This window comes from Acomys russatus, chromosome 25 (genome assembly GCF_903995435.1).
Source record: "Acomys russatus chromosome 25, mAcoRus1.1, whole genome shotgun sequence".
NCBI classification, from domain to species: Eukaryota; Metazoa; Chordata; class Mammalia; order Rodentia; family Muridae; genus Acomys; species Acomys russatus.
This window is the reverse complement of record NC_067161.1, coordinates 35,316,958-35,846,789: the sequence shown is the minus strand read 5'-3', so window position 1 is coordinate 35,846,789 and position 529,832 is coordinate 35,316,958. Positions and strand designations below refer to the sequence as shown.

The 529,832-nt window shown below is 41.6% G+C and overlaps 6 protein-coding genes, 1 long non-coding RNA gene, 2 other non-coding genes and 3 pseudogenes across 19 annotated transcripts; 6 read left to right on the top strand and 6 right to left on the bottom strand.

The window, feature by feature from the left end:
* Window positions 1-35,966: 35,966 nt before the first annotated feature.
* On the bottom strand, window positions 35,967-39,857 carry Hint1 (histidine triad nucleotide binding protein 1). Its single transcript, XM_051168178.1, has 3 exons — window positions 39,669-39,857; window positions 36,508-36,612; window positions 35,967-36,274 (listed from the first exon to the last, which is right to left on the bottom strand). Exons 1-3 carry the CDS (start codon window positions 39,777-39,779, stop codon window positions 36,110-36,112), a joined length of 381 nt encoding a protein of 126 aa, XP_051024135.1. The 5' UTR covers window positions 39,780-39,857; the 3' UTR covers window positions 35,967-36,109.
* Window positions 39,858-45,645: 5,788 nt separating this feature from the next.
* Lyrm7 (LYR motif containing 7) lies at window positions 45,646-63,851 on the top strand. Its single transcript, XM_051168189.1, has 5 exons — window positions 45,646-45,790; window positions 47,660-47,732; window positions 50,659-50,729; window positions 52,765-52,846; window positions 63,665-63,851. Exons 1-5 carry the CDS (start codon window positions 45,773-45,775, stop codon window positions 63,733-63,735), a joined length of 315 nt encoding a protein of 104 aa, XP_051024146.1. The 5' UTR covers window positions 45,646-45,772; the 3' UTR covers window positions 63,736-63,851.
* Window positions 63,852-123,259: 59,408 nt separating this feature from the next.
* LOC127208682 (uncharacterized) lies at window positions 123,260-174,888 on the top strand. The gene is made up of 3 exons (XR_007833108.1): window positions 123,260-123,423; window positions 157,950-158,097; window positions 174,783-174,888. It is a non-coding gene; the product is annotated as an uncharacterized LOC127208682 (long non-coding RNA).
* Window positions 170,486-171,488, bottom strand: LOC127208669 (glyceraldehyde-3-phosphate dehydrogenase-like; annotated as a pseudogene).
* A 71-nt stretch (window positions 174,889-174,959) lies between the features above and the next one.
* Cdc42se2 (CDC42 small effector 2) lies at window positions 174,960-195,513 on the top strand. The gene is made up of 4 exons (XM_051168181.1): window positions 174,960-175,049; window positions 191,490-191,591; window positions 195,028-195,143; window positions 195,405-195,513. The coding sequence occupies exons 1-3, from the start codon at window positions 174,996-174,998 to the stop codon at window positions 195,124-195,126; spliced, it is 255 nt and encodes an 84-aa protein (XP_051024138.1). The 5' UTR covers window positions 174,960-174,995; the 3' UTR covers window positions 195,127-195,143; window positions 195,405-195,513.
* A 14,509-nt stretch (window positions 195,514-210,022) lies between these two features.
* Window positions 210,023-389,781, bottom strand: Rapgef6 (Rap guanine nucleotide exchange factor 6). Of its 10 annotated transcripts, none has more exons than XM_051168154.1 (29): window positions 389,520-389,780; window positions 368,375-368,445; window positions 366,201-366,257; window positions 355,331-355,414; window positions 345,938-346,007; window positions 334,522-334,662; window positions 302,188-302,319; window positions 294,820-294,997; window positions 292,649-292,785; window positions 286,480-286,638; window positions 285,757-285,909; window positions 281,236-281,400; window positions 277,615-277,722; window positions 276,086-276,289; window positions 274,799-274,907; window positions 268,966-269,206; window positions 262,936-263,093; window positions 260,258-260,272; window positions 254,040-254,280; window positions 250,263-250,646; window positions 245,566-245,777; window positions 241,266-241,389; window positions 238,234-238,257; window positions 234,206-234,426; window positions 226,891-227,079; window positions 223,388-223,522; window positions 216,980-217,208; window positions 215,174-215,667; window positions 210,023-211,032 (listed from the first exon to the last, which is right to left on the bottom strand). In XM_051168154.1, the coding sequence occupies exons 1-29, from the start codon at window positions 389,586-389,588 to the stop codon at window positions 211,007-211,009; spliced, it is 4,530 nt and encodes a 1,509-aa protein (XP_051024111.1). In that variant the 5' UTR covers window positions 389,589-389,780; the 3' UTR covers window positions 210,023-211,006. The 10 variants fall into 10 exon arrangements, with proteins under 10 accessions (XP_051024111.1, XP_051024108.1, XP_051024107.1 ...); XM_051168151.1 differs by lacking the exon at window positions 238,234-238,257 and adding an exon at window positions 212,615-212,929; XM_051168150.1 differs by lacking the exon at window positions 260,258-260,272 and adding an exon at window positions 212,615-212,929.
* LOC127208586 (NAD-dependent protein deacylase sirtuin-6-like) lies at window positions 327,736-328,641 on the top strand (annotated as a pseudogene).
* On the top strand, window positions 330,755-331,514 carry LOC127208667 (40S ribosomal protein S6-like; annotated as a pseudogene).
* LOC127208918 (small nucleolar RNA SNORA62/SNORA6 family) lies at window positions 367,608-367,756 on the top strand. The gene has a single exon (XR_007833172.1). It is a non-coding gene; the product is annotated as a small nucleolar RNA SNORA62/SNORA6 family (small nucleolar RNA).
* Window positions 389,782-395,025: 5,244 nt separating the features above from the next.
* Window positions 395,026-466,996, bottom strand: Fnip1 (folliculin interacting protein 1). Of its 2 annotated transcripts, XM_051168143.1 has the most exons (18): window positions 466,811-466,996; window positions 437,980-438,106; window positions 433,604-433,738; window positions 429,031-429,131; window positions 428,219-428,293; window positions 426,393-426,484; window positions 421,788-421,871; window positions 420,279-420,350; window positions 417,879-418,014; window positions 415,508-415,709; window positions 412,219-412,304; window positions 411,352-411,498; window positions 410,203-410,372; window positions 407,417-408,833; window positions 406,393-406,561; window positions 403,147-403,344; window positions 400,035-400,150; window positions 395,026-397,713 (listed from the first exon to the last, which is right to left on the bottom strand). In XM_051168143.1, exons 1-18 carry the CDS (start codon window positions 466,900-466,902, stop codon window positions 397,635-397,637), a joined length of 3,498 nt encoding a protein of 1,165 aa, XP_051024100.1. In that variant the 5' UTR covers window positions 466,903-466,996; the 3' UTR covers window positions 395,026-397,634. The 2 variants fall into 2 exon arrangements, with proteins under 2 accessions (XP_051024100.1, XP_051024101.1); XM_051168144.1 differs by lacking the exon at window positions 421,788-421,871.
* An 11,735-nt stretch (window positions 466,997-478,731) lies between these two features.
* Meikin (meiotic kinetochore factor) lies at window positions 478,732-527,423 on the bottom strand. Its single transcript, XM_051168172.1, has 15 exons — window positions 527,318-527,423; window positions 527,132-527,225; window positions 526,208-526,292; window positions 524,076-524,136; window positions 520,529-520,660; window positions 516,988-517,107; window positions 515,704-515,743; window positions 512,660-512,724; window positions 509,961-509,966; window positions 509,254-509,324; window positions 501,154-501,309; window positions 496,180-496,260; window positions 494,190-494,306; window positions 486,753-486,873; window positions 478,732-478,763 (listed from the first exon to the last, which is right to left on the bottom strand). Exons 1-15 carry the CDS (start codon window positions 527,421-527,423, stop codon window positions 478,732-478,734), a joined length of 1,287 nt encoding a protein of 428 aa, XP_051024129.1.
* LOC127208863 (small nucleolar RNA SNORA17) lies at window positions 505,646-505,774 on the bottom strand. The gene has a single exon (XR_007833131.1). It is a non-coding gene; the product is annotated as a small nucleolar RNA SNORA17 (small nucleolar RNA).
* Window positions 527,424-529,832: the final 2,409 nt, after the last annotated feature.

Here is a 529,832-nt window from a genome sequence, read left to right as displayed (position 1 = left end):
CAGAGTGAGTTCCAGGACAGCCAGAGCTACATGATGAAACCCTGTCTCCAAAAAACAAAAACAAAACAAAGAAAGGAAGGAAGGAAGGAAGGAAGAAAGAAAGAAAGAAAGAAAGAAAGAAAGAAAGAAAGAAAAAGCAAACTGCTGCAGTCTATGCAGAGGAGGCATGAGTCCCAGGGACTCTGAAGTGGCTAAGGTCACTAAGGAGGCTGAGGTAGTGGATGGCAAGTTCAAGGCCAGTCTGAGTTGCAAGATCCAGTCAAGCTGCACCATACATAGCAAGACCCTGTTTCAAAAACAAAAGTTAACCACCCCCAAATAACCAACAGCATGAGCCCCTCCCATAAACCCAGCCAGGCAGAGAGATGAGCATGAAGGCTGGTGCCCAGGGGAGGAGGATCGCAAGTTCAAGGGCAGCCTGGGCAACTTAGTTTGTTGTTTTTATTTTTTATTTTATTTATTTATTTATTTTGGCTTTTCGAGACAGGGTTTCTCTGTTTAGCCTTGGCTGTCCTGGATTTGCTTTGTAGACCAGGCTGAGCCTCGAAATCACAGCAATCCACCTGCCTCTGCCTCCTGAGTGCTAGGATTAAAGGTATGTGCTGCCACCACCCGGCTGCAACTTACTTTTTAAAAAAATGGGGGGTGTAGCTCAGCTTCTAGAGTTCCTGCCTAGCACCTCAAAGTCCTGGGTCCCAGCCCCAGTACCACATAGCTGGCAGGAGGATTGTATGTTGACTTGAGAGCAGCCTGAGCCACGAAAGCCCCTGTCTGAAAAGGAGAAAGAGAAGGCATAGGTAGCTGGGTGAGATGTGGTGGTTCATGCCTGTGCACAGTGAGAGCTTGACATGTCATAGAGTGCGTGCTTTGGAACTGCCAAAGCCCTGGGTTTGAGCCTCAGTGAGAGAGAGAGAGAGAGAGAGACAGAGAGAGACAGACAGAGAGAGACAGACAGAGAGACAGAGACAGAGAGAGAGACAGAGAGACAGAGACAGAGACAGAGAGACAGAGAGAGAGAGAGAGAGAGAGAGAGAGAGAGAGAGAGAGAGAGAGACAGAGACAGAGAGACAGAGAGAGAGACAGAGACAGAGAGACAGAGAGAGAGAGAGAGAGAGAGACACCTTTGAGGCAGATCTGGCAGGCTTGTGCCTGAGAGATGTTTTTTTTTCCACCAGGTGCATCCATTTGCCCTCAGGTTAAAGTTCAAATTCTTTCAGTGACTCAGAACCTATCCACTTCATCTTCTGGCCTCTCTTCCAATTCTGCCTTCCTCAGCTGTACAGAAGCCTTTCTGTTCTGCTGAACTGCCTGCCTTCTCTTCAGTGGTACCCTCCACGCCACCACCCAGCCTACCTTCTTCAGCTAGTTTTCTTCTGCCAGTCCAGGACTCGGCTAATGACGTTTCTTGGTCACTACTCAGATCCACTGGGTTTGGTTTGTTGTTGGGTTTTTTTTGTTTTTGTTTTTGTTTTTGGTTTGTTTGTTTGATTGTTTTTGAGACTGGGTCTCACCATATATCCCTGGCTGAGCTGGAACTCACTCTGTAGACCAGGCTGGGATCCAACTCATAGAAGCTCCTGCTTCTGCCTCCAGAGTGCTGGGGCTAACATGTGGGCCACCACATCAGGGTCCTGGTTTTATTAGTTGCTAGAATATTCAACACTTTCTACCTCAACGCTATTATACTTTTTTTTTTTTTTTTTAAGCACAGGGAATGTAGATTTATTACAGAAACATTTAAAACAAAACAACAACAACAACAAAAAACTCCCAGGAGAGATTTTTTTTCTTTTATCTTTCTTTCTTTCTTCTGCCCCGGAGCCACCACCACCACCACCACAGGATTTCTCTGTGTAGCCTCGGCTGTCCTAGACTCACTTTGTAGACCACGCTGGCCTCGAACTCACAGAGATTCCCCTTCCTCTGCCTCCCCCAAGTGCTGGCCCACTGGGCCTAGCTTTTTTCTTTTTTCAAAATTGTTACATAGTTTTTTGGGGTTTGTTTGTTTGGGGTTTGTTGTTGTTGTTGTTTGGTTTTTGGTTTTTCAAGACAGAGTTTCTCTATGTAACAGAGCCCTGGCTGTCCTGGACTCTCTTTGTAGACCAGGCTGACCTCTGCCTCCCAAGTGCTGGGATGAAAGGCATGTGCCACCACTGCACACCTGTGGAGGTCGGAGGACAATTTGCAGGAGTTGCTCTCTCCTTACACCTTGAAGGTTTCAGGAATCAAACTCGGGTCTTCAGGCTTGCCTGCAAGTGCCTTTACTTGCTGAGCCATCTAGCCAGCTCCCAAAGATAATCAATTTGGGGTTTTGGTTTTATTATTATTATTGTTGTTGTTGTTGTTGTTGTTATTATTACTATTCCGAGACAGAGTTTCTCTGTGTAGCCTTGGCTGTCCTGGACTCACTTTGTAGACCAGGCTGGCCTCAAACTCTCAGAGATCCACCTGCCTCTGCCTCCTGAATGCTAGGATTAAAGGCGTGCGCCACCACGCCCTGCTGATAATCAATTTTGAACTCTTGATCCTTCTGCCTCCACTTTTCCAAGTACAGTAATTATAGATGTGTGTGCCCAGCTAGCATAATTCCTTTATATTTTGCTTGTTGCTTATTTATTTACAACTACCCATTCCATCATCATATCCTACTTATCTCGTGCACTGGATGATAAAATCTTTCGCAGCGGCTCAAATGAGCCTTGATACATATTAGCATGGTAAATATCCATCACAGAGTCTCAAATGAAGCACACTTTGGCATCCAGAGCAAGGAGAATGGCAGGCAGCTCTTGCTAACCATTTGAGCCCACAAGACTATTCTGATGCGTGAGGGCTGTTCTAGGGAAGCTTGTTCAGGAGAGATGATGTGCAGTGGGCTATGGGAAGAGGTAGTGGAAACAGACATCCTAGAGCGTTAGAGGAAGTAATAGGTTTTATTTCCTCTCTGAGGACATGATCTCTCTATCTCTTTCATCTTATCTCAGAGGGCAAAGCACCCAGCACCTCTTATCCTCTGCTTTAAAAAAAAAAAAAAAAAAAAAAATTAAGAGAACTGGAGAGATGGCTTAGTGGTTAAGAGCACTTGCTATTCTTCCAGGATTGGGGTTAATTCCCAGCACCCACACGGCAGCTCATTATTGCCTATAGCTCCAGTTCCAGGGGATCCAATGCCACCTTCTGGTTTCTGCAGGCACCAGTGGTGCACAGACATAGATTCGGCAAAACACCATAACATAAAATAAACACAGGAAACTAAAACAGAGCTTAAAATTTCTTCTTGGGAGGAGATTGTTGCAATCAGGTTGTAAAGTGAGTAAGTAAATACATTTAAATTTTTCTCAGGAGCTGGGCGTGGTGGTGCACACCTGTAATCCCAGCACTCTGGGAAGCAGAGGCAGACGGATCTCTGTGAATTTGAGGCCAGCCTGGTTTACAGTGTGAGTCCAGGACAGCCAGGGCTGTTACACAGAGAAACCCTGTCTCGAAAAGAAATAAATAAATTTTCTTCTTGCCAAGAATTGTGGTGCACACTTTTCTATCCCAGCACTGCAGAGGCAGCTGCAGGCAGATCTCTGAAGAGAGTCCGTGGCCACCGTAGTTTACACAGGAAGTTCCAGGATATCCAGAGCTACATAGAAAAACAAAACAACAGCAACATGTCATTACACTCCTCTCTTTTTTTCCTTTTACCACAGGGATCCATTCCCAGGGATGGAACCCATGGTGGTCAGTTTGGTGGCAAAGCCCCTTTATTTGCTGAGGCATCTTGCTGACCCTAGCTTTCTGTTTGGTTTGGTAAACAAGGAAGAGATGGTGGGACAAGAGAATTTTTAAGTGCTGATGCACGTGTCCTCAAGGAAGACGGAACATGAGTTAATGAACAAAAAGGGCTATAAAAGCCAGAACCCTGAAAGGCGCCCCATTGCTGAGTAAGCGCTTTGGCTTTAGAGGTCAGTCACAGGGTCAACCAGCCCAACCTAAGCACCCAGATAGGGGTGGCAGGAGGTCCCAGCCTCCACGGTAGCTCCGTACTGGGTCATCTACTTTGCAACCAAGAAGAGTTTGCGGAACTCAGATGGTGCCCTGGAGCTTCTGGGTTTTTAGACTAATTGGCAGGTGGAATCTCAGAGTCAGCTCACAGGCTGTCAATCAAGAGTTGAAGAAGGGACAGAGAGCAGCTCAGCAGTAAAGAGCGAGCACTGGTCTTGCAGAGGACTCATTTGGTTCCTAGCACCTATATTGAGCAGAGCAAAACCACCTGGAACTCCAGTTCCAGGAGATCTGAGTCTTCAGGCAGACACCTGCACAAGCATGTGCATACACAAAAATATATACGTATAACTAAAAACAATGTAAAGTGCTAGAGAGATGGCTCAGAGGTTAAGAGCACTGTCTACTCTTCCAGAGGTCCTGAGTTCAGTTCCCAGCAACCACATGGTGGCTCACAACCATCTAAAATGAGATCTGGTGCCCTCTTCTGGCCTACAGGTGTACACACAGACAGAGCACTCATATACAAATAAATAAATACATAAACACAATTTTAAAATGAGAAAGAGAGCTGGGCTTCGTGGCACACTCCTGCAATCCCAGTACTCAAGGAGGCAGAGGCAGATGGATCTCTGTGAGTTCGAGGCCAGCCTGGTCTACAAAGGGAGTACAAGACAGCCAGTGTGACACAGAAAAACCCTGTCTCAAAAAAACAAATAAGAGAGAGAAGCTGGAGCCTATTTCTGAACCATCACCTTCCATATCCCTGAGCCTCCCTTTTCTCATCTGTTGAGCTGGACATGATAATGTCTATTTAGAAGTGATGTTTAAAGTCAGGCAGTGATGGCGCACGCCTTTAATCCCAGCACTTAGGAGGCAAAGGCAGGCAGATTGCTGTGAGTTCGAGGCCAACCTGGTCTATAAAGTGAGTCCAGGACAGTCAAGGCTACACAGAAAGACCCTGTCTTGAAAAACCAAAAAAAAAAAAAAAAAAATGAAAAGAAAAAGAAGTAGAAGAAGTGGTGTCTAAGCTAGTAACCATAGCTGGTTGTGGTGGTGCATGCTTTTAATCCCAGCACTCAGGAGGGAGACATAGGTGGATCTCTGAGTTCGAGGCCAGCCTGGTTTACAGATGCTGACTTTGATTGATTAAATTTTTGTTGTAGCCCAGGCTGGCCTTGATCTTAAGTGCTCCAGCTTTTATTCCCCTAATACTGGCATCACCAAGCTTGGCTTCTGTGGTACTGGGAACAAAGCGTGGGACCTCGTGTATTCTAGACCAACACGCTACCAATCTGAGAACTTCATCCTCGGTCCCAACTTAGCTTTCTGACAAGGCCTTGGGACCTCATGAGAAAGGTTGTCATTGCCACTTCATAAATGACATGACTAGGCAGGGAGGTTGAGTAACTTCACAGTCATGCAGTTGGCAAAGAGGCAGAACCAGGCCTCTTTAGAGTCCTTGCCAATGACCTCTGGGCCTGTGCCACCCGACATGGTGGCTACTGGCCATATGGCCTTACTGGGTACCTTGGAATGTGCCCAGTCCAAATTGACCGATGCCAAGAATATGACGTGCACACTGGTTTTGAAGAGTTGCTCTAAAAAAAAAAAAAAAAAAGGCAAATGGCTGGTCACTGTAGCCCAGCAGTGGAGTGCTTACTTACTATGTATGAAGCCCTGGGTTCGATCCCCGGCATAGAAAAGCAAAACAAAGCACAAAAATGTTGAATATAAGCCAGGCATGATGGCTCATACCTGTAATCCCAGCTTTAGGGAGATGAAGGAGGGAAGTTGAGGAGTTCAGGGTCATCCTTGGCTGCATATCTGGTTTGAGGCCAACCTGGGTTACACACATCCCTGTCTCCCCCCCCCCTCCCCGCCAAGACAGGTTTTCTCTGTGTTAGCCTTGGCTGTCTTAGACTTGCTTGGTAGACCAGGCTGGCCTCAAATTCAGAGATCCACCTGCCTCTGAAATAGTGTTTTATTTTGGTAGGCTTTTGGTTTTTTGTTTTTCCGAGACAGGGTTTCTCTGTGTAACCCTGGCTATCCTGGAACTAGCTCTATAGACCAGGTTGGCCTCAAATGCAGAGATCCACCTGCCTCTGCCTCCCAAATGGAAATAATATTTTAATATGTCAAGTTAAAGGATAAGTATATGTTTAAAATTTTACCAAGCATGGAGACTAAGCACTTTTAATCCCAGCATTTTTGAGGGTAAGACAAGAACCTTTCTGGGCTATGAAATGAGACCCCCGTCTCAAAACAACAGCAGAAGGCTACAGAAGAGTTATCTAATCCCCTATAACTAGATTACAGTTATGTGCTGCCATGTCTCAGAAAGCCAGGGGGCTGTGATCTGTGCTAAAGAGACAATTCAGTGATTAAGAGCAATGTCTGCTCTTCCAAACAACCTGGGTTCAATTCCTCACACCCACATGGAGGCTCACAACTGTCTAGAACTCTAATACCAGGAGACCCAACACAGTCTTCTGATCTCCAATGCTACCAGGCACACATGTGGTGCACATAAATAAATACACTCAGTCACACACATAAAAAATAAACATTATGGGGCCTGGAGAGATGGCTCAGAGGTTAAAAGCACTGACCACTCTTCCAAAGGTCCCGAGTTCAATTCCCACAACCACATGGTGGCTCACAACCATCTATAATGAGATAGGGTGCCCTCTTCTGTCATGCAGGCAGAATACTGTATACATAATAAATAAATCTTTTAAAAAATAAACCTTATTTTAAATTTTAAAACAACAGGTCAGTGATAGGGCTCAGTGGCTAAAGGTGCTTGCTTCACAGCCTGGCAACAAGCCTAGTTTGATCCCAAGAACCCAAATACAGCCAGGCAATGATGGTGCATGTCTTTAATCCCAGCACTCAAGAGGCAGAGGCAGGTGGGTCTCTGTGGGTTCAAAGCCAGCCTGGTCTACAGATCGAGTTCCAGGACAGCCAGGGAACTCTGTCTTCAGAAACAAAACAGAAAGAAAGAAAGAAAGAAAGAAAGAAAGAAAGAAAGAAAGAAAGAAAGAGAAAGAAAGAGAGAAAGAAAGAAAGGAGAAAAGGATGGAGAGAAGAGACTTCGTACAGTTGTCCTCGCACCATATGGGTACCATGAAGCACTCGCCCACACCCACACTTCAAACACTAGGGCACGCATGCTTACACACACATACATACACCACATACATACACACTTCATTACACACACTCCATACATGCACACAAACATGCACATACACACATTATACACACAAAACACAGAAACAATAAATCTTAAACTTTTAAAAGTAAGTAAATAATTTAATTTCACCTGCCAGGAGTTTTATGTTCATCTCTATAAATCCCATTTATTCAAGTTGTTGAGGAAAAAGGATTACAAGTTTGTGGTTAACCTGGCCAACCCACCAAGCCACCATTATAATAATAACAATAAAAGCCCAACAAGGTGATGCACACCTGTAATTCCAGCACTCAGAGAGGCAGAGGCAGGTGGATCACTGTGAGTTCAAAGTCAGCCTGGTCTACAAAGTGAGTCCAGGACAGTCAAGGCTATACAGAGGAGTCCTGTCTTGAAAAAAAATTAATAATAATAACAACAACAATAAAAAAGGGCAGAGATATAACTCAGGGGTTAAATACTTGCCTTGTAAGCCCAAAGTCCTGAAAAGAAAATGACCTTAAAACAATAACAACAAGGCCGGGTGGTGGTGCACATGCCTTTAATCCCAGCACTTTGGAGGCAGAGGCAGGAGGATTCTATGTGAGTTTAAGGCCAGCCTGGTCTACAAAGTGAGTCCAGGACAGCCAAGGCTACACAGAGAAACCCTGTCTTGAAAAACCAAAAACAACAACAACAACAACAACAACAACAACAAAAAAACCCAACAGCTACTGCCCAGTGTAGTGGTGTGAATTGTAACCCCAGAGCTTGGAAGGCACAAACAGAGGGATTCCCATGAGTGTGAGACCAGCCAGGGTTACACAGCAAGTACCAACTACCCGGGGCTATATAGCAAGACCATGTTCCAGAAAGAAAAAGCTTCAGAGTGGCTCCTGCAGATTTTAAAACTGTGACTCATATTGGCCAGCATTGGTTTATTTACTCATAAAAGACTGACATGGAAGAAGTTCTGGGTGCCTCTGGGAAGACTAGCCTTACCGCCTGACAGAGGCCATGGCCATCTTGGTTCATTGATTTACTCCGAGGAGCCACAGAACCTAGCACATGACATGATTTGACCCATTGAAAAGTTGCAAAGTCAGCTAACAGAGAGGGTGCCTGGGGCAAGGTCCAGAGGAAGCCAGACGTAAGCCCTGAGAGTCCTCTTCGGGCTGAGTCACATGGGACCTGTTCAGCCCTCTATCAAGGAAGCGTGTATCGGCCATTCGAGCTGCTGTTTCTTGAGAATGCTCATTAGAGACTTGGCGCCTGCCGTACGTAGGTTTTTCTTAGGGGCTCATCAGGCAAGCATCCTCCCCCAAACACACATTTTACACTGTCAGATGCTCCACAGAAGCACAGTTGCTCGTGCAGCTGAGCCACCTTAATTCATTCCAAGGGTGAAGAATTCTCCAGAATAGAAGTTCCCAAAAGCCAAAGGGACAAGCAGGGCTGGTTGGTCTCAGTCCTGGTGTGTCAGCTCTTCCAGGTGCTGGCCCCGCAACTATGGGCTTTGTTGGGGTTTCTCTGAAACAGAGCTGCCTTAGACTCTGGAGGCTTCTACAACAACGCACCATGCATGAGCTAAGTGGCATGGAGTCAACAGAAGCCTAGGTGACAAAAGATGCAGTGTCTGAGAGGCCTGCTTTCTTAGGGGAGGCTGACTTCTCAGGGTAACCTCAGTGATGAGTGAAGCCGGTTTTATATGGGGGCCAATCCCCTCCATGGTGGCCCCACCCTCGGGAGTGAAGGATCTTCCCAAAGCCACACTGCCTCACTATTGTATGAAGGGCTAGGCTTTCTACAGACCATTGTAAGAGTTTGAGATGTCTCTCCCTCCCAAGCTCGTGTGGCTGGAAAGGGTTACAGAAGGGAGAGCAGCAGAGATAAGGCTCAGAAGGTAAAAGCGTATGTCTCAAAGCCTAACAGCGTTGAGTTCGGACCCTCAGAACCAACAGAAAAGTGGAAGGTGAGGACTGATTTCCAAAGTTGTCCCCTGACCTCCACACACATGCGGTGGCACACGTATACCCACACATACTCATCGTAAGCATGTAAGAAGGATAATTAAGTAAAAGAGACAAGGGAGGTGTCCCTCATGACTGTCTGGTCCAACCCTCCCATCTGGGTGATATTTTTCAGTGTCTCACTGAAAGTACAGTCATCTATGGGCTGTACCTCCAGGCTGGATATGGCTCCAAGCTTTCAGTCATAATGTCCCTTCCCTTCTGATTGTCTGTATCACCAGACCCCACCACTCTAGTAGCTACCCCTCCATCTTTTCCTGTATCTTTTCTAGGTTTGATCTCATTTCAATAACTGCCTTCACAAACGGCGAAGACCTCTAGGGCACCCGCCTACAAACACAGTGAGGCCAGAGGGAGAGCTACCCAGGGGGCTGAGCCACCTGCCTCTTCTCTTGTCTTTTCCTCCGCATGGCTGCTGCCAACAAATGGCCAAGTCAGGAGCCCCTCCCTTGTATTTCATCCTTTGCCCAGTGCAGACACTGGGTCTGGGCAAGACTACTTAGAAAAAGATCTGGTCACAGGGCATGGTGGCCCACGCCTTTAATCCCAGCACTCGGGAAGCAGGTGTAACTGTGAGTTCAAGGCCAGCCTGGTCTACAAAGCCAGCCTAGGACAGCCAAGGCTACACAAGAGAAACCCTGTTTTGAAAAACCAAAAATCAATAAACAAACAAACAAACAAAAGAAAACAGATGCGTGGTAGTGGTGGCGCACACCTTTGATCCCAGCAACACCCAGGAGGTAGAGGCAAACGGATTGGTGTGTTTGAGGCCAGCCTGGTCTACAGAGTTCCAGGACAGCCATGGCTATGTAAAGAAACCCTGTCTTGAAACAACAACAAAAAAGTTCTGGACAGATCCAGAACCTTCGCCTACCTCAGGGAGGTAGTAAATTAGTCAACTCTTACTAAGCCTTGGGTTCCCCTCTGCTTGAAACAAGAAAACTGGGCTCCTACACTGGCTCCTGGCAGTCGATCTAGGGGCATTCTGTCTCTTCTGAGCTAGCCCAAGTCCCGAGAGCAAATGGCTGATGCCCCACAGAAGCTGCCTCTGCCCAGTAGAGAGGGCATCAGAAGCTGAAGGACTATGGGTAAATCATGTTCTTTCTCTTCATTCTTCCTTTCTTCCTCCCCTCCCTTCCTTTGTGCCCCCTTCCTTCCTTCCTTCCTTCCTTCCTTCCTTCCTTTTTTAAGTCTTTTTTTAACCCAAATATGGATATTTCAAAAATATTTTAATTTTTAAAATTGTATTCATTCCTTCATTCACTCACTCATTGTGTGCCACAGTAACCTTGTGTGCAGGTCAGAGAACAGCTTACCGGAGCTGGTTCTCTCTCCTTCTACCATGTGGGTCCCAGGGAGTGAATTTAGCAGCAAGCCCCATTTACCTGATGAGCCATCTTACCCATCCAGCTATTTTGATTTTTTTTCTTTTTTGTTTTTTTGTTTGTTTTTTTGTTTTTTGTTTTTGTTGTTGTTTGTTTGTTTGTTTGTTTGTTGAGACAGGGTTTCTCTGTGTAGCCTTGGCTGTCCTGGACTAACTTTGTAGACCAGGCTGGCCTCGAACTCACCACCGTCACCTGCCTCTGCCTCCTGAGTGCTGGGATTAAAGGTGTGTGCCACCATTGTCCATCCTTTTTTTTTTTTTTTTTTTTTTTTTTTTTTTTGAGACAGGGTTTCTCTGTGTAGCCTTGGCTGTACTGGACTTGCTTTGTAGACCAGGCTGGCCTCAAACTCACAGAAATCTGTCTGTTTCTGCTCTCCTGAGGGTTGGGATTAAAGGCATGCACCATCATGTCTGGCTTGCTATTTTGAATTTATTTTTGTTTTTGTTTTTTTGAGACAGAGTTTCTCTGTGTAACCACTCTAACTATCCTGGAACTCGCTCTGTAGACCAGGCTGTCCTCAAACTCACAGAGATCCACCTGCCTCTGCCTTCCAAGTGCTGGGATTAAAGGCGTGTGCCACCCCCCAGCTCTCTGTCTTCAATTTTAAGTGAGGTAGAACAGCTTACTTCAAAGCCTACCTATCTTCCATAGAGGCTCACAACTGCCTTCAAGTCCAGCTCCAGGAGATCAGACGGCCTCTTCTGGCCTCCTTTGGCACCAGGCATATTCTGGTGTACAGACATACATGCAGGCAAAACATCTATATACATAAAAATAAAATAAATAAACCTTTAAATAAATAAATAAGGTGGAGAGACACTGAGGAAGATGCTAAAGTCAACCTCTGCCCCACCCACATGCAGACAAGTGCCTTCACACACATGTACACACACACATACACACATGCATGCTCCCCCCCCCCCCCAATACACATAGTGTACACAAAGCAACAATAGTTTTTCACAATCACAGTGATGGCCCAGTGGATCTTACTGCTCTTGCAGAGGTTCAGGGTTCAGCCCTCAGCACCCACATTAGGGGTTCACAACCATCTATAACCACCAGTTAGAGGCTCCGATGTCCTCCATCCTCTGCAGGTACGGGCACCTATGTGGTGCATATAAACTCAGGCAGGCACACAATATATATACACATGAATAAAAGAAAAAAAATTCTCAAGACAAAACAGCCACAACAGCAAACCAAAAACCAAAACCAGCACTCAGGAGGCAGAGGCAGGCAGATCACTGTGAGTTCGAGGCCAGCCTGGTCTACAAAAGCGAATCCAGGCCAGCCAAGGCTACACAGAGAGACCCTATCTCAAAAAACAAAAACCAAAAAACCCCAGGGGCTTCTGGAGCCAGGGCGTCTTCCCAGGGTTTCTTTTTCTCCACTCCTAGAGCTCCAAAGACAACAGGCTGGTGCGCAGGGGGGAAGCTGGAAGTGCATCAGTAGCCCCTGAGCCTGGCTGGCTTCATGGCTGTGCCATCCCCTGGGCTCTGGGGACGGATGTTCAGGCAGCTGCCTGCCCTGTTGCTGGGTTCTGCCTGATGTGGCCCTAGCACACAGTCTCACTGCTGGTGTTGGGTAAATACTCCTCTACCTTAGTTTGTTTATCTCTAGATGAGCTAATGATACTTTCCTTACACCTGGGACATTCCTGAGTTCTCACTGAGAGTCACCTTCAGTTCTTAACAGTAATGATTACGGTCTGGAGACTTGTGCCGGAGTCATCCGGTTTGATTCCCACCGTACCCATTTCAGATGTGGAAACTGAGGCATGGAGGCTTAAGTGAATGGCTTGATCTACACACTTGTCACCCTTTTGTTGTGACTTGGATGGACTACCCAAGCTCTTTCTGACTTATTTTCCAGCGTGTCCCCAGGTCAGCTCTGTGGGGCCACTCACTATTGCATTCCTGTTCCACATGATCAGTCTGAGGGTCTGAGACAGTGTGTCCAAGGTCACACAGCAAAGCTCAGTGATGAAGTTAGGTTTCCTGATGTCCCATCAGTAGCACCGCACGTGCAGCAAGCCATTACATGAGTCATAACTAGTAGAAGCAGGTGGGCAGGGCAGAGAAAGAAAGAAAATTAACCCTTTCTCCTCTGGTCCTTTTCTTCCTCGCTTCCTTGAAACAGGGTCTCAAGTTTCCCAATCGGAGTTGTCTATATGGGTAAGGATGGCCTTGAACATCCAATACTCCTCTGTTTACCTTCCGGTTGCTGGCATTATAGATGGGCATCACCATGCCTGGATGATGTGGTGCTGGGGAACTCAGGACTTCGTGCCTGCTGCGCAAGAACTCTACTAACTAAGCTATGTCACTAGCCCTCATAGTCTAGTAGGAAGATGCCTCATGCGTTCTTCATTCATTTTTGTGGTACTGGGGATTGTCAAAATCTCTGCGGTGCTAGGCGGGCACTCTACCGCTGCACTCCACCCTCAGCCCTACTCAAGCAGTCACTGTTTGAGGCAGTCCATTTCTCTTCCTCAGGCTTTTCTTGCTTTGGATCATGGTGTAGGAATAGGCAAGCGGGGCGTGGTGGCGCATGCCTTTAATCCCAAGCACTCGGGAGGCAGAAGCAGGCGGATCACTGTGAGTTCGAGGCCAGCCTGGTCTACAAAGTGAGTCCAGGATGGCCAAGGCTCTGTCTCTGAAAAACAAAAAAAAACACAAACAAACAAACAAAAAGGAATAGCATGGGCAAGGACTTGGCACATCTGGGTCCTTGATACAACCCACTCTTTTTTTTTCAAGGCAGAGTTTCTCTGTGTAGACCAGGCTGGTGATCCACCTAACTCTACCTCCCCCAGCTAACCTTGAAGGGCAAAGCTGGAGAGTCCCTGGAGCAGAGTCTCTGTCCTCCTTGATTGGCTTATTGTGCCCCACCCCCACCCCCCAGTAGCACATTTTTTCAAGCAGCCTCACGCCCTGTCTCAGGTTGAGTTCCCGTCCTAGAGCCGTACCTCTGGCCTTTGACCTTTCTCTGGCCCTGCTTCAGCAAGGCTCCTGGAGGAGATTGCTCACCACAGCCTCGCTCCAAAGCAAGAAGTACAGTCCTTGCGCTGACATCCCGTGCTTAAATGATGTGCACTTTCCCGACCAAACTCTCTTCTTCCTTCTTTTGAGTCAGGGTCTCACATAGCCCATGCTGCCTTGAACCCACTATCTAGACACAGATGAATGTGAACCCCCTGTTCTTCATGATCTGCACCCTCCCAAATTCTGGGGTTACAGGTCGTACCACCACGCACACAGATCAACCCGCTTTCAGAGCCCTGTGAAGTAGAGACTAAGGGAGGCTTGTTTTAAGGTTGTGGGAAGTGTGGCGGCTGGAGGCACAGTAAACTGGCCCCGTGTGCTAATGAGCCACTGAGCTACTGATGCAGATGACCTAGGCTGTGATGCTGTCCCTCCTGTCCCTCCAGACTCTGTCCTGTTCTCACGTATTTATTGGGCTGGGCACTCAGAATGTGGTAAACATAACAGCCCTCAATGAGACGAAGACTGTACTAAATAAATTCCATGATTTTTTTTTTCCCAGTATTGGAGACTGATCCTGGGGTCTCCCATGTGCTAGGGCAGGTGCTCTAATATGAGACACACCCACCACTGAGCTCCTCGAGAGCGTGCCTATAAGTGTGTGTGTGTGTGTTTGAGACTGGGTCTCACATAGCCTAGGCTAGCATCCAATTTACTATACAGCCAAGGATAACCTTAAGCTCTGATACTCCTGCCTACATTTCTCAAAAGCTGGGCTTTCAGGGGCATGGACTTGGCTCCCAGCCCTTTTTGATTTACTTGTTGTTTGTTTGTTTGTTTATTTGTTTAGGCAAGGTCTCGCTATGTAGCCCTGAATATCTTAGAGCTCACTATGTAGATCAGACTGGCCTTGAACTCACAGGGAATCTGCTTGCTTCTGCCTCTGCATCCTGAGTGCTGCTATTAAAGGCGCGTACCATCACAGCTGACTCCCAGGCCTTTTTAAAAACTATTTTGTGACAGGGTCTCATATTATCTAGCCCAGGCTTGATGTCAAACTGCTAACTCTCCTGCCTCAGATGCCCTGGTTCCAGGCATGCCCCAGTCTCATCCTGTGCTTGTAGTGTGCTTGCTTGCTTGCTAGCAATAGGATTTCATGCAATGCAGGCTGTGTAGTTGAAACTGGTCCTGGACTGTTTCGTTCTGCCTCCACTCACCCGGTCTTTGCCAGTCATGCTGTGTTAAAAAGATAAATTCATGTGGGGCATGATGGCACATACCTGTAATCCCTGCACTCTGGGAGGCAGAAGCAAGTAGATCTCTGTGAGTTCAAGGCCAGCCTGGTCTACAAAGTGAGTCCAAGACAGCCAAGGCTACACAGAGAAACCCTGTCTTAGGAAACCAGTATGTGGGGGCTGGAGAGATGGCTCAGAGGTTAAGATCACTGCCTGCTCTTCCAAAGGTCCTGAGTTCGATACCCAGCAATCACATGGTGGCTCACAACCATCTATGATGAGATCTGGTGCCCTCATGCAGAAATACATGCAGGCAAAACACTGTATACTTAATAAATAAATCTTTAAAAAAAAAGTGTGTGTGTGTGTGTGTGTGTGTGTGTGTGTGTAAATTCATACCAATCATACAATCATAAAGTTTGCTTATCCAGCTAGGCAGTGGTGGGTGGTGGTGCATGCCTTTAATCCCAGCACTTGGGAGGCAGAGTCTGCGAGTTCAAGGCCACACTGGTCTACAAAGCATGTCCAGGACAGCCAAGGCTACACAGAGAAACCCTGTCTCGAGAAAAAAAAAAAAATTTTTTTTTTTTTTGCTTATCCGATAGGAAAATTTTGTCGAAGGACAAAATCATAATGACTTAGTCTCATGATCTTAATTGGCTTTAGTTTTGACTCTAGAATCAGGCAACACTTCATTCCATGAAATAAAGTGTTCCAATGAGCTAAGCTTTTTATGAACAAGGAAAGGCTGAGAAAGCAGAAACAAAGGCCAAGGGGGGCTGGTGTTAAGACACTCTCCTTGTGAGGTGGAGCATGGACACCAGGCGGGTGAGCTGACTGGTTTGAGCTCTGTTTGTAAAGATTAGGCAAGAAACTTTATTATTGCAGAGACTGAAACTGGCCTCTTTGGGCAATTCTGACTTTTTTTTTTTTTTTTTTTTTTTTTAAGATAGGGTCTTTTTTGATAGCCCAGGCTGACCTGGACTCGGGAACTCCCTGCCTAGCCCCGGCCTTCTGTAAACCCCCAGCGACCTTCCTGCCACAGCTTCCCCGAGTGCCAGGATCTCAGGCATGAAGCACTCCACCTAGCTGTCTGTCTTCTGACTTGTTTGTATGTAATCATTTGAGACAGGGTCTCACTATGTGGCTCTGTAAAGAAAAAAAAAAATGTTGTTTTCTTTTTTTTTCATTTTTTGAAACAAGAGTTTCTCTGTGTATCCCTGGCTGTCCTGGAACTTTCTGTATCAACCAGGTTGGCCTAAAACTCACAGAGATCCACCTGCCTCTGTCTCCCAAGTGCTGCGATTAAAGGTACGCACTACCACCACCCAGCAAGAAATATTTGTTAAAATTTATTTTATGTGTAGGAGTGCTTTGCCTATGTTTATATGTCTGTGTACTGTGTGTGTGTGTGTGTGTGTGTGTGTGTGTGTGTGTGTGTGTGTGTCCATCCCCTGTGGAGGCCAGAAGAGGACATCAGATCCCATGGAACTGGAGTTACAGATGGTTGTAATCTGCCACCATGTGGTCTAGGAATTGAACCCAGGTCTTCTGCAAGAGCAGCTATGCAGGCTGGAGAGATGGCTCAGAGGTTAAGAGCACTGACTGCTCTTCCAAAGGTCCTGAGTTCAATTCCCAACAACCACAAGATGGTTCACAACCATCTATAATGAGATCTAGGGCCCTCTTCTGGCCTGCAGGTATATATGCAGGAAGAGCACTGTATACATAATAAATAAGTACATCTTTTAAAAAAAAAAAAAAGAGCAGCTGGTGCTCTTAACCTCCGAACCCTCTCTCCAGACCCTGTTTTCTGGTTTCTTGGAAGTTCTATTCTTTTCAGACAAGAACCTCATCTAAAACAATGGTAACCTTTTATTATTTTTGGTGCCTCCTTCTCTATAGCTCCCACCATCTTTCTATTTTTTCATGTTCCTCTATCCAAATCAAGACCCTTAGGCATGTATGGTGCACACACCTATAATCCCAGCACTATGGAGGCTGAGACTGAAAGATTACTGTAGGCTTGAGGCCAACCTAGGCTATGTACTAAGTTCCAGGATAACCCTTGGATCGGAACAAAAGAAACAAATCAAGGCCTGCCCACAGTCTGGGCAGGTCATCCCCGTGAGCCAACAGCTTCACTGCTGGATTTTGGCTCTCCTTGTCCTGCCTTCAGGAATAGTTGCTGCTTCTTGCCTAGACGCTGAGGGGCAAACGGCTCAGAGGCAGGCTCCCCAGAAAACAGACCTGCTTTCCCATAGGGTCCTGTCTCTCTCCTGGTGTCTTATGGGTGAGGGTTGGGAAGATGCCTGGGAATCCAGGCTGGCCTATTGCTGTTCCCTGCTCAGCCAGCTCCCTTATACAAATATAAGACAGATGCAGGACATGACATGCATGACTCAAGCCTCAAGGTGTGGCATGGGAACCTAGCCCTGGCTTCTGAGAATCACGGTTCTCCCGTCTAGTGGTTTCACCATGGGCAAAGCATCTTCCCTTGTCTGTAAAAAAGGTTTTATAGTGACTAAGATGGTACATGAGGACTGCCATGGTTTTGAATCTGGAATGTCACTTGTGATCTCAAGTTTTGAACACTTCCTTCCTAGCTAATGGTGCTATTTCAGGAGGTTCTGGAAGCTTTAGAAAGCAGAGTCTGGGGCTAGAGAGATGGCTGAGAGGTTAAAGGCACTGACTGCTCCTCCAGAGGTCCTGGGTTCAATTCCCAGCAACCACATGATGGCTCACAACCATCTATAATGTGATCTGGTGTCCTCTTCTGGCCTCTAGGTGTATGTGCAGCCAGAGCACTGTATACATAATAATAAATAAATCTTTAAAAAAAAGAAAGAAAGAGGAGTCTGGCCAGGCAGTGGTTGTGCATGCCTTTAATCCCAGCACTTGGGAGGCAGAGGCAGGCGAATCTCTGTGAGTTCAAGGCCAGCCTGGTCTACAAAGCGAGTCCAGGACAGCCAAGGCTACACAGAGAAACCCTGTCTCAAAAAAAAAAAAAGAAAACAAAGAAAAAAAAAAAAAAAAAAGAAAGAAGCAGAGTCTGTCTGAAAGAAGTAGATGACTGAGACGTGGCCCTGGAAGTATATCCTCCCTACCTGCTTCCTGGTCAGCCATAAAGTGAGCAGCTGTCCCCTGCAACACAGTCCCACCACCGTGATGCTCTGCCCAAGCGCATGAGACCATAGTGACTGTGGACTAGCCCTCTGAAACAGTGTGCTAAGACAATGCCTTCTTCCTGTGCTGTGGGGGTGGTTTGAAGGAAAATATGGCTCCCATAGGCCCATATATTTGAATGTTTGGTTCCCAGTTAGTAGACTGTTGGGAAGGATTAGGAGGGGTGGTCTTGTTGGAGGAGGTCTGTCACGGGGGGTGGGCTTTGAGGTTTTAAAAGCGTATGACAGGCTTTTAAAGCAGAAATAAAAGAGAAATTGAAGTGAGCCAATCTCTCTCCCTTCTCCTCTCCTCTCCTCTCCTCTCCTCTCCTCTCCTCTCCTCTCTTCCCTTCTCTTCTCTTCCCTCCCCCCTCCCCTCTCTCTCTCCCTCTCTGCACCATGCCTGCAGGCATGCTGCCATGCTTCCCACCATGGTAATGGACTCACTCTCTAAAACTGTAAGCAAGCCCCCAGTTAAATGCTTCCTTTCCTAAGAGTTGCCTTGGTCCAGGTGTGGTGGCACATGCCTTTAATCCTAGTACTGTGAAGGCAGAGGCAGGAGGATCTCTGTGTAGTTCAAGGCCAGCCTGGTCTACAAGTGAGTCTAGGACAGTCAGAGCTATACAGAGAAACCCTGTCTCAAAAAAAATTAAAAAAAAAAAAAAAGAGTTGCCTCTTCACAGCAATAGAACAGTGGCTAGGACAGCTGTTTATCATGTATTTTGTCTCAGTGCTGAGAACTGATATAAGGAAGGATTTGGCTCTGGACATAGGATAGAATCCCTCCTTATTACAGTTATGATTGGCCATGGAACTAAGGATGTAGCTCAGTTGGTGGGATGCTTGCACCACATGCACAAAGCCTGTGTTTAGTCCCTAGCAGGATATAAAGTTAGTATGGTGGCACATGCCTATTATTCTAGAAGAACAGTAAGATCAGAAGTTCAAGCTCAAGTTCATCTTCAGCTGCTAGCAAGTTGAAGATATTATCTTAAGCTACATAAGACCCTGTCTCTAAATAAATGCCAATGATGGTTTTTATGTAGACACGAAACAAAAAAGAGTAAGATAGAGTTTATTCTTGTGCCGATATGAACGGCTGTGGCTAGGATTCAAGTTGCTCTAAGTTCCATGTTCCTCCTTGGTAGTGGTTTCGTGACAGTTCATTAGTTACAGGACAAAGACTGTCAGAAGTCAAGACTTTGCTGAACACTCCAGAGACGCCTGGGAATCAAACCTTTGAAAAAGCAGCCAGTACTCTTAACCACTGAGCCATCTCTCCAGCCCGTTTTGGTCTGGTTTGGCTTTTTGGAGGGGGCGTTGTTTGTAGCCCCACCTGGCCTGGGGCTTACTATGTAGACCATACTAGTCTCAAGCTCACAGAGCTCTGCGGCTGACTTACAATTAAAGAAACAAAGGCAGCTGGGCATGGTGGCCCACACCTTTAATCCCAGCACTCAGAAGGCAGAAGCACGTGGATCTCTGTGAGTTCAAGGCTAGCCTGGTCTACAAAGCAAGTCCAAGACAGCCAGGGCTCTGGTATACAGAGAAACCCTGTCTCAAAAACCAAAAACAAACAAAAAAGGAAACAGAGGCCTAGAGGTTCTGTAAACCTGGTTGTTAAGCAATGGGGAAGGGATCTATTCTGGTTCGAGTTAACTGTCAAGTTGACACAGCCTGAGACAACTGACCTGAAAAGGGAATCTCAATTGAAGAATTTTGCAGATCAGATTGGCCAGTGACCACATCTGTGGGGGGTGGGGGTTATTTTAATCTAATTGATGCAAGAGAGCCCAGCCCACTGTAGGCAGCACCATCCCTAGGCAGGTGGGCCAGGGCTATATAAGAAAGCTAGTTAAGCCTGATGCTCAGATCGAACTATCAAGCAGCATTCCTCCTCGCTTGAGTTCCTGTCCTGGCTCTACTTAGTTTTGGACATATAAGCCAAACAAACCATTTCCTCCCTTAATTTGCTTTTGGTTAGAGTGTTTTGTTGTTGACGTGGAGTTTGAGACCACCTGGAAAAACTACCCAAATTCTATCAAAATTTTGTTTTGTTTTGTTCTGTTTTGTTTTGTCTTTCAAGACTGGGTTTCTCTGTGTAGCCTTGGTTGTCCTGGACTCACTTTGTAGACCAGGCTGGCCTTGAACTCACAGAGATCTGCCTGCCTCTGCCTCCCGAGTGCTGGGATTAAAACTGTGCGCCACCACACCTGGCCCAATGCCCTGCTTCTTTATCAAGTTTTAATTAGCCGAATTTATTTAAGCTGCAACTGACCACAACAGTCTCCTTGGTTGGATCTGAGACCGGCTGCAGCTTTTTAAAGGCAAAGGCCACAGTCTGTTTCTGTGTGTGCGCACTTCTGCAGGTGTGAGAGAATATCCCAGGTTGATTTCTGGTATTGTCTTAACAACCTCAGGTTGCTTACAGGGCTGGCCTCAGACCTCTGAGATGGAGTCCTCAGTTGCTACGTCATAGCAACCGATGAGAAAGTAGAACAGGGTCCCGTCTCAGGAAGCTGGCTCCACATCCAGTCCTTCTAGTCCACTTTCCCTACTTACTTCTAATCCAGAAAAATGGAGGGGGCTTGCCTGCCATTTATATGGTGCTCTCTGACCATCAAGGCAACAGAGTAAGAGCCAGATGTAAGACCAGAAGAAACCAAGAGGTAGGTGCTCTCCCATTCTATACCCTTTCTCCACTCCACCTGACCCTCCACATGATATGAGCAGTTTATCAAAAGCAGAGAGGCCTAGGGCATGGCCTTGTGAGAAAGTGGCCAGGCCAGCCTGACCCCACCGTGATCAGTTGTCTTGAGCTCAGAGCCTGACTCCTTGGTCCATCCCCCAAGGCAGCAAAGCACAATCAACTAACAAGGCCAGTAGTGGCCATGGGGACGGGGTTGGAGCAGGCAGGGAGAAAGGGAAAGGGTTTCTCTTTAGAGAGGTTAGGGTGAAGGATAATAGGAGAACCAAGAAAACTGAAGCTCAGAAAGATCAATCATCAGTCCGCTCCGCCCCGCCAAAGTCACCAGATGCAGATCCTAGAGAAGATGGGGTTGGGGTGGGGGCTGGGACAGGAGAGCAGAGAGCTAAAGGGGCTTTGGGGAGCATACATTCTGCCCACTCCCCCCCCCTTGCAGCCAGGCTCAGGGCTCCCCAGAAGGTTAGAGGCCCTCAAGAGGTATGCACTGGGAAAAGTATGGTTCTTGGTGCTCTGCCTCAGCAAGGGCCACGTGTTCAGAGTTGCTCCATCCTGGAGGCTCACTGGAGTGGGGAGGGTGTTTATGAAGAGCCTCACACTCCAGAAGCAGCATGACCTCCTGGCCTGCCCCTGCTGGTCCCTGCCCCGTGACTGCTCCTGGCTATAAACAGCTTGTTGATTAAACCGCAGGAAGTTGGCCCCTCTGCCACTTGAGCAATTTGAGAGAACAGGAGGTTGCCTGTAAAGACTCTTCCAAACTGGGGGGAGGGATGGCTGCTAGGAGCCCATGGTTCTCAAAGACCTGGGCTAAAGGGGCCTTAGGGAGCATGCATTCTGCCTGCTCCCTCTCTTGCAGCCAGGCTCAGGGCTTCCCAGAAGGGTAGAGGCCTTCAAGAGGCAGAGGTAACTGACCAGGTGAAGGTTATTTCCTTGACTTAACCTGTTATTTGGTCTAATAGTCCCATTATTAGAGCACTGTGGTAACATCTAGTGAGCTGATGGATTATAAAAGGCACTTGAGCTGGGCATGGTGGCCCACGCCTTTAATCCCAGCACTTGGGAGGCAGAGGCAGGCGAATCGCTGTGAGTTCGAGGCTAGCCTGGTCTACAAAGCGAGTCCAGGACAGCCAAGGCTACACAAAGAACCCCTGTCTTGAAAAACCAAAAAATAAAATTAAATAAATAAATAAATAAATAAAAGGCACTTGAAAGGAGACAGGGAAATAGCTATCTGTAAAATGTTTGCCTTGCAAGCTTGAAGGCCAGAGTTTGATACCCAGAACGCATGCTTTTTTGGTGGGATTTTTTTGTTTATTTTGTTTGCTTTGTTTTTAAGCTGGTGGAGAAGGTTGTCTTAAAGAGATATCTTAGCACTTGAGATGAGCTTAATGTTCTTGCATAGGACCCAGTACATACAGGGTAACTCAAACTGTCTCTAATTCCAGTTCCATGGGATCCAATGCCCTCTTCTGTATTTGGGAGCCACCATGCACTTCCATAGTGCGTGCACACAAAAGAGCGAAAACAAAATCTCTTAAAAGGTGGCTGTATGGCCCACATCTGCAACCCCAGCACTGGAGAAGCAGAAACAAGCAAGATCCATGGGGTTCGCTGGCCATCAGCCTAACTAACATGCATGGAGAGTTCGTTCACCAAGTGGCAGACCTTGCCTCAAAACAAGGCAGGGCTGGCCAGATGGCTCCGTAGGTAAAGGCTCTTGCTGCCCATCTGAGCATCTGAGTTTGATTCCCAACCCACATGGTGAAAGGAGAGAACTGACTCCTGGAAGTTGTCTTCTGACCTGGACACAAGTGTTGCGACACCACTATATAAATATATATATATATACATATACATATATATATATACCAAATATATAACTGTTTAAAAGAAACACAAAAGATAAATCATGCCTGAAGAATAGCACAGAGGGTGTGTTCTGACTTCCACACAACTGGATATAAATGTGTGAAATATGTGAGCACTCGTGCATACACAGAGCACTTGCTGAACACTTGTCCCTACACACCTGAGTCCTACCTGGTGCAGCCTATCTAACCCCCCAAATGCTCGTGGCTGGGGATGTGGCTCAGTTGGTAGAGTGCTTGGGTTTGATCCTCAGAACCTGATAAAAATGGATATGGCATACACCTGCACCTGAGAGAGAGATAGGAGGACTAAGAGTTCAAGGTTAAGCTGGCTGGCGCAGGCCTTTAATCCCTGCACTTGGAAAGCAGAGCCAGGCAGATCTCTGTGAGTTCCAGGCCAGCCTGGTCTACAGAGAAAGCTCCAAGATAGCCAGGGCTACACAGAGAAACCCTGTATTATAATAATAATAATAATAATAATAATAATAATAATAATAATAATAATAATAAACAACAATAATAGAGACTCTGAAGGCTGAGACAGGATAATAGTACATTCAAATATGGCTTGAGTTGCATAGTAAGACCCTGTTTCTATTTTTTAAGATAATTTTTAAAATGTATTTATTATTATTATTATTATTATGTATACAGTGTTCTGCCTGCATATACACCTGCAGGCCAGAAGAGGGAATCAGATTACACTACATATGATTGTGAGCCACCATGTGGTTGCTGGAAATTGAACTCAGGACCTTTGGAAGAGCAGGCAGTACTCTTAACCACTGAGCCATCTCTCCAGCCCAATAATTTTTTTTTTTCAAGACAGGGTTTAATAATTTATTTTTTATTGTATGTGCATTGATGTTTTTACCTGCATGTGTGTCTGTGTGAGAGTGTTGGATCCTGGAGCAACTGACAGTTGTGAGCTACCATATGGATGCTGGGAATTGAAGCCAGGTCTGAGCCATCTCTCCAGCCCTGTAAGACCCTGTTACAAAGAAGAAAACAAGAGGGGACCTGGGATAGGAATTGTTTTGAACAGGGATGAGTGGCAGCCAGATTCACTAGAGCTGGAATGGTGGAAGGGCGGGGGAGAGTAGGGAACCACAGAGGACTCTGTGGAGTGAGTTTCTGGGAAAGGGAGGGCATGTCCAAACACAAGAACTGGGTGGAAAAATCAGGATATTTACCACCGTGGAAAAGAACAGAATAAACAGCATCTCCAATTCCAGGGCAAGTGGTGAGATTTGACCTCCCAAGGGCATGGGTGTTTGGGCCATAATTGAAAAGTGCTGAAAGCCAGCCTCTCACAGGACCCATCCTGCTGGCCAGTGTCTCCGCAGAAGTGATGTGGTCCATCCCCCACCCACTTCCAGAAACATGCCTCTGGTCTCTTTCCTTCTATTAAACCTCATCTTTTTTTTAAATGACCTTTTGGGGCATGTGTGTGTGTGTGTGTGTGTGTGTGTGTGTGTGTGTGTGTGTGTGTACACGCATGCGCACATCTGTGTTGAGGTTCAAGTACCACTTGTGGAAGTCAATTTTTTTGTTTTGTTTTGTTTTTCGAGACAGGGTTTCTCTGTGTAGCTTTGACTGTCCTGGACTTGCTTTGTAGACCAGGCTGGCCTTGAACTCACTTGCCTCCCAAGTGCTGGGATTACAGGCATGCACCACCAAGCCCAGCTGGCTAGGATTATTTTAACAACTCCCTAACTAGCATCCTTGTTCCATTACACAATGCACCAAATTAATTAACCTTTTACAGCACCCATGATGCCATTTGCTTTGGTTGCAAATCAATTATGGCAGAAATACTCATTTGCCTGGCTCTTCCCATGCTGGGCTCAGCCTGTGCCACCAGACCTTGGTGTTCTTCAGATTTCTCTCCTGTCTAGTGGCATAGACTCCCTTACCACTCCTCAACACACCTTTATTTCCTGCTCCCCAGGCTTCCAACACACATCTTCTGTCTTACAAGTCTCTTCTTGCTGTGTCTGTCCACAGCCACAATTCTTTGTGTTCCTGGGAAACCCGTATTTACAGTGTGAGTTCTGGCCCATCTTACCCAGCATGTATAATGTCGGAGCCCAAGTGAGGTAGCACGCACCTGCCATCCCAGCACATGGAAAGCGGAGGCAGGAGGATGTGTAGTTCAGGGTCAGCCTTGGCTATATACTGAGTTTGAAGCCAGCCTGGGTTACACAAGATCCTTTCTCAAGGGGAAAAAATGGTTCTAGTGCTCTGCCACAATCACTTAGTCAGCCCCCTCCCTTTTTTGTTGTTGTTGTTGTTGTTTTCTAGACAAGGTTTCTCTGTGTAGCCTTGGCTGTCCTGGACTCGATTTATAGACCAGGCTGGCCTCGAAATCATAGCAATCTGCCTGCCTCTGCCTCCCCAAGTGCTGGAATTACAGGCTAGTGCCAACATGCTGGGTTCCCCCTCCCTTTTTTTGTCTCTTTTACCCTCTCCTCTTTCCCACCCTCCCTCTTTTTGTTCCTCCAGGCCTCATGCATGCTAGGCAAGCCCTTTATCACTCAATAATATCCTCATCATTTTTACCCTGGTCTTTGGCCCCAGCCTCCCCAGCAGCTGGGGTTATAGGCCTGGCAAAACAAAGTTTCTTTCTTCTAACGTTTTAATTTTTATTTATGCGTGTGTGCATGCGTGTGTCTGTGGGTACCTGCAGCCTGCAGGAGAGGGTGTGAATCCCTGGAACTGGGGTTATAGGAGGCCGCGAGTCGCTGGACATGGGTGCTGGGAATTGAACTCAGGACGTCTGGAAGAGCGGTAACCATTGGAACCCATCCCTCCCTAGCCTTGGTACAGTTCCTTACCATGCTGAGCACCGGCTTTTTTCCCTGTAAAACACAGTGCAACACTTCCAGGTCTATATGGGAGCTTTCCCGAGAGACACCAAGGAACCCAGCAGTGTCTCTCACCGCCCAGCACCCCTTAGCTCTTGTTATCTTTTCTCTCTGGTAAAAGGGAGCCCAGCATCACTATCAGAGTGAGTTGCCTGCCTTCTTGGGCCCTTCTGTTTATTCTGGTGTGTAACCACTCAACTCTTTGTAGATAAATCTGTCCTCCCACCTGATAACAACTGCTGAGGGACAGGAATCCTCTTAGTTGTTCTTGTGTGCCCCATAGTGTCCCTGGTACTGTGCCTAGAACTGAATTAAATGCCGGCAGGATGCTGTGAACTTGACCATTGAGGAGTCAGAAAACAGCATTACATCCTGCCCTGGAATCCACACAATTTCTCTGGCCACCTGTAGTTTTCTTATGCATATAAAAGAGATAATGGTAAATGTTTTGGTTTGGCTTGGTTTGGGTTTTGAGGCAGGGTTTCTCTGTGTAGCCTTGGCTGTCCTGGACACTAGAGAGGCAAAGGCAGAGGCAGTCAGATTGTTGTGAGTTTGAGGCCAGCCTGGTCTACAAAGGGAGTCCAGGACAGCCAAGGCTACATGGAGAAACCCTGTCTCGGGAAAAAAAAAAAAAGTCGTGCACCACTCTCTAGACTAAGCTGGCCTCCCAGAGATCTGCATTCCTCTGCCTCCCAAGTGCTGGGATGAAAAGGATACACCAATCACACTTTTGACAATGTTACTTTCAAGGCCCACCCTCAGGGTCAGCGTAAGCAGTGTACATGAATGGGCTGCCTTTAATTTTTAAAAATCTCAGCATGGTTGTTTGCTGCCCCCTTGTGGATCAAGTTCAAATCACTATGAAATCTGTGTGTGATGACCTAGCAATCATATACCTCAGCATTGAAAACAAACCAGGCCTCAAATGAGCACTTGGCCGAATAGGTCGTTTTGACCTTAGTGAAGTAGATGCCTACAGCAGAATGCCAAGAAGAAATCTACTTACAAATGACACTACATGTTTTTTAAGGATTTATTTATTCATTATTTACACAGTATTCTGCCCACATGTGTGCCAGCATGCCAGAAGAGGGCACCAGATCTCATTATAGATGGTTGTGAGCCACCACGTGGTTGCTGGCAATTGAACTTAGGACCTTTGGAAGAACAGACAGTGCTCTTAACCTCTGAGTCACCTCTTCAGCTCCAACACTACATTTTATAAAAGTTAACAGTTGGTGGACCAAATGTTGCCATTGATTCATGAAATTCCGTTGGTTTTCACTTTTTTCTTCTCTCTGGTTTCTTTTCTTTTTAAACATTTTTTGAGACCTGGTTTCTCTGTGTGTAGCCCTGGCTGTCCTGGATTTGTAGATCAGGCTGGCCTTGAACTCACAGAAATCCACCTGCCTCTGCTTCCCAATGTGCTGGGATTACAGGTGTGAACTACCATGCCCAGCCTCATCACACTTTTTAAGAGTTCACTTCCGAGGCTTCCTGTCTAGGCTTTTACTATCTAGGGTGGGGGTTGGGGGGGATGAGTGTAGGGGTTATCACAGAAGCCTTCCATGTCCCTCTCTGTCTCTCAACTGTGCATCTGCAGTCATCAATATCACACCAAAAGTAGCCTCCTTGCCCTTCGCAGTTGGCAGGAGCAAGGATCATGGGCCTCTATTCAGTTTCTGCTGTCAACACAGACCACAAACATGGCGTTCTGACACAGGAGGACCAGGGACCCTGACAAGGCCCTCGGAGGCAGCTCAGAGCACAAACATCAACATGGCTTGAGACTGCTGCACAGACCATGGACATCCACATGGCCTTTAGTGGTAACATGGGCTACAGAGATAACATAGACCCCAGCCACAGTAGGACCACAACCCAGATGTCACCATGGCCTCAGGTGGCAGCACAGGCCACTCACATCAATATGGCCCCCAGAGGTAACATGACCTACAGACATCAGTGTGGCTTCAGGCTGCAGCGCAGACTCCAGACATCCACATGGTCTTTGGTGGTAACATGGGCCACCGACATGAGCAGGGACCCCAGTGGGGTGAGGTCTGGGGGCTTCCACTGTGCCCCTGCCTGGCAGGACGGGCCTGTTTCTTATTGTTGTTTTCATTAAAAAAAAAAAAAAAAAAAAAAAAAGATTTATTAATTTATTATGTTCTACCTGCATGTGTACCTGCTTGCCAGAAGAGGGCAGCAGATCTCATTATAGATGGTTGTGAGCCACCATGTGGTTGCTGGAAGAGCAGCCAGTGCTCTTAACCTCTGAGCCATCTCTCCAGACCCTGTTGTTTTCATTTTTCAGAAAGGGTCATACCCTGGCTGACCTTGAACTTCCTATGTATCCCAAGCTGGTCTTAAAGTAGTAGCACTTCTGCCTTACTTTCTTTTATTCTTTCTTTCTGTTATTTTGATTTTCTCTCTGAGACAGGCTCTCAACAACTTGGTTGACCTGGAACTTCACTATCTTGGTGTATTAGACAGGGCTGTGTGTGTGTGTGTGTGTGTGTGTGTGTGTGTGTGTGTGTGTGTGTGTGTGTGTGTGTGTGTGTGTGTGTGTGTGTGTGTGTGTGTGTGTGTGTGTGTGTGTTTCATAAGAGTGCCTTACAGGCTATGGTCTAGCTAGTCCAACAATGGCTGTATAAGAATAGGTACAAGGAGCCGGGCGTGGTGGCGCACGCCTTTAATCCCAGCACTTGGGAGGCAGAGGCAGGAGGATCGCTGTGAGTTCGAGGCCAGCCTGGTCTACAAAGTGAGTCCAGGATGGCCAAGGCTACACAGAGAAACCCTGTCTCGAAAAACCAAAAAAAAAAAGAATAGGTACAAGGATCCAGTAGTTGCCAGGCATTGTGGCGCACGCCTTTAATCCCAGCACTCAGGAGGCAGAGGCAGGCAGATCACTGTGAGTTCGAGGCCAGCCTGGTCTACAAAGTGAGTCCAGGACAGCCAGGACTACACAGAGAAACCCTGTCTAGAAAACCAAAAACCAAAAGACCAAACAACAAAAGAATGAGTCTTCCCATTTGAAATGATTTAATTGCTAGGAAGTCCACAACGGGTTACCCAGCTGCTTGGGTTTAAGATAATCTAGATGTAGTCAAGTTGACAACCAAGAGTAGCCAACACAAGCTGTGACTTTGAATGTAAACTGTTTATTAGGTGGTATCATTGAACTGTTAATTTGCCTAGATAGAAAGCTGGGCTTGTGGGGGGGGGGAGATGGCTGAGAGGTTAAGAACACTGGCTGTTCTTCCAGAGGTCCTGAGTTCAATCCCCAGCAAGCACATGGTGGCTCATAACCATCTATAGTGAGATATGGTGCCCTCTTGTGGTGTGCAGGTGCATATGTGGGCAGAACACTATAAATAATAAATAATTATTTTAAAAGAAAGAAAGGAAGCTGTCTTGTGGGGGCATTGAGATGGCTTAGGGGGAAAAGGTGTTATCAACCAGGCATCTCTACTTCCTGTTTCAGGGACTCAGTGACAGCAGGATACGTCATCACTAGCTGCCAAAATGCAACATATTCCCACTGTTGTCAAGAGTCTCATATCCTCCCCTGTGCATGTGCTACATCCTCTTATAAAAGGCTAGTCCCAAGCGGTGCACGCCCTTTAATCCCAGCACTCGGGAGGCAGAGGCAGGCAGATCGCTGTGAGTTCGAGGCCAGCCTGGTCTACAATGTGAATCCAGGATGGCCAAGGCTACACAGAGAAACCCTGTCTCGGAAAAAAAAAAAAAAAAAAAGGCTAGTCCCTCCTCTCTTCACTCTTTCCCACCATCCTTTGTATAGCCCCGCCCCTCAATAACCCTCCCCCGTGTGAGATAGGTCCCATGATGTGACTTTGTTGCATCCCTTGGTTAGATCAGAACAAAAGGTACTTGCCACTAAGCCTGATTACCACAAGGTGGGGCTTGTGGAGCCTCCAGAGGAACTGGCCCGGAACTGCTGAGATGGAGGTATTCAAACCCCAGAAACCTCAAACTTGAGATTTAAAATCTCACCCTGAGAATGGAAGGTGTGGGACAAAACTCTCTCTTGTTTCTGTGCCTGCCTCGGGGGCACGTGACACAACCCTAGGTGGCTACAGGTGGTCAGTTACATGAGCTTGTCATCTGTTATCTTGCCCCATGTAACCAGAGCATCACCAGCATCCTAAGTCCCAGCCAATGAGACACGTTCATCCTCAAAACCCCTCCCACTGCCCAAGGTTTGTAAGTCCCTGTTTCACCTGAAATAAAGCAGCGAGCACCATCTGCTTCACTGAAGGACTTCGGAGACTGGCTTTGTATTATGAGCTGGGGAAAGAAGGGCCTCCTCCCTGAAGAATTCATCTTTGGAGCCTGGTGTGGCGGCGCACGCCTTTAATCCCAGCACTTGGGAGGCAGAGGCAGGTGGATCACTGTGAGTTCAAGGCCAGCCTGGTCTACAAAGTGAGTCCGGGACTGCCAAGGTGTTACACAGAGAAACCCTGTCTCAGGGGAGAGAGAGAGAGAGAGAGAGAGAGAGAGAGAGAGAGAGAGAGAGAGAGAGAGAGAGAGAGAGAGAGAGAGAGAGAGAGAGAGAGAATATTTATCCCTGGATCCCTGGACTTGACTGCCAGTCAGGCAGTCATGGTAGAACTGCTCTAGGCAGCCACAAGCTTCTGGGGTTCTTCAGGGAGTCAGTGGGGATCACTGCTGCTGTCTCTGCCCAGCTGCAGGAGCAAGCTGTCACTGTTCCCAAAGCAGCCCTTCCCTTCATTGGAACAAGCAGGACCATGTTGTCACCTGGCTCAGTTTCAGAGCCCTGAGCTCCCCCACTGCCACCTGTCCTGGCAGCTCAGCTAAAAGAGCAGTAACACTTAGTGCAGAGAAAATCTTTTCCAGTACCCCTGGCTGGACTGAAGATCTTGTGGCATGGGCCTTGTTCCATGCTCACTAGGGACACTGGGCTCCACCCTTTTCCACCCTTAGACCTTCTGGCAGAGAAGCGGGCATTTCTGGCCCAGCAGTGACCAGGCCTCCCAGGAGACTTGGAACCTGAGTTTTGTTCTCAGGACTCATTTGGTGGAAGGAAAGAATTGACCCCTGTAGAATGCATGACACAAGTATATGGACACATATATACATACAAAAAAAGTAATAAAATATCTTTTTGCTGGTTTTTTGTTTGTTTTTCTGAGACAGGGTCTCTCTGTGTTATCTTGGCTGTCCTGGACTCCCTTTGTAGACCAGGCTGGCCTCGAACTCGCAGTGATCTGCCTGCCTCTACCTCCTGAGTGCTGGGATTAAAAGCCTGTGCCACTGTGCCCAGACATAAAATATCTTTTAAGCACAGTGGAGGCGGTGCATCTTTATGAATAGCTTTATACTCTGGACACTTTGTGTAAATGCACGTTTATGTTTAAGGTAGTAGGATATAGGTTGTTACCTTTTATGACCTGCTTCCTCCATTTAGCACCCAAATGGCCTAGCAATCTTCTTGGGGTTTTGTTGTTGTTGTTGTTGTTTGTTTGTTTGTTTGTTTGTATTGGTTTTTCAAGACAGGGTTTCTCTTTGTAGCTTTGGCTGTCCTGGACTCCCTTTGTAGACCAGGCTAGCCTTGAACTCAAAGAGATCTACCTGCCTCTGCCTCTTGAGTGCTGGGATTAAAGGCGTGCGCCACCACCCCCAACAATAATGTTTTTATTGCTAACTAAAATGCTATGACTGGGGTACATTATGTTTTGTTTATTGATCACTTATAAGGCCTTGTGACATTGTGAGGGGCTAGAGAGATGGCTAAGTGGTTAGGAGCTACTGTGGGAGCTTTTGGGGATCTTGCTTGGGGTTTAATAATACATGTATGTGCTAGTCAGATTTGTGTCATGTGACAAATACTTGATACACCAAGCTAAAGGAAGAAAGACTGGTTTGCTTGCCTTTCTGGGCTTTGGTACAGGGTTGGCTAGGTCTACTACTTTGGGCTTAAGGTTCAGAGAATCAGGGCATCAGGAAAATGTGGCAGAGGACACCTAATGGCAGCCAGGAAGTGGAGACCAAGGAAAGCCCCCTCCCAGCCACACTTTCTCCACCTAGGCCTCCTGATTTTCAAAACTCCCCAGTGGTGGCATTATGGGTCAGAGCCATCGACATTCTGAAAGCCGACTCGCATGTCGCCAAGCCCTCAGCTCATGCGTCCATGAGGGAACCTACGGTTATTTAATCGGTTGTGTGAGCACTCTGTTTAACCTTCCTGGGGTTTGTGTTTTGAGACAAGGTCTTGCTGTGTCTAACTGGCCTGACCCCGACCCCCACCACTCACGTGTTATCCAGGCTGCCCTTCCTTGACAGTTCAGAGAGCCGTGCCTCTGTCCCCAACTGCTAGGATTACAGCCACCATAGCCAGCTTGTGTTTTAAGAACTGCTAAATACCGGGCGTGGTGGTGCACGCCTTTAATCCCAGCACTCAGGAGGCAGAGGCAGGCGGATCGCTGTGAGTTCGAGGCCAGCCTGGTCTACAAAGTGAGATCAGGATGGCCAAGGCTACACAGAGAAACCCTGTCTTGAAAAAAACAAACAAAACAAAACAAAAGAACTGCTAAACTATTTTACCAAGAAGCTGAGCCATTTCCAACCCCATCAACAGTTATGAGGGCTCTAATTTCTCTGCCAGCCAGTCAATACTCCCTTTTTTTCCCCTTCTGTGTAGCCTTGGTTGTCCTGGACTCACTTTGTAGACCAGGCTGGCCTTGAACTCACATCGATCCTTCTGCCTCTGCCTCCCGAGTGCTGGGACTAAAGGTGTCCAACACCACGCCTGGCTTATTTCTCTTAATTTTATACTTACAAATGGATGTGCTTATCTGTTGAGTCAGTTTGCCATATGGTCACTGTATGCCTAATCTTTTTTTTTTTTTTTTTTTTTTTTGTTTTTCGAGACAGGGTTTCTCTGTGTAGCCTTGGCCATCCTGGACTCCCTTTGTAGACCAGGCTGGCCTCGAACTCACAGTGATTCGCCTGCCTCTGCCTCCCGAGTGCTGGGACTAAAGGCGTGCGCCACCACGCCCGGCCTAATCTTATTGTTGATGCTTGGTTTTTTGTTTTGTTTTTGTTGTTGTTTTTTAATTTGTTACTCACTTTGTAAACCAGGTTGGTTTCGAACTCACAGATATCCACCTACCTCTGCCTCCCAAGTGCTGGGACTAAAGGCATGTGCCACCACTCCCAGCTGCTGATTGCTTTTTTGAGACACATAGGCCATGTACGTTCTATAATTTGTGATTTATTTGCTCTTAAATGAATCTACCGGTTTGAAACTTAACAGTTTTGTTTGCTGTCCCCTACCCCCAAACAGGGTTTCTCTGTGTAACAGCTTTGGCTGTCTTGAAACTCATTTTGTAGACCAGGCTGGGCTAGAAATCACATCAATCCTCCTGCCTCTCTGCCTCCTGAGTGCTGAGATTAAAGGGGTACCACTGTCACTGTCACCTGGCTTTGTAAACATTTTTAGAATTTTTGGGTTTTTTTTGTTTTGTTTTGTTTTGTTTTGTTTTTGGGTTTTTGTTTTTTAAATATATATGAGATTTTACCTGCATGTGGGTCTGTATACTGTGAGTGCTGGTACCATGGAATCTAGAAGAAGGCACCATGTGTTAGAAGTGGATTTAATGACAGTTATGAGCTGCCATGTGGATGCTAGGGGCTGAACATGGGTCCTCTGCAAGAGCAGCCAGTTCTCTTAACTGTTGAAAAGCCTCTCTAGACCATGTATTGTCTTTTTATTCTTTCCTCCTTCCCCTTCATCTTGGAGACAGCATCTCCATATGGCCTAGAATAGAACTTTTTTTTTTTTTTTTCCGAGACAGGGTTTTTTCTCTGTGTAGCCTTGGCTGCCTTGGACTTGGTTTGTAGACCAAGCTGGTCTCAAACTCACAGAGATCTGCCTACCTCTGCCTTTCAAGTGCTGGGATTAAAGGTGTGTGACACTGCGCCCAGTATGGCCTAGAACTCTTAATCCTTCTGCCTCAGCCTCCAAAGTGCTGAAAGTAGAGATGTGTGGGCATGAGATGCAGTAGCTGGCTGGGATCTCCTGATACACAATGGTGGATGGGGAGAAGGGAGAAATGCAAGACATGCCTGGAGGAAGCATCAGGTGCCAGCCGACTCCATCTACTGCATTTACAGAACAGCTGCAGTGCAGAAGTGAAATTCTGAGAATGGGTCTGTAGACAATCAGCCATCCCCTGGGGTGGGGAGATGCCTCAGCAGCTAAAGATGGCAGTGCTTATCAGTTTATCAGACAAGAGGGTTCCTGTGTATTCCTTGAACCCACATAAATGTCAGGGGTTGGAGGAAGCAGCTCCCACAAAAACAAATTCCTGACACGAACCTCAGATGTCCACATGCATGCATACACATGTGAACATACACATGCTTACCACAGACACAGGGAGAGGACTGTGTGTATATGTGTGTGTGTGTGGTATGTCTGTTTGTCTGTCTGTCTGTGTCCTTCCCTCCCTCCACACTCAGGAGGACCCAGCTCCAGCTGACAAGAGAGGTTCAGTAGGCTGGGAGGTGTGGTCTGTCAGCCAAATTCTCCAGCATAGTGCATGGTGATGCATCTAACCCCTGCTCTTAGGAAGTTGAGACAGAAGGATCAGTAGTTCAGGATCACCCTTAGCTACATAGCAAGTGTGTGCCCAGCCTGGGCTACATGAGACCCTGTCACAAAAAACCAATTTCAGCAATAATGAAAGCTGTGTATATAAGGGCATGTTTATAATCCCAACACTATGGAGTCAGAGGCAGGATCCTCAAGACTAGCCTGAGTTACATAGTGAGAAAACAATGTAAGGGGGCTGGAAAGATGGCTCAGTGGGTTAGAGCACTTGTTGTATGATCATGTTTTGTGTTTAAATCCCCAATACTCAAGTAGGACCTGGTGTGGCCTCTTGTGTTTGTAACTCCAGAGCTGAGAACGGCAGAGACAAGAGCCTCTTGGGGGCCTTGCTGACCTTAAGCCTAGCTCCAGGTTGAGAGAGGTCCTGTCTCAATAGGCAAAGAGTGATAGAGCAGGGTATCTGCTGCCTGCCTCTGGCCTCCATGTATGTACACACGTGCCTGCACCCCACCACACACACGCACATACACCACATGTGCACACACAACCTGAACAATAAAAAAGCAGTCAGGCCTGGCGTGGTGGTGTATGCCTTTAATACCGGCATTCAGGAGGCATTATCTGTGAATTTGAGGCCAGCCTGGTCTACACAGGGCAGCTTAGGGATACATAGTGAAGTGCTGTCTGAAAAAAATGAAAGAGCAGTCAGAAGGCTCCCAGTTTTTTTAATCTTGGAGTATCCTTCATATAAGCCTATAGTAATTGCATTTGGAAGCTGCATACCATGCCATTAATTGGCACATCAGTACACAAGGGAATTACTCCGTTTGCTACTTTTCACAGGCTCTTAATGTTCACTGATTCTCCTTGCCTTCATCCCAAACTCGTACAATTAGCCAGTCTCCACTCTTTACCAGTCCATCTGGCTTTTCAGTGAGGGTCAGAATAGGGTTCCATTAAGTTCTGTCACTTACCTTTGTGAAACAATGCTTAATGGTTGACCCACAGGTTAGTTCAGGGAATACGCAGGAATAAAGACAAGTTAATGCAGAAAAGCTGGCATCAAAGCAGAGCCAGGGAGCCAGTGTGTAGGACACTTCGCTGCTACTGGACACAGGAACCAGCCTGGACTGTTGTCTGTCCCTGGCAGTCAACACTGGATACAAGGCTTGGCAACACAGACATCATTGTGCCTGCCAACTTGAAGCTGCTGTCACGGACACCTGAATGAAGTGTCCACTGTCCTTGTTCCTGTGTCATTAGTTTCAGATTGAAAATCCCAGATAAGTGCATCTGATTGGCAGAGCCTAAGTCAAGGGCTTGCATCCCAGCTGAGCGGAGTAGCAACAATTCTCGTTGGTCTCTTTAGCTCAGCTTCTCTTGGGGTTTAGGAGTCTCTCAAACAGGAGGGGAGCTGAGAAGCTACAAGTGCCCCTCACATGCCGCTCTAGGCAGACGCCCCATTTGCAGCAGAATTGTTAGTTTCTTTCCTAAGCTGCATAAAATACTCTGCCAAGGACAAGTGATGGCTTAGTGGGAGAAAACACTTGCTACTCTTTTTTCGTTGTTGTTTTTGTTTTTCAAGACAGGGTTTCTCTGTGTAGCCTTGGCTGTCCTGGACTTGCTTTGTAGACCAGGCTGGCTTTGAACTCACAGAGAACCATCTGCTTCTGCCTCCAGAGTGCTGGGATTACAGGTGTAAGCCACCATGCCCAGCTTTTAAACTTTTCTAATTTATCAAAGACCAGTCACTACTCTAACCAGAGTGTTCAAATGCAGACCAGCCTGGACTGGACCTCCCAGAGATCCACCTGCCTCTGTCTCCTGAGTGCTGTGGGCCTATCTTAGCTTGCTGAGTCTGATCTGATCTCCAGCAACATGCATATGAGAGACCTCTACGATGACCTTACTCTCATCACTCCATTGCACACCATTTCGGAATAAAAACTCCACTCAGAGGCATGCAGCAATGTCTTTTATTAGGCACAGAATTTTAAATGTTCTCTTCGATTTCTCCATACACAGGCAAAACTAGGTGTGCCATTTAGCATACTGGAGCTTAGCAACTGATTTACTAGCTAAAGGGAAAATTATCCCTAACCTGCTTAACCAGGAGGCCAGCTCATCTGTCGACCCCCAAGAACATGAAGATGAACATGATAGACAGACTGGCCCCCGTCTGCACCTTCGTTCACCACCATCCGATAGCCCCGCTTCAGGCCCAGGTCTGCAGCACATTTCTTGCCAACAATCATTAAATGTCCTAGAAGCTGAGAAAGAAAAAACAGTTTCTTAAACATAGGAAATACACACTCTGGCCATTACTAACAAGCAGTCAAGATGAGCATGGTGGAGCCCGCCTTTAATGCCAGCACTTGGGAGGCAGAGGCAGGCCAGTCTCTGTTGAGTCCAGGCCAGCCAGGGTGACGTAGAGATCCTGTGTCAAAAACCCAAAGAGAATAACAACCATCAATGTAGTAAAATATGTTAGAAACCTACTTACACTTTCATCATCATCTTCGGCGACAGAAATCTGGGCTATAGGCTTCTTGGGTATCACCAGAAAGTGTGTTGGTGCTTGAGGGGAAATGTCATGAAAAGCAAGACACTAGGGGAAAAAACAGAAGCTTTAGTGTATCACCCGCTAGGCTAAAACATACTCGCTGACAAGTATTAAGCATTATCTGAATGGGAGGCACTGAACTAGATGCTAAGAAACCAGAATTGTACACAGTGCACATGGTATCATGATGCTATTCATATAACTTTATAGAGTCTTGGAGAAGATGGACTTTCTTTTTTCTTGAGACAGGGTTTCCCTGTGTAGCCTTGGCTGTCCTGGACTTGCTTTGTAGACCAGGCTAGCCTTCAACTCACAGCGATCCGCCTGCCTCTGCCTCTCAAGTGCTGGGATTAAAGGCGTGCGCCACCACGCCCGGCTAGAAGATGGACTTTCAACAGTGATGTAATTATTAACGGTCTGATATGTTATAAAAGGAAAGGGAGAGGTAAATGACTACCACAGAATAATATGATTTAGATTGACGTATCAAACACAACCATTTTGGGGCAGTGACACTGTATCTGCGACAATGTGTGTAGTTTCAATAAGAACTGATTGATTAAATAATCAGAATGAGCTAATGGCAAGGAAGGTATAATACATAAATACAGGTTTATTGGAAGCAGCATGGGGCTGAGAAAGGAGGGCAGGGAGGTGGAAATGGGCAAGGGCAAGGGGCAGGGCAAAAGGGGCAGTGAAACCAAAATGTCTGTCTATATAATAAGTCTCTGGGAGAGGGGCAGCCCCTCCCCTAGGTAGAGGGCAGGGCATGCCAGCCATGCTCTACAGCAGGACCTAATGCTCACAGGCTCATATATTTGAATGCTTAGTTTCGGAGACTTCTCTCTCTCCATGCTCCCATACATGATGATAATGGACTAAACCTCCGAGACTGTAAGCAAGCTCCCAATTAAATGTTATATTTTAGCCAGGTAGCGGTGTTAGTGGCTGCCGCCACTACAGCAGCACAGGCCTTTAATCCCAGCACTCGGGAAGCAGAGGCACAAAGATCGCTGTGAGTTTGAAACCAGCCTGGTCTACAAAAGTAGTTCCAGAACAGCCAGAGCTACACAGAGAAACCCTGTCTCAAAAAACAAAAACAAAGTTTCCAGACCCTCTTAACCCCAACTTTTCTCTGATTTGTTCGCCATACATTCCTCAACTAAAAGCTACAAATTTGTCCTTATTAATAATAATTTCTTTTCGACGCCCGGATTTAGCTCAGTGGTAGAGCGCTTGCCTAGCAAGTGCAAGGCCCTGGGTTTGGTCCTCAGCTCTGGGGAAAAAAAAAAACAAAAAAAAAAAAAAAAAAAAACCCAAAAACAAAAATTTCTTTTTTTGTGTATATGAGTTGTACACACAACTGTGCAGATGTGCAGCCTATGCATGCAACCCCATTGTATTGCTCTGCATCTTATTGCCTAGAGACAGGGTCTCTCACTGAACTTAGTGCTTTGGTAATGTTTTGACTAGGCTGGCTGACCAGCCTCTGCCTCCAAACTGCTAAGAGTCACAGGCACATGCAGCTATGCCCGGTTTTTTACATGAGTGCTGGGGATTTGAACTCAGATCCTTATGAGCACTCCTGGCCACTGAACCATCTCCTCAACCTCCATCTTTATAAGATCAGAAACAAACCTGCTTCCCTTCCCCCTCCAGAGCCCTTCCGGGCCAGAGTCCTGATTGCGCAACTTCCTGCTTTGTTGCTTTACTTTGCAGGTACTTGCTCTCTTCTAACAGAACCCAGCCACGCTTATTTGCCTAGGGAATAATTTTAATTGCTGTACTCCATAAAATGCTGTGTCACTTAGAATGCTTCAGCCAGTTATACTGAAGTTGAGTCATTATTTCAAAGACAATTTATTAAAACATCTGCAAACTACGGTTCTGGTTTTGTGTGTGTGTGTGTATGTGTAAGGTGGGGTCTCCATGTAGACCAGGTTGGGCAGAACTGATTCTCTTGCCTCCACTTCCTGCATGCAAGATCATGGGGTGGTTTTGTGTTTAAGGCCTTTTCTGTTCTGTTTTGCTTTGTTTTTGAGACAGGATTTTACTTTATAACACAGGCTGGCCTCTAACTACTGGGTCAGCCTTTTGGATGCTGGGATTACAGGACATGCTACAACTGCAAACTTCTTAAGTGAAAAGGGGCTTTTTCTAAGACAAAAGAACTTGCCCCACCTAATGACAAATACAGGCAATTTAAATAAAACCCACCTCAAGGAACCGAATTAAATTTGGGGTACTTCGTGTCTATGTTAACATTACCAGTAGCATTAATGCTTTCTCATATTTCATATTTCTCGAATTGAACAAACCTCGTACTAAACTTTCTAGTCAATAAGCCCAGCTCCCACACCCTGCTGTATGTGAGATCTAGGAAATAATTTACAAAATTGGTCTTCAGTGTGGACTGCGATTTCATCTATCACAGGAGAGGAAAAAAGACATGTTTTCCTGTTCAGCAGGCCTAGTGGGTCGTTGGCAAATCCCAGCATCTGGGAAGTGGAGACAGGAGGATCAAGGGTTCAAGTTCAGCCCCAGTTAGTTACTCAGCAAATTAGGGGTCAGCCTGGGGTATGTGAAGCCGGTATATGTGTGTGTGTGTAATATATATCTTTTACAACCTAGTTTTTTTTTTTTTAACAGTTAAAGGGCGGGCTGACCCCAATGCCCAGGGGCAACCTCTGCAGCGGGAACGGAGGGAAAGGACCTCGAATCCCTGGTCACCTCGCATTGCGGGGACCGCTGCGAGCCGGAGATCGCGGAGGAGATTGCGCCGGGGGCGAGATCGGGTTTCTCGCGGGCCAGATTGACACTTGCGATGTGGGTGGCGGCCGCGGGCCCCGGAGGGCGTCACCCCAAGGGTCTGCAGCTCATAGGGAAGCTCCCCCGGGGGCCGTCACCTCCCGGGCCTCCGTCCGCATCACATCACCCGGGCCGTGACACGCGGCGGGCCGAGCGGCCGATAACGCGTAACCCGAGCGCAGGCACACGCCGCAGGGCCACGCGGGCGCAGGGCCAGGCCAGCCGGGCCGCGCGTCGCCTCAGGCCCACTGCTCCTCGGGGAACGCGGGCGTGTCGCCCGGCCGCAAGCCTACCCGGTCGTCCTCGAAGATGATCTTGGCGGGGATTTCTTTGCGGATGATCTTGCCGAAGATCGTGTCGCCGCCGGGCTGGGCCACTTGAGCCTTGGCAATCTCGTCAGCCATCGCGGCCGCTCGCTGCCCTTCCCGCGCCGCGGCCACGGTAGGGAGAGGAACCGCGGGAGCGCGCGCAGACCGCAGGCTCGCGCCCGGTCGGCCTGCGCATGCGCGCTGACGCTGGCGCCGCGGCTGCTGTTAAACTGGAGAGCGAAAAGGGCGGAGGAGCGCCTTTACTTTACGTGTGCACGTCCGTCCCTGGCGAACTTTGATTTGCTACCTCCAGGAGGAGGCTCAGTTTAGGAGACTGTTGCCAAGCATGCACGGAGTACTAGGTTTGATCTCCAAAGCCCCATAAACCGGGCCTCGTGCCTGTAATCTCAGAGTTTGAGAGATGGAGGCAAGAGGAGGTTCAGTTCGTCCTCCTCAACTTAGTGAGTTTGAGGCCAGCCTGGGTTAGCTGAGACCCCGCCTCAGAGCAGACTGTTTTCTAACTCAAGCGGTGCGGATCAAGTTTGCTGGAAACCTTAGCTTTTCTTTTAAATTTTCTTTAAGATTTATTTTTATTTTATGTATGCGAGTATTTCGCCAGCATGTTTGTGAGTGCACCACACCCAGTGCCTAGGACTCTCTAGAACTGGTCTTGAGTTTACATGTAGGTTGGAGGGACCCCGAAACCTGGTCTCTGCAAGCAAGTGCTCTTAACCCTAATCTCTTAAACCTATTTGAGGTCTTAGCTAGAGCTATGAAGTCTTGCATCAGGTTGTTTTGGGTTTTTTGTTTTGTTTTGTTTGCTGTGTGTGGCAATGGTTCTCAATGTTAACTACATGCTAAAAATCACTTGGGAGCTCTTTAAACATCTCTGGCCACACTCCAGAGCAATTAAGTCTAAATCTGCACCGATGAGCCGATAGGTGACAGTGTTGGTAAGCCACCGGAGATCAGCTTCAGGTGAGATCCTCCACCTGGAAGGAACAAAACCTTTCTTGGCCCTACCTCTACCCCTCTCCCTCCCTGTCCCATTGCTCCTCTTAAAAAGCCGCCGCCGCGGCGGCGGCGGCGGCGGCGGCGGCGGCGGCGGCGGCGGCGCACGCCTTTAATCCCAGCACTCAGGAGGCAAAGGCAGCCTAGGGTTCTCTACACGCTATATCCGCTTTGCCATCTTTGGCTCTTTGAGGGATTAGGAGGGACCTCCAGTCACAACATTCTGTAGACAGCACCAGTTGTCATATAGATCTGTTGGCATGGGTTGCCGCTGTTGTTACCGCTTTCTTCTTTCAACATCTTCACTCCGTTGGTGTTTTTTTTCCCCCTGCACAATCAGCCTCCATTTCCATGCCTCATTGGATTCTGTTCTTGGCTCTCTTATCTGACAATCTCCAAATGGCCATAGTAAGAAACCTTAGGGGCTTAGAGAGAAGGCTCAGCGATCAAGAACACATACTGTTCTCTCAGAGGCCAGCACAAACATCACAACTGCCTGTAACCCCAGCTCCAGGGGAATCTGATGCCTCTGGCCTACTGAAATACCTCCAACCACAGGTGGACATGTGCACACACAGATACACATCGTTAAACTCAGGAGGCAGAGGCAGGCAGATCGCTGTGAGTTGGAGGCCAGCCAGGTCTACAAATCGAGTCCAGGACAGCCAAGGCTACACAGAGAAACCCTGTCTCAAAAAATCAACCAACCAACAAACAAAGAAAAAAAACCAACAAAAAATCCATTTGAATATAGACATGTGATAATATGTAAATGCTACTTAAACTGCTCGTGCCATCATTATTAGGACAGATACATTTGTGTTCATTATCCATCTTCTGTGGCAGCTATTAGACCAGCATTACAGTTCAACAATAGTGACAGAGACATGGGATTCACAGAATATCTACTCACCAACCCTTTGCCAGCCAATAAAGTTAATTTACACTTACAGATGCAAGTTCCTGAGCCTGATTGAGTACAAGATAGCATGCAACCAGCTGCCACGGACAGAGATGATTAACTGAATATTCAGTCAGTGCAACTTACCTTTGAACAGAGTGGGGGGCCAGTAGGCAGCTAAGTGAGTCTGGTTTTGTGGTTCTGAGGATCAATCGTCACGCTAACGTAGCAGGCACTTTACCAGCTAAGCCATCTCCTCAGTTAAGTTGTGGTTTTGTGGACACAGGATCTCATGTAGCCAGGCAGAACTTGAATTTGCTATTAAACTGCGGATGACCATGAACTCTTGACCCTCCTCCCTCTGCACCCAGTCAAAATGCTGTTTGTAAAATGTAAACCATGATGTCACTGTCCTACTGATACTTTCCCAGAATGATGCCCAAAATCCTTATCTTGACTAGTAGGAACCTGTGACCACTTCCTGTTTCCCCTCCTTCATTTCCTTCCATCTGAAGCTTCACACAAACTGGATGTCGTCAGCAGAATATGCCCTTGTCCCGATCCCTGGATCCCATGAGCATGTTACGTCAATAGGTAAAGGGCGTCTTGCAGCTGTGGTTAGGTCTCCTGAGTCAGGTAGGCGTCTGGATTATCTGGATGAATCCGTGTAATCACAGGACCCCTCGAAGGAGAAAAGGGATGTGATGGCCAAGCAAAGGTAAGAGACAGTGGATGGGTGGCATTCCGCAAGTCCTAAGTCAGGTTTGTTTCCACTGAGAGGAAACTCAGCAGAAGTGCATTTCTCCCTGGAGGCTCTAGAGGGCAGTCCATCCCTTGTCTTTTCCAGCTTCCAGCACCCACATGCTTGCAGAGGTGGTTTGTGGCCTCTTTACTCATCTCCAAAGCCAGCAGATGAGCACCTTCAAACTTCTCCCTGCTCCCTTCTTCCACTTTAATGTGACTCATTAGGCCCACCAGGCAATACACAAAAAGCTTCAGGCTGGGCGGTGGTGGCGCATGCCTTTAACGCCGGTACTTGAGAGACAGAGGCAGGTGAATCTCCATGAGTTCAAGGCCAGCCTAGACTACAGAGCGAGTGCCAGGACTGCCAGAGCTGTTACACAGAGAAACCCTGTCTCGAAAAATAAACAAAACAAACAACAAAAAACCTTCCCATCTCAGAATAGTAATTTAATCCACCTACCAAAACCCTGCCTTCCTGCAAGGTAATACAATGAGAAGAAGTTTGGGCATCTGAGTGCACACATCTTTTGGAGGGCAATGTCTGTAGTGGAAGCTTTGGTGTCTTTAAAAACTGAGTTATGAGCCGGATGTGGTGGTGTACGCCTTTAATCCCAGCACTCGGGAGGCAGAAGCAGGTGGATCTTTGTGAGTTCGAGGCCAGCCTGGCCTACAAAGGGAGTCCAGGACAGCCAACGCTACACAGAGAAACCCTGTCTCGAAACAAACAAACAAACAAAAAAAAAAAAACCTGAGTTATGTTATGTAAACATGGTTTTGTTTTAATCCCAAGTGTAGGATATGGGGCTGACTCAGATTGTCCACAGTAGCAAACTATTTGCCTGGTGCTGGCTCTGACAGGGCTCTTTGCCAGCTGCAGATAGTTTAACTCTGAGGACTCTGGAGAGGGAATAAATGCCAGACAGGAGAGAGACTGGGAACTCTGAGAAAAAAGAAGGCTGCGGCTTCCCCCTGCTGCTCCTGGTTGCTGTTGATGCAGTTTGATGAGAAGTTGGAGCCGTCCTGACACAAAGATTGGACTTGCCCCAAGGAACCCAAGGAGCCTGCCCAGCAGGAAGCAGCTAGAGAGAACTCCAGCCCCTCCCCCTACTAACCTTCTTTCTCTCCTACCAGGTGCTAGGATGTTTGAAGAGACTGGGGTGGAGAAGGGAGAAAGAGGCACATAGAAGGAAGCCAGGCGTGGTGGTGCATGCCTTTAATCCCAGCACTTGGGAGGCAGACTTTGAGGCCAGCCTGGAATACAAAGTGAGTCCAGGAAATCCAGGGCGGTCACACAGAGAAACCCTGTCTTGAAAAACAAACAAACAAAACACACACACACACACACACACACACACACACACACACAAAAAAAAAAAAAAAAAAATTTAAAAAGAAAGAAAGAGGCACAAGGAACCCAAATAAAACTGGGTGCAGTGGCGCACGCTTTTAATCCCAGCACTTGGGAGGCAGAGATCACTGTGAGTTCGAGGACAGCCCGGTCTACAAAGTGAGTCCAGGATAGCCAGGGTAACACAGAGAAACACTGTTCAAAACCCAAAAAACAAAACAAACAAAACAAAAACAAAAAAACAGCCAAAAGATAAAAATAAAAATTGGAGCCAGGCTTGGTGGTGTACACCTTTATTCCCAGCACTCAGGATGCAGAGGCAAGCAGATCTTTGTGGGTTCAAGGCCAGCCTGGTGTACAAAACAAGTCCAAGGCAACCAAGGCTACACAGAGAAACCCTGTCTCAAAAAAACAACAAAACAAACCAAAAAAAAATCCAAAAAGCTTCACATTTCAGAATAGTAATTCAACTCACCTGCCAACACCCCTCCTTCCTGATTTATGTTTAAATTCGCATTGAGGAGTTTCTTCAGCTCAGTTTGCATGTCTAGACGCAAAGCAGGACATGCTCCCAGAATAATGAGATCAATGAGGAGTGCTGAGCCACCTCTTTCCATCTGTAGAGCAGCTTGTTGCAACCTGCTTAAAGCTGCAGCTCCTCTGTTACCACCCGCTTTCGTCTTTAGCATAACAGAAGCCATTTTGTTCATAAGGTGAAATTAAGTTCAGGCTTTCAGGCTCTACCTGCCTCGGAGCTTAAATAGCCTTTTACTTACAATTCAATACTTGTTGAATGGTCTGCTTGAATTAATGATATATGTTCTACTTAAACGAAACCACAATAGCCTGCTATGTTACAACAAGCTGAGGGACTGTACCATGCTTGTTAAAGAAGACTCACTCACTACTGATCTAATTTGGGCACTGTAGAACTATAGTGAAACTTTTTTTTATTACGTATGTATGCTTGCAGGAGTTTATGGTCACTGTGCGTATGTATGAGCTCAGGGGACCCAGAAGAGAGCACTGGATCTCCTAGAACTGGAGTTAACAGTTGTGAGCTGCTGGGTAGATGCTGGGAACCCAACCCAGGTCCTCTGCATGATCAGTAAATACTATTAAGCACTGAATCATCTCTCCTGTCACAGGAACTGTGCTTTCAAATAACAGAAAGGTTTGGCTAACTTTGTTGTTGTTTTTCGAGACAGAGTCTCTCTCTGTAATAACCCTGGCTGTCCTGAACTCACTTTGTAGACCAGGCTGGCCTCAAACTCAAGCGATCCATCTGCCTGCCTCCCTAACGCTGGCTGGCTAGTCAGTTTTACCTAAAAGTAACAGGAAAGGTTAAAGAAGTATTGAAGACAGATGATTGTGAAATAGAAGCAATGTGGAAATGTTTTTCCATGCCTGCGAGTCCTCAGTTAAAATGTGTATTAATGTTTTATGGTTATGACTCTGAGGTTTATAATAAAGGATCTCCTACCTCAGCAAAACCAAAGAGCAGGGCAAGATAAGTAGGGTAATGATAACGCAGAGGGTGAGGAGTCTCTGGGATCAAGTGTGTGAATGTGAGCAAGCAACCGGACTTTCTGGGGGAATAATTAGGCAAATGTAGCTTTCAGGAGTTGGCGGTCTGATCTGTACCGGCTGTGGTTGTTAGAGCTTGGCTTTGTTTGCGCACGTTTCCAAGGAGACAGCCACAGCTGGGCAACGTTAAAATCAGACCCTTTAAGAGAGGACCCACGCCCTTAAACACGAGGTAAAAACCGAGCAGGTTCTGAGGCCACGCATTAACAAACGGGCGTGAACAAGGAACGACCTGCAAGGCGGAAGGGACTCTGTACCTAACACACATGGCTCCCCGGTTACTTCCGTTCTGTGCGTAATTTGGCTCCGCGGCTTCTCGCGGTTTTACATTTGGATCTGCTTAGCAAACGCCAGGCCTCCGTCTCGAGGAGAAGGCGGGAAGAAAGGATCTCTGCATTCTGATTGGTTGCTATGCGGTAGCGTTGCCGGCTACGCCCCGGCCCTGATTGGTTGCCAAGAGGGGAGGTTTAAGAGGCAGATCGGCGGCGTGGGGGAGCCATGGGTCAGCCGGCCAAGGTGACAGGGCCGGGTAGGAGGGTGCAGGGATGCTGAGGCTCATGACCCTGGCTGGGGAGGGAGGCGACCACGAGGGCGGTGAGTGGAGTGAAAGAGGGTGACGAATTTGAGGCAGTGAGTGAGGAGGGAGAAGATCCCGAGGGGCAGGACTGAAGGAGGGGGAACAGTGAGTGAGGAGGATGACCTAACAGTGGAAGATGGTGTTGGAGGAGAGTGATCACCGTAAACTGACCACTTTGCCTTAATAAAGAGTCCAGTAGTAGGAAGATATAATCAATAAAACCGTAGGAAGTTCTTCAAATTAAAAGCACAGCATTTTGTGAACCTGTAACTAGGATTTAACTTACTTAACAGGGATACAGAAATCTCAGAGGGAGAGGCAGCATTGTTGAGCCTAATATGGCAATCCCAGGCAACATAGAGCTTGTTTCAAAATTTAAAAATCACAAAGAACTATGGGTAGAGACCTGAAGTTTGATTAGGAGTTAGGAGGGGCTGGCCTCAGACTTACCGTGTAGCTGAGGCTGGCTTCCCACTCGCAGCAATCTTCATGCCAAGAGTTGGAATTATAGGTGTGAGCCGCTACACCCAGCTACTTTCTGCATTTGCAAGGAAGTTTCTGTTTTGTTTTGGTTTTTTGAGACAGTTTCTCTGTATAGCCTTGACTGTCCTGGACTCAGTTTGTAGACCAGTCTGGCCTCGAACTCAGTGATCCACCTGCCTCTGCATCCCGAGTGCTGGGATTAAAGGCGTAGGCCACCACGCCCGGCCTGGAAAGAAGTTTCTTAGTATGGCTGTGATAGTATTTAGCTCACTACTAGGGCGATTGCTTAGCATTTTCAAGGCCCTGGCTTCCATGCCCAGCACTATGTAATGAATAAAATATGTAAATTATTTTATTAGCACCAAGGAAATATTGGCCTCAGTACCTTTGTGGTAGTAAAGATGGCATTTGCTTTTTAAATTATTTATTTTATGTACATGGGTGTTTTTCCTGCATGTATGTGTACCGTGTGTATGCCTGGTATCCAGGAAGGCCAGAAGAGGGTGTCAGATGCCCTAGAACCATAGTTACAGGGGGTTGTGAGCTGCCATGTGGGTGGTGGGAAAAACCTGGGTGCTACAAAAGCCTCAGCTGTTAACCTCAGAGCCATCGCTCCAACCCCCATTTCTTTTTATTAAGATAATAAAATATTGGTGTTTGTTTTTGTATTAATCCCCCTCCCCAAGTACTATATAAAATTACTGAGATTACTCACCCCTCACTGTTTGGTTTGAGACTACAGTCTTGCTATGGTCTTAAACTTTGGGAACAAAGCCAGGTGGTAATGGCGCATGCCTTTAATCCCAGCACTCAGGAGGCAGAGGCAGGTGTATTGCTGTGAGTTCGAGGCCAGCCTGGTCTACAAAGTGAGTCGAGGATAGCCAAGGCTACACAGAGAAACCCTGTCTCAAAAAAATCACAGAAAAGAAAAAGAAATAAAAGAAAACGTTGGGATCAAGTGATTCTCTCTTCTCCACTTCCCAAGATTCTGGGACCACAGGTCACCTAGTTCTGTGTTTTGTGTGTGTGTGTGCGCATGTGTGTGCGTGCAGAGAAAAACCTCAGTAGTTCTTGCCTTCTACCTTGTTTGAGGCAGGGACTCTAATTGCCCTATGTAGCCAGGGTAGTTGGCCCTTGAGTTTCTGGGATTCTCTCTTCTCTCTGCCATCATCTCACAACAGGCGCACAGTGACTACAGGTGTGTGCTACCATGTTCGGTTTTTACGTGGGTACCAGGGATTTCAACCCAACTCCCTAAGATTGTGGAGCATGCATTTTATCCTCTGAGCTGTCTCCTTGGTCTGAACTCTCCTTTTTCTTCATAGGTTTTACAGCTCTTTAAAACACTGCACAGGACCAGACAACAGGTTTTTAAAAATGATAGGCGAGCATTAGAAGGTAAATATATCTTTCCCTCCTTTAGAGCAAAGCATGCTTTTGTTGTTGTGTGCTTCATGTTTTGCAGTGCTAGGAACTGACCTTAGAGCCTCACACATGCAAGGCTCTGCCATTGAGCTAGGTAGCTAGCCTGAGCCTGAGACAGGATCTTAACTATCTCAGTCTGAGCACTCCGGGAGGCAGAGGCAGGCAGATCGCTCTGAGTTCTAGGCCAGCTGTCTACAAAGCGAGTCTAGGACAGCTAAGGCTACACAGAGAAGCCCTGTCTGGAAAAACTAAAACCAAAACAAAACAAAAAACCCACTCTGGCTTTGAACTTGTTTTTATAGAGGATGACCTTGAACTCCTGATCCTCCCCTCTGAGGTGCTGGTCACACCTGGTACACATCCATTGTTTAGCTGACTGCCCTTCTTTTCTGACTGTGTGGTATGACCTTTACCCTCTCTCTCTGGCATTCCATAAAGACCTTCTTATAGTATACTTATGGAAGACTACTTCATATCTATAAAGATCAAGTTTTCATATAGAATCAATGAAAAAGGGGCCGGGTTATACTCAAGACTCTTCTTAATCCCATTTCTCTGTGGTATAACCCAATTTTCGAACTTTAAAGGCAGCTGCTACCATGCTGTTTATCCCTGAGTAAGTGTAGCAGTCACTGCAGCTGTGAGAGATTATGCCCACGTGAATCCTGACTCAGCATCTCTACGTTTGAGTTTGAAGTGGTTTCAGGCTCATGTGGAAATAACAGCAGCTTTAGACCTCAGGCTCTACATGAGTTTTGTTGATTTCCACCCATCATGCATTTCCAACCTCCCTAAGAGGGCGCTAGGCAAAGTGTTCCCAGGAAATCAAATTGTGTCATTTCTTTTCTTTTCAGTGGTGGTGGTTTCTCTGTGTAGCCTTGACTGTCCTGGAACTCACTCTACAGATCAAGCTGGCCTTGAACTCAGAGGTCTTCCTGCCTCTGCCTCCTGAGTGCTGGGATTAAAGGCGTGCACCACCACTGTCCGGCTTTGTCATTTCTTTTAAATACTGGTTTTTATTATGTTTAATTATGCATGTGAATGCTGTTGCCTACAGAAGCCAAGGTGCATAGGCTCCCTGGGAGCTAGAGCGACAGGCAGTAGGTCCTCTGCAGGAGCAGTACATGTTCTTTTTTTGTTTTTTGTTTTTTTTTTTTTAACTTATTTTTTTAAAGATGTATTTATTTATTATTATGTATACAGTATTCTGCCTGCATGTACACCTGCAGGCCAGAACTTATTATTTTTTAAAGTTTATTTTGTTTTGAGACAGGGTTTCTCTGTGTAGCCTTGGCTGTCTGGACTCTTTTTGTAGACCAGGCTGGTCTTGAACTCACAGAGATCCACCTGCCTCTGCCTCCCAGCTGCTGGGAGTACAGGCGTGCGCCACCACATCTGGGTAAGACCAGACTCTTAACCACCTTACATACCAAGGAAGATGAGCACTGAAGGAGGCTCCTGTGGCATTTCTTTTTTTTTCTTTCCCTGTTGACCTGGTATATTTTGTTGCTTTAGCCAGCCTTTGTTGACTATTTCTAAGAGCTTCATATAGATTGTTCCACTAAATGCTCACAACACAGCAAGGTCAATTAGATTAGAGTAGATTAAGCTGCTGTAGTGGGAGTGGTATATGTGATACTAAAAGGGTCTTGTTTTGTTTTGGTAGCTGTCCTAGAACTCAACATGTAAACCAGGCTGGCCTCGAACTCACGAACACCTGCCTCTGACCTCCTGTACTTAGTTCAAAGGCATGCAGTACCAACCTAGCAACTTCGCTTTTATCATTCACTTTTGTGTCAGCCAAGGTGCTGAGGATTGAGTCTTCCATACTGATGCATCCCTGTGTGTGCAGGGACAGGCTACATACTTGTCTGCACTGGTTCATGCCATCCTCATGAAGCATGGTAGCTGGATGTGGTGGCACATGCATTTAACGACAGCACTCTGGAGGCTAAGGAGAAGGCCTGGGCTTTACAGTGAGACCCTATCTCAAAACAAAATAAAGCAAGGTGTTACTTTAAACATTTAGGCTTAGAGGAAAAACTTACCTGGATTTGGATTTATTAGAATCCAGTAGCTCTGTAGGTGCTGAAGTTAAAGAGAAGCTGGCCATGGTGGCCTTTAACCCTAGCCCTGGAGAGGCAAAGGATGGAGGATCTCTGTGGGTTCAAGGCCAGCCTAGCCTACGTAATGAGTCCAGAACAGCCAGGGCTATGTTGAGAGATCCTGTCTTAAAGAAAAGAAAGAAAGAAGTTGAAGAAAAAAGGCACAGGGGAGCAGAGTATCAGAGCACTAAGGTTTTTTTCATAGATTCAGCCAGCTCCCAAGAGCTCCCCAGGAGACTTGGTTAATATATTATTTCTTTCTCCTGCTCTTCCTCCTCTTCTTGTGCTTTTAGACAGAACCTCACCGTAAAGCCCAAGCTGGGCTCAGACTTGAAATCCACCTGCCTCATCCTCCTATGTGCTGCTGTTATGGTGTATAACACCATGCTTGCAACACGTCTCTCTTTTTTTTTTTTTTTTTTTTTTTTTTTTTTTTGGTTTTTCGAGGCAGGGTTTCTCTGTGTAGCCTTGACCATCCTGGACTCACTTTGTAGACCAGGCTGGCCTCGAACTCACAGCGATCCGCCTGCCTCTTATGCTGCATTTTATGAGTAACACTGAATAACATGTAAATATCATGGTTTTTTTTTTTTTTTTGTCTTTCTGTTTTTTCGAGACAGGGTTTCTCTGTGTAGCCTTGACTGTCCTGGACTCACTTTGTAGACCAGGCTAGTCTCGAATTCACAGCAATCCCACCTGCCTGCCTCTGCTTCCCAAGTGCTAGGATTTAAGGCGTGGGACACCACACCCAGCTATCATAAATATTAATTGCCTATATTTCTGTCTCTCTCTAGCAGCCAGAATAAAGATAAATGAAGAATTCAAGAAGCATAAAAGTGAGACCTCTCCAGAGAAAATAAAAGAGGTGCAGTAATAAATAGGTTTCAGTTATGATAAAGCTGGTGTAAATGTTTTTGTAAAAGAGAGGACAGTGGGAATGGAGGGCTGTGTGAAGGAAAGCCGTCACTCCACGCTGTGGACAGCCTGCCCTTGTTTGCTGTGACTCCCCGCCTCAGGATTATCTCCTGCCCTCAAAGATAACAAGGCCCCCTGGGCAAGGAACGCAGACATGGCTCTGGTCAAGTCTAGAGCAGTCGGACCATAGCAGAAGCATAACATCCTTTCTTCACTTGAGGCAAGTGACTAAAGCTAAGGAACTGGCATTCTCATCATGCTGCACTGCAGAGGGAATTTTTGGCTCTTTTATCAAAAGTAGGCTTAATCCCCCAACTCCCACCCTGGGGCTGGAGAGGGAGCTCAGCACTGGCTGTTCTTCTAGAGGACCCAGGCTCAATTCCCAGCACCCACATGGCAGCTCAGAACTGTCTGTAACTCCAGCTCTAGGGGATCAGACACCCCCATACAGACATACATGTAGGCAAAACACCAATGCACATGAAATAAAAATAAGTAAAATTTTTACAAGTGTCTCTCATGGCATTGGTGCAAGCAGCCATAATAAGCATTTTGGCTACTTGCTCAAGTGAAGATGGTTCACTGACACTAATATTTGAATGCCTAGTGCTCTCAATACATATTCACTGAAAAAGTACACACGAGTTTTTTTTTTTTTTTTTCTGTATCATGCATACCTGGTGAATACACATTGTCTTTATCCTGCTTTTTCTGTGTCTAACTTTGTATAAGCACCCTTAGGAAAAGCAATGCAGAGTAGAACTGGGTGTGCGGGAGTGTGTGTGTCTGTGTGTCTGTCATTCTAGGACTCAAGAAGGGAAGCAGCAAAGTCATGAATCCAATGTCAACAACCCGGGCTACATTGAGATACTGCAGAGAAAGAGAGAGGGGGGTGTGGGGGGGGGGGCGGGGGAAGGATGTGGTGGTGCAAACCTGTAATCTCAGCACTTGGGAGGCAGAGGCAAGCAGCTCTCTGTGAGTTCAAGGCCAGCCTGGTCTACAGAATGAGTTCCAGGACAGCCAGGGATACACAGAGAAACCCTGTCTCAAAAATACAAAAAAAAAAAAAAAAAAAAAAAAAGAGAGAGAGGGGTTGAAGGGTGGGTGGGAGATTGATTTGGTAATGGAGAAAATACAAATAAGAGAATGCCTCCCATATTTAATAGCATTTATACATGTGAATAAAATGTTAGGTAAAAATACTTTTGTTTGTTTATTTGCATTTTAAAAAAGATTTATTTATTATTATATATACAGAGTTCTGCCTGCATGTATACCTGCATACCTGAAGAGGGCATCAGATTACATTATAGATGATTGTGAGTCACCATGTGGATGCTGGGAATTGAACTCATGACCTCTGGAAGAGCAATCAGTGCTCTTAACCATTGAGCCATCTCTCTGGCCCTTTTCAATTTTTTAAAATATTTATTTTATTATATATACAGTGTTCTGTCTGCATGTACACCTACATGCCAGAAGACTTCACCAGATCTCATTATCGATGGTTGTGAGCCACCATGTAGTTGTTGGGAATTGAACTCAGAACCTTTGGAAGAGCAGACAGTGCTCTTAACCTCTGAGCCATTTCTCCAGCTCTGTATTGTTTTTCTGAGACAGGCTCTCACTATGTACCTCTCGCTGTCCTAGAACTCACTATGTAGACAAGGCTGGCCTCAAACTCAGAGGGATCAGCCTGCTTCTGCCTCCCAAGTGCTAGGACTGAAGGCATTTGCCACCATGCCCAATCCCCAACACATTTTAAAATGTATATTATAACAAAAAAAGCTCTAAATCTGTTTTTGAACAAAATATGGGGCGTATAAAGATGAAGAGCATCTGAATTGCCTGCACTTTCTACGCTTGATTCCGTCACCCACAGATAACAGCCACATGACCCAAAAGGGACCTGCAAAACTATGGTTTCAAAACCAGGGCAACCCGATGAAGCACTCAGGGGCTACTCTGCTTGATTTTTTTAACAGGTGATGAAAATAGGTTCCGACGTGGAACTGCTGCTCAGAACATCTGTTATCCAAGGCGTTCACACTGACCACAACACGCTGAGTAAGTAAAGGCGGAGAAAGTGATTGCTGAGTGTGATGCTCCAAAATAGTGAGCAATTACTGTGCCTTTGTTTGCCTTTATTTTATTTATTATTAATATTTCAGGTGTTTTTGTTTTTCTTTGAGATAGGGTTCCACTGGGTAGACCTGGCTGTCTTGGATTTTGCTATATAAATCAGGCTAGCTCCTTGAGTGCTGGGATTAAAAGTGTGACCACACCCACCACACTGGTATTACTCTTTAATAGTAACACCTGGGATTGAACTCAAATTCTCTTTGTTTTGTTTTTTTCTTTTTTTGTTTTTTTGTTTTTTTTCCCCTTTGGTTTTTGAGACAGAGTTTCTCTGTGTAGCCTTGGCTACCCTGGACTCACTTTGTAGACCAGGCTGGCCTCGAACTCACAGCGATCCACCTGCCTCTGTCTTCTGAATGCTAGCATTAGAAGTGTGCGCCACCACAGCCTGATTTATTTTTAGATATTTACGTTTTATGTGTATGAAAGGTTTGCTTATATGGGTTTGTTTGTTGTTGTTGTTGTTGTTTGTTTGTTTGCCTGATTGTGGTGGAAGTCACAGGAGGGTGTTAGAGTCCTGGAGTTAGAATTATGGATGGTGCAAGCAATCTTGTGAATGCTGAGAAAGGAACCAGGTCCTCTCTAAGAGCAGCTAGTGCTCTAACTGCTGAGCCATCTCTCTAGCACCCCTCCTTCCCCAAATCTTAATTCCTGGTTATATTGTAAAATTGTAGTTACAAATGCTTACTGTGTAGACCAGGATGGCCTTGAACTCACAGAGATCTGCCTACTTCTGCCTCCAGAGTTTTGGGATTAAAGGGTAGACCACTACCTCCTGGTCAACCAGTTTTGTTTTTGTTTTGCTTTGTTTTTTAGAGACAGGGTTTCTCTGTGTAGCCTTAGCTGTCCTGGACTTGCTGTGTAGACTAGGCTGGCCTCGAACTTACAGTTATCCGCCTACCTCTGCCTCCCAAGAGCTGGGATTAAAGGCGTGCGCCACCATGCCCGGCTGACTTTGGCCTTTTTTATGGACTTGAAGGAATTTTATATGTTCTAAATACAAATCGTTTGTTGGATATGTGTATTCCAAGAACCTTCTACTTGTAGCTTTTCCCTTTGAGGAGGTCGCTATCTTAATATAGTCCAATTGATCCATGTTTCCTTTATGCTGGGTACTTTTGGATCCTGTTGCAGAAGACTTTGTGTCAAGCAAGGCCATGGAGAGATTCTCCCATGCTTTGTTCCAAAAGGTAGCTTTTTTGCTTATCTGCTGACATAGTGCGCTTGGTCCACTCTCTTCCCACTGACATGAGCTTCCACAGCAGACAAGACCACTGAACCGTGTAAAGAATCTTGACTCTTAACTCTGTAAACAAACATGAATTAAAACCTTTGACTCCTTCACCTTACAGTTGCGAGGTGCAGATCGACTGCAAACGGGCTGGATTTTGGTTTCACCTTCATGAATTTCTCCTGGTCTAGAATTAGCATATCACTCCCCCAGCACCCCTCCCACAGGAGGGCAGCATTTTACATTCCTTCCTTTTGTTGTTGTTGTTTCGGGCTTTTTAATTTATTTTTGAGACAGCACCTCTCTATGTAGTTCTGGCTCTCCTGGAACTTGCTATTTAGACCAGGCTGGCCTCGAATTCAAAGAATCTGCCTGCCTCTGTCCCCTGCGTGTTGGAATTAGAGACCAGGCCAGGCCTAGTGTCTCCTATTTCTTGAGGTCACTTCCTGAAAAGCCATCAGTTTCCAGGCAACTCCTCGCTGGTCTACATGCCTCACCACATTTCGTTAAGATGAGTTTCAAGATGGGTCTCTTTCACTTCAAGCAGCCTGCTTCTTCCCGCTCTAGCCCAGGCAGGGGCCATCCCTGTGACTCAGCGCTGTGATCAGTATGTAGTCACACTGTTGCGCTTTCCTCTCAGCTGAAGCTTTGTGGTCAGAACTTGAACAGCTTTATAGAAAGGAGCCTTTATAAGATAACGGAAGGCTGTCTTTGTGGTAAGGCAGAAACAATAGCAGCCAATTAAGGAGACTCTTCACACCACTCACCAGTGTTGAAAACCCAAGGTTAATGTGACTGACAGGCAGCTGCTTTGGCTGTAGCTATGGTGATGTTTTCCCACAGCCTGGAGGCTTGGAGACAGGAATACGTTTTTAGAGGCTTCAGAAGTCTAGACTTCTCAAGCCAGTGCCTTCTGACAGGGCCTGTCTGTCAGCTCCATCAGGGCGTCATTCTAAGCCTGTTGTGACTTCCAAGTAACATGTACATCGAGAGGGTCTCTGGGTGAGCACCTGTTGTGAGGTACACATCGGAGAACAACACTTGGACATAGGTTCAAGACAATCAAAAGGCTTTATTAACTGGCTGGCTACCCTGGGTGTCAGGACCCAGGCGCAGTCCCTAGCCTTTCTCCCGGTGAGCATTTAAGCACAAAAACTACATCCCGGGTTGCCACACCTCATTTAGGGACTTTCCCAGAACTGTGGACTTCGATGGAGTAAGTCCTTGTTCTTGTTTTGCGGATGTGTTTGCTCCCTGTGTTCTGGGTTCCAGGCCTGAATGGTACCTCCATCATGGTGTCAGCTGTTCTACAGTCTGTTCCACAACAGTGCGAGTTCAGGCTCTGAGTTTCCCATCCTCCACACCAGTTTACTCTGTTGGTTTCTCTGGCTTTTGATAGTAAAGTGTGAATGTACCAAATGTTGTTACATGGACAGTGACCCAGCAAGCAGCTCACTTCCAGCTCAGTGGGTGACGACGAGAGGCCTCGCCATGTACCGTCCAGGCAGGAGGACCAGAGGCCAAAGCCTCCTCCACCCTGATACTTTCTTTTAGATTCTGTTGTTTAACGAAAAGATGTTTGTTATTTATTTTATGTGTATGTATGTGCACCTGAGTGTGTGTGTGTGTCATGTGCATGCAATAGCCTAAGGAGTTGAGACCCTCGGGAACTAGAGTTACCTGATGTGGATACTGGGAACTGAACTGAACTCAGGTTTTCTAGAAGAGCAACTTAACCGTTGAGCTATCTCTCCATCACTCTGTTTTGTATGTTTTGTTTTTTGAGACAAGGTCTCCAGGATACCTTGTAATTTATTAGGTAGCTGATGACCTTGTACTTCTGGTCCTCCTGCCTCTACGTTCTGAGTGTTGGGATCACCAATTTGTTCCACCATGCTTGACATATGTGTACGCTAGGCAGTCACTCTATTGTCATTGCAAAACCAAACCTTCACCTCAACAGGTGCCCTCTGAAGTGCTCACCTTCTCTCTAGTCCCAACCATATATATATATTGTTTTTGAGACAGGGTTTCTCTGTGTAGCCTTGGTTGTCCTAGAACTTACTCTGTAAACCAGGCTGGCCTCAAACTCACAAAGATCCACCTGCCTCTGCCTCCAAAGTGCTGGGATTAAAGGTGTGAGCCACCACTGCCCGGCTTCTAGCCCTGTTTTTTTGTTTTGTTTTTTCAAGACAAGTTTCTCTGTGTAGCCTTGGCTGTCCTGGACTCACTTTGTAGACCAGGCTGGCCTCAAACTCACAGAGATCCACCTGCCTCTCCCTCCCCAATGCTGGGATTAAAGGCGTGTGCCACCACTGCCCAGTTTACCCAATTTTTTTTTTTAAACTTCCTTTCTAGCATATATGTAAGACAGGCAATATTGGGTTGTATTTCTAAATATATGTGATAACATTAATAAAATATAGCAAGAGCTGGGCACAGGGACACATGCCTGTAATCCCAGCACTAGGAGGCAGAAGCAGGGGGATCACTGTGAGTTCGAGGCCAGCCTGGTCTACAAAGGCAGTCCAGGACAGCCAAGGCTACACAGAGAAACCCTGTCTCGAAAAACTATAACAACAACAACAAAACAAAAAGGAAAAAAAGATAGCAAGAAAATTTTTTCAGATTCCTCCCCTACCCACCAAGACAGGGTTTCACTTTGTAGCTCAGGCTCTCTTGGAGCTCACTATGTAATCCAGGCTGGCCTCAAACTCACTGCTTGCCTCTGCCTCTGAGTGCTAGAATTAAAGGCATACACCACTACACCAGACTCAGATATCTTCTTTTTTTTAAACTTCTGCCTCTGTGTGTGTGTGTGTTGTGTGTGTGCGCGCGTGCGCGGGCTCCACCTAAATAGTTAAAGACAGAGTCTCTCAGCCACGCATGCCTTTAATCCCAGCACTCAGGAGGCAAAGGCAAGTGGATCATTGTGAGTTCGAGGCCAGCCTGGTCTACAAAGGGAGTCCAGGACAGCCAAGGCTACACAGAAAACCCTGTCTTGAAAAACAAAAAAAGGGGGCTGGAGAGATGGCTCAGCGGTTAACAACCACATGGTGGCTCTCAACCATCCACAATGAGATATGGTGCCCTCTTCTGGCCTGCAGGTATACATGCAGGCAGAACACTGTTTAAAAAAAAAAAAAAAAAAAAAAAGACAGTCTTTCACTGAACCTGGTGCTCACTGCTTAGGCTAAACTGGCTAGCTGGCCATCCCCAGAGATCCCCACCTCTCTAGCTCTGAGACCATTAGGTGTGTGTTTCTGCATGGGTACAAGGGATCAACACTCAGGTGCTACGCTTGCACAGCCAGCATTTTATCAGCTTGCCCATCTCCTCAGCCCTAAACGTCCTGCCTTTTGATCCTTTACATTTGTCATTATCAATTACTATCTGATTTTTCCCCTAAGACAAGTTATTTTTCCCCCAAGACAAGTTAATGTGACTCAACTTATATTCATTGACTCCTCATTGTAGGTACTGGGACTTCTGTGGAACAATGGGCAGGACAAATCTGGTTCCTGTCCTTATAAAACTGAGCACCTTTGTGAAAAAATGATAGTTAAATATTCCCCCAAAGCCCTTTCTGTATGTCAGTGGCTCTCTCAGCTTCAACACAGGCAGGCAGGCACAGGGTCTTGGAAAGAATGTGACCAAAGTATAAGCTCCCCATTTCATCTTAATGAAATGTGCTATTTATGTGCCTGATATATTTAGCAATAGTTTTATAACTTTAAAATATCATTTTTGTTGTTGTTTTCTTTTTGAGACAGCGTTTCTCTGTGTAGCCCTGGCTTTCTGGAACTTGCTCTGTAGACCAGGCTGGCCTTGAACTCATAGATATCCATCCACCTGCCACTGTCTCCTGAGTGTTGTTGTTTTTTCTTGCTTTAAGAAATTGGCAGCTGGGTGGTGGTGACACATGACTTTAATCCCAGCACTCAGGGAGGCAGAGGCAGATGGATCTTAAAAAGAAGAGCTCTGGTGGGGACTGCAAAAAAGGGTGGGAAACTTCAGTCTGAATGTAACACACGAGAGAATAAATTATAAAATTTTTTAAAGAAGGTAAACACAAAAGGTAAATATCCACAACATAACAATATGCTTAATAATATGTAAAAAAGAATACATAAACAAACAGAAAAGAAGTGGTCTCAAGGTATCGCTAGCAAGTGTAGCAGACTGCAGAGACCATTAGTGAAAAATGACTGCCTTTATTGCTTAAAATTAGGTCAAGATGCTTGCCTGTGGCCTGTTTCTGGGAACGACTAGAAACAGACTTGAGGTTTATAGTTTTTGAGTGAATTATATTGCTAAGAAACCCAGGCTTGTCTAGTTTACTTCAATTCTTAAAGCCATCCTTAGTCTCCTGAACTCAGATTAACAGGAAGTAGACTCTGAAAGCCCCCAGAAGAGGCTGTCTTCCTCAAGGTTTCCATACCCCAGGACAGGAAGTGGCTCAGAGGCTAGAGCTGGCGTCTGTGTACTAGAGTGCATCAGAGGGGGTTGTGAGACTTTTGAAATAGATTTGGTAATGCCAAATTGTCAGGCTGAGGATTTATTCTGTTACCAAATTTTTACCTAGCCAGGCAGGGTGGCACATGTCTTTAATCCCAGCATTTTCAAGGCAGAGGCAGGTGGATCTCTTGTGAGTTCAAGGCCAGCCTGGTCTACAAAGTGAGTCCAGGATAACCAGGGCTACACAAAGAAACCCTGTCTTGAAAAAACAAACAAAAGCAAAAAGCAACCCCCAAAAAGTCTTTGCCTTTTCCTGTCCCTGGAATTAGAGTTTTTTGTGGCCTGGCCACTACCATGGATTCCCAACCTCATGTTTTTATTTTTCATCCATCATTTATTTCTAACTAAAGTGGCGTGGATATCTACTATGTGAGCCACAGATGGACACAACTGGCGGAGCAGATCAGCCCATTAACCAGAGGTCTCTGTGAATCTGGGTGAGGCTGTGGGGACAGGTAGTAAGTGGGAGTGTTCTGTGAGTTGCTTATGGCCCTATCACATATACAGAGAGGGACATCAAGGAAGGATGTAATGTGATTTCCAGACTTTCTGGCCTCTTTCATAAGTACCTATCTACTGAGTGTTATTTCCTCTGAAGCCATTGTTTTATTGAAGAGGAATGGGCTGGGTGGGGCTTCCCGCCTGCCCTTTGTTCTTCCTGCTTGAGTGGAAATGTGTTAGCAGAAGGGGAGGCAAACTGCTGTTCACCTAGGCCTGCAGGCAGGTTGAGAAGATCCTGGGTTCTTAGCAGCACCAAGGATGTGTACAAGCTCAGACCTGCTGTGCCTCATAATGGAAGAAAATTAGATCTGTCTCTCTGTCTCTGTCTGCTGTCTCTCCTCTCTGTCTCTCTCTCTCTCTGTCTGTCTCTCTCTCTCTTTCTCTGTCTCTCTGTCTCTCTCCCCCTCCCCCCCTCTTGTTTTTTCAAGACAAGATCTGGAACTCTATAAACAAAGCTGTCTTTGAGCTGAAAATTAAGTATCATTAAAACACTGGTAGACTTCTAATTATTCAAAGCTGAACATAATCTAAAGTAATATTAATAGGTTTAGTAATTTATTTCCCTATAAAAGACATTTGTGGGGGCTGGAGAGATGGCTCAGAGGTTAAGAACACTACTGCTCTTCCAAAGGTCCTGAGTTCAATTCCCAGCAACCGCATGGTGGCTCACAACCATCTATAATGAGATATGGTGCCCTCTTCTGGCCTCCAGGTGTACATGCAGACAAAATACTGTGTATACTTAATAAATAAATCTTTAAAAATGAAAAAAAAAAAAAAAAGACATTCGTGAATCCATATGTTATATAGTGTGATTTGTTGTTTATCTTATCTTTTCCAAGAAATTATGAGCCCCTTGAAGCGAAAGAATTTGTTGTTGTTGAGACAGGGCTGTCTGTTATGTAGCTCTGGCTGTTCTGGATTTGCCATGTGAACCAGGCTGGCCTTGAACTCACGAGACCCACCTGCCTCTGTCTCCTGAGTGCTGGGTTTAAAGGCATGCAGCACTATGACTGGCTTGCCAAGGAAAATTTCATGTTTACTTTCACCTTGTTTTTTAATGTAATATCTAGCATAAAATACACACATATGTTTGATAAGTGAAGGAAATTATTACCATGATTAAGTTAAAACCAACACAGTTGCTTACTTGGACAAAAGCACTAAAGAGTCAGTAAAAATAATGACAAGTCAGAACTAAGCAGGGGCTTTCTCATTTTATAAGCCAGATTCATCCTTCATATTACCTTATTAACTTATATTTGTGTGGTAGGGTCCTTATATGCCATGTTACGGTATGCACATGGAGATTAGATGACAGCTTTCCTGCCATTGTGTGGGTCCCAGGGACCCAATCCAGATTGTCAGGCTTGGTGGCAAGTGGTCTTGTCAACCTCTCTCTCTATTAAGTGCAAATTTCAGTTAATTTCTAGATTGGGTTTCTTTTTAATTTCTTTCTTCCTCCTCCTCTTCTTCATCCTCCTCCTCCTCATTTTTTTTTAGGTTTTTCCAAGACAGGGTTTCTCTGTATTAGCCTTGGCTGTCCTGGACTCCCTTTGTAGACCAGGCTGGCCTCGAACTCACAGGGATCTGCCTGCCTCTGCCTCCCAAGTGCTGAGATTAAAGGTGTGCACCATTACGCCCGGTTTTTAAATTATTTTTTAAGAAAGACTTATTTATTTATTTTATGTATGTGAGTGCTCTGTTTTCATGCACACCAGAAGAGGGAATCAGATTGCATTACAGATGAGGCACCATGTCGTTGCTGGGAGTTGAACTCAAGACCACTGAGCCATCTCTCCAGCCCTAGATTGAGTTTTTGCTGTCGACATTTTTTTTTATTTAAGTAATTTATTCAGATTACATCTAATTTGTTATCTCCTCACTTGTATCTTCTTGTTTCCACTCCCTTCCTCTTTCATCCTATTCCCCTCCCCTAGGTCTGTGACAGAAAGGGGACCTTGCCCCCCACTATAAGATCACAGCCTCTCAGGTCTCTTCCTGGTAGCCTGCTTACTCTTCCTCTGAGTGTCACCAGGTCTCTCTGTTGACATCTTTAAGACAAGGTCTCATGTAGTGCAGGCTGAGCCTTCTGCCCCCACTTCTCAAGTGCTAAGAGTATGGGACTGTCCCATCACACCGATCGTTTATTTAAAATACTTCAACATGGCACTTGGAGGAATGGCTTAGCAATTCAGAGCCCATGTTGCTCTTCTAGAGGACTGAAGTTCAGTTCCCATCACCCACATTGGGTGGTTCACCATCACTTGTAACTTTGCCCTGGGGGAGTCTGACATCCTCCTCTGGCCTCCTGGGACACCCACACACATGCACAGACACACATTCATATACATAAATAACAATAAGTCCTAAAAAATACTTAAAGATGCGTTTCTTTTTGTTTTTGTTTTGTTTGAGACAGGGTTTCTCTGTGTAGCCCTGGCTGTCCTGAAACTCCCTCTGTAGACCAGGCTGGCCTCGAACTTACAGATCTGCCTGCCTCTGCCTCCCTGAGTGCTGGGATTAAAGGTGTGCGCCACCACCACACAGCTACAAGGCCCTTCTAGCAGAAAGAAACCCTTTTCCCCTGGAGGTCCAGGGTGCCACTGAATCTCCAGTGTCTCCTGTGTCTAGAAAAGTCGCTTCATCTTTTCATAACCGTGTTTCAAGAGTGTAGGCAGGTTCTGAGAATGGTTGTTAGAGGAACGTTTGCTTTCTCGTTCGACACAGAATCTTATAGATCTGAAGCTGGCCTAAACTCCTTGTATAGCTGAGGATGACCTTGATTTCCAGCTCTCCTTCTTCCACCTTCTGAGTTCCAGGTTATAAGTGTGGACTACCACACCAAGGAGCTGGGGTTTGAACTCAGGGCTTTGTGCATATAGTCAGCCACTCTACTACCCGAGCCACATCCGCAACCCTGCTTTTCCCGAGACAGGTTTAGCTAGGCTGGTCTGGAACTCATTGTGTAGCTTAAAACTGTCCTCGAAGTCATGGTGATCCTCCTGTCTTAGCTTACAAGTGTGATTAAGATTACAAGTGTGGGGGCTGGAGAGATGGCTCAGAGGTTAAGAGCACTGGCTACTTGCTCTTCCAGAGGTCCTGAGTTCAATTCCCAGCAACCACATGGTGGCTCACAACCATCTATAATGAGATCTGGTGCCCTCTTCTGGTGGTCAGGCAGAACACTGTATATTAATAAAACAAATAAATAAATATTAAAAAAAAAAAAGATTACAAGTGTGAGCCACCATACTGGGTCTTACGAGGATGGCTTAGCCGGGTTCTGCTCTTCCAAAGAGGCTTTCCTGCTGGGGTGGAAGGTGTCCTGGGACTCAGGAGCCCAGGAACCACATAGCCCTGAGGTAGGACAGTGTCCCAATGGAAGAGCATCCTGAGAATGGGGGTCTAAGCCGAGCATGGTGGCGCACGCCTTTATTCCCAGCACTCAGGAGGCAGAGGCAGGCGGATCACTGTGAGTTCAAAGCCAGCCTGGTCTACAAAGGGAGTCCAGGACAGCCAAGGCTACACAGAGAAACCCTGTCTCAAAAAACCAAAAAGAGGGGGCTGGAGAGATGGCTCAGTGGTTAAGAGCACTGCCTGCTCTTCCAAAGGACCCGGGTTAAATTCCCAGCAACCACATGGCAGCTCACAACTGTCTGTAACTCCAAGACCTGACACTTTCACACTAATGCACATAGGTTAAAATTAAATAAAGTATTTTTTAAAAAGAAAGAAAAACCAAAGAGACAGAGAGACAGACAGGCAGACAGAAGACAGACAGAGAGAATGGGGGTTCAGGAACCACACAGTTCTTAGAGGAGACTTCTTCAGCAGAGGCATTGTAGCTCCCAGGGGACGATGTCCCCAACTGAGCTGAGGAACTTGGGAGCCTCAGCCCTACTCTACTTAACTTCTTCCCTTCTCTTCATTACTTCTTGGCTTCTTCTGATGAAAGAGTCACACCAGGCAGCAAATCTCATAAAAGAGATTTATTGGAGGGTCCAGGGAGTAGAGGGACAAATCCAGAGTTTGCTGCCTCTGCTCCCAGGTGAAGACAAGTTGAGAACTGAGCAGACACAGCCTTTATATAGGATTTCTTAGGGGTGGAGCTTTCTTGGGCAGAGATTTCCAAGGTGAGGATTGGTGAGATTTCAAGTCCTATGCTTGGGGGAGCTTAGTGATTAGTGGGTTTTCCTGTTCAGGGATTGGTCAGTTTTTGTTCAGACTTTTCATATAAAATGAGCAAAATCTGGGAAGGGTTCCTTTGAGGGGCTGGAGATGACCCTTTGTGACAGTTACAAAGGCTGGAAATGCCATTATGATAGAGAGGTGTCGGGGAGGGGCATTAATGTGTTTTTAGTTTCAGTTGTTTAGTTAACTGTGTTTAATAAAATGACAAAGGACTTGGTCGTATAAATTTTTATGTAACATGACGAGGAGGAATAGTGCCTGGAGTTCTAACCATCTTAATCATTTCTCTGTGTTCCTTTTAGAGCTGGTCCCCAGGAAAGATCTTCTTACAGAAAATGTGCCGTACTGTGACGCGCCAACCCAGAAGCAGTAAAGCTTCCAGGACAAAACTCGCCTCTGCTCCTCCCACTTTAAATATACACCTGGCAAAGGTCCTCAGCATGCACGCTTCTCTCTGCAGCGGCACGTTGCAAATGAGTGACAGGCTGAGGGCTGGCAGGGCTCTGAGGACGTAGACTGCCCTCCCTTCTCGCTGACAGGCAGCCCTTACATGGCGACCGAGTGCTTGGAGAGGTGGGGCACTCTCCCCTTTCCCTTTGGTAGGTCTTTCGGGCTTACCAAAGCTGTTTGCCAGTGAAGCACTTTACCAAGTTGGTGACTTTTCATCCCATGGGAAACACAACTGCTAAATAGAAAATGCTGCATTAAATTAATGTTTAATCCCCAAAATATTAAGTGGGTAAAAAATTAACATTTTTCCGACAGTTCTCTATTAAAAGCAGCCATTGTTTCCCCGAGTCCTGTGATTGTTCCTGTGGCTAACAAATAATTATGTAGCATATTTTTCTTTATTCTTATAAAGGCAACTTTCCCCTTTTTGTTTTGTTTTGTTTTGTTTTTTTCGAGACAGGGTTTCTCTGTGTAGCCTTGGCTGTCCTGGACTCACTTTGTAGACCAGGGTGGCCTTGAACTCACAGTGATCTGACTGCCTCTGCCTCCCGAGTGCTAGGATTAAAGGTGTGTGCCACCACACCCGGCTCCCCTTTTTGTTTTATGTGTATGAGTGTTTTGCTTGCATAAATGTCTATGCACCTTGTGTATGTGATGTCTGCAGAGGTCAGGAAAAGGCATTGGGTCCCCTGACCTGGAATTACAGATGGTTGTGAGCTTTCATGTGGGTGCTGGAAATTGAACTTGAGTTCCCTAGAAGAGCAGCCAGTGCTCTAAAGCACCATGCCACCTCTCCAGTCCCTATAAAGACATTTTAAACAATCTTCTGAAGACAGATAAATGAAATATTAAAATCACTTTGGGTCACTATAGAATAAAGACATCCTAACATTTTTAGGAAGTAGTGGCCCTCCGTCAGACTAATTGTGGTCTTTGTAGAATTATCTGTATTTGGATCACAGTTGGGCTTTGTTGTGAAATGCTGTAGATGCCCACCCCTTCTCTGTCTTTGTTTTTTGAGATAGGACCTCACTGTACAGTCCTGGCCTTGAACTCTGAGATCCACTGGCCTCTGCTTCCCCAGTGCCTTACATAATTTGATCCTGAGTGTTGTCAAATAAAGTTCAATTATTATTGCTATTATTTATTTATCAAAATTTAAAAACATTTATATAATCGTTAGTGAAAAATTACAGTTGAGATAATATTTATGTCATATATCTGTTAATTCTATACAGTATATATTACTAAATCTGTAAAAAGATTTATCAGATTATAGAAAGGACTTTGAGTATAAGAAAGCAAGCAGGGAAGCTGGGTGTGGTGGCACAGGCCTTTAATCCCAGCACTTGGGAGGCAGAGGCAGGCAGATCTCTCTGAGTTTGAGTACAGCCTGGTCTACAGAGTGAGTTGTAGGACAGCCAGGGCTAAAACAGAGAAACCCTGTCACAAAAAGCCAAAAAGAGGGGCTGGAGAGATGGGCTCAGAGGTTAAGAACACTGACTGCCCTTCCAGAGGTCTTGAGTTCAATTCCCAGCAACCACATGGTGGCTCACAACCATCTATAATGTGATTTGATGCCCTCTTCTGGAGTGCAGGTGGACATGCAGGCAGAACACTGTATACATAATAATAAATACATCTTAATAAAAAAAAAAAAGGAAAGAAAGAAAGGAAGAAAGCAGGGCTCATAGCTCATAGCTCAGAGGTTAAGAACTCTTGCTGTTCCTCTCTAGGACCCAAGTTCAGTTCCCAGCACCCATGTCAAGTAGTTGACAGCTGTCTCTTTCTCTCCAGGGATCCAGGGCCCTCTACTGGCCTCTGAGGGCACTGCATTCACATGTACAAATTCAAACCAACAGCACACACATATACATAGTAAAAGTAAAGGAATCTTTGTTTTTTTTGGGGGGGCGGTTTCGAGACAGGATTTCTCTGTGTAGCCTTGGCCATCCTGGACTCACTTTGTAGACCAGGCTGGCCTCGAACTCACAGCGATCCGCCTGCCTCTGCCTCCCGAGTGCTGGGATTAAAGGCGTGCGCCACCATGCCCTGCAAAGTAAAGGAATCTTAAAGCAAGCAACCCAATTAAAAGGAAGTTATTTTGTGTGTATTGGTGTTTTACTGCCATGTATGTCAATTTACCACTTGCACATCAGAGACCAGAAAAGGGTGTCAGATTGCTTAGAACTGAGTTACAGAGCCTTCATCTGGGTGCTGGGAATTGAGCCTAGGTCATCTGGAACGCCAGCCAGTGCGTTTAGACACTGAGCCATCTCCCCAGGCTCTCAACCCAATTTTAAAAGTAAACATTTGAACAGATGCTTCAACAACAAAGGCTCACGGGAGCTTTTGAAGATTGCAAGTCCTTTAACCTGCATGATGGAAGAAGAGAGTCAAATTCTGCAAGTTGGTGCACATGCACATATAATTTTGTATTTTTCAGTTTTTTGAGTCAGGGTTTCTTTGTGTAGATTTTGCTGTCCTGAACTTCTGTAGACCAGGCTGGACCACCACTGCCTGGCGTAAGTTTTTTGTTTTTGTTTTTGTTTTTAGATTTATGCATTTTACTGCACTTACATGAATGTTTTGTCTGTATGCATTTATATGTGCCACATGCATCTCTGTTGTATTATCCCTTGGGGTAATGGATGATTGTCTGATAACATGTGGGTGCTGGGAATTGAACTCACGTCCTTTGCAAGAGCAACAAGTGCTCTTAACCATTGAGCCATCTCACCAGCCACAATTTTTTAAAGATATGCAAATGACAAACATAGTGTGAACAGTTGCTTAACACGGTCAGGAACTAGAAATAAAAATCATAGTGACATACTGTTATGTGTCTAAAATTAGAATGGCCAAAATCTGGATGGCTGACAATATCAAGTGTTGGCAGGGATATGGCTTTTCTGAGTCCGGGTCTCACCACATAGTCCTGGCTAGTCTGGAATACATTGTATTTGCTTTTTGCCTTTTTTTTTTTTTTTTCCATCAGATCCCTAGGTTACCGTCATCATCACTGCTCAGGGCAGGCTCAGGTGTACTGTGATGGTTGTTCTGCACTGCTGTGACAGAGCAGCTGAAGAGCAGTTTCTGGCTTTGGCACATCATGATTTCAGGCCGGCACCATAAGGACGATGCCTCAGTAAAACATGGCAGCACTTGGCTAAGCCTGGCAGGCGGTGGGTGGGCGGGCATAACATTAAAATGACTGTTTCTAGCGACCAATTTGTGCCAATCAGGTTCCACCTCTTAAAGGTCCCACACTTCAAAATTGCCCTGCAAGCTAGGGGGAAACATTTCCGAGTCAAACTGTAACTGTGTGTGTATGTGTGTGTGTGTGTTTCTGTGTACTTGTGTGTGCACCTGTGATTGCATACATATACATGCTATGACACATGGAAGTCACAGAATAACTGTGGGTGTTGCCTCTCAGGGAATTGAACTTTTTTTCTACTGAGCCATCCCCCTGACCCACATTGTATGTAATCTGAGTTGGAATTGTGGAGGGCTGGGGCTGTAGCTCGGTGGTACAGCACTTGTACAGTGTGTACAAGGCCTAGGGTTCAGTCTCCAGCACTACAGGAAAATCAACAGCTGGATGGAGAAGTCTGTGGAGGTATGGGCTGGAATGCCCCAACTGAGATAGCTGGTGATTCCCATGCTGCTCTAGTAATTTAATAATTAATTCTAGGGCCGGGTGTGGTGGTGCACGCCTTTAATGCCAGCACCGGGGAGGCAGAGGCAGGCGGATCACTGTGAGTTTGAGGCCAGCCTGGTCTACAAAATGAGTCTAGGCCAGCCAAGGCTACACAGAGAAACCCTGTCTTTAAAAGCCAAAAAACTCCAAAACAAAACAAAAACAAAAATTAATTCTAGGGATGGAGATGTGGTTTTGTTAGCCAAATGGCTAGTGTGTATGAAGCCCTGAGTTCTGTCCCCAGCACTGCATACCCAAAGTGGTTCCCAGCACTGAGGTGGGGATAGAGGCTTGAAGATTAGAAGTTCAAGGTCAACCTCAGCCTCAAAGTAGGTTTGCAGCTGGCCTATGATGTGTGACACCCTTCTCAAAGAAAAAATAATGAAATAATTTATTAAAATATTGTCTGTAAGCCTGGTGGTGGTGGTGCATGCCTTTAATCCTAGCACTTGGGAGGCAGAGGCAGGTGGATCACTGTGACTTCGAGGCCAGCCTGGTCTACAAAGCGAGTCCAGGACAGCCAAGGCTACACAGAGAGACCCTGTCTCGAAAAAACAAGCAAAACAAAATATTAAGTGGGGCTGGAGAGACAACTTGGTGGTTAAGTTAAAGTCACCTATTACTCTTGCGGGTTGCTGAACTCTAGTTCAGTTCCCCAAACCCACATCACAATGGCTGGCTCCAAGGGGCGGGGCACCTTTTTCTCCATTCCCCCAGGCACCTGTACTCAAGTGTGAGTACACACATAGTCACCTATATACAAAGAGTTAAAGGTAAAAGTTATGTAGAAGATAACTCTAGACCAAACAGCTTTTAAGAAAATGAATTGAGCTGGGCATGGTGGTGCATGCCTTTAATTCCAGCAGTCCAGGAGGCAGAGGCAGGTGGATTGCTGTGAGTTTGAGGCCAGCCAGGTCTACAAAGAGTCCAGGACAGCTAAGGCTACACAGACAAACCTTGTCTCGAAAGACGGAGAGAAAAGAAAATGAAGTCAGGCATAGTAGTGCACGCCTGTAATCCCAGCACTGGGGAGGCAGAGCAGCCATATCTTTATGAGTTCAAGGCCAGCCTGGTCTACAAAGCGAGTCCAGGACAGCCAGGGCTACACAGAAAAACCCTGTCTCAAAAAGCAAACAAAAAAGTTGAAAAATAATTATGAAACAGGGTCTCACATAGCTGAGATTAGCCTGACTCACTCTATACCAAGGCTGACCTGAAACTTCTTATTGTCCTCCCTTTACTCACCACCACCCTGTGTGTTGAGACACAGGCACACAGCGCTTCACCTCACCACCACCTGTGTGCTGAGACACAGGCACACACCGCTTCACCTCACCACCACCCTGTGTGCTGAGACACAGGCACACAGCGCTTCACCTCACCACCACCTGTGTGCTGAGACACAGGCACACACCGCTTCACCTCACCACCACCTGTGTGCTGAGACGCACACACCACTTCACCTCACCACCACCTGTGTGCTGAGACACAGGCACACACCGCTTCACCTCACCACCACCCTGTGTGTTGAGACACAGGCACACAGCGCTTCACCTCACCACCACCTGTGTGCTGAGACACAGGCACACACCGCTTCACCTCACCACCACCTGTGTGCTGAGACACAGGCACACACCGCTTCACCTCACCACCACCTGTGTGCTGAGACACAGGCACACACCGCTTCACCTCACCACCACCTGTGTGCTGAGACACAGGCACACACCGCTTCACCTCACCACCACCTGTGTGCTGAGACACAGGCACACACCCCTGTGCCTGCTTTAAGAGAAAACCAGGTCGCCGGACATGGTGGCGCACGCCTTTAATCCCAGCACTCGGGAGGCAGAGGCAGGCGGATCACTGTGAGTTCGAGGCCAGCCTGGTCTACAAAGTGAGTCCAGGACAGCCAAAGCTAACACAGACAGACCCTGTCTTGAAAAACAAACAAAACAAAACAAACAAACCAAACCAGCTCTTGCTGGCGATAGAGGACTACTCTGGGGGCGCTTAGAGCTTCCAGTCACACGCCGCTTTCTGTAGCTTTTTTTATCTTTTATTTTTTGCAACAGAAAAGTGAAAAGGGCTCATGTTTTAGCTGGGTTTCCCAGGGAGAAAAAACAGGGCGTTGCTTGTGGAAGGTTTAAATTATCGAGTTCTTGGGAAGTGAAGGGTGTAAAATGTAGCAGGGCCTGGGGACGCTGAGATGGCCTTCCGAATCGGGTCACCCTGAGGCAAGAGCTCTGTGTCCTGGCACCAAGGCCTGGCCTAGCAGGACAGAGGCAAAGCCTCAGGGCGGCACTTCCTTTACATAGGTAACTTATTTCTCTGAGGCAAGAGCTATCAGCGAGCCTCAGGCCGACGTCCCCTGCAGCTAAGGAGAGAAGGCTGCTGAAGGCATCTGGGCAGTGCACGAGGGACACAAACAACCCTCAAAGCCAGCATTGCCTCAGATGCCAGAGGCAGCTCAGGGTTCCTCTCCAGGCCACTGTGTCTATTAGACATGCTACGTACAGGCTGAGATGAGAGCCAAGGGAATCAATGCACCCTGCAGTCACTCATCTAATATTTTTCTATTTTGAATCACATAGAAAAATATCCACCAAAGTGTGAAACGAAACGGGAGTCTAGTCATGCTTATGTCACTGAAAATGGTGTGTCTGAGGAGATCATGGATGTGTTCCCTCTGGGGACTTTTGATTGTATTGTCTAGCATGGATTAAGGCATGAGTCCTACCCCCAAGCACTGGAAAAAAAAAAGTCTGGATGCTATGCTAGTTAGACTATTTTAAATTTAAAAAGTATTTGTTGTATGTTTTTAGGGGGGAGGTGGTCACGTTACACCGCATGTGTGAAGGTCGGAGGACAACTTTCCAGAGTTGGGTCTCTCCTCCCATCACGTGGGTCCCAAGCATTAAACTCAGGCCGACAGACTCGGCAACAAGCTCGTTTACCCACTGAGCCACATCAGCAGCCCTAGTTGGAGTTATTTTACTAGGCATCTGCTGTAGCTGGCTCTCTAAAAATGTGAAGAAAATGGGATGGAGCTCACTTGATTGATGTTTGCCAGCCGTGCACGAAGCCCCGAGTTCCATCTCTAGCATTGCATAAACCAGGAGATCAGAGGTTCAAGAGTTCAAAACTAGGCTGGGATTATGTGAAGCCCCGTTTCCAGAAATAGACCAATGTAGGCCGGGCAGTGGTGGCACACGCCTTTAATCCCAGCAGTTGGGAGGCAGAGGCAGACGGATTGCTGTGAGTTCGAGGCCAGCCTGGTCTACAAAATGAGTCTAAGTGAGCCAAGGCTACACAGAGAAACCCTGTCTCAAAAAACCAAAACAAAAAACAACAACAACAACAAAAAGAAACCTCTACAAAACAACAACAACAAAACAAAACCAAAACTGGTAGTCAGGGGCTGGGGCTGTAGCTGAGTCAGGAGAGTTCTTGCCTAGCATGCACGAGGCCCTGGGTTTGAGTTCCAGCACCTCATGTGGCAGGCCGAATGTTACATACCTGTAACCCCAGCATGAAGAAATAGGAGCGGAAGCGCAGGCACTCAGTCATTCTCAGCTGCATAGGGAACTCAAGACTGGCCTAGAGATCCTGCCTGGGGTGCAGGAGAGGGGTAGACAAGCAGGAGACCCCAGAAATTCCCAGCCATCCCCGGGGTGACATTTGTTGCTCAGGTCTGCAATGTTTATAAGCTCTGAGTTCCTGGAGTCCCAGCTTCTGCCTTATCCTGAATGAACATGGCCTGCTCTTGCTTTCCCGCACGCAGACTCCTGTTGCAGGGTGCCACTTTGGAACCCCCGAAGCAGTGTTGGGAAGGAACAACCCCACCCTGCAAGACAGCCTGGTAGCCTCAGCTACCCACCCACTGTCCTAGGAAACAGATGAGTAGCCTCCTCACCCACCCACAGTCCCAGGAAACAGCTGAGTGGGCCTTCCATAACTGGCTTGGCTCACCAAGGCCCGTGGAAAACAAGCAGGCAGTGTTACGAATCGGCCTTCAGTCTCAAGAAGCAGTTGAACAGTTTGTTCTCAGCTCGGCCTAATTCTGAGGTCTGAGAAACACTAACCACACAGCCTCAGCTCCAGGAAGCATCTGAGCAGCCTTCCTCCAGCACTGAAAAGTCACCCTTGTAGGCCTCAAGCACCAACATCAGTCTGTCACTAAAAAGCAAGTTGCACCACACTCACTGTGGTCAGGACAGCCCCACCCTCATGTGCCCACAGGAGCTGACAGGCACCCCAATACCTAACAGCCAGGTGCACCACACCCAGAGCTGTCGGGAAACTATCTTGCACTAAACAGCTGTATCTCAGCTGGCTGTGAAGTACCACAGCTGGGACCTCCAACACGTGCAGCATTGCTCCAGTGGATTAAAGCGGAACTACCCCCACCATACACCAAAGCTTCCCCCTGGAGTCAGCATCCTGGAGTCAGCTCAGCCTGTCCAGCCAATACATCACTGGGAGAAAGCCTTTTGTTTGTTTTGCTTTGCTCTTCAAGACAGGGTTTCTCTGTGTAGCCTTGGCTGTCCTGGACTCGCTTTATAGACCAGGCTGGCCTTGATCTCACAGTGATCTGCCTGCCTCTGCCTCCCAAATGCTGGGATTAAAGGTGTGTGCCACCATACTGGGCTTTTTTTTTTTTTTTTTTTTTTAATTTAAGTAATTTATTCAGATTACATCTCAATTGTTATCCCCTCACTTGTATCTTCCCATTCTGGCCCCTCCTTTCATCCTATTCCCCTCCCCTAGGCCTGTGACAGAAGGGGACCTCCTCCCCTGTCATATGATCACAGCCTGTCATGTCTTGTCCTGGTAGCCTGCTTACTCTTCCTCTGAGTGCCACCAGGTCTCCCCACCAAGGGGAAGTGGTCAAATAGGGGCCACCAGGGTTCATGTCAGAGTCAGTCCCTGTTCTCCACACAGCTGTGGCGAATGTGCTGTCCATTGGCTAGAGGGTGTAGGTTTACTGCATGCACTGTCCGTGTTTGCTACAGTAGTTTGAGCTGACCCCCCTGTGTCCAGATCCACCAGCCTTAATGGTCTTCTTGTAAGTTTCTAGGACCCTCTGGATCCTTCTATTTCCCCATTCTCCCTTATCTCTCTCACCTGGAGTCCCAATAGGAAGTCCCAGTATCTATCCCAGTCTCCTGCTAAGTGAAGACTTTCAGGGGACATCTCTGTTGGGCTAGTGTCCAATCATAAATGAGTATATGCCATGTGTATCTTCCTGGGTCTGAGTTAACTCACTCAGGATGATCATTTCTTCCTTTTTTTTTTTCTTTTTTTTTTTATTAATTTATTCTTGTTACATCTCAATGTTTATCCCATCCCTTGTATCCTCCCATTCCTCCCCGCCCCCATTTTCCCATTATCCCCCTCCCCTATGACTGTTCCTGAGGGGGATTACCTCCTTCTATATATTCTCATAGGGTATCAAGTCTCTTCTTGGCTACCTGCTGTCCTTCCTCTGAGTGCCACCAGGTCTCCCCCTCCAGGGGACATGGTCAAATGTGAGGCAGGATGATCATTTCTAGTTCCATCCATTTGCCTGAAAATTTCAGGATTTCCTTGTTTTTAATAGCTGAGTAGTATTCTATAGTGTAAATGTACCAAAGTTTCTATATTCATTCCTTGACTGAGGGACATTTAGGTTGTTTCCAGGTTCTGGCTATTACAAATAAGGCTGCTATGAACATGGTTGAGCATATGTCCTTGTGTGGTGGAGCATCTTTTGGGTATATTCCAAGGAGTGGGATAGCTAGGTCTTGAGGTAGCCCTATTCCCAGTTTTCTGAGAAAGCACCAGATTGATTTCCAAAGTGGTTGCACAAGTTTGCACTCCCACCAGCAATGAAGGAGTGTTTCCCCTTGGGAGAAAGCCTTTTACTCTGTGAAAGGCAGCTGGTAAAGATGGCAGAGTCACCAGATACACAGACATCCTCAAAGAGGCACGGGGAGCACATGCTTGTAATCCTGGCACATAGGAGGTAGAAGCAGGAGGGTTAGAAGTTCAAGACTATCCTCAGCTACGTAGTGAATCCAAGGCAGCCTGGGCTACACAAGACCCTGCCTCAAAACACGCAATAACACAGACAAATGTATACTGGTTGTCTCTTATCACTTACATCTTTGGGTACTTGTTACATGCTAATTAAAACATTTTAAAATCTAGAAGTCATAGAATTGTTGAAGTTCAGTTGGTGGATAACTTTGGAGAACAGACAAATAATGGTTTAAAAAAAATAGTTGGTGGGGAGCTGGAGAGACAGCTAAGGGTTAGGTTAAGAGCACTCTCCCGAAGGGCCCAGGTTTGATTCCCAGCACCCACATGGCAACTCACAACTGTCCGTAACTTTAGTTCTTGGGGATCGAAAATGTCTCGGCCTCCGCAGGCACCAGTCACGCAAGCAATGAAGCTAGACACGCAGGCAGGCAAACCACCCACACGCATAAAAGTTTTTAAAAATTGAAAAAAACAAAAACAAAAACAAAAAAACAAGGGACGACCAGAGTCCTAACCAGTAACCTCCACAATCCCAAGTCACCTCATAGCAGGGCTGAATCCTGAGAAATCCATCGTGAGACAATTGCATCGGTTTGACAACAACGAAGCGTGTGCTTACACAGCTCTAGGTGCTGTTGCTCAGCCTAACGTGAACAAGAGACGTGTGGTGAACATGAGATCAGGGACGCTTGGGCTGCTGTGCTGGTCAGCACATGTTTTTATTTAGTTGATTTTTGTTTCTGCAATACCAGGGGTAAAAGAAACTTTCCATGTGGCAAATACTGGACCACTGAGCCGTTGTGGTCTGGTCACAGGCTGTGAAGCTAGCACCCAGTCAACAGGGCTTTGAATAAATAGAAGCGCTTCAGCATTGCAAAGTATCGCAAAATAGCGTTGTTTCATGTAGTGCACAAGTACTGTTGTCATGTGACTTTGCCTGGAGAGATGTGATCAATTGTTTTCCCACCCCTTAGGACATTGAAAGCAGAACAAAAGAGCCACCCAGCTCCAGCTTGGTGACATAAGGGCTCACTGGGGTTATTGCGGGAGCGTGGGGGAGGGGCTGCCTAACCAGAGCAAGGCTACTCAAAGGCAAATCGCCAAAAAGCCCACCGCACATGAGTGACAGCTCATAGAAGCTGAGTCATTGCAGCTTCCTGATGGATTTGCAGGCAGTTCCACCGCGCCTAGCAACCGGTTACTGTTTCTGTAACTGGGTGAGGGGCGGCTATCTTGTGAGTCTTGCGGCTAATGGCTGCACAGCACCGAGGTTTTAGGGGGGCCATGTGAATGTCTGATTTTCTTCCATTTGTGGCTGAGCGTTGGGTCACTATGCCACAACAGTAGCCTCTTATTCACAGTAGGTTGGCTGAGTCTCTGCAGTAGCCACCGCCCACTGCAGAAAACAGTTTCTCTCCTGACCTTGACCGACTTGGCAGAAATCTGTGGACGTAAATGTAAACCTTCAGGAGGCGACTTGACATATCCACAACAGCAGTGGCCTTTTTGTTGGGACCTGTGTCTCAGGCCTCTGCCCCAACTTACCGTCCCGAACGTGAGTTATTGCCTGTGGAATGGATTGTGTGGGCCACACATGTGTTTGTGTGTGCACACGTGCATGCAGGTGGCATGCTTACAGTGTAGATGTGACTGTCAAGTGTTTTCCTCAGTTTCCACATTACTAGTGGTAGTTGTATTTTGACTCAGGGTCTTATCATGAACTCCAGGCTGGCCTCGAACTCACAGAGATCTGCCTGCCTCTGCCTCCCCAGTGCTGGGATTGAAGGCGTGCGCTACCATGCCCTGCTTGCACATAGGGATTTTCATTCAAGGACACTGTGCCTTTTGGGAGTTCCTACTTCCATATATGCAGCTTGCCTTTTTCAATTTTTTTTTTTTTTTTTTTGGAAGGACAGCGGGAATGCAGTCTTAACTACCACAAGCTGTGTGCCTGAAAATTTTGAATTTGGAGAACTTGAAGGGAGCGGCCCAAATAAAGAGCAATGGACGAGCCTTGCCTGGAAAACTGCCTGGCCTTGGTATCTCCCCTGTCAGGTAAGCACTTTTAAACACTTTAAGTGTGTTGGTGTTGCTTTTTTTTTTTTTTTTTCTCTGTGTAGCCTTGGCCATCCTGGACTCACTTTGTAGACCAGGCTGGCCTCGAACTCACAGCGATCCGCCTGCCTCTGCCTCCCGAGTGCTGGGATTAAAGGCGTGCGCCACCACCGCCCGGCTGCGCCACCACCGCCCGGCGGTGTTGCTTTTCAAGACAAGGTTTCTCTGATTTAGCCCTGGCTGTCTTGGGACTCTCTCTGTAGACCAGTCTGACCTCAAACTCACTGAGCTCCACCTGCCTCTGCCTCCTAAGTGCTGGGATTAAAGGCCTGTGCCACCACCACCCTGTTTAAATGCTATTTTTAATGTACTTCCACATGCTTTACCAAATCTGTAAAGGACTCCAGGGTTAGCATTGTGTAATGGAACATAATAGAGGGCAGGCAGGGCCTCAGAGGCTGACTACTGAGTGCTAGTTGGCCCATCACAGCATGAACGATCTTACTACCTGAATTGTTTTATCAAAGAGAAAAGCTACAGAGGAATGCCACCTGTTTGGCTCTGTAACCCACAGTCATTTTGCATGAGCCGTGGTCACTTTTATCACCCTGGGGACCACTGTGCATCTCCTCATCCCCCACTGGCTGGCTTGCACTGCCTGTCCTCAGGATCCTGGCTCAGGGTCACTGTTATGCTCTTGTCTACCATGCCTGCCACTGGAGCTGAGTCCCAAAACGTGATAGCTTCTGGGGTGGAGACATGGTCATTGTCTCTTCATTAGCCACACCTGGCTACTGCCAGGGCCCCAAGCTGAGCAAGGAGACAATCTTCAGTCCCGGTATACTTTTTTTTTTCCCCCAAGACAGGGTTTCTCTGTGTAGCCCTGGTGGTCCTGAAACTCACTCTGTAGACCAGGCTGGCCTCAAATTCAGAGTTCCACCTGAGTGCTGGGATTAACAGAGTGTGCCATCCCCACCCAGCTCAACTTTCTCGCAAGGACAGATGAATACAGCCCTATGACAAGCTTAATCCTTTTGACCCATTTCACTCGTGCCATCCGCTCCTTCTTCTTTTTATCTCTTTTGTTGCTCAGACTCCCAAACCTTCCCGAGGCTCAGAGGCTCTGGATTTAGCTGTGAATTGTTACTCTAAAAATTCTGACTCTGTGCAGCTCTTGCCGCACATTGTCTTTTAGGGACCCAGCAAAGCCCTGCCATCTTTGTTCCCTCTTTCCTCCCCCTCTAAATCCTCTAGAACCGTCTGAGCCCACTTTACAGGCCAATCTAACCCCTTCAGGTCTGTTCGGCCCTCTCCCACCTTGTGAGGACCACAGCTCACTCCCGGGAACTGTTGCACCGCTCTCATTTCTCCAGTAGGGAACATCTCTCGGTTCAGAGGACACAGGGCTGGCAAGATGGCGCAGCAGGTAAAGAAGGCACTGGCCGCTAAGCCTGACGACTTGAGTTCTATTCCTAGAATCCATATGGTGGGAGGAGAGAACGAACTCCCTCAAGCCGTTCTCTGATACCCATGCATGCATGCACACACATACATGATAAAGGAATGTTTGAAGAAATTAAAAGCAATCCTAAGGAGCTACCTATGTGACAACTGAGTTGCACAAAATACATTGCTCTGTGATGTGACATGGAAAGTGTGATGTCAGCCAGGCGGTGGTGGCGCACACCTTTAATCCCAGCACTCAGGAGGCAGTGGCAGGAGGATCTCTGTGAGTTCGAGGCCAGCGGTCTACGAAGGGAGTCCAGGACAGCCAAGGCTCTGTGTACAGAGAAACCCTGTCTGGAAAACCAAAAAACAAACAAACAAACAAACAAACAAAGAAGGAGGAGGAGGAAGAAGAAGAAAGAGTGTGCTGTTGCTAGGCAGCAGGGGTTTCCAGCTCAGTCATCTTAGCAGCTCACTGTTGTGCGTGCAGTCCTTGTGATGCGTCTTAGACACCACATGACTGTTCTGAATGTTAAACAGTTGGGTGTTTTATGCAAATTCACTGCGCTTGTGCAGCTGTGGTTTGTGTGAATTTTTGTGTATATTCTCGAGACAGGGTCTCATGTGTCCCAGGCTGGCCTCAGCTTACTACACCACCGAGGATGGCCTTGAGTTTCTGATCTCCCTGCCACCCTCTCTCCCAAGCACTGGAATTACAGTCATGAGTCACGAGGGAAGATCAAAGCAAAGCGTTTATGTATGCTAGGAGACCATTGTACCTACTGAGCACCCCCAGCTCCCTGTGGCAGTCTGGTCTGCTGCTTTGTGTTTGTTAATTGCTTGCCCCCACCCCCACCCCTGAGATTCTTACTGTTTATGAGCAAACTGTCACATACCCCAAGTATTGCTGTTTAACCAATTATTCCTGATTGGCTGATTAAAAGGCCTCAGCCTGGGCAGGGCAGAATGGGGTGGGCGTGGCCAAAGTTCATGGGCTTTGGGAAAGAAGGATCTTGGGAAGGAGGAGGAGACAGCTACCTGAGGAGGAAGAGGATCGCCATGGGATAGAAAGGAGCCACCTGGGCCCAGAGGAGGAACCCTAAAGTTCCACATGAAAGACATGGCCCAGATGAACAACCTTAGCAAGTATTTTGGGACTATGGATGGGAAGAAGCCCAAATAGAAATTATTAGAAGCAGATGGTATGAGACGGAGGCTGGGAGATAATGGAACATAGCTTAGGAATTATTATCTGCCCTGCCCCAGGTAATGAAGCTATTCTAAAATGCATCAAGTGTCTGTGTCTTTATTGATTGTGAAAGCAGGTTAAATAATACTGCCATGATCCACTGTAATAATTATAAGCCTAATAACAAACCTTTATTAGGTCATTCCATTAAATCAACAGCAACAGCTCCCCAAAAAGCTTAAGAAGAAACCCCAGGGTCAGGGAGCTACCTGAGCAGATAAGGGCACCTGCTGACAAACCTGATAACCTGAGTTGGGTCCAAGGGACCCACAATGTAAAACCAGAGAACTGACTCCTACAAGTTGTCCTCTGATATCCATGGATATATTGTGCATATGTCCACACAGACATGTAATAATTAGTTAATTCATGAAGAAAGCCTACATTATGTTTGAATATCAGATCTTATTATTTTGGCATGATACATATTATACGTACATATTTCCCATAATAGGTATTAGGGAAAAAAACACTTGTGTTGCCTGTAATGGTATACAATACTGTATTTCAAGACTTAAAACTTATCGCTGTGGAGCCGGGAGTGGTGGCACACGCCTTTAATCCGAGCACTTGGGAGGTAGAGGCAGACGGATCTCTGTGAGTTCAAGGCCAGCCTGGTAAACAACGTGAGCACAGTACAGCCAAGGCTACACAGAGAAACCCTGTCTTCAAAACAAAACAAAACAAAACTTTTCACCGTGGGGCTGGGAATGCAGCTCAGAGGTAGAGTACTTGCATGATATATACAAGGCCCTGAGTTCCATCTCCAGCCCTGCAGGAATCACCTTTACCACCACCACCATCACTACTACTATCATTACTGCCACCACTGTCACCATCATCACCACCATCACTACCACCGCCATCACCACCACCATCACCACCACCGCCATCATCACCACCACCACCACCACATTTAACACAGTCTGGCATAGGTTGCTTCTGGTGGCACGTTAGATAAAAGCCTTTATTGCGTATTCTGAACATACCTCAATGTTCTTTTCAGATAAACTAACAATAAAGTCTGACTTTTTCCAGGAACTGCGCTGTGTCATTTCCCTCCACAATGGTGAGCCAGTGAACTGAAGCACATCGACCGGCGAGATGGGTCATTAAGCACTGCACTCGGAACCTGGGCTGCTGTAACGTCACACAGGCAAGGTACTGTGGCTTTGACTCACACACTTGCCACAGTGATGGCAATGTGCCTGACTATATCTGTGTAGGCTCTTTTTTTTTTTTTTTTTTTTGTTTTTCGAGACAGGGTTTCTCTATGTAGCTCTGGCTGTCCTGGACTTGCTTTGTAGACCAGGCTGGCCTCAAACTCACAGAGATCTGTCTGCCTCTGCCTCCCGAGTGCTGGGATTAAAGGCGTACACCACCATGCCCAGCCTGTGTAGGATCATTTAATTCTTCTATAATTTATATCAGTTTGGCTGAACAACAGTTGCTACAGGAATTTCTTCGAAGTATTGGATTTCTATAAATGGAAGCTGTGATTCATAGTGCCCTGGTTATGTGCTTGCTTCTAATCACACCACTCAGGAATAACCCTGCTTCAGAAGTTTCTTTGACCCTTTTCTCAGAAAATATTTCTAAGCAAGCAGAACATAACACATATTTCCAATCGTGAGGACGTTCAGCTGGTGTGGCTTGGGCACTGTGATAGATGGGGGCATGAGAAAGGTAGAAGGGCAGCAGAAATGCGTTACTTAAGCTCTCGGAGCGAACTGGGGCATAGCTATTACTGGAATTTTGCTCAGAATGAGGCATTTGCCACATGCTGTTATGAGAACTGTGAGAAATGAGGTCATTTCTCCAGCCTCCTTCTGCCATTATTTCCTGTGTCGATTTGACTGCAATCTGCACGTGCACACTGGCTTGCGGTCTGCAAGGAAGAAAGGTCTCTGGGGACTCTCACTGGAGACTCTGCACACTCTTCTCGTCCACTCTGCCTCCCAGGCAAATCCACACTCAATGCCTGCCTGTACCCAGAGTGCAGCTATAGATACTGTGCAAAACACCCAACACTGGAGATGCGAGTCCACCCCAGAGTTCACCGTGTTAGCAGATAATTAGCAGGGTAGGGACAAGCCCAAGACACCCACTCACCTGTTCCAAAGAACGGTGCTTCCGGTCACAATTCCAGGTACAGAACAGAGGTCGATGCTTGCCACTTAGCATAACAACTCCTATTCCCAGCTGGGTGAGGTGGCGCACGCCTTTAATCCCAGCACTCAGGAGGCAGAGGCAGGTGGAACTTTGTGAGTTTGAGGCCAGGCTGGTCTACAAAGAGAGTCCAGGACATGCAGGAGAGTCCAGGACATCCAAGGCTGCACAGAGAAACCATATCTCAAACAAACAAACAAACAAACAATTTCTATTCCCCCACCCCAAACACACACTACACTATTTTTAAATTTTTATTTTTATTTTATGTGTACAAGTGTTTGGCCTACATGCATGTTTGTTTGCTGCAAGTGTGCAGTACCCACAGAGACCAGAGAGGGCCCTTGGAGCTGGAGTCGCAGGCAGTTGTGAGCCACCTGATGTGTTTACTGGTAGCCAAATTCAGGTCCTCTGGAAGAAGTAGATGTGCTCTTCACCCCCCCGCCCCCCGAGCCATCTCTCCAGTCCCTGTCCAATATATCTTTAAATATATACACGTGTTTTAGCTGTAGGATATGTACTGTAAAGCTGCATCATAGAGCAAAATGATGAAGCCAGACCAAATGAAGGCCGCATAATAGCAATATGCAGAAGAAAATACTTACGCAGATACTGTGATGTGAAACAGTAGCTTTTATTTGTTAGAGTAGGCACATCAGTTTAAAGGCAGGGATGAGAGCCTGAGGAGATGGCTCAGTGGCTAGAGCTCTTCCTGTGAAGGCCCGAAGACCTTAGTGAAGAGCCAGATGCCTGCAACTCCCAGTGTCAGGGAGCAGAGATGGGGATTCCACAGACCCACTGGCCGGCCAGCATAACCCCATATGGGACCTTAGGTTTGTTAAGAGACCCTGTCCTAGCCTGGTAGTGGTGGCACATACCTTTAATCCCAGCACTCAGGAGGCAGAAGTAGGAAGATCTCTGAGTTCAGATAGGCCTATGTTGTGAGACCCTGTCTCAAAGTAAAATTAAAAAGAGTAAGGCAGCAGTGACAGAAGACACTCAGGATCACACACACACACACACACACACACACACACACACACACACACATGCATGCAAGCATGCGCTCGCACAATACAAAAGAAAATAATAAATACAGAGATGAAATTGTGCTTATTTATTTACTCATTTGCTTTTGTAGAAACCATCTTCCTATGCAGTTCAGGCTAGCTCCGCACTTGTAATCCTCCTGCCTCCACTCCAGGCGCGTGCCACTATCCCCAACCACATCACTCCTCCCTCGCTCCATTTCCCATCCACCCCTTTCCTTAGGTAAACTGTGTAACTTTAACTGTCCATGGCTACGTGTTGGTACCGCAGGGAACATGACCAGTTAGTTTTCTGTTGGCTCACAGATACACACATTCATACACCATGTAAAGAAACAGCGAAGAGTATTTTCTGTACTCGCCGTGTGTGGTGATCATCCCGGCCTCCTGAGACGCTGAACGTGAGGACACTCTTGCTTCACTTGCCACCCACAGCTCCAACTCAGCTCACACACGAACTCTCTTTAATTCATCAGAGGAAGTGTGCAAGGTGGGCATGAGGTGCACACCTGTCACCCAAGCACACGGGGTCCGAGGCAGGAGGATCCTGAGCTCAAGGAATCGGTCTCCAAACAGTAGCAGCGGGGTTGTTAGACTTTTGTACCATAAGGGCTCTGTGATGAGAGACAATCTCAGTAATTCCAGGTGGACTCTCATTGTGTAAAGATGCAATGTGCTTCACCAGGGGAGTTCTTGGCCAGGTGTCTAGGTGATAAAAGCAGTTTCTGCAAGGCACCTAACCTCCCCTCTGCGTCACTAAAAGGACAATAGTGCCCCCCAACCCCAAAATTGATTAATACACTGGAACTGCTGGGGCTGGAGAGGTGGCTCAGTGGTTAAGGTCATGTACAGCTCTTGAAGAAGATCTGAGTTCAGTTCCCAGCACCACAGTGGGTAGCTCGCCACCCTCTCTAGCTTCAGCTTCTAGGGAAACAATGCCCCCTTCTGGCTTCTGAAGGCATTTCCACTCTTGTGTACATAGTGCCCCAAACTTAGTTAATTAAAAATATTTTGGCCAGGTATGGTGGCACATGCCTTTAATCCCAGCACTTGGGAGGCAGAGGCAGGTGGATTGCTGTGAGTTTGAGGCCAGCCTAGTCTATAAAGTGAGTTCAAGACAGCCAAGATAACACAGAGAAACCCTGTCTCAAAAAAAAAAATTTTTTTGAGGAGAGATTTATTAATCTTTAATATGTGTGTATGAGTGTGTGTATGTGTATATGAGTGTGTGTGTATGAATCTGTGTCTGTGTATATGAGTGTGTGCATGTGTGTGTGTGTGCATGTATATGTCTGTGTGTACTGTGGCAGTCAGGAGAGTACTGAATAAACTGCAGCCCTACTAAAAGATGGATCATTTTATACCTGTCTTGCCACAGACCCATCTTTGCTTCTGCTCCTTGCTACCCCTGTCTCCAGCTGCCCCAGGTTAGAGTCTCTGGCACTCTGCCCTGAAAGCCATAATGAACGCTGGCTGGTTTCTGAGCTAATGTAATGAAATCATCAGCACTCTATCCACTTTCTTAAAATAGGATCTTTTCTCTCCTCCTTCCCAGCACTGTTTCTTAGCTAATTTAACTGGCTCATCTCGCCCCATCCATTTACTTAAAATAGAAGACTGTTTTCTGCCCTCTCTTTCAGCTTCCTTTCCAGTTCTAAATGGAACTCAACTGACTGTAAGACATAATTGCTTCTTTCTCTCCCCTGTTCCCACCTGACATTCCAATGTAATCTGGACCACAAGTGACCTTGAGAAAGCCCCCCATCTCTGGCTACCCTTAAGTATACCTGGGGCATATGTTTAGTCTTTTGCCTCGACTTCCTCTTCTGAGAGATGTGCTTTCCCGGGAAGATGGTCTTGGGATCACAGCTGGGATCTCTGAAGCTGGTTTTCTGTGGCTTTCACAATGCATTTGCTTTCTGACCATCAGTATTACAAATCAGATGAGACAGGTGATGTCAGGGCTGGGAGAAGGCTCAGTTGGTAAAGTGCTTGCCACACAAGTATGAGAATCTGATTGTCAACTCCCAGCATCCAAGAAAATGCTAGGGCTACATATGTCTGTGGCCACAGTGTGGGGAGAAGGGGACGGTCATGAGTAGATCCCAGGGGCTCAATGGCCAGCCAGTCCAGCCAAATGGCAAATTGCCTGGAATGCATGAAGCCCTTGTTTCAGTCCTCTGCACTGCATAATGAACTGGGCGTGGTGATTCATGACTGTAATCCCAGTCATGGGAGGGAGGGGGAGGGGCATCACAGGAGGTGGGGGAGGGGCATCAGAAGTTTTAGGTTGTCTTCAGCTACAGAGTGAATTTGAGGCCAACCTGGGATATATGAGACACTGAAAACTCCACCTTGGTGCTAGTTCTCTCTCTCTCTCTCTCTCTCTCTCTCTCTCTCTCTCTCTCTCTCTCTCTCTCTCTCTCTCTCCCCTCTCCTCTCCTCTCCTCTCCTCTGCCTCCCCACTTCCCTCTATTCCTCTGTCTGTCTTTATCTCTTTGCCATTTTGAGACATAGTCTCACTCTGTAGTTCAGTTGGCCTAGACTATGTGGCAGTCCTCCTGTTTCAGCCTCCCAAGTGTTGGAATTACAAGTGCAAGTCACCATGCTTAGCCTGAAAATACAACTTTCTTTTCTTTTTCTTTCTTTCTTTCTTTCTTTTTTTTTTTTTTTTGCTTTTCGAGACAAGGTTTCACTGTTTAGCCTTGGCTATCCTGGACTCGCTGTGTAGACCAGGCTGGCCTCGAATTTACAGTGATCCGCCTGCCTCTGCCTCCCAAGTGCTGGGATTACAGGCATACGTCACCACGCCCGGCTACAACTTTCTTAATAAAACAAAATTCTCCCCAAATGGCTTACCATTGCAGATGAACTGTCCCACTGATGTCCTGGCTCCTACCCTCCCTCCTCCCACTCAGTAAAGGACACTGTGCCATTTGTTTCTGCTGCCCAGCCCATATTATCAGTTTTTCAGTTTCTGCTAAGCTAGCTCCAGTAGCCAACAATGATATTATTATTATTGCTGTTGTTGTTGAGATAGCGTCTCATGCAGCCCAGAGTGACTTTGAACTTCCTGTATAGCGGAGAGTAAGGTTGAACTTCTGCTTCTCCTGCCTCCTCTTCCTGGGTGGGGGTACAGGTATGCTTCACCCCAGTTTGGTTCATGTGGTGCTGGGGATGAAGCCTAGGGCTCCGTGCACGGCAGGAAAGCACTCTGATAATTGAACTACAGGACTTTATGCACCAGTCAGGGCTATAAAGTGACGTCCCTGCTGATCATGTCAGTGGCCAATTCCCTGTGCTTGCCCTTCCCAATCAATGGCATTGCATGTCTTAGTCACTCCACCTCCATGTCCTTTCTGCCCATCACTCATAGAATAGAGTGCCTGCTTGGTTTGTGTCTGCCTTCCTAGCTGTTGGTGGGATGTTGTGTGCCTGTATGCGTGCTTGCATGTATGTAGGTGTGTGCATACTTAAATGTGTGTATGCGTGCTTGCATGTATGTGTGTATGCATGCTTGCATGTATGTGTGTGCCCATGTATGCGTGCTTACATGTATGTATTTGGATGTGTACACACAAAAACGTCACAGCCACTTCCCTCTGAGACTATCAAAAGAAAAATGTAAGGACGCTACAGTAGGAGATACATTCAGTGTAGAATTAGGCCTGTACCAATGCTGAGTCTCTGTGCTCAGTGACGGAGCCACAGATAAGACATCTTCCGGGACAAGCATTTGAGCTGTGTCCATGATAGGAATGTATCCCAGGGAAGCCTTCCTAAAGGACAGGTGGACTTCACAGCCCGTGGGGGGACCCCAACGTGTCCTCAGCGGCAGAAACGACAAGGCGAATCAATTTAGTAATGAGATTTCTGATGTCCCACAGGCTCTGAGGCCACCTCTGGCCATCATGGACTTGTGTATGGAGAACAAGTGGCAGATGCCAAAGGCGCTGCCATCATACTGTAGTGACACCCTGGCCCCAAGCCGCCCCTTCCCCCATGGGAGGATGAGGAAGAGGAAACTGTATCTTGCCTGTCTTAGGAAAGAAGGGCCAGAGGGTGGTGACAGCGAAGGAGACCAACTGGGCCCAGAGGCTAGCGTGACCTCATCAGAAGTCCAGCCAAGGCTGACAGCTGGGCAAAAACGCGGACCCAGCAGAAGCAGTCTGTGTTGGGGGAGGGAACACCACTGTGCCACAGCAGCCCCTGTGGAAGGGACACACAGGACAGCACTAGCACAAGGAGCATCCATGCTTCCATGTGTCATTATCAGTGACCTTGTGTGACCAGTGTCTCTCCTCCAGGGCAGCTCAGAATTGCTGCAGTGCCCCAATCCCAGAAGTGGCCCGGAGCCAAGGGGACCCCAGAGCAAAGCCGTGGAATGTCACACAGTGTCTTTGTCTGATGTGTGACACTCTTTGGCAACTTCCACAAACCTGAACGTGACTCTCCAGAAAGGCTCAGGGCACTCTCCAGCCAAAAGACAGTTGGGCCTACAAGGCCAGCACTCAGGAGGCTGAGGCAGAACTGAAAGTTTGAGACCAGTCTGGACTATAGAGAAAGACCCTGTCCCAGAACAAGGTCTGGGATACAGCTCAGAGGCACACTGCTTGCTCGCATAGGCAAGGCTTTGGCTATAGCCCCATCCCCCAACACCTCAGTGTTAAAGATGCTTTTACCCTCAAGCCAGGGTATTTTAGAGACATCCATATTACATCTTGCTTCTGACCATCCTTTAAAGAACGTCCCATTTCACGCAGTGGTGAGGCTCGGGTTTCTGAACAACAGGCACAGGAACTAATTGTGTGGGTGATGGAATTATGAAACAATGTGGAGTTACATCTGCAGAGAGTCCCTTTTAGTCAAATAAAGCATCAACTGGGAAGAAATAGGACTCTGAAAATTGGCATGGGGTGTCCAACGGCAGAGAAGACCACTGCCATTCTTTTGTTTTGTTTTGTTTTTTCAAGACAGGGTTTCTCTGTGTAGCCTTGGCTGTCCTGGACTCCCTTTGTAGACCAGGCTGGCCTTGAACTCACTGTGATCTGCCTGCCTCTGCCTCCCGAGTGCTGGGATTAAAGGTGTGGACCACCATGCCCGGCTGCCACTGCCATTCTTGGCCTGAAAAGTGTTAGAAATAAAAGACGTCAGACTTATAGTGATGAAGCTGAGATGATTGCTTTTTGGGTGAGCCTTGTTAAAAGAGTGGCAGCATCAAGGCCATGGGCAGCCTTGGGGGCCCCAAGAGAGAGACAGAGCCTGCAGTTCTCTTCAGCTCCAAAGAAGAGCTGCATTAGGGGTCCTGAAGTAAAAGAACCTTCTAGGCTTGAGAACAGAGTTTCTTGTCCTAACCGGTTTCTGGGCCTGGAGGAGTCACAAGAAGTCACAAGACAGGAAGGCCCTAGATAAAAAGTTAAATTATAATTCAAGGTTGTCTTGGGCCTGGGTATGGGAGGTGGCAGCCTTGGCTTGTACGTGCAAGAGGGAGGCCACAGGACACAAGAGGCTTGTTTATCAAGCACTCTCTGTCCAGAGACAGCTGCAAAGGGGCAAGGCTTGATTTCTGAGAGAGTGTTGCTGTGGAGTAGTAATTCATTCTGAACTGAATGAAACATTGCATCCTGGGGGGAAGCTCACTAAGACTCAGAAAGTTCCAAAGCAGTGGCTCTCAACCTGTGGTCTGTGACCCCTATGGGGGTAAAAATGACCCTTTTACAGGAGCCATGTATCAGATATATTGCACATCAGATATATATATTACAATTCATAACGGTAGCAAAGTTACAGTTATGAAGTAGCACTCTAATGTGAAGCCGCCATGTATTCGTTTTGCTCGGATTATAATGCTAGTGCCTTTTGTTTTGTTTTGTTTTATGGTTTTTTGAGACAGGGTTTCTCTGTGTAGCCCTGGCTGTCCTGGACTTGCTTTATAGACCAGGCTGGCCCACCTGCCTCTGCCTCCCAAATCCTGGGATTACAGGAGTACGCCACCATACCTGGCTGCTACTGCCTTTTTAAAAAGTCCGTGTAAGTGATCTATGGACTTCCTCCATTGGCCAGACTCAGGCTCCAGGACAGCTTTTTCTGGAAAGCACTGAAAGAAACCATCTTGGTCCCATGTCTGACTCCACAGGAAATCTTCCCAATGTCTCACCCCCGAGGGCGCTGTAGGAGCACCTGTCTCGTGTATTAGGAACTAATTGTTAAGTAATTAGAAACGCTGAAGCAGCTGTAGATGTTTCAAACAGGGACTTAGATAATTATGACATCATTGGAAAGACAACGAGCAAAAGATGCAAGTGCCATTGCTCAGAGCTCTGAGCAGCCAGAGTGCTGCTGCTGCTGGGGTCAGGAGCACCCGAGGAAATCACACGGCCTTTTAAACGCCCAGTTGTCCGCCAATGGCGGCGCCTAACACAGGGAACACACTCGTCACCAGGCTTCTAGCTCTTGTGGCTGAGAGAGCACAAGTGAAGGAAGGAAGCCAACAGCTCCAGACCAGGCGAGCTTCTGTGCGTTCCTGGGAAGTGAAGAGGTTGTGGCAGGGGAAGGCGGGTGTGTGAATGTGTGCGGGTGCGTATGGAAGACAGAGGTTCATGTTGGGATTGCCTCCTCATTTCTCTCATCATCTTTGTCATCGTCATCATCATCATTTTGAGATAGGGTCGCACTGAACCTATAGTTCACTCTTGTGGCTAGACTTAGGGCCAACGACCCTATGGTACACTCTTGCCTCACTACTGGTCTCTCAGCTGCAGCACTGGGGCTCTGGACACATGCACCCATGCCCGGCATTTACATGGGTTCTGGGGGTTCAAACGCAAGTCCTCATGCCTGTGCGGTAAGTGCTTTATCAACTGAGCCATTGTTGTGGGACACTGTTCCCGAGGACATGTGAACAAATGTCTTCTCACTCCACATAGGGAGCTTTTGACAAAGCGTAGACACCACCTGAATCTAACTAGGTGAACCAAAGAGTTGTTTTGGGGTTAACTTATATGAATATGGGTGAGGAGTTACTTATAGGAGCAGAAAGGACAGAAAGACTGCTGCATCGCCAAAACCTACCCCTGTACGTGTGACAGTGCAAGGAAGCTGGGAATGGGGAGCACGCTGCACAGCCTGCAGGCAGCTCAGCAGGTTGGAGAGTGTCCTGTCCTGATGGCTTCACTGCTCTGCTGCTTACATTAGTTTGGTTGGTCTGAGTCTCTTCCACGCAACTTAGCCTCTCTCAGCAGCCTTTACTGCTTGTATAAACTGGGAAACAGAGGGCGCCGAATGAATCTACTCAATTTCAGGGTCTTCCTGAAGCCTTTGAGTTGTTGAGGAAATATAAGGAGCTTCCCTGCAGGATGGAATATTCCACAATCACTTTGAACATCCTGTTGTTTCGCCTCCCCTTTAACATCCTGAGCTTTCGTGGTGGTGCACACCTTTAGTCCCAGCACTTGGGATGGCAGAGACAGGCAGATTGCTGTGAGTTCAAGGCCAGCCTGGTCTACAAAGCGAGTCCAGGATAACCAGGGCTGTTATACAGAGAAACCCTGTCTCAAAATAAAAAACAAAACAAAACAGCAACAACAACAACAAACGAAACCAAACCATCCTGTGCTTTAAGGGGCTTTCCTCCAAGATGGAGTGTTTTCACGGGGTGGGGGGGGGGAGGGAGGGACAGCAGTACACTGCTACACAGCAGCCATCTTCTCAGCACTAGAGTTTTAATAGTTTGCTTTTTCTGCATCTTGAAGATGGTCTATAGCCTCTTTTTACTCTATTAATGAGAGTGCCATTAATGGTTTTCTTCTTGCTACAGCTGATTTGATGTCCTTGGTAACGTGTGTATAAAGGTGTATACACACAGACCTTTGTTCAGGGCCTTTTCACCCACTTACCCTTGCTATTAATCTTCAACAATCCTTCCTCTTCTTCCTCCTCTGTGTATGTGTGTGGTAAATGTCTTTGTATGTGTTCACGTGTGCCCACGTGTGTGCGGGCATGCATTCACCTGTGTGCAAAGTGCTAGGGAGGTCAGAGGCTGACATTGTCTATTTTCCCGCTGCTGGAGGTTGAACTCAGGTCCTGGGACTTTTGTGGCAAGCCCTCTACGAGCACAGCTACATCCTCAGCCCATTTCTCTCATTCCTGCTGTTTGCCCATCTGTTCTGTGTTTTTGTGAACCATAATGTAACCTTATCAGGGTGTCCTTTTGTCTTGTGCTTTTTTTGAGTGCATTTGTCTTCTTTTGTTATTTATCCTGAGTGTTCATGTGATGGTTTCTGGGCGAGCTCCCCACAAGGCAGTTTGAGTGGCACTCCAGGTGTTTCTGGTGGCTTCCGCATCACTTTGAGTATCACTGCCTCTGGGCTTCCCTCACCACAGGCTGTCTCACATCCTGGAGAGACTTCATCTTGAGTTATCGGCTTCCCAGAGTCCCACTCAGAGCCAACTTCCTTGACGCTTCTGGTTTGACAGCTTTGCGGTCCTCCTGTGAAAGGAGGCCCTCAAGGTCACTGCATTTCAGAGAAACTTATCAGTTTCCTTCCCTGCTTGAAAGGGCCAAGGCTGTCTGTTATCATCTCCTAGGACTGGTGAGCACAGCCCGGCTGTCAGGGTCAACATTTGTATCCGGTAATCTGCCTTCATAGTAGCTATGTACTTCCTGCCCTCAGGAGTGAGCTATTATTTATTTATTTTTTTTTCTGCTTAGAAAGGTCCTGTCCAAAAAAAAAAAAAAGTTCCAGTTACAGATTTTTAAAGTATTTCTCTGTTTCATGCATTTCTGAGATGAATATTGATCTTACAAATTTTAATATGCCATGTTTGGGCTCAGCATCAGCACCGCATCCCTTTCTATCCATCCATCCATCCCTAGATACAACAGTGTGGGGCTTCTCGATTCCTAACCTCTCGTCTCCGGTTATTTTTATTCAGTTACATAATTTCTACAGCAGATTCACATTAGAACCTCTAGAAGGGTCCCAGAAACGTGCATCTGAGTATCAGGGTGCACCTGACAGCACCCCTGCTTCCTGCCGTAGACTGGCACATGCTCCTCAGAACTTGAATGAGCTCCCCAAAGTCACTTACTTCGAGAGAACCATGAGACTGGCATCTACTCCTTTCTCTACTTAATGCTACCCCTCTGCTTTATAAAATTGCAAATTGCAATTCTTTTTTTTTCCCCCTCCTGTCTTTTGTTTTTTTGAGACAGCTCTAGCTGTCCTGGACTCGCTTCGTAGACCAGGCTGGCCTTGAACTCACAGAGATCCACCTGCCTCTGCCTCCAAAGTGCTGGGATTAAAGGTGTGCACTACCACGCATGGCTCAGCAATTCTTATTTTATGAAAATAAAGTAACATGTTTTCTCTTTATTATATAATTATATAATTTCCCTGCAATAAATTTGTCCTAAACATTAGGTGTGGAAACTTGTTTGCATGTATTAATGATTTTATAAATATTCTTAGGTCAAAAATGAAATATTAGCATAATGCCATAATGTAATTTATCTCTGCTTTAAATTTTTTACATTTACTCATTTGTTTGTGTTTGTGTGTAAGGAAGGGCCTTTCTTTTTTTTATTTTTTATTTTTTATTTTTTTTTGGTTTTTCGAGACAAGGTTTCTCTGTGTAGCCTTGGCCATCCTGGACTCACTTTGTAGACCAGGCTGGCCTCGAACTCACAGCGATCCGCCTGCCTCTGCCTCCCGAGTACTGAGATTAAAGGCATGAGCCACCACACCCGGCCCTTTCTTTTTTTAAATATTTTATTTAATTTTAATTTATGTCCGTTGGTGTGGGAGTGTCAGATCTTGGAGTTACAGACAGTTGTGAGCTGCCATGTGGGTGCTGGGAATTGAACCCAGGTCCTTTGGAAGAGCAGGCACTGCTCTTAACCACTGAGCCATCTCTCCAGCCCGGAAGGACCTTTCATAGTTAGCTCAGAACACACCCAGGCACAAAATTCTCAGCACAAAGGAGATTTATTACCCTGGAGGGACAAGCAAGCGGCTATCTCTGGATAGGACAAAGACAGCCAGTGAGTAGCAGGTGTTTCTGTAGGAGGTAGTTTTAAGGAGAAAAGCGGAAGTCTGTGCTTGGATGAGTTGGTAAGTTCTGATTGGACAGGCTAGCCAAAGTAGCCGAATGAGGAATTCTGCTTGCTGGACCTTGGTGTTTTGATAGATGGACCTTGGTGATCCATCTCAGGAATGAGTCAGTGGCCAGATAAGGGAACAGACCGTGGGGGCTAGCTTTAGGAACATAATCTAACAGTTTAGCAAGAGAGAAAGAAAAACTTGCCAGTGCCGTGTTTGCCATGCTCGGGCCTGTTAGCCCTTCTCTGTGGGTGTACATGATAGGGGTCAGAGGTTAGAGCACAACCCATGTGGGTTCGAGACTGAACTCAGGTCATTGGGCTTGGCAGCAAGTGCCTTTACCCGCCAACCAGCCATGCCAGCCCCATTTCTGCTTTTACTGCTAAGAAATTTCTATTGTGTTCCAGATAACGTGTGTGTGTGTGTGTGTGTGTGTGTGTGTGTGTGTGTGCCGCCAACCAGCCATGCCAGCCCCATTTCTGCTTTTACTGCTAAGAAATTTTCTATTGTGTTCCAGATAACGTGTGTGTGTGTGTGTGTGTGTGTGTGTGTGTGCGCGCGCGCGTGCGCGCGCGCGCGCGCGCGTGTTCTTCTGTGCATGGGTGCACAGTACACACTGGATGTGTGGAGGTCAGAGGACAACCTCCACTATCAGTCCTCTGGTACCTTGCACCTTTTGTTTGAGACACTGCTTCTCACTGGCTTGGAGTTTTTGTCACATAAGCCAGACTACCTAGCTGAGAGTTTCCAAGGACCTACCTGTCACACCTGCCATTCAGACCTCGCTGGAATATGAGGCACAGGTGTGAGGATGGCATTTACTAACTTGCCCTCAGATATTTTGGGGGCTTTTTGTTTCACAACATTATAAAATGATGGGCTTATGCTGCAAAGTGCCTTTATTGGGCTTGCCACATTAATAACCCGTGAGAGTTGAATCTGTCCTTGCAGGAGTATCTCTTTTTTGGCTTTACTGGAGAGGGGACCCAGGGCCTTGTGAAGGCTATGTAGGTGATTTATTGTTTACCATTCTAGTTGGTAGGGCAAACATGGGAGAGCAGAGCCTAAAAATGAGGCAGCCTAGGTGGGTGTGGTGGCACACGCCTTTAATCCCAGTACTTGGGAGGCAGAGGCAGGCAGATCACTGTGAGTTGGAGGCCAGCCTGGTCTACAAAGTGAGTCCAGGACAGCCAAGGCTACACAGAGAAACCCTGTCTCAAAAGACAAACAAACAAACAAACAAACAAAAAAACCAACCCCCCCCCCAAAAAGAGGCAGCCTAAGGTCTCATGCGATAGCCAACTTTATTCAGAGCATGAGGCAATTTGTACTCTAAGGGTTAAGAAGAGTCACCTGGGTAAAGCATACAACCACAAGGACACGCCTCATATGGTGAAAACATGTTTTTCCAAAGAGACACATGAATAACAACAGATGAACTAAACTGACAGAGCTCAGAGCACTTGCTGTGTCACAGAATATTAGGGTTCGGCTCCCAGAATCCATGTAGCAGCTCATAACTGCCTGCAACTCCAGAGCCAGGGCATCCGACACCGTTGTCTGGTCTCCCCTGGCTCTGGTACCCGTAAACTCAGACGGGACACACATACAATTAAAATTTCAACCCCTTTCCACTTTTCCCTCTTTAGACCTGCATCTCCCTATTTGTTTATTTAGTGAGTGTGTGGATGGGGGGGCGGTGGGGGAGGCAGTGGTCATGAGACCACAGTGTACATGTGGAGGTCAGAGGTACACTTGTGGGACCTGGCTCGCTCCTTCTACTATGTAGGGTCTGGGGATCGAACTCAGATTGATGGGGTTGGCAGCAAGCACCCTTACCCCCTGGGCCATATCACCAGCCCTAGATCTGTCCCTTTTCTCCTTAGCACTAATCTCTGACACATACGTCCCTCCCTCACCTCCCCAGTGCTGTGGTGACTGGATGTACCACAGCGATTAACCTTTTGTTAGGGGAACGAGTGATAGATGAAGGAGAGATAAACATGTTTTTTGTTTAGATCCCAAGTGTAGGATGAGAAACAGACTTGTGAGAGAGCAGGTGATGTTTATCCCCTTAGAAGTTCCAACCACTTTGTCGGGGAGCTTGGCTGTTACCAACTGAAAAACATCCTTGAACAAATTCTGAGCGGAGTTATAAATGTGAGCCAAAAACAGGAGGCGAGGTCTTTGGAGACTTGGGATTTAGTGACTGTTCATCGCTGGTTTTCCAGACGCTCCTCAAGAGTACTGCTCCACTGAAGGCTTCGGGGCTCCAGGCTCCAGCTGATGTTCCAGGTTCCAGTTGCTCCAGGTTCCAGCAGAAGAAATCCTGCTGACGGTGCCGGGAGAGTCGTTCCTGGGAACTGATACCCAGAAGGTTTCATTTTTGTGTTTTTAAAATCATCTTTTCCTTAGGTTTATGCTAGTCGGGTTCTAAGGGATGTATGCTCGTTTGATAAGTTCATAATAAAATATATTTGTTAAGAAAATTGAGCCTACAGATAGCATCAGCTTTCAGTTGTCCAGTGCAATGAAAGCCTTGTGCTTTACTAGGTATCTACACTTTATCAGTTGACAGCTGATATTTTCTGAGATGGGGATCTTAGTATATTCCCCGGGCAGGTCTCAAGCTCATGAGTCCAAGTGATCTTCCGGCCTCAGGCTTGAGGGTAGCTAGGACTACAGGAGTACTTCAGAAAGCTCAGCTCAGAATCGAAACGGAAATTGTGCTTTATAGTCTTGCGTGCATGCACCACGAAACTATCGTTTACATTGTTGTACGTTGCCGCATTGAAAGATGTGTCCATAGTGAAATCTGAGGGCTGGGCCCTAGTTGTGGGAAAATTTCAGGAGGGGGATTGAGTTCTGGATTCTTTCCCCCTTGTGCCTTAGCAACGCTTTCGTGTGGGTAGTGTGACAACCTGGTAAATGAGCAAAGGACAGCCCATTTGTCTCTTTGACTCTCCTGCTTGCTTATTATGGTCAAGGTATGCTGTCTTCGAAACCAACACCTAAGAACTCACAGGGTTATGCATTCTCTCTTGGAAAAGAACCCTCCCATATATTGCAAGAAGGTTGTTGTTGTTGTTTGTTTTTCTTTCTTCCCTTTTGAAAACTTCTCATGTAGCCCAGGCTTACCTCAAACTCACTGTGCTGGCTAGCTTTTCTGTCCACTTGACACAAGGTAGGGTCATCTGAGAAGAAGGAATCTTAATCTAGAAAATGCATTCGTAAGAGTGGCCTGTGGGAAAGCCTGTAGGGCGATTTTCTTGATGGATGACTGATGTGGGAAGGCCCGGCCTGTTGGGAGTGATGCTGTACTTGGGCTGGTGGTCATGGGTTCTCTCAGAAAACAGGCTGAGCAAGCCCTGAGGAGGAGCGAGTCACCCAGCAGCAGCCTTCGTGGCTTCTGCTTCAGCTTCCCGGCTTCCTTCAGTACCGGACTTCATTAAGCTGCAAGGCAAAATAAACCTTTTCTTCCTCAAGTTGCTTTTGGTCATGGTGTTTTATCACAGCAATAGGGACTCTAAGACACTTGCCACTGAGCCAAGGATGACCTTGAACTTCTGATCCTGCTTCACCTCATGAGGGCTGAGATTACAGCCCAGGCAAGCACAGCCAGTTTAAACTATTCGGGTCTCAAACATAGGGTCTTGTGCATGCTGGGCAAGCACTGTACTGACTGGGCACACATACCCTGTGCGTTTCTTTCTCAAGTTTTAGGACTCACTTGTAATGAACACTTCTCCTTTGACTCCCTTACAACCCCAGTGGGGCAAGTGAGCTCCCTCACCCCCCTGCCCCCCACTGCCAGAAATACTGGGCTGGATCAGCACTCAGAGTTTACTTCACTTCACATGGGGTCAGCTTCCTGTGTGTGCCTTGAAGTCTCGGAGAACCCAAGGATGAGAAGGGCCCACTATAGGTGTTAATCTCTCTCTCTCTCTCTCTCTCTCTCTCTCTCTCTCTCTCTCTCTCTCTCTCTCTCTCCTCTCTCTGTGTGTGTGTGTGTGTGTGAGACAGATAGACAGAGACAGAGAGACATGCACATGGCCCTGGGGATAGAAGCTATGCTAGGCAAGTGTTCGACCATAGAGCCAACACCCCTAGTCCCGTCTTGATGTTCTTTTACATTTTTACATTATTTTTAAACTCCTGTTTCTGTGTGTGGGTATGTGCATATGAGTGCCGGTGTGCGAGGCGCTGTACTTAGAGGCAACTGGGAGCCACCTGATGTGGTTGGTAGGAGTCAAACTTTGGCCCTCTGTTAGACTACAAGCTCTAAACCATTAAGCCGTCTCTACAGGGCACGAGCGCGCGTGCGCGTACACACACACACACACACACACACACACACACACACACACACACACTCCCCATCTCTCTCTTAATGATCTCCACATTTTAATTTTGCACAGGGCCCTGAGAATTAGCCATTTCCCCTCTGAGAATTTGGTAAATTCTGAGGTAATAGTTCTTGGTGAGAATGGAGAAGTTGTGAGGTCAGGCGGCGTGTAAAGTTCCTTGTAAACTGAGCAGTGTCCCGGTGTCGCCCTGGAGTCTCATAACCTGTCCCGACAAGTGGACTTTGATGTGGAGACAGTTGTGCTTTGTCTGTGCTCAGCGGTTGTTCCTGGATGACACCCGCACTTTATACCTTTAAAGAGCCCAGAGCTGTGTAACTTTCCTTGGACATCAGGCTACTGGAACGGTGGACCCCAGGGATTTACCCAGGAACCCCCAGGCTGTGGGAGGGGAAAGACTGAACCAGTATTATCCAGAGTGGGAATTTGCATTCCAGGAAGAGATTTTTACACAGTTCTGACAGATCACGGAGACCACCTTGCAGGAGAGACTGGAACCCAGAGATGATAGGGGGCCACATCTTGACCAGTACTTTTAGCTTTAAACTGAAGTTTCGTGTCAGTACCCCACAGTTGAACTCAGAGGTCACTGCTGCCCCCTCCCCCCTTTATTTCTCTTCTTGATATGGCCTACACTGAGAGACTCTTTTCTTTGCTTTAACTGTCACCTGCCTCATAAAGTGTTGGGGACAGATGGCTGAGCATGGCCCAGGCTTTCACCTTAAAAATTCTAGTTAGATCCCAACAACAGTCGCTGGCAGGAGCTGATGCGCTTGGAGGAAGGAGCTGCGAACTTAGAAGTCAATGAACTCTTCGTTTCTCCTAGGGAAGATGTGAAGCTGAAAGTAAAAGAATGGGGGAAAAATCAGACTGTGCACATTCTAATTGTAAAAGCTGATACAGCTTTATAATCTCAGACTCTGGGACAGGAAGTACTACTGGGGCCAGTAACTCATGGAGATAAAATATCCAGGTCCTGTTTACCAAGGGCGCTGTAACAACTCAGACTTTGTATGGACTTACCTTGGCCTCAACATTTAAAATGCAGAAATTGCGAGACTGAGCCCTGGGGAAAAGAGACATGTAAATGAAAAGCAAAAATTACAAATAGAATCAGACAAATTCTAAGCAGAGTGGGGGCAGGTGATTGTTGGCTTGTATTTTTTTTTTTTAATCTATTTTATTGGGGTCCTTATACCTCTACCTTCCTTCCAACCCTTAGCTACTATAATCCCTTCTAACCCCCCAACACTAGATAGGAGAGAAAGAGAGGGAAAGGGGCAGCTACGTCTCCTTTAGACTACTTCCTGCTGTTGAGGGTCAGTGGGTTCCTTGGAACCAGTCCAATCTTCGTATCAGGATCTCTCCAACTTCTTCTTGTCAAACCACAACAACAGCAGCGAGCAGAGCAGCAGGGGGGAAGCAACAGCTGCTGCCTTCTTCCTTCCAGCACCCCTCCCCTCTTTGGGATCTGGCATTTATACCCTCTTGAGTCCCCAGAACTAAACTGTCCAAAGCTGGCAAAGACCACGCCTCTCTCAGAGCCCTCATGAGGCAGATAGTCAGCTGCTGTGGACGATCTGAGGCTGCCCGACATCCTACACCTGGGATTAAAACAAAAAACATGTTCACATCACATAACCGGGTTTTTAAAAGACACCAACGCCCTCACTACAGGTGATGTTAACCCGCCTCTCAGTGTTGGTACGACGAGCCAACTCTAAATATTAGAAAAGAGGAGCTGAGATGCTCTGTTCATAAAGTGCCTGAGTCACATGCATGGGAATCGGCATTCTGATCCCTAGCACCGTGCAAAAGGTCACCAGTGGAGTGGGAGAGAGAGCACGCACTGATCTATCAGAGGACTGGAGTTCAGGCCCCAACACCTACATCTAGCTGTTCACAAATGCCTGTAAATGCCTGTAACTGCACCTCCAAGGGATCTTCACACACACACACACACACACACACACACACACACACACACACACACACACACACACACACACACACACACACACACACACACACACACACACACACACTCTCTCTCTCTCTCTCTCTCTCTCTCTTTAAGCAAACAAACAAAAAGCTGGACAGGGTGTGCATGTGTGTAACCTTAGGGCTTGGGGTGAGGCAGAGAGAGGCAGGTAATTAATTCCTTGGAGCTCTTCAGCCAGTCAGCTTGGTCTAAATCTGAAGTTCAGATTCAGTGAGAGACCCTATTTCAGAAAATAAGGCAGAGAGGCGTAGCGAGGAGGTTCAGGGAGTAAAAGTGCTTGTGGAACAAGCCTGGTGACAATCCGTGTTCCATCCCTCGAAAACCAGGTAAGGATGGAAGGAGTGAACTGGCGCCATGAAGTTGTCCTATGATCTCCCCACATGCACATGGCATGTACACCTACACATGCATCCCATACACATATAGACACACAAAACATACAAAGGATAAATCCCGAATGGCTGGAATTGCAGGTGCGTGCCATTGGGCCTGGATTTACACAATGTGATCGGCAAACTTGGATTAACGGACACATGGTCAACACTGTGCCCACCACGGCTAAAAGCATATGTGTATCAAACTCACGGAGGACATCTTCAAAAATCAGAAACAGACTGGGTCAAGTATACAAAGTCCTAGGCAGAGCAGAAGGCCAAGAGATCTGCTAAGCCAGCCGCAGCCAGTGGGGTGACCAGAAAGTGCCAGCATCCTGGGAGCAAAGGAGGCTATAGAGGGATTTGCTCCAAATCAGCTTCGGCTGTAGCAGTGAGGTCTGCCCATCCTCAAATCAGAACACTCAGAGCTCTTTGAAGAAGGTGGGCTGACTACAAACCAACAAACAAGGGAACCGCCAGAAGCAACAGCAAACGCTGTTCCTAAAGTTTGCAGAGACGCCTTAAGGCGTGGCAGCTTTGGAGGAACAGAGCAGCAAGCTGACAGGTTGGAATGAATGGAAAAATGCAGAGGATTTCTGAAGCTCTGAAAGAGCCAAGAAAGGAGAGAGACAGTGTCTGGGAGCCGGTACCCAACTATTTCTCCCAAAGAGGGGGGCCCTGAGCATCTTCAAATTTACTGCTCATCAGAGCTTACAGAACTTATTAGCTTAGGTGAATGTTTTAAAGATTTATTTATATCATGCATGTCTATGTGAGTGTGTCTGTGTATGGGTGTGTGTGTGTGTCTGTCTGTTTGTCTGTCTGAGAAGGCCAGAAAAGGGCATCAGATCCCAGGATGCTGGAGTTACAAATGGTTGTGTGCCAACCGATGTGTGTGCTGGGAACTGAAGTCAGATCCTCTGCGAGAGCAGCACGTGCTGACCCATCTCTCTCACCACCGTCACAGGTTTTTCTGATGTGTTTTTTTGTTTTGTTTTGCATTGCGTTGTAGTTTTGGGGTATCCATTTGGAGCCCCTAGAATGTTGAAACAAGCGCTTTCCATCTCAGCTACACCCTTTTGCCTGCTGTGTTTATTTGTGGTCTGAGGGGTTCTTTCTCTGTGTAGCCCTGGTTATACTGGAACTCACTCTGTAGAGCAGGCTTGGCTTCAAACTCAGAGATCTGCCTGCTTCTGCCTCCCGAGTGCTGGAATTAAAGGCATGTGCCACCACCACTTACTTCCCTGGCATCTTTGTGGTTTTTAAATGTCACAGTGAGTTTTTCTTGTCAACTTGTCACAAACCTAGAGCCACCTGAGAAGAGGGAAACTTCAAGAGAGGAATTGCCTACTTAGATCATATTGGCCCGTGGGCATGCCTGTGAGGTATTTTCTTAATGCTCACTGGTGTTGGAGGACCCAGCCCACTATGGGCAGCACCATCCCTAGGCAGGAGGATCTGGGCTGTATTAGAAAGGTAGCTGAGCAAACAGGTCAGTAAGCAGTGTTTCTCCCTGGTTTCTGCTTCAAGCTCTCCTGCCTTGAGTTTCTACCACAGCAACAAGAAGCGAACTAGAGCAATGTTCTGTAACCAGTTGTAGCAATTGATATGGATGTTTTCCTGGACAGGAAGTATTGACTCCCACGTGCTGAGATTAAAGGTGTGCACCACCATGCCCAGCGGAATGAATAAATCTTAAAAATATATTTAAAAAATTTTTTTTACTTGTCTGAGATAGGGTATTGGTCAGTGCAGGCTGGCCTTTGAATGCCTAGTTCCTCCTGCCTCTATAAAGGAAAAATGCTGAGTTGGCATGAGCCATTCTGTTTAGCAAATATTCCTAAATATATTAATTGAGCCTTTACTTTTCTCCCTGCCCCAACTTTGGTTAAAAGTAACATTTCTTTAACATCAGAATTTATGACATTTTCAGTTTTTTATAACCAGAACAATTTATACTCGCTCTGCAAGGTTCTTCTCACCTCACTGAATTTGTGGTTGACATTTTGTCCTTTTGATATAATTACTCTGTTCATTTCTCAGCTGGTTGATAATAAACCCTCCAACAGTTTGTTCAGGAAGAACTCATAGGCCAGGGATATGGCTCAGCTGGTAGAGCTCTTGTCTAACATGCCCAAAGCCATGATCCATCCCCTGTACTATGTAAATGTTGGTGCTTGTCTATAATCTTAGCACTGGGAGATAAAGGCAGAAGGGCTGTGAGTTCAAGGCTATCTTTGGCTATCAAGTTTGATGCCTGTGCTACATGAGATTCTGTCTCAAGAATATGAACAAAAATCAAGAATGAAGCTGGGTGGTGGTACTGCCTGCCTTTGATCATGGCACTCTGGAGGCAAAGGCAGACAGATCTCTGAGTGTGAGGCCAGTCTGAGCTACAGAATGAGGTACAGGATAGCCAAGGATACTCAGAGAAACTCTGCCTTGAAAAACAAAACATGACAAACAAAACAGAACAAAAAACTCAAGAAGGAATTAATGGACCTAGAAGTGATGGTCTTTGCTTATGACTCCAACACATGGAAGGCGGAGAGAGGAGGGTGTCCATTTGAATCAGCCTGGGTTACATAGCCAGAGCCAAGGAAAGGGAAGGGAGGGAGTGAGGGAAGAAGGGAGGGAGGGAAAGAAAACCAACAAGATGGTGCAGTCTTGCGTGGGACCTGAGTTTAATGCCCAGAAAAAGTGGTGGGTCCATGGCCCCAACTCCTTCATTACACTCACACATATAAATAAAAGAAAATATTGAAAGGAGAAAGAATTTGTAGAGATTATATTTTCTGAATTCTTCTACATTCAGAACTGTAATGTTATTCCTTTCATATCTGCCCCCTGCCCCCCCCCCAAAAAAAACAAGCTCCAATTTAAATCAACATGAAGTGGTCCATGAGGACTGGACTCCTTGGAGATCATTTCACTGACCCATCTCACAGCCCAATCAGGGCTGCGGAGAAATCTAAGGTACAATTGGTGTGATATAAACTTTTACCAAGACAACCGAAATCTCTTTCTTTCTAGTGTGTGTGTGTGTGTGTGTGTGTGTGTGTGTGTATGTGTGTGTGCATGTGAGCCCTAGGAATCAAACTCAGGTCATCAGATATGACAACAAGGCAACAAGCATTTCTCCTACTGAGCCATGTTGCTGGCCCTTTCTCTCTGGACTAATTAGGTATTATCCCCTCCCCCACCCCAGTAATATTTTATATAGATGCTATGATGGTTCCTCTTTCACTTTAACTCATCTTGGTGTGACACAGGGCTCTGGGGGCCGATTGCTGTTACTATGGAAGAAGGTTGCTGTGGGGCCGACAGTACTGCTGTGCTCCAGGATCCTAGTTATTCTCCATCTCTTCTGCAACCACTGCTGTCAGTGGAAGGGCCCCACATCCCCGCTGCTGTCAGTGGAAGGGCCCCACATCCCCGCTGCTGTCAGTGGAAGGGCCCCACATCCCCGCTGCTGTCAGTGGAAGGGCCCCACATCCCCGCTGCTGTCAGTGGAAGGGCCCCACATCCCCGCTGCTGTCAGTGGAAGGGCCCCACATCCCCGCTGCTGCTGAATGCTCGCTACCATAAGTCTTTTTGCCTGAAAACTAATGTGACCTTAACTGCTTTTTATGAGCTCACTGGTAATTCCTGATGAACCCTTAAAGTTGTCAACATATGTTTTAGATAAACATAATGCTTGGCATGGTGGCACACACCTTAAATCCTAGTGTTTAGCAGGCAGAGGCAGGAGGCCCAGGAATTCTAGACTGCTTCAGCCCCTTTAGTGAATTTAAAGCAACTAAGGCTACATGAGACATTGTTCCTTGCATTCCCAAAAACATAAAAAACATAAATATTATTTGATGAATTAACTTATTAACAAGACAGTATCATAAAGAACTCAAATCAGGTCAAGAAATAGAGGAAGGACTGGAAAGATGGCTCAGTGGGTAAGAGCACTTGCTGTGTAAGCATAAAGACCTGAGTTTGAATCCCAGCACCTATATAAAATGATATAGCCAGGCATGGTGGTACATACCTTTAATCCTAGCACTCAGGAGGCAGAGGCAGGTGGATCTTTGTGAGTCTGAGGCCAACCTGATCTACAAAGCCAGTCCAGGATAGCCAGGGCTACACAGAGAAACCCTGTCTCGAAAAACCAAAAACCAGAACAACATGAAGCAAAGCAGCTGGTATGGCTATGCATGCCTGTTGCCCCAGAGCTGTGGGGTCAGAGGAGGAGGATCGCTGGGGTTTGCTAGCTGCCCTTCTGGCTCCAAGTTCAACGAGAGAGCCACGTAATGCGTGGAGAGCAAGACATGTGACATCTCCTCTGGCCTCTTAAAGCACATCTACCCTACCACCACCACACAGGTAGACCCACCCATACACACACACACACACACACACACACACACACACACACACACACACACGTGCGCACACACACACACACACGTGCGCACACACACACGCACGTGCACACACACGCACGCACATACACGCACACACGCAAGTATGTACGTGCACACGCACCCGTACATGTACACATATACTTTTACCACACTTCAGATTCTGTTCAAGACCTGTTCTCAGGCTAAGTGGTGGTGCATACGTCTAATCCAGAAGGAAGTAATTCTCTAAGTTCGAGGCTAGCCTGATCTCCAGTTCCAGGACAGCCAGGGCTACACAGAGAAACCCTGTCTCAAAAAAATAAAGTGGAGAATGATTGAGGAAAACACCCAAAGTTGACCTCTGAACTATACATGCATACAAACTTGTATGGGCAGCCACACCCACATACACAGACATGTACATACACATGCACATACAAAGGGAACAAAGACAGACATACCGAAGGGGAGAGAAAGAAGCAGGCCATTGGATTCATGCCTTATGTTATATTCCAAAGCTACTCCATTTGATTTGGTGACTTATTGTCAAAAGCAAAATGAAATAGGGTCTCGCCCATGTGTTCTTGGCTGCCCTGGAACTCAGAGATCCACCTGCCTCTGTCTCTGGATTAGAGGCATGCACCACCATGCCTGGCTTCAAAAACAAAGCAGTAATAAAGTGCTTCATAACAAACATTTTTTTAAAAACTGCAAATTATGCTCACTGGTATTATTGGTATTTGCTCTCTTTGATTTTGAGGCAAGGTGTCAGGTGGCTCAGAGTGTCCTCAATCTTGCTATGTAGCTAAGGATGACCTTGAGCCATTCTCCTGCCTCTTCTGAGAGTTGGAATGAGGGGAATGTAGCCCTAATCTTTGTAAAGATGAGAACAATGCTTTAAAGCTGAGCCTTCTGTGCTGGGGCTGGGATTCGGTGGTGAAACACCTGTCCAGCTTGTGCAAAGCCCTGGCTTCAATTTCCAGCAACAGAAAGAGGGCTGGTGAGAAGGTGGCTCAGCAGGTAAAGGCTCTCGCCAATAAGCCTGACTACCTGACTTTGATCAAGGCACTCAAATGGCGAAAGGAGAAAATCAAATCCCATGAGGCCTTTTTTTGTTTTTGTTTTTGGTACCTCCAAAAGCATACCATGGCACATGCCTCCAAAACAAAACAAAGCAACCCCTCCAAAACAATGAAAATAAACCTAATAAAACCATCTTTTTAAAGGATGTGGGAAGACATGCAGGAGACTTGAGTATGTGTTGCTAAGTGAAACAAGCAAACCAGGAAACCAAACTGTATGACTCTGGCTCTGTGACAATCTGGAAAAAGGAAAGCTGAGGACACAGGAAGGCCAGTGGTGGCCAGAGACCATGGGGGCGGGGGAGGGGCTGGGACACAAGAGCATGTAGAACATAGGAAATTATAGGGCTGTGAATCTCTTCTGGATGAGAGTGTAGTGGGTGGGTGTGTGGGTGTCAAAACAGTTGTCAAAAAACAAAATGTTCAACAAAGAGAGTAGCTTGAATTATGAGCTGTGGTTAACAATAGCATGTGCTGGGCAATCTGCCACACGTGTACTCCCATGCGTCCTGCCGAAACATACTGAGTTCCAGGACTGTGTGAGCAATGAAGTACACTGTCTCACAACACAAAAAGAAATGAAATGTGATATGTGTTAATTAATATAAAAATATACTCCACTAATGCAAGTGGTTATAAAGGGGACAGCACAGAGATGGCTCGGTGCTTAAGAGCTTATTCTTGCAGAGGACCCACGTTTTGTTCCCAGCACCCATGTCAGGCAACTGACAACTGCTGGTAACTCCTGCTAAGGCAAGCTTATAACACCCTCTTTTAGCCTCCCTTGGAACTGTATGCATGTGCATATAGACACATACACATGATTTGAAAAAATAATCTTAAAAATGTAAAAATAAACTGGCTGTGGTGGCACATACCTTTAGTCCTAGCACTCAGGAGGCAGAGGCAGGCAGAGCTCTAAGTTCAAAGCCAGCAGGATCTACACAGTGAGACCCTATCTTTTTGCTTGTTTGTTTTTGTTTTTGTTTTTTGAGACATGGTTTCTTTGTGTAACAGCCTTGACTGTCCTGGACTCACTTTGTAGATCAGGCTGGCCTCAAACTCACAATGATCCACCTACCTCTGCCTCCCAAGTGCTGGGAGGCACCATGCCCGGCGTGAGACCTTATCTTTTTTTCCCCCCCAGAACTGAGGACAGAACCCAGGGTCTTGCACTTGCTAGGCAAGTGCTCTACCACTGAACTAAATCCCCAACCCTGAGACCCTAACTTAAAACAAGATAAAACAACACACACACACACACACACACACACACACACACACACACACACACACACGAGATGTGGTGGCGCACACCTTTAATCCCAGCACTCAGGAGGCAGAGGCAGATGGATCTCTGTGAGTTCAAGACCAGCCTGGTCTACAAAGTGAGTTCCAGGACAGTCAGGGCTACACAGAGAAACCCTGTCTCAAAAAACAACCAGCGAATAAGAATAACAAAAGGAACTAAAGGCATGTGCCGCCATGCCTTACACACTTAAAAAAAACAAAAACAGGGTTTCATGTAGTCCAGTGTGACCTTGAATTTTTGATCTTCCTGCTTCCAACTCTTTTTTGGGGGGGGTGTTGAAACAAGGTTTCTCTGTGTAGCCTTGGCTGTCCTGAACTTACTTTGTAGACCAGGCTGGCCTTCAACTGACAGAGATCGCCTGCCTCTGCTTCCCAGAGTGCTGGGATTACAGGTGTGCACCGCTGGCCCCAGCTCTGCCTCCAACTCTTGAGTTCTGGGATTGTAGGCACGCGCTACTGTGTTAGTTTCTTTTGTGTTGCTGTGACAATCATGACCAAGACAACTTATAAGAGAAAGCATTGACTTGGGCTTATGGTTTCAGAGGATGAGAGTCCATCATGGTGGGGAACTGTGGCAGTAGCAGTAGGCATGATGGCTAGCGCAGAAGCCTAGAGCTCACATTTTGGTCCTTAAGCAGGAGTCAGAGAGGCACACTCAGAATGTTGCAAGGCTTTTAAAAGCCTAGCCCCCAGGACACACCTCTTCTATCAAGGCCACACCTCCTAATCCTTCCCAAACAATTGTACCAACTGGGAACCAAGTAGTCAAACATATGAGCTTAAAGATGCCATTCTCATCCAAACTACCACAGCCACCCTATCTGGGATCAAACCAAGGGCTTTGTGCATAATAAGCAAGCATTCTACCAACTGAGCCACATCCACAGCTCCTTAAAATGTACTTTAGAAGACTTTATTGGCACAGTAAAATCACACAAAACAAGTCTAGAAGAGTATTAGGACATGATGTAGCTACTTGTCAGATTTGGGCTTTTGATTTTTTTTTTTTTTTTTTGCTTGTTTTGGTTTTTTGAGACAGGGTCTCTCTGTGTAGCCTTGGCTGTCTTGGACTCACTTTGTAGACTGGGCTGGCCTCGAACTCACAGCGATCCGCCTGCCTCTGCCTCCCGAGTGCTGGGATTAAAGGCGTGCGCCACCACGTCTGGCTTTAAAAGCACTTTTAATGACTGAGCCATCTCTTCAGCCCTGAGATTTTTGTTTTAGATCTCATGTATCTCAGGCTGGTTCCAAACTCACCACGTAGCCAAGGCTATCCTCTAAGTGACCTTCCGGACCTCATATCCTGAATCCTTGAATTATAGGTACGTATCACCACACCCAGCTCTATCCACATTCCTAACAAATAAATCACTTGTTATACTCTTCACATAGCTCATTCATTGTTTTACAGTTTGTCAGTTAATAAAATATGAACACAGAGTTGAAATAATTTTTCATAAGGCAAAAGAATGTTGAGCAGGGCTTAAATATGGTAAGAAGCTCTGTTGGATCCCTCTCTAGGCAGCTTCCTCTTTTGTAAGTCAGGAAATTCCCATGGAGAGGGTTCTTTTTAATATAGACAACCATTTTCATGACAACTTGTGTGTTTTCCTCATTAAAAATTTTCCTAGGAATTTGTCAAACTGTAAAACTGTTGACAGTGGATCAAATGAGTTCATTTTCTTTCTCAGGTTGTCTTTTAAGATGTTCTAAGATTTTTTAAAAAAGCAATACTGGCCCATTGTAATTTTGGGGGGGGGGTTTTGGAGACAGGGTTTCTCTGATCTCTGGCTGTCCTAGAACTCGCTCTATAGTCCAAGCTGGCCTCTAACTCACAGAGATCCACCTGCCTCTGCCTCCAGAGTGCTGGGATTAAAGGTGTGTGCCACCGTGCCCGGCTTCCCATTGTAATTTTTAAAGATTTATTTTTATTGTAGGTGTATGAGTGTTTGCCTGCTCGTTTTTGTTTTTTGAGACAGGGTAGTCCTGGCAGTCCTAGATTTACTTTGTAGACCAGGCTGGCCTTAAACTCACAGAAATCTGCCTGCCTCTGCCTCCGAAGTGCCTGCTTGTGTGTAAGTGCATCACAAATGCTGTGTTTACAGAGACCAGAAGAGGGCATTGGTGGTGAGCTGCCATGTGGGTGCAGGGACCCCAACCCAGGTCCTCTAAGGAGGTTCTAGTGCTCTTGGCTCCAGCCACAGGTTCCCACCTTTTTATCATTGTATTGGCCTCACACTTTAGTAGAATGGAATATTTCCAGAAAGAGAAAATGAAAAAAGAAAAAAAAAGTTGTCTAGGAGACTATATACAGACAAACAATATAATATGGTATCGAAATGAGCTTGTCTTGGCTGCATCTCATGTTTGTAATTACTGTTTATAAAGAGAGAACTCCAACTAAAGGCAAACCGCTCAGATTAACCAAAAACAATGCAGAGAGAGCAAGGCCACAGGGGTGTACACCCGCAACCCAAGCACTCAGGAGGTAGACACAGGAAGGTTAGGAATTCAGGGTGATCCTTTGCTATGTAACAAGTTAGAGGCTAGCCTGGGTTACATGAAAACCTGTCTCCAAAATTAATACTACTTACATAATTAAAACTGGAGGGATGGGCCTAGCCCAAGGGTAGAGCAGTTTTTACTGAGGAACAGGCCTAGGGTTTGATCTCTGCTGTGAAGCCAAACAAAGGAAGAAGCAAACCATAAGGAAGTTCTCCTGCCGAATAACAGGAAAAGCAGACAGAGCAGCAGGGCAGAGCCACCGGGTTCCTTCCAGGCTCCCATATTCCACCCTTTAGAGCTTATCAAGGGAGTAAGTGAAGCAGTATGCAGTTAAAGTGCAAAGGTTACAGATGGGGCATTAATCCTGACTGTAAATGTCACTCTCTTTGGTGTGTGTGTGTTGTCAGCGTGTTTAAGCACATGCGTGTGCAGGTGCCTGTGTGTGTTAGTCTGAATTGATGGCTTCCTCTATTGCTCTCTACCATCACCTTTTCTTCTCCCTCCCCCCACCCCTCTCTCTCCCCCTCTCTCTTTTCGAGACAGGGTTTCTCTGTGTAGCCTTGGCTGTCCTGGACTCACTTTGTAGACCCAGGCTGGCCTTGAACTCACAAAGATCCACCTGCCTCTGCCTCCTGAGTGCTGGGATTAAAGGCATGCGCCACCACACCTGGCCTACCTTCCTTTTTTGGCATGAGGTCTGCCACTGAAACTGAAGCTTGCCATTTTGGCTAGGCTGGCTGTCCAGCATGACCCAGGATCTATCATCTGCCTCTGTCCCCTAGCACTGGGGTTATAGGTACCTCCCATAGCACCCTGCCTTTACGTGTGCTCTGAGGATCCAAACTCAGGTCTTCATGCTTGCAAAAGACACACTTCTTAACCCTCCCGAGTGAGCTGTCTCCACAGCCCTAAGCTGTAATCGGACAGCTGCATCACTGGCTCACTTCTGCCTGATTCACTTATCCTCTTCTAGCTAACACCAGGCTCCTTACTGTGATCTGATCTCTCTCTCTCTCTGTCTGAAGGCTCATCTTTGTTTCCTGTCTGTATACACATACATCCTTCATGTATTCCGTCACTAGCTCTCATCACACTCTCCCATAGCTGAGTTGAGCAGTGGGTCTTCCATGCTTAGTGAACGCCATCCCTCCTTTGGTAATTCCTCTAAATTGCAGCTTATCCTTTAGAATCCTTTCTGGGCTTCCATAGAGCCTAATGTCCTTCCTTAGAACCCTGTCTTACAATGCTTAGCATAGCAACTTCCTCCTCACACAGCGTCCTAGAGCAGGAAGCTGCGGTGGCAGCATCTTGATTCAGCAGCTTCCTGACTGAACGGGAGGAAGGTGGCTGCCGAGCCCAGGCAGCGGGTGACTACTCACCCCAGGGAAGGCTGGCCTAAAGTCACAAGAGCTATTTTCTCGATGGACGGTTAGAAGCAGTTAGGAGGCAAGACATTTGTAGGCCTAAGAAGTGAGCCTGAGCTGACCTCAGAGGCAGAGGGCGGAAGGAATAAAATTATTTTTATTGTTATGGTGTGTGTGTGTGTGTGTGTGTGTGTGTGTGTGTGTGTGTGTGTGTGCAGGTACTTGTGAGGGCCAGAAGAGAATATCAAATTCCCTGGAGTGGAGTTACAAGTGATTATGAACTGCTAATGTGGGTGTTAAGAACTGAACTTGGGTCCTCTGGAAAACCAGAATGCACTCTTAACCACTGGGCCATCTCTCCAGACCTGTACTTCCTCTTTCTCTTCCTCCCTCCCTCCTTCCCTCCCTCCCTTCCTCCCTCCCTTCCTCCTTCCTTCCTTCCCTCCTTTCTTCTTGCCCTCCCTCCTTCCCCAAGACAGGTTTTCTCTGTGTAGCCCCGGCTATCCGGGAATTCACTCTGTAGACCAGGCTGGCCTCAAATTCACAGAGATTAACCTGCCTCTGCCTCCCAAGTGCTGGGACTGAAGGCATGTGCTGCCACCACTGTTCTGCTCCTTTCTTTCTTACTTTTGTATGTATGAGTGTGTGTGTTGGTGTGCACTCATACCACAGTGCACACTTGGATGTTAGAGGGCAACTTGTAGATGATTTTGTCTTTCCATCTTTCAGGTCCTAGGTACAGAGCTGAGGTTGTCCGGATTGACAGCCAGCACCTTTACCTAATACCGAGCCATCTTGCAGACCAGCAGACCATTCTTGTGTAGTGGCGCACACCTATAATTTCCCAGCATTCTGGAGGCGGAGTGAGGTAATTCTCTATAAGTTTAAGGCCATAGCTTCTGGCAATCTCTTGCAGTCCTTTTCGTCGTCCTGCCTTGCATTATACTTATTTGGATGTGACCTATTTTTTTTCTACCTGAGTCACCTGTGGGAGAAAGATCGCTGCTCTGAATCATCTTTGAAGGTCCCTTGGGGCTTTGGGTTCAGCTGAAGTACTGGAGTGAGTGAGTATGTACATATGTACGTATGTATAGATGTATATATGTATGTGTTATGTATTTGTTTGAGACAGGGTCTTACTCTGTAGCCCAGGCTGATTTTAAACGTTCTGTCCTTCTGCCTCTGCCCCCTTAGTGCTAGGATGATAGGCGTGTGCCACTACATCTGTCGAAGCCCATAAGAGAGAGAGAATGTGTGTGTGTGTGTGTGTGTGTGTGTGTGTATGTGTGTAGAAGTAATAAGTGTGGCCAGGTGCAGTGGTACACATCTTTAATCCCAGCATTGAGGAGGCAGAGGCAGGCAGAAGTCTGTGAGGTGTGGCCAGCCTAATCTACATAATGAATCCAGGACAGCCTGTCTCAAAAAGTAAGCAAGCCAAAAGAAATAACGAGTGTAGGTGTTTGCTGTGTGTTACCCGTTTCACTCTTTTCAGTCCTTATTTTTTGCATATTGGTGATTCTGATTGGGACAGAAACAAACACATGGGCCCTCAACTTCTAGTCCAAGGTCTCTGAGGACCGGAAATGTGTAGTCAGCTGGTGGTTACTTTAAAGGCCAGTGTGCCTTCTCCCACGTAACACAGGACTTCACTGTTGCTTCGTACTGTCCTCCTTGGCTTGCATCACTTCCTGCTGAGGGATTTGAAACCAGAAATCAGTGTATCACTTAGGCCCGATCCTCTGGTTGAAGTGTCAGAACTAAGAACTAAGAACTAATGGTTTGAAAAAACTGTTTGGTATTTGTCAGAGTGTAATGTATATGTATGTATATTCTCATATCTCTGTAATTATCTGTTTATCCTTTATTTATGCTCAATGAAGAATGAAAGAAAATTGATTAAAGTGTTTCTTTAAAGGTCCAATACTACGCTGTCCAATCTGATTCCCATAGCCTCATGTTGCCACTGAGCCCTTGAAGCATAACTATTCTAAGAGATACATTTTAAAAATATATTTTATTAATAGCAAAACTATTTTAAATAGTTATATTATAAGGAGGAAAAAAAAAAAAAAAAACCATACCGGGCAAGCAAGATGGCTCAGCAGGTAAAGGAGCTTTTCCCCAAGCCTGATGTCCTGAGTTCAATGCCTGGAAGCTACCTGTTAGAAGCAGAGAAGTCACTCTCACAAGATGTCCCCTGATCTCCACATACATACCTTATACATCAGTGCACCAATACATAGACTGTCTTCCTGATCGGTCACTGGGGAAAAAGTCTCAGCTGAGTAATTGTCTTTACCAATGAACAGTTGATTCCTGGGGAGAAGAAAGTCAGTTGCCTTCAAGGGGTTTGGCTCCTCGCAGGTCAGCCGCACCTCAGTGGATGGCTCCACTCAAGCTTGTATGGGTAGCACACATTTGAGTTCATAGGTCATTAAAAACCAAAACCAAACCAAACCAAACCAAAACCCCAAGAAGTTGGGGTGTTAGAGAGGTGAAGGCGGGTCTTGGAGGGGTTAGGAGTTAATGTGACCAAAGATGTCATATGAGATTCTCAAAGAGTTAATGTTAAAAGCAGGTATGAGAGTGAGCCTGTAAGAAAGCATGCTCCTCCATGCTTCCTCTGCATTGCCTTGGCTGTGAATGAGTTTCCTGGTCAGAGGTAACACTGCCTGGAGTTCCTGTCCTATGGCCTGGAAGTATAGGCTTAAATAAACCCCTAAGTGTCCTTTTTTTTTTTTTTAAAGTGGAAAAACAGAAAGAAAATGCCAGAACACACACACACACACACACACACACACACACACACACACACACACACACACACATTTAAAATGCATACTAAATTTTGAAGTCTTATTTTAAAAACATGAGCTGTAGCTGAATGCAGATGAGGACGTGGCTGCTCCTCGGGATGGTTGAAGAGAAGGTTTTTTAATTGTAGATACAAGGGAGAAAATAACCAGAGGCATCTGGAAGGGTCCAGACTATACTGGGCCATGAAAGAAGAGAGTTAGGGGGTTGGGGGAGAGCAAGAAGAAGAAGGAGGAGGAGGAGGAGGCAGAGGAGGAGGAGGAGGAGGAGGAAGAGAGCCAAGAGGACCAAGAGAGCAAGTTAGCCAAAATGGCTGAGGATTTTTTGGTTTGGTTTGGTTTGGATTTTCAGGACAGGGTTTCTCTGTGTAGCCCTGGCTGTCTTGGACTTACTTTGTAGACCAGCCTGGCCTTGAACTCACAGAGATCTGCCTGCCTCTGCCCTCCCAAGTGCCGGCATTAAAGGCATTTGCCACCATGTCTTGCTTTGGCTAAGGGTTTTTTTCTTGTTGGTTTTTGGTTTTGTTTTGTTTTTCGAGACAGGGTCTCTCTTTGTATTAGAGCCCTGGCTATTCTGGACTTGATTTGAAGACAGGCTGGCCTTGAACTCACAGAGATCCACCTGCATGATCCCCATGGCCGAGTTTTATAGGAAGGAAAAGCTGGGGGAAGGGAGGCGAAGCCCAGCCCCTGAGCTGAAGAGTTTAGGGTAGGGGGTAGGGTAGGAAGTATCGCAAGGAGCCACAGGTGCTGGGTGAGACTCCTCCTGGGTTTCTTTGGGGACCCGAAACTATGTTCAGTATATTTTCTATGGATTGCATATTGAATGAAAGTGTTTGTGATGCTGGGTGAGTTAAGCTGCATTACTGAAATCTATGTCATGTTTCTTTTGACTTTTTTTTTTTCCCCACATGGCTTCCACAGAGTTTAAAGCTATTTGTGTCACTTGCATTGCATTTTGTACAGCCTGCCGTCTGCCCTTCCTTTTCAAACACCCGCATTGTACATTGCCAGCAATTTTACCGCCAGCCACAGTTCTGAGGACTCACTGGCCCTGCTACCTCAAAACTAAGTTATATTTGATCATGTTTTTACCTAGATGAAAATAACAATTGGGTCCGTATACGCTGAATTATCAGGAAAAAAAATTACCATAATTTCCTCTCTCCCATGTAACCAGAAAGCAGATAGCCCAGGCTCAGGGATTAATGTGTATTGGTCCTTCTGTTCTTGTGGCTTGACAATAGGATGGGAACTCAGATACACTCTTGAATCTTTGAGCTGCCTGCCAACTATCTAGAGAAAGGGCGGAGTCAATGCCAGTGGCAGTGTTGGCTTCCTATTGCTGTGTAACAGGTCAGTATATGCTCAGTGACGTGAAACAACACTCATCTATTATCTTATATTCTCTGTATGTTAGATGTCCTGTGCACCACGCCAGAGTCTCTGCTGATTGTTCCCTGCTCGTGGTGTCACGGGGTGAAATCAAGGTGTTTGCACATCTTCCCTCATCCTCCAGGGGGAGGGTCTACTTCTTTCTCATTAGCAGGATCCAATTCCTCGAGGGTATGGGACTTAGGTCCCTGGTCATTTGCTAGCTGTCAGTCAGTGACCGCCAATCTGTGCTCTTAGGCTGTTTGCAGTTTTTTGTTCCGTGCCCTACTTCCACCTAACCAGCAAGCCTAGATCTCTCCAGCTTCACTTCCTGTCACTAGCCAGAGAAAGCTCTCCACTTTTAAGGGCTAGTGTCATTAAGTCAGACCCACTGAAATAACCTCCCTTCAAGGTCAACAATGACCTCACAACATGTTATGAGAATGACAGGCCCTCGTAGTCAGAGGTTCTTGGGACTGAGGCATGGAATGCTAGGGATACAGACCACCAGCGTCCTGGTCACGTGATAGGGTGAGTAATGGCCAGAGTGGCAGTAGGCGGGAGCAAGGTGCCAGAATCCTCCTTCCAGCTCTGCAGCCTAGCACATGGGGACGGCAGAAGCAGAGCAAGGGCTTTTTGTGAGGCAGTGGCCCTTGCTGGATCAAGAGTGCCACTGGGACAGGAAGGAGTCTGGTTTACCATCTTCCTTCCCGGAGATACAGATCTCTGCTAGGAGTGGAAGTGACATTTGTCTTGCGTATAGGACACCAACCTTTTAAGTACTTGAGGGCTACCAAATGCCCTTTGCCCTCATGCTAGAGCTCCAATACTTGGAAATGGAAATCCCGCTGCTCACTAGCTCCTACTGCCCGCTTGCCTACTGCCCACTGCCCGCTGCCTACTGCCCAATGGCTCCTCATGCCTACTGCCCACTGGCTCCTGCCGCCAACAGCCCTTCACTGCCCACTACCTGCTGCCCGTTGCCTGTTGCCCACTGGCTTCTCATACCAACAACCCTCCACTGCCCACTGCCTGCTGCCCACTGGCTCCTGATGCCTACTGTCCTCTGCTGCCTGGCAACACTGGAGTCAGTTCTGCTGGATCTTGTGAGCCAAGGAGCCTTCTTCAGGTATAGGTGGGAGCAACTCTCTAGGCTGCAGCCTGGTGCTGAATGGAATGGCCAGCACAGCCTCCACTCCCTTGGATGTAATTTTCAGACTTTCCCTGTGTTTATTTATTTATTTATTTATTTATTTTATTTTTTTTTTTGGTTTCTCTGTGTAGCCTTTACTGTCCTGGACTCACTTTGTAGACCAGGCTGGCCTTGAACTCACAGCGATCTGCCTGCCTCTGCCTCCTAAGGCTACACAGAGAAATCCTGTCTTGAAAAAAAAGAAAAGATTTGTGTCCTGTAAACTGCCTTTTATTTCTTTATTACCATTATAATAAATATTAGTTTGTTAGGTTTCTCTTAGATTTTTAAATGTAAAGATGATGGTGGTGGTGATGATGATGATGGTGATGATGATGTAGATGACATGTTGTCCAAATTGGCCTCAGACTCCCTTGGGAGTGCTGGCATTGCAAACATGTGCTACTATGGCTGCCCACCCCTCCCTCACTCCCACTTATACAGTACTGGGGTTTGAGCCCAGGGCTTCATGTGAGCTAGATAGGAACTCTACCAACTGAACTACATCCTGAGTCATGAGTCACATTTAAGTGTGTGGTTTTCCATGTGTGTGCATGTTCATGTGTATGAATGTACCCAGGGAGGCCAAAGTTCAATCAAGCCTTCAGTGTGTTTCCACATTTTTTTTTTTAACAAAAAAGTCATTACATTTTACTTGTGTGCCTGTGTGCATGCATGCATGCCATGGTGTCCTTGTGAAAGCCAGAGAATGACTTATAGGAGTCAGTTCTTTCCTTTTATCACATCGGTCTCAGAAATCAAACTTGGGTCCTAAGGTCCTAAGTAACTGGTGCCTTTATCCACTGAGCCATCCCTCTAGCTCTGAAGGTTGATTTACTTTTACGTGCATGAGTGTTTTGCACCACATGTGCGTACCTCACGTGTGCCTGGTGCTTCTGGAGGCTGGAAGAGGGCGTCAGAGCCTCTGGCACTGGAGTTACAGAAGGCTTTGAGCCACCGTGTGAGTTCTGGGAACCAGGCTCAGGTCCTCTGCAAGAGAAGCAAGCGTTGTTAAATACTGAGCCATCTCTCCAGCTCCTCACTTTGTTTCTTGAAACAGGCTCTCCCTTTTGCCTGGAACTGGTTAATGCAGCCAGACTGGCTGGCAGACGGCGCCAGGGATCTGCCTGCCTCTACTTCCCCAGTGCTGGAATCACAAGGGCACGTGTGGCTTCTTAACTTGGGTTCTGGGTGGCAAACTCAGGTTCTCCTTTTGTTTGCCAACTGAACTATCTACCTAGTTGTCCCCAACAACTTAACTTTTGTTGAAAATTCATACATGAGGGCTATCTTCACATCCTTTCTGCTCTTCCCTCTTTGCCTTTCAACTTTTCCTGTGTTCCTTACACTCTCTCTTCTGCATTTATTCATGACCTCTTCTATAATTATTACTGTTATATATACTCTATTATTATTATTATTATTATCATTATTATTATTATTATTATTATTATTATTATTATGTTTTTGAGACAGGGTTTCTCTTCTGTAATTATTATGTTATCTATCTATCTATCTATCTATCTATCTATCTATCTATCTATCTATCTACAGTGTGGTAGTTTGAAAGAAAACAACCCCCACAGGCCCTTAGAGAGTGGCATTATTAGGAGGTGTGTTGTGACAATATTGTTGGAGGAAGTGGTCACTGGGGGTGGGCTTTGAGGTCTCAGATGCTCAAGCCATGCCCAGTGAGGCAGTCACTTCATGCTGCCTGCAGATCCAGAGGTAGAACTCTCAGCTACATCTCCAGCACCATGTCTGAACCTATTGAGTCTATTTATGTGTGCACGTGTCTGAACACTTGGGACTGGATAACCTAATCAAAGACCAAGTCCCTGAAGAAAACTGATTCTCCTTTCAGCATTATTGGTTGCCTATAACTATTCACCTGGGGTGAGGCCTTGTGAAATTTCCCCTATCCATATAGACATGTCAACTCATTGTATAGGTCCTGTTTAGGCAACCATATTATTGAGATTCCATGGGTAGAACATTCCTATCATCTCTAGCCACTCTCTAACATAAGATGTCTTGGTCCTCTGGCTCCTACAATCTTTCTTCCTCCTCTTCCTAAGGTGTGAAGATTGCAATATAGATGTACCAGTTGGGGTTGGGCACCCGACAGTTACTTATTCTCTGTATTTTAACCAGTTGTGGATCTCTGTAATAGTCTCTTTCTGTTGCTAAAAGATTAATATATATATAATAATCTTTTTAAATTTTATTTTAAAATTTATTTATTATAATACAGTGCTCTGCCTGCATGCCAGAAGAGAGTATTAGATCGCATTATAGATGGTTGTGAGCAACCATGTGGTTGCTGGGAATTGAACTCAGGACCTCTGGAAGAGCAGTCAGTGCTCTTAGCCGCTGAGCCATCTCTCCAGCCCCATATTTTTTAATTTCTAAAAATTACTTTATTATTTTATATATGAGCGTTTAGCCTGTGTACATACATGTGCACTCATTGAGGTCAGAAGGTGGCAGATCCTATGGAACTGGAATTACAGATGGCGTGAGCCTCTATGTGCATGTTGGGAATTGAACCCTGGTCCTCTGCAAGCCCAAGTGCACTTAACCATTGAGCCAACTCTCCCAAGAAGCTCCTTGATGAGAGGTGAGGGCTACACTTAACTGGGAGGGCTGGCACTCATTAACTTTCCCCTTTTTTCTGAGACTCTTTCTATGTAGGTCTCTCTATGTAGGTGTGGATGGCCAAGAACTGACTACATAGACCAGTGGTTTTCAACCTTCCTAATGCCTCATGTTGTGACGGACTCTCCCCCCACAAAAATTATTTTGTTGCTACATCATAACTGTATTTTGGCTATCGTTATGAATCATAATATAAATGTCTGATATGCCACCCCCAAGGAGTCTTGACCCACAGGTTGAGAACTACTCATATAGACCAAGCTGGACTTGTGGTCTCAGAGCTCTTCCTGCCTCTGTCTCCCAAGTACTGGGATTAAAGGCATATACCAGCACACCCAGCTCCTCATATTTAACTCTAACAAATGTGTTATGAAAACTCATTGCTATTGTTTGGGGAAAAGCTGTGTATCTTGCATATATAGGTATTAACAGGAAGGAAGAAGAAGGCTGTAGCTCAGTGGAGGAGCAATTGCCTCACATGTAGTACATCCTAGGTTCAATCTCCAATCCTGCTTAAAAAAAAAAAAAAGGATGAAATAAATGAAAAACGGTTCTAATTGCTGGTGATCTCTACTCTGACGGTCTGACATAGCATAGCATAAAACCTCTTCCTTACCCTTTTCTGGCTGTTTGTTACCAAAGACATTTTTATTACAATTCCCAACTGTTTTGCTGGGCATAGTGGCATAGACCTTTAATCCTAGCACTTGAGAGATGGTGGATCGCTGTAAGCTCAAGGTTAGCCTGGTCTATCTACATAGCGAGGTCAACACCAGCCAGGGCTACATAGTGGGACCCTGTCTCAAACCAAACAGGAAACTACAACACAACAAGAACAATAACAACCCAACTCCTAACATTTTTTCAAGCTCTACAATGCATTTAGATTACAGGCTACATATGCTATTGAAACTATATAAGCTGCATGAACCATAATCCACCCTTCTTCATCCTTGCCTCTCAGGAAGTGTGCTCCCTAAAACCACCTCCTACAGCAACTCAGGTGTGTTCTCCAGGGTATAAAAGCTTCCTCTTCTACCCGATCATCTGACTGCCCTCTTTTCACCCCAAACTGCTGGCCTGAGAAATCAGTGCTGTCTGTAGAGATCTCTGTGACCTCCGCTGTCTTCCTAAGACTATGGTGTCCAGTTATAAGATGCTGCCATGTGGCATTTCATGGAGGAACAGGCCAGGTTTTTCTATCCAGCCTTGCCCAGCACCTGGTATCCTACCTGGCACACAGTGGGCATTCAGTGACTCCTGTGGGCTGATGTTCAGCAAGGGAGGGTTCAAGGAGGAGTGAAGCAAGTGTGTCCTGAGTTGCCATCTCAGTACCTCAGACAATGCCTTCCGAGGTGGTCATTTTTTCTGTCCTTATTGAGTTCGACATGTTTTCTGAGTTTCCCCCATCTTCCCAAGTCGTGATTTGTGTGCCATGTGTCAATGATCCTGTCCACTAACTGGCTGAGATGTTTGCTATTTTCTGTTGTTTGCCTGAAGGTCTAGCCCAGTGACAGAGGGGTTAGCAAGTGTGAGGTCCTGGGCTTCATCCCGAGTGCCAAGAAAGAAGGAAGAAGAAAAAGGAAAAGCAACTTAACTTTCTATAGCTTTACATAGGATCAATAGAATGTCCTCTGTATTCCAAACAGCTTGTACATACACCTAGAGAGTGGCTATATATAATTTCTCTCTGGAACCTGGATACAACTGAGAGTTAAAAGGGGACACAATAATAAGCCAGAACTAGAAATGGTCCTGACAGACCCAGAAATATGGCCATGTTATTATGATAATCATTATGTGTTGAACCGTGAAGCTGTCCTAGGCTGACGTAAGCCTTGCTTCTCCTTCCTTCCTTTATTGTATGGGAGTGTGCCTGTCACATGATCTGTCTGAAGGACGGATGGTGCCTCTCTGAAAACACTCTTTTGGGGCTAGAAATATAACTCAGTGGTAACGTGCTTGCCTAGCAAGTGAGAGGCCCTAAATTTAACACATACACAGCAATATTCATCTTATTGATTGTGCTCTCTTCAGGGCTCAAATAGTCCCACGCAGTGCCTTTTATGAACTTTGGTTATGAACTAGGGCAAGGAGCTTATTAGATGCTTGTGTGGTGATGATAGTTAATGCTTTCTGGTGGGTCTGTGAGTTCTCTCAATGATTTCTCATAAGTTCTCTACAGTTCTCAAGGTAGACATTAAGAGCCCTATTAAGAGAAAAGATGGGGTTGGAAAGAGCTCTGATCTGAGCCACATTGCTAATTATGCAGCAGAGTCTGGATTGAACGCCAGATTCTGATTCCATACACCACCTCCTTTCTAAATGTGGAAATAGAGCTGCAATCAAGTTTTGGAAAGCACTTAAAATATGTATGTCACACTTATAGGAAAATTCATTGGCTTTGAGTTGCATGTGTGTGTATGCATGCACAGTGTATGCAGAGACCAGAGATTGATGGCACACACATCCTTCATCACTCCCCATCTTGCTTTTAGGGGTAGGTTTTCTCTCCTACTGAGTCTGAGACTTGCTGACTAGGCTGGTTAGGGATCCTCTCTGTCTCTGCCTCCCAGTGCTGGGCTTACAGGCTTTTTCCATGGGGGCTGGGAATGGAACTCAGTCCATCTGCACTGTGCTGTACAGCAAGTATTTTCCCCCGCTGAGCCATCTCCCCAGCCTCCGGCTTTGAGACCTTCAAAAGAAGGTTTATTCAGTTTAGTGTGATTGCAGAATCAGGCCGATGTGGCAGCTATGTGAGCTCAGAAGCGATTAGGGGCTGGTTGGACCAACATGTTGCTTCCTGCTGTCCTTGGTGTTTCCACTTGTTAGGGATTAGGAAGTGCGCAAGACAGCTTCTTTTGTACTTTAACAACTGTGCTACTTACCAGTATCTCATGAGGCAGGCCACTGTGCAGCGGTGAACAGTGGTGTCTGTTTTCTGTCCTTGGCCGCCTTTGGGAGCAAGATTGTACTTGGGAAAAGACGCATCCTGTCTCTGACTCTAGAAAATTCAGTTCTTGGTATTATCATAATTATAAACTGTATTTTGACATGGTGAAACCCATTCTCAATGATTTTTTTTTTGTGTGTGTGAAGAAGAGAAACGTTTAACACTCCTTCCACATTCTCCACTCATCACACGAGGCCTCACTGTGTAGCCTTGGCTGTCCTGGAACTCGCCGTGTAGACCGGGTTGGCCTTGAACTCACAGATTAAAGATAGATGCCACCATGGCTAGTCTAAAACTGTTTTTTTAAAAAAAATCTGAATCATAAGGTATAATGATAGTTACTTATATAATATTGAGCAAACCATCATCTAAGCCAGGTGCATGCATGTAATCAGCATTTGAGAAGCAGAGGCAGGTGGATTGCCCAAGTTCAAGGTTAGTTTAGTCTGCAGAGTGAGTGTCAGGCCAGTCAAATCAATGCATAGTGAGACCCTGTGTCAAGAAGCTATAACAGGGGATGGAGAGATGGCTCAGTGGTTACGATCACTGTCTGCTCTTCCAAAGGACCCGGGTTCAATTCCCAGCCACCACATGGCAGCTTACAACTGTCTGTAATTCCAGTTCCAATGGCTCTGACACCCTCACACTAAAAAAAAAAAAAAAAAAAAAAAAGAAGCTTTAACAGCAGCAGCAGCAACAACAACAACAAAAGAATACCCATCTAATTGAACACAGAATTGTGTCCTTAACAAAAGGGAGGATGGATGGCCCAACAACTAAAATTAGATGCTGTTCAGTCACACAGTAATCTGTTTATTCATTCACTTCTTTATTTATTTGGTTTTTTGAGACAGGGTTTCTCTGTGTCCCCCTGCCTGTCCTGGAACTTGCTCTGTAGACCAGGCTGGCCTCTGCCTCCCTAGTGCTGGGGTTAAAGGTGTGTGCCACCATCCCCCAGACTCACACTTTTCTAAAATATGAAAAAGTCTATAACAAAAAGACAGTTACCTTCTATGGATAAGGGGTAGAGGATATTGTTCAAGGCGACCATATTTGCATGCCAAAGAGCAACGCAAGTAAGCAATGTATGACACTTGGGAAGTTTTGGTTTTTTTTTTGTTTTTGTTTTTTGTTTTTGCCTTAGAAAAGGTTTCTGAAACAATGTACCTTTAAGTATTATATACAAATTTCTCTGCCCTTTCACATCATTCTTACTTAGTGAAATAGGCCACAAGGATGTCACTGGCCAAAGACTGCATCAAATATCAAGTAAATGGTGACTGTACACAAGAGAACTGGGAAGTCCAAATGCTTATGATATGATGTAGGTTAAGCTCTAATGGTTGGTCGACAGGCAGAAGGTGGAATCAAGAGGAAACTGAAAATAAAATTGGCATGATGAGGGATGTATCAGGTGATTAGAACAGTCATCCCTGGTCTCTAAGGTCAGCACATGTAGCTCAGTGGTCAAGCACCCACCGAGCAAGAGCAAGCCCCTGGGTTCCACCCACATCACTGCAGAAATCAAACCCAGCCAACTCAGGCACCCAGCTTCTGTTGGGGAAGACATCCATACCAAAACAAAACTCTGGAATAATTGTGAAGCTGGTTCCTGGAAGAAGAGAATGGGCAAGGTGGGAAGGACTAAGGCCAAGTGTCACTGTTAAGGAAGATGTGAGTGGAGTGAGGGACAAAGATGGAAATTAAAGAATGTCCTAGTCCCTACGTGGCAGGCTGGAGTATGCGAGCAGCGGTGAGTGGTGGGAGATGAATTCTGAGACCTATAGGGAAAAACCAAATCCTAGGGACTTTGTCAGCCATCGTAAAGATCTTATCTTCTACAGTGACTGGAACACTGGTGGGTTTTGACCATATGAGACATGAGCTGACTGTCCTTGAGGGAGGATAGTCCCCCTGTTGTTTTGACAACACGCTGTGTTGATGTCGGTCAGGGAGGCCACTGAAGTATGACTGAGACCACGGATGACAGAAACCATGTAGGTGAAAAGTCAGATTTTTGCTTTCTTTTGAATGCAGAACCACACCAACCACCTTCACTGACAGAATGGATGTAGCAGTGAGAATGAGAGGAACCAAGGAGTTCTTCAATTTGGGATTAAACTGCTGGAAAATGCCTAGTCATCGTGTTGGGGGGGACTGCTGGAAAATGCCTAGTCATCGTGTTGGGGGGGACTGCTGGAAAATGCCTAGTCATCGTGTTGGGGGGGACTGCTGGAAAATGCCTAGTCATCGTGTTGGGGGGGGGGAGCTCCACATCTGAGTATGTGTGGCTAGGTTTCAAATGAAAGATGCTCATTTGTTTCTTCCAGCTGGGTACGTAAAGTGTACAGCTGATGTAGTCATAAAACAGAGTGTGGTGGCTGAGGCAGGAGGACTGCCGTGAGTTCCAGATCAGCCAGAGTTTTACTCCAAAAGGCCTTAGATCTGTGACACACACTTGCAACCCCAGCACTTGGGAGGTGGAGACAGGAGGATCACAGATCTAGGCCAGCCTTAGATACATAGTGAGTTTGAGGCCAAGCTAGGCTTCAAAAAGACCCTCTGTCAAACAACAAGGTGGCGCACGCCTTTAATCTCAGCACTCGGGAGGCAGAGGCAGGTGGGTTGCTGTGACTTCGAGGCCAGCCTGGTTTACAAAGTGAGTCCAGAACAGCCAAGGCTACACAGAGAAACCCGGTTTCAAAAAATAAAACAAAAAAACAAAAAAATCCCCCACAAAACAACAACAAAAAAACCAAAACCAAAAAATGAACCAAAACCAAAAACAACCCTCCCCCCACAAAACCCACAAAACAGAACCAACCAACCAACCAAAACAAACAAACAAACAAAACCAAAAAGACAAACCGATCCCACAAGAAGTCAGAGACCCACTGAACACTTTACACACATTTCAAATGCCAGGCAGAAGTTCTTGGCCAGTGATTCTGGTATCTTAAAAGAAACGTGACCCAAGTGTTTGGGCAAATAATTCTCGACTTCTACTGAGAGAGACACCTGGTGCTCGTTAGCTCTGCCTCGCAGCGCCCTCACTCGCCCCGATGGGACCACGGCGGGATCCGGATAAGAAGGTGCTGTGGTTCGAAGACGGGGCCTTCATCTTCCTAGCCGCCCACCCAGAGGTCATTCTGCTCGCACCTGCCATCCCCAGCGTTCTCACCACTCCCTTACTGGGCAGGGCCTCGGAGCCGCCACCCCGCCTACTGGGGCGGAGGGCGTGGCTTTGTGGCAATGGGCGTGTCCGCGCAGCCGCACACTCCACCTGTGGCTCCGCCTCTGCGCGCCAGAGCCTAGGCGGGAGGGCGGAGCCCGAAGCAGGGAGCGCAGCTGCGGGTGTGTGGAGAACCTAGGAGCGGCGGAGCCGGCGCTCGGAGCCGCGCGGCTGGAACTGGCGGCCGAGACAAAGGCGACGGTGAGTGCGGAGAGGGCCCCACGAAGGCCACGCGGCCCGAGGTGCCAAGTGCAGAGTCGCTGCCCGGAAGGTTGAGGGCGAGCGCGGCCCGGGCCTCGCCGCCGTGCGGACTGGGGCTGCGGGCTTGAGGCTGCGGCTGCGGCTCTAGCTGCGGCGGCTCCATTTTTCAGGTCTGGGCGAGGTCCTCACGCGAGGACTGGGGTATGGTGCTCTTCATTCTCTGTGAGGCCGGCGTCCACGGTAGCCTGCACCTTCTCGACCGGGGAGGCGCTACGGACCCCTCCCCCAGTCCGCAGCCCCGCCGGTCTGGACCGGCGCGGAGCGGCTGGGCTTCTGGACACCGACTCCCGCCCGGCCTGCCGGGGACCCCGGGAGAGGAGGAAGCCCAGCCGCTGCCTCACGGTCGCTGCCGCGACTCTTACAGGTTGTTGCCGTGGGAGCTCGCAGCCGGGGTGGTGAGGATTACTTACGGGTGTGGTAGGTAGCGGCACGCTGACGTCTGGTTTTGAGCTGAGTAGCAGTCCTTGGCCGGCTCATTTCGCGCGGCACCCGGGAATTCCTCTTCAGCAGCAGTGATTGCTGCTGCTAAGCTTTCCTGGAGGAGTTTGGTGGTGATGTGCAGAGCGCAGACGTTCTGGGTCTGGGAGTACTGCTCAGTGGTAGAGAACTTGCCTTGCTTGTAGGAGGCCCTGAGTGGTTCAATCCCCTGTACTCTCGCCCACCACCAAGAGAAAAGGGAAAAAAAAAAAGCTTTATTAAAGGGCCTAGCACATAATACATGCTCAGTAAAATACTGGTACGATGAATGAATCTCAAAACACCACACAAAGTTATTCGTACTGGGAAGATTAGGCACTTACTCTCTTGACTCAGGTGGACTATTGGAGAGAACGCCTATCATGTTTTTGTTCCCCGCCCTGTGTAAACTATTGATAACTATTCAGTCATCATCGCCAGCTTTGCAGACAACATGCTTGAGATGTGGAATTTTGAGAGACGTTGTTTTCAGCTTTCTGTTTCTTAAAAGGCCCTATTTCTCATCATCTTTGAAGATAACGGAGATGATAAGGTGTTTGGGGTGAAATTTGAGGCCTAGCTTTCTGTTTGGTAGGAGTAAAGAAAGAAGTGTATGTGTTTTTGAGGGACTGTGGCATGGTCTCGAATCTCTACGGGGGCGGGAACACGGACGGCACAGGGGACAACACCTAGTGTCGCCCTGGTTGTTAAACATACCAGTTTACTTAAACATGCTCATTAAACACACATGAAGTGCAGAGACCGCTGTCGGATGCTGTTTGTGGAGGGAACATAGCCCAAAATTATTAATCTCTTAAGCTTGAGCATGACGTTCATCCAATGGTATCTAGTGAAGAACTGACTCAAACCTCCAGGGCCATTTTATTTAAAAAAAAAAAGGTGACCTGGTGAGCTTCAGGAAGTGTTCATTCATAGCACTCTACCTGAAAGTTAATAAGTAACTCTTTTAAGGCTAAGATTGTTGGGTTATGGTTTCATTTGTCAGCTTAGTAGAATATGTGTAAGTTTTAAAGTGACAGAAAGAATGGTTTCCACAAGACGGTGTTTTTATTCTCCCCGAACTAGATTTTGATGCAGTGTTTTTATTGATAGTGTGATTCTAGCCCTATTTGAGTAAGGATCTTTGTAGCAACGGTTTCTATATTAAAAATCCTTCCTCTCCAAGAAGAGACTTGATACCCTATGAGCATATACAGGGGGAGGAGGTCCCCCTCAGTCACAGTCGTAGGGGAGGGGAGTAGGGGGAAATGGGAGGGAGGGAGGAATGGGAGGATACAAGGGATGGGGTAACAATTGAGATGTAATATGAATAAATTAAAAATATATATTTAAAAAAATCCGTCCTCTGGTTAGGCCAGCACCTCTGCTCTTCTAGAGGATTGGAGCTAACTAAGTTCCTGACACCCACACTGCATGGCTCACAACTGCCTGTCACAGGCATACGGCACCCTCTTCTGGTTTGCATGGAGCACCCAAATATAGGCAACATAAACACACATTGAGATAATTACAGAACAGTAATTAAAAACAGTTCCCCATAATGGGCAGGGAACATGGGTCAGTTATATGAAGCCCCTCTTTCAATCACCAGCACTACCAACTGGTGTGACAGTGTGAGCCTTACTGCCAGCACCTGTGACAGTGGAGGCAGAGGGTCATGAATTTAAGGCCGTCTTTGGCCAATATGACAAACTTGAGGCCAGCTGAAGCTATGTGAGACTCAGAGAAACCCAGGACAAGATAAATTAATAGCTTTCTTTTTCTTTTTTTCTTTTTGGTTTTTCGGGACAGGGTTTCTCTGTGTAGCCTTGCCTGTCCTAGATTCGCATTGTAGACCAGGTTGTCCTCTAACTCACAGAGATAACAATACCTGCCTTTGCGTCCCCAAGTGCTGGGATTACAGGTGTGTGCCACTGTGCCCAGCCAGTGGCTTTCTTTTGTTTTGGGTATTTTAGCTATTTTACTTTATTTCATTTTTAACAGAACTGGGGATGTGGCTTAGGCAATACGCTTGCCTACCGTGCATGTACCAGTCTCTGGATTCCATCTTTAGTATTAGAAAAGAAAGAGGTTGATGGGTAGAAAGAAGTACTTTTCAGTAATTTTCTTTTGGCTTCTTGTTTACCATTAGAAAACCACACCACTGACTAAATAGTGTCGGCAAGAGAAGAATTGTTAGTAATAATATACGTGGTGCTATTTGAACTTTCTTGCTAGTATTACAACTATGATAAAATTGCGTATCAAAGTGAGGGTGTGGGCTAGGCACTGTGGATCTCTAAGGCCAGCCCACATCCCTAGTTTCAGGCCAGGCCGGACCCTGTCTGAATGGGGGAGGGGAGGGTGTAGGCTGAGGGTATACCTTAGTTGCTAGTTTGTTTAGCATGCATGCAGTCTTGAGCTTGAGCCCCAGCACTGGGTAAGTTGGGTACATTCCTGTAACCCTCGCCCTGGGGAGGTGGAGGTAGAGACAAGAGGATCAGAAAATGTTGAAGATTATCCTCGGTTGCTTATCAAGTTCCAATCCAGCCTAAGCTACATGGGAGCGTATTTCAAAACAAAACCAACAACAAACAGCCCCTTTAAAAAACAAAACAACAACAACAACAAAAAAAACAACTCCCTTCCCTCCCCCCCAAAAAAACCCCAAACCAAACCCAACCTGTAAACACGGAAGACTTATGATGTAGCTTGGTTGATGAGAGTGGTTTCCTAGCATGCATGAAGCCCTGTCTTTAATCAAGGGGTGGTGGTACACTGCAGCCTTACCTCAGGAAGAAAGAGGTGGAGAGTACCGATGCATTTATTATGAACATGATGCTTCTGTTGTCTTTTGTTGATGTTTTTGGGTGAGTTTGAACCAGGGCCTCATGTGTTCCACCTCAGTTGCAGCCATAACCCATTTTTATTTTTATATTTTCATGTATGGCTTAAAAATAGTGAAATTATGTGCCCCATTATGACTTTCTGGTCAACAGCATTGACTTTTTATGGCTGTTCTAGCAGTAGTAAGGTGTTTGATAGAATGTTTTGATTTTAGATATGTAGAGACTCAATCTTCATATTTTTTTTCCCCAGGAATAATATAGGTAACCTCACACATGTTACTGATGGGGAAATCATGATAGTTTTTCAGTCTTTTCTTTCTTTCTCTCTTCCTTTCTTTTCTCTTTCTTTTTTCATATTGTTTTTTTTGAGACAGGGTCTCTCTGTGTTAGCCTTGGCTGCCCTAGACTCGCTTTGTAGACCAGGCTAGCCTCTAACTCACAGAGATCCGCCTGCCTCTGCCTCCCAGAGTACTGGGATTACAGGTATATGCCACTATACTCAGCTCAAAGAACTTTAAAAAAAAAAAAAAAGATTTATTTATTTATTTAATGTGTATGGGTACTTTAGTAGCATGCTAGAAGAGGGCATCAGATCAGCCACCATGTGGTTGCTGGGAATTGAACTCAGGATCTCTGGAAGAAAAGGTGGTGCTCTTAACTACTGAGCCATCTCTCCAGCACATTTCTCTCTCTCTTTAAAAAAAAAAAATTACTTATATATTTTATGTATATCAGTGCTCTATCTGCATATACTCCTGCATGCCACAGTCATGGGATCCTATTTTAGATGGTTGAGAGCCACCATGTGGTTGTTGGGAAGTAAACTCAGGACCTCTGGACAAGCAGCCAGTGTTCTTAGCTGCTGAACCATCTCTAGCCCCCTGTTTTCTCGAGAGTTTTTGTTATTTTGTTTTGTTTTTTTAGATTTTATTTTAGGTGTAAGAATGTTTTGCCTGTATATATGTATGCATACCATGTTTGTGTCTGGTGCTCATGAAGGTCAGATTCCCTGGAACTAGAGTTAGGGATGGTTGTGAGCCAAGCTACCGTGTAGGTGCTGGGAATTGTACCCAGATTCTCCACAAGAGCCACTGGTGTTCTAAACAGCTGAGCCATTTCCTTAGCCCTTAGTTTTTCTTTCTTTCTTTCTTTCTTTCTTTTTTTTTTTTGAATTACACTTGGGCATGGTGGTGCATGCTTGTAATCCCAACACTCGGGGAGGCAGAGGCAGACAGATCTCTGAGTTTGAGGCCAGCCTGGTCTACAAAATGGTTCCAAGGCAGCCAAGGCTATACAGAGAAACCCTGTCTCTTCAAAAAACCAACCCCCCCAAATTACTATTTTTATTTTTAATTATGTGTATTTATGTCTCCAGGTGTGGCATGTGCACATCAGTGAAAGTGCTTGTAGAATCAGAGGAGGTAGTGGAATCCCCTAGAGCTACAGGCAGTTATGAACCACCAGATATGGGTGTTAGGGACCAACCTGGGTTCCTCTGCAAAAGCAGTATGTGCTCTTGACCTTGAGGCATCTCTCCAGCCCTGACAGTTCTTTAAATGTTATATTTTTGAAGAGTTTATGAGGATACACACCACATAGCCTCAGTCTGTAGAATGTGGTAGTGTCTGGTTTGTAAAGTATACTTTACAGTAGTTGTATGGTGAGGAAATCACCTAATGATACATTTTGCAGAATGTCTCCATCATTGAATGATGTTTGACTCCTTCAGAAGTCAAAATTAATGTTCTGCAAAGTCTCTCTCCATCATTACAAGGTAATGAAGATTAACTACTGTTTTTATAGTTAGCTTTTTAATTTAGTCGGCCCTTGTGACTTAACCAGTGCCTGAAATATTTTCTCTTTTTTCTTTTCCTCCTCCTCCTCTTCTTCTCCTCTTCCTTCTCCTCCTCCTCCTCCTCCTTCTCCTCCTCCTCCTCTTCCTCTTCTTTGGTTTTTCAAGACAGGGTTTCTCTGTGTAGCCCTAGTTGTCCTAGAATTCACTTTGTAGACCAGGCTGGCCTGGAACTCACAGATCTGCCTGCCTCTGCCTCTGAGTGCTGGGATTAAAAGCATGTGTTCCCTTTTTATGGCTGTTAGCATTTTTATGGCTACTAGGAGTAACAAAGGAATTAATGAGTACTGGAAAACAGAACTTTCAGATTTTAGACTTACTGACTGTTCACTTTTTCACTGTAGTTGTGTTTTAGGACCAACCAACCAACCAAACAAACAAAAAACAAAAACAAAACAAAACAAAAATTCCAGCAACCCCTCAGATTTTAGTGGTAGAGAGTTGTGATAGTTTTAGGATGCTTATTTCTTATAGGAAGTCATTTGATGACATGCCATGGCATCCTAATGTTACAAGAAACCTTAGGGTAAATGTTACAGAGCCAGCAAATAACATTGAAGATGAGCTGTGATGATATCTGATACAGCATGGTTCTTGCTCGAGGACGGCTGCTCGCCCTTGACCAGCTGGAGATCCACCAGAGTGTGGTCTACTTACTTCTCCATGGCCAGTGGAAGGAGGACTCTTGATTATGTAGTAATTCCCTACAGAGATCTGAACCTAGCAATTGCTACTCAGTAGATTTTTTTCTGGTTGCTTTTGAGCCTGCGGCTCCTTCCTGTCTGAGAGCTCCAGGTGGACAGCCACCTGGGCCAGTAGATCACTGTGGCTGGAACTGCAGCTTGTGTAGGGCGGAGGTGTCCTTGTGACTTATGCTGTTTGCATTTCTTCTGTAAGTGTGAGCAATGGTCAGAAAGGAAAGGTGAGGGTCATAAGGCCAGAGGGTGAACTGTACTGTCTGAACGTGTCTGTGTGCGCGTGTGCATGCATGTGCATGTGAGACAACAGGGAGAAAGGAAGAAGGGCAGGAGGTGGAGAAAGTAGTGGATAAACAGATACAATTTCTTGTCAGAAAGTAGTTATTGAATATAGATATGTCTGGTGCTAGAGAGATACAGTTCACCAGCACTTGCTGCTTTCCAGAGGACCCTGATTTGATTCCCAGCACCCACATGGTAGCTAGTAACTGTCTGTAACTCCAGTTCCAGGGGAATGAGATGCTCTACCCTCTTCTGCTCTCTGAAGGCAATTCACGCACGCACGCATGCACGCACGCGCGTGCACGCACATACACGCAGGTAAAATGCCCATATGTGTGAAAATAAAAGCAAGTAAATCTAAAAAAATATTAAATATAGATGTAGATGATGGAGAGTTATTTGATGGGTAGAGAATTTCTGTTCTGCAGATGAATAGCTCACAGTGTGATTGCTTGAATGCTGTGAATGGTTAAGATGCTAGCTATGTATTTTATCAGTGAAAAGTTAAAGTCTAAGAAATGTTTGTATATACATATTTTTAAAAAATAAATACTTCAGACTTATTGACAACAGCATTGAGACCTTGCCAAGAAAATAAGAATTCATAATTTTTGGTATATTTAAAAGTACTAAAAGTTTTCAAAGTATTAACCTGGAGTTTTTATTTGAGGATAAGTCAAGGCAGGATTTTTTTTTTTTTTAAAGGCAGGATGATCTTATTTATAACTGTTGGAATATTTGAAATACTGAAGTGTTGGTGGAGGATTTTTTCTTTAAGTAATTAGTTCTTGAGAATTCTGTACAATTGAGTTTTGACCTTATTCAGTCCTTCTCTCAACTCCCATGCTTACTCCCTTCCTAACCAACCAACTTTGTGTCCTCCTTTTTTTCTCCTCCCCACCTATCAGGTCTAATTTGGCTTGCCCATGTATTCATAGGTGTATGACCTTCTGGAGTGTGGCCGTCTGACCAGTGACAACACTGTTCGTGTTCACCTCCCCTCTCCATGCTGGGATTTAGACTAGTTTGAGCTTGCACTGGCATTAATGTATGCTATGAGAATGCTGTGAGTTCATGTGTGCAGCTGCCCACTTGTGTCTGTGGACAGTGTTTCCTTGTGTTCACTTAACACCTCTGGCTCTTAGTGTTCTAAAATGATCCCTGAGCCTTGGAGGCGAGGGTATAGTATAGATGTTTCATGTAGGGCTGAGCATTTTGCAGCCTCTTACTCTCTCTCTCTCTCTCTTTTTTTTTTTTTTTGGTTTTTTGAGACAGGGTTTCTCTGTGTAGCCTTGGCCATCCTGGACTCACTTTGTAGACCAGGCTGGCCTCAAACTCACAGCGATCCGCCTGCCTCTGCCTCCCAAGTGCTGGGATTAAAGGCATGCGCCACCACGCCCGGCTTTTTTTTTTTCGGTTTTTTTTTTTTTTTTAAATTTTTTTGCCTCTTACTCTCTTACCTTAGTCACTTGTGGGCCTCTGTGTTAATTACCATCATCAGAGAAGCAAATAGAGTCTTCTCTGATGAGAGCCAAGAGATGCGTTAATGTATAGATAGACATAACAATATGTCACTAGGGGTCAGTTTAATGTTTTGTCCATTTAGCAGAATAATAGTGGTAGGTTCTGCTCTAGAGCCTATGAGCAGCCTCCGGTTCTTGGCCCAATAATGGTCCCAGGTGCGGGTTTCATCTTATGGAGTGGGGCTTATATCCTGTTAAAAAGTGGTCAGTTATTCCCATGATGTTTATGCCACTATTGCATCAATGGTCATGTCTTGCTAGAACTGTTGTTTTAGTTTGTGAGATTCACAGCTGGTGAGATTGATGATCACTTTTCTTCTCCAGTAGCATGCATAGCACCTTCTGGAATTATGAAAACTAGCCAGTAGTGATGAGACTTCCAGGTTAGGTTAGGACCAGCTTAATATCTCTATGTTCTATGACTCAAGTGCATAGCATCAGCAGCAATAAGGCCTTCACATCAAGCTCTGGAGGGTAACCAACAGCATTGTCAATAGCCTGTCGTGTTTAGGGGCCTCTGGGACCTTCCTTGCCAACACCTTCAGAAGAGGAGTTCATTCCTAGCACTGGGCTCTTCATTTGTTAGCTTGTGGTGTCTAGTAGAAGTAGTGCTGTTCAGTTTTAGGGTGACTCTATTTTAACCTACACACACTGTATGTAAGTATGTATGTATATATGTATGAGGAAATTTCTACAGTAATAGGTAGGCTTCTATAGGGCTGTTTGGAAAGGTCGTTTCTTTCTCTCCATTTCCCCTTCCAAGCCCCACTTCAGTTTAACCCTTCTTGTTCTGTTGACCCCTTTAAACCTTTATACAGCTGTTTTCAAGGCATTTAAGGGTTTTGTATCTGTTAGGAGGGCATTAGTTCATTTTTTGTAAGAGTGATTTTTAGATTTAGAACACATTTCTCAGTTGAAAGTCCTAAAATACTTAAGAGCATGGCATAGTGTTGCCTATGGTATTTGTATAGATTGTAACAGTTTATTATAATAGCATTATTACAAAACATTTCTGTTATTTATTTATTTATTTATTTTGTAATTTTCGAGACAGGGTCTCTCTGTGTAGCCCTGGCTATCCTGAATTTGCTTTGTAGACCAGGCTGGCCTTGAATTTACAAAGATCCGCCTGCCTCTGCCTCCTGAGTGCTGGGATTAAAGGCATATACCACCACACTAGGCCTGTTACTATGTTTTTAAATCTCAGTTTTTGTTTTTTAAATCATGAAAATGCTTAGTTATTTGCTAAGGATGAGTCTAGGACATTTTGCTGATTTTTAAAAAATGTTTTATGCTTATTGGCATTTTGCCTGTATGTATATCAGTGTGAGGGTTTCTAGAGTTAGAGACAGGTCTGAGCTGCCATGTGGGTGCTGGAAATTGAACCCAGGCCCCATACAAAAGAGCAGCTAGTGCTCTAAACTGCCAAGCATTTTGTCAGCCCTCTTGGAGGATTTTAAAAACAATTGAAAGTATATATTTTTGATTTCTTTTCTTTTTTTTTTTTTTTTTTTTTTTTTTTTAAGATTTATTTATTATTGATACAGTGGTCTACATCTACACCTGCAGGCCAGAAGAGGGCATCAGATCACATCATAGATGGTTGTGAGCCACCATGTGGTTGCTGGGAATTGAACTCAGGACCTCTGGAAGATCAGTCAGTGTTCTTAACCTGTAGATTGATTGATTCATTTATTTTTGGAGACAGGTCTCATGGTGCCCAAGGCTGGATTACAGCTGCCTGTGTAGCTGAGGATGACGTAGAATTTCTGATCCTCCTAACAGAGGTTAGCTGAAACTTGTCTGTTGTTCCACCTGAAGTGTCCAGTTTCAGTAATAAGTAATCTTTGCCTGAAACTGTAGTACTTAGAACTATGTATGTAGTTAAAAATGGATTATGAGCTGGGAGTGGTGGCACATACCTGTAATCCCAGCACTTGGAGGCAGAGGCAGGCAGATCTCTTTGAGTTCGAGGCCAGCCTGGTTTACAAATTGAGTCCAGGACAGCCAGGGCTACACAGAGAAATCTTGTCTTGAAAACAAACAAACAAACAAACAAACAAATAAATGGATTATGGTAAAACACCCCTTTTCCTAGAAAGTGCTACATGAGTTCACATTAAATCTGATGCTGTTATTTTACAGGGATTATATGAACCTTGAGTAGTTTCATTTACTGATCTAGAAATTCATGCAATGATTTCTTATGACATTATGTATACCAAAGTACAAAATTATTTTTGGTTTATTTGGTTTATCAAGTAATCTACTTTGACTTTATTTTTCTTTTCAGTGCTGGGGATGGACCCCAGGGAGCCCCAGGTGTTAAGTAACTGCTTACTGTTGCGCTGCACCTCAGTCTTCTACTGGGACCTTTTGTGTAGGAAAACAGAATGTGTGTGCTTCTGTCCAGCACTGTGTGTGCTCCACACCTCCTGCTGTGGGAGACTACAGGTCTCCGTGCAGCTGCTCTGCTCAGTGATGGTTACTGATAACGGTGTAAGTGGACGCAGGGGTTCTCACTGTGCCATCAAGCCTTCCCTGCAGATTCCTTCTCTAGGTCTTGTGCCGGTCATGTAGCTTTCCTAGTCACTTAAATAATAAAGTCTGCTAGTGTCTGTCAGCACTCGTCTTATTTTAGTTCTTTTTCTTTTTCTTTCTCTTTCTTTCTTTCTTTCTTTCTTTCTTTCTTTCTTTCTTTTTCTTTCTTCTTTCTTTCTTTTCTTTCTTCTCTTTCTTTTTTCTTCTTCTTTCTCTTCTTTCTTCTCTCCTCTTCTCTCTTTCTCATCTCTTCTCTTTCATCTTTCTTTTGAGACAGCTTATCATTATGTAGTTCTGGCTGGAACTTGGCTATGTGCACCAGGCTGGACTCATAGAGATCTGCTTGTTTCTGCCTCCTGAGTGGTGTGATTGAAGACGAGTGCCATCTCACCTGGTAGTTTTCTTTTTTGTTTGTTTCTTTGTTTTATAAATAATACTGTCAATTTTTTAGTAGGGGTGTCTTCCCCTGTTTAGAGATTGAGGATAAGATGAGGTTTTGAGTGGTTAGTTCAACTGTTAGCTGCCATTTTTGTTGAATAGGTTGTTAGATGAATCCTTCCAGAAACACTGTGAGTGGTGTTCTTGGGTGTTCATGCCTGGGAAGCACCATCTCCCGTGGTGCTAGTATTCTGGCTCAGTGTGCTTAACATAGGCTCATTTTGCTCAAGGAGAAGTTTATCTTAGCCTTTAAGTTAGCTTAATAGCATGTTACTAGAACTAAACACAGTACATTAAAATGACTTTATAATACAGCATAGCTATCAGCATTTTCCTGGGGCCTCAACATCCTTCTCAACTCCTGTCTAATAATGCCATTTTCAGGGTACTAATGTGTATGTGTGATTCATGGTCCACTTCTTCTCCTTTTAAAAAATTTTTTCTTTGAAAATTTTTCTAAGATTTATTTATTATGTATACAGTGCTCTGCCTGCTTGTGTGCCTCCATGACAGAAGAGGGCATTTGATCCCAGTATAAATTGTTGTGAGGTGCCATGTGGTTGCTGGGAATTGAACTCAGGACCTCTGGAAGAATAGTCAGTGCTCTTAACCTCTGAACCATCTCTCTAGCTCCCCGCTCCCCCCTCTCCCCAGGTCCACTTCTGGTAGAGTCATTTTGCTGTTAAGTTTCTTTTCTCCATAACCCCTCTTGAGTATTCTTTGTCTGGTTTGAACCCAAGGTATTCACTTTTCTGGTCTCTTTAACTCATCCTTCCATCACTGCATTCATCTGAACGCCTGTCACCCATAGCTTCTACAGCAGTTTTTTTTTTTTTTTTTTTACCCTGACTGTGCCCAAGTCTTCTCAGATACTCCCACTGGCCTCAATAACCTTACATGTTCTCTTAGTCTGTAATCTCACTGCTTTCCCCTGGTTCAGTGCTTTCTTTCTCCTGAATGACTGTTTACACCTCGTTCGTCATCTCTTGCACCCCCCCCCCCTTTTTTTTTCCGTTTCCAGCTGATGACCTAGTTTCTTGTAAACTCAGAATGAAAGCAATCAGAAAACATTTCCTGGGCATCTTACATCTCTACTCATGCCTTATGCATCTTCTGTTTCTGTTCTCACCCTTGGTTTTGTTCATTTTCTCTGGTCAAGGATATTAATTGCTCCAGTCTTCCTCTCACTCAGCATGTACCTTTGTCCTATTTCTACTGGATCACTCTTAACTAATCATATATAGATAAAGATGAAAAATCTCCCATCTTCTAAAAAGTCTTCCTCAACAACATGTTCATCTCTTTCCTTAGTTACTGTTCTAAAAAGGTTGTGTTTTAGCTGAGCGGTGGTGACACACGCACACACCTTTAATCCAAGCACTAGGAAGGCAGAGGCAGGTGGATCTCCGAGTTCGAGGCTAGCCTGGTCTACATAGTGAGTTCCAGGACAGCCAAGGCTGCACAGAGAAACCCTGCCTCAAAAAAAAGTTATGTTTTTTTGGTTATCAGTTAGTTATTACTTGTCTGTTCAGCTCCTATCTATTCAGTCTACCATAGCTGTACTTCGGAGGTAGATTCCCTAGTCAGTTGTCCATACTCATTTCAGTTGAGCTAGCAGCATTTGGCTTGACTGATAATTACATCTTTGAAACCTTTCTCCCCTTTGCTTTTCAGATACTGTGTTCTCAGTTTCTTCTTCTGCTTCTTTTCTGTTGCTCCAGAGTTTTTTAAAAAAGGAGGCAGTGTTCCCAGGGTCTGTGTTTAGACCTCTGCTGTATTTATATTTAGTCTCTGTGATCTCATCCTATCTAGTGAGAATTACCATGTATTTCAGGCTTAGAATTTTATCTTTAGTCTGAATCTTTTTCTAACGTCCAGTCTTGTAGATCCATCTGCCTAATCAACATTTTCAGCTAGATATCTAATAGGTTCCTATTAACAAAAAAACCACAGCTGAATTCCTTCTCCAGTCTTGTAGATCCATCTGCCTAATCAACATTTTCAGCTAGATATCTAATAGGTTCCTATTAACAAAAAAACCACAGCTGAATTCATTCTCCGGCTGCTCTTCCTCTAGTCCTTGTTTCCATTCCAGTCTTCCTCACCTGGCTCACTGTCAGCTCCTGTTGCTGAAAACCTAGCCGACCTTCTTGATACTCCACATTAAAATAAGGTGTCATGAAAACATATGCTTTTATGTATCTTAAAGGCTAGGTTAAGAACAAATGCAGGGCCTCTAGGGATACGCAGCTCGGTGGCTGTGCTTGCTGAGCATGTGCAAAGGCCCAGTGTTTTATCCCAAAAAAACAGGCACAGAGACGCTCAAAAATAAATCCACCCATTTTCCCATCCTCAAGTCCTGTCGTCCTCTTACTGTTTCTCTGTTCTGTCTCCAGCAGAGCAACCAGGTCAGGCTTGTAAAGTGGAAGTCAGTTATTTTACTTCTACCTTCAAGAGCCCTTTTTGCTGTTCCAGTTTCCTTTCTGTTGCTATGATAACATTTGGACCAGAGGTAACTTGGGAGGAGGAAAGAATTTATTTGGCTTATACTTCCAGGTCATAGTACATCATTGAGGGGAGTTAAGGCGGAAACTCAAGCAGGAGCTGGTAAATTAGCCAGAGAGTTGCTTTTGGACAGTGTTTTATCACAGAACAGAGCAAATTGCAGCAGGTGGCTGTCTATGTTATAGAAAATGAAAACCAGAGTTACTGCTGTGCTTGTGAGATCCTCCGTTGTTTGTATTGTCCTGAGCTCAAGTTCTGGCTTTTCCTGGGCAGACTGGACTCTGCTCCGTAGTCTTCTTTGAAGTCCTTGCCCCTAGTGTACAGTTGTGTTGTCTGTGCCCCTAGGGATGCAACTTTGCCTCATTCCCTGGACTGAATCTCAGTACTTGGCAGTGGATGGCTGTGGAGGTGCTCGCATTTGCTAAATGAGCGTGTGGAGCTGGTGCAGTGCACATATGTTTCTGTAGCTGAAAGTGTTTATAGTTCTATACAGAATTAATGGAAATAAGAAAGATGCAGGAAGAAAAAGTAACTGAAATTAATTATTTTTAATATGGAAAGTGGAAACACACTGAAATAAATAGTAAGGGGCAGTAAAATTGAAGAGAACTCTGGGGCAAGGAAAGACAGAGACGGAAATGTGGTCTGAAAGGAGGTGACAACACTTAAAAGTTTGTTTTGTCACAGAGAAACCTTGTCTCGAAAAGCCAAAAAAAAAAAAAAAAAAAAAAAAGTTTCGTTTTGTTTCAGTTTATTTTTTGAGACATGGTCTCACACTCAGTAACTGTGGCTGTCCTGGAACTCACTATGTAGGCCAGGGTGGCCTTAAACTCAGAGATCCTCCTGCCTCTGCCTCCCAAGTGCTAAAATGAAACAAGCCACTGTGCCTGGCTCCACTTAAAACTTTTTGAGGGTGCCTACTCCATATTTCTCTTTAAGATAACAATCCTTGAAGGCTGAGTGTTGGTGACTTACATGGACTTACACACTCCTGCTTTGGCTCTGTCGTACCTTGCTTTTTACTAGAGCTGTAGGTTAAAATGAGATTGAAAGCCAAACATTTTTCTTTTACTAAGCCTTTGTTAAAGACAAACAATTATTGTTACTTACAGAACTTGGCAGTATTCTTTTGCATATGCTTGTACATAATCCAGAGGTTAACCTCTAGGTGTGGTTCCTTGAGCTTCTCCCTGCTCCCTCCTTTTGAGACAGAATCTGACTGGGACCTGGGGCATTGCAGATCAGCCAGGTTGGCTGTCCGTGCCTGTGCTGGGGTTGCAGGGAGGGTTACTGCGTGGGCGTTATGCTGGGGATTGATCTCAGGTCCTGGTGGCCAACACTTGATTGAACTTCCTTACCAGCTCAAACAGTTCTCAGAGTTTTAGGGGGGAATTTCAGGGCACAAAAATTGGTAACTATCGTGTCCTTGCAGACTGTACTTCCTGTTTACTCCTCTCTCAAAAGCAGAGCTGGGGGCATGAGGGTGGAGTGCTGGTGTGTCACATAAATACCCTGTATTTCCATGGTATATTAGCTACAGTAATGCATGTCACTATTTTGAGTAGTATTTAGTGTATGGGTGTACATATTTGTGCTCTTAAGTGAAAAATTCTGGGATGTACATGAGGGCTTTTGTTCTTGTGATGCCGCAGGCTAGAACAGTGGCCTCACATGCACTGCCGTCATGCTACTGACTGAAGTTTAAGTCAGCCCTGAGAAGAGAATGCCTGTGAGTTAATTATATGCAAGTTTTTAGAGTTTTGCTGAGACAAGAATTCTTATTTAACTTTCCACCCCAAGCTATAAGCATCATTTCCTGTTGATTAAAGCAACTTTTTAGGTAGAATTTTGAAAAAAGTGGCATAGAAATTACCAAATGAATAATTGTAAAATTAGAAATTATTCTCTTATCTGGCCTAAACATTTTTGCATTTTTATTTAATATGTAATTTACCTTTTTATTGATTTGTTTTATGGGACTAGTATGTGGACATAATCTAGACTTGAATTTTATGGTCATGTGAAGTAGATTTAGGTATGCTTTTGTATAAATATGTACATACAGTTTAAGCTTACATGTCTAGCACTCTTAACTCCTAAGCAACAATAATCATAAAAATCAGATTTTTGTATTTTATTTCACATTAAAAGGAACATAACCAGGCTGGACGTGGGGTGCATGTCTTTAATCCCAGCCCTCAGGATCGCTGAGTTTGAGGTCAGCCTGGTCTACAAAGCAAGTCCAGGACAGTCAAGGCTCTGTTATACAGAGACCACCCCCCCCCCCAAAAAAAAAGAGAAAAAGAAAAGAAACAACCTACATATGTATTTGTTATTGTATTTGAGAGTCTTTCTGTTTAGCTTGGTCTAGCCTCAAATTTAGCATCTTCCTGCCTCGGCCCCAAGTGCTGAGATTATAAGTATATATCACCACACTGGCTCTTTCATAATTAAAAAATTATATTTAAGCCAGATGTAGTGGCACATATGTGACCTTTAATCCCAGCACTTATGAGGCAGAGGCAGGTGAGTTTGAGGCCAGCTGGGTTTACATAGTGATTTCCAGGACAACCAAAGCTACATAGTGAGATCCTGTCTCAAAAACAAAACAAAACAAAACCCAAAGTGTATATTTATTATTTTTAAATTATGTGTGTGTGTTTGGGTGTGTTTGCGTGTTTCTATGTGCATATGAGCATGGATGCATTTACCCATGGAGCCTGGAAGAGGGTGTCAGTTCCCCTTGACCTGAAGTTATGAGTGGTAGTGATCTGCTTTCATGGGTGCTGGAAAACTACCTTTGATTGCAGGTACACTGTTACAATTTGGGGGAGGGGGTTTCAAGATAGGTTTTCTCTATGTAGCCCTGGCTGCCCTGGAACTCGCTCTGTAGACAAGGCTGGCCTCAAACTCTGAGAGATTCACCTGCCTCTGCCTCAAGAGCTCTGGGACTAAAGGCATGTGCCACCACTGCCCAGCATCTACTAGAAGAAAAATTTTTTAAAGGTCTCTTTTTTTAAAAAAAAAAGACGTATTTATTATGTACACAATGCTCTGCTTGTATGTACACCTGCAGGCCAGAAGAGGTCATCAGATCACAAAGTAGATGGTTGTGAGCCACCATGTGGTTGCTGGGAATTGAACTCAGGACCTCTGGAAGATCAGTCAGTGCTCTTAACTTCTGAGCCATCTCTCTAGCCCCCTGTTACAAATTTTAATACATATTTTAATGTCAAAGTAACTTTGAATGACACACTAGAATGGTTTGGTTAAAGCTAAAGGATCCATTTATTTTATGGACTAGGTTATCTTTATTAGAATCCAGCATTGATCTACTTGAGTTTATATGTGAAATACTGCCCTAGGATTAATGCAGTCCATATTCATCAACTTGTGCATAAAAAAATTACTCTGTGTGTGTGCATATGTCTACACAAATGCTATGGCACTCCTGTGGACATGAGAGTAGACCTGACTTAATTTCTTAACTGTATCCTGAATTTCTTCTTTATCCCAGTGCTAATTGTACAATGCCCCTGAGAGTTTGTTGGTTTTGTGACTGATCAGTCTATTCAGATTATTTCTCTGTAGTGAAAGAAGTCCATCTGAGCCACTGTGCTGTGTGCAACTCCCTGCCCCTTCCTTCTGTAATGAACACTCTACTTCAGCATTTTGATTTGAGTTGGTTTTGCCTGTCAGCTATCTAAATGCTACAGACATTTCCTGCTACTCTCTGATGTCTCCCAGTCAGTGTTACCAAGTCAGTAGATGATTTCCTGTCAGTTCTCAGGTGCTCACAGCTTCTCCTACCATATTTTTCGGACCATAAGACACATTTCCCCACCCCCACCCCCAAAAGTCGGGGGGTGGTTGTTAGAGTGTGCCTTATGGTCCGATTGCTGTTTTTGCTGTTTTTCTTGTTTTACTGCTCTAAAAACTAGGTCTGTCTTAGGGTCAGGTGAGTTTTGTAGTCCAAAAAATATGGTATGTTTCCAACCTCCTGGTTCTAGAGACTCTGCTCCTGTCATAGTGAATTTATTGTTTAGCAGTTGAACTTTGTTGACTGAGAGGGTTGCTGGCATTTGTTCTGCCACATTTACTTTACTTAATTTATTATCCCTTAACCCAAATTGTTCATTAATGCACAGTACCAAGTAAATAACTGTTTTATAAAGAACATCAGAAAATATAAACCAAAGGAAAAGGCTTGAATCTCCACCCTAACATTACAGGGGGTGATTTTTGGTTTTTCAAGACTGGGTTTCTCTGTGTAACAGCTCTGGCTGTCCTGGAACTTGCTCTGTAGACCAGGCTGGCCTCGAACTCAAAGAGATCCACTTGCCTCTGCCTCCCGAGTGCTGGGATTAAAGGTGTGTGCCACCATGCCTAGCTACAGGGGGTGATTTTTGATGAATTGCTTTTCAATAAAGGCGATAAATATTTCTCACAAAAGTAAGATTCTATTACATCTCACTCTAGCAGATGTTGCCACCATGAAAGCATTGCTTTTTATTCAGTGAGAGAGGATCTATTGGAAAGGGGAACTTAATATTGGACAAGGGTAACGCTGCAAGTTGTGGTGCAGAGTAGTGTTAGGCCTAGCTGGGTGGTGCACACCTGTAACTCAGCACCTGGGGGGCTGAGACAGGAGGGTCAAGAGTGGGAAAGGAGGTGAAGCTGGGCCACCTGTGAAGAGCTGGGTAGGACTCAGAGTGTGTGTGTTTCATGTATGGAGTGTGGAGTGAGTGTGGAGATGTGGTCAAGAGCCTCCGTGGCCTAATCATAATGGGCTTGGTCATCCCTGGAGTGGCCTGTGTCTATTGGCTCAATAGTGAAGATAAGGAAAAAAGAATTGCCTGAGTTGCTTTCATGGGGTGAGATAGTCATGTCTCTGGAGTCAGTTTCTATTATGTGTCCAGGGACATGGAGAACATTAAAGAAAGCATTTTTCTGACTCATGGAAAACCCTCACCTGTGGTCATCTGTTCCTGCTAGAAGGCTATGCTGCATATTATGTCGCAGGTGAATGTTATGTAATGCTGAATAAAAATGAAAGAGAGCCTTTAAAAAGAGTATGGGGCAGTGTGGGCTACATAATGAGACCCTGTCTTGGTGTTCTCATGCCTCTTGTATTTTTGGACAGTAGAATGTGGCAAGTCACCTCACGACAATAATTACTTAAGTAGCAATTTTTTTTCTCCTTAAGGACATTCTTACTGTCATACAGTGGCTATGATTCCATATACAGTAGAATTACTTTAATAAAATAAAAGTTGTAGGATAAATTCATATGTTTTTGTTTGCCTTGTTTGGTGCTGCCTTAAGGTTAAACTAATTATAGTGGTTCTATGAGATGACTTAGTAGGCAGGGGTGCTTGCTGCCAAGCTCATGACCCATGTTTGATGCATGGGACTCACATAGAGGAAGGAGAGAACCACTTCTTACAAAGTGCCTTCTCATTTTCAAATTTGCACCATGGCACATATAGTAAGTAAGTAAATAAATGTGACAAAAAAGGTAATTTTAGAAAAAGCACTCCTTGGAACACTCTAGTAGCATTTTGCTCATGGTAGGCAAGCACTCTACCATTGAGTCATACATTTTCAGCCTCAAAGATGTGTTCAGTTAAAGGCGTACAACTAAGTCTGTGTTAAATAAGAGAAATTTATCTACAGTTGACAATTTCATTAGTTACTGATGTACTTTTTATGTAAGGTGTTCTTAGGAAAAAGTTTAGCATGTAAGAATTGTTACATTAGCAGCGGGGAGAGGCGGCACACGCCTATAATCCCAGCACTCAGGAGGGAGAGGCAGGCAGATCTCTGTGAGTTTGAGGCCAGCCAAGACTACATAGAGAAACCCTGTCTCCAAAAACAACAACAAAAAAAGAATTGTCACATTACAGTTTGATTTCATTTTTATTTCATACATGTAAAAGTACTTTTGGGCTGGGCAATGGTGATGCATACCTTTAATCCCAGACCTTGGAGGCAGAGACAGACTGATCTCTGAGTTTGAGGCCAGCCTGTCTACATAGTGAGTTCTAGGACAGCCAGAGTTACATAGAGGAACCTTGACTTTCTGTTTTTTTTTTTTTTTTTTTAATTTTAACCTTGACTTTCTGAAAAAAGTACTTGTGGGAGAGTTACATGTGTGTGTGTGTTACTTTCAGAAAACCACGGTCCCAGTCTTGATGGTTACATCTTCAAGTAGCAGTGGTTACAGCTATCCAAGAGCCCATAGGCTTGTACAGTTTAAGTGACCAGTCTTTTACCAGAGTGATGGATTACTTAGAATGAGCTCCTAATTTCTTGCTTTGGTTTTATGTGCCCTGACCCTGTCTTATTACAGCATGTTCACAGGCTCCTGTAGTCTGTCTCTTCTGTAGCCATTTTCTTAACTTAGTGCTGTATGGATGTTGCTCAAACTACCTCTTATGTGGTAAAGAAAAATAAAAAGTAGTATTGTTGATGTGGCTTTTTCTACTGAGAAATAGTGCATTTATTGTGTGAGGTAAGGACTGACAGTCCACTGAGAATGTCCTTAAAAACATGGCATTGTAAACAGATATGCAACTGTGCCCAATGGAAGGCACAAAGTGAATCTTTAGATAAATTTAAGAAAAATGTTGAGTTTTTCCATACTTTATGATGCTTTAAATACTTTTTATTTTATTTTTTAATTAATTTATTTTTTTAAGATTTATTTATTATGTATACAGTGTCTGCCTGCATGTACACCTGCTCGCCAGAAGAGGGCACCCGATTATAGATGGTTGTGAGCCATCATGTGGTTGCTGGGAATTGAACTCAGGACATTTGGAAGAGCAACCAGTGCTCTTAACCTCTGAGCCATCGCTCCAGTCCTAAAATACTTTTTAAAAAGATTTATTTATTATTATGTATACAATGCTCTGCCTGCATGTACACCTGCACTCCAGAAGAGGGCATCAGATCACATTGTAGATGGTTGTGAGCCACCATGTGGTTGCTGGGAATTGAACTCACGACCTTTGGAAGAGCAGTCTGTGCCCTGAACATCTGAGCCATCTCTCCAGCAGCCCCAGCCTGTTATTTTTTAGAATATGTCTTATACTTTGACTATTTTGTACGTATAAACAATATATCTTGATCTTATGTTCCCCAGTTCCTACCCCTCCCACTACTCCCAGGCAACCCTAACGTGTCACCTATCTTTTTTTTTTAAATGTCTTCTACTCTGTGCTAATAACTCACTGAGTCCAGTTAGTGTTGCCCATCGGGTGCTCACTAAGCTTGTTGACTTGACCTTGTTGAGACAACCACAGACACAGTGAATCCACGACTGCAACACCATCATGTCAGGAAGACAGCATTTCATAGCACTTCTCCCCTTCTCCAGCTCTTAGATTCTTTCTGCCCTTCTTCTTTGTACCATGAGCCTTTAACTAGTAGGGTCAAGGGGAGGTGTGTGTGTGTGTGTGTGTTTTACTCTTAAGAAATCACTGTTCAGCCGGGTGTGTTGGCCCATGCCTTTAACCCCAGCACTTGGGAGGCAGAGGCAGGCGGATCGCTGTGAGTTCGAGGCCAGGCTGGTCTACAAAGCAAGTCCAGGACAGCCAAGGCTAACACCAGGAGAACCTGTCTTGAAAAACCAAACAACAGCAACAAAAAACACCACCAGGGCTGGAGAGATGGCTCAGCTGTTAAAGGTTAGGCTTACAACCAAAAATATAAAAACACCACCTAAGCCAGGTGCAGTAGAGCACACCTGTAATTCCAGCACTAGGGGAGGCAGAGGCAGGTGGATCGCTGTGAGTTCAAGGCCAGCCTGGTCTACAAAGCAAGTCCAGGACAGCCAGGATTACACAGACAAACCCTGTCTCAGAAAACAAAACAAGGGCTGGAGAGATGGCTCAGTGGTTAAGAGCACTGTCTGCTCTTCCAGAGGTCCTGAGTTCAATTCTGCAGCCACATGGTGGCTCACAACTGTCTTTACTGGGATCTAATTCCATCTTCTGATATGCAAGTGTACTTGCAGGTAGAACACTCATACATAAAATAAAATAAATCTTAAAAAAAAAAAACATAAAAAAGAGAAGAAAAACAAAGCATCATCTGTGGTGGTGTTGCATGTCACCTTTAGCACTTGGGAGGTAGAGGCAGGTGGATCTCTTAAGTTTGAGGGTGGCCTAGTCTACAGAGCAAGTTCTGGGATAATGAGACAGAATGAAACCCTGTCTTAAGCCCATCCTCCCCCCCCAACAAAAACAAAACACAAGACAAACAAAAAAACTTGACTTTAAAAGAAGTTTTAATGTTAAAAACTGAAGTAGCCAAGTGATTATTAAATTAAAACAAAAAACCAAACTCACATAGCCAGGCACCCTGGAAACAGGCAGCTAGCTGGGTATGGTGGGCGGCAGAGGCAGGCGGATTTCTGTGAGTTCGAGGCCACCCTGGTCTACAAAGCGAGTCCAGGACAGCCAAGGCTACACAGAGAAAACCTTGTCTTGAAAAACAAAAAACCAACCAAACAAAAAAGTTAAACTGTTCTAAGTTGAGCTGAGCCAAGCTGAATAAGGGAAGTTAATTATTGCTGTCTGAAAGGGCGAGAAAGTAACTATTTCTGTTTTTCCTTGGAAATGAACACATTTGTATATCTATTCATATTCATTTATTCATAAGGATGTCTATTTTAGTTAGAATCCCTTTTGGAAACAAAAATATCCTTAAAATATGGAGGAACAGCTCTCAACTTAAATAATTATTACGTTTCTTTTACCAGATTTGAGAGACAATGGTATTTTAGTCAGGAATACAGTATGCTGCTAGGTACAGTGCTGCAGGGAGTGAGTTGGTGGGACCTATTCTCCAAACACCCTGGTCTGTGCCAAAGTGTAGATGTTAGTATTTTCACTTTAAGAATGTGCGTTGGGAAAACAAACAAGCAAGCAAAAAACCGGTTTCCCTCTTTTGGGAGGAGGTGGCACACAGGCTTATTGGGAAATTTTACATAAATTCAGTTTGTTGCAATGTGTAAGTCAATGCTGTTGACCACCGTCTTTGTCTAAACAGTATTTTTATCACCAGAGAAATCCAGCATTCTTCCAGCTCTGTGCTCTGACACAACAATGAAGTTTTTGTCCCTGACAGTTGCCTCTTGGGTGTTTGGTTGGAAAAGAGTCCTGTACTTCCTGCATCTCTTCAGGCTTGTCAGTAATGTAGCACCTGTCACTGCCATTCACAATTGAACAGTTCAGGCTGTACACACACAGCATTTTCTTTTTCTTTTTTCTTTTTCCTTATTATTCTTTTAGCTTGGTTTTTCCAGACAGGGTTTCTCTGTGTAGCCTTGGCTGACCTGGAACTCTCTTTGTAGACGAAACTCAGATCTGCTGCCTTCTGCCTCCTTAGTGCTGGGATTAAAGGCCTCCCCCCTAGACCTGGCCTATGTTTAACATTTTTAATTGAAATAGAATTATACTACTCCTTCCCTTTCCTTCCTCCAGCCTCTCCTAGCTACCCTTCTTCAAACCCCTCCAGAATCTCCTTCCACTCTCAAGTTGATAAACTCTTTTACACACACACACACATACACACACACACACACACACACACACACACACACACACACACACCTGTTCAGGTTTTGCTGTTTGTATGTATATGGTTTCAAGGCTGACCAATACTTGCAAATTCTTCCCCTCTCATGTTAACATTGGTAATTGCCATTGTTCCCATCTTGTTTATGCAGCCGTTCCTAGGAGAGATTGTTTCATAGCAGACTTCCTTGCATTGTGGCTCTGACAATCTGTCTACCCCTGTTCCATGATGTTCCCTGTGCACAGATTCAGGAGTTGTGATGTAGAGGTATCCACTGGGGCTGGGCTACCCACAGTCTCTGGATTATGTCCACTTACCGTTTTCTGTGATGGTCTCTACTTGCAGGAGAGAGGCCTCTTTAATGAGGAGTGGTTACAGGAGGCTCTTGCACAAAGAGTGCTTGCAGGTCTGGTGCGAGCACTGGCTCCTCTTCCAGAGGCCCTGGGTTCAGTTCCCAGCACTTACATGGTGGCTCACAACCATCTATAACTGTAGTCTTGTGGGATTCAATGCACTTTTCTGGTGTGCAGACAGACATGAAGACAAAACAGTCATATACATAAAATAAATGAACAAATCTAAAAAAATTCCTTTACACATGCTTTTTAAAAACCACTTTTTAAATGTTAAGCTATATAAATATTGTTGTGAAGGCTGGGTATGTAGCTTAGTTGGTGTGCTTGCCAGGTATGCACAAAGTCCTTTGCTAGATTGCCAGCGCATCATAAAACCATAGGCCTGTGATCTTAGCACTAGAAAGGTGGAAGCAGGAAGATCAGAAGAAATTCAGGGTTATCCTGATACATAGTGAGTTTGAGGCCAGCCTGAGCTATCGAAGACCCTGTTTCAAAAATGACAACTACCGCCGTGTTGTGATTGCCTACAGTACTCAGGGCAGTAACATCACCTGTGTACAGCTCTGTAGACAAGAAGCTAGTGTAGTAGGCACTGCATTGAGATTCATACAAGTATGCTATGAAGTTTATATGATAGTCTCAACCTAATTGGGAAGTCTTAGACTGTATTTTTGTGGGTGTCTAGCCAAGGGTTTGTGTGGGTATGTTTAGTTTATCTTTATGTATATGTATACCTTGGGATGGATTTGTAGCATACTAATTTATATGTCACCTCTTCAATACTATGATGAGGTGCTAGACTATGGAACTAAGAGACTGCTCCATTGCAAGTTCCACTAGTGATGTAAAGCTTCGTATATGGAGCCTTTTGTAATTGGATATTTCACTTAGTGTAATGTGTTCAAGGTTTATTCACTTAGTATGGATCCATACTTAATTAACTTTATGTTTGCATAATATTCCATTATATGGGTGTGCCATTTTGTTTATCTTTAAATTTTTCTATGGTCAGTAAAACAGTCTTTGATAAAGGAATTGTTAAGTGTACCTCCATGTACCTCCATCCCACTAGTAATTTATTTTTAGATTAAATTAGAAAAAATTTTTATGACTGGGCCCTTACTATGTAGCTCAGGCAGGTGTTGAACTTGTGATCTTCTGCTTCAGCCTTAGCTGCTGGGGCTGTGAGCATGTGATTGTCAGATCCATCATTCTAGTAGTAATTTAGATTCACTATGGAGAACTCAAGGGAGAATGACTGTCAGGGTGCAGGAGCATGATTTGGGATTGTGCATGTGCCGCTGTTCAGTGAGTAGTCTGGAGGGTGGAGCTAATTGAGTTTTTAAACATTTTTGTACTTTCCAGAGAAAAAGGAACATTTTATTTATCTGGGTTTTTATTGTTGTTGTTTGGTTTGGTTTTGGTTTCTGAGATGAGGTCTAACAGTGTAGACCAACCTTGCTTCAAACTCCTGATTGCTCTGCTTTACTCTGTTGGGCGCTGGGCTGACAGGTGTATGTAACACCAAGCCTAGCAAGGAAGAAGTGTTTTTTTTTTTTGGTTTTTCGAGACAGGGTTTCTCTGTGTAGCCTTGACTGTCCTGGACTCACTTTGTAGACCAGGCTGGCCTCGAACTCACAGCGATCTGCCTGCCTCTGCCTCCCGAGTGCTGGGATTAAAGGTGTGCGCCACCACGCCTGGTGGCAGCAAGGAAGAAATTCTTAAAGCAGCAGTTGCATTTTTATGTTAACGGAAATTTATTCAATTTAGAAAAGCAGGATCATGCAGTGTTAGGGCTGTCTTAGTTAGGCTTTCCATTGCTGTGAAGAGACACCTCTTACACAGGAAGACATTGAACTGGGGCTGGCTTACAGTCTCAGAGGTGTGGTCCATTGTCATCATGATGACAAGCATGAGTGGTGCTGGAGAAGGAGCTGGGAGTTCTGTATTTGATCCACAGGAAGCAGGAGGTGAACTGGATTGAATTTCAGAGACCTCAAAGCCCGTCCCTAAGACACACACCTCCTTCAATAAAACCATGCCTACTCCAAGGCCACACCTCCTAGTAGTGCTACCCTCTGTATACCTATAGGGGCCATTTTTATTCAAACTACCACAGGAGTGTTAATATTTTATATCAGTCCATTAATTGGCATACACTATACATAAAATAATTCCCGATTACCTCTGGTAGAATTTTGTTAACTTCGTTCTTGAGTGTTAAAATTTCAGGCATTTTCCACCATGCCAGTTATAAAAGAAACTTTAATTTTTCATACTGACCTGGCAAATTCAGTTAATAAAACTACGTCTTATATATTATGCTTATAAAATGGAGTGAAGGAATAACAAAGGCAATGCATATTTTAAATGTAGCAGACACCTATTATAGCTTTCAGAGTCCATTCTATGAATCAAACTCTATTCACAATTTCAGAGAGGCCATTTATATAGGACATTTGGTGTTGATAACGTTATTGGATAAGGTGAAGAGAGGAGGATTGGGACCCTTCATTCTCAAAGTGCGTGAGATGGGGGATCAGGACTTCCAGGCTATCCTGGACCTTGTGAAGCTCTGTCTCAGCACCCTCCCCCCAAAAAGAAAGGTAATGTGTGGTCTGGAAGAATTAAAATTGAGGTTATTTTTGGAGTGATATATTCAAGTAGATAGGCCCATCTTCTTGACCTAGAGGTCCTAGAGGCCAGGAAGTTGAAACTAGCAGGTGGCTGGCTGTAAGAACTCTGAATCTGGGGTCACAACTGCTGCTGGTGGCAGTAGCTTCTAAACATGGGGATCCTCCCATTCATCAACTTACCACTTAGCTCAGCAGCAGGAAGCTAGTCCATCTCACTTCTGCTTGCTAACTCTCTTAGGAGCTGCTTACTCAGAGCCCTGTTTACATTACAAATGTTAACTACAAAAAAAAAAAAAAAAAAAATCTGGAAAATATAGAGGATTTTTTTTTCCTTTGGTGGTAATGTTGCTTTTAAAATTTTTTTCTTAAAAAAAAAAAATTTTTTTTTCCCTGCCCCCGAAGTACAGGAAGGTATATATGTATGTCTCGGGAATGTGAATATCTTTCTGCTATTTGGTGACAAGTGCTGGGATTAAAGGCATGCACCACCACACCCGCTTCAGCTTAGATCTGTTATGTTCTGAAATGTTATACTGAATGTGAACAATTAATTTTGTTGTTTATATAAAGTGGGTTTTCAGGCCTATAGTTTTCAGTTGGAAGTAAGCTAGTGTTTGTAAAAACCTTTTATAGTGTTTCCTGTTTGTAGTGAATGGTTAAAGTTTGTCTGTGGATGTAACTGTAAAATCTTTATTTTTCTCTCTTACTGCTGGTTTTTATAGAGTTGAATTAATGCATATTTTGAATGTATTTTTTTTTTTCTGCTTGATTTTGTAACCTGGTTGCAGAGGGGCAGGAGGGGGAGGTTGAGGTTGAGATTGGTTGAGGGTGTGCATATTCCACAGCATGCATGTACAAGTGAGGACAGCCTCGGGTGTTAGTCCTCTCTTTCCATCTTGTTTGAGGCAGAGTCTCTTGCTCACAGGCTGGTTGGCTCGTGAATTTTTAGAGTCTTCTCTTTCTGTAAAACCCTGAGATCAGAGATGTACTACTGTTCCTGGCTCTCTTTGGGTAAGGACTTTATTTATTTGCTGCGCCATCTCCACTTCCTGTGTTTTATTTTTTAAATTCAGTTTATCTTTATTATCTTGATGAAATGAGATAGGGTATGATAATCTTCAAAAAATGACGTGTGATAGGCCAGATGTGGTGACACATGCATTGAATACCAGTACTCTGAGGCATACACAGGTGGTTTTCTGAGTTCAAGGCCAGTCTAGTCTACAGTTCCAGTACCCGGGCAGCCAGTTCCAGTACCCGGGCAGCAAGGGCTACATAGAGAAATCCTGTCTCAAAAAAAGAAAGAAGAAAGAAAGACATTGTGAACTAGGAATTAGCAAGTCTTACTCAGACTAGACTGGGAAAATGTTTGATTTTATTGATTTATTTCTGAGATTTGCTTTATTTTATGTGCATGAGTGTTTTGCATCAGATCTGGAACTGGCGTTACAGGTGGTTGTGAACTACCATGTGAGTATTGGGAGCTGAACTTGGATCTTCCACAGAACAGGTGCTCTTAACTGCTAAGTTTGAGGTTAGCCTGGCCTGCTAGAGATCCCTCCTCAACAAAACAAACAAAAAAATCACCCCCCAACAGCAAAACAAACAAAAGACTGTGTGCTAAGTAACTTCCAGATTTTGATGTAGTCTTTAAAAAGTGTGCGTGCTCTCGCCAGCATGCTTGTGTCTGTACAAGTCTATGTATATGTCTGCCTTGTCTGCTTGGGAGGAGGCCTTCTGAGTGTGCCATATAGCATGCATGTGAAGGTCAGAAGACAATTTACAAAAGGTTCTCTCTTCTACCATGTGGGTCCTGGGGATGCAACTCCTATTGTGGGCAGGAATCAGGAATGATATTCTTGTTTTTTGCTTGGGAAACAAGGTAGAAGAAAGAGAATAGAATACAATGAAGTGGATGAATTGAGGTGGGAGAGTAGTAAGGAAGAGTGGAGCTGAGCTGAAGGCAGTGGTCACACAGCTGGATGATGCTCTGCCTGCTGTAGGAGGCTGTGCGCACTGAAGTTGAAAGACACCTGGGCTGGAGAGCTTTGGGGTGGGTGTGGGTTTGAGTCCCACTAGTATACATCATTGATACACATGTGCTCCATGAGCTCAGGGCTGATGGGAACAAGTTAAGTAGCCTGTATGGAGTGAAAGACAGAACCGAAAGAACTCCACTATTACTGGGTAAACATGTAAAAAACTGCCCAAACTATTTGATCTGAAGAATGAAAACTGTCCTCAATGAGCTTCACTCAACTTGTCACAGTTGCTGAAATTCCTATTATTAGTATTTCTCTTTGGGTTAAAATATTGTCTTTTCAGGATAAACTTTTAAGCTGTTACTGTAGTGCTCATATTTTTAGATCTCTAACCTTTATTTTGGAATTCAGATAGAAATTTAAGAAAGATTAAGTTTGGAAAACATGACACTGTCTCAAAGTGTGAGATTAAAGAGGAATCTTAGACTTGGAGCCTGTGCTGGAAGTGGGTCATGGTGAGTTGGGGGGCAAAAGGATCCTGTCACCAAAAGGGGAATGTGAGAGAGTGGGCGCCACCATCCTTTGTAATCCAACTCCTGGAAGGCAGAGGCAAGAGGATAGAGAGTTCCCAGGCCAGCCTGTCCAGTGAAGTACTGGTCCACAGAAGGAGGGGGTGAAAGAACATTCGGGAAATCTCAAGGTGGTTCGGTTTTAGCCAAAGGTGGCCATGCAATTTATAATTGAATAGAATTATGATATAATTTGTTATTTGAACTAGGCATCCTGAGACAGAGACAGGAGTGACCCTGAAAACAGGTGTAAATTGGGACCGTGATGGATCGACCTTATACAAGGTTATAATCTATCTATTTCATTGTAGCATGAGAAAACATTCCAGGTTTTAGTTAAGTGTCAAGCATTATACTAAGCTAAGTGGCACTGTATTCATTTTATAGTTAATAATACCAAACTCTCTCAGGAGGTAAATTAATTTGCTTGCAATTCTCTATGGTGGTCAAACCGGACAGTATTTATTTGACTATTGATACAATCTACATCAACTGTAGTTTAGGCTGACCTTAAACTCCTCTTTCTGCCTGTGCCTCCACAGTGTTGGGTTACCACTGTGGCTCATCGCAGTTAAATACTACATTGTACTACAGTTGCTGTGGGCATGCTATGTATTTTAAATTTTCTTTACTTCAGAGTCTTCATTTGACTAGCTGATAGCGTAATTGTCACAGTAGGCTTGATAATTACATTCTGAAGTCTTACTTTGTGCCACATAGTAACCTAACTTAAACCTCACAATGATTTTATGGATTATTTTCATTGTACAGTTTAGCAAACTGAGGCTTGGAGTGGGTACATAGCTTGCTTAAATTTAACCCATGTAATAAGCGGCAGAGCTAGAATTCAGACTCTAGACCCTTTCCTCAGCTGCTGTCTCGTTGAACTCCTTACAACTCACAAGCTTTGGTAAGTAGTTGTATCTCTTTATATGAAAATCTCCAAACTATTCCCACAGGTTATGTGGCTCTGCATGCCCACCAGTGTGATAATAGGACATTTGCATCTTTTCCCACCAGGTTTCGAAACTTCAACAATTAGAAGTAGGCCCCCCTCTTTAAAAACTTTGCCTTGGCCAGACACAGTGGTGCACACCTGTAATCTCAGCACTCTGGGAGGCAAAGACAGGTGGATCTCTGTGAGTTTGAGGCCAGCCTGGTCTACAAAGTGAGTCCAGAACAAGCAAGGCTACACAGAAAAACATTGTCTCCAAAAAAAAGTGTGTGTGTGTGTGGGGGGGGGGGGGCGGAGAGATGGCTCAGAGGTTAAGAACACTGACTGCTCTTCCAGAGGTCCCAGCAACCACATGGTGGCTCACAACCATCTATAATGTGATCTGATGCCCTCTTCTGGCCTGCAGATGTACATGCAGGCAGTGCAGGCAGAGCACTGTATACGTAATAAACAAACAAACAAACAAACAAATAAATCTTAAAAAAAACCTTTTGCCGTGTTTATTGCTATCCTCACTTGTATGTATTTCAAACTATAGAAATAATTTCTGGAAGGTTAGCCTTTGTCTGTACTCTCACTAACCCCATGACATCTAGGAATGTGAACAGCACCAACAGTTCAGCAAAACGTGTCGGGATTGTAGTGTTAACAGTGTTCCACTATATATTACCCAGATACTTTTTCCCTGAAGCTAGTTAGTGAATGGTTATTTTCCTTGTAGTTTGTTTATAGAGGAAGTGAATAGCAGGGGTTCATTGCAATGGTCATAGATGTTATAGTGATTGTGGTATTTGGACGGTTCTAAAATCAGGAGCTTCCACTAAAGTTTTGACCAATCTGAATTTGTGAAGAAAAAAAGAGAGTGGTTGTTAGATTTTTATTTTTTTATTTTTTTGAGACTGTCTTACTGTGTAGCCCCTGCTGGACTGGAATTCAGAGACTTGCTTGCTTCTGCCTCTTATTATATTATTTAGACTAATTTGGTTTTTTGTTTGTTTTTTGTTTTGTTTTGTTTTGTTTGAGACAGGGTTTCTCTGTGTAACAGCTCTAGCTGTTCTGGAACTCAATCTGTAGTCTAGGCTGGCCTCGAACTCACGGATATCCGCCTGCCTGTGCCTCCGCCTGCCTGTGCCTCCGCCTCCCAAGTGCTAGAATTAAAGGTGTGCTCCACCATATTTAGAATAATTTAATAGGAACAAGTTCTGCTAATGTGAGTTACTATCCACTTAGGAATAGTGGGAGCTACATAAAGATTTTTCTGTAAGACTTAGGATTTTTGAGTTACAGTGGATTGGTACTTAACACTCAATAGAGGATCTAAGGGTTTGAAGGAATCAAAAGTGAGTTTTGGCCATCAGTGGGATCTTTAGCCACCTCCACCATCCTGGAAGCAGAATGTAAAACTGTCAGGCAGTGGTGACAGAACAGGGTTCCAGTTGCTTCCCCTCGACCATCCTGTCTAGCTGGGTGATGGAGAGCATGTTTCACTTTTTTGTGATTGCCCAAAAGTGTTTGAAGATGTCAGCTCACTTATAGACAGTCCTTTTATTCATGGAACTCTGATGGAGACCTTGGAAAACAAAAGTTTCTGTTCAGAGAGTACTATAATCTCAAACTCAGCTAGAGAGGTAATGCAGTGTGTGCTGTCTCTTCACTGTGAACAGGCAGGTGAGAAAGGCAGCATTTAATGTGGTACAAAAAGCACCACTACCACGCCTGGCCACAAGCCCGTCTTAAGGAGGATTGTCTGTGGCCTCATGGCTTCTAGGGGGGTCCTAAGGAGAATCTAGTACATGCCAGTAACAGGTTGATGAATGTTTTTGAGGTGAGTACATTAAAATGTAGTTTTGGCTGACAGTGAAATGATTTAATTAAAAACCAATTCCTAGGCCTGGCGTTGGGGGTGCATACCTTTAATCCCAGCACTTGGGAGGCAGAAGCAGGTGGATTGCTGTGAGTTCAAAGCCAGCCTGGTCTACAAAGCGATTCTAGGACAACCAAGGCTACACAGAGAAACCCTGTCTTGAAAAACAAAACAAAAACAAAAAGAAACAAACAAAAGATTCCTATCAAATATAATAAGGGACTAAGGAACTACATTGACTAGAATTGAATGAATAATAGTTTATTGAATTTCCTTTTTACAAATGCACAGTTACACTAAGATCCAGTGCTGTTTTAGCACACACTTTTCTTTGTGATCAGCAATTAGTGTTTCTGGTACTTAGCAGCATATACATTTTTGGAAGTCTTTTCTGAAAAGATTGTGACCATGTGTCAAACTTAATGCATTGAAAGTGTTCAAGCTTTCCATGTAAATTGGTCTTGCTACTAGTTATTAATCTGCAGTAAGTAATTGGTTTTAAAGAGAGCAATTATACATTTAAAAAGTGTTCAGTCTGATAAACTTTGTGATACATACATGCCTATGAAGTGATACCACACTTAAGCTTCTGAAAATCTGAGGCTGGAAACAGTGGATCAGAGCTTGCCTGGGGTCCCCAAGGAAAATATCTATCACCGTGAAAGTTTGCCTTCCTTTATAACTCTGTTTTTAAAAATTAGATTTACTGTGTGTGTGTGTGTGTGTGTGTGTGTGTGTGTGTGTGTGTTGTATGTGCACATGTGTGAAGGTCAGAGGGCAATTGGAAGGAATTGGTTCCCTTTTTTCACCATGAGGGTACCTGAGGTTGAACTTGGACTTCAAAGCAAGTACCTATCTTACTGACCCCCTCCATTGCATAGAATGTTGAAGCAATTTCTCAGTGAACCTGGCCTTGGCATTTTGGCTATACTGGCTGGCCAGCAAGTCCCCAGAGTCCACCTGTCTTGGCACTCTCTTGGGGCTACAGATGTTTGGCACTGCACCCAGCCTTTTGTGTGTGCTGGCCATCCATACTCAGGACTCCATTCTTGTACATCAGCACGTTACTTACCACGCCGTCTCCACATCCCCTCATGCATTGTTGCAACCTGGCATGTTCAACCTAGTTTTTCATGTTGTCTTCTGCAGAATTCATCCTTGAGAACCGAGTAGTTACACACACACACATACACACACACACACACACACACACACACACACACACACACACACTGTTTTAAGTCAGATTACAATTCTTTATCCCAGGGCTCATGTAGTGCATGGCTGCAAAATCCTGAATGAAGGTACACACTCTTGTTCATCCAGTCACCTGTCTACAGGCAATTGGGGTTGTTTCCTTTTTTTTTTGCTGTTAAATAAGGAAAAAACAAACAAACAAGACAACCAAAAACTGATTAGGCAATTTAAATAAAGCTGAGTTTAAAGAGTGAATTTTCTAAATTAGGTAATACTCATAAAAGATAAAGACTTTTGTCTAACTGAGCACTGAGTATTTTTAGACAAAAAGAGAAGTAAAGTAGGGCTCCATCTTTCTGTACCCGTTATGGGTGTGGTCTGATCTGTTGGCAGCCTGTGCTTTGTGCTTGGCTGAAGTGTGGCTGCTTGTGCTTGTGAGACTCAGCTGTTTGTTCTGCTAGTCAGTTAGGGTTTCTATTCATGTATGTAGTAGGTTGCATTTCTTAAAATTTTAAAAATTTTATAAATGTTTATTTATATTAAAAAAACCTTGCAAATAAAAAAATCACCTACCAAAATTAACTAGATCCAAACTCTGTACTCACATATTTCATAGTATAGGAACTCAAAGTATATAGATAGCTTCAGATGAGTGGCCTTCTGCATAATTCGTTTATCATCTGTTAAAAATAGATTGCTGTAAATAGTTTTGTAGATGTGCACTTTTGCACTTTTAGGGAAATAGCTACCGTTATATGACAGAGTATGTATGTGTTTATGTATGTTTTTAAAGCAACTACAAAATTAAAGAAAATAATGGCTATGCATTTCAAATTTTATTTATTTATTTATTTTGAGACAGGATTTCTCTGTGTATCCCTGGCTGTCCTGGAACTCACTATGTAGACCACGCTGGCCTTGAACTCACAGCGATCTGCCTGCCTCTGTCTCTGGAGTGCTGGGATTGCAAGTGTGCACCACACTCTCAGCGCATTTCAAATTTGTGTCAGCAGCATTTGGAAGGCACAATTAGTTGTTTCTACCTTTGCTATAGTTTTCTGTGCTAAGTTTAAACCTGGGGCCTGTGTATACAAGGCAAGCACCCTACCAACCAAGCTGCATCCCAGGCCTACCACAGTTTAAACAGTTGAATACACAGACATTTTCAGCAACGGAGTTGATACTTAGGAAGGAATTTCAGTTTGTTTGAAGGGCTGGAATGGGAAGAGAATGACTTCTCATGGCAATGCTGTTGAGGGTGAAGGCACTGGCTAGAGATGATGTGAGTGTGGTGTATGGTGTAGTCCCTGAGATGAGCAAGAGTGAGGAAGCAGTGATCAGATTACCAACTGAGTTTGCACATGCTACATCTTAGGCCTGATGTTTGCTTGGTGTGTTAAGTGTTGGTTTGGATGTTTGTGTGAAGAGATCGCTTAGCTTTACTATAGCCTTGCTCACACAGCTACTGACTTTTCAGAATGAGATCTCAAATCTACAACTTTCTGAATCAAAGCTCGTGTTTTTATCTCGTTATTTTATATTCCTAAGTCAAGAAAACATGTTTGACTTTGACAATAATACAGTGCTCTCTGCGAGCTGTTAAAACTACATATTATTGGAGTTTGAAGGCTCAGATGCTTACCTGGTCCAGACAGGCAACTGTGAACAGTGGAGAGATTGGCAGCGCCTGTGGAGAACCACAAAGCCCATGCCCATCGGGAGTTGGCTCTTAATCCTATCTGGTAGCACTCCATGTAGGAGCAAACCTCATGCTGTCTGCTTTCATTTTTCAAGAGAAATTAGAAATCTGAATTTTTCTTGTTAAGTCTTCAGATTTGTCAGTGTGTGAAGGTGTCCTTCAACACAGCGTGTAAGCCAGCCTTGGGTGTCTACAGAAGACTTGTTAACTGAATTCTGTGCATTGGCCACCCTTGGTATGAGTTGTACCTTATATAGCAAGGAAGCAACGATCAATTTATATAATGAAAATAAAAATTGTAGTAACTTTGTAATAAGCATGTAACAGGTATTAAAAAGTAGGTTATTTGTTTAAACATGGTACTTAAATGTGGTCTAGCATTTGAGTTCAGTGTTCATGTGTATCAATTAGTTACATAGAGGGAGGAATTGCTCCCTGTAGCTTTTGTTTCCTAATTGCATCCTTTCATTTGCAAATAGGGTCAGTTTTGAGTGAACCAATGAAATCAAAAGAGAAGAAATCTTCAAGGAACAACTTCTGTTAATGAGTCTGCAGAGACACCTGTGTGTGTCTTACGGCATAGTCTCCGCTTAGAGACAGCTGAATAAGTGGCCCCATTGATGAGTGGTAAGTCTGTGTCCGTTGATGGCTAGATATCAAAATGATCTCCACAAAAAGTCTACTTTCTTTTTGTTGTTAGCACTCAGCAGTAGTTAGTACATTTTGTTGGAGTTCTCCCCTCCAGTATTTAATGTGTGGTTTCAGAGTGTGACTTTGATCCTCAGGTTCAGCCAGCCTTCCATTGCCTATGGTTTTCTCTTCACTTTTAGTGACCATCATGGTAGTTATTTATTCTCTCATGGCCACCTTTAGTTACTCACAATACATTACACATTTTATCAGTAAAAGTAGCCATAAAGGTTGTCTACTCTTCAAAGCCATTTTATTAGCCTAACCCTAACCATTAATAATCTACCGGGAGCTAGACATGGTAGTGCATGCCTTTAATTGTAGCGCTTGGGAGGCAGAGGCATCCTGGTCTATATAGTGGGTCCTAGGATTGCCAAGACTACATAGAGAAAACCTGTCTCAAACAAACGAGACCTGGAATTTTTTTCAATAGCCAGTACCATGTTTATCCTCTCTCCATTATGTGATCCACTGTCTAACAAAATGAGGATTGTTGAGGCACGATGTAAAAGATAACAGCCCTTCCACCATAGTGTTAGAGAAACACACACACACTCTCTCTCTCTCTCTCTCTCTCTCTCTCTCTCTCTCTCTCTCTCTCTCTCTCTCTCCTACACTTCTGGGGGAGGAACTCGTGTTTCTCACCACACAGTCAACACTGGCAGTGACAGAGAACTTAAGAGTTCTGGAGATTCTTTTGGCTATATATACTGTTTCTCTAAAATAAAGGGAACTTAAGGCTGGTAAATGTACCAAGCTTTTAAAAATAAAATAGCATGTACTAAGGGCAAAACCTATTATGAGAAAAGTACAAGAGTATTTTAAAGTTCTTTTGCAAATGCTGAGAGTGAACATTTCATGTAGAGCTTGACAGCTACAAAAATTGAAAAGTAGCAGGAAAGCAGTTGTTTAATATGCATTTGTATGTATTAAGTACACTTAAGTCTCTGTTTCCGTTCTGATTGCAGCAGATAAAATGCCAGGAATTTGTACCTCTTTTCTTGATCTACACACGTGTGGTCAAGTTCTCCAGGGAGCCTGTCCTCACCTCCTTCCCTGCTTTTTTATAGTGTAAGCACACCACTGTGGAACAGGCTGCAGTGTACTCCAAGGAATAGTTCTAGCTTGTCTCTAAAATAACCAGTATTCTAAGGTTCTTCGTGCTACAAAAATTCTAGTGCCCTACCAACACTGAAAACACTGTTTAATAAAAATCTGTCTTTGCCTTTGAGTATTTATCTGTTTATAGTCTGTTGAATATAACTAATTTTCATAAATTTACATTAATGCTTCTCGTAAGATAAGCTCAGTTGTAAATTGCCTCTCATGAACAAAGCCAGCAGTTGTTAGGAATTTTATTGAGACAGCAGAGGGCATGTGAAAATCCAGAGACTTCTCCTCCAAGCAGCTGTTAGGGCCCTCAGGACAATAGCATAGTGAGCGAACCCTTTCAGTGTCCCCACTTTTGTCTGTGAATTTACTCTTGGTTGTTGTTGGACAGCACTCAGGCTTTCCCCAAGTGCTGACTCTTTAGAAATGGTGTTTCTCAAGTCACATCCCTGCGTGAGCGCAGCTGTCGCTCATGGCCACACCACTGATTTTACACTTACTGAAAAATAGCCTGCTAGGTTAAGGTTCATTGCTGAGCAGTGTTCTCTGCCCCAACTCCTTTGACTGCTGGTAAGGCTGAGCTGCTGCCTTTGTCTTGTGTTTAAGTTGGCAGAGAGGGGTGTGAGTAGTTGTGTGCCTTGGGAAGGGAAGGGTGGAGCCTAATCCTCTCAGTGAGTTTTGAGAAGAGATAATGAAATCCTTTATATCCTTTTCCATAGACCAGCATTTCAAAGACTCCATTTTAATAAGAATTGGTTGTGCAGCTGCATCCCTGGCAACAAGGCCTGGGTGAGAAGAATTGGGGCAGAATTCCAGAAACAGGCCTTCAGTGGTCTCCTGTGGAGCTGTGCTAATGAAACAGATGAGCACATAAAGCATCTCATAGAAATAAGCCCAGTGCTTTGTGTTGGTATAGAGGATGCTGAAATTTTCCACATATATTATATTACTTAAAAGCTACAGAAGCTTTCATAAGCTCTGTATTCAAGAGTAGCTATGTTATATTCTCTGAGTATTAAAAAAAACCCCTATATATTCTTTCAACTTAATATTTCTATGAATTATATCTAAAATGTAATTGTTTCTGCCCATTTTGGGTGAAGTCCAGGTGTTTTCAGAACATGATACCAGATTTATCAACTATTTTAAAGACAAGATTTGCTGCTGAAGAGACAACTCAATGGTTAAGAGTACTGGCTATCTTTCAGACGATTTGGGTTTAGGTCCCAGCATCCACATGGCAGCACACAGCCATCTGTAATTCAAGTTCCAAGGGCTCTGATATCTTCTTCTGGTCTCCATGGGTATCAGGCACACACAGTACACAGATGTACATGCAGATAAAACATCCATACACATAAAATAAACATAAATATCTTAAAAAGAACAGCAAGATTTTAGGTTTATTCTTAGTAATGTTAGATTTTAAATGGGTAGATTATTTTCATATAAATTTCCTATGATTATTGCACTATTAAAATGCCTTTAGGCAATACAGTTTGTTAAGCATATTCTTTTAACATTGACATGGCTGTAAAAGCCATCATTAAGCCATAATTCAATAGCTACCTGGCCACTTGACATTAGGTTTTTTCTTTTGTTTTGTTTGTTTTTTCCAAATCCAAATATTTAGATTTTTTTAAATCCTGTTGTTTTTTTTTTTTTAAAGGAGTATATCAATGAAGAATTTTTGTGCATTTTTCTTCTTTTGGGTTCTTTATAGATTACTAATGGTGAAATTTTAGTTTACTTTCATATAAGGGCTGAAACTCACATGCATGTGGTTGCCAGGCCTTAGTAACTTTTCTATTGCTGTGATGAGACACTGTAATCAAAGAAGAGTTTGTTTGAGGCCCATGGCATCAGAAGGTTAGAGTTTATGATGACGTCGTGAATGGAAAGTAGCAGGTGGCTGGAGCAGCCGCTGAAGCATCTTAAACACCCAGAGGCAGAGAGAGCAAACTGAAAATGGCACTAGTCCTTTGATACCTCAAAGCCTGTCCCCAGTGACATACCTTCTTGAAGAAGGCCACACCTTTTAGTCCTTCTCAAACAGTTCCACCGACTGGGGACATGAACCTGTGGGGCCATTCTCATTCATACCATGTAAAGTACTACCAGCTGGGGCTCAAATATTCAAACCTCCAGCCTCTTTGGAGGCTGTTGTCACTCAGACTACCACAGACATTTTCCCTTTTCCTTTTCCAGCAATGAATACAATCGCATTTTAAAATAGAATACATGTGAAATGGTAGTTGCCATTTGGGGCTTTACTTTTTTGAGCAGATTTTAGTTTATTAAATATACCTTAAATATATATTAAGCACAACATTAAGAGAGACATGTGGAGAAATACAGTAGTACACCCTCCATTGGCTGCTCTAGAGAGTCACCAATTTCCATTTCTTTAATTAGAAGCAGTGAACATTTTTAATTTGTTATCTGCCCCAGTGGATTTTCATATTCAGTCCTTTTTTTTATTGCTCGAAAATCCATTTAAAAAATTTTTTTAGCTAGTACCCTCAAGAATCTCTCAAAAGCTAAAAGTTTGCCATTTAAGTCAAGTATGTGTAGTGGTACATGCTTTTAATCCCAGCACTTGGAAGGCAGAGGCAGGCAGATCATTGTGAGTTCGAGGCCAGCCTGGTCTACAAAGTGAGTCCAGGACATCCAAGGCTACACAGAGAAACCTTGTCTCAAAAAAAGTTTTCCATTCAGTCTTCACACACTCTCTCTCTCTCTCTCTCTCTCTCTCTCTCTCTCTCTCTCTCTCTCACACACACACACACACACACACACACACACACACACACACACACACACACGTTCTGTTATAGCCTGAGCAAAGCAGACATGATACTGTTACAGGCTCCTGACAAGGTGCTTGACTCTCCTTTTCCAGCACTTATGTCTACTCTTCTGCTGTGCTGTAGATTCCCAAAGAACAGGCCCGCCAGCCTAGTCTAGCCTCTGGTTCCAGGAACCAGGGTTCATTTCATTCTTTGGACACAATAATTCATTCCAGTGACCACATCAGACAAGTTGATCCAATTAAAGTGCTGATTTAAATTTTTATTTATTTTTATTACCATTAAGTTGTATTTAGTACTTAATCCTTTCCCTCCCAGTGTCTGACTCCCACCAAACTTACCCCAAACAAGGACTCTGTGCAGTTCTGAATTATCCTGACTCTGCCACCTAGGTACTGGAATTTGTTTTCTTTGAATGGTTTAAATTTTTAAAAAATCAGTGATGTTAATACATTTTCTTGTAAAACAGAAGACTCCAAGCAACTACATTATAAACCTCCCCCCAAAAGGAGAAGACCAAACATTTGAATGTTAATGACATTTACTAAATGCATTTTGACAAAGATTATCCAGTTCCAGGGGATCCGGTGCCCTCTTCTGACTTCCCAGGAGCCAGGCGTGCAAATGGTGCACAGACATATATTAAGCAAAACATTAATATATATAAAACAAGTAAATGGAAAAAGCTTTTAAATTAAAAAAAAAAAAAGTAAAGAAACCGAGAGAACTTCTTACACAGTGTGGTATAATTTTGCTGTTACAGCATATTTTATTTAAAAAAAAAAAGCTTTCCCTCTAAAAATTCATTTGACAGCTGAAAATGCCCTATTTATTGGAGGAAAATATCAAGTTGACACATCTGAGACACTTGGCCCCAAGCACGCAGGAATGAAGTGTAGGACCAAGTGATCTTTTGTCTCTGCGGAGTAATCTGAACCAGGATTAAAGCTGTCCTCCACCGCCTTGTTCACACCCAGATAAGCCACTGCAGTTTGTGTTGAACTGGCTTTCACATCCCCAGGGACGGATAGAGACTTCTTTGCCTGGCCAAGAAGCATGGGTTACACACACAGCTCATTTGTTAAGCCTGCTCCTGATAGTACTTCTTGAAAGTACTGAGATATTGACTATCATTCCCTTCTGAACCATTACACGTCTGACCATCAGGGCCTTTTGTTCTAAAAGGAGAAAACCTGACAAATCAATTAAGTATACAGTTATGTTTTTATTGACACTCACTAATTGATAAAGTAACCAAGTTAGAATTCTTAGCTCATCTATCCACTGAAAGTTCTCTGTTGTAAACTTAGTATATGGCATGGGCACATAAATTATATATATACTTGAAATACTTTGGAGGATTTAGGACATTGCTATAAAAAGGAAGAATTAATTGGTTTATTTTTTTCCCTGTACCTTGATATCAGTTTTACTTCATTTCCTCTTTTAAATATAAATGTAAATAGACACTTAAAAAAAAATATGTGTTGCTCTATCTAAGTTAGGAAGCCTGACTAGAAAAGTCTTTGTCCATGTGCTATTCAGGTTAGCACTATGGAGGCCTGTCTCTGTGTAAAAGAAAAAATGGTAGCTAGGGCAACAGTAGTAACATAGCAACAGCAATGGAAACCAGTTACATAGGGGGGGTGTTAACACACTTGGCCCTGTAAACTTCCCTATATTTACTCATTGAATCCTCATGCATCCCAAAGAGGTGGACACTAATGTGAAATAATTTCATAGACCAGCAAAACTGAGTATACAAAGATCAAGTATTCTGCAGCTCTAAGTCAGTTTGTGATATCTTGATGTGTAGCCCAGGCTGGCCTCTACTACACTAGCACTAGCAGGCATGTGTCCATGCCAGCTGTTACAGTCTTAAACCAGCATTCCATACTGCATTTCTAATATTTCTTCTACATATCAGTGTTCAGTATGAATGGATGTCCATGTGGAATAAAAAGTCTAAGCCAAGGAATTAAGTTAAATTCATATTTGAATTTAGGCATTTTACCTTGTGGCTATCTAAACAATCGTAAATGCAAACTATTCTTTAGGAGCAGTGGGCTTACACAGGAAAAACAAGCCTCCAGTCATGATAAATTCACAAAACAGTTAAAAGGAAACGGTAACTTTGCAGTAACAAACTGACTCTAAAGTGTGTGTGGAAATAGAAGGGGCTTAGAAATGGAATGGAATTTGAAAACTAAGAGTAAAAGCAGGGCACTTCATTCCCAATTGCAGGTCTTACTTCAGGGAGCTGGAGGTGCAGGTGGACAAATAGACTACAAATTGGAGTATAGATACAAAATGAAACCTAAGAGTTCTAGAATAAATGACAGTCTATATGACTTTGAGGAGTATGTTGAAATTTCTTAGGCAGAACACAGATCATAAAATACAGAGTTAATGCATCAGAGTTCATGCGAGCTAAACTCTGTAAAAGACAGTGGTATGAAAGAAAAAACCGAGGGAAAAAAATCATGTATGTAGTAGACAAGGCACTTGTTCTAGAGTATATGAAGAACTTGGCTTAATTAAAATGGAATTGAGATTATAGTAATAGAACATAACTAAAATTTAAAAATGGGTTTTGGAAAATAAAAATAAAAATGGGTTTTGGGGATCTGAAGAGGTGGTTCAGATTTGGTTCTCACATCAGGCAGTTCACAACCTTCTGAAACTCAGAGTTTCTGTACTCTGCAGTTCAGAGCACTTAGTTAGAAATAATAAAAATCTTTTAAAAATGGGCCGTACATCTGAAAACACAGACCCAAGGAAGGTATGTGAGCGTCAACAAACATACTAACCTACCTCTCCCGTTTATTTGTTGGTTTACTTCATCCCCTGATAGCGGCCCCTCTCCTTTCCTCCCAGCCCCCCTTCTCTCCTTTCCTTCTCCTCAGAGAAGGGGGAGGTCAGTGGGGCTGGAAAGATGGCTTAGCAGCCAACAGCGCTTACTTCTAGAGGTCCTGAGTTCAGCTCCTGGTGCCTCATAATCACATGTAACTCTAGATCCAAGCGATCTGTAGGTACCTGCACACACATGGCATTCATTCACATGGACACATACACATAAACAAAGAGAAAAAGATTCTTAAAAAAAAAGGAAATACCATTAATATTATTAAGTTATCAGGAAAGTGCAAATTAAAACCAGAGGGACACTACACAGAGGTGAATGCTGACCGCAGAGTGTAGAACAGTGGGACCCTCACACACAGCTGGCGGGAAGGTAAAGTGATAAACCAGTTTGCAAAAGTGATGGACAGTTTCTTAGAAAGTAAAACTCAAACTGTGCTTAAAATATGATGTAAGATTTCTACCTCCATGTTTCCCCAAAATAAAAACTTCACAAATACTTGTCTGCGTATATACTTAGGACTTAAAACTTTTAAAAATTTACACGTATCCGTTCGTTCATTTGTTCATTCATTCATTCATTCATTCATTCATTCTATTTGTGTATGTGTGCACATGTGTTCATGGTGCCCACAGAGGCCTGCTGGAGGCACAGGCACTACCCAATGTGGGTGCTGAGATCTAAACTCTGCAAGCCATTTTTAACCACTGAGCCATCTCTCCAGCCCCACTAAATATTGAGCATATTCTATGTGATTCATTTACATGAATCAGTGGGAAAGTCTAGTGTCTAACTAGTCGTTTCAGACATGAGAAAAATATATTGTTACTATAATTGCAAGTGCTTCTCTCTGTGCCTTTTAAAAAATAAAAATTTTAAATATTCACCTTACATCCTGATCGAAGCCCCCTCCCTCCTCTCCTCCTGGTCCCTCCCTCCCACCCTCTTCTCCCCCCACTTCTCCTCAGAAGAGGGGAGCCCCAGCCCCCAACCCCAGCACATCAAGTCCCATCAAGTCCTTCTCCACTGAGGTTAGGCAGGGCAGCCTGCTTAGGGTGAAGTGATCAAAAGCAGGCAAAGGAGTTCATGTCAAAGGTGGTACCCATTCAACTTACTAGAGGACCCACATGAAGAGCAAACTGCCCACATATGTGTAGGACACCTAGGTCCGGTCTGTGCATGCTCTTCTGTTTTTTGCTTCTGTCTCTAAGCTCCATGAGTCTAGGTTAGTTGATTTCTTGCGGTGTTCCTGTCCGCTCCTGGTCCGTCTGTCCTTTCCCCTACTCTTCCACAGGACTCCTGAGCTCTGCCTAATGCTTGGCTGTGAGTCTCAGCATCTAATTTGATGATCTGCTCTCTGTACCTTTTGAGACTAGTTCAGTAACAGTGGCTTCTTTTGGCTTTGGTTTACCAGAAGGAGATCTGTTGGAAACTACTCCAAGAGATATCACAAATCAGTTTCAAAGAACCATTTCAAGCTAGGCATGGTTGCCATTCCTATAATCCTAGGATGCAGCAGGTGGACCAGAAATGAAGCAATCCTCAGGGTCACTTGGGCCACATAAGGCTCTGTCTGAAAAGACTAAAAACAAGAGGCTGGGGATTGGCTTCATGGGCGGAATGCTTCCTGTGCAAGAATGAGGACCCAGGTTTAATCCCCAGCCGTTGTGTAAAAGCCAAAGGGCTCAGCAGTACACGCCTATAACCTAGGGCTGAGGAGCCTTTTCTTTGTGCTGCTGCCTGGCCAGCCAGTGTAGCTGAGTCCATGAGCTCCAGGTCCTGTAAGAGACGACACCTCAGAAAATGAAGTCACCTGATGTAGCTTGACCTTTCCTCTAATGTGGAAAACAAGAGTCTGGGGAGATAGCTGGTAAAGAAAGGACCTGAGTATGATCCCAAACCCACATTTACAAATACGGGGCTGGAGAGAAGGCTCAGGTTGACATGCGCTGTTCTCCTAGAGAACCCAAGTTCAGTTTGTAGCACTCACATGGAGGGTGCCTTTTTTGAGCCTCTGTGAGCACCAGGTAGGCATGCAAGTGCACATACATACATGCAAGCAAAATATTCATACATAAAATAATTAAACCTTAAATTGGGCATGGTGGTACCCTAGTGTTGGGATGTTGCTGTCTAGCTAGCCTAGCCTGGGAAAATCCAGGCCAGTTTGAGACACCCCGGCCCCCCCAACACACACGGTAGGTAGCATCTGAGGAGTGACCTCTGAGCTTACCCCCTGACCTTTACATGCACATCCACACAGACGTGCATTTACACTCATCCACATATATAATGGAAAAAAATTTTAAAAGCAACCTGAAAACAAAACCATTTCAAAACTAGTATCAGACAGTTTGTGCTCGTGTGGGCTGTGAATAGCTGTATTGATAAATCATAGTTGCCATTGACTAATAGTTTTAGTATTTCTGTAGGAAACAACTTTGGCATTAGGCATAACTTAGACACCCTTCTCCCCTAATTATACCCAGCCCTTCAATATCACTATAAAGGTGTTTATTTTTACTTGATTCCCCCCCCCCCCCCCCCCTTTTCAAGATAGGGTTTCACTTTGTAGACCAGGCTGGCCTCGAACTCACAGTGATCTGCCTCCTCTGCCTCCTGAGTGCTGGCATTAAAGGAGTGTTCTACCATGCCTGGCATTTTTTTTACATTTTCATTCCTGATCTTCATCAGTTCATTATGACCAACTGCTAATTATTAGCATTTACTGTTGTTACTTACATCTTACTTAAACTTTTGGCATTTAGAAATAAATATGTATGACTAGATATGTAGCTCAGTGATTGAAAGTGCTTGGTGTTCTTTCTTTCTTTATTTTTTTAATGTGCATTAGTATGAGTGTGTCAGATCCCTTGGTACTGGAGTTACAGAGAGGTGTGAGGTGCCATGTGGGTGCTAGGAATTGAACCTGGGTCCTTTGGAAGAGCAAACCATGCTCTTAACCACTGAACCGTCTCTCCAGCCCCACTTGGTGTTCTTAAAGAGGACTTGAGTTTGGTTCCCAGCATCTGGGTCTAGTAGCTCACAACCATGTGTAACTTCAGTTTCAAGAAATCTGATGCTTTCTTCTGGCCTCTATGGGCACCTTCATATCACACACACACACACACACACACACACACACACACACAGGAAGTGGAATGGAAGAGGGATCTGAGAGATGGTTCAGTAGTGGTTAAGAGTTTTTACTGCTCTTCCAGAGGACCCAGGTTCAATTCTCAGCACCTGCAAGGCAGCTTGCAGCCATTTGTAACTCCAGTTCCAAGAATTCTGATGCCCTTTTCTGGACTCTGGGCACCAGGCATGAACATGGTGTATATACACACATGCAGGCAAAATACCTATTACACATAACAAAAATTTTAATCAAAAGATAAATCTTTAAAAATATATAGACACTTGTGTGGTACATAAATGTACTGATTAACCAGTACTTTTGTAGCTACCACCCAGGTTTAAGAGAGAGAGATCAGGGTTAGGGTCATAGCCAATGACAGACTGCTTGCCTGGCTTTCATTCCAGCCCAGTTGGGAGTAGGGAGGAGGGCAGAACATTGTCAGTGGTCCCGGAGTCTTTGTGTATCTTTTTCTGTTTGGAAAACTGCCCTTGAGTGTCCTCCTGGCTGTTAACAATTGTACTTTGACCCATTTCTGTGTCTCTAGACAAAATTGTTTAAACTGTTCTTGAATTTGTGGCAGTGGTTCTCTGTGTTCCATTTTATATAATGCTTCTCAAGAATCATGCTCTATAAAGCTGTGACTCATTATTTTGTATAAATGTGCCATTTTCTTTAATTTCCCACCTCTCCCCCACCCCCCGACTAGAGAGCTGGCTCAGTGGTTAAGGATGCGTAGTTTTAGCAGAGGACCGGATTCTTTCCCAGCACCCACATAGGCTCATGCCACCTGTCCCTGTAACGTCATAGCTAGAGGCTCTAACACTCCCTTTTGGCCTCCACATGTACTCACATGCATTTACACAGGTACCATACACATACATAAAACTGAAAATAAATCTTTTTTTAAAAAATTGTTTTTCTTGGGGCTGGAGAGATGGCTCAGAGGTTAAGAGCACTGTCTGTTCCTCTAAAGATCCTGAGTTCAATTCTTAGCAACCATATGGCAGCTCACAACCATTACTATAATGAGATCTGGTGCCCTCTTCTGGGGCGTGCAGGCTCACATGCAGGCAGAATACTGTATATAATACAGTAAATAAACAATAAAAATAGATTCTATTGCAAAAAACTCAATGTTGCTACTGTATTAATAGTTATTTTCACTAAGTTGATTAATATACTTCCATTTCCAAAACCTTATACTTTTAAATAAATCTTTTTAAAAATTGTTTTTCTTAATAGACCTGAGCTGTTTCCTAGTTTACAGTAAGACATGGTAGTGTGTGCTTGTAGGCTGAGCTGCCTGGGAATCCTGAAGCTCAGAAGTCAGAACTGATACAGGCAATATCAAAAACAAAGAAACAGAACAACAGCAACAACAAACTGTTACTGTTGCTTCATTCTTTTATTTACCATTTTTAATTTTGGTAATAAGATCATTCAGTATTCAGTTCCTGTATATAGCATCAGATTTAGCCCTCACTTACTTTATTTATTTACTTATTTTTGGTTTTTAGAGACAGAGTTTCTCTGTGTAGCCTTGGCTATCCTGGACTCACTTTGTAGACCAGGCTGGCCTTGAATTCACATAGATCTGCCTGCCTCTGCCTCCAGAATGCTGGGATTAAAGGCGTGCACCACCACTGCCCAGCTTGGCTCTCATTTTAGATCTGGAAACTGAAACACAGCATTCTGTTTTATACCAGAATACCAGACTGGGTTCTAGGGCCTGCCACTTCTCCATGCTAGCATTTCTAAAATGATTGGAATTCTGAAAGTCTTTGGACAGCTAGAAGAATGTCACTCCACACTACCAGCATCTAAACTTGGCTTTAAACACAACATGTGCCACATACCTTAATTCCAAAGCCTAAATTCTGAATTTTGGTACAGGGCTACACAGAATGAACATGCTCAGTTCCTAAACTGTGCACAGTCCTTCCTTCTCTCTAAGATTAGGGTTAGGAGACATCTGTGCTGCTGAGGACCAGCCTGATATTGAGTTGTGTGTGGAATGTGCTGAGCTGTGTAGCTGTTGGAATGCTGCTCCCTTGTGCACAGTTTGTCTGTTTTCTTAAGTGTAGGGGTTTTCGTTTGGTTTGTATTTTGTTCAGAGTTGTCAGGCCGCCCAGGCTGAGCTCAAATCTGCTGTGTAGCTGAAGGTGACCTTGAACTCTTTTTTTTTTTTTTTTTTTTTTTTTTTTAAGGTACAGTGAATTTTATTGCTGGTATTCAAGAGAGTAGGGCTCCTTGGGCTCCTCCCATTATTCTGGGGTCTAGGATGGAGACTATGAGGGGAGATACTCAGTGTCAGGGACAGAGTTGGAACAGGGACTCCTCAGCAGCCGAGGGCTCTCTCTCGCTCTCGTGTCCTTGCTGGGGTGGGGTGGGGTCCAAGGCTTCTTACTCCTTGGAGGCCACGTAGGCCATGAGGTCCACCACCCTGTTGCTGTAGCCAAATTCATTGTCATACCAGGAAATGAGCTTTACAAAATTGTCATTGAGGGCAATGCCAGCCCCAGCATCAAAGATGGAAGAGTGGGAGTCGCTGTTGAAGTCGCAGGAGACAACTTGGTCCTCAGTGTAGCCCAGGATGCCCTTCAGTGGGCCCTCAGATGCCTGCTTTACCACCTTTTTGATGTCGGCATACTTGGCAGGTTTCTCCAGTTGGCATGTCAGATCCACGATAGACAAGTTGGGCGTGGGAACATGGAAGGCCATGTCAGTGAGCTTCCCGTTGAGCTCTGGGATGACCTTGCCCACAGCCTTGGCAGCACCAGTGGATGCAGGGATGATGTTCTGGGCAGCCCCACGGCCATCACACCACAGCTTTCCAGAGGGGCCATCCACAGTCTCTGGGTGGCAGTGATGGCATGGACCGTGGTCATGAGTCCTTCCACAATGCCAAAATTGTCATGGATGACCTTGCCCAGGGGCACTAAGCAGTTGGTGGTGCAGGAAGCATTGCTGACAATTTTGAGTGAGTTGTCATACTTGTCCTGGTTCACGCCCATCACAAACATGGGGGCATCAGCAGAAGGGGCGGAGATGATGACCTTTTTGGCTCCCCCCTTCAAGTGGGCCCCGGCCTTCTCCATGATAGTGAAGACACCAGTGGACTCCACAACATACTCGGCACCGGCATCAGCCCATTTGATGTTAGTGAGATCTCGCTCCTGGAAGATGGTGATGGCCTTCCCTTTGATGACAAGCTTCCCATTCTCAGCCTTGACTGTGCCGCAGAACTTGCCGTGGGTAGAGTCATACTGGAACATGTAGACCATGTAGTTGAGGTCAATGAAGGGTCATTGATGGCAACAATCTCCACTTTGCCAGATGTGAAGGCAGCCCTGGTAACCAGGCGCTCAATACGGCCAAATCCATTTACTCCGACCTTCACCATTGTGTCAAGGGACGAGGCTGGCACTGCACGAAAAGATGCGGCCGTCTCTGGAACAGGGAGGAGCAGAGAGCTGACCTTGAAGTCTTAATCAAGAGTTTTACCTTCACTATAACAATACTAGGCTTTAAAAGTATAAGGTTTTTTTTTGGACTGGGCTTAAAAAAAAAAGTATAAGGTTTTGGAAATGGAAGTATATTAATAACTTAGTAAAAATAACTATTAATACAGTAGCAACATTGAGATTTTTGCAATATAATCTATTCTTTGAATAATACTTTAGGTTATACACCTGAAGTAATTCTAAGAATGCAGTTTGATGAGGAGGGCAAGAAGCTGGACGTTTCCCAAGGCATCTTGGGAAACACCTCCTCCACCCCTCCCTTCCTCCCACCCTCCACCCCAAGATGGGGTTTCTTTGTGTAGCCTTGGCTATCTTGGAATCTGTAGACCAGGCTGGCTTCAAACTCAGAGAGATCTGCCTGCCTCTGACTCCTGAGGATTAAAGGTGTATCCACTGGAAATGTGAATTTTGGGAAATGTGGGTTGGTAGGCAGTGATTATAGATGGCAAAGAAAGAAGTCACATGTTAAACAGTGTAACCATTTAAAATAAGTGAATAAAGGGGCAAAATGCACCTGCTTGAAATGTGGAGTTAATATAAGTTCTAGCTGTTTATATATGTGTGTTATACATGGGCTAAAACCAAATAGTAGCTGTGAAAATACTAGCGTAGCATCGTGTCTGTGCTGAGCAGTGAAGATGTTTCTACAAGGGCACTGGCTACTAAAGAAGTCCGTTCACAGTGACTCTTACTGGCTGAGACTGTGGACACAAGGACAGTCAAACCTGTTTGGAGCTGAGTTTAATCATTCTCAACATTGTTACCACAAGAAACAATCACTGTTTAAGGACATAGATGCATTTTCACTTTACAGAGTGCACACATGTATCACAGTAGCACATACACATGACTTTACATGTTTTTTAACTTATACTCTAAGTGTTCTCTCTCTGTCTCTGTCTCTCTGTTTCTCTGTCTCTCTCTCTCTCTGTGTCTGTGTGTGTGTGTGTGTCTGTACCTGAGCACGTGCGTGTGCGCTCCACTTTCGTTTTCATGTGTGGAGGTCAGAGGATGAGTTCTAGGAATGGAGTCTCTGCTATGTGTTTTAATCTGAGTCAGGTCCTCAGGTTTGAGCCAATGCCTTTACTCACTATCTTGTCAGCCTTAGGTGTGGCCTTTTTATTCAATTTTTAATATTTTTAAAGTGTCCATTGGAAACTGTGAATTTAACTCATCTCCTGGTATATTCCTTATAACAAGATTGGACAGAAGAAATAAGTAAAAACATTCCTTTGATCTAATTAAATCTCAGAATATTTCTCAGTTCTGAGGATGAGCATCTGTCCTTTTTTATCTCTAGATTTGGGTGAAATAAGTAGTGTTTCTGTTAAGGTGTGTATTTTAATTATAGCAAAACTGTACATTTTTGTTCTTCAGTCATCTTGAATGTTTGCTTACTGCATGAATTGTGAATTCTAGGATTGTATGCGCTGCAGCTAACCAGGTTTGTGACTTGAGCGCACATGCCTATCTCTACGGAGACCTTCATTTTTACAAAAGTGGCAGAAGTGCCTGTCTTAGAGTCTTCCTAGCTTTGAAGAAATCAAAGGGAAGTATTTTAAAAAATGTATCTGGTTAGGGTAAAGGATACTTAACCCATGATATACAAAATAATAATTTCTAAAGTAATCACATTGGTGAGGATAAAGGAGAATTTTGTGTTATCTTTACATAATATAGTTTCAGAAGGGCTGAGTTTTTATTTGGTTAGTCTCCAGGGTTCTATGAGCTCATGAGATAATGCTTTATACATAACAAAGTTTATCAGTTTATGAGGCTTCTTTAAAAGGCTTGCAGATACTTTATATTTTATCACTTGGGTCAGAAATGGTCACATTTTTTTGTGTAACCAAATAAAGTCATCTTTGGCTTTTGATCTTTTCATTTCAAGGGTGGCTTTTTTTTCTTTACTCACATTATCTTTTTAAGTTTTCTGTTTTCTTGCAAATGTCGCCTCCACTTGTTGGCTCTACTGGTTGCCCCTCCCTTCTGTGATCTGATCATCTTTTCTCGGTGGCAGTTCCTTCTTGAAGGTGGCCCCATGATGCCACATTTTTATAATTTTTAAAAAAGATTTATTTATTTATTATTTATACAGTATTCTGCCCACATGACAGAAGGGGGCACCAGATCTCATTATAGATGGTTGTGAGCCACCATGTGGTTGCCGGGAATTGAACTCAGGACCTCTGGAAGAACAAACAGTGCTTTTAACCTCTGAGCCACATGATGCCACATTTAATATTTGCTCTTCTTTCTTGTTCTTAGTAGCCAGATCCCCTTAGTAAATGTCTGCACCTGTCACATAGTTGAAGTTGCTCTGATGCTCCCTCTGTTGAGCCGTCCTTACATTCATGCTGCTGCCTCTCTTAGATTCTCACGTCTGTTGTGGTTGGCTGATTTGATTGCTAAGGCTTCCGTGGCTTGCAACTTGTGTATCCACTATTGGGCATTTTCAGTTAATGTGCATGGTAGGTTGGCAGGAGTACGAGTCTTTTTAAAGTAACTTCAGGCCCCACCAAAGCAAACTTGTGTGTAGGTGATGCTGGTCTTAATGACTGGAACTTCCCTGGCTCCCCTTCCTTTGCTTCTCTGAGTATGAGCTTGGCAAGGATTTCTTGGATTTCCTTGGCTTGTTGTGGCAGGATTTTTGGTGTCTCTACTCAGTGCTGGCTATTTGGGGGTGGGGGTGGGGTCCTAATGGCTGGATGTACAGAGATAAAGCTGACATCTCTGTACAGTTCTGTTTCCATGGATGAGTGATCATCTTCAGGCTTCAGCTGTGCTGTATCTGCTTGTCTTAGAGTTCATTCATGTGTTCGTTACTGTGGGTTGTCTGAAAACAACAATGAATATTTCTTTGTCGAATTTAAGTATGGCAACTATAATGTTTTAATTGGTGACTTGTTAAAATGAAATGCTTTTATAGTTTTATAGTTTATAGTTACAGAGTATTACATGAAAGCAAGAATTTTTGTTTACAGTCTTACAACCTTGACCCTCACAGTCAAGCAATAACTCAAAAAATAATTTGTTAAATCAATGGGTTTGTGAAATTGTTGACTTGCAGTATTTGCCTTTTAGGTAATATTCACTCTTATTTTATTATAGATTTCAAAAGATAAGTGATTCCAGGGATATTGCAGTTGACTCACTTGCCTTTTTCCTCTTCTTAGACCCGCTGCAGGCTCCTCCCATTGAACTGGAATCAGGAAAAGAAACAACCAGACTTTGCTCTTAATCAGCTGGAGACCTTCGACTCCAAGGACAGAGCACAGTGAAGTAGTTATTCCGACGCCCATTCCTCACTTTGAGGGTGGACGTTGTGGAGTTCCCTGCCTTCGGGTTCGGAGCCGTCAGTGGTGCTTGTTGAGGCCTTGGCTGAAAGCATGAGTGAGTTCTGGCTGTGTTTCAACTGCTGCATTGCAGAGCAGCCTCAGCCTGTAAGTACTGTGTGGTCTGGGTGGGGGCTCTTAAATACGACACTGGCTTTCAGACTGAACATGGGGACCCTGGCAGCAGCTGCAGTTCTGGGGCTCTGAGCATCGTCAAAAACAACCAACCAAACAAAAAACTCACGGAGCTTGGTTGCACACACCTGTAAATCAGCACTTGGGCAGGCAGAAGCTGGAAGAGCTTCATGAGTTTGAGGCCAGCCTGGTCTACAAAGCAAGTTTAGGGTTAGTCTATATGGCAAGATTTTGCCTCAAAAAACCAAAAGCAAAACAAAGGATAGCGTATTTTGAGGACATCCTGGGTATCAAGAACAGCACTAGGATCCTAGTGTGGTGCACACCTTTAATCCCAGCACTCGGGAGGCAGAGACAGGCTTATTCTTTGAGTTTGAGATGAGTTCCAGAACAGTTAGAGGTGCATGGTGAGACAGACAGACACACAGGCACAAGTACACGTACCCCTGCTGGCCCCCCACCCCCCACCTCCGCCATGGGGAATTGTAGGCCCCACTGTGCTTCACTGAGACGTCAGTGGTTCATAGCACTGACACATGGAGGGCGGGGGAAGAAGAGAAGGCATGCTAAGTGCCACATCAACCAGTGGCTTGGTGCTGGGAAGGAGTGGCAGCCAGGCCCCTGTGAGCTCTTCTTCACTCACCTGCTCATTTCTTTCCAGCTCTTGTTTCCAGTTTGGCAGGCTCTGTTGTTATGTGCAGTTATCCAGGTGTTACATGACCCTGAGTGACTTCACACAAAGTGTGCTTTCTGTCTTATGTCAACTTGATACAAGCTGGAGTCATTGGAGAGGAGGGAACCTCAACTAAGAAATTGCTTCCGAAAGATCAGACTGTAGGCAAGCCTGTGTGGGCTTTACTTATGGAGGCAGGCCCAGCCCACTGTGGCGGTGTTGCCATCCCTGGGCTGGTGGTCCTGGGTGCTATATGAAAGCAGGCTGACCCAGCCATGGGTGGCAGGCCAGGCAGCAGGGCCCCTTCATAGTCCTGTTTTAGCTCCTGCCCTGCTTGAGTTCTTACTCTTGAGTTCCTTTGATGGCGGACTGTGATGAGGAAGTGTAAGCCAATAATAACCCTGTTCTCCCCAAGTTGCTTATGGTCATGGTGTTCTATTAGAGCAATAGAAACCCCAAGACACAGCCCTGTTTTTGTGCCTCTTAACCTTTCTTTATTCATTAAAGGTTAGAAAACTTGCTTTTCCATCTTTGCAGAGGCCTGCATCAAGTCATCTCTGGATGGCTGGGGATGGAGCTCAGTGGTCCAGGGTATTCCCAGGAGCGTGGGCTGTGTAGGGTGCTGTACATGCCTCTCGTGCCCATTCTGAGCTCTGCAGAGGCTAGACTGTACATGCCACTTTGTGTCTTCAGGACCCAGTGCTGTCGTGGGGAATGTATATATATGTGCTAGCTGGTTGGCTGAACAAATGAATATATATTTTATTCAGCTTCATAACAATGTACAAGGATGATGAGGTTCACATTTTAAAATATATTTGTACATACACTTTTCATTTGTACTTACCTGGTTCTTGGAGGGGGTCAAACATCTTTTCATAAACTTAATGTAAATTTGTGTTTCCTTTTCTTCATCAAATTAACCATTAATAATCTTTAAATGACTTGTTTTTGCTGCATTGGGCTTGTTTTTCAGATTACGGGGGTCTCAGTATGTCATCTCTTTAACTGAATTTCGATATAGATGGTTTTGTGGCAGGTGGCCTTCACTTTTGTGCTCTGTAACCAGCTGCATTCTGTCTTCCACTTTCACACTTAGCTCTTTACATGGATAAAAAGTAAATTCATTGATGTGGCATCAAATTGGGTGTGCTTTTCCATGCTAACTAGCTATCTAAAGACACTTCTTTAAACAACCGTTCTCTTTATTAGTGACTTGAAATGTCACTAATAAATTGTTAAATTTCTGAGTCCAGTTTTTTTTCTAAATCAATTTTATTAATTTATTCATATTACATCTCGATTGTTAGCCCTTCCCCTGTTTCCTCCCATTCTTCCCTCCCTCCCAGTTCCCCCCTTCTCCCCTCCCCTATGTCTGTGATTGAGGGAGACCTCCTCCCCCTATATATGCTCTTAGAATATCAAGTCTCTTCTTGTTTTGAGATGCACAATGTTCTATTCTTTTGGCATATTGGCCTCGGCTGAGTCACTGATTTGTTGTCGTTTTGTTTTTGGTTTTGCTGGTGGGCCTGAGACTGAGCCCGGGCACACCTCCTGTGTGTTAGGCGGGTGCCTCCTACAGCCGGAGTTGCTGTACTTCCTTTGTGCTTTCTGGTCTCACAGGAGAGAAATCTTTTTCATAGCTCTTCCTTGTCAGTAGTATTGTTTCATATATTACACACACACACACAGTAATCCAACTCACAGTAATCTGCCTGCCTCTGCCTCGAGTGCTAGGATTAAAGGCGTGCGCCACCATGTCCAGCTATTTAATACAGGTAGACAGTGTATCTTTCCTCCAAACCATCTCCTCTTACTTCCTTTAACCCACTCTGTCTCCTTTCTCTCTCTGTGGTGGGGGAGAACCCACTTAGTGCTGCTTCCTGGAATGCTGATTGAGCCTGTTGGTGTTCTCTTAGGCAGGTCAGCCCAGCTGCAGTTAATTGGTAGGTGCGACGGCCTTGCCATATACAGAAGGCAGCATTTCACAGCACTGCACCTCACCCTCCAGCCCCGACATTCTTTCTGTTCCTTCTTCTGGGATGTTCCCTGATCCTCAGGAGTGTGTATGGCAGGGTGTGACTTAGATGTCCTATTTAGTGCTGAACACTCAGTAGTTTCAGCTTAACTGCTACCCTACCCAGTTCAGAGAGAAGCTTCTCTGGCCAAGACTGAGAGCAGCACTCATCCCTTTCCTCCTCCCTCTCTCTACTCCCCCATCCCGAATGGTATCACTGGACACTTGTGGCTGGCCCAGTACTTGCTACATAGACCAGGCTGGCCTCAGAGTCACAGATCTGCTTGCTTTTGCCTCCCAAGGGCTAGGATTAAAGGCATGTGTCACTGTGCCCAGCTGAACATTAGTCTCTTTAGGGACTCTTACCTTGGTGACCCACAGTGTGGATAGTGTTGATACGTGATGGCCCTTGCTTGACTTGATTTGAATGGGATCTAGGGAACCATAGTGTGAGAACATGTGCAGGTTTAACTCAGAGTTCCCCCACAAGTCCCAGTGCTGGCTACTATGTAGGTTTTTGTTCTTGTGGCTATGACACTCTTGATGTTTGTCTCTGAGACAACAGTTTTCTCTGAGTCCCCTATTGTCAGTGGATCTAAGAATTAGAGATTTTGGTTTGATCAGGCTTTTCTTGTGTGTCTTCCATGACAACGCCCAGTCTCTTTACAGGTCAGCGCAGAGGCAAAGGCAAAGTAACATTGACATACAATGTCCTTTTCGTGTATGTGTATGTGTGTGTGTGTGTCCGTCCTTATTTTACATGCATGTGGACGCCCAGAGTTGATGTCAGGAATTATACTCAATTGTTCTGCTGTATTCATTGAGACATGGTTTGTCAATCAAACGCAGAGCTTACTGACACAGCTGATCTCCCCAGCCAGCTTGCTCTAGACAGGTACCTGGTCTCTGCATTTGGACCCTAGACTTTTGCCTGCTGACACTTACAGGGGTTCTGGGGACCCAAATCCCCAGTCCTCACACTTGCATGGCAAGCACATTAGCCACTAAGCTGTTTGCTCAGCTCCATGTTGCCACGTTTTAAAAGAGTGTACAGCAAAGCAAGCGTGCTGTTTGAACATACTCACACCTAGTGAGGACTTCAAGCAACTAGAGCCTAGGCCTTGGAGTTACAGGAGATGGGCAATAGACATGGATCCTTCTTCCCAGAAAGATTCTGCGTGTAACATTTGGCATGTCAGTTATATAATAAAGATGTATGTGTGTGAACTATTCCACAGACACCCTTTGCCTTCTTTACTTTCTGAGAAAGTATACATCAAGGCTATGTGTAGTTGAAGAGCGCTTTGCTGCTGGCCTCAAGCACACACTAAGAGCAGTTAGAACCTTACTTTCATTTACATTCCACAGAACTGTGTGCTTGCTGTTCTTGTAGCCAGTGTCAAGACAGCCTTCTCTGAAAGTTGTTTGGTCTCCTCTTAGAGTTTTCTGAAGTATTTGCTAGGATAAAGTGCAACATGCCAGCTCTCCCACTCCTTCATTACCCTGCTTTTGCACATTCCATGAATGCAAAGGGAAGAGCCTCATGCAGGAAAGAAAATAGGAAGCAGTTTTTGTTATAGTGGCCAAGAATCTTTTTCTTGTCCTCCTTCATGTTAACACAGTGTAGTGCGTAGCATAATAAGAGTCCCAGTGTTTCCAGCCATGGTTCGAAGGTCATTGCTGCTGTTAAGTAGCCCTAACACTGTAGATATTTTAATTGAGTGTGTATGCTCTGTACATGAATTTAAGGAGTTTAATCAGCTGCTTTCAAAGATATGAGTTCTTTGGTTGCTGTGAATAGACTACTAGCAACTTCTCATGTGTCACATAAAGAGTGAACACTGATTCTAGGCTTTTTATTTATGTAGAAGATGTTCCTTCAGTGTAGCCTTGGCTAGCCTGCAGTGCTGTGTAGCTCCCCTGGAAGTAGCACTGACCCTCACTTCAGCTTCCTGAGTATTTGGCTTATAGATACCAGCTACTGTCTCACCTTTTAGTACTTTTTCTTAAATTGATCATGATTCAGTTCAGATTGAGATCTCTCTACTTCTTTCCTTCCTTCCATCTCCTTACGTCCCTCTATTCTCCCCTTTCCTGTATCCTTACAGCTACCTTGCAGTTGTAATTTATAGGTACCTCAAAGTTGCAGCTAAAAAAACTAATCAATGCATTAGTATTTAAAAGACAAAATTAAGTCCTCTTTGATTTTGTGAATTTGTAGAATACATTTTATGGCAGAATCATCATCATAGAGATGCTCGCCAGTGCTGGGCTAGTAAGCACGGACAGGATGATTTACACTTGCGCTTGGTTGAGCTCCTGGCTCTTGCTCTGTCTGTTGTACTTGCCCTTTAGTACATTGGGAATCTGAGTTGTGATTAGAAACAGTTAGTCTCACGGGATAATGACAAATGACTCTGTGGTGCCCGTGGCTCCTGTGGCAGTGTTGGTTAGTTTGGCTGTCATAGGATCTTCATTAATGATGTTACAACCTTAGTTTTTAACAGTTTAATGGGTAAAATGAAATTCTATTTTACTGTTTTCTCTTTCTTTGTTCCTTATGATTGCTAACAAAGTTAAGCTTTCCCCCTACCTCTCACCCTCCCATTTTTTCTTTCTTTCTTTCTTTTTTTTGTTTTGTTTTGGTTTTTTTGTTTGTTTGTTGTGTTCTCTCTCTCTCTCTCTCTCTCTCTCTCTCTCTCTCTCTCTCTCTCTCTCTCTCTCTCTCTCTCTGAGACAGGGTTTCTCTGTATAGCCTTGACTGTCCTGAACTCACTTTGTAGACCAGGCTGGCCTCGAACTCACAGTGATCCTTCTACTTCTGCCTCCCAAGTGTTGGGATTAAAGACAAGTGCCACCACTGCCCAGCTTCTTACATCATTTATTTAGGGAGGCATGTGTGTGCCATGACACACAAGTGGGGGTCAGAGGACAACTGAGAGTCAGTTCTCTCACTCCACTGTGTAGGTCCTGAGCATCAAACACAGATTCTTAGGCTTGGCTGCAAGTATCTTTACCTACTGAGCCACGTTGCTAACCTCTTTATTTTTAAATGGGGTTTCATGTATCCCGGGCTAGCCTAAAGTTACTATATAGCCACAGATGACTTTGTGCTATTTATTGTTTGTTTTTTTAAAACAGCTATGTTTCTACATAGCCCTGGCTGTCCTGGAACTCACTGTGTAAACCAGGCTGGCCTTGAACTCACAGAGATCTGACCCACCTCTGGAGTGCTGGGATTAAAGGTGTGCATTCCCAAGCCCAGCTTTGACCTTGTGTTTTTGATCTTCCCACCTCCACCTTCCAGTTGCTTGGATTGCAGGTCAACACCCACACTTGGACCCAGGATTTCATTTGTGCATGCTAGGCAAGTGCTCTGCCAACCGAGCTTCCTCTTCAGCACAAAGCTAAGCATTTATTGATAGGTGTATTGATCGGTGTGATTTTTTCATATTTCATATTCATAGGGATATTTTTAGTATTCTGAATACAAACTATTGGTTGCATGTGTGTATATACACTGTACCCCCATGTATGTGTACATGCTCGGGAAAGCCAGAGGCTAATAACAGGTGCCTTCCCATGTCTTTCTGTGTTTTCTCACTGAACTCAGCTCTGATTTGGCAACATTAGCGGATTAACGGGTACTAAGGAGCCTCCTGTCCCTGCCTCCCAGCTGTAGAGTCACAGACAGGTTTTTATGTTGAGCGGTGGGAGATCTGAATTCAGGTCTTCCTGCTTGGACGGCAAGCACATGGCTGCTGCGCATCCCCTGTTACGAGTATATGTAGTTAATAGCTGGGGAGGCAGCTTAATTATAGAGTTCTTCTAGCATGCAGGAGGCAGTGGGCTCAGTCTTGAGCAACACAAACAGAAACGGATAGGAAATTAACAAGTAGCCATCTTAGGTTATGTTTTTGTGTGTTTAAGAAATTTTTCTTCTTCCAGAGTTATAAAGACACTTACTTAGGCTTTTCTTGTAAAAGTAGAATCAGTTGATACACACACACACACACACACACACACACACACACACACACAATGCCTGAAGTGAATTAATGTATGTTATTCTGTTTGTTTGCTTTTTGAGACAGAGTCTTACTGTGTGGCCCAGGCTGAAATTGAGCCATGTGCCTGTTGTCTCAGCCTTCTGAGTATGGAGGCTTCTGATATGCACCGCTGTGCTAGTGTTGGAATTTACTTTGGAAGAAAGTCTAATTATGGTTATTTTTCCATGTGGTGACTTTTTTGCTACAACTCCTTGCCTAGTAGTCAGTATAGATCTACCATAGTGTATTGTGGCCATGCTACCTGGCATCTTTCTAAGTTAGCCATGGGTACTAAAATGTTAGGAAACGCTTACCTATGTCCACACGTCATGTGTGAGTCACTCAGAGTCTATTCATTCTGCTCTTCCTGAGCTCAGCACTGTACTGATGTCATGGTCTCTTCTCTGCTTTATATTGTCCTGCTGTCTGGGAGGGCAGATCTGTCCTTCTGTTTTTATTTTATGCTTTGGCCAGTCTTAGTAGAATTTTCCATACAAATTTCAAACTTTGTCAGGGTTTCTAAAGGATATATTGAGATTTCATTTTGATTTGAGTTGATTTTACAGACCCATGAAACTGGATATACATCATTTCATTTGCAGACTAGTTCTGAGAAAGCTTGCGTGTTTGCTTGTTTGCTTGCTTGTTTGTTTGTTTGGCAGGATCTCATGTATCCCAGGCTGGCCTCAGACTCTTTATGACTTTGGATTTCTGATTCTCCTAGTTCACCTCTCCGAGTGTTGGGGTTACAGTTGTATACCACCAAACCCGGTTTTATGTGGTGCTGGGCTTTGTTCGTACCAGACAGACACTTGACCAGCTGAGTGACATTCCTAACAGAGAGAGAGTGTGGGGAGAGGAGAGAGAGAATGAGAATGAATGAGAGGACGTGGTGTTTGCCAGAGGCTGACCCTGAGTGCCTTCAGCCCATCCATTGTTCTCTGCCTTCTCCTTTGACTTAAGGTCTCACTGAGTGATATTAGGCTCTTGTGTTGGATTTTAGTCTTCTGCTATCTAATTTTAATGTGCACAATACTGGCTTCTTGACTATTGGGTTATGAATCAGGGTGATAACACAAATCAGAAATTTCTTTAAATAAAATTACCCAATTCAAGCCTTTCCACTCTTTTGTCCATGAGTATATGCAGCATAAGATCAGTGTTTTGTCATTGTTTTATTGCTGTGAAGAGATGGCCTGACCAAGGCAACTTTTATAAAGAAAAACATTTAATTGGGGGCTTGCTTACAGTTTCAGAGACTTAGTCCATTATCACCATGGCAGGGAGTGTGGCACTGGAGCAGTAGCTGAGAGCTACAGCCTGATCTGTAGGCAAAAAGACACAGACGAGGGGATGAGAGAGCTGGGCCTAGACAGGCTTTTGAAATCTCAGAATTGCAAAGCCCTATACTTCCTCCAACAAAGCCACATACCTACTTTAACAAGGCCACACCTTCTAATCCTTCTCAAATACTGCCACTCCCTGATGACTAAATATTCAAATACGAATCTGTTGGGGCCATTCTTATTCAAACCACCACACTCGGTCATTCTGGCATTTTGAAATGCACATGTCTGTAGGTGGAATCTCTTATGAGCCTGTGCTGTGCATTTTTCATTGGTAGATTTAGTTTCAGATGTAGTATTAATGTAAATATTAACATAATTACTATATTAATTGATATGATTCATACTTATCATATATACTATATACTTTTTATTCTATTTTTAATAATTTTAAAGAAGCCAATATACTTAATAACCTCATGGTAACCTGTATACTAAATATTAGTAGGATGTAAATTAAAAAATAAAAAATAGAAGTTCTTGTATTATCGCCCCAATAGAGATATATTCCGTGCTATAAACTTGAATGAACAGTTCAGAAACAGGTTACCTTTGGGGAAGGGTGGAGCAAGTCAGGGCTTATGTGTAGCTTTGACTATCCTGGAGCCTGCAACCTGGAACCTTCCTGCTTCTTTCCCCCAAGCACTGCTGTTAAAGATGTGTGCTGCCACACCTGGGCTGTACTGACTGTTGCCACAAACAATTACCACAGAAAGAAAGTCAGAAACCCCTTTTTGATGAACAGAAGAAAAACAACTATTGTCTTCAAATAACTTTTTAAAAAGTGGCAAGTAATTGCCAGCTTTATTTTCCTGTGCCTGCCCCAGTTGCCTCACACTGTGTCACACAGCCCTCTCTCTGCAGGCTGCAAGAGCTCCTGCTACCTGGCAGCTTGTGTGAGTTCTGAAACATGCTTACTGTTTCAGAACATCTGGGGAGTGTGAGTTTATTTAGGAGACACAGTCTGCAGTGACAAGTCCTATTGTCCTATGATGGTAACCAGGGCTATGCCTTTCTTGGCCATGAATTCTTAGATGACCAAAGTGAATGTGCTCTCTAACACCAATAACATGGACTTACTTTTTATTTTTGGATTTTATGAACCTGCAAGAATGGAGGAGCAGTCCTTTGCTTGAGGTTATTGCGGTTGGATCCTGTCCCTCACGTGGCTTTGACACACAAGTACAACAGAAACTTCCATTTCTTCCTCTTAAATCAGTAACAGGCTGGTAGAGTTTGGAATGAAATGCTTACTCACATTTTCTGTAACTAAGGACGTGTTAGAGATTAATTATCCAGAATTAATAATACATTGATTTGGGTAAGAGTATTGACCATTCTTTCAGCAGGCCTGAGTTCAATTCCTAGTACCCAAGTTGGCGGTTCACAATGACCTGAAACCCCAGTTTCAAGGGATCTCACATCCTTGAAGGAGGCCGAGGCAGGAGGATTGCAAATTTCAGGCAAGCCAGGGCTACACAGCAGGATTCTCCTGTCCCCAATCAACCACCAACCACTAAACACACACAGTAGTTTTTGGGTATAAAGTGGACTTTTTTTTTTCTTAAAGGAACAGCACACTTTTCAAGTATACAGTATTAAAAATTCAAGACAAACACAGATGCAGTTGTCGACAGCCAGGGGAATTCCACAGTTGGGCCTCTCAAAGCAAAACAGGAAGCTTGAGATGGCGCTCAAAACTCACTGTGTGGACTTGGGTCGAGTCCCTGCGTTTCCTGGAACGCCTCACTCGTACCGGGCACTTCATGAGCTGCAGGCCATGCAAATAATCCCTGTCGTTCTGTATAAAGTCAGAGGTCAGAGGCACAGACAGGAGCAGTTGTGCTAGAGTAAAGGCAACTGGGCAGAGCTTTCTTCCCATGGATTTTCTGCATCATTGCACCTTAGAGTGTCAGTATGCAGTAATTTGGAGTTGTGAGCCTTGCCTTCATGCGCTCTGTACAACTGTGAAAGTGTGTTTATGGACATGGAGAAAGTCAGATGGCTGAGATGATAGTAAGGAATTTAGAGTTCTGTGAATACCTGCAGTGAGTGAAGGAAAGCACACACTGGCGGACATATGGAGACTTCAGATAGGTGGCTGCATGGAGAAGGGAGGGGAAGGGACATAGGAGGCTGGCTGTGCTGTGTTGACTGGAGTGGGCTGTGTGCTTGCTCCCCCGCCCTCTGCCTTTCCTTTTTCATCTCTTACTTCCTCCACCATCTCAAGGCTATTTATGGACAGCCACGTGCCTTTGTGAAAAAGGGGAGCTGGAGGCTTCCCACCTTGGCTTTTGCATGTGAGAGTGGTCCTTTGGAATGTGTTTGCACATCCTCCCTTAGGACTGAGAATATGCTGGGGTACTGAGCTCACTGTGGTGGCTGTTCTTCCCCTAGCCCCTTAGTTGCCTAGCAGTTGGAGTGCGTCACTTACTGTAGGTGTATGGTCTATGTGTAATCTCTTCCAAGCTCCATAGTTTATTGGTGGGCATGGAGAGGGGCCATAGAGACTTTGCAGGGTCTTCAGGGCCAGGATGATAGAGCCTAGGTGTACAGGAATGTTTGGCTCCAAAGTCTGCCAGGTCTCTGTCTAGAGAGGTCTCTCCAGTAGGCTGAGTACACAGCAGAGGCAGTGGCTCCTACAAGGGAGGTCCTTGTGAGGCCTCGGGAGATAGCCCTAATCCTGCAGGTCTACTGCCCCAGCAAGTACAGCTGCTGTCCTTTCTCCTTGTGATGGAATTTGCCAAGAACCTAGATGCCTATTTCTCTCTCCTCAGTTGGTACTATTCGGGGCAGAAAGTCTAATTATCTGTTTCACTTAAGACACTGAGAAATTGATTATGATTTGGAGTACATACAGATGGGTGAACTGAAATGAACAGCTTCCAAGGGCAATTTTTAAAAAAATAATATATTTAATTTAATTTTATGTGCATTGGTGTGAGAGTGTTGGATCATCTGGAACTAGAGCTACAGATAGTTGTGAGCTGCCGTGTGCGTGCTGGGAGTTGAACCTGATCCTCTGAAAGAGCAGCCTGTGCTATTAACCACTGAGTCATCTTGCCAGCTCCGAAGGGCAAATTTAATGGTTTTTAGCAAAGGGGAATGTGACTACTGTCATATCCGCTTTTGCTTTGGGTCTTTAGGCACTATTACAGAATTGTGCTTTATTGCCCCAAACAGGAACAGTGTGGAGGGAAGTAAGATGAGTGTGGTGGGTAAAAACAGACAAATTGAGTCTGGGTGAGCCAGGAGCACACAGCATCTGGACCCTCTCTTGACTTTCTGATACCTTTTAAATCTAAAACTCAAGTAAGCCCCATAGAGCAGAGCTCCAGAACACTCCCACTAAAGGCCTGGAGACTGAGTTTAGAGGAATAAAGCACAAATGACCTGGGTATGGTGACACACACTTTTTGTTGTTGTTGTTTTGTTTTGTTTTTTGAGGCAGGGTTTCTTTGTGTAGCCCTGACTCATTTTGTAGACCAGGCTGGCCTCGAACTCACAGAGATCTGCCTGCCTCTGCCTCCTGAGTGCTGGGATTAAAGGCGTGCGCCACCACACCCTGTCGACACACACTTTTTATTTAATGCTTTTTTAATATATTTATTAATAACTAAAAATTAATTTATATACTTTACATCCCAATTGCAGCTTCCCATCCCTCCTCCCTTCCCCAGTTTTTCCCTGTCCCTCCCTCTCACCTCACCACTGCCATCCTCTTGTCCTCCCTTTCTCCTCAGAGAAGGAGAGGTCTCCCATGAATATCAACCTGCCTTGGCATATGTAGTTGCAGTAAGACTACGTGTATCTTCTCCTATTGTGGCTAGGCAAGGCAGCCCATTTAAGGGACAGGGATCCATAGGTAGACCACAGAGCCAGAGATAGCCCCTGTGCCCACATGAAGACTGAGCTGCAGGACTGTTAATTATGTGCTGAGGGCCTAGGTCAGTCTCATGCATGCTGTCTGGCAAGTTCAGTCTCTGTGGGTCCTATGAGCCCAGGTTAGTTGGTTCTCTTACGGTTTTTTGTGGTGTCCTTCATCTTTCTGGCTCCTTCAATCCTTCACGCCCCCTGCCCTTCCATAGAATTCCCTAAGCTCTGCCTAATGTTTGTCTATGGATCTCTTCATCTGTTTCTATCAGTTGCTGGGTGAAGCCTCTCAGATGACAGTGCTAGGTGCCTGTCTGTGTGGGCTCTCTCAAATGGGAAGGGAAGCTGGGACAGTCATTGGTTGGCCATTCTTTCAATTTCTGCTCCATCATTACCCTTGCTCATCTTGTTGGAAGGAGAAATTGTGGGTCTACAGTTTTGTGGCTGGGGTGGTGTCCCAGTCCCTCTATTGGGAATCTTTTCTAGTTAGAGGAGATGGCCGCTTCAGGCTCCGTATCCCCATTGTCCTGGGTTTCTAGCTCATCCCAGAGATCCTCCTATTCCAGTCTCTCTCACCACTTGATCCCTTTTGCCCCCCCCCCCCCCCCACCTCCCCACCCAGTTCCCACCCTCCATCCACCCGTAATGTCTATTCTATTCTCCCTTCTTGATGAGAGTCAAGCATCCTCCCTTGGGCCCTCCTTGTTACTTAGCTTGTTTGGGTCTGTGGATTGTAGTGTGGTTACCCTGTACTTTATGGCTACTATCCACTTATAAATGAATACATACCATGTTTGTCTTCCTGGTCTGAGTAACACATACTTTTAATCCCAGTATTTGGGAGGCAGAGGCAGGAGGACAGCCTGATCTATACAGGGAGTTCCAGGACAGCCAGGTCTATATAGTGAGACCTGTCTCAAACAATACAGAAAAAAAAAAAAAAATACAGGTGAGAGTGTTGACTTACTGTGTTAAAGGCTAGCACTGCAAGTGCTCACAGAGGTGTAAACACATTAGTAACATTTAAGAGTGAGCTCTTGAAAAATTACCATAAAGCCGAGGGAAATAGATAGTAAAGGTATGTGCCACGCAGGCCCAGCGACCTGAGTTCAATCCCTAGAACCCACATACAGGGGGAAGGAGAGAACAGATTCCACAGAGTTGTCCTCTGACCTCTAAGTGTATGCGCTGGCACAGGCCTCCCTCAGTAATAGTGGTAATTACTATTACTCTTATTATTGCTGCTACTTAAAACAGACAAACATAAACAAGTCTGATCCAGAATTGCAGCTTGTCACACCTTGTAGGTCAAGTGGCCTCGAGTACTTACTGTGCATAGGAGCACCTTAAGTTTAAGGTTTATTTGTTTTGTGGGGGGACATTTTGTCTGCATGTGTGTCTTGCATCATGTGTATGCAGTTGCCTGAGGAGTCCAGGAGAGGGTGTTGGAGCCCCTGAAACTGGAATTACAGATGTGAGGTATCATGTGGGTGCTGGGAATAGAACCCAGGTTCTCTGTAAAAGCAACCAGTGCTTTTAACTACCGAACCCCATTATCTATGTTTGGAGTCCCAGCACCCACATAAAAAACTATACCTATCTATAAGCCTACCCTAGGGGATGAGATGGGATGAAGAAGATCCTTGAAGCTTGCTGGCCAGCCAGCTTAGCCAGTCAGTGAGCTCCAGGTCTAGTGAGAGACCCCCAGGAAGCAGAGGCAGGTGGATCTCTGAGTTCTAGGCCAGCCTGGTCTACAGAGCAAGTTCCAGGACAGCCAGAGCTATGCTATGTAGAGAGACCCTGTCTCAAAACAGAAACAAAAAAACCTACGGTAGAGAGTGAGAGTGAATTAGTAGGTGGTTTCTGTGCATTCTGTACATATACACATGAAGTTATCAAAGAATAAAAAAACAAAAAATCTAAAAGAAAACGCACCACAGCCATGCTCATGTAACTAGCTCTAAATTCAGTGGGTCGTTACAAAGGGCATGGAAGAAAGAGTGAGGGGGGCTGCTGGAGGAAAGGGGTTCAGTGGGAGAGGAGTAAGAGAGTAATGGGAGTGAGTAGGATCAAAGTATACCACATACACATGAGATTCTCAAAGAATAAACTTTAAAAATATTTTAAAGAAGCCAGGTGGTGGTGGCACACACCTTTAATCCCAGCACTTGGGAGGCTGAGGCAAGTGAATCTCGGAGTTCAAGGCCAGCCTGGTCCTGAAAAACCATATGTATGTTTATATCTATGTGTGTGTGTGTACATAAACACACATGTTTATATATTTTTTAAAGAAGCTTTTTAAAAAAAAGTGAGGGAGACAGTGGGACCTCCGGCCTGCACATGGGCAGAGGTTGACAGAACACGCTGGCTGCATGTGTTTTAGTGTCCTAGTTGCTTTGTTCCTGCTACAGAGGTAAGGCAGAGCTTGAAGTGTTGACACTTTAGCCTTTGTCAACTCCTGAAGAGAGAGATCTATTTTCCTATAATACATTATGAAGAGACATTTTAAAATAATGGATGAAAACAAACTCTGAGAGCGCTCTCTCTCTCTCTCTCTCTCCCTCCCTCTCCTCTTTCTTCCCTCCCTCACTTGCTCCCTCCCTCCCTCCCCCTCCTCCCTCCCTCTCTGCCCCCTCCCTCAACACACACACACACACACACACACACACACACACACACACACACACACACACACACACACACACACACTCATACTCATGAGCATGAACATTTGAGCAGCTCTAGGAACATCAGGAAGGAGCACAAGAAGCTTCAGACTCACTGTGTTACCAAGCAGAGTTAATGGACACGCGCCATCACTGAACTTAGAGAATCAAGTATTTTCAAAGAAAGTGTCCAGCTGCTTTTGGGCTTTATTCAGCAGCCCAAAGAAAACCCTGAGCCGCCTCTGCCATGTACATGTGAACCTTCCACTTCCATGTGTTTATAGGAAGCCATGGTCTGACAAGTTACTCCATTGCAGTTGAATGGACTTGGAGTGTCATGTCCTTAGGTTCCATTCCTACAGTTCATAGTTCCCTGGTGTGCTGTCACAGTGAAGCTGCCTGTGAGGGCAGTGACCCTGCTACACTGGTGGCTGCTCTTAGTTGTGTCTATCTGAGGGATCTGTGCAAACTTCAGATGAGCAAGGAGGGGCAGTCGTGAGGCAGGAGGCGGGTATGCTGGTGGGAAGCAGGGGTGCCAGCTTGGCTGCTCCCTGGGAGACTGTCAGCACTGCAGCCAAGAGTGGTAACGCCACCTGTGACCTCAGCACTCAGGAGCCGCTGAGCCTGGACTATAGAGATGAGGCCCTGTCACAGAATTAGATTATGCTTGTCAAACGCTAGGACGCAAGCTCAGCCTTGTTGTGTTTGGACAGTCACAATGCAGTGAACAGTACTAAGCCTCGCCCCTCCCCAACAGGCCACTGGATGACAGTCATTCCTGTGTGGAAGCTGGGTGGATATAACCCAAGTAAATGACATCAGAATATAATCAATTTGTTAATAAGAGCTAGAAAGTCACTCTTAAAATCAAGAGCATTGAGGTCAAATCATACATGTTCTTGGCTAATGATAAGGATAATTTTACGTGTTTTATTTTTTAAGTTATTTTTGACATAAAAATACATGTCAATGGGCATTATAAAGTTCAGTGTGTGTACGTGTATAACATTTTAGTCAGATAAAATATTTCCTTAGGCTTCTTTTATTTCAACTAGTCATGGCAGTGAATATCTATAATCTCAACATTTGGGAGTTAGTAGCAGGATGGTCAAGAGTTCCAGGCTCATCTGAACTGCATGAGACCCTGTCTTAAAAAAAAAAGTATTATTTCTTAAGGAGTTTTTGTTTTTGGAAAGTCTTACATTGTTGCCCAGGCTGGCCTTAAATCCAAGGTCCTTTAGTCCTAGCCTCCTCAGTGCTGGGGTTATGGATGTGTGTTACCAGTTAGCTCATTACTTCCTGCTTTATGCTAAAAACTTCCAGATGCTCCTTCTAGTAAAACCGTAATTTTGTGGCTGCACACATCACAGCATCACAGGGAGTCAAAGAGCAACCTTCTGGAGGTAATTCTCTTTCTACCATGCATTCCGTGGATGGAACTTGGTTTTTTTTTGTTGTTGTTGTTTTTTTCAAGACAGGGTTTCTCTGTGTAGCCTTGGCTGTCCTGGACTTGCTTTGTAGACCAGGCTGGCCTCGAACTCACAGAGATCCACCTGCCTCTGCCTCCTGAGTGCTGAGATTAAAGGCATGCACACCATGCCCAGCTAGACTTGGGTTTTGAGGCCTGCATGGCATGCTTTTTTACTGGCAGAACCATCTTGACTGCTCTTCCTTTAGATTTTTGATGTTTTATTATTTCAAAGAAAAGTTAAAAGTATGAGAATTGGGTTTTCAGACCAATGTGGGAGAGTAAAACCGTTTTCTCAACACATTATTTCTCATATTTTAGAAAAGGCGACGGCGGATTGACCGAAGTATGATTGGAGAGCCAACCAACTTTGTGCACACAGCTCATGTAGGATCCGGAGACCTATTTAGTGGGATGAACTCAGTAAGTGTGTCACACGGGATTGTGGGAAAAGGCCCAGTGGAACCTGCACACACCTTTAAGTGACCTTTTTTATACTTTTGTGTGTCCTTTTTAGGAACATCATGTCAAATGTGTTCTGTAACTGGATTGTACCAGTCATAGGCTGAAAATATTTTGAAAAAAGCCCATTGTGTCTGCACAGCCCTTTCCTGTTGCCACTCCCCGAGCAATACCATCTAGCAGTTACTTGTACATGATCGGCACTGTGTTAAATGTGCTGCTAAACACAGTGCTGATGAGCTATGTGCAAAAGTCAGACCGCTTTATGCAGGAACATACAGTCAGTATGAGTGTAAGTTTTAGATTTGAATTTGGAAAGGGTTCATGATTGATCCTGATGTTCCCACCATGAGAGTCAAAGGTGAACTTCTAAATTAATATTTATGCCAGGCAGGTTGGCACATGCCTTTAATCCCAGCTCTCAGAAGGACAAGGCAGGATGAAGGCTACCCAGGGCTATGTAAAGACTCTTAAAAAACCAAATAAATAAACATTAGCATTTACCCTCTTATGAACTGCTTTTCATATACTTTAAGATTTTGTTTTTATTTACATGTTTGTGTACATGTGTGCAGAGGGCAGAAGAGGCTGATCCCCTGGAGCTGGAGTTACAGGAGGTTGTGAGCCACCACATGTGGTTGGGTGCTGGGACCAGAGCTCCCTGCTTCTGCAAGAACTGTTTTGCTCTTACCCGCTGAGTCATCTTCTCTAGCCCCACACCCATGTCTGCTGAGTCTGCTTCATAAATGTTTCCCTGAGTGCTGCAGATGTTGATTCCTGCTCAGCAGATAATTGGGATTTGCACTCATCCCTTTAGGACAAGGCAGCAAAATTTTGCCATATTTGGCAGTTGGCTTTAAAGTATCTGAAGTGAGGAAGAGCCTGCCATCCTTCATATAGAGATTTAATACATGCCAGAGTAGACCTTAGGCTCCCCCATCTGGATCCCATGTTCTGTGATGTCCACCTTCCATAGTGCCGGTCCCTGCACTGACCCTGCAGTAGCAGCAGAATGAGGGGATTGTGTCCAGACTTCCCAGCCAGGACCAACAGAACAGGGCTTAGAGGACATGCAAACTGCAGCCCCTCAGTGACTAAGACAGCAGGGGAGCCATTCGCAGCTCCTGTGGTGAGCCTGTGGCAGGACTTGTTTCCCTGGCTTCCTAGTGGAGAGTAAAAGTGTCTTGATGTCTAGAGAGGACCAGCTGTTTGCTGGGCAGCAGGTGAAAATAGCAAAGCAGGCAGGAGCCCTTTGGCTCTGGGCTGGTGTGCTTATTAAAATCTAGCTGTAGGACAGGTGTTGCATGCTTATCATAATCAATAAATGTGTTCACCACTTCAGATTTCATCTAAAGATGGAGGCCAAACTGCTCCTGAATTTGGGCTGCTGCTTTGGGCTGGTGGATGCTGGGACATTACCTAGCTACTACCTCTTAAGATTAAATCTAACTCATGATGTTTGGAAACATTCTCAGTCTTTTTCTTGTACAGTTCAGAATTTTCTTTAAAATCTGAGCTTAGCGAGCCAGACAAGGTGACACACACCTTTAATCCCAGCACTTGGGAGGCAGAGGCAGGCAGATCTCTGAGTTCAAGGCCAGCCTGGTCTACAGAGTGAGTCCAGGACAGCCAAGGCTACACAGAGAAACCCTGTCTCAAAAAAAAAAAAAAAAAATTAATCCCAGTACAACATGGCTACACGGAGAAACCCTGTCTTGAAAAACGGGGGGGGGGGGGGATCTGTGCTTAGCATCTTGCGTTAGTAAGCTTCATTAGGTGTGCTGCTTGCGTAGATGAGGTAGGGGCTCCTGGCTGACAGCAGCAGGTTCTGCCCTGTAGGACAAGTGCTATGTCCCTTTAGGATAGTGATTTCATTGGATGAGCCTGTTCTCTCTACAGCAGTCCTCCCCACAGAATGCTGAGTTCTTGCTGACAGTAAAATTGCTCAGGGAGGTTTTAGAAATTACTCCTTATAGTTCCCGTTTAATAAACTGGACTGTAAGAGAAATTGTGTTTTCCTGTGTAAGAATAGTGACAATAATCCAAAACCATGAATAGGAAGGCTGCTCATCCAAGGGAACCTTCCCGCCTTGTCTGTGTCCTGAGGCTGGAGCAGCAGTGGGTAGAGGAAGGTGCTGCCTGGCCTGCACCTAGCACTGACTGTCTCTGGTTTGTGGACTTATTTTTGATGGGTTGGATGTCACTGGTTGGTGCTGTGTTTAAAGTATGGACTGCCACATGTGCAAGCCTAATTTTTAATGCTAGTTTCTTGCCAGAAAGAGCTCTGTGAGCCTTTAGTAGTAGTTTTAAAACACTGTGTGTACCTGTCATGTGACTATGTGACTGCTCTCAGCACACTGACAGGCCACGAGGTCACTTCCTGACCCTTCAGTCTGACACCGAAGAATCAGAACTGACTTTTTTTTTTTAGACTTGTGTGACTTTATGAGTTGGCAAGTCCTGACTAGGTGGGCTGGACATCTGCAGATCCTGTGTGTGTGCTGCATATAGACTGTTATCCAGGCCGAGCTCATATTGTACCACAATGGGGCATTGGGTGGGGTCATGCCCCATGGTTTAAAGCCAGTGCATATCCTTACCTAAAGCAGCCATCAGTTGTGAGTACATGTGTTTAGTTGTGGTGTGTGCATTGCTCTTGGGGTGAGATGCTTGTCGGAAGTCAGTGTTCCCAAGTAAGGCAAGTGGCATGTAAGGCACAGCCCTTAAGCTTAGCACCGTATGTTCTCTTGTAGCATAGCTAAGTGCTACTGCAGAAGTAACGTAGGCGTGCCTCATTTCTCCCTTTAAATATAAAAGAATGGCTTAGGATCACTAGCAAAAAGGGCCCATGCTTCCTTCTTGTCCTGGCAGCACTTGGATTCATGAGCATGGTCCAGGTGTCTCCTCTACCCCCAGGTCTCATCTCATGGGCCCCAGACTGTGGCTGACTCATCACTGGGCATCACCTCCAGATTTCCTGCCTGGGTTCCTCCTCCTAGCCCTGTGGCCTTCCGGAAGTCTCTGGTTTACAGGAGCTGGTTTGGGACAGACACCTTGAGTCCATCAGAGCGAGATTCTGGTCTTACCGCAAAGCAGAGTCTGACAGACTGATATGGAAGTTAACTCACTGACAGGATTAAAAAGTGAACATGACCTGTCCTGTGTCTTTGGAATCTTAGACACCTTCACTTCAGGCCAGCCTGGGCTACGTGAGGCCGTGCTTGAGGGGAAAAGCAAAACACAGATTGGTCAATACTGGCCTCACCATTTGCACTATAAATAAATTAAGGTGTTTAAAATGAATGTGTTTTCCCTATAGAAGTGTTATGAAGACGGTAGGGAAATCATTGTTGCACTGACTGGTTTCTGCTGTACATCTGTTCTCTTCCTGTTTTAGGTCAGCTCCATTCAGAACCAAATGCAGTCAAAGGGAGGCTATGGAGGTGGCATGCCTGCCAATGTGCAGATGCAGCTCGTGGACACAAAGGCAGGATAGCCCTGGTGCCTTCATCTGTGAGTACCTCAGAGCTGGGGTAGCCTCTCTCCCTAGACAAGAGTCTTGAGGTTAAAAAAAAAGTTAAGCCAGGTGTGGTAGTGCACTCCTTTAATCCCAGTGCTTGGGAGGCAGAGACAGGTGGATCGCTATGAGTTCAAGACCAGCCTGGTCTGAAAAGTGAGTCTAGGACAGCCAGGGCTATGTAGAGAGACCTTGTCTATAAAATAAAACAAAAAGCCTGAAAAGTAATGATTTGAATTTTTCTTTTGGTTTTGTAGGTCATTGTGAATTCCTGCATTTTCTCTGTCCACAGTTCTATAATATTTTTGTCTTGTGATTGGATTTCTTTTATTTTTATTATAAAAAAGAAGTGTGGCGGCAACCTGTTCACCCCTGTGATCTCCAGCAAGACATTCCTGCTCCGAGGAAGGTAGCGTCAGGCCAACCTGACCTGCCTTGCTGTCAGCGGCATGCATGCCTGGGACTCTGACAGAGTTCTTTGGATTGTAGCTGAATTGTCAATGTTTAATCGACATGGATCGGATCTTAGCATGGTCTTTTTTGTGACTGCTAGCACTGTTTTGTAATTTTTTCATTTTAAACCTTTTCATTGCGCCTCCAGCCCCTCTGCCTTATGATTTTACTGATAAGCAAAGACCTGTAGTTACTGCCACCATTTATGTGTATTTTGAAGGTGTGTGACCCACAAGCACAATAGTCCTTTTCATCTGTTGGAAACTTGAGTGGAGTGCGTGTGCCTGCACACTCCGTGGTGCTGCTCAGAGGGGACCCCACAGGACACAAAACACCGGTGTCCCGAGCTGCTGCGCGTGAGGACGCTGCTCTCTTGGAGGACGCTCTACGTAATCGGAGTGGGTTCTGGTCTGATCAGAGCAGTGATGGGAAAGCCTGCATTCCAAAGGCAGTCGCTTGGCTGTAAGTGTTCAGTGTATTTATTTGAGAGTAAGGACCTGTGATTGTGTGTGAGCAGATGCCCTCTGTATCTGAGTGTTGTGAAGCCCATCCAGTTTCTCAGCATCTCGTCCTGTTAGCTCCTCTTCTTTGTGGACCTGTCGCTGTTTTCTATTTAGTCTTTTGGTGTCGTTGTTTCCACTCGCTGTTTGTTGAAATTCTGGCCTCAGAACCTGTCCTGACTTGCCTTCCTTCCAGTGTTCCACTTACTATGGAGGCTGTGGTAGCTTCCGTCAGCAGCCTGCTGCCTGGCTGAGTCCCTGGCAGTGACCAGCCCCACAGTGGCTTCTGTGGTTAGTAAGAGGCCTTTGCTCAGGTCCCCACTCTGTTCCTCTTCCCTGCTGAGTGTAGGCAGCTGGGCCTGTGGTCCATGGGACTTACCATCTAACTGCCCTTGATTGATAGATTGGCGTTCTTGCAGAAGAAGGGGTGTTACTGAAATTAGAGCTCCGAAGGCACTTAGGTCCTTGTTTAGAGAAGCTGTGATCTTTCCTCTTCTGCCTTCGCCTGTCCCTATCCTACACTGATCCTGTCCTGAGAATGTTGACTCAAGAGCCACTAGGCTGACGCAGGCAAAGCCGAAAGCATTTCTCCCTTATTTCTTCTGAACTTAGCAGTAGGGTGGAACACTGGATGACCTGATTTTTGATTTTTGTAATTCTTACTGTTCATAGGTGTCAATCCTGAGCACAGACAGACTCTGTCAAGGAAAAACATTTAATTCACTGTTGTCTTTAATTTACCATGTGGACACTGCATTCTTGAGTTTGTCATTCTGCTTAGCCAGTGTGAGGTTCCTGCCAGGGCACTGCTGTGTGCGAACACTTTCTGTGTGACAGACAGACAGGGACTTCTTGGCATCGTCAGCACTGGTGGATGGGGCAGCACAAGGAACCATTGTCCCCTTCCCCGCCACTCTGTTTGCTGCTCCAAGGCTCATGGAGCCCATGATGGTCCTGCAGCTGCCTCTGATTTCTCAGCAGTGAGACACTGTACACAGTGCACTATACCAGTGCCCTGGAAGGTTCCAGTAAGGTCAAGAAAACGTACAGAGGAACCTTGTACATGTTTCTATGAAGGCCTAAGGATGCTGGCAAAGGTGCGCGGAGGCAAGCTTCCCACCCCTACATGGGATTGTAAACCTTGGGAACTCCTTTGTTCCCCGTAGTAACACATCTCATTTTTAAATTGGAGCTAATAGGATTTTGTACCCAGAATTTATTATATTAATACTTGTCTGAAATCCATGGTGACAACTAGTAAGCAAGAGAAACAGCTGATTGCAGCAGTGTGCTGGGCCGGCTTCTCCAGTGGCATGGGGCGTTTGCCATTTGCTTCCCTTTGGTTGTTAATGGAGCTGGTGTGGAGAGCAGCAGCCTTCGTCTGCTCAGTGCGTCTGCTGAGCACCAGAAGACAAGATGGACGTATTTTTATAATATAAGCATACTTTTTTTGTACATTGTGTTCATTCTTGAATAAAGTGAGCTCACTGTTGGCTTGTAGATATTAAAAAGAAAGTATTGATTTTGATTCAATAAATGTTTTCTTTTAGTCCTGGTTTTGATTTTTTCTTTCTTTAATGAAATTTTACTCATCAGCACTTACGTAGAGGATCTTGTAGCATTCTCCAGTGACAACCCATGGGTGTTGACCACTCGCTGCTCAGTGTCAAGTACTAATGGATGTAAGCTGGAAGAGATGCAGCCAGCCTTCAGTCTGAGGCTGCAGCAAGAGGCCTGTGGGTTCAAGGCTCTGATGGGGTTGAAGACCAGGTAGCTTAGTTTTACAATGAAGCTTAGGTATTTAGGGGTTAAGATGTTTTTAGGTCTAGATAGACATTTTAAATTGATAGAGATGAGATACGATAGATACTGATTTTCATTCAGAATTTTAGACTCACCAAGATAGGAAAGATGTTTTCTTCAAGGTTGCCAAATACAAATAGCCAAAACATGAATATAACATTTATATAATTCCTAATTGTTTTGTGGTTCTTGTATGTAGTTTAGTGTGTGTGTGTGTTTGATAATATAAATGTATATGTAAAAAACTAAGCCGGGCGTGGTGGGGCACGCCTTTAATCCTAGCACTTGGGAGGCAGAAACAGACAAATCGCTGTGAGTTCAGAGCCAGCCTGGCTTACAAGGTGAGTCCAGGGACATCCAAGATTACAGAGAAACCCTGTCTCGAAAAACCAAAACAAACAAACAAACAAAACAAAATCCCCCCTCCCCCCCCAAAAGAAAGCCTAATTGAAAAAACAAAAACAACCTCAGATATTTAAGGGATTCAGAAAACTGTGGCATCAGGTGTTTCTACCCGCCCCCCCCCCCCTTTAGTCTGTATCTTTATAGCTGAAAAGTAAAATAAAATCAAGACTATCCAGGTGTGGTAAGACAAAGGCAGACCACAGGCACAGGTACGGGAGTCCCAGTAACAGCAACAACACCCTGTCGCAGAGAACTGGCTTGGAGACCCAGTAGAAGCAGCAGGCACTAGGACATAGTGAAGTTTCTATCCTCAATTTTCCTCTCCAGAGTGAGCAGCTAAGGGGCTTCCCATATAAAAACTGGCTGTGTACCCGAGGATTGCTCTGAGGTGGGGCCCAGGACTGCCATAATGCCTTGGGTCTTGGCAGAGGTGAAGAAAGGGGAGGGGCCGCTCCACTCCTGCCAACACAGTAGCTCAGGCCATCCTGCCCCAGCCAACCTTGCAGGGTTTAATGGAGACTGTAGTGCCCGCTCATGACCAAAGGAGGAGCCCTTCCTTTTCCCTTAGCAATACCAGAACCATTTTCATGTTCTGAACAGGATCCCAAAGTCCTTCCTCAGGGAAGGAGTCCCAGGTTTTAGTTGGTCCTTTGTGGAGAGAGAGACAGAGATACAGAAGGAGACAGACAGACAGACACAGAGAGGGGAGGGGCACAGATCTTTAATCCCAGCACTCAGGGAGACAGAGGCAGGTAGATCTCTCTGGGTTCAAGGCCAGCCTGGTCTACAAAGCGAGTCCAGGACAGCCAGGGCTACACAGAGGAACCCTGTCTCCAAAACACAAAACTGAAAAATCTATGAGATAAGTCAGCTCTGAGGAGTACATGGGGCAGGCTTCAGGCTTCAGGGGTGAACATGGGCTTGTAATCTAGTTTAGCTGGCTCAATCCAGCCGAACATGTGGCTGATTTCCTTAGAGTTCTTTCTAATCACCATGGACAAAGGGGTCTCTGCAACATACAGAGTTCCCTGGCAGACAGGCAGCACATTCAGTCCAAACTTATAACAGTTCCTCCCACTGCTTCTCTATGGGAGACATGACGGTCGGCCCTCCTAGGGAGGCTCTGGTAGGCACACGTCCCTACTCCAACCTGTTAGCTTTACTAGAAAGTGTCCTTAGGACTTGCTCAGAGGCCTCTTGGATACTATAAGGTTGAGGCCTGAGGCTCAGCCTTGGCACCTTACCTTATCTGGCAACTTCCCTGTTGAGCTTTCCCCAGTCCCTGAGAGAATCTGGAGCGGTGAGCAGCATTCTGGAGAGTCAGGTCTGTCTTCTCTTCCATGCCGTGTGTAGGGACATCTCATGGGGGCCTCCACGTGCTACAGAAATCATACGCCTTACCTGTGGGGAATCACTCCACACACTTAGGTTAATGAAGGGAAAGCTGTCTGATAACACGCAACTGGTTCTAGTTAGTGTACAAAAGGGGACTAGCCTTGAGAAGAAGGCTTTACCAGCTGTGCAGTCTTCAGGTTTATTTGATCCACATATGCTATCATCCTTAAATCTCCTTCAGCCCCAGTTTCTACTTGGAATGACAGGAGACTGCAAATTGGCCATTTGGACAGATTAGTGATTCTTTTTTTTTTCTGAGCCAGGGTTTCTCTGTGTAGCCTTAGCTGTCCTGGACTCTCTTTGTAGACCAGGCTGGCCTTGAACTCACAGCAATCCACCTGCCTCTGCCTCCCGAGTGCTGGGATTAAAGGCGCGTGCCATCATGCCTAGCTATATGGGAGATTTACACAGCAAAAATATTGCCAGAATTATCAAAGTAAACCAGTGCAGTCCTTGTTGAATGGTTGTTCCCCAAGCTCATCTTCCCACCAGCCCGACCCAGGCGTTCCCTGATGACAGCACAGGGAACAAAATGGCAGACAGGCCTTAATGACTGTTGTGACCCTACACTGCCCCTTAGAGCCATGTTCTTTCCTATGGGGTTGGGCCTAATAACTGCTTGTAACTCAGGGTGGTTCTTGTTATGGGAAGAAATCCTAATTGGAAGTCAATTTTGGTGAACAACAGAAACTCTCTGAACAACTGTGAACCTCAGCTGTGGTAGAAATTTTTCTATAATTTCTAAAAAGCATGGCTAGCACACTAAGTTCTACTTTGTGTAACTTACTGTTTATTTCCTAAGCAAGTTTTTGCTTTGTTTTGTTTTTGTTTTTGGCTTTTCAGGATAGGGTTTTCCTGTGTAAACAGCCCTGGAACTCACTTTGTAGACCAGGCTGGCCTTGAACTTATAGATCTACCTTCATCTGCTTCCTGAGTATTGAGATTGAAGGCATTTGCCACCACACTTAGGCTAAATTTGTTTTTGTTTTATTTTATTTTATTTTAAAATATTTACTTATTATGTACACAGTGCTCTGTCTGCATGTACAGGCACCAGATCTTATCATAGATGGTTGTGAGCCACCACGTGGTTGCTGGGAATTGAACTCAGGACCTTTGGAAGACCAAGCAGTGCTCTTAACCTCTGAGCCATCTCTCCAGCCCTGTTTTATTTTTTAAAGTAAATCCTCAAGCACAGTTGTTCTCAACCTGTGTGTTGTGATCCCATTGAAGGTTGAACAACTCTTTCACAGGGGTCACATATCAGAGATCCTGTATATCATAGAATAGCAAAGTTACACTTATGAAATAATTTTATGGTTGGGGTCACCACAACATGAGGAACTGTATTAAAAGGTCATAGCATTAGGAAGGTTGAGAACCACTGCTTTAGCCCATCAACTGCATTACTTTCACTTCCTCATGGTCAGAAGCAGGCGCTTCTGGGACAGCACAGCCACCAGCCTAACACGTGGGAGCTATGGAAGTGGTTTTTGTCTCTCAGGATCTGGCAGAAGCTTGCTACCCCAGCCACAGTCAGTCTGCCCTACTTCCCTGTGGCTTCTGTGGCCATACAGTTTGCATGACTTACCTTCAGGGTTCTGTCCCTACAGCTGGGCCTCCATGACATAAGGCCTTGCTGGAGAAGAGTGAGGCCTATGGCCAGGAACAGTCACAGTTACTGACTTGCAGCCACAACCCTTGTGATGTTTGCAGTCTTCAACTTTACGGTTCTCAGATAAGGCCTCAGCCTGGAGCAGCAGACACACAGCAGGTCCAGCTTCTGCTGAGTGGTTTGTTTGTTTGTTTTCTGAGACAGAGACAGGGTTTCTCTGTGTAGCCTTGGCTGTCCTGGACTCACTTTGTAGACCAGGCTGGCTTCGAACTCACAGCGATCCGCGGGCCTCTGCCTCCTGAGTGCTGGGATTACAGGCTTGTGCCACCGCCCGCGCCCAGCTGCCTCTGTGGATTTCTGACCCATAGAGAAGAGCATCAGTGTAGCTTATGACACCAAGTTTTGTGTTGGTTTGTTACAAAGTGATGCTAATATTGACTAGGACATTACAACAGAACCCAGGGGAAACCCAGTTACTGTAGTTGGTGAAGCAAAACATCGACAGAGCTCAGCGGTTAGTAAAGAAAGCCAAGTGTAGGGGGAAAGCTGACAGAAGGGGCTTTCTGAGAGATGAAAACGCTTTGGCAAATGCAGGTTTTGGTATTTGTTGTCCTCTCCAACCCCTTCTTTCTTTCTGGCCCCGCTGGCCTCAAGTTCAGAGATTAAAGGCATACACACCACACCTGGCCCTATCATCTCAGCATTATATCATCATGAAGAAGAAGAAAAAGAAAAAAGGTATGAACAACAAGAAACGGACTTAGTTGCCCATGGGCAGATATAGGTCTAAATGGATATTCTTAGAAGTGAGGCTGCCAGGTGCTATGTCAACATTAAAGAACCATTTTGTTTTCTATTTGTCAAGACTAATTAAACCCTGAAAACATAAAAGCTACTTTTCAAAGTGAAGACAAGGAACAAACTCTTAAACTGGCTCAGAAGTTATTAATTCTTGTCACTCTTGAAGAGGACTTGGGTTCAATTCCAGCACCTTCACAGTAGCTCACAACTGTACAGGAGACCCAGCATCTACCTCTGGCATCTGCAGGCATCGGACACACATTGTCACACACACATTCCTACAGGTAAAGGTAAACTTTAAAACCCTCACACGAAGAGAGAAGCCATGAACCAGACATTGTCTCCCATTTGGGGGGCTGATGCACAGGGGTGTTGAGTCCACAGCTAGCCTATTTGGGGGGTGCGGGAAAGGAGAGGAAGAAGAACCAGTAAATAAACACAAAAATAGCCGGGCGTGGTGGCGCACACCTCTAATCCTAGCACTCGGGAGGCAGAGGCAGGCTGATCACTGTGGGTTCGAGACCAGCCTGGCTTACAAAATGAGTCCAGGACAGCCACAGCACTGCATATGAAGACAGAGTGGTCCTGGGAATGGGGAAAGAGACAGAGCAGACTAGAGACCAAGCAACAAACACAGACTCATATTGATGGCTGATCCAATAGCAAGGATGACTGGTGTGTGGTCAGAAGATAGACTTGGCACCATGCCACACACACCTGCTCTGAGTGTCGTACATGAAAGGTGACTATGAGTGTGGACTAGGAAAACACTTAAGTAGATGCACAGGCTATGAAGACGACATGTTTATCTAGTTGGAAATGAGGAACCTCTCTCTTCCAGGGCTGGAGAGATGGTTCAGTGGGGAAAGGGATTACTGCTGGGCCATGTGGCAGCAGAGAAACTCTTGAGTTCTGGTCTAGCCTGGTCTACATAGTGATTTCCAGGCCAGCCAGGGCTAATAGTGAAACCCTATTTTAAAAGAAAATGAAGTGATGCTGCTCTTTCCAAGTTGTCAGCACCCACAATGGGTGTCTCATAGTTGCCTGTAATTGCTGGGGATCTCCTGCTCCCATGATAGGACTGGTTAGCTGCCACCCAGGAGCAGATAAGCTGCTGATGCACAGATGGGCACCTTTTATTTTCTTTTTCAAGACAGGGTTTCTCTATGTAGACCAGGAGCCTCTAACTCAGATCCACCTACCTCTGGCAGAGTGCTCACATCTTATTATCCAGTGCTGGGATTAGAGGTGTGGCACACCCCTCCCCTGTGTCACCCCCCCCCCCATTCTCTTCAATGCTGGTTAACCCTTTCCATCCACAGTATTTTCTTTATGTTCTGCTAGCCCTCCTCTCAAGTTCCCTGCCCTCATTTCCTGGTTTGTACAGGTACTCCATTTCCTTCCTTCATTTTTTTGTTTTGTTTTGTTTGAGATAGGGCTTCTCTGTGTGGTCCTGCTGTCCTGGCCTCGATTTGTAGACCAGGCTGGCCTCAAACTCACAGAGATCCGCCTGCCTCTGCCTCCCTTAGAGCTAGGATTACAGGTGTGCGTCACTATGCTGGGCTCAGGTACTCATTTCTGACAGATCATACTGAGGACCTGATGCTATGTGCATTTGTCTTTTTGGGTGTGGGTTACTTCACCTTATCTGTGGTGCTGAGGCTGAATCCAGGGCTTTGGTCATGCTAGACAAGCTCTCTACCACTGAGCTACATCCTTACCTCACTTTGAATATTTTTTTTTTTCAATTCTACACATTTCCTTGTAAAATTTTACTTTCTTTAGAGCTGAGTAAAGTTCACTGTGTATATGTACCACACCCGTGTTGTCTGTCGGTTGCTGGGCATATGGGCCACCTACATTTTTTTTTTTAGCTATTGTAAGCTCTGAATAGACTCACTCCTCAGAGGAGAAGGGGACCAATGCCTGGTTCTGTAAGGTTGGCTGAAAACGTAGGTCTGGGGAGGTAGTGGGTCCATGCAAGGACCATATTTCTGATGGTTAACTAAACCAACACAGCAATACACTGTCTTCTAAACACCCATGCTTACAGCTGTAGACAGAGTGGCCTTCCGTTCACCTCATAGCATAGAGTGCTGGTGCAGACACTCACACACGCCCAGCATGCAGAGACTGGGGGACGGTTGTGAGCTCAGCCCCGAGCAAGCCGCACACCTCCCCCTCTAATGCCCAGAGCGCACCGTGGAAGAGGGATGTGTATGGCTACGAAGTGCAATTCTCTGGGCTCGACATGGCAGTTAATATTACAGCTCAGGGCAACAGCAGTTGTCTGCACTGGCCACAGGAGACCAGCCTGTCAACAAAAAGGAGGTGGTGGGGCTCACAAGGGCCTTCCCTTCACCTCAGAATGATAGGCTATGCACAGATTCTAGGAGAATCACTGCCTGTAGTTGTATTCTCTGCTGGGCCCATGGGGACACACACTGCAATCTTAGGTCTCAAAACAAGAATCTATGAAACTGTGAGGAGAGTGGACATGGGTGGTAAGAAGGTGTAAGAGTCATCATAATACTGGGCTTACATGTATAAAACTAAAAAACCAAACCAACAGCAACAGCAACAAAACCCCCAAACCAATCAACCAAAAAACAAACCAACCAAAACGCCAAGAAGCTACATTGTAGCATGGTGCCACCTGGTGTTGAAATATATTTTCAACATATTTTCTTGTTTGGATTTCTTGAAGACAGGGTTGCCCTGTGTAGCCCTGATTATATTGGCACTCACTCTGTAGACCAGGCTGGCCAAAGCCACCTGCCTCTGGCATTAAAGGTGGGCGCACCACCCCCAGCTTTGAACTGTTCTCTAGATAGAGTTGAGTCCCTCCTAAACCTGGGCCACATTGTAAGATTGGATGAATTGCAACAAAATTTTAAGCCACAGCCTCTGAAAGCCTGAATACAGACCACATAGACCTTGATCTCACACATGACCCTGCATTGCTTCTTCTAAGACCCTTCTAAGACCTGCTTAAGTTTAAAAATGGCTCACTGTGTGTGTATGACGCCTGTGTGTGCACATGCATGGAGGTCACAGGACAGCTCTGTAGAGCAGGTCCCTGCTCAAAGCAGGTTCAGTTAGGCCTGTGGGTCAAGGGCTGTAGATGTTCACTCTTGTGGTGCACTTGTCACTTTACATAATTCTCTGGAGGTTGATGTGAACTAATGTGCATCTCCCAATTTCCCAGGCTTTTTTTTTTTTTTTTTTTTTTTTTTTTAAACCAACAGTGTCTTTTAATATTGCCAAGTCTATCAACCATTTCTTTTTCTTTTTGAGATAGGGCATCTTTGTGTAGCTTTGGCTGTCCTGGAACTCTTACGTAGAGCAGGATTGCTTCGAACTCAAAAGATACCCACTTGGCTCTGGACTTGGCTCCGGAGTGGTGGAATTCAATGTATGCAACACTATGCTTCATTCAACCACTCTTTTAGGAATCACCTGAGATTCTGAGCATGACTTATCAGAACAGCAGTCCAAGACTAATTTTTTTGAAAAGCATTTAATGACAGGTCCAACTGCCCCCATTTATCAAGGGAGGCTCTCACATTGCTTGGGCTAACCTGACTCATGATGTAGTGGACAATCCTGAGCTTCTGACTTCCCTGCCTCTACCTTGTGGTATGGTGCTGGACAAGTACTCTCCCAAGAGGCCCACTATAGTCAGCAGCGTCAACTGTGGCTGTTCTCCTACCGTGGTTCTTGTTGCCAACTCATGTTCTCACCACTTGTTTTCAGAGCTGACTTGTAGCCACCTTGGGCGTATTCTCTAGTTTATGCTGTGATCTTTCCACTAATCTTGGTTTAATTTACTACTCTTCTGGTTTCTTGAAAAAACTTATTTTTTTTTAAAAAACAATTTTTGTCTAATGGTGTTAAACTGATAGGTTTTGAGCCTGGTGGCACACAGCAGAGGTAGGTGGATCTCTTTTGAACTTGAGGCCATACCGGTGTATATAAATGGAATGGCAGGATCACAGTTGAGACCATTTCAAAAATAAATCTTAAAAATTACACTTGTTTTATGTGTGTGTGCCACGTGCCTGTCTTTGCTGACAGTTGCTGAATAGTCAAACATTCCATTTTGATATGTAGTTTTGGCTCATCTATCTTGCAGGTGTTGGGTGTGTTTCCCACACATGTTGGGTGGATTGTGTCCTTTTCATGCACACATCTTCACTGATATGGGGCAACTACAGAATTTAACCTATGAGATCAAGATGGAGGGCCTGCAGGGTAGGGAGAAATGCTTTCTTCAATAATGACATCACTGGTAGTGCAGCTCTTGCTTATGTAAACAGCCCTACTGAAACTAAGCAACAAAAACGGAACCCGATGTGATGTGAGGCAAAGAGGTGAAGAGACTGGGATGAGCACCGCGAGGATGAGATGCTGTGAGCATGCAACTCACAGGAACCCAGTGTTAGAACAAGTGACACCCAACAGTACCCTGAAGGCCAAGTGCTGTGTGTGCTTACCTGCATACCTTGAGTGAGGAACAGGCTGGCTGGACTGCTCCTGAGGCCACTCTGGGATGGCCAGCTCCTCTCAGCTGTTCTCATCACAGACTTCTGGGGGTGAAAGTTAGTTAGTAGGTTCCCAAGGTGTGCTATGGACCACACCCACAGCAATAGGAACCCAAACAGGTAAATTGTTTTGTTGCTTATACCTGACAAGTTATAAGCTGGGTGGGTGACAACAAACATTTTGAGTTCTGAGTTCCAGAAGCCCAAACTCAAGGTAAAGGCAAAGACTTGTTTCCCAAAGAAAACAGCACACAGGGGCCTTCTAAGATTAACCCAAGAAAGAAATGGCCACCTGAGTACCACAGGATCCTCGCAAAGCAGATGGGCCACTGCTCTGCTACAACACATGGTGTCCCGGGCTTCCTTAGGGGCTCTCGCCTACACTGTGGCTCTCATGACCTCAATGTGAGTAGAGCTTCTGGAAAGGTCATTTTTGAATAAAAAGGGACCAGGTTTGCACTTTTTGAGACCATCCTTGAAGTGACGCCTTGGTATAAATGAGGGCTGACAAGTCCATTAGGGCTTACAGCGCCTGCACCAGGCCTGACAGTTTGATGATGCACATTTCTTCAGGAAGCAGTTTCAGTAGGGTTACGCCATTGTTACTTCATTTGCAAGCAAAAACATCTTTTAACAGTAAATTATAGCGCTTTTACAGGACATATAGTTAACAACAACAGAAGAGTCCAGGTCACTCCTTTGGTGACCTGGAGGCAAAACAGGTGTCAAGTTCGCCTTTCTATATTTAGCGTGGGTGCTCTAGGCTGGCTTCAAGCTCTCCATTTAGTGGAAGATGACTAAAATTCTGGTCTTCCTGCTTCCACACCCCCAGTGCTGGTTGCAGTTACGTGTTGTAATATCTACTTTTATGTGGTTCTAGGAATCAAACCCTAGCATCTTTATGCACGCTAGGGAGGTAGGCAGTCTCCTAACGAGCCGAGCCGTTCTGCAGCCTGAACATTCCTTTGAAGCGACCTGGTCAGCTGGTCCACGGGCTCTGCATACTCGGAAGGAAGTACACACAGTCAATGCAGGTTCTTTATTGGTTCCAATGTGTTAGGGGTTGTGGTAGTAATGATACCCTTACATTCTCTTAACCAAAAATATAACAAGTATTTACACTCAGTAAAAATACAAAAGCATACAGAGGCACTGTCTTTCTAAAAGACATAAGTTTAAGAGGCATCAAAAACTAGGAGACAACATTGCTTGTGACGGGATGCCTTACAATCATTGAATTGTGCAGATAATTGTCACTTGATTAGAGCAACTGTGCAATTTTGCTTTTGTTTTTTGATAAACTCACATTTTAATTTTAAAACATCAGGTTCAACTGCATTCATCCTGTACATTAATAGAAAAGAGGCCTTTTACAGCACAAAAGCTAAAATGAAGTAGGGCTCAAGTTTCAACTTGAAAATGTACCTGACTGTCTCAAGGCTGACCCCACCTTTTTTGTAACATGTAATGGATATGGGATATACTTAATGTCTTCCAGAACCTTTCAATGCAAATTATCAGTTTAAAATTTTTAAGGAAATCCTTCTTCCTTTTTTTTTTTTTTTTTTTGTAGTTGTAAGGAAACTCAGCTTGGCAAAGATTACGGAGACAGTGAGCATGTGACCCTCAGGAATACTCACTCAAGGATTTTACCCCCGAACATCATCTTAAAAGACACCAGCTGGGGGAGTGAAGTGCGGGGATTGCAAGTAATCTTGCTGTATGCAGCAGCTCCAGATGATCCACTGTGGGGTTTTGTTGAAATCTACCGTTTGGCAACAGTCTGCATTAAGGGCCTCCTGTGTCGGCAGTCTTGGCAGGTGCTGGGCACTAGTCTCCTTAGTAATGTCACACATTAGAACAAAGGCAGATGGGAACTTGGGACTGGAGCACGCATGGGCTTCAATGCTTCCCTTACGCTAGTCACATGGTAACATAAAAAAGGCAGACATGGTATTTTCAGGGACTCATATACATCAAAGTACAAAGCATTTGGTTTTCTTTCTGATCAATGTGATCAGCTGGCCTGAACACTTATAGATAAAGCTCGATATAACCAAGGCAGCGACACAGTGCAGGCTCAAAGCCACAGGCCTCAGCTCTCTGTGCAAGACATTTACACCAGTAAGGACCAAGACAGGCGCGCCTCCGTCTGGTCTGAAGGCCTGCTAGATGAAGAGGAACTGTGCAAACAGCACTTTTTTTCTTCCTGGAGCAATGGATAGAATATGGTTACAATGGTTCCCCAAACTTGGGTTAAAAAGGTGGGTATAGCAAAAATACTTACTTTGTTTTGGACATGAAAACAATATTATGCAAATAGGTGAATAAAAAATTCACAATCAGAAGACAGCACAGTTCAAAGGCCAGATCAGTTAAGCATGGCTGTCAAGCTGCAGCTGCCACTCAGGCTGCCTACACTTGACAGGGCCAGTAAGGCTCTGCCTCACCGCACTACAGTGCACCTAAGGCTTTGGGGTTAAAGTCTCCCCAGAGGATTCTTCAGCCACTACTACTTTTCCTAAACAGACAGGCATTCTGTGGGAAGACACAACACTGTTACGTTTGGAACTGTTCTGACTCTCAAGTGATTAGACAGGAAACAGGAAGAGAGAGAACGGAAAAGCACAATCTTGAAAAGGCAGTTGGTCACATGACTGCTCTGCAGCAACGCTGTCATAGTTAGTGCACTTTTAATGGCTTTGGCTTTTTTTTTTTTTTTTTTAATTTTTGGTAGTTATAGAAGTCTATGAAATCTAGTCTTTACATTAAAAAACAAATGAAAAACTTTAAATATATATACAAAATGTATGGTTAATTTGTAAAAATGTGAAAAGTCCATTTTATTTACTAAGCACTCACTGCATTTGAATTAAATACTTAAGAATGCCATATCCAGGAGGTCACAAAGGATGCCCTTTTCAAGGTTGAAGTCCCCTCTGCTATCCTAGCTCCTCTCTTGGTTACTGAGCTCTGTGGAGAGCTCAGAGCTCAGGTTCAATGATTGCACATGTGGTTGTGTGCTGTAAGCCACTGTGTAAGTCAGGGTGACCATCACCACTGTATCCATGATACTTTAAAAATTATTATTTACTATTTGTGTGTATTTATTATTACTGTGTGTGTGTAGGAGTGTTCTGCCTGTATGTATGCCTATGTGCCAAATGCACGCAGAACCCATAGAGGCCAGAAGAGGGTGTCAGATGCCCTGGAACAGGAGTTACAGGCAGTAAGTCAGCATCTGGGTGCTAGAAACTTTTGTTTGTTTTGGTTTTTTTGAGACAGGGTTTCTCTGTGTAGCCTTGGCTGTCCTGGACTTGCTTTGTAGACCAGGCTGGCCTCAAATTCACAGAGATCTGCCTGCCTCTGCCTCCCGAGTGTTGGGATTAAAGGCGTGCGCCACCACTGCCTTGCTGAGTGCTAGAAATTAAAGAGGCCCTCTGCAAGAGCATTTTAAGCACTGAGCCATCTCTCCACCTCCTTCAATATAAATGTATTTAAACTATGAATTCCACACTTGAGTTGTGGAATGTTAGCTTAGGGTTTCTATAGAAACACAACTCTCTAGAATCCATTTCCAGTGGGTCTGTAGTACCCTCACAATTGGGTGCAGCATGAAGTTCATTTCAGAAACAAGTTCAATGTTAACCTTTTCTATTTTGGAAATCAGGGTTTTCCCTTCCTATTCCCTCTCTGCTCCCCTTTCCACAAGATCACCCAGACCCCCGTGGCTGCCGCAGCCCACATGACGGTAAGCAGGGTGCTCACACTTTACCTGCACAGGTGTTTAGTTCACCTGAGTGTCCACTACAATGCTGCTACATCTCTGTACCTGTGTCAGGATGATGCCTGCTGCTTATACCACACACAGCTTTATAGACTCAAACAAACAACAGCTAACAAGAGCTCTTGAATACAAACAAAACAACAATACTTCAAATAATAAGTTACTTTTCAAATACACAAGACTATCCTTGGTATTGGCAGACATTTTGAATGTGTCCTTTAGCCCAAGCTATGGCTTGGAAATAATTATAATACCACTATCTTTAAAATGATTTGAAAAAAAGAAAAACCTATAGTGATATCGGGGGAACAATTCTGAGCTTGAATGTGGTCCCAAGGCGGGAGTGATGTGCAAAGTGTAGGCTAGGATCAGGTGTGACATCCAGCTAAGGACACTGCACCTACAGGAACAGAACAAAAGGAAGAGCTCATCTTCAGAGCCAGCGAGAACACATCAGGGTTAGTGGCAGCAGTGAGCTGTTGGCCTTGACCTGCAGAACCACGAGCTCTTGTCCATGTTCCTGGCTTCCAGTGGTATCCAATGTGCTATCCAAAGGCTACACTGCTGACACTTGTTCATTTTCTGAAAACAATAAAGACACAGTTAGCCAGAACATCTGCTTGTCAATGCAGATCAAGCAATAACCAACAGATTACCTGCTACATAAGCAGCTCTTCCCATCCCAACAAATCTCAGCACACATCCCACGAAGGCCTAGGCTTCACTGTAACACCATGGTTTCTAATCACACTGAGGGTTGATAGGAAACTGGAATTTAAAAAATAAAATTCTTTTACACTTGTTTCCTGTATGTGTGTGTATGCATGTATACACGAGTGCGTATGCGTATGCGTATGTATGTGTATACATGTGTACAAATGCCACTGTGCATGTGTGAAGTCAGAGAACAATTTACAGAGCTGCTTCTCTTCTTCCATCATGTGGATTCTGGGGATCAAACTCAGGTCCATCAGGCTTGGCAGGAAGTGCTTTTGCCTGCTGAGCCACTTGCTGGCCCCTGTAGTTTCATTTTCTTTGGTGTGTGTGTAGCTATCTGGAGGGGGTGCATGTGTATGTGTATGGGGATGGAGGCGAGAGGCTGACATATGCTGTCTTATTGGATGATCACTCTGTACTCACTATGCCTACACAGCATCTCTCAGTGCACCTGGAGCGTGCTGATCTGACTAGGCTAGGTAGCCGTGCCCCGCCACTGGAATTACAGCCACTCTACCTCCGAGGAGGGACAGGTACCTCCGGGCTTTTACATGGGTTCTGGGGCTCTGAACTCTCGTCTAAATGCTTGCAAGCAAGCACTGCATCTACTGAGCCACGTTCCCAGACCATAGGTGCTTTCAGTATATCATTTTATTGCTATATTGTTTAAAATTAATAAAACATTTACTTTTAATAAAGAAACTGGTTTTCAAGCTTTTGCTACAGTTACAAAGTTCATTAAAAGTTTTGCTTGTCAGCGGAGCTCAGCCAAGAGTGTCTTTTAGAGGACTCTCTTTTGTAAGACTTTATCAGTGGACATCACATGCCTTCACTTAGAATTTTCCTACTGAAGCTGCTGTTTCATTATCAAAGATAACCACACTCCACGTGAGCCAGCATCAGAGCAGCGACTGCGAGTGAGTGTGTAATACAGTGTTTGTGTGGAGGCCAGGGAGGACTTTTTATGGTGTTGGCTCTCTCTTTTGTGTGGGTCTGGGGGACAAAAACTCAGGCTGCCAGGTTTGTACAAGTGCTCTTGATGGCCCAAAACAATAATAAGTACATTTTTTTTGGTAGTGCTGGAAAGATTGATGACTGTCAGTCACTCTACCACTGAGCTATATTCCTAGATCGTACTTAAAAAAAATTATTTGATGTGCATTGGTGTTTGGCCTACATGTATGTCTTTTTAAGGTGTTGGATCCCCTGGAACTGTTACAGACAGTTATGAGCTGCCAATGTGACTGCTGGGGATTGAACCAAGGTCCTCCGGAAGAGCTTGCTGGTGCTCTTAACCACCGAGCCATCTCCAGTCCCCAGCCCTTACTTTTTAAAAAACACATTTAAAGAGATTAGAAAACATTACAAATTATCAGATACCAGAGAGAAGACACATTTGTGTTCTACAATACACCTTACGAGTCCTTGAGACAGCTTGTTAACATACCATCTGCTTCGCTATCTGCATCCGCCACATCTGCTAGTGTGGGATGGGACGGCTGCAAACTATGCCTGTGAGGCTGGGATCCAATCTTCGAGGGAACCCAGGTCGAGGTGTGGCTACTGGGAGGAGCTGACGTCAGTCTAGACAGGCTGTTAAACATCATCTTTGACCTCTGCACTGCCACGCTATAGTCTGGAGGTTTTAGATGCGGGTGGGGTCCTTCCTTTAGGTCCGCTAAAGAAATTCCCAGATATCCTGGAGGAGTGGGAGGTGGCTCCCTATACCTATCACCTTTCTTGGGTGAGGTGACACAGTACACTGGTGTGAAAAAATAAGCAGTGGAAATGTTAATGGAAAAACATAAGAAACAAAGGAAAGAGAACCCCACACTGAACATTACAATGGCAAAAATATAACTTAAAAACAGACAAAAGAAATACATTTAAATACAATGATAGCAAACTAAAAATGATCTTATGAACACTAATATTTAAACCTATTGGATAGTTTAAGAAAGCTCCACAAACAGCTCCACGAAGCAGAAGAGTGACGGGACACTCCTCCTTAGGCCTTCAAGCCCAACAGCTCAACCAAACCCTCAAGCAGGAAGATGACCAGTCACAGACACACTTCTGTTGGCTGAAAAGTATCTTCTGTGATACTGTGATACAGATCACAGGGACCATCTTTTCGTGCTAGGTGCAGACACATTCTCAGTTAAGGCATGCACTAATTCCCTTTGGGATCATAGTTTTCTTTTGAGACAAGGTCTCTACATAGCCCTGGCAGACCTGAAACCCACAGAGATCCTCTGCCTCTGCCTCCTGGAGTTGGGATTAAAGGCAGATACCACACCTGGCTTGGGATCCTACTTCTAACTTCTGTTTTCTAACTAAAGTATAGATAAAAACTCAAGTTTAGGAAATATGACATTAAGAATAATGGTAACAGCGGGCATGGTGACGCACGCCTTTAATCCCAGCAAGTGGGGAGCAGTGGCAGGCAGATGCTGTGAGTTCAAGGCCAGCTTGGTCTACAAAAGTGAAACCAGGAGAGCCGAGGCTACACAGAGAAACTCTATTCCTCCCCCGCACCCCCCAAAAGAACAATGGTTACTTTTCTTTTTGTTAAGTACATAATGAGCCGCTGGAATAGGATGAAGCTTCGAGAAGCATCAGAACAAGGAAGAGAGGAGTGAAGACCCTTCCACTACCTGTTGATTACACAAAGGACATTTAAGAAGACACTCAACACACACAAAAGCAGAACGGATTTTGGGAGTATTAAGTAATTTTCACACTGACAGTAAGTTTGTCCATTGGATTTCTATTCTTCTACCTGTAAAACCTGCAAGTAATGTAACGTAAGGGTCAGGGCCAGGCCTCTGTTCCCACAGAGGACAAGTGGGCATGACTGAATATGGCAGCAGGAAAGGTGTCAAGAAGAGAAAAATGAAGATCTGCCCAATGTCACCAAGAAATGAAAGACTTTAAAATTAACTCAGAGGGACATAGGCTTGTATATTCCTAGAAACCTGGCAAAGTATACTAAACAAATCCAAGAACTGCAAGGTCAGTACATGTGATAGTCACTTCACATAACCGGAGAGTACCAATATTATGTGTAAGTTCATGTAATTCAGGGAATAAACAACTTGACCACAAAACTTACTAGACAGCAATCCACAAGTCAGCTGACACCTGCTGATAAGCACCAGGCTAGGTACACAGCAACGCTTGTCTCCCTCTATCTTGTGGTGCCTGAGAATGAGTGTAAAGCTCCTGAGTGTAAACCTTGTAAAGCTAAATCCTACGTTATTACCGGGTTGGTTTCAGGACCTCAGCATGTCTCTGCCTAAAAGAGGACTTGCTGTTTCTGTCATGTGCACACAGCAACTGTGTTCCCAGCGGTTTATGAGATCGTCAGAACAACGTTTTACTACTGCATAGTCTACAGTGATGCCAACACACTCACTGCAGCCACAAGGATCTGAGAAGTAAGCAGTCCCTAACCATCCCGTTCCTGCTCATACACCTTTTCATTGCAGTGGCTTGAATATCTCCTCTGGACCTTTTGAAAATGTTCCACTAAGGTTTTACCTATGTGTCTGTGTGTTTCATGTTTATTAGACAGCGATGCATGTTTCCTTTTTTCCCCCCTTGGTTTTTCCGAGATGGTCTCTCTGTGTAGCCTTGGCTGTCCTGGACTCACTTTGTAGACCAGGCTGGCCTCGAACTCACAGCAACCACCTGCCTCTGCTGGGATTAAAGGTGTGTGGCACCAAGCCTGGCTTTTGCTATGTGTGCTTTCTGTTAATGTCACTGTCAGTTCCCTTCTCAGCTCATGTAAGTAGAAGGACATGTATGGCAGAGGAAAAACAAAGCTCCTGAGAAGGCATGAATTTTGGGCAATAAATTGTGGAAGGAGAAAAAGAAGTGTTGAGTGAAAAAGAAGTAATAAAATCTGGTAATGACAGCCCACGACCAGCTCCCCACCCACCCCTTAAGGGGAGGAGGACACATAATCCCTCAACATCAGCAATACAAACAAACTTGCACTTACCAATCAAGCCCTTGTCTGTACTGGAAGTGACAGTTTTATAAACAGGGTCAGTGGTGTCCCTAAGCTCCAGCCCATCAGGCACCTCTGCCGGGGCTGGACCTTCCACTACTCTCCGCTTAATTGTCCCATAGTTTGGTTCCCATGTGTCAGAGAGTGGGCTGGAGGAGGCCCAACTCTGCCTTAGCTGGCTGCCTCTGCACTGGCCACAAGTTCTTGAGCAGCCCTTAGGGCAGGCACAGGGCTCACCGTCAGTGGGCTCAACTTCGGCAATAGGGTCATCTAAATGCGTGTGTCTGTAAGAGTTCAGAGAGTCCCAGCCTTTTGGGTTTGGAAGGCTTTGGAAGTTGTCATGGGAGCTGCTGGAACAGGATGTCCAGCTGCCACGACCACTGTCCGCTGCTTCTAGCACAACGTGCTCATGAGACATCTCCTCACTGCTCAGGGAAGATGAGACGGCTATACCCTTGATAAGAGACGGCTTTGACAGCATCCACCTAAAAATGGAGACATACAGATGAGCACAGGTAAGTTGGTGGCGTACTGGAGATTTCCCCAGAGCACACCTGAATGTTTAGCTAGGAAATGTTTCTTCCGAAGTATTTTGGCCGACTTTAAATAAAAATGCAGGATGAAATCTGAAATAAATGGAAATAAACACACCTTTGGAAACCCACTGCTCCCACAATGTGGAAAATTCAGCATGTCTAAGCTGAGAAGCCATATTTTATTTTTTCACAAACATTTGAGGTTAACTGAGTATATCGTCAACAACCTCCTGAAGTGCCTACTGCACAGAGAGATGCCAGCATTTACAGCAAGGGCCAAACATGTAGCCAACAGTCTATTTCTTCACAGTCTGGGGCAGAGATAGTTTCTGGCTTTTTTTTTTTTTTTTAAGACAGGGTTTCTCTGTGTGGCCTTGGCTGTCCTGGACTCACTTTGTAGACCAGGCTGGCCTCAAACTCACCGAGATCCGCCTGCCTCTGTCTCCTGAGTGCCAGGATTAAAGGTGTGCACCAGTTTCATTTGTGTTCAACCTGCAGTATGCATGCTGGCACAAATAGCTACAAATATATCACAATACAAAATCTGTAAGCATATAAATTAAATGTGCTTATAAATATACTGTGAGGTTTTTAAATATGATTTTTTGGGGAGGGAAGGGGGAGACTCAATTGTACTTGTTCTTCACTGTCAACTTTTTGGAAGAAAACATAGTCTCAATGTCAAAAGGCTATACGTGAGAATAAAGACGAAGGGCTGGCCCTACTTGTCTAGCTCTTGTAATGTACCAGACATACATGCTAGACTGGAAGTCTACTATATGATACAATCTTTCTGACTAATCTCTAACAGTCAGGAGCCACATCTCTAGTTAACAGCACACACATAAGATACACGGCAGAAAGTAACTTGAAAAAAGAGAATTCAGGAACATTAAAAAAAAAGGGTATCCACTGGGTGGTGGTGGCACACACCTTTAATCCCAGCACACAGGAGGCAGAAGCAGGTAGGTTTCTGTGAGTTTAAGGCCAGGCAGGCACCCTGTCTTGAAAAACAAATCACAAAAAACAAAACAAAACAAACAAACAACAAAAACCCAACAACAATAGAAAAAGGGTGTCCATGTATCTTTCAAGTAGTAAGTGTTTCTGTACTCAGTACATACAAAGGGCATATCTGTGACCACATTTTTTTAACACAGTATGTAAATACCTGAGCTACTGGGGGAAGAGTGTGAGTCAGGCTCTGGGTGCTGCATACTGGTTCTACCTTTGAGACAAGAACACAGACATGGATGTTTACCCGTGAGCAAGCTGACTGTGGTCTGTGATCCCTGAAGGGTGATCTGTCTTTTCCAATGCCCCTGTGGGCTCAGGAACTGCTAGGGTGTGGGCAGAACAGCGTTCATCCTGTGCAGCTGCAGACATGGAGTCAACAGAGCAGTTGCTCACAATGCTGGACCGAGAGGAGATTTCACTGTGGCTGGAGTCAGACAAGTTGTCACATTTAGCTGATGGCATGAGGGTATAACCTAAATGAGAAAAGCACACCACTGGTCAAACTTCAAAATATGGATATAGGTAGGGGCAGCCATGGGAGACAAAAAACAAAAAACAAACAAACAAAAAACAAAACAAACAAACAAACAAAAGAAAACAAAAAGAAAAAGAAAAAAGGGAACAAAAACCTAAGTAGCAGGAAACCTCAGTTTTCCTGTATGAGGATATAAAGATGACGATTTTATCCATACCTTTCCCTACACAGCCACTCACCTAGCATCCACACCACACCCACAGAACTCCACACTGAAGGGAAAAAAGTCAAGATCTAGTATTTCAGTCTCATGCTCACATGCTTTCAAATATTAAATAAAACAAGAGCAACAAATACATTATAAACATTAACAAGTACACACAGTACAGTTTTCCACCTTTTAAAAAACTGTGTATCCCTTCCTTTGATTGACATAAAATACTCCATGCCCTCCCTGTGTAAGGGATAGGAATGGAAGCCAAAGAACTGTATCTGAAAATCTTTAAAGTGCATACACTTACCTCAGATAGTCTACCCAAGCCTTTTCCCAAGTTGAGGACTTTCAATCAATTAATTATGTTTGGTGATTCTAAGAATACAACTCAGGACAAATGCTCTACTAGTGAGAGCTCCAGTCCTGGTTTTGTGTGCATGTGCACACAAGTGGTATACATGTTCACATGGGTATGTACACGTGTGTACATGTGTATCGGTCAGAGGCTGATGTAAGGTGTTTTCCTTAACTGCTCTCCTTATATTTTTAAGACATGGTTTCATACTGACTCTGTAACTCATTAGTTGGCTCGGCTAGTTGGCCAGAGAGCCCAGGAATCTTCCACCTCTATCACCCTGCCCCATGCTAGGGCTATATAAAGCTCAATGACTTGTTACCCGTATGTGGGATACTCCCACACTGAAAGGTCTTCCTAGCCCTGTTTCAGAGTTTTTAAACAAATTGTTTCATTTTTGGACATGATTAACTGTGTTAAGAATTAAAAAGCTGAACAGATTAGAATGTATAATGAAAACAGCATCTCCCCACTTTACAATCTTCTGCATCTTACTGCATAGTGCATGGCTGCAGAGGTCTTGTCTATCCTGGAGGGATCAAAGAGTAGGGACAGAATAAGGTGAAGGACCTAAAACCACATCTATATATGATGGCTAAATGTACAAAGTGGTCTAATGGCAAGAAACCATACTTTGGTTTCAAAATAACAACAACAACAACCCCCTCCCTCAAACCATAGCAGTTCCACAAGGGGCTGGTCTTTCCTTTTTTTTTTTTTTTCCTTTTTTCCCCGCCAAGACAGGGTTTCTCTGTATAGCCTTGGCTGTCATGGGCTTGCTTTGTAGACCAGGCTGGCCTCGAACTCACAGTGATCTACCTACCTCTGCCTCCCAAGTGCTGGGATTAAAGGCGTGTAGCACTGTGCCCCAGCTGAAGCAACAATACCTTCTTGTTCAAAGGGCAGTGAGGTTGGACAGGTCACATGACTTTTGGAACAATTCCCAGAAACATTGCTAAGGAAGAAATGGAGGCCCTTGTATGTTACAAATCCTCAGTAACACAAAATGGAGGACAGCAAGCTAAGTGCCTGGATCTCCTTAGGCCTTAAGGATTTGGCATGGGTAAATTCACTGAAGGAAAAGGCTGTGAAAGCACCATTCCTGAGAGGTGCTATTAATCAGTTCACATAAAAATCAAGATCCAGAAATGTGTGGTTTTCCCTTGAGTTTATGGGGCTAAGAACCCAGTAGGCCAAGCCAAGCCAGTGGTTCTGACTTTTCCCACACAGTATCATGTTTGGGATCACTGCCTGTCGCCAGTGCCCATGAAATGATTATTTAAGAAGGACAATGGGTATGGCAAATGAAGACTCACCAGTCAACCTTCCATTTCCAAAGAGAATCACTCTCTTTCACTGTACTCAATAGACTTGACTCACTATTTCAAATCAATTTTATCCTCAGGTTTGCTACACCAGAATCTCTCAAATGTAACTAATACTAAGAATTTATTAACTTACATACACATCTGGCACTCAAATTTTTGAGATGTAGGGTGGGACATGGTAATTTCACTTAAACTTTCTAAATGAATTTGAATCTGCTGGGGTAACTGCCCTCTTGGCTCACTTTGTTTGCCCCACAGTTGAGGTACTAAGATGGCAAACAGGTTCTGAAACAGAGGGCAGAAGTGACTTCTGAATGGAGTTTAACGTGAAATTGAACACTGGTTTCTAAAGAAACTTTCTCTGATGATTTTACTCAGTCTCAGCTGCTACCAGAAGAAAATACAGCAAAGTACAGAAAACAAGTGGATAAAGTTTACTAACTCAACACAGTGGTCAGAGAACTATGTACAAGTGAGGCACAGTAAAGCAGTGTTTCTCTGCTGTTAGAGGCTGCACAGTGCTCATAAAACGCTCACGTTGTCTACTACATCGTCTGCCCAACCTCGGACAGATGGCTGGATTCAAGCCACGTTTACATTAATAACTTAAAACAAATTTAACACTAGTATGAAATAGGGAACTTTTCAGAGAGTCTTTCTCCTTTTACGCTTGAACCGCGTACAGAAGCAGCTTAGCGCGGCGCTGTGGCCTTGGCGACTCCAGCCGCAGGTGGCACTCCCTTTCCCATCTGTGATGTTGCTTCCAACATCTTTCACTTTCTCACAGCTCTTTGTAGCTTGATTGTGATCTGTGTCCTCTTTCTGGCTGTTGACTAGTCTCTCCCTTGAAAGAGTTCTTTCCCTAAATCTTCTAAACGGGGATGTCATTCTTTTCCTGGTTGTGTTCTCACAACTTGTCCTGTCTCTATTCTCCTCAGTGGCCTTCTTGGTCCTGTCTGTTCTTTTGGCTGTGCTCCCAGTAATCTGAAGGATTTTCTTTTGCAAGTAAACCCCACCTATTCCGGGGCAGCTCTGGCCACTGATCTTGGTGCTGGGTTCACGGGGAGGGGACGAGGAAGACCCTGAGAGACGCAGCAGGATGCTGTGATCAGATAGGATGCTGCCAACTGGAAGGAGAGATGCAAAAACCCTGACATGGTCAATTAATTCTTTTCAACTAGTCATAATCAACTTGGTTTACATTAACATTTCACTATTTAAAAACTTAATCATCTTGACATTATCTATAGTAACAGTTTTTAAAAAAAAATCAATCAAAACAAGATAGACATATTACCTTACTCAGAACAAGCTGACAATAACAAAAAACAAACAAACAAACAAACAAAAAAAAAACAAAAAAATGTTGGTAAAAATAATAAAGATAAATACGACAAGAATATTGGGTGATCAGAACCATTTTTAAAATAAATAATGTTTTAGAATTGTCAGGAGATTTTAATAAAAAGAACTCAGTAAAAAACAAATAGGACACACAGGATGCAACAACAGTTTTATAAAGCACCCGTTTCAGGTGCATGTGGGACTCCAAGCTCCAAGATGAAGGAAGACAATATTCAAATTGTTTGGCTTACTCTCCATAGTGTATGTGCGCGTGTGCGTGTGTGCGCGCGGGTGCATGTGTACACAATGTATGTGTATGTAGTTGTGTAGGTGCCCCAGTGGAGGTCAGAGGACAATACAGGTGGTGCTTTTCCCTGATCTGTCTCTCCCACCTCCTCAGGCCTAGGATTATGAATGTGTTATCATACTTGAGATTACGTGGAGCTGGGGGTTAAGCCTAGGTACTTATACTTGCATAGTAGTTGTTTTATTGGCTGAGTATCTCCCCAGCTCTTGGCTTTTAAGTTCTTGTTTAAAATTTCCTTATGAAAATATGAAGTAGGTTTCCTTTATTAGTGCTGAGAACAAAACTAATTCCAAAGTTTAACAGTAACTGAGAACAGATGAATAATGCATCTCTACTACAATGTTGTTCAGTCACAGGCCACCACCATGAACCTATTTATGGGAACAGAGGTCCTAAGGTGGGGCTGTGTTTTTCTTTTCTTTTTGGAAGGTTCTCACTGCAGTTGTAAGTGACCACAAACTTGCTATAGACTCAGGATGACCTAGAACGCATGTCAGGTCCTCCTGCCTCAGTTGGCCAAGTGCTGGTACAACAGGTATGTGCCACTATGCCTGGCTCTTATTGGGGTCTCGAAATATTTAAGAATAATTTCTTTTATTTTTGGTTGTGAGTCTAGCAGTCTCTCAGCCCAAGAATAGTTTCTGAAGAGAAATCGTAAAGCTTCTAAAAATGATGACAGGCCCACACTTATAGACATCATTGTCAAGTGTCAGCCACATATGGAAAGAAAACTAAGAAAAGAATTTACTCCAGTGGCAAGAGTAGATTTTGGCCTACTTTTACCAGTAAATACCTTTAATCCTAGTACCTGGGAGGCAGAGCAGGTGGATCTCTGTGAGTGTGAGTTTGAGGCCAGCCTACTCTACATAGCAAGTTCTAGGGCAGCTATGTAATAGAAGAACTCTGTCTTGGGGGCGGGGGGGAAAGTAGATTTTTTTGTTGGGATATTCTTCCCAAGTCACAGGAAGCACAAAGCACAATCAGATCTCGCTGCTTCTTCCTGACAGAGCTGTCTGTGCTTAGTTTCCACTCAGGCCCTGCACATTCAGACCACCTGCCTTAATTAGGCTTGGTTGCTACTTGCAGAGATCTGACGAAGGCATTCTGGATAGTCAGTTCATATAGATGAAGTGAAAATGAGTGCCTTACAAAAGATGAGATTCAGCAGTATCAGAAACTGCTTTATGAATATACCAACCATATATATGCCTTCTATGTCCTATTTGCTTTTCATGAAGCACTCCTGAGGGTAGAAAGGTTGGGAGCAAGTGAGCTTCGCCACCCTGGGGTAGCAGCAGGGAAGAGACATTTGAATTTATTAATCACTTACCACATATAGAAATACCATTTCCTTTAAACTTTATACACAGATCCTAAGACAGAGGGCTTTTCTAGACCTTATGAACAAGTCATGAATGGTGACCAAGAAGTAGCCAGGGACAGAATATCAAACTCAGGTGTTACATCACTGCACTGCAGCCAGAAAAATCCTGAAGAGTGAAACGTAGACCTTGGGCAGGGAATGAACTGGACTGACAAAACTCTAGCAAGGCAAGGTCTTCTGCTGTTGTTACTTACAGTGGTATTTTTATATTTTCTTTTACATATGAAGAGGCCAGTACTAGGATACCCTTTTCTCTATTGAAGGCTCAGAGTGTGGAGGACCAGAGTAAAAAACAGGTGTTTTTTTGTTTGATAAGATCATGCCTAACATGTGGTCAACATCATGTGGCATCTCATAGGCCCAGTCAGCCGAGAAGAACTGCAGACTGACTTATGAGAGTGCCGGTGAAGAACAGGCATTGCCATCTCTTCTTCTCTGGTTTTACGTCAGTGTAAAAGCCACACAAAGGCATAGATTATTTAAAATCCTCATAAATAAGAAAAGCAGAAAAAACTAAAAAGAGCAACCTAAATATGTTGTTTCATTTCCTTCATTCCTTTCTTTCTTTTTGTTTAGTTTTTTTCAAGACAGGGTTTCTCTATGTAGCCCTGGCTATTTTGGAACCCACTCTGTAGACCAGGCTGTCCTTGAACACAGAGCTCTGCCTGTCTCTGCTGCCTGAGTGCTGGGTTAAGGGCATGTCATCATACTTAGCTAGCATTTGTTTCTTTGCACTTGAACAAACACCCCCCGACACACACAACTTTTTTTTTTTGAACTGTGTTGCAGGTTCTGAATCTATTATATAGTTGATTGATGACTCTGACCTCCTGACCCCCTGTCTCCTCCTCCCAAGTGCCAGGATTACAGGTGTGCACCATCACACCAATATAAACACAATTTCTTGTAGAATATTATTTGTAAATTCTCCCCAGAAATGTTCAAATATAGGAAATTGCAAAGAAGGCATTGAGCACTGGCACAGACCAAAGCAACTGTGAGTTATGTCCTCATTTCTACCCAGGCTTCCTCTCTCTCAAAGCAGCTAAAAATTATGCCCTGACTACTGGAGTTCTAGTCACTTGATAACACCTGAAAAACATTTGAATAATTCAGTGTGAAACATTAATTCAAAACTATGCATTTGCATTTTCACTTTTTTGCCAGTTGTGTTTAGACTGAAAGCACAGCATGCTGAAGTGCTGCTTGGTCTGAGGAGAAGTGTCGGGAAGCGCCCCTCCTTACCTTTGCGAGGGGAGCTCTGAGGAGATGCGGGAGGGCTAGAATGCAGAGAGGATGCCACAGAAATAGTGTCTTCTGTGTGTCTCTTACCACTCACTTCCTCAGTTGTTCCCAAGCCTTTCTGAGGTAAGCTTGTACCTATAAATAGATAGATAGGTAGATAGGTAGGTAGATAAAAAAGCAGGCAAACAAGCAAATCTATATCATTTTACAATGAGGATGTATACAGCTGTCTAAATCTCTAGTCACTAAAGCCATAAACAATAGCTAGTACAGTCACCAAGACACGTGAGTACAGTCAGGGACTAAGTGTCTGGGAAATGGCATACAGGCCTTGTCTCTTGGTTATTTGCTCAAACTCGGCTGGCTGGTACAGACCAGATCAATAAGACAACTTTCTTTGTGGTACAGAGAAATCAATTAAACAGTCCAAGTATAGCGCCCTAACACCCACATTCATACCTGGTTGCCATCTTAAGAGAGAAGATATAGGGTCAAACTCTGCTCTCCCCTCTGAGGTGGCCCCTCCAAGGAAGAGCAAAGAGTATCAGAAGCTGTGTGGAGTGTTGGCACTGTCACCACCTAAGGTGCATCTTTGCTGTGGGCACACACTCCAGGCGGCAGGGCTGCCAGGACAGCCCTTTTCAAGAGCACTCAATTTAAACTACAGAAGAAAAGTAAGCAACAGACAGGAAAATTATATGAAGCTCCCAAAACATTCTTGGAAAGTTCCGTCCTCACTAGCAGATTGCTGAGTGTAGGTGAGATTCACAAATGGTACCAGCTCACTGATTTTTTGCATAGTTTCTGGGAAGTCACTGAGCTACGGACTGCCCATAACACAGAGCAAGGGTGACTGTGCTGAGGAGCTGGTACAGCAACAGCAGACTGGGTAAAAAGGCACTTATACCAGCAGTCTCTCTTACCTCCCCACCAATATGTATCTCCCTCTTCTTTCCCATTCCTTGTCTCCACTCTCTTAACAGAGTATCACTAGATCATTCAGGCTGGTCTCAAATTTGTTGCCTGAGTTAATCCTCAATGTGAAATCCCCTGCCTCAGTCTCCTAAGTGCTGGGGTTTGAGGGGTGTACACCATTCAAGACTTCAAGTCTTTAGTAGTTTCTCAGTGACAGACTGTGTTGGCACCATTATAAACTAAATATATTTATGACTCTACTTCTATCCTGGGAGGCTGTTTAGTCTGGTGGTGAAAAAGCAAGGATTTTAGAGCCAACTAGCCTCCACTCAACTACTAGAGTGGCACTGTACTGGCACTGTGTAAATAATAAGATTCTGTATAGAATGAGGCCCAATTACCACCTCAAAGGGCTATTATGAAGCCCAAGTAAATATATAAAGTTAATAAAGATGGATGATGTCTGAAACTCACTAAATGTTAAGAGCGAACTTCCAGCGTGTGTGCATGTGCGCATGCTGCCGGGAACTTAGCTGAGCTTTGCAGACACTAGTCAAGCACTCTACTACCAAGTCAAATCCCCAGCCCTGACTTCCAGTTACTGCCTCTTAACATGCATGCATACCATAGGCCAAAGCGTTGGTAGCTCCTTACAGATACCAAGCCCAAAAAGCCCCTCATTACCCCTGCCTTTGCTAAAAGCTCCTCTTGCTTTCTTCTTTCAATGCACACAAATAATAGAGAAGCAATCTGTGCCTATAATGACACTAGACTGACAGCCGGGCCATTTTTCATTCAACTCTGTATCTTAGATCAAATAAAATTAAAATTGCATACTTTTATCAAGCATGGACCATGTTCATAATACTTGGAAACAAATCTAATTTAGCTTCCCATGTGAAAGTGGGCATAAAGATACTGTTAAGACAACAAATAAAAGTGATTTCAATAATCTGTATATGGCTCCATGAGGGAAACAGAGTTTCAGATTACACTTATGTATTTTATGTTTAAAACCCCTTTAAAAAGATTTATTTATCACTTTATGTGTATGAATGTTTTGCCTGCACCACATGTGTTCCTGGTGCCCACAGAGGTAAAAAAAAAAAAAAAAAAAAAGGAGCCCCTGGAACTGGAACTGGAGTTATGGATAGTTGTGAGACGTTATATGGGTGCTGGGAACCAAACTCAGATCCCTCTAAAACAGCAGCAAGTACTCTTAACTGCTGGGTCATCTCTCTAGCACTGTTGCCTAAAACAAAACAAAACAAAACAAAACAAAACAAAACACCAAAACCCAAAAAACCCCAAAACCAACCACAAACATCAATTTATTATGTGTCTGGGTATGGGTATCAACAAGAGCCTACAGATGCCCAAGGAAGCCAGAGACATTTGATCCTCTGGAACTCAAGCTACAGGCAGTTAGTTGAAAGCCACCTGATGTGGCTGCTGGGAATATAACTTGGGTTCTCATGAGGTCAATACACCTTCTTAACTGCTGAACCTTCTCTCCAGCATTCTACCTTCCTTCATTCATTCTTTTTTTTTTTTTTTTTTTTTTAAAAAGACAGTGTTTTTCTCTGTATAGTCTTGGCTATCCTAGAACTTACGCTATAGACCAGACTGGCCTCAAACTCACAGAGATCTACTTACTTCTGCCTCCCAAGTGATGGGATTAAAAGTGTGTGCCACCTCTGTCTGGCTTCTACATTTATTTTTAATTAAAATTTTTGTGTGTATAGCTGGGCAGGATGGCACATGCCTGTAATCCTAACACATGGGGAGGCAGAGGTAGGTGGCTCTCAATGAGTTCGAGGCCAGCCTGGTCTACAAAGTGATTCCAGGACAACCAAGGCTACACAGAGAAACCTTGTCTCTCAAGAAAAGAAAAAAAGAATTATATGTAGTGGGGTTGTGACTGCATGTATGGCTGTATATCACATGTGTGTGGTACCCATGGAGGCCAGGAGAGATGCTGGATCCCCTGGAACGAGAGTTAGATGGTTGTGAGCTATCATGTGGATGTAGGGAATTGAACCCAGGCTCCCTGGAAGAGCAGCCAGTGTTCTTTTTTTTTTTTTAATTTATTTTTTTGCAGCCAGTGTTCTTAATCACCAAACCATCACTCTAGCCTTTGTCTGTTTTACATGTTCTTTTCTCTTAATGAGGTTTTCAGAAGGGAACATTAATGAAAAAGCAGTGTATATGTATTTTTCATAAAAAGCAATTTGATTCTCATAGCTTTTGGTAGTTTACATCTGCAGGAAGTACTTGAAATACATCTTTGAATGGAGAATGGACTTTAGCCTGATGTGTTACCTAAGATTTGGTATATTCCAGATGTACAGTTGTATAAGATTTCTGTTGATACACAGATTTTAATAATATAGAAATCCCTGCACTAGTATTTAAAACAGATTTTCGTAATAAAGAAATTTGACCACTAGTACTTAAAACATGTTGAATCAAAACAAAACCCTTTTGACCCATGATACAATGACCATATTCTTCTCAGCACACAGCTAATTACCTGTCATTAGCTTTGGAATTAAGAGTGAGATGAATGTAGGGCTATGAGCACTCACTCAGTATATGGTCTTTGGCTTGTCCTTTCTTCCTGATGGGGTGCAAGTTAACTGCTGGCACCTGAAGCACCTGGCTCACTCTGTGTGGCTGATGCAGGTGGACTTTAGCTGTTTGGCCAACTGACCTCAAAGGCACAGGAGACATTTCAGATGACTTGGCTGACCTTTTTTCAGTTAAGTTCTTTGTCACTACAAGGTGAGAGAGAAGGGTCAGGAAACTGCAAATTTTTAAGGCAAGACTATTAACATCAACAAGTAATGGCTTATATAAAAAAAATAAAATTAAAGAAATTTAAGCATAATATATCTTTCTGAAGTTGCTGAAGAATAAGCGGCCTGCGTCTTAAATTCCTGAATCCATTATCTATCTGCCAAGGACAAGTTCACACTCTCTCATCATACAGACTGAGACGGTCTCACTAGATCAACTCCGGCATTCCTCCAGCCATTCTCCAACGACAGCACAGTGCACTGACATGGAAATCTCACCTACTACCTTCCTTCTCTGTATGCCCCACAGACCCCACACACTCCCCCTGCTCTCAGGAAGGAGACTCTAGCAAAGCCTGTAAAGCCATCAATGATCAATACAGCCTCTGCCATGTATGTTTGCCACTCTTCAATCCCACACGCTAGCAGTTTTCATCAAGTCAGCCTTTGCCTTGGTTGGATCACCTTATAGCACTTGCCTCTTGCACCTTTCAGATCTACTTTCTCATACACTCACAGGGTCTTCTCCAACACAGTGCAAACAGAGAGAATAGAAAGAGAGAGGAAAAAAAAAAAAGCTGCTTTCATCACCTAAAGTCAATATTATGGTCCAAAGGAAAGAAATTCCTCCTCAGACAGCCCTTTCAGTCTTTTGGTTAATTATCCAGGATGTTTTCACCCATAGGCTTCAAACACCAAGATAAAAGCAACAGATAGATGTTTACTGGTACCAGCACAGCTGTAAATAGGCAGCATGCATGCTTTCACTGTGAAAATGTTACCATATTTTGGTTAGAAATATGAAACACATTTCCTCTCTCTTTTAAAAAAAGATTTATTTATCATGTATACAATGTTTGGCCTGTATGTACACCTGGAGGCCAGAAGAGGGCATCAGATCTCATTATAGATGGTTGTGAGCCACTATGTGGCTGCTGGGAATTGAACTCAGGACCTCTGGAAGAGCAGTCAGTGCTCATAACCTCTGAGCCATCTCTCCAGCCCCCACATTTCCTCTCTTTTGAAACTATTTATTTATTTATTTATTCATTCATTCATTCATTTATTTATTTATTTATTTGAGAGGTCTCACTACAGGGTGCAGGCTGGCCTCAAAATCAGTATGTATGTAGCCTAGCAGTTCTCAACCTTCCTAATGCTGCCACCCTTTAACACAGCTCCTCATGTTGTGGGAAACCCCAACCATAAAATTATTTTGTTTTTGGTTCATAACTGTAATTTTGCTGCTGTTATGAACAGTAATGTAAATATCTGATAAGAGATCCCTGTGAAAGGGTTGTTCGACCCACAAGCTGAGAACAGCTGATAGAGCACAGTAGCTTTTAAACCCATGACCCTTTTGTCTCAGTCTCTCAAGTGCTGGGATTACAGGCAGTCACCAAAGCAACAAAGCCCTTAAAGAATATGAAACGCTCCCTAGGAAACATGCTGGGAGTAGGGACAGGCTCAAGTCCTGAACTAGGAGGACACTGTAGAGAGGAACCTTCCTGGGGACGGCTGACCACCTCATAGTTCTGGTCACTGAATCTACATAAGCACCCTTCTTGGCCTTTGTTTTATTTTATCTGTCAATTAAAATACTGCTTCAGATAAGTGCATGGGGCAGGAGAAGCTAAGTATTTTTTTCTTCCTCAGTTCTGGCCTTAACTATAAATAAACCCACTTCTCTTTATCAATTCCTCTTAGTAAAATGGCAAACATCGAACCCAAGGTTCTGATTCTGTCATCATTTCTGGCATAAAATCAAATTTTTACTTCACTCACTGACATCTCTTTTCAACTTTTTTTGGTGGGTGGATGGGTGGGTTTTACTCTTTTACACTTTAAAAAATCTCCCCCCCTCCCCCCCCAGACAGGGTTTCCTCTGTGTAGTCTTGGCTGTCCTGGACTCACTTTGTAGACTAGGCTGTCTTTCAACTCACAGTGATCCACCTGCCTCTGCCTGCTGAGGGCTGGGATCACAGGCGAGAGCCACTGCGCCCGCATTCACTGGACATTTTAACTGCTACCGTTTGGAGAAAAACAAGCATTAAAGCTGTTTTCAACAAGGGTTGATACTCAAACCCAGATGGTAGTTAGCAACAATGCAGTATTGTAACACCTGAAACATAAAAAAACAAACAAAAAAACAACCCAAAAAAACCCAATTATGCATAAGAAATCATACAAAGATAAGTCCAATGAAGGGAATATTTATTCACATACATTTTCAAGGCTAGTTTAGCCTGGTTTTACTCATTTCAATATTAGCAAGTATCACAGAACATGATTTAATGTTATGAATGAAGACACACCTAGGGAAGGTACAGGAAGAACGGACAGACGTGTATGTACATGGCTGGGTAGAAAAAGTCAACAGCTGCTACATCAGACAAACCAGTAGATAATAACTACAAAGTTACTGGAAAAAAAGTAACTCTGACAACAATTCAAAGCCAGGAAACAGGGCTCTGTAGAACTGGGAGCGCATTGGCCCCTAGCTTTAACACTCAGACCTTTGTCTCATGGAACTTTCACATGGCTGCCATCACTCTTGACAAGCCGTAAGTAGTAAGAGTTCCCCAGGGTCCCTCCAACTCTACATACATTTATTTTATTTATTATGTATACAGTGCTCTGCCTGCATATAATGCCTGCAGTTCAGAGGAGGGAATAAGATCTCATTATAGATGGTTGTGAGCCACTATGTGGTTGCTGGGAATTGAACTCAGGACCTCTGGAAGAAGAGTCAGTGTTCTTAACTTCTGAGCCATCTCTCTAGCTCAGATCTATTTTTTTTTAAACGTCTTCAGTTAACACTTCTTTAAATAAATATTTGGAGCATGGCCCAACACCTTCTGGTACTTGAATGTGGCACAGACCCCTAGGCTTGCACAGCTTGGGGATTCCCCAGCACTGCAAAAGCTTGTGCTCCACAGTAGACTTTGCAGTGTCCTAAAGTGTTCATTGCATGTTCCTGCTGAGGAGTTGGAGAGCTCTACAAGTTCAGGGCCTAGAATGTACCTGGGCCGGTTTGAGCTCTCAGCCTGCCCTCAGTGGAGCTGAGAACAGGCCCTTGGCTGTGTTGGTGTGCTGAGGGCCCCTGTTCAACCGTGAGTTCCTAATAAAGGCAATTTGCATGATGTTGTGTGAGCAGTGTGAAAACAAAAAAGTGCCTTGCTTGTGTGTGTGTGTGCATGTGCGTGTGCTTGCAGTGACTGCAGAGGCTGAAAGAGGGCACTGGATCCCCTGGGGTTAGAGTTACAAACAGCAGTCCCAGGGTGTATGGATACTGGGAACCTAGGTCCTCAGCAAGGGCAGCAAGTGCTCTTACCCAGTGAGCCACCTCTCCAGTCTCCAGTTATTTATTTTGGAGATAGGATCATACATAGCTGCAAAGGCAGGCCTAATATTCAGCTATGTAGCTGATCTTTGATTTTTTTTTTTTTTTTTTTTTTCGAGACAGGGTTTCTCTGTGTAGCCTTGGCCATCCTGGACTCACTTTGTAGACCAGGCTGGCCTCGAACTCACAGCGATCCGCCTGTTTCTGCCTCCCGAGTGCTGGGATTAAAGAAAGGCGTGTGCTACCACGCCCGGCCTGATCTTTGAATTTTTGATCCTCCTGATTTTACCACCATTCTGGGATCTATAAGTACTGGGCATAGAACCCAGAATTCATATGTGCTAGGCAAGCTCTTTGACAACCACACCACACTACAACCTCAGCCCAAAGACTTTTTAGCAATAAAATTCTATCTAATACACATTAAAATGGCTGTATAATGTTCACTTCATGTATACTTAGTATCTGAATTTCTTTTGCTGTATTATGAGCTGAAACACCACTGTAACAATGCTCCATTATCTCATTACAACATGAAGTCAACATGCATTACAGAGATTGTTGTCAGAAGTAAATAGCAAGTTTCAAATTTTGAGGCAGGGCCTTGATATACAGCCCAGGCTGGCCTTAAGCTTATAATCTTTCTGCTTGAGCCTCTAGTGCTAGGCTTTGTGGTTTTGTTTTCTTTCTTCTTCTTCTTTTTTTTTTAAACAGGGCTTGTCTTGTTGGGAGATGGTCTGGTGTATTTTGATGCTAATTACTGCTTACTGTCTCTGTGATTTACCTTTTGCTTAATAAAAAGCCATGCCACCTGGACAGGGCAGGAGATAGAGAGAGGCTTAGAGAGAGGAATTCTGGGAAGAAGAAGGACCGCCACCTGGAGAAGGAGACCTGAAGTGAAGAGAGGAAGGTTGCCATGGGTTAGCTGGAGAAGCATGTGGCCCGCGGCGTGGGTGGAGAATCCAGCCCAGATGAAGAACACCAGCAAGTATTTGGGATTGTGGATGGGAGGTGGCTTGATAGAGGTTATTAGAAGCAGACAGCATGGGATTGAGACAGGACTTCCATGCCTGCCCCACTGTGGGAGGCAATTTAGAGGACTGATATCTGCCCTGCCCCAGGTTAACTAAGACTATCTTAAAATATAACAAGTGTCTGTGTCTTGATTGATTGCTAGCTGGGCCTACAGATAATACATGTAATTTTAAAAACAATATTGTCTGTTTTAGTCTTAGCTGCACTGGAACTCACTCTGTAGAGCAGGTTGGCCTTGAATTTAGAAAGCTGTCTGCCACCAGTGCCTGGCATCTTCTAATATATTTAAAAAATACTTTCAGAAGCAGGAGAACACTGTGAGTTCCAAGTCAGCTAGGTCTACATAGTGAGTTCCAAAATACAATAAAGCTAGAGCTAAATGGTGAGACATTGTCTCAAAAATCAAAACAAAACAAAACAAAAACCAACCAACCAAACAAACAAAAAAACCAAAAACGGTGCAGGCTGGTCTCCAACTTCTGTCTCCGGCCTTTGGGACTAAAGTGTGTATCACTACACTAAGCTAAGGATAATATTTACAGAGTATTTATTAAGGTTATTGCTGTCATATGGAATGATCTCAATTTCTACTGTTTATTCTTTCTTCAAATCAAAGGCCAGACACGGTGGTGCAAGCCTGTAATCTTGGCACTTGGGGAGGCAGAAGCAGGTCTACAAAGCAAGTCCAGAACTAAAAAACCAGAAAGAATCAGAAGAGACAGAACATATTTCAACATCTTCTTAACTCTGGTTAAAGTTCCATGGTTTTTATTTTTTTATTTTTAAAGTCTAAGTCTCACTGTGTATTCCTGGCTGCCCTGGATCATACTGTGTTGACCAGATTGGTCTGGAACTCCCAGAATCTGCCTCTTGAGAGATGGTATTTAAGGTATGGAACACCACAGCTAGCATTTTTACAGTGGAAACAAATGAGACTTAAACTCTGCTTCCATCCATTAGTGTCAGTGCAAGCACACTCCATTAGCTTTTTTTTTTTTTTTTAAAAAGAAGTATAGCTTAATACTGCCCCCACGCCCAGGTCTTCATTATGTAGCCCAGGCTGGCTGTGAACATACTATTCTCCTGTTTCAGTCTCTCAAGTCCTGTTAATCACCAGAGTACACTCGTGAGGGCTAAAGTAATGTTCTAAATTTTAATTACTGTGCTTAAGAGATCTGTAAAACAAAACTGCCTCTACCTTATAAACCCACTTGCCCAAGGACAGATAACTTTCTGGTATGCTGGGGGCTGTTGTTCATGTAAGATAAGAAACCATGTGTTTTCACTTTGGTAAACAAGGTTGTTTGCCCTATAACTGCACAGGAAGTGCTTGACCACACATTGGTGGGAGGTACCTTGATAGAAAGTGTATCAGGATGTATGCTTGCCCCAAGTAAAGGAAGACAGGAAGTAGGAAGTATGTAGTCTTGTGGGTTTTGCCTTTACGAACACCTGACTAACACAATTTGTAGCCATGTTCTGGGAATTCCGGAAATTCCATTGTCCTGGCCAGTATTTAATGAAGCTTGCTTCAAATTTGGCTAAAAAACTGTGGTAATGGTCTTATTCTTACCCAGTGGGATTAACATGCAACTATTCCTGGCTCTTGCTAATATAGGATATATAGCATGAATCTCTTTACCCAGTAATTTAAATTCATTATGAAACCAGTATTTGTTTCTCTGTTCCAGTCAGACGGTATACTATATTACTATAGAAGTACCAACTTATTTATTTATTGGATCAATCCATGGAGAATACCATTCCCTTCTGTTAAGAGAAAACTTGCAATTCTGTTACGCTTCTTATAACATTTCACTTCCAATTTGGAAGTGGATTTTTTTTTTCCACTTCAGTTCCTGTAGCTCAGTTTTCTTAACCCAGAGACACCTGTTCTGAAGGCTGCATTTAAAAGAATGTAGCACTAGTCAGGGCAGTGCTTGGGGATACAGTATGTACTAAGCAGGGTAGCAGTGGGCAGGTGAACTATGAGAGGTGTCAGTAGTGAGGAGGAAATCTCCACAGTGTTAGGATGTATCTACTTTCTCTTGTATCTTATTGGTGAGTCACTACTAGTGTTTTAACCAACCTCCCAAGCTTTCAAGTTGGTAACTGATTTTTGCCTAGTACAGTTGTCACTTCTCATATAGAGATGACAATGTTCTCAAACAGTATTTTCTATAATGTTCCAATTTAAAAATTTTATTTCTATTTTATGTGTATGGGTGTTCTGTCTGCATGCATGTTTGTGTTCCATGTATTTGTAAAGCCCATGGAGTCTAGAAGAGGATATCAGGTCTTCTGGAATTGGTGTTACAGACAGTTGTGAAATACCATATGGGTACTGGAAACTGAACTTAGTGCTGTGAGAGTAACAAGCTAGCTCTCCAGTGATTGTGTACCCTCTCCTCATTTATAAAGCCCCAATTTTGTTTTGTTTTGCTTTTGTTTTTTGTGAGTCAGGGTTTCTCTGTATAGTCCTGTCCTGGAACTCACTCTGTAGACCAGGCTGGCTTCAAATTCAGAGATCCACCTGCCTCTGCCTCAAAAATGTGCCACCTCGCCTTTAAAGGAAGAACTATTCCCTTTTCTCCCTCCTACAGAAGAGTTATGTAAGGGCTCGATGGGATCCAGCGTCTCCTGAACAGACCAGGCTGTTGGAGTATAGCCGTCGTCTTTACAATAATCAGCACTAATTTTAGTGTGATGCAAAGGAAAACTACTCACAGGTACCATATGCAGGCTCCCACTGCACTGACATCATCTGGAACTTCTCCTCATCGGTGTCTATGTCCAGACTAGAAAGATACTGTTTCACTTTCCTTGCCATTTGGGCATCTTCATACAGCTTCTTGGCATTCAGCAGTGAGCTACGGCGCGCTCTTTTTTTGTGAGCACCTCCCTGAACATCTAGCATGTTGGAATTTGTGCTGCCTTGACTCAGTGACCTGTAAGAAGAGAGAAGCTGCAATGAGGGCCTGTAAAGATGAGGAGTAAGCAGGGAAGAATGAAGAGTCAAACATTTTTTTTTCTGTTAATGCTAGTGCATGCTGATGTAAATGAGTTAAAAGATGAAGAGCATTAATGCAAAGTAATTTGATACAGATGGCAATGTTCTCAATTAAGAACAAGATCTGGAACAACATGGGATTGCAAAGAGTAAGGTACCATTTCCTTCCTGAGCAACTTATCCCATTACATCTGTGTGTGCCTATGCAACCCATGGAACAACTGTGCTAACAAAAGTTTTTCTCTAATCCTTTTAGGCCATCCACACTCTAAGATGTGGAAAGAGTGTAGGTCAGGTTAATTTGTCCTTAGTCCTTCAGTAAGGGCAAACAGAGCAGCTTTGCTACCTGGGCTGCTTGTAATATGCTATTAAAGCACCATTCCGTGAGAGCAGGGTCAGTTCAAACACAGTGACCAATTTTACCAGTAACCATGTTTTGACCAAAAATGAAAGAGAACTGAGATAATATCTGAAAATAACATTTCAATCCAGCATAGTCAGGGATCAGAAAAACCATGAAGAAAATTGCTCCTCTTTTCTGCAGTATGATGTGGTCAGATATTACTTGTGTTATAGAAATAGCTGAGAAACAGCCTTTGCAATACTTCTGAACATGATAGCACTTCAAACTCGGTCTTAGAAGTAAGTACATTCAAATAAGCTACAGCTTCACCCAACTCTACCTTTCTCGTCAAGCCTGCTTAGATGAAGCACACCCAGAGCCAATGGAAGGTAGCAACTGCAATGTAGCTGGTACTGTCTAACAGGCTGGCAAATTCAATGCTTGTAGAGCATTGCTTGTTTTATTACTGTGTGTGTGCGGGGGGTGGGGGGGGGGAAGGTACATGCCAGAGCAATTCTGCAAAGCTCCGAGGAGTGGTTTTCTCTTCTTACTTTTATGTGGGCTCTAGGTAACACTCCTCAGTCCAGGCTTGCACGGCTTATATAATTATTATTTTGAAGGTAAGAGTCTCTATTTTCAATATTAGCATAATATTTACATAAAATATTCTACAACACAGACCATAAACATACAACTTGTTCTTCAATGTTCACATACCTGACTTAAACAGACACTGAATCTTAAGATTTTCATCATAAATCATATATAGAACTGAAAAACTATTAATGGTATTTTTCTGTCACATTTTAAAGACATTTGAAGTAGGGTTCCCAGAGGGAGAAAAGGGAGGCAAAGTACAATAGCACATGTGTGAAAATGTCATAAAGAAACCTATTATTTTGTATGTTACTGAAATAAAAAACCAAATCAAACCAAAATCCTGACAATTCTTTAAAAAGAAGAAGAAGAAGAAGAAGAAGAAGAAGGAGGAGGAGGAGGAGGAGGAGGAGGAGGAGGAGGAGGAGGAGGAAGAGGAGGAGGAGGAGGAAGACGAGGAGGAGGAGGAAGAGGAGGAGGAGGAGGAGGAGGAGGAGGAAGAAGTAGACATGGTTATGCCTTTCATTTGATGGCAACATATATATATAATTTTTTTTAAAACAAGGTTTCTTTGTGTAGTTCTGGCTGTTCTCAAACTCAGAGATATGCCTGCCCTTGCCTCCAGAGTGTTGAGATTAAAGGTGTATGCTACTACCTCTTGCTATATTGATGGCAAATTTTAGTTGCTGGTCAGGCAGAAATGATGACGGGTCTATGAGTAACACATGGAAAAGACTGAAACATTTGCAGAATATTTTGGAAGAAAAATCTAGTTAACTAGTGAATTACCCTTTAACCTCCAAGAAGCACTTGATTAAAGGGAGGAAAACCTGAAAAATTCAGTAAATGTCCAACAATGTAAAGAGGAGACAGGCTCTAATTGTGTGCTGAGCCTCCCAGGACACCCACAGGGTCAACTTACCCTTCTTTTATGGTTTATCACTAAGTGACAGATGACCATGACACCAGTGGTACAGAGGGCAGTGCTGTGCATACTGCACATGAATGGGGGGCAAGGGGCAGGTACTAGTGATTCTATCTTTCTTTTTTTGTTGTGATCTGGGAGATTCAAATTCTGAATATGAAATATCTAAACCAATCACTTTCCTTATGTTTTCCTTTTGATGTGCGTGCAAGTTGTTATAAAGGAAAATGTAAAGGTAAGTCCAGGCACATGAGAAGCATTTCAATGAGCTCAAACAAACAAGACAGTGAGTGCACTGGCTTTTCTCAGTAGACAAGATAACACATCTTACAATGTGTTGACTATTATTATTGTGTGAGTGTGCATGTGTGTGCTACAGTACATCTGTAAAGGCCACAGTACAGCTGTGTGGAACTGGTTCTCTTGTACCTTTATGTGGATTCCAGGGATTGAACTAATAGTTAAATGAAGCCTTAACATTTAGAAGCAAATTTTAATGATAGTATTTAATAATTTTATCTTAGTTGTTATCCAAAATAAGAAAGCCAGCTTGTAAACAAACCTGAGATAACAAAGTTCTAGTGCATGAGACTGACAGAAGCATCTTCTGAACTACCTCCAGAGCATCAGTGATGATGTGACATGAAAGCACCTGCTATCTGTAAGCCCCAAACACTATAGCCCTCCCCCCAAGCTGAACAGTGGCTAGTGTAGCTCAGCCACTAGGTCATACGATGTCCTGTTGAAGTCGTAATGCCATCAATTTCAACTTTCAGTAAGAAGAACCAGGAAAGACCAAGACACAAACATATGACATAGAAGAAAACACACGAGAAACACACCAGAGGAGGAAAGTCAAGCTGACCAAATGAAAAACAAGACCACAAATAAGACTCAAAGACATGGCTCAAGAAATTCTTACATGTAGCGTAAGTACCTAACCTCACAGTCCATTAATTTTAAACATCAAAATTCTACGTATGTTCTGTGTATTCAATTACATGCACCTAAGTACTAACTCTTTCCTCATTTAAAATGAAAGGTCTAGGGAAATAATGTGTAAGATCTTTAACTGCGGGTGGCTCTAGATTAGACAGCTAGCAATGCAGAATTAAGAGATCAGAACCTACTTTAACGACAAAAGGCTAGGCAGCTGAGAAGCTTTAGGGAGACAAGGGAATCTTTCTATACAGAAGTGGTAGAAATTTAAAGTAAATCAAACTACACTTCAGGTTTCAGGCATTCAAGGGATCTGATGGAGGGTTAAAAAAAATCTATTCACATTTATAGTACAGACTGAATAAAGATGTCTCTGCAAAAGTAATGGAAAATGCAACCCTTGTAAACAGACTTTTTATACATCAACATATGTTTACTTTCATAAAATATGGTACTGAAATTAGAGAAAGTGTTGTCGGCTTTTAAAGTAGACCATCTAGGTTGGACACACTATTAGTGGGCTGCAAGACTGGGCAAGTTACCTTCCCAATCTGTACCAGAGAATAACAGATCTGTTCATAGGGCAACAAGAGACTTTTAACGGTTACTCATTTAGAGAGCTTACAGCAGTGCAGAGCACACAGGAAGTATGCAACAAATATTCATTATCATCATCTGCATCTCATGAATCTATTACATTTAAATCTAAAAAGGGATTACAGAATGCCAATAATGGAAAACAAAACCAAAAATGAAACCACAACCAACAAATGCTAGTTCCATCACTACTTCCACCTTGTTAGCAAAAGGCATTTGTCAGAATGTAGGCCGACGGAGTTAATAGAAGGCATGCTATCTGATTTGCGTGCATTAATGGAAAGGATGCAGCACATGTTAAGAGGTGCACAACCTTCATTCCAGTTGTTCGCTTTCCCACTTACCCCAGACTCCGCCACCTCTTCTTCCTGTAAGCAAGAGCCACAAACATTGAAGCATGTGTTTGAATAGGAAAGCACAGAAAAAAGACAACAGTTGAGAGTCAGAGAATTTATGCAGACAGAATAGAACAGAAAAATTTACCAGGAAAAAACTTATAGCTTAACAGTAAAAGTGGCTTTAATGAAATGAAGGAATGGGAAGGACACAATGACCTGAAGGCCAAACCCCTCTATAGCATGTACTTTAAAACATGCTTCACATCAGCTGTATTTTTAATACTTCATCTACCCATTAGTTGATGTTTTTTGTTGGTTTGTCCGCTCCCCCCCCCCCTTTTTTTTTTGGAGACAGTGTTTCTCTGTGTAGCCTTGGCTGTCCTGGACTCACTTTGTACACCAGGCTGACCTCAAAACTCAGATTTTCGCCTGCCTCTGCCTCTCCAGTGCTGGGATCAAAAGTTTGAGCACTGCCTGGCACTGTAAGTTGTTATTATGCAGCTTAGGGAACGCCATCTGTTTATTGCAAACTTTAGTTTTTGGAAGTGCACAGACTGGTCTACCTCCTGGTAAAATGCTCAAAGAACAGAGTTTCTACACACTTTTGGAGCCACTCATTTAAATGGCAGAGAAATTACAAGAAGCATACAGATATATAAATCCATTTCTAAGTGGAAAAATTTCTCTGATTAAGTATTTTACAAGAAAATGTGGCTAGCAAATACAACTTAAATAAAAACATACTAAAGAAGAAGTGGTGGTGTGCACCTATTCTATGACTTGGGAGAAATTCCAGGCTAGTCTGCAAATATAATGAGACCTTAATTACTTACGTATTGGTTGACAAAGCTGAGCTAGAGTATCAGTCCACTATAAATGTATTTATTTCCCCATACTCTTCCTATTCAACTCAGGTTATTCCCAAGTAAGCAGCCAGGCTCATTAATATTCATCAGTCATTTCTCTTTTTAATTGTGTGTTTGTGTGCATGTGGGTACATGAGCACATATATGTGTGTGTAAGGTAGAGGTAGGCCTCTGGTGCTATTCCTAGTGTCATGTGTCATAAGCCTTTTTTTTTTTTAAAGACAGGATTCTCTAAAGTAGCCTGTAGTTAGCCACTTAGGCTAGATGGGCTGGCCAGTGAGTTGCAGAGATCCACCTGTGTCTTTCTCTCTTTCCCCAGTGCTAGGATTACAAACACAGCAACCACAGCCTTCTATTTTACATGGTGCTGGGGACTGAACTCAAGTCCTCAAGCGATCATTGCAAGCACTTTACTGAGTGTGCTATCTTTTGGCCTCCCGTGTTAATTCTGAAGTACAGCTGGCACCTTAGTACACTGTCAAGTGATTTGGCAGCGTAACTAATTTATTATGTCTTCAGGCACTAGAATGAAAACATGCATGAATAAATGGAGGTTTATATAAGACAGGAGACAGCGGAAGGTCCATTGTACCAGGACATTCAACAAGAACAAAAACAGACAACAGCCTCCTCCAGGTGTGCGTTGGTCCCTGGTTCTTACTGGGTTTTGCTTCCACATTCTGGAGAAGTGACATCTCATTACATTACCAAGAGAAAGAAAAGATATGGGAAGAGGAGATCTGGCACTCCTTCCCCTACTCTGAGAATCTCTAAGCTCTAGCGAACAGGAGATCATCTACTTAGAAAAACAATGACTGCTCCACAATGATGTAAGCGAAACAAACGCAATCTAATACACATACTGATTACACAAAGTGTCAAGTATTTCTACTTTCTTAGAATAAATGTATTTTAAAAATCACAATTATGTGTACTTAAAAATTATTTTATTTGTTTTGTTTTTTTCAAGACAGGGTTTCTTTGTGTAGCCTTAGCTGCCCTGGACTCACTTTGTAGATCAAGCTGGCCTCGAACTCACAAAGATCTGCCTGCCTTTGCCTCCTTGAGTGCTGGGATTAAAGGTGTGCGCCACCATAGTCAGCAAATTATTTTATTTGTAATGCCTTATTTGGAGAGGTCCAAAAGGAAAATATGATTAAAAAATTTTAAACTATAATGTCTACTTACATGCTGAAGATTATAAAAGTTACTGGTAATAGCTTAACAACACTTTCTATAAACGCGATACATAAATCTGTATTTGCCTTTATAATACACAAAGGATCAATTTAAAAAGGCATTTTCATTTTGGGTGTGGTGGTGTATACCTGTAGTATCAGCAATTGGAAGGTAGAAGCAAGATCATGAGTTCTAGACCAGCCTCAGCTACAAAGTGAGTCCAAAAGTATACTCAGATGAAATAAAAAGATAAATCAAACTCTAATCAAGATGAAGCGAGGATGAATGGGTACTTTCTGGGAAAGAGTTTACATGCAAACAAACGGCTACAGTGTAACTCTAACTTTAGAAGACTGCAGTACCAGTTAGATGTGCAAGGGCATTAAAAGAGAACCAGAATAATTCTTTGCTACTTAGGTTAGAAAACAGATGAAACAATCTACACACAGATGACTTCAAGGAGAGCAACATTCTTCTTATATTTGCTTGTTGGTATTTTATATAATAGCCATACAGAACTATTTCTTTAGTTGGAAAAGTAATTGGGAAAGTAGGGCTTAAGTCTTAACAAGTTATATAAAAACTGCTTGAGGGCCTGGAGAGAGGGCTCAGCAGTTAAGAGCACTGACTGCTCTTGAAGAGGACCTGGATTCAATTCTCAGCAGTCATATGGTGACTCACAACCATCTGTTACTCTAGTTCCAGAGGAACCAACACCCTCTTCTGGACTCTGTAAACACTGCACGCATGTGACACACACACACACAGGCAGGCAAACATACATAAAATAAAAATAAATAAAGCAAAACTGCTTGAGCTTTAATTTCTTCAGATGTAAAGGGAAGCTGAGTATTGCTTACCTGTTAGGATTACTGTAATAAAAGATTACTGGAGACTGATGTGTGTACAACACTTAGCACGGTGCATAACAAAGGAGAGACATCATTACCTCACCACCCTTAATGCCACCATAACATAATTTCTATTTCATACCTCTGTCGGAACATCATGGCAGGGTCCATGTTAGCAGAAGTCATTCGAACAATATGACGGATTTCCTTGGCAATCATTCTTAGCTTCTCGAAGTTTACTAAGCCATCTACTTTGGAGTCATTTCCTATGAAATACAATTTTTAAACTTTCATAATGACAATTTTATCTCCAAGTAGCAGAAGTCCAGCTATTTTTCTTGAGTACAAATTGACTTTCTTATCAATGTTTAATCATCCCGCTCCCCGCCCCCCCCCCGCCCTGTAAGCCCCCCTGGCCCTCTGCTGCCCTTTTTAAAGACTTGATAAATTCATAGACAGCTCAGCCTTGATCCCAGGGAATGAACTTCTGAGAAGAGGTGTCTTTCCCCTGGGAATAATGACTCTGAATACAGAATGTGGCTGACTGTCCATAGCTGCTAAAACCAGTTTGCTATCTCACGGCACGCACACAGATTACACAGCACACAATCCCACTCTGCACGTGGTTTGTTCTTTTGGAAGGAAGGTACAGCATCTGGAAACCTTGGCTAGCCAGGTAACAAGGGCACTGCTGGGCCTGCTTACTTACTAATAAGCAATCCAGCTTACATTTCTTTTTTGATTTATAATTCTTAAATAACAACTATTTAAGAAGTAGCAGATATCCTCGCAGGGGTAAATACTGGGAAATTAAATAATACTGGATTTCTTTGCACTAAGGTAGGATACTCTCTGGCCTGTTACTTTTCCTTTCCCAGAATCTCAATTTATCACTGTGACTTTAATCATTACTACGAAAATATCTGTTTGTAAGTTTTTAACTTACAACTTTGAAAACTGTCAACTTCTCTTGAAGAGATTAGTTATGAGGTCAGATGAAGCCCATTTATTTGTTTATCTTGCCCAAATCAGCAGGCAAAGCCTTCAATGTTCAAAGGTCAGTTTGCCTGATCAGAGTAGCATTTAACTACACCTGTCTGTAACTGTGCAATCCAATTTTTCTAACATGAAAGGCCCTGAAGCAAAATTTGACAGCTATATGGGTCTAGATCACATCCCTTTTCATAGTACACTGGTCCCTTGTCTGTACTCTGGTCACAGGAATGGCACACAGATCAGTGATGTGGGAGTGTGCCTGAAGCCTGAGGATCTTTTCTTATGTAATGTGATGATGATAATGATGACGAAGAAATTCTGAGGCAGGAAGACTAGGCAACTAGGATGCTCTCTCTCCCTGTGGATGACAATTAGCAAAGGCAGATGGGACAGGAAGATGAAACAAGCTGAGTAAAGACACTCTGTGTTTTGAGGTAAGAAGAATAAGAGCAAGTTAAATCCCATTAAACCTCAATGTTTTGTTTTGGGACTCTGACTTTATTCTGGGGCTAAGGATGAACCAAATGCAGAATGGAATAAAGACTAACAACCTGAAAATGAATTAAAACCACTTGGGATTAGTAACACCCTTAACTGAGCAAGATTTAATCCTTTTTGGAATAAGAGAATATCTGTCATGCATTCCAGATTTTAAAAATAATTTTTCCTGTAAAAACAAAAAGCAAAGCAAAACAAAACAAAACAAAAAAAACCCACAGCCAGGTATGGTGGTGCATGCCTGTAATCCTAGCAGGCTGGGAGGCAGAGGCAGGTGGATTTGGCTTTCTGTGAGTTTGAGGCCAGCCTGATGTACAAAGCCAATCCAGGATAGCCAAGGCTACATAGAGAAACCCTGTCTCCAAACATAAAAAACCAAAACAACAACAAAATGTATATCAAGAGAAAAATGAACTTGAATGTGACAAGATGTGAAAGAAGATCGAGAAGGAGAACCAGAGAAGATGCAGACCAGAGAGTCATCACAGAGACGCTTTAAAGTAACTATGCTAAACATGTTCAAACCAACACTGGTAGCTAAACACGTTCAAACCAACACTGGTAATTTTAACAGAGAATATGAAACAAACAAAAGAAATAGTGAAACAGAAAAACAATAAACTAGGAATTCAGCAACAAGACTGCAGCAAGAATGACAATATCACAGTACAGCAATAGAACAAGATAAACACTGTAAGAAGTCGTAAGGCTACAGGGGAATGGGGGTCAAGTCAGACAAAGGTAAAAACCAGAGTTCCAAAACTGATGTCAGAAAAGGGTAACAGAACGTTTCAAAACTGAAGGAAGATATCAATCTATTTCAATATGACCTGTAAATATAAACCAGAATTACAATTAAATAAAATTACAGGCATCAACACTTTATAAAACCTAGCAAATCAGAAAAACATGAGCTAAAGAGAAGTCAAAGGTTACAACTGCAGTTATCAGCAGAGGCTGACAATATGGAAAGAACAGAAGACTAAAGTTGATGTCTCAGTACTGACAATGGGAGCCAGAAGACAATGGCTGCTACCTAAAAATGCTAAGGAAAGCAGCTGCCAACCCAAACTACATTTCTGAAATGAAGTCTTGGCCTTTCACATGAACAAAAATTGAGATCTCCATCACTTGATGCACCAAATAAAATCAAGCTCCTGAACAACTAAACAACAAAGCCCTCAAAAGCACAAAGTATACCAGCCACATGCAGACACAGAAGTGGAGGATGAAATAAACAGCAGTAAGCACAAAGAGACACACATGAGATCAAACACTAATTTTATTAACCAACAGCAAAACACTACAGGATTGACAGCTCAATGGGCGAATTAAAAACTGGGGGATGAGTAAATGAAACTTGAGTAGACCAAGTTCTTCACACAGCCTGAAATCAAGTAACATTAATGAACACTGGCAAACACACTTACATGTTATATCCTCTGTTGTAACACTAAAAGAATAGCAAAAGTATGTGGTTACTATGGCAACAAAATAGAAAAAATGCTATCACCACAGAAAAGTTAATGCAGGGAAGACTGTAAGTGAACTGTAATGGTAAAAGATTAAAAAAAAACAAACAAACAAACAAACAAACAAAAAAAAACAAGCTTTTTTAGCTAAGAACTCCCACTCATAAACAAAACAAAACAAAACAAAACAAATCCTTATAAGCATCAAAGGGCAAGTTATCCTACACCCAGGATGTATAAGAGAACTTCTGTAGGAATAGTAACAAAAAAGGAAACCTAACACAAAACGAGGAAGGAATTCAAACTGGTACCTGGCAATAATTACTGCACATAGAGGGTGTTCAGTCTCATTCTTAATCATAGAAGCACAAATTAAGAGCTGGGCATGGTGGTGCACGCCTTTAATCCTAGCACTTGGGAGGCAGAGGCAGGCGATCACTGTGAGTTTGAGGCCAACCCGAGTCTAGGACAGCCAGGGATACTTTCAAAAAACAAAACAACAACAACAAAAAACAAAAAATAAAAACAAACAAACAAACAAAAAGAAAAAAGAAAAAAAGAAAGAAACACAAATTAAAACCAGGTCAAGATACAAGTACATATTTATTGTAACGTGTGACAACAGAGACTGAATTTAACAGAGAATGGTAAGGATGAGGGTGTGAGAACATCTCCAGTGCTAGAAACCAACTTCACTTGATACCACCACATTATTCTTTTTTAGATTCTACTCAGAATATACTGCATACTCATTAAGAATACACCTGTCTAAAGTCTATGAGCAGAGAATGACAGCATTCTTCACAGCAGGCCAATCAAAAACTACTCAAACCCCAAAAATAAGCCAGAAATCAAATTAAATTAAAGAAAACAACCTTTTGAGAATCTGCTTGTCTAAAGTTCAAGAACAGTTGGGTATAAGCTTTGGCATTAGAAACCAGGACAGTAGTCACCTTTGGGGAGAGGAACAGGGGAACAGCTGGGAGTGGGCAGGGACAAGCTGTTAGGATACTGGAAATGCTTAATTTTGGGCCATAAAATTAATTATGTTGTCAAATTTTATTAGTTGTTCTTTGTTTTGACCAGTTTTATACTTATGTGAAATTTAAATTGAAAAAAAAAATCAGAAGGAAAAACAATACTATGCTTAAAGCAAATACAAGGCTGCGTGAGTCTGGTTCATGCCTGAGAGCAAGGGAGGTGGAGAAAGGACTTTCGGAGAGACCCCACTTCAAACAAACACACCTCAGGATATCAAGTGTCAGCAAATATCTAGTGTCAAATTTCTATCTGAACTCTTACTGTGAACAACTCAATTTGTTATTATCAACAATATAGCTTTCTTTAGATGTCATAAATTAGCTGCATTCAACTGTATGAAGATTTAGTGACATGAAATAATTATATTGAAATGGATGAGATTATAAAGCTGTATCTAAAGCAAAGCATGCCAGTTTTCAAACGACTTTCACATACCTTCATGGAGAAATGTCATATCTTTCTTGACAACTGGGAAGAGTGGGATAATTGGAGGCTGCATGCTTTGACTACTAAGAATATTTCTGTATTTTGCCATGTTTCTAGATGGATCAAAAAGGTCTTGGAGATCTTGGAGATGTTTCTCATATTTGCTTGGTAGCTTTTCCCAAGTGCCTCTAAGCCGTGCTACGGGTGCGAGGTTCAGGCCACTATCAAAATGAGAATAGAAACATCAAGAATGGATTTGGAGGAAAGGGTAGGTTCACGTCAATAAAGTACACAACTAAGATCTATAGGGGGAAAACAGTACCCATTTTAATATTTTGAGACAGAAAAGAACTATAAAAAATAAAAGAGGTTTGTTTCTTTAACTTTAAAACAAGAAAAATCTCTTCTAGAAAAGTTCTAGTAGTGTAACAATTGCTTTATACTTTGCATTTCAGAGATACATGTAACAATCACATAAAAATGAAAAGGAATGTGAGTATCACAGTGTTGCTCATCATCAACTAACTTCCCTGTGTGCTGGGATTACAGGTGTGTGCCATGTAATCCACTTTGAGGAAAATTCTTGATTCAAAAGTTTCCACATCTCAAGGTTCCAATCTTGTCCCCTCTGGCTCTTCACTACCTTTTACTTACCAGGAAAGCAGGTCAGAGGGGAGGACATCCTATTGGGACTTTAGGTGAGAGAAGCATGGGAGAATGGGGAAACAGAAGGATCCAGAGGGTCCTAAAAACCTACAAGAAAACATTATAATGGGTGGATCTGGGTCCTGGGGTCCTGCTCAAACTATGGCACCAGCCAAGGAAAATATGGGCAGTAAACTTCAAACCCTTACCCAGACCTAGCCAATGGGCAGGACATTCTCCACCGTTGAGTGGAGAGGGAGGTCTGACTTTCATACAAACTCTGGTGCCCCATTTTTGACCACGTCTCCTTGATGGAGAGGCCTGGTGGCACTCAGAGGAAGGATAACAGGTCACCAAGAAGAGACTCGATACCCTATGAGCAGATACAGGGGGAGGAGGTCCCCCTCAGTCACAGACATAGGGGAGGGGAGTAGAGGGGAAGCGGGAGGGAGGGAGGAATGGGAGGCTACAAGGTATGGGCTAACAATTGAGATGTAATATGAATAAATTAATGAATATTAAAATAGAATAAAATAAAAATAAAAAATTTAAAAATAAAAATAAAAAGAGGACTTTAAACATGTTGAGGTATCACCTAAGTTGAAAATATAATTCATGCCCATTAGGTGGCAATCTCCCCCCATTTCTTTACTTCCATGCTGCACGCCAAAGGTCAGCTATCAATAAACAGTGTGCATTTAACACACCTCCATATTCCTACAGTTCAGCCCCCTGTTCCTCAGGCTTTTGAGTTTTACCTACACCACTACATATAAAATGTTCTCCAACTTCCAATTTTAAGCTAGGGATTAAATGTTTCCCTTTGTTTCTAAGAAATCACCTCCCCACTATTGTACGAAGGATAAAACAGAAATGTAATTGCATCTTTATTGATATTCAGAGAAACCCAAGTCCTAAACTAGAATGGTTGCCAAAAATTAGGCAAGGTTAAAAAGGAATAAGCAAAGGTACCAAAAAGAATGAAGCTAAAGACTGAGGGAAGGCTGAACAGCAGCGCTCCTAAGTTACAAGGTAAACAACAATTCTGATTTGGAACAAGAGAACAAAAGTCTGTGTGGTAACATCAGGCAGGGCTGATCTCTTCAACAAGAGTGTTGGAAAGTAATATAAACCAGTGTCTGTAAAAAAAAAAAAAAAAAAAAAAAAAAAAAACTTCTAAAAGAAAGCTTTCAGGACAGTAGGGAGAAACTGTATGCTGCACATCTCCCTAAAGCTGTCGCCCTCCACTCACTAAAACAGCCAAGGGTAAAGTAATTTACAAGGCCAATCCTTTTAGCTGGAAACTGTGCCCAGCTTTTCTCTCATATGAGCCTCTGCAAATAGCTAGTACAGGATATTCCTCATGCAAAGGAAGGAAGTAATGAAGGAATGTAACAACTACGTGTAGCAAAGTAATAGTTAAAGAACACTTGCCTGAGGAGGATAAAGCTGAATGCCTCCAAATTTTATGAACTCAGCATAGCAGTGACATTAAAATTCACAAATAAACCATAAGACTATCAAAGAACAATATGATAAAACTGACCACGACTCACTCACTACTTTCTCTCTCTAATATATGCATATATATAATTATTACTGTGAAACTATTAAAATAATTTACTAGGCTACTTTTGATACTAAAATATCATATAAGATGGTGTACAGCTGAGCAGCCAAATGCTTGTCTACCATGTGCAAGATCCTGGGTTTGAGCCTCAGCTATGTGAAAAAAAAAAAAAATAAAAATAAAAACCCTTAAATTCCACATTCATTCCTAAATTTTAGGAAGTTGGCAAAATATAATTGATAGCTCATTTTTCAACCCAAGGACTACATTACATTATGTTTAATGGAGTAATACTGGAAACTATTTACTATGAACCAAAACTATATACAGAGGCTTATTATAGCTGTAATTATTTAATATGCAAATGCCAGGAAAAAAGAAGCAGATAAGATAAAGAAACATGCAAATCATAAGAAACTATGTCTTTATTATTATTTTAAAGAAACAAGAAAATGAGATTATACAATTCAACCTCCCCCAATTATTAACTCAAAATCATAAGGAAAAGAATGCTATACTGTGCAATACATGGACCTGATACATATAAACAGTAGAACACTCAGCAGAAGCAGCAAATGGTCAGGACAATATAAGGATGCCACTCAGTAATAAGATATGCTGAACATTCAAAGAAGCATTCAAGAATGATAGGAACAACGTTATGAATGCCCAGCGAGAAAAAGAAGTGCAGCAGTGCTTTGAGGTAAAGGAGCCATTGCTAAACAAATCTATGTATTCTGTGTAATCTCAATGAAAAATAATCCCAAGACTTTTTAGAAGATCTACATGAATTGACTTGGAAGCTGACATCAAACATGCCAGCAATAGCCAGAGGAAGGATGACAAGAGGAGTAAAGAGTGTGACTAGCACCGTGACAACTCAGGACCTTCAGCTTTAAGGCTCTAGCAACTACAGCTAAATCACTAGGACAGAGTACAGAAACACAACCAAGAGAGGTGTGGGGTTTTAACAGCATATTTTATTTTTAAAAGATATTATATGTAGGAGTGTTTGCCTATATATACATTATGTATGTGAACCACATGTATGCCTAGTGCCAGAAGAGGGCATCAGATCTCCTAGGACTGAACTTACAGATAGTTGTGAGCTGCCACATAGACATAATGCTTATTGAAAAGTTACAATTGTCTTCCTAGCCAGGTGTGGTGATGCATGCCCATAACCTGAGCACCCATGGGGGTGGAGACAGGTGGACCTCTGTGAGCTTGACGCCTGGTCTACAATGTGAATTCCAGGCCAGCCAGAGCTATGTAAGAGGCCCTGTCTCAAAACAAAACCAAACCAACCACACACACACACACACACACACACACACACACACACACACACACACACACACACAAGTTTTCCTCTTAGCCTTCTTTTCTAGGCCACTTCTATTTCTTCTGATAGCCACTGACGCCCAGAAACACTAGCAGGAACGTCCAGTGGCCACACCGGCTGGGACTCAGATCAGTGTCTTGCTCAGCCATCATTAGAGAGGCTTCTTACAGCTGAAGGGAACTAACGTAAGAATCTACAACTGGACAATGTGCAGAGTGAGAGCCTCTGGAACACTCAGTCCTACATGGGACATCTTCATCAAACTCCTCCTCTCAGGGCTCAGGGATCTATGTGGGGGAGGAGGTGGAAAGACTGCAAAAGCCAGAAGGGATGAGGACTCCAAGGAAACACCACTTTCCAGATACAAGGCTGATGCACATAGGCATGCACAGAGCCTGCACAGTTCAAATCAGACAGGGTCCTGGCACTGAGAGGGGGATATGGAAACAAGCTCCCACCCCTAACCAAGAAGGCATCTGCAATTAATATCCATTGACAAAGGGAAAATTAGTTTTCTCCAATGTAGTCTCATTGGGTATATTAGCCACACATCAGGGTGGGCCCCCTGCCCAGCAGCAGTTGACCAAGACAAAACAACTCAATGGTGTATTTTACAGAAATGGTTTCTTTCTTTCTTTCTTTTTCTTTTTTTTTAAAATCAAAGACAGAACACAGAATAAATAAAAACAGAGTGCAAGCATCAGCAAGATGGAAAACACATTAAATCTAATCATTCTACATTAAAAACTTAATAGAGGTTGGGGAGATGGCTGAATGTTTGCCCTAACACTATGAAGAGCTGAGTTTGGATCTGTAGCACTAAGTGGGCGCAGTAACCCACCTGTGACCCCAGCATGAAGTCATCAGAGACAGGGAATGCCTGGGGCAAGCGGGCTATGCAAACTAGCTGAACTGGTAAACTGGGTCCAAGTGAGATCATGACTATGTTAGGTAGGGAAGACACTCAACATCAGCTTACACTATACTAAAATATCTAATGCGGAAAGAATGCACTTAAATACACATATTTACCCTCTCTTTACAAAAGGCTTTACTAAACATTACTGTTTCTAGACATGAGATACCTAAACAGATAATGCCTTGTATATGATAAAGATCACTACATACAAATTTATACAAGCTTACCTTATTATTGCAAACATGGAATTGAAGTTCTTGCACTCTCGGCAATGAAGGGCAATTTTAATAAAATGTTTAATAATCTTCATTCTTTTGAGTTGATTTGATTCACTTAAAATCTCTGAGGCAACCCAGAATGTCTCTTGGTTTACAATGTCTTCAAACTGTTTCAAGTGAGTATTTCCTGTTTTGGAGTCTAATTTAAAAAGATCATCAATGTATTCAGTAGGCTCAATATTACGAAACAAATCAAAGTCCCTCATTGACAGCTGCGTGGCAACCTCAATGGTGCTGAGCTGCAGCATGGATAGCTGGCTTTCCTTAAGCAGTTCTTGGGCATCTTCATCAGAACACAATGTTTCTGTTTCCATGTTATTTTTTAGGTAATACCTAAGTGGGAAGAAAAATGTGTGATCATGAACAGATTTCACTTAATAAGAACACTTTTTCGATTAACAGTTTCCCAAAATGTCATTTCATAATTAGCTTTTTGCCAAAAAAATTAGAACATTCACTCATAGACGAAATAGAAAAATACTCTAAATTCTTGAGAAGTCCTATTTTCTGCCGTCTGACATCTTATTTAAAAAAATAAGAGTAATGATGAAAATTACCTTGAAGTCAGTCATTTTAAGAAACTACTCATACGTGTGAACCGTGAGTGTTGTCCTGAGAATAAGGATCTATAAGGATCTTCTCTGAAGTTGTTCCTGTCCAGTTCTTTGGGGGTGGTGATGGGAAAGTAACAGAAACGTGTGCAAGACAAGTGGGGTCGCTGCTGCAGCTAAACCTTATCAAACAGTTACTGCTAAAGTTGTGGAAAAGGTTGGTGAGAGAAGTCCTAGAGTGTCCTACGCACAGCTCGACGCCCTACTTTAGTTGGAACTCTGAAGAGCAGAATGCCAACAGAAACGTGGGTTGTTAAGACTATGCCGGGGAACTTTTAGATGGGCAACTGGATTAAACGTTGCCTGTGTCACATTCCGGCAGAGAATTTGTTTATATTTTGTTTATGTCCTAAGACTGCTAGGGGCCAAGTTTAAAAGGAGGTTAGGCAGAAACAATTTCAAGCCTGATTAAGGTATCCAGGCTGTGGGGCAATGCTCTTACTTTACTGATTCACAGTGATAACTGGGAGCAAAAGCAAGAATAAAACTACTGTACCTTAGTTTCATCCGTGAAGCCTAGGTGAAGCTGGGGCTAAGGAAGGCATGCTTTTAAAAACATCAGCACCATTTAAAGCAGTGGCTCTTAACCTTCCTAGTGCTGCGACCCTTTAATATAGTTTCTCATGTTGTGGTGACCCCCATAAAATTATTTTCTTAAGATAGATTTATTTATTATACAGTGTTCTGCCTGCATGAACATTCATACATCACAAGAGGGCATCAGATCACAATTTAGTGGGCTGTGAGCCACCATGCGGTTGCTGGGAATTGAACTCAGAGCAGTCAGTGCTCTTAACCTTTCAGGCATCTCTCCATCCCCATAAAATTACTTCCATTGCTACTTCATAACCTTAACTTTGCTACTGTTATAAATTATAACATAAATATCTGTAAGTGGCCCCCATGAAAGGGTTATTCAACAGCCAAGAAGGTTGCTTACCCCCAGGTTGAGAACCACTGATTAAAGGAAACAAAATGTTCTGCATCAGACCTTTCCTGTAGCAGCTAAAAGAGCACGAGCTTGTACATGTATTTAGAAGAAATTCCTGGCTGGACTCAGTGACATAGGTCTCTATGTAGACCAGGCTAGCTTCACACAAAGATCTACTAGCTTCAGTCTCCTGAATGCTGGAATAAAGATGTGCACTATCATGTCTAGTGGCACAGGCCTGTAATTCTAGTTACTTGGGAATCTGAGGCAGTAAGATTCTATTGAGCTGTGTTTGGACAACTTAGTGAGATCCTATCTCAAAAACAAGAAATTAAAGCATTGGGGTGGGGGGCATACTTTGGACATAGCTCCACAGTGGATGTCTTAGCTCTAGGTTCAGCTGCGAGTACTTCAAAAACAAATACAAAATATTTAAGTGAAAATTTTCCTTTTGAAAAGAGCCACCTGGACCTCTATTAGCAAAGTGGCACTAAATACACTGTTTCCCAGGATTGACTTTACCAGGTTCAACCATCTACACACTCATAAACCACTACAGCTAGTCTCCAGGGGCTTGCTACTGCTTAGTCTAGCAGCAGACGGGGGCACTGTCTATATGATAATGCTTTCACAGGCAAGTAGATTGTCTGAAAGAGATTTTGGTCATGGAGGCTTCTACCAAGATTTTTCACAGAAAGGCCAGAGCAACTAGGCAATGTGTGGCAGGGCCAAGACTGTAGCAGCCAGCCTCTGAGCAGGTGGTAAATAAAGTTTAAAGTTAGGATAAAGACAAAATGGAGACTCCAAGATGCTGGAGACACCATCAATGTGGAATGTCTAACAAGCCAAACAAAGCCAAAACCAAGTGGAGATAGTTCATGAGGCTGCAAAGGTGGGTTTTCCCAGGCTCAGAGAAGGACACTATGTGCCCTAGATGCAGGTATAGATCTATAGGATTTAATGTTTACCTTAATGGGTTTCTGTCTTGATTTGGTTTGACTGGGCCTTGCTATTCTCCTGTTTCTCCCACTTGGAATGGAATATTTACCTGGTGTCACTTTTTTCTTTTTTGGTTTTTTGAGACAGTGTTTCTTTTCGTAACAGCCCTGGCTGTCTGGAAACTGGCTCTATAGATCAGGCTGGCCTCAAACTCACAGAGATCCACTTGCCTCTGCCTCCTGAGTGCTGGAATTAAAGGCGTGCACCACCATGCCCCGCTACTTTCATCTTTTTTTATTCTTCAAGGTTCACAGGTAGAGTTAGAAGAGATTTTAGACTTGGGCAGAACAAATTGTGTGAAACAAGCTGGAGCAATTAACCTTTTGAAGATTCTAGCAGATGCGATTGCATGAGTCTTTAGGAGCCAGGGCAGAATGCTATGGTCTGAATAGGAAGTGTCTCTCTCACATGGGTTCAGGCACATCTTGTAAGTAGGCTGAGCTGGGGTCATGCTTCTGAAGGCTATACCTGGTCCCTGGTCTCATTTTCTCTCTCCTTCTTGGCTGCCATAATGGGATCTACTTCTGTTCTGCTGCACACTCCCTGCCATGATGGACTTTGGACAAAATAAATCCTTCCTCCATGAAGTTGTTCCTGCCAAGTATTTGGTTACAGCAATGAAAATTAACGCAGTATATGACATATGGGTACTATTACATAAATATTTGTTCACGGAGAATACAACTTCTGACTGGCAAGAAAAAGCACATAACCAAGACTTGCTTTCATCCCTATTCAGTAGTTGCTACTGGACCCATTTCCTCCTCCTTCAAGTGAGGCAAGAAGAAGTAGATCTGTAGACAGAAGTTGTTCTTAGTGGTTTCTCCTATAGTAAATACATCTTGCATCTCAGTGAGTGGCATGGATCAACCCTTGTATAAAAGACTTCATCTTCCAGTTCTCTTTAGAACAGAGCCTCTATGGTATTAACAGCGGAGAGGCGGCCGCAATCATTACAGGTGGGCATAGGTTATACAGGGCTGTTCTCACTCTCCTCTTTACGACAGCCTTTAAGGACTCCTCCAAGATTCTATTCACACAATCATAGAGACAAACTCAAGAAGAGGATAAATTCCACTTTAATCTTAGAACTAAGTGGCAAAGTAGCATGACGTTTCTACCTAAGACACTCATTTTGTGAATTTAAAAATAGCACTTTGTATATTCAGGAATAAGCTCATTCACCTTCCATTGAGTTGAATTCTATCAGCTAATTTGGAGAACTGGTCCGGAAGTCTTCTCTGCTTTATGACACCCTCAGGAGTAACAGAAACTTCACAGAGAGAGTATGTGTCAGATGCACCAGTCAAACCAAATTCCTGAACAGCTTGGCAGACCACTTCTTTAGCTGTGGTATCTTTACTGATGATAATGTAGCAACTTTGTTGATCTGCTTTGAAAACTCTTATAACTTGATCAGGAATATCTATATAAACACAAAGATGAGCCTTAGTATTTAAAAAAGTAACATTTAAACACCTCAAAAAACAACTTGCAGTACAAGGAATATAATATATATATATATCCATCCACTGTTTAGAGGGATATATATATATTTTTTCTCCCAGACAGGATATGACAAAATGTATCCTTTTTCTTCAGATGAAAAATACTAAAAGCAATTTTTAAAGACAAAAAATTGTGATAATACAATTTATAAGACATTTTCATGTAACATATAAAGCTATTTATATTATTTAAAATGAAATTAAAAGATATATATGGGTGTTTTACATGCATGTATGTGTTCTACATGCATGCCTGGTGCCTGCAGAAGCCAGAGGAGGATACTGGATACCCTACTAGACAGGTGATTGTGGGCCATCATGTTGGTTCTGAGAGTGAAGCTGGAAGAGCAGCCAGTGCTCCCAATCACCGAGCCATCTCTCTAGCCTTCAAGCTATTTATTTTTAATAAGGAGGAAGGGATAGTAGTCCATATGTAATGAGTGTGGCTATATGCATACAGTACAGGTGCTTTTGGAGCCTACATACACTGGACCTGCTTGGAGCCAAGCAACACAGGATTACCATTTTCTATCATGACAAAAGATATGATACAGACTTCCCCACAGGAGATAGAACTTTATCTTTTCAAGGAATCTGACCAGCTCCTCGGTGACAACTCTCTAAAAGCTTTCAACCTTTCCCTACAGGTTGTGTTTTATAAATCCTAGACTGTGAGAGAGCAAATTTGGTCATGTCTCTATTAAAACTGTTTATTACTTTATATTTTTGTCTTGCTGTCTATTTTGAAAGGCTATCCTTTTCTTGTCTTCAATACTTTATTATTATTTTTTTTAATATAGGCTGTCTCTATGTAGTACTGGTGGTTCCAGAGCTTGCTATGTTGCCTAGGCTGGCCTTGGATTCATGGACATTCTCCTGCCTCTGCTTTCTGAGTGCCAAAGTTAGAGGCATGCACCACCACATCTGGCTTCCAATACTTTTTGGCAATACCTGTGTTTCTTCCCATAGAGTCACATGAAGGCATCAATACTTACTCCACTAGAAAATGGTAATCAGTTTCCTAGCTTTTTTTTGGGGGGGGGGGGGGAGAGTACATTAATTGTGTTTTTGTGTATGTGTGAGTTTGAATAAGTGTGCATGTAGAGGCCAGAAGTTGACATTAGGTATCTTCTTCACTGGCTCTCTACCTGAGCCCCCTGATTCCACTGGATTGATTAGTCAGTGAGAACCCCGACTCTCCACTTCCGGTGATGGGTGTGTACTGCAGCAGCAACCAGTTTGTTGTTGTTGTTGTTTTTGGGAAACATGAATGCTAGGTATTCAACTCGGTCCTCTTGTTTGTACAACAAACACTTCACCTATGGAGCCATCACCTCTGTGGCCCATTTTCTCAGGTTGTTGTTTTGTTTGTTTGTTTGTTTTTGAGACAGGGTTTCTCTTCGTAGCCTTGGCTGTCCTGGACTCACTTTGTAGACTAGGCTGGCCTCGAACTCACAGCAATATGCCTGCCTCTGTCTCCGGAGTGCTGGATTAAAGACGTGTGCCACCATGCCTGGCCTCATTTTCTCAGTTTTATATTAAGTATATTTTAAAGAGGAAAGTGTTTAAATGTCCATATGGCTAAACACCTCAATCTCTCTTCTGTGATGTTGCCAATAGTAGGAAGACAGAGGCAGGCAGATCTCATTGAGTTCAAGGCCAGCCTGTTCTACAAAGTGAGTCCAGGACAGCCAAGCCTACAGAGAAAAATCCTGTATTGAAAACCGAAAACCAAAAACCAAAAACCAAACCAAACCAACCAGAACCAAAAACCACCCAACAACAACAAAAAGCAAACAAACAAACAAACAAACCCCCAAACTAAACCAAACGCCAGAAAGATGTCTTTACAAACAGGAATACTTTTGCTGTGACTTGTGACAATGGCAGGAAATAACTTTATATTGTTTGTTCAGCACTGTCTTTCTTAGCACTATGTATACTGTTAAAAAAAAAAAAAAATCTGTCTCAAAAGGAAAGACAAGAAAGTGGAACAGGCATAGCTGCAAACAATTCCACAGAATGAAATACCCCTATGCCCCTCTACCTTGAAATTTAGAACACAAAAAGAAACCTGCTCCTAGGACTAAAGGACGCAAATGAATCCAAATCTGCTCACTAGTTGCTGGGTACCCTGGGTAAAGTTCGTGTATTCAGTAGTCTCTGTTCTAGAAAGAGGTACCAAGATGTCTTTATTGATGTATTTAAAGATCTGAGCCATTAATACTTGTTGCTCATATTTCTTGCCAATGAAGAGTCTCTAGCTTGCAGCTAATAGCAACATGATTGCTGAACTTACAAAGCTTAATAATAAGGTTAGGTAGTTTTATAATCCACTCAAATCATGCATGCTTCTCTGCTGGTACTAGAAATTACTGTAAGCAGGTGGATGTCTAGTTGTCAGGAGAAGGAAAGTAAGCGAAGAGGTTTCACCATACACTTTTATTCTTTAAAAAAGAAACAAACAGCACTCTTTATAAACTGGGTTCTAGGCTCCAGAAGTGGATTTCTCTTTTAGAGCTTTGGGGCTAAGTGCTTCCAGCTGACCCTGAGGGAACGGCAAAACATCTACCCATTTACTACCATCTTTAGAAGAATATATCGACAGGGTGGTTTCTCTGATGTTCTTACACCTGGGAAGGAACACAGGACTGTCTATCTTGAACAAGCCTAAAAAGCTGTAATTTCTAAAGCAACAAACTGTTCTGTAGTCCAGCTATATTATAAAAGGTGTTTCCAGAAGAACTCTATAACCTTTCTCTATTTTAGAATCACTATATTTATATTATTTATAAACATACTGCCAGATAAAGAACAATATACATGGCCAAACATAAATATTTGGCTCACGACAGATGTACACATGATAATAAATTAGATAAATAGTAAACATGAGATTAAAAGAAACAGAAAGGAAAAATATATAACTACTTCAAATTCTAGTCATGAAGCAAAAATGCATACACAAAACTCCATTAAAAGAAAAAATTTTGGGTGGTGGTGGTGGAGGACATTGAACCCAGGGCTTTTATACATGTTGGCAAGAGTTTTGCCACTAAACTCCATTGCAGTCCCAGAAAAACACGCTTCCAAAAGAATTTGAAAGTATACAGTATTTATTAGCCCAGAGATTCATATTTCACTCATATACACCTTCATTTGTTTGTTTATTTTGTGTGAGTGGTGTGGAGGTGGAGGGCATACACATTCCACAGCACTTATGTGGAAGTCAGAGGACAAAATGTGAAAGGTTGGTCTCTTTCCTTCTACCATGTGGGTCCCAGGGACAGAATTCAGGTGGGCAGGCTTAGTGACAAGTACGCTCTCATCTGCTAAGCCCTCAGATTTTATTTATTCATTTGATTGATTGATTGATGATTGATTGTAGGAGGGTTTCTGTGTAGCCTTGGCTGTCCTGGAACTCACTCTGCACTCCAGACTGGCCTCGAACTCACAGAGATCCTCCTACTTCTGCCTCCAGAGTGCTGGGATTAAAGGCCTGTGCTACCATGCCCAGTTGTTTTTCTATATTCTTTTTGGTTTTCAGGAAAGGGTTTTCTGTGTAACATTCCTGGCTGTCCTGGAGCTCACTTTGTAGACCAGGTTGATCTACCTGTCTCCTGAGTGATGGGATTAAAGGTGTGTACCACCACATTAGGCGCATGTGCTTGATTGCGTATGTCGGAGCAGTGCCGTTGGATCTCATGGGACTGACTCTAGATCTCTTGATAAAGTACAGTGCTCATAACTGCCTGAGCATTGTGCTAGCCTCTAGAGTGATAACTGTGACTCAGTATGTGTAAAATAAAAAATAAATACTTTAAGGGAGCTGGGTCTGGCAGCACATGCCTTTAATAGCAGTACTTGGAAGGCAGAGGCAGACGGATCTGTGTGAGGGCAGCCTGGTTTACATAACAAGTTCCAGGACAGCCAGGGAGATCCTGTTTCAAAAACAACTTTTAAAGAATGTACTGACCCTGAGTTTACACTAAAGATAGGATAACTTTTCAGATATGGCTCACGCCTTTAATCCCAGCACTTGGGAGGCAGAGGAAGGCAGACCGCTGTGAGTTCGAGGCCAGCCTGGTCTACAAAGTGAGTCCAGGACAGCCAAGTCTACACACACACACACACACACACACACACACACACACACACACAGAGAGAGAGAGAGAGAGAGAGAGAAGGATCTTTAAGAAAATAAAGTTTACGTTTTCATTCTGCTTTAAGCTTTATTTTGCTGAACTGACATTTATGAAGCACTTGTGTATTCAGTGTTACAAGTGATGAAAATACAGTGGTAAAGGAGACACACAGTCTCTGACCTGAGGGAATTCACTAGTATTCAACAGAGTGGGAAGTGGTTCAAGGAAAGACAGTAACAAGTAAGTAGGAGAGTCCACAAAGTAGCTAGGCAGTATGTGCACACACACCTCAAAGGTACCAATAGACTAGAAAAGAATTGTCATATTCGTCCTATTCACATCAAGGGCTAAATAGCGAGTATTGTGTCTTTTTTTAAAAGGTACTTATACAATGTTGGCAAAGTTCAATCTGTGTTAACAATGAAATATAAAACACGTGGAAACCTATGAACACTACGATTCAACAAAACACAAATTACCAAGATTGAGGACTAGTGAAAAGAATTTTACCATCTCTTTAAACAATGTTGGCAGAACATTACATCCATATACACAAATATATAAGGTGTTCGGAAAAGATCTAAGTAAATTATTCACCGAAAAATCTGAGGGATGGACACACTTGTACTTACTCTTTCTCTAAAGTTTTACTTTTTTATACTTTTTAATTTTTTTTGAGACAGGGTTTCTCTGTGTAGCCTTGGCTGTTCTGGACTCACTTTGTAATCATGCTGGTCTCAAACTCACATAGATTTACCTGCCTGTGCCTGCCTGAGTGCTGGGATTAACGGTATGTGCTACCATAACCGGCTCTTCTTATACTTTTTAAAGTTTTACACATTGTTTTCTTTTCAAGGTAGGCTTCTGTGTAGCCTTGGTTGTCTTGGCCTAGCTTTGTAGACCAGGGTGGCTTAGAACTCACAGAGACCCACCTGCTTCTGCCTCCTGAGTGCTGGGATTACAGGCTCTAGCACGCCAGGAAGTTTTACACCTTTTAAAAGTGTATGATATCTGTATTTCTAACAACAACAAAAGGCTTTGAATGCAAAAAGAATTAAGTTTTCTATATCAAATAAATAAATGTTTCTGTTACTAAATGAAAAAGTAAACAAAAAGTTCTGTAAATAAACTCAGTGGGGAAAATCAGACTCAAATTTCATTAAGCCACACCGGTGTTTTTTTTTTTTTTTTTTTTTGAGACTGGGTTTAATGCAGCTCAGGCTGGCCTCAACTTGCCATGTAGTGGAGGATGATCTTGAACTTTGGATCCACCACATAAATGCTGGGATTACAAGCCTGCAGCACCATGACGGGTAAGAAAGCTGTAGAAACTGACCTCAGGCCTTCTAAATGCTAAATGAGCACTTTTAACTGAGCTACATTCCCAGTGCCACACTGATGTTTTTAAGCTTCAACGTTATGGTAGATTAAAAAAAAAATACACAAGCATTCTACAACACATGCTGACTAACATACACGCATGCACACCCCCCCACTAAATATAAGAAAATTAAAAATTTAAAAAACTTCATAAGTTGTAACGTGGCATGTATATTCTGATTCTATATGAAAACAAAAACACACATACATAATTAAGAAAAATAACTAAAAGGATTCATGCCAATGAGTACTGCCTCATGAGTGGAAAGAGAATTCTACTTCCTACCAACTTCATTGAATTCTCTATCATATAATCTTTTTGAAAATAACAAGCTATACACAAAAGACAAAAGAATACCAAGATACTTACAGTAAAAACCAACAGCTGTAGGCAGCAAAAATAAAGCAAAATTATACAAAGTCAGCAGTCAAATCCAACTGGTAATTCTGCAGCTTTGCCTGCACTGTGATTTTGATCTAAGAACTTAGGCATGCAGACTCAACATAGCTGAGCTCGACTGAGCACCAACCAAGCTGGCTAATGACAGAAAGTCACTGCAACCAAGTGATTATGCACAGAGCAAATTTTAGTACTACTGTTAAATGTAAGAAGCTCAATTTGAAACTAGTAATGACTTTTTCCAACAAAAATATAAGCAACATATTATTATATAGGCCTTTCATAAAGCTGTACATTTGGGGGGGTCTCAAAAGTGAAGTATCTCTGACAGGTATGTCTGGCTGTACCACTGACATGTGCACAAGCTGCAGTCTCAGCTACATCAGACTTTCAAGATGTTTTCAAGGAGAGACCTGTGAAACCAATCTGAGAGCACTCTGAGAAGCACCTGTGCCTCAAGGCTGACTCTAGAACTGTGTAAATTTTAATCATTTTAACCTCTCTTTTTGTTAGCCATCCACACTTCCTTTCGCCACCTCTCTCTCGTCTTTTGCTGTCCTTCTTCCTCTAGCCTCACCTCCCAATTACTGACTCATGTCTAACCTCGCCCGTGTGCACGCATGTGGAGGTCAGAGGGTGACATGCAGGCGTCGGCTCTATCCTGCCACATGAGGTCCAGGGACCAAACTGACTGTGAAACTTGGTGGCAAGTGCCTTAACTTACTGAGGCACTCTGCTGGCCTGTTTCCACCCCCAGTGTCTATAAATGCTCAGGATGTCAATACAGCCATAAAAAAACAAAACAAAAAACCCCCCACTAAATCCATAAAATCATATGCCCTTACTAAATAACCGCTTTCATAAAAACCTTGTCTATTTAAGATTGTGCTCTGGGAGTGTAAAAATCTTTTATTCCATCTTCTATGGAGTGTAAGAAATACCACTATAGAATACATACACACAAAGAGAACAGATTTTAATTCTACTACATGAGAAGTCATGAAAAATGCTGAAAGTGATGATGGAAGGCAGGGAGTATAGGCTTGAGCACTAAAGAGTAACATTGAGGAGTAAGAAACAGCTCACTGGATGTGAGGAGGGAACCTACAGGTGGCAAAGCACATGGAGGCGAATCTTAAAACACTTGACACTTTCAAGAAATGCTAAAGAAACAGGTTGTCAGAACAGGCAGCTAGAGAGAAGGTTCATCCCTGAAACATGCCTGCAACCTGGTACAGTTGTTTCTTCCATGTCAAAGAAACGAACCCAGCATGCTGTTCTCCTGTCTCTGTGACATCTTAGTGATCACTTTTTCTGAAAGCAAATACTTAATTTTATATCCTGGCAACTAATTTTGTATTTATTTATGATTTCTGCCTCATGACAGAATGCTCAGTAATACAGGAACTGCTAGAACTTAAGCAAAGTAATGATTCACTAGAATATATGTTCTAGGGCTGGAGAGATGGCTCAGTGGTTAAGAGCACTGACTGCTCTTCCAGAGGACCCAGGTTCAAATCCCAGCAACCATATGGCAGCTCATGACTATCTGTAACTCCAAGAGCTGAAACCTTCACATGGACATACATGCAGACAGAAGACCAATGCACAAAAAATAAAAATAAATTATTAAAAAAATATTTGTTCTACAGAGTCCTGGCTGCTGTACAGAAAGAAGGATGTGCACCAGCAGCTTGATGAGCGCAGAGCTCCAGCTTCAGCTGGGAATGGAAGGGGACAATGTACACACTGTTTTCACTAGTCTGTGTTTTTGTTAAAGCTTGGAGTGTTTAGGTTATTAAAAAAAAAATCACAAGAAATAATGTACAGTACAACCTTCAGCGTGTGTTTTCTGTTCTGTTGAAGGGTTTTATTTTAAGTTGCTATTAAGAAAACACAAACTTCACTAACACACTTCTGTTTTCTTTCTGGCACCGAAATGTATGTGAATGAGGCCCCTTCCTCTGTGCATTTAGAACCAGAAACTTAAGCTGAATTAGAAACACTCTGAGGGATCATTTCCCCATCTCTACCCTGGATTCAATTACACAGTCAGTTTTCAATTTTGTCTTTTCTTTTGACATCTTTTCAAGTGACTGGTATATAATCAGTTCTTTACAATGAAATTTTAGATCATACAGTTATGTGACACCAACGCATGTAGATAACAACTTGATGTACCACCCCGAAAATCGTTATCAGTGAAAACAATTCTTGACTAAACCAAAACCAAAACCCAAAATCAAAACAAACAACAACAACAAAAAAAAACCCAACTTTAGCTCAGATGCTGAGAGGGGGAAAAATCAGTGCTTCTTAGAAAATTGCTAAGACTTTTTATCATTTAGAGATACGAAGACAATCTGCATTAAACCTTTTCACAGTCTGTTCTCAATCCATCACTCAGCAATTTCTGAAAAATACCACTGAATTTCTTTTATTATGAAGTTTCAATGTTGAAGGAAGTAACCTACTCCTGTTTATGTTTAAAAAAAAAAAAAAAAAAAGACAATTTTCTTATTGGCTTTTTCATGAAGTCAAAAACCTGAGGTGAAAACTGGAGGTTAATCCAGTATTTGCTGCCCAAGGCTCAGGTGACTGTGCATTAGGAGCCAATCTGGTCATATGAAGTCGCATGGAAACATTACCTGAAGGATTGGAAAAGTCCAGCATGCTGGTGGTAGGCTGCAAGAGATCTGGGCTGCTGGATGAGAGCGTTCCAGGAATTGGCATTATAGCCAGGCTGTGCCTACAGTGCCTGGTTCCCACAATGCTGTCATCTTGTGACTGGCTCAGGCCTCCATCACTTCAAAAGATAGGTATATATTACTTTCAAGCATTAGAAGGCACTTACATAGCAAACAGTTTGACTTCATATGTACAAAGGCATAACAATAACTATTTTAATTCGGTATGATAATTTAACCAGTTAGATTAAAACATCTCAGCAACCAGAAAGGGTAATTATAATGAAGAAACAGCAATGAAAGGTTTTTGAAAATCACATTAAAATAAAATACAAAACAGAAGTAATTCTACTCTATAACAAACAATGTTGAATTTGCTGTCTCTGGTTTTGGTAAAGAAATTCAATCTGAATGTTTAAGGATTTACTGAGCTATACATAGCCAGACCACAGGAAGTGTCCCCTCCAAGCACATGATAATCACAAGATGGTGTAAGTCAGTAGCACTTAGTTCTCTTTTAAGGTTTCAAAAACACACATTAGGTATTAACTAAAAAGTCATTATATAGGCCAGGTGTGGTGGCGTACCCCTTTAATCCCAGCACTCAGGGAGGCAGAGGCAGGTGGATCGCTGTGAGTTCGAGGCCAGCCCAAGGCTAGAGAAACCCTGTCTCAAACCCCCGATCCCGCAAAAAAAAAAAAAAAAAAAAAAAAAGCGCCATTATCTAGGGCAACAAGAAACTCTTCCTTTAAACCACTTAGAAATGTTTCACAGAAACACTGTCAGTTAAACTGTATCTCCCAAATATTCGTTTAATTATAAAGTAAAACTGTTCTACGGAATTTAAAATCACAGTGGAAAAGATTTCACCATCACCAATGACCAAAATAAGAGTTCTCACCCTAAACTAACTTAGGTTGAAATGTTTTCCTTAGTATCTATCCCCACCTGAATTTTACTCAGCACAGCCCTTCATTTTGTTCTTGTTATACAGAGGCTATCATAGAACACTTACCTATTATCATGGAAAAGATTAAACTACAACCTAAAAAATGAGTGGTATGCAATATATTTAGAATACATTAGAGCAAAACATAGGATTTAGGCAGACTATGAAATGAAGCAAGATGGAGAATAACAGACTGTTAATAGCAAGAAAAGAAAAACGGCCAGGACAAGAGAGCTGCTTCGTCAGGACAGCATGAAAGTGTGGCATGGAAGGAGTGTACTGTGACGGCAGACAGACTACTATTAGCTGGCTGTCTCCGGCGAATTCCTTTTTCTAGCTGGCCATTAGTCGAGGGACTACTACAAGGGCTAAGTCAGCACAAGTAGATGAAAAACAGTATTCTTATTTTTATGAAGAGAGTCAAGTACTTTTACCACATTAAAATGAGAATAATTCAAACCTATAGAAGAGGAACTTTAAAAAAAAATGACACTGAGAAGCAGACATGCTACAATGCAACTGATTCAAACAAGCCAATCCACTCTTGTGAAAGGAAAGGCTTTATCTGGTTAAATAATCTATGCTTACCCTAATCTAGTTCTCTACAACTTGGTTGCTGCTGTAACAATTAAACATTTTAAGATTAGCTAAGAAGAGAAAAGAAATGCTGTTGAGTATTTAAATCATGAAAATTTAAAGATCTAATTTTAAACAAGTCTTCTTCTAGCTGACTTTTGAAAATAAACCCACCAAATTTTTGAATTCATAATGTCTGGTAATCAACTCCAAGGAAAGAAGCCTTCAAAACGGTGATCTACTCTAACAAAAACTAAAATTAGACTCTTTTTTTCTTTTTTTTGATACCAGGTCTCTTGTAGCTTCAACTAACCTTCAACACTCTATATAGTAAAGATATCCTTGAACGCCAGATCCTCCTGCCTCCACTTCCAAAGTGTTGGTATTCTATGGCTTAATGTGGTGCCTGGGATCTAACAGAGCCTTTCAGATGCTGGGCAAGCACTTTGCCAGTTAAGCTATGTCCCCAGCCCTAAGTCAGATTTTTGTTGTTGTTGTTAAATGGAATTCACTATAGAGACAAAGTCACAGAATATTAAAAGTTCTTAATATTTACTATTATCACTGATGCCATTTAAACATTAATTCTGCTTTTTAATAATGAACAGATACAATACTATCGAGCTATACTCGTATAATGTAGACTGTAAATTCATGGTAATTGGGTGTGAGCATGTAGACATGAAAACTCTGTCATGCACAATTCAAGCTATGACAGGAATGAAACAATTGGCAAAAAATCCATGCTTAAAGTTGAACTGATAAAGCCTATTTAAAAAATAATTATGCCATTTCTTACCAAAACAGTCTCCTGAGAGGTGATGCAGTAACAGAAACAAGACATTTTTGAAAAATTCCTCAATAATTAGTTCCCTGACACTAAATTTATTTAGAATAAAAGTAATTAGTTTCCTTATGAAACCAAAGAGGCCACAAAATAACCCCAACATTGAAAGCAAACAAAAAATACTCTGATATATGGAGAGAAAAATAGTTCTTGATGTGCAAAACAAAGCTACTTGGGCAGCTGTGATTAAAGACAGAATTAAAGATAGAGTGGTCTAAAAAAGGGGAAATCTGATTTTCTGAACTGTTAATGAGTTAATAAAAACCATACTTTTATGTCATAATTTACAGGTGTTATTCAGCTCTATCACTCATATTAATAATTTATTTTTGTTTTAATTTTTAAGGATAATTTTCCACTTATTTGCTTTTTCTTTCTTTCTTTTTCTTAAACATTCTTTCCTTTCTGCTCCCAGAGACACTCAGAGTTCCCCTGCTCTTTTGAAGGTATATGGGAAGAAGTGGAATCTGTCTTCCATGCCTTTCTTAAGGAGTCGTGGCATGCAGGAGATATAGTACAGAATCAATATTTACTATTAAATTACTATAGAATTAAACTTATTATTTTGTTTTGCTTTTTTGAGGCAGTGTTTCTCTGTGTAGCCCTGGCTCTCCTTAAACTCAGAGATCTGCCTGTCTCTGTCTTCCAAGTGTTGGGACTAAAGGTGTGTGATACCACCTAGAAAAATTACTTAATTTTTTATTTCAATTCAAAGAATCAAAGTATTTAAAGTAGGAAAACTGGAAGATACAGGGGGAAAACTTTTGTGCTTTATTAAAAAAAACAAAAACAAAAACAAAAAAACCCCAAACCTGTTACTTGCACAATCTTGTACTTATATGTACTTTTGGTGTATTTCTAGCTGTTGAGAGGCAGGAGGATCACTTGGCCGCAGGAGTTTGAGGCCAGAAGGACAACACAGCAGAGCGTCCCCATCATCATCATCATCATCATCATCATCATCATCATCATCACCACCATCACCATCAAAGAGCTCTATGGGAAGGGCATTGCATCCTTGTATAAACATCTATATGGATCATTTAAACTCACACTATCTACCTATTATCTACTGATGTCAGCGATGTTTTCCCCCTATAAATGAATTTTAAGTTCCGCAGAATGAGTGAACCTCTGTGGTGGTCTGAATGAGGTCCTACTATCTAGGGAAGCTTAGATAGTACGGGCTTGTGGAGGAAGTATGCCACTAGGAGGAGACTTTGGGTGTTTATAGTCTCAGTCCATTTCCTGTTTTTATGTTCTACAAAACGGCCAGCCTTCTGGTGAGTTTCAGGATGCTAGGCTTGTATGAGGCATATGTACCCCCATCTAGCTGGGTAGCACACTTTAGCTAGATGTGGTGGTGCACACCTGTACTTCTAACACTTGGGAAGAACAAGAAAGAGGGATGAAGAGTTTGAGACCAGCCAGGGCTACACAGTGAATTTAATGCCAGCAGGAACGACACGGGGAGGATGCTGTTTTAAAAAAGGCCAAGAACTAGTGATATGGCTTAATGGCAGAACATTTGCCTTATGTGGGGACGGTCTCTCAAAAATTTTAAGAAAAAATTACCCAAATTCACTTTAATGGTTTGAGTGTCAAAAATAATAATACATGTTCTAAAAAAATACAGAGTAGCTGGTCTGACATAAAAATGAGAAACTAATTCTCACAAAACTGGCTTCAAAAATCTCTTTGACTAGATTTTTGGGTTTTAGTGACTGAAATGATTGGCACTGCATTCTACTGCATGCATAAGGGAAGAGGGGTATAGCAGATAGCAAAAGATTAATAAATGAAAAATTAAATAAAAATACATACCTAATTTAAACAAACCCATTTCTAGTAGATTTCTCTTCCTTTGGTACCAATACAAAGTTATCATGTGGGAAATGCTCAACTAACTGCTCCTGGTGACGGCAACTTGTGTGTCTCCTGCTATGAAGCTGGAGGCCATGCCTAGTAACCTACTTCCATTCTCCAAAGAATACGCATAATGCCACTGGTTTAGCTGCTCAGAAAGGGTGTCTAGTTTTAGATGACATATGACATAACCGTACTACAATGATGTACACACTCCAGACCAAGCCATCAGGGCTTCTGGAAATACAACTCAAGGCATTACCTGCTAAGGAACTTTCTTGATATGGGAACTATTTTCTGCTTTCTGGGTCCTAGGTTTTTTTTTTTTCCCTTATCCACAGTGACTTCTAGTCATCTCAAACACTCCTCAACCTCGTCAGTGTGGATTATCTCTCTTGATCCAACCTCCATTGCTCTTAGTGTTTGCTGATATGTACAATATTAGATATTTTTGCTATTTTAAAGGTATGGCTTTCATAACCTACTAACCTCAATGGAAGCACTGACACAGAATCGAGTGAACCTGGAGCTCTAGAGTGGAATTAGAACAAAGCCATCACATTCAAGTTTTGACTGCGTGACAAATTAAGAGAAAATTTGTTTCCCTGGCTAGAAGTAAGAACTTGTGTGTGTGTTTTATGGTGGCATCCATATGTTTGTGTGCATCCATGTGTGTAAACGGCCAATGGCTTGCATCGGCTATCTTCCTTCATCTCTACATTTCTTTTTTTTTCAGACAAGCAGCAGAGAATCTCTGGAATCAGCTTACCAATTCTGCAAGACGGAATGGCTAGGAAACCTCAGGGATCTGTGAGTCCCTACCTGAACAGTAAAATTCCAGGCACTAGCTAATATACCTAGCTTGTTATAATGTGGATGTTAGAGTCTGACCTTAGGTCATTATGCTTGAGTGGCTAGCACTCTACAAATGGAGCCATTTTCTTAGCGTGAGATTTTTAGTACTGACAAAAACAGAAGACTGCATATGTATTTTACTTGCATACACCTTTTGTCCTTTTGTCATTGACTACTTCATTGTCTTAATTTATTCACCAAGTACTGAGCAAGTTTTTTGTTTTATATATCGCACTTGCATAGTATTTTGAAATTGCTTTTGAAAATTTATAATACATATCCTGGAGTTGTTTCTAACCATGACACTTCAGTGGACTGATTCAATCATTATTTTACAAACCTTAACTTGCATGTAAAATCTTTAGATATTACTCAGTTTTGGGGAATACCTCATTTTTGAAACAAAAAATACATTTAAACTGGGCATGATGAATATAAGCCAAAAAGTCTGGGGCAGAATAGAAGGCTCTTGAGTCCCTGCTAGCATGTGATATACACACGGACAAGCCTATCTCAAAAACCCCAAATATCAAAAACTTCACCACTAGAATTCAGGAGAAGTAATACCAGCAGCGAAAAATGATATTTAAAAACCAAAAAATTACTAGCAATGAATGTGACCCAAGATTTAACATGTCCAAATTTACAGATCCAGTGACTGAAACTGGACCCAAAACATAAAAATACATAACATGAAACAAATTTTTTCCTAAAATTTACAACACTACAATCTACTAGATAGTGATAAATCCAGAGATGATGGGGAAGTTTTAGCTTTTACTCGTGTATTATTTGAAAATTTTGAGATGTATAAAGACAAACAGGACTCAAAGCTCTCTTCCCTATAATAAAGACTCAGTCAACATGAAAATCCCCACAGTAGATGAGCATTACCTACCTAAATAATTTTGGAGGCAAGATACTAAATCGTGTTTTATCCAGAATTTTCCTGATTTTGTTTCTTCCACCCGAAACAGTATTTGCTTTAATTTTCTTATTTCCTTTCTCCTGTGGTGCCTGTTCAATATCTCCTGGGACATCTTGTATTGAATGGCGATTACTTTTTTTTTCAGCAATTTTGGGAATATGAGGAACACCGGATTTCTCTTGTTCAGTCCTACTGAGCAACTCTTTGAACACTGTGGAAAGAAACAAACTCATTATTTTCCTTTTCCTCACTAAAAAGTTTTATACCAATATATCAGGCTCATACTCATTTCAAAATCATTTGCTAGATCCCCAACGTGATAAAATTAAGTCACTGGGGAAAGCTGAAAGGAAACGGGTAGGCTGCCCGCACGTGTGGAAAGCACAGGCTATGTAAGGAGAGGGCTTGCCTCTCTGTCTAGCATCACTGAGCGGCAGCCCCGTCCAAGGGGATGCATCGCTCTGTCCTTGTCCTTCTTTCACTTCCCCCCTTTCTTGCTTTCCTCCCTTGCTTCCTTCCCTTTTGCTGTTCTGACACAGGATTTTCTTGACAGGCTGGGATTGAACTCTCAGTTATCTTTCTGCTTCAGCCTCCAAGTGCTGAGATTACATGTACATGCCACTCCCCTGGGCTTGTTGTTAAACAAAACAAAACAAAACCAAACCGTACTTAACTTACAGAGATCAGGATGTTATTTTATACACTTAGGCAACATGAATTATCATATGCCTAACCACCCTTCTTCCATTTTTGCATCCCCCTCCCCCGCCATCTTTCTTAGTCTTTAGCAGTCTTTAGCCTGATTTCAGGTCAACATTGCTTTTGCTGCCACAGAAGAGACAAGTCATACTGGTCTTTGTGTGCCGGACTGGATAAGCTTAGCGTAATATCTTCCAGTTGCATTCACTTTGGCCAAATGTCAGGATTTGACCTCTGTTATGGCTTAATACTCCTGAATATTACACATCATCCTTTTACCTATTAACGGGCCTCAGGCTGATTCCTAATCTTGCTATTTATGAAAGCAGCAATAAACAGCATACAGGTATCTCTTGGTTTCTATCTTCATTTCTTGTGGCTATCCATTAGGAGAGAGACAGCAGCCTCATACACTAGCTCTGTTTAGCTGTATGAGGAACTTGTCTTCTCCACAGGAGTTATGCTAAGTTCCTTTCCCACACATAATCACCATCAACATCTGTTAAACTGTTTCTCTTTTGTTTAACATTACTTAACACAGAAGATAACCGTAGTCTAGATTTGTAGTTCCTCTGATGGTTTGGTGATACTGAACATCTTCTCAAATATTTGTTGACCATGCTTGTTTTTCTTTTGAAAAGTATTTGTTTAGATAATTTGCCCATTAAAAAATTGATTACTTGTTTGTTTCTTTTTTCTTTATTTTTTTGAGACAGCATTTTATTATGTAGCTCAGCCAAGGCTTGAATTTTCAATCCTGCCTCAGCCCCCACATGCTTTCCTTCTTTCTTACTTTTTTGGAGATAGGGTCTTAGGTATTCAGGCTAGCCTTGGAGTCTTACTCTTCTTGCCTGTACCATACCAAGCTTTTTGAATTCCTTAGACAGTGTGGATCTTAAGTTTCTGTTAGAACTGCTAAGCATTTTTCCCATCTGTAGGTTCTTCAGTGAAGGGGAGACCACACTGCCAAAGCATGATGCAAGCATATGATAGTGACATTAAAAATGAAATTTCCATTTATGTGTACATATGAGTGTCTGACATGGGTAGCCATGTGCCTGCTGAGTCCAGAAGAGGGCATCAAATTTCTTGAATCTGGAGCTGCAGGTGGGTGCCGGGAACAGAACTTACTCAGGTCCTCTGGAAAAACAAGTGCTTTTAACCACTGAACCATGTCTCTAGACCCAAGAAAGACATTTTTACTTTGCCTTCAAAGTATTAGATACCTTTAGGATTCATTTTTTTGAAAGATATTTTGCTTTATTAAAGTTTCTTTTGCATCTATTAAAATTTTTTCGCTTTTGTTTACACCGTTTGGCAAAAGATAAAAATAGCTTTCCAAGCTAAAATTGAAGATATTTATCTATTTAATAATGTTTGCTACATTAGGAAGTAAGAATTACGGAATTTTGGTTTCTTTAAAAAACACAGAAATATAAGACTATGTTTTCATTTAATCTCAGATGTGGGTATATGAGGCTGCTTTGCAGCAGCTGACTATAATTTGTCTCATGCTCTAGCAGATGTAGTTTTGCCAGCTGCAGACAGTTTCTGCAATTGTGTGATGTTTGGAATTCTAGGACATTATCAAAAAATATATAAACGCTAGGGCCCAAGGGGGTGAGGTTAGTGGTTGTGAGTCATTTGGGGCCGTTGGTTGCGATTTGTTAGTAGTTGTGCACTCGTTCTGCCTAATCCGACCCCCATTCTTCTTTCTCTCTTATCTAGTGATGGTGGTGAAAGCAGGGGGATACAGGGTGGGAAAACAGGACCCACAAAGTAGCTAAGACAAACTACACATATTATACCAGATGTCTGTACATGTCGCTAAATTGTGGAACTTGTAGTCAGGTAAGAAAACTGGTGTAGGGAGACTATAGTCTAAGAAACTACTTAAGATAGCAGGAGAGGAGCAATATCTTCCTGAAGTTGTTTTATAAGAAAAGATTTTGAAAATGAGATTTAAAGTAGACAAAGAAGTCAAGTGTGGTGGTTCACATCTTCAATCTCAGCATTGAGGTAGGCAGAGGCAGGTTGATTGCTGTGAGTTTGAAGCCAGTCTGATCTACAAAGTTGAGTCCAGGACAGCTAAGGCTACACAGAGAAACTCTGTATTGAAAACAAACAAAACCCCAAACGAAAAAAACAAAACAACAAAAAAATCCAAAACCAAACCCAAAAAATTTGTAGACAAAGAAGGGAAAGGTGGACTGATTCTAAGTAAATGTGACATTCAAAAATCCCTGTGGTAGGAGAAGAAAAAAATGAATAAAGACTAAGGCCAGATAACAAAACAGTATCCTATGAGAACAGAAGGGTAGCAGATTCCTCTGAATGCAACATGCACGTAAGACGACCCAATGCTTTAAAAAGCACTTATTTATAGCTTAGGTGGAAATGGTGGTGCATGTATGTAATCTAGCACTCCGGAGGAAGGGTGGTTAGCCTGAGCTACATAGCAAGTTATTGTGTGGCAGCACAACAAGACCTTGTGTATCAACAAACAAACAAACAACAACAAAACCAAAGCTAATGGTGGAAAACCTAAATCCCAGGAAAGATTAAAATGTACAATTTTTTAATTCCAGCACTTGGGAGGCAGAGGTATGAGGATCTCTGTGAGTTCGAGGTCAGCTTGATCTACAGTGAGAGTTCCAGGACAGCTAGAGCTATTATACAGAGAAACCTTGTCTCAAAAAACAAAACAAAACAAAAACAAAAACAGGTACAATCTAGGGCTAGAGAGATAGCTCATCTGTTTAAAGGCTAGGCTCACAACCAAAAATTTACTCCAGAAACTAAAAGTTAAAATTTAAAAACCAAAATCACTGAACATTTTAAACACCAGAATGAATATAGTAGAAATAGGATCAGCAGCTGATGAGATGGCTCAGTGGGTGAAACTGCTTGTCCTATAAGCCTGATGACCTGAGTGCAATCCTGGATATGGTAGTGTTCACCTGTAAGACAAGGCCATCACCATGAAGCATGTGGACAGCCATCTTGGACTATTCAGGGTGGCAAAAACAAGAGAGACCCTGCCTCAAAACAAAGTGGAAAGAGAAAGCTGTCCTCTCACGTCCATGTGTGTCCTGTGCAGATATATGTCTATGAACTTGCATCATCACTTTGGATCTATTGTCCTCCCACCTCCACAAGCAATAAACAAATACACACCAAAAAACAACAAACAGACAAAAACTAAACTAAACTAAGAAAAAGAAACTATCCAGAGTTGGGTAGGCAGCTCAGTGGAATAAGTAGCATGTACAAGGTTCTGGCTTTTGATCCTGCCTCAAACAATAAGTCAATATTAAAAACAAAACAAAACAACAACAAAACCCCCAAAAACCTTATATAGGATACAACAGAAAATACTGATCTTAGATTTGGAAAGGAGATGAAGAGGAGGTTTAAAAGCAGTATCTATCTGAAGTGATAATGGCTACAGAAAACTTAAACCAATCAAGACAATAATAGAGAAATGTAAAATACCATCAAAACAGAGCCCCCCACCTTCACATTTTTAACTAGGAATTCTAATGCTTAGGTCTTGTGAAGAACAATGGTGCTTGTGGCTGTCCCAGCGGCTACAGCTGCGACACTTGGTTTTCATGTCTGCAATGCTATTCAGATCTGATCGAGGTTTATCTGCAACACTGGTTCTTAAAATCTACATTTCCCCCAATATTATCAAGCTGATAATGCACAGGCTCGGGGCTAATAGCATTCTTACTATGCAGGGGCTCTTAGGTTATGGATTTCCTGCCTTTTATATCCACAAACCTTCCCTTTTACCCCAGGGCCCATGTTGCTAAATATCTGATATCAATTAGTACTTTTTTTGTTTATTTTATTTTTCTTTGTGTGTGTGTGTGTGTGTGTGTGTGTGTGTCTCAGGTACAAAGAACTCTCAGGAATTAGATCCATAAGAATTCGACAATAACACCTGAGAAAAGAAGCTTAGGAGAAATTTAATAATTGGCTCAAGGTGATAAACACGTCTTTCATATTTTTCACACCTGGAGTTCTTTAATTAACCTAAAAGTTGGCATTAGTAGATAGTCTAAACCCTAGAAAGTAAAAGCCCTGAAGGCATCTTTTTCTTTATTCCATGGTAACATACAAACATGCTGGAAAATGGTCCATCGACAAGTGACCATGAGGTAATTATATCCCAGGCACGCATATGAAATGAGGAAAGACACAAAGGCTCCATTATTCTCTATGACTGAACATAGTATAAAGTCAAGAAAAAGGGAAAACAAACAAACAAACAAAACAAAACAACCAAACAAGCAAAAACCCCCAAAACCCCAGGCTCCTCATCTTCTTGTGGAAGGCACACTACTAGGATTCTTCTGGTATTCTGATGACAATCTAATCAACAGAAAGGGAGTTTCTTCTTCTGTCTTATAAAAACTCCCAAATGGTCTTTGGTTTTAAATTGCTATTCTTGATTTATCATTATCTTTCTCATGATTTTAACCAAAATTCAATGGAGCATAAAGCTAATGATAATAAATCTTTCATAAAAATTACAAAAACAAATGAATGGTACATTTGGTGAAAGGCACAAGCTTAATACATGTCTTATTCAGATATAAATATGACAAACAAAACAGCGCAGGGCTGCACCTCATACCACAGAATTCAAGAATATAGTGCAGCTATATAAACATTTCTACACAGAAAGAAAGGGCATGATGTTTGAAAGTCTTATTCATAGGTTTCAATGCTTCACTGACTTTACTGGATGAAACAACTAGTCTGGCATTTGCCTCATTATAGGAAGCTGGCTTGGTACATCAGGAGTAGAAAATGAGCCTGCTTATGACTTCTAAGTTTTCTTACTGCACTCTGCACTTACAGTACACAATAAAAGCTCAATAGATACTTTATATAGGACTGAAGCTGTATCTCTGTTTACATAAAATTTAGGTCACAGAAAAATTATAGATTATAAAATACTAACAATCTTAGCATCTTACACAAATAAGTTTATATTTTACTATCATCTACATCACTGAAAAGACTTTTAGCTTTTCTATTTATACAAAATAAAACAAAACTTTACGTCAGTGGCTTTTACAACAAAACTTACCAAAAATGTTGGTCTTTACAGTAAGTGCAAGATGAGTATTATTCCTCAAAATTTCAAGGGCTTTAACAAATGTAATATTCTCAAAGTTTTGTCCATTGACTTCCATTATCTTGAAAATAGTTTAAGAATACAAATTAAGGCAGAAATAGTATTAGTAACATTTATAACCTTAAAAGTTAAATAGTAGAAAAACCAAAAGAGAACTTGAATAAATCACACCATATGTGAGCAATGGTTTTTTTTTTAGAAGATGGACTATGATTTCCCCACCCTGTATTGTATAATTTCCAAATCTTCCATTATATATATTTTAAGTTCATTTTCTTTGGGATCCCAAATGAGATGGCTCAGTAGTTAAGAGCAATAAACCAACTAGGTATAATGTCAGATGCCATTAACCCCAGCACTTGGGAGGCAGAAGATTTCTGTGAGCTAAAGGGCAGGTTGGTCTACTACATAATGAATTCAAGAACAGCCAGTGTCACACAGTGAGGTACTGTCTAAAAACAAGACCCCAAAGGAATAAGAACAACAAACCAAAAGCAACCTCCCCCACAAAACCCAAAAAACAAAAACCCAATTGCTCTCTTGTTTCAGCTTTTCCTGGTTTTTCACCTAGTTCACTCTGCTTATTAAGAGGAGCAGCGGCACCATACGAGCATCAGTTAATCTGATGTTGTGACTTAATCTTCAGTCACCTATAAGCATCTATCTATTCATACCAAACTTGCAAGGGTGCTAATTCATGAATATCTTTCTGGAATATTCTGAGGTTGCCAAGGTTAAATTTCCTAATCCTTTGGAAATAGGAAGAGCCATTCAAAGGTGGCTATACTGATTGAGCTCTGTAGAATATGGTTTTCAACCATACTATTACAAAAATTTCCATAAAAAGTAATAAGTAAACGATAAATATTTTGAAAATAAACCATATTTAAATATTTATATTTGGACTGGGGAGATAGGTTGGTTGGGAAAAAGAGGACTTGATTCTCTGGTGCTGGGAAAGTAGAGACAGATGGATCCCTGGAGCTTGCTGAGCAGCTACCCTAGCCAACTTGGTAAGTTCCAGGTCACTGAAGCTGTGAAATAAAATAAAATAAAAAGGTAGCCCCTGAGGAACAGCACTCTAAGTTGTCCTCTGGTACACACAGGCACATTCTTCCCCCCCCTCAAAATATCCCGTCCCCCCAAAGAAGAGAGACAAAAGGTACAGACATACCAATTATAAAAGTTCTTCTTTAAGTGTAGGATTAAAAAGAAAAAAGTGTAGGATGATTTACTTACCTGATCACCCCGTTTCAGTCCTGCATCAGCAGCTTTGCTACCAGGTTCCACTCCTTCTACAAAGACACCAAATCCCTTCTCACTGCCTCCATTAAGACTGAAGTGTAGTGGGGACTCACGGGACGCCTTCTGCAGCACGACTTGCCTCCACTTAGCCTTTGCAGCACAGGCAATATTCAATAGCCTGAGGTGACCATTCATTTTCTGTGAAGCAGAAAAGACTAAAATGTATATGTATGTACCTATTCTAACAGGCTGTAAAATATTCTACAATGGAGTAGAACCAAAGCCATATACACTACAGAACATGTGAACTAGGTCAACAAAACTGGAGAGGATACTGCTAGCCAAGAGCAATCAACAAAACTTCTTAGCAGGGTTTTAATAGACTTTTAGATAATGAAAGGTTATTCCTAAATCTTCTGCATCTCCCCACCCGACACAGGGTCTCTCTCTCTAGCCTTGGCTGTTCTGTAACTCACTTTGTAGACCAGGCTGGCCTGGGGAACTCAGAGAGATCCGCCTCCCTGACTGTTGGGATTAAAGGCCTGTACCACCACCACCTGGCAAATTGGAATTCTTACTGTACTATCTTGCATACCTCCTGGCTGTTACACAAAGTAGAATCTTCCAAAATTTTATTTAAAAAACAGAATGGCTTCCTATTGTGTAATATTGAGACACATTCAAATTTCTACTTCATCAAAAAAAAAGTTTAATTCTTCTGTAAACTTGATAATATTCTAATTTGAAGTTCTATCCCTAGCTTGATATTTAATTGTTCTTAAACAGGTAATGTAATTAACATGCTTGTGAATATGATATAATATGGCTCTAATAAGAACCTGAAGATTTCTTGCAGGGCAGTGATCACTTTTGCACTTGTACATAATACCTTTGAGTGGGAGATTTCAATAAATATTTGATTATTTATTGGGAGTGGGTAGCGGAGAACCCCATGAATCAATCTCACGTTCCAATGTCTCTTAAATAGCTATACACTGGCATTGCAAGAGATAAACGATGTTGGTGTGTCTCAATGGTCCATCAGCCAAGTTCCCCAATTTATTTCAGGCTTCCTCATTCTGCATAGAGCAAATATGCTGCAGGAACTGAGGGGCAAAAAATGACCAGGGATGCCACTTTCTTCTTTTTGTGCTCAACTCAACCTGCTTACACTTTGAGAACTATGCTCCTGTGTGCCAGAACTGGCTCTCTGTGCCAAAGAAGTTTTCAGGCTTACTCATCACAGTCCTCACATCATGTCCTCAAATTGGAGATTACCATTTTTTTCTATTAAGACATAAGAAGGCATAAAGCTTAGGTAACCTGACCAAGTGCACATTCAAACAAGAGACTAGTTCCAAAACAAAAATGAGCTTAGAAGAGACACAGCATTTTATTTTGGTGAGGAATTCTCATCCTATAACAGATACGGGAGAAGATGGAAATTGTCTGAATTTGCTGCTCTTGCTGATGGAGTATGGAGAACTCTGAATTATAAGAGCAATAAAGTATTTTGGCCTTACTGTATCTTCTAGATTTTTTTCAAATTCTTCTAGAAATCGAGTCATAGCAGGATCACCTTCAAAATCATTAAAATGATTATTTACCCACAAAAGTACAATCCGCGTCACCTGTGGAAACAGGAGAAAGCACGGAGTTATGACACATCCTTCTGGCAGGGTGGCTACTCTTGGGCTTCCTTCACACAAAAGAGTTGCTTCATAGGGGCACCACTTACTTTCACAGCATACACTATTTTTGGTTCAGCCAGAAGACATAACCTAGGATGTGTATTTCACATAGTGTCTTAAACACAAGCTTCTGTCTGTCGTAAGTGCAGGCAGCCATCTCAATCAAAACAGATCATTAAAAGCGTTTCTACAGTTAAAAATGTACTTGACCAAAATTATGAAGAAAAATAAATCTAAATCCTATAATGTGTCAAATTTTCAACACGGTGAGTTAATTTTTTACTTAGCCTGTGGACAAAACAGACTAAGAAACGGGCTAGAGAGAGGGCTCAGTGTATAAAGTGATTGCTAGGCAAGGCTGATGGTCTGAATTCAGACCCTTAGCATGCGTGCAAATCAGGGCGTAGTGGCACACACCTGTAAGTCCAGAGAGGAAGGTGGAGACAGGATAATTCAGGAAGCTTGATGGGCAGCCAACGGTGGCTCCTAGTCCATTGTGACACCCTGTCTCAATGATGTAGGGAGCAAGAGGATGCCAACCTCCACATCCTCATGGGTAGGTGCATGGACCTGCATACACACAGGTACCCACTTCCAAACTAACAAATATATGTGGATTTGAATACTGTGCCTAATAAAGTCAGTAATGACTTATACTCCAAAATTTGTGACAGAATACCCTTAATGTCACCATTTTAAGTTGTCTAAAGCACACATTCCAGTGGCATTTAATATATCCAACAATGTCACATACTCATTACATGAAGTTTATCATAGCTCTGCTCAACCTGTGGGTTGTGACCTATTTGGTAAGTTTCTATCTCCAAAAACACTTATATCATGATTCATACCAGTAGCAAAATTACAGTTATGAAGTAGCAAGGAAAATAATTTTATGGTTGGTGGTCACCACAACATGTACTGAAGGGTTGCAGATTAGGAAGGCTGAGAACCACTGCTTTATTATCTCGGGAGAAGAATCCATTCTCATTAAGTAATGTGTTCTTATTCTGCACCCTTTGCCTCTGAAAGTTACCACTGATCTACTTTTCTTTGTGGATTTTTCCTATTTTATCAGACATTTCATAGACACAGACTCATGTAACGCTGCTTGTGACTGTTTTCTTTCACTTAGCACTTCATTTTTATGTATATTTATTTTACTGCCATACATGTCTGATTTATCCTTGATAGATTTTAGGTTGTTCCTACTTTTTGACAATTATCAATAGTGCTATGAGTATTTGTGTCTAAGTTTTTGCTTGCAAACCTGGCTTCTTACTTTAATTTGTTCATTTTTCAGTTATGTTGCTTATATTTCTGTCCTTTATTTGTAAGAGCTCATTATTGTGGTTAGTACATCCTTATCAAATCTCTGATTTGCAAATCTGTATGTTGTTTTATGCAAATTTTCTCTTTCCCATGCTCATATCTGTGTATCCATGTGCAGGTCTGAGGCTGATGCTGGGAATTATCTTCTATCACTTTTCTACCTTGTTCACTGAGTAACAGTCTCTCAATCAAACCCAGAGCTTGCTGATATGTCTAGTTTTGTGGGCTTCACCTTCTGGGGCTGGAATCACAGGCTGGTTACCATGCCCACCTGGCCTTTACATGGGTTCTGGGGACCACAGTATTTAATCTCTGCGCCATCTCCTAAGTCCCTAACTTGTACTTCATCTTCTTCTTTTTTAATTATTTATTTTTATTTTATGTGCATTGGTGTTTAGCCTGAATGTATGTTGGTGTGAGGGTGTCAGATCTTGGAGTTACAGACAGTTGTGAGCTGCCATGTGGGTGCTGGGAACTGAACCTGGGTACTCTGGAAGACAGTCAGTGTGCTCTTAACCACTGAGCCATCTCTCCAGCCCTCTATCTTGTGGTTTTTTTTTTTTTTTTTTTCTCCAAGACAAGGTTTCTCTGTGTAGCCTTCGCTTCCTAGACTTGCCTTGTAGATCAGGCTGGCCTCGAACTCACAGTGATCCATCTGCCTCTGCCTCCCGAGTGCTGGGATTAAAGGCATGAGCCACCAGGCCCAGCTTATCTTGTACTTTTTGAAATAGAAAAAAATGTTGGAAGTTCTGTTTATCTGTCTTTTTTTCTTGTTTGTGTTTTGGGTGTCATATCTGCAGATCTAAAGTCAATTAGTCTAAGAGCACTATAGTTTTAGTTCTTAAAAAATGTTTTCATTTATTACTACTGTCTATGTTTACGATGTGTGTGAGGTACATATAAAGGGGGTTCAATTTATGCTTTTACATAACTATATCTAGCTATTTTTAAATCATGTTTTGGTTCATTGCCTAGGCATCCCTTCATTTTCTCTAGGGCTGAAGCACTTGCGTCCAATTCTAAAACACGGGTGGTAGTGGTGGAAGGGAAAGGCTGTAGTTTTGGACACGCTAGCCTCTTAAATAATAGAATTCACAACTTCCCCACATATATTTTTATTATCCTTAAAATGTAATTCAGAAAGGCACACCAGGAAACTTATGACTCTACTTTTTTTTTTTTAAGATTTATTTATTTACCATACATAGTGTGTTTTGCCTGCGTGTACACCAGAAGAGGGCACCAGATCTCATTATAGATGGCCGTGAGCCACCATGTAGTTGCTGGGAATTGAACTCAGGACCTTTGGAAGAGCAGTCAGTGCTCTTAACCTCTGAGCCATCTATGACCCTACTTTTACTACTTTCTGGAAACAATTTATTTCTAACTAATATGATGAAGTGTCTTTCTATAAAATATACAGACATCCCATAAATAAATAGCAAACAATACCTGTGCAAAATCTAACCCAAAGATAGATTTAAATACCTTACAGGAAAGAAACTAGGTGCTGACAAACTTTTTGAATGATTATAAAATCTGTAACTCAGAAAAGCTTGGATGGTCTTATTCCAAGACTTACCATCTATCTTCTTGAAAAGTCAATTTATGGAGTATTACTTAAAATTCATGCTTTATATATCTGCACAAACTACCACCATGGTTCCTAAGTTTACAGGTAGCTACATCACAGTCTTACTTCGGTTTCTGCTTTCTGTAGTTTGTATTCACTTTTCTTTTTCTTTCTTTCTTTCTTTTTTTTTTTTTTTAATATTTATTTATTTGCTGTTATACAGTGCTCTGCCTGTGTGTACATCTGCAGGTTAGAAGGGGGCATCAGATCACATTATAGATGGTTGTGGTTGCTGGGAATTGAACTCAGGACCTCCAGAAGAGCAGTCAGTGCTCTTAAGCTCTGAGCCATCTCTCCAGCCCATATTCACTTTTCTTAAGGCTAGGAAAATGACCAGACACATGTCTACACTGGCTCACTAAGTTATTTAGGTGAACATATTTTTTTTTATGTTAAAAACAACAATAAAAATCCCACTTGGCCTATTAAGTGCAAAAGTAATCTAAAGGTTAAAGTTAAATTCATGCTTTTTATATTTATAAACTAACCTTATCCCTTAGGCTGTCAATCTGAAACCATTCCAAAAGCTTGATCCCAACATCCAAAGGACTTTCAAGAAATGTTCTATAAGTTAATAGGAAATCTTCTATATATGTTGGGTCCACAATAGAATGTTCTTCTATCAAATGCATGATGAGACGCTCGGGTGTTGCCTGAAAAATCCAAGGAAAGAAAAGATTAAGACAAAACAAAACTCAAGGAGTCAGGTATCTCCCATTATTCTCCTTTGTGGCCACCTTTAAAACCTATTGCTGGGAAAATGCAGTTTTTAGATGGCAACTCAGTAGCAGCCAGAGGCTTAATGTTGAGAAATGGTAGAGGGGTAAGCCAGCAGCAGCATCTGCTCAGCTACGCTTGCTTCCACCATTTCATCATCACAGGACCAGGGCAATGTACTGACTTATCCCTCAAACGTCACTTCTGCTACAATAGGGCACGCAATAACTACCTGTCCAAGGCAAAGGAAACAAACAGAAATAAAGAAGAAAGCGAGCAAATAAGTTTTCTTCATATTTAATCTACCTCAAATTCTTCCTTCCCAGGCTACAGGAATAATACACACACACACACACACACACACACACACACACACACACACTTAATTAATTAATTTAGAAAGTCTTTCACTGACCCTGGAGCTCACCAACTGGGTAGACTGGCTGGGTAGAAAGCCCCAGAGACTCTTGCTTCTCCCTCTCCAATGCAAGAACTGTAGGTGCTCGTCATTATACCAGTCTTTTTAAAGAGAGTAGAAGTAAGATGCTGGTGCTTGCACAGCAAACATGTTACCAACTGACCCACATCTCCAACCTCCTACACTTGGTTTTATAAATGTGGGTTCTGAGGATCGATCAAACTTGGGTCCTCATGTTTGCAAGGTAAGCACTTTACCAACTGTATTACCTTTGTAATCCTCCATTGGTACCTTTTCTGAAAGTGGGTAAACAGAATATACATAAAAAGAAAATAAATACTCAGTTGGATGTAAAAAGAAACTGTGGGGGCTGAAGAGATGATTCAGTGGTTAAGAGCATTTGTTGCAGAAAACTTGGGTGTGCTTCTTAGCGCCCACATGGTAGCTCACAATCATCTCTAACTCTAGGAGATCCAGTGCCCTTTTCTGACCGTGGTAGTAACAGCACATATGTGGTACATATACACACATGCAGGCAAAACACTAACATACGTAAAATAAAATTTAAAAGTCTAACTGTGGCCCTTAAGTTCAAACTTAAATTTGCTGCAACCATACAAATAATTAATTGATCACAACATCTAAATAGTAAACATACATAAATATTGACAATGCTGTTACCTCACAATTTCCCCCCACCCTAAGGGCACCCAATGCTAACAAGGTACATAAGTCACTTTTCTTGAAGGTACTCAGGAGTAAGAAAGACTTCATGTAACTAACTTAGAGCATAGAGACTATAGGTTACATTTCTTTTTACCCCCCCAAAATACTAAGTCTAAAATTATCAAAATGGGCTGTTATTTAGGCCAGTCATGGTTTAGAAAATTTATATGTGGTCTTGGGGTGTACATAGCTAGGTCAGTGTGATAACTGTCCAACTATAGAGGAAGAACATTGTCCTATTTGTCTAAATCAGTAGATAAGCGTTCCTACAGAATCTAGACTATACGTTTAAAAGTTTGAAAAGGAGCCCATTATCCTGCAGAAGTATGTCACCAATATCCACACCAGCAACCAAGAAAATTGGACATCTGGAGAAAGAACACATTCTGGATACTCTTCACTTGGATGGAAGGCAGAAGACATGGCTGGCACTATTATATTGGCATGGTAGAGACTGGTTAAATCCAGAAAATAAGCAGAAGGATTAACAGACATGGAAGTAAAACATTAGAGAAGAGCCTGTAGGACAGTATTAGAACTGTATCATATGCAGACAGAGAAAGTTGTAGATGAGCACTGATAATGAACACAAATAGCTGTTTTTCTAGCTCTGACTCATACAATACAGTGAATTTCCAGATCCTGGCTTTTAAATGCTATCCTCCACTGGAAAGATCAAAAACTTTCTGGAGAAATGGCTGACTCCAGAGCAGGAGCAAAAAAAAAAAAAAAAAAAAAAAAAAAAAAAAAAAACCCTTCATGACAATCCTTACTGATTGTAGAAAATTAGAAAGTGCTCCAAGAATAATGAGGATATTTAAAAAAATACAAGAGTCAGCCTGTGGAGCATCTCACTGGTGACATCTCAGAAAAAAATCTGAGCATTAGAATAATACTTAAGGCAAGGGAGAGTATGACACAAAATCCATACCAAGCATAAGTTAAAGAATGACAATTAGTTTTTATGAGAGAAATTACAGTATCAGAAAAACACCACTTTTGGCAGGAGTCATCAACAATAATAAAAACAGATGGGAAGAGGATTACATCTAGCTGCTGCTATCTACAAACTAGAGGCAGTACACTGATAACTATCTTAGAACATCTCTTCATCAGGTACTCATCATTTATGAAGTGTCACAGCTGGGCCCAGTGGCACACACTTGTAATCCCAACACTCGGGAAGCAAGAGGCAAGTGGATCTGTGAGTTCGAGGCCAGCCTAGTCTACAAAGAGAGTCCAAGATAGCCAGGGCTACAAAGAGAAGCCCTGTCTTGAAAAACAAACAAACAAACAAAGTGTCACAAATGGTGACCTTATAGTAAAAACATCCTGGCATATGGACATGAGGTCATCAAGGTTAGCTTCCCTAGAGAAAGGTGTGTCAACACTGCACCAAATGCACAGAGAAGAGTGTTAATTATAGTGAAATTCCTCTATGAAAAACATGACTGTAGTTTGGTTATGAGTAAACATGACAGGATATAAGATGTGGATTCTTGAAGTCTGCTGCAGATATGAATAACAAAAGAAAGACCAAGCAACTGACGTAGACCAAAATGGCATGGCAACAGAATGCAACTATGTTTTTAGATGAGAACCCTGACAAGAAATAAGAATGCAGCATGACTGGACCCATCAGTGAGAATTTACTAGGGACTTCAGATTGACTGTATTATCTTAGCAATGTGTATTTCCATACTTGGAGAATTCTATGTTTATGCAGGAGTGTTCTTGCTTTTAGTAATGTTAAGACACTGCATTTGTAAAATGTCTCAAACAGTTCAAGAAAAGACTGAAGAAAACGGGACAAATTAAATAAATATTAAAAGTGGGAGAATCTGACTGAGAGAGTTGTCTGCATTCTTCTTGAAATGTACACATGGGTACATGCAGACTAACAGTCAACTTCAGATGTCTTCTTCAACCATTCTCCACCATATTTTGAGATAAGGTCTCTCACTAAATCTGGAGTTCACCAATTCAGCTAGGCTGGCCGGCCACTGAGATAATGGGACCCTCCTATCTCTGCTTTCACACCGTTTCAACTAGTTACACACCTGAGAGCCCAATATGTAAATTTTTCAGGGGAACAGATTCAGGTCCTTATATTTGGATTTGTGTGACAAGCCCCTTACTAAACTGGGCCACCTTCCTAGTTACTACAACTTTTCTGTAAGTTTGAAACTATTAAAAAATAGGGATCTTTGCCAAAGACGTAATGATAGTCTACTTACATGTTTTCCTTCTTTCCTTTAAAAAAGAAAAAAGAAAAAAGAAAAAAGAAATGCAGTTTTATATAGCTGAGTAAGGCCTTGAACTCTGGATCCTCTTTCTTTTACCTTCTCAGTGTTGGAATAGTCACCTTTTCTATACACAAAGCTTTTTACTAAAAGACAGTTCTAAGAATTCAATTGCTAATAAAGAACTGATATGATATCAAATTCATATATTCTCTTATGCTACTAAGTTGTCTATTTGCCAATTAATAACATTTTGCAAACAAGACTAGCTTAAAAAAGGGAACACATTTAATTTTCAACTATATCTGCTCTACTTTTTACCTAGAAGCTTTCAAAGAGACAAGAACAAAAAATATAGGAAAGTAAAACATAGAGAAGGGAATACAGAAATTACTGCTTTGACTGTAATTATGCTAAAGCTTCAGATTTACTGCACTCAGTCATAACTTTATTTCCTATATCTCTTCTGTTTTCAATTTAAGAGCCCACAGCTGATTTCAAGCTAACAAGAGCTCTGCATCTTCGTTGTAGCCTCTGTCTTTGTGGCTAGTCTTTATATTTCCTGTTCGTGTCTCCCACTAAAATTGCTTGCTTTCTTTTTGTGAGACCAACACCCACTATCAAGGGCTTATATACATAAGAAAAGATTTGGCCAGTATAATCTAAAATAATATTTTATCAATTTGGATATTAAATGACAATAATTTTTCTTTACCATTCAAATGTGTAAATGTGTAAATTCAAATGTGGAAAAGGGAGAGAAGAGCCAACACACTACACTCACTGGATTAAACGTGCTAGTGAAGAATTTTACATTACTCCAAAGTGGTTTAAAGCCTGTTTATTTTTAAAGCAAGATAAAAGATCTGAACAACGTTTCTAGAATAAGAATTAAAAACACCCACCTTGATTACAATGTGCCCTTTTCTGGTTCCGCTCCGGTCTAGCTCACGATGCTCATGTACCATGACAATTTCTCCTTCTTCCTCAACTTTATGGGTATTTTTTTCCACATGATTTAAAATTCTCCAATAATCCTGTTGGGCTATGCAGACAAACTGTCCAAGAGCAACATGGGGACAGTTAATGAACCTATAGTACATAAACACATCACTATGCACCAAGGTAGAACACAAAGGCAAGAAATCAAGCGGCATTATTTCTTTCTCATCCAATTTGTTAAACCTTAAACAAAAAACCAAGGTAAATAATTCATACACACAAAAACCAAAGTGGAATCGTCTGCACTCTGCTCTAAAAGGAGAAGTGCACATCCACTTCTCTCAAACAGACACTATGCAAAGAAATCATGAAGCCAGAGTAAGCCAAAAACAACTCACAAGTTCCTATTTCCTTCCTTTTTTAAAAACAGAAAGAGCTAAACTGGATAATAAGACTTTGAGTGTTCAAAGAAACCAGCATTTATGTGAAACGTTCTCTTAAAAATTTATGCTTTGCTCAATTCAACAAAATTGAAGAGAGATATAAAATCTATGTTCTCTTGTCAACTGCAGGCTATGGAAAATCCTACTTCTCAACTAGAGCAGTTTTATTTGGAGGAAGAAAGAAAAGCAGCTCAGCCACTTCAAGTATAAAGGAGGAGAGAACACTGTGCAGAGGTGACTTACCTGACAATCATCGACTTTGGTCCTGACAACTCCATGCATGTACTGCTTATCCAGAGTGGGGACAATTCCAAAACTATTTCCCATGAAGAGATTTTCAATTTTCCCATCTGGATGACTAATTTCTACAGTGCCATTTAAAATGACATACCATGAGTCAAGCTATAGAGGAAAATAAGGGTGTTAGAATTTAAAAAAAAAAAAAGACAGTTATAAGTTAACTTTGAACAACAATTTAGCAAAATATGTAAAATGCATCACTTAAAAGAGCGGGGCGTGGTAGCACATGTCTTTCATCCCAGCACTCAGGAGGCAGAGGCAGGGGGATCTCTGTGAGGTGGAGGCCAGCTTGGTCTACAAAGTGAGTCCAAGACAGCCAAGGCTACAAAGAGAAACTCTGTTTAAAAAAAAAAAAAAAAAGACACCACTATTATTCAGTAATTGATCATCAACACCCTACACTTTGTCTACACAGAACAACTGGCTTCTTTCACTCTCTTCCTTTAGTCACCAAAAGAATTTCGTAACTGGCCAATTTTTTTGAGGCAAGGTACTATACTGTTTAAGGGAACAATTCTTGTTTTAAAGACAATTTATTTTATGTGCATGAGTGTTACGTCTGTCTGTCTGTCTGTTGTGCACAACATGTGTGTCCTAGGAGGCCAGGTAAGGGCTTCATACCCCCTGAAACTGAACTTACGGACAATTGTGAGCTGTCCTCTGTCCCCTTTAAAAACACCCAGGGCTTACAACTGCTAAGCTGTCTATTAGGAGCACAAATTCTTAGAATCTTAATCCAGACCCTATCACTGAGCAGCACAGTGGCTTTCATTAAGTTATATAATGTTCCCAGGCCTTAGTTTAATAGCTGTTAAAAAAAAAAAAAAAAGGTAATATAGAACTCCTGAAGTAGATGGTCAATTTAATAAAGATCAAATGCTTAAAACAGTGCTCAACATACAATCATTCTAATGATAAAAAAATAGCAAAAGCCTGAATTTTAAGGCACATCAAACAAAATATTATGAATTTGTGCTAATATTAAAAATTTGATTTATATTAAATCATTAACATGAAGGAGATACATTTTTATTATATTTTAATTTATTTTGGTGTGTGTGTGTGTGTGTGTGTACACATGTGCTCACATATATGTACCACAATGTTTGTGTGGAGGCTAGAGGACAAATAGTGGGAATTGGTTCTCTCCTACCATGTGGGCACCAGGGATGGAAGACAGGTTAGGCTTGGTGGCAAGTACACTTTACCCATGGAACCATATTGCTGGGAAATGACACACACACACACACACACACACTCTCTCTCTCTCTCTCTCTCTCTCTCTCTCTCTCCCTCTCTCTCTCTCTCTCTCCTTTCCCACTCTCTCTTTCTCTCTTATTATAGTTTATGTGTATGAATGTTCTGCCTGTATGGATGTATGAGCACCATTTGCATGACTGTTGGGCCCCCTGGAACTGAGGTTATGTAAGAGATAGAGACTGAACCTGAGTCTTCTGTGAGAGCAACAAGTACTCTCAAACATCTGAGCCATCTCTCAAGCTCAGAGTTGCACTTTATGGGTCTGCTGTATATCAGTCAAAGAACACGTACTCTTTAGCAATCTCTCTGCATCAGCTTCAACATTCAACAATTTCGATGCAATCTGAGTGGCAACTAGGTTACAAGATGACATTTTTTGAAAGTATTTTTTTGGGGGATGGAGAGATGGCTCCGTAGTTAAGAGCACTGTCTGCTCTTCCAAAGGACCGGGGTTCAATTCCCAGCACCCACACGGCATCTTACAACTGTCTGTTAACTCCAGTTCCAAAGGATCTGACACCTTCACACTAATGCACACAAAATAAAATTAAATTTAAAAAAAAAGTTTTTTTTTTTTTTTGGTTACTGAAGTACAAAAACACTCACAGTAGGATTTATAGATTATATAAACTATTGATAATGGACCGTGTCTTTTCCCAACCACCATATTCCTATGTCTTCAGAAGTACCTATGGGAAGCTGACGGACAACACATTTTTGTTTGCTTGTTTGAAACATCTCTACGCAGTCATGGCTATCCTGGAACTTGCTATGTAGACTAAACTGGCTTCCAACACATACTAATTAATCTATCTGCCTGCTTCCTTGTCCTGGGATTAAAGGCGTGCATCTTGCCCAAGCAGACAATACATTTTTACTAATTGAAGAACATAAACACTTGTGAGAAAGAAAAGCCGCGTAGCGTCCTGCTGTCTAAACAGCTTTTACTTGTTGTTTGCACACACACAACTTTAAACTGTTGAATATATTTAGATTATCCTGCTTTTGAGTGTTTGTGTGTTTGAACATGTAGTAGACATATGTGTGCATGTGGAGATCAGAGGTCAACCTAACCTGAGGTTTATTTTTGCTTGTGTATGTATGGGTGCAGGTACACATATATGCTGCCAGAGGATAACCTCGGCTATTTTTCTGCAGATATTATCTACCTAATTCTTTTAGAAAGGGTCTCTTTGGCCTATGGCTTCCCAAGCAGGCTGGGCTGGGTGGCCAATAAGCCCCAGGGATCTTCAGGTCTCCATCTCCTCAGCGTGAGATTTACAGGTGCATAGCATCACATTTAGCTTTTGTTGTAGCTTCTGGGAACTGAACTCGGGTCCTCACACTTGGTGGCAACACTTCACTAACTGTGCCTATCTTGTCTTTAAGAACAAAACAAATGAATAAAAAACAATTTAAAAAGAATGTGAAGGTGTGGAGCACACAGCTCAGCGGGACATCACCTGTCCGGTATGCTAGGTTTGATACCCAGCACTACAAAGAATGACTAAGAATACTCTAATCGTTTATCCCATGGTTATGTATTTATTTGGTTAGCTATTGGTTGTTTTTAACCCACAGTTTGGCATACTCAGTTCATGTGTTACAAATATATAATGAGCATCTTTTGATGTAACTTTAGTTTTTAAAATTATGTTCTAAAAAGAGACACCAGAAAGTAGAACAGGTTAGAGACTGTGAACACCAGGATTTCTAAATGAGTTTTCAGAAATGTTAAAACAATTTACTAGTAGTAAACAACCGTATTGTTGTAATTTACTTTTCAGCATCAATCTTACAGTGTGTTTTCCAGTCCCACTACAGTAGTGGTTCTCAGCCTGTGGGTTGTGATCCCTTTGGTTACCTAAGACCATCGGCAAACACAGATATTTTACATTACAGTTCAAAACAGTAGCAAAATTACTGTTATGAGGTAGCAACCTTACGGTTGGGGGAGTCATGACAACATGGGGAACTGTATATATTAAAGGGTCGCATTATTAGGAAGCGTGAGGACCACCACACTACAGCCTTGTCAAATCTAATAGGAAGCGGGTATCAGTACCAATACACTGCCTCTCCTCATTTCAATTCAGAGACGATGAACAAGGGATTGAATCTTGACCAACATTTTCTTTTTCCTTTAAAAATTTTATTAAATTTATTCATTTATTGATCCTGACCACAGGACCCTCCCTCCTTTCCTCTTGGCCCCACCCTCCCATCTTCTTCTCCCTCTTGCAAAAAGAAAGTGCCCCCACCCCCTTTACAGACCAACCCCAACACATCAAGTCACAACAGGACTAAGCACATCCACTTCCACTGGGCCAGACAAGGCAGCCCAGCTAGTGGAAAGTGATCCAAAAGCAGACAACAGAGTCCATGTCAGATATGGCACCTGCTCCACTTGCTAGAGGACCCACATGAAGACCAAGCTGCCTATGTTAGGGCCTAGGTCAGGTCCTTGCATATTCTTTGGTTGGTGCTTCAGTCTCTGTAAGCCCCTATGGGTCCTGGTTGGTTGACTCTATTGGTCTTCTTGTGGAGTTCTTGTCCCCTCTGGGCACTCCTATCCTTTCCCCCAAGATTCCCTGAGCTCTGACTAATGTTTGGCTGTGGGTCTCAACATCTGTTTTGATCCATTGCTGGGTGATGGAGCCTCTCAGAGGACAGTCATGCTAGGCTCCTGACTGCAAGCATAGCAGAGCATCATTAATAGTGTCAGGGGTTGGCTCTCTCATATAGGGTGGGTCTCAAGTTGGGCCAGTCACTGGTTGGCCATTCTCATTGTCTGCTCCATCTTCATCCCTGTGGGCAAATTTTGGGTCAAAGGTTTTGAGGGTGGGTTTGTGTACCCCTCCCTCAACTGGTAGTCCTGCCTCGCTATGAGGTGGCCCCCTTCAGTCTCAAGGTCCCCTTCAGCTAGGAGTCTCAGCTAGAATCACCCCCATATCCTCCTGGGAGCCTACTCTGCTGCAGGTCTCCAGCGTGTCTCAGAGATGTCCTCCCACCTAGGTTGTCCTTCTCTCTCCCAGCCCTCTCACTTCCCACCCCTGCTCTCCCCACAGCTGATCCCCACCCTTGTTACCTTCCCTACTCCCTCTCCCACTCAATTCTCTTTCTTCATTCACTTTTGACACCCATTCTATTTCCCCTTCTGAGTGGAATTCAAGCATCCTCCTTGCTTCTTAGTTTCTTCGGGTCTGTGGATTGTAGCATGGTTATCCTGTATTATATGGTTACTACCCACTTATAAGTGAGTACATACCATGTGTGTCTTTCTGGGTCCAGGGTACCTCACTCATAATATTTTCTAGTTGCATCCATTTGCTTACAAATTACATGATTTCCTTGTTTCTAATAGCTGAGTAGTAGTCCATTGTGTAAATGTACTACATTTTCTCTATCCATTCTTCAGTTGAGGCAATTCTGGGTTGTTTCCAGTTTTTGGATATTATGAATAAAGCTGCTATGAACATAGCTGAGCAAGTGTCCTTGTGGTATGGTGGAATATCTTTTGGGTATATGCCCAGGAGTAGTATAGCTGGGTCTTGAGATAGAACTATTCCCAATTTTCTGAGAAAGTACCAGACTGATTTCCAAAGTGGTTGTACAAGTTTGCACACTCATCAGCAATGAAGGCGTGTTCTCCTTTCTCCACATCCTCACCAGCATGTGCTGTCACTTGAGTTTTTGATCTTAGCCACTTTGACAGATGTAAGATGGTATCTCAGAGTCATTTTGATTACATTTCCCTGATGACTAAGGATGTTAACATTTCTTTAAGTGCTTCTAAGCCATTATAGTTTTCTCTGTTGAGAATTCGCTGATTATCTCTGTACTATTTTTAACTGGGTTATTTGGTGTGTTGGTGTTTAGTTTCTTGAGTTCTTTATATATTTTGCATATTAGCCTTCTGTTGGATGTAGAGTTGAAGATTTTTTCCCATTTGGTACACTACCATTTTGTCCTATTGATGGTGTCCTTTGCCTTACAAAAGATTTTCAGTTTCATGAGGTCCCATTTATTAATTGTTGATCTTAGTGCCTGAGCTGTTGGTGTTCTGTTCAGGAAATTGTCTCCTATGCCAATGAGTTCAAGGCTTTCACCTACTTTCCCTTCTAACAGATTTAGTGTCTCTGGTTTTATGTTGAGGTCTTTGGTCCACTTGGACTTGAGTTTTGTGCAGGGTAATAAATATGGATCGATTTGCATTCATCTGCATGCAGACATCCAGTTAGACCAGCACCGTTTGTTGAACGTATGGCTCTGGCTTCTTTGTGAAGAATCAGGTCCCCATAGGTGTGTAGATTTATATCTGGGTCTTCAATTCGATTCCATTGATCAACTTGTCTGTTTTTATGCCAATACCATGTGCTTTTTATTAATATTGCTCTGTAGTACAGCATGAAATCAGGGATGGTGATACCTCTAAAGTTCTTTTATTGTGTAGAACTGTTTTAGCTATCCTGGGTCTTTTATTTTTCCTTATAAAGTTGAGAATTGCTCTTTCAAATTGAACCAACATTTTCAACAACAACAAAACAACATATATAAAAAATTGACAACAATGAAGAACTCTTTAGAGAGTTTTATTAATTTAATATTAAAATATGATCCAATTATTGATTGCATACCTATTTTCCATGAAGTCCATTGCTAGGAAACCCACAATTTAAAAAAAAGGCAAAGCAAAATAATTACAAAAAACAAACAAACAAACAAAAAACAAAACGAACCCTTATCTCTTCAAAAATTAATTACTCTGACGCAGTATTCACTCAAAATATCTTAAACTCAAAAGCTTGACTTATACAAGCTTACAGAAATTAACTTAATTTTGCTGACCTACCTCTTGTCCATCTTCAAGAATGACAGCCCCAGCCTGTTCCACTACTTCAAAAATCATGACGGAGCAGAGCTCTCTCCGTACAGACATGGTCATGTTCGCAAAGGCTGGTAGCTGGTGCATGAACTCAAGTAACTGTTCTGTAAGAAAACAAAAATTCTAGTATAAAGATCAAAGATATGACTTTAACATACAATAGATTATATAATTCAATATTCTATTTGTTAATTACCTTAGGAACTTATGCTGCTAAAATAAGAAAATCAAGATATATCACAACTGTTCATATACACAAAACAAAACAACCAAACCAAACATGGGCTGAAAGAGATGGTTCAGTGGTTAGGATCACTGGCTGCATTTCCAGGGAACCTGTGTTTGATTCCTAGAACCCCCACATAGTGGCTCACAATTGTCTGTAACTCCAATTCTGGAGGATCTGACACCCCCTTCTGGCTTCCAAGGCACTGCACATACATGATGCACAGACATACATGCTAGCAAAATAGCCATCGTATAAAATAATGCTTAATTAACCCAGTTTTTAGTAGGTTATATGTGTGCACATACACCTTTATACTCTGTATGTATATTTACCCTCACATATGAACACAGGCATATTGAAAGATATCATTCAAAACACCCAAGAGAACCAGGAATCCACAAAGGTTAAAATGAACCCTAGCCGGAGATGCTCCTTGATTAGTGGTGCAGTTTAGTACAGCTCTTGATTTAATAGACTTGCAAAAAACCCCTTTGTCTATTATTTTTAGACTAGTTCTTTTTCTTAATTCTACTGGTAAATGTTAGAAACTAAGGATAACTAAAGTAAACTATAGCTATATATGTCTATATACCATATATATATAATAACTATAGTGACCAAGATTTGTTAAATCAACTAATTAACATTTTAATAAATGTTTATGGGTTTCTGAGGCTATTTTATGGTTAAAAAAATCATTTGAGTAATAAAGATAAATACAAGGGAAACATACATTTCTGCAAAAAGTTAAACAAGCTTCAATAGAAATGACAACACACAAAGAAGCTATCCACTTACAGGTAATTGGAATTTATGAACTGGTACAGTGTCTGTGCAGATGTTAACAGCATGAGTCCAGCATTGGTCATTTAACAATGCTCTACCTTTATAAAGGCAGGGAATATTCCAATATATTGACCACTGCTGATCAAAGCAATAATTTTCACTAGCATTGACTTCTAATGTGAACAGCAATATGATAATAAAAAGAAAATCCAAGGTAAAAACCTTAACTGAACAACAGCAATATGTAATTGACACTATGTAAATTTAGGCCCTTAAAGACATATTGGCATCTTAAAACTGAATTTTTCAATTAAAATATATTAAGTAGTTCTGTAAAAGTATTAAGGAATATGCAAAAGGTGTTATAGTTTTAACACACATAAATGAAGGTAACACAAATATATTTGAAATTGATTTAAAAATTACTTCACAGTCTCGAGGCACTGCTCTAGTAAGCTTTAAATGTCCTATGAACAAGAAGAGAAAAAACAGTAACATGAAATCAATGTTTTCATTTTATAAACCTTCACAGCAAGTCTCGACAATGGCTCTTAATGATCTGACATCTTGATACCAATGTCCAGATATAGTCTTTCACAAATACTGTCTCAGGGTTTGTACGATATAATGGTGGTGACAGTCATAATAGTGATAATAGTCATAAAAGACACTAGGACATCTATCTACCTTACTCACCACTGGATTACCCATGGTAAAGGAGATCGACTGCCATGTTGGTAGGATGCATAAGCAGGCTACATGGCACAGAACTCAGGGCTTGTGCCAGAAGTCTCATCTTGGACATAAGATCTTCACATAAGATCTTCACACACTCAGTGAAGACTTAGATAACTGAAGCCTGCATGTACATTCTGACTATCACTTGAAGATTCTAAACTAGAATCATCTAGCTAAACTGCTCCTGAATTCCAAATTAACAAAAACTATGAAATTAAAAAATGTATACTGTTTTAAGGAGTTATGTGACAACAGATATATAAGGTTAAAAATGCTTATGTAAACAGAATTATTTCATTTTTCTTTCTTTTCTTTTTCTTTTTGGTTTTCTTGAGACAGTTTTTCTGTGGAGCCCTGGCTGGCCTCAAACACATATATTTCTTACCAACATCATCATCAGTTTTGTCTGCAGGTTCCTTTTCAAGACACTCTCGAACAAGATCTCGACCCTGCAGTGGATCTGTTCGGTCAATCTCTTCTTCCTCTTCTTCTTCATCCTCAGAATCAACAGGTCCTTCTGGAAGGCGGGTTAAATCTACATCTCCTACTTCACTCTCTGTAGCCTACAGAAAGAAACGTCAACAAACAAGTCTATCAAAAAATATTATACAGCACACTGTAAACAGACCAAAATGGACTTAAATGACAAGTATAAGGAGCAATACAATAATGGAAAGATACTTATGTATAAAAGATCTCTTTACCTAAAAGATAGGTTTATCTTTCTTATGTGTTGTCTACATGGTAAGTCAGAACCAGTTAAGTATAAGACACAAACTATATTGAGTATTAATTACTTTTCCAATAAACACTTGTTTTTCTTAAAACAAAGCTTTCAAAAACAGGAAGTACAAGAATGATGAACCAGTGAGTACCTACAATTCATGTGGCTGACTGTGAAAAATGTAATTGTTTCATCGTACAGATATAAAGTCAGACAATCATGAGGCTAAGAGCGGTAGCTTGAAAAAAGCACAACAGTACTAAGGACTAACATCAGCTTAGCATGAAAACCAAGGAAATACCACCACTTTCTAATATATTATAGGGTCTAAAAACATTGCAAAGACTAAAGATTATTCAAAGTAAATTCTAAAATCAACCTTACAGCCACAACTTTGGAAAATTATCAATGTTAGAAATCTTAGGACTAGCAGGTTTCAAAAACTGCCATTTGTAGAAAATGAAGATGTCTTTTCAAAAATAAAAAACTGATGAGGTAATATTTTTTTAATATTATGCTTGATCCATACTGTAAATGAAAAATCATGAATACTAAGTTATAGAAACAACTGAGCACAGGAATTCCATAATAATAAATATAAGCACACAAAGATGAGTACTAGTGGAGGTTGTGACAGCTTCATCTAAGATCTCACATTCTTTCTGTTCTCTTTCATAGTCATTTATTCTCTATACTCATCCCCTTCCCTGAGCACAAAGACTGAGGGGCATCACAGAAGAGGCCCAAGGATGTAAGAGCCTGAGGATGGGGAGAAGTACTCTGAAATACTTTCTTTGCACATAACATGCTGCACCCATGAACTCATAGTGACTGTGGTTCCCTGCATAAGACCTAGACAAGATCAAAGCAGTAAATATAGCCAGCATAACATGACATTCTTATTTAGAATAATATTTAAAAACAAAATTAAATGTCAGGAGATAGGCGTTAGGTACCACATGTCTTTGATCCCAGCACTCAGGAGGGAGAGGCAGGCAGATTTTTATGAGTTTGAGGTCAGCCTGGTCTACAAAGTGAGCCCAGGACAGCCAGGACTATAAGAGAAACCCTGCTTTGAAAACAAACAAACAAACAAACAAACGTACGTCTATATAAAGGAAAAGAAAATCCAGCACAAAGTGGGGAGTTGCTCCTGAGGCCCCACTCACAGTTGAGGAGCTCTAAGAAGGGGAAGGAAAGCCACTTTTCTGAGGGGTGGCCTCTCACAACTGTGTACGCACGGGCAGCCCTAACTATGCACACTGGATGTGGGACTTTTGGGCAGACAAAAACTCATAATGTTATTAGAATCCTTATGAATGGGTAGTACCCTAATAATAAGAGGCAAGAGGGAGATCATCAACCTTTCCTCCACAAGAAGAAATAGCTAGAGGGTGCCATCTACAGATCAGAAAGAGGTCTTTCACAGGATAACAAACTTGTCAGCACCTTCATTTAGCTGTCCTCAAACTCACAGAGATCTGCCTGCCTCTGCCTCCTAGAGTGCTGGGATCACAGGCATGTGCCATTGCGCCCAGTTTTCTAGATTATTTCTAAGTGCATAAATTTATTCTAATGATGCAAAACACCAAGCTTACAAGGTGCCATTAAAGTACACAGTGAAAAAAACATAGCTAAGAAAAAGCAAGCAGAGGCTGGAGAGATGGCTCAGGGGTTAAGAGCACTGTCTGCTCTCCCAGAGGTCCTGAGTTCAATTCCCAGTCAACCACATGGTGGCTGACAGCCATCTACAATGAGATCTGGTGTTCTCTTCTGGTGTGCAGGCAGAACAGTGTATACATAATAAATAAATAAATCTTAAAAAAAAAAAAAAAGAACTAAGTGATCATGCTGAGGGACTAGCTTATATTCTGTCATGAAGCTGACTCTAGAATATAGTGGAGGAACCAGATGACAGATGGTAGTGAAGAGTGAAAGGCTTGGACTTTGTAGCAAACAGAAAATCTGATGAGAGCGAGGCACTGAAATTTCATTAACAGAGGACTTTTTAAAAGCCATCACATTCTTTTAATTTGTTTCAAGTAGGAGTTTAAAATAAATGGCATGTGTAGGTGGGTGAGTATAAGAATACAGATTTTTTTTTTTAATTTGTATTTTTCTTAATACTAAGGATTAAACCCCAGGACCTTATACATACTGGGCAAGCAGTCTACAGTTACATCACAAATCCTCTAGCTGCCTTTCTCTTTGAGAAATCAGGCCACAGTTCACAGCAACTCAGTCTCTGATGAGACTTGGTAAGAAAGCATGCTGTGCTGTGGTTGTGTGGATCCTCTGTTTCTTCTAGCTACAAGCCACGTTTATGTCTTACCTAGTGCCTGAAAGAAAGAAGCAGCAGTCTGGTAAGATGGACACTAGAGTTGAAAATTCAGGGATGGCTCTGTGCCTTGGGCTACCTGTGAGTGAGTTAGGAAAAATACAAATGCTCAGAGAGATGGCACTGCAGTTAAGAGTGTGTACTGCTCTTCCAGAGGACCTGACTTTGGTTCCCAGCACTGAAGTGGCTTAGAACAAACTGCAACTCAATTTTTAAAAAAAATTAGAGATTGTCTTGTTCAAGAGTGGATACTTTACAAGTGTCTAGCTGTTAGAGAAGACGAAGTTGACAGAAAACCCATCTGGAAAGAATCACTTCATATTCTCTTCAACATTTGTCGAAGGGAAAAAAAACCAAAACAAAAAAAAAACTCTAAGGGACATTCTAGCATCTTACTACCTACATTATTTGAGCTAAATTTTAAGATAATCTGATTAAAACATTCACATTGGAACTTTACTTGCAATCTTCATTTTAAGACTGTGGTAAATGCTTTAGCTTATTTGAGCCCAGGAGCTTTTATTTTTAAACCATAAAAATTAAAAATTCCAAAGGTAGTGCTTTGACTACATGGAAATGCATAAACAATTTTCATCATAACCACTGTTCCAGCATAGATTTTTAAAAATCTCTTCCAACTTTCCAAAAGTAAAAATACTTGCATCATTTCATAAGACTTTGCTTGTATAGCTAAATGCTACATGTTCACATTTAAAATACTTACAATCACACAATTTTACAGTTTCTGGCTGTTTCAAAAATATACATGTCTGACAAAAGGTATACTCATTGCTTTAGCAAGTAGTCCTCTAATGGTAGCCTTGGGCTCAGCACTAACATTTAACCTTTCTTATCTTTGCTGTAGTCCCTAGGCTCTCTTAGAAACACACACACACTCTTTTATAAATATTTCTTATGCTATACACGGCTTCTTATTAAAATCGCAGGTCCATAAGTCTTACATTTTTTTTTTTTTTGAGGTCGACTTTATCATTTTATTTCAATTCTGTTGTAGTTTCTTTTATCTTTTAGTGAATATTCTTTAATCATGTCCTACATATTTTAAAATTATTGTTTAAGTTTCTTCCATTTTAGGCATAAAATATAAGGCCCTCCTTCTGCTTTTACCTTTGCTGGGCTGCTTTGCTTTGTTTCATGACATGTGATGTGTTTTAACTGTCCACTTGACATAATCTGCAATTGTCTGGGAAAGGAGTTTCACTGAGGGATGGTCTAGATCAGGCTGGCCTGTGGAAATGTCCATGGAGGAGTCTTCACTCTGCTGAGGTGACAAAACCTGACCAGGGGATTGTAGACTGTGTAGGAGTAGAGAAAGGGAGCTGAGCACAAGCATGTGTCTGTTAATTCATTGCTCGTTGCTCTTGACTACAGATAAAACTTAACAAGTTGCTTCAAGTTACTTCTGCCTTGACGTGCCCACAATGATGGGCTGCAAACCTGGAATTGTGAGCAAACATATCCTTCCCCTGCTTCTTCTGTCAAGATAAAATGTTTCTATTTCTCCAACTGCCTTAAAAGTTTAGTTGTAAGTAAGGGTCTGAGAATGTCTACCTTAACTGTACTCTTACAAGATTCTTACACTTCTGCATTTTGGGTTTAGTACTACCACAATTTTTTTCCTTTATATTTTTGAGTTACTATTTTGTCTACCTATATCTTTTTTCTTGTTAATGCTCTAAATTCATGAAAACTTATCTTACCGCTACCTTACTGGGCAATTTGTAAATATCAATGCACACCTCCTCTCTTTCTAGTTGTAAGACTCTATTTAACATCATTCTGAAAATGCAAAATAGTAAAAGTAGAACACAGACTGGTTTTTGGTAAGGATAGGGATCAGGAGAGGAGATGAATACAAACAAGCCCAAAATGCTTTCAGACCCTATGCAAATTTCTCATATTAAAGAGGGTAAAATTTTGTTATGTGTAAACAATGCCTTAATGACCACAAATATATGCATATATAATTAATGATATAGGAAGTAGAACCAATGGAATGATACCAAATTTAGTAACTGAGGAATAATAAAAATGTCTGATTTTCTAAATTATGAAGTATGTTCTTCAATACTCTGTAGCACGCAGGTTTACCAGCAAGACATCTACCTATATTCTGCAAAACTGTAAAGAAAATAGTTAAAAGGCAATACAAATTGTAGACTGTGACTGATGATGAAAGATGCAAGCTAGGTAACCACAGAGAGAAACATCACCCTGCAATATAGACTTCCAACTAACCGAGTTGCCCAGTAATAACCTGAACAAGTTACCATCAGTGCAGGACCGCAGACACTCTTCCAGCATCTTTGGAGAGATACCTGTTGCACAAAACCTGTCCTCCAGTACACAGCAAAGCAATGACTTGAATAAAAATATTTTCACTATCCTTTCATTCGTTCTGCTACTACTCAGGGCTTTGGTATCTATCTATCTTAGAATCATATCTACCTTAGAAATAGAATACGACAGTGAAATTAGGTGCCTACAGCTTGTCAATGCCACATCTTTGCTTATTGTCTCCCTTATCAAGGCATATATTCTTAATTGTTCTGAGAGAAACATATAGCGACAATACTTTATTAGACTGTTTTAGACTTAGTCTTCCTTAGTCAAACAACACAGAAGCAGAAAAGCACAGCTCTGACTGACTGTAAGATGTAGCAGCACTGACAGTTCTTCCACAGTGTACTTTCTTTCAAGAGAAAGAATGTACTAACCCCAACAATTACTAAAGAAATCAACTAAGGAGCTAAGAGTTACTGTATTATTTTGATTTTCTTTGTTAAATTATTTATAGTATTTCTACAGAATAGAAAGGATAAATTCTTTGGTTATAAATACTAAAAAAAAAAAAAAAAAAAAGCAGACAGGAAGTCAGAGATGGTCATAGCATCTTTTTGTCAAGAAAGCTCTACAGAGTTTTAAAACTGCAAGCTTTTTTTTTTTTCAATTTTGCATCTGCCTAGAAATTCTCCTTCACTGACAGAGGCTAGTCGTTCCTTAAAATACTTGAATCTGGGCAACTCAGTAGAAACTCAATGTAATTATTTCCTTCAGAAAAAAATGACTATAATGGTACACACACACACACAGCTTTTGGGGCATTGAAATAGGACCTGTCAGAACTGAGATGGGCTGTAAATCTAAACTAAGTATGAAAAAAAAGAACAAAAAAACACATTTACAATATTAAAATATTACTTAAATGTCAAAATAACATTTAGATATACTATGTTAAATAAAATATATCACCAAAGTTACTTTTATATTATCTTTTAGGTAACTACTGGAAATTTTAAATTAATTATGTGGCTCACATTAAATATCTATTAGCCAGCCCAGAAACACAAAGTATATCTGAATTCTTTTTTTTTTTTTCTCCTTGGTTTTTAAAGACAAGGTCTCTCTGTTAGCCTTGGCTGTTCTGGACTCACAGCTTTGTAGACCAAGCTGGCCTTGAACTCAACCCTGTCCCTGCCTCCCGAGTGCTGGAATTAAAGGTGTGCGACACCATGCCCGGCCTGAATTCTTGATTAAACCAACCATCAACACCACATCTCCAGTTTTTACTACCACTGGGCTTCAGGCCATAAAGTCCTACACCGAGGAAACTGACCTAGATAACCTACACTAAAGACAACATCACACTCCACCAGGAGGACCTAATAAACCGCAGTGGCCCAAAGCCAAATTTAGATTTAACCTATAGGATGTTCAAAGATTCTCTCAGTCTGTAATCATTCCAGAACCCTCTTTTTATTTACAAGGATCATTTAAGACAACAAACCAACCAACCAACCAACCAAACCTCACTTAGTTTGGAATTGTTCCTGTTCAGTGATAATAATGGAGAAGTCTGTAAGTACACCCTCTATTTAACTTTCTATTTCATTCAGGTTTACACAGGACACAAGTTTAACAAGGCAGAAGCAACCCACTTTTCACAAAATTTTTTATTTATAGATAACGTCTTTAATTGTAGTAAAAACCAGTCCTTTCACAAGTGTAAGCTGTTGTTTCAAAAACCTTCTTTAAACCTAGGCATGAAGCCTGGAATCCCAATCCTCAGGAGGCTGATTGAAATATTCAGGTCAGCATGGGTTACAGGGCAATAGTCTGTTTCACACAAACAAACAAAACCCCACAATCCTTTTCCTTAACTAAGGCAAGCACTCTAGACCACATGGATTCAACTGGATAAAAAAAAATAAATAAATAAAAGAAAATAGCATAATCATATACTGTTGGACTATACTGAATCCTCTCAAAAGACAGATTACCTTTTTAATCAGGCTGACTAATGAGATGGTATATAAAGCGTGCTTTGCAGAAAATCTTACACTTGAATTTTCACAGCTGAATTAAAAGATACATAATCATCTAGAGCAGTGGTTCTCATCTGTCCTAACACTGTGACCCATTAATGTAGTTCCTCGTGTTGTGGTGACCCCAACCACAACATTATTTTGCTGATACTTTGCAACTGTACTTTTGCTACTGTTATGAACCATAATGTAAACATTTGTGTTTTCTGATGGTCTTAAGCAACACCCATTAAAGAGTTGTTTGATCTTTAACTCACAGGTTGAGAACCAATGATCTAGAAGATATGCAGACTATTTTGCAGAATAAAAAGGTCCACATGCACAGCACCCAGCCTAAGGGATTACCTGATAGATATCGGATAAACTGCTGCTCCCAGAGTCACTGGCAATGCTACAGCCAGACTGACTAGAAGACACATGAGTCACCTGTGGATGAGGGTTGTCTGTGAGGTGCATCTTGGTAAGATCAGCTGGAAGCTGAAGGAGAAAGGAACTTGAGTTATTCTGAAGGCCAAACTTTACCTATTAGAGAGTTCTTGACATAATGTAATTTTAAAAGCTAAAATAAACTGCTTTAAGTGGCACGAGTAGAACACACGGACACATGCACGCGGTGTGCACACATACACGCACACACACACACACACTGGTAGTGTGCCTGAATAGAATTAGTAGTAATGTTTGAGATTATAGAAGAATACCTGCAGGCATTAAGACTTAGGGCTAACAAAATGACTGTATACAAGATTTACACATTCTTATAACCTTTGTTCTTAACATTGTATTATGCTGTAGTTGGCTCCTGAAAAATTTATTAGTGATCAAAGTATTTAATGGATGTCTCTGTTAAGTGCAGAGACACAAGAAGAATAGAACAGACATGGCAAGATGGCTCAGTGGGCCGAGGTGGTCATCTACAAGCATGATAACCTGAAACGTCCCCTGACTCACAGAGTTGAGAGAACCCATCTCCACAAGTTGTCCTCTTATCTTGAAATGTTTGTCGTAGAATGTTCAAGTGTACACACAAATAAATAAAATGTAATTAAAAAATAAAAAGGAAATGACTCTATCATTTGACCTTTAATATGACCACTCTTATCAAGGATGCAGACTGTACAGTGTATCTCATACCATGAAATAAAACAGGTATCTCATAAGCAATGTTATGGAAGATAAGAGAAGAAATTATTCACAATGCTCCAAAGCAGTTAATGTTTTAAGTAAGACATAAGATCATTCACTACTCCTCCGTATTTTTCTTCACTTTGCTATTCAGAAACATTAAGTGAGCCTAAAATTTTACGTAAGTTTCCTTGTTGCACACAATGTATCTTTCATCTACTTAAGGGAGAAAAGTGACTGACTTTGAGTTCCACTATCTTAAGAATACAGACTACAGAAATTACACAGACTAATTATACCATGAACTACATTGGTGGGTTAAGTAATTCGGACAAATGACATTACTGATATAAAGAAAAAACATACACAATCAAAATGTGCAAAGAAAAATGAGCTGGAAACTGAAGGACTAATGTATGACCTAACGTCTATGTGGAACCAAAATGTTAAAACTCACAGAAACAAAGAATAAAATGGTGGGTACTAGAGCCTGGGAATTGGGGAACTATACAAAGTTTCAGTTAGACAAGATGAATAAATTTTAGTCACAGATTACACACTACATGTAATGATCATTTAAAATATGTATTATAGATATCCAAAAACTAAGAACAGATTTTAAATGTTCTAACCTTGAAGAAAAATATTTTATATGATGAGCAGGCTAGCTAGCCCTGATTTGATCATTTCACAGTGTATACTTACTAAAACATCATCACAAACACAGTTGTTTTTCCATTAAAAAAAAAATTAAAACAAATGTAAGGTGAAACTAACAACAGTGGAAGATGAAGTCACACTCGTGCTGTGAAAGGTTAACATATCCCTCTCTACAACAAAAACATAGAAATGTGAACATAGTGAAAAATGTTACCTACAGTGTGTAAAGATAGAGAACATAATTCAGAACTACAGAATATGCATTCTTTAAGGCAGACATAAAATATTTGTAAGAGTAAGACAACGCTGAATAAAACCTAACTAAAATCATACAGAGAACATCCAGTAATCATGTATAAAGGCAGAAATAAACAACAAAAAGAGAAAAGATCAAATATTGAGTAATTGTAAAACGACCTGTCCACAATCCATAAACCAATACTATCATATTAGAAACAAAAAATATCTAAACCAAATAACTGCTACATATTAGGATGAGATTAAAGTAATTTTTAGATTGGTGCAGTAGCGCACAGCTACCATCCTAGCATTCAGTTAGGCCGAGACAAGCACATTCTAAGAGCTAACTGGGTAGTAAGTCAGCCTATCCAAAAACAGCCAGCTAGGGTTCAGTGAGAGGTCCCATCTTAAGAGAATAAGGCAGAGAGCAACAGAGGAATACACTGGTACTTTGCACAGGTACCCATGACCCATACACTACATACCACACATACAAGATTCCTACAAAGGAAAACAGACCAAGGAGGTGTCACCTATGATGGTAATGTAGTCAATCAAAACCGGAGAAGAAAGCTGCAGGCTGGGCGTAGTAATGCTTATAGTGCACTGAGTGTACTTAGCCCCTGACAGCCCCTGAAAAGCAGTAATCATGATTCTTCCTATTTAGTGTGCTTAGTCTCATAGTCAAACAAGCAGCAGAACAGGGATCCACACTCTGAGTTTCTTGATTCTAGCATCACAGTCTGTTTGTATTTTATGCTAGGAACACAGGTGGTGTCACAAAGATGAAGACAGATGGGGTAATGATAGGACGTTACACGGAATTTCCTGAAGCTCTTTAAAAGAAGAGAAGAGTTTTGATGGTGGCTGTACTTAACACTTGCATGGTCTTTAGGTGGCTCATCTGTGAACCCTAACACATGCATTCTACATGCCTTCACATAGAGCTCCTGATCTGAACATGAAACCAAATGAGGTAGATGTCTCGTGACAGTAAGCTGGAAATTTAAGTTTACATTATAAGAATAAAAATGGAAAACTTTTATTCTTTTTCTTCACGGCCAAGTCTAATTTAATAGCTGACCTTTCACCAGCAAACTCAAATTATTTACCCTTCACCCTTCTTACCTAGTAAGGTCTGCAGAATGTCCTGTCTGTCAGACTCCATTGTGTATGTGCTATCTCTGGACTTACGTGGTTTGCTGAAGATCATGAGTTTATAAAGACTACCATAAAAGCCACATTCAGGAAGGGAATGCCTTGCATACAAACATCACAGAAGTATAAAGCCTGTTGCTAAGTTTTGAAGACTTAAGGTCTCCACAGGTACAGACAACCTTTTGAGGGAAACTGCTCAAACCGACTCCTTTGTCGGTTGGCTCTACCAACTACCTAAACATGGGGTTACTTAGGTTAAGACATCAGAAGAAGCAGAACTGATTATTAATCAGCAATCAGAAAATCAAATACTTGTTTTCCTCTCCCAGGCCAGGAAGAAAACAAAAGTCTAAGAAACAAGTTGTGTATTTGTGTGATATTCTAACAAATACTCATTTTGCTTTTACACATGTTTCCTTCCTCCCTCCCAGAGGCAGCTCACAGAAACCAGGCTTTTTTCTTCTCCATGGAAGTTAATCTTCCCTGACCTTAAGAATTGGGAAGACTGGGCTGGAGAGATGGCTCAGAGGTTAAGAGCACTTAGTGCTCTTCCAGAGGTCCTGAGTTCAATTCCCAGCAACCACATGGTGGCTCACAACCACCTATAATGTGATCTTGAAGGAACCAGGCCCTTCTCCTTAAGGACCCCCATTAAGGCCAAAGTCTGGGAGAATGTAAAAGCTGGCCTACCCAGTCCTCCCTTAAGGACCCCCATTAAGGCCAAAGTCTGTAAATCTTATCTGCTTAGAGAGTCCAGTTTGTCCCAAGGACAGCCTGCCTGTGCTGAGAGTCCAGCTTGACCCAAGGACAGCGAGTTTGTGTTACAGCTTGTGTTTAAAATTTCTACGTTCTCAAGAATGTACTTACCCCTCCCAACTAAAAAAGTTCCTAATGCTCTTGTGACTGCTTCAACCAATCACATACTGTAAAACTCATTTCTTTGTCTAAAACCTGTAAAAAGCCCCATGCCTCTGCTTCTCAGGGTCTCCAACTCCACAACTCCAAAGAGGTTGGTAGACCCCATCGCATCGGCTCAATAAATTCCTATGCATTTGCATTGACAACAGACTCCGTCTATCAATAGGGACTCTGGGAATAGACTAGAGATCACTCTAAAGGTGTCAGTCTTACAATCTAATGCCTTCTTCTGGCCTGAACGTGTACATGCAGGCAGAGTACTGTCTACATAATAACTGAATAAATCTTAAAAAAAATAAAAAGAGAATCTGGGAGACCTTGATAGGTCTCCCTTTCCAGTCTCTGAGAAGTAGACTGACATTTTCTGCCTAATCTTATTTCTATGTGGTTGTCTCAACTTTAATCACACCTATTAAATGAAGTCTTCATTTAAAAAACCCCAAAGCAGTGCCAGTTGTGCTGGTACATGACTTTAATCCCAGCACTTGGGAGGCAGAGGTAGGTGGAATTCTGAGTTTGAGGCCAGCTTGGTTACAGAGGTTCCAAGACTGCCAGGGCTTTGCAGAGAAGCTGTCTAGAAAAAAAACCAAACAAAAACACAAACAAAAAACACAAAAACAACCCCAAAGGCTTGTGTTTTAGAAAGTTTCCTATAGGTGAACATATGGAAGATCCAGGAGGAAGGCATGCTCAGGGGAAGTCATGGAAGACCCATGTTCGCCTAGGCAGCTCTTAAGCTGTAGCTTTTGTAATATCCTTACCTAAGTAATAAATCTGTTTCTCTGAGTTCTATAAGCTACACCGGCAAAGTCAGTAAACCATGATAGTGGGATGTAAGACCCATGATTTATACCTGGTTGGGCAGAGAAAATTGTCAAATAATCTGGGGTCTACAAGGCACGGTACAGTTCTAAATCTGAAGCTGCAGCCTGGGATCGGCGCCATCTGCAGTGAATAAGTCAATTAGTCGACATCCAAATCGTCCACAGTATTGTTTGACTACTTCCTTTGTCAGTGGGAAAAACCCTATTTCTGACACCTGGTCAGAAGTGATCTGTGTTGAGCGTATATAATCGGAGAAACTGAGTTTTATTTAGTCTTCCTTTCAATGTCTTGAGAATAGGCAAGATCAAGGAAGAAAGCAACACATGTTATACTCAAAAGCTGTTCAGAGTATGAATTAGTATAGCCACTCTGGAGAACAACTTAGGGATAGCTATAAGAAAACATTTAAAATACATAAACTGGGGATGTTGAGACAGCTCGGGAAGTAAAGGTAACTGCTGCCAAGCCTCACATCTGAATTCCATCTCCAGGACCTACATAATACAAATCATTCTCTAACTTCCACTCATACACTATGTTACATGTGTGCCACCCCCAACACACACAGTAATTAAAATATAATCAAATTAAAATGCATTACCTTATGGCTCTTGGAGTATCTAACCTCAAGCAGAGGTACACAGAGAGGAATGCATTACAAACAGTATCTGACATTGTGTGGAGAAAAATAAACAACCAGTAGGAGAGTAATCATTACCAATTACCAGCCAATTCTGGAATAGTTGCTTCTTCGTATGCATGGTGGGCTGATTCCTGGACCACCTCAGGAACAGTAAAATCCACGAATACTCTAGATCCCTGCATAGGGATGGGGGAAGTGGTGCATTTGTGTATAACCCACTCACATGTGCCTGTGTATTTTTAAGTTTTTTGTGTGTGTCTGAGCTTTTCATTTCTGCTGCATGTATGTTATATGTGCTATATGCAAGCTTAGTACCTACAGAGGTTATTACAAAGTGTTGGATGGAAGTTAGCCACTCTGTAGATGCTGGAAACTGAACTTGCGTCCTCTCCAAGAGCAGTAAGCTCACCTAGTCATTAAGTGATTCTTCTAGCCTCTTTCTAGTACTGTACTTTAAGTCACCTTTAGATGACTTACAAGACCTAACACAACATAAATACTACGCAAAAGCTGTTAATGGCATGTAAAGTTGTTTAGGATTTAGTTGTTAACTGGGGGAAAAGAACTAATACATTTTCAGTGCCATTTGTTTAATGTAGTTTTGCTATATGGTTGGTTGAATACATGGATACAAAACTCACATATGGTAAGGTCCAACTTTATTATCCAGAATTTAAAGGTCTGAGGTAGACTTGTATATTTAAGCCTCAATATATCTCCCAAATTTGTTAAGTGAAAAAAATAAAGCTTCAGAATAAATATAAAAGGTACCACAAATGTTTAAAGTATAAGAATTACTGGTATGAATTTGAATTTATGTGGGACCAAACGTGCAGGGCAAGCTCTTTACTGACTAGTAATTTGATTGAGTAAGAATGGCCCTCACAGGCTCATATACTTGACTGCCATGTCACCAGGGAAGTGACACTGTTTGAAAAGATCAGAAGGATTAGGAGGTGTGATTTTGCTGGAGGTCATGCATCACTAGGGGTGGACTTTCAAGTTTCAAAAGAGTCTAGGCCAAGAAAGAGACACTCTCTGCCTATGGTTCAGGATGTAGCTCTCAGCTACTGCCCCAGTGCCTGCCTGCCTGCCTGCCTGCTGCTAAGCTCCCTGCCATCATGATAATGGGCCAAACCTCTGAAACTCTAAACAAGGTCCCAATTAATTGTTCTCTTTTATAATAGTTGCCTTAGTCATGGTGTCTCTTCATAGCAATAGAACAGTGACTAACACACTGACTGAGCTATCTAATCCTAAACCACATTCTGCTTTTTACAATGATGAAAAGATTAGTGGATTCCAAAATGGGTTTTTATTATAATGCCTTATGGAAATATAAAAACTAATATATATAATATTGGTAATAGTGCAGTGAATAAATATTAATTTTTTTGTAATTTTGTAAAAAATTACAAAAAGTGTTAAAAGTGCTGAGAGAATATAACAACAAAATACCTAAATTAAAGCTTATGTAAGAAGCTTATAGGGAATAAAATATTTCTGTAGTTTTACTTTATTCTTTAGACTATAGAACTTTTGGCTATTGGTATTTTACAATATTCCCTGCTTTCCCCACCAAACAAAAGCTTGGGGTAGTGATATCTACCCTGTATACAATATCTGCTTGTTAAATATCTGTAGAAAAAATGAATGGCTGCATCTGGCTTCTCAACATGTGACACTGCTGCTCAGGTTTTGTGGATTTCTGAACAAATGGAACTTCAGCATAGGCAGTCTGTATTCCACACAGCACAGACTCTCCAAAGCTGCGTACTATTCTAAGAGACACAATTCATGAATATTTAAAATTAAATAAAAGTGTTCTATGGGTTGAACAAACTGGAAAATTATATTCTTTTTGTCCTTCAACTCTTGATAGCATAAGAAGTCCCTCAATACAGAAATTTGTTTTTATATACTGTTCTCCAAATTTATTTTCCCCAATATGTTATTGACATCTTACCAGTGTAAGAAATGCTGCTTTGGAATAATCTCACAGAGTCAACAATTCTTAGTTTGAAATAGTGTTGTAGGGCAATCAGTGCTAATCAAGACCCAGCCATGGAGACCACCTGCAGCTTAGCTGACAGGGACAGGCATCAATCTGAGTTGGCGCAAACATAGGCAGCACAGCTAGAGTAATACTACATGATAGTTCTAAGTCTTACTTCAAGAATAACCTGCCACAATTAGGAATTTTTAACAGGTGGAATATCTAAAAAGTGAGCTATCTGAAATATTTAGTACCTTACAACCTACATCCAAGAACTTTTTCATTTGAGAAAGACATTGAAAAGGAGCCAAAGTGTGAAACAATATTAACTGAAAAAATGTTTAAAATTTGCATACCCTTCCAAAGGACACAAAAATAAAATTTAAATCCTAACTGCATTCCTTTTCAAGACATCAATTACTTATTTGATCACAGAAACAGTTTGTCAGAAGCCACCTGCTTGTTAAACTTAAAATGACTAAGGGGGTAAATAGAGAACACTCTTGTTTAAGTATGAAAGTTGTTATGCTCCCACACACTGCTTTTAGGAAGGCATTTTGAGCTCAATGCTAATTATTATACACACAAATACATTGCTAGGACAGCTTACAGTCTAATCTATTTGCAGATAAAGGATTTCTACTGTACAATCAATGCCATACCCCAAAACTCTAATCTTTGGTGTATAGGAAAGTAAGAAATTATTAAAACATTTAGAATAACAAAATACAACTTTGAGTAATGTCTGAAATAAATCAAGACTAAACATATCAAATAACTAAGACCTAGAAATGTACTATACAAAATAGTAAATCTAGTCACACATGTGCAGTGTTGAGGCCAGGCTGAGATGTGCGCTAAAGAGTAAAATAGTATTAAATATACAATACATGGCACAAAATATAAAATATTTCATTACTAATTATTACATGGTGAAATGCTATTTTGGATACTCTACCACTTAATAATGATTCAAATTAATTTAATTTAATTTTTATACTATATTTCTGTTAAATGGCATTGAGCCAAGGGGTTTATGATGTATTCAGAAACTGTAGAAGACCAGCACAGCCCAGGCAAGGGTACAGAGAAAGGCAGTAGGGTCAACTTCCTCTTCTTCTTTTGGCAGTGTTGTACTACTGTAGATGGAGCAGAGGTTTTCTGCATGCTAGTTCGGCCCTCTCCCACTGAGTCTGTACCCTAAACTGAGATTTGTAAGTGCTTACAAGTCCTGGCTTAAAAGTGAACCAACCCATGAAGAATTTTAGGGGAGAAACTGATTTTAAGAGATTTCTGGTTCTTAAAAATTACTTAGCTGGGTGTACATGACTATAATCCCAACACTTGGGGAGGCAGAGACAGGCAGGTCTCTGTGAGTTTGAGGCCAGTCTGGTCTACAAAGGGAGCCCAGGACAGCCAAGGCTACACAGAGAAACCCTGAGTTCAGTTCCCAGCAACCACATGGTGGCTCACAACCATCTATAATGCAGTTAGGTATCCTCTCTGGCATGCAGGTGTTATATGCAGGCAGAACTCTGTATACATAATAAATAAGTCTTAAAAAAAGAAAAGACAAGACAAAGAAAAACTGGGAAAAAAATCTAGAAACATTCAAGACCAAAAGAAAGTCATAAAGATAAGCCCAATTTGGGCTTATTAAAATTAAACAAACAAAACTACAAGGTCCTTTCGGCAGAATTACAGAGAAAACAGCCAGCTGACAGCGCCACAAAGAGAGTGCTAAAAATAGACTCAGATCTAAAAAGTAGCCTCCAGACAAAAGCCTGACCTAAGGGACATGCTGTATTCTACGTATCTTGGTGGAGATGGTGAGGTCATAGCACTGTTTTAGAGGCACAAACTCAATTTCTACTCATTTCCCAAAGAGTGAAATTTGAGAGAAACACACACACACAGTGTGGAGAAGGTCTGCTAAGGAGTGGCCAGCTGGGTCAAATACTGTAGAAAAGTGAGGTAAGGTAAAGGCCAGGTATGACCGACAAAGCTAGCTGTTTACTAATTTCTTCACTGGCTTAGAGCTCTAGAACAGCAAGAAGGGAAACAGAAGCCAAAGCACAATGGCTTCTTTAACACAGCGAGAGGCTACCTCAATCAAGCAACCCTCTCCAATCATGAAAGGAGCACCTAATTAAAAACCTCTTGAGTAAAGCCAATGCTTGAAACCGATGAACCAAAGACAAGAATGTATTCAGGGAGAGTAAGAATCACTTCTATAAAATAAAAACCATTACTAAAACAGGTAATTTCGAGCATCATTTATGAGGCTTCAGAAACAAGGCATGAATGGTCACATTTAAAATTTTAAAACATGTCTACCATTGGTTACAAAACACTGAACTAGTGAGTTGGAAAAAAAAAATCAAGCTGAAATAGATGTAGAGAAAATGCAGGAGCTGCAATTTCAACAACACGATGCCTACCAGGTGTGGTGGTGAACACCTTTAATCTCAGCTCTTGGGAGGCAGAGGCAGGCTGATCTCTTTGGTCTACGAAGCTAGCTCAAGACTAGGCCGGACTATGCAGTGAGAACCTATGTCAAAAAATGTCACTTTTTTTCTTCTTCTTACAAATGAAGACAAACAAGGCTTTCTGGCTTGAAAGAGTCCTCAAAGCACCAAGGAAGGGAAACTAGACATTTTGATACTTGGTAAATTTTATGGATAAAACCTAAACAAATATATATCCAGCACTCAGAAAGCAGAGGCAGGTGGATCTCTGTGAGTTCAAGGCCAGCCTGGTCTATGAAGGGAGATCCAGGACAGCCAAGGCTACACAGAGAAACTCTTGTCTTGAAAAATCAAAACCCAAATCAAACCCCAAATACACACACACCTAACTACAAACACCAAAGTTCAAACTTACAGCAACAGAATATGCCAGAAGATCGTGTATTAACTTCAAGGACCAAAGAGGAAGTACACTGAGCTTATTATTTTATATACAACTAAATGATAAAAAGGACCATTAAATAGAAGTTAAAAAGAGTAAAACAAATTAGAAAACCCAATGTAAGAAGTATTAAAATTAATAACTAGCCTAATTTGTTTAAGCAAAGAGTTAAATCTTAACAGTAATGATGAGGGAGACAGGAAAAAGGCATATATACTTATAAATAATTTATACAAATTTATACATAAAAGCACTCATCATAGAATTGTTCTCATATATTTGCTGTCACTTAATGAAAATGTAGAAACTGATAGTTAAAATCCCCTTTACCCACACAACAAGGAGATTTGCTCAACCATGTTCATAGTAGCCTTATTCATAATAGCCAGAATCTGCAAACAACCTAGTCAAAGAATGGGTAAAGAAACTGTGGTACAGTTACACTATGGAATATTACTCAGCTACTAAAAACAAGGAAATCTTGAAATTTTCAGGCAAATGAATGAAACTAGAAATGACCATCCTGAGTTAACCCACTTATATACTCACTTATAATTGGATACTAGCCCAACATGGATGTCCTCTGAGAGTCTTCACTCAGCAGGAGATTGGGAAAGATGCTGGGATTTGCTATTGGGACTCCAGGTGAGAGAGGTATGGGAGCATGGGGAAATGGAAGGACCTAGAAGGTCCAAAAAACCCTACAAGAAGACCATCAAGGCTGGCGGGTGTGGACCCAGGCGGGGCGGGGTGGGGGGGGGGGGAGAAGGGTGCACAAACTGCTGTACCAACCAAGGACAATGCATGCAGTAAACCTAGACCCCTCTATTCAGATCTAGCCAATGGACAGCACAGTCCCCACAGTTGTGTGGAGAGCAGGGACTGCCTCTGATATGAACTCTGGTGCCCCCTGTCTGACCACTACCTGTTGGTGGGGAGACCTGGTGGCACTAAGAGGAAGGAGAAGCAGGCTACCAGGATGAGACCTGATAGGCTGTGACCATATGGTGGGGGAGGAGGTCCCCTTCTGTCACAGGCCTGGGTGAGGGGAATAGTGTGAAAGAGAAAGGGAGGGGGAACGGAAAAATACAAGTGAGGGGCAACAATTGGGATGTAATCTGAATAAATTACTTAAATAAAAAAATCCTCTTTACTCTTATACACTTATGAAATTGTAGTTCGAGTGGCTACTAGTATTCCTCTTCTAAAGGTTTATTTGTGTGTGTGTGTGTGTGTGTGTGTGTGTGTGTGTGGTGTGTGTGTGTGTGTGTGTGGTGTGTGTGTGTGTGTGTGGTGTGTGTGTGGTGTGTGTGTGGTGTGTGTGTGGTGTGTGTGTGTGTGTGTGTGTGTGTTCTTCAAAAACAACTCCTATGTCCTACTCTTAATTTTGTTCAGTTTTACCTGGCCTCGCCCAATTCCCGTCCACAGGCAGTTTTAAATCTTAGTAGTGCCACTACTGCAGTCAGCAATGCTTGGGCCCTACAGGTGGTGTCTGCAATAAAGCAGCCATCCTCTCTGTATGTGCAGATAAAAGCACCAATTGTGCACCTAGGCTCCTTTCCATCTTTTTATGCCACGGCCAGCTGTTTGCCAAATGGACAGTGCATTTAAATGCCCCTCCCACAAGAGCCTTTAGGAAAGACATGCAATGGGCTAGGCCAAATAAACAGTACAACACAGTACCATCCAAGTGTTTCCCCCTTAGTCACCATCAATAGTGAACCTTTGAAACAAAGACATGATTTCAGACCTTCTTATTAAAAGCCTCCAGTGTGCCTAAGTCTAAGAGAAACAAAGAAATCTTGGCAAACTTAAAAGTCACCACTTAAGCATTTTCTAAAACATTTAGTTTTTGTTTTGAAATTAATATACAAGGTAATATAAATACCCCAAAACAGTGTAAAAAGCCACTATCAATAATAAAACTGAATTGCAAAAGATTATTTCCAACAACTCAGCACTTTGTTATATGTATGCCTTAAAATGACAAGTAGTTTTATCTATTACATTTTGAAAATACTTTGGAACACTTAATATTTTTACGTAATTTTCATTCACTGTTTTCTTTTTATTATGCTATTCTTTAGGAATGAACACTCAGCTTCATAAAATAGAACAATTCATTTCTAAGTTACCAGGTAGTACCATATTACCGAGATACGTTATATAAGCCCATGATTAGAACACTAAATCTAAACATACCAGTTATTTAAGGTAAAGAACCAAAGAATGCCTCAAGTTAAGTACAGTCACAACTAATATCAGAAATATCACAGCCAAGTAAAGTAATGATTCTGTCTGAGGTCTGTATCTTGGATGTATATTTTAGGTCTGCAGACTATTAAAATGGGTCTTTTCAACCCATCTCAGAGGCTGCATCAGACGCTCTCTGAATTAAATGACAATGAGACAAGGCTTTATGGGCTGATTTATAGTTATTTTTAAAGCTTAGAAACAGCACAACAAAACTAATTTAGAATTCAAATGCAATTTAAATTTAATAATTAAACTATATAAAAACTGTAATTACTTACTTTGGAGGCCCATGGCTGAAGACAATTGGCATAACAGCGAACAAGAAAAGCCATTTCCTTGGATGGAGGGGTAGTTTCTCTTTTAAACCAGAGAGAGCCACACTGATGAGTATGTTGACAAAATTCTGCTAAGTTTCTTTTTACAATCCACACACCATTGTTGGTATATAAAGACTGTTCCTCCAACCCTCTTTACAAACAAAATCAGAAGCTTTGAGAAGCAGAGTATTGTTCTAAGTATAAGAATTCTCCTTAAATGTCACTTTAAAGGAAAGAAACATCAAATAATGATGTTTGGATTTCAGGCTCAGCACACAGTTACATGCATCCTCAGGCACCTGACACAGACATACACATTGGCAGCACAGAAGCTAGTACCATGTCTATTAGTCAAAGCAAATAAGCAGCATGCATGAAATCTGTGTTCCTGGATTCCGTGAAACCTTTCTTCTCTGTAATATAGCTGTTTTTTTCTTCAACTTATTTCACTCTGAAGAGCAAACACTGCAGAGTCTTCTGCACCAGAGGCAAAACAAATGCTGTATCCTTAAGATTATTGTAGTCTCTTTTTAAAATATCCTTAATTGTTAGAGGTTAAAACAAAACCAAATCCCCAAAAACAAAACAAAACCCCAACACACACACACACACACACACACACACACACACACACACACACACACACACACCAACCCAACCGCAGAGCAAATGGAGGTAGGAGACAAATGCTCTAACAGGTTTGTCCTGTAATATCCAGAATTCAAGCAGTCTTCTCTTCTCCCAAGCACTTTCACAGCTCTGCAATACGGCTTCTGGTTCCAGGCATCAGTAAGGAAGCACTAGTGATCTAGGTCTGTCCTTTCTGAATAACATGTACATTCGATGCAGCATGAAAACCACTGTATCTTTTGTAAAAGCAAGGGTCTGTCGGTGTCTTAATTCCTACTGTCCTTGCCTGCTGCACAGCAGCTCCCTAAGGAGAAGCTCCTATTGATTCTATGCCCTGCAGTAAGATGAAATATCTAATAAGAAGGGAAGAGAGTGGGAGGAGAATAGAGCTAAAAGGATGACATCACCTGTGCAGAAAGCCTTCACAAACTGCATTAGATCAATTGGCTACTGTATCTGCAGATGTAGCCCAAGAGCAATTTACTGAACACGAACGAACGAAAGCGTGTGCACGCGCGCGCGCGCGCGCACACACACACACACACACACACACACACACACACACACACACACGGAGGGAAGGACCTTCTGTGAGACATGCTGGCAAGCTAAATTCTGTAAGAGGAAAAACAAAAAAACCAAACCAAAACAAAAAACCCCAAACAACAATGTACCCATCTGTTTTATAGTTTAAAAATTCAGTACATTGATGATAATCTAGTTGTATTTGAGAAGCCTCTTAAATTTACCACAGAATTGTTCTTTCAAGGGAAAATTATTTGCTGTAATAAGATACTACTGGATTCCAAAAACATAGGCAGCTTAGTTCAGAGATGTTACGTCAAAATAATTTTAATATCACAAATTTATGGACTTCAGAATAAAACTTGCTATTTATTGAATGAATGTTCTGAAGGTGTAACTTTCAAGCCCATACTAGAGGTACTAAGATTATACATAAATGTATTTAAACAAAACAAGCCTTTTCTGTAAACAAATTTAAATAAAAACAATTTTTTTTTGCAAGGGAAAAACCATGCAGGCACAATGTGTACCAATTCGTCGTAAGAAGAATAATCTATGCAATAGGGCACTTTACTGCAGCCCGCTCTGCAATGCCTAGAAAGAGACAGCTGGCAAAACACATAATAAATCAGAAAGGAAACAACTAAACCTGTTTTTGATAAGCGTGTGGACTAAAAGAAAGCTGTCATATTTTTTTTCTTTAAAAGTTAAAGAAGAACTTTTTGCCACACTCTCCCCAATAAGAAGAGCACCCACCCTTTCCTTTAGCTCCAAGGCACTTACTGAGCATCCACCCATTTAGCACTTTCCCCTAACAGTGCCTCCCAACAGCTAAAGTCCATTTCCAAAGTACAGTCAGGTGTACCTCCAGGCAGCAAACTGTGAGACTAGCAGTCAGTGAGTAAAATAATAGAACTATTTGTAAAATAAGAGAATTATTTTCCTCTATTTAGATAATAGTTTTGAGGAAAGGGAGTGTGCAGCACGTAAGGAGACATTCCTTGGGAAGCATGTGCTGTGATGGCTCTGCTCACTGCTGAAGACACACCTTGTTAACACACAGGCACATGCACGGCAAGCGCTCGAGCTCTTTAATTCCCTCTGGCAAAGTCTCGTACTTTCCAAACAGCACTATGCTCCCAATTCTAATACAACTAGAATTTAATGTAGCAATGCTATTATTTTCAGCACATGTTCCATGTTTAAAAAAATACAATAGTTTAAAAGCCCATGAATTGTTTTCTTAAAAACAAAACCAAAAAACCTCAGCCCTTTTCCACAAAATTTATACTGAAATAAAAAATTTGTTCTCACAAATCCAAATAACCACTAGTTTCCTAAATGTAAACCATATAATATTCAGAGAGATTAATTTTTCAAGAACTAACACATTTTCCCAATTTAATTGAATATAAACTATAAGCTGGAATTTCAAAAATACAACTTTAAGTACAAATAAAAAACATTTACTTTTTAAATAGAAAAATGTGGATAAAGATAATTCTTTTTGCTAAAGATGTATTATTTCCTAAAGAAATGTACAAAAACACAAAAATCAGTACCAGGACTCAAGAATTATTTTAAGTATAATGCTAGACTATACTTATATTTATTTATGTATTGGAAGGATAAATGACAGCCAACCAAAAGCAAAATCTGCAGTGGCTCCTTGTTCCTTTTTATAAATCATGCTGATACCGTCTTTGACACAAAAGAGGACCTCAAGCCGGGCAAGGAGACAGCCGTCTCTTAGCTGCTGCTCTGGGAGTAAAATGCAATCCACTAACACCATATGTCAGACCTACTGGAGTACACATCGACCCCAATAAAGGATCAAAATATTCTTTCTCTCCTCCCCACTCCCAGTTAGGCTGGCTTATAAGTGAAGATGACATCATCTCGTTTTGCCAATTATTTTACAGTATTTGCTATTCCAGAAGCCAGTATGGTAAATCTAACACACAAACCTCCTGGGGTAACAATACCAGGAGAAGAAACCAACAGGCCAAACTAAACTCAGCATGCAAACTCTACAAGCAGTCTGATGATATTCCTCACCATTGTCTCTTTGCATTCAATAACTAACCTTTAATTACTGATATAAATGAGGTCAGTAATTTGTCAAATAACCAAAATAAATGATTAGGCAAATCAATTATTTTTCATGAACATCATGTTTAGAATTTATCATGCTCTCACCTCATCATCAAATGAAGTCAGTGCAGTGAGGGAGGAGTCCTGATTCATACAGTCTAGAATCATCGCTATGGGCTATGTGCTGAAGAAACAATTCCCTGCATATGAAATGCTAGTATGCTAAGACATACAGTCAAAGTCTTTAGCTTTTAAAGGGGCAGTTAACTACTGTGAGATCAAGCAAAGTTCCAATAATTACAAGTTTTAATAAATATGTAAATGATCTAATTACTAAAATTTGTTATACAAATACATAATTTATAAGGAAAACATAAACTGGAATACTGGAAATTATGCTGCAAAGAAAACCAAAGGTAAGGTTCTTAATATTATAAGCATGTTACCTTTTTATTTCAATTATTGATGACACTAAAAGAACAGGGAAATCCTTATTATGAACAAAGAAAACCTAACATACCTATGAGGCAGGGTAAAAAAAATAAAACCAGATTTTCACTAATTTCAGACATAGGCATGCAATTTAGCCTCCTTGCCCCTTGCACCATCACAGTAAAACAGTACAAGCACAAGTTAGAGATGCCAAATGCCAAAACAGTAACAAAAGCAAAACTGTCACTTTTACAGAATAAAATAGCCATTTCTGCAGTTATATAATCATTTGGTTTTTGACATATAAACTGTTAAAACATAGTGATTTTTGTAGAAAATCCTACTGAAGCAGTTTAATCCTGAAAAATAAATCAATGCTGCTAACTGCTCTGGCCAGTGAGAACATACCAGTTTCTGTCCCACCCCCTTTCCTTCCCATGCGTCAAAGAAAGGAATCTGTAGCTATCAAAATGGTTCGCTCTAATTACTGCTGCCCCTTAGTAGTTTCTGCTTTCAAGATGCTCGTCCTATCCAAGCCTTATCATTCCTAAAGGACTCTAAGCAGAGATTCAGAGCTTTCCTTCTATTCTTTGTAAGAAATGGTGTTCTAGCACACAGTGATACGTGTTCGCTGCTTGCCTGCATGCTATCAAAAACCTTCGTCAAAACCACTAGAAGTCCATATGTACTATGAAATATGATATATCCTTAGGGAGCGATTGAGGAAGAAAGAGCAAGGAGAGAAGAAAGCTGTTATCATCAACGAAGGTGATGTAAGCTTCTATAATTAGAATCAGTGAAACTGAAGGAACAATAAAAGGCACCACCATGCCTCTACCAGCATGCCCCCCAATGTAGCTATACCAGGCATTTTATTTTTTACACACATATACACACACACACACACACACACAAAACATATTTTGCACTTACAAGTCAGCCAAGTATATATTACTGTGAACATAGTTTTTTTTTAATGAACATAGTTTTCAGATAGTATTTCTTTTTTTTTTTTTTTTTAAAAAATCTGTCTAATAATTTAAAAATCCACAAAGAAGAAAATAAAATCTTATTTTAAAATTAAACTGCCAATAATACTTTATCTGAACCGGATCACACTACTACCTCTAATTTAAATACACTATTTTCTAGTACTGTGAAAACTGAATATGGAACACAGTTCTTAGTGAGCAGAGAACAGATCAATCTGAAAAGCAGTAACAATCAATATTAATTTTTTTAGCGTTTAAGGCACTGTTATACTTGTCTACCTGGAATTCTGTCAGAAGTCATCCTCAGACTGCTGACAACATTGGTTAATACCTGAGTTAGTTTAAACAATCATTGAAAGAGCTTTCTTTAGGAACTGCTGTGCAAACAGTCACAAGTATGATAACCTTTCGCATTCTGGGTCCCTGGGCACATCCACATGAGTAAGTGTCATCCTTAAGGAAGCAGAAACTGCCTCAGAAGACACAGTATGCCTGGCTGTCTTCTTCCCAACACTACTGAAGTTCATGTATACATACCAAGTAATAAAAACAATTAAAGCATGACTACTGAGCAGATAGCGATATTTATGCAGAAAGTTATTTTCATACTTTTAACCCAGCAATTCAATTTTACTAAATTAAAAGTTGTTTGGTAACAGAAGAAAAACTAGAAGAGGCAAACATGGCACAAACATATGAATGTTAAAATATTTTGGAAAATTTTTAATTGACAAAAATTAAAAGGGCAGGATATATAAATAGTATCATCCAATACAAAGGTCTGTGTTAATGAACATTCCTTTAAGTTGCTTTGCTGGTACTAACATGCCTTAATTTCCTTAATAGTCTCTATATGATACATTTCTACAAAAAGCGTATAGTTCACAACTCTTATTTAACAACTCTTAAGCTGACATTTCTCTCACCTAATGTCAATTGCAACAATCCAGTGAACTAGATTCTACTAGGAGATATAGATAGTAGCAAGTGTGTGTATGTGTGGGGGGGGAGGGGAGAGAGAGAGAAGAGGGAGGGAGGGACGGAGGGGGAGAGAGAGAGAGAGAGAGAGAAAAAACTTGTACATTTTAAGGTAGAAAGCAGAAAAATTACAACACTTGTACACAGCAATGGAGAGCAAAGTAAAAAATGTAAAAGTCTTTAATAAAAGACTAATCAATAATGAGCTGCTCTGTTGAGAAGCTTGAGATTCAGTTAAGATGACAAGGCACACACTAAGTGCCCACCCTGGTATACCACAATGAGACTACCAAGGAAAAGGAATTTAATTTCATAACTAAAGTACAAAAACACCAACTAATTTTTAAACTTCTAAAACATTGTGCAGATCTGTATTTGGTTTGGTCACATTTCTATAAAAATGACTTAGCATTAATGATGTCTGGTATTTCAGAGATTCATTTTAGGTCAAAGGTACATTTAGCACTTACTTTGATAAAATCAGATGTTTCATGTTTATTTACGTTCAGGCTCACTCTTGGAATTTAACTTGGGGTAATACCAGTATCAAAAATTCAACCCAACATATAAGAAAATTTTCACTATTATACTATATTTACTATCGTATAAGAGTGAACTGAGGAGGCGGCTCAGAGTAAAGTATTTGCTTTGCAAGCATGAAGTACTGAGCTTTGATTTTCAGAACTGAAGATCAGCATTGTGCATCTCTAACTCCAGCACTTTTTTTTTTAAGCTAGGTAAACTTTATTTTGTTCCAAATAAGAAACTCACACATGCAGAATACATGTGCATGTATACACATGTACAAATAGACACACACACAATACTGGTTCCTGGGCTTAGGCTTCTGAAGCCAGGTTTCTGCTGCAGGCCCTCTTTGCGCTCCGGCTCTAGCACTGGATCCAGCTGTGGTAGCTAGCACCCTCACACCTCCAGGCCAGGAGCTTGCTTAGTCCCAGTGCCTGCACCAGGTCATCTCCAAGCCCACTTTTCAATGTTTGTCTCAAGAACTTTCGGTTGCCACGAGAGCGCTTCCTTTCCTGAGCAGCTAGGGCCCTAGGACTGCTCTTGGTAAGTGACTGCACCAGCAGGTCCATGATCTCATCTGAGGTGTCACTGGGTAAACTGGAGCCTGAAGTCTCGGAGGATGTAATGGGGGGGGCCTCACTGCTGTCTGTGTAACTGGGGAACTGCTTTGGACCATGCCTCTGCTCCAAAGGCTGTGTGTGGTGTCTTTTGGCTCTTCATAATGGCATTACTGTTGGCATCACCCTGACCTGGCCCACTACCTACAGCCACTGGGATAGACAGGTTAGAGATGGAAGGCAGAGACAAGAAGTCTCAGAAGCTTGATGCTGGCCAGCCATCCTGGTATATGCAAAGGTGAGCAAGGGACTGTCTAAAAGGACTGACAGTGGAGACTGTCCTCTGATCCAGAGATGCTGTATATTTGGGGACAGACACACACACACACACACACACACACACACACACACACACACACACACAACAAAGCAATTAACCTTGTAACTGAAGACTTGCAATATATCAAGCATGTTCTTTTTTTGCTTGTTTGGCTTTTGTTTTTGGAGACAGAGTTTCTCTGTGTAACCCTGGCTGTCCTGGACTCACTTTATAAACCAGGCTGGCCTTGACCTCACAGAGATCGCCTGCATCTGGCTCCCTGAGTTCTGGATTATAGCTGTGTGCTACCGTGCCCAGCTTATCAGGCATATTCTTTACCACAAATTCAATAAGCTGGTAAATCAGTTTTCTCAGTGGAGCAGAACTGTATGAGCACTTGCATCAGTCATATGTTATGTATTATGGACCAACAAAGGGAAGTACAATCCATGAAGAAACTTCAGGGGTTTCTCCAGAGAGTGTGGATGGAATTTGGGAGCTAAGTAAGAGTCTGTCAGAGGACATGGTTCAACACTACTATGAACAAAAAGAACAAGAAGCAAGGTAAGATGAGAGTTAAAGACTAAAGCTCAACATTAATGTTAGGAAAAGAGGTTAGTAATAGCCTCCCAGAGAAAAAGAGCGGCTGAAAGAAAGGAGGAACATCAACACAGAGTGGGCCAGAAGGCTGTTAAAGGTAGACTGCTGTCACATAAGAAAGGGACTTCCTTCTGTAAGGCATTAGGGTAAACAGCTGACCTTGCTAACTACTATAAGAAAGGAGGCTGCGTGCGCGCACGTGTGTGTGTGGGGGGGGGGGAAGAGAGAGAAAAGAGAAAGAGAGAGAGAGAGAGAGAGAGAGAGAGAGAGAGACAGACAGACAGACAGAGTCTCACTCTGAAGAGCAAACTGTCCTGCATTCTTCCTAGATCTGCCTCCTGAGTGCTGGGATTAAAAGAGTGCACAATTGAGCAAAGCCAAAGTTTATTTCTGCACTTTCAATTATCAAGGGCAAATCCAGTCTGAGAATGTTGAACTGACAATTCCAGTAATACACAATCCACAAGTTTTAAATAGCGCACTCTTCTGAGTAGCATCATGCAGACCCCTGGGACTGAATTTATCTGTTTAGAAACTACCTACCATGAACTCAAGTTCAAGCACAAGTATTTTGCCTGGATGCACATGTGTGCATGCCTGCTATCCTTGGAAGCCAGAAGGCATCAGATTTCCTGCAACCAGAGTTATGGACAGTCGTGAGCCTCCAATTGGGTACTGGGAGCTGAACCTAAGCCCTCTAAAAGAGTAGCTGGTACTCTTAACCACTAAGTCATTTCTCCAACCCCTTAAGTATGCGCTCCCCTTCCACCATGTGGATATAGTTGGTCATCAGGCTTGGTGCCAAGCATGTTTACCTACTGAGCCATGTCATCATCCTCAAGTTCAGTAATTCCTACTCTGAGGTTGCTAACATCTTTAGAAATGAATCTTCTACCTGTGAAACTGGGAAAGGCAAAAGGCAGTCTGTACTGTTTGCAGGTACACATCAAACTAAAAAGTGCTATTTAGGAAGATGAGAAGGCAATAAACTTGAAAGACATGTGTCCAAGTGATGGCAATGTGGTACACAGAAACAAGAAGCCTAAATCAAGACTGCGGCAAAGGATCCTTTGGAAGGAGTGACACTAAGTCATTCACCGCAAGTAAGGGATGGCTATGAATATTTAGGATTCAGTTGGACCAAAAAATTTAAAAATGACTGGGAAGCCCATGTTTGCAAATAAACCGCTGCCATCTTGTATTTAGCAGGAGCAGCGTGCTCACTGTGCACACTAATGACAAGCTAACTGTACTTACTACCTTCCATCCTCATTCGTTAGCTTACACGACTTCATTTACTTTAATGCATTTATCAAAGTGTCTGCAATGCTGAACGTTTTACAAAATACCAGGCACTAGGCAAAGCCCTTTAACAAACCTGTAGGTTATCAGCCCAAACATATTAAACAAATGAGCTCAGGCATCATTCTCAGGTGCTGTCTACCTTTTTTGAAAATCTTTCACTGGCTTAGAACTTATTAATAAGGGTAGACTGGCTGGCCCAGGAGCCCTGGAGACCAGGATCTATCTGCCTTTACCTTCTCACTGCTGGGGTTCCAAGCTTAGGACTAGCCTTTTAAAATGTGGGTTCTGGGGATGGGGTGCAGGCTGGGATGCTTGTAAGGCAAGCACTTTATCATGGAGCCGTCTGCCCAGCTCTATCACTCCACTGTGCACACACCACACTTCCCCTACTCATTCATTTCTCTGTTGTTAAGCACTAAACTGGTTTCACCCTTCCCCCCCCCCCCAAACTACTAGTGCTGCAATAAGCACTGGTGTCCAAGTGCCGCAATAAGCACTGGTGTCCAAGTGCCTCAGCTCTGTGATGTGCTGACCTGGAGTTCTTCACGTCAGTACACTGGAGTAGTACAGCTGGCTCATACAGCAGACCTGGTTTGAATTTTGAAAAACTGTCATATCGATTTCTATAAAGGTTGGCCTAGCTCATAGTCTCATGATGAGTATCAATATAGCATTTTCTAAATTGACTGAAATATATCCTTTCTAAGAAAAAATGTATTAATTCAAGATATCACAAACATAAATGCTCTGGTAAAAATCTTTCTGATTCGGTCTCAATGCTAATCATCAGGTTTGTCGCAGGAGATTAATTAAGTTCTCCTCATGATTTATTAAATTCTGACTGTTCCTAGTAGGAAAACCACCTAACACACGCAGCCATACAAGCCCATACATATAGTAATGTCACTTAAAGAATTATCACCCAACAAATCCTAAGTATCAACTGCTTGTTCTAGTATGTTCAGGAAACCAAAATATCTAAAGATAACCATCTTCAGCACACAGGAAGACTAAAAGCAAATGACTCCTGTGTGTAAACCATAGACCTCAAGAGGAAGTACAGACTCTATGCCTTATAACATGACACTAAAAACAACAGCAAAAAAAATCTGAGGCAAGAACATATTGAAGTTGACACTATGTACTCTTTAACTCATACAAAGAGCCAAATGGCATAAAGATCCTTTGTTTTGGCAATGCTATGGCTTGTAATTTTTTTCTAGAGTGATTAACACACTGGCATACATATCCACAATAATATTTCATAGAAAATCATTTTTAAAACCCAAACAACTAGAAATGAATTTAATGGCCAAGTATTAGAAGTTCAGTGAACAAATGATGTCATATTGTTGTGATGACTGTTGTGCACGGAGAGAACAATGTTGCGGGCTAGGCTTGGTGGCTGTGTTTATAGTTCTAGCTGCTAGGGAGGCTGAGCTGGGAAGGTCTCGAATCCAGCAGCTTGAGACAAGCCTGGGCGAACAGTGAGAAGCTATCAAACAAAACAAAAGGAATAATGTAATAAAAGAAAGTTTAAATGGGTTTTGGCGGGGGGTGGTGAGGGGCAGGGTTTCTCTGTTACACAGAGCCCTGGCTGCCCTGGACTTGCTTTGAGGACCAGGCTGCCCTTGAACTCACAGAGATCTGCCTCCTAAGTGCTGAGATTAAAGGTGTGTAAATTTTTATTTTATTTTAAGGCTTTAAAATTTTTATTTTATGCATATGTGTGTCCTGTCTGCATGTGCATCTGCATGCCAGAGGAAGGAATCAGATTCCTGGATAGATGGTTGTGAGCCATCATGTGGCTGTTGTTAGGAATTGAACTCAGGACCTCTGGAAGAGCAGATGGTGTTCTTATCCAATGAGCTCTCTCTCCAGTCCTAATTTTATTTTTTTTAAACAGATTTATTTTATATGTGTATGTGTGTGCACATGCATACATTCGTGCATGTGTGTGTGTGTGTGTGTGCATGTGTGTTTTGTCTGCATGGATGTCTGGGTACTATATGCATGCCTGTGTATCACGTGTATGCCAGGTGTCCTGGGAGGGTATTAGAACACTGGAACTGGAGTTACAAATGGTTGAGTCACCGTGTAGGTACTGGGAATCTAACTCAGCTCAAGCACCCAGTCATCTCTCCAGCCCCTAAAAATTTAAGTTTAAAAATTTTAGAACATAAGGCCATCCAGCCCAAGAAGGTCTATGGGATTCTAAACAGGCTTGATCAGAAAGGATGCTCATCATGGCATTTTATAGTCAAATTGTCCAGAGACTAAGAGATGGAATTCTACAAACTGTAACAGAATAGCGCCATATTACAACTGAAGGGCACCGTATTAGGATAATGAAGGTTTTTCAGCAGAATTCTTGAAGGCTAGGCCAGGGTGCCATGGCATCCTAAAAGCACTGAAAGAGATTAGCTGCCAACTGAGAATATTAGTCCCAGAGAAATTAAGGAAAAAAAAAAAAAAGTCTACGACAGGCAAAAGAAGCCATCACAAGACAAGCCTCAGAAAAATTTTTTTAGGAAAACCCTCCCAGAGTAAAAGACAGATCACCACCACCAGGAAAGAATATAGTGTAAAATTCAGAAGAAAGTGAAAAAAGAGAAAACAATCCAGCATTACCATACAGTAAAGCACACAGATCAACAATAGGGAAAGAAAAGAAAAAAAGATAACCACAAAAGGACGAAAGGCTGAGCATGCTCAGAAGCAAAGCACCAGCTTAGCATGTGCTTGACCCTGGGTCCAAGCTCCTCAGCCCCAACTAAACAATGAGAAGAAAATTAACAAATGATAAGAGCATGTGTTCGTAAATAGTAAGTAACCTTGTATACAAATAAATTATCCAATTAAGAGATACAATTGCTAAATGGAGTATTAAAAAAAAAAAAGAGGCCCAACAATATGGGGCCTTCATTAGTAATACACACAGAGAATGAGGCAGCCGGCTAGACAAGGCAGCCCATGCAAACAGAACCAAAAGCAGGCAGATACAGAGACACTTGTGACAGAAAATAGACTAAGAAGAAACTAGAAAGTAATATAACTGTATGGAGATAAACAATAGAGGTTGAGCCTGCACTAGAGCAATTGAAGAAATCAAAAGAGAAAAATATAAAATCCCTTAAAACAAATGAAAATAACAGTGTAACAAAACGTACAGGACACAACAAAAGCAGTACTAAACATTTTCTATCAATAATTACAGCAAAGAACAGAATGGCAGAAGGAATGGGGGTGAGTGTGTGGAGTGTGGTACACAGAGTGACCCTGAGTGCTGGCCCTTGCCTCTGCTTTGTTTGCAGCTATATTCTGGGCATTTCCCAGTCTCTATCTGCCATGTGACTACAGGAGCACTAAAAAGAACAGAGGAACACCACACATGAGTTTGCAAGGGTCTTGCTTCTAGGGAATTAAACTCAGGTCCTCACGCCTGCTCATTTGTTTGCTTTTTTTCCTTGAAATATAAACTCAACACTTTTTTAAAGGAGAGAAGAGCAGAAAATTTAAACAAACTATACACGCACACATAAATAAAGAAATTAACTCAAAACTAAATAAAAAGGGGCTAAGGAGGCAGCTCAGTGCAACAGAACTAGGATTCAGTATCTAAAACTCTTTCATAAAAGGGAGGGAGGGAGGAAATTAGCAGACAGGTGCACATCTTTAATTCCAGTACCAAATCTCTGTGAGTTTGAGACCAGCCTGGTATACACAGTTAAAACTCACAGTATTGAGAGCACTCATAATCCCAGCACTGTGAAGATAGACACAGCATAATCTCTAACTAAGACTTACTGACCAGCCAGCTTCACCTACTTGGTGAGATTCAAATCACTGAGAGATCCTGTTTCTAAAAAAGATAGCTAAAGAATGATGTCACTGAATTATGCAGTGGGGGTGTTGCCATACGCAGATAAAGGTAAGTGAGGGCTGCCAGAGATTGCTGACCGCCCCCCCCCCCCCCCGCCTCAGAGGAGGAGCTGGAGCTGGCTCAGCTGATGTGGCAGTCATCCAGTGTGGTTTTCTACATGGGCATCGGCATCAGCACTGCCTCTGGCATCCCAGACTTCAGGGGCCCCCATGTTTGACACCACCTTCGCGAGTGCGCGGCCCTTGAAGACCCACATGGCCCTGGTGCAGCTGGAACTCATGGGTTTCCTCAGCTTCCTGGTCAGCCAGAACGTGGATGGGCTGCATGGGGCTTCCCCAGAGACAAGCTGGTAGAGCTCCATGTTTGTTAAGGAATGTCCCAAGTGTAAGAGGTGGTACGTGAGAGACACAGTTGTGGGCACCATGGGCCTCAAGGCCATACACCGGCTCTGCATGGTAGTCAAGGTGAAGGGACTTTGGGCTTATAGGGGGGACATGAGGGACACCATACTGGACTGGGAGGATGCACTGCCTGACCAGGACCTGATGCTCACTGATGAGGGAACAGGCTTGCAGACCTGTCAGTCACCCTGGGCACCTCAGTGCAGATCCATCCTAGTAGACACCTGCCCCCTCACAACTAAGCACCTGGGAGGCCTTCTGGTCATTGTCAACCTGAAGCCCAAAAAACAAGACTGCCAGGCTGATCTGCGCATCCACGACTACATGGACAAGGTGATGAGCAGGCTCATGAAACATCTGGAGCTGGAGATTCCCACCTGGGATGCACCCTGTGTACTGGACAAGGCCCTGCCACCCCTAGCAGCACCCAAGACTGAGTCCTCGGCTCCTATCAATGGCTCCGCCCACGTTTCATATAAGCCTGGGGCTGCCCAAAGTTGGCCCTGATGCTTAGGGATGGAGGAGTACTTGTAGGAACCACAGACGTTGGGGCTTTTTTGTTTTGTTTCTTTATATCCTGAACCCAGGCTTCCACATGCAATGCCTTGACCTTGTTCTGATTTTTTTTTCTTTCTTTCTTTTTTTTTTTTTTTTTTTTTGAGACCAGGGCTCCCTCAGTCCCTCAGGGTGGTCTCAAACTCACTAGTATAGCCTAGACTGGCCTAGAGCTAGCCTCAACACCCACAGTAGAAGGGATGGCAGGCAGAAACCACCATGTCTAACACAGCTCCTTCCTTCCAAGTCTTACTATGTCCCTTGTCCAGGTTTCTCTAGGGAATCTTATGTGGAAGAGGCCATGTCCTGGGGATCCATGTACCTCTCTCCACTGCCACACCCTACTTGTGACTCAGGATGTGCCTGGAGCAGCAGCCACACACTTCCCATACTCCTCTTGCCCCCTGCACCATCCCCCACCCAATGCTCCAACACAGAGCCACCAGGGACCCATCTATGCTAAGGGCCCCAGGCTTGGAAGCTCCCAATGCAATAAATACAGGGGGGAAAAAAAAAGATAGTTAACAGTGCCCAAGGAATAGCATCTGAGTTTGTCTTTCGGTTTCCACATGCATACCTGCACACACGTGTGCGTGGGCAAACAAAGTAAACAAAATACATCACATCAGAACAAAAGTATAAACATCTTACAGTCTTTTCTGTAAATTTCATAAAATCTAACACTGTTTCATGATAAAAGCCTGATTAATTGTAGAGAAAGATCATGCATCAACACAGTATTAAGATAGAAAACCAACATTATAGTGAAAGGAGACAGGCTGAAAGTGTTTCACTTCTACTGCTTATTCAGTATAGAACTGGAAATTTTAGTCAAGGAATTTAAAATGTAATAAAAGTATATTACAAATAGAAAGAGAGAAAGACAAGTTACCCCTGCGTACAGATGACATGATTATCTACACAAAAAAAGCCTAAAAACTCTAGCAAAAGATTATTAGAGTTGAAAAATAAATTAGGTAAACTTGCAAAATTTAAAAAGTTATTATGCAGAAGCTAGAGAGAGAGGTCACTTAATAAAGTACTTGTCCCCAAAAATAAAAAATAAACAAAAAGAAAAAAATAAAGTGCTTGTCCTACAAGCATCAGAACCTGAGTTTAGTACCTAGCATTCACATGGAGGAAAAAATACCATAAGTGGTGTGGATTCTTATAACATTGCGATGGGGAGGCAGAAATAGGCCTTGGTCAGTGAGAAGAGCTTGTTTCAAGGGGGAAAAATAGCAAAAACAAACAAAAATAAAGAAAACAAAACAAATACAAGGTGCCAAAGAAATGATACCTGAGATGGTTCTTTGGCCTTCCTGTACACATGCATCTGTATACACATTAAAAAATAAAATCAGTACAAGGTGTTACTGAGTAGCCCTGGCAGACCTGAAATGTGCTACATAGACAAGGTTGGCTCTGAGCTCACAGAAATCTGTCTGCCTCTGCCTTTCGAATATTAGAATTAAAGGTGTGTGCCACAACATCAGGACTCAGTGTCTGGGAGGCTTGGAAACTGCTGAAAAGATATCATGAAAACAATTTAATTCATTAGAGCTATAAAGCTAATAACAAAGAATGTTCCAACTGCACCCATTAAAAAACAAAAACAAAAAACAAATCTAGGAATAAACTTAACAAAGGAAGATACAGGCTTCTAAAATTAATTTTTTCTATATTCATATACTAAGAATTAATACTTCTAATGTTTGTAAAGGTGGCTCAGTGGTTGAGTGTGTGTACTGTTCTCATAGAGCACCACAGTTCAGTCCCTAGGACTTACATGGGTAGCTCATAACCCCTTGTAACTCCAGCTCCAGGGCTTCCAACACCACCTTCTAGCTTCTATGGGCACATGCCCACATACAAATATTGTTAATGTCCATACTATCCAGAGCTACTTGCAGGTTCAAAACAGGAGTGACACTTTTAAGGAAACAAGGGGAAAATCTCCAAATTCTCGTGGAAGCACAAACAACCTCAAATAGATACAAAGAATACAGAAAAACAAGAACAAGCTCTTTTTCATGGTGCCTCCTATGCGGTCAACTGTGTCAAGATGAAGCTGAGCACCTCCTTCCCTGCCGCTGGCTGACAGAAACACATTGAAGTGGACAGTGAACGCGAGCTTTGTACGTTCTATGAGAAGTGCACGGCCACAGAAGTAGCTGCTGATGCTCTGGGCGAAGAGTGCAAAGGTAACATGGTCCACATCAGTGGTGGGAACGACAAACAAGGTTTTCCCATGAAGCAAGGTGTTTTGACCCATGGCAGAGTGCGCCTGCTGTTGAGTAAGGGGCATTCTTGTTATAGACTAAGAAGAACTGGAGAGAGGAAGCGCAAGTCTGTTTGTGGGTGCCATTCTGAGTGTTCTCAACTTGGTTATTGTAAAAAAAAAAAAAAAAAAAAAAGGAGAGAAGGATATTCCTGGACTGACACACTACTGTGCCTCGTCAGCTGGGACCTAAGAGAGCAGAATCCGGAAGCTCTTTAATCTCTAAAGAAGACGATGTCCACCGACATGTTGTCAGAAAGCCCTTAAGGAAGGTAAGAAGCCCAGGACCAAAGCCCCCAAGACTTAGTGTTTTGTCACTCCACGTGTCCTGCAAGATAAACGCCGACGCATAGCTCTGAAGAAGCAGTGTACTAAGAAAAACGAGTAGGAGGCTGCAGAGTACGCCAAACTTGTGGCCGAGAGAATGAAGGAAGCCAAAGAGAAGCGCCAGGAACAGATTGCCAAGAGGCGTAGCCTGTCTTCGCTGAGAGCTTCTACTGGTAAGTCTGAGTTCAGTCAAAAATAAGTCTTTAAGAGTAACAAATAAATGACCATACTTTGAATCTCCAAACACACAGACACACACACCTGTAGGCATCGCAGTATCCAACTTTAAATGCAGCACTAAGTAAAAGTAAACAGAAAATAAATACTGGTACCAGCATAAGAACAGCTACATAGGTCCACAAAAGAGACAACGACTCCTTGAAAAAACAAACAAAATAAACAAACCAAAAAAAAAAAAAAAAAAAAAAAAAACCCTCCACACATCTATAGTAAACAAATTCCCAACCAGAGAAAAAACAGCCCTTTATTAAACATTGTCAGGAAAATGGATATACAGACAAATCTCTTACCTTGTACAAGAGATTAAAGACCTGAATTTCTAATACTACTAGAAAAAATTCACAAAACGAAGAGGACACACTTCAATGCTGAATATAGGTAGTGTTTTAATATAAGCGTAAAAACACCAACAATAGGAAGAGAAATAGCAGAAAGCTTCTATACAACAAAAAAAACAAAGTGAAGAGAATATGAAAAATTCCAACTATACACCTGACATAAGATTAATACCTATAATACATAAAAACCCCAGAAACAGTATGAAAAGCTCCATGTAATCCAATAGAAAAAAAATGGGCAAATGATTAGAACACTTCTCAAAAGGTAGAAATACAATGATAAAAGTAATCTTAAGACATCTAGCATAATTACTCAAAAAGTTAAAGTTGTACTAAGATATCACGATGGGTACCTAGGAAGTCAACTGTCAAAAAGAGACAAACCAAAAACCACAAAACTCTGACAAGGATGTGCAGGGAAAAGACACTCTCACATTTTATAGATGAATTGTAATTAGAAGAACCATTATGGAAGACAGTATGGAAACACCTCAAAAAGCTGAGAACAGGTAGGTGTGTGTGTGTGTATGAGAGAGAGAGAGAGAGAGAGAGAGAGAGAGAGAGAGAGAGAGAGAGAGAGACATACACACACACAGAGAGAGAGAGAGAGAGAGAGAGAGAGAGAGAGAGAGAGAGAGAGAGAGAGAGAGAGAATGAGCAAGGTGGAAGGGAGAGAAATTCAAAGCTAGCCCTGGCAAGATAGCAACATCCTGTCTAAAACAAAAGAAAAGGAAACATGCTAAAAAAGCAAGATATGTATGAGTAAGCGACTCCATTCCATGGGATACATGGATTCCATGTTTAGTGCAGCATTATGAGTGTACCCGCCAATGAATGGATAAAGACAAAATACAGTACATGTATCAAAATGCAGTATTATTCACTGGTAAAGACTAATCCTGTCCATCAAAGCAAGATGGATGGAACTGAATTACCTTAAGTGGACAAAACAGACAGAAAAATAAACAATGTATTCTTTTACTTATGGAGAAACTAAGAAAGTCAACCTGGGGCAGTGAGGACGGTTCAGTGGGCAGAGTACACATAGGCTCTGAGTTGGATTCACCACCAGCACCAAAACGGTAATAATGGTACAGGCACATACATGCAGAAACTTGGATCTCAGGGTTTCAATGGCTAGCCAATCTAACCAAAATGGTGGGTTCTAGGATCTTTGAGAGAGACTGACTAAAAACATTAAGGCATAGAATAACAGAAAGAAATACTTAAATTTGGCTTCTACCTTCCATAGGGCATCCACAGTAAATGCACCCTCACATACCCATGCAGAAACATGAACACATAGTCAATCTGAACATAAAATAGTGATTAACAAGAAGTTAGGAAGAGTTTTGATGAAGATATATAAAAGGTTGGATTTGATCAGTGTACACTGTATGCAAGTATGGGTGGACATTGAATACCATTAATATAGTCTATAAAAAGTGCAGATGACCAAATACTGAGATCCAAATTAAACAATTATAGCATATTGTTATAATGGAGCACTACACACTCATTCAATATGCAAAAGAAAATCCAATAGCATTCAAAGATGTTGAAGTTATATGCAAGTTTTTAAAAATTACAAAACATGTTTAAAAAATTTAAACATTATATATAATAAGGCAAAAAAGACAACTTAATTAGCAACAGGAAGATCAACTGTATATTTTAAAAAAAAACTTTCCTTGTATAGCTCTAGTACTGGGTGCAAACTCTGAGGCCAGCATTTTATTTTCAGAAACAGAACATATCCAATTAATGAAATTAGGCAAATGTGAAGAATCATTAAAGCTGCCTTGACTCTCATTCGTATTCTACTAAACCACTTCCCTGACTATCCTCCTCTACCCTGCCATACAACGAGCATTTCCGTCCTGACAACCAAAAGAAGACTCTTGTCAATTTTTCTGCAACCAGATTTCCCAGCACTCTATACTGTCATTTAAACACCGACCAAAGAGGAGAGCTGTAGGGCAACTTAACAGTTCTGAAACTGCACTGTTGACTCCTTGGAAGACACAATTATGGAATCTCCCCTTAAAAACACACGTGGAACTCTTCTTCCTCAAACTTTTTTTATTTCTTCATTTAACCACTTCTCAAGTCTAAAAAGATGTACAACAATAGAGTTAAAAGATTTCTAAAGCAATAGCTTCCTTTCTCTGGCTTTTACAAAGCCCAATGTTTCATTTGCTTCATTTAAAGTTACTGTAACACACATTTCTGCACCAGTGCCCATTTTATGTGCGACTAACAATCCTACTGGCCAAGGGAAGAACTGCCAGGATTTCCTTTCTTTTGAATGTTTTCCTCCATCACATTCAGAAAAAACTGTCTGAGTTCTTAGATTCCATCTACATCCTATTCCGTCACTATAAAGGTAAGAAAATTCACAAGTGTCTATATGAAGCTATAACAAGTACTTACTTTGGTCAATCATTTAAAGTAAAACTAAAACTAAAGCAAAATTCCCACAGATAAGAGGATTTCTAATCAATTCAATAGTCAAACAGAATTTTTTTTAAAAAGTTGTATGTTTATTTTACCTTAACTTCTAATTGTAGAGACCAAATACCATGTAAATTAAAGATATTTTATATGACAATCAAGGATCCATGAACTAGTCTGAACTATACTCACCAAAAAGTAGTTATCAACATCCACCCCATCAGTTATGGTTTGACGCTCTCCTTTATAGTTAATTTTCCGGAACCTTCGTCGAGATTGTCTGGCAGGAATTTCTCTTTGTAAAATATCTTCATTATCTTTGGAATTCTCTACCTGAAATACATGTTCACATTCCTGATTAAATATCCAATTTTTCCATCTTACTGAAAGTCTATGAAGTCTTAACAGGCTCATAAGGAAGCTTCATTTACTTCTGCCAAGAAAGAAAATGCCTGAAGAAACAGTCTGTACAAGGCAATGTTCTAAGTTGAAAAAAAGATTAAAGACAATGTTTTTATAAAGAAGTAGAGACCACAGTTCCCTTCCAGGAAACTGTCTGTCTTGAGCACATAAACATGTATCCGCTAAGCCAAGCCTACTACCAGAAATGAATGCTCTTAACTACACCTGCACATTCAATAATTATAACCTGCTTGTTAGTCTAATTACACACTGCCTGATTGTGCACTTATTTTACTTACAATCATAGCTATCATTTTAGTGAACTACTGAAAAGCAAAACAAAACTACTCTTTTATTCTCTGATAGAAGTACTTTGATGTTCATCTTAATATATGACGACCGCAGTAAGGACGGCAACTTTTGTTTGTTGTTGTTGTTTTGTTTTCTTGTTTTTCGAGACAGGGTCTCTCTGTGTAGCCTTGGCTGTCCTGGGCTCACTCTGTAAACCAGGCTGGCCTCGAACTCACAGCGATCCCCTGCCTCTGCCTCCTGAGTGCTGGGATTAAAGGTGTGCGCCACCACGCCTGGCTTAGGACAGCAACTTTTAAAAACAGCAGCAGAGCAGATGTCATGGAGACTACTTAAAATGAACATGTGTCTTACTCAACAACACTATCTCCATGTATTACCATCTCTAGTAAGACACAAAATGAAATCTCCAAATACTGGTATCTTTCCAGCTCACATAGTGACCCTTATTAAACGTGAGCTGGCAGGTCTATCTATTTGCAAAACCTGTAATGTTGACAGAAGACTGCTATCCAGTCACAGAGTATATCATTACTGTAAAAACTAACAATATAATTTAAAATTTTTATTTATATGTAAGTGTTCTGTGTGCATATATGGTACACACCTGAAGAAGGCATCAGATCTCATTGTAGATCATTGTGAGCTACCATGTGGTTGCTGAAAATTGAAATCAGTACCTCTGCAAGAGCAGCCAGTGCTCTTAACCACTGAGCCATCTCTTCAGTTCTAACAATATTTTTAAAGAGATTTATTTTTCATTTATGTGTACGTGTGTGTGTGTGTGTTTGTCTGTGCTAGTCAATACCACATATGTGCTAGTGCCTAAGGAGGCCAGAAGAGGGTACTGGGTTTCCTAGAGCTGGAGTTAGGAGTGGCTGTGAGCTACTCTATGTGGGTGCTAGGAACTGAATCTCAGTCCTCTGCAAGGGCGTTCTCTTCAGCCCTGCAAACTTAAATCTTTGTACAAATGTACACTAATCATTTCTAAATTATACTTTATAACTAACCTAATATTCAAGAAATGTCAGTTTTTCTCTACAACTACTTCCGCTGCTAATGTCACATCTCCCTGCTCTAGGCACTGAATTAAACAGTTCAGTCAACAGTAAGTGTCCAGCCCCATGCTCATCTTCCAAAAATCAGATCCATTTCTCAGGAGGTCAGTTCTGTTTGTCCATGTTCCTTTCTTTCAAGGGCATCATCACTATCCCTTATCTGAGGTTTAATCACGTAAGCCTTAGAACACATCGATAGTGATCCACTTCTTTAGACAAGCTCTCCAATCTCCTCCTGTAGTGCGATAAACTAGCACGATAAATCATGTCAGTTCTCCTAGTGCAATAATGGACTACCAATGTTTAACATATCAACTTAAATTTTAAAAATTCATTTTATGAGTATTGGTGTTTTACCTGCATGTGTATCTGTGTACTACACATAGGCCTGGTGTCTGCAGAGGCCAGAAGAAGACACTGGATCTCTTGGAACTGGAGTTAAACTGTTGTGAACTGCCTTGTGGGTGCTGGGAATTGAACTTGGCTTTTCCAAAGAGCAGCCAGTGCTCTTAAGGAGAGTCATCTCCCTAGCTTGGAACAATTTAAACTCTTACAGCTGATATTCAAAGCCATGTACACTCTCATCTCTCCTAAATGTTTTTTTCCCCCAAAACAGGTTCTTGCTCTGTATCTCTGGCTGATTTTGAACTTGTGATATTCCTAGCTTGAGTATGTGCCACCACACATAACCCCAAGATACGTTTATAATTTCACCTTAAACAAAAATCATCTTGGAAAAACTACTGACTCCGCGCTCCCCAAAGAAATCATCTTGCATCAAAGCCCTAGAGATATGCAAAAGTTTCTAAAGCCTTTTCAGAGATGTTATCTAACAGTGCTGTTCTGTTTCAGGGGTGAGAAGTTCAAACTGAGAAGCAGCCTTGTTAGTGTGAGCACTTATGCTTTTGTAAATAACTTATACTCTTCTGCTAAGTAACTCTATAGAGATGACTCCTTACTGGGTATGGTCCTTCCCATTCTACTGTCACATGCTAGAAACCATGAGAGACAGATCTCAAGTCATTCTAGGTATTTGCATGTAGAATCCTGCCTAAAAGCCTATTCCTTCCCTGCTAACATGTTTGTCTCTTATACATAAAACTGATGGTTAATTCTGATTGTAATCCTAAATAGATTAAGAATCATATGGGGGATTAAAAAAGACTGCCTTGAGGTCTGTAGGTGTGTACTTCCAGAGACATTTATTAATATAGCACAAGGGCTCTGACCCAACAGATAGATTAATCCACTGATACATAGCAATATTGAAACATTATTGGGAGGAGGTAAAAGGTAGGAAGGAGTTGGGCCCTAGTTGAAGGAGGTAGGTCATGAGGGTGTGCCCTTTCAGCTGTATCTCTTTGGCTTCTTCCCTATTCCTCTTTCTTTGCTTAAATTCTAATATTAAAGTCTTATAAGTGTGACTACTTAGCCTCAGACTTTTTCTTTCTGTTTATGGAGGCAAGATCTCACTAAACAGCATGAACTGGCTTTCAACTTTTCATATTCTTTTTCAGGTTTCCTGAGTGCTGGGATTAGTGCATGTATCATCATGACAGGCTCAGCTTCTCGTATTTTAAAACAGGAATTAAAATGAGATGGATCACAAGAAAATCCCAAACACTGTTTCTTAGGGAACAGGATGGGAGGAAAGATACAAAAAGATAATTTACTACAAAGAACAAAAGCAATGAGAGAAAAAGAAACACAAATGGGAAGACATGATTATCATTAAGCCAAATCCAAGCCTTATCAATGATAACAATGACTATAAATGGTAGTTCTTCCAAGTAAAAACTAAATCTCAAACCAAATACAGAAAACAGGAAACAAATTATATAAAGCTCACAAAGTCTTGAATCTAGAAGAAATTAAAATTACAGGCTGACGTCTTACAAAACAAACAAACAAAACAACAATAACAAAACAGAATCCTAAAACTTGATTTCAAACTGGGTTCTTTATTAGTTCCCTGCCTTGCTGCTTCTACAACAAACCCAACGAAGGCCAACCTAAGGAAGGAAAGCCTTGCACCGTCTATCAAGGCAAGGACGTGATGAGGGTAGGTGCATGAGGCAGCTGCTACACTGCATCCACAGCCAGGCAAGAAAGGTGGACACTGCTGCCTGCTCAGCTCCCTTTCTCCTTTTATTCATTCCTGGATTAGAGGCTAAGGGGTGATACTACACATATTTAAGGTTGGCCTTCCAACCTCAAGAAACTTAATCTAGAAAATTCCTCACAGGAATAACCGTAAGTTTCCTTCCCCTCATCAAGGTGATGATCTGTATTAGTCATAATAGGCTCAGACTACAAAAGACACATTTAGCCAATAGCTTATGTTGAACTTTCTTCTAGAGAGTGGTTCTCAGCCTTCCTAATGTTGTGACCCTTTAATACAGTTCCTCATGTTATAGTGACAACCCCCCTCCATACAATTATTTGCACTGCTACCTCATAACTGTAATTTTGGTAGTTATGAATTGTAAGTATCTGCTATATGAGCCCTGTGAAAGGGGCCATTACCCACCAGTTGAGAACCACTATTTTAGAACATAAGGAAAGTTTAATGCTGGGAAAATCTGGTTGAGTGAATTGTTTTATACTAAAAGACCAAAAAAGGACAAAACATATTTCACTATAAGAAATGTTTTTAAACCTTCTGATAAATCTCAGTATTCCTACAAAATTCTTAACTGTATTAGAAATTACAGTCTTACACATATCCTGTTCTATATAAGCTATTAGTTCCCAGAGGCATATACTTACGTAGTGGGGTAATATTATTTATTTATCATAACCTCAGCTCAATATCAATTATACTTATTTATGGAGCTTATAATTTTGATCTTATATAAATGCTTAGGCAAAAAAAAAAAAAAAAAAAAAAAAAAAAAGAAGGCAGGCTTATGAGCCCGACCCCTTGGCTTTCTCACCCTTCTGATCAACTTCAGTCACATGCCACTCCACCTTTATTATCATCTAGCACGACCCCTCCTCTCAGCAGAGTAAGCTGTAGCCTCAACGCTATCTTGACAACGGGCTATTCTTTTTTTAAAGGCCTGACACTCTGCTCCTTGTCTGCCTCTTCATCTTCACCTCCCCTTGATTGTTCTTTTCAAAATTTCTAGACTTTCTATTAAAGACTCCACTTTTTGTTTTATCTGGGTCAGTCATCTGACCACTTTCCAACTTGAAGAAAATGCTGGCCACTGTCAGGGCTGAGAGCACTTTGCTCTTCTTGGATTGTTCCCCCAACACCTTGGCAATACAAGGCATTACAACTGGAGCAATAGGAGAAGGAAAAGGAAAGGAGCTGCCATGTGCAACTCCACACCTTGTCACAGTAATCCCACGAAAGGGTACAGCCAGGTCGCCATTTCTGCAGCAGTCTTCCACATTGCTTTTTACACGTTACTTCTGGCTCTGTAGTCTAATTACTATCTATGACCTGGCCAGGAACCATTCGGTCATTCTTTCCTGCTAAGGCAGGAAAGGCAGCCTGGCGTTTCTCTCCTTAACCCCCGCCCCCCCCCCCCAATGAAGGCAAATCCCTTATAAACAGAGCAATCCACAATTTTTGCCATATTTCTACAGAACCCTCATTCCCTATCACACTTTATCGTATGGGTGTTTTGCATGCATGCATGTATGTGTAGCCATGTATGTATGTATGTACATACGTATGTATGTATGTATGTGTAACCAGGTACACCAGGCCTGTACCCGTGGAGATGAGAAGAGGGGCTCATCAGAACTGCAATTACAGGTGGTTGTGAGCTACCAAGTAGGTTGCTAGGACTTGAACCTAGGTCTTCTGCAAGAGTACAAATGTTTGTAACTGTTGAGTCATGTCTCCAGCCCTGAAATGTGTATTCTTTGTTCACTGCTTTAAAAAAATTTTTTTCCTCTTGGTACTCAGAAGTACTATAGTTTTGTTCTATAAAATCTACCCATAGCTCAGTGGTTTTCTATATAGTCATGAAATTGTTTCATGGTCACCAATATCTAGTTCTAGGTCATTATCATCACCCTAATGAAATTCAGCATCTATCTGCACTCAATTCCTATGTCCTTCCTCACAAAAGGTGATAGCCAGTAATCTCAACTTTTCCCTATCAATTCAATTTCCTTATTGTAACATATTTTACACACACACACACACACATACACACACAAGGGGGGAGGGAGAGGGAGAGGAAGAGGGAGAGAGAGAGAATATGAATGAATATGAAGCAGACAAACAGACACAGGTTCACTTTATCATCCTGGCTGGCCTCAAACATTCTATGTACATAGACCAGCCCAACCTTATACTCACAGAGTTCTGCCTGCCTCTGCCTCCAGAGTGCTGGGATTAAAAGCGTGTGCCACCACCTAGAGTCCTACTGCAGATATTGTATGTAAATGAATTTATTTAATTGTGTATCTGGCTTCTTTCACTTAGTGTTTTAATGGTTTCTCCATTTTGTGGATACAGATAAAGCAGAGTACTATCCCATCTTAAGGACACCAGGTGAAGCTTATTCAGGCTATAGTTATTTGTGCTATTTCTATTTTGGGGAAGTTATGGATAATGAACACATCCATATACAAGATGTTATATGGACACATTTTGTAGTCTCTTGGGTATGTGTGTTAGAGTGAAATTAATATTAATATGGTAAACAACTGCCAATTTTTTCTCTACTGGCGGCAGCATTTTACACTCTCAACAAAGACAAAGGTTCCAATTTCACTAGATGCTTTCTAATGCTAGTGACTGTCTGCCATAAAACCCTTGATCAAGAGCCAGGCGTGGTGGCGCACACCTTTAATCCCAGCACTCGGGAGGCAGAGGCAAATGGATCGCTGTGAGTTCGAGGCCAGCCTGGTCTACAAAGTGAGTCCAGGATGGCCAAGGCTATATAGAGAAACCCTGTCTCGAAAAACAAAAACAACAACAACAACAACAAAAAAACAAACCAAAAAACCAAAACCAAAACCAAAGAACAAAAAATGAAAAACAAAAAAACCCTTGATTATTATTTTCAAATTTGGATGAAGTCTTCAAGTTAGCCATGGTTGCAACTACCTTTCATATAGTTCTTTACTCTTAGGAAAAACTGGTTCAAGCCCAAGAATGTATTGGGGCACAGGCTACTAAGTAGTTGTTCTTGTCTTCCTACCTGCAAGAAGCTACATTTAAAAGCTAAAATTAAAAAAAAAAAAAAAATCAATAAAATCATGTACAGAATCTTTTAAAGTATAAGCTCCACCCAAAAATTTCTGAGGGGGAAACATCTTTCTAAGTGTAATGAGTGCATTCCAGATAACAGATTCATAGCCTCTTAAAAACAGCCAGGCATGGTGGTGTACGCCTTTAATCCCAGCAGAGGCAGAGGCGAGCAGATCACTCAGTCTACAGAGTGAATTTCAGGTCAGCCAAGGCTACACAGAGAAACTCTGTCTTGAAAAACCAATAACAACAACAAGAACAAGAACAACAACAACAACAACAAAAAGCCAAAAGCCAAAAACTAAACCAACAAAACAAAACAAGAAAAAACCCCCACAAAAAAACCCAAGGTTACTTTTCTCTTTCTGTGGCCTGCACTGCCCTTGAATGTTCAGTGGCTCTCCTGCCTCAGTCTCTTGAGTGCTGGTACTACAGGCCTTTGCCTAGCAACAAGATCACTTTGAAAGACATCAACTAAGCTAACATATCTAATGAGTAAAAAAAAATGTCTGGCCACAGGTAATTCCAATCATTCCTAGAGTTACTAGAGATCAAATACTTCAACTAATTCTCAACATTTTAAAGGATTCTGAAATTTCGGATTATTTTCTACTATAATTAATAAAACAATCTAAACACAGATGAGTCAGCAAACAAAATCTTAAAGTTTAAAAACTATGCTTATATTTGATGAGGCTTTTGTTGATTTTACACACCAGTTTTTCCATAATATAAGAAAAGTAACTGGAGATATTGTCTATTTATCATGAAACTTACCAGTATGCATTTCCTAATGCCTAGAATTTTATCTCATATTATTATGGCACAGTTACCAAAATCAGTATCTTACCTTAATGCCACATTGCTTACATGACTTGCAATTCTCCACTGTGCAAAGTTAACAGAAAAGTCAAGCATTATGTTTATTTAGATGCTACTTTTTTGTCTTTTAGAACAGTCTCACGACTGCTGTATTGAGATCTAAAGAGTATGGTCTGGTCAGTTTGTAGAAGGCCCTCTATGTTGTCTAGTAATTTGTGACAGTTTGGTTTAAGTATGAATGCTGGGCAAGAATTTTATCACAGAATTCCCCTTTTGTTCTTTTCAGTGTTGTCACAGCAGGGGTAAAAATACACCATTAATTTGTGCATTCATGATGGCAATAGCAATAATTACTAATCTGGTGAAAATTTGGCATATTTTAAAATTAGAAATTTAGTAACATTCCCATCATAAATATTTTCTAGGGACATAGTCTGAGATGACCTAGGTATTCTGTTCCCTAATTAAACATTAGCCTCTCTAGTTTTACCAATTTTAAGACAAGTGTTTCCTTACTATTTGTTAGTTGGCACTCTAACAAGGAGAGCTATCTCACCTTCTTTTATATATTCTTATCAGACCTTAACTTCCTGTACGATAGATGAAAGTACCATTACTACTACAAATTATTATTTGGATTCTCAAAATATCCTGTTTGGCCAATGGGAGTGTTTTTGATACGGCTCCTGGGTTATCCTAAATTCTTTTAAATGCTTTCTTTGTTGTCAGGTAGTGAAAATATCTTGTTTCTTAAGAGGGAAGAAGATGACTATATAGTTTGAACTCATGCTCACCTTGCCACCACCTGGTCAAACGCTGGAATTTCAGCTAGGCACAGTGGTGCACGCCTTTAATACCAGCACTTGGGAGGCAGAGGCAGGTGGATCTCAGTGAGTTCTGGGCCAGCCTGGTCTACAAAGAGAATTCCACGACAGCCAGGAAGATTACACAGAGAAACCCTGTCTGGAAAAAAACCGAACAACTAACAAAAACAAAACTAACAAAAACAAAACCAGAGCTGGCTTGTAATTAGTTGCAAATTAAGTTTAATACTTTAAGAACTAACAATTATTTTCTTCTTTCTTCCTTCTTCCTTCTTCTTCCTCTTCTTCTTCTTCTTCTTCTTCTTTTAAAGATAGGTTTTCTCTGTATAACAACCTTGGCTGTCCTGGACTCGCTTTGTAGACCAGGCCCTGAACTCACAGAGATCCCCCTGTATCTGCCTCCTGAGTGCTGTAATTAAAGATGTGTGCCACCAATGTCCAGCTAGAACTAACAATCCTTAATTTTTATTAGCATTTTTTTTTACATTATTTAGTATGCACGCACACAGGCACGCAGGCAGGCAAGCACACACACACAGTTAGCAAGCCAGCCAGCCATACCAAGTATGGAGGGTCAGGGAACAATTTTTGGAAAGCAGGTTGTTAGACTTGGTGTCAAGCACCTTTACCTGCTGAACCATTCTACCAGCCCAACACTTAAACAATTTGATGAGTAAATTAATATATACATGATAGTGTAAGCTAACTCTTAGTAAAAGGACATGATAAAATAAACTCTGGGCTTTAGACACAATCTATATGGAGAAATGAACATAGATGTGTGCATATGTGCATATATGACAGGCTGACATGTATTTCATTGAGGAGTCCTTGAGGAACTAAGCACAACCAGTAGCTAGAGCTTGGCTTAGTTTGCAAACATTTTCTGAATCAACAGCAGCAACAATAACAACACAAGCCAAGCTCTCTTTACAGAAATGGTGAACTGTTTCAGATTTAGAGCAGCGAATTTAAGATGAGACTATAGCATAAAATTATTTCCTAACTTTTTCTTATACACAGACATGCTTAACAGCTTCTCTGTGCAGTAAATATTAAAGTACACTGACTAAGACTACTGCAATGCTAGCACCATTTCTTCACAAACTCCATGAAAAGTGAGAAATGTACCAACTAAGAAGCTCCCATATTTCCTGGGTGGTATTTATGTCATATCTTTTAGTACACACATTTAAAGAAGAAGTTTTCATGCCCTATGGAGTATTCCAAATATCCAATGTTTAAAGAAAAATTAAACCAAAGCCCACACCTCAAACAAAACTGAACATAAGGAATACTGACTGAATACTTACTAAATATAAAGACAGCCTTTTGCAATATGCTAGACCTGTCTTCATCTGTCAGTGCTCTCCTTAGAGTGTAGTTAGCTACAGTCACCAAAAAAGTGAGTACAGAGTAAGAGCTGGAAAGTGACCACACTCACTTCTACAACAGTAAATTGTTAGATACTCTATTTTATTAGTAGCTATTTTTAATACTCTTTTGCTGTACCTACTTTATAAATTCAATGTATACATAGAAAAAGGGATTTAAAAAAAAAAGACAGTACATAGAGGGTTTGGTGCTACATACTATATTAGGCATCTACTCAGGAACTTAGAATGAACTCTCCTGAAGCAAAGGGTGGAATACTAGATGTAGAAACTAAAAAAAGAGAAGAAGAAGAGGAAGAAGAAGAAGAAGAAGAAGAAGAAGAAGAAGAAGAAGAAAAAGAAGTAGTAGTAGTAGAAGAAGTAGAAGTAGAAGAAGAAGAATATATTTTTTTTCTAGGAGTTTAAGTTACAGTAGGTTTAATAGGTTTTGAGAAAAAGAGAACAACTGAAAGCTGTCAGTCTGACTACAGCATCATGAAATGGCAAACTAGTTTAGCTTCAAGCATTCACAAAAATGCTTCACTGGGAGCCAACCTTAGCTGGGTGTGGTGGTGCACACCTTTAATCCTAGCATTGGGGAAGGGGAGCAGGAGGACCTCTGCCACCCTGGTCTAGGTAACAAATCTAAAGCCAGCCAGGGCTATGTAGTGAGACCTTGTATTAAAATAACCAGAAGCAAAACAAACAAGAAGTCAATCTAACTCCCAACACTTCTCATCCTGCAGAAGACATGTCATCTACATGAGATGCTGGTAGGACAAGAAGCCATTTAATGGCTATTGCTTTCTAGAGTTCTCAGAATAATGTAAATTAGCCTTTTTAAAAAGTAAGTCATTTTGGAGGCTTAGTGGTTAAGAACTCTTGCTACTTTTACAGAAGCCCTGGGTTTTGTCCCCAGAGCCCATTCACAACCATCTGTACCTACAGTTCTAGGGCATCCAATGCCCTCTTCTGACCTCTGTGGACATTACACACAGGTGTTTCACTTACACACATGCAGGAGAAATAATTATATATAAATAGGTTAATCTCTTTTTAAAAAATCAAATTTTCTAAAGTTATAGCAACTATCTAGGCCTCCTATAGAAAAAAAATACTTGTTGTTAAGAGCCTAAATGAAAGAAAGATCATCTCAAACTATTAAAGTGCACAAGTACTAAAATCAAACCATTTTTTATTTGGGTCTATTTTGTATGTGTCTTTATTTTCTCTAGCTCTTTCTCTCAAACCATTCCAAGTTTACTGACTACATTAATGGCAAAGGAGAAAACACTGGAAAAAAATCATGTTCCTTTACAGAAACTCCTCCCACACACAGACAGACAACACACACACTGCTCCCTCCCGAAAGTATGTATTTAAATTTTCTAGTGGAACAGATAAAGAAGTTACCGAACTTGGGACACGTTGTCTCTATTATCGCAGAAGCTTTAGAGATGAAAATACATAAAGCTGGTACATGGTTTTGATGCTATGTGGACATCGCTATAGATCACAGAAAGGGGACTGCCTTGGGCATTTGAAGCCTACCACATTTAGAGTTGAAACTGAAGCATATCAAAAAACAATTCAGCATCTTACCACAATCATTTCTGAAGGCTCTAATACAAGACAATCACATCCTCTTTTTCCTCCAAACTGCTTACCAAAACTATAAAACAGAAAAACAATTTCTTTAGCAGGAGTTATAACGTACTTCAATATGGGAAAAAATAAACAAAAACTCTGAGACATTAACCAAGAAATTCTGATCTTCTTATTGAGATTTTCTAACAACACACACACAAATTCCTCATAATTGCTCAAATGTAACAAATCTCAACTCAATTCTGTATAAAAAAATTTCCGAAATTTTTCTTTACTTACACCCCATAACTGTTTATGAAAGATATCTGTCTAATCTCAAATTCTAAACACTTAACCAAGACTAAATTAAAAGAAAAACACTTAAGATGTGATATTAAAATTATGTTTTATAAAATTAAACTATTACATTAGATAAGAGACATAGAAACAAAATCCATTTTAGTAAATAAAGAAATGCAAGTAGACAATAAAATGATGTATTTTTAAAAAAGTGTTGCCAGCCATCAGTTAGTTCTGAATAAAACCTTAAGTCCATACTAAGTACTCCATGTGCTTCATCTGAGAAAACAATTTCTAAGCAAATCAAAAGTAGAATGAAATAAAGAAAACCTAAGCTTTAAAAAGATAAACAGAAGAAAAGGAGGAGGAGGAGGAGGAAGAAGACAGAAAAAGGACTGTCAAACATAGGAGACATCATGCAGAGTATACTTAAACTTGAAAACAGTCTAAAACACTAGCACCATGATCACGTGATGGGTCTAGAGAGACAGTTCAGTGGTTAAAAGCACTGTTTGTTCTTGCAGAGAACTTGGATTTGGGTTCCCAGCCCCCACACGGTGGTTCACAACTACCCTTGACTTCAGCACTAGGGGATTTGACACCCTCTTGCAGTCTCCACTGGCATGAAGCACACATGTACAAACATGTAGACAATATGCTCAGACATATAAAATAAAGAAAAAATATAAGTAAGAAAAATTACTCAAAATAAATTCAAAGTCATTTACAAAGAAAATTATACAACTTTACCAATGTACTGGAACTAGGGCTTAAATAAGGCAACAAGTAGCATACACTTTTTATGAGAAAACTTAAAATTATAATTGAACACATATAAGATGTGTTACTATAATTTACAACAAAATCCTAATCAAAACTCAATTAAATTAGCAGGGCAATATGTCACATGTCTTTAACTCCAGCAATCAGAGGCAGAGGCAGGTGGATCTAGTTCAAGGCCAGCCAGAGCTATACAGTGAGACACTGCCAGCACCGCTCAAACATAGGAAAATATAATTTTATTTCTATGCAGAATAATTATATATAATATATATTATATATATACACACACACACACTTCCCCAAATGGAGACTGTATTACCTAATACATAAAGCTGAAGTCTAAAGAATCATACACAATACAAGCAATAGGAGCTACATATACTGTCTTAAGTGAAAATAGAAAACCAAAACAAACAAACAAACAAACCATAAAGAAATATGTGTAACAAATTCCAAGACAACAGAAGGAAAGCAGATGAGGAGCAGCATCTCCCTCCGAGAGAGAAAACAATGACAAAGTTGGCCCATTCTCCACAGGCAATCTTGACAGCACCACACAAGAAGCTACTGAAATGAAAGACAGCAACTTAACTATTAGGGGGAAAATGCTTCAAAGTTTTCAAATTTGTAAAGTTAGGGCATCAGAGCGGTGATAGAGAGGCAAAGAAGACGGATGGAGGAAGGGAAGGAGAGAGGACACACAGAGCTTGTGCACTTTGGAGATCTCTGGAAAAGTCCAAGTCTGTAGTAAGTAGTACACTGTGATTCACATCATACCCAGTGGGGATGTGAGAAAAGAGCCAACTGAAAAAGTACGTAACACATGGACACTTAGTACTGGCCTCAGAAATGCATTTTTAATAATGACATTACAATCCTGAACAAGTGCTAGATTTGACCTCAAAAATTAAAAAGGTAAGACTCAAAAAATAATGAAATCTGTTTAAGATAGCTAAAGAACAATTTCTAGTACTATCTGGTACAACATAACAAAAAAAAATGGACTCCAATTACATAAAATGTGCAACATCTGGCATCCAATTAAAACAGCCATTTTCTTCAAATTATACAGATTCTGTGAAATTACAATAAAAGGAAATTCCAGAATGTTGATTTGAAAGACTGACATAATAATCCAAAGATTTACATGGAAATGTCAAGAATCTGCTATACCTGAAATAAAGCTGAAAAACAAATTTAGAGCATCTACATTATCAAACTGAACAACACAATGGTATTCCAAATGATGAAGTATTGGATCATGCCAAGAAAAAAAGGCCAAGCAGCAACAGTCCCACACATATACCTTCTAATTGTTTTTGTGACAAAAGTAAAGGTGTTTTTAGTGTGTGTATGGGTGAATGAATGGTGCTAAATAACTAGCCAATTAATACAGAGCAGCCAGCAACATTGCTGAATAGGTAAAGAGGTTTGCTGGCATGTGTGGCAACCTGAGTTTGATTTCCAGGACCCAGATAGTAGGAGAAAAACAACTCCTCCAAGTTGTCATCGAATCTCCACATGTATGCTGTGCACAGGAACACATACAAATACAAATACAAATAAACAAACAAGTAAAAAGAGGGGAGATTGAGTAAAACACCACCAGGGGATAAGCCAAAAGAAAGAAAGAAAAAAAGAAGTCCACAAGATAATTTTTTTTTTGTACATGCTTTTAATTAGAGTTAGGAAGTTGCTACCTGCATGTGATAAAAGAGATAACATGTCCCAAATCAGGTAACTTCTTTACCTGTTCCACTAGAGTTCTGTGCTTAAATTATCAGGCAGGTTTTTAAAAAGATTTATTTATTATGTATACAATGTATCTGCATGTACAACTAGAGAAGGGCAGCAGGTCTCACTACAGATGGCTGTCAGCCACCATGTGGGTGCTGGGGACTGAACTCAGGACCTCTGGAAGAGCAGACAGTGCTCTTAACCTCTGAGCCATCTCTCTCCAGCCCCCTCCAGGCAGTTATTATAGTATGTTTCATTAACTGATTTTGGATGTACAACCAACCCTGTATTTGGAAGTCTTATGCTGGTAATGCAATGTTTTAAATAATTCCTAGGTTCAGTTTACTATTATTTTGTTAGCCGTTTCTGCATGTCCTCCCTCCCCCTTCACTCTGCCATGTGTTGTTACTGTGTAGAGCGAACTGGCCCAGAACCTGCTATACATATAAATCAGGCTGCCATCAAACTCAAAGAGGATTGAAGGTGTGCACCACAATGCCGAATTTTTCTTACTTGTAATGATTTTCTTTGGCACTGGTCATGGCTATACTGCCTCACAGAAATAAGTTGAAAACATTCTCTCTTCTATTTTCCAAGAGTGCACATAGGATATAATGTCTTTGTGTTTAAAAATTTCACAAGTCTGTGAGCCTCAGCTTCTTTTTCTTTTCTTTTAAGAAACTTTTTATTGATGCTTTGTGAATTTCTTATCACGCATCCTGATCCCATTTCCCATCATATCTGCCCTCTACCCTTGCAACCTTCCTCCCAAAAGAAAATGGGGGGAAAATCCAAACAAGCTATAAGAACAAACAAACAAAACACCACCACACACGTTGTGGAAGCTGTAGTGTGTCACAGTGTGTCTTACAGTATACTCTTTTGTTCACACATCTTTACTTAGAAATATTCAATGCAACAAGTCATTGGTCTTGTTTGAGGTCTCTGGATTCTAGTACACTATCAATACTGGATCCTCACTGGGACTCTTCTCAGATATCCTGCTGTTCTCGTGTCATGGAGATCTTGCAGTTTTGGATCGGCAGAACTGGCCCCTTCATGCAGTTCATAGATAGGATAGATCAACCCAGAGTCCTAGATCTGGGCCTGGGTGGCAGCTGAGTTGGTCAGTCCACCAGCTCTCCTGCCCATCAACACCAAGGCAAGCTCTCCAGCACAGCCCTGGCTAGCATTCACTGCCATAGCCAGCAAGGGACTAAGCCAACACTTCTGCTCTTGTGCCCTTGGGACTGGCTTATTTGTGCCCATGCTACCAGGGTCAGCTTTACTGTGCTACCCAAGCGAGGTACTGGGCTGCTCGGTGCAGTCCTTGAGTTCCTTGATTATCACCACAGTCCTAGGTGGCAGCCCAGAACTAGGGACGTCAACCTGGCCCTTAGTGGTAATATGGACCATGGACATCGACAAAGATCCCTGCTGCTTCATGGTCACGGACAGGACACAGACATGGCTCTCAGAGGCAACATGGGCCAGGACTTTACCATAGCCTCAGGTAGCACTACAGGCTACTCACATCAGGGCATTCCTCTCTTCATAGTGTTCAAACCTGTCTTCTCTTCTCTCCCATCTCTCCACCCATGCTTACACATCATGGCAGCTTGTGCCGTGGGCAGGCCATGTGATTGGTGGGGCATCTGGGTGTCTTCAAATGTTTGTCCAACACCAAAGATTCCTAAACAAATAATTATCTGGCCAAAGTTAAACACAGCACAGTAAAACTAATTTAACGATAGAGTTGTGCAGTCTCATGGTTGCACTGCCACCACAACCAACTAGAGAGATTAGCAGATAGGCCTAAGATGAGAAGTAAACATAGCAGGACACGTCCAGTCAGTCCTGAGTCTCTACTCTGCAGACACTGCTCTTCTTCCTAGGCTAGGAAGCAGCTCTGGGAGTCATAGCCCCTCACACAGTGGTGAGTTTTCCCGAAGGAAGAAGGCACAAGCACACTGACACATGTGCCTGTTAATGGCGCTATTGATAGTGTAATTCGCCATTTCCCAAGGTGCAAGAACAACAGCTGCCTCTGTGTCTCCAGTTCTGCCTCATTCCATAGTACACAAACTGCTCGGCTTCTTCTCATTTTCCATTTCTCCACCAACTGTGGTGTTGTCTAGGTGCTTCTCAAAGTTTCTTTTGAGACCATTTTGAGAATTTTAAGTCTGTAGGATCTGCCCAATTTGTTGATATACAGTTGCTAAAATTCCCTTTGGTAATATTATTTCCCTTTACATGGTCAAACTTCAGGTTTATAAATTTTGTTGCCCTTTCAACAAATTAGCTTTAATTTAATTGATTTTCTATTATTATATCCTATCTTTTTAACTCCTAACTTTTTCACTTGGACCTTCCTTTGATTTTGAATTTTTCCTTGTTTTTGGAAAGGTGGCACAATACCAAGTAAGTGCATACTGGGTCATGTGTAGATTGGTGTTCTGTAGTGAGAACTTTGGCTTCTTTCAAAACACTGGAATGAGCTGGTGTGGTGGTACACGCCTTTATCCCAGCACTTGGAAGGCAGAGGCAGGTGGATCACTGTGAGTTCAAGGCCAGCTGGTCTACAAAATGAGTCCAGGACAGCCAAAGTTACACAGAGAAACCCTGTCTCGAAAACCCCCCCAAAACAAACAAACAAACAAAACACTGGAATGTTATGTTTTTGTTTTAATCCCAGGGGTAGGATGTAGATCTGCTTCAGACTGTCCAGAGCAGCTGACTATGATTTGCTTCCTGCTCTAACAGAAGTCAGAAAAGATTGTCAGGTCCCCTGAACTAGAGTTACAGATGGTTGTAAGCTGCCGTGTGGATACTAAGAATCAAACTTTGGTCCTCTGGAAAGGTAGTCAGGGCTCTTCACTACTGAACCATCTCTCCAGTACCGAGATTAACTCTTTTAAAATTACACTGTCTATTAAGATAGATATTAAGATGAAGAAAGCCACTAGTTATACTTGCCATTTATTTCTTGTGGCTCTTACCCATAATTCCAAGGAATGCTGACCTTACAGAAGTTGAAAATGGATGTTTCTAGGAAACGGAACTTGAGGTAACACATCTAATGCATTCTGGTTTTTTATAAATAACTTTATTGATTTTTTTCTTTGATTGTTCATCTCATAAACAGATGGGCACAATTACTGACTTAAAGAGACAGTTACTAATTTTGAGTGGTCAAGGGCTTCAATGAACAGTTGGAAGTCTGGTAACAAGGAAATCTGGGAAGAGGTATGTAGATATGCATCTTTCAGAACAGGCACAGAACTTAACGATATCTGAGTCCATGTAGATTCCGAAAGGGCATCTGCTGTGGAGAAGGCTATTATTTTACTTTATAGCATGTGTGCACACATTTATGCGTATGCAGGCTAGAGGTGGACATCAGATGCTTTGCTCTATCATTTTACACCTTATTTTCTGAAAGAGCATCTCTCAGGGTATCCAGACTTCAGTGTTTTGGCTAGACTGGCTGGCTGGCCAGCAGGTCCTAGGATCCTGTCTATCTCCACTCTCTCTATTCCATACCACTACTATCCCACCATGCTGGGGTTATAAACACACATCTGGATTCCTATATGTCTGCTGGGCAAACTCAGGTCCTCACGCTTGGGAGGAAAGCACTTTACTTGCTGAACCATCTGTCCAGTTCCAGCGAAGGATCTAAATAATTAAGAAGGCAAAAGAGGACATCTATCAGTCTCTTTCCCTAGCTTCTACAGGGCTTATGGAGTGGAACTATAAACATACTATGGTGGGGGTGGGGTGGGGGATGCAGTAAGGCTCAAATTACGTCTGAGTGTCTAGCTTTTCAGAAGAGGAACAACACTGAGCTCCTAATATGGTAGCATTTCTCAAAGGAACAAGACAACCACTGCAGTCAGGTGATTTACAATGATCTCTGTAAGGAGAATTTTGGTTTCTTTGGAGAAACACAGAAATATTATAAGAATATGCTTTTGTTTTAATCTTAGGTGTGGGTTGTAAGTAGTCATGCGCAAAAAAGAAACAAGAAGAAATTAGATATCCTGATCAACTTGCCCTAAGAAACTCGATGTCCCCAAACAGCAGAAAGTAGTTTAATAATAACATCAGCCCCTTTCCAGGCCCTAACTTTATTCAGGGATTTCTTTCCTTTCCTCTCTATCCTTTTTCTTTCTTTCTTCTTTCTTATCTAGTATTAGGTTGAAAGGGTAGAAGAAAAAGGGTGGAGAAGGGTGAAAGAAAGCAGAATCCACAAAGTAGCTAATGCCAACTACAGGTCTCTTCTAGCATGGAGGACTCAGGTTATTTGTCCTCACTGAACAGACATTCTGGATCTGCTAGTGCTATCACTCATTAGCTTACAAAGTATATGTCCCAGCTGGCACTGCAGACCGCACTACCTTCCACCAAGATTTGACAACAGAGGCCTAGCAATGCTTTCCCCAGTATCCTTAGTGCTTTATCTATCCTCTATCCTGACCCTTTCACCACTGTGGGCCAATCTGCATTTGGAGGAAGAGTGAGACTTGGGTATTTCTCCTGAATGTCATCACTGCTCATCAGTTCATACTGTCAATTCTCAGACAGTATAAAACAACTTTTGCCAAGAGGTACTCTAAAATTCTCTTGTACTGGATTGCAAATAACATTTTCTAGTATAGTCTAGATTCCAGTCATAGGGAATTCCAGTCATAGACCAATTTCCCTTTCAGGTTTGGTTTTAACTTGGGATCTTACCCGCAGCTGGGGTGGGGTGAATAATTTTTTATCCTTAGCAGGCCCTTCCATAGTTAATATCTTTAAGTTAAACTGTCTCAGTGGAGAACCTGGTTGTATTTCTGTAGACTGGGATATTATTATTATGCCTAGTTTTACATTAGGGAGGGTTCACATTCTTTTGTTATTATAATGATTAGACCCAACATTTCAAACAAGCCAAATATTATGTGATGTTTATTTTATGCCAATTATCATTTTATGTACTTCTCTTTCTATTAACTCATTAATCCTAACAAGTGTTCAATAACTTTAAAAATTTCTTCCCACAAAAAATAAAAACCTGCTACCCATAATATAGCTAATATAAAGATTAACTAAACAAGTACAATCATGTTTGGTGTGGTTTTGGTAGCTAAGTTGATGTCCAATGTAACTTTACCTTTGTAAATCTCAAATATTTCTATGAGTTACTGTAAAAACTCAAACATCACTGCCAAGATTACAAACTAATGGTCAGTTATTGGATACAAATAGTTTTACAACAAATTTGGACTCTTTAAAAACAACAGGTGAGAAAATATTCAAAAGAAACTACTAATCTTAAAAACAACCACAGGCAGTGGTTTCAGAGCTAACTCAATGCAAATTCATTATTTTGAGTTTCACAAACATAGGGAAAGGAATAGCAGAAAAGCTTAAATAACCAAGAACCAATCGATTTTCTCCATAAAAAGTTAACATGCTATGCTTTATTTCACTCATGAAGAAGCACAAACTTCTCTTAACCCATGGCTAACAATGTAAAGTTTTATAATTCAAGCTATGACTTCTAAAATGGCATATAAGCTGAGATGCCCTGTGTCCTGGTATTTAAGTTTAATAAATTTAACATTACTAAATTAATTTAGCTGCAATCTCATGTCCCACTTAAACAGTCTTTTTGGAACAATGAAATGGTTTAGTGGGTAAAGGTGTTTGCTGACTAGCCGAGGAAGAGAGTACCATCCTTGGAACCCATGTGACAAAAGGAGAGAGAACTGATTCAAGGTGTCCTCTGATTTCCCACACACCCACCATGAAACTGTGAGTGTAACACACACACACACACTCACTCACACATAGAGAAAAGACTTGTTGAGAAGAAGGGGTTTAGTGGGAAAGGAACAAAATCAAAATACAAATAACAGTGAAAGAATACATTTTAAAGGTATATTTAAAAAGCAAAACATAATTATGAAGATTGCTAACTACTTTAAATTACCAGGAACTGTTTTAAGAGAGATTTATTTATGCTAACTTGCTTATTTCACAGACTCAGTCTACCAAACAGCTTCCACCTTCTCTACCTATTTCTGAGTAAACTTAGAGAATGTAAGTAATCTGCTGAAGAACCTCTAGGCAGAAATACGAACTTCAGCCACCTGGCGTTAGTGAATGAGTTCTTACAGACTTCTGAAAGCTCTGAGCAGCAGAACTTGCTAATGCCTCATAACAGCACTTCCCAAAGATTATTATTACTTTTGTCTTATAGAAAAGTAAAATTTGCTCTAAGTCATATAACCAAGTAAGGTTCAAATAGGAAGAAGGGAAAAATTACACTGTCTGAAGTATTAAGTATTGGACTCCTGCTAAAAATGCCCAATGGTACCAACAGATAAATATACTTAAAAATATATTAACCACTGAGAAACAGTATACACGTAAGATCTGAAATAAGGAACAACAGGTACAATATTGATTTTACCTAGCTAGATGGAGCAGACTAAGCAAAAATCCCAGCACTTAGGCTGAGGCTGAAGCATAGGTTCAAGGATACATAGTTAAGATCCAGTCACAAAACAAAACTACACAGTACAAATGGAAACTTACCTACAGGGAGGAAGGACCATGGAGTCTTTTATAAGGACAGATCCAGAAAGCAGGATATACCAACATCTGGCAATAGTTTCTGAACTGTTTAAATATATATAAAAAAAAGAGTAAACAAATACAAATGTGTACACATGTACAGATTTATTATGAATATAAAACATAGAATACATTCTGGTAATACTGCAAATAATTAAAAATTAAGTAAAAATGTTGAGGACTCTGTTGCCTAACATTTTACACACACAGAAGAAGGGAAAAAAACCTTTACATCACTAGTAAACAGAAAACACATGAGAACACTAAATATATTTTAAGATAATTCTCATAAATTAGCCCAACTTAGAGGTTGATGAAATTTGTGCCTATTCATTGTTTAATGACACTGAAAATAAAAATCAGCTCTTCACTCAAATACAGTACTATACTACAGAGGGCAGAAGGCATTCTACCCTGCAGCTCCACACTTTCATCCTTCTTGCCTCTACATAACACAACTTCAGAAAGTTCATTTTCCTTATTGTTCATCTATTTTCTAATTGTTCTCTTATCTGTGTATGATGGTCAACAACACAATCATTACAAAGCACAGTCATATAGAAAGTATATGATATATACATGACATACATTTATATAATGGATAGCCATATCATAAAGAGAATACAAATGCTTATAAAAGCTGGTATAGAAAACACCCAGCATCATAAGATGGAGTTAAGAGCGAAGAATTAAAACTAACACTGTTAGAAGTAAGTTAAGGCCCAGGTGGAAAGAGCTGGTCAACAGTATGCAAAGTTAGCAGCTGTCAGGAATGTGGGAAGGTAGTAGGAGGGACACCGTCCCGAGGAATATTTATCAAGCCATGTTTTTTTTTTTGTTTGTGTGGTTGGTTTGTTTTGTTTTTTGAGACAGGGTTTCTCTGTGTAGCCTTGGCTGTCCTGGACTCACTTTGTAGACCAGGCTAGCCTCAAACTCACAGCGATCCACATGCCTCTGCTTCCCAAGGCAATGTATGTTTTTAAACAACCTATTTTAGAAACATTCCATTGAAATTTTGAAAACGTATTGTTAAGTACAAATATGGCTTTCCAGGAAGATTTAAGGAAGAAGGCAAGTATCAGGTGCTTAAAGAGTCTACTGGTGGAAGAAAAAAAATACTACAATTGTAGGCAAAGCCTATTTACTTACAAGTACTTACATCTGCAGGCAATTTAAAATTTCATATAATGTCATAGTCTGAACTTCAGGTCTAGCAGGGCATGGTGGCACACACTTTTAATCCCAGCACTCAGGAGGCAGAAGCAGGCAGATCGCTGTGAGTTCGAGGCCAGCCTGGTCTACAAAGCGAGTCCAGGACAGTCAAGGCTACACAGAGAAACCCTGTCTTGAAAACAAACAAATAAACAAACAAACCCCAAACAAACAAAACTTCAGGTCTAGTAGAGCTTGATTTAAAATTCCAATTTCAAGCCACTAAAAGGGCTGGGGGTGTAGCTCAGTGATAGAGCCACTATCTAGCATGTCTGAGGCCCAAAGTTCCATTTCTAGTATACCCGAGGGTAGGAGGGTGGGAAAGAGAGAAGAGAGAGAGAGAGAGAGAGAGAGAGAGAGAGAGAGAGACAGACAGACAGACAGACAGACAGACAGACAGACAGACAGACAGAGACACAGACACAGACAGGCAGAGACGGGGCGGGCAGAGAGAGAAAGTAAGGATTTTCTTTTTTTTATACAATTCAACAACTTTCACCAAATGCCCTAGTATTTTTAGATCTCTCCTACTTACCATTCATTTTCTGGAGATGTCAAAATGTTATACTTGTCAGTAAAAACTTATATACTGCAGACACTCATTAACTTTCCCATACTTTAACAAGCAAGCACAAGAATAAAACACTTGGGTCTGCACTTCCAGTAAGACATCTGAAAGATATCTTTTATTCTCAGTGTGTTCTGTCAGGATTTCTAAGGCGCTGCCATCTACAGATATTTTAAGATGGCAAATGGCTTCTCTCACATTTCTCCTGCCTCTTAGCCTAGAGATGGCTCAGTGTCCTCTCCTTTACCTCCTATTGATATCAAACAATTCTTTTCCTTTGTTTATTAAAAATTCTGAGCTTTAAATGTTAGATCATCAGATTATACCAGTGTCCTCTGATGTAATCAGTTACAGATACTAAAGGCCAACCTTCCCATTTCTTGTGGAATTCTTAGCTGACACAAATCTTTTGTAACATTGATATTGAGTTTTATACTGACGTTGATATTCAGCCTTCTCAAGTTCTTGATCTCTTGTAGAGTTTCTATGTAGATCACAGATTGGTCTCAAATTCATGGCAATCTACCCTCAGCCTCTCATTGCTGAGATTTCTCATGTGAGCCACCATGCCCAGACTATGAGAAATCTTATCTTCCAGTTTACTAAAGTAATTAAAAGTGAATTTCCACAGTCATTTACCAAAATATTTGCTTCAGTATAAGATATCAGATCTTCAGTAACCTAGAGTTCAAGATTACAATCAATGCCACCATCTCTCTTCTTTGCAACTGTTTGTTACCTGTAATATTATCATCTGTCTACACCATAATGATCTTGCCATCTTCTCTCTCCTTTATCCACCACAAAACTCAGTATTACATTACCATTATCTCTCCTTTTCAAGAATTCCCTGAATTCTCTTTACTCATTTTATTTTTAGTGGTCTGCAGCTTCCCCAGCCCCTTAAAAAAATAGAGGTAAACAAAAGAAAACATCCACTGATTAACACACAAGCCATTCAGCATTCTTTGCATGAAGGCACCTGCATTCTGCCTACCAAAATGCAAAGAGAACAAAACACACATCTAAGCACCCAGAGAAAGACAGGCAGGGCTTCCACTTTTCATGCAGCATCTGGCATTCAGTCGAAAATTACCAAGGCTGATAAGAACAAAACAAATAGATTTAGTCAGCTCAAAAAAGACAAGGTTGGATATTTACCTAAGCACTGAAATCTATGAAAGTTACATCAAAACCTAGAATTGAAAAATCAAACACCACTCTCCCTCTGCTGGGAATTCAAACACTGGAGTTTTATTTTGGACTAGAAAGAGTAGAAAACAAGATTTTATAAACCAGAAAGTCAGTCAGTAGAAAATAAAGTAACAGAGAAAGTAAGGATGGAAAATGGTATAAACATGAGAGATAAAAATGAAAGAATGTGGGAAAGAAAGATCAGTTAATTAGCCAATCATGCAGCAGGGATGTCTGTCTGTGCCCTGTGCCCTGTGCCCTGTGCCCTGTGCGCCATTTCCCAGTCCCCAGATCTACCTGAAATCCCAGAGACTGGCTGCCATCAGGGACTACCAGGAGAGACTCCCTCCCTGAACTGTTTGTGTGCTATATTCCTCTGGACAAACGCAGCCTTCCAGAGGGACATTTCCCAGGCCCCAAGCTCTACCTGAAATCCCAGAGACAGAGGCTATCAGGGACTACTGGAGGCAGTCAGACATTAGGAATCACGAGAGGCCTGCAGCAATCAGGGCCTATCAGGCCTGCCAACACCAGGGACAAACAGATGGCTAAAGGGCAGTGTAAAAACACACTGAAAACAAACAAACAGCTGGGCATGGTGGCATACACCTTTAATCCCAGCACTCGGAGGGAGAGGCAAATCGCTGTGAATTCGAGGCCAGCCTGGTCTACAAAGTGAGTCTAGGACAGCCAAAGCTACACAGAGAAACCCTGTCTTGAAAAACCAAACCAACCAATCAAACACCAAAAACTCAGGGCAGTTGTAGAGGAATTTTAACTTAGAACATGGCTGCTCTGGCCAGAGATCACACCCAAAGACCTTCTAGGTCTGTGTGATTATGTTGGAATACAAACACACCTTTAATCCAGGAAATAGAGGCAACAGATCTCAATTCAAGGCTGGTCTGGTACAGAGCACGTTTCAGGTAAAGAAAAACTTAGGTCCAGGTATGGCGGTACATACTCTAAGCCCAAACAATGAAGGTAAAGTTAGTTTGTAGAAGGAAGCACCCATGTTTGAAAGTGATGTTTACTTGAGTGGCAGAGAAAGTGATGAGTCAGAGAAAGATTTGACAGAATAGGATACACCCACCTCTCATGAGAGAGGTAAAGGAAGCTACTTAGGGGCAATGCAGAAAAAGGGAGGAGGCAGTTTTGCCTAGACAAAAAAGACACAGATTGCAGGGAAGGGGGTGGGTTGGGAGAACACTACTCAGGTGTATACCAAATGAGCCAGAGACTGAGAAGGAACCAGAGGGTTAGAAAAGATTTCTGGAGTTAGCTTTCTGCCAAACAGAACAATTCAGAGGCTGAGAGAAAAGCCAGATTAAATCAGTCAGTTGGGAGAGAAGTTTGAGCTAGAACAGCTGAGTTGAACCAGCCAGCCAAGAGTTTAGTAAAAATAAGAAAAGGTGAACTTTTTAAGCAGTTAGTCTCAGAGGCTGAAAACATTCTAGGCCTAGGCTAGATTGTATGGAGGCTAGAAGCTTCCAGGACTAGGCCTCGGTTAGCAGAAGGATGCAGGGAAATACAAGTTCCTTTTATACAGGGCAATATGACACCACCAGAACCCAGCTACACTACTACAACTCTGGATATATTAACATACCTGACAAGCAAGAAAAGGATCTTAAATCTAACCTTATGAAAATGACAGAGGCCTTTGAAAAGGAAATGAAAAAAAAAATCTCTTAAGGAAACACAGGAAAATACAATCAAACAGGTAAAGGAAACAACAACAACAACAAAATTATTACAGAAATACAGAAAAATACAAGCAAACAGGAGACAGAAATAAACAAAACTGCTCAAGACCTGAAAATGGAAATAGAAGCAATAAAGAAAACACAAACCGAGGCAATCCTGGAGATGGAAAACCTAGGAAAGAGAGCAGGAACTATAGACAAAAGCATCACCAACACAAACAAGAAATAAAAGAGGAAAGCTCATGTATAGAAGATACAATAGAAGATGCTGATACACCGATCAAAGAAAATGCTAAATCGAAAAAGTTTCTAACACAAAACAACCAGGAAATTTGGGATACTATGAAAAGAACAAACCAAAGAATAACAGGAATAGAAGAAAGAGAGGCTTCCCAGCTCATAGGCCCAGAAAATATCTTCAATAACTCAAAGAAAGAGATGCCTATAAATGTACAAGAAGCTTACAGAACACCAAATAGATTGGACCAAAGAAGAAAATCTCCCAGCAACACAATAATCAAAACACAAAGAGAGTAACTAACCCAAGAAAACAAAGGAAATAAGTAATTTTACACAAGTAAAACAAAAAGTAGGGAAACACACACACACAACATACACACCACCAATACCATCAAAATTACATGAATTAACAATCATTGGTCATTAATATATCTCAACATCAATGGACTCAATTCCTCAATAAAAAGACACAGGCTAACAGTGGATGCAAAAACAGGATCTGTCATTCTGCTGCATACTAGAAACTCACTTCAGCAACAACAGACATTAACTCAAGAGTAAAGGGCTGAAAAAGGTTTTCCAAGCAAATGGTCTCAAGAAACAAGCAGGAGTAGCCATTCTAATATCTAATAAAATAGATCTTCAACCAAAAGTAATCAAAAGAGATGGGGAAGGACATCTTACACTCATCAAAAGAAAACTCCACCAAAATTATGTCTCAATTCTTAACATCTATACCTCAAATGCAAGGGTACCCACATTTGTAAAACAAACATCATTAAACCCCACACATTAATAGTGGGAGACTTCAACACCCAACTCTCACCAATGGACAGGCCAATGAGACAGAAATTAAACAGAGAAATAATGAAACTAACTGACATTATGAATGAAATGGACCTAACATATCTATAGAACATTTTACCCCAACACAAAAGAATGTATCTTCTCAACACCACACAGAACCTTCTCCAACACTGACCATATACTTGGTCAAAAAGCAAGCTTCAACAGACACAAGAAGATTGAAATAATTCCTTTTATCTTACCAGACCACCATCAACAAAATTAAACTGGACCTCAATACAGAAAGAACAGAACAGAACCTATAAGCTCACAGAAACAGACTAACTTTCTACTCAATGGTCAGGGAAGAAATAAAGAAATTAAAGACTTTCTAGAATTCAATGAAAACGAAGGCACAACATACCCAAATTTATGGGACACAATGAAAGTGGTGCTAACAGGAAAGTTCATGGCACTAGAGCCTCCATAAAGAAATTGGTGGTAGTGGCACACACTTTTAATCGTACACTAGGAGACAGAGGCAGGTGGACCTCTATGAGTTTTAGGCTATCCAGGTCTACAAAGTGAGTTCCACGACAGCTGGGGCCACGACAGCTGGGGCTACAGAGAAACATCTGTCTTTAAAGAAATCAAAAACAAAGAAACTGGAGAGGTCTCATACTAGCAACTTAGTAGCACACCTGAAAGCTCTAGAACAAAAAGGAGCAAACATACTCAAGAGGAGTAAAGGGCAGGAAATAACCAAACTCAAAGAGAGCAATAAAATGAAACAACAAAACCAAAAGCTGGTTCTTTGAGAAAATCAACAAGATAGACAAACCCTTAGCCAAACTGAATAAAAGGCAGAGAATATCCAAATCAACAAAATCAGAAATGAAAAGGGGGACATAACAACAGACACTGAGGAAATCCAAAGAATCATTAGGTCTTACTTCAAAAACCTGTAATCCACAAAATAAAGAAATCGAAAAGAAATGAATGATTTTCTTGCTAGATTCCACTTACCAAAGGTAAATCAAAATCAGGTCAACAATCTAAATGGTCCTATAATCCCTAAGGAAATAGAAGCAGTCATTAAAAATCTCTTAACCAAAACAGCCCAGGGCCAGATGGTTTTGGTGCAGAACTCTACCAGACTGTCAAAGAAGAGATAATACCAATACTCTGCAAACTATTCCACAAAATAGAAACAGAAGGAACCTTGCCAAACTCATTCTATGAAGCTATAGTCATCCTAATAATACCTAAGCAACACGAGGATTCAACCAAGAAAGAGAATTTCAGACCAATACCCCTCATGATCACGCAAAAACACTCCCAAACTGAATCTAAGAACATATTAAAAACATTACCCACCATGATCAAGTAGGTTTCATCCCTGGGATGCAGGGATGGTTCAACATACAAAAATCTATCAATGTAATCCACCATATCTTAACAAGCAGAAGGAAAAAAAACACCACATGATCATCTCACTAGATGCTGAAAAAGCCTGTGACAAAATACAACACTTGTTCATAATAAGTCTTGGAGAGACTGGGGGTATAATGCCCATACCTAAACATAATAAAGGCATATACAGCAAGCCAACAGCCAACATCAAATGAAAAGGAGAGAAACATAAAGTAATTCCATTAAAACTAGAGACAAGACAAGGCTGTCCACTCTCTCCATATTTATTCACCACAGTCCTTGAAGTTCTAGCTAATGTAATAAGACAACTAAAGGAAATCAAAGGGACACAAATTGGAAAGGAAGAAGTCGAAGTATCTGTATTGGCAGATGATATGACAATATATATATAAGAGATCCCCCAAAACTCTACTAAAGAACTCCTACAGCTGATAAAAAACACCTTCAACAAAGGGGCTGGTTACAAAATTAACAAAAGAAAAAAAAGTAGCCCTTCTTTATACAAATGAGAAAGAAATTAGGAAACAACACCCTTCACAATAGCCACAAATAATCTATCTTGGTATAACTCTAACCATGCAAGTGAAAGACCTGTATGACAAGAACTTCAGCTCTCTGGACAAAGAAACTGGAGAAGGTATCAGAAGGTACAAAGATTTCCCATGCTCATGGACTGGTAGGATTAACATAGTAAAAATGACCATCTTACCAAAGCAATCAACAGACTGAACGCAATTCCTATCAAAATTCTAACAAGATTCTTTTTTTAAGAATTATTTATTTAATTTTTATTTTGTGTGCCATGGTGTTTTGCCTGCATGTATGTCTTTGTGAGGGTTTGGGATCCTCTGCAACTGGAGTTACAGACAGTTGGGAGCTGCCATGTGGGTGCTGGGAATTGAACTTGAGTCCTCTGGTCATTTCTCCAGCCCCCTAGCACAATTCTTTAATGACCTTGAAAGAGCAATCCTCAACTTCATATGGAAAAAACAAAAACAAAAAAGCAGGATAGTTGAAACAATTCTGTACAATAAAAGAATATCTGGAGGTTTTACCATCCCAGAGTTCAAGCTGTACTGTAATAATTTAAAAAGCATGATATTGGCATAAAAGCAGACATGTTTTATCAGTGGATAAACTCATACACCTATGAACACTTGATTTTTGACAAAGAAGTAAAAGCCACACAATGGAAAAAAGAAAGTATCTTCAACAAATGGTCCTGGTCTAACTGGATGTCTGCATGTAGAAGAATGCAAATAGATCCACATTTATCACCTGCACAAAACTCAAGTCCAAATGGATACAGAAAAGTGAAAACAATATTAATAGCTGTTGGGTCATCTAGACATTACAAAAATATAATTATAAATTTGTCAAATATAAAACTGAAGCTTTCAAATTTAAAAGATGTACCAAGCTTGGAACATTCCTAAAACTTCTGGGAAGAAATTAGTAGTTACATAAGCTAATGACATTTAAAAAATAATGTATAAAAATGTGTCAAAATGGAAAAACTGCAAAATTCATTATTATTATTTTCTAGGTAACTGATATAAAATTCCAGAAAAAATCACATAAAGGAAAATAACTCATTAAAGTACTTTATCTAAGCATGATGGCACACACCTTTAATCCCAGCACTATGGAGGAAGAGGTAGGTAGATCTCTGTGAGGCAAGCTTGGTACTCCATAGAGTATTCCAGGACATCCAGGGCCATACAGAGAAACCCTGCTTCAAAAACAAAACAACAAAAACCCATAATCCCAGCACTCAGAAGGCAGAGGCTGACAATGCTGCAAATTTGAGGGCAGCATATTTAAAAAACGAGTTCCAAGCTAGCCAATTATATAAAGTTAAGATCCAGTTTCACCCCTTTACCCCACAAAACAAAAACAAAAACAAAACCCACAAACAAAATAGAAACCAAACCAAAGTTAGTTTTCAATTAAAGTATCCAAAATTCACTGACAAAAGTCTCAGATCTCCATGTTGTAAATAATCCATAAGAAACTTTAAACACCAAAGAAGAATATATGAATTATTATTTAAGTATGCTACTAAAATACTTACTTTAACCTTTCCTCTATATCAAGGCAGACTTCTTTCATTAAAATGCATACACACAATAGACCAAGTAAAAATCTACATAATTTCAAGCATTTTATATATAATGTAAAAAAAAAACTTTTGTTTTATAACTGTTTGCTATAATAAATATAGCTGTGTTATACAGAATGAATTTACTTTTAAACTGTGATTAAATCAAGAAAAATAAGAATTCAATTACATTTTGCAGTAATGAGTAAAATCTTTTTCATTATGTGTTTAACATGCTTAATTTGGGAATCAAAATACGGAAGGTTTTAAATAGAAACAGAAAATGATCTTTACAGTCTTAAAGCAGAGACAGGTATCTGCAAATGTTTTTAAAGCAGATATAAAGAGCACTAATTGTGGCTGGAAAGAAGGCTCGGGGGTTGAGAATGCACGTTGCTCTTGCAGAGGTCCTGTGCTGGGCGCCTCACAACCACCTCTAAATCCAACTCTAGGGGAATGGCATGCATCCTTTGGCCTCCAAGAATATATTCTTTAAAAGATGTGGAAAAAACAAAAATCATAGTGGGAAAAGTATTTACACCAAGCACATTCACAAGCATTTTGATAATCCACATAGAACTTCATCAAATCAATATAAATAAGGTATTACAATTTAAAAAAAAAATGATTAAGAACTTAAGATCTCATTAGAAGCTAGCCGAACAACCTGAAGACTGAGAAGCACTCATCACCACTAGTCAACAGGACACTGTAGAATGAAATCACGGTGAGATAATGAAACAATGAGCAGAATGTCTAAAACTGAAGCAAGCACACACAAACAGGCTGCAGGGGTTGTTAAAGATGGGTACCTGGACTGGGCATGGTGGTGTACACCTTTAGTCCCAGTGCTCAGGAGGCAGATAGATCTATGAGTTCGAGACCAGCCTGGTCTACAAAGCAAGTTCTAAGACAGCCAAGGCCACACAGAGAAATCATGTCTCAACAAAACAAAACTAAAACTAAACAAAAAAGATGGGTACCAGGACTTACTACACAGCTCATGGCCACAGACACCAACACAACTATACTAGGAAGCTGGCTGACACTCCTAAAATTCAATATGCAAAATTCTAGTAGTTCTTTTTCTAAGAAGACAATTAAGTGGAATTAGTAGGTAAGAGTATAAAAAGTGTGAACAAAATTCCCACAGGGAACTTATTTTATACATTCACAACAGTAAAAATCTGGAGGCGACACCAATATGTAGTAGAACAGATAAACCAACATACACTCATCTATATCAGTGAAAGGGAGCAAAAGTAGAACATTAAGGAATCCTGACCTATCATCTGCTATATAACAACCTGATCAAAAGATCAATAAGAGGTTGAAAAAGAGGTAAAAATTAATGGGAAAAATAAAGTCACAATTGAAATCACCATTCCAAAACAGCGCTGAGAAGTCCTTTCTAGAAAGCCAGTCTCTTTAGTGGTCACAGTTGTATATATTTCTAACATTTGATGTATTAGACCATCTCCAATGCTTTGCATGTATTATACTTTAGTTTATGATTACCAAGTGGACTTTAATGTGAAAAGTCAAGGTTTAAACATGTCACTAATGTGAGCTAATCATAAAAATACTTACCAGAAAAGCACATGATTGCCATTGTATCTTTCATAGCGTGCTCTTGTAGACAGTAACCTAATAAAAAAGGTAAAGAGCAAAGGCTTTATAGTATGCTGTTTCAAAAATTGTCATAGCAATAGAAAAATTATTAGACATATAACTAAAATCTTACTAAGCTAAGAAATATATGTAATACAATAACATTTTTAATAAAATCAACAAATAATATTTTGGTTTATCTTAAAGTATTTTGCCTTTCTTTCATTTTTTAAAAAGTAACATAATCTAGTCATAGTGGCATATACCTGTGACCCTAGCCCTCCAGGCAGAGGCTGGAGGACTGAGGCAGAGACATGAAGATTGGCACGAGTTTCAGGCCAATTAGAGCAATATAGTGAGGTTTTGTATCTAAAAATCAAGCAAAGTAAAACAAAACGACAAAACCAATCAAAAAAGCAACTAATATTTAAATGGCATGGATTTAAAAATCTTATGTACATTATTAAGACCTGTCAATTCACACAAGGTAATTTTTATTATGATACATTTGAATGATTCATTCCCACATCTTGTGAAGGTCAGTGGCAACAGTACATATACAGGAAAAATCTCCTAAGTATATAGATTTGTTGCACTTTTAAAGGATCTTTAAAAATAAAATAAATTCACTTTACTATGACTGCTCTAATTTTCAATTTTCATTTCATTTTTCCTGATTTACTCACAAATACTAACACCTGAGTTACATTATTCAAAGAGCAGAATGTAATAGAAAATAAATTATATTCTAACAACTTGGTTCATCATCAGAACCTTGAACACTGAGGAAAAACAGTGAGCTAATAGATCATGAAAGAAAACAGACTGAAAAAAAAAGTATACAAAAATTACAACAACTAATCACACAATGGGACTGCATGTAAGTCTATGAAGCATCTTCTTGATTTAATGACTGATGTGGAAATTTCCAGATCACTGTGCTCAGTAATATCTGTGTGCAGGCGGCTCTGGGTTGTATAAAGAAGCAACCTGAGCAAGCCATGGGGGGACAAGCAAGTAAGCAGTGTTCTTCCACGGCCTCTGCTTCACTTCCTGCCTCAGATTCCTGTCAAGGCTTCTCTCAATTATGGGCTGTGATAGCAGCTTTCAAGCCAAATAAATGAACCTTTTCCTTCCCAAGTTGTTTCTGGCTATGGTCTTTATCTTAGCAACAGAAAGAAAACTGGGGCAACTCCACTATCTGGCACACATTGAGAAAATAGTTCTTTGCTACAGTTATTCTCATTTAGCTTTAAAGCACTATGATTTAAAGCACTATGACAAAGAAAAAGTTATCACCCCATTGTATTAAAGAAAAAAAAATGCAGCTTATATAATGAAGATGGTACCGTGGCTAAGAAAAACTGGGATGAGTAACAGAAACTTCGTTCACATTGTTAGAGTTTGGAGCTGAGGTCACAAACTGGTCAATGAACTCACAAGTGTAGGTGGCGTGCTAAATGAGTGGCAAGGTTCTCACTAACATCCCACTCTGATCCAGTGAGTAGTGTTTGATAGTAACCTTTATCACAAAAGAAAACTCTATGACTAGCCTTACAAAAATTCCTAAGTTATTTGGCTCCAGAAACTAGAATATTCTACCTCTCTTTTCACTCAGCACCAGACTTTCTTATCTTGCCCCTATTACAGAGGCCTCTACTCAAAACCCATTTCCTATGAGAGATCTTCAGCAATCATTTAAAATCAAGCAGCTACCAAGTGACTTCACATCTCCATGCTATATGATATGTACTGGACTTAACCGTTTTGCATAGTATACAGTTTGTTGTTATTTTCTTTTTCTTTTCTTTCTTTCTTTTTTGTTTTTTTTTTTTGTTTGTTTGTTTGTTTGTTTTTGGTTTTTTGAGAGGGCTTTATTCTGTAGCTCTCTTGTAACTCCCCTGTAGACCAGGCTGGCCTCAAACTCAGAGATCCGCCTGTCCCTACCTCCTTAGTGCTGGGATTTAGAGGCGTGCACCACCTCCACCCAGGCTGTATATAGTTCTTATTGTACTTACAAACCCTAGGTCATTAGTCATCTAATCTAAGTATTTCAAATGCCTACAATAGAATGACTGTAAAAGGTGCTTAAGGAATATATGATGAACTAATGAGTAACTATATAAACTAGGAAACCAGTTACACTTACTTACCTGAGCTGATGCTCCCTGAGGTTTGATAGTATTTCCATTCCATGGAGGTAAGAATAAATAGTATTTAAGTCCTGTGGAAGAGAAAAGTTTTTAGATTACTTTTCAAATATACATTCTAAAATATAACAACCTGCCACACTGAGACATAAATCTTTTAAAATACCCAACCATTTCCACGACAGAGCTATATAAAAGAGCCACAAAGCCTCTGAATTACAAGTTTCAAAAGGCAAGGAGATGCTCCCTCCAGGAACTTATCTTCTTTACGAGCATGGCATCATGGCAAACAATAAACACCCAAAACTCATTACCTTTTATCTAAGTATATGACCTTATTATTTCATTTCTAAAACAGACATGACTTTTTCTTTAGTATCTACAGATTTGTGAATACTAAATATAAAAAAAAATTGAAATGTTGTCACACAGACAACTAAGTTTCACTTTGTTTTTCAGCTTCCTCCATATTAGTCTCAGTGTTTGTAGGATCTTTGTAAGATCTGGGTTTTCCTTTCTTTCTTTTTCTTTTTCTCTTTTTGTCTTGTTTTTTCCAAGACAGAACTTCTCTGTATACGCTTGGCTGTCCTGGACTCCCCTTTGTAAAAATCAAATGGCTTTCCTTTCTTTTAAAGATTTACTTTATTTTTAACTATGTGCATAAGGTGGTGGTAAGGAGAATGTTCATTTGACTGATGGTGGCCAAAGAAATGATTCCTCTGGAGCTGGAGTTACAGGTGGTAATGAGCTGCTCACAGTGGGTTCTGGGAACTCAACTTGGGTCCTCTGAAAGAGCACTAAACTTAAAGAGTTTTAAGCCACTAAGCCATCTCTCTCCAGACCCATGGTTTTTCAAAGTCCCCTTAAAACATGATTTTCTAAAGACTAAAGAGAGTCAGTGTTATAATTTCCTAAGGAAAAAACAGGGCTGGAGAGATGGCTCAGCCGTTAAAAGGCTAGGCTCACAACCAAAAATATAAGAAAAAAGGATAACCAATGGATAACACTACTGTTTTACTCTGAAAGCAGCAGGCAATCATTCTTTAGCCCTCTTATAACTACTTATAAGACAAAAAACACCAGGATGATAAAATGTAATCTTAACTGTGAGCTTTGGCATACTAAAACGAGAACTTCCCAGCGGTCCACACCCCCAACTGAAAGGCATGGTTTGCTACTCACGATATTTAAGATTACTGATACATGATGATAATAAAAAGTAGACAAGCTTAAATTCTCTATATAATATTCTTATTCTCTTGTTTAAAAAATGTCTTTATATTAGCACAGACCACTGCTAACTACTGACACACTCTGATATGTAACTTGCCAAATATCAATTAAAAACAGAGAAAAAGAAACTAAGACAACTTGCTATCCAACAAGTTAGTAAGGCAGCCTGGGGACACTAAGAAAAAGCAACAATAATCCTGAATCCAAAGACCACAATTTCCAACTGATGATGGAGAATTGAACATATAGTATCTCCTGATTAATCATTATTAAAATGACAAGTCAAAAAGATTTTTTTATTTTTTTATTTTATTTGTCAAAAAGAATAACTATATTAAAAGAGAAAACCATGTGAAGTAACAAAGCAAATTAAACTTCCAATACAGCTACAATGATATTTCTTATCTTGTATGTTCTCCTTCAATAGGCCTATACCAACTTTCATCAAGAACTGGAATATGGGGTTGGAGAGATGGTTCAGTGGTTAAGAGCACTGGTGGCTCTTCCAGAGGACTCAGGTTCAATTCCTAGCACCCACATGGCAGCTCACAACTGCCTGTAACTCCAGTTGCAAAGGATCTGACACCCTCACATAGACATACATGCAGGCAAAACACAGATGCACATAAAATAATAGATAAATCTTAAAAAAGAGAGAGAGAGAGAGAGAGAGAGAGAGAGAGAGAGAGAGAGAGAGAGAGAGAGAGAACTGGAATCTATGTGTTCTTCCACTGACTTGGGTTAGTTCTATGGTTTGTTTAAATCAGTAGAATGGGACAGTAGCAAGGTTACTTAACTCCAGACATGCAAGTATAGTAAGATAAGGAAGCTCATTAATGTTATTAAAAAGCCCATGCTTGCTTCAGATTTGGGGAGACCACATGGATAGCACCAAGGTACCAGGTATATGATGTCATCTTAGTCCTGCCCACCCACCAACTGAATGGAACAAAGATAGCAGTCCCAGTTCAAAGCTCTGTAAAGCAAAGAAAAGACAAGATTTCTTTACAAGGTGTGTGTATGGGGGAGGTGAAGTAAGGGACTAATGACACCAGGACACACTTACATAAGCAAGTACTATATTCAATTTGTGTGAACCATTTCTAGCCCCCATTACAGTTGCAATTTCAGATACAATATAGTTGCAGGAACTAGGTATCTTCAACTAGTATTGAACTAGTTAGTGGAGTCTTTGCCATTCTGATTGTAAGAAACTGCTCTCATGTGGGGTAATGTTAACCTATGATTTTGCCATAGGGCTAATTTAATGTTCCTACTGTATCATACCACAGTCCTAAAACATCTAGACCTCTTAATTATATATAATATCATACTGCTGAACACAATGAACAAAGGAATGAATTAGAGGTAATTTGTATGTTGCAGTACTTGGTAATGTAAATGCCAAAAGGTGGGAAATAAACACTTCGATACTGAATCTGCTATTTAAGTGAACCATGGGTACATAAGGACATTCCTTCCAAAGGGAAAAGTTGTTGGGATTTCAAGTTTAGGTCAAGAGAGACTTAACCAACCCTCCCCGACCCCCGCAACCCCTAACAATAAAACCAATACATGAAAGACATATTTTTTAAAACTATAGTTGCATTTATTTTGTATGTGTTCAGTGCACAGGTGGAGGCCAGGGAACAACTTTTGGGAGTACGGTCTCCCCCCACCCACCGCTTGCATATTCTGGGGACCAAACTCAGGTCTTCAAGCTTGGCTGCAAGCACCTTTCATGCTAATCATTACTGGCCCCATGAAAGGTTTTTCTGAAAAGAATGATATCATGAAACAAAGGCAAATGACGCTTGAAACAGAAATGCACACATTTGGTGACACATTTCATTATTCAAACCATATTGCTTTGTAGAGAATAGAAAGTTGCAAAGCAGAAAGGAGATAAGTAATAAGCTATACTGAAAGTGGGTTCTAGAAACCTGCAAAAGGTCTCTCTTTAAGTCTTGAAGACACAGTGGCCATTACGTGCAAGTAAAGTTAGATTAAAAAAAAAAAAAAAAAAAAAAAAAAAGGAACACCACTACCACCTGAGAAAAAAGGAACACCACTACCACCTGAGAAAAAAGGAACACCACTACCACCTGAGAAAGGAACACCACTACCACCTGAGAAAGGAACACCACTACCACCTGAGAAAGGAACACCACTACCACCTGAGAAAGGAACACCACTACCACCTGAGAAAGCAGCGTATGGTAGCACATCACTATAGTCACATCACTCAAGAGGCAGAGGCCAAAGAATCACAAGTTTGAGGAATCAGAAGCTCAAGGTCATCCTCAGCTATATTAGGAACTTGAAGTCAGCCTTGGCTAAGAAATCTGCCTAGAAAGAAAGAAAGAAAGAAAGAAAGAAAGAAAGAAAGAAAGAAAGAAAGAAAGGAAGGAAGAGAAATCTGCCTCAAAATGGGAAAAACAAAAGGCAAACAAAAAAGGCAATTTTTTTCCAGGTAAATAATAACTAGACTAAAAGAGAAAACCACTTCAAGTAAGAAAGGTCATTCCATAAGAAATACATGCATAATACTGAGTGTGGCTCTGCAGGTTTGGAGACACTGATCCCAAAGCATGTGTACACTTTTTGGGGAAAGGAGCAGCACAAGACTCTCACTGAACAACAAGCTACAGTTAACAGCAGAATAACTTTAAATTCTAGAGCCAAAGGAACAATAAGCAAGGGCAGATGCTGATTTGGAAGAATGAACTGGTCTTTATCAGCAGCGAGAAGTAGAGCTGTTTTTATGTAGTACTTTGATATAGAATAGCAACTACTTATATAGTGTTTACATTTTTTGTTTATCAGTCACCTAGGAAACGTACAAAGTATGAGAAGATATCTATCAGATATATGCAATATAGCATTGTTTATATAAGGGAACTTAGAATCTACAGATGTATTATCCATAACGGTCCTGGAATCAACCCTTGAATTCAAAACCAGCCTATCCTACATTATGTAATATCAAGTCAGCCTGGGTTCCACAGTAAGGCTATCCCAAGAGCCCAAGCCCAGGTAGGAGAAAAAAAAAGAAAGAAAGGAAGAAAGGAAGGAAGGAAGGAAGGAAGAAAGAAAGGGCCAAACATGAGTTTAAGTTCTGGTCCATGTTACAGCCCTATGAAATCCTAAAACTAGCATCACTAGGAAGCTTAGGGGGGAAAATACATTCTCAGGCCCTAACCCAGAATCTTATGGATTATGTCTCCAGCCTTTAATCCCAGCACTCGGGAGGCAGAGGCAGGCGGATCGCTGTGAGTTCGAGGTCAGCCTGGTCTACAAAGTGAGTCCAGGATGGCCAAGGCTACACAGAGAAACCCTGTCTCGAAAAACAAAAACAAACAAACAAACAAAAAAGAGTTAGACCCAGGCATGACTCAGCTTAAAGTTAGCCAGGTGGCCCAGAACTGAACCTTCATTTGCCAGCACAGTGTGATATAAGATCCCATTCATGGGACAGGGTAGGAAGCACAAGACTATATAATGGAACTTAGTACTAGGCTGGTCAGATCTTAATGGCCCAAAGCCAAACACTGGTCAGATCCTAATAGTCTGCCTGTGGATGGAGTCTCAATCCCAGTAACAGTAGAAGACACATAAATTATATAAAAAAATTTATTACCATAATATCATCTATGACTGGTTGTAGTCATCTTGGGCCAGGAGTCCACCTCAGCAACAGGCAGCTTATAGCACTATGACCCTTGGTCATAGGACCTATGTGTTGTGCTAGTGTTAGTAGTTTGTGAGCTCAAAGTACTACACAGCTTTGTAAGTATTGGAGGATACATGTATGACATAAGGGCCCAAGCATCAAAGATCTATCCAAAGAGAATCTTTCCGGAACAAGGTTGAATGAATCCTGCACGATCATATAAGAGACCCCAAAAGAAAGTTGGAACTACGGATGAGGCAGCAGGACCTACAGGATCCCAGGCAGAAGCTTACAGTTACAGACTATGCTTTCTAGGGATTCTCTTGGTTCTTTCCAAATGACACATACACAGTCTACCTGAAATAAACCTAGGCTTAAATTGTGCTCAAATACCAAAGTAGTGATATGGTATTAGCAGTTCCCCAGCAAATATGGACCCTCTATCCAGTGTTGGCACAGTAAAGCAACAACAAGCTCACATTATGCTATATTAGGATGACTAGGGAGCCTCAGTGCCCAAAGAATAGCAGGAGCATTCAATGGCACATGCCACAAAACATCAAGATATGTCAAGAAAACAAAGATTTCACTTCAAAGTGTCAGAGCTCTTAGAGAACTTGTAATACCCATTTTAAAGTCACTGAAATTGAAGAAAACACAAAAATATATTTCAGTACTTTAACAGAGAAACTTAGAGGTAGAAACAACTTTTACAAAATCAAATCGACTCCTTTAACTGAAAAAATACACCGAAAATAATTTAAAACTAACTGAAGACATCAACAACATAATAGATGAAACAGAAAAATAAATGGTGAACTTATATCCAGCTACTGGAAAATATATGGTGGAGGGGTGGCTGGAGAAACAGCTCAGGAGTTAAAAGTGCTTGCTGTTCATGCAGATGTTTGGCTCCCAGCACCCACATCATGTGGTTCACAACTGCATGCTAACTCCAGTCTTAGGGACCTGACACATTCTTCTGAAAACACACACACACACACACACACACACACACACACACACACACACACACACACACACACACACACCCTGGGGAAAATACATGAAGAAGAAAACTTACAGATACTTTGTGATGGAAGTGAAATATTAGCAGAAACATCCCAAAGCTATATTAGGATACAAATATCCATATATACCAAAAGGTTAGAGTTAACCAGTTACATCTAAGTAAAATGAGTATATTCCCCAAGATATCTGTATAATTATTCTCTTAAAATAAAAGATAAAAAAATAGATTTTAGGGGCTAGAGAGATAGCTTAGCTGCTCTTGCAGGACACTGAATTCAATTACTAGCACCCACATGACAGCTCACAACCATCTTTAACTCTGGTTCCAGAGGCATCTGATGTCTGGCCTCTGCAGGCACACATGTAGTACAAGGACATACATGTAGTGCAAGGACATACATGGAGGTGAAACACGTGTACATATAAAATATTTAAAAGATTCTGAAGATTGTATATAAAAATATACAAGCAACACACACAAGTATCCTAATTTACATGATAGCAAACTTAGCAGAAACCTTACAAGGCAGAAAAAATGTGGCATGGAATTTTCATATCACCAAAGAAAAAACACCATTAATCAAGAATACCATGCCAGGTCCAGGGAGATGTTATACAGCTGTCTGCAGCTGGACTCCACATGATGGAATAAGAAAACCAATCTGCCAAGTAGTCCTCTGACTCCACGTGTGCACAGTGCCAAGCATGATCTGCCTTCCTCTACACACACAGAATAAATATATGTGAATGTCTAAAAAAAAAATTGTACTCAACTGAGGAGATAACATTCCTCAACAAACAAAAGAAAAAGGATATATTCCACCAGACACATCTTAAATGGTAAAGGGTCGTTCTTCAACCTAAGAGACTGACAAATAAGAGAACACAGAAAAGATAAAACTAACCAGTAAGAGTACTTACATAGACAAATCCAGATGCTCTAATATTGCTAAGAACCGTACATAAACTATATATGTAATATATATATGTAATATTTATCTTTAGCCTGATCCTACCCTTGTCTGGATTAAAATAACTGTTCTTGTTCCTTTGCTTTTGTTCTTATCTTTATGACCATGTTAAGGTGCTATCATTTAAAAGTTAAAACCAAAAGATGTTTGTACGTGTCATAGAAATCATTAAAAAGAAAAAAAACTATTACATACAAACCAAAAATAATGAGCTAAGAATCAAACCACAAAACTACAGCCAAGCACTAAAATATCAAGAAAGGGGAGGAGGGAGAGACAACAACAAAACTAGAGAACACATTACAAAAATGGCTATAATTATACCTTCCCAGAATTACTTTGAATCTAAGTGGGTTTTAAATTTTCTAATTAAACAGTCTGGGGATATAGTGTTTACCTAGCATGTACTAGCCCCCGGGTTTTATCCTCAGCATTGCATGCAAACAAACAACCCCCAAACACACACAGAACAAATAGAAAAACTACTCTATATATTTACCAGAAATCCAGGTCACCTCTAAGGACACATACAGATGCATAGTAAAAGGATGGAATACTTATTTCATTCAAATGGAATCCAAAAGAACCACAAAGCCAACTATAAGTTAAAAGAGTAAAAAAAAGACAAAGAAGACAACTGTTATTATAAGAAGATTAATTCAGCAGAGAAAGTAACATTCCTAAATATATATGCAGTCAGTTCCATGGCACCCAAATAAATAAAACACTAATGTGCATGTGTGGCAAACGCACAAACATGAATGTGTACACACACACACATACACATACACACACACACACACACACACACACACACACACAGACAGTAGAAAAGCATTCCATATAATTGTTTAAAGTGTCTCTGCTACCCAAAGTGATCTAGTGACTCAATGCAATCTGGATCAAAACACCAAGATCCTTGACACTTCACAGAACAACAACGACGACAACAAGAACAATCCTAACAACAATTAAAAAGAAAACAATCCTAAAAAAAAAAAAGAAAGAAAGAAAACAATCCTGAACCTGCAAGAGGTGTTTGACCAGATGGAATCAGAAGACTATTCCAAACAGGAAAGAGTTTTAGACATCCATAAAGGAAGAGAAAGGACATCTGAAAACTCTGAGAAAAACATGTGATCAACCAAAAAGAGCAGGCAAGCCTAGCATCTGTGCCATAGCTCCCAGGCGGGGAATGGGAGAAGCAATGGCAAGCAAAGTCCAAAGCCCTGATACACTTCAAATTCTGTTGGAGGTTTTGGTGAGAAACAAATTTCTTTGGTGGAAAAGTCAATATAAACTGAAGTCCCATTTCATCACTTTAAATGATACTCCAAGGGCAAGGCCAGGAACCATCTTGAGAGGAAACCCATCATCAAGCTGAGAAAAGAAAACCATAGGCCTGGGAACTGCAATCAGGCCTGCCAAAGTCATAGGATGAAGGCAGGCCCAGAAAAACAGCACGCCAGATAGAGGCTGACAAGCTGAAGGGTGCAAGGAGTTGGGGGATTCACCCAAGCAGGCAAGTACATAAGGAATGATAGTCAGTCAGTCAGTCTTCTCCCCCCCCTCCCCCATCCTCTCTTAATGGCTCATCAACTGAGATAATTCTAGAGTTTGACAGCCTGAGGTCAGTAGCTCATCAACCTCTGGAGCCACCTATCTGCCAACACTTCCGAAGAGCCTGAGCATGCTGAAGGTCCAGTGGTGTACTAACCAGCCACGGACACATCCATCTAGCAGAGTGACTGATAACCAGGAGAGCTTTAAAGTATGAAGACATGTCCTTTACCTACTTAGTTCTCGGTACTGTGACTGCTGCTCACATCCCTGAAGTACCTGAGAAAAACATTCCCCCAGAACCTCAGCCAGGTTTGAGCTCTTAAGTCTCAAGGAGAAAGAGAACATTCCACAGGCTACAATGCTAAATGTGGCCAGCAGAGGCCACTGGTGCTCAAACAAGAAAAGTTATCTCTGAAGATAACAGTGCCAGACATCACACACCCGCCTCAGGGACTCACCAACAGCATAAGCTCTAGGAAAGACAGTTTAACTGACCCTCTCCAGGCCTCCTGCATAGAAATTTATTGAGCAATATTTTTCTTTCCTTTCTCTTATACCACTCTGCCATGTATCCTCCCCTATTCCCATACTATTTTTAACAGCACTTTAAACTGCTTTAAATGTCCTTATGTTTTTACTCCCCTTCTTACATTAATCTAATTTTGGTTTTGAATTTTTTCATTACTGGGAAATCTTTTTATTTAAACTTTTTTCTAATTTCTTGTTCTTTTCTCTTTTCTTCCATGTTTTTCTATTCCTTCTTTTTCCTTTCTTTCATTTAACCTATTTCTCCACTTTCCTGCCTTCCTCCGTTTATTCCATCCACTTACTATATCCACACTAACCTTAAATACTTTTAAACTTCATAGCACACTATATGCAGTTTTGTCATTTTTGGTCTTGTGATAATTAACTGGTGACGTCAGTGGGCTTTGGTGAACTGCAAAGTAAAGTTACTGTGTATAGCTTGATAGTTTGTTTTCTTCTCTCTGAATGGTACTGGAGACTGAGTAATAATGAATGACCAGCAAAGAAGTAATCCATCAAGGACCTAGTCTACAGTTCCAGGGAAGTCCCTAAATATACTAACCTTCCTTTTTGGCTTCTGTAGTTCTGCTTCCTGTTAACTAAAGTGTGACAATTAGGATGTGGATTTTGTGCATAAAAGACATTGGGGCCACATGATTTGGGCAAGTTCACAAATGCAGCTGCAAGCCTGCAATAAAGATTTTCTTCTCAGCTTTAAGAGCTTCCACATGATGCATCTCTGCTGGGCTTACCTCACAAAACTAAGACAGTCAAGAGAATATGTAGCGCTATTGTCTTAATCTCTGTTCTGCTGATGTGAAGAGACACCATGACCATGGCAACTCTTATAAAGAAAAACATAGAATTGGGGCTGGCTTACAGTTTCAGAGGTTTAGTACATGTCGGGAAGCATGGAGGCACGCAGGCACACGGTACTGGAGACGTAGCTGAGAGTTCTATATCTGGATCCAAAGGTTGGGGGGGGAGGGTAGAAGAGGCACTGGGCCTGGCTTGGGCTTTTGAAAACTCAAAGTCCACCCTCAGCAACATACTTCTCGAAGGCCATACCTCCTAACAGTGCCCATTCCTTGGTGACCAAGCATTCAAACCAATGAGCCTATGGGGCCATAATTATTCAAACCACCAGTTATGAAAATGTTAGGTAAACTGTTGTGATACCATATTTAAAAGTGACAAAGGAGGGGGTGGAGAGACGGTTTAGTGGTTAAGAGCACTGACTGCTCTTCTGGAGATCCTGAGTTCAACTCCCAGCAACCACATGCTGGCTTACAACCATCTGTAATATGATCTGGTGCCCTCTTCTGGTGTACATAAAGACACTGTACTCATATACATAAAATAAACCTTTAAAAATGACAAAGGGAAAAAGTCTGTGTTCAGTGCAGACACAATCTCACCTGTAATACTCTTTTCTTTTACTATTTGAATTGGAGAGGGATCAAACCCCAGAGACTACGACATTACAGGCAAACATCATACACCCCACACCTCTTCTCAAAATATGTTCAATCTGTAGCTGGTTCAATCTACAAAACTAAGCTTGTGGGTACAAACTGTGATCATCAATCTTGACTGCCAATTTGCCAGGATTCAGAAAGTGAGAATACACCTCTAGGTGTGTCTAATGAAAGTGTTTCTAGATAAGTTAATATTGCTGCATGATTCCATGGCCATGTCCTGGACTGAAGAGAAAAGAGACAGTGAGCTGAGCACCAGCACGCACCTGTCTGCCTCCTGACTGAAGGTGCAATGTGATCAGCTGCCAGAGGTCCTGCTGCCGTGCTTTCCTGCCACCATACTCTGTACCTCAAACTGTAAGCCAGAATAAATTGTTCCTTAAGTTGCTTTGACATGTATTTTCTTACAGTGAGAAAAGTAACTAATATACAAAGAGTCAGCTTCCAGCTGCACATATGACTATGGTATGACTTATAAATGAATGACATTTCTTATTATAGCCAGGCATGGTATACCGTCATTCCAGGACTCAGGAGACTGAAGCAGGAAAATAACAAGATTAAAGCTACCCTGGGCTATGTAAGACATTGTCATAAAACAACAAAAGAGATAAGAGCACTAACTGTTTGAGGAAGCATCTATAGGTAGGAGGTATCATGGGTAATGATACGGGGGAAAGAAGCCCTAAGTTAAGAAGATACCTTTGGTCACTATTCTAAGTAAAGTCAATGATGAAAAAGACACTGCTAAATCACATGGCTTGAGCAAGAAATTTTATTTTACGTCTCTGAAATTTAGATTCTTTGTGTGTGTGAACCTCATGTTGATAATGACTCTCCCTCTCCCCAACACACTACTGTTTATGAGTATCTGCAGGTCATGCAAGTTCCATAATGTATTAAGGTTTTATAGAATGGATCTCATTGTTTGCTACATGTCAAAGCCCTGAAGCTCTCCCACTGCCAAAGTTACAGTTGATACCAAAGAATTAGGAATGTGGCATTTGGGAGGCATGCTCCAGAAGAGCAAATGAGTAATGCTTATGACTCTTAAAGAATTCATTCTCACGGTTTGTTTGTTTTTGTGACAAAGTCTCATGTAGCCCAGGCAAGCCTCAAACTTAGGTAGCTGAAGCTAGCCTTGAACTTCTAATCCTTCTGCCTGAGCCTCCTGTGTGTTAGGATTGCCTGTGTGCTAGGATTACCATTTTTGTTTATTTAATTCAGAAACATATTTTCTAGTCTTCCAAAAACTAAAACTGACAGGTGCAGTGGCATACAACTTTAATCCCAGCACTTCAGAGGCAGAGGCAGGCAGATTTCTGTGCATTAGAGTCTAGCAAGTTCCAGGCCATCTAGAGCACATAAAAAGAGATGCTGTGTCTGTCTGTCTGTCTGTCTGTGCGCCTTTCTCTCTCTCTCTCTCTCTCTCTCTCTCTCTCTCTCTCTCTCTCTCTCACACACACACACACACACACACACACACACACACACAAATTCTTATTTTTCCAGGATAACTAGGATTAGCTTAGAAAAGTGAGTGTGCATCTTCAGTAAATACCCATCAGCAGAAACTTAACTTTATAGGATAGGTAAAAACAAAGCAAACAGAATCTAGCATAAACCAAGAAGTCAAGGAAATCCATCCACACTTCAGGCTCTCCTCCTCCAGGAACCAACACTGCTACATTGCTCCATTTATCACTCTGATCTAGCTTGGTGATCTTCTCCTTTCTGGTGCACTTCAAACTGTGACATCTTCCAGCAGCATATTAACAAAGTTATCAAATCCTTGAAGTATATCAACAATTTCTTTCTTTCCTCTGTGTAGCCCTGGCTGTCCTAAACTCACTTTGTAGACCAGACTGGCCTTAAACTCAGAGATCCACCTGCTTCTGCCTCCCCGAGTATAGAGATTACAGGCGTGTGCAGCCATGCCCAGCAACAATTTCTTTACTACACTTCATCACAATGTGAATTCTTGACCCTATGCACTTTTCCAAAAGCTCTAGTGGTAGGCGGGCGTGGGGAAGATTAATGGTAGCATTAATGGTGGCTTCAATTGCCATGCCAGAAACCACCATTCTGTTTTTATGTTCAGCCACACCCCACTTTAACCAGGCTTGTCTCAGGATGAACACTTTATAGAGCTCACATTCACTATATCCCTTCCAAAGACTCTTGTCATGTCATGAAGCCTGTCATGCAGGCTACTTTTCCTTCTGGGAGAATTTAGTTAAGTTCCTAATCATCTCAGAAACATAATTTACTTGACCCAAACTCCCAACTGGCTACAGCTTTTCTTTCTTTTCTCTCTCTCTCTTTCTTTTCTTTTCTTTCTTTCTTTCTTTGTATGGGTATCTTGCCTGCATTTATGTTTGTGCAGGGGTGTACCTGATGCTGCAGAGACCATTAGAGGGCATTAATCCTCAGGAAATAGAGCTACAGATGCTGTGAACCACCACGTGGGTATTGGGAATTGAACTCACATTCTCTGGGAAAGCAAGTGCTCTTAACAGATGAGCCATCTCTCTAGTCTCCAGCTGTTCTTTAATAAAGATCTCATCCAGAACTGATGTTCCTTTTATGTCTAAATGGATTTACATATGAAGATCAAAGGGCCCAGAAGCATAAATAAGTTTTTTTTTCTTTTCAAGGAACCCTCTGAATGCACACTGGCTAGGAAAACACCCAGCAGAATCTTCATTCCGCCACCCTCAGAGTGTGCAAAGTGACTCACTCAAAAAATGACTCAAATACCATAGTACTCCTTTGCCAGTTCAAGGAAGAAAATAAAATCTGTTCTACATGTTTAGAGTCACAGACCATTATTCTAAAATCTGAAGCAGGGTAAGAAATAATTGTAAGAAAGCAAAATGTATTTTCAGTCCCTAGTCTTAACTTTTAAATCAAAACCAAGCTAGATCTTAAAAATAACCCATCAACAACATTTTTTTTTTTAAGTTTGAGGTAGAATTGTAGTACATTGTATGAGCATGAAATTCTGTCCAACAAAACTTTCTCCTCTTTTGTAGCCCAGGTTGGGCTTGAACTCACAGCAATTTTCCTGCCTCAGCTTCCTAATGTCCAAAAAGTTCATTGATGAAAAAATAGAGTTAAAACTGCCATTTATCTATAACACGCTTTGATGCTTCCTGAAAACTGTTTTGAAGACATATAGGAAAGGGATTTCTATTCTAAAATATAACCAAGTTCCTCTATCTGAATTGTCTTTCAAGCACAGCGAGATATTTTACAAGATCTTTTACAAGCTTGTTTATGATGAGTGTGTGTTATTTGTCTTTTTAAAATATTTTATTTTTATTTATGTGTATGCCATGTGTGTTAAGGTGCTATAAGAGGTCACTGGATCCCCTGGAGCTGGAGTTACAGATGTATGTGAGTTACCTGATAAGGTTGTTGGGAAAATAATACATATCCCTTGGCAGAGCAGCAAGGACTCTTAATCATCAGTCATCTCTTCGGACCTTATTCAATTTTTTGAAAAAATTAATAGGAAAATGTGCAGGTTTGTCAAGCCCAAGTCTTTATCTCAGCACATCCAACATCAGGCTGGTAAGACATCAATCACTACTGCTAGAATAATAAAGTGTGATGAGATGGAGAACAAGGACAGGCACTGCCCTCAAGGGGCTCAAAGCCACAGACATCCCAACAATTAGAACACAGTATTAGAACATTATGCTTGAAGAAGATTCAAAGTATCAGAAACACAGAAGAGTTGAAAAATGAAAAAAGTGGGCTGGAGAGATGGCTCAGTGGTTAAGAGCACGGGTTGCGCTTCCAGAGATCCTGAGTCCAATTCCCAGCAACCACATGGTGGCTCACAACCGTCTATAATGTGATCTGATGCCCTCTTCTGTCATGCAGATGTACAGGAAGACAAAATACTCAGATACATAAATGAGTAAATCTTTTTTAAAAATGAAAAAAGAAAGCACAATTCTACAGATGAGCAAAGTCTTAATTTACCAGAGGATGACACATTTCTTTCCAGACAAAAGAAATAACAAACCAATATGAATATCATTTGTTGTCATTTGTAAGCACATTCATAATATTTTCATCATCTCATTTCATTTAGTCCGTATTAAATGCTCCGAATGTACTTAGTTTTAAAGAAGTTAGGTAGCTTTCCTAGAATACTCAGGACTTGTAGAACACTGCTCTATGTGCATAACCATCTTAATCACTTAGTCACAGCGGCCATAATCACTTGCAAAAGGCCCTCAAGATCAGACCTGTCAAAGTTCCCTTGCGGAAGGAGGAGCTGGGAAGAGTCATCAGCCCTTCACCTGAGGTTTCAGCCATGCCCCGCTACACCACCACCCCAGCTGGTTGTAATTCTGCTCTAGTTTGCACATGGTAGAAAAGGTGTGGCTAAACTTTCAACATTGCAAAAAGATGTTATCCACTAAGTTCACACTCAAGAACCACACAATTGAGTTAAAGTTGGGAAGGATCATGTTTTTAAGTGGGAGGGGATATTTTTAAATAAGTTTTGGGTTTTGTGTTGGACCATGTTCTAGGCTAGTCACAGCAAGCATGGGCTGTGGTTGGGCACACCTGCTGAGAACATAAAGGGTGGAAGTTTAACTCAAGAAGGGTGAGGAATTTATGAGGAAATCATCAACCACACTGCAATAAGACGTTTTAGTGATGCAGCTATTTTGGTTTTTTTGTTTGTTTGTTTGTTTTCTGGGTTTTTTTTTGTGGTGTGTGGGGGGTGGGGGAATCACATACGTGATAGGAGGCCTACACCTGGATAGGAGCGTCGCTTTGTCTGTTGTTGGTACCCTATTGGAGTGAGCAGACATTTATTTCTCTCAGGAAACGTTCACACATACAAAAAATATTAGATATCAGTATGTGAAACAGAATTATTTAAATAAAAATTCCAAGGCTTGCAAGAGGTGGCATCATAACCATGTCAGCCTGTTGTCCCAGCACTTGGGAGGCTGAAGCAGGAGGATCAGCAGGCTTGAAGTCAGTATGGGTGATACAGAAAAACTGAGGCCAGTCTGGACCACTTAGTCAGACCCTGTCATCAAGACAAAGCCATAAATTCCAAGGTTGATATTAATTCACATAATTCCACTTCCTATGCAAGGCAGAGACAGAGAATGTGGCATGATGAACAGTACTCCAAACCTCTGTGCATCAGAATTACTACATGGGCTATGTATAAAAATAAAGCCGGGCATGGTGGCGCACACCTTTATTCCCAGCACTCAGGGAGGCAGATGGATCGCTGTGAGTTTGAAGCCAGTCTGGTCTACAAAGCAAGTCCTGGACAGCCAAGGCTACACAGAGAAACCCTGTCTCAAAAACAAAAAACAAAAACAACACAAACAAACAAAAAGCACCAAACCAAACCAAACCAGTAGCTATTTGCTACTTCAGAAGGTTTTAATTTAAGAAGTCAAAGATTGGCACAGTATTTATTAATTAAAAAGTGAGCTGGGAAATTATATAGCCTAGGTTCATAAACAGTGTTAATGTATTTATGAGTTTACTGTACATCATGAAACAACATTCTGAGAAACACATTAGTCCATTCTGTTCCTGTGCAAACATCACAGAGTGTACAATACACAAACTAATAAACTAGAAGGCTCAGGGAACATCTTGGAGTACATTAAAGTCTTTTTTTTTTTTTAGTTGTGGTCTCAACTCCATTGTCTGGGTTAGACTTAAACTTGTGTGCTCAAGTAATCCACCAGTCTCAGCTTCCCTGAATATTAGTGCTACAGGGATGTGTACCTAACTGTCTTTGGCTGTGCTGGAGACCAAATCCAAGTACCACACATGCTAGTTAGGTGTTCTACTTGTGCCCATCTCTCTTTAATAGCTTTTGTAGTGTTAGAACACTTTTAACTACCAAGACCATTACTTAAGCCCACATTTTCACATAAGAAATCCTTTGAAGGGCTGGAGAGATAGATGGCTCAGAGTTTAAGAACACTGGCTGTTCTTCCAAACCTTCTGAGTTCAATTGTCAGCAACCACATGATGGTTCATAGCCATCTATAATGAGATCTGGTGCCCTCTTCTGGCCTGCAGGCACACATGCAGGCATAACACTGTTACATAATAAGTAATTTTTTTAAAAAATCCTTTTAAAATAGAAAAGGAAATTAGAGAGCACAAGAAAGACAATGTGTAGGGCATTTGTCCTACAATAGCTACAGTGTGTAGTTATTTGTCCATAAGTTAGGACAAATAGCTAGAGAAGTAAAAACAGATATCTAAATGTCACACTTCACACTCAGTCTAGTTCACTAGGATTCATTACAAAATTATGTTAACACCGATTCTAAACTTGGCGTGGTGGCACACACTTGTAATCCTAGAACTTCAGGAATGAGGTAAGAAGATAACGATTTAGAGGACAGCCTAGGCGACATAGTGAGACCCTGTCTCAAAACGAACACTACTGTATTGCCTACTTTTACACTCTGACTTGCTACCTGCCAGAAGCATCTTAAAGGAGAAAAGATATATTCTGGTTTTTACCTTCAGAGACTATCAGGCAAGGAATGCATGATGGCAAAAGTGGGCCAATCTGTGTTGGGAGTAGAGGGGCAGAGACTGAGGCCAAGGCTCCCCATACATTTGGTGAGAGCAAGCTAGTAGGGCTGGACTATGACTGAAAGACCTATACCCAATGACCCACTTCCGCCAGTCATGCCATCTGCTCCAAAGGTTCCACAACCTCCCAAAAACACTGCCACCAGCTGGGGACAAGGTACTGAAACACAGGAACGTGTGTGTGTGTGTGTGTGTGTGTGTGTGTGTGTGTGTGTGTGTGTGTGTGTGTGTGTGTTGTGTGTTCAAATTCAAACCACAAGAATAACCATTTGTATCTTTTCACATGCTGTGCACTTAGTACACATTCAAGGAAAAGGAATCTTTTTGTTTGTTTGTTTTGTTTCTCTGTGTTAGCCTTGGCTGTCCTGGACTAACTTGTAGACCAGGCTGGCCTCAAACTCACAGTGATCCACTTGCCTCTGCCTCCCAAGTGCTGAGATTATAGGCATGCGCCATCACGCCCGGCTCAAGGAAAAGGAATCTTAATTAAATTTAATGAATTTTATCCCCTTCCACTGTAACTTTATTTTGTTGTTGTTTTTGTTTTGAGACATGGTCTTAAGTAGTCCAGACTGGATTGGTACTTTTAATTTTCTTGCCTCCACTTCCTAAATGCTAACATTCCAAGCATGCATTATCATGCCTAGCTTTTAAAAATAGAATTCCCCAATCCAACCCTAAGAATTGAGCCCAAGCTTTCATCTGTAATAGACAAATGCTTTACAACTAAGCTACACTCCTGCTCCATGCATTTTTACCAGCTTGGTTCCCATGACACCACTATACTCTGGATGTATGTATATCTGTTTCTCTCTTTTTAAAAATGTGTTTATCTGTCTATTTATTCTTTGTATGAGTGCTCTATTTGCATGTATGGTTGCACAACAGAAGAGAGCATCAGATCCCATTATAGATGGGGTTGTGGTTGCTGGGAATTGAACTCGGGGCCTCTGAAGAGCACTCTCTCCAGCCCCTGTCTCTTAATCTACCTACTTACTCTATCATATTTTTCTAAGGGAAGGCACACCCACAACTCCATGCCCACCCTCACTCAAACAAGGCAGTCCTGGAACCAATGGCAATCTCCCTCCTTAGAGTGCTAGGATTGATATGTGAGACCTCTTCTATTCTCTACGAATGCTCTTTTTCTTTTCTCCTGACAGGGTTTCTCTGTGTAGCCTTGGCTGTCCCAGACTTGCTTTGTAGACCAGGTTTACCTCAAACTCACAAAGACCCACCTGCCTCTGCCTCCCCAAGCACTAGGATTACAAGCATGCGCCACCATGCCCGGCTATGTACACTCTTTGTATTAGTAATTTCATACATTCTCCCAACTGAAAATATTGTCTACAACCATGACTACAAATTTTAACGCCTCTTCTGTTCTCTATGCATACACTCTATATTGGCAATTTCATACATTCTCCCGACTGAAATTAATGTCTACAACCAGGACTATAAATTTTAACTTTCTAGTCCACTTTCTCTTAGAATATGTCTCTAGACACATTCAAAGAGCAATTTCTAATCTTCCCCCTCAAAAAACCAACTCTGGGAAACCTCCTGTATTTGTTTTGTGGCGCTGTGGATTAAGACCATACTCTCCTCAACACTAGATGCGCACTGTACCACTGTGCTACACGCCAGGCCATTATTGACTGTTCTTCAACTTGTCTTTGATAGCAACTCCAATACTCCATAATTAGATAAAAAAAATCCATAATCATGTCCAGTTTTCTTTCTTTTCCTTTGGTCACACCGTGTTATTAACAAATGTTCTTGGTTAAACATCAAAAAATATTTCCAAAATTGATGGCTATTCAGAACTTCCATCACTGTCACTTCAGTTTGAGCTATCATCACCTCTTACCCCATTTATGCAATAGCTTTTAACTTCCTACTCCTACTCTTGCTCCCACCTAGTCTACACTCTACACAACAGTCAAGGCTTTAAAAAAAAAAACTAACAAAATAGCCAGGTGTGGTGGTACACGTCTTTAATTCCAGCACTTGGGAGGCAGAGGCAGGCTGTGATCACATTCAAGGCCAGCCTGGTGTACAAAGCAAGTCCTGGACAGCCAAGGTAACAGAGAAACCCTGACTTGAAAAACTAAACAAACAAACAAACAAACCTAATAGCTTCATTCCTCTGTTTCAAAACCCTTATATGCCAACTTACCCATTTCACTGCAAATAATAATAATAATAATAATAATAATAATAATAATAATAATAATAATAATAATAATAGAAAAGTCCCACGTAATGTGTTCTATTTTGCAGCACCATCTAGGACTTCCTACCCAATCTGGCTCATTCCTCACCACTCAAGAGCTCCTTGCTATTCCTAGAATGTGAACAGAATGTTCTCATCAAAGGGTCTTTGCAATGACTATTTCCTCTGTTTGCACAAGCTTTTTCCTCATAGAACTCCACACATAATACCATTCGCATCCATCAATAGAGTGTTCATCAAGTCAAGTCAAATCCCTACGCCCTATGGTGGGGTTCACCACTATCTTTACACATGCAAAGTGCTGACAAGTTTACAGTTCCAGGTTACTGTGAGCTATACACGGTTACCCAGCTTCATTCAATGACAACAATAAAGTCAAGTTACTCAGGACAATAGGAACTACTTCATTCAAAGTATAATCTTTCTTATCCACCCTTTCTCCAAGTCTCCACATCCGATTATTTGAAACAGCCATTACTGGCTGGCATATTACACATTTATCGCCTATCTTCTCCATTCTTTAATCCACCAGAATGTAAGAACTGTAAGGCCTTGCCTATTTGTTCACTGGAATTTCCTAAGGTACAGAATAGAACCTTGAACAGGTCAGCAATGAATGATTACCAAATTAATATATTTATAACAGACCCTTAGAAGTCCACTAAAAGAATCTTCTGACAGCAGAAATGAACTTATAGAGTTTCATCGAATCCTTTGTCAAAATAAACCATCAATTAGCATTCTGGATAATGAATTATTAGTAACCTAAATTCTACACTCACTCAAAAATACAACCAATGAATCTAAGCAGCTAACATTTTCTTCAACAATGTTGCTATTCCAGTAAAACGAGATAAAAGTCCTCAGCGCAGCACACATGACCAAACAAAACTTCACCAACTGTTGAGAAAATCTCCTGTGCTTAAAAGACTCAATTTCAAACTAAGTAATGTGGTCCCTGAAGAGAAGCAATTTCCTCACATTACCTAGATAATGTTTGTAAATAAAACTCAGAGTGCAAACTGCAATAATCACCACCACCACAGAAAAATTGATCCATAGGATTATAAGTGGAAAACAAACAAACAAACAAAAAAACAAAAAAACAAAAAACAAAAAACGTGGAAAGCGGCAAAAAGGGAGGGGGGGGGGAAGCCCTGTTCCTATGCAAAGACCCAAGCTGGACCCATCACTGTTTCAGTTATGGCTTTATCAACGCCATGTTCCAGAGTGTTAGCCCAGAGTTTCTGAGCGTTGCTATTCAAAGCACTGTAAATCTGAAGCTCCCGTGACTAAGAATGAAAGCATTTCATTACAATTACTGCAACTTCAAACAAGGCGACCACTCACATCGCTGTTGGTTTCTTCCTTTAGTACAACACACATAACCACTACAAAATTACAGAAACGTCTCTAAACTAAGAAAACTTACCAACTAATCTGAAGCTTCCCACGGACGGTTTGAAAAAGCACGGGGAGAACTACCTAGCACGCATCACCCGCCATGGAACTTACCGTAAGTTCAGCTACGGGCTTGGGAAACTTGTCTTTTGAGGGCAACTGTACAGTAACCGAGAGCACAGCACACACTGGCTAGGTAGTGTGAGTTGTCTCTTCCACGTTACAATTCCCAGCTGGCTTTCCAGCCCACCTGAGCAGACACAGAGTCAGAAGCCAGTCCACAGTAACGGTGCTTTCTTAGCAGAGTTACAAGGAAGTCCCCGGCAAGGAGCGGCAGGAAAGGTGCTCATCACCCCCGCGCGCGCGCGCGCGACAACGGCCAGGTCAGGGCCGAGGGGTGCGTCCCAGTGCCCGGCCTTACCTCTGGAGTCCGCTCCGGCGGCTTCTTCCTCAGCGCCTGCCGAGCGCCGGGGTCCACGGGCGAGTTCATGGCCGCAGCCCCCACGCTCCCCAGCCTATGCGTCTAGCTACCCATTCGCCTAACCCGGGTGCGCGCCCGCTCCACTGAGAGGGAAATGAGAACTGTCGCAGGGTCCAAACTCAAGCAAACAAGTCTTCGCAACGCCCGCCCAGGGCCTCAGCCCACGCGCGACTGGCCAGAAAGACGCCTGCGCGGGGGCGAGCGAGAGCGAGTGCGCACGCGCAAACGAGCTCGCTAACGCCCGCCTTGCCTTGACGTACAGAGTTAGGGGTGGAGGGGGCGGGGAACGAACGGCTAGGCTTTGGTCGCGAGAGTCCGTCACGGGATTGTAGCTTCCGCATCCCCAGTTTCCGGCCGAGGTTCCGGAAATGCTATGAGGGCCTCGCCAAAAATAGACTATGGTGTAGAACTGTGGGTAAGGCTCTCTGAGCTTTGGCCTTAACGTCCAAGTCCGAAAGCCGCGGGGCTCTCAAGGTCCGCGGAAGTCGAGGCTGCCATTCGCGAAGCAAGCCGGGAAGCCCACGCACTGCCGTGTAAGCCACGGATCTCGGGGCAGTACTCGCGCACGCAACCCAGTGCTCTCTTGCGGTATAGTCTACGAGATTTTGAAAAGCAAAAACCACGAAATCGCTAGTGAAAGCCGCCCACAGAAAACAAAACGAACAAAGTAGGGCTCAAAGGATAGCCTGCTGGCTTACTATACACCGGACTGTCCTCGATCTGATAATGGATGCCTCCGGAGCTGGACGCAAAATTTGACTTAAAAGCCTCAGGTGGGCTGAGAAACACCAGACCGGAAAGTTGAGTGATAACAGCTGTGGGCTGTCAGGATCTGCTAAGATCAACATACCAACCTCCTTTGGTATTTACCACTTTTGAGAGTGCGGGGAACCGGCCTAGAGATAAAACCTTCCATCCCATAAGTTCCTTTTTCCGTCCTATAAAACCCATAAACCTTCTGTACCACGTGTGCAGTCTCCACTGCCGTGGAGAAATGGTGTCACTTGTTCTGATTAAAGGACAAATCTGCTGTAGAGTTAGACCTGCCCTTTTGTTTCCACGTGCCTCCACCAATCCTGATCTACACGTCCTTGACTGTGGGCGGTGAGAGTGGTGGCTGGGGGCAGGCTAAGGCTAGGGGCTGCTGCTTTAGCCTGATGAGTGCTCAGAGCAGGCTTCTTCAACCCTCCCTCATTCAAGCAGCTGGGTTTAAAGCTGTCTGGAGCTAAGGGATGAATGCTTTTGCATTGAATTTTACATTCTAGCCTCTTTTCCTAACAAAAAACACACCTTCAATTTATTTACTGGTTCTTTGGTACGAAAAGCTGCAAAGACTGAGTATCAGTTATTCTTCCTGTTGTGGATTTCAAAAATACCCGGATAAAAAGTAACCCTAGATGGTTTATTTTGGTCTTGATTGAGATGGAAGTAACAGGAGGTTGTCAATCACTGGACATGAGTGCTGGGAACTGAACCCAGGCTCTCTCTCCAAGTACAGTACCTGCTCTTAAACCACAGACACATCTCTGCAGCCCCTCATTTTTCAGGTGGCGCATGCCTTTGATACCAGCACTCCAGAGGCAGAGGCAGGTGCATCACTGTGTGAGTTTGAGGCCAACCTGGTCTACAAAGCGAGTCTAGGACAGCCCAGGGTACACAGAAAAACCCTGTCTCGGGGGAAAAAAAATCATTTTTCTTAATTAAAAAAAAAAAGAAATTTCTTTTGTGTGTGGCATGTGGCACTGTGCTAGTGTGGGAGTCTGGAGACGTCTTACAGGAAAGTGTTGTTCTTCTATCATCAGTGTCCTAGGGATCAATCAAATCCAGATTATTTTGGTATCAAGTGCCTTTTCCTGCCAAGCCATGGTGGCAGGGGTGTCAAATGGCTGTTCACCTTGTCCACAGTCAGGACATAGCACGTTATGAATGCTCTTGTTCAGCTGGCTTTCTTATTTAGTCCAGTACCCAGGCCCATGAAACAGAAGAGTGGGTCATTGCTGCCTTCGTTAGCCCAAACTAGAAATTCCCTCATAGGCATAGGCAGAGATTTATCAAATTGACCATCAGTGTTAACTGCCTCAGGCTGTCTCAACAGTGAAGGTTAACTGACACGATTCCAGAATCCGTCCTTTTGGGATAGTCCTTCTGCACTGTTCTCATGATAGCAGCACAAGTGGGCCACACTAGTCACACCATTCCTTATGAGGCTCCACCTTCTGGCATTTTGTTTACCTAAATTTTTAAAAATTGAGGGCTGTGACCACATCTAGGTACATCATAGTATTTTCAAGAGTTAACCAGGAAACAGTGTATTATGATTAAACGTTTTCCAATAGTGATTCAGAGTACTTCTTGTGGCAAGTTAGGAATCTTTAATAAAGATAACTGGAGAGTTTAGGTGGTAACATTTCAGAGTAATGACAATGCTGTATTTTCCGTTGGACCCTGGGACTTGCCCAAACTTGAAGTTTACAACATGCTATTAGCACATCTTTCTTGAGGTTTGAGCACAAAAGCCCTCATGGCTCAGCCACTACAGATATAAATTGTGAAAAGGTTACATCTTACTTGCACATTTTAATTTTTCTGTCAACTGATACAGGTTAAAGTCATCTGGGAAGAGTCAATTGAGAAAATGCCTCCATTAACTGGAGTGTGATCAAACCTGTGGGGAGCATTTCCTTGACTAATTAAGGACTGAGGTGGAACACTCGGCCCACAGTGGGTGGGCAAGTGATCCTGGATTCTATAAGCAAGCAAACCTTGCAAGCCAGCAAGCAGTGTTCCTTCGGTCTCTACTTCAGTTCCTGCTTCCAAGTCTCTCCCTGTGTGGATTCCTGCCTTGGCTTCTGTAACAGCAAGCCAACATTTTCCTTCCCAGGGTGCTTCTGCTAAGAGCTCGATCACAGCAATAGAAACCAACTGTGACAGTGCTGCAAGTGACTTCATTTTTGCGTATATAAACTAGATCTCACAGGTCAGTCCCAATCACGTTTCACTCCTGCGACCCCCACCCCGAAGATTAATGTTCAGTCTTATGTTAATATTCTTAAAAATTATTTTTATGTGTATTGATGTTTTGTCTGCATGTATGTCTATGTGAGGGTGCCAGATCTTCTGGAACTGTATAGACAGTTGTGAGCTGCTGTGCGGGTGCTAGTTGAGCCCCAGTGCTCTGGAAGGGCAGCCAGTGCTCTTAACTGCTGAGCCATCTCTCCAGCCCCTCATCTTGATATGTTGAAAGAGGTAATAAAACTAAATCTTGATCATTATAAGCTTGAACTTTGCAGGCAATGAGACCTGAATTTAACTTTTAGCTAGGAAAAGAAATTTCCCAGTGTTAAGGGTCCAACCCAGGGCAAGCATTCTACTATTGTTATTAACTCAACCCTGATACTGTTTAATGTGTCTCTGAAAATCAATTTACACACCTGTATAGAAATAGTTGACTTCCAGAGTTCTCAAAATTATGAGTTAAATTATGTGAATCATTTAATACAGTGTCAGCACAATCCAAACATTGTTACTACTTCTATTTCTTCTGGAAGACAATTTCTCTAAAATGCAAGTATGGGTTTGAATAATTTGTGTAGTTGTTTTGTTTTTTCAAACAGGGTTTCTCTGTGTAGCCCTGGCTGTCCTGGACTCAAACTGTAGACCAGGCTGGCCTTGAACTCAGAGATACACCTGTCTCTGCCTCCCCAAGTGCTGGGATTATAATTTGGGTAGTTTTAATTAAAATTGTTAAGAAATATAATAAAATCTCATAGATTATTTTAAATTTATATTATTCTTCTAAATTTGTATTATTTATGTGTATGAATGCTGTGCCTACATGTATGTACGTGCACTATGTACATATATGGTGCCTCTGGAGGTCAGAAAAGGACATCAGATTCCCCAAAACTGAAGTTACTGGTGGTTATAAACCACCACGTGGGTGTCAGGAATAGAGCTCAAGTGCTTTTTACTGAACTCTCTCTCCAGCCCTTGGTGGTTTATTTTGGAAAAAAAAAAAAAAAAAATCTTGAGTCAACTTAGGTCCAATTACAAATAAACAGAAAATAGATGCCTGCTAGCAGCCTCTCTGCTAGTTACCCTTATGCAAATTCTGCAAGTCCAGCTATATCCCCTAGATGTTTAGAATAGAAAATTACTAACAGCCAATCTTGCCTAATGATCTGTAGACATGACAGAGTGATGCACCTGATAAACGGCAACTTCTCAGTCCTCAACTGGCCTTTAGCTCGGGTTTGGTCTCACTGTGCTACTCTCGGTCCCCCTTCCACACAGGAAAGCACAGACTTAAAAACTGGGGGTAGCTTTACTACCTGTCACCCCAAATAGCTAGGGAAACGTTTGGTCTAAGAGACAAGAAAGACTTTACAGTAGACTGTATGACTTTAGATTAAAGGTTAAATCTTCTGTTTCTTACTCAATTTCTCATAGCAAAAATCAGTCTTTCATACTACTTAGCAATTACAAAAATTCTGAATGTTTATGGAAACAATTCATAAATAACTGATCCTTGCTTTTCAACTGTTTGATACTTCACTGCTTTGGAACAGCATGCTTCTCTTCGTTTAAATGTAAAAATTACACAGGCAATGAATATATGAAACTGGGTTCTGGTCTAGTACTGCTTCAAGGCTTAACTCAGCTCAAGTCAACCTAACTTAACGGCAAACCTAGTCAGGGTTAAATTACTGTTGCAGAGCAGGTACCAAGGATGGATATAGAGCTGAATCCCATATGATGCAGAGCAAGAAGACACTTGCTCAGAGATACATCCAGCAGCAGGTAACAAAGCAGCACCAGACTCCAACCCAGTATCCATGTTGTTGTAGTTGTGTAATTGTAAATTTAATGGTCATTTGGGGTTTTGTTTTGTTATATGCTTTCCACCCGCCCCCTGCCTTTTTTCCAAAACAGGGTTTCTCTGTGTATCCTGGCTGTCCTGAAACTTGCTCTGTACACCAAGCTGGCCTCAAACTCACAGAGACCCGCCTGCCTCTGTGCCACCACGGCCCTGCTCATGGTTATTTGTTTTGAATAAAATATTCTTAAACAGCTTTACATGGTTCCTCTTGGTTTGGACTGATTGGGTTTGGCTCGGCCTTAAAACTTCAATTCATGACTGTGAGTAGAGCTGGGTGTATGAATGAATATACTAGTGTATTTTGGACACTATTACAATTATAAGCACATATTAGAAATTCTTTGAACATTATATGGGTAGCAGCCCAAAAGATACTGAGTCTTGGCATTTAACTAAATTATTAACAATTGTTATTTTACTTAACTCTCACAATCTAGTGAAGTATTAACAGAATCTACCAATATAGAAAGGTCCTATGTTCCAAGGTATCAAAGCTGGGGCACCAATCGAGGCTGTCTGATATGAGAGTCCAAAGTGCCACATATGCCTCACTAATATATGAAAGAAACACAAACACAGCCCATCAAATTGACATGTGTGTTTATTGCACAAATTTCCCCTAGAACTGGGAGATTATTATAATACAGGTGTACATTTGAGAAATGTATTCAGAACAACAAACAGTATGTACATTTTATATATTCATTATCTAAATAACTTAAAGCAGAACATTCTCATAAGACAGCTACCGGATGTAGGCATTATGCAAATTGTTTTTAGTGATCATCAGCACTGTGTGCCAACTGCAACAAAATGAAATCTGTACTAGTAGGTTTATTGCACTTGATATTTTCAAATTCAAAATTAAGACATATTAATAAATGCCAAGATATTTAAAATCAAATCAATTAGTTTACATGTACAGAAAATTAGTTTTAATCCTATAATATAAAAGATCCCTTTTTAACTGCCTGTTACAATGAACAGGTGTTTTTAATATGTAGCACATGTTTGTCTGTACCATTAAGCAGTTGAAAAGATTATTTTAAACAGGCCAAAACTCTTTTCACATTTAATCACAGCCACACTGTAAAGTAGCAGCAGCTCATTCCTTGGGCTTTGAGTAAGTAAAGAATATGATGATAAAAGTATCACAAACTCAGGAATCCTATAAGGAGTAGTGAGTCTTTAAGAAACTACAGGCCTTTCCAGCAAAGCTGAGTTTTGAGAAGAATAGGTGCATAAGCCATTCACTTATTAAAGACTAGAATTACTAAGTACTAATGGGGGATTTCAAACAGAACTATGAAAAGTTCTATGATCAAAAAAACATCCCAAAACATTATTTACCTGCTACATATTATTCTGAGCCACAATCAAAAAATAATGTACAATGGCCCATAGAGGAACTTTTCCAGATTCTAAATTCTGACAGAAATCTACTCACTGAATTTCAACAGAACACAACAGAGAAATCCCATTAATGAATGGGATACAAGGACACAAAAAACCCGACATCTATAAACATTCTTTGGCACCAAGTCATCCATGGGAGACCCAGGTACTAACTGGAACCAGCTAACAGAACAAAGACCAACTGCAGGTACCCTAATTTTGGGTTTATGTTCCATTAAAACATTCTATTTATTCTTTCTAGTTGGAATTCTCTTGAACACACATAAAGAGCAAGGTAAAATGTAACCAGACACTATAAATTCAAGATTCTGAACGCTATAAAACACTGAAGATTTTCATTAATTACTGAAAATTTTAAATTGCAAGAATGGATGTTTTATAGTAAATGTATTTAGTAACTGAACAAGCAAGTAGGGCTGTTTTTGGTTTGTTTCTCTTTTTTTGAACTAAACAATTTAGAATTAGTCAATGAAAACAGTAACCAACTTTAATTCTAGCATTATGTGTATTTTAGCCCAAACAAGCAGAGAGTAAGCTATAATTCAGTATTCAAGTAAACTGAGGTAGTAGAGTATATTGAAAACATGATCTACCCACCTTTTTATTTACATTACTTACAAGAGTTTGGTTCCTTATTAGCTTTTCTTACAAGCAACAATCTATACTATACAAAGACGACAACAAATGGTAAGTGGAAAGCTTTGAAAAACAATCAGCATTTGAAAGAAAAGAACACTTAAAGAAACATTTTTAAAGTTATTATTTCTACTAGTGTAAATTGAGGATTATTAGCAAATATTCCACTCATAAGGGTTTATAATGGTTGATACTGAAATCAAAGTTTGTGATCACCTGAGCACATTTTAAAAATATAGTATTGTTTTTGCCATTGCTTTGGTGCACTTTTTAATCTGAATTTTTATTTATTAAATTAATATGTAAATATTAATAAGAATTAGCTCATTCTTAGAAAACAAATGGTAAAAAGTAGTATTCTTAGGGAATCTACACCCTTCAGCCTCAAAAAGATTGGCTTTAAATGTATTTTAGAGTGTGTGAAACAGAAAAATCATCAGAAGGTAGTATTTCAACATTACATACAATGCTACATGAAAAAATATTTTTTTAAAAAGGCATGTTTATCAATATTGTGTTTCTATCCCTGCTTTTTAAAAAAAATAGATACATATGTACACTTAGATGAGAAACATGACATCTTCACTCATTCTGAGTTTCTCATAATTAACAGGTTTTTAAAAATACTTAAATAACTAGAAATTAGTTGATCTGAATTGCAAAACAACAAACAAATCAAGATCTTGTAGATTTCTGTACCACAGAAATAAAAATTAAAAATCAGTGAAATGAAGATTTCTGACATTTGATCATGAGATATCTATTGCTATTCATTAGTTACGACAACATTTTAGAGTTTGCACGAAATTCCTGGATATTCACAGAAATTTCTAAGTTATACTTTGGCTTTTGCAAATGCTAACCCCATCCCCAATTATTTATGTTGCTTTAGTTTCACTTGGTTGAAAATCTACCACTACACAGATATCCAGTTAGAAATAAAAGGTCATCTGGTTGATACAGACTGCAATGCAACACAGCATCCTGGGGATGACATATTCACACAGAAGCTTAATGGATAAAACAAACACACAAAACAGAACAGCAACAACTCCATAGATGCACACTGTGCCTGCCTCCTTGGTTTCTATTCAATTTTAAAACACAGTTAGCCTCTAGGCATGTTAAAGGAGTATCTGAGCAACATATGGAGAGTGGGTGCTTGCTACAGCAGCCAGAAGAGGAAGGTCACTGGATTCAATCCTGAAATAAAGAAAAGAAAATTCAGTTCAGACTTTCCATATCCAAAATATGACTCTTACAGGCAATAGTCACTCCTACACTACCAATGCATCTCAGCACTTAAGGGCTCACCCTGGATAAAAGGAAAAAAGTAAGGAACTAAAGATAACAACATTTGGGGCTGGAGAGAGGTGGCTCAGAGGTTAAGAGCACTGACTGCTCTTCCAGAGGTCCTGAGTTCAATTCCCAGCAACCACATGGTGGCTCACAACCATCTATAATGACATTTTGTGCCCTCTTCTGGCCTGCAGGTATAAAGCAGTCATGTACAATAAATAAATAAACAAACAAATGAATCTTTTTAAAAGATAACAACACTTGGAAAGTTTCAGTAATAGTAATATCACAGATTCAAGGAAAAGAAAGCTTCTAAATGCAAAGGAAGCCAAGGCATAGACACAGGAAAGCACCACAGTTGACCTGCCATTCACTGAGGGACAGACGTGCAAGAAATACAATTTACTAGTTATAAAATATAAAAAGTCTTTGTGAACTTTTAACCAAAAACATTTCTATAATATATGCTTTAAGTAATGGAAATGTCTTTAAAACACATCATACCACAAATGTTTCAAAGCAGGGCATGGTGGTACACACCTGAATCCTGCAATGAGGGGACTGAAGGAAGAGAATCACAAGTTTGAGATCAAGCTAGGCTACAAAGAGAAGCCCTGTCTCAAAATAAACAAAAATGTAAAAATGCAAATACTTTTCAGAAAAAGAAAATTGGTCAATAAATTTAGAAAAAGTTAAGATTTAACCTATTTAAGGAATTTTAAAAAATCATATGCTATATGCTCAGGAGTAACAATTTTGAAAGTCTACTAGCTTGGTTAATAGATGACGGCTTCTTGTTCAGACTACTTTGCAGACAAAATTTAGTGTTATCAAAATTGTGTATAAAATAATATGCACGTCAGCCAGGTGGTGGCGGCACATACCTTTACTCCCAGCAGTTGGGAGGCAGAGGCAGGTGGAACCCTGTGAGTTCGAGACCAGCCTGGTCTACAATGTGAGTCTAGGACAGCCAAGGCTACACAGAGAAACCCTGTCTTGAAAAAAAAAATGCGTGTCAAAAAAATGCACGTCTTTTACTCAAACATTCTACTCCCAGGAACCACACAGATCAAAATTTATTTTCATTCCAGAAATAAAATTATAAACTATAAATTATAAAATGGAGTGCTATACAACCATTAAAATGAAACCTAACAGTATGCATCCATATGAAGAAATATTCAAGCCATATTAACTGCATACTGCACAACTGCATACTGACATAAAGTATAAGCCAATTCCTATTTTTATACATTTTAGAGTTGAGTAACAATAAACAATATCTACAGAGTTAATGTTGAGGTTGGAAATTTTAAAAAAGATGATGGTACCATTTTTATACCAAATGTACCATGAACTTAGGTTATATATACATTATTTAAAAAGTTAATTTGGTTCTTTAAAGGTATTAATATAGTGCTTGCATTCATATTCTCTCCCCCGCCTCCCTCCCCCTGCCACCTCACTTTCCAGGAAAATAAGATCATATTCTGTTTCTAATTTTCAAAATACTGGAGAACCAGTCTCTAAAAGCCTCACTGAAACTTGAACACCCTTTGGTATAGTATACAAATGATATTAAAGTCAGAAATATTTGGAATCACTCAAAACCTGTTCAGCCATAATATATGACAAAGGACGTGTTAACTTACAAAATTGTCCATTTCCAATTTTGATATTGCCTACACACTACAGAATGACTAAACAATTGGGCAAGGGGATGATATATAACTCTGGTAGAATATTATTATGGGTGAGGCTACAGGGTGAATCCCCAGATGGATGACAAAAAAGTTTAGACTTTAACTTGGTTTGACATATACACTAGATTCTAAATGATTGATGCTAATCCCTTTACTGTCATAGAAATTAAGCGTAGGGAAAAAAAAAACTTTTAATCCCTCAACTAGAATTTTATCATGCACACACACACAACATAGAAAAGCTGACAGCACAAAATGGAATAAGGCTAAATTATGCTTAGAAACCAACTTCCTTTTCCTCCATTTTAGATAGCTGTTACTTTCCAGAGAGTTAGCTGTAGAGTAGGTGAAAAGTCTATGCATTTATATTAGTGAATAACAGAAATCTACTTCTCTTGTATACAGAGAAACCTAAACACTAACACTGCACAGCTTAGCTTCTAATAGGAAAAGACACATGAAGTAGTTCTGAGGAACATGACAAGAGACACAGCAAAGCCAGAGAAGAAACCATGAACATACCCAAGAACTACTCCTAGCTCCTTGACATGAACACGCATCTGTCCCCTCAGGTATTCAGACAGCATTTTGCTCTTGAAGTATAATTCCTGTAACCGATCTTCAAGGTGCATTACACACTGCAGTTAGGGAAGGAGCAAACTATGTTAGAAAACTCATTCCAATTCTTTTGAGTAGTATCAATTTCCTTTCCTTGAAAGGGACAGAGCATGAAGAATAACAACAGAATTTCACTTTATATCTGAGGCTGTCTTTGAACTCCCTACACAGTTCAAGATGGCGTCAAATTCTTGGGTGCTGTATTACAAGTATACACCACCACACCCAGGTAGCAAATTTCAGAGCACCAAGTTTAATACAATTCAATTTGGTCATTCCAACACAAATTTATATTCAGAACAAAGTAGATATGTAGTTTTAGCAGAAAATGAGCACAGATATGTTGTGGGTCAATATCAAAGGTTAACTCCTACCATGTTGTTGCTAAACTGCAATAGAATTTACTGTCTCAACCATTTTAAATGTACAATTCACTAGCATTCTACATGTTGCATACAATGACCATCAATATTCATTTACAAGACTTTAAAACATTTTTATGTTTTATATACTCATATATTTTAAGTATACACACATACACACATATTTTCTCAAGTAAAAAAAGTTTCTAACAGTTCAAAGAATGAACTGTATACCTTGCTGAATGAGGTTTCTAATTTAAAATAGTAAAACTTAAAACATCCACATTTTGTATTTTGTTATTAATTTACACGTTTTCTAAAATAGATGACTTTCTGAATATGACAAATATATATGTTTGAGGGGAAAATATGAGTTTCAAGTGTAAACACTAAATTCCTCTCCAATAAAAACTAACTACTAGATAATCTCAATCATCCATCTATGTAACAAAAAATTGCTGTGAAAACTTCTTTGCCCATGCCCTCCAGATTCAGCCAAGAGAAAGTTCTGGTTTGCTTTCAGTTCCCACCTGCAGTGTGCCAGGTAGACCTTCTGGATCTGTGCGCCTTGGGGTACCAGGGTACCAGGCTAAGTCTCTCTCCTTTCCCTCCTCTAGACAGCTCAGGCTGGGTTCCCCAGGCTTCCAAAGCAGGTGATTATCAAGGGAGGCCCAGTCTATCCTGGCTGCTGCTGTTTTCTGTTGTTGTTGTTTGTTTTTGTTTTAAGATAGTGTTTCTTACTGTGTAGCTCAAATCTAGGAATTATATGCATGTATCACCATGCCTGGCTACTTGCCTTTCAAAATTATTTTGGCTCACTTGCGTACCCCTTATGTTCTATATGACTGGATTAAGATGTGCTTTCTATTCTTTTAAAAAAATTTTTTTTTGGTTTGATTTAAAAATTTTGTGTATATGGATGTTCGCCTGCACGTATATATGTGTACCATGGCATGTGGTGCCCAAAGAAGCCATCAGATCCCCTGGAGCTGGAGCTTTAAATGATTTTGAGCCATCATATGGGCAATGAGAGTTGAGCCCAGGACCTCTGAAGAGCAGCCAGAGCTCTTAATCACTAAGCCATCTTACCAGCTCTTGATTTTCTATTCTTGAAAAATCTTTCATTAGGATTTTGATGGGGAAACTATCCAATGTATGTCAGTTTGGGAAGTAGATTACTAAATCTTCCAACTGTGGTTCTAGCAAATACAAGTTTAGAGAGATCAACTCTTCTTCGTCTGGCAGAACTATTCTGAGTTGTGCTGTGAGGCCAGGTCATTTAGTCCATATAATGGGACAGTAGTGGGTCATCGGCCACTAATGTTTTGAGTGGCCATTAAACTTGAACTGAAGCGACAAACAAACAAAAACACCCCAAAGTTTTCCAATTCACAGGCACGGGTGTTTCACTACTTATGTCCTCTTCTACCTCATCTCTGTAATATTTTTCAATTATAACTCCTTTTCTTGGTTACATTGCTTTCTTAAGGATTTATTTCTTAACTATTTTAAGTGGTAAATGTTTTCTTTCCCGTCCCCCTTTGGATTTTGTTTGTTTGTTTGTTTTTTAATGAGACAGAACAGTCTTGAACTCAGTAAGTAGCCGAAACTGGCCCTGAATCCTTCAGCCTCTTGTCACTGGTGTGGTCACAATGCCTAGCTCAGAACTGCTTAATTTCTTTTTCAGTTTTCCCAAAGCTTGGACATAGGACATCTTCTTTTTACATGTCTTCTCTCCTGCAATTTCTACCAATTTTTCTCATGAAATATGTGTCTGCAAATAGAAATCAAGTCTATCTTCCCTTCCAATATTTGAAGTATTTTGTTTCTGTTTTGCTAAATAGTTCCTGGCTAGGACTTATGTACCATGCTAAGTTAAAGTGCTGAAAATAGGGTTCTTCATTACTAATCTTAGGGGGGCTTTCAGTCTTTTGACACTGAGCAGTGCTGTTGAGTGTCTGTCATACAGATGCAGAGAGCTTTTGAGCCATGCTACTTTATAGTTCTATTAACATGAGAAACAATGAGCCGTGAAAGTGCGAGACGGTATCAAGTGGCTATCACTGTCACAAGTAGAATTATTCAAAGGTCTGACATGATGATGGAGGTCCAAAATGACATCCTGCACAAACCAGGAGCACTGCATGGCCACACTGCATGTGATAAAAAATCTGGCTTCTGAAATCAGAGAGCACAAATTTAGGTGCATCCCTTTCATTCTTAGCCCCCAGATAAATAGCCTCAGTAAGGTTGTCTCATATTCTTGAAATGGAAAAATCCGTTATCTGGGTGCATGTACTGCTGGGTTCTAGTGAGGGCTCTTTCTGGAGGATGGACAGCTGCCTTCTCACTGTAGTCTCCTAGACCAGTGGGAACATAACATTCTCCATCTTTCTTCCTTAGTGGACCACTAGTCCTATCATGTGCACCAACACTCAAGGCCAAACAACCTTAATGATCTAACCTAACTTTACAAAATATCCCAGCTCTAGAGACCATCTCCAAATGGTTGGAGGTAATAGGATAAATGTTCATTGTAATACTTGTTTCAGCAAAGCAATGATAAAAGCTATGAAGAATATTAAGTGTATGTACAATTAGCCAAGCTCATTTAGCAGAGTACTCAAAGTCATTCAAGCCTTATGTATACTTACAAAGTTTGGAGACAAGTTATGTTTATAAAGCTGAAGTGTGGAATGAAGCAGGTTGGAAACAAGACTAGAAACCAACACCTCCTTTCCCAGTTTATTATCTGTTACTCGTCTCTGACTGCTGGCCACCTGAACGGTCCATTTATCCATATCAGCTATAATACAGACAGCTTCTGCGATTGGTTCATCCAACACTGGATGCTGGAAAGAAAAGAATTCAGTCTACGATAAGCAAAGTTTTCAAAGATAATGTAAGTAGAACATGCCAATTAATAAAAAAGAAAAATATATCAAATAAGTTATTACCGAAGAATTCTTGATAGAAAGTAGAATGATTAATAACAAATACATTGAAGTATTTTACAGAAATCACCACCATACTTTGTATTCATCAGTAAAACTTTGTATCCTTAAATCTAGAATTTAACTCTCCCTAATCCTTTTCATTACTCACAAATGTGCATGCCAGACAACTAGAAGAACATGGTTCTTAGTTGGAAAAGACCAAATCTTTCAAAATAAGATTTCTTTCTTCCTTTCTTTTTGACAGAAACTTATTTGTACTAATGGGACAATAGTAAAATTCTGTGCTATGATCCATCAACATTCCTCAGAACCACAGGGGCGATTTGGTAATGCCGTGAAACACACTTCTGTGTGTGCATTAACTCTTCTATCTGTCAGGTCCCGTGGGTATCACATAGATCCAATGTTTAAAGGAGAACAAGACCACAAGTGCCAACCTGAGTTATCAACACACACTGACAAGTGCAAACCATCTCCCTACATTCAATCACATTAGCATATCCCTATTGTGCTTTTTAGGTCTACATTTACTTGAAAATGAAGGACTGAAAAAATACTCAAATCAGGCTTGAATATGAAGAGTATGAAGGATTTCTTCTATTCTATGTATCTTCATCTTACTTAATACATTTACCACACTATATTTTCATAATTCCAATGGTGAAAAACTATGTTTTAATTGGCTATCTTAGTTTGCTTTCTTTCTAATGCTGTGATAAACACCATTACAAAACCATGAGGAGGAGCGAGTTTATTTCAGCTTACAGTCATATAGTCCATTATGAAGAAAAGTCTGGACAGAAACTAGAGGCAGAACCTTGAGGCAAGAACTGAAGTAGAGACCATAGAGGAAGTCTGTTTACTTGCTTGCTCAGTCTGCCTCTTTATATAACCCAGAACCACATGCCAAGGAGAGGTACTACACTGAAATACAAGTAAAAGGCTTTAAGGCAGAAGGCTATACTTTTTGACTTCCCTCAGAGGAAGTCAAATTCTTTATAATAAGGATTAAAAACAACAATGCCAGGCAGTGGTGGCACACACCTTTACTCCTAGCACTTGGGAGGCAAAGGCAGGTGGATCTCTATGAGTTCAAGGCCAGCCTGGTCTACATAGCAAGTTCCAGAACAGCCAAGCCACATAAGAAACCCTGTCTAAGCAAAACAGCAAGTACGCAGGTAGGTAGATAGATGATGGATGGATAAAGGTGACTGAGTACACAGCCTATCAGTAATATAATCCTGCAATGCTGAGTACTTCAGTATCTTCTATTATTCAGATATGTTATAGACTTTAAAAACAAAAGAAAACAAACAAAAAACCCAAAACCACTGGCCAAAGAGAAGAGCAGCAAAAATGATAGTAAATGGCCTTTCTCCCCTCCCTCCCTCCCCCCCCCCTCCCCCCGCTCTCTCTCTCTGGGTTTTTGGAGACAGGGTTTCTCTGTGTAGTTTTGGCTGTCCTGGACTCACTTTGTAGACCAGGCTGGCCTTGAATTTACAGAGATCCACCTGCCTCTGCCTCCCGAGTGCTGGGATTAAAGGTGTGTGCCACCACCACCTGGCTCTCCTCTCACTTTTATCATTACAATAATTACACAAGTAAGGCAGCAAGCTTGCTCCTACATGATCCTAAGTTTGGCATCCTCAACATCCATACCTATATCCAGTTAATGAACAACCACTCTGAGTAATATTCTTTCCTAGACAGTCAACAAGGAAGCTATCCATCTTTAAAAGAGAGTAGAAAACTAGTTACAAATGAAGCGGGCACAACCACTGGAGAGGCAGATGGAGAGCACTGCAATGTGCGTAAGAACTGCAGGTGAGACAGGACACATGGACAGTTCCTTAGAAAGTAACAATGTGAGAAAGCTCCAAGTAAATGCACATGGCTAATTTTTTGAGAAATGATACTAAGAAACAGGGGAGGAGAAAAGCAGTAAACCAAAAGCTGGAAAGAGCCAGGCATGTTGGTAGACACCTATAATCTCCCCTCCCCACCCCCATGCCCCGGCCCCCAAGACAGGGTTTGTGTAGCCTTGGCTGTTTTGGACTTTTGTATTTTGTATACTAGGCTGGCCTTGAACTCACAGAAATCCACCGGCCTCTGTCTCCTGAGTGCTGGGATTAAAGGTGTGTACCACCACACCCAGCTGACATCTACAATCTTAAAATAAGAGACTAAGAATTGAAAATTTTAGATCAGTTTGTGCTATACAGCAACAATGTTTCAACAAAAGCAAAAGTCAAATCAAAACAACCCCCCAAACTACCAGCACAACAAAAATGAGCAAACAAACACTACCACCATCACTACAAAAATGATATGGAAAAAAAGGCGCTTCCACATATGAAAGTTTATCTATCTCCAAAAACCCTATCATTAATATTCCTAATAGTGAAAGATGAAATGACCCCCTCCTAGGATAGGGAGCAAGATGATACTATCTTCTGTCCTCCTTTCTTTCCATGTACCACTGAACAGATTTGACCCAATATAATCAAGACTGGAATGAAAAATGTAACACTGTTCACTGCTGGTGTGAATTGTAAGAATTCCAAGGAATTTATGTGAAAAACTAACACAGGTAAGAGCTCAGGAAAGCTACAGAATAAAAGATTAATACACCAGACCAATTATGTTTCTATATATAAGCAATAATCTGCAAAGGAATTAAAAAATTCTTTCTTGGATATTAAACTTTTGATGCAATGAGTCTGAAATAATTTTTATGTTTCAAATTTCCATTTTGTAAATTCCTAGAACTCAATTCTTGTCTTTACAGTGGTAAACGCAAAGCACAGGTACTATATATGAAGTGATGAATTCAGATAATATATAGTCACAGCTTGTCTAAAACTAAACTACAAAGAATTCTGGGTTGTAATAGAGTAATAGAGTTTGCTTTAAATATATTCAAGATCTGTGACAGTATCTCACCTGCACAGCATGAGACAAATCCGATACCAGGCACTGACGGAGCCTCTCATCACTTCCAATTCCTTGAAGAACAAAGTCAGGAACATAAGACGAGCAATAGCCACCCAGCAATGATCTTCCAAAGTTGGCAATGTTGGGCTGAACAGCACTCACTTCAATTAACTTTGACCTGAAAGAAAGATGACCAAGGAAAAGAAATCTAGTAAGTAATAAACATCTTTACCAGTGGCAGAAGAAGGGATAGGGAAGGTTATGAACTCAACTAGTCTGTCTTTCCAGTACCCTTGCTTTTTATAAACTATAAACAGAGTAAAATTATATAAAATCCAGCCTAAGGACTAAAACAGACAACGAAATACTGTTCTCTCCTAGAGGAAGTCTGACGAACAGCATAGCCGTACCTTATAAACATTTGCAACATATTCCTAATAGATTCAGATTATGAAAACCACTGTGTAAAACAAAGAAAGTGGCTAAAAATCCGGGTCTGTCACATTTCAAAGCGGGGATATTCTGCTTGTGCACTTCACCTTAAATATACAGCACCTCTTTGTCTCAGGTCAATTTATTCATTCCCTACCACCTCAAGGATTCTCTCCTAAGGGCTAAGCTTACCATAGGTCCACTCTGGGGTGTATATGTGCATAACTCACAAAATGCTTTGAAAACTAAACAGAGACCAATTTCCTACATTTCACTTAGGACGTGGGAAACAAGTCTTTAGTTCTCCCTGTGAGCTAAAGAGAATTTGACCACCATAATGACATTAAAAAATATTGTATTAATCATTATTTTGAGTGTAGGTGCACGAAGTCAGTGGAAAACCCTTGGGAGTCAGTTTGTGGGATTTAGGGATCAAACGCAAATCATCAGGCCCATATGGCATGTGCTTTTTACTTCGGAGCCTTTTTGGAGCCCTAAACTCTTTTTAAAGTTAGTTACTCCAAATCTCTAGAGAGCGGCTAAACAAAAGAATAGAACATCCTTTTGCAGAAGCTGTTTCAGGTGGAAAGTTTCTACTCACCCAGGAAAAGGTATCTCATCTTCTTCTGCCCAGTCCTCCTGCTCCCCTCCACAGTAACTGCCAACTTGTCTCCTTACATCAGGACTCGTGTCTTCACTCTCACTATCTCCAAGGGCACTATCTGAACTTTCATTTCTTGGAATGTCCCATTCAGTTCCTACAGCATTTTTTTTCTCTGAACTCTCTTTATCCCCATGGGGGACAAGAATGGAGAGTGTGTCTCTTTGGTCCTGCTGAGGAAAGCAGGCATTACATGAATCTTGATGAACAGTTTCTATACATTTACAAAATTCACTTTTCTGTTTGTTATTTTTTGTATACAATCTTTTTGGAAACTCTAACATACAGCAATATTCTTTACTATCTGAACTTGTTTTAACAGGTACATCATCAATTGTCCTGGTTTCAATTGAATCATCATTAAAATATTCATCAAACAAGCTCATGCTTTCTGGATCTGAATGATTCCAACAAGGAAGCTCACAGGACTCTCCAGAAACCATGTTCTGTGTGCCAGACTCTCCAGATTGGTCCTTAGTTATTTTACTTTCTTGATGCTTAGTCTTCACTCCACCGTCTTCCTTCAGTGGTTTGCTGTGATGTCTGTTAATCTGATCCACCACAGCCTGACTCCGAAGTTCAGTATCTGAATCAGGGGACATAGAATCTCCAATCAAGAAAGTAACCTTTGTCTGAGTTACCTCACAGGAAAATGCACCGGGCACAGTCTTATCTGGAGGTTTCTTTTCCACAACTGTCCCAGTAGATCTCATCGCTGTGCCTGCGTGATTATCTGAATCCAGCAATTCCTTACTCTGCCAGGATTCTTCTGTTGGCTCCAAGCCTGTCTCTGACAACACACACTTGTCTGCTGGAGCAGATCCTGTACAAACAACTGTCTCTAACTTGGTGTCAAGGCAAGTTCTTAATTTATCTCTGTACTGTGGAACATCAACAGTATTTTCTTCTTGGCAGTTGGGAGGAGAGCTCTTTTGGCATTCATCTGCAATTCCCAGTAATTCCTTAGAGTTGTCTTGAGTATCTTCTCTCTCTGGCTGTGACACATTCTCTGTATTTTGCCCAAGGAGTGGATGACTGCAATATTTACAGTTACAGTTAGGAGCTCTTATCTCTTCTGACTCTTTAAAGAGCAAACTGCTTTTGTTTCTGTGCATTGTGATTAGCACATATTCTGACTCCTCTATTTCCCCTTTTTCTAAAGTGGTAGTAATCACAGTGCCTGGCATAACAATAGCCTCATCTTCTCCATTTTCTAAAAGATGGGTTTCTTGAAGTTCAGAACATCTTATGAAGTAAGTAAGAAAATAAAGCAGCCTCTGGACCAGGTCTTGTCTTTTGCCAACTACTACAGTCCTTGCCAACCGTACAGGAGAACCAATAGCGCCATATAAATCTCCTGCAATAAAAAGATCAGTTAAACAGGCTTTCAATTTTGAGAAACCTTCTCATACAAATACAGAATTTACTCTTAAGTTCTTTAAAGGATGAATGACTGTTTAAGATAGTAGGATGAGTGGTTTTAACAAAGGAGAACAGTGAGCAGAGGGAGTTTTTAAAACTACGTTCCTAAACAGCTGCCATGGTTTAAAAACTTCCAAGAGTTAGTTCTCAAAGTCAAACCTATAAGAACATTCTCTATGTTAGGTGTCACATGAAGGACTTTTATCTAGGTGAAGCCTGTTATAAAGGAGGCCCCAGCCAAATGCAGAAAGGAGAAAACACATTATCTGTTGCAGGCATGAGAGGAGAGGGAGAGCAGTAGCTTGGGAGTACAACAGGAAGAATTGTTTTGTTTTGTTTTGTTTTGTAGCATAACTCAAATAAAACCTATAGCTCAAGTGCAAAACAGTAACTCAAAAATGAATACAAATATGTCAACTTTAGTCCCTTTTACAAGTTTTCATTATGCATATTTAAAACCCTTAACTTTCATGTTATAAAACAGCCTTTTGAAAGAACAAACACGAATCTTAAGTAAATACAGGCTGCAGACATGACTGTGGTAAGTTTCTCCGCTGGCTAATAAGCTGCCTCAAATACCACAACACCATCATTCTAGGATAACCCTCTCAATTTTCACTAAATAGCCAATGAACTGAAACTCGCTGGCTCGGGGAGTAAGTCATGGTAGGTTCCACTTGACTCTCCCAGCTTCGTCTTCTTAAAGTTCCCCTTCGTATGGATGTTCAGCTAACTTCAATATACAATAGTTTTACACTTCAGTGGTCAGAATCCCTAACTGTGCACGTGCTCAGTCTTATGTCTTCCAGTATAAAGCTTCTCAGTTAGGTGTATTCAACAGTTCAAAGGTCAAACTTCCTTTCCTAGACTTAGCACTCAACTTTCATTTCACTTAAATTTATTAATTTTATTACTATTATTGTGAAAATGCATGCTGCCTATAATATTTGGCTATTAACCTCTTGAGACAAAGATAAAGTTATTCATCTATCTTTACATTCTTATACTCTTTGCACAGAACCTTAGATATAATCATGCACTAAAATGTAACCACAGAATTTGAAATCAACTTCATATATCAAAGGTAAAGCAGTCATTAGTGTGCACCTTCCAATCTACACAGTTCTTTAGCTATAAGGAACGTGAACAGGCATAAAACAACAGGACAATTTAGCAGACATGAAAAGGCAAGTATCAGAGACACTTAGAATGAAACTGACAAAAGAGAAGACTATAGTTAGTGAGTTTTTGCTTATCAGTAAGTTTTAAGTCTATACACAGGATATGATGTTCAGACTACATACCAAGTTGTGCCCAGAGAGGGTTATATGGATGAGTCTTAGCCAACATGCCCACACTCTGAGAGGAATGTTTTTCTAAAAATATTTTTATAGGTGGCTGTCCATTTGGCATGACTGTTGGAACCCAGGCAAGATGATTGGTCAAAATTGCAGTAATGAGAGCTGGTAAGAATCTGAAAACAAAATGTATCGTATTATATTCCAATCCATACTCATGAACTTTAAATAATAAAATGGTTTGGTATCCTAAACAATGAAGGTAATATTCTAAAGTAACTGAACAGCAATTATTAAAAAAAAAAAGAAGGGAGAAAAAAAAGACAGGTACACCTACCAAAAAGAGTCCATGTATTTCCTTATAGAACAATTCAAACATTTATACTAAAACATTAACAAGGAAAAAATTTCAGATTACAATTACAAATTTAGAAAAGCCTTTTACTTAAACTGTGAATCCTTTTTGGTATTTAATCTGCCCAGTTCACTAATGTATCAGTGAACATGTACTTCATTTTCAAATTTCCACATCAGTAGTTTCCAAATTACTCAGTGAGGAAAAAAAATGAAAATATTAAATAACCTTAACCATTAAAGAAGGATAAAACTGAATCACCATGTTTATGCTAAAGGCTTGATAAACAGTAAGAAAACTAGGATAACATAGCCTGCTGAAAGTCTAACAGCAAGTCCTTGAGCACTCTGACTTGACAAGTCTGCAGCTTACTACAGTACAGCTGATCTCTACTTTTGCTTAGTGTTTGAGAAAAGTTTTCTTGCCATTCAGAAGAAAGTAAAATTCTGACATTGGAATCTGAGTACTTATCTTTTAAAACTTTTTTTAAAAAAATGAAACAATGCTATCACAAATGAATGCAATACACACACACAAACAACAACAACAACAAATCAGAATCCCCAGGGGATTCTTTAACATATCAGGAATCTTAATTAAGCAGAAAGATATTTTTGCTCGTATAGTTCTGTGGTGCTCTTCCATATCTCATCATGAATCATCTTAGACTAGTTTGATAATCAATAAGAAATAGTTATAGACAGTGAGTTATTCCCTTAATTCTATAATTAAGTTTGCTTTCAATGCAGACATATAATTATAGTAAAATAGTATAACTAAATAAATAAAGCATGCCATACTGGTTTTTGGAGGCATTTTCCATTAGAAAAGTGAATTCCTTCATGAAACGATGGCAAAGCTGGTTCTTTTCTGGAGTCCCTGACATCATTGTAAGCCAGACAGGCTCCCCAATTCTTGGCATTGTGTAAAGATTACAAATTGTTGTTCTAAAAAGAAGAAAACACATTATAAAATGTACGGTTCTCCAAATAAAATACTCTTAAAGGCTATGCTGCCCACTGAAAACTTCCTCCTAGCTTATTAGAGCTTCTGAGGAAACTTTTAGAAAAGGTCAAAGAGCCTCACTTTTCCTGCTACCGTCAGTAGCATGGGAAGCATATTTTGCAGGTGAAGGTGAGCTATGCTGGCTTTTATGCCTAAAGATACGAATGCCTTAATTAGGCTAATAAAAGCTTCACTTGAAATAAGCTAACCCTATAACTATCTTGAGAGAACAAGCCACACTTCTGCTCGAACATGGGAGTGCTTCTCATTGCTTGTGCCTCGAATGGCCTAATAGTAAAGCTGCACCCCAACAACTCCCAAATGTGACTCAGTAAGATAATGGCCAACAGCCTTACTGAATCACACTCTCATATGGCTATGAGATGAAAGCAATTTAAAAAACTGCATTTCCAGCACTCTATCCAGCCTAAGGCAGGAGGACCACAAGTGCTAGGTTAACACTGGCAACACAATAAGACCCTGTCTGAAAAACAAGTAAGAAAAAACGAACATAAAACCAAAATGCCAACAACAAAACAAAGAAATTTAAATAACTTAAATCTTTATTAAACAAGTTAAATTATTTTTCTATGTAAATAAATTGTCTTCCTAAGTATACTATAAGACAACTCTGTCTTGTGGCAAAGTGAGGAGTAAAGTACCTGAATTCAGTCAGGGCATCAAGTATTCGATTGTATGCCAAACTTCTCTGGCTGGCATCAGCTGACCGTCGGCTCATTTTCATAGCCTTGAAAACAATCGTTACACAGTTAATTCCTATGCTAGGCACAGTCACGACACTAGAGGAAATAAAGAACCTTAGCACACACTGTCTGCAGGGGCTTTCTCTCTTGTACCTTTGGTTGCTCATGATTGTTACAAAACTTAAAAATTTCAATCCTCAAAATGTCTCTGTGGTAACAAACTACAAAACATCAACATACCAAGAATTTAATGTTTGACAGTCTACAGGCTACAACAAAAACTACTTTTGGCTTTTAAAAACAGGGTCTCACTCACTCTGTAACCTAGGCTACCTTGAAACTATGTATCCCATAGTGCCCTAAAACTTTTGGTAATCCTCTAGCCCTGGCCTCCACACTACTAGGATTATCAGCATGCATCACTACAACCAACTGTAAGAAACTTTTTCTCTAAACAAAACACACAGTAACTCATTAACAGCTGTCATGGTATTTTACAGGTAACATTTTTAATACCTTTTGAAAAATATGAAATTAAATACAATTCAACTCAAGGCTCTCTCAAGTCGTAACATGGTACTTGCTTGTTTCCCTCTTTTTCCCCCATTCCAATCAGTGCTGAAGAACAAGACCATGCCCTGGACAGGCTCTATCAGTAAGCTACAACCACGACCAGGTACTTGTTTTCTTAAAAGCATATCAATTAGAAACTGAAAAGCAACCAGAATTCCTATAGTGGAGGTTAAAAAAGAAAAAGTTAACTTTCCCAATGAGAATATAATTCTGCCTTCTTTATGTAAATACAAATTGATTAAATAAAACCCCATTTATTTATTTATTGTATTTTAGTTAAGGTTCCACTATTCTGAAGATGGAGATCAAGCTTCACAGAAGGAAAGTGAAACTCGCTGTTTTACTCAATGTCCCTTTGACAGAGTTTGGTGCTGTTCTTTAATCTTGCTAACAGCATTCTCAAACTCTATCACATATCTCAGAAAGCAGTGTAGACTTCAAAATAATTAGCATGCTGGTTCTAGAAGAAATGCTTATTAAATTCTATCAATTATTTTATCATTTCTATTATCAAGTCACAGTCATTTATGTAAATGTGTCCATTCAGTTTCCTTATTCTATAATCAATATTTTAGATTATAGGAAGGTCAAGTCATTAAAATATAAAAACATTTAATCTCTAATTAGTTCTTACACTGCCTATCAAATGTACACAGGGTAAAATTATTTTCTAAGTAAGTGGTGCACATTGCAACCCTGCACCTGGGAGGTGAAGACAGGACTGAACACCAAGTCAGCTACAGCAATAGAGTGAGACCAATCTAAACCAAACCAAACCAGAAGATCCAACCCCAAACTACAATCCTTAGAAAAAAAATTCCAAGTCACTCAAAAATTTCAAAAGGTATTAAAAATGTTACCTGTAGTTTTAGTAACAAGAACTACAAATGTACCAACTTTGATGTTATAATCTATACAAAAGGAGAGCAGCCAACTTAAAAAGAATATACATATGTATATGTGGGTGTGGGTGCCAATGTCTAACTTGAAAAAATGAGACAGCATTTACTTACTTGTATAGCAAAGTTATCTATTCCTTCAATTGATTTAATGTAAACAAGCATCTGTGTCTTTCCTTGAAGCAGAAAATCCTTAGTTACTACCGAGATCCTGAGGTTTATTCTAAATGGTTTCCTTGCCCACCTCCTTTATAATCAATCTCTTTTAAATGTATTGCCTAATTAATCTTTCTACAGCAAACTCTCCAAACAGCCTTTGAAAGGATGTTAAAACTCCCTGGGTTCTTTGTGACTGGCTCAGACCACTCACTCCTCCTCCTCATATACTTTCCAAATACTGTGGCAGTGATTAAAAACTCTGGTCATAGCTACTATCAGTTAGTATAGTTTTGGGGAATATTAGCCAAAAAATAATCTGCAAAATTCACCAACACATTAACTATAAAGTAACACTGATTTTGAAAAATTACAAATGTCCTAAAATGAGAAAATGTATTAAATACATTTAAAATAATTTATAGTCAAAATAAGATCAATTTTGCAACATACATTTTCCACATGTAACCTGCAATGATTATTTGGTTCATGGTCTGGTAATTGTAAAAATATGGACAAATAATAATTTCTGCCAAGTGAAAGTACAATATGCATACAGGTAGTCTGGCATGGGAAGATTTCCTGCCAACTGCCAACCAATCCCTTGGGCAGTGAAGACATCAATGTTTTTGTTTCGTTTTTTTTTTTTTTTTTTTTGGTTTGGTTTTTTTGTTTGTTTGTTTTTGCTTCTCCTTTGATTTCCAAAGATTTACACTTAAGCCCTGACACAGATACATTGAAGTAGGCCCAAATGAAGATTTCACATCAGAAAAATCATTTGCCCTTCCTCTGTACTCTAAAAAACAAACCTTCGCATGTTCATTTTTAGCTATCTTTAGGGTTTTATCCTGTATTTTACAAATTTCTAAGCTTAGACATTTGCATCATATACTATCAGAAGCATTTGACATAAAGAATTTCTTCTTCTTTTTTTTTTTTTTTTTTTTTGGTTGGTTGGTTGGTTTTTTTTGAGACAGGTTTCTCTGTGTAGCCTTGGCTGTCCTGGACTTGCTTTGTAGACCAGGCTGGCAACAATTTATCCTTCTTAAAACACTCCCAGTGGCTTCCCCAAAAAGTACATTCCTCATGGTTGTGGGACCAGTTCTTTTCTATTTCCTCTATGCCTTCCTTTGTTTTCACATCCTACCTGTTGAAATGTCTGACAGTCTAGTACACCTCCCTCTTTTTCCTATCTAATAAACCAGTTCCATGCCTTTTAGCTACCTTATGCCCACTAATAGTCTTTCATCTAACTCTGAAACAATGGGAAAATAGAGGGTTATAAAAAACGCTGCTGTGTTTTACTTCAGAGCACTTACAAGCACGTCAAATGCATACATCCACTGATTCACCTGCTATTGTTATGGGCTCGGGTGGCCATATACTTTTCCTTGGTTGCTACAATTGTCTTGACAGGCCCTTAAGTATTTCATTTCCGAATGAATAAGCTGTCTTAGGCTTACTAAAATTGTAAACTCTTTTAACAACACTGAGTCTGTTTGTAGCTCCTGGAGCACGTAGAATGCAATTTCAAGTCAGCTATCAAATTTTTGCCAAATTAATAATACAACTCTTAATAAAGTAAAAGACAAAAATAAGATACAAAGGACTACGGTTACCTGTTCTATTGCACTCTTTAATTTGTTCATGTGGCTTTCAAAGAGAGGAAAATGTGAAAAAAAGAATTCATTGAATTTATTATTTTCATCTTCATCTTTGGACAATGAAAAGATTACCCCAATTGCAATCTTCTTTTTCCTCACAATTCCTGGGTTAGGGCCACAACTTTCATCTGACAGATTAAAGCTTTCTTCTATAGACCTTAAAAACAAACATTTTTGTTTAAAACATCAATAATTTATCTCCCTGCTCATTCAATGTAGGTGAGCAAAAGCATTTCTGCTGTTTCATCAGATCAAGTGTAAATTTACAATGTTATGACAATTGTTACCTCTCCAAGAAATCTACCTATTTTTTTTTCATTGTTTTCAAAGAAAATTTGCCAGAGTCAAGTTGGAAATTGTTGGGAATCTTGCCTCTTACTAAAAGTCTTTAAAAAGTTGATACTCTCAGTTCAAAAACAAGCTAAAAATGTCTAAACTTTAAGATAAAAAAGAATGAATAAAATAAATGAGCAAACATGAAGTTTCTGTATCTACAGCTGTATATTAAGCTGTAAAAAAAAAATCTTGAGAATGGACAAGAATCAAAAAAATTAAGACATCAAAATATGTGCTGCAAGAATGAAAGCACTAAACACAGAACTCAGAAAAAATAAAAGGCTTCAAAATACTAAATTTGGCAATGTTTTTTGAAAGAACAGAAAAGTCACAGGCAACAACCGCACAGAATTGGATGTTATGAGTGAAAAACTTGTATCAAAGGATATCATCACCAACAGATGGCAAAAGCAAGCCACAGAATGGTAGAAAACACATGTAAATCATGTAGCTAGTAAGGAACTAGTTTCCTAAATAGTCAACAAAGTCTTCTAACTCATCATCATCAACAACAACAACAATAACAAAACAAACACACTGGGAACAAAGAGTTGAATATACTCCTCTAAAGATGATGTAAAAATGACCAAAAAGGACTTGTAAATCATTTCAGATTCATTAGGATGGCAACTATTAAGGGGTGGGACTGAGAACGTAGCTTAGTGGTAGATTGCAACTCAGCGGTACAATGTTTGCCTCACATGCAGGAGGTACCGGGTGCCTAAACACAGGAATAAAACAAAACAAACACCAGAAAATAATGGTTGATGAACATACAAAGATTTCAGAATTGTTTTACACTGCTGTTACAAATGTGAAATCATAGTCAATATATGGCAGTTCCTCAAAAATTAAAAATAGAATGACCATATGACTCAGTAAACCCACTTCTGGGCATATACCCAAGATGACAGAAGGCATGGACTAGAACTAATATTTATATATCCATGTTCAGAGCAGTGTTATTCACAATAGCTAAGAAGTAGAAACAATCCATGTTTTCATGGACAAATGAAAGAATAAAGAAAATGTACTTCTTTTTGTGAATGTGTGGGTACATGTACACACATCTGCACGCATGTATGAAGGTATATGTGTAGAGGTCATAGGTTGACATTGGGTATCTTCCTAAATTAGTCTTTCACCTTATTTTTCGAGATGAAGTCTCGCTGAACCTGGAGCTCATCAATTCAGCTAGACTGTCTGGCCAGCAAACTCCAGGAATCTTCCTGTCTCTGCTTCCCCAGTGCACCTGGATTTTTACATGGGTGATGTGCTGGGGATCTCAACACAAGTTCTCATGCTTACACAGAGAGCACTTTACCATAGTGCCATTCCTCCAGGCCCCACACCCCAAATGTACCTAATGTTATTTAGCCATAAATATGAATTTCTTAGATAAGCTGCAATGTGGATAAACTTCAAAGACATACTAAACAAAACAAACCAGATATTAGAGGGTAAGTACTGCATGATGCCACTTATGCAAGGTATTTATGAAGACAGCCATTATGAGCACCTCATGTTCTTCCCAAGGACCCAAGTTCAGTTCTAGTATCCATGTTGGGCAGGTCAAAACTGCCTGTTACTTTACTTATAGGGGATCCTCTGGCTCCCTCCTCTGGCTACTATGGGTACTGTACACAAGTAGCATACATTCTCACAGACCTACAGACAAGCCTAAAACTACAGACTTTTAAACTGCAAAAATGTCAAAGTCGAACAATGGTTGCCAAGGGCAAATGAAGGAGGAGTAGAGGGTTACTGTTTAATGGGTACAGGGTTTAGTTTGGGAAGACGAAAAAGTTCAGGACTTAAATAGTGACAATGTGAAGGTACTTAGTGTCACTAAACCATATGGTAAAAATAATTAAAATCTTAAGTTTTCAGTTACAGACTTCCAATGCACAAAATACAAGTCTCGAACTCTAAAAACCTTACATAAACTTCTATTTAAGGAATTAGTCAATCTTGTTTAATTCCAACTTACCATCTAGGAAATACCCCATTTTCCAAACTTGTTGTTTGGCTACGTCGCCAACGTCGCTGGTAGCTGCTGGCACAGCTTCGGGTAAGTGAAGAATTTGGAGAGGGAAATGGGGTGATGAGCAAGCTGCTCAGAGATGCTGTTACATTAGAAGAACAAGCATAATCACTAGTCAGTGATTAAACATGGTGACAACTTTCTTTTTAACAGACTGAACAGAGTAAACCAAATCTTTTATTTTGTTTCATCAACCTGTCTACAGTTCCATTTAAAATGTATTTGAAGGACAGCCTCAGAGGAATAAACTCATGTATTAATACTATATTTACAAGAGTCTTGCAGATAATCATTTTTGGCACTGTGCAACCCAGAAAAAAGTGCTACTGGAAATAAGCTATCACTTTTTAAGCCACCCTTATGCCCACTAACTTGGCAGAACCCTCACTATTCTTAAAGGAAACCTGATGCTATTCAAACTGGTTGTAGGAGGGTTTCAACAAGAAAGGGGATTTGAAAGTGTTTGAATGGTATTCGAAAGGGTCACTTACAGAACTCATAAATCACTCATGCACAACTTGCGAAGCCTATCACTTTTAATAAGTCTTTGCTTAAATGTCAAAAAGAGCAGACCATACACATTACTCTCTGGAGCATTGTAAAGTGGCAGACACATAGCAGTAGATTCCACTTGTACCATATATAAATGATTCAAAACATCATGTTGTATATGATAAATAGGTACAATCTTATCTGCAAATTTTAAGGTTTTCTTGTTTCAAAATTTTACATTTCTTATTCTAAATTATGTATATATGTGTGTGTGCCTGTGTCAGAGTATGGACATGAGAGTGGAAGTGCCAGAGGCTCAGATCCACCCAGACCTACAGTTATAGGCCCTTGTGAGCTATCTGACATGGGTGCTAGGAACCAAGCTTGGGTCCCTTGCAAGAGCCATATATACTCTTAACCACTGAACTATCAAAATCAACTGAGCTTTTTATCTTGTTTACAAATATTCTAAATCAGAAAAAAAAAATATTCTAAATCAGTCTTTGAGAACAGAGTTCAAACATCTGAACTTTTTATCTTTGAAGGTTCATGTAACTGAAACTCACACCTAAGGATCAAAACACAGGATAAAGTTAAAATTGTTGTTTATATTCAAACTGACTCACAATAAAAGTAAAGATGGGTATACCATGTGACAAGGCCTGCATGAAGCATAGGAACCAAGTTTACAGTGTCTAATAAGACTGCAAGTTCAAGAGGACTCATCTTATTAATGGTTTGGAGCCCCAACATACACTAACTTTAACCGAAAATGCCTTTGCCTGGCTGACTTCTCTTTATTGCCTAACAGGCAACTCAAGAAGCCCTGCCTCTCTGCAAAGCATCGCTGATGCTTGCCTCTTGCCCAAGGAAGCTAGGTGTCTTTTTTCTGAGCCTCTGCACAAACCTATCACTGAATGTATCACACAACCTTTTTTTTTTTAATCACTACACTATGGGCGGGCCTACCTGCCTTCCTTTCTTCTTTCCCTCCCTCCTTCCTTCCCTCCTTCCCTTCTTTCTTAATACCCAGCATATTTCAGTAAATGTTTTTTTGGACATAACAAACATCACTGAAGTCCATACTTTGAAAAATAAAAAGGGTAATACTGATTCATAATGTCTACGCTTCTCTGGGCAATAAACAATTTAACAAGTTCAACACTAACAGCAACTCAATGTAAGCTGATATAGTTTTTTTCTACTGTTTGTTTGTTTGTTTTCTGTTTTATTTTTGAGACAGGTTTTCTCTGTGTTAGCCTTGGCTGTCCTGGACTCACTTTGGAGACCAGGCTGGCCTCGAACTCACAGCAATCCACCTGCCTCCGCCTCCCGAGTGCTGTGATTAAAAGCGCGCATCACCACACCCGGCTTCTACTATGGTTTTTAAGTAGTACTTTGAGCAATTTTTTTTTTTTCCTGACTAAGCCCAAGATGATGGTCTGTGATCATCTATAAAAAGGAGTGTCCAAGCTTTTGATCCTGCAAGCTGATGTGGTCATCTACAAAGTTCTCTCACTCAAGATCCATACAATATAGTAAACAAACAAACAAACAAAAATAGCTCATAATGTTTTAACTAAATTCATGATTTTTGTATTAGGCCTCACTTGAAGCAATCCTTGCTCACATGTGGTGGCCATCAAGGCACATCCCACCACACTTAATAGAAAACATTAAAATATCAAATTTAAGAGACTTCTCTCTATCCTTTCTACAGTCCTCTTGTGTGAAATGTCAGTATGAACCAAGTAGACATAGAATTAGACAATAAAGGCAGAGAGTGAAATAAAATTAACATCAGCTAACAACAACCTCACAAGAAAGCGGGCTAGGCTATGAATCTGACATTACCAGAGCGTGCTATGCCGCTGTCTCTGTCCTCATTCAGTTCTCTTCCTGGCATGTCCATTGGGTTGCTGTGAACTGAATCAAGAAAGATGGTCAGTCATAAAACACACTACTATTGAGGTGGATGTTGCTCCTTTTACATTGCAAACTAGATCATGCTTCATCTCATTGCATTCCTTTTTCAACAGCACGGCACCAACCCAGCACTAGGAGCTATTACTCAGTTGAACAAGCTTTCAGATTTATCTGAAGATTTACCATGTAATGCAAAATTACCCAAGATATAGAATCCAGGAGTGACTAAACTTCAAATTTTAAGAACATATTCAAAAACACAGATGTTCATACTATAAAATGGAAAAAAAAAGATATACTAGGAATACGAATGTTCATTACTGAGGCTAAGTGACAACTCTATCGTAGTTTCCTCTGATTATGTCTGTAACAATGTTTAAACACAAGCATAATAAATAAGAATTTAAAACTCTGTAATAAATTGTCTGATAACTTTGTTTAAATAACATGATATCAATTAGTGATAGAGCACTGGCCTAGAGTATATACAAGGCCCCGGATTTGATCCACAGCACTGGAAAAACAACAAAAACAAACAAAAGTAAGTATAAGTGCTAGCAGGGCAGCTTGTATATTTTTTCAACTAGTTTTATATTTTCCAAATATTCTAGGATAAATACACATTGCTCATATCTAACATTTACATGTAAAATAAGTTCTAATTAAAATAGGAAGTGGGATAGCAGGGTGTGATGGCAAATATTCATAATGCCTTCTATTAGGAGACAGATGCAGGAGAATTTCAAATTCAATGTAGAGGAGACTGATAGTAATAAACAACAATGAGTAAATCTGTGGACTGGAAATCTCTGCTAGAAAATGAATCTGCAAGATCAGCGTGTGTGCAATGTGGGAAAAGGTGGAACAGGACTCTGGTCCTGCATATGTAAGCAAGGCACATACTCTGTAAAGTCATGATATGAGTAATTATATAGTGTTAGTACAATGCTTGTTCATCTAAATCTTAGCTCCAAGAAAAGTTGTTCTTAGGGAAGAGTGTAGATCAGAAATTTGTGACTATTATAAAGATCGGATATTTCCAGCAATTGGTGAATTACAATACAAAAGCTACTTAGCCATGGAAACAAGACAGCATTATATGAAAATTTTCAAGGGGCAGTATAACTAATTACTAAGTTAACTACACACTAAACTTTTCTTTTAAGAGCCTCAAGTTTAAAATTCTTATGGCACACTGAGGAAAGAAATGACAAACTGAAATTTCATAAAAATATCAGTCCTGTTGATAACACTCTTTGTGAAAACTTAAGGAACATACCCAATGGAAAGCAGTAAGTTCCTCTACTTTGTAAACAATGCGTTCTTAACCACAACCTCCCAACTTCATTCTCTACACTCTCTTGTTTCCACAGCTTAACTAAAGATTCTAGCCACCAGGGCACACCAACTAGTCTACCCACACAGCACATGGCAAACCTGCAAAGAAAGAGGCGCTCCTGATCAGGCGGAGCGGACCCTGCTCAGAGAATGCCCGCCTGGGGCTGCAGAACTGTGAAAGACCTATATGGCAAAAATGTAAAATACACATGAAAGAGGCCTGTTAGAAAAGCCAGATTGCGTCAGGAAAATAAGGTGAGGTAAGGCAACATAGCAGCAGACCAACAGGTAAAGCAAGGGAGCTTTTAACCAAAGCAAGAACAACTCAAGTCTTTTTCTCTCTTAGAATAAATACAGTTCTCCTTTTGGTCATGGTTCATGTCAAACAATAGTTTCATGCCTATTTATGAATAAATTCATTTATAACAACAGAAATAAGGTTCTGTTATAAAAGGTAAAACTATTTCAAGTGTTCAATCCTAATATAAAACATTCTGACCACTTAAAAAGGCAATATCTACATAATTTAATATCTGCCAAATAAACTTGTTTTTTTTTAAATTTTATTTATTCATTTATTTATTTGACAGAGTCTCTCTGTGTAGTCTTGGCTGGAATTCACTCTGTAGACCAGGCTAGCCTTAAAATCACAGAGATCCACCTGCCTTTGCCTCCCAAGTGTTGGGATTAAGGCGTGTGCCACCACTGCCTGTGAAAAGTCAGTTTTTAAGAGTCCAGTGTTCCCCTGCAAATGCTGTAAGAAGACCATGTTAGCACTTAACACAAGAACACAATAAATCTACCAAGGAATTTTACTGACAAGTAAACACAAAATTGTTGTACTAGTCCACTGATAAGTAACAAAAGAAAATTATGTTTTTAGAGCCGTAGTTAACCACTACAAAAATAGGAAACATAGTACAACTTATAATGGCAAGAGTCCCAAGAGTACCACACATAACCACAAAGAAATGATAGCAGCCTCAATACCCAAAAAACATAAAGGTGGTAGCACACACCTTTAATCCCAGCATGTAGATCTCTATGAATCTGAACCTAGCCTGATCTACATAGAGAGTTCCAGACCAGCCAAGGCTACAGAGATCCTCTCTCCAAGGGGGAAAAAGAAAAAGAAAAAGGAAAAAAAAAAAGGGTGTATGTGTGGGGAAGAGGGGGCCTAAATCCTGAAATCAAGTAGCTGAGTTATCTGTTACTTATATTCAACTATGACTGTATACGCCAGTGGTTCTTAACCTTCCTAATTGTGACCCTTTAATACATAGTTCTTGATGTTACGGTGACGCCCAACCATTAAAATTATTCTCGTTGCTACTTCATAAGTAATTTTGCTACTGTTATGAATCATAATGTAAGTATCTGATATGGAGGATATCTGATATGTGATTCCTGCATAAGAGTCCATGACCCACAGGTTAAGAAGCACTGGTCTAAGACATTATGTAGGAGTTGTACACCTAGGACAGATAGCCTTCTGCTTTAAATGGCATCCGGATAGCTCAAACTGCTGATACTATTTTTTTTTCTGCAACAGAAGTTTCTGTAACTATCATGCAGCAACCCTTCCATTTCTCAATGGCAAACTCTTTCTTCAACATTCCCTAGCTATTTCAAAATTTAACGTCTTTAAGCTCCTTCCTCATATGACTGAATACATGGGCATAGATGTAGACGCACAGAGCTTCCAGACTGAAACTATCCTTTTCGCACTACCCCACCTCCAAGGTACTCACATTCTTACCTATCTTTGCCTACTTCCTGCCGAAAATAAAATAATAGGTACATTCAGACCTTATGATGCTAGTAATTTTTTCAAGAATTCTGAGAAGTTCCTCCTTATTTTTCAAGCTAATTCTAAGTCAGCTAGGGTCCCAATCCAACACTCTCCCGTACAAATGTCTCTCTCAACCATCATTATCTATCTTTAATTTCATTCTCTCAATGGCTTCCTTTTTTTCCCAGAAATATTTACATGTAATCGAATCTCTTTCATGTTTCCTCAAGATACATCTATTCCTACAGTTGTTCAGTTTTCTAAATGTAGATGAAAGATGTCTGGAAGTCCCCTAAGGCCCTTTCAAGACAGTGAGGTCTTCCATTTTTCTCATGACTTGCCTACAGGAGGTGAGATTTTCCTCACATATTTTAATCCCAACTACTTACCAAGACCCATTCTCACTACACATTCCTTTGCACATATAAATCAGATCTGATTAACTGTTGGATCTTAAACAACTTTCTATTGAAGCTTTGGGGATATATCTAAAATTTTCCAACTGTGCTTTAAACCCTATTGCACACCTGTGCAAGGTTACATAGTACCCATCATCTCAGCTAATGAACAAACACAGAGGACACGAAATCTAGGCTACTCTGGGGAAGACATGGAACATTTCTGACAACTAGGTCTTACTAATAAACTACGTCTCAAGAAGCTAACACAGGCTGGATCTTTATTTTCTTCACTTTTCCTTGGAGTCAGACATGCATCAGTCTATGGTTCTTTGGCTTTCCCCACCTCCCTCATTTTCTTTCTCACAGTCATCTCCAGTAATTAAATTTTTGCATAGTTAATCCTGTCATGTATGCCTTCACTGGTATCTGACTACATATAACATGAATGCGAATTTGTTGCTGTGGCTCACAGTGTCCTTTGCCATCTGGCTCTCGATCAGTTCTTTCTTTTCTTCTTCTTCCTCCTCCTTCTTCTGTTTTGTTGTTTACTTTTGAGACTGTGTTTTAATTACAAAGGTCTCGTCCCTTTTCTTCCTCCAAACCCTCCCAGACACCCTTATTGTCAATTCTTTGACTTCATTTCCTTTATCTCTACTGTGTGCTTCACTCACGTGAACTTTTCTTGGGGGGGGGGGGTAGGCGGGTTCCAGACAGGGTTTCTCTGTGTAGCCTTGGCTGTCCTGGACTCGCTTTGTAGACCAGGCTGGCCTCGAACTCACAACGATCCACCTGCCTCTGCCTCCCCAGTGCTGGGATTACATGCTTTATGATGGTGTGTCCCTTGGTCTCGTATATACTACTGCTTCTTCCAAGATAGTTCTATCCAAGAACTCTATAAACAAGTCTTCAAGTTTAGGTGCTCTATTCTCAAGGTGGCCGCCCACAATTCTCCAAGATGGAACTCATGCTTTTATTTTAACCACAGCCTTATAATTTTAATCTTGTATCCACTATAGCATACTGTGGTTGTATTATTTATCTAATGCTCACTAACTACAAATCCACTGAGGCAGAAGCTGTGTTAGCTTACTGCTGCCTCTTCAGGGTCTACCAGAGTGCTTGTCAGATCACAAGTGCATAAAAAATATTCAATTATTCAATTGGAAAAATAAAGTCAGAAATGGATCTCAACTACCTTAATGCACAGTTAAGAATATGGAAATACAAGCCATACATTATTTAAAGCCTGTATCTTTAAATGGATTAAGTTTCTCCTCTGAATTAAAACAGAATGACCAAATACATCTAGCCTCCACAGTATAATTTACTTTTATAACTATCAATTCATTTGTACTATTAAAATGAACCATTTTCAACAAGTCCTTGAAGCTTTAAAATAATAAAAAAAAATCTTAAAGGCCATTTCTTTGTTGCCGTTTTGTTTATCTTTCTTTGTTCGTTCCCCCCCGCCCCCCGCCCCTCTCTCTCTGGTTTTTTGAGACAAATTTTCTCTGTGTAGCTCTGGTTGTCTTAGATCTTGCTCTATAGACCAGTCATTTAACTCAAAGATCTGCCTGCCTCTGCCTCTCAAGGGCTGGGATTAAAGGTGTGCTTTGTTGCTGTTTTATTTCATTAAAATCGGTGATTAAGAGCAAGTGAATTAAAAAAAAACTTTTCCTATAAGCTGACCTACACAATAAAATATAAGGCCAACTCACAGCAGATGCTTAATAGCATCTCATTTTAATAAATTAATAAACAATATTCATTGAATACAATACTATACCATTCAACATGGTATAACATTAAGACAAACCCACAACATGTGCTCAATAGCATCTCTCTTAAATAAACATAAAGTGCTAGGCAGCTTGAACTACACAATGAAATCATATCTCAAAAAGGAAAATGTAATCATCTAAATAAAAGTTTTTACTAAATAAGGTTTGCTGTCCACTCCCTGGTATTATGCATCAGAAATATGATCAAGCAGCAATTTAGTTGTGCTTTCTAGACAAGAAATTGCAGAAATACTATGTCATTTTAAAATGCATTATACAATATGAACCATAATTAACTAAATTAAGCTATTCTTCTAATAAGTTTCTTAAGAATCATGACTTGAGCATCTGCTCATATGAACCACAGCTAACAAAAATTAGCACCACTTTAAAATGACATTATGTTAGACAAGAGATTAGGGATAGTCTTCCCCATATAAAATAGTTCAGAGAGCTGGTAATGGTTCTCAATATCAGTATAAATGGCATATTCAAAAATACACCAAGTTAAAAAAAAAATGAAGACAAATTCTTTTTCAGATACAAAATGAGTATTACTCTAAAATTTAAAAAAATGTTTTCCAAATAACACGTGAAATTTGACCCATCTTTCTATTTAAACCATTAGAAGCTCTTTTGTTATACAAGAAATCTATATAATTAAGAAGTGGCTTCAAACCATTTTTACTGTTAACATTTTAACTTTATAAAATCAAAATAAACTACCTACCTATATTTCCAAGCAGACCATTAATAACTGTGCTGCTATCAGCCTTTAATGTATTGCTGTCCTGATTGATGAATTCAAGACTGTCTTGCAGTCTACAGAGAAAAGAAAAAACAAATTCCAAATACATTTTATGTTTTTAATGGTAATTCTTCACACATCCCAATGAAAATTTTGGAACAGTTGAAGTAAAGAGGACTAATGGGAATAGGAAAGAAAATAGGGAGTTGAATATGAACAAAATATAATGGAATGAAAACATCATTATGAAACCTATTATTTTATATATTAACTTGTAAAATTTAAACACTTTTTAAGTTAAAACATACTATTAGGTCTATAAGTATAAGCTATGATGATAACTATGTAATCACTCAAGCCACTGGTTAGTAAGCTATACCTGAAGGCCACATCCGGCTCTGTAACTTTTATAAATAAAGTTTCACAGGATGACAGTTCATGTTCATTCATTAATATGTTGCCTAAGGCTGCTTTAATTCTATAATGACAGTATACTCCATGACTCACAAAATAGAAAATTTTGCTATTTATAAATTGGCTCTTTTAGAAATAAAATGCTGACACTGATATACATCCCAGATGAGGTTTTCCTCATATGTTGGACTAAAAATTTTTTCTGGGGTTGAGAATGGTCAAAGATTTTGGATGCGGTGATGCATACCTGTAATCCCAGCACTCAGAAAGGCAGAGGCAGGTGGATCACTGTGAGTTTGAGGCCAGCCTGGTCTACAAAGCAAGTCCAGGACAGCCATGGCTACACAGAGAAACCCTGTCTGCAAAAAATCAAGAGGGGAGAGAGAATGGTCAAAGCAATTGTAGATGAGGAAAGGAACAGAGGACGGGGAGAAGAGAGAGCAGCAGGAACAACAATCAAATAATCACACATAAAAATGGTATGTATTACTTCTTTTATTCTCTTTGAGCATAATAAAAATAAAATTACTGTGCTTTCAGTCTGAAATATCTTTTCCATAATTTTTAGGAATTATCAGTTAAAATTTTAAAAAAAGGAAGAGAAGTAAGGTTTCATTTCTACTTCAGTATTAAATTTAAAAAGTTGGCATTTTGGCAACATCATTTTTAAAAGTATTCACAATACTTTGAAAAACATCTACCTTTTCTTTTCTTCCTAAAAGAAAGGTAAAATGAGCTGCAGATAGTTGAAACCTCTGTAATAAAACAGAAGTCTTTCAAGACTCAAAAGAATTTCTCTAGAGTAGGTGCTTTATTTAGATTTTGGATTACTTCAAAAATTCAAGCTCATCAGTGCTCTGATTTGGCACCTACAAAATCCCACTGACCTACGCATAAGTTCTAACTCAGTACTTTGTTTACTAGGATTCTGGTACATAGCTTATTATCCCCACTGGAGGCCCAACCTTGTTTCTACTTCATTATTCTAGTCTAAGCATGGACAACTTCTTATATCCCTGTAGCTATTACATATGTGTAGAGTGGGGTCGGGGGCCGGGGGATTACTTTGATTTGGTAGTGATATGGCTACCTAAGGTTGCTCCAGTCTGCAGGGCTCTGCAAACTGAAGAACATAAAAACACGAATGGTAACTCAACAGAGAACAGTAAGACTGCAAAGCAGCACACTAGCCTGTGATGGAAAGCATTTTGCTTCTAGAAATCACATCTATATATTCAATTATATACAGAAAAGGTGCGTAATCTGGCCTCCATAAACTTTTAAACTTGAGTAAGATATAGACTTTAATTTGTGCTTTAATTTTAAAAGCCAATTTAATGTTTATACCTGTTTATCTTAATTACCAATCTCCCCCTGCATCCATAAGCACTTACGTATTAAGACTTCCACAGATACTACTGCCAGTCCGTGCAGTGAAAACTTTGCTAAGCATGAGTTGTGGAGGAGAGCTATGAAAGAAAGCAGAATGTAAGAAAAAAGATTAAAACTAAAATACAATGACTTTTGATTTGTTGTAAATAAAAATCTTTAAGTTACAGAGATTTCATGACATTATCACAATGTCTAAGAAGAAGCACTAAAACCATGGCCATCATAAGCAGGGATCTGACATACTCAATCTGAATGAAGACCTAAGAAATCCTTTCCTCTTCAGCCACTGCTATCCAAGGGGCCAACATCTTGGCCAAACTTTCCATCATCCCTGTGCGGAGAGGCTACTAGGGGAACAAGATCGGCAAGCCATACACTGTCCATGCAAGGTGACAGACCGCTGTGGCTCTGTTTTGGTGCGTCTCATCTCTGCCCCCAGAGGCATTGGTATCCTCTTTGCTCCTGTGCCCAAGAAGCTACTGATGATGGCCGGTATTGATGACTGCTACACATCAGCCAGGGGCTGTACTGCCACCGTGGGTAACTTTGCCAAGGCCACTTTTCATGCCATTCCAAGACCTACAGCTACCTGGCACCTGACTTCTGGAAAGAAACTGTGTTCACCAAGTCTCCTTATCAGGAATTCACTGAACATCTTGCGAAAACTCACACCAGAGTCTCTGTTCAGAGGACCCAGGCTCCAACTGTAGCTACCACATAGGGGTTTTTATACAAAAAAAAATCAAGTGAATTAACTCTTTAAAAAATGACCACGCAAAATGAGTACAACACAAAAAGAACTGAACTCCCTCACCGGATCTGATGAATTTTTAAGGTGGATCCTTTGTAGCTCATTGCAACTGAGCCAAACATCATCTCTCCAAGCATGTTGGCATCAGAAGAGCACCGAGAACCCTGAATAAAAATTAAAAACATAAATCAAAGAATAAAAAGCCTTATAACAATTTCAAATATTAATTTTCTTAATAATAAAAGCTATTTTAGTTTTTCTAATTAATAATTTTAATTCTGGCTGGGTGTAGTGGCGCATGCCTTTAATCCCAGCACTCAGGAGGCAAAGGCAGGTGGATTGCTCTGAGTTAGAGGCCAGCTGGTCTACAATGCGAGTCTAGGACAGCCAAGGCTACACAGAGAAACCTTGCCTCGAAAATAAATAAATAAAAATAAATAAGTTTAATTATGTATTACACAAACTGTTCTGTAATTTGTTCTTCATCATATGGTTTCTTATATTAACCCCAACCATATTATTAAACAGAAATTTCATTTTTTTAAAGCTGTATAGATTTTGGTAGGTATAATAAAATATATATTCCTAACAGTAGGAAGACCGAGGCAGGAACAGCTCAAGTTTGAATTCAAGCTGGGTACATGGGGAGACTCTGTTTCATTTAAAGAAGGGAGGGAGGGAAGCAGAAAAGGAGGGAGAGAAGGGAGGAAGGAAGGAAAGGAGGGATTGCACAGTATTTGATTACATAAGAATACCACATTTTGGGGCTGGAGAGATGACTCACTAGCTCAGACTACTTGGTGCTCTTTTTTGTATGTTTGCTTGTTTTTTGTTGTCGGGGTTTCTCTGTGTATCCCTGGCTGTCCTGGAACTCGCTCTGTAGACCAGGCTGTCATCCAACTCACAGAGATTTACCTGCCTTTGCCTCCTGAGTGTTGGATTAAAGATGTGCATCACCACCACCAGATACCACTTGATGCTCTAACACAGGACTTGCCTTAGGTTGTAAGAACCCACATGGAAGCTCACAACCACTTATAACTTTAGTTTTAGGAAATCATCTGGCTTTTCTTCTAGGCATGTGTGTAGTGCACATACATAAATGTTAGCAAAACATTCAGAAATTTAAAATAAAAATAAAGCTTTTTTTTTTCCTCAAAAAAAAAAAAAAATACCATACTTCATCAGGTCAGACCAATTACTGAAGAGCATTTAGGTCACTTCTAAGATTTTGCTACTAAAAATAATTGAAAGTTCAAATAAACATGTAAAAAACAATTACTCATACTTTTTGTGAGTATATATGGGTGGCTATGCACACTGCATGAGTGGAGGATGGAGGACAACTTGTAGAAGTTGGTCCTCTCCTATACTGCACTATGTGGTATCTAGGAATTGAATTTAGGCTGTGAAGCTTGGCTACCATATCAGTGCCTTGACTTGCTAAGCCATCTTGCTAGTCCCAAATCAATCTGTGAACCATGTCTTACACATATATGCAACATTACACCAGAAGGTAACGAGGGTAGAACAGACAGTGTAATTTTTACTACTTCTATTATGGCAAAGAAGCATACACAAATGGAACAATTTATAACTTTCATCAATTAAAAAAAAAAGGATGTACTTGTAATCTATAGGCTTGATACTTGTTTATAAACATAGAAAACATTCTAATATAAAAAAAACCACAAATAGCCAAAGAAAACAATAAAACTGGAATTATTATATATCCAGATTTCAAAACATATTACAAAGTATAGTAATCAAAACAATATGGTACCAATAAAAAGACAAACAGACCAACAGAATAGGACAAGAGATCCAGAAATAAATCCATCTCAATACAGTCAAGTGATCTTCAACTTTCTTTCCTTACTAAGAAAAGAATCTTTAGGACAATGCTGCTGGGAAGGCTAAAATAAAACCAGACTCTTATAGCATATATAAAATCAATTCAAGGTGGCTTAAAGACTTAAATAGGAAAAAACGGACAAAGAAAATGGTGTATAAATACACACAGTGAAATATATTTCAACTTGAGAGACATATTTTAGAATATGTACTAGCTAAATAAATCTTTAAAAAATGTTTAAAGTTATTACCATGTTTAATTACATTTTGACTGAATGTGCATCTATGCACCACATGAATGCCTGGTGCCCTTGGCACCCAGAATAGGGCACCAGATTCCATGTAATTAGAGTTACAGATGGTTGTAAGCCAACATTTGAGTGCTAGGAATTAAACCTGGGTATTCTGGAAAAGCAACAAGTGTTCTTGTTCTTAACAATTGAGCCATCGCTCCAGGCCTGCATGGTGAATCTTAAGGGCAGCATGTTAAATGAAATAAGGTAATCAAAGAAAGATTAGCACTGCATACACTTCCACTTATATGAGGTATCTAAGAAAGTCAAATTGAAGGAACCAAAGAACAGAATTAGCAGTTACCAGGACCTGGGCAAAAGGGAAATGAAAAATTACTCATCAATGGACATTAAGCTTCAGTCAAGAAATGGGAATAAACTTTGGAGATCTGCTGCACAACATCAAGTCCATGGTTAAGAACTAACAAAGCATTGTATACTAAAAGTACTCTGTGTTGGCCTTTGATCCCAGCACTCAGGAGACCACTGTCTTAACAATATTGTATTTATTACTTATGTGTGTGTGGCTGTTTGTGGCTACATCGTGCAATAGCACAAAAGGAGAGGTCATAGGACAACATTTGAGACTCAATTTTCTCCTACTATGTGGGTCCTGGGGAGGTAACTCAAGTTGGGCAGCAGGTACCTGGACCTGCTGAGACATTTTTTTCAGTTCTCTCTAATTAACTTTTGAAGCCCAGTTTGTTCCATGACATCAGTGTGCCAGACTGAAAGGAATGCCATTTCATATTCTCATTCATTGATATAATACTGGCCTAATGGTAGCAATTTTGGAGGAGCAATTTTCACAATTACCCACTCACGTGCACTTTAAAGAACTGGTCAATGAAATTCCTATGTGAGTCACCAGAAATGGAGCTGCTAGTCTTTGGATAACACAACACATTATTATCTAATGAAGCTGAAAAATAAGGGAACCCTGGGCTTTTTCTGAGGCCATCTTCAAGCCAACAAACCCCATGTATCTATCACATGACTCCATATTGGTCATGTGAAGAAAATAATTCATAGTCCGTGACTAATCCTTATTTACAGTTGGGAGTCATTGAAGTCATCTTTCTCAGTGATTATTTCATCAAATAAGCATTCCATAGAGACAATCTAATAAAATCATGTAACGATATTAAAATTCTTTGTCTACAACATATATCAAATGGCTAATATGAACAGCAGATAGTTATACGTTTTCCTGTGACACAATCCACAATAAAAATCATAAAATTAGCAAAGTGCTGCTCTCATGCCTTTTCAGAGCTTTCTTTAAAGAGTCCACTCACTGCACACCCTCACTCCTGGAAAGAAATTCAAAGATGATGTTCTAGACCATATTTTATCTATCATATGAAGTGAATGCTTTTGTTTAAAAAGTGTATTTGATAGAATTTGATACACCGCCTTTTGGATCTCTACAATCTTGGTCAGTTTTCTAATATTTACTTTTAATCACATAATATATATGGAAAAGGCAATTTTATACAACCTAACAACTTAGAAAAACTTTCAAATTATACAAATTTTTCTAGGTTATACAGGTATTATATGGCATTGTACTGTTAGGCATTTGTTAAGGTATTGTGCCTAAGGTGAGGGAAAACAAGAAGGCAGAATAACTGAGAATTACCTTCTAACATGTAGGTTTTAGTAACCTCAGAATCCTTTTACATAGACTGCTTGATCGATGGAGTACGAGGATAAATTTCCATGCAAATGCAACCATCTCTTACAAACAGAATGACCAAAAATCTATTTTAGCATTACTAATTAAAGTGTATGTTTTATTTGCATAAGCTTGGAATGGCATAAATTCACAGTAGATGATATGAACTTAGTATGAAACTAAGTTGATCTTATCTTATGTGGTAAACATATATACAAGTTCTTATGTGGTTACTGATTTATTTAATCTTATATACTACTACTACTAATCCAGTTACTTGTGAAAAACAAAGATGTAAGTTTAATCCTTGTAACTACACTTTAATTCCCTATGATGGCCATGCTATATTGGTATTTTAACTATTATTTAATAACCAGATGTACAAAATAAATTATTCTAGGTATTCAATAATATGAATTGAGATAAAGATGGAGAAAATATCTGCTATCAATACCAGAGACTTCTGTATTTCCCCACCTAAGGTTTTAGAAATTCTTAAAACTTACTTGTTTAGAGATGGGAGTGGTGGCACATGCCTGTAATTCCAGCACTTGGGGAAGCAGAGGCAGGCGGATCTCTGTGAGTTTGAGGACAGCCTGGTCTACAAAGTCCAGGATAGTCAATGCTACACAGAGAAATCCTGTCTGGAAAATCCAGCAAAATAAAACAAAACTTAACTTGTTTAATGAATTTATCCATCTCTACAGCTACAATGGAGGCCCCAGGAAGATACAGTTTAGTTGCTATTGTAAACCTGGTCTCTAGGGAAATGATTAAAATGACTTGTAAATGAATAGATCAGTGATCTTACCTGGTACTTGGGACACTGGTCTTTTACATCAGAAGATAAAGTGATAGAGCTATCCAAAGAGGAAGAACTATCTCCTCCTGGCTTCAGCTGACAGCATTTCCCAAAGACCTTGACTTGCGCATCATTACATAGCTTCTGAAACACAGAGGATGCCCCCATTTATAGTCCAGCACATCTTTTTAGCATATATAAACTTAAAAGCAACCGTTTAAAAACTTGGAACAGGCTGGAGGAGCTGGCTCAGTGGTGAAGAGCATTTGTTGCTCTTCAACAGGAACCTGGGTTCAATTCTCAGCACCCACATCACAGGTAACAGCAGTCTGTAACTCCAGTTCTAGGGTAGTCAAAACCCTCTTCTGTCCCCATGGCCACTGCATGTACATGTATGAAAAACATGCAAAAACAAAGACTAAAAATAAAATATATTTAAAAAAAAAACTTAAATTAGGCGTGGTGGCCTTTGATTCCAACAGTCAGGAGGCAAAGAAAAAATTTACTTCAACTATTAGAAACATCTTTTATTCTTCAAAGAACTCAATATTGTTCCTTAATTGTCTTCACTGGTGCAACAGTGACATGAACATCATAGGAGCAACCAGCTACTTTCTGGTTAGATTTAAGTCTTACTCCACTGGGTAACAGACTCAGGGAGAACCACCTATTCTTATGCTGCTACACGCACATACTATTAAGCTGACTCCTAATGATGTATCACTATACCAATAAATCAACACATCTCTCAACCCTTGCCTGAGAAACTTCTTTTTGCAATAAATGGTGATTAACACAGCGATCCACAACTCACCAAAATGCAAAGAGTAAGAGAATGTTTAGCTCTAAAGGGAACATATATATTGTACTTCCTGAGGTTCAGGGATCATTACAGTAGAGAAGTGGAAAAGAATAAAAGCCAGAGGTACAGAAGACTACAAGAAAACATTATGTTCTGGACCCAGCAGGGCAGCTCCACATATGAACTCACAAGTGTTTCTGTGAGTTCAACAGGGGAACAAAATAAAATAGAATAAAAAATAAACAATAAAACAAAAATAAGATTCCTGTTTTACTAAATAAAAAATTTCAGTAGCAGACATGGGCCACCACCTTGTGAGTTTTGGTCAGCAAGGCCCTAGAGGCCTGCAACACAACACAAGCTATTGCCATTGCTCTTGGTTGCCAACCATATTTGGACGGTAAGACCCTACTGAAGATAAAGCACACCTTGGTTGCAAGACACAGCAAAACCAATTTGAAATTGACCTGAAAGCTTCCTCCCTGATGGCAGAAGGTGCTGTGTAGGCCACTGTGGAGGAAAGCAGTATTACTCAGCAGTGAACTCTGAACGCTACAATACTGACCTGCTGGGCAGTACGTACTCACTGTACAACAGTGATGTAAAGGTTGCAGGGATAAGCAACTACTTTCTGATTAGATTTGAGGCCTGTTCTGCAGAGAATTCATGGTTATAAACCTGGTCAAAAGCCCATGCCCCAGAAGGACTAGCTCTAGCTAGAAGCCTACTACTTGTGTTATGCCCAGAGAGTAGTGATGCTGTCAGATTTGTTTAGAAAAGTGTCTTTTTAAGCCAGCTATTTTGTGCATACCTTTAATCCAAGCACTTGGGAGGCAAAGACAGGCAGATCCTGGATTCAAAGCCAGCCTGATCTACAGAATGAGTTGTAGGACTGCCAGGGCTCCACAGAGAAACCCTGTCTTAAGGGGAATAAATAAAGCATCCTTTTGCAGTGGGCATCAGGTAGTGTTGTGTGTATGGATGGCCTTTGATACCAGCACTCAGGAGGCAAAGAAAGTATTTATTTTAAATATTTAAACACCTTTTATTCTTCAAAGAACTCAAAATTGTTCCTTTTTCCTTAATTGCCATCCCTGGTGCAACTTTGGCATGCACATCATAGGAGTAACCAGCTACTTTGCATATTATTTGCCATCATTCAAGCCAAGGTGGGCTTCTTTTAATTCATTAATTGATCAAGCTCTCAAACCACCCCACAGTCTTTTTATCAGCTGGTACTGTATTTCTTCACATTTCAACTTTTATTTTACTTTTTCAGTAAGGCCTTAAAGGATTGTCAGTCAAATTTATGGAAACTTGGTTCCTTCCTTGGTTCCATCTTATTAAGTATCCTGCAAACTTTCTTCATAGTACTTTCACAACTTAAGATTATGTGTATCCTTATTTGTTTAGTACCTACCTGCCCTAATAGGATGTCTAATTGCCAAAACCAAGAGAGCATAGACTACTAATCTCCTAGTGCTTACTTAGTATTTTATAAACCTTCGGGTAACTTGCTTTTTAATCAGATTACAAAATGTAAGAGAAAGGATAAACAATCTAAACAAAGCACAATCTCCAGGAGGTTGAAAATTTTTAATGATTATGTGGAATACTCTGAAACCTAGCAATCAAAAAAGAGATGAGGGGGCCGGGTGTAGTGATGCATGCCTTTAATTCCAGCACTCAGGAGGCAGAGGCAGGCGGATCACTGTGAAAGGGTGTTTGACCCCCACAGAGGGATCACAACACACAGGTTCAGAACTACTGATATAAAGGAATAAATGTCAAACAAAACAGTTTCTGGCTAGACTGATGACAAGGAACATAAGTGTATTTATAAAAAAAAAAAAAAAATCTGATGGAGTGGGCCTTAAATGAAATCAGATATATTTGTTGGTTACAGCCATAAGCGTTGTGCTACCATTGCTCTAGCTTATCATGCAGACAGAACACTACTGTAGATCAAAAGGTTTGTAGCAGGGTTGGTGTTTACATTAATCCCTTGATAGCATGCAGAATACCTTCCTGTACCAAAGACACTAGCACATGGGGGTGAAGGCTCCATGCAGGCACCAGCTCTACTTCTCCATGTTCAGTGAGTTATGTAGGTGTTTTCAGCAATGGGGCCTTGCTATTAGTCTGTGGAGTGCAACCTATATATAGTCCTGACAACAGCCTGGGTTGTTTGGGGGTTCCTGTCGGACCCTTTCGGCCAAAAATTCAGTGAGATGTAACCCATTCCTAGTACTGGAAGCTTCAATTGGTGACAAGAGGCGACCAATTGGGGCTTTCCCCCACTATATATGTACATATTTTAGGAAGCTTCTACTATATTAGATTTACATACTACCCATGACCAAAACTGCTTGGGTGACCAAGAATCTGAGACTAGTGACCTAGAATAAAGCCAAATACTACCATTCTGTAAGAATGCAGCAATAAAATGACATTTTGCTATACTCATAGATCAGTGCCTTGCTCAGGCATCACAGAGAACCTTCCTCCTCCAGCAGGAAGGAACAAATACAGAGACCCACAGCCAGATATTATGCAGAGAGTGAGAGATGTTGGAACGCTAAGCCACACAAATGGATGGCCCCATTAAAGCCCTCCCCTCAGGGCTCAGGGAACCCTGCAGAAGAGGAGGTAGAAAAAGTATAAAAGCTAGAAGGGATAAATGACACTAAGAAAACAAAGCACTGTAAATCAAGAGAATCAACACACATATGAACTCAGAGAGACTGAGACAGCATGCACTGGGCCTACAGGGGTCTCCACAGATGTGGTCCTAAAGCTGAAAGGAGAAGTGGACACATGCCCCCATCCCTAATCCAGAAGCTACCTCCAATTGATAGCTACTTGCAAATGAGTATTTAGTTTTCTCCAAGGGAGTCTCACTGGGGAAACAGTCTATCTTAAGGATAGGCTGCAGGACCAGCAGTAGACTGCTAACAGAAAAATGAACTCAATGGCATCTTTGGAGAGTCCTTGTCTCACAATGCCATGTTATGGCTTTAAATTTTTTTATTTTTATTTTTATTATATATACATATTCATATATATATACATATACATATACATGTGTACACTCCTCTCTCCTCTCTCTCTCTAGTTCTGTCCTTTGTGTATATATTACAGCTTCCAGGTTAGTATTTTTATGGGATTCCTTTGTGTAATACAACGTGGTTCTAGCATCTATATCCATTGTTTCTTTCCTTTGGCTCTTTTCTTTCTGTTTCTTTGTTTTGTCTTAGCCCCATATGTTAGTTTTTGTTTTATCCTATTATAATTATCTCTTAGGAGTTTGTTCTTTCCTAGTGAGAGACAGAAAGGGGTGGATTTTGATGGGAGGGGAGGTGGGGAGGAGTTGGAAGGAGTAGAAGAGGGGAAACTAATCAAGATATATGAAAAAAGTGTATTTTCAATAAAAGGAAAAAAATCTGAAAATTAGGACTGAATTTTAAACAAGCTAATGATGTTTTATACTAACAAAGTTATCATATTGAAATTATACTAATTCATTCTTGAATTATTAAAATACCCAAGATTAAATTTCAAATAAATGAACAATGATGCTCACCGATACTGATGTGTCCTCATTTTTTCTTTTAACACTGGAGTCAAACAATACATTTCTCCCTCGTCTTTCACAGTCTTGATAAACGATCAGTCGAATCTGGCTTGGATCAAATTCTGGCAAGGGCCAACTTAGATTTAAAAAAGAAAAATCCATTTTAGTTACTTTAATAAATACTCCATATATATTATTATAGCTAAAATCTTATCTGACAGACCGAGAAGTTACATTATTACAACAGAACATACATCTGATCTTTACATAAAATGTCACTATGTGTTTCAAGGCTTTAAAGTTACATACGTATAATTTTTAGATTAAACGTACAAATACACATTTTTTTGTTTGTTTTTCTTTTTCTGCAACAGGGTTTCTCTGTGTAATGGCTCTGGCTGTCCTGGAACTCACTTTGTAGACCGGTCTGGCCTCGAACTCAGAGATCCACCTGCTTCTGCCTCCCAAGTGCTGAGATTAAAGGTGTGCGCCACCACCATCTGCCCTATAAATTTAAAAAAAAAAAAAAAAAAAGAAAAAAAAAAGCAATTGGAGAGCCAGGCATAGTGGCACACGACTTTAAACCCAGCACTCAGGAGGCAGAGCCAGAAGGATCTATGTGAGTTCAAGGCCAGCCTGCTCTGCAAAGGGAGTCCAGAACAGCCAATACTACACAGGGAAGCCCTGTCTTGAAAAACCAAAACAAACAGAAGAAAACCCAAAAACAAGTGGCTACTATCAACATATAAGATGTAGTCATTTACATAAAGTGTTTTATATATATATGTATATATATATACACACACATATATACATACACACACACACACATTATGAAAGCTCAAATTACTAATAAAACTTATTTTGGTTTCATGGAGAAATGGCACAAGGTCAACTCATATTTTAACATACTTCAAAATATTTTAACACAGAAGTGTAAAAATAGAAACAGTTTTGCTGTAAGTCAAAACAGATATATTGTGAGTGAAATAGGTGCACAAAAATCTACCGCATTTTCATTTAAATAAGTTTAAACCTGACAAAATTCAGTCTAAGAATACATACCTAATATTTAAAATTATAGAAAAAGAAAGAAAAGTAAGCTGTCAGGAGTACTCTTGTCACTGCCCAGCCTGCTACCTTCATTCAGTGTACTCAGTAAATAAAGAAGGAGGGAGACAGGGAGATGTGGAAGAGAAAGAGGAGGGAAGCTGACAGCCCTGAAGTTAGGAGAGTAGTTACCTCAAGGAGAAAGAAAACATAAAAGTATACCAGGAAAGGACATATCAAGTGGATCAGGGCAGTAACTATGTCTCCCCAAGACACTGCTGAAGTACATTTTTTACCACACAACACATATTTGGAAAAAATTGCTGCATTTGGTTTATGAACCTTTATTTCTGCACTAAGTGCCACAATTTAAAAGAGTAATGTCTCTGTTGGAAACTGATGAAAGCGTGACCTACACATCGAGCTAAGGTAAATGTCTATCTGTAAGACAGCACTGACTTGCATTACACAGGGAGGTACTAATAAAACTACAACAGAACAGACCAACATAGCTTGAAAATCAAGAAGTGGTTTCACAGAACTGACAGAAATGTTCTAATGAAGGAGTATGTATAATGGCAGTAACTAAAAAGCATTCACCAGCTTTAGAAACATCACTGGAGATCATGGCAAGGAAATTTTTAAAGAGTAAAGAGAACAAAAGTCAGATTTCACAGGACTAAAGAAAAAAAGTCAACAGTCAAGAAAAGGAAGGAGTTAAAAACTAAGAGTGGGGGCTGGAGAGATGGCTCAGTGGTTAAGAGTGCCGCCTGCTCTTCCAGAGGTTCTGAGTTCAATTCCCAGCAACCACATGGTGGCTCACAATCACCTATAATGTGATCTGGTGCCCTCTTCTGCAGATAAAGCATTCATATTAAATAAATAAATAAATCTTTTTTAAAAAGAAAAGAAAATTAGGAGTGATGGGTATTTTGTTACTAAGAAAGGAAATATGTGAGCATGTTTACACTTGGATGCAGTTTGAGGTGGAGAGGAAATTGCAGGCCTTTGAGGAAGTGGTGGAGTGAATACTGTTTAAAGAATTAGCTCAAGAGCTGGCTTCTCAGCCTTTGCCTAGTACCAAGTTCAGAACAAAAAGTAGTAGCTCTTTCATTAGACTGCAAAGAGGAGAGTAAATGGGAGCATGGCACTTGCTGGGAGGATGTTATGTTGACTGGGAACAGTAAGACTTTTGAGCAACGCTGTAAGCCTACATACAGCTGACAATCATGAGAATATGATTGGCCACGAATGGCTCAGGTGATTTCTCTCTTTCTAGAAAGCTCTCAGAGTGCTTGAATTTGAATCAGGCAGAAACAAAGTAAAGGATTTTAACAGATAAATGGGAGGAAAGAAAAAGGAGACCCTGAAGATGGAGCAGAAAACTGCAAGAATACAACTGAAATAATGAATCCTGGAGACTAATTTAGAAAAATAGTGAGAATATGAGGCTAGGAGAAGAGATGAAGGCATAATAGTCAAAGTGCAAAGAAAAGAGTGAGAAGAAGGGTGATTAGTACAGACAGACCAGTAGAGAAGAAGAAAAACCTCTAACTGATTTAGTGTCTCTGGTTTTATGTTGAGGTCTTTGATCCACTTGGACTTGAGTTTTGTGCATGGTGACAAATATGGGTCCAATTGCAGTCTTTTTTACAAGTAGACATCCAGTTAGACCAGCACCATTTGTTGAAGACACTATCCTTTGACCACGTCCTCTGGATGGGGAGGCCTGGTGGCACTCAGAGGAAGGATAGCAGGCTACCAAGAAGAGACTTGATACCCTATGAGGAAAAAAAGAAAAAACTCATAGTAAATGCTTGTACAAGTCAAAGAAGATGAGGAAGCAGCAGTGCACAGAGCTAAATGGTGCAGGAAGGCTAAACGTTATAAAAGACCAATTCACCCATTTGGTGGCCTTGGTTCTCTTGCTAAAACAGCTGTTAGTGGAGAGAGGGAATAGAACAGAAAGGGCTGAGAAGAAGGGCAACAAGTATGCAAGGTTCTAAGAAGATTCCCTGTGACAGAAGATGACATAAGAACTATGGGATATAAGTGACCATTTAAACTGCCTGGCTTTGAATTAAAATGTAACCTATATATTCTGGAAGAAACTGGGATTATCTTGAACTAAGACCTGTGGTCACCCTAGGCAGCCAGGAGAGGTAAGATTGAGGCTTTCTTCTTCTTTTTTTAAAAATTAATTTATTCATATTACATCTCGATTGTTAGCCCTTCCCCTGTTTCCTCCCATTCCTTCCTCCCTCCCACTTCCCCCATGTCTGTGATTGAGGGAGACCTCCTCCCCTTATATATGCTCTTAGAATATCGAGTCTCTTCTTGGTAACTTGCTATCCTTCCTCTGAGTGCCACCAGGCCTCCCCATCCAGGGGATCTGACTCTCACAGGAACTCTGAGGCTTTCTTCTTAAAAGACAAAGGTATGCAGACATGAATTGTGCAGTAATGTATAAAGGGGAAACAAACTTATTAAAGGTTTATATTTCTAAATTAAGGGAAAGAAAAAGAACTTAAATGTAGCTAGAGAAACTGGCAAATCAAAGTTCTGGAAAAGTTAGAACAGAACATCCTAAGCAGGAAGGTCCCTGATGAACTGCAGAACATATTTAATGAGGCCAAGGAAAAATGACCTACAAATGAAAATTACTCCAAATGGATGTGAAAGGTTGAAGGAACAAAATAGTTATTTAAATTTGATCATTTCTGTTTTTATCTGAAAAGTACACATTTTCAGAAACATGTATGAGGTGGGAAGCCTGAACTAAGGTATAAGACTTAAGATATAAGAGTTTAATTTTTAAAAGTATCAAAATAGGGGAAAGTGCTAGCCCTTAGAAAGTAAGAGTACGAAGCTGACATGGTGGCACACACCTTTACTCCCAGCACTCAGGAGGCAGAGGCCAGTGGATCGCTGTGAGTTCAAAGCTAGCCTGGTCTATGGAGTGACTCCATGACTGTCTCGAAACCCTGTCTCGAAAAGCCAAACAAAGAACAAACAAAAGAATAAAGTAAGGGTACAATTCGACTGCAGACCCAGATGAATTCAAATTTGAGGACAGACTGGGCTACAAAATGACACTTGATTTTTAAATGATAACAAAAATGACAGCAAAAAAGGAGACGCCTGGACTTCTCTATCTGGAGAACTGAGGCCAGATGGCCCTGACTGAAGCAAAGGGTGTCAAATGTCAGTGGTTTCCTCTGATTGCTGCTCCCAAGCCTCCTTACTATCATGGAAGTTGGTGTAAATTCTGAAGTCTGTAGATACAGAATATTTACTAAAAAATTATGTCAAAAAGATGCCTGATTAATTATATTTAAAACATACTAGAACATTAGTTTAGAATAAATAACACCCCAAAGATGATCAGTCCATTAATATGAAATAATATGACTTAGGATAAAAAATTTAGGGTCAGAACAGGAAAATCTCAGGGAAAACAGATTCAGCTAGCTAATAATCAGGATACTCAGCTAATATCTGTTTCTATCTCTCTAGCACCTTGTTGAGATGGCCAATTTTGTAAAAAAAAAAAAAAAAAATTTTTTTTATTTCTCAGGATAAGTTTCAGAAATCAAATACTTTTCTGAGACTGTAGCTTAATGATCTATTTATTGGGTTTTTATCAAGACAGGGTTTCTCTGTGTAGCCTTGGCTGTCTTGGACTCGCTTTGTAGACCAGGCTGGCCTCGAACTTACACAGATCTGCCTGCCTCTGCCTCCTGAGTGCTGGGATTACAGGCGTGTGCCACTACACCCAGCAATGATTCCTTTCTTCTACTGTGTACTTGTTTTGTTGGTGGGTGGTGGTGGTGGACGTCTTTTCATCGCCCCGTTCCTTTTTGCTGTTGACAAGGACTTTTTTTGTTTGTTTGTTTGTTTGTTTTTCAAGACAGGGTTTTTCTGTGTAGCCTTGGCAGACGTGGACTCAAATTCACATTCATCTGCCTGCCTGTTTCCCAAGTGCTGGGACTAAAGGCATGCACTACCACCACCTGGCATGTTATTTGTCCTTAATTTTTCTCTGGAGGTGCTAATTTCTGAGCCATAAAGACAATGACTTTTTAAAGAGAAATATTCTTGGCCCCACTAATGGTCGGATCTCCTAAGTTCTTTAGTAAAGAAGCAGTGTTTAGCCCAAGTATCAGTTTAGAAACTCTTACCACACTCATTCTACGCTAGAATGAACTAATAAAGTATGTGATAATCCAATCCCGAGAATACTAGAATACAGACATGTCAAATCTAATTCCTACAGAGTATTACTTTTGGCCAGGAGCTTTTAAAAAAAATTATTCTTACAAAGAATAAAAGAAAAAAGTGATTAATAGAGAAAAAGGTACATCAATTCTACAGTTTTCTCAAATAGTAGCAGCCACACAGCACATAAAAGCTGCCTGCTTTTCTGATTCTTACAGACCAACCTTGCATTATTGTCAGGAACTGTACATCAAAGAAATGTTTAGTAGGGTATACATAGGGTATAGTAGCTTACACCTATAACTGCACCATTTAGGAGACTGAGGCAAGTGGATTGGCTAGAGTCTGAGGCCAACCTGGGTTACATAACGAGTTCTAGGCCAGCCTGCAATACAGAATGAGATCCTGTCAATGAAAAAACAATTTCACCAACAAGTGAAAAGCATACAACTTTGAATAAGTGACATGAGAATACCATTTCATTATTTAGCAATGGAAGTTTTTTGTGAAAGCAATTACTTTTAAATATCTCAAGATAAATGAAAATAAGTTCCTCCAAAAACCAAGAGGTTTTTATACTTGGGCAGGTGGCATTCTGATCTTTTATCCTACAAAGATACTGATTGAAATTTGGAATGTAGTAAGTGAAAATCACAACACTAAAGTAAGGCAATTCCAAAACTATATTACTAGAGGTCATTCTTTTTCTGGCAGTTTTAAAAACATTTTACCAGACAGACCATACTCATTGGGTTATCCTTCTAATCCTTGAATTCATACTAGAGATTCAAAAACAGGAAAGGGGCTATTGGACACCTTATTTTTCAAAAAGAAAAACGCTTTGTCTAACCAAAAACTGTTATGGAAAGTTAGTACATTTACAAAGCATCATGATTTGCCCCAATAGATATATTTCATCTAGCAATGTTAACATTAACCAAAATGAGTCAGCATTCATCTACAAACCTATAGATAGATTTTTTTTTTTTTCGAGACAGGGTTTCTCTGTGTAGCCTTGGCTGTCCTCAACTCCCTTTATAGACCAGGCTGGCCTCGAACTCATGGTAATCCGCCTGCCTCTGCCTTCTGAGTGCTGGGATTAAAGGAGTACACCACCACATCCGGCTTACAAATAATTTTTAAATGATTAGAAATTTTCAGTCTACAGTCATTTCATCATTGTGTCCCAGAATTAGAAAATTCTTAGCTTATATAAAAACACATTTACCAACTTCAGTTAGGTCAATATCAAGATTTATCAAAATTCTCCATCATCACCAAAATTTTTAAATATCTTAATCTTAGGTACTATAAAAATATTATTCACTAATCAAATGAAACATGTGCCAATTCCTCAAAGTTGGAGAGAGGGAAGCACTTGTAGAGTTAAATTTCAAATCCTAAATGCTTAATTCATTAAGCCTGCCTCACTAAAGAGTATCAATACTCCCAGTTACCAACTGTAAGTAAAACAGAAGCATCAACAGCATGACTCTAATCCATTTAGTCCATCCATTTACCACACCGTGAACAGCTTTTGTCTATCAGAATGCAACAGAAGAGCACAAGGATCCCATTTTTTAAAAAAATTTGACTCTAATTGTAGCCAGTCTCAATAAAAATTGTGTGTGTGTCTGTGTGTGTGGAGAGAGGGAGAGAGAGAGAGGGAGAGAGAGAATGATTTATAAATTGGCAAGTCATCCTTGTGTGGGGCCACACCAATCTTTTCTCTGTATCTTTCCAATTTTAGTATATGTGCTGCTGAACATGAAAAGATTAAGAATTTGAGGCCAGCTTGAGCAAACATGGTCAGTTCCAGACTCACCACGACTATATAGTAAGGCCCACCATCTCCAACTAAATAAAAAATAAACTCTTCCAACAATCAAAATCACTACCACAACTTATTAAAAAACAAATTATCTAATAACCTAGCATTTAAATTTTATTCTCCATGCATTTTAAAGCAAATGTATCGCCAAGTTTAAAACTGGATATGGGGTGATAATTTTGTTAACATATTTTAAAATAACACCTTGAATTAAGCTGCACATTATTGGCATCCCATTTCTCTTAAGCAGTTCTACTTTGCAAAATCCCTAAAAACTCCAATTATTTACAACTGCCGGCCAGGTTAATAATAGCAATGAATCATACTCATCTAAAGCCACAAGACTGCCACGTGACGTGACGAGAACGACTTTAACTCAAAAGCCTCTGCATGCTGCCATACAAAAAGGTGTAATCCTACCAACAGAACCATGGGACACTTGCGAGTCTTTAAGGAGTTTCGTGCCGATGACAAAAACCTATTTTTGCAAGAGTCTTCCTCTATCTATTTCTACAGTTTTGCAAGTAACATATCACTTTTTTGTTTCACTTAAGTGTGGGATTTCACAGAAATAACTTGGGACTTTTCTTTTATCTCTTCTACTACAAAGTGTATGACAAAAAGAACATCAATCTAAACATGTTTGTAAATTCAGCCCCACCTGGCAGCTGTGTTTTCTGCTGGTTATTGTGTAAGAGTGGAGGAAGTGGTTCTTCACTTCGTGAAATCAGAAAAATGAAAAGCAGGCGAAAGCTAACTAACAAAGGAGAGAGCAGAAGAGGAAGAAGATGGGGGAAGAGGAGAGGAAAAGGGAAGAACAAGGAGAGAAGAGTTGAAAAAGGTAAAGGAGATAGGAAGAAAAGGAGTGGGAGCAGACGGAAAGGGAAAAAAGGAAGAGGAAAGGGAGGGTGAGGGAAAAAGAGGTAGAAGACACCCACAAAGACATGCCCCTCTTGCCTGCATCCTCTAGCTGGATCCCACCTCCTTTTTAATATCTCCCAAAATAGTGCCTCCGCCTGGGTGGGGATCATGCTTCACAATACTGGACTTTCTAGGGGTCACTCTATGTATAATGCTTTCACTCAGTAGGAGCTGCCCTGAGCACAACTTTTCAATACATCAACAACTATAAGAAAGTCACATTTACTTTGTAAACAAGAAAATGGGAAAAGTTCTTTTCAATTTCTGTGTGCTGATACACAAACTATCTATACTGCTGAACAGCAAATGGAAAATAAGCCCTATTAATCACAGCACCAAAACAACAAGTCTAGCAGAAAATATTGGCTCACAGGACAGCTATTTACCATTTATGAAACCTTAGCTCAGTCTGACTGCTCTACCAGAAAGAAGTATAATGAGAGGGAGAAAGGGAAGCAAGCAAACAAACAAACGAACAAACAAGCCTTTCAAACTATAAACTTCAATACAATCACCATGTTAAATTACCCAAAGAAACATTTTTACCTTGCTTTACAAACATGGCTTCTAAGTAAGGTTATGTTTTAACACTTATCAGCATGTTCTTCAACAACACCAAAGGTGTCTCTGTATGTGTGTATTTACGTGACTAATATAGTAACACAAATACCTAATACAATGGGTTATTTACCTACAAACTAAGTAAGAAACAATATGCTAAAACTAAAAGTGATCACCTACACTTAAGAAGGCAGAAACTAAGAATGGGCTCTTGGACTTAAATCTCTGCCACATACTGACTGTGGAATTAGATGCAGCTACCTAGAAAATTATCTATGCTCATTAATATCAAAAGTTACCATACTCATTAGGTCCACCGTAAGTCTGTTAATTTAACCAGAATGCAATTAATTCTAATTTATCATAAATGTAACATTTCAGTATCATATATCTTCAACACAATGTGTTTTCCTCATAATTCTATGTGTATTCTATTTTAAGAATTTATAAACAGGGGTTGGAGAGATGGTTCAAGGGCTAAAAGCACTGGCTGCTCTTTCAAAAGACCTGGGTTCAATCCTAGCACCTACATAGTGGCTCACACCCATTTGTTACTTTAGTCTTAGTGGATCTAAACACCCTCTTCTGGGCTCCACTGGCACTAAGCATGTGGTGCCCAGACAGACATACGTGCAAGCAAAATAATCATACTAATAATATTTTTAATTTTAAAAAGTTTAATGTTTTTATCTGAGAAGCAGTATGGGTTACCAGGATGTCAAAGAAGTATTTTATAGGGAAACTAATTAACAATGTCATTCTCTGATATGATTCCACAGAGAAAATATGGTGCCTAGCCAAGAGACAAGCTAGAGGCATGAGCTAGTAAAGGAAAACTAGTAATTCGAGATGGTCATTAAAGAGCCTAATTTTTTAATTGACTAGTACTGGGACTTAATCTCAAAGATCCTTTAACAAATGGGCAAATGCCCTACCGTAACTCATATATACCTTAGGCCCAACACTGATTCTTAGTATTAGTTTGGAAACTCAAGCTAGTAAAAAGAAAAGTAATTTCAAAAGATTTCCTGTCTGTACCTTTTCCCTTTCTCCTCTCTCATCCTCCCCTATCCCTGACTTCTCTCCCCTACCAGTACCACTGGCATTTAAATCTGCGTTAAAACTCTTCTGAATAAATAAAAAAAATTTGCTTGAAATAAAGATTTCCTGCTGTCTTCACAGGTAATTAAAATAGATTTTAGATTGCTTTTCAAACATGATTTTTCAATGGGGCTATGTGAATTTTTTTAAGGCATTATCAGCTGCTGTGGTGCACAGGCCTTTAATCCCAGCACTAGGAGGCAGAGGCAGGATAATTTCTGTAAGTTTCAGGTTACAAAGGCTACAAAGATTCTGCTAAACAAACAGCAAAAAGGTATTCTTTTTCAAGTGTGCCATTTCTGTTTTTCTTCCGGATTACTTTTTTCCCTCCATTCTTTCATTTTCCTTCTCTATATCACTATTTCATATTAAATTCTTCAACATCGAATGCATGTTAATCAACTGTAAGATGTAATACCTATAAGTCATTTCTTAAAGTATAACAATGGAATGTATTCTGCTCTAAGAAATCATTTTAGAGTATTGCATTTTTCCTTCCTTCCTTCCTTCCCTAATACAGTTTTCGTCCTAGTTGTTGTAATTTCTGTTTGAGGATGATGCTTTTTTCCTATTCGTGCTACAATTGTTTTTATATTTGGATAAAAACTGTAAACTACTTAACAAAATCATTTTAGTGTCAAAGCACACAAAACTCTTTCTTAGTCCTCAGTTTTTAATATAAATCTACCACTCCTTTGTATTCTTAAAAACTAAAGAGTCTTTCATTTTTCTAACAGCATAAACACAATGTGCCAGATGTGTCTGTCTCCTTGGTGCAAACTACACCAAACAAGTCTCAGAGGTAAGACTTTGAAGAGCAGACTAATTTGAAAATCATACGTCTTAGAGCTTTTCATTTGATTCAATTTCTTTCTTGCTTGCCTTTTTTTTTTTTTTTTTTTTTTTTTTTTTTTTTGAGAACAAACTCCCAAGGCTTTTGTTACTACAACAGAGTCCTCAGTACATGTCACTTCCTCCCTGTATAAAACGCAGTGCCCCAACACCTAGTTCCACATGCGGAAGGAGGAAAGCAAAGTTAAACAGCTACTGAACAACAAGATAAGAATGGGTACACAACTAAAATTGTCAACATGATTTTCAACACTTGCAAATTTCTTGAAGCCCTAGAGTATTTAGCATACATCAGGAACACTTTAAGGACATTCCCCTGAGGGAAGCACTTTTCTTAAGGAAGGAGGAGTCTGGAAAGTTTATAAAGCCAAGGATGTGTTAGTAACAGTCATTTTCCCATGATCTCTCTCAGTAACCTCGGAGGATCACAAACTATCTTCAACTAAGTTGTAATTTATAATATCACATATACTGTCACTATCAGAACAAACAAGGACATTTACACACAGGATCTATGATTTCTGTATTAAAGAACTACAATGGATTCAACCTATGTAAACTATCAGTTTCTCAGAAGCTCATGCCCAAGTTAAAAACAACAGCAGCAGAACAATCAGAAAGATTCAAATGCATAGCTAAGCCTTGGTGAAACATTAGTGTGTGTTTATAACTCCAAACTACTATAAATAAGATAGGAGACAGCAGACAAGTCAATGTAAGACCAACTGGTACCAGAAGACAACGAGGCTGTTTTCCTGTCAACAGTTATTTGATTGTTCATCATACATTTTCAGAAAGCTAAACAATCTTTTCCCTGAAATTTTAAATACACATGTGAAGACATGACCAGGTATTCAACTTAAGATTTTAGCAGAAAGAAAGTGTAAACTCTCAAAGGATCTCACACACATATAACAAAACAGTAAGAACAAGAAACAATTTGTTTAAAAAAAATCCAATCCAATTAGTCCTATCAATTTCATGCTGGACTTATAAACTGCCTGAAGATAGTATTGTTGCTAATTATTCCTGATTTTTAGTTAAGTTTAAATTTTTATTTATGCCAGCAATTTTAGTTGGATATATTTTAGACTAATGTGGAAAAACTGAATTCAGTAAATATTCAAACATAAAAATGTCTAACTGATTTTTAAAACATTATTGCCAACCGAAAATGTAACTTCTAAGATACCTGCTGCAACACTTAAGAAAACTCAAGTTCTGCTATGAAGCCAGAGAAGAGTCCAGTAACTTACAACAGCTAGAAGTAGGCAAGGGATCTATTTAAAAGAGGGGTGGAAGTGTTCAGCTCACTGGTGATAATTAGTAACTCCATGCATCTGGCCATGTGCAACACGCACACAACTCTAATAAAAGCATGTACATACATGCTTATAGCAGTACTAGTCACAAAAAGCAGATGGTATAAAATGACCCCAATGTTTACCAGTGACTGGGTATATACAGACTTATACAGAACATAACAGAATATCCAGCTATACAGATGCATGTTACAACATGGTTGAACACTAAACACAAAGTCAGTCAAAGGAAAGTCAAGACATAAAAGGTCACAAGATTCCATGTATCTGTAATATCCAAAATGAGTATATCCAGAGAGAGAATGGAGACTGGTAGTTGTCAGGGTGCTCTGAGGGGAAGAAAAAGAGAAATGACTGAACGCACATAGAGTTTTACTTTGGACTAACAGAAATGTTTTGTAACTAGATAAAAGGGCAGTTACCTAACACTATGAATGTCCCAAATGCCACTGAACTGCTTACTTTACAGCAGTTAACTTCATGTTGCATGAATTTCACCTCAATAAGTATAAACATATATAAAGTACATATACATTAATGGATCTCTTATCAGTAACCAATTAATAAAGACTTCATGACAATAATGAACAGTGAAAGTAATGTATGTCTATAAAGTATGTCTCTGTAAAAATCACATGAAAAATTTTAAAACATTCCACATGATTACCAGGTTTTATTCAAGTGACAAAGCTTGAAAAGAATTTCAGTAAAGCCCTGAAATTTTAGTTACTGGTTTCCTTTTCTGTTTTTTCTTTCTTTCTTTCTTTCTTTTTTTTTTTTTTTTTTGCTTTGACAGTTATGCTAATGTATAAAACTCACCAACATCATGGTGGGAACAGAGCCCTTGTTCCTAACACTGGAAAGAGAGGTCAAGGTTAGTAACTGCCAGAGCTGAATGATATAACAACAGTATCACAGGACATTAAAGCAGAGGTCAGCACCCATGCCTGTATTTATCCAGCAAAAGACATCACCTATTCATCACATAAACAGGAACCCAAATGGGTAAAACTAAAAAGAAGACCTCAAATTTTATTTTTTTAATTTTTATTTAATTAATTTATTCAGATTACATCTCAATTGTTTTCCCATCCCGTGTATCCTCCCGTTCCTCCCTCCCTCTCACTTTCACCCTATTCCCCTCCCCTAGGTCCAAGACCAAGGGGGACCTCCTCCCCCACTATATGGTCATAGGCTATCAAGTCTCATCTTGGTAGCCTGCTTATTCTTTCTTTGAGTGCCAGCAGGGCTCCCCACATACGGGAGGTCGTCAAATATGGGGCACCAGAGTTCATGTCAGAGTTAGTGCCTGCTCTCCACATAGCTGTGGAGACTGTCCTGTCCATTGGCTAGATCAGAGTAGGGGTCAATGTTTACTACTTGTATTGTCCTTGGTTAGTGTAATAGTTTTCAGCAGACCACACACACACCCACCCCAGGTCCTGATCTACCCGTTACGATGTTCTTCTTGTAAAGACCTCAAATTTTAAAAGCTCAGAATTCAAATTCAAGTCATAAGGATGTGGAATAAACTGAGTTCTATAAATGGCTGGATGAAAATCACCACAACCACTTAGTAAAATAATGTGGCAGAAGAGCCAGGTATAGCAGCATACTCAGGAGGCAGAGGCAGACCAATTGCCCAAGTTTGGGACTAGCCTGAACTTCAGGCCAGCAAGACCTGGACTCAAACAAAAACAAGAATAACAGTAACAACAATGTAGCAGAATCTGATAACGTCCTGGATATACACCTAATTTATGACCTATAAATTCATTCTGAGCTCAGTATTTTAACAAATATGTACATGTATCTTCTCCCTAAAACTTGCATAAGAATGTTCATAGCACTGTTATTAATTATAACCCTAAACTGAAAATAATCCAAATATTCTTCAACAATCACGCAAACAAATTGTGACATATTCATAAAAAAACTGCATAACTGTAGTGTTTAGGGGTAACTATATTCCTAGGAGACATTTGTGGAAAGACATTTCTAGTTCTGACAACTGGCTACAACATTAGGAATGATAGTAAGGTTACATAAGGTTTCGGTGTACAGAAAGAGCCTTACAACAAAGACTTTTTTCCAAATGCCCAAAGCACTGACTTTGAAAAATACTGTCCTACATCAATTAAAGCACATGAGCTAGACTATACAACCTATATAAATAAATTAAAACACCATATGGAGGAGTTGGGGGGGGGGACAAGGAAGTATACATATGAGTCCATTTGTATGAATTTCAAAGTCAGGGAAACTTCTTCCTGGTGTTGAGTTAGGACAATGGGGACATGGTAGGGACTTCAGAAGGGAAGGCAATGTTCTATTTCTTGAGCTGAGTAATAGTTCCTTGGCAATGAGTATAAATTTGTTAGTTGGATACTTTCTTCAAAAATCAGCTAAACTTCATATTACAGTGGAAAATTTCTTTAACAAATTTGTCTCTCTGTTATTTACTAATTCTGTTAGGTTTTCATCTGTCTGTTTGTTTGAGTTTGGTTTTGGTTTTTTGAGGAATGGCTTCTCTGTTTTACCCTAGCTGTCCTCAAACTCAGAGATCTGCTTGCCTCTCTCCCAAGTGCTGGAATTACAGGAGTGGATCACCACCACACAGCTAATTTTGTTAATATTAATCAAGTTTTATTTTCTGTACTTATATATTTTGTTTCTAATTATACAAGCAAGAGACTTTATGACTGTGAGACTACAAACAATGAACAAATTTAAGAAATGAAAAGCCCCACATCTCCCTGATATAACTGTTGTGGTTAATTCTAGATTTTTTCTTACAGGTGGACAAGAATTATAAAGTCAATATACAGACATTTATAAAAGCAAGATCACATTAAAAACTTTCATGATATTTCTCTAAAACAGTACATGTGGAAATTTCTACCAAGACATATCATATAATGTTCTAATGTATGTATATATTTATTTAATCACTAATTACAAATTTCTATGTATATAACTTATTTAATCTATCTCCTAACTACTGACATCAAAACAATTTAAATTGGAAACAATTTCAAACAGTGCTCCAATAAGCAGCATGGCATGTCTCTGTGATTATTTCACACAGCCTCTGCTTCCAAAAGAAATGAAACCATTACTCTCTCACCACCATATAAAGCACAATTTGTGTTTACTTTCACCTGAGTCAACTATTTTTTCTAATCTATCAGAGTGACAGCTCAATATTTACTAAATATTATTTATGGACATATTTCAAAATTTAAATAACATTTTGGGAATTTTCCTGTATATATCACTTGTAGAAGAAAGACCTTAAATGCACCTAACTTTGTTTTCTTCATACACAAAACAGACCTAACACTACTTATTTTATAGAAACCACCGAGAAGTCAAATGTGCAAACAGACAAATAAAATCCACGACTGTTACTAGAGTGGTATCTCAAAACCACCTTGGAGACCTACAAACCAAAACAGTCACATGCCCAAAAGACTGCCCTAGCGGACCAAGATGAATTCCGATAGGATAATCTGAAGGATTTGTGAAGAGGTTCACAGTAATTCACTCCAGGATGAAGAGCACTATGCACTCTTTTAAATTATACACAAAATCTCAGTCATTAGATACTAGATCCCTTGGAGCTGCAGATCTTGTTTTGAACCCTCTGAACCAGGTGACTTCAAGAGTTTTCAGTTTTATTTACAGCTAGGGTTTAGTTCCAAAACAAGCATTCTTATTTACTAAACATCTTATGTACAGAGCACTGGGCTTTGACTTCTAGAGTAAGAAAAAAAGAATCTCTTAATTTCTCCATTTTAAAGTTGTGTGTAATCATATACTTCCCTCAAGTATAGAATAACTTGGCAGTTTTATTAATGATTCCCTCTGTAAAGCCCTCAGAAAACTCCCTTAAACTATAACATATCAATTTAAGAGAGACATAGGTTTAAAAACTCTAAGAAAATATTAAAAGATAACATTTTCCCAAAAATGGTGCTGGATGCACAAGAATTAATTTTTATATATGAAATGCAAAAGAGTATTTTTCATGACTATTAAGAGGAAAGTAAAAGAAACATACATAAAGAATACATAATTTTAATTGCATCATATTTTTGAATAGATAAAATTAATCTACAGTGACTGAGAAAGCAGAACAGAGATTTTCTTGGGGGAAAATCAAAAGTGATTATTAACTACAAAGGAATAATGGGGGGGGGGCTTGGGAGGTAATCAATCCTGTCATGACTGCAGTCATTACACAGTTTTAAAATACATACTATGTTCACATGTATGTAGGAACTTAGCTCTTCATCTAGGGACAGGACCTTGTGAAATTTCCCTCCATGCTGGCATGTAGACTGGTATGGTCTTTGTAGGTCTTATGGAGTCAGTCAAATTGTTGAGTTCATGGAAGCAACATTCCTGTCCAGAAAAAACTATTGTGCACTAGCTGTTCTGTTCCTCAGGCTCTTAGTCTTTCCAACTCCTCTTCTGAGATGGTCCCTGAACCATAAGTGAGGGTGTGTGTTACAGATGTTCTCTTTGGGGCTGTGCACTTGTCCTGGCTAGTATTTTGTTAACTTGACACACATTAGTTACCTGGAAAGAGGACCCTCAACTGAGAAAAAGTCTCCATCAGATTGCCTGTAGGCAAGTCTGTGGGGACACTTTCTTGATTAAAAGTTGGCATGGAAGGGCTCTGCCTACTGAAGGTGGTATCACCCCTGAGATGGTGGTTCTGGATGGTATAAGAAAGCAGGATGAGCAAGCAGTGAGCAGTGTTTCTTCATGGCTTCTGCTTCAGTCCCTGACCTTCCGTGGAAGTATATGTGAAATAAACTCTTTCCTCCCTAAGTTATGGTCATAGTGGCTTATCTCAGCAATAGAAACCCTAAGACAGCACCTCACAGTCACTTACTCTCTACATTTTGACCAGTTGTGGATCTCTTCACTAATCTTCATTTGCTACACTTATCTATGAATATAAGAATGAGTATTTAGAAGGCAGCTGGAAACTACATTACTTTAGTAATAGGTAATAGTAGGCTCTCCTATAGTATCCTGTATCCTTTACAGCTACAGATTCGTGGCTAAGTTTATGATAACAGTCATGAGTTACCTCCAACTAAGTTGGGCTTTAGGTCCAATTAGACACGTGTTAGTTGCCCATAAGATATAAGTACTAGTTCTGTACCATTGGGAGTTTTCTCAGTGATCCAAGTCTCTTCATTGTGGAGATCATCATTCTGAGGCTTTACAGCGGGATAGGGCTGTTGACAACTTTTCTCCCTTGGCATCTTGCATAGTACTTTCTGACACTATGAGAGCTAGTTCCAGGTCAGTATCAGCTTGATTTCTCTAAGTCCTGTAACCAATGTGTATAGTGTCTTCAGCAACAGGTTCTTACCTTGGTGCTCTGGCAGGCAACCAAGAGCAATGGAAATAGACTACTGTTGTTTTGGAAGTATCTTAAACTCTTCTTGATCAACAGTTCCAAGAGAGATATCTCCTGTTTATCACTGCAGTTAGTCCATGACCCCTGGACAGCACGTTATCAAACTGACTGAGGTAACTGCTGGAGACTGAACTCAGGGTATGTGAGGCATTTGCCTTACCACTGACACATACCATCAGCTCCCTCAGTATACTGATAAGATATAATGGCTCCCAGAGATCTACTATAGTGTAAAATTAAAATGGGACCAAAATAAGGTAGCAGTCATAAAATGAGAAGCCAAGGCTGCGTGTGGTGGTGCACACCTTTAATCCCAGCACTAGGGAGGCAGAGGCAGGTAGATCTCTGTGAGTTCAAGGCCAGCCTGGTTTACACAGTGAGTTCCATACAGCCAGGGCTACACAGAGAAACCTTGTCTTAACACCCTCCCCACAAAAAAAGAGAAAGAGAAAAGCCAAATTTCTATTTCTTATAGAAAAGTATATAAATTCAAAGCATCTCCTGGCCAGTCTGTCACAGAAGAAAGTAAGTCATCCCCCAAGTCATTACAGCCATTTAGCTGGCTTCTGTGACTCTAGAGACAATGACTCTCCCTTTTTCTCTGAAATCTTTACAACCTAGAAATCACATTGTTATGTGTTCCTGTCAACATTGTTCACATACATCTGCTGGTCACAAAATGAAAGCTTCTTTACTACAATGCACACAGGGGAGTGTGCGTGGGAATAAACTAGCCAGAACAGGACAAAAGACAGGAGGGAGGGAGAAGGGGATGAGGAAGAAAAGAAACTAAACAAGAGCTCCACACAAAGTTTCCTTCCAACCTAATGTCTACTGTGGGCCCTGCTGCTCTCTAAGGCAACTTCCTTCACAAAGATGCTAGGGATTGGACTGTTTCCACAGGTGATGATGGCATGAAGAACTCACACTACCCTGCCAATCTTAAGTCTAGGCACAAAACAAGTGAATACTATTTACAGCCACAATGGTACTGTGACAGTGTCTGAGAGTTGGAAAATACAGAAATGTATATGAAATTCCTGCAAGAAACAATTGTCTTGGACATCTGGCCAATAGGATGTAAGCTTTTCCTACTTCACTAAACAAAGCCAGATCACTTCCCAAAGTGCTTGTACCAATTTATACTCCCATAAGGGATATTCAAGTGATCTTCCGCTTCACATTCTTATAAACAGCCAGTACTACTCCAAATGTTGGTCTTATATAATGTATCCAATGTTAAGAAAACATCCGTCTAAATTTGCTACAAGCTTTTTTTTTTCTTTTTACAACAAACAAAAGCTGAGTTTTATCAAATAGATAAATCTGTACCAATTGACTAATTATGTAGTCTTTCTCCTTTAATATACAACAATAATATATAGTTCAATATGCCAGGCATTGCTGAGAGGATGCTGGACAGATTAAATCCTTGTAACAAACTGATGAAGTATTATTTCACTTAACAGACTAAGAAACAGAGGCACAGACATTTAATTACTTGCCATAGGTTCAACCAACAAACACCCACACTGGCATTTAAAAATCAATCAGATTTTGTGATCTATATTTTAATTTTCTATATTGGTTCTTTCTCCTGTTGTTAGTAACACTGACTGAGTAAACTCTAAAGAGGAAGACTTATTTAAGTTCACAGTTCATGTAATGATAGGGTTCTTGTGGGCAGAGTCCCAAGGCAGTGCAGGGCAAGGGACAAGGGAGTACACATGTGTGTCTTCTTTGATCTTTTCTTTCTCTCCTTAGAATGTAGCCTCCAGTCTGATGCTCTTATCTACCATCCTAATCACCTTGAGACCACACCTCTAAAACCACAGTTAGGTTAAATTTCTATTCTTATAATATGTCAAAATAGAGATTAAACTCCAGCATGCATTTCAGAAGGGACAAGCCACGTCCCACCCATGGTATGTGTGCACTTGTGCTTTCTCTTTCCTCCTCTCCTCCCTTCCCCCCTACCCCTTTCTCCTCCTCCCCCATCTCTCTCCTGGTACCTGTTAGGCCATCAGTTCCCAATCTCTGGGTTGTGACCCCTTTTTGGGGGGCGGGTAGAATGACCCTTTCACAGGGGTTGCCTAGGACCACCAGAAGACACAGATATTTACATTAAACTTCATAGCAGTAGCAAAGGTAGGGTTATGAAGTAGCAATGAAAATAATTTTATGCTTGGGAGTCACCACAACATGAAGTACTATATTAAAGGGTCGCAGCATTGGGACAGTTGAGAACTACTGTGTTAGGACTAAGAAAATTATCAAATTTCTGAATGCTTCTGATGAGCACCCTCAATGACACTATTACTTAGTTTGTTTAGTTGTCTTGAGTAGTAAGTGAGTACAACTCTCTATGGTCCTTAACATTCTGCCTGGCACATATGTACTAAATGAGTATTACAAATAGTGACACCAGAGGCTGGAGAGATGGTGCAGCAGTTCAGAGCATATACTGTTCTCCAGGAGACCTGAATTTGGTTCCCAGTACTCACATTAAGTAGCTACCAACTACCTGTAGCTGGAGCTCCACTCATGTGTGCATATCCCATCCCTAATATACTTGATTAAAAAGAATTAAAAATTTTGAATTTTAACAATATTCTCCTATTGCTTTATCTATAGAAAAGTTTCGTTTAAAATGATTATTTATCTAAGTTTCATCTTTTTGGGGGAGGGTAGGCTCATCTATTTCAAATAAATCATTTTCAGTTTCTTTTGTTTTTCCTTTTAATTCTCTCCTATGCAATCATCCCTAGTTTATTAATTTGACTCTTACAGCTTTCCTAATTCTATTTTCTTTGGATTTATTTTTCTAATGGCATTAAGTAGATCATTCAATTCATATATGGACATTATATCTAATAAATGGCTTTTATTTAAGAGTTTTGTTACTTTTTGGGTTTTCAGACTGGACACCATCATGCCCAGCTCTAAAATAATTTGTAGTCTCCAATTTTTTTGCTACATCATCATCAACAAGTAGAAGAAATATGTCAAAATCACCTATCATAGAAACAGACTTGTTGTTTTATGCATTTTTGCTTTATATATTTCTATTTTATTTATTTTAGTTCTTTTGTTTTGTTTTTAGATAAATTCTCTCTATGTAACCCTGGCAGTTCTGGAACTCAGAGAGATCATCTTGCCTCTGCCTCCAGAGGGCTGAGAGTGCTAGGATTAAGATATGGACCACCACACCAGGCTGTTTTGTATAGTTCTAAAACATAACTGACTAGCAAATAAAACTGTATTTATCATAATTAAATTTTTTTTTTAAGTTTTTCGAGACAGGGTTTTTCTGTGTAGCCTTGGCTGTCCTGGACTCACTTTGTAGACCAGGCTGGCCTCAAACTCACAGCGAGCCACCTGCCTCTGCCTCCCCAGTGGTGGGATTAAAAGTGTGTGCCACCACACCCGGCACCATAAGTAATTTTTTAAGTTCCATTTTACATGCTGCAACTAAAGCTATACCAGCTTTCCTTTTGTTGTTTATATATTTTTTCTTAATTCTTTGTTTCTAATCTTTCAGAACTTACGTTGTTATCTTGCAAGTGTTTGTAGGTATCCTATATTACTGTGTATGGCTAACAGTATACTGTCATAGAAGATTTAACTTATAACTCTGCTACAGCTTTCTTTGGAGATAGGGATGTCTGCATGCTAAGATTATTATAGGTGTTAACATGTCCAATATAACTTTAAAAAAACCTGTGAATCTATCAAAATGTTCACAAACTGGACTGATAGCTCAGTGGTAGGTACAGTGCCTACCTACTCTGTATTGAGGTGTTCAATTCCCAGCACTGCAAAAATAAATGTAAACAAACAAGTAAGCTATAGGGAGTGACTCAATCTACCCACACTACCACTCCTCTTTTTGGATTTCCAGGCATGGTTTAGTGGTGCGAGACTCTACAGCATTAGCGAACTAAATTTAAAAAAAAAAAAAAAAAAAAAAGATGCATTGCTGTTAGGTGTCTACTGTCAAGTTTGTCGTCTTCATCTTGTTTTAGGCTCAACCTTCACAAAGAACAGATATGTATCTGCTTTACAAATTATCAAATATCACACTTAAGGTCATCAAGGATTTCAAAGAAAGGGGCTTGTAAACACAGACCTTTGGAAATTAAAAATACGACAGTTGAAATTAAAATATAGTTGCATAATTCACTACAAAATAATATTCATGAAATATTCTAGAAGTACAATATAAAGCTGATCTCATAGAAATTGGGAAGAAGGCCAGGCAGTACTGGCACAGGCCTTTAATCCCAGCATTCAGGAGGCAGAAGCAGGTGGATCCAGACCAGCCTGGTCTACAGAGCAAGTTCCAGGACAACCAAGGATACACAGAGAAACCCTGTCTCCTAAAGCCAAAAAGGAAGGAAGGAAAGAAGGAGGGAGGGAGGGACGGAAGGAAAGAAATTAATTGGGGGAGGGGAAGGAACCAAGAACCCCAAAGGCTCAAAAAAGAAAGCTCTCCTTAAAATCTTACTAACAAAGTCTAAAAACGTGACAGAATTGGGAAACCGATGTAAGAACATTTCCTAGAATTAAATGCCTCTAGACTAAAAGGATGGGCATCAGCACATTAATTGGTAAAAACCCTCAAACAAAACCCAAGTCATATTATTCTGAATTATCAGAAGGAAATTTCAAGAAAATCCTGTGTCTTTTGTGACTTCTCAGCTACAATATTGGAAGCCATAAGACACTAATGTCTTTGAATTTCTAAGCTAAAATGATTTCTATTTAAAGTTGTGTGTTGTGGTATGTGCTGTGTGTGTGTGTGTGTGTGTGTGTGTGTGTGTGTTTCAGCCAGAAGTTGGCTCTGGGCGTCTTCCTTCCTAGGTGTCAATAGGTCTTTGAACCTGAAACTCACTGGTTCTGCTTCACCCAGGAATCTTCCTGTCACCATCTCCCCAATGATGGGATTACAAACAAGTGCCACTGAGTCCAAATTTTTTACATGGGTGTTGGGTGGACATGAACTCAGATCCTCATGGTTATATGACAGGCACTTTACTGAGAGAACCATCTCCATAGCCCTTCACTCTAGAATTCTGTAACTATGAGACTGCCAAGCAAGCATCAAAGTAAGATTAAAAACAAGTTGCAAACTGTGTGAAGAGGCTACATTTGATTCACCTCACTAATTTTGCAAGCTACATTTCCCTTATATTAATGGAAATCTTTATAAAGTATAGTTTATAAAGAGATAGAAGAACAGACCAACAAACTTAAAAGTCACATCCTCCAAATACAGCATCAACTGTATAAACTGAGTTCATTATCCCATTTACAAATTTTGACTCCAACCCTGTCACTCCAACCACTAAATTAGAGAGGTAGGAGAAGCATATGAAACAGCCAACCACATTTGGAATGGCTTGGAATAGAATGCTACTGTGTCAAAGGATACTCTGTATTAGGCTGTGTGTACAAGGAAACAGGTCCCTGGAGCTCTCTCTGGAGGTGTCCTTCCAGCTCCTCAAGAGGCTCACTTGACAATCATACAAGGCCTAAGGGTCTTGTATGTTCAAACAGGGAGAAAACATATCAAAACCTGCGTTTTTAAACTCTAAATTACCAAAAAAGAGAGAACTAGTTCATTAATTCATTTTTATTCAGTCAGCAATACTCAATGTCAGGGATGATATCAGAAAATAGACTATTAGATTACTCTAATTGTCATGAGGGATACAGTAGAAAGTATAATAATCTATTCTGGGAAATGGGACCATCCTTAAAATCTTTTTTAAAAAATGAAAATTGGCAAACAATGTCAAAGAAAAACTTGCTTACATTATTTATTAAATATTATCAAGCAAATAAATAAGAATAATTTTAACTAAATTAGAACTTTTTCAATTTTATAATTTAAAATATTTTTCTTTTCTTAATAACTTATTTATAGTTTGAGAATTTCATTTATACATGTACTTCAATAGTTACTTTTTTCATTCATTATTTAGTGACTATCCTCTTGAGTCAGACACCAGAAGAACAACAGTAAACCAATTAGAGGTGATGTCCTTATAGAAACTCAAAATCAAGTGAGGATATGGACACCAATGATGTAAACAAAAGTAAACCAATTATAGGTGACGCCCTTACAGAAACTCAAAATCAAGGGAGGATATAGACATCACAAGACGGTAACAGCCAAGGACTAGGGATGTGGCTCCATGGTAGAGCACTTGCCTAACATATATGAGGGCTTGGGATCCATCTCCAGCAAATAAAGAAAAACAAAAGGAAAACGGAGAAATACAAGTTCTATTATACTTTTTGGGTTTTTTATTTTGAAACTGGGTTTTACTATGTAGCCTTGGCTGGCCTAGAACTCAAAATGTAGACCAGCCAGGCCTCAAATTAGCAGCAATCCCCTTGTTTCTGCCTCTTGAATGATTTTGGTTATAGGTATGGATCACTATGCCCTGTTCTACTGATGCTTTAAAGGAAAATATGATGGCCAGGAGATGACTCAGCTGGTACAGTGTCTTTTGTCCATGTATAAGGACCTCAGTTCAACCCCTACCACCCAGGTAAAAAGCTGGAGGCTGCAGCATTCACTTGTAACCTCAGTGTTGGGGGAGAGCGGGAGACATTCAGAAGGCTATGGCAAAAGGATTATTAAGGCATCTTCCAGGCCAGCATGTTTCAAAACAAACAAAACAAAAAGCAAACCTTATTACTCTGCTGTTGCTCTGGTAAAATACCATGACAAGGCATACACTTATAGAAAAAAGAGTTTATATTTACTGTTCCATAGAGTTAGGAGGCCATCATGACAGGGAAGCATGGCAATAAGCTGCAGGCACGGCAGCAGAGGTAGGAAACTTAAATATCACCTCTTTAACAACAAGCACAAAGCAGAGAGAGGCAACCAAAAGTGCGTACCAGGCCTTGAAACTCTCAAAGCCAGCCTCCAGTGATGTACTTCCTCCAGAAGGCCTTCTTAAACTTCCCCAAACAGCATCAGTGCCTAGAGACCAACTGTTCAAATACCAGAGCCTCAGGAGGACATTTCTCAGTCAAAGCACTAAAACCCCCAAATCAAACAACAAAAAGAGTAGCATGGGAAAAGGAAGAAAGGAGAGGTACGGGGAGGGAGGAATCTGGGAAATGAGTGTTTGGGGAGTTCTAACATTTGAGTGTGTACTACTGATGTACTCCTCTAAACAACTCTAAGAAGGTGTGTGCTACAGATGCCTACACTCTCCACTGTCCCAGGCCCAGTCTCAGCTACACTGGTGTGAGACCTGATCATATTACTAGGGTCAGGTATACTACCACCATCAGCATCAGCTCCTGCCTCTAGGTTCCTGTCCAGCTTTCGTTTGATGATGAACTGTGATGTGGATGATAGCCAAACAAACCCTTTCCTTTCCAAGTTGCTTTGCTCATGGTGTTTCGTCCCAGCAATAGCAACCCTAACTAAAACACTAATTTATGAAAATAACAAAACCACAGAAAACTCTTTTGAATAATTATTTCTTACAAACATTTAAAACAACCTTCTTCATCAAATTAGTTTTTTAAGAAAAAATACCTAAAGCAACCTTTCTCACAACCTGTTAATAGGTTTACATACAATTTTTTACTTCCACTTTAAAATGCCCAATGGAAAGAAAACAAAGCAGAAACTTTTTGACAGCATGTTCCTTCTCAAATTCTTCAGATTACCATTTCAATTCTATAATGACTGTTGGACATGGTGGCATAGGCCTGTGATCCCACTGGATGAAGGCAGGATGACACTAAGCCACATAGTCAGTTCACAGACAGCTTGAAAAACATGTTGAAACCTCATCATCTCAAAAAGGAAAAAAAAAAAATCAATTCTACAAACTACTGAAAAAGATCCTAAGGTGTCTTCCAAACTCATCTCCAGATCCAGAAACAAATGAGGCATGCCCACAGGAGTCTGTTCAGTAGGGACAGCCCTAAGAGTGAACAACAGAAAGACAGCAATTCCTGGCCAGCTTTTTCTAATGAGATAACTATGAAAGAATACAGAAATGTATTTATAGCTTTGTTAAAAGTATCTCTTATAATGAAGTCCTGCTGTGGGTAACTACTACTAGGTCTTGTACACTACTTGCTCTAGGAAATGCCTCTTAGAAATAGATAGTTGCCAATATATGTGCCTTTGTGTGATTTAACAATTTAAGGGGCTGGAGAGATTGTTTTCCAGAGAACTCAGGTTTGATTCCCAGCACCTACACAACAGCTAACAACTATCTGTAACTCTAGTTCTGTGGGATCCATGTCATTTTCAGAGGACACTGAATGCACATGGCACATATACATGTAGGCAAAACACCCATTTTATAAAAAGTGATTTAACAATAAAGGCTGACTAGCATGTAAACACACATGTGCTTGTGCATACACACACATTTTGGCCAGTTTAAGTTGACTAGTGCGCGCACGCGCACACACACACACTTTCAATGACTCCAAACTCTGGTCACGTAAAAAAAAATGTTGGACAACACTTTAGGTAAATGCAAATTAAAACAAGTTGATATTAGTATATACCCTATAATAGCTAAAACCAAAAGATTAAAAAATTATTAGGGGCCAGCAAAATGGCTCAGAGGCTAAATGTACTTCAACAAGCCTAGAGATATGAGTTCCATGAAAAGAACAGAGAAAACCTGGCCGGGCGTGGTGGTGCATGCCTTTAATCCCAGCACTCGGGAGGCAGAGGCAGGCGGATCACTGTGAGTTCTAGGCCAGCCTGGTCTACAAAGCGAGTCCAGGACAACCAAGGCTACACAGAGAAACCCTGTCTCGGGGGGGGGGTAGACAGAGAAAACCAAATCCACAGTTTTGTCCTCTGACCTTCTCAGATGCAATGTGGCACATGGTACATGTATGCCCCTCATACATATCACACACATAGCAATAAATTAAAATTGAAATTTTAATTGTTTTAGATAGTTGTTTCTTACCACAATAAAAAGTATTCATTTTAAAAGGATAATTCAAATTACTGAAGAAATTGGCAGCAAAAGAGACCCTAATATATTGCTACTAAGACTATACAACAAGTATTTTTAGAGATGTTTGGGAACTTCAACTTTTTAAAACGTTAAGTAAAACTTTACACATGAGCCAACAACTCCACTGCTCAGTACCTATACCCAGAAGAAAACAGAAATTATTTCTAATTAAAGATTCATAAACAAATATTCACAGTGGAATTGTTCAAATATCCTCTAGGTAATGAGTGAATAAACAAGTTGTGAGGCTGGAGAGATGATCAGCAAGTGTGAGGACTGGGATTCCAGATCCTCAGAAACCCACAGGAATGCCAGGTGGGCATTACCTGTCACCTGTTAGTTCAGCTCCTGTAAGTAGAACGAGAGGATCGGCAGAGCAAGCTGACAGGCAAGACCCATAACATAGGGAAGCTCTGGGCTTGACTAAGAGACTCTGCTGTAGTAAGATAAAAGGTCAATGCAAGAGGATTCTCAACATCAAATTCAGCAACCACACACATGCAAAAGTACAAACACACACACAGAGGGAGGGAGGGAGGGAAGGAACAAAAATTGTGCTATATCCATACAATGGAACATCTACTTAAAAGGATTACTGGAACTACTAAAAAGTTAACATCAAAGATACATCTCAAAAATCATCATTCTAGGTGAAAAGAGGCCAGACATGTGGCTATGTAAGTTGTAATTACATTTATATGAAATGTAATGACAGAACCCAGCCCAAATTTTGCTTGGGTGAAGGACTGAGGAGAGGCGGTGAAATTTTAGGTTGATGGAAGGATTGTAAAGGTTTAGTGGAGTGCTGAGTACAAACTCCATACATTTATCAACAGCACTCAGAGGAGGACTGTACCCTTACATATATTCATATTTTATTGTACTTAAATTATAAATCAAGTAAGTGTTTTTAAAACTGGATTAATTAGCTCTCAAGTCACTGGGTGTGTGATCCATAATTTTCATTTTCTCACATTACACTTGTACACGTCTTGTTTTTATAGCAAGCTTTCCTGTTGACCAGCAGGTATTGGGCTTCCATACTGGAAAAAGGATTAGGAAGTTATCTACATTGCTACTTGCTCTATCTCACAAGGTTACTGTGAAACATTGAATGAGATAACTGATGAGAAAGTTCTTTGGCAGTAGTAAAGTCTTACACAATCATATAGAACACTTATTCAAAAAGTAGATTTTATTCACACTAACGAACTGAGACTCTTCTAATCTTGGTTACTCAAAGTCATTCTTTGCACAGAAATAGAAACAGTTGTCTATTCAAATGTCATCTTTTAAATCTCTCACCAGAGTTTGCTTCCTGGGTCTCTTGATTTCCTAGGTGTCTTGGTGTATTATCTAGTGTTATCTACACTTTCGTTTTTCAAAGGGAAAACAAACGTCAGATGATCACGGCACAAGACATTTACTTCCCATTACGGAGACCCATTACAGAGAAAAGTCAACAACTTGAAAACTCTTCTTTAAGCATGTTTCCAAAAGAATAACAACTGATCTTTTTATTGTTTTAAATGTCAGTTAAACTACTTGCCATTTAATATTCAATTCTACACAGTTTCCTGATGTGATCTGCACTATGGGCAGGGTCGATAATTTCAAGAATAATAAAACCTACAAAACATCTTATTACACTTGAGCTTGCTGCAAAATTCGACACTGTTTCCCTTTACTACTACTACTGTACAGCTGAGTTCTCTGCTTTACTGCCAAGTTTGTGTGATATGTGACATTTGGCCTAGTTACATGTGTAAGTTTCCACAGCGCATTATGGAAGACACAACAGTATCTTCTTCAAATACAATTCCACGGCTCAAGTTAACCGTTGAGGCAAGCTTCTATAAAATCTAACAATTCTAAAAAGTTACTGTACCAGCAACAGGTACTGCAGTCAGGCAGAAACAAAGCCTGCAATACACCCACCCCACCCCTACCCCCGAAACACACACACACACACACACACACACACACAGAGAGAGAGAGAGAGCTACCGTTTTTCCTTTTGCAAGGGACTCCTTTTCAGTAACTGCTGTAAGGGGAAAGAAAATTCGACAGCTAGTTCTAACGCGGAGAACGGTCAGTAGTAACCTTAACCACTTCGGTTTCGCATTTCTCCTTCGATAACACTAAGGTCGCCCGGCCCGATAACTGCACGGCTCCAATTTTAGTTTCCAAGAAGGCTGACAGAGCGGCAGCCTGCCCACTCGCTCGCTCCTCCAGCCTCCCCGGCGCTCCGCAGGTTGGCTGGCCGCGGGGCTGTCTGCACAAAGCCAAGCGAGGGATCCCAGGGAGACAGCAGCTCCCGGGCCGGCCCCGGAGGCCTGCGGTGAGGTCGCAGCCCCGCCAGCGTGCAGACCGCCCAGCCTCCCGAGGCCGCGGTGCTGGGGCGCGGGGACGCGGCGCGTGGCGCGGGCGGGACGTAAACAGCCGAGCGAGGAGGGCACGAGACCGCACGCCCCGCCCGAGGCCGCGCGCGACCCCTCGGGGGCCCGCGACGCCCTACCTGAACGCGCTGTCCGGGTCGCGGGCGTCTCGGCCCGGCGCGCCCAACCCGCTCCGCTTGCTGAAAAGCTTCTGGAAGAGGGTGGGGGCCATGCTGGTCGCCGCCAGACCGGGGTCGCTTGGCTGGGAGCTCGCCGGAGGCCCCCCGCTCCTACCGCCACCCCGCCACCCCCATGGGCGCCTCAGTCATATGACAGAAATTAGTCACTTCAAACGGCCACGGCGCGCGGGGCGGAGCGCCAGACTGAGGTCCCGGCGATTGGCTGGCGGCGAGCCGCGTCACGTGGCAGCAAGCTGAGTGGGGGGCGGGGGTGGGAAGGCGGAGCCGCCTGCCATTGGCTGGCCCACGGGTCTGTCACGCGGCCTCTCACGGGGCGGGGCGTCCGAGGGCGCGCGCGGCTGGGCAGCAGGACAGATTACGCCCCCCCACAGCACCCCAGTACCCAGGCCCTCCTGTCCCTCCCAGGCTGCTAGGGCTCTGGGTTGAGACCTCAGTCTGTGACTTGAGGCAAGGTTTTCATTGACACCGCATTTAGTCTCCAGGAAGATCTAACGACTGCAGACTGGAGCCACTCAGGCTCCATCTCCGTGGCAACCAACAAAATCACAAGCAAAACCAAAGGAGGCAAGCAGCCGTAAAAGAAGGCATCTACCTAAAAATATCTCACCCTTTATGCTAAGTATATAGAATTTGAAAGACTGTGGTTAGAGGCTCCTTTGTCGATGGCTTCTTTAGCATGCTGGAGGCCCTGGGCTTGATCCTCATCACCAAATAAGAATTTCAGCAAAATGTCTAAGGGAGGCAGGAATCAGAGCTTTGACAAAATAAAGCTGGTTCTTACTATCTAGGTATGACAAAAGGAAGGGCTGCGGCATTGTAACCAAATGACAAGACTGCTCCCAAAAAGGAAGATACGGCTCATAAGCGTCCACCCAGTCTTACCAAAACACTAGGGTTCAGATCACATTCGTCATCCATTTGCCAGGATGAGGGATTTTGTGCTGTGTGGAATGCAGTTCTTTGAGAAATGTGGATGTGTGGAAATACTGGCATGTGCTTGGAAGGCTAGATAAAGACGCTTGAGAATTTCATTTCACTAGACATAGGAGCCAAATCTTTAAGAAGTTACCAGAAGATCTGTAGTTAGAGTTTAAGAAAAATAAAAAAGCCGGGCGTGGTGGCACACACCTTTAATGGCAGCGCTCAGGAGGCAGAGGCAGGCGGATCTCTTGAGCTCGAGGCCAACCGTGGTCTGTCTACAAAGCGAGTCCAGGACAGCCAAGGCTACACAGAGAAACCCTGTCTCGAAAAACCAAAAAGTCTACGTCCATACCACCCTGAACACGCCCGATCACGGAAAAACCAAAACCAAAAAAAAAAAAAAAAACCAAAAAAAAAAAAAAAAAAAAAAAAAAAAAAAAAAAGGAAAAGAAAAAGAAGTAGTCCTAACATGAGAAAAAGAAAACTGGCAGAATATTTTTATATCGTTAATAATTTGTCAGTGGTTAGCATGTTAAGCTCTAATGTTACATGGTTTTTATACAGTTATTGAGACAGAGTCTCATGGTGGCCTGGAGCTCACCAAGTAGTCCAAGCTACCCCTTCTGTTTCATCCTCTTTGACAGCACTAGAGTTACAACCTTCGGTTCTTTTGCCCATCCTTTAAGTAGATTCTGGGAATGCAAGCACCTCATTCACAGAGCTACCTCCCCAGCCTCCAAAGCTGCTGCTGGAGGGGGAGGGGGAGTTATTTTGTTTTGGGTCTTGCTGTGTAGCCGGGAGGGTCTCCAGTTCTCTATCCTGTCTCCACTGCTCCAGTACACAAGACTAATTGTGTGCACAGGCACTAACTGTAGATGATTTAAAAATGAATTTGCACCAGGCAGTGGTGGCACACACCTTTAACCCCAGCCCTAGGGAGGCGGAAACCAGCCTGGAGTTCGAGATTAGCCTGGTCTACAGAGTGAGTTCCAGGACAACTAGGGCTGTCTGGAAAAGTAAAACAAAACAAAGATAAAAACAAAAAGGCAACAACAAAAAAGAATTTGTTCATTCCACAAATTTGAGTTCTGTTTACTGGGATCAACATTAAGCACACACACACAAAAAATTTTAAAGGCAAGAAACCAGTAAATGGGTGAGGTAATTTCAGATATGCTTAATGTTGTGAAATTAATTAACTAAACAGTAAAAGTATGTCACAGGAAGATCTTTCTGAGAATGTAGTGTGCCAGTTAGATTTTATTCATAGGTCCTTTGTAAATTGCTCCTTTCAAAAGTTACTGGGTGTGGCCCCCATGCTGGGTGGTTGCGGTACACAACTTTAATCCCAGCACTGGGGTAGGGTGGGGGAGGTGGGCAGGTGGATCTCTAGGAGTTTGAGGTTAGCCTGGTCTACAGACCAAGTTCCAGGACCGCCAGGGCTACACAAAGAGAAACCGTATTTAAAGACACACACACACACACACACACACACACACACACAAATGGCCACTATGGGTTCATATACTCGAATGCTCGGTTACCAGGGAGTAGGACTGTTTGAAAGGATTACAAGGATTAGGAGGTGTGGCCTTGTTAGAATAGGTGTGGCCTTGTTGGAGGAACTATGTCACTCAGGGTTTACTTTGAGGTTTCAAAAATCCTACACTACACCCAGCTTCAGCTTTCCCTCTCCACCTGAAGATCTGGATGTAGCTCTCAGCTACCTTTCCAGGACTATGCCTGCCATGCATGCCACCATGATCCCCACCATAATGATAATGGACTAAGCCTCTGAAACTCTCTTTTAAGAATTGTCATGGTCATGGTGTCTCTTCACAGCAATTGGACAGTGACTAAGACACTGGGCAATACACTTTCCAAATATGTTACCTCTACATTTCTGATAATCTTCTCAACTCTTCTGTCAAATACCAGGAGATCTTTAATATGAAAAACAAATTAACTATATTTTTTCTTTTTTTAAAAATATTTTATTTAATTTTAATTTATGTGCATTGGTGTAGGGGTGTCAGATCTTGGAGTTACAGACAGTTGTCAGCTGCCATGTGGGTGCTGGGAAAAGCAAGCAGTGCTCTTAACCACTGAGCCATCTTTCCAGCCCCGAACTATACGTTTTCAAGCAAAAAATTGTGACTTTTTTTTTTTTTCGAGACTGGGTTTTTCTGTGTAACCCTGGCTGTCCCAGACTCACTTTGTAGACCAGACCAGGCTGGCCTTGAACTCACAGTGATCTGTCTGCCTCTGTCTCCCTGAGTGCTGGGATTAAAGGCGTGCACCACTGTGCCTAGCTTGTGACATTTTTTTAATGTGAAAATACAGAAACAAAAACAAAAAACCATACACCTGATAAGTCAATATGTAAACTGTTCGCTGAAGTTTCTTGTTTTTCTACAAGTCAGGTGAATGTGAATAGAATCAGACTAAGCTTTCTACACGGGCCCAAAGACTCTTAAGGACAAGAGGTGTCCATTGCTGGCACAGAGATGAATCTTTCCAGGTTCCCTCAGAAGCAAGTTTCCGAATACAGTAACCCCATGTGCCTTCATCTTGGGAAAAAATTACTTCATGGGTGATCACAGATATTAATAGCAGGAGAAGCATTGCTGCTTGCATAAGAGATGCTTTATTTTAGTGCCCTCCAACCATGCAATTGCTTCACCGCTGCATTCTCAGCCTTCAAAGTACAGAGAAAACCAAACTAGTTTCCCCTATCCCTGTAACATAATACTAGAAAAGAGAATGAAAACATTGAAAAGATAAAAATTTATCATAAAACATGGCTATACATAAATTCTTTTGAGATCAGTATCAAGATATAGTTATGCTGTCGTTTAATGTGGGCAGTTCTCTCAGAGAAGCCCAAGTGTCTTTTAAGTAAGCTCTTCAAGTTTAGGGAATAGGCATGTAAGAAATAGGGGAAATATAACAGTTTTTATCTAGTCATTCATGCTATCTTACATAAATGTGGAACAGTGAATTAGAAGTATTAAATATAAGTCCTACAGTCTCACCCTAGAAGACTCACTCTTTCCTAAACTGTTCTCAGTACACCAGCTCCAAGACTTTGGCTCAGTGTGGTGGTGCATGCCTTTAACTTCAGCCCTCAGAGGCAGAGGCAGGTGGATCACTGTGAGTTTGAGACCAGCCTGGCCTACATAAGTAGTTCCAAGACTACTAGAGTCACATAGATACTTAAAAAGACTCAAAACGACAAGGAAAAAAAAATCACCCTCCTGTTGTGGAAGTTTTGGTTTCTTTAAAAATTCAGTTATGTTATGTAAATATGTTTTTCTTTTAATCCCAGGTGTGGGATATGGGGGCTGCTCCAGTTTGTCCACAGCCGATAACTGTCTTGTGAGAGGGTGTGGTGGTCTTTGTCAGCTGGGAATAGCCTCGTGTGGTGTGTGGTCTTTGCCAGTTGGAATAAACATGAAAGTACTGAGACAGAGAGAGAGAGAGGGAGGGAGGGAGGGGGGCTGCTGCTGAATTTGCTGTTGCTGGCTGGACACCCTGAGGATGGATGGGTGTTGGTACTGCCCCACAGAGCCCTAAACAGCAGGAAGTAGCCATGGAGAACTACATCCCTTCTCCCTAGTCACTTTTTTTTTCTATCCTGTCTGGTGCTGGGAGAGATGGAGTTGGAGAAGGGAGAGAGGCTTAGGAAGCCCAAATGGAGTAGGTTTTAACAATATGAAAGCCTACACCCTCCCGAAAATATAAATGAGAGAGGTAGTCTTCCACTGTACCTACCTGCTGTTTGCCTGACATAGGAAATGGACCACTCAAACCATAATTTCCTCCTTTAACCACCATGTTAATAAGCTTTGACTCAGTTGTGCTAAATTACTTTGAAAGAAAAATTTCACTGATTAACATCTCAGAGTGATCAGTCCATTTACACAGGAAAATGGCAGTGATTTGAAGTAACAGAAGGAATACCATTGGTTTCTTTGCGAACATCCCTGATGTCTTTCCTGACTTAGCCTGTTTGAGGCACTGTAGATACAGTGTTGAAGGACAGAGTCCCCATTGGGAATTTACTTCTTATTGGGAGGAAACAAAATACCTGTAGATTGTGACAGGAGCAACAGCAGAAACCCATGACAGGAAGTAACTGAAGGGGACTAACATTAGATGGGGTGGTAGGGAAGGCCACTCCGAAAATGCAGGATTTGAGCTGGTGTGTGATGAATGTAGGAGGAAAAGAGGGTAAAGAACATTCTGAGAGAAAGAAGACAGCATACAGAGGCTCAACAGAAGCAGCTGGCTTGGTGTTTGAATAGAAGGGAAGCCAGAAGAAAGAGAGCAGACTCTTGGGAGAAACAATAGCTTGTATGGAGTTATACTAATACAATGGGCCAGATTGTATAAACCATAGTTCCTTGAAAATCATGGGAAGGAGGTTAAGAGTGACGGGAGTAGGCTGGCTGGTGTTGTAGTTTAGTGGTACAGCATTTGTCTAGCGTGTATGAGGTCACAAGTTCAATCCCTGGGACCACAAAAGAATAAATTGTAACTTTATGCAAATAGGCCTACTTAGACTCAGTGGATCACAAGAAAATAGGAAAAAAAAAAAAAAAACAATAACAAGCCGGGTGTGGTGGTGCACGCCTTTAATCCCAGCACTCGGGAGGCAGAGGCAGGCGGATCGCTGTGAGTTCGAGGCCAGCCTGGTCTACAAAGTGAGTCCAGGATGGCCAAGGCTACACAGAGAAACCCTGTCTCGGAAAAAAAAAAAAAAAACAATAACAAAAAGGCATGAAAACAGAAGAAAATTTTGGAAAGAAGTTCAGTTTGGGTGGGAGGGAATAAGAGTAATGGAAAATGAAAATGACTAACATGCATTAACATACATGTATGAAATTGTCAAAGACTGGAGAAATAAATGAGCTATGGGAGCTCTTAAGGTTAAAGTAGGAAAGGGATATGATCCTACTTATGAATTCAATCTGGCTATTATGTAGAAAAGTTACTATAGAAGAGAAAGAATGGAAGGAGGGCAATCAAATAGGTGGGTGCCTGTGTTGGGGAAGAACTGCTATTGTTTACTGGGGTTTTTTTGTAGATGCAGCTGAAGTAAGTTCTAATGGAGAAAATCAAACATCTTGCCAATATTTTTTAAACACTCTATTGTAAATTTCAGACCATGCACCACAACCCCACCCATCTCCCCCTCCCTTCATATCTGCCCTTGCAACCTCCCACCCAAAAGAAAATAAAAAGAAACAAAAATAAATAAAACCAAGTAAAGCATAAAAAATCGTCATGGGAACTGTAGTGTGTCACAGTGTGTCCCATGCATCTTTACTTCTATATGTTCATGCAATGAGTCATTGCTCTGGTTTTTGCTACATCATCAATCCTAGGTCCTCACAGGGACTTTTCTCAGATATCCTGTTGTTGTTCTGTGTCATGGAGATCCTGCAGCTCTGGATATGCAGGACCTGCCCTTTGACATGCTCCAGAAGTTCATAGCTTAGGTAGATATTAGAGTGGGCCAACTCAAAGCCCTGGATCTAGGCCTAGGTGGTAGCTGAATTAGTCAGCTTACCAACTCTCCTGCACCCACACCACCGGGGCAAGATTCCCAACACTACCCTGGCTAGTTTACCCAATGCTGCAGCCAGTAAAGGGCATTGCTCTCCTGATCTCTGGACCTGCCCACCTGTACCCACAGCACCAGAGCCAGCTCTACTGTGCTGCCAGGGAAGGTACAGGGCCTGCTTTCCAGAGTGCTGCAGATGAGGAGGGACAGGGCCATCTTTCCCTGCTCTCATGACCCTGGGGCCCATTACCAACATTTCTTTACTTGAGCAACTTAAATATGTTACTTCCTAATTGAAACACCAAAAAAAAGGTTGAAGAAGAAAATCAAGTATAGTAAGTTTGGATATATTGTTTGAAATGTCTGTTTGATGCCCATGTGGAAATTTAAGTAGAATATATGAGTAGAAGGCAGGATTTAGGAGGCTCAGCTCATACAATTTAGCACAATAGAATGGCTGACTTTTTCTAGCGAAAAAGCAGATTCACAAAATATGGTCAACGATTAAGAACAAAAGATGCCATTTCTCACAAGTCTAGAGGAAAGAGACACAACAGAAGGAAAAAAGGAGAAAAGACATCCTCCCAAAGAGGAATGAGTTGATCACATGAATATTGCTGACTATGTAAGTGTGTGTTAATTAGTCAACAAGGAGATCTTAGCAAGCATGTCTCAGTGGAGCATGTGAAGGAAATGGCAGCTGAGCGTGGTGGCGCACACCTTTAATCCCAATACTTGGGAGGCAGAGGCAGGCGAATCTCTCTGAGTTCAAGATTACCTTGGTCTACAGAGTGAGTTCCAGGATAGCCAGGGTGGTTACACAGACAAATCTGTCTCAAAAGCAAAGGAATAAAAGAGAGAGAGAGACAGAGACAAAGACAGAGAGAGAGAGAGAGAGAGAGAGAGAGAGAGAGAGAGAAGATAGGAAACAGCAAAGCAAATGCGTCTTTTCTGCTAACAGGGAAGGAGGAGAGAGGACACTAGAGAAGATTGCGTTTCTTTTTTAAGATGAGAGACATCGTAGGGTTTTTGTGCTAATAGAGAATAGAAGCATACTGTTTTAAATTCTAAGAATACAATAACAAGCAAGACAGACAGTTCCTGCCCTTTAGAGACCACCAACTTACAAAAGAAGTGCTGTAGATTGTCATCAATTCTTCTAGGGAATCAAAACTTTACCTTAAGTATAAGAAATACTGCCATTAATTCATTATTTTGAATTCTATTAGATGCATACAAAAGTTCTTTCATATAATGGTATATTTCTATGATAAACCTTTCAAAAATATTTTCAAATATTTAAAATTATTATTTGCTAAAAAAAAAAACAGAAACACAGTAGACAGTAACATATGATTTCTATATTGTTGGAGCTTAGTGTATATGGAAAAAATAGACCTGATAGGAGACTATATGCTCTCTCACACACACACTTAGATAAATGCTATGATGCAGACATCTCTAAGAAAACTTGATTGAATTAAATCTATTAACCAGATATTCTATGTGGATCATAATAGGAAACAAAATATTAGTACAAACAAAAGAATAAAATTTATTAGCTTTCATAACAACACCTAAAAGTAGATAAACAACTGTGGCACAGTATCCTTGGCTGTCCTAGACTTGCTTTGAAGACCAGGCTGGCCTTGGACTTGCAGCAATCCATCTGCCTCTGCCTCCCAAGTTCAGGGATTAAAGGTGTGCACCACCACGCCCGGCTCTACAATGGAATTTTATTAAAATGAAAGAAGAGTTCCATTGGTGGGCAGTGAAAAGGCTCAGAAGGCAAAGACACTTGCAAGCCCATTGATCTGAACTCAATCCTCTGAACCTCACGGAGGAAAGAGAGATCCAATGTCCTCAAAGTGTCCTCTGACCTCTAGGATGCATGTCCCTCCTACTCATACATACAGTTTTAAAAGAAAATGCTGCTGGAAGGGCAGGGTCTATAGATCAGTGATCTAGCACACGCCGGCACACATGAGGCCATAACTTTAATATCCAGTACTGGAGGAAAATGCAAAGAGAAAAACTTTTGGGCTGGAGAGATGACTCACTGGAGAACACATTTGCTGGTCAAGGGGGATGAATGGAGGTTGTAATCCCATAACCCATGTAAAAGATAGGTGGCATGATGGCCACCTGTAATCCCAGAACTCAGGAGGCAGAGACAAGGGCTCTCTGGGACAAGCTGGCCTGCTAGATTAGCTGACTGGCAAGCTCTGGATTCAACTGAGAAACCCCATCTCAAGAAATAAAGTGAGAGATGATTGAGGAAGACACCCAATGTTGACCTTCATGAGCCCTATACATATCTATCTGTTTGTCTGTCTATCTATCTATTTATCTGTCTGTCTGCTATCTATCTATTTATACATACATACACGCCAATACATATGTGAACACACATATACCCACCCACCCATTACATACACATACACATAAAAAAAATAGTTCAGATGGAGAGGTGTGTGATACTTGCCAGTAATACAGCACTTGGAATGTTGAGGCAGGAGAGAGATGAGAGAGAGAGAGAGAGAGAGAGAGAGAGAGAGAGAGAGAGAGAGAGAGAGAGAGAGAGAGAAGTAGACAGCAGGCATGGTAGCAACACTCAGGCAGAGGCATGAATTCCAGTTCAGGAGTATCTTGAATTACATAGCAAGCTTCAGGCCAGACTGGGCTACATAACAAAACTCTAATCTCAAACACATATGCTAGGGATCTAGAACCTCATGGCTCCATTCAATGGCTTTGAGAAACTACTAGAAACATAGAAACATCCTTCCCTTTCCAAGATAAAAATCTACATTAGATCATGCCAAGAAAATGCTCTGGTATTTAATCCAACAGCAAGATGGGTCAGCTAGAAGACCATTAAAGACAGTTTTAAGATGCAAGAGGACTTAGCATTTCTAAGTCTACGCTAGAAGACAAAACTTAATAGAGAAGCTGAAAATAACTTTATCTGGAGTCTGGCCATCACACCCTTTACACTGTAAAAACACACAATAGGAATCAACAAACTACCACTCAGTTTCACCCACTCCAGTTAACTAGATTTTTGAATTTTAAGTGTGTGTGTGTGCGTGTGCGTGTGCGTGTGCGTGTGTGTGAACCATATATGTACGGGTGCCTATGGAGGCCAGAGAGTGTATCAGGTCCTCTGGTGCTGTCTGACATGGATGCTGGGTACTAAACTCTGGTCTTCTAGAAGAGCAGGGAGTGCTTTTAACTGCTGAGCCATCTATTATTATTGAGATGATTATATATGAGGTAAAATTTGAATATATTTTAAATGAATGAAATGTAGTTTAATTAGTTATAGGATGAGGTAAAATGGCCCAGATCCTTTCAGTGCTAGGGATAGAACCTGGGACCTTTCATTTTTTAGGCAAGCACTCTGCCGCTGAGCTACATCCATCACTAGCCCTTTAAAAATGTTTCTTTTGAGACAAGGTCTTGCTAAATTGCTTAGGCTAATCCAGAATTCTCAATCTTTATACCTGGTATACAATCCTGTAGCTGGGATTACAGGTATAATCCTGCATTTGGCAAGTCATTATAAAATTAATAGGACACTGGATGAAAATGCTGGGGACCTTCTCTTTCTGGAAAGAAATTAACTCCTTTTTCATATTCTTTCAGGGAGGGTTAATAAAAGACTAAGGCATGCCCACAGGTCCAAGGTTAAGCATCTACTCTTGTCCTAGGATGTAAAAACAAGAATCCTCTTTGGACTTCACATGACTGCCAGCCACAGGTCCATCTGTTTCCCTCTTCTTAAGCATACTGAAGGTCAACCGGGCGTGGTGGCACAGGTCTTTAATCTCAGCACTCGGGAGGCAGAGGCAGTCGGATTGCTGTGAGTTCAAGGCTAGCCTGGTCTACAAAGTGAATCCAGGACAGCCAAGGCTACACAGAGAGACCCTGTCTCAAAGAACAAACAAATAAACAACGCATACTGAAGGTCATGTCCTCCACTCCAAAACCTTGAATGTCAGTTCCAATGTGCTCCTCCCTCTCACCTTTCCCTGTGCTTTTCCAGAAAATGGGAAATCCTGGACTCATACTATACTGTCTCCTAATCCTAGCATCCACCACTTCTAAACTGTCTAACCTGGTAGAGGACTAACCTCCAGAGCTAACTATATTTTCCTTATTAGCAATACAAAACAGTCCAATATATATGTCCTCTAATCCCACCACTCCCAATCCACAAGTCAGGCATCACTGTTTCTCAAAGGAACGTACCATCTGATCGGAAAATACAAAGTAATGCACTCTTTTCCTTGGAGTAGCCTCTGTGAAGGCAGGAACTAGACCTTCTCTTGGTCTTCATCCTCCTGCTGCTTATCATATTTCTGCTTTGGAAACCTTTGCAAGAGTTGCTGACTTAGTTGAACTCATGTGGAAAACAGGTCTGAATTTGTCACAACGTCCATCATTAACATTCTCTTCTGCATTTTCATATTCCAGATGAAGCCAGAGTGAAAAGAAAATCGCTTTCTTAGTGGCTTAGACCTTTTAAAAAATATTTATAAGAATGTTTTCACAGGACTTCTATTTAAAAAGAAATATTGTATAGGTAATTTAACTTCAGATTAAATAGATTTTATGGTTTTCCTTGCTACTGGTGCCAGCTTTGAAACTTTGGTTCTTGCTTTTACGTGTAGCTTTAGTCACAGCATCAGGGTTAAAATCTCACCAAGTTACACAACTGCACTCTGTTCACTGACAACAGGCTTCTGTTTTCTTAGGACAGGCAGTGTCCAGATGCCACAGTTACGCTATGAAAACACTAAACCAAGCATAATCATAGTCATGCAGATAGTGTCGAAGCTGGTTAGGAGATGAGGTAATACATTAAACACTTAGTGTATGATTGCCCGTACACATCATATATTCCTGCTTCAGCAGTGTTTGAGTGTAGGGTTTCCTTTAGTCAGACCTGGAATTAGGTCTCTCACTCATGTGGTTTCAATTAAGTTCTGTTAAAAATAGATTGTAATATAATCATTTTCATTTTTAGCACTTCAACAACTTTACTACTTTTGATCCATACAAAGGACAGATCTGGGGACAAAAGCAAAGAAAGTTATACAGTGCCCTGATGGGAGCTCATTATGAGCAGAAACCATCCACTTTAGTGCATGGTCTTCTAGTAACATCTAACTGGCTCATATTTTAAAGAACAAATACATGCATTTCAGAAGCATATGGGGGAATGCTTCTTTTCTTAACTGACCAAATGACAAGAACAGTAACAGAATTTCCACACACTTTATAGCAAACAATAGAGAATTTATAATTTCACATAACGCAAGGCAGACATTCTGCTTCTGGGGCTTCACACCTTCAACCACAGCTGTTACGTTCTGGAGTTTGTCTTCATTATAATATCTAGAGAAAACATAACACATTATTTTGTACAGAAGCAAGTGTTCAATAGTTACTAATAACCAATTCACAGGGATGAGGGCTCTTCCTGCCTGCATCACACCCACCCCTTCCGGAAAATGCTGGGGAGGTCTTTCTGGAGACACCAAGAGACCTGCTTAGTACCATTCCAGAGGGAGGCCTGACACCGACTGGTAATGGTGACCCCTGCAGGCTTTCTGAGCCCCTCCTTGTAGCCTGGAGGAGCACTGTTCCTCTGCTTTTTGTCCTTGTTCCCTCAGTCACTGCCTAGGCAGCTGTCACATCTTCTCATTTACTAGTCTTTTACATCCTCCTTTTGCTGCAGTAAAATCCATGCTCTCCCAACACGCAACATTGTTGCAGCTTTCCCCTCAGAGTTTACACCAGGAGATCCAGAATGAACATAACAGCTTAACCATTTTCCTATTGTCCCATTTTCATTTTGATTCTTGCACCTCAAAAAACCCTGCTATCACAGTCATGTTCGTGCCAATTAGAATCTTTGAGTATGATTCAGATGAGCTTACCAAATATCAGATGATCAGGAAAGTGATGTACAGTTAAGTTATAAACCAGAGATCTTTGCTACTCCAAGTGGGGCTCCCTCCAGAGACCAGTAACAACAGCAGCATCTAACAGCAGTCTTACTGTTAGAACTGAGGGTCCCTTGACACCACTCCAAAGGGGCTGTAGCAAAGGCTGCATCTTAACAGGATCCCCAAGTACTTCACAAATCATTTAAGCTGGGAAAGCCAACTTCCCTGTGTCCTATGGCTCCTTGTGTAGGATACACTAACCTGACATGTTGTGCACTCACCACCCTTCACCAGCTTCTGGGTAATTTCCCAGCCTCACCTTCACATCACCTTTGCAGATTTCATATGCACATTTGGGGACGTGCCCTTTATTTTCCCAGTCATAAACCATCATGCCTTACTTCTGGAACTTGAAATTACTAGAGACTTGGGCATCATCTTCAATCATCTTTTCTTACTACCCTATACAAACAACTGGTTAGCTACTCTGGTTATCAGAATTTCTAAGCCAGACTTCAGAGGCAGCTGAGAGTCAGTATTTATAATACCCAATTCTGAGTAGCATACTAGTACAGATCTTTATTTTCCCAACTCTGGTCATATGGACTTTGACAAAAGTCAAACCCAGCCTTTTTACTTTCAGTTCACTTCTTTCCAAATCCAAATGATCAAATAAAAACTAACTTTGACCAGAATAAGATAAAATGTGAGAAGCCAAGTGTGGTGGCACACATCTTTAATCCCAGCACTCGGGAGGCAGAGGCAGGTGGATCTCTGTGAGTTCGAAGCCAGCCTGGCCCATAAAGGGAGTCCAGGACAGCCAAGGCTACACAGAGAAACCCTGCCTCAAACAAGCAAACAAAGTGAGCACGATGGCAGAGGCTCTCTACCATCTACCTCCCAATAGAAGTCGATCTTAGGTTTTCTCAAAGTCCAGTCTGCAGGGGTGGCAGCACTACTGTCAATCCTTTGAGAGAGCACTCGGCCTCTATGCTTACACTTATACTGATACTCCTAGAAGGCTTATACTCAAGATTCTCCGTGGCCTTAGATCATCCACCAGAGCAGTTCTACCTGCCTGTGTGCCCTAATAGGATCCCGCATCCATTCCTCTAGCAGAGTTGTTTTAGCTGTCTAGCATCTTCTATCAGATTATTAACTGACAGAAGGAGGCAGCTATATCAACTCCAGAAACTGACTGTCTAGGATATAACATTCAGACTCCAAAAGTATTTCCCCAAAGAGTCACCCAACTACTGAACTCTCTCTTTACATAAACGCATGAATATCAACCAAACAACAGGCCTGAGAGCTCTTCATGATGTCAAAGTGCATTGATCTCTTTTCCTCTAAAGCACTGACTGGCCATACTTCCCCTTTGTAGTTACAGTAGGTAAATGTGTCTATGACATAGTTGGCATGTCACTTACTTGATATATACTTACTTGATAAATTATTCTTTACATAAGATAGCACAATCAAATTTATCATCACATATAGCAACTACGCACATAGTTTAGACTTTTTACAATTTAACCAAAACCAAGAAAAAAATTTTCAAAAGATATATGTCAGCTAGACTTGAGAAACTAATGAAACATCTAAAAGCAAATTGTTACTGCACTCTGGATGATTTCTTTTTGGAGTGCTGGGAATTGAACCCAGGGTCCCACATACACCAGGGAAGTGTTCTATACTGAGCTATAGTCTCAGGCTTAACAATGAGTGATTATTATGCATTCCAGATAAATTACATAGATTTCCTATAAGCTTCACAATCCTTTCAGGTAACAACTACTATTTAACCAATTTTACAGATAACATACTAAAATCCATAGACTTTAAAGGAATTTGTTAGTATGTCAGGATTTGAGTATGGGAATGTACCATTATCCAAAAACTTTATTCCCATCTCTCTGATACGTGCATAGGATGCTTCCACCTCATTTTTTGTGGTCTGTGTGCTATTTCTATCCACTGTCATTATTCAAAATCTCAAGCTTCTCATCAAGAGAGAAAGAGAAGGAGGCTGTCTATGTTCATGATTATATGGTTATATGATTAAAGGTGAAAAGTATCCTCTTTTAGGTGCACATAGTACAGGGATATGGTTCTTATCTGGCCAGTAATTATCCTAGTAAACTAGGACAAAATATGTATCAATCTGGTGAAATAATTTTATCATCTGTAGAATGAGAAAAATAGAAAAGGACATAACTCTCAAATTTTAGTGTTTATATAATCACCTGGGAAGTTAAACATGGTTCAGATTCCTCTGCCTTATTTCTAGTACCTATAACATATCAGGTTTTCAGCTGTCCTGGTGGCCAGAAGACCACCCCTGAGAAGTGCACCCCATCTTCAGAGCCTATTTACCACTCTGTCTTCCCTATCACATGATTTTTGTTGTTGCTGTTTTCTTTTCTTTTTCTTTTTCTTTTCCAGAGCTGAGGACTGAACCCAGGGCTTTGCGCTTGCTAGGCAAGTGCTCTACCACTGAGCTAAATCCCCAGCCCCTGTTGCTGTTTTCTTGAACCAAGTTTTTTCTTTAAGCAACACAGTGCTAATTCCTTTTTGGTCATACTGAGCAGGGTCCTAGACCATCAGAATGAACTTTACACTCTAGCCCTGATTAGATTACTGCCAAACTAGCTAAAACTTTAAATGCCAATGCTAAGAATAGGCTGTTGAATATTCTAAATAACATGATCACAAGTTAGCTTGGCTCTTTGCTATTTTTACTAAACGAAAGGCAGACACAAGTAGCAAGTGGTCCTAAGGGTACTTAGATGAAGAGGTTGCCCATAGGGTAACAGCCTAGATATAAGCCAGGAGATGGCAGCATCAGCTCAACGTTCATTAAGGGGTCTATAAATTAAACTGCCAACTGTGAACAATTAACTCTCCCAGGCATTTTTAGTTTGGATTTGTTACTTAACCCCCAATTTTTGACAATATCTGATGTCATAATCTAATATGACAGACCTAAAAAAGGTCAATTGTTTTTCTACTTTATTAATAAAGTTTTCATTAGCTTACATTTAAACAAAAAGTACACAGATGTTCATCTTGAGGATTTTTCATAATGTAATCAGCACCATAGAAAAATCTGTAGCAACTTCTTTTTTTTTTTTTTAAAGTTGTTTTGATCCTTTTGTTTTTTTAAAGACTTATTTATTTATTTATTATTTACACAGTATTTGGCCTGCATGTGAGCCAGAAGAGGGCAGCAGATCTCATTATAGATGGTTGTGAGCCACCATGTGGTTGCTGGGAATTGAACTCAGGACCTTTGGAAGAGCAGGCAGTGCTCTTAACCTCTGAGCCATCTCGCCAGCCCTGTAGCAACTTCTTAATACCTTTACTCTAATGGGGGCATCCACTCCTAATTCCTTTAGAGTTTAGTTTGCCTGGTTTATGCTACACACATGTAAATAATAGTAAATACATCTTAAGAATATTGAATACTTCATGTGAGGTTTATTAATATGATCCACCATAACAGTTTCATTTAACTATACAGTTTTATTATTACTTTGTAGCACTTGAATGAATATACTATAGTTTACTTATCTATTTTAATTGATGTGTATCTGGCTAAATTATGGGTGGAATTACTATGACCAATGAATATTCTATTTTTTTTTTTTTTTTTTTAGGCAAATCATGCTGCTTTAGCTGTCTGAAACTTGCTATCAAGAGCAAATTGGCTTCGAACTCATAGAGATCCACTCACTTGCCTCCGCCTCCTGAGTGCTGGAGTTACATATGTGTACCATTACACCTGGATCTAGTTTATAGTTTTTGATGAACATACATAGACATCATTGTTGAGCATATTCCTAGAATTGAAACTGTTGGGTTGCTAGGGGTTTTCTACCTGCAGACTCCTAGAGGTCCTGTGCTATGAGCAATAACTCCCAATATAAGGCAGAGTTGTTATATCTGGGTCCTCCTAAAACCAAAAAGGGCATATTCTTTAATGGGCCATTATGGATTTTGCTGTCAACATGTATCTTATTTGTATGTGCTACTTTACCTCATTTACCAAGTTACCTAAAAGATGTACTAAATTTAACAAGAGACCCAGAACAAGGGAAGGCTCCACACAGATACAATCTATACTGCAAGATGCTCTAACACTTGCATTCCAGTGTCCAGCAGATTCCATGGTGCTTCAGCTATCTCTGACAGATAGAGATGTTGTCTGGATCTTTCAGCAAGAACTCAGAGTTGAATAGCATGGCCCCCAGGATTTCAAAGTTCAGCTATCATCAGTGGATAAATACTTAAACACTGAAGAACAGCATTTATTCTTGAGTGGGCCTTAGCACTGGGCCACTGTGTTACTGAGCACTACTGTATTTTATATGACTTAGCAAGCCACAAAGTGAAGATCAGGTCTTCTTTGCCAAATGAAACTGATACATATAAGATTGCACTCAAGCATGCACTAAAGGCACAAGTAGGTCGCACAAAGAGCTGATCCAAGGGCTACAGGCCCTACTTTATTTTTTATCTTTGCTCATCCAGTCTGCATTTAGGGGTCATGAGGAGTGCTCTACAGGTGGCTGACCAGGAAAATATCATCAGATCTGGTGCATAGTGATTGGCTCTTCTGATACATCTCAGAAAAAAAAAAGTGAAGAGAAATCTCCTTCCCTGGGGGCAGGACTTTGAGTAGTGTACCTGGCTGTTTGCTTTGCTGGAAGGAGGAACGCTCAGATGTTGGATGCATACCAATTCACAGGTGGTAACGAATGCTTTGCATGGATTGTTGGGACTCAGAAGAAATGATATTGGAAAAACAGAAGAGAAGGGCATTTGAGAAGAGCTCTCTACATGGGCAAAAACCAAGAAAATATTCCTATGACATACAAATATACACCAAATAGTGACCTCAACAGAGGAGGAGTCTTAATGATTCATAAGATAGCCAATGCTGGCCTGGTGTGGTGGCACACACCTTTAATTCCAGCACTTGGGAGGCAGAGGCAGAGGACTGAAGTAAGTTTGAGGCCAGCCTGGTCTACAAAGGAAGTCCAGGACAGCCAAGGCTACACCTGTCTTGAACGCTGTCTTGAAAAAAAAAAAAAAAAGGTAGCCAATGCTTGTGGAGTTTCCTAGCAATCTCTTTCACAAGAAGGCTGGAGAAAAAGGAAAGAAGCTGATTTGGATCCTCTCTGTCCTTGTACATAAAGTAGTGATGTAGCAGGGAGCATGGGCTCATCAACACAGACCTAGCTGGCACTGCTATAGCAGTGCATCTTGAAGTGTTCAGTCAGCAATGTAGGCGCAGAATGATTACACTAAACAACTTTCATCATGCAAAGGCAGTGTTTGCCCTTACAAGGTAAACACTGTGGGTGTGGCTATGCCTTTTCTACACACACCACTTCTGCCAAAGCAGCTGCACAGAACTTTATGGACTACTTTACAAAGTGACAGTGGTGTCACGGTGTCACAGTTTGGAGGTAATGTGTCCCTCATGGGTTCCTATAATTGAATGCCTGGTCCCTAGCTCGTAGTGCTATTTTAGAAACCTGCAGAACCTACAAGAAATGGAACTTTCATGGAGGAACTGGGTCACTAGGGGCAAAACTTGAGGCTGTCTAGCTCCGGCTTGCATCCTGCCCACTTTCTGCTACCTAACATCAGATATACTGTGACCAGCTACCTCACAATCTTGCCACCATGCTTTCTGCACCATGGCTGGCTGTATTTCTTCTTAAACCACAACCCAAAACAAACTCCTCTTTAAGCTGCTTCTTGTCAGGTTTTTGGTCACAATAAGAAAAGTAATTAATACAGGGAAGTTGGTACCAGGAGTGAGGTCACTGCTGTGATAAATGTGACTGCGCAGTTCTTAGGCATTTTGGGACTGTTCCGTGGGGGGAACGTAGCAGAACCTAGAGCTGCAGATTAAAGACCTAGAACATGTAAGCAGAGATTAACTGGCCACTCTAGCAGGAGCTCAGAAAACTCCAGCGTGGAAAGAAATGTAGACATCAACAATCCAGTTCATAAAGGCTCAGAAGGGAACCAGCTCTTCTCGGAACTAGGTTACAGGCTGTGTGCACTACATTCTGACTCCCCCCCGCCCCAAAAAAAATCTGGCTATATTTTGCCTCTGTCCTGAGAACTTGAGTGAAGCTGAATTAAAAAGTAATGGATTCATTTGTTCGGTAGAAGAAATTCCAAGACACAGTAGCTTTGAACATTCATGGTTACTGCTCCTGGCTCTTCTTAGCTGAGAGTGGCACCACTGGCTCCTTGTTGCCAAATCTTTGGGTTTTGACTAAGTATGCTACTGGCATGCCTGGTTCTCCAGCAGGTGGATCTCCAGCAGGTGGATGGCATGCCACTGAGCTTGGAAGCTTCCATAATCATTTGACCAAGTCCTGTATTAAGTCTCCTCTCATATAAAACACATCTATCTATCACCTATCTGTCTGTCTGTCTATCTATAACATATGTATTAATATATTTGAGCACAAGAGACATTGGAAAAGTTCTTTATCCCTCCTCCTCTATACTCTCTAAAAAGGACATCTCCCAGAAATATTAAACAGTGTGTGAGTGTTTGTGGGTGTGTATGGAGAAACAGATATCTACTGATACTTGCTCTGTTACTCTGGGAAACCCTCAGTAATATAATTATTAGGTATAAAATGAGTAATATTAACTTACGTAACTAGATAGTTATTTAAAAAGAGAAATTTCCATGAATTTAAAACACAATCAAAGCAGACACCATGGAAGAAATGAGGACAAAAATCAGGAGTTAACAATGGGCATGGCTGGCTATCTATCTATCTATCTATCTATCCATACACACGCATACACTTGTTTCACCAGCCACTCATTCATGAGAGGTTCTTCAACTCCATTAAGGAATTAGAAAAAATGCTTATTTTGATGTTAGAAGCTTTGAATTCTCCACAGCCATGTGGTAACATCTATCATTTAAAATCTCCTACTCTTTAAGTGTATAAATGTGTAACAACAGCACCCATTCTATCTACTGTAATAATGGTGAGGAACTGAGATGTTCAGATGTATTCTTAGCACAGTGCCTCACACGGAAGTGCTCAACCAATGAATAAAAACTAGAAAAAAAAAAAACCCTACGTCTTTAAAAAGAATACAACTAAAATAAAGCTCAAACAGTAAAAATTCAAATTATTAAAGAAGAAACAGCCTAGATAAATACATTTAGGTCATCATAAGGTAATTTTTCATAAGTTGAAATATGTATCTTCAAAAGTGGTTTTACTCAGATTATAAGATCTGTCCAGGCTCTTATAATTTTATCTTTCCATTTTATACAAAAACTTGAGAATACAAGTTACAAGTGAGTTTCCCATATACACAAACCATTTATCATAAAAAACCCCACATTTTATATGATGAGGAAACTATGCTAAATTCATACCTAGAGGAACATCTTTAGGAAGAGAGCATCTCTTTTTCACAGCAGCATCCTTATTTTTCATCTGTCTCATTCCTGGTGATGCCCTAATAATGCAACAGATCTCTGATGTGTTTGAAGGAAACTGAAAAAGAAAAAAAGTAGTTATCGCATAATTCCTCCAGGTACTATATTTAATGCTGTCTAATTTCAAAACAAATAGTCTCAGTATTCTTGGTTAAAATAATAGAACCATCTTGGAAAATAATAAGGGACATCCAAATAAAAAAGGCTATGCCTCATGTTCAAGAAATGGTTCAGTAATGATGTTAGTTTTAAAAGATAAAATAAGGATGATGAATTATCTTAGTTATTTTCCTATTTGATAAACAACAATGACAAAGGCAACTTATAAACGAAAGACTTTAATTTGGCTATGTTTCCAAATTGGTTAGAGTCCATAATGGTGGAAACAGGAACAGCTGAGAACATACATCTCAGACCACAAGCAGGAGGCAGAGAGAGCAACCTCAAAACCTGTTCCCAGTGACACATCTCCAGTAAAGCCACACACCTCCTAATCCTTCCCAAACAGGAAGAACCTGTATTCGAACATATGACCCTGTGGAAGCCATTTTCATTCAAACCACCACAGAATAAAACAAGCACCAGGAAAACAGGTACTTATTGAAAGAGCGAATCATGATTGGAAACACTTTGAAGAAAGTATGTATAATGACCCATTTTTGTGTCTAAATGAAGGAACAAAAATGTTGATTTACTTATTTAAATCATGCACACTCTCTTTTGTATAAATGCTATTTTTTACCCACATCTGCTTTGTTACTTCTTTCAACAGCCTCTTCCTACCTCAAACACAGGACAGAGAATGCGCTTAAGGAAAGTGGCTAGCAGATCGTTTCCTCCTTGAAGATTTCTTTCCACCCAGAGTGGAGGTTTGTGCTGAAAACAGCTGAGTGAACACAGGTCAGTAGATGCTAAGATGCCCAGCGTCAGGAGCCTTTGTCCTCCAGGCAAGAGACTAAGATTCTGCTCTTGGCTGTCCAAAGATCTAATGTTGTTAGCCTGAAAGGCCAGCCATATCATATAACAATGATGTCACAGTTGACAAGCACTGTTTACAATTGAGATTGTTCTATTACCTTTCCACATCTACAACATTAACTATGACTGCTATGTCATCATCATGCAGAGAATGTGCATATGTGTGTGCACAGGTTCGTGTGGAGAACAAGAGGAACAGAGTAGGGAGGAAGAAAGGAGGAGGGCTGCTTGGTGTTTAATGCTGCTGATGAGAAGAAAGCTAGTCCATGAGCTTCAGAGGAATCTCTTGTCTCTAGCTGCAAATAATTTTAGGGGGCTCTCACACAATGAGGAAGGCAAGAACCAACACCGAGCCTGTTCTTTGACCTGTGGGCCATGGCATCCTCCGACATATACACAGATCTATACATACACATGCATGCACACACAAATAGAATCCATGGCATTCCGTCGAAGGACATGGAAAAAGAGTGAGGCATAACAAGAAACTTAACAACACAGAGTCTAAAGGCAAGATTTTTCCAGCTTATGAAATGGGGAAAAGCATGGTTCCTCAAAATATGGGAAGCTAGAAATCTGATAAGGTAATGTTGAAGAAAAGTATAATAGAGAGAAAGAGTGAGAGATTGAAAGAGAAAGAGAGCTACGGGGTGGGGGCATGTGTAGTATATTTGTGAAATGAATCCCCAGAATTGTGGTTCGGGCAAATCTCAGGAAGACTGACATAGAAAGCACAAGTCAGAACACTCTAGCAGAAACTTTTTTACTGAGTTAAAATCTGATGGGTCATCAGCTCTAAAGAGTTGTACAAATGATTAACAAAGAATTCAGGATTAATTGGATAGGAAAACAAGGAGACAATATCATGGGTAAAGCCATATTCTTCTCAAAAAAGACCAGCAACTACGAAGGTGACTTTATTTGGAAATGTGGTGACTACAGATTTCATCAAGTTAGATTGGGCCTTAGTTCAATGTAACCCATGTCCTATAACAACAGGAAACTTGGGCATTGACGCACAGGGAAACAGTTGTGAAGGCATAGAGACACACAAAGAGGGAAGACAGCTACATGAGAGCTGGTACAGACTGGACTTCCCCAATTACAAAATGCCACGTGTAAGCTGACAGAAGAGAGACCAGCCTCCAGTGGGTTTGTGGGAGCCATGCCTTGCTAACATCCTGACTTCAGAACTGGGGTAGAACACATCTTCTTGTTTTAAGAAACCACCTACTTTGTAATATCTGTCACAGCCACTTCAACAAGTTAATACCTAAGTAAAGAAAAATGCCTTAAAGAAGTGATCACAGTTTGCTCTATGCTCTGAGCAGGAGAGACTCTCCACCAATATAAACACTTATGAGTGGGCCGGGTGTGGTGGCACACGCCTTTAATCCCAGCACTCAAGAGGCAGAGGCAAGTGGATCGCTGTGAGTTCAAGACCAGCCTGGTCTACAAAGTGAGTCTAGGACAACCAAGGCTACACAGAGAAACCCTGTCTCAGAAAAAACAAACAAACAAACAAAAAACCAAAAAAACCCCACTTATGAGACAAAAGCTTTACTATCCTCAAGAAACAGAATCCCTGAAGAAAAGAGTCATTCATGTTCTACTTTGTTCAGCATCTGTCTCTAGGATGAACACAGAAAAGGACTATATTTGTACCATCTACTTAACCTGACAGGACCAAAATCCATGTTGACACACCAGCTACTACACTGTTCTTTGCTGGGGCCAAAAAATGTTTTACAGATGAAACTTTTCCTAAGGCTTGATGCTTTTCAGAACGATATCAGTGCACACAGCTGCAGTCAGAATCTGCTACATGATAGTTTGTATTTCCAGTTTTTGAGAGAAATAATGGGGGAGTGCTTCCAAAATATAGTGGAAAGGAATCAATGGATGTAAACAATGAGAGAAAGATAAACCAATAAAAACCCCACCCAAAATGTTAAAAATTCCTATTACCAAAGAATAAATTAAGCAGTAATCAGAAATGTAACACAAAATATTTGAGCTCAAAAAATAACTGTAAGATAAAGATAACTGACCCAATTATATATTTCTAAAGTTTTTCACCCTACTTAAAAAAAAAACATGCTCCAACATGTCCTCAAAAAGAAGACTTGCCCAAATCTATTCAACGGAAAAAGGATAGCATCTTCAACAAATGGTGCTGGTCTAACTGGATGTCTACATGTAGAAAAATGCAATCAGATCCATATTTATCACCATGTACAAAACTCAAGTCCAAATGGATTAAAGACCTCAACATAAAACCAGAGACACTAAATTGGTTAGAAGAAAAAGTGGGGAAGAGCTTGGAACATATTGGCACAGGAGACAAGTTCCTGAACAGAAGTCTAACAGCCCAGGCCTTAACGTCAACAATCAATAAATGTGACCTCATAGGGCTGAGAAGCTTCTGTAAGGCAGAAGACACTGTCAACAGAACAAAGCGACAGCCCACAGACAAGGAAAAGATCTTCACCAACCCTACATCTGACAAAGGTTTAATATCCAAAATATATAAAGATCTCATGAAATTAAACACCACCAAGCCAAATAACCCAATTAAGAAATGGGGCTCAGAACTAAACAGAAAATTCTCAAAAGAGGAATATCAAATGGCTGAGAAACACTTAAAGAAATGTTCAACGTCTTTAGTCATCAGAGAAATGCAAATCAAAACGACTCTGAGATTCCATCTTATACCCATCAGAATGGCTAAGATTAAAAACTCAAGTGACAGGACATGCTGGCGAGGATGTGGAGAAAGGGGAACACTCCTTCATTGCTGGTGGGAATGCAAACTTGCACAACCACTTTGGAAATCTATCTGGCGCTATCTCAGAAAACTGGGAATAGGGCTTCCTCAAGATCCAGCTATTCCACTCCTTGGAATATATCCAGAAGGTGCTCCACCACACAACAAGGACATATGCTCAACCATGTTCATAGCTGCCTTATTCATAATAGCTAGAACCTAGAAACAACCTAAATGTCCCTCAGTTGAAGAATGGATAAAGAAACTTGTACATTTATACTATGGACTACTACTCAGCTGTTAAAAACAAGGAAATCCCAAAATTTGTGGACAAATGGATGGAACTAGAAACTATCATACTGAGTGAGCTAACCCAGAAGCAGGAAGACTCACGTGGTATATACTCATTTATAGTTGGGCACTAGCCCAAGAGCCATGGCCCATAAAAGTATTCTCTTACCAGGAGATTGGGTTAGATATGAGGTCATCCTACTGGGACTCTAGATGAGAGAAGTATGGAAGAATGGGGAAATAGAAGGATCCAGAGGGTCCTAGAAACCTACAAGAAGAACATCAGGATGGGCGGATCTGGGCCCAGGAGTTCTGCTCAAACTACTTTACCAACCAAGGACAATATATCGAACCCCTACTCAGATCTAGCTAATGGACAGGACATTCTCCACAGTTGAGTGGAGAGTGGGGACTGACTGACATGAACTCTGGTCCCCCATATTTGACCACTTCCTGTGGGAAGGATTGTAAACTTTGTCATAGGTGAAAGTAGTTTTGGTGGGCTTTGTTTTTGGACATACTATGGATATTCCCTGAGATTAACCTTGAGATACTGGGTGGAGCCATCCTGGGCCTGGAATTCAGAAAAAGGACAGGGAACTCCACCTGGATTACTGTGTTTCTAATTGACCCTCGATGGGAGGAGGAGACCAGCCCTTGCACGTGAGAGAGAGACAGGCAGAGAGGACAAGAGGGGCAGCAGGTTCAGACTGAGCTCGAGCGCACGTGGATCAGGAAAAGGATCAGTGAACATGCCAGACCAGCGCGCAGGCCAGAGACACCCAGGGACTTGTCCCATGGAACGGATACTGAAAGGTTGACCCTTGTTTCCCTTTAACCTTTTTTCCCTCTTGTGTAAGCTAGTTGGTTGGGTTGTATAATAAAGTTTAATTGTTAAGAAACAGAGCCAACAACTTCCCCCTGGTGGGGAGCCCTGCTGGCACTCAAAGAAAGGATAAGCAGGCTACCAAGATGAGACTTGACAGCCTATGAGCATATAGTGGGGGAGGAGGTCCCCCTCACTTACAGACATAGAGGAGGGGAATAGGGTGAAAGCAGGAGGGAGGGAGAAATGGGAGGATACAAGGGATGGGATAACAATTGAGATGTAATCTGAATAAATTAATTAAATAAAAAACAATATAATAAGAAAATTTTTATAAAGTCATAGAAATGGCCGTCCAAGTACTGCCGACCCTGCCTGCCTCTCCCTGAAGGTGCTTTGTAACTGCCCTGGGGCAGGAACCTCCACCTAGACAGAAACATGTGAGGATAAGCCACCATTGAGCTCCTTCAGTGCCTACCCAGGCACTGAAGTTGATGGCCCTGCTCAGAAATTGATCGCAAATCTCACTCCTTTGTAATAAAAACTATAGTTGACTTGTTAAAACAAAACAAAAAAAGAAGGCTTCCTTTTCTGAAGCAAGGTTTCCCTACATAGTCCAGTCTGGTCTTGAGATCCTCTACTTCTTCCTCTAAAGTGCTGGGATTAAGAAAGTTTTTGCTTACAAATGACAGGGTGGAAAAATAAGTTATCCGAAAAGGAATGAAAATTGGGATGATCTCAGTTTCTCTGTTCAAAACCAAATACTGTGAGGTAACTGTAACGGAGAACGGCAATTTGTTTCATTAACTCAGCGAGTTTGGTTGTCAGCCTTGTTCTATGACCACAGGAATGGCAGGAAAGCCAGGCGTAGATAGTTATGGTTTGCCATTTCCCTGGCAGTGATAGATGGACTAGGCACACATGTGACTCAAGCAAAGCTAACTGGAGTCCTTAGCCAATACTGAAATACATACACATAAGAATAAGCCTTTCTCCTTCTACTTGGGCTATGAATGTAACAGAAGCCTAAGGAGGAAAAGCTAACAAAGGTAAGCTGAAGCTAAAAACAAGTGTGAGGCCTGGAATTGGGATCCTTTGCACCCATGTTAATGTCAGGCAAGTATGGCCTGATGTCATCCAAGCACAAGGAAGGCAGAAACAGAGAATGCCCTGAGCAAGCTGGCTGGCCAGACTCACCCCGACTGGAAGGCCCAGGTTCAGAAAGAGACTATGCCTCAATAAATACGGTAAGGAGCAATTGGAGAAGGTACGTGATGTCAACCTCAGAACTACACACACACCCACACCTGCTTGTGCCCATAGCAAGAGAACACACATGCCCAACCACACATACACATCTAAGTAATCAGAGAAGCAATTTTTGTTTGTTTGTTTCTCAAGACACAGTTTCTCTGTGTAATAGCCCTGGCTGTCCTGGAACTTGCTCTGTAGACCAGGCTGGCCTTGAACTCACAGAGATCTGCTGCCTCTGCCTCCCCAGTGCTGGGATTACAGACATGTGCCACCATGCCGGGCTTCAACAGGAATGTCTAACGAGTGCTATTTAATGTCTGAATTCAGTAATTTCCTTCTCATTTACGAGTCAATAAGACATCCTACCCTAATCCATTTTTGATTATACTACTGTTTGTGTGTGTGTGTGGTGTGTGTGTGTGTGTGTGTGTGTGTGTGTGTGTGCGTGTGTGCACATGCACGTGAACACACAAAGAAACCTGTGGAAAACAATAAACTATCCACTGAGTTCTGGAAGACACATGTTTTTGCCTTACTTGGGCTTGGTGTCATATGCCTGTAATCCAAGTATTTGGAAAAGTGTAAGAGTTTGAGGTTAAGACTGTGAAACTGAATTAAGCCTGAACTCATAATAAATGGTAGTTGCCAAAAGTGAAAGAAAGCAAAGCAAAAAGTTATAATCTAGAATTTTTATACTTAACTTTCCTTTGTATACAATACAATTCTTAGATAATTAAATTAGAAAATGGCACTGTTAACCCTGAGCTCCTACATGTAAAGTGAAGTTAGATGCTCTCACACAAACAAGTCCAGACGGATTTCATACCTCACGGTGAGACCTATAGACGGATTTCATACCTAACGGTGAGACCTATAGACGGATTTCATACCTAATGGTGAGACCTATAGACGGATTTCTTACCTAATGGTGAGACCTATAGCTCTTTAACGGAGAGACCTATAGCTCTTTAAGGAAAACATAGGCAGAAGCGTCCTATCATTTGATTTGGTCATAGCTTTTTGTGTGGCACCAAAGACAGAGGCTACAAACGAAAAGTTAGACAACTTAAGCCATGACATTTTTCAAAGGCTGTGCTTCAAAAGATTCTATGTGCAGTGTACATGCAAGTGTAGAAAGGATTTGCAGGTCATTTATGTAACAACAAATTCTTCTTTACACACATAAAACATGTTAGTTGGAAGAAACATCATAATAACTCTTTTTTCAGAAAACTGAAGAAGAATTTGAAAATGTTACCTTATTTGAACTTTCTTGCCAGCTTGACACAGGAACAATTTCGCTTGAATTAACATAATTGCTGACATTTGGAAATAGTTCTTCAAAAGACACATTTTGCACTGGAGACAAATCAATCTATACGATAATATAACTCCTTTTAAAGTTTCAACAACAACTAACTTTAGGTAATTAAGGTGACATTGAAAATACTATCTTATTGAAGCATTTCTTGTATATTTGATGCACAATTGTATTTGAATAAGTGTACTTAATTATATTTGGAAATAATTCTTTAAAACATAATTGTAAGTGAATCAATGTATAAATAATTCTCTCACTAAAGCAAAACAGAATACAAACCCACAGACACTAGTAAAGGATGCACAGGGATTGGAACCTTGCACTTCACTAGTAAGGTGGTAAAATGTTGCAAACCCTATGGAAAAGACTTTCTAAAAAGCTTACAAGTGCCCCTACCACACAATTTAGAAACTTTACTTCTGGGCACACACTCAGAGGAGCTGAAAAGAGGGAATCTATACTTGTGCATATACATGCTTTTACCGCCAGTGTTCATGACAAAGTAGAAATGACCAAATGTCCACTGACTGGCAGACGCATAAATAAAATGTGATCTTACAAAAAAATGTTTTCATCTCTAAAATATAATTGTGTGTATCTGTGTTGTTGTTGTTATTGTTGTTGTGGTGGTGGTGGTGCACAAGCCTCTGTAGTCATGTGAAAATCAGAGAACATCATCAGGAGTTGCTTTTTACCTTTCACCATGTGAGTCCTGTGGATAGAAGTTAGGTTGTAGGAAAGTGCACCTACCAGCTGGGCCATCCTACATCATGTGTTTTTAAAATCAGTTCATTTTATGTGTATGGGTATTTTGCCTGTAGATGTCAATGTATCATGTGTACATAGGACCGGTTTAGGCCATAAGAGAGTGTTGGATTTCTGTATCTGTTAGAGAGGGTTGTGAGCCACCCTATGTGTTGGGAATCAAAGGCCATATTCTCAGCTCTTGGAAGTAATTTTTGACAATGTTTTCACATATTCAAGCCTGAGGGCATAATATTTGTGAATGACATGAGTCATAAAAAGAGGGCTACCACTAGGCATGGTGGGATACACCCAGAATCCCAGCTACTAGGGAAGCTGTGGCGGGAGGGTCGGCGGACCTGGGATAATTCAGACCCTGCCTCAAAAGCCAAACAAGGGTAAGAAATGTGTGATTTTTAACTATATGAGGCACTTTATGTAATCAGTTCATAGGCAGAAAGAAGAGGGATGATTGCCAGGGGCTAGAGGAGGGTTCTATAGGGAGTTACTGTCTAATACGTATGGAGTGTTCAGATATACAAAATGAAAAAGAACTCTAAAACTAGACGGAGACGATGCTGTATAGAGATGCTCAGTGCACAGCTAAACACGACTACAATGCTGAATTTCATGTTATATGTAATCAGAAAAGGCTGCTCATGATAGTACGTGACTTTGATCCCAGGGTTCCACAGCAGAATCGGACAGATATCTGTGTATTCAAGGGTAGCCATGGCAGGATGGGACAGGGGGGAGAGTAATTTGTGATCTGGCAACTTTGGGGCTGGAGAGATGGTCTGGCCATTGACAATGTGCACTGCTCTAGCAAAGGGCCTGAGCTTAGATCCCAGCACCCATCACAAAGTTCACAACCACTTGTCACTCCAGCTCCAGGGGATACAATGTCCTCATTTGGCCTCTGTGGGCACTCACACTCAAGTACACATACCCACACACAGACAGATACATATAATTAAAAATAAAATCTTTAAAACTCCCAAACAAACCCTGGCTGGTGTTTTGGTATTCTCTTTTACATATAGAGTATTTCCAGTGACAGTGCTTATGTAGCAGGAGAAAACAGGTACTATTCATTATGGACAAATGCTCCTGGGATGACAGATGAATGGGAAGAAGAGGTCAGAAAACAGGTCCCACAGGGTCAAAGGCTAATAATACTTACCACAAAATCAGCTGTGTCTGAAGATGGTGTACTAGTTAAGAGGGCTTTGCTTTGATTATCATGAAGAACATAACTTTTTTTCTATAAATATTTACAAAACAGGAGATTATCAGAGAGGAATTATTTTTAAAATGGTAATTCAACGTTAGCAGACTAGACCAATAATAAAATCCTTAATCTGTTAATTACATTTTAAATCACCTGATAGAACACTGAAAAAAATCGACTGTCTAATTCAAACAGCCCTGAATAAAATTCTATCTGGCGTAACAATTATATAAGAACGCTTAGGCTGAAATTACTGTCATTTAGAAAGAGAGGCTAGAGCCATAAGAAGGGGGCAGTGCTTTGATTAACTCTTTTAGCTGCCTTAAAATTATTTGTAGCATTTGCTAGCTCCTGGAATACTACTGTACTTAAAAAAAAGAAAGGACACGCCTTCTTACTGATCCTTTTTCAGTTTCACACCATGCACCTCAGTCCTGCTCACCTCCCTATCCACTCTCATCCGCCCTTTGCTTTTGCAACCTCTCCCCACAAAATAAAAAACTCACATATACACACACAAACCAACCAACCAACCAACCAATAAACAAAAAACCAAAGCACAGAAAAACATCTCATCATGGAAGCTGCAGTATGCCACAGTGTGCCCCACAGCATACCCCTCTACCCGCATATTGTCATTTGCAAATGTTTATTGCAATAAGTCATTGGTCTAGTTTGATGTCTCTGGCCTCTGGGACACCATCAATATTGTATCCTCACCAGTACTCCTCCTGGTCATCCTGTTGTTGTCCTGTGTCATGGAGATCCTGCAGCTTTGGATCAGCAGGACTGTCCCCTTCTCATGTCCCAACTATTCACAGACGATGTAGATTTTGGGGTAGTCCAACTCAGATCTGGATCTGGGCCTGGGCAGTAGCTAAGCTCTCCCTTATCTGCACCACCAGAATGAGCTTTCCAGCACTGCCCATCTAGGCCACTCAGTGCAGCCATTGGCAGGAAGCAGCTCTTCTGCTCTCATGCCCTCAGGCTGGCTCACCTGTGCCCCTGCCTCCACAGCCAGTTCCAGTGCTGCCTAGTCAAGGCATGGGGCCCACGTTCCCAAGTGGTGCAGCCTGTGAGAGCCTGGGCTAGCTCTTCCCGCTCCCTTACTTGCACCATCTTGGCCAGGGCCAGCCCTACTGTGCTGCCCAGGTGAGGTGCAGAGCCTGTTCTCCCGAGTGCTGCAGCCTATGAGAGCAAGGCCAGCTCACCCATTCTCATGACCCCATGGTCAGCTTTCCCAGTTGCCTCTGGTGGCAAGGGGCAGGCAGAGGGCATCTCCCCCTGCCCGGGCTACCTCATGGTAGAGGAGTGGTACAGCCAGCTCTCCCTTTGTCACACCTTTGGGGCCAGCTCACTGGACTTGCTTTGCTATGCTGTCCAGGTGAGGTGCAGGGTTAGCTCTCCCAAGTGCTGCAGCTGGTGAGGGGCAGGAGTAGCTGCTTATGACCCTGTGGGCAGCTTCTCCATCTCCTAGAATCAGCTCTCTGACTCTCACACCCTAGGGGCAGCTCACCCACACCCCTGCTACCAGAGCCAGTTCCACTGTGCTGCCTGGTCAAGGCACAGGGCCTGCTCTCCCAAGTGCTGTTGCCAGTGAGAGGTGAGGCCAGCTCTCCAGAGCACTGTAGACAGTGAGGGGTGAAGTCAGTTTTGCACAGCCTCTGGACACCCATGTGGTCCCCGGCAGCCGCCCCAACCAGGGGCAACCCCATGTTCTCTAGTGGTGATATGAGCCACATGACATCAATACGAACCCCTGCTGCTGCTACATAGCCACAGACCCAGACATGGCCCTCAGCAGTAGCTCAGGCTGAGACCTCAACATAGCCCCAGGTTGCAAGGCTGGCCACTCACAACAGGTTACTCCTCTTCACCGTCAAGTCTCCAGTTCCAGCTTTCTTCATAATGCTCAAGCTGCTCCACTTCTTTTTCTTTCCCATCTGACCACCACATACTTGCACATTGTGGTGGCACCAACCGCAGGCTGGCCATGAGGCTGGTGGGCCCCTGGGTGGCATCCTCTAGCAAGCAGGTGTCTACAACCCACCTATGCTGTGGGTGGGGACGCAGGTCTATGGGTGGCATGGCAGTCCACAGTCTCTGCCTGTCTTGCTCTTGCCTTGCTGCTTGCTGCACTGTGTAGGCAGGGCTCTGTGAGTCTATGGCCCAGCTGGGCTGTAGGGTGAAGGGCAGGTCTGTGGGCATCTTTCCCCACCTGCACCACATGGCATGGTGGCATGCACGTCTGTCTTTCTTCCTCCTCCCTCTTTCTTTCTTCCTTCACCCCATGCTGTACTGCCTGGATTTGATTTGATTTTTATGTGTCCTAGGCATAGAATCACTTTGGCCACCAAGCCAGGCATCAAGCTGGGATGAGCAAAGGACTGCCATCTGCTCTGCCCCTGGCTGATGATATAAGATCACAATAATCACCAACAAAGTGTCTCTGCCCATTGCGTGGGGAGCACTTTTTTAAAAAATATAGTTTCATTAATTTAATTTAAATGCTGTAAGTGGTCTCTATACTGTGACAAAATGTCAGACAAGAAGCAGTTAAGAGAGGAAGGGTTCCTCTCAGCTCACAGTTCAAGGGTACAAATCCACCATGGTGGAGAAGGCACATTGGCAGAAGCTGGTCACATGGCATCCATGGTCAGGTGGCAGGGAGGGATGAGGGAGTGCTTGCACTCAGCCATTTAGATCTCCTCTGCAGTCTGGGACCCCAGCACATGGAATGTTGGCACACACATTCAGGGTGGGTCTTTCCACCTCAACCTAATCTATCCCACTCCCTCACAGACATGGCCATTGACCTGCCTTTTAAATGATTTAGGTCCTATCAAGCTGATGGTCAATGTGACCATCACACACACCCAAAGAAGTTAAATCTAGTGGTGAAGACACTGTTAGGACCAGCACATCCTTAATATTGGCCCTAGTCTATTACAGTTCTTAGTTTTATTATGGTGGCGTCTTTTATAAAAGGTTGCTATTTGTTATGTAAATGTATATAGTTATTAAGTAGTTATTAAGAGATACTATGTAAATCTAGTTGAAGAATTTGTTAAAATCAGAATATTCCCAAACAGCTAAAAAATGTAATTCTATAACACACAGAAGCCCACATAAGACACATATAGAAACATAAATAAAAATATAATAAAAATTTTAAAACATGACCAGTTATGATGACCCATGCTTCAGTTTGATATGTATTAAGTAGTAAGTTTATAAATGTGTTGTGTTCAAGATTATTGTTATTCAAGTTTTTCATTCTCTGTGTTAATGTACTTCTAAATGGAAAGACTCACATAGACAAAATGAGAGTGGGTAGTGGGAGAGAAATGAGATGGATAATGCGAGGGGTAAAGACACAGAAAGACAGGGAAGTTTGCAGAGACCAAGAGGGGAAAAATAATTTGATTGAGAGAAAAGACAGACAACAATAGAAACTGAACAGAAAGATAAAGAGACAGAGCCACAGAAGGACAGGGATAGTGTGAAGTATGGGGACAGGTAACAAGACAGACAGGAATCAGAGAGAGGTAACTGACGCCAGGAGAGACAAAGCACAGGCAACAAAGAAGAAAGAAACAGGCAGGAAAGCAAAGACGAGTGACAGACAGGCAGAGCGGCAGAGGTGGGTAGCTTTATTCCCAGCAATAAGCTGCCCTTGCAAATCTTGGATTCCATAAGCCCATCCTGCCTTTCTGGTATGTCTCTCTTCTTGAAGAGGTGACTGTTAAGCAGTGCTAAGTTTGGATCTGGAACTCAACTCTGAGATAAAACTGAAAATCATAGTTAGGTCTGGGTTAGTTTTATTCCACTTCTACTTTTCCCTCACTCTGTTTTTCTTCTGATTAACCCATTTAAACTAGTTGGAATAAACTAATCTAGAATGAATTACTAAGGAAATTGTTAGAGCCGGGCAGTGGTGGCGCACGCCTTTAATCCCGACACTCAGGAGGCAGAGGCAGGAGGATCTCTGAGTTTGAGGCCAGTCTGGTCTATAGAGTGAGTTCCAGGGCAGCCATAGCTACACAGAAAAACCCTGTCTCAAAAAAAAACAAAAAACAAAAAACAAAAACAAAACAAAAAAAAAAAAACAAAAACAGAAAAAAACTGTTATAAAAAATTTATGGGCATATTTGATTGGTTCTAAACATAAACATATTAACTCTAACTTATTAGCTACGTACTTTTAATTTCTTTGTCTAGACTACCTTTAGGATTGGTGAGCAAGGATTACAAAGAGTATATGCAGACAGAACCTGTAGACTCTGCAGAGAAGTCACTCAGTGAGCTAGCACTCATCACTCTGGCACCTCTAGGGTCTCTGCTGTGATGCTGCCAGGGGCTGTAATAGCTTTACTATCTGCATCAGCTGTCCAGGTGAGGCCACCATCTCAGGCTGAGCACAATAGCACAATACAGGCTCAGGTGGTACTTTTGCTTGAGAACTCCTTTTGGATCCAGGCAATCACTGTCTAATCCCTCCCTAAATTCTTTTCTCAGGTACCATATGCTCCAGTCAGCCACTTGAATTCATAATTATATCTTAGAATTTGCTTTGCAGGGGTCCCAATGACACAACTGTCAACCCTCAGTTCACTTTACAAAGCAGCTTGTATGTAGCTACAGAATTTAGCTGCACCCCATTTTCTCTATATTTGTTAAGAAATTGTGCATTTCTTTGTTTGTGTGGGTTGGTTTTGAGGTTTTTCTTTGTAGCTCTGGATGTCCTGGACTTGCTTTGTAGACCAGGCTGGCCTCAAACTCACAGGGATCCACCTGCCTCTGCCTCCCAGAGTGCTGATATTACAGGCCATTGCACCAGCTGAAATTGTGCATTTTTAAATCTTCTTAATGACTAAATTTTTTGTCCTTCTAAGAATTATGAGTTAATAAAATACCAGGACTTACCAACATGGGTTCCAGGGGCTGCGGCATCAGAGCACCCCTGACTGCATTGTTTTCTAGAGCTGAACTGTGACGGGGGAGCAGAGCCCTGTGCTCTAGATGACCAGAGCCTGACTTGGCTTGAGCATGTGGACCTCTGTCTTCACATTCTTTCTCAGGCTGAAACACATTCACAATATGGAATATAATTCACGATGCTATAAAGCATTCCTAGTTCTTCTCAGGTGTCCAATTCTTCACATTGAAAAAAAAAAGATTTAAACTTGAAGGAAAATTATTTTCTAGGGAAAAAACATGTTTTAAGGCTAGGGGTATATATCTACAGCACTATAAAACAAAACAACCCAGAGCCTGACATATCCTTAAAAATAAAATGTCTGATATATTTAAATGAAAAATTGGGTAAAGATAAAATAGGTTGAGATACCCAGTTCTACAACATTTAAGGTAATTACAAGGTTGGAAATGTGGCTTGATCCGTGGCAGCAGGGGTTAGCACTTGGGTAAAAAGGAGCTAGAAACCAGTGTTTTGCAAAAACAAAATAAAGTTTTATATCTGTTTGCCAACACTTAAAATTATACTATGGACAATATTAAACATATTTATTATTATCTTTATTATATAATAATCTATATTTTTAAAACCACACCCCCTAAAATTAAAAGGCCTCTTAACATCAGGACATGTTGACCATCCCAGAGTGCGTTGTCTTGTTAACTAATCCCTATGTTGCACATTACACATGGTCAGCCACTCCAGCTGTGGACTTGTCTCATGGTTTCATAGTATGTTTATATTATAGCACTTAAAATAAAAGCGTGTCAAACATAAGTAGGGAGGAGAGATTCGAATTTCACATAAAATTAGATTGTGGGGATCTAATTTTGAGGATTTTAGGTTGGGTGGGGATATGAAGAGGATGGGAGGGTAACGGGGAGGAGGGAGGAGCCGAGGAGGTACAGTCTGTGGTAACAAGTACATGAGAGAACAGTCAAGAGCAAAGTATACAACAGCCTCAACTGACTTCCTTCCTCTGAAGACTTCAGTCCTTGAAAACAGGTGCCCCTTTCAGGCTTGCCACCCTCCTAAACAGCAGGGCTGTTGCCATGCATGACTGTCCTCTCAGTTCCTTGACTTCTGTGTTACCTTTTCCCTCGCGCCACTTCAGTCACTATCAAAGCCTAGCCCTCGCCTTCAATAGAAACTATAGACGCATCAATTCAGACAGCTCCCATTCTTTGTCTTCAAGAAATAACACGCTCCCCTTGTTACAATCTTTAGTTCATGGATCTTGCTGTTGTATCTTTACCATTGGTTTCTTTAGTCTTCTTTCTAGCTTATCAAACCTGTATGTCACACTAGTCATCAGTATAGTTAATTTCTTATTCCTTCTTCTTTTATCACGGATGTCTGACAAATCTTCAGTCTCAGACAAGCCTTCCCTTCCATATCCTCTGTAGAGTCACTGTGGCTGAACACTGGTAGAATTGTGTGACCTGTCAGATCACAGACTCAACAAAAGTCACCTCACACAAGCAACTGTACCACACACGTCTAGTTTCTCGTGACTATTTCACAATGCTCTATTTCCCTTAGGCCTCTCTTCTTCCCTTTGTAGTCTCCAGCTGGAAAGCTTCCACTATACACTCCTGTAACAACAAACATCAAACAGGATGCTACCCAAGACTCAAAACTTCAAGGCTCAGTACGAAATGTGAGGCTCTTGCTAAAAAATTCCTAAAGAATGTAAAGATAGAGTAGAGCACTGGATGTGCCCCTGTAAGTGTGTGCCCCTGTAAGTGCAAATCCAGCCCTCTCACACTGCATCTACAAACCCACCACAATGGAAATACCCCTCTGTTAAAGGCCAGTACCTATGCTTATACTTACTAGATTGATGCCTCCTTATCTTCTCAAAACTTCTCTCTTCAATATGATATGGACATTTAAAAATAACAAGTGCTTCTTAAACAGTTTTATTGAGATACAATTCAACATACCCTAAAGTTCATACTTAAAGCATGAAATTCAATATTTTAAGGATATTTTTAGGGCCATGCAGCCATTACCACAATCTAATTTTTGAACATTTTTGTTCCTAAAGTCTCATATTAGTGATAAATTTCCATGCCACTACACCAGTACTAAGTAACCTTTTCTCTATTTTCTGTCTTTATATGTATTTCTACCCTGGGTATTTCCTGTAAATGGAGTCATATAGTATGTGGTCTTCTGTGACTTGCTTTTTCATGTAGCATACCATGTTCAGAGCTCATCCATGCTTTAGTATGCATCAGTGCTTCATTTGTTTTTAACTCGTGGGTGACGTCATTGTATAGATGTGACACCTTTCATGGTCCACTTATTAGGTGAGCATTGGGGCTGCTCTACTCTGGCAATTATGAATAACTGTAATTGCTTACATATATATTTTTTGTGATGACGGCTTTATCCCACTTTGGTGTAAGAGTTACAGTAGAATTGCTGGATCCACATTTAAATGTTTGAAGAATCAACAAACTGGTTTCTAAAGTAGCCATGCGATTTCACATTCCCAGCAGGATCTGTGGGGATTCCAGTTTCTTCACATCCTCACCAGTATTGGTTACTGCCTTTTTTATTTTTTATTTTACTGTGGCCATCTTAGTGGATGTGAGTAAGCATATTATTGTGGTTTTCATTTTCATTTGCTTAATGCGTGATTATAGTGAGCATAATTTCATGTGCTATTGGCCATTGGAGACAGGGTCTCTCTGTGTAGCCTTGACTGTCCTGAACTTGCTTTGTAGACCAGGCTGGCCTTGAACTCACAGCGATCTGCCTGCCACTGTCTCCTGAGTGCTGGGATTAAAGGTGTGCACCACCACGCTTGGCTCAGTGGGGCCACTTTTAAACAGCAGGATATCAAGATGATAGATTTATACTCAGGAAGAGACACTATGATAAGCATAGCTTTTGAGACAATACAGAACACAACAGCAGAGACATGACATTAATATATGATGGGCCACAGTTCAGTTGCAAAGTATTTGATCTGTATAAGAGACGGGGCTGACTAGTAGAGGAAGCATTATGGAGTAGACATTATAGATGAAGGACAAGGACAGGTATCCAGAAGGAGTGAGAGAGAAGTAAAGAGAACAGAGAGAGCATAGAGAAGGATTTCTTAAAAACAAAACTTTTTATTGGTTCTTTGTGAATTTCACATCATGCACCCCTCATACCCACTCTCCACCTTTGCAACCTCCCCCTAACAGAGAAAAAAATCTCTTTGCGGAAGCTGTAGTGTGTCACAGTGTGTCCCACAGTGTGCCCTTTTGTCCACACTTCTTTGTTTGCAAATGGTCATTGCAATGATGCATTGGTCTGGTACTAGGCATTTGGCTTCTGCTACACCATCAATATAGAGCCTCACTGGGGGTCCTCTTAGATATCCTGTTGTTGCCCTGTGTCACGGAGGTCGTGTAGTTTTAGATCTGTAGGACCAGCCTCTTCACACATTCTAGCAGTTTGTCAAAGGGGTAAATGCTGGGGTAGGTCAACCCAAAGTCCTGGATCTGGGCTTGAAAGGTATCTGAGCTGGTCAGCCCACTGACTCTCCCACTCTCATGTGCTCAGAGCCAGCTCAGCAGCAACCACCACCACCAGGGCCAGCTCTACCCTGCTGCTCAGGTGAGGTGCAGGGCCCACTCTCCTGAGTGTTGCAGTTGGTAAGGGATATAGTCATTTCTCCCACTCTCATGCCCCCACGGCCAGCTCTCTCATGATTCCCAGGTGAAGGGTAGGACCAGTTCTGCACAGTCCTCAGACATCAGCAAGTCCTAGGGTGGCAGGCCAGACCAGGGGCTGTTGCCTTGCCTTTGGTAGTAACATATCCCGTGCTGCTTCAGGGCCACAGACACAGACATGGCTCCCGGTGGCAGCACAAGCCATCATCACCCCACCATGGTGCCAGGTGGCATCACTGGCTGCTCACATCAGGCTGTTCCTCACTACCCTCGAGTCTTCAGTTCTGCCTCTCTTCACTGTGCCCATATCCTTCTGTTTCTCTCTCTTCAATTTTTCCACCATTTACTTTGTTCCTCTTAGTGATGCCTGGGGTCCCTGGGTGTCTGAGGTTGTCTCAGGAGTGTTATGCCTCACTCATGCATTATTGCACCAGGCAAGGGTTATCTCAGGCATGGTCTGCTGCCCCCCAAGGCTTGCTCAGCACACAACTGCTGGTCATCACAGGCTAGCTCCCTGTCCAGGACCTGTGACACCTGGTCTGATGGTCATCTTGAACTCACTCCATGCCCAGCCAGTGGGCCAGAGTGACCCCATGTAAGAGTCATCTGTCTGGGGCTCACTCCCTCCTGGAACCCTGAGTCCAAGGCAGGGTTCTTCTGGTCTGCAGCTTGCTCCTGGTCTGGACTGGTGGTTGTCTCAGGCTGGCTTCCTGTCAGAGGCACCTGTTGCTAGACTGAGAGTCTTCTCAGGCTCGATTTTTCAGGAAATGTTAGGCTACTAATCATTCAGCTGTTCATAGGTCAGAACACTGAAATGGACATAGCCTCTCTCCTCTGCCACCTACTGACGCACATGTGACACAGCAGCCACACCTGCAATGCCTCTAGGAGCAGTGGAATACTTTCTTTCATTGCTTTAAGACAAAGAATTGAAATTCTTGTGCTAGAATCTGACAAGTATTTGACATGCCCATGTTTTGTATCAATATACTAAATTCTATACCAATGACTTAGATATAACCTTCCTTATGAGTAATAATTAGGCCTTGAGCTAAAGAGTAGATTCAATCATCTACCTTTTGTTCTATCCTCCCTCTATTTTTCTATATCCCTTTCTTTCTTTTCAGCTCCTATCTCCTTACCTACTGATGAAAGATAAAGGAAAAGAGGGGTGTCCCCGAATTCTGCCTAATTTTTTTCTGTATAAGACCAATAATAACTTATAACCACCTCCTGATGAAAATAAGCATTTGTAGACCAAGAGAGCAAACAGAAACCTACCCAACCCCTCCTAAGTCTAACAGATAGATATGACTCTATAAATATATGAGGTAAAATAGTTAAATAAGGTCTTCAAAAGCCTCAGAGACACACAGAATACAGCATTTAAAGATGTTTTTATTATCCCAAAATTTCTTTGACAACAAGACAAGTTAACTCCTGACAACACCCAGCCAACCTCAAAGAAGATGATGAGCATCAAAGACCCTCCTTATGGAGGTGGCTTCAAGTGTGGCAAACAAGCCACTGGGCAAAATGTCCTCATCCTGCCACCAACAGAATTCTGCCTAAAAATGGGCAGCTTAGATGCAGGCAGAGTCAATGGCCAAACTAGGCCAAGACAGGGTAAGCAAGTCCTCAATAGTTCCTGCCTTGCAAATAAATCTGGCAGAGACACTGGGCCAGAAGGCTGAAGATGAGGCTCCAGCGTTATAGAGAGTGTTGGGTGACTGTTCAGGCAGTAAGCTGTCTCAGTCATTTTGTTCATTTTGGAAGCTGCTAACCTGCACTGCTGGTTCACTCACGAATTTAAGTCTTATTCCTTCTCAAGTCTCTGAGGGGTGTTGAAGACCAGATAGCTTAGTTTTACAATCAGGTTTAGTTGGTTAGGGGATGAGATCTTTTTAGATCAAGATAAAGGAGTTAAGGTAATAGAGATGAGCTAGGTGGATAGATGTTGAATTTCATTCAGAAATTTAAACCCAACAAGACATGAAAGATGTTTACTTCAAGTCTGACAAATACAAACAGCCAAATCATTATGAATGTAACATTTATAGAACTCATGGTTGTCACATGGTTCTCTCTGCTGTATGTAGTTTGTTTTATGGATGTGTAATAAATGTATATGAAAAAGCATAGACCTTTCTATTAAAATAAAAGGAATATTATCAAATAGCAAAAAAAAAAAAGAGAGAGAATTGAAATTCAGGTCAAGATGAACTAGATCTCTAGGCGATGAGGAGCCCCAGTTGCATACGGGGTGAAATTCAACGCTGTGCTCCCATCTTCCTGTTTCCGTTTTTAGTGGCCATCAACAGTAATCTGATATATCCAGTTTTTTACTAAAAAGGCTTCTTGAGAGCCTGCCTCTCCATTCAGTTGCTGCTTTTTCTTCTTTTCTACTATTTCCTTTTAGGGTCTGTTTCCCCCCAAGGCTTTCACTTTATGGCCTTTTCTACCTCGACTGCTGCTCCCTGGTCTTTAGTTTCTCTTTGTGCTTGGTGAGCCAGGGGCACAAACTTGTCTTCCAGTGTGCGGTGTCCTATGCAGCTCCCAGCAATGGCTGAGGACCTCTGCCACTCTCCATCTACAGCAGAATCTGCCACTGTCGGTGTTTCAGATTTGCATGTTATTTGCAGTTTTCTATGAACATGTGACGATAAACAACCTTTAACACACTTCTTGCTGTCTACATGCCTTCTTTAAGTGAAATATCTGCTTAGATCTTTTGTCCATTTTTTCATCTTCATACTTAAGCTTTAAAAATTCTTTGTGTGTTTTTGGATTATCATATGCACCTTTTATAATGTGAGGCTTGTCTTTTCTTTCTTAACATTGCCTTTCACTGAATTATAGTTATCAATGATTTCTTTCACGCATTATGCCATTGGTGCTGTGGTGTTGTATTTAAAAATTCATTACCCTGTCCAAGGTCACCTAGGTTTTCTCCTGTTAGTTTCTAAGAGTTTCACAGATTTGCATTTTATATATTTGAGCCAGTTCTTGTAAAATGTATGACATCTGTTTCTTGGGACATTTTTTGCTTGTGGATATACATTATTATTATCCAATTGCCATCTGGAGAAAGATAACTTCCCTCCATTGCACCATCTTTGCTTTCTTGTCAAAGATCACTTGACTACCTACCTTTTGGCTCTCTGCACCAGTACCCTGCTTTACTTGTTCCTTCTTTCGCAAACCCAGCTATCATGAATACCAGTGCTTGATTGCTCCTGGACCCTCCTCTTTCCCGTAGTCTGTAAATACTCTTGCCCAAGTAGTTTCAAATATTTCTGTGTCTTTACAAATAACTATAATATCATGCACCTTTTATACGTTTTCCTGATCTGCAGATTCATATCAATGGCCCTTTGAACATTTCAATCTTCACGTTTCCTTAGAGCTCTTACATTGTCCCTATAACGTCAAGTAGCATCATTACATATGTATGCACGTTGTACACAGGCACATGCCCTTCTGTATGTACATACATGCTGACATCCAATGTCTTTCTCAATTATTCATGAATTTATTTTTGAGAACAAGTTTCTCACTAAAGCAGGTGGTCTAGGTGACCAGCAAGCCCCAGGGATGCTCCTGACTCTGCCTCCCAGTACTGTGTTTCCATACCAAGAACTAGATCAACTGAATCATCCCCCCAGCCTCTCAGATAACATCTTTATCAATCAGCTGCTCAAGACAAAGCGTAGACGTCTTTCTCACTCCATCCTCTATATCCATCTGTCAACTCTCCAGGCAAAATTATCTTCAATCCAGGCACATCTCTCAACCTCTCCTATAAAACATCTTAATCAAAGACAACACAAAATCTCTCACCAAAAATCTTTATATTTCTTACTAATAGAGCTCCCTACTAACATGTTTGCCTTTCCCCCAATTTATTCCCTAACCTATACAATAAAAATAAAAGGGATTTTAGATCAAGACTTGTCACAAACTACTAAAAAATAATGAAAATATAAGCCTGTTTTCTCAGCTATAAAATAGATACCATCAAACAAGCATGTAATCAAACAAAGCAACTATTTATCTGACTGGAATGATATAAAAATGATGCTATTAATGAAAGGCTTTCCAAGTCCAAAGTCTTCCACAGAGAACCTCAGAGTCCAGGCATAACCTACTATAGTCTCCAGGGTAAAGTGCTGCTCTAGCACAGTAAATTTCTTATTTGTACCTTAATGAATAACGTGTACCTACATAGTTTTTTTTAAAAATTGAATAATTCTTATGTTCCAAAATGCTTTTTCTATTGCCGTAAATGCACTGAAAATATTTTATATGATTCATTAAAATCAGATCTTTTATTAGTGCAATAATTTGCATAGTTAATCTTGCTTCAATACTTGCTTTTTTCTGTGTTTTTTTGGTGGTTGGAGGGCCAGTTTTCTCAGCAAACATAACCTCCGAAGCTGCACTTTCTACAAATAAAAACATAGTTTAATTCTATTTAACTGACCACTAACTGTAAATACAGAAGAGAGAGAATTCAAATTCAAAACCAAACCAAACTCCTCGTTTCTCTATTGCCCAGATTGATCTTGAATTCTGAGGCTTAAGCCATTCCCTTGCCTCAGCCTCCTGAGCAGCAATGACTTTGGGTACCTGCCACTATAGCTGGCTCTGTCAGCATTGAAAACAACTCAGGTCTGGACTGTATTATTCGGACTTTCCTGTGTTCCCTATTGCCTCCTTCTGCATCACCCCTTACTGCAGAGCTGCCTGTCCCACTGGATAAGAGGTATGGGATGAGTGTGGAGGACAGCACTGTGTACAGAGAGCTGGAAGAATGTCCACAGTGACTCCCTAAGAGGACAGCACTATGTACAGAGACCTGGAAGAATGTCCACAGCGACTCCTTAAGTCTGCACTTCACACACAAGCAGCTTCTAAAGATGGGTCTTCAGTCTGTTACTCAGATCATCCTGATCTTTTCCAAAACTTCCCTGTGAAAATGGCATGTGTCCTTTCAGGGACACTTATATAACAAATTGAAAAAAGGAGGAATGAAAAGAAAAGAAAAAAGGAGGAATGCAAAGGCATATATAATTCTAGACTCACCACTCTGCTCTACCATCATGCTTTTAAAATATTTTCCACTGCAAAGCAAAACTCTTAATTTGACAAGACCTAGGTAACACTATGGTTGATTTTTGTACCATGACCATTCTCCCTGGTTTTTAGTTTTGGTGTTCAGGATTTAACATGGGACCTTTCGCATGCTAGGCAGGCATGTTACACCTCCAGGTCTCACCTTCTCTTTCATCTCTTCTCTTTTCTTAATATAAGAAGTAAACCATTGCCAGGCATGGTGGCACACGCCTTTAATCCCAGCACTCAGGATGCAGAGGCAGGCGGATCTCTGTGAGTTCGAGGCCAGCCTGGTCTATAAAGCAAGTTCAGGACAGCCAAGGCTACACAGAGAAACCCTGTCTTGAGAAACCAAAAAGAAAAAAAAAAGTAAACCATTATGTCCATTTTCAGTATAAGGCGTGCTCAGAGTGCTGCAAAGGGCCACAGATAAAGAGGAGTCACTGGCCCCTCTCTCTCCTAACTGGCTGCTGGCACCTGCTTGTCTCAGAGCTCTTGGGGTTGAAAGTTGCAGGCAGTCTGCTGTGTGACTATGCTAGTAGACTGTAACTCTCTGGAGCTTTAGTCTATGGGAAAAAGAGGGCGGGGTTCCTTGCGATCAGGGACTTTAAACATCATTGCCTTGTACTGAGTCACTATACCAGCCATTTTTGCCTTTTGACATCTCTTTCTTTCCTCCCTCCCTCCCTTCCTCCCTTCCTTCCTTCCTTCTTTTTCTTTTTTTGAAAACGTTGTAAATCTAGATTATCTTTTGGGGGCATTCTACATTCTTAAATCCAACCAAAACAATGAAATCCAACTCCATGGCCTTTGTTGGATTACTTTTATTTTTTTATTATTTTTATTTTTATTGGAAATAGAGTCTTCTCTTACACAATACACTCCAACCACAATTTCCCCTCTGTCCACTCCTCCCAGCACCCCCTACTTCATGTCTCCCCAAATTCATTCCCTCTCCATTTCCCTTCAGAACAGAGCTGGCTTCCAAGAGAACAGCCATATAGGGCAAAACAAGATACAAGAAGACAGGGCAAAAGCCCTCATGCCAAAGCTGGACAAGGCAACCCAATAGGAGGAAAAGAGCCCCAAGAGCAAGCAAAAGAGTCAGAGATGCACCTGCTCCCATTGTTGGGAGTCCCACAAAAATCACCAGGCTAACAGCTACAACACATGCCGAGGACCCGGTGTAAACCCATGGAGTCTCTGTGCTTGCTGTTTCAGTCTCTGTGAGCTTCAGAATTGAATATTAAATTTTTCCTATTTCTCTGGTCTCTTGAATGTGTTATTACAAAGTGAGGGCCTTAAAGTTCCCTTTGAGTGTAACAGTCTTTGATTTCCTAGTACTAACCCTCTAGGATAGACAGTTTGCTCCTGCCTGGGGCCTGTGCTTTCCAGGCTGTCTCTACCACTAAAACACTTGTTCAGAGCGGGAATGAAGGTAATCTTTTTTTTTTTTTTTTTTTCCTGCAGAGACAGGGTCTCAACTATTCAGCTCTGGTTGTTCTAGAACTCAGTATGTAGATTAGGCTGGCCTCTTCAAAACAGCTTCTTAAAATGAAGATTTTATAGCTAAGTTTATATTATCAGCTCATATAAACATTTGAAGTAATCAATTATTCCTTGAAGAAAAAACAATTCTTCAATTTTGCTTCCAAACAGATGTTACAAAACTTGTTGCAGCAACAGGGGCTCAGTTTTAAGAGCTCAGATTAAGAGCACAAGCTGCTGTTCTTTCAAAGGACCTGAATTCAATCATTAGCTCCCATGTAACAGCTTACAACCATTTGTAACTCCAGTTCCAGGCAATCTGTAATTCTCATCTGGTCTATGCAGGCACTGTGTATACATGGTGCATAGGAACACATGCAGACAAAACACTCATAAAAATAATGTTAAAAAGCCTGGCACTGTGGTGCATGCCAGCAATCCCAGCACTCAGGGAGGCAGAGGCAGGCAGATCTCTGTGAGTTCGAGGCCAGCCTAATCTACAAAGTGAGTCCAGGACATCCAAGGCCACACAGAGAAACCCTATCTTGAAAATGAATACAACAACAACAACAACAACACAACCTACAATAATACTGACCTAAAACCGAGGTTAATTAGGACACAAATGTCTTGCTAAATTCATCCCAATAATAAATTAAATAACAGAATGCCAATAATACAAGACATTTTGTTGATCCCATTCTTTTTCAGTCACTACATATGTCCTCAATTGCTCTCTTCTAGCACTGACCCTACAAGGGCAGAGAAAATGTGTCACTTCCCACTCAGGCATGCAACAATGCCTAGTATACAGTATACCTAGTATATTTCTATAAGAATAAACTATGGGTGTTGGATGGATAATTAAGACCCAATTTCTAATTCCATAAGTATTCCTTTCCCTCCTTTCTCTTGCTTGTTTGTTCATCTTTCCTTTCTCTCTCTCTCTTTAAATGGGGTCTGACTATGCATCCCTGGCTGGCCTGAACTCTCCATGTAGACCTGCCTGCCTCTGCTTCTTGAGTGCTAAGATTAAAGCAACATCCAGCCAAATGTTTATTTTTAAAATGCAATCAAGCTAAAATGTTTCCTGAGGTACCTAGTTTGTTAATACATAGTATACTGCCTCAAAAATAAATATGCAATCATGCAAATAATTAGTGTCACTAATTATTACCTGATTCTAAATTCAAAGTATACTTCAGTTCTGGAGAAACACGTTGGGTCTCTAATGGCATCCCTCTGTAATAAGAAAAAATTAGTGGTGTTTTCTAATCTTCTAGTAATTTTCAATTATCCTCAAATTATTCTGAAAATAAACATTCACAGTTGATTATTCTGTAGGGAAAATATGACTGGCTAGAAAAATACATCATATTTATAGTAACAGATAACAATAACATGTACTTAAATGTTTATCAGTGTGACATGTGTGTAGAGGAAAGCCATAATGTTTAGAATTACACAGATCCGAGATTAAACCCAGCTCTGCTATGCATACTTTAGTGGCCTTGAGAAAGCTCCCTAACTCGTCCTGAGTCTTACTTGCCTTATTTATGCAAAAGAAGTAGCAAACCTGCCGCCCAGGAATCTGGTGCTAAAGATTCCAAATATGAGGGATAGTTTTGGAAGTGAGTATCTTTCTCTCTTTGGTACTTCCACAAATGAGATTGTGCCTCATTCTAACTAAACATTGGACGAGATGAGCTATTATAAGAACGTGAAAGGATTCAAATTCAGTGTTTGATTCCAAAAAAGATCTGAGCAAGACAGAAGATTTCCTTGAAGACCACAGAGTTGAAAAATAAGTGTGAGAGGGGACTCTTTTAAATTCTCGTTCTGGTTTATTGAAAAGTTGAACTCAGTAGAGAGCAAACCACTTTTTCTGTCATTTCCCTTTAAGCTCATGCTTCTTTGCTTCTGAGCGAACCTTCATGCAAACTTCTCCTCATGCACTGCAGGAACTCTCTGAATAAACTGCTACTTTCAGGCGATGAAGAGCCCAGTGTATCAGCACAACTCCAAGCTCCTACTGTGTAAGTGCAAATCTTCCCACTCTGGCACCACTCAAACTCAGTGCCATGGGAAGGGCAGCCCAGCCTGGTTCCTAGTCCATCCCCACCCACCATCTGCTGCGTCTCCTCCCTGCTGCCCCTCAGCCCCCACCATTTGCTGCCGCTTTTCTCTGGCACTGGATCACTGTCATCTGGAAGTGAACTGTCTCCACTCTGTAGGTTGTCTTCCTATTTTCTTGGGTTTTCTATAAGTATTCATTGAGGATTAAATTATCTTAAAATTTTCACAATCTGCTTTAGTCATGCTGAAAATCTTTCAGTGCCTCTCAATACTTTTGGGAAAAAATAAAACTTCCATCCTCAAGGCCTTCCACAGTTCAGATTGTGGCCACCCTCTGGAAATTAGATCCTGCCTATCTCACAAACATTCAGTTCAGTTCACACGCCCTGAACCAAATACTTCCTCCAATAATACACCTTTCCCCAATCTTCCCCGTAGCAACTCCACCATGCTTTCTCGCAAGAGCCTCATCATCAAGTGATATTGGCAGTCTTTAATAATAACCACCTCCATGATAATTCCTCTAAAATAGAGTTTTGAGTAAGTGTTTTTGAACTAATTACATAAATAATCTACTGTCATTGTTCCTAGGGGTCAACAGAAGCCAGCCTAGTCTTAAGCTTTTAAAAACTATATATAAAACTAAATAATCTGCATATTTATGGAAACTGTCAGTGTTATGAATAATATGCATGGTTAGAACCACAAACAATGGGCTTTGTTTTTGTTTTTTCCCCGAGACAGGGTTTCTCTACGTTATCTTGGCCATCTTGGACTCACTCTGTAGATCAGGCTGGCCTCGATCTCACAGTGATCTGCCTCCCAAGTGCTGGGATTACAGGCATGTGCCACTACCGCCTGGCTAGTCTGGCTTTTTCTAAGTCTACAGAGTTATAGTTCAGTTTAGTCCTTGCACTTTTGACAAAAGTATTTCTTAATGCAAGCAGATGGAAAAGTGCTTTTGCTCTGGCTAAATTCATATTAAATAAAAACAGTATTATAGGGAAAATATTCAACATTTGTGGATTCAAATAATTATATCATCTAACTGAAATGAATTAGATTTCTACTTTCTTAGATTTTGTTTTTTTAATCTGAAAGAAAAGAGAAATCCTTATTCATTTTGAATTGCCAAAAAGTAGCAAAGCTTGTTTTAAACCATTGTTTGAGCCAGGCATGGTGGCGCATGCCTTTAATCTCAGCACTCGGGAGGCAGAGGCTGGTAGATCGCTGTGAGTTTGAGGTCAGCCTGGTCTACAAAGCGAGTCCAGGACAGCCAAGGCTACAGAGAAACCCTGTCTTGAAAAGCTAAAACCAAAAACCAAAAACCAAAAAAAAAAAAAAAAAAAAAAAAAAAAAAAAAAAAAAAAAAAAAAAACAGACTAAGAGAGAATCAAAGAAGGAAGAACAGGCTTGAAATAGTTAAAATCAGCTCACTGAGGTGGGCATCCAAGCTGCCCATTAATCAAACATGAATTAATAAATGCTTGATGAACAAATTTCCACAAAATGAAGCCCAATTCAATTCTGACAAAATAATTTCGATAAAAGTATACCTGCTACTTTTATAAAATGCTATTTAACATATGTGCTACTAACTCAAGGCTGTGGAGTCAGCCTTGACCATGGACCACTGGGTCCACCACCAAATCTTGTTAATTCTACCTTCAAATGTCCTAGAAGCTTGGCCTCTTACCGCAGGGTCTTCCTCTGCTCATCCTTGTATTTAGAGTGCTCTTTGCTCAACTTGCCCTTCCTTTAGATAACTGTTCACTGTTCAAAGGACGCCCTTCCAATGACAACTTCCCCACTGCACTATTTAAAGTGGCAAGCCTCAACCCAGTACTCCAGAGCCCACCTTGCTTTCTCAGTATCATCCTTTACAACACAGCATGTGGCAGCATATCTACTTGCCTACTGTCTATCTCTCTAGGTTGTAATATGGACTTGTTGCAGGCAGCCGGTTCTTGTTTGATTTTACCCCCTACTGTCCCAGCAATTATAACACTCCTGGCCCAGAGGAAGTGCCCAGCAAACCCTGAATGAATGAAATTCACCTGAGCTGTGGATGGCAGTCAGCACTATTATAACTCTTACAATAAGAGGTTTTGAAACTGTACAACATCAAAATTTTTAGTTCCTTACATTTTTCTATGGCATTTCTTATAGTTTTCTGAAGAAGAACCTACCAAATGGGGGGAAAAATCAATCCATTAGACAGAGATACAAAAAAGGCACATCTGAAGCTAAAATTATCCTGGATAAAAACAAATTTCTCTTTAGCATACATAATGACAGTAGTTCTGATTTTATGTTTGACTGTTTTGTGATGGTTTTTCTTTCTTTTTTAAAAGATTTATTTGTTTATTATTATGTATAGTGTTCTGCCTGCATGTACACCTGCAGGCCAGAAGATCACATTACAAATGGTTATGAACCACCATGTGGTTGCTGGAAATTGAACTCAGGACCTTGGAAGAGCAGGAGCTCTTAACCACTGAGCCTTCACTCCAGCCCCTGGTGTTTTTCATATTGTATCTCTTAAATTAGGCAAAGGTATTTTGAAAATATCAAAGTAAAACACATCAAAAGTATTATGACACATTGAGTGATTCACTAATGCTGAGATAATTCTTTATAATCTGAGTATCTTTCACAACTATTGGGAATTATACAATAATCAAGTCAGTAAAACACAATTTTTTTCTCCATGTTACATTTGAGAAAACAATGATTGGCTGGTTACAAAACCCATCCTTACTATGTATTTAGCAGAATCACTGAGGTCCAGGTATAGTAAGAAAGCCTATCTCAAAAACTAAGGTGGGCCAGTGAGATGAGTACGTGCAGACAGCTTTCCAAGCACACACCAGGCCTAGGCTTCATCTCTATGTCTGCAAACAAAACAAACTGAGCTGGGCTGGGAGAAGCCTCAGTTAATAAAGTACTTGCAATTATGCACATGGACCTGAGTTCAATCCCTAGGACCCGTGTTGTGGAAGGAAAGACCCAACACCCAAAAGCTGTCCTCTCATCTTTATAACTAGGTCTCGGCACACATGTATTACATGCATTCACATCCATACATTAAATAATTATAATTTTTAAAATTAGGGGATGGCAAGATGGCTTACTAGGTGAAGGAGCTTGCTGCCAAGGGCCTCTTCAGGTTGTTCTTGGAACCCTATGTGTGTACTATGGCACATGCAAATGCTCATGCATCATGCATGCACATGATAAATAACTGTAAACAATAAAATAAAACCTACACGTACTAAAATTTTGTTAGTTATTATTTGTAGCCAAAAGCAACCTCAGCTCATAGGTTTAGCTTAGAAATCACTTAGGAAAGAAAGAAATCCTACTTTCATTTTCCAACACAGATGAGTGATTTTCCAAATGACAGAAAAATGAAGGTTAAAAACTCACTTAGAATTGCAGAGAGGTTTGCAAACTGTGGTGCCTTCTCTATAGCTACTGCCTTACTGGTGTCTAGAAGAGTGGAATTCTTATAGGGCATGTATTCTTCCAACCTGGGATGCTCCCAATCTAAAAAGCAGAATATATCATGGTACATATGTACACACATACACACATGCACATGTGTGGGATAAATACATAAATGCAATTTCAGAATTCTGCCCCCAAACTTAAGGTCTTATCCACTCTAGTCTATGGTGACTGAATGTTTTAAGTACGTCAGAACAAAAGGATAAGTCATGATGACACCAAGATAAGACTCTATGCCCCAGTCCAATTCTCTTGCTTGCCTTCTATCTAGATCTTTGCTCTGCAGACATCATTAAGCTGTAGGATGCAGCACACCTACTCCTAACCCTAGCCCTAGCCCTAACCCTAACCAACTGGCTGACTCTTGTATTCTCTGGACTTCTCTCTGTTCATTAAGGCTCATGCCAGCCCCACTGCCATTACCTGGTATAAGTTTTAAGCTTTCTATTGACTTTGGCTAAGGATAAATAGCACTATTCCTGTTGCATCTCTGCACCTTTCTCACTGTCCACAATATACTATTATATCTCAGATATTCTTTTTACGTGTGGAGACTGTGAATTGAACCTAGGGCCTCACGCATGCTAGGCAAACATTCTACTACTAAGATATATTAGATATTCAATGCAGACATCATGATGATAAAATACTACAAAACTCTTAATTCTCCTGGTATACCTTGGCAATATTTGGCTTTCCTAAATCAATATCTTTTTATCTCCCCAGATGGCTTACTTTTAAAAATTTGTTGCATCTATTTAATCCTTTTTTGAAATTTATTATTTTTCTTTTATGTACATTGGTGTTCTGACTGCATGTATGTCTGTATGAGAGTGTCAGATGCCCTAGAACAGGAGTTACAGACAGTTGTGAGCTGCCATGTGGGTGCTAGGAACTGAACCTGGGTCCTCTGGAAAAGCAGCCAGTGTTCTTAACTGCTGAGCCATCTCTCCAGCCTCACATCTATTTAATCTTAAACATAGCAGGATGAGAATACCTGAAGAGGCCCCAAAAGAGACTCTAGGTGAAGCTGTGGCCCACTTGCAGCAGAGACCCCAGCATTTTGGAGATGCCAGTACTATGGGATGACTGCCAAGGACAGCAGCATCTGTGAAGAGGTGCTGGCTAGAGGCTAGGAGGCAAGCTGTGTGTGCTTTGTAGGTCCTTTAGAGACCAGAGAATTGTGAGTCAGACCCACCCAGACATCAAGTACTTTCTTCACTGCTAAATTTTTATTTGATTCTATTTTGACTGTAGCCTAATTGTTCCCTCTTGGAATAAGAAACTATGTGACTTTTTTTTTATTTCACAGAAGCCTACAGTTAAAGACTAAAATGTTACAGAGACTGGAATTTTAGAGCAACTTTGTATATTTTAGAGAGTCTGTAGATATTTTGGAGAAACTCTGAACTTTTGAAATAGACTTTGGATATCTTAAAGAGACTGATGTTTATTTTCATTTTTGTTTTTGACATGAGGTCTCATATAGCCCTAGCTATCCTGGAAGTTGCTATACAGATCCAAGCTGGCCCCAAACTCACAAAGATCTGGCTACCTCTGCCTCCTGAGTTCTAGGATTAAAGGTATGTACCACGACGCATGGCGAGAGACTGAACCTTTAAAGTATTTGAATTCTTAAAGACTAGGATTTATAAAAGTTGGAATATGATATTGTGATAGTAACATGTCATCTTGGGTATATATGAGAAAGTAAAGGTTCCAGTTGGAGAGTGACGTGTTTGTGTTGTTGGATAGTGGTGTAGTTGTAATGGTGTGTTATCAGGTTGATAAGGAGTCAATTATGTTGGCTAGTTTTATGTCAACTTGACAGAAAGCTAGTCATTTGGGAAGAGGGGCTCTCAGCTGAGAAAACGCCCCTACCAGACTGGTCTATGCACAAGCCTGTGGGACATTTTCTTGATTAAAGATTAATGGGGGAGGGCCCGTCTCATTGGAGATGATGCCCACACCACACTCCAGGGTCCTGATGGAATGAGAAAACAGGTTGAACAAGTAAAGAGGAGCAAGCCAGTAAGCATCACTCCTCCATTAGTTCTTGCCTCACATTCCTGCCTTGAGTGCCCAGCCTGATGTCCCTGGATGGACTACAAGCAGTAAGATTAAATAAAGCCTTTCCTCTAGTCATTGCTTTTGGTCATGGTGTTTTATCACAGCAATAGAAAACTAACTTAGACACCAGCATCACTTTTTGAAGAACAGGTCTCTTCTTCAATGTGTATTTTTGATATATTTGTCAAAACTCAGGTGTCAGTAGCTCTATGTGTATCTATTGGGTTTTTTTGTTTGTTTGTTTTATTCCAATGATTCATGTGTCTGTTTAAGTGGCAGTGTCATGCTTTTTGTTATCATGGTTCTTAAGTTTAACACTTTAAATCTCTTTATCTAGGATTGCTTTGGCTATCTAGGGTCTTTTGTGCTCCCTATGAGGTTAAGATTGTACTGAGGCTTGGGAGATGGCTTAGTTGGTACAGTGACTTGCTGAGGACCTGAGTTTGATCCCAGCTTCCACATAAAAAAGCTGGATATGGCAGCATGCACCTCCAATTCCAGTGCTGGGGAAGTAGAAACAGAAAGATCCCTGCTACTCGCTGGCCAGCCAGTCTAGCAAACTGGTGAGCTCCAGGTTCAGTGCAATATCCTGTCTCAAAAGACAAGATGGAGAGTGGCTGAGGTAAATAACTGCATGCACATGTGCACACACACAAATACACAATTGTCTTTTCTATTTCTTTGAATAAAAAGAATAGTTACCATATCTGCCATTTAAAATATTATACCAATGTATGTGTGTGTGCATGTGTATGTGTATGCATATGTGTGCATACGTGTGTGCATGTGCTTGTAACTGCACATACTAGTGGTCTCACTGTGACATGTCTATGCTTGCATGTGCTGTGCTGCCATCACGCTTTTCTCCCTTCGACCTATGTCTGCCCTCCTCTCCCTCCTCCCTAGGCTTCCCTTGCCCTAGAGTCTCCTCATACTTTCAAGTCACTTTAATGTTTTGTTTCAACATATAAGAGAAAGTACACTTGTCTTTTTGTGTCTGTCTTAGGGTTCATGCTTTATTCTTTCCAATTCATTGTGTCTTTATGAGTCTGTTATTGAAAAGAAAATGGCACTTCCTGTTGTTGCAGCATATTGTAGAGAAAAGCCTCTGTTGTCTTCCACCATCAACCAAAGGCTCTATTTATAATAAATAATAAATGTAAGCAATTGTGAAAAATTCAAGCAGAGACTTGTCCTACTTAATATCTGTTATACACTGAAAAATAGGAAAGCTACATGAAGTAAAAGAAAAACAGAACTGCACCAAGAGAGCAAATATGTTTAGAGAACAAATACACCTTCACTATGCACAAATGTATTCCCTGAAAGGTTTATGGACAAAATGACACCTCTACAATAGAGCCAATGAAGGAGGCAATTATATTCTCACCCAAACAGTCTGATCCTCTGAACAGTTCAGGAGATGAAAAGCTACCAAGACTCTCTTCCATACTCCTTGTGTATGACTCTGTGTCTGAGCAACTCAAGAGACACCTGGAAACGTCATGCTCCAGAGTTAGACCTGTAAAGCAAAGTGCGACAAGAAACAGTTGAGCTGAATAGAGAACAGACTAAAACTCTCAAAAATGTACATCTAGTTATGTACCAAGAGTGATTTCACATACAATTAGAAAGTCAAAATATTATCAATAATTTGGATTTGAATCTTAGACAGATAAACATTTTGATGTTGAGAATTGCATTACAATCCTTTTTGACTGGTTCCCTAAGTTTTACTTTTGTGGCTTAATCTTTACTCATCTCGGCTATAACTATACAACTCAAAAAGAAATTCTATATATAAGCAATTCACTAGTAAAATGAATAAAGAATAAACCCAGTTATTCCATCTAAAAAAACAATGACAGACAAAAATAACACAGAATGAAACACAAACAGAAGACTAAACACACGTCCCAGAAATAGACTCATACATATGTGCAAAACTGTCTTTTATGTAAGCAAGTTAACAAAGAAAGGATTGTCTTTTAAGCGAATTGTGTTAGAATCACTCCATATACATATGTAAAACCAAAACCAATTTTGGGTGCATGACTTAGTGGGGTGATGCTTGCCTCGTCTGTGTACAGCGCTCAGTTCAGTCCCTATTACAACACGAACACTTCATCCCCAAATACAAAGCCCCCCCAAAAAAAAATTGAGCTGAAGAGATGGATCAGAAGTTGAAAACACTTGCATTCCTTGGATTTGGTTCCTAGTACCTATATAGCAACTTATAAATGTCTGTAATTTCATTGTCGGGGGATCTGAGACATTGCCCTGGCCTCTTTGGGCACCAGGCATACAGGTGGTACACATACATACATGTAGACACATAAATATAATGCATACATATAAATGTAATTTTAAAAAACTTAATATTTATACCATACTCTAAGAAACTAACTCTAAGGTAGGCATGTCGGTGTGTGCTTCATGGCGTGGCCCTAGCTACTCAGGAGGCTAGGGCAGGAAAATCTCTCTAGGTTATAGAGTGAATTTAAGGCTAGCCTGGGCAACTTAGGGAGACATTTTCTTAAAGTAAAAAGTTTAAAGGAGATCTGGGGAAAAGACAATGCAAAAACAACATTATAAATGGAAGAGCTACATACTGTGAGAGAGTCAGTGCTGGTAAACGGCTCAGACATACATCTTTCCCCGGACTGAGGCTACAGAGAAAGCCAATCTTTAAACTCAAACTGTTCTGCCAGGAACAATGGAACAATTTAGCACTATTACACACACACACACATGCCACGCACACACACAAACACATATGCACACACATGCACACACACACGCCCACACACATGTGCACATATGTACACCCTACTACCCTGAGAACCATGTGAATACAGGGAGCTGACCCAGATAAACCTGGGGACACAAATATACTTAGGCAAAGACCACATATAGGACACTGGTGGAAAGGTAGCCTGAACTCTGCTAATATGCAATTGCAAAGTCCTCAATTCCTACCACTCTTTACCCTTTACCCACTTCCCTCTCTTGTGCGCTCTCTCTCTCTCTCTCTCTCTCTCTCTCTCTCTCTCTCTCTCTCTCTCTCTCTCAAGACAGAATCTTACTATGCATCTCTGGAACTATGAGTGCTGGGATTAAAATCTAAGAATCCATAATGTAGAAGAAAAGGTAGGAGCTGAGATAAAAGCCAAAAGCTACTGAAATTACAGAATTTCTTCCAAGTCTAGTCCCTTTGGACCTTCAGGGCTGGTCAGCCAGCTGACAAGCATGCCTCTTTCCCATTCCGCAGTCCTAGAACTCCTGGACCAATCCATTTAGGGTCTCTGTGCTGTGACAGGGTAAGAAAGTGTGGCACAGAACTGTCCTCAGCTGGACGTTTGTTAACAAGGATGAAGTGCTGGTTGCCTCCTCTCCTCTTCAGACAATAGTCACAGGACAGAAAAGCCAGGGGCGCGTTCTGAGATTCCTCTTTGCCACAGCATTCCTTTAGGAATTCCTGCACCTCTGCTTCAGGAAACCCATTCTGCTGCTACTCCTTAATGGTATCATAAGAAATCTGCAGCAAGTGTAATAAAAGGGCTGGGAATCATGGAAAAGGCTAAGGGGGAGGGGCTGTAAGTACAGACGCTGCGCTGTCACACTGAGGTGCTCTCGGGATACATCTGAGCAAAGGCTGAAGGCATTTTATGACTGTTAACCAGAGAAAACAAGCACTCAGCAACTGTGCTGAGGTTTTCAAACTTCTCAAGATATGGTCATATGACCATCCAGGATATGCAACTCAGATAATCATGCTAGCAGAAGTGCAAAACCAGATAACTTTTTAAGTTTTTTTTATTGTTAAAACATGGCTATTGCATCAGACGACTCCAACCCAAAGGAAGAGCATAGAGGTCTCAAGCAAAAATTTCTGCAGTTCATAATTTGTGAGATTGTTTACTGTAATTTCCTTTTTAAAATCGTGTATATGATATGTGTGTGTGTGTGTATGTGTGTGTTTGCATCCAGCGGTTAATGCCAGGTGACCTCCTTATTTCAAAAAATAGACTCTGGGGCTGGAGAGATGGCTCAGAGGTTAAGAGCATTGGCTGCTCTTCCAAAGGTCCTGAGTTCAATTCACAGCAACCACATGGTGGCTCACAACCACCCATAATGAGATCTGGTGCCCTCTTCTGGCGGGCAGGTATACATGCAGGCAGAGCACTGTATACATAATAAATAAATAAATATTTAAAACAAACAAACAAACAAGAAACCCCAGGCTCTCACTGAAGCCAGGACTCACTGGTTGACTAGGATGGCTGGCCAGTGTGCTCCAGGGCTCCACCTGTCTCCCCTTGCTCGGAACACCAGTATTACCTGTATGTGTCACAATTTGATTTTTTTTTTTTTTTACAGGTGATGGGGCTCTGAACTCAGGTCCTCATGCTGACGGAGCCACCTCCTCAGCCCCTAATTTCCATGTTTATATGGCTCCATACATTGCTATGTCCTTGATAATTATGGGGACATAGCAGAGCTCACTTGTCCAGGTCCTGGTGTCCATCAGTGTTTCCCACCGTGCCTCCTCCAGCCCCGGTGCCAGCAAGACCTGCAGTAAGACCTTTGTACATCTGTTTCTTCTCTATGGATTGCTCTTTACTATCTTTTTGCATAGCTGATTTTTACTCACCTTCAGATCTCAATTCAGTTGCCATCCTGACATGGAAGCGTTTCCTAATATTTCTAGCTAAGCATAATTAATTACATGCAAGTCATTCCCTTGTAATATGTCACAACTATCACTCCCATTTACTGGTGTGTACGTGGCGACAGGGAGGTCTAGAGTACAAGCAGAAGGGGTCACGTCACACTAGGGGAAAGTCATCTTCTTTTCCACTGAAATGGAAGTCAAGAGACGCAAATGAGTGCACATGTTTGAAGGAGAGACGAAAGCTATTATCTGTCAGTCTTACCTGAAGATAGCTGTTCACTGCTGGATGAACAACTGTCAATCTTGAAGTCATCAGTCACTGACTCCTATGTAGAGTAAGAATTAAAGATACAGTACAAATTGTGAGATGGATAATGAACAGCTGTCAATCTTGAAGTCATTGGTCACTGACTCCTATGTAGAGTAAGAATTAAAGATACAGTACAAATTGTGAGATGGATATTTTAATTCAATTTTTAATATTTAATTTGGTTTGAAAAACGAGTGTCAACTTTGTATGTTAATTTTATAGACATATCAGATTATTTCAGAATACTTATCACAGATAATCTGCTATTTAATATTAAATCTAAAAATAAATGTTAAAATTACTATGAATAAACACGGGGAATTAGCAATAGTCAACTCACTATTGTGAGATAAAACAGTAGACAGAAAATAAAGGAGAATGTTTTGGGGGGGGAGGGGGTATTCAGACAGGGTTTCCTGTGTAGCCCTGGCTGTCCTGGACTTACTTTGTAGACCAGGCTAGCCTCGAACTCACAGAGATCCACCTGCCTCTGCCTCCTGAGGGATTAAAGGTGTGTTTCACCACTACCTGGCTAAAGGTGAATATTTTTCTGATCACTTAGGAAGAAAGGATGGAAGTAAGAAATGAAGGGCTTCCCACCCCCCTTAAAAAAAGAGGAAAAAATTTAAAAAGAGGAAAATAAATTAAAAGAAAAATTATATATAAGTCCAAAGTAATAAAAGTAGAGACTCACAAATCAATGAAAATATTTGCTCTGTGTGTAGAACTATTTTCAATATATAATGAACACATATTTCACAATAGAAGAAATACAAATAACAGTGAGAAAAAATACCATCACAGAATGCCAAGCATACCTACTCTTTGGCCTACTGCCAACAATCTGAGATGTGCACATAATTCTGTAAAAGTATGTCTATCAACGCCTACAAAAGCAAAACCTTGGACACTTGGTCTCCAAATCTCCCGGAAATAGATAAATAGTTTATCTATAAAAAAAAAACCACTATGGGGCTGGAGAGATGGCTCAGAGGTTAAGGGCATTGACTGTTCCTCCAGAGGTCCTGAGTTCAATTCCCAGCAACCACATGGTGGCTCATAGCCATCTATAGTGTGATCTGATGCTCTGAAGGCCTAGAGGTCTACATGCAGGCAGAGTACTGTATACATAATAAATAAATAAATAAATAAATCTTTTTTTAAAAAAAAGAAAAAAAAACCACTATGAAGACACCAAAATATAAATACTTTAAATATTTTAATAATAATGTAATACATAAGTTGTAAAATGTTTTTAAAGCACAGGAAGAAAGGTGCAGGAAGAAATATTCAGCAATTTAAAGAAATTTTATATACTATTTTGAATACTGACAATCATCTACACAGAATACTTCCTCATATACTGTTTATAATGTAATGTGAAAATCTTTTTAACAATGATGTACATGACCCTGCTATGTCCTAAACACAGGACTGGTGGGCTGAAGCAGAAAGATTGTGAGTTTAAAACTCGCCTCTGCTACACAGTGAGAACCTGTCTCAAAAAGTCAGAGACTCCAATAAGAGACTATTAGAATGCTCTGTAGCATATAGAACCTTTAGTGTTCAATGATGTTTCTAGTTGCTAAGGGACAAAGTCAAATGGAAAACAGGAAAGTGCCTTCAAAATATTAAGATTTTTGAACCCGCAAAATAGAGCATTAACCTGTAACATTTCCCTAATACTCACTACAAGATGGGAAAAGATGGAAACGCATACGTATGAGCCTACTTGAACAAGGAAATCAAGAGCTCCCTAGGTAAAGTCATATATATCAATGTAATAAGAACATTAGAAATTATTTGCTAGCCGGGCATGGTGGTGCACGCCTTTAATCCCAGCACTCGGGAGGCAGAGGCTGGTGGATCTTTGTGAGTTCGAGGCCAGCCTGGTCTACAAAGAGTCCAGGACAACCAAGGCTACACAGAGAGACACTGTCTTGAAAAACGGAAAAACAAAAACAAAAAAGAAATGATTAGCTATCTATTAACAACGAAGACTCCACTCTTTGATCGAGAGGGACGCAGCTACTGCCAGTCTCTACCCTGTGTGTATATAAGAAGTATAGGAGAAACATACATACACTCAATGGAGTTATCTTTTCATCTGGGGTCTCTTTGCCAGGGCTATTTTCTTGCAGGCTTTTCCCTCCTGTAACACTTAACCCACTGCAAACAAACAAAACAGTTCAGTTTATACCATCTGGATTTGACTGTCTTTTTGTAGTTTAAAATCTGAAAGTTTGCCAGGCGTACTGGCGTGCCCGCCTTAAATCCCAGCACTTGGGAGGCAGAGGCAGGTGGATCTCTGTGAGTGTGAGACCAGCTTGGTCTACAGAATGAGTTCCAGGACAGTCAGGGTTGTTACACAGAGAAACCCTGTTTCAAAAAAACCAAAACCAAACCAAACAAAACAAAATGCCGAGGAGGAGGAGGAGGAGGAGGAGGAGGAGGAGGAGGAGGAGGAGGAGAAAATCTGAAAAGGACTCTTGAGAAGTAACTTCAAGATTTTCACCAAAAGCTGAATGATACTACAAATGCTTTCCTTAGAGGTTCTGACTCATTTTTAAATAAATTGGCAAGCCTTCCACTAATAAAAGGATCTGACTGGCTCAGGACCATAGCTCAGTTGGTAGAGTGCCTTAAGCCCCGGTATATTGGCACAAGTCTGTAATCCCAGTTTTGGGAGGTGAAGGCATGAAAATCTATTAATGTCAACATCTATTGCATAGGGAATTTGAGGCCGGCCTGGGCTACATGAGTTCCTACAATTCATAAATATATACCCACATATGTGTGCATATAACATAACACATACATAAGTGAGAAAAAGACATACTAGAATAAGTGTGTGTGTGCAGCTCCCAAATTTGTGGGTCTGTGTTTTGGGCGTAGAAGCATTCGTTTCCTTCTTTGATTCCTTGAATGAGTGGCTACTAAGCAGACACAAAACTTAATACTTTCCGAGAAAGTTAAGTTGCTCGGACTTGTTACCCTGAGCTACCCACCTTGGCAGCTGTGCGCCGCTACCTCTGGGCCTGCTCAATTCTTCTTTCTCAGAAATCTTCCGCAACCCCTGCTCTTTGCCTTTTCCCTTCGGACCTGTGAGAGGGTGCCACGTTTCAGGGGGTCTGGTCGTCCCCAGCTCAGCCCCTGTCGCGCCTACCCACCACCCAGGCCTAGGGAGCTTCGACCTGGCAGGGCCTCTGTCTTCCCAGGGAGGGCGAGGTCAGGCTTCGGGGTGAGGTTAAGCCTTTCACCAGTCCTCTTGTTGCGGCTATAGACCCGTCGAGGCCACATGACCACCCGACCCCAGCCTGAGGGACCCGCATGCCCCATCTTGTCCATCGCCTTCCTGAGGGGGCGACCACCCACAGCCCGACGCCCTGCTGTGGCTGCGTCAGTCCCTCTTTTTATAGCCGCAGGTGCTTCTGGGAAGATGGTGGCCTGCTCAGGCCACGCCCTACTGCGGGCAAAGTAGGGCCTTAGCTATGTGCATTTCCTCTCATCTACTGTACTCAAGCCCTTAGGTTTTATATGCGTGTGTCACACACACACACACACACACACACACAAATACACTCACACGCACGCATTTGCGTCATATACGCGCATGCGTGCCACACACACATGCACGCACGCACACATGCACGCGCACACACACGCACGCACGCACGCACGCACACACATCTGCGTTTAGCAGCCTGTTACATTTAGGTCCAAAGACCCAACACCTGTTATACCTGTTGTTCTGAGCGCTGCATGAGACCCTAGCAGTGGACTTTTAGGTTTCTGACCTCAGGGAGTGAAGATGGGAGGTTAGCCTTACTTAGCACAGGAAGTCAAAGAACAGATTTCTTAGAGGAGGCTCCATCTGATAAGTATTGGGCTCGATCAACCATCTTTTTACTCTTTAAAAAAAAAAAGAAAAAGAAAAAAAGCAGGGCTGGAGAGATGGCTCAGTGGTTAAGAACACTGTCTGCTCCTACAGAGATCCTGAGTTCAATTCCCAGCAACCACATGGTGGCTCACAACCATCTGTAATGTGACATAATGCCCTCTTCTGGTATACAGGTATACATGCAAATAGGGTACTCAAATACAGTAAATAAATAAGATCTTTAAAATGTTAAAAAAAAAAAAAAAAAAAAAAAAAGCAGCACTTGGCAACACTGAAAATGGTCTGCAGAGATGACCTCAGGAAGAGTTTGAAGACATCCTAACATTGTGCGTGTGTGTATGCAGATGAGAACACATGTGTGTTTGGAGCTAGAGGTCAACATGAGTGGACTTTCTTAACCTCTCCAGCGGGGTGCTTACAGATGCACACTTCCACGTCCGTTTTTAAAAACAGACAGGGGATCTGAACTCAGGGCTTTGTGGAGGCGTATGTGGAAATCCCCTTACCGACCGAGCCATCTCTCATCCTGAGACTCCCGTATTATATCTTTGAATACAAGCAATTTTCATAATAAAATTATACAGTACAATTGAAAACCAGCTCATAGAAACATTTATGGCGTTCCATCACTCATCAAACTATAACTCTGTAAAGAACAGAGGGCTCTTTATGGGCATTTTGCCTGCTTAGATGGGTCAGTGACTGAGTAAGGCTGAGCAACTTACTGTGTTAGGTACCGTGTCCTGAGGACACGATAAATAATAACAAAGCTAGGGTTCAGCGAGGGCTCTCAGTCTTGCAGCCCCCCAAGCAATAATCACGGTCCGACATTCTTTATTGAGTTATCCCCGTAATATGCAAACAGGTAGTCTCTCACTCACACACCAAGTCTCCTGGCACTTCTTCCTGCTTTGTGGGACTTTTGTGAAAACAAAGCCAATGCCCCAGTGCAGTTTTTAAATGATTTGTGGGAGGCCTGAAACTTGGGAGCAACTAGATCTGAGAGAGAAACCAAGTTAGAACAAAAGCCCTTCTGCTCTTCAGTGATCTGAGAGGGTCCCTGCAGGTGTCAGACAGGAAGTGAACCATAGCACATCCAGGCTACTGCCTGAAGCCACAGTGATATTTGTGGGCCACGTGGCCTCTGGGGACCATTCTGAGATGCCTGTTCTGCCACCTGAGGCCACAGTGATGTTTTGGCCTGTGCTGTTGCCAAGGACCACGCTGCATCTACGGTACTACTGAAACCAGGGTCTGTGATTATGTTTGTAGCCACGTTACCACGGAAGGCCTTGCGGATTTCTGTGATCTGTGCTGCTGCCTGAAGCCATGTTGATGTCTGTGGGTTCTGCTGCCACAGGGGACCATGTTGATGCCTGTTGTCCCAGCTGTCTCTGTTTGGTCCTGCTGCAGGGCATGGCTGGCATGCCCTGCCCTCTACCTAGGGGCGGGGCTTCCTCTCTCCCAGCGACTCATTATATAAACCAGACATTTTGCCTTCACTGTCTGCCTTGTCCCTGGCTCTTTTCCTACCTCCCTGTCCTCTCTCCTTCCCTTCCCCATCCCACGCTGCTTCCAATAAACCTGCATTTATATATTACAGCTTCGTTGCCGTTAGCCTTGTCTAGGTCTGTGGTCCTACAGAGGCGGGGAGTCATCTTCATGATTTGTGCTGTTGCCAGAAACCGTGTGAAACCCCCGCGAACTGTGCTCCGCTGGCCGTGAAGAGCAAGTAGGCTGCTTTTGCTGTGGTATGGATGACTGCCAATGCACAGTTGACAGAGAGAGAGAGAGACATGGAAGGCTTC

Coding starts and splice junctions, on each gene's coding strand:
- Hint1 (XM_051168178.1), bottom strand. CDS start 39,779: ATGGCTGACGAGATTGCCAAGGCTCAAGTGGCCCAGCCCGGCGGCGAC. Junction 36,613..39,668: donor TCATCTTCGAGGACGACCGG/GTAGGCTTGCGG, acceptor TTTTTCCCCTAG/TGTCTTGCTTTTCATGACAT. Junction 36,275..36,507: donor CCGAAGATGATGATGAAAGT/GTAAGTAGGTTT, acceptor TTTCTTTCTCAG/CTTCTAGGACATTTAATGAT.
- Lyrm7 (XM_051168189.1), top strand. Junction 47,733..50,658: donor TGATAGGCGAGCATTAGAAG/GTAAATATATCT, acceptor GTCTCTCTCTAG/CAGCCAGAATAAAGATAAAT. Junction 52,847..63,664: donor CACTGACCACAACACGCTGA/GTAAGTAAAGGC, acceptor TGTTCCTTTTAG/AGCTGGTCCCCAGGAAAGAT.
- Cdc42se2 (XM_051168181.1), top strand. CDS start 174,996: ATGAGTGAGTTCTGGCTGTGTTTCAACTGCTGCATTGCAGAGCAGCCT. Junction 175,050..191,489: donor TTGCAGAGCAGCCTCAGCCT/GTAAGTACTGTG, acceptor CTCATATTTTAG/AAAAGGCGACGGCGGATTGA. Junction 191,592..195,027: donor TATTTAGTGGGATGAACTCA/GTAAGTGTGTCA, acceptor TTCCTGTTTTAG/GTCAGCTCCATTCAGAACCA.
- Rapgef6 (XM_051168150.1), bottom strand. CDS start 389,588: ATGAACTCGCCCGTGGACCCCGGCGCTCGGCAGGCGCTGAGGAAGAAG. Junction 250,647..254,039: donor AGAATTCAACTCAATGGAAG/GTGAATGAGCTT, acceptor CTTCCCACTTAG/GTATTACCTAAAAAATAACA. Junction 241,390..245,565: donor TATGACATTTCTCCATGAAG/GTATGTGAAAGT, acceptor TGTATTTCATAG/GAAATGACTCCAAAGTAGAT.
- Fnip1 (XM_051168143.1), bottom strand. CDS start 466,902: ATGGCCCCCACCCTCTTCCAGAAGCTTTTCAGCAAGCGGAGCGGGTTG. Junction 438,107..466,810: donor GACCCGGACAGCGCGTTCAG/GTAGGGCGTCGC, acceptor TTTAAATCTAAG/TTGGCCCTTGCCAGAATTTG. Junction 420,351..421,787: donor GAGCGCCTCTTTCTTTGCAG/GTTTGCCATGTG, acceptor TTCTTGATTCAG/TTCACAGCAACCCAATGGAC.
- Meikin (XM_051168172.1), bottom strand. CDS start 527,423: ATGTGGCCTCGACGGGTCTATAGCCGCAACAAGAGGACTGGTGAAAGG. Junction 486,874..494,189: donor GGCAAGAAAGTTCAAATAAG/GTAACATTTTCA, acceptor TTTCTTTTTCAG/TTTCCTTCAAACACATCAGA. Junction 478,764..486,752: donor TCCTAAAGATGTTCCTCTAG/GTATGAATTTAG, acceptor TGTTTTCTCTAG/ATATTATAATGAAGACAAAC.